This window comes from Heteronotia binoei, chromosome 1, assembly GCF_032191835.1.
Source record: "Heteronotia binoei isolate CCM8104 ecotype False Entrance Well chromosome 1, APGP_CSIRO_Hbin_v1, whole genome shotgun sequence".
Classification (NCBI taxonomy): Eukaryota; Metazoa; Chordata; class Lepidosauria; order Squamata; family Gekkonidae; genus Heteronotia; species Heteronotia binoei.
Window position 1 is genome coordinate 123,554,457 of NC_083223.1, and position 576,716 is coordinate 124,131,172.

At 42.8% G+C, this 576,716-nt stretch overlaps 3 protein-coding genes across 4 annotated transcripts; 1 reads left to right on the plus strand and 2 right to left on the minus strand.

The window, feature by feature from the left end:
* The first annotated feature begins 15,271 nt into the window (after nucleotides 1-15,271).
* Nucleotides 15,272-277,317, plus strand: HECA (hdc homolog, cell cycle regulator). 2 transcript variants are annotated; one of them, XR_009555463.1, is made up of 5 exons: nucleotides 15,272-15,879; nucleotides 26,308-27,348; nucleotides 33,752-33,906; nucleotides 46,769-48,308; nucleotides 277,305-277,317. XR_009555463.1 is itself a non-coding variant. In XM_060240301.1 (4 exons), exons 1-4 carry the CDS (start codon nucleotides 15,651-15,653, stop codon nucleotides 46,931-46,933), a joined length of 1,590 nt encoding a protein of 529 aa, XP_060096284.1. In that variant the 5' UTR covers nucleotides 15,272-15,650; the 3' UTR covers nucleotides 46,934-52,009. The 2 variants fall into 2 exon arrangements, 1 of the variants encoding a protein (XP_060096284.1); XM_060240301.1 differs by lacking the exon at nucleotides 277,305-277,317 and having other exon boundaries at nucleotides 46,769-52,009.
* Nucleotides 68,648-103,965, minus strand: TXLNB (taxilin beta). Its single transcript, XM_060240276.1, has 9 exons — nucleotides 103,545-103,965; nucleotides 102,537-102,628; nucleotides 97,782-97,952; nucleotides 82,712-82,906; nucleotides 82,091-82,210; nucleotides 78,508-78,582; nucleotides 72,161-72,253; nucleotides 70,371-70,466; nucleotides 68,648-69,287 (listed from the first exon to the last, which is right to left on the minus strand). The coding sequence occupies exons 1-9, from the start codon at nucleotides 103,963-103,965 to the stop codon at nucleotides 68,718-68,720; spliced, it is 1,833 nt and encodes a 610-aa protein (XP_060096259.1). The 3' UTR covers nucleotides 68,648-68,717.
* CITED2 (Cbp/p300 interacting transactivator with Glu/Asp rich carboxy-terminal domain 2) lies at nucleotides 162,557-165,297 on the minus strand. The gene is made up of 2 exons (XM_060240288.1): nucleotides 165,162-165,297; nucleotides 162,557-164,541 (listed from the first exon to the last, which is right to left on the minus strand). Exon 2 carries the CDS (start codon nucleotides 164,532-164,534, stop codon nucleotides 163,821-163,823), a length of 714 nt encoding a protein of 237 aa, XP_060096271.1. The 5' UTR covers nucleotides 164,535-164,541; nucleotides 165,162-165,297; the 3' UTR covers nucleotides 162,557-163,820.
* Nucleotides 277,318-576,716: the final 299,399 nt, after the last annotated feature.

Below are 576,716 nucleotides of genomic sequence, written 5' to 3' on the forward strand. Positions count from 1 at the left end.
TCATTTTGCGGCATCTCCCGGGCGGGCTCCGGGATCAGCGCCGGCTGCTCCGCGGCCTCTCCGCGGCCTCCGCTGGTCGCTGGAGGCCCTCCAGAGTCTCTGGAGGGCTTCCAGCAACCAGCGGAGGCCGCGGAGAGGCCTCCGCCACCGCCGCTGGGCCCCGCGCGCGGGCGGGGAAGGCGGCGAGTGAGGGAGGGAGCGTCCCTGCGCGTGTGCAGGGGCCCTGCGCACGCGCAGGGACGCTCCCTCCCTCCCTCGCCGCCTTCCCCGCCGGCGCCCGCGGCCCACCGCCTCTGGGGCTGGCTAAACCGGGACCTCTAAATGGTCCCGGTATAGCCAGCCCGGGAGGCGGGAATAGGGGGCCAGAACCGGGACATTCCCGGGCGCCCGGGACGGTCTGGCCACCCTACATTCTATACACTCTTGAACCTTCTGAGCCTGTACCTGTCATTTCCCCAGAAAGCACTTTCCTGGGGGCCCCTTCTTGGAGGGGGCATAACTTTCACCCCCGTAAATCCAATCCTCAGTAAACTTGTAGGGCAGATAGAGGAGAGTCAGCTGAAGACCCCCTGGAAGTTTGGTGTGTCTAGCATGCCGGGAGGGGGTGGGTTCTATCACATAACAAAACTCACATACTGATTGAGTTTGGCACCTAAAAGTTTGTGATGATTTGTGACTCATGAACTGGAGACGCCTTTGTTCATGCACTGAAATGAACCACGTTTTCCCAGTATGTTCCCATCCCTAATAATTTCAGTAATTCCTCTAAATGTAATACCACTTTCTCTCATCACCCACAGTTAAGGGAAATCAGGTGTCCTGGGTTGGTTAATGGAAGGATGATCACCTAGTGTTTCCTGCAGGTTGACTTTCTGTGGGGGTAAGGATGCTTTGGAGACAAGCTATTTAAATTCCAGTGTTTTTCTTCTCATCCTTCTGGTTTAATAAAGACATGATTGTAAACAGTAAAAGAGCCATTGGGGTTTTGGTGCTACAGTCCTGATTTCTTCTTTCCTTCTGCTTCCAACTTAATTAATTACTTTGTATTCCCCCGGGGATGGCTCTGTCATTCCTGAATCAGTTTTTAAATATCTCTACTTTTTTTTTTTCAGTGGTGGTGGTGGCAATTTAGTACTGTCATTAATTTTTCTTTTTTTATTATTGCAATTTTCAATTGTGTTGCCACATTCCTAAAAACGATGAGTGTGTATATGCAATGGCCTTGGCTGCTAAGTGAAAAGCAGCAGTGAATTCCTCTCTCAAGCCAGAGTGGATAATTACCCATTGATTTATAAATGCTATGACTGTGATAGAACAGATAGTAATTAATGAAGTTGTAAAACAGAGAATAAAAGGGAAATTGCAGGGAGAGAAGGAGCATTTGTTGAATGGGATTTACTTCTGAATAAAGAACGAGCAGGATTTTACATTGCTGGATTTCTATCGAGAATGTATTGCTATATTAAGAGGGCAATCCCAAGCAGACACAGAATCCTACTTGGGTCTATTCAATGAGCCTTACTCCCAGGTAGGGTTGCCACGTCCAATTCAAGAAATATCTGGGGACTTTGGGAGTGGAGCCAGGGGCATTGGGAGTGGAGCCAGGAGCAAGGTTGTGACAAGCATAACTGAACTCCAAAGGGAGTTCTGGCCATCACATTTAAAGGGATCGCACAGCTTTTAAATGCCTTCCCTCCTTTGGAAATAATTAAGGATAGGGGCACCTCCTTTTGTGGCTCATGTAATTGGACCCCCTGGTCAAGCCTTTTTGAAACTTGGAGAGTATTTTGAGGAGAGGCACTGGATGCTATGCTGCAAAATTTGATGTCTCTGTCTAAAAAAACCCAACCGCTCTAGAGCCCCAGATACTTGCAAATGAATTCTCCATTATACCCTATGGGAATTGGTCTCCATAGGGAATAATGGAGTGCCCAGCACTCATTTCCCTCCCCTCTGCTTTCTGATGATCCTGAAGCGGGGGGAAGGCTCCCAAACTGGGGGGTCCCCTTCCCCCACCTGAGGGTTTGCAACCCTACTCCCAGGCAAGCATCAATAGGATTGAACTGCTAGTGCAGTATGGAAACCACCCTGTTTCAACTGTAGTTGCACTCTATTATAGAACAGGACTATTTGTAATTATGTAATTGTCTGAAAGTAGTTCAGGACAAAGGGACTTTGCATGCAGTTGCTAAAGAAGGCTGTGGCAGAACCATTTCAGACCCTGCATAGCTGGAATATTGGTCCCATAGCATATGGGAGACCTCCAATGCAGTTTGTGCTCTTTCTTAAAAATATGCATGTATGTAAAGGAATTGGCTTAGTGGTGCTAGGGTTTTGAAGGACACCATCAGATGGAAATTATGGAGCATTGTTCCAAAGTGCAGCAGGAGACACTGCAGTGCTCAAAATAAATTTTGTTTCTTCTTCAAAAGTGTAGAAGTATATATGTGCTTAAGGAGGCACAGCTCAATGATAGACCATTTTAGTGTAATTCATTTGGCCTCTGCAAGCAAGCAGGGAAAGTTAGGAGGGACAACATTACTGCCAGCTGGTCCATCTGTGACTTTGCTTTGCTCCTCCTCTTTCCTGCCTGCAGACAGAATAACTCATGTGAGCACTTTGATAAGCTGGCCTGCTAAACTCAGGAGCAGTGCAAAATAAATGTGGCTGTTCTATTTATATGTTTATTGCATTTTGATTGCATTTGTATTATTTTAAGCCACACTGGGTCTCTTCAAGTAGAAAAGTAGTGAGCTAAATTCCTAACTAGTTTATGGCTTCCCACATAAGCACATACAGAAAAGCAACCCACTTGTTTTGCCAGTGTAACATGGGTAAAAAAAACCATTTCCAGAGGTAGATAAAACTTTAGTCTTACAGACTGGCAGAAATTATCTGGGGAACTGCATTAGAGAGCTGTGCTTCAGAAAAGTGTATGTCCTCTTTTAAAGAAAGGTTAGAAATGAGCATTAGCTTAAAGGGATGTAGCTCAGTAGGAAAACAATTGATTGCAGCTCAAGTGGAAGGTTAGCAGAAGGCAATATTAGAGGCTGGGGATTCCCTTCCCTTGCTTACCTGCATGTGGTACATTGTCCTTACAACCCCAGCTGGAGGAGTGAAAGGTCCAGTTTAGTGTTTGTGTCCTGAAGTAGAACACTTTTGTGTGTACTGAACAGAGCATGTTTGTGGAGAAGCAACATACATAGTCATTCCCTAAACATTGTAATAATTCTTGCTCTTGCCCTTGGCTGCATGTGCAGAGTTCTCCCTTTTGGTGCAAAGTGTCCTCTCTCTAGAGTTCCTCTCAACAAAGTCCCTTTGATCTTTGTTCTATTTAATTGTGCACAACATGAGGCCAGAGTGACAAAGCCTCAGACTTCCGGGGTTGGAAAATGGCAAGCTGAGTTGCTTTCCCTAATGGGGGCAGGCTGGCACTTCTGTTCAGAGTAGTAAAAGGCAAATTAATGCCTTCTGCCTACATTTCTCAGCTAGAGAATTGTCCAAGATATGCACAGATACTTTGAGGAGACTTACCTTGGCTGAAAGGGAGTCCCGGGGGGGGGGCTCCTTTGAGGGATCTCCAGAGAGAAGTTGCATATTCATGGTCTGCAGAAGTTTCCAGAGTGATCAATTTGGCATAAGCTCAACAGGATCCAAACCTTCTTTTACAATTTTAAACATCTAATCTACAAAGGACTGGTGTTGACTTGGTTAAACTACGGAAAAAAGGTACTGATTGCTATCTCTTCATTCCAGGACTAATTAAAGTTAAACAAAACAAAAGTAAAAGGTGGGAGTTGGAAATATTGAAAGCCTGAAAGGAGAAGAAGATAAGGAGCTAAATTTGAACTTTGTAAACTTAAAAGACAGTGTTAAAAGAGGAAAGGAATTTATTGTTTAGTCTATCTGTGGTTGAGGAGGCAGCCCTATCGTTACAGATGTGCAGCATTCACAGTCAACACAGGAAATACGTCAGATATTGTGAGATTTCTCTAACAGTGAAACGAGATTTGAAGGCAAGAAAAGCAGGAAGTATTGGAGGAAGAAGAAGGAAGTCAATGAAGTAAACAGCCTACTCTAGGATTATAATACCAGAGAGAAACATCGGTGGCCATTGTTGTTGGGAGGACTTTTTTTTTTTTAAAGTGACTGAAACATTAAAAATTGGTGGAGTTAACAGATTTGGCAATTAAAAAATTATTACTGTTGGATAGTAGATAAGAAGACTTGAACTGGTAAAAGGGAAAAAAGAATTTTTTTTTAAAGTGAAGCAAAAGCTGTGACTGCCATTTTGGGAGAAATAAAAGATTTAAACATTAATATCTGAGCCTGGGAGGCTCAGAGGACAGTGAAATTGGGTGCATTGGAAAGGGCAAGCTTCACTTTATCAAACCTGATGGTTCAAATTTAATTTGGTGAGATCAAAATTTTTTATCTTTTTTTACATGTCAGACCCGAAACATACTTGTGCTAGGTCTGCTTCAGTAGAGAAAATGCAAGCCCAATCGGATGCAATGGAAGCTAGGATAATGAAGGGGGTGAAAGAAATGATAACTGCCTCTAAAAAAGAAATGACAGGGTATTGAGGACTCAAAAAAAGAATTTAAAAAAATAGAGAATCTCAGAAATGACACTGTGGTAATAATAAAGAAAGTACAAGAAGTGGAAGAGAGAGTGAAAACACATGACTCCACCTTGTTAAAATTACAAGAAAAAGTGACAATTCATGACTGCAAACTGATGGAAACTCAGATCCGTGTGAGAGGTGTACCTGAAGATGAAGAATCAGACCTGAAAGAATACATAATAAAAATAATTGCACAATTTTTGGAGGAAGATCCTGAAGGGAATAGAAATATGTAGGACTATATGTATAGAGTAAATTCACTCTATGCAAAAAGGAACAATCTGCCAAGAGATGTGGTCATAAGATTTATGACAAAAGAAATGGTGGGAAAGATCATGAATAAAAACTTTGAAAAGTCATTGATGGTGGGAGGCAGGAGAGTAAGAATTATGAAAGAACTGCCAAGACAAGTGCTAACTGACAGAAAGGCATATAAAAAATTGACAGAAAAATTACGTGACAATGGAATGAGGTACAGATGGATAATACCTGAAGGTTTGAGCTTTGAACTTCAAGAGAAAATGATTGCAATCACAAATACACAGGAACTGAGTAGATTTTATGAAGAAAATAAAGAATTTGCACTATAATGGATTACAAATTGATATCTTGGAATGTAAATGGACTAAATTCACCACAAAAAAGAAAGGCAACGTTTCATTGGATAAAAAAACAAAATTGTAATATAGTATGTTTACAAGAAGTGTATATTAGACAAAAGGATTATAAATTTCTGTGGAATAAACAATTGGGACTAGAATTTTTTACATTGGCTGAACAGAAGAAGAGAGGAGGAGTCTTTTATATTAAACAAGAATTAGACCCGAAATTGGTATTTAAAGATAAAGATGGAAGGTATATAGTGGTAGAAATTACTTTGAATGCCCAAAAAAGTTGTTGTTGGGACTTTATGCTCCAAATGGTGCTAAAGACATTTTCTTTAAAAATATTACACAACATCTTGATGAAGTGACCTATGAGCAAATTTTATTGATGGGGGACTTTAACGGAACAATTCAGAACACGATAGATAGATCTGGGAAGAAAAAAATGATAAAGAAGGGAAATTGCCAAAGTCTTTTTTTGAATTGGTTAAACAGGAGACTTTGGAAGATATATGGAGGAAGTTTAATCCTGAAGTACGGGACTATACCTTCTTTTCAGCTAGACATAGCTCTTTCTCTAGAATTGACATGTTGTCGGGTACTAAAGATTTGGGACTTATAACAAAGAAAATAGAGATATTACCTAAAATAGGAGCTGATCATAACCCAATTATGTGGATTACAAAACTGTCGAAAAAGTCAAGAAGATGGAGGTTAAATGAAGATTTGCTACAAAATAAAGAAATAGTGACACCTCTAGAAAATGAAACCAAAGCGTACTTCCAAGTAAATGACAGAGAAGATATAGAATTTCAGATGGTATGGGATGCCTACAAGGAGTAATGAGAGGATTACTAATAACATTGAATAATAAAGCAAAAGATAAACAGACATTCAAAATGAAATTAAGAAAAAAGAAAGTGAATTAAGGAAAAGGCCAGGGAAAAAGAAAATTGTAAGGGAGATTACAATATTGCAAGCACAAATGAGACATCTGTTAAATAAAGAATTGGAATGGAATTTGAAGAAATTAAAACAGAAATCTTTCGAGGGAGCGAATAAACCTGGAAAATATTTGGCCTGGCAATTGAAGAAAAAGAGAGAAAGTAAAATTATTAATAAAATTGTGGCTCATGAAAGAGAGATAGTAGATCAAGAAGGAATAAAGAAAGAATTTTTAAATATTATGCTAAACTATTTAAAGGTGTTAAAATAAAGAAGGAAAAGATGGAAGCGTATTTGCAGAAGATTAAAATAGCGCCCTTAACTGATTATATGGAAAAAGTTTTGAATGATCCAATTGAAAAAATAGAAATTGAAGTAGCGATTAATGCAATGAAAATTGGAAAGGCACCTGAACCAGATGGATTTACGGCAAAATCTTTTTAAAACGTTTAAAGAAGAATTAATACAGAAACTTCAAAAATTATTGAATGTGATAAGAATAAATGGGAAAATACCAAATACATGGAAGGAAGCAGTAATTTCGTTGATCCAAAGGAAGATAGAGATGTCACTAATGTAAAGAACTATAGACCAATCTCATTATTAAACAATGATTATAAGATATACACAAGAATCTTAGCAGAACGGCTTAAACAATATCTAATAAACTTTATAAAGGAAGACCAAGCGGGTTTTCTCCCTAAAAGGCAAATAAGAGACAATATTAGAACTGTTGTAAATATTGTAGAATACTATGAAAGACATCCAGAGAAGGAAGTTGCATTATTCTTTGCGGACGCAGAGAAAGCTTTTGATAATTTGAATTGGGACTTTATGTTTTCAGTAATGGAGAAAATAAAGCTGGGGGAAAACTTTATAAGAATAATAAAAGCAATTTATACTGAACAACGTGCAAGGTTATGTATAAATGCAGATCTTACAGAAGAAATGACAATCAGCAAAGGTACAAGGCAAGGCTGTCCACTTTCACCATTGTTGTTTATAATGACTCTTGAAATCTTATTGCTGCAAATACAAGATGATGAAGAAATTTAAGGAACGAGAATTAAAGAATTTTCTTATAAATATTGAGCATTTGCAGATGATGTAATGTTTATAAATGAAAATCCTATGCAAGTAACACCTTTGTTGTTAGCCAAAATACAAGATTTTGGAGAATTGGCGGGACTTTATGTTAATAAAGAAAAGTCAAAAATTTTGTGTAAAAATATGCAAGTAAGTAAACAAAAGGAATTGCAGAGATTAACGGGATGTGAAGTTACCCCTAAAGTAAAATATTTGGGCGTGATATTTTGATCAATGAAGAATATTGATCTGTTTAAAAACAATTATGAAAAGTTATGGTGTAAAATGGATGAAGATATGATAAAATGGAACAATCTTAATTTGTCATTGCTTGGTAGAATAGCTGCAATTAAGATGAACATTTTGCTGAGAATAATGTATTTGTTTCAAACTATTCTGATTGTGAAAGACAGTAAACAATTTAATAAATGGCAAAGAAAGATTTCAGAATTTGTATGGGCCGGGAAAAAACCAAGGATTAAAATGAAAGTTTTAACAGATGCTAAAGAAAGAGGAGGATTTCAACTACCAGATTTAAGATTATATCATGAAGCAGTTTGTCTAGTGTGGATAAAAGATTGGGTGACGCTGTTGAATAAAAAAATGTTAACGTTGGAAGGTCATGGAAATAAATTCAGCTGGCACGCTTATATGTACTATGGAAAGAAAAAGTTGGATGGTTTTTTTTCTCACCATTATATAAGAAATAATCTACTAAATATTTGAATGAAGTACAAGAAAAATGGCGATGAGAGAAAACTACTATGGATAGTGCCAGCAGAAGTAATAAGAATAACAGCTGAGACAGGAGAGGATAAAGGGATGTCATATAATCAATTACTAAAAATACAAAGCGGTAAAGTAGAATTGAAAACTGCTGCAGAGTTGAATAATAAATATGATTGGTTTCAAATGCAACAAATAAAATGTTTGGTGGAAAGCGATGTTAAAACTGAAGGAATAAGACGAGAACAAACAGAAATGGAAAAAGTTCTGCTTGGAGATAATGAAAAATTAATTTCGAAAATCTATGTTATTTTAAAATGGTCTATGGAAGATGAAGTAGTAAAATCTCAAATGATTAAGTGGGCAATTAATGTAAATAAAGAAATACAGATGGACACATGGAAATATTTGTGGAAGAACTCTATGAAACTCTCAACATGTCAGAGTATTAAAGAAAATTGTTTTAAGATGATGTACAGATGGTATATGACTCCTAAAAAGTTGGCAAAGATGAACAATAAGATGCCAGATAGATGTTGGAAATGTAAAAAACATGAAGGTTCTTTCTACCATATGTGGTGGACTTGTGAAAGAGCAAAAAAGTATTGGCAGATGATTCAACAAGAGATTTCTAGGATCTTGGGATACAAATTTAACAAAGTTGCAGAGACTTTTCTGTTGGGATTACAAATGGAAACATTTCCAAAAGAAGATAGAACTTTAATTTGGTACTTGCTCTCAGCTGCTAGGACATTGTATGCGCAGTTGTGGAAGCAAGAAAAAATACCAGAGAAATGGGATTGGATTGTAAAAGTTATGACATGGAGTGAAATGGACAAGTTAAGAAGAACCTTAAGAGACTATGGTTTAGAAGTATTTTAAGATGGAGTGGAAAAAGTTCAGAAGATACGTAGAAAATAAGTGGAAAATAAAAGGACATTGGACAATTTTTGATAATGACTAAGTACAAGAGAGAGGAGGATATTAATTTTGGTTCTTATTAATTAAGGGCACCTTTAATATTAAGATTTTAAGTATATAACACCGGCGGGGGTCAAGTAACGGGGGGAGGGGTGGGTAGAAAGTAATATATGGGATAGATGAAAAAAAGTAATAATTAAATGATGTAAGAAATTGAAATTTATTACCATATGTTACTAATAAAATTGTTTGAAACACAGAGTGACAAAGCCTCATTTTATTTATGTGGAACATTGTACATCAGATTTGAACCCATTTGATTTGTATTCATTCAATGCAGCCAGGTGCTTCTCAACTATCTTTCTGTCCGTGTCAACCAGCAGTCCAGATGCTGTGCCTTGTCTATTACCATCTAAAGATGAGCCTGTTCTCTTCTTCAGGGGTGGAAACTGAGACAAAATAGGCATTAACCCTTTCTGTTTTCTTTCTGTCCTCTGTCAGAGTTTCTCCATTTTTACCCAACAGGCGTGTCCATTTCTTGAACATTTCCTTTTTCTCCCTTAGCACATAATTGAATTCTCGGTTCATCCACATTGGCTTCTGGGATTCCCTCCATTCTTGTTGAAATAGCGATGACTTGAGCTTGTAAGAGTTCTTGTTTTAGGAAAGTCCATCCCTCACTTGCTCCTTTCCCAGCAGTCTTTTCCATGGAATGATTCTCATCATGCTTTTGGGTTTATTAAAGTCTGCCCTACTGAAATGTAACATAATTGAAATATTGGAATGAACTTTGGATCGAACAATTCTGTTGCAGGGTCAAATGACATTTGAACCTCCATATTCATTTTGATATCATATCTCCCTTAACTGCAATCTCAGAATGCATGTTGATGTGCATATTCAGGACAACATTTTGCATTGCAATGACAAACCCAGCTCACTCCCCTACACCCATTTATGAGGGGGCTTGAATAAGCAATGTCTCTGAAACATGGCATTTTGTTGATTGATAATTTTATACACCAAAATTCCCTTAGCAGTCAGGCTTTCTAAATTCTAAATACTTCCAAACTTAGGGCCAAATACTTCCAGTAAAATATATAGATCTAGTATAATATAGTATAACATATAGATAAGAAGTAGATATATTTTACTTATATAATACTAGGAATAACACCCGTTGTGAAGAAAAATACAACAGGCTCTAGAAAGAGGATCTGGGTGAGTTGCCCCTCCTGTTGTTTTCCCACCCATCCAAGGCTACTGTTTTTTGTAAGGGAATTGATCTGACTTCAGCTTTCCTATTTGAAGCCTCTATCTATAGGTGTCAAACATCTGGCCCATGGGCTTGATCCATTCTCCCAAAGGGCTCCAGCAACTGGCCATCGTTTGCTTCCTTCCTTCTCCCTCACCTGCTTCCTTCAGTTGCCATTTCTCCCCTGTGATGAGGCAGCTGAGGAAAGCAGCATCTCACTCTTTCCCTCTTCCCAAAGGGAGAAGGAGTTTCAGCCAATGGAGGAGCTTGGATATGTAGCTCTGCTGTGTGATTGAGAGAGCCTGGGGTGCAGAGCTACTGAGCCAAGCCTCTATTCATCTACTGACTGAAGCTCCTCCCCCTCCTCATCCCTTGGGGAAGGAGAAAAAGAGAGAGCGCTTCCTTTGCCCAGTTCCCTTGATCCCCCAGGAGAGATACAAAGAAAACAGCTTTAAGACAAGCAATGTTTTATTCAGTGTATGAGTTTTTACCTTGCTACAGAGAGAGAGGGAGGGAGAGTGAGAGTTTCAGCTCCCGAGGCCTGGCAGCTGGACTTCATCATCTAAAGTTTGCCACTAAGCCCCCTTTCAAGACCTGAGTCTACCAGAGGAGCATGAAACACTGGCAGTGACTCGATCAGGGAAGGGGTGCACATCCCAGAATCACCTGACCCTTGTGTGAACATAGAGGGAGCCGAGCAGCCTGGGAGTGAGCCTGACATACCTGTGTACCCCCTGCAAGCTGAGGAAGGCCATCCACTGGTTAAGGAGGCAAAGTGCCACAACAAGCTAGTCATGACTGGCTCCTGCTGGGCAGATACAGATCGGCCTGGGATGACTGGGGAACACAGTTGTAACTCAGAAAGTTGATGTACGGGGAAAAGGACACAAGGGAACAGGGAATAAAAGAGAAGAGGGTAAGGAAAGGAGGAGAAACTCAGGAGACGGACAGAAGTAAGATGGGCAACAGAGAGAGAGCCTGGTCTAAGTCCCTGCTGGGACCTGGGAGTGGCATTTATGGTGCAACAGACTAACTGCCTACCCTTGCTAGACTGAGACTCCGACCGTCACTCTTCCCACCTTGGAGGTCTTTTTACCCTATGAGGAAAGTTCCAATGACAGCAAGGCTGACAAGTTTAGTTGGGCTTATTATGGGTGCAACTGAATTTGCCTCCCCCTTAAATCACCAAAGCTGGAGGAAAGGGACCGCAGCAGAGTATAATGACAGAGTCCACCCTGCAAAGTAGCCATTTTCTCCAGGGGAGCTGATCTCTTGGAGAGCAGTTGTAATTCTGAATGATCTCCAGCCCTCATCAGGAGAGAGCTTTTCTCTGTGTCTAGTGTTTTCGTAAATGATCCATTGAATGGTGATGTGGGAAAATGCCTCTTTGTGAAAAGGCAAATCAGAAATGGTAGCACAGGCTGAAGCGCTCCCGTTAGAGGCTGTGGATGTTTCCCACTTTATGTAATTATATGCTTTAGAAATTTTAAATCACATCCTTGAAGAACGGCTAAATGTGTCTATGAACTCTAATTGAACTTTGAACAACAGAGTAAATTTCAAGCACTAGCACTTTAAATCCCCCCGCAAGAGTGGGTGGATTGGCACTGAATAATCTTTGAAGTTTGATAAGTCTGTACTGTGATGTTTATTGGAATTAATGAATTGTTCAAGAGTTTGTTGTATCTTTATTGTACTTTTCCACTTTGGTATTACATTTGATGAATTTAAAAATATTTTCAACATTATTACCTTTTTTGCACACAGCTTACCTCGCAGTCACAATCCTGTTCCCTCCACAGCGTCTGTTGGATTTCCCACCATCTGCACCGGAGTTACAGGAAGTGCCGCGGCTTTTGCATAGCAAACATAAACTGGGTTTTATCGGTTTACATTTGCTTCGCAAAAGCTGCGGCACTTCCTGTAACTTCGGTGCAGATGGTGGGAAATCCGACCAGACGCTGTGGAGGGAACAGGATTGTGACTGCGAGGTGAGCTGTGTGCGAAAATGGTCTATATAAACTTTGTATGGTGAATGTATCTCATTAATATTCCACAGTAATTTTGGTGTCTCACCTGGAAATTGGTAACAATAGTTCCCCAAAAGGAAATAGCTGGTTATCTGCCGCTGAACAGTAGCAAGCAACCAGGCATAGGGTAGCCAACCTCCAGATGGAGCCTGAAGATCTCTTGGTATCACAACTGAACTCCAGACAACAGATCTCTTTTCCCCTGGATAAAATAACTGCTTTGGAGGGTGGAAATACGTCTTCACCCAAAGGGCGATTAGCACATGGAATTCACAGGAGAAGGTGGCAGCTACAAGCATAGACAGCTTCAAAAGGGGACTGGATAAACATATGGAGCAGAGATCTATCAGTAGCTATTAACCACAGGGTATAGATGGAACAATGCTTTCAAAATATTTTCACGGCAGACTTTTTTAATGGTGTGGTTTGCCATTGCCTTCCCCAGTCATCTACACTTTTCCCCCAGCAAGCTGGGTACCCATTTTACCGACCTTGGAAGGATTGAAGGCTGAGTCAACCTTGAGCCAGCTACCTGAACCCAGCTTCTGCCGGGATCAAACTCAGGTCGTGAGCAGAGAGTTCGGACTGCAATACTGCAGCTTTACCACTCTGTGCCAAAGGGCTTCGATGTCACCTCAGAGTCGGTAACAACTGGTGCTTACATAGGGGACTACCTTTACCTTTATAGATGGAACTCTCTGTCTGGGACACGTGATACTCTTTATTGTTGGTGCTTAGGGGACAGCAGCAGGAGGGCTTCTAGTGTCCTGGCCCCAATGGTGGACTTCCTGATGGCACCTGGTTTTTTGGCCACTGTGTGACATAGAGCGTTGGCCTGGATGGGCCATTGGCCTGATCCAACATGGCTTCTCTTATGTTCTTATGACTCTAAGGCATTATGTGACTTCCTTGAAAGTGGGAGTTGTGTCAACTGTGCTCAAGGATGCAGTGATTACACCTGTTTTGAAAAATCCATCCCTGAGCCCCACTATATTTGCTTTGAAACAAAGACTGTTTTGGTCACCTTAGCTGATCACCTCTACTGAGAACTAGATGGGGAAGTGTGATCCTATTAGTTCTGCTGGATCTCTAAGTGACCTCTGATAGTATCAACCATAGTAGCTTGCTGAGCTGCCTCTCAGCACTGTGACTAAGGGACACTGTGCCATGGCAGTTTGAGTACTACCTGGGTGATTGGTCTCAGAAGTTAGTGCTGGGGGTTTCCTGCTCTGCCTCATGGCTGTTGAACTGTGATGTGCTGCAGGGTTCCGTCTTATCCTCCATGCTATTTAATACCTAGATCAGTGGTCCCCAACATTTTTGGCACCGGGGACCGGCCCAGGGCTGGCCCACCCACCGTGGCCGCAGGGCCAGCAGGGTGGGGACACAGAATTCGGCTTTGCCCCCCTGTGCACCGCGCAACCTTGCCGCCTCTCCTGCAGCCTGTTTTTACAATTTTAAGGCTGGGGAAGGCCGGTGAAGCGCTGCCTTCCCTGGCTCTTTAGAGACTACTCCCTCGCCACCAATCAGCTAGAAAAACTGCCACAACAGCAGCGAGTGACCTGCTGAAGAAGTGGTGCTGCCCTTGCCTCCTTTCCACTTCCTTCTTGGGCGGGAAGGAAGTGGGGAGGAGGCAAGGCAGCGCCGCTTTTTCAGCGGGTTGCCCACTGCTGCTACAGCGGTTTTCCCAGTTGATCAGTTGATTGGCGATGGGGGGCGGTCAGCCTCTAAAGAGCCAGGGAAGGTGGCGCTTCACTGCCCCTTCCCTGGCCTTAAAATGGTAAAAATGGAGGCTGTAGGAGGCGCCACGAGGAGGGGCAGGGCGGTGAGGCTGTGCAGTACTGCAGGGGGGCAGCCAGTCTTTGTGGCCCGGTTGCAAACAGGCCATGGACCGGTACTGGTCCACAGCCTGGGGGTTGGGGACACCTGACCTAGATGAAGCCACTGGGAGACATTGTCAGAGGTTTGGGCTGCAGTGTCACCGGTTTGCAGATGATACCCAACTCTATCTTCCTTTTCCACCTAATTCCAAGGAAGCTTTTGACATTCTGAACTTGTATGCGTAGTAATGGGCTGGATGGGGATGAACAAGCTGAAACTTAATCCTGAGAAGACAGAGGTTATCTGGGTTAATAGAAAGGTAAACCAGTGACTTCAAATCTCCCGTCTTGGATGGGGTCATACTCCCCATGAAAAGCCAGATGCACAGCTTGGGAGTTCTGCTTGACACAGTGGTCACTTTCAAAGAATCAAGCAGCTGCTGCAGCTTGGAGTGTATTTACCCAGCTGGTGTGTCAAATGCATCTGTTAATGGGTCAGTCAGATCTAGCCATTGTGCTCATCAGCTACATCTAAACTGAACTGTTGCAATGAGCTCTAATTGAGCCTATCCTTGAAGAGTGTTCAGAAAGAGCAGCTAGTGCAGGATGCTGCAGCTAGAAACCACTGGGGTCAGCTATCAGGAGCATATGCCCCTAGTACTACAGCAATCATGGTGGTTACCCATCAACTCTTAAACCCAATTCAAGGTGTTGTTTTTGTCCTTTAAAGTCCTAATCGGAGTTTTCAAACTGTGACTTTTATGGGTTGTATAAAGGTGGTTAGTAAATGTTTTAAAGAAATAAAATTTAAAAATCCAGCCAGATATGAACTGAAAATAGAGGCTTCCATTTAATCGTGCTGTAAATATGAATTACTGGTGGTTAGGCACAGAAGAATTAAATATAAGTCCAGTAGTAGGGTAAAGATTTACTTTGTTCCAGCATAACATTTGGTAAGTCAGAGCTCATTTCATCAGCAACACCAAAGGAATCAGCCACAATGCTTATCCTGGAAGGAATACATTTCGGTAGTCTTTAAGGTGCCACTGGATTTAATTGTTCTGTGAGTTAGAAGCAGGATCACACTAAAGGATCCCGCACAATTCCCACGTTTGTGGAACACTCCACGACAACACCTCGGGGGGAATTCCTCTCAGCTCTTGGTCGTTCCACGTTTCAGAAGCCGTCACTTTCCCGCTCGAGGCAAAGGCCTAACTAAGCGCCACCCTGGTGCTGCTGGCCCAGCCTCCGAGCCGCGCCTTCCTCCTCCGTTCCTTTCACTTGCTCTTTGCTTTCCGCTGTCATCAAGGCCTGGGCAGCCAGGCAGCTGGAGGAGGAGGAAGCGGGAGGCGAGCAGAGCGCCAGGGGGGCGAGAAGCAGAATCAAAACAAGCAAGACACGCCTTTTCCCGTGCTTGCGCTCCTTCCCGTGGCCTGGCGGCTGTGGTGTGCATGCGACTAGGCGGGAGGGGGAGAGAAGAGCCAGAGCTGAGCTTGCTCGCTCCTCCGCTGCCTCCTGACAATGGGGCTGCACTAAACCACGCTTGGTGGTAGTGTGGTAGTGGGAGCACCAGCAGCGGAGAAAGCACCAACAGCCGCCAGCTTCCTGCTGCGACCCACTCCTCCTCCCTCGGCGATGCCGAACCAGAAGAGCAACAAGGGCAAGAAGAACAAGCGCGCTAACAGCAGCGGGGACGAGCAGGAAAATGGAGCCCTGGCAGCGGCGGGGGCAGCGGGCGCTGGAGGAGCTCTGGCCGCGGTGGCTGCTGCGGGAGGGAGCGGGCCGGCGGCAGCCTCAGGAGGCACTGGAAGCTCCGGGGGAGTGGCGGCTGCGACAGGCTCGGCTTCGGCCGACACTAAGAACGGTAAGGCGGAGCGGGGAAAAGAGGAGGAAAGGGAGGGCCTGGCCGAGCAGGACGGGGCGAAGCCGGAGATGCAGCGTGCGGGCCTCCCAACTTAGTCCTCGCTCCCTCCCTTCCTGCTTGTAAATCTGCCCGGGCCCTCGATGGCGCAGCAGGTCGAAGGATGCCAGGAGGGAGCTGGGCAGGAAGGGAAGCACGGGCTTCCTCCTGGCCTGAAGTTCGGCCGCAAGTGTAAGCACAGCCTGCGGCGGGCTTCTTGGCCGGGACACTGTTGCTTACTTCGGCGAGACAAGGAGATTGCAAACACAGATTCCCCCCTCCCCACCCCATCGGAGATTAACGAGTGTACGATGCCTTGGATTGTGGATGGGGAGGGAAAGGCCAGGCCATGCGTTTCCTACATCTTCAGAAGGGTCACTTTGGGGCTCGGATTTTTGCTGGTGGCTCTAGGCACAGATCTGGAAAGTGTTTAGGCTACAGGATTTCAGGAAACCAGCATGGTGGAGCCATGGGTACTGTACTCCAATCCTGCTTCTGACATAGAACTTAGTGGCCTGTATATAAAGAGAGGAAGTGAGCACATCAAAATATACCATAGAGGTTGTTTTTAAACACCACAAACTTGTAGTCTGTAGTAGCTGGCTTTTGTCTTATTTTAGCCAAAATAATTTTATATAGAATTTGCTCTGGTCATTGTGAAGAGGTGCCACAAGTGGTGGAGAGGGTACAGAGCTTGCAGGTTCACTGGTCTGGTCCCTAACTGAAGCAGCTTGATACGATCATGTGTTGAGTCTTGATTTTTCCATCTATAAGAAAGCACACTGAGGATTTCTTCCTTTGTATTTGGTCACCCGATTTCAGCTGCTCTCCCCATGTATGTGCCTGAGGTAGAAGAAAATGTTATGTCTACTGGCATCAACAACAACCATGTGTATGTCCTTTACAATGGCTTCATGAGACCCTGAGGCACCTTTGCTTCTTGGTACTGTTTTTGAATGTGATGCACCTTTTGGAGGGAACACACATACTTCGCTTTTGCAAAGGATACCTTGGGTTGAAAACTCACCTTGCAGCAGTCTGTATTTGTTTTCGCAAGACAGTAGTGGCCAAAGGAATGCTTTGGATCCTTTCAAACATGTGCAAGTGGATGTGATAAACAGATTTTTTTTTTGTGAGGCCTGTGAATGAAAACTTAGGAATCATTTTTGTAATAGTGTTCTTGTGGGTCTTTTCCAGGTCCTTGTTTGAGAACTGTATTTCTAATATTGGGACAGATTGCAGGAGTTCAAAATAAAGGGGCAAAATACATGCTCTGTGTCTTACCTGGTATGGTAGACTTATTGCAAGATGTTCCAATTTATAAATACATTTCTCCAGAAAATCACAATTTAAATTCTGCTTTCAGCTAGGAGTAGCTTTCGGCACAATGCCCTCACTGATGAAACACAGCAATCGGATAGTTTGTACTAAATTTAGGACATGGATGCTGATGTTCAGCGCATTTGGTTGTGGCCTGATACTGTAAGTGTAGACGAATACCTATTTTTGCATCTCCGTACGTTACCAGATCCAAACTCCACCGAACAGAATGGCTTAAAGAAGAGCATGCAGATTATTTGGGAATGAGGGGGCAGCACAGGGATAGGTTGCCTTCATAATTTATATACTTTTAGTAGCAAATCTCCATAAAAGATACCAGGTAGATAGTGTGGCCCTTTGCCCACTTTGGAACTCCAGCCTTAATCACTTGTGCCAAATCACTGTGTTTTCAAAAGAAGCTAGTTTTTTTCTGATAATTTTTGTTGTGACAAAATGCCAGCTGTTGTGGTGCTAGAACTGTGTGTGTCTCTAGAAATATTGGATTGGAATCCCATTTGGCCTTCCATTTGCTTGGTGGACATCAGACTATTGCAGAGAGGCTGCTGTAGGCTCTTGAGGAAGTTTTAAGAATTTCAGTTTGTGTGTATGAGGCATCTAATTCTCAGAGTACCAAGTTTAAGCAGGTTTACTCAGAAATAAATCATACGTTATCCAGAGCAACTTATTTCTATTGAAATGCCCTTGGTGGCAGAGAAAGTTTTAAAGTATTCCGTCAAAAAGTTTAGAAGGAGTAGATACAAATGAAAAGATGCCTACATTTATTTGCTTTTTTGACTTAAACATTATGAACTAGAACACAAATGTGTTTCTCAGACACACCTGGACAAACTGTGTTAAACTCCCTGTGTTTAATGCATGGTTTGTGGTTTTATAGGCACTGCTAAAATGAAAACATAAACCATGGAGTATGTGAGTTTCTCATGCTTTCAGTTGATACCTGGATTTTATATCAAGATTTCGTGGGACTGACTTTGATGAAGAATTACAGAGTAAAGTTTGACACTCGCTATTTTAAATGTGCATATTGTGTACAAGTAGATCAGTGTGCAGATTGGCTGCAGGCCTTTCAGCTGAGGATATATAATTTTGAGGTATGGAGAAGCCAGTGTGATGCACTGATGAAAAAAGCTAGTGCAGTCTTGGGGTGTTATCAACAGAGGCATAACATCCAAATCACAAGATGTCATAGTCCTGCTGTACACTGCATTGGTCAGACTGCACCTGGATTGTTGTGTGCTGTTCTGGTGCCTCACTTCAAGAAGGATGTGGATAGAAGGGAGCTGGTGCAGAGGAGAGTGACGAGAATGATCAGAGGCCTGGAGACCAAGCACTTTGAGGAAAGGTAGAGGGACTTGGGAGTGTTCAGTCTGGAGAAGAGGAGGTTGATTGCTCTCTTGAGGTATTTGAAGGGCTGTCACTTAAAGGAGGGCAAGGAGCAGTTTCGGTTGGCAGCAGAGGATATGACTCTCAATAATGGGTTTAAATTAAGAGTGGGAATGTACCATCTGGTTATTAGGAAAAAACTATTTTAGAGTAAGAGTTGTTCAACAGTGGAATCAGCTACCTAGAGAGGTGGTGAGCAGTGGCTGGACAAACACTTGTCGGGGATGCTCTTGGCTGATCCTGCATTGAGCAGGGGGGTTGAACTAGATCAGGGGTGTCAAATGTCTGGCCTGTGGGCCATTACTGGCCCACCCAGGGCTTTAATCAGGCCTGCAGCTCTTTCCCTCCCCCTTCTCTTCTTGTACTCATGCTTTGAAGCTCCTAGACTGCCAAAGTTTCTAGTTCCTTCTGCCTTGTCTTTGCTGGCTAAAGCAGGAGGCTCTTCTGGCTTTGCAAAGCTGTAAAGAAAATATAGAATGGATTTTCCATTAAGGCCTCTGTGCCCAGATAGTCTGCCTGAGTGCAGAGACTTTAAGTTTTCCTTGCAACATTGCATTTCAAGTTTTCTTGCAACATTGTCTGTGTTGCAGTGTGTTTTAATGGAGTGGAATTCAAGTTTCGCTTTCCAGTGTTCCTGTGGTCAGCTGAAGCTGTTGTTTGCTGGAGTGGTGTCCCTGCAAATAAAGAGTTGATGCTTTGAACCAGCTTGTTGCTATTGAATGGACCTGGTGCCTAGTGAGTACACTAACATGGGAACCCACAGCCAAAGGGGAATATTATACTGGAGAACCATTGCCAATCTGAGTCGACTTGGCGGGGGCGGGGAGCTTGCAATGCCCAGCCATTTCATGTTTTCCTGGTTTCGGAGCATTTTATATTTTTAGTTGTTGCTGTGAGCCTTGTGCTTTTTCTTGATGTTTTATTTTAAGAATTGTATTGCCAAATCCCACTATTTCCCCACCTTTCCAATTCAAACAAAATATTGCAAGAGTTTTAAATGTGTTTGAGTTTTAAGTAAAAACAAATATTTAATTGTTTGTAAAGTTTATATCTCCACTATCTTATGACATGCATGGCCCAGCCCCACAAAGTCCCATTTATGTAAGATCTATCCCTCATAGCAATTGACATCCATGAACTAGATGGTCTGTATGGCCTCTTCCAACTCTGTGATTCTATGATTCTGTAAGCTGTTAATCACTGATGTGCACAGTATTTTCAGGTTTGTTAAAGTTAGTTAAGGTAGGGAGCATTTTACATATTGTCGCATTACTAAACATTTGGGTATTCACCTGAATGTGTGAATGGAGTCCTTTTTAAAAAGTATGGAGGCATTGACAAGGTATTTCTATATTGTGGGCTCTTGGATGGCTCATTCACATAATGCATTTGTGAATGGACCCCATATGTGTTTTAGTGGCCCTGCTAACAACAAAATAATTGCTACTGGGTCAGATTTATTGCACACGTGTAATTGTCATCATGCAGTATCAGACTAGGCACAGTTAACTGGTAGACCAGGTGTGGAATAAGATCATCAGTTCCTGCTTTATGGGCCATTATCTCATCTGTGCCCCATTCTTCAGAAGATGGTTTCTGCATCTGTCCTCTACTGTGGTCTTTTTTGGGGGGAGGGGTTTAACTGTAGCTAAAAACTTTGTTTTTCATTTTTGAAATAGGTTTTAAATCCTCAAAGCACTGCCACCAATAAGAAATATGTAAAGAAACATACAATATAATAATTTGATGCTTTAATTAATGCTGGATTGTTCTGAAATGTCTTTTTCATAAACTTTTAAAATATCAATTTATATTATAGAATTGATGTGACTTTACATTAGAAATGGTTGCTTCAGTGCATGGAGAACATTGATTGTTTTTCAGCAACATTTATCCGAATTATTCCATAATCAGTTTCTTCTGACATGTCTGCTTCCTCATCATGGCTGTTGTCTGGGTTTATATTAAACCAGTCTGGAACTGGCGATGGGACAGCTCTCTTCTTGCAAGCTCTGTTTTTATTTTCTAAATGGTGATTCAAATATCCCAATAGGTACATGGCACTGTTCTCCCAAGTTCCTGTACTCCCTTAGGTATAGCTGATCACTTATTTAATCCTCTCCTCATAAGTTTGGTGCATGTTGAAAAATTCATGAAGGGAACATTTGATTGTAAAGTGGTATAGGCCCATCATGAGAGGGGTGTACCATTGTCTTGCTTTGGCAGGTTCCTTGGAGCATGGAATACTTGTGGAAACTTGTTCCCTTACTTTGTTCCACATATGGTTGATATAAATCAACGTTCCAAAATATTACATATCCCAGACAAAGACTCATTGGATATTATGCTGGTGCCGTGCTATAAGCAGTTACTTGCAACTGGATTTTCTTGTGTTGACAAGACAATCCAGTTTTGTTTGATTGCTGTAGTGAAGCAGCTCCATGTTGCAGAGGAGGCTTATTTTATTTGTTCTATCAATAAAAGAACCCTAGTTCTGTAAGATTAACTTTATACAGTTTTTAGTACAGTTCTGAAATTTTTAATATTATTGTTGTGTTTTTTTATTTGTACACATTGCAGAAACTATTTAATTATGCCTATCAATCAATATGCATCCGTTCAAATTTCTTGCTTTACAACTTCTGTTCTAGGAAATATTTTGCTTCCCTTCCATACAGTTTAAATGCTAGTTTCATAACATTCAAATTCATCCCCTTAAATTGCTGTTTTGCATGTTTTCCAAAATAAGATGTCTACAATTTGGGCCTAATCTGGCCTGGTTTTATCTGTAAATCAATAAAAAGAGAGTTGGTACGGTAAGGAGCTCAAGTGACTAAAAATTGTTGTATACATAATATTGCTCAGAATGTCATGACAGGGTATGGCTTTTTATTCCCAAGGGTCTTGGATTGAGGCTCTGTTGTCACCACTTTCAGTGTGTGTCTTTGAAAGATACATGAGGCTATTTTATGTCAGACTACTGTTTGACTGCCTCTATCCTGAAGAGAATTTCCAGTATATAAATTTATACTCAAATGTTACAATCTCTTTGGAATGGTAGTCTCATTTAATTTATTCCAAAGGTGGGCATGAGAAACAGAAGTTTCTGTATGTATAGTGTGCTTCCTCGCCTGCTCATTTATATATAAGGTTATCAGGGTTGTAAAAGATTATGCAGTGCAGCAGCACAGATACAGGAAATGTGTGGTGAGAGAGTGCTGAAGAAGCTGAGCTGGATCTGAGTTACAAGTTTACTGACAGAGTAACAGAGCGTGTGGCCATGAGGAGAACCAGCAAGAACTTAACACATGGAACTCCTTGATCCTCTTCAGAAGATACAAGTTGGGACTTGCGACTTCCTTGGCAGGAGAATGTAATTTGGTCATTGTTGATGAACAGAGCGGAAGCCAACTGCAGGATAATGAACACTGCTTTAGATACCTGTGTTATCAGTTCTGAACTATGCCCCACACAATTTACCTTGGTGAGACTATTTCAAATCTGATTCTGTGCATGAATGGCCTAAACATGAAAAAACAAAACATTGTTTCCATGGTAAAATGGAAGAGGCAAATCAATGAGCCATACATTTGTATCAGTTTGGCTAGAGCATTTGGCTTAAAGTGAATAAAGTTCCAGCTAAGAAAGCTTCCTCTTCCTTTCATGAGGTCTTTGAGAGGCATCTCTAAACATTCAAGAGACTGATCAAAGGTGATCTGATTGGGCTAAAATTGCTTACTTGAGTGGCATTGTATTATTTAATGTAAAGTATGCCCCTGTACATATGTAGTATTGGAAGGCTTGATTTAAGTGTAAAGCCAGACACGTGGAATGTGGCACGTACTGTGTGGCATGTACTGTGCGGCAGCCTCCCCGGGGCCTGGCTGGCCGGCCAGTAAACATGTTTGCCTGGCATCACATTTAAACCAGGCTTTAGCACTGATTTTTGGAGCTTTTGAACATGCCGGAAAATTGCGCCCCTCCCCCTCTTTAGTACTAAGATTTTAGGTTGGTCAGTCGGTAGTACAACTGCTGTTCAAATACAGCTTTTCAAATTAAGTTACAAATACCAAATTTTGTAGATGAATTCATTCTTGGCTTACAAAACTTCAAATTTAAGTGTGGTAGTTTATGTAGAGTGAAAAGATGTCATACTCTTGGTTTCAGTAGCCATCTGTTAGCTGAAATAAGACTTTCTTCAGTTAAATAGAGATAGTGCAGAAATATGAGTAACAGTTCAGTTCCGTAGAATGTACCAGCGCAACGGTACACTGGTAACTATCCGTTTTCCAGTTTGCTTCATCAGGCACATTCGTACTAAAGGGACTGCAACTACAAGTTCAAATTACAAAATTATACAAGCTCAAAATACAAAATACAAAAATAATTTTGTACTTTGAACTTATATAGTTTTGTAATTTGAACTTGTAGTTGCAGTTCCTTTAGTATGCATGTGCCTGATGGAGCGAACACAGAAACGGATATTTACCAGTGTACTGTTGCACTGGTACATCCTACAGGGACTTTTGGACTTTCTTTGGACTTTTGGAACTCTACAGAGCGCTTGGAATTTATGCAGGTCTTAATTCAAGAAAGCAACATAGAACGGAGTTGGTGCTCCTTATGCATTGCTTATTGTTCGTTTCAGTGTTTCAGTGGGTCAGCATATGGAAATAAATGTGTAAATTCATTTTCTACCAGTTTTAAAGATTTTTGCAGCAAGTTTTTGTGCTTTGGGTGTAGTTATATTTTGCTCAGGATGTGAACTGCTGCATTCAGTAGGGGGAAAAACGTAGAACTTTTTTTTTTGCAAATGTTAGGGTTTTTAAATTTTCTTTTTTTGATGGTTTTGTAAGGAAACATCAGTTTTAAAATGTTCATAGATTAAACACAGTGTCATTTTCTGTAGTTGTGGCTATTTCAGTAAAGCATGTATACATTTTTTTAACTTATGTCCTTTGAGTCCGAGATATTGTCCAAGATAATGCATGGGATGGAGAAAGTAGAGAAAGAAGTACTTTTCTCCCTTTCTCACAATACAAGAACTCGTGGGCATTCGATGAAATTGCTGAGCAGACAGGTTAAAACGGATAAAAGGAAGTACTTCTTCACCCAAAGGGTGATTAACATGTAGAATTCACTGCCACAGGAGGTGGCGGCGGCCACAAGTATAGCCACCTTCAAGAGGGGTTTAGATAAAAATATGGAGCACAGGTCCATCAGTGGCTATTAGCCACAGTGTATGTGTGTATATAAATTTTTTTGCCACTGTGTGACACAGAGTGTTGGACTGGATGGGCCGTTGGCCTGATCCAACATGGCTTCTCTTATGTTCTTATGAGTTTAGTGAAGTTATCTCTTTTAATTTGAAAAGTTTTATTGGTATTTGAAAGAAGAAAAAGAAAAAGGGCAGGGTAAATGGAAATAGAAAAGTATTGAACAGCTAATAATATAATTATAATCCATTCTGCATATCAATAAATAAGATATTTTTGATCTATTTTTACATTCTTCTAACATCGTAATCTATATAAAATATTATATAAATATTATATAAAATATTGCAAGTCCTTATGCAAAACAACTATTTTTCAGGTTATACTTCTGGTTTGTATAGAATATTTGGTATATATAACAAAGAAATAAAAATAAGAGTTCACATCAGTGAATCTTAAGAATCTAACCACACATATAACTTCTCCCAGGTTTTTTTTTTAGCTGCTTCTTTAGATTTCCCAGCAAGCAACTGGGATAAAGACTCAGAGGTAGAGCATCTGCTTGGCATCTCCAGGATCAAAAGGTAGTTGTTGCGAAAAATCTCACCCAGAGAACCCAGAGAGCTTCTGTCAGTCTGAGTAGCCAGTATTGACCTTGATGGACCAATGCTTGATTCAGTATAAGGCAGCTTCATGTGTTAAAGTTTTGAGGACTGTTAGAAAATGCAAAATTTCAGGACATTTTTAAATCATGAGAGAAAACTTTGTGTATTTTTGAGGGAGAAATGGATAATTTTTTTTGGCGGGGGGGGAATGGAATATATTCAAAATTTATTTTTTATCAAGCTGAAACTTATTTTACTTCTCAACCAATATAAAATGTACATCTTATAACAACATATAAAATTATAGTAATAGGCATATTTATGGAATTTAAAAGTATAAATGCCTTTGTTTTCTGCAAGCAAACTTCTTACACTGCTGTCTTTGATCAAGCAGTTTCAAAGCACCCGGTAAAATGGTTTGTGATTTCAGATGTTACAATAAAACACAGCACAAACTGTGGTAAAGAACCAGCTACGAACCCTAATTGGAAATCCATGTTTGTTGACAGCCATCATCTACATTCAGTCGATTGATCAAACCACAGTTTATTGCTACATCTGACTGCAGCTATGGTATGCAGTGCTGCCCTATAGTACCTTATTGCCATTGCCATAGATGCCTAGTTTGTGGACCACTTTAGACACACATATATTCTTTCTGAGCTTTTCTTAGGTGTTGATATTGGATTTATATCCCGCCCTATACTCTGAATCTCAGAGTCTCAGAGCAGCCACAATCTCCTTTACCTTCCTCCCCCGCAACAGTGAGGTAGGTGGAGCTGAGAGAGCTCTTACAACGACTGCCCTTTCAAGGACAACTCATACAAGAGCAATGGCTGACCCAAGGCCATTCCAGCAGCTGCAAGTGGAGGAGTGGGGAATCAAACCTGGTTCTCCCAGATAAGAGTCCACACACTTAATCACTATGCCAGATTGGCTCTCAGGTGCTGATAGGCTTCCATTTTTGTCAGCTGAGATGAAGAGAATTGCTTGGATCTGAGCTATGTCATGTTTAGAATAAAAACCCAAATTATTTCCTGTACTACTTCCTTCACATCTAGAAGTATAATTTCTGAAAGCTAATTTGCTAAGACTCTAATATTAGAAATCTGTGTTAATTATGATGTGTGTTTCTGAGTCACAAAAGTCAACTGTTCAAAGGTTTTCAAGTGTATTAGAAGCCGTGGGAAATTCAGACATTGGAATATATAAATTTCTTTTAGTATCAGGAAGTTTAAAAATATAGGTACATTGGATTGGATTTGCTGTATCTGAAGATAGGAGTAAATGTTTTATTAAGGTGGACTTAAATCAAATGGACAAGTTAGTAAATTCTTTGTGCGGTGTCCTGTTTGTAAGAACTGCAGATAAATCATTTTTTTCTTTTTCATAATGGAAAAAACCATGCAGGGCTGAGGATCTTTTTGTAGTAATGAGATATAACCTTTCTTAAGGTTACAGAGTAATTCAGATTTCTGTCAGCAATTTACATAAAACCCATTACAATATTTTAGATACCAGTTAGATGAAAGCAACACAGAATTGGTGTCTTAACGTTTTTCAGTGACAGTTCAATATGACTTCCTGATCTAACAAAATCCTGTGAGGACAGTGGCTTGTTTTTTAAAAGGGACTCTCTATTACACTAGTGTAACTTTCTTCAGATTATAGAACATTAAATCCATCTATACATGGAACTCATGTGTATATCAGAACCTCTGATTTGTATCCATGGTTGATTGTTCAGAATTCTTTTCCTATACAGAAGTAGAGAAATTAAACAAAAATTGCAAATGTTGAGTTTCTCGTATTACAGCTGATTGATTTATCTCTTCTGTGTCCCACAGAAGCACCTTGTGCTACTCCACTGATATGTAGCTTTGGACGGCCTGTTGACCTAGAAAAAGATGACTATCAGAAGGTGGTATGCAACAATGAACATTGTCCCTACAGCACTTGGATGCACCTTCAGTGTTTTTATGAATGGGAGAGCAGCATTTTGGCCCAGTTTAACTGCATTGGGAGAGCAAGAAGCTGGAATGAGAAACAGTGTAGACAAAACATGTGGACCAAGAAAGGATATGATCTTGCCTTTCGTTTTTGCTCCTGCCGGTGTGGGCAGGGCCATTTAAAAAAAGACACTGATTGGTATCAAGTAAAACGAATGCAAGATGAGAAGAAGAAAAAGTCTGTGAATGAGAAGAGTACGGGAAGATCATCCTCAGAGTCCACAGAAGATGTTAAAAAGTGCAGACCTGCAAACAAGTCACAAAAAGGTTTAAATCATGATATCCAGCGACGGCATTCGATGGATAGACAGAACTCTCAAGAAAAAAGTGGCTCTAGTGGTAGTTATGCAGTGCGTTCTCCCTGTGGCTCTCCTGGTCAGTCTCCTCCAGCTGGGTACTCAGTTCTTGCCCCCACTCATTTCAGTGGGCCCCGTTCTTCACGATATTTAGGAGAATTTTTGAAGAATGCTATTCACCTAGAACCCCACAGGAAGAACATAGCCAATAGTGGCATGTTTAGAAATGCTCACTTTGATTATGGGTCATCTGGGCTACAGTCACATAGGTCAGGGCATTTTGATGCCCCTGTACAGTTTTTGAGGAGGCTTGATCTCTCTGAACTTCTTGCTCATATACCACGGCATAAACTGAACACTTTCCATGTTCGTATGGAAGATGATGCCCAAGTGGGTCAAGGAGAAGATCTGCGGAAATTCATCCTTGCAGCACTGAGTGCCAGTCACCGAAATGTTGTCAACTGTGCATTATGCCACAGGGCACTGCCAGTTTTTGAACAGTTTCCATTGGTGGATGGAACCCTGTTTCTTAGCCCATCGCGACATGATGAAATTGAATATGATGTTCCCTGTCACCTTCAAGGTACAGGTTGCTTGTGGATCCTGTTGATTTTTAAACAACTGCCCTGCATTTTGCTTTCCATGTTTTGAAGGTGGACCTATACATTACTTGCACATTTGTGTAGCTATATCTTTATCGCTGTTTAATTTAGGAAAAACTAAGTTGGGCAGGAGTGAAAGAAACCATGTATGTGTGGAGGGTAGGATATCCAGTACCTGAGCCTTTGCCTTCCACTTTCCCCCTTTGATTCATCCTTCCCTCCATAGGATTCTAGGTGTGTTTACTTTTTGCAAGCATATATTTTGGATATCTTGTGGGGTGAGAGTAGAGTTGCAGGGCAAAGAAGCAGATGAGGAAAAGGTCAAATGCTGCCTTTTCTTGCCAATATACAATTGCAAGAAGGTGTGGCTGTTGGAGGGATTTTTTTGTTGTTTTGAATGTAGTTCAACCTGTAATACATTTCTTTACATAGATCAGGTTGTCACTTCATTGGGCAAAAAAACCCAAACCCTGTTGAAACATGTTTTGAATGTTTAAAAATTGGTATTCTCGTTTCCACCCGCCCCCCCATATGTGAGGCTTTCCATATGGATAGTGGAACACACAGGGTGAAGGATTGTAGCCTGCAATGCAGTATGCTTGCAGAGACTTGTTTGCTGTGAGTCTTACATCTGTCTATTCAAGGAAGCATCTTAATATTTTATAGCGCAAAGAGCCGGTCTTGCAACTTTTTTTGACAGTTGCTTTGAAAAGGCCAAATTGCTGACAATAGTAACCGGTAAGCCCACAAGGGGTGTGGAGAGGCATCTTTTTGGGTTAATCATGATATAGTTGCATCAAGAAAGCTTTTTGCACACAGTTGAGGCATTTGGGAAAGAAGATGCCATGTAAGATGAGAAGCACCTACAGAGAGTAAAAGTTGTACAGATTGTCAATGCTCCCTCTAACCTGTGGAGTCTTGTGAGCAAAAATTCTAGTTTGTGAGCAACTGGCATTAAAGTTGTGAGTTACTGCATAAATTAGTTTGCTCTTTGGGCCATTTTTCCTGAGTAAGATAATGTGTGAGCTGGAGGCTAAAAAACTGTGAGCCAGCTCACACTAACACAGCTTAGATGGAATACTGTGCCTTCTCTATGGGAGTTTCTGCTATTGTCAGTGAGGTATGAATTGTCCTTTATCAGGTTATCATTGTGGCTAGAGCAAAACTTTTAAGTGTTCCCATTTTGCAACTTATAGCTATGTCAGAATATAGCTTTAACATTTCCCAGTGAACATCATATGTTCACAACCTGCTGCCTTGATGACCCTATTTGGGTGGGAAGGTGGCATAAGAAGGTTTATCAGTTGCCTGGTAAGAGTTAAAAGGTAAAAAAAGAGTCATTTGGCGCTTGATTTTGATGTCTGTCATTTCTGCCTTTGAACATTTACTACTAATCTCTTCTTTTTAGCTGTTCTCATATGACATTACTTAATGCCTAATACCATTCTAAGAAGGCAGAACTGTTTTCAAAGGCAATTAAGCTAACATTAATCATTAGAAGGTAAATTGGACAAGATGTTATTAAAATGTATTTTATACAGTCTCCTGTACATTGGCTATAGCAAACCAATCAGTGGATTTAATCCAAACCTTTCTGAACAGAAACAGTTTGCAGAAATATATCTTCCTTGCCTTCCCATTCTTTTAGCAAGGTTCCATGGCTTCCATAAAGTTACTACTCAGGGCTGGAAGTGGTGCTCTTCTTGAACGATATGCTGCACAACATGGGAAGACTATAGTAAGGAGTGGAAAGTCAGGCGAAATGACACCCTCCCCATGCTTTTAAGTGAGTGGCACAAAATTCTCTATTGGACAGGCAGTTTAGTGTATTGGTTGGAGAAAGGGTCCCAAGTTCAGATCTCCACTCTTCCGCAAAGCTTGCTGGGGTGACCTTGGGCTGGTCACAGTCTTCTTGTATAACCTACCTCCAAGGGTGAGTGTGAGGGTATATTGGAGGAGGAGAGACAGATGTATACCACCCTGAGCTCCTTGATGGGTTAAAAATTATATACAGAGAGCAAGAATGTGTGTATTTGGGAAATTTCATCCATTTTCCCATTCTTTGCAGTATCCCATACTGCATGGCTTGATTTCCCTGCATGTAGAATGTTCCATGCTGCATCTGAACCAGCTTTCTCCCTGATGTCAAAACTTTCTTGCAGAAGAAGTTTTTGATGTTGGAAGCTTTTAAACGAGAGATTGTATGGAAGAATGGAATTTGAATCCCACATGCATTTTCAGTGAGTGAGTGTGGAAATTTTCTCCACACCCTGCTTTTATATTTCAGGACTGTTCTGCACACTCAGCTTACTCCTGATTTTCTTTAGAGTTGATCAGCAAGCACTGGAATACGTTTGGGCATTGGTCTTTGGCATATCTGTCCTCCCTCTCCATTTTCACAGTTGTGGAGTCAATTTATTTTCTTCTGCACATGCCTTAAATAATGAAGATATTTAAGACAATATGTTGTTGTCATAGGTGACATCACAGCACCCCTTTTTGTGTTTTGCACATGCTTATATTGAAACTGCGGCCCTCAGTTTGCAAGACCTGATCAACGCCAACGCCATTAACGATAGGATTTTTTGGAAGACATTAATACATAGGGTTACCTTCAGTTAGGAGTGACTTGATGACTCTTAACATACTCATATTAATATATCGATATCAGGGCTGCATTTTTTAAAAAGAAGAAGATGAAATTGGATTTATACCCTGCCCTACACTCTGAATCTCAGAGCGGTCACAATCTCCTTTACCTCCCCCCCCCCGCAACAGATAACCTGTGAGATAGGTGGGGCTGAGACAGCTCTTACAGCAGCTGCTCTTTCAAGGACAACTCCTACAAGAACTATGGCTGACCCAAGGCCATTCCAGCAGCTGCAAGTGGAGGAGTGGGGAATCAAACCCAGCTCTCCCAGATAAGAGTCCGCACACTTAACCACTATGCCAAATTGGCTCTCAGGCACTAAAATATTATTCCTTTTGTAATAATAGATCAAGCAGATTCTCTGAAGTCCTAGCTTTCCTTTTTTTTAAAGTCTCTAGACTTTTCCTTCATGGATATGTTTCTTTTTCCTTGTATCTGCATAAGAAGAAGGCCAGAGATTTACTTTAAAAAAAATGAAAACTGGGAATTCAGATAACCTGCTAGACCTGTCATTACAGTGGTATACTGATATTTTAGTGCCATTTTAAAACAGAAATGTATCCAGTTGTTTTTAGGGCAGAGGAGGTGAGAGTGGTTTGAAGATGACAGTCCAATCATTGAGTAGTGAGTGGGCAAAGAAAACCAATAGAAACATTTTTACCCCAATCTTTTCCAGAAAAAAATTGGGGTAAAAATCTCAAATGAGGAAAAAACCCATAGAAGGGACCACTCTCTCCCCCCCCCCGACTGAAAACTAGAAGAACAGAAATACATTTAGAAATTGGGATAAACCAAAGCAATATGGGGGTCAGAAAAGACGTGGGGGGGTGGACCGTGGAAAAACCCTCAATCTGCTCTGTGGTTATATGCCCAGCATCTGCTTCAGCAGTGTGTGTGCATTCATCACTTGCAGTGAGAGATCCTTCCTTCCATCCATTCATCCATGGAATTAAGGCAAGTGTCTCTGTGTTTTGTGTGTCCTGGTATTTGTACTTTCTGAATGCTTTTGTCCTAATGTCTTGCATGATTTTACCTTGGTTCAGCCCTGCGTTCTGTGACTTTATGAATCAAACCTTTTGACTTATTCAAATTAACTTTGTATTTTAGCACTACAAAAATGGATGAGATACCTGTAGTAGTAATTGCTTACAAAAAATTACATGTATGTTCTGTCATTAAGATGTATTACCCTTTGGGCTTCGCATTTTAGCAAAATTGTTACAAGGTTTACAGTGCCTAGGAGTCAGAGTTTAATGTTTGTCCTTGTAGTGTTCATTGTAGCTATCTGTAGGGTGTGTTCACACTACACTAAATAATACATTTTGCAACTGGATTTTTGCTATTCTTAGACAGTAAAAATCCAGTTGCAAAACGCATTATTTAGCGTAGTGTGAATGCCCCTGTAATTGTAATTAATTTTTTTTTAAATAATCACAACTGTTTTTTCCAAAGATCAGCATAACATATTTTCAATTTAAATCCTGTTAATACAGTTCATTTAGCAGAGAACATGGTATGGTTGAGAAATTTCTGGAGATTTTGGGGTTAAAGCCTGGGGAAGGCAGGGTTTAGGGAGGGGAAGGAGTTAGGTGGGGTATAATGCCATAGAGTTCATCTCCAAAGCAGCCATTTTCTCCAAGGTATTGATCTTTGTCATCTATAGATCATTTGTAATACTGGGAGATTTAAAGGTCTTACCTGGAGATTGGCAACCCTAGAATAAGGATGGGGTTGTAGTTGTAAAGCTAGGAACTGCCAGTGAGAAATGGAGTCAGGATGGGCAAGGGAACTGGGAGTGGATTAGCAGGCAAACTGAGAACTCAAACCTTTAGTCTGAAGAAATACTTCAAAATATTTCTTATTTTACGACCCATAATTTTAATAGTGGGGTCCTGTGCAGAGTTACATCAGTCTAAACCCACTGAAATTTATGTGTTCATTGATGAATGAATGCTGCTCATTAATGAATGTATCCCACAGTCTGAAAGATTTATGCATAACTGTAGACTACAATATACTCCTTCCATATAACCTTAACACTTCCCTCTTTGGAGAGGTAGTGGTTTCACATAGTGCAGAAATTTATAAAGTCTACATTTTATCTGTCAGAATATAATTTAGAACATGATAGTAAAATAAGCTAGGAGAGATTCTTTCACTGCAGTATTTGGTTCTTAAAGACTGACTAAAGACTTTACTCTCTAGAATATAGTGATGAATAATTGCCTTCCACCCATCCCCAAAATTTTGCCCTCATGTGCATTTCAGAGTGGCATCTATTGAATGTTTTAACAGCTTGCCCTTTGGAATATAGTATATTTTTACTCCATCCTTCCTCTGAAGAGATAAGCAGATATGGTTCTCCCTTCCTCATTTTAGCTTCACAACAGCCCTGTGAAGTAGGCTTGGGTAAGGAAGAATGAGCATTGAACCCATAGGTTTCAGTTTGTTATTCGGATCTCTCTACCGCACCAGCCACTACACTGAACCAGTTATAGCCTGTGCATAGTTTATAGTTGGCTTGCAGCATCTTAAGATATTATCACCTTGATGACTCAAGCACCTAGTACTCTCTGACAAATAGTATCTGTTGATGGAATGTGTTGGACCTGTCAAAAGTGCCATCTGGATTGGAGCATTCTATGTATGGTATGGCCAGTAAGATGGCCTGACAAGTGCAATGATACAACCCTGGGAAACTGACAAGCAGGACTTGCTTTGAGGTGGTTTGTCTGCAGTTTCTGTTACTCAGAGGTATACTGGGTCTGAATTCAGAAGTTTCATTTTTAGCTGTGTTAACTAATCTAATGCATTTCATCCTGCTGTCCTTCCGTGCAGTTCAGAGATGGCACACATAGTTTCCCCTTCATCATGGCATCTTTGTTACAATCCTGTGAAGTAGATTAGGCTGAGGCTGTGACTTGCCCAAGTTTATCTAGCAAGATCCATGACAGGCAGGGGAATTGTATGATGTACTAGATCCTGGTAATGGATAATGCATGGAATGGAGAAAGTAGAGAAAGAAGTACTTTTCTCCCTTTCTCACAATACAAGAACTCGTGGGCATTCGATGAAATTGCTGAGCAGACAGGTTAAGACGGATAAAAGGAAGTACTTCTTCACCCAAAGGGTGATTAACATGTGGAATTCACTGCCACAGGAGGTGGTGGCGGCCACAAGTATAGCCACCTTCAAGAGGGGTTTAGATAAAAATATGGAGCACAGGTCCATCAGTGGCTATTAGCCACAGTGTATGGAGCACAGGTCCATCAGTGGCTATTAGCCACAGTGTATGGAGCACAGGTCCATCAGTGGCTATTAGCCACAGTGTATGTGTGTATATAACATTTTTTGCCACTGTGTGACACAGAGTGTTGGACTTGATGGGCCGTTGGCCTGATCCAACATGGCTTCTCTTATGTTCTTATGTTCTGGTCAGACCTTCCAGTCACTATACCATGTTCTGGCTATTGATAGACTTACTTTCATAAATCTTTTAAAAAATCATCTGTGCTAATGACTATCATACAAATGCAAAATGTTGTTTTGTTTGCAAAGTTGGTGGGACATCATTGAGAATGCATCTGTGTTTTCCACAATGGATGCTGGATTTCTTCAGTGTTCTAACACTGTTCAGCATTTCTAGTGGTGTTATAATGTTCCTCCACTTACTGCATAATATAATTGTAGATAATTTTCCCTTCTTTTAATAATGTTTGTTTCCCTCTCTACAGGAAGGCTTATGCATCTCTACGCAGTTTGTGTAGACTGTTTAGAAGGGGTTCACAAAATTATCTGCATAAAGTGCAAGTCTCGGTGGGATGGAAGCTGGCATCAACTAGGCACCATGTACACTTACGATATATTAGCCGCTTCACCCTGTTGTCAGGTTAGTATTATCAGTGAGATCTTATTCAAATGAAATGATGTTAACGGATGCTCCTTACAGAATTCATCAAGAAGTGGCCTGAAGAAAGAAAATAGCAAGATAAATTGTGGTCAGTTTTGAGGCCATTCGATTGAGCAATATGGTAATGTATGCAATCCAGGGAAAACATGAATCAAGATTAAAGTACTTAGAATTGCACTGTTTGTCTGATTTATCACCAGTCACTTTACTCAAAAAGAGGAACTTGAAACTTCTGACTGTTAGTTTCATGTGTCAGATACAGGGCAAATAGGTGCTTTCCATTTTCTTCGATACATATGTCAGATTTTATAATAGCAAAGATATGGTGGAAGGAAACTCACACCAGTATGTAACGGTCAAGTACAGAGAAAAATAGCTTCAGTCAAAACTTGTGTCTTGCATGTTGATGGCTTCTTTTTCAGTCTTTGGCGTCTATACTGGAAAGTTGCAGGACTGGGAATAAACCTTTCCTGGATGTCCTGGAAAATTTCTATGTATGGTATGAAAGTTATATGATAAAAGGGAGCCATTTGAACTTTTTACTGGTGAATGGTTTCTTCAGCAATTTTCAAGTTTCACTACATTTAATTTTAGAGAGAACTGTTTCAAGAATGTTAACATAATAACATTTTGTCCTCATGGAAAATTCAAGATTTACAAGAGTTAATATAAAATGCTAATTTTATAATGATAGCTGAGTTCATTGAGATGCAGAAGTACTGGAATATGATTTCTGCAACAAATTAATGAAATATCACAAATGTCATTACTTTTCAGTTAATTAATTTTTGGTTGATTAATGTCTAATACAGTGTCAACTAAATATGATCTTGTCGTTAGTTAAATATTGCATGATTTTTACAGATAGAAGAATTTTAATAAAATTTGCAGAGCATCCAGTTTAGTCAAATAAATATTAATAAGGTCCTGGGTCAAGTTACCAGACTGGTGGTTTAATCAGAATGGCAAATGGGTTACAGTCTTTTCTTTCTTTCTGTAGTAGACATGACCCAGCCTAGCCTGATCTCATATCCTGGAAGCTAAGCAGGGTCAGCCCTGGTCAATACTTGGATGGGAGATCACCAAGGAATATCGAGGGGTTGGTGTGCTAAGGCAGGCAATAGCAAATCACCTCTGAATATCTCTTGTCTTGAAAACTGTACAGAGTTGCCATAAACTGGCTGTGACTTGACTGTATTTTCCACTACCAGTAGACTGGATTTTAATGTGTTCTGTACTAGAAGTCTTGTAAATGCTAGTGTTTTATTTTCTTTGTATATATTGCTTTTAATTCAGTTGGATATATGCTGTTTTTCTTGCAATATTATGAATAATTTCAGAGGCCAGTAGTTCTCAAATGGTGGGTAATGCAGATAGGTGGGTAATGCAGATATCTGGGAGGAAGGAACAGGGTAAGCTGGGAGGCAGGAAGAGAAAAGAATGAAGAGTTTCCATATTCTCTCCTTACCCCCTTCTTTCACCTTGTAGTTCTGCTGATTTTGTTAGAGGAAGAAGAGAGACTCAGCCTGCCAGCTTCCAAATGCAAGGCCCCACTGGCCCCACTGATGGACCATCCTGATGGCACCTGGTTTTTTGGCCACTGTGTGCCACAGTGTTGGACTGCATGGGCCAGTGGCCTGATCCAACATGGCTTCTCATGTTCTTAAGGCGAGTGTTCCAAGCTGAGCCTGGCAGCATGGAAACTTGTGTATACCAGTCGGTTTCTGGGTGTGCATAACTGACAACAGGTCCAGGCCAAGTTTCTGCCTATGGCACTGGATTTGGCTTACTGTCAGCTGCCACTGGTGCAGGAGGCAACAGACTAGTCTATAGTAGGGCCAATATTGTTGGAGACTGGAGTCAAGCAAAGCCCAGCTTGCCATGTTATCAGTATTGCCATTGGCTCAGCTTACCCTCACTTGATGGAAGTGCAGGAAGCAAAGGGGATAGGTAGCCTTCATCCATCATCTTCCAAAGCTGTGCTGCTGATAGCTGTGTCTGATATGAGCCCCGGCAGAAGTGCCGGTTACTCTCTTTCCTTCCTAGCAGGGAAGATGTGGAATAAAATGAAGAAGCATGGACACTACCCTGAATTATTTTGGAGAAAAAAATGTAATACATATGTGATAGATCCCTGAGCCTTGGCCAGGTGTTGTTGAAGACAACTGGCCCACACGTCCTTCAGTTCTCTCAGGTATTGGCCATCAGGTGTAATCAGATGTAATTCTTTGTCTTGGCTTATCACTGAGAGATGTGCTCTGACCTCCTGGTGCTTAAGAACATAAGAGAAGCCATGTTGGATCAGGCCAATGGCCCATCCAGTCCAACACTGTGTCACACAGTGGTCTATACACTCTCTCTCTCTGTGGCTAATAGCTACTGATGGACCTCTGCTCCATATTTTTATCTAACCCCCTTTTGAAGCTGGCTATGCTTGTAGCTGCTACCACCTCCTGTGGTAGTGAATTCCACATGTTAATCACCCTTTGGGTGAAGAAGTACCTCCTTTTATCAGTTCTAACATGACTGCTCAGCAATTTCATCGAATGCCCATGAGTTCTTGTATTGTGAGAAAGGGAGAAAAGTACTTCTTTCTCTACCTTCTCCACCCCATGCATAATCATTCTAGTTGCCCTTTTCTGCACTTTTTCCAATGCTATAATATCCTTTTTGAGGTGCGGTGACCAAAATTGCACACAGTATTCCAAATGAGACCGCATAATTGATTTATACAGGGGCCTTATGATACTGGCTGATTCGTTTTCAATTCCCTTCCTAATAATTCCCAGCATGGTGTTGGCCTTTTTTATTCCAATCGCACACTGTCTTGACATTTTCAGTGAGTTATCTACCATGACCCCAAGATCCCTCTCTTTGTCAGTCTATGCCAGTTCACAATCCATAAACTTGTAGTTGTAGCTGGGATTCTTGGCCCCAATGTGCATTACTTTGCACTTGGCCACATTGAACCTCATCTTCCACATTGACGCCCACTCACCACACCTCAACAGATCCCTTTGGAGTGCCTCACAATCCTCTCTGGTTCTCACCACCCTGAACAATTTAGTGTCATCTGCAAGCTTGGCCACTTCACTGCTTACTCTCAACTCCAAATTATTTATGAACAAGTTAAAGAGCATGGGATCCAGTACTGAGCCCTGTGGCACTCCACTGCCTACTGTCCTCCACTGCGAAGACTGCCCATTTATACTCACTCTCTGCTTCCTATTAATTAGCCAGTTTTTGATCCACAATAGGACCTGTCCTTTTACTCTATGACTCTCGAGCTTACTAAGGAGCCTTTGATGAGGAACTTTATCAAAAGCTTTCTGGAAGTCAAGGTAAACAATATCTATTGGGTCTCCTTTGTCCACAAGTATGCTGATGACACCCAGCTCTATCTGCTGATGGATGGCCAACCTGTCCGCGCCCCGGAAAACCTTGACCAGGCACTACGGGCCGTGGCTGAGTGGCTCAGACTGAGTGGGCTGAAGTTAAATCCTACGAAGACAGAGGTCCTTTGCTTGGGCCGCCGCGGCCCGGGGAGGGGGATCCCCCTGCCGGCTTTTGATGGTGCGCCGCTTATGGCGGCGGACAGGGTCAGGAGCTTGGGGGTGCTATTGGAGCCTTCTTTAAAGATGGAGGCTCAGATAGCAGCCGCTGCCAAGTCCGCATTTTTTCATCTTAGACGGGCAAGGCAGCTGGCCCCCTTTCTGGAGCGCGACGACCTAGCAACAGTGATCCATGCTACGGTCACCTCAAGGTTGGACTACTGCAACGCCCTCTACATGGGGCTGCCCTTGTCTCGGACCCGGAAACTGCAGCTGGTGCAGAATGCCGCGGCCCGGCTGTTATTGGGCCTCCCAAAGTGGGAACACATTCAGCCGGGTCTTCGGACTCTGCACTGGCTTCCAGTGATATACCGAGTCCGGTACAAGGTGCTGGTTATTACCTTTAAAGCCCTATATGGCCTGGGACCTGCCTACCTGAAGGACCGTCTCTCCCCACATGTTCCCCAGAGAGCACTGAGGTCAGGAACACAAAATCTCCTCACTATCCCCGGGCCAAAAGAAGCCCGCCTGAAAGCCACCAGGGAAAGGGCTTTCTCCGTTATGGCCCCCGTATGGTGGAATCAGCTGCCGGAAGAGGTGAGGGCCCTGCGGGACTTAGCGCAGTTCCGCAGGGCCTGTAAGACGACCCTCTTCCGGCTAGCCTATACCTAGCCTACATTTAGCTAGGATAACAACCGGAGGAAACTGGCCAGCCATCTGTTCACAGGAAACTGAATTACTTTGTTTTAATGTTTTAACTGCTTAAATTATTTAATTGTTTTACATTTGAAATTGTTTACTTTTAAGTTTGATTAACTGTTGGAAGCCGCCCTGAGCCATCAGTGGGAAGGGCGGGATATAAATCCCAAATAAATAAATAAATAAATAAATAAATAAATAAATAAATAAGTTTGTTCACCCCCTCAAAAAAATGTAACAGGTTAGTGAGGCAAGATCTTCCCTTACAGAACCCACGCTGAGTCTTCCTCAATAACTCATGTTCATCACTGTGCCTACTCATTCTGTCCTTGATAATGGTTTCTACCAACTTTCCCTATATTGAAGTCAGACTGACTGGCCTGTAGTTTCCCGGATCTCCTCTGGAACCCTTTTTAAAGATGGGGGTGACATTTGCTACCTTCCAGTCCTCAGGAATGGAGGCAGATTTCAATGAAAGATTATATATTTTTGTCAGAAGATCCACAAGTTCAACTTTGAGTTCTTTCAGAACTCTTGGGTGTGTGCCATCCGGACCTTGTGACTTACTAGTTTCTAATTTGTCTATTGGTTGTAGAATCCTCCTCTCTTGTCACTTCAATCTGACTCAGGTCTTTCAAAACCGCTTCCAAAATAAGTGGTTCTGGAGCAGGCAAACACTTCTCATCTTCCACAGTGAAGACGGCGGCAAAAAATGCATTCAGCTTCTCAGCCATTTCCCTATCCTCCTTCAGTAATCCTTTCAACCCTTGGTCATCCAAGGGCCCCACTGCCTCCCTGGCTAGTTTCCTGCTTCTACTATATTTGAAGAAATTTTTATTGTTGGTTTTTATGTTTTTTGCAATATGCTCCTCATAGTCCCTTTTTGCCTGCCTGATCACAGTCTTGCATTTGATTTGCCACAGCCTGTGTTCCCTTTTATTAATCTCATTTGGACTAGCTTTCCACAGCTTAAAGGAGTCCTTCTTACCCTTTACAGCTTACTTTGTTTGTTAACCATGCAGGCCTTTTCTTATACCTGTTTACGCCTTTCCTAACTTGTCGTATATATTTTATCTGAGCTTCTAGGATTGTAGTTTTAAATAGCCTCCAGGCTTCCCCAAGGGTTTTGACTGTATTTACCTTTCCTTTCAGTTTCCTCTTCACATGCCTCCTCATCTCAGAGAATTTACCCCTTTTAAAGTTAAACATGGTTGTGCTGGTCTTTTGGGGCAACTCTCTATTTATACAAATGGTGAAATCAATAACGTTATGGTCACTGCTCCCAAGCGGTATGATCACTTTTACATCTCTCACCAAGTCTTGGGCATTACTTGGGACCAAATCCAGGATCGCCCCACCCCTGGTAGATTCTGTGACCAACTGCTCCATAGCACAGTCATTGAGAGCATATAGAAACTCAATCTCTTTCTCTCGACCAGAACATATATTGACCCAATCAATCTGCAGGTTGTTAAAATCACCTATGATGACACAGTTTTTACGTCTAGCCACTATCTTTAAGCCTTCCATCATATTATAATCGTTCTCTATCTTTTGATTTGGTGGGCGATAACAAACTTCCATATTTAAATTTCCTTTTGGGCCCTCTATTTCAACCCAAAGCATTTCTAGAAGGCAATCTAATTCTTTTACCTCAGTCTTGCTGGACCGTATGCCCTCTCTGACATACAGAGCCACCCCACCTCCAACCCTTCCCTCCCTATCCTTCCGATATAACTTATATCCAGGAATCACCGTGTCCCACTGATTCTCCTCATTCCACCAAGTTTCTGAAATTCCCACAATGTCTATATTTTCTCCCAACACTAAACATTCCAACTCACCAATTTTACTTTGAACACTTTTAGCATTTGCGTACAAACATCTATAATTTCCCAGGCAAGCTAGGCCTGCCACCTTCCTCCTGCCGCCTTGAGACTCTGTCAGGCAGTCCATACTGTTTGTCACCATCTCAGTGGACAACTCTGATCCATTACCCAGTAGAAAAGTAACAGCTAACCCTTCATCTCTTTGAGGGAGTCCTCCCGAACCAGAGACATTTACTGTCCTGTTGGCTTTCCCCCAAGATTTAGCTGCTCTGCCACCTTTTTGATTTTAAGCGCCAGCAGCCTGGTTCCATCTTGGAACAAGTGGAGATCGTCTCTTTTGTACAGCTCCCGCTTATTCCAGAAAGCATCCCAGTGCCTACCAAACTTAAACCCTTCCTCCTTACACCATCGTCTCATCCACACATTGAGACTTCTAATTTGTGCCTGTTTCTCCAGCCCTGCACATGGAACAGGTAGCACTTCTGAGAAGGCTAACTTGGAGGTCCTGGCCTTAAGTCTCCTGCCTAGCAGCCTAAATTTTTCCTCCAGGACCTCACGGCTGCATTTCCCCAAATCGTTGGTGCCAACATGTACCACAACCACTGGCTCCTCCCCAGCACTGTCTATCATTCTATCTACTACACGCGTAATGTCCGCTGCCTTCGCACCAGGCAGGCAAGTCACCATACGATCAGTACACGGTTTCGCCACCCAGCTGTATACTTGCCTAAGGATTGAATCACCAACTACCAAGACCCCGCCCCCCCACTGCCCAGGGATGGTTCCTTGGCGCGAAAGGATTCCCGCATTCCCCTTATACTCACCCCGGTGCCCTGTTCCCTCTTGACCCTCATGCTCCCTGGCAGCAACAGCGCTGCCACGTTCAGAGCAGGGCTCATCTAACATGTCCCCGAGAGTCTTCTCCGAGTGCCTAACTGACTATCTCTGCTTCTCCAGGTCAGTCACCTCAGCCTCAAGGGTAGGAACTCGTTCCCTGAGGACCAGGAGCTCCTTGCATCGAGAACACACCCAGGACTTCTGTCCTGTGGGCAGATAGTCATACATGTGACACTCAGTGCAAAACACTGGAAAGCCCCCCCCCCCCCGCTGGCATTCTACCTTCATGATAGCTTTTTAAAAATATACAGTCCACTTTTAAACCCTGTTTGTTTATTTGGCTCCCCGTGTGGAGAGTCTACTTACCTTATTGGGAACACAAGGAATCTGGGTTCCTGGTCCTTACAGAGCCCCCAGGCTAAGAGCCACAGGCCAAGAGCCCTTTAGTTCTCGCTGTCTGGCAAGGCACAGCTTAATAATGCAAAGAGGTTGGGGAACACAGCCACTCCTAATCAATCAGCAACCATCACCTTCACCTTCAGCCCTTCACACAAACTCAGAAGTTTTCAGCAACTTCCCCAGCTGCTGAGCCACAAACCTCACCCTTTGTATCACTTCTCTGCTCTATCCCAGAGCTTGTGTTCGCATAATGTAAATGTTGACCTCAGACATGATTCTTAAGAAGGCAAAATAGTGTACAGACAGATCCAAATGTGCCAGTGTGCCAAATGTCCATGGGATCTTAGTACAGCGTATTGCTCAATACTTCTGTAGCTTTATAGATATTAAAACTACAAATAAGTGTTGTAAAAACTTTAAAACTGTCATGGGATTCTTGTGTTTGTTTTGAGGAATGAGAAAATAGTATAAATTTACTCTGCAGGGTAGTCCTAAAAAGTAAATAAAATAAATAGAAAGTACCTAAATACGTAAAAAGTACAGAAGAAAGGCACTGCTGGTCCGACCACTGGGCCATTTTGTCCAGTATCATGTTTTACACAACAGCTGGCCAGTCGTTTTGAAGGGCCAACAAATAGGGCCTCTCAGTGATGGTATTCAGAGGTTTGCTGCCTGTGTAGCTGGGAGCTCCCTTCAGTCACCATAGCTAGTAGTCACTGAAGGACCTATCCTCCATGAATCTGTCTAACCCCCATTTAAATTATCTGTGCTTGTGACTTCACTACTTCCACTGGCAGGGAATTCCCCAATTTGTTTACTTGTAGAGTAAAGAAATGTCCTGTACCTATTGCCCATCAACTTCATTAGGTGCCCCTGAGTTCTAGTTTTGTGGGAGAGGGAGAAAAAACTTCCTCTATACACTTCTCCATCGGAGAGTAGGTAGGTCTTATTTCACAAAATGTGCAAGAGCCTCTGTCATAGAATGATTAATCTGTTGCTCTCCCTCCCTCCTAGTAAATCTCCAGGTAGGAGACAATAGTTCAGATGTGCACTAAGAGGAGGAGCCCCGTGGTGCAGAGTGGTAAGCTGCAGTACTGCAGTCCCAAGTTCTGCTCATGACCTAAGGTCGATCCCAGTGGAAGCTGGGTTAAGGTAGCCAGCTCAAGGTTGACTCAGCCTTTCATCCTTCTGAGGTCAGTAAAAAGAGTACCCAGCTTGCTGGGGGTAAAGTGTAGATGACTGGGGAAGGCAATGGCAAACCACCCCATAAAAAGTCTGCCGTGAAAATGTTGTGATGCGACGTCATCCCAGAGGTGGCAACGACTGGTGCTTGCACAGGGGGCTGCCTTTACCTGTTTAAGAGAACACAACTGAGGGAAATTGTATTGTTGGTCTACCATGGTTGGATAGAATTGAGTTGCCTATCAGACAGAACTGTTGATTTTACCTCCTTCAAAATTTAGAAGCAAAATTCTGATTTAATTTATCTACCATTAGTTACTGCTCCTCAGATTAAGGGTACATCTGCCATACAGCCATAACCTTCCACCCTAGCCATCTGTTGTGCTGATTCTAGTAAAATTACAGAGGTGATGGTGGTTTTTTAAGGTTTATTAATGAGATGTAACCCTCTGAAGATGTGCAGGAAAATATTATAAATATTACAAATGTGTCTTTATTGCAAAGGTTAGAAAGCTGAAAGTGTTTTGGTATCATGTCATATTTTAATGAGAAATGGTGATAGTAAAAATTGAATCATACTAGTCAGAATTTTCACAGCTTACAGTGTGAAATAAAAATATTTTAATACAAAATCTTTTAGCAACAACACATTGTACTTCAGAGATACTTAATACTTCATTTCTTATATTTCAAATTTTTATTAAGTTTGGATATAAAAAGGACAAATAATGTGGGAATACAGAGCCAAAAAAAAAGGAAGAAAAGGGGGGGGGCAAGATAGAAAAACAATAGACTGAAAAAAGCAGCAAATATATCAGTTACATTTCTACCTCAAAGCATAATACCAAATTCTTTCTACCTGCAAGTCTTTGAATTTTAACCCAATATAACCATTAAATTCTACAGTCTTATTATTTCATTATATACTTTTTACTATTCTGTTGCTTATGATATAAATTCAAGCTATTCATCTTCAGTACATACAAACGAGAAAAGCAGGGAAAAAAACCAACCATGCGATAGAACTAACCGGTTAACTTTAGTAATATTAAAAATAAGAGATAATTAGTTAATTTGACAATGTTGAGAGTAAACATAAGCAGAAAAGATACAATTTCTTTATCCTTAATACTAACAATTATTTCTAGCAGAAGAGCAAGAAGGAAAACAGAAAACACAATACTTTGTCTATTTCAATATAAACAGATTCTCAAATCAAAAATATCTGGAGCAGATTTTTAAAAATATAAAATATCTATATTATCTACCTTACTATAAATTGACCCAAATTACTTGTTTGTCTGCTTTGAGTATTTAAGATCTTTAAGATTCTTTAAAAACTTTGGGAGATTATAACTCTTATTTTCATACTACTCTAAGAAAAATAAGTTAGATAAGCAATAACAGCCTCATCTCCCACACTTATTTATTTTTGCCTATGGAAGAAATCATACAATTTCTATAACCCACTCTCTATTAAATTGCTCTATTTAACTTTAAAAATATACAATCCATAGATGAAAATAACGAACAGAAGAGAAACATCCAGATTCTAAAAGTCTTGCTTGCCATTTCAGAGTTGCACGCCAGTTTCCTTTTATTAATTCAATGTTGACCAATTACGTAAAAGAGAAGCAGTTTATAATCCCTTCTTTTTGAAAGTTTTCCAAGTCTTGATCTTCTTGATGAAGTCTGCCTCTTCTCCCTTTGACATATTCATCCATTTTCCTAAAAGTGATGAGACCTCCATACCATCACTTCCTCCTGTAAAAACTTTAATCACTCTTGATTTCCGCCTCCTCTTTGTAACTGCGTACAATGTCTCCATTTTGATTTCTTTCGGCTCCTTTCCCAATGGATTTTTATCCACTTCTCTCAACTTCGTAGACATCGCTGAAGTCTCTTTACCATTTCAATCATGTAAATTTTCAGTTTTGTTGTATTCCAAAATAAGTTTCCACCCTGTTTTGTATCAACTCTGTCAGCAGACCGATTTCCTGCTTTGAGGGTATGGTAACCATAACATCTTTTTAATCAAGTTGCAGTGCCATGTTCTCCACAGTATAACTCAGTCTAATAATCAAAGTTAAAAAATAACTCAAAGTCCCAGATAGTCTATCTTTCTAAATCTCCAGCCGTGTGCTTTTCTCTTACATTCCAGTTGTAATCATTTCAGTCCCGATCAAGTATCAAATGCTTTTTTCAGACCGTATTGTAATAAAATAATGCTCTCATTGTAGCTTGTTGAATTGTAAACCAAATCTGTTCCAATATCTATATTCAGTTTAAATTATTGAGAATTCTTAAGGTTGTTCTTTGTCTTTTTGAAGCCTCCCTTGTAGGGAAGGGGGGGGAATATCCTCCTCTTCCCCTTTTTTTTAACAGTTCCAATTGGCGTTATAGAAGAAGATCCATTAGTCGGTAGTATTAAAAAAACAGGCTTACTTGCATGGTAGTATTTCAGTGATTAAGGTAGAAGTATGATGTATTAAAAGCTTGTTAAAAGAAGAAAGCAGTCGGGCATTCACCTCTTGCTGCCATCATGGCGACCATGGTGGCAGAGCACTGGAGTGGACAGGAGGAACAGGGACCAGCTGCCACTGTTTCCCTGGCTCCTGTAAAGCCCCTTGCTGTCAGGAGACTCCTCCAGGGTCCCCCTTGAGATGCCACAGCCGTGGCATCCCTTTTACCACCTGGTTCAGGGGGCCGCTGAAGGCGAGCTCCACAGACCTCACCTGAGCTCGAGATGCCAAAACCCAGAAACATCTTATATTCTTTATAGTGCAGAGTTACACTCTTTCAAGCCCTCAGTGGACATTGAAAGGGCGTAACACTACTTAGGATTGCATGGCTGGTGGACTAAGGGGAAAAATTGTCTCACAAGGTCAGTTATTGTACCATTAAGCTATTACCTATAGTTAATATCTGACCTGTTAGCTATTTGGAATTTTTGCTGTTTTTTCCATCAAACCTGCTGGCTAATCATGAAATGTTTTTCTTATCAAGGCACATAGCAGTTTGGGGGTGGCATTTACAAAGGGAAAGTAGTAGACTAACTGCTGTCTTCATGTACTGAGTCAATTTGGTTCACACCACAACTGCAATTTATTGACATTTAAAGAGATTAAAAATCTGATAATGAATTTCCAAAATGTCATTTAGTTATGTCCTAAATCCATTTGATTCTAAAAATACTTCCAGGTAAGTAGTTTAGGATTGCAGTTGCAGTCAGCAGGCCTCTTGCTCCATTAAATTTGATAAAACACATTCTGAATGTAGCCTGCTAAATTTCCTGATTTCAGGATTCAATAAGTATTCTGATTCAATAAATCCAGTTGCAGGTTGCTTGTTTGGAATGGGAGTTGGATTTGGAATGGAAATTGCACCGATTTGTGTCTTTTTCAGTATCTCTTTTAGGGATCTGGGGTCTGGAGTATTCTGCAACTTTCATTGCATTCTAAACAGAATTACACTGTTCTAAGGTCTCTAACTTCAGTAGGCTTACAGTGGTATAACTCTGTTTAGGATTGCACTCTTTGTGCTCTAAATAAACGATTAGCACTTGTAGTTAATAGAGTTTACCATTTCACTTAGCCAGCGGTTCCTATCACTGCTGCTGCTTTCAGAGCCAAATGAGTGTAGGGCAAAATGTATTAATTTACATTAGTGCTAATTAAGAGAACTTGGTGTGTACTAGCATTTACTTACTGTATGAGGATATACTTACAAAGAAATGTGTCAGTTACCGCTTCCTGTGTTGACAGAAATCTCGTTCTCATGGTCTTGGCTTTATCACTGCAGATCAGGCTCATGCAATTGAATGTTCCTTCATACAAATCTTTCCATAGAGAAAACTAGATGTTGAAGACAAGGATTCTGATCAGACACAGGAGTACCTCAGTTGAAGTAGGATCAAGGTTAAGATGGAATATGCATAAAAACATCCCAAGTGCCTCTGGGCTTTGGTCTGATTATCCCTTTACTTCTGGGACCTTGGGGACGAATACATACAAACAGATTGCTTGCACTCCTTATCAGATATGAAAGATACACATGCATTGAAGCAGGATTGTATCAAAATCCACCACACTCTTGAGAAGCGACATCCAAATGGTTTACTCCTTTAGAGACACTATTTTTTTTCTAAAGAGATATATACCTAATGTCATCCTTGAATTACCATCTCTCTTGATGCAGTATGAATGCGTTTCCAAGTGCAAAATGTACAGTGAGAATCTGACTTCTATTCCCTAATTGCAAGCTGCAAGAGTGATTAAAATGTCTTTGTGGTACAGTTTGATCAGCAACAGAAACAAAAAACCTCTTTCTCTCTCCCCTTTTCAGGCACGACTGAACTGTAAACACTGTGGGAAACCTGTTATAGATGTACGTATTGGGATGCAGTATTTCTCAGAATACAGCAACGTTCAACAGTGTCCACACTGTGGAAACTTGGACTACCATTTTGTGAAGCCATTCTCTTCGTTTAAAGTTTTGGAGGCTTATTGACAAAAGCTTTGCCATAGTAATAGCTATTTTATGAGTATTGTTTCTTTATTTTACATATCTTTTATAAGATCTGTTCTGTGATGGGAGAGGGAAAAACCCTAATTTCTAACTGAAAGGAAGTGCAGCAGCTTTGTATGTTTGTGTACATGTGTTCCTATGTAGATGCGTGTCATTAAGACCATGGTCCTCTTGCCGCAGTTTCAGTGAAGGGTGGGGGTTGAGGCCAACCAACATTTGCCGAAGCAATATATTTTTTTAAAAAATCCATTCTGTCTTTGTTTAAAAACTTATTTAGGACAGAGAAGCTGCAAGGTATGGAGAACCTATGGTCAAACTAATACCTGATTTTAAAATAGAAAATATCATGGGGAGAGGAGAACTCTTCATAAATGTCTTAGAACAGTCAGATGGGATCCCTTGCAGCTGTCTGTCCAGATAGATGGCGTCTTAGTGGAATGCAGTGATTGGCTCCCCACTTAAGAGCATTCATCCTTGTCTTTACTCTTGATTCACAGAAGTTGATTCCACAGTTTAGTATAATGTAGAGGATAGTAAGGGGATGAGATGTTCTAAAGGTTGGAATTTGGAGTGATCTGTCCGGTGTCCGATCCACAAGCTGGTCTTACAGTTCACGATGACAACCTCTCTATGCATTTGGGTTTGCAATGCTTGGATGAGGTAAGTGATCAGACTGAATGGTTGTAAGTGCCGGCAGTTCTGTTGACATTGCTATTTTTCAGCAAGCCTCTGTGTTTGGCCTCCCTTGTATGATAGCCTCCAAGTTGTTGTTCCGCAATGAATTTGCCATTGTCATCACTTGGGAGCAAGGTCAGGTCTTGGTAGTATAAGTAGTAGTAGCAAATATACTTTGAGAGTCTGTTAAGGTAAACCTAACCATCATGACAAATGAATGTAATGCTATGTCGGAAAATGCACTGTTTTTTTCTTTCTTAAAAAAACCCCCTTATTTTTGCATAGCGTCTTCCTGGAATATATATTTGATAATTAGAACTACCCTCACTGACAGATCATACTGTTTCCGCTAATATTTTAATCCTAGCAGGACAGCTGCTTTTACCAAAACAAGCTTGAGAACTTACAACTGTGTTATTTCAGATGCTTTGTAGATGTTGTTGATGCTCAGAAGGACCATGTAGCTAATTTCAGACCAGCTGTTCAAGGGTGTCTGAATTGGAGCACCTCTGTTGCAGCCCTTTGTGTTTGGATGACCCTTATCTCTCATTGCTGTTGCAGTAAGCAATGGGCAAAGCAAATGGATTATGTTTCAAGTGGCTACCTAGGGTGAATAGATTTACCTGTTGGTTGGAATGTCACCATGTCACTTGCAAAATGGGAGAGATAATTCCTTTATCATGTGAGTACTAGTCTAGAATAGAAACCTTTAATAAAACTTGTAGCTGGAGCTTTCATCATGGAGTCAACCCCAGATATGTCAGCTGTTCAAAAGTAGTAGGAATATCACCCCTCTCCAAAAGCTTGCTGATTCAAGCAAACTCTGTGCACATGTGTGTAGACTCTTTCATAAACTGGCCTAATAGATTCAATGCTAATGCCTTAGAATGGCTGATTAAAGGGATGGACTGGAATCCAAGGGACTTTTTGCATTTATGGAAAAGTTGTCTTAATCCAGTGGATTTGCAAAACTCCTTTCCTTTTAATGCCGCATTGCGTCCTGCTTTTGAAGTTCCCAGGCTTTCAAGGTAGTTTGCTGTACAGCATGAGGGATTATGAGGGCTGCTGTGCAGACTAAAAGGGGGAGAATTCCTCTTGATTTCATGAAGGTAGTTAAATGTAAAGTGGTGCTTTTTTGGACCTAGTTAATCTTCAAGAAAGCTGTGAGTTATTTTAAAGCAGTTGACTCCTCCTGGCCTGTACATGTTTTGAAATGGCACTTTTAACTTGGGGTTGATAGACTAAAAATGACTGAAGAGGTTGAATTTTGAGCCCCTTAGAAATTTAAGATCTTTTTTGTTGTTATTGTTTGGATATAGTTTCCATCCATACCAATATTTACATGTATGAAACTAAAAACTGGGGGACACACCATACTATCTTGGTAGACCTAAGCATATTCCAACACCGATCCCTCGGCATTAGGAGATGAGAAATCTCTCTGGACAGTGATTTCAGTTTTGGGAACTACAGCCATTAAAATGAACCTTTGAGGGAATGCTTAAAATGATTTTCTATAGACTAAACTAGGGCACTGGACACAAGCCACATTGAAATTATTAGATTTAATTGCCCATAGCTCTCTGCTGGATCATGCTCACTGTATAGTTTGGCAAAACATCATTTGCTAAAAAGGGAATACTCCGTTGTACTGATTGCAAGTATGGCTCCAAAATGAATTGTACATTCCCAAAAGAATGCAAAAAACAATAACACAGAAGTCATAATAAACTTAATGTTCAGTGTTACAACAAAGCCCCATCCTTGCAAGATCTTTAACTGCTTGCTACACTTATAAAGAACCATGCGTTTGCAATAAAAATACAGCTGCTTAGAATTTTATCATTTAAACTTCTAAAGTACTTTTTAAAAAAGTTCAAAACAGGTCACTTTTGCATTCAGCTATATATTTAGTTGTGTTCAGCTGAACTAGGTATTTATGCAGAAGCATTTTTAGGTTCCCTTGATCTAATAATTTGCATACTTTGCACAATTCAGCATTGTGCATGAATTTCAAATCATGTTGCACTCACATTTTTACACAGGAGAAGAGAAGCTCTGGGAAATTTTGGATTTGTATTTTTCACTGCGGTCTGCAGTTCTTTCTGGGTTTGCTTCTCTATTAAGGTGCTCCTCTTAAGCACTTGTGTGTTTAACATTAGTGTAAGTTCACATGTATCTATGGTGCATGCTTACTGCCATTCACTGCAGATGCTCTCCCCTTCTGGGCTATTAGTCAAGGCTATTCGTACAGTCAAGCAAACATCTTCCTAGGAATGCCATGAGAACTGGTAGCCAAGCTTGCCCCCTCATACTTCAAAGCAGACCTTGGGTCTTGTTGTTGTTGCCATCTGCACACTTGTGTTGTTGAAGGGTTGGCACCAGATTTAGCTGTGGGGCCTCTAGAAGCTAAGCCTTTAAAGTAACTTAAACCCTGAACAGTTACATTCTTCTAAGTCCATTGGGTTTAGGACGTCTGCTTAGAATTTCACTGTAAATAAGGGTAGCAGAAGTGTTCTCTGCTTCTCAAGCTACAAATGTCAATTGTGAGCGAGGTTCAGGATGGGGTTGAGGTATTAATGCTTGAGTTTATGTTGCCTTTATTAAAAAGCATATGTGGATATGGCTGAAAATTTAAAAATTGACAGGGCTGAAGGAAGTGGAGAAATCCTACTGATGTGGAGCTCTATATATGCCCTGGAGCTGTCACATTATAGCCTGTGAGTTGGAGTGTTTATGTAAAAGCCAGGATATCTCTGCATAATTATGTTGTATATCTGCATATAAAGAGTATTAGCAGAGTGACATCCAGTGCTTCTTAAAGGACACATTATAAAAAGATAGAGACCTAACCAAGAGTATTATACAACAAAGGGTATTAAAAATTTTCTGCAAAAAAAGTATGTATGGGCTTTGTGTGCAACAGATATGGAAATAACATTGCACCTAAAGTACTCCATTATTGTCTAGAGAAAATATATATTGCAGTTATTTAAATTCATTTTTCATTATATTGATTTTTTTAAAAACGTATGTAGCATTCTATTGTGTTAGCATCAAAAGAATTTTTTTTTGCTTTGAAATTAGCTGAACTGTGAAACATAAATGGGTCTTCAAAGAAAATTACCCTTGATCTGAACCTGTTTGAATTCAACTGACTTTCAAATTACATCACTTCATGTAATACTTAGGCAGGGGAGCCCAGCTAGTAGCCTGCAAACTGCATCCAGATTGAGCATCTGGCATGATATAGCTTCTTATCTCTGTCTTCACTCATCTCATTTCCTGATTGAAAAAAGAGACCTGCCAGGTGAGGAGCCTGTCATTTGCATGCTACCTTTGGCCTCAGCAGTGCTGCTTCCTGAGCATTTTTTGTTCAGGAAGCAATTCCATTAAGGCGGAGTTATGTACTGCATCGCAAGACTTCTATGAAAAATAGTTACTCCGTAATTTATAGGATTCAGAGGCCCGTGGGCTTATCTCTAATTTTCCGGGTGTGATGGTTATATGCATATTCTTTAGCTTGGAGGCATGGTCTTATTCTAGCCAAGCTGCTTCGGAATTGATGTAGTTTATAGGGAAGATCCAAAGCATCATAATATGGGCAGTGCTGGTGCCTGAGCCAGATCTCTGTTCCAGAAGTCTTTCTGCTCTCCTATTTATTTGTGTAGTAGAAGACAACAGAAGTTTCCATTTCTCTTACATACCTTTTTCTACAGACACTATGATGCTTTTATTTATTGAGGCATTTGTGTAGAAACATTTAAAGATAATGGGAAGACAGAAAATTGAACTTTTTACACACACCCCTCCTAACAAAATGGAATGGAACTTTATTCTGTCTGCTAAAAGGTATATTTAAAATGCAGGTAGAAAAAAAAGTTTTAAACTGTGAGCTTTGGGGAACCTGAATTAGTGGAGTTCAGAAATTTGGATTCCTCTAGGATTGTATTTTGTACCCATAGCCCCACATGGAATTTAAACCATTTAAAAACCTGTTTGCAGGATTGGGATGTTGATAACTAACATCTAAATGTGTGGAGTTCTGAGAGAGCAAGGTTTGAGGCAACATGTGATTCTGTCAGTGTGTTCTATTGATAGGAAGACATGTACTAAGTTTATTTTCATTTATCTCTGATTTTATTGTACGAGGTATTCAAGGGCAAAGTGTTGTGAGGTTATGTTTGAAGCCTGCCCCACTACGTTTGTCAGAAAAAGCCTTTTATGAAAAAAAAGAAAAAAAGGGTTGGATTGCACTTTCGCAGAAGAGAGAATATGTACATAGCAAATGAATGTTGATGAAATTTAAAATAATTGGTTATGATGCCATTTTTGTGTGGTGTTTTTGGTTGTGATTTATCTGTATTAAAATAATTGAGATCATTGTGTCTGTGGTTATTTCAAATTAAGAATAAAGTCTTATTACAGTGCTTATGCAGTATCTTTTGGGAAAACTGAAGGTCTAGTATTTCCGTCTCTTTCTGCTTATTTTTCTTATTGTTAATGTTTTACTTATATCATCCAAGAGCTTGGGATAGTTCTTTCCCATTTTATCATCATAATGACTCTGTGAAATAGATTAGGCTGGGAGAGAAGCACAGGCTCAGAGTTATGCAACATTGAGTAAGTGATGATTTGTTCATATAAATTACTGGGCTGGGAGCAAGTTCCTCAGAATTCAGTCACAAACTGGAGCATTTGCTGTGGTAGCCAGCTGTGCTCCCTCTACGCTGAGTTAGTGTGAGCTAGATCACAGTTTTTTAACCTCCAGCTCACACATATTTATCTCAGCTCAGGAAAAATGGCCCTAGAGCAAACTAATTTATGCGGTAGCTCACAACTTTAAAGCCAGTAGGTCACAACTTTAATCCCAGTAGTTCACAAAGTAGAATTTTTGCTCACAAGACTGCACAGCTTAGAGGGAACATTGGTAGCCAGTGTGAATGCTCACAACTGTCATAGGCAAAACTTCAAAATTCATCTCTCTATGTTATGAATGCTCCTTAACCAGATGACTCCAGGAGTTCCCAAGGACTTACAGATTTCAGAACTTGGAATGCTCATTATTATTGGATTAGTGGTAATATTATTTGGGGATGTATGAGCTAAATGTCCTGATTTGAAGTATTGTTCAAAAATAGCTATTAGACGTGTTAGCTTTTAATTAGCTTTTTTGTCCATTTTTGTGTCAACCGATGGTATGGATAGGTCCCTACGTGGATGTGAGGACATCAAACACTATGGTCACTTCTGTCCCTTTTAGAGTACGGTTCAGCATTATGAAGTTGAAGAACATAAAGCAACTCTTTGGTATAGGGGCTACTTTCTTAAATTACTATGACTACATCCCACATATCTAATCATAAGCAATCACTGTGATTTATGTCTACTGCATTTTATAGTTAATGAAAATACAAATGGTCCTTACATGTTATATAGATAACAGAAAAATATCACAATGTTGTGATGCTGTATCAAAAAACAGAAAAGTCCCATCCTTGTGGTATTGTAGAACAGCTTCTGTAATAAGTTGTAGTAAATTGACAAAGCATTTAGATGTAAGCCCGTTTCATAATTCATCTTCCTCAGAAGCTATGAATTGCAGATCTTTGTTGTCTCCCTACAGTTACATCCCACATATCTGCATGTTCAGATTGGGGTGTTTTATCTCAGATTAATTTAAAGCTACTATGTAAAAAATGCTGATGTAATTCTAGGCTGTTGATGAAATCTGAGTGAGTTACTGAAGAAGTTAAATGTTAAAGTTTGTTTTCAAATAAGGTTTGTCTCCTGGTGATAATTGAGGCTAGTAGTGTTTCTGACAAAGTAAAATTTGGTGTATGGGAAAAAAATAACTCACTGTCTGGCCATGTGTCAAAATTCATATATAGTAGGAGAGATGAGAATGATCAAAACTAGAGCTATTTTTTGTCTTTTTTAGAGAAATAATCAAATAAGGTGTCTGAGTGTTTATATATATATATATATAAATAAACACTCAGACACCTTATATATATATATATAAAATGTTGAACAGATGCTTAACAAATTTGTATCCCAGTTCTAAATATTTGTATTAAGATTTTATTTTCATTTTGATAGCATTTGGAGAAACATGTTCATTCTGATACTTGTAAACTTGCAGAAATTAAATTTAAAAATCAGACTTTTATAATATTTTACCCCTACATCAGCTTCCATCCTTATTGGCTCCCATGGAAGCTTAATGCAGGGTTCCTCACCCTTTTTGAATCTGCAGGCATATTTGGAATTCTGACACAGGAGATAAGAGTCAACTGCTTAATGGCTGTTGCGGCTTATTTCCAGATTGAAATATTCACACAGTGAAGATCCTTGTGCTATGGTGGCAGCTCCTGCCAAAGCAACATTTTAAAAAATATCTGCAGAGTCAGCTAAATCTCAAATGGATAGTCAAAAGAAGAAGAGATTGGATTTATACCCTACCCTTCAGAACCTGAAGGAGTCTTGGAGCAGCTTACGATCTTTTTTTCCTTCCCACAACAGACACCCTGTAAGGTAGGTGGGGCTGAGAAATCTCTCCCAGAATTGCTCTAGAGCAGAACAGCTCTGAGAGAACTTGTGGCTGACCCAAGGCCACTCCAGCACTTGTATGTGGGGAATCAAACCTGGTTCTCCCATATAAAAGTCCATGCACTTAACCCCTACACCAAACTGGTTCTCAGAAAAGCCTTGCTGGGCGAAAGCCCCACTGGGCCCTGCTCACTTTCTAAAAAACACTTGGGCACCACATTGGGGACCCCTGGCATAAGAGCTGACAGCCTATGGTTTATAACCATGCACATATTATGCACTATATTATACACATATTATGCACTATATTATGCACATATTATGCACTATTTCTGCTCATGCAATACAGAGGCTAACACCTAAAATGTAGACGAGGGATATGTGGAGATTGCACAAGGTGGCTGTGTGCTGATACTAACTTGTGTTTTACAAGCCTTTGATCCTGAAAAGTCATTGAATGGCTTGTAAAGATGCTATGTGCACCTGGAGGAAATTCTACAGCTAAAGAAGCAAGCCTCATTTACATCTAGCTAGCATCTTGCTGGCCTGTTGTGTGTGAAAGCTGTGGCTGTAGATAGCATTAGTTGCATGCATAGGTGCCCTTGCACCCTACAGACAGCTTTGTTGTATTGCAGCTTCCTTGTTCCAATACTGCTTTATTCCAGTGACTTAGTATTAAAATAACACTTCCCTACCCTCTACAAAAGTGAATAGTTGTTTGTCCAAATGAGCGTGATCCCTCAATTGTGCAGTTCATGAATGCTGTAGGGCCATGCAGCTCCATGATTACAATAAACTGCCAAATGCAAGAAATCCTTGTATGTGACTGCAGATGATTGTGCATATCCACATCAGTTGTGACAGCCCAGCTCAGTGAGTACTTGGAGAGCCTTGTGCTGCGCATTTCTGTATGATGATCCTCCTGGCTGGCGTAATGACATTGAATTCCTTTCTGTTAAAGTTGGTGAGATGGAATGCCTGTGTAATGTTTGACACATTTGTGGTTGGATAAATCCATCCCCCCCAAGCAGCCTCCAACATAAATCGCTCTTCCTCTACTGGAAGAGCTACTTAAGTTGCATTAAAGGCCTTTTAGATTGAGGGAAGGCTTCATATTGGAACCATAGGTAATGTGGGATGTAAATATTTAAATCATAAGAACATAAGAGAAGCCATGTTGGATCAGGCCAACGGCCCATCAAGTCCAACACTCTGTGTCACACAGTGGCAAAAAATGTTATATACACACATACACTGTGGCTAATAGCCACTGATGGACCTCTGCTCCATATTTTTATCTAAATCAATAAAACTTTGTTCAGTAGAGTGGTAGGATAGGGGTAGGATCTACCTTAGTGATTTCCTTTTACACCCATTATCCACCCCCCTGCTTGCAAAAGAGTTTTGGGGTGCACTGTAGAAGGGTATATTCCATGCTCATGTAGCATTTGAATTACATCCAGTGTGTGTATGTGTATAATTTTTGGCCACTGTGTAACACAGTGTGTTGGACTGGGTGGGCCATTGGCCTGATTCAACATGGCTTCTCTTATGTTCTTAAGTACAGCATACAATTTATTTTTCATATTTATATCCTGCCCTCCCGCTGAAGCAGGCTCAGGGTGACTAACAACATTGCAATATCAACAATAAGAACAATCACAATAATAAATCAGTTAAAATTAAAACAGTTTACAATTTAAAATTATTAATACAATTTTGGTGCTAAATTTCATGCCATACATTCAGTGGTGATTGGACATCTATGTACTTTGGTTGAAGGCCATTCGAAATAATGTTGTTTTGCAGGCCTTGCGGAACTGGGCATGGTCCTGCAAGGTTCTAACATTGTCTGGGAGTTGGTTCCACCAGTGGGGGGCCGCAATAGAGAAGGCTCTTTCTCTAGTAGCCTTCAATCTCGCCTGCCTCGGCCCGGGGATTACTAATAGGTTTTGTGATCCAGATCTGAGTACCTTCTGGGGAATATATGGGGAGAGACGATCCCTAAGGTTGGCAGGTCCTCGGCCATATAGGGCTTTAAAGGTAATAACCAGCACCTTGTAGCGAATCCAGAATACTATTGGCAGCCGGTGCAATCTCCGCAGCCCCGGCTGTATATGGTCCTGAATGGGGAGACCCAATAGCAGCCTGGCTGCTGCATGCTTCAGCTTCCGGATTTGGGACATGGGCAGCCCCATGTAGAGGGCATTACAGTAGTCTAGTCTCGAGGTGACCGTTGCCTGAATCACTGTTGCTAAGTCACTGTGCTCTAGGAAGGGAACCAACTGTCGTGCCCGCCTAAGGTGGAAAAAGGCAGATCTCACAGTGGCTGCTATCTGGACCTCCATAGCCAATGTGGGCTCCAGTAGCACCCCCAAGCTCTTGACTTTGGGCGCCGATATCAGTGGTGCCTCATCAAAGGCTGGTAGAGGGATTTCCCTTCCCAGGCCACCGCGCCTCAGATAAAGGACTTCTGTCTTTGCTGGATTCAGCTTCAGACGACTCAACCTGAGCCACCCTGCCACGGCTTGTAGAGCCAGGGCCAGATTTTCTGGGGCGGAGGCAGGCCGGCCATCCATCAGCAGATAGAGCTGAGTGTCATCAGTGTACTGATGGCAACCCAGTCCAAATCTCTAGACAATCTGGGCAAGGGGGCGCATATAGATATTAAACAGCATCGGGGAGAGCACCGCCCCCTGAGGCACCCCACAATTAAGCAGATGCCTCTGGGATGATCGTTCCCCGATCGCCACCCTTTGTCCCCGACCACAGAGAAAAGAGGAAAGCCATTGCAAGCCAACCCCTGAATCCCCGCATCAGCAAGGTGGTGAACCAGCAACCGGTGGTTGACCATGTCGAACGCCGCCGACAGGTCCAACAACAACAGTACTGCTGACCCACCTCGATCCAGTTGTCACTAGAGATCATCCATTAAGGCAATGAGCACTGTCTCCATCCCATGGCCCAGGCGAAAGCTGGACTGGTGTGGGTCTAAAACAAAGAAAGGTCTCTCCAATGCTCATGATTTTCAGTTATTCAATTACAGGTTCACTGAAGAAATGCTTGCTCTCACTCAAATTCTGATACATGTTTGAGAGGTACAGCCCTTGAAAGCCTGTGGTTCTCCAACCAAGAAAATGAATACTAAGCCTAGTTCTTTTTCGTTTTTAAAACAGACATTCACCTTTTAAAGTGAAGGGCTTATTTTTGAATCTAAGCAGTTGCACATGCTGCTCCTTTGCAGATTGCTTGGCTGGCACATTTAATTCTGGATGGTTTAAAAGCTGTACATGCACGAGGGGCATTCATTATGTTTTCCTGCCCAACTTCCAACAATAGTGTCTGCTAACACTAGTAATGATACACCATTTTGCTGAAACCAAGAAAATTGCAGCTTTCTGACATCTGGTGTGTGACTCATATGACTTCGGCTCAAAACATAAAACATGCTTCAACTGCCTCTTCTGTTAAAGAGGGAATGCTGGTTCAGTGGGTGGGCCAGGTTCCCTGTGTGTGGGTCATTAGCTCCAGGTGGCAAGTGTTTGATACATAAAAGGGCAACTATTTTTGTTTCTATGTCAGGGATTAGAACTGACATTCAGAGGAAGCATGAATGAAGATATGTTATAACACTAACGACTGTTGTCTTTACACAGTTCCAAGAATGGTTGCACTAGATGGAAAATAACATCTCCCTTCCCCCAAGTTTATGATTACAAACTGGGCATGCACAAAAATGCAGCAATTGATGCTGAAAAGAAACAAGAGGGGTGGTGGACTTCTGAGGGTTAACCTGTCTCATAGACTAATATGCATTCCTCTGTCCAGGCATCCCTGTGTTTTATAAAAGGTGGTGGTATCATTAGTTGAGCATTGTCAGCTCTCACACCAAGCTGCAGGATTCTTGTTTGATGCCATGGTAGTTAGGCAAGTAAAAAAATTATATGTCTGTAGCAAAGACTCTTTAGAAATTTGGATCATGTAGCACCCTGGTTATGTATATAGTACTGCATAGTTAACAGCAGGTTTCTATGAGTTCTAATTCCTGACATGGAAACAAAAACAGTTGCCCTTTTATGTATGCCCTTTTATGCAACTTGGGGAAGTGTCCAGTTATAGCTGTTTTCTTTACCACTACAGGATTAATTTTGGCCCCTTTAATCGATGTCCCAGGACAGGCAGCAAGGGAGGAAATATAACTGATCAGTTCATGGGGTTAATTTTGGACCTTGTTTGGCATACATGAACTCAAGTAGAGTTTCAGGATAGATAAGCAGAGCCTTAACACCCCCCCCCCCAAAAAAAAAAACCCAACAACCCTGCAAGTCAGATAATACCCAGACTTTCCCATCCTTTGGTATCCCTTACTTATGCAAAGAACATGGTTATGTTTCTTCTATATGGTTGTTTTCTGTTCTCAAGGGCCTTTGTTACTTTCTCAACTGGAGCAGCCCCCAACAAAAGAAAGTTTTGTTAAAAAGCACTTGATGTACCCCAGTATACATCCTTGTGTCAGCTTCAGTCAGACAGACCACCTTCTCCTGGTAGTGTGCTCACCTAGGATGGTCTGCTTCATAACAATCTAGCCAGGGCTATTCTCTGTGGTAGGTTCATTTCCCGTGGGCAGGATGGGCACCTTCAGTTGCCACATTTACGAAACCATGCAAGACTATTCTGCTCCAGAGGACATTTGGTGGAGGGTGAACTGTTTTAGCTGTACTAATTCTGTATAACTGCATTTTAATTCTGCACTGGTTTGAATTGATTGGATACTTACAATGTTTTGTTAGCTGTCTTGAGTTTGCAGACATAAGGTGGGTGATTAATAGCCCAATCTAGACATAGGTGGCGGCCAGCTGTGGCATAGCTGCCGCGCTGCTAGTAGACTTCCTGAGGACTTCGGCAACCTGGAGCATGGGTAGGGGAGAGGTGTAGCTTGCCGTGAGGGAGACGGTTGCCATGGCAACTCCACTGGCGTAGGCACGGAAGGGAGACGGAGGCAGCTGGAGGGGAGGGCCAGCTCACTCTCCCCATTGGCCAGTCCTGGCGCATGAGCCGCAGCTCATGACAGTCAGGGATGGGGAGATGCGGCCCCAGAGAGGCTGATAGCCACCCCAACATGCTGCCAAACAGAGAACGGAGCCAATGATGGGCAGACCATCACAGGCAAAGGAGAGACGTCCCACCAACACGGGGAGGGAACAGGAGGGAGGCTGGGCATGCGCGCATGAGAAGCCTGGGTTGGTGGCGAGGCAGGGGTGGGGGCGAGATAGGCCTGCATGAGGCCATGGAGAAGCTGTCAATCCCCTCACACCCTCCCACTGTCAGAGACTCTGTCATTGGCAGGCAGACAAGCAGGAAGTACCAAGTGCAGGAGTTTGCTGTCATAGACAGTGGCTGGAATGTATGTCTGGGAGTGAGCAGCCCAACAGCAGACACCCTCCCAACCATAGATCCCCTGTGCTGCCCTGACGCCCCCTTCCATGTGCACGGAACACCTCCCCCAGGGGCCACAGAAATCAGAGTGCGAGTGCATCAGCCACAGAACTCTGAGTCCACTTCATCAACCCTCCCTTAGTGCCCTGCGCACAACAGCCCTTTGGGATCAGGTATGGTGTCAGCCCGGGCAGGCTGAGGGGGGGCACTCCCCTCCCTTGTCCAGCCACGCGGGGGGCAGTGTGGCGGCTCACAGACCATTCCCCCCCCAACCAAGTCTGACCACCCTCCCAGGCATTCCCTTGGAGAGGCCACTGATGGGGGGGGGGGTTGCCCAGGGAACGTGCAACAGATGCTAAGCAGGAGAGGCAACAGAGGGCACAGCTCAGACTTTATTTTTGCGGACAGAGTGCAACAGTCTCCCTGACATGCGCTGGGCAGTCTCACTGTGGGCAGGGCTCCGTTCAGAGTGATGGGCAGAAACAGCTGAGGGAGTGGGAGGCGGTGGAGCGACACACACGGAAGCCTCTGTGTTGAAGTCCCACCTGCAAAACGGAGACAAGATCAAGAGCACCTGCATGGGCGGCAGCTAGAAGAGCAGACTGCATTTCAGCCGGGCGCTCTCTTAAGGGGACAGTCTCTGACCCACCTCCCCGCATCAGGATAGCTGCCACACACACACACACACACCCTGTTTTTCCAGGGGTTGGGAATGTGGCAGAGGGCAGATCAAGGGAAGGGAGCAGGCAGCAGCACAGGGGAGTGGGGCCAGCAAATGCCCCCTGCTGGAGCCCACTGCCTGGTTCAAGTGCCAGAGATGTTCGCACACCAAGCAGTCAAGAGCGAGGGGAGGGGGAGGCTGGGGGGGGCAGTGGAACTTACCCAGCCCTGGGCGACAGTCCTCGCATGCAGAGCCTCCAGGAGCCCAGAACCTGTGGAGACCTGGAAACAAGAGCAGTTAGCCCCAGGAGAGAGACCTCTCTCCCCTCGCAAGTCAAAGATACTGTCAAAGCAACCGCGTGGTGCAAAACCCGTCACCAACATGCCTGCCTGTCCCTCACTCTCAGTCTGTATGGCCGGGAGCTCACTGGCAGAGCTTCCCGCCACACGAACCTGACCCTAACAACTAAGTTGTGTGAGTCAGAGCAGAAGTATTTCTAGGGGGGGGGCCTGATTGGGTGCCAGGAAGGGGGCTCACCAGGCCAAGGCACAAGGGGATTGGTGAGGCAATCAACTGCTCCCTAAGGGATTTGCGAGCTTCCACAGTGGCAGAGGCAACCTTTGTTTTTGGTTTCAACGAGTGCCTATGGGACATTCCGCTATTTTTGCCGGCGTGATGTTGCGCCTCCCGGGGGGGGGCGTGTCATGGGTCAAACTGCTCAGGAAGCTGCCTAAGCCTGGCCCCACCCCCAACTCCACCTGAATGCCACGCTCCACCTCACTTCCGCCCGTGCTCGGGTGCAGCCCCTTGCCCACGTAACTCCCCTCCATTGTGGTGGTGCTGGTTGTACATCGGCACACACCCTTCCTGTGCCCACGTAGCAGCTCATCTGCTCAGAAAAGACTTTCTGCCCCCCTCCCCCCCAGATTGTGCTGTAAATGTGTTAAATAAAGTATATTAAATAAGTTAGTATCCATTTTCTGTGCTTTTCTGCCTGGTTGTGTTTCATCATTCCTGTTTCCTGGCTTCATCTACTCTTCCTAGAGCTATATCTAGGTTGCTTGGGGCCTTGAGGATTTGCTGCTACCTTCCCCACTAGCATAACACATACAGCCCCGAGGTGACTGGATTCCTTGCCAATTGATGTTGCCAACAATTGCTATTGCCAGTTTTCTTGTTGTGCTTTTTTTGCTTCCTGGCAACCTCAGGTCCTCTGTTTTTTTATTTTATTTTAAAATAACACTACTCTGTTAGTGAAGCACATCGAGCTAAGTTTTTTCTGTGTGTTCTGTCTTAGCTGGTTTACTAATAAGGTGATCTTGTGTTGTTTTTAAAAAATAGTTCTCATGATTTGCTATTAACATTGCTGTTACTGGATAAGAACTAGGTGATGCTGGCCATTTTTATAGCAGCATCTGAAAATCTTTCATAATGGGGTAGGTCACTGGTTCATATAACCTCCAGTGTTGTCTCCTAAGGAAGGGAAGGTGGCATGGTAAAGTGTGAAGCTAAGCAGGGTTGGTACTTGGATGAGAAATCACCAAGGAAGGCTCTGTAGAGGAAGACAATGACAAACGACCTCTGCTTCTCAATTGTCTTTAAAGCCTCTTGCTGAGGTTGCAATAAGTTGGCTGTTACTTGATGGCATATGTATGTACTGTCTGCTCTGGCAGTAGAAATCTGAGGTACCATGCATGTCTCTTTCCTATTCCTTGGACCTCTTAACTATGGGGAGATCTGGGACAAGCCGCATGCAAATTTGTTTACTAGGCATTTCTATCTTGCCTTTCCCTTGTGGCTGAAAGCCATGGCTGTGCATGCAGTCCTGAAAACAAAACATACTCTTCCTATCATGTGAAGGTGAACTGGACTGAAGATGCATGAGAATTCTGGCATTTTGTAGTTTTGCTGGATCCATCCGTGTGCATTTTTACATGGAGCGTTAAGATGGTTTCTGAAAATGAGAGTTTTCAGTATGAGAGTATGATGAAACAGTGCAATCTTATGCAAGTTTACTCCAGTCTAAGCCCAATGAAATGAATGGGTATAGACTGGAGCAACTCTACAAAGGAATAAGAAACTTCAAAAAATGTAGCTAGATCACTTTTCATTTGCAGAGGCATTCTGCAACTTCTAGCTGTTATTATGGCCCTGTCCCCAGGCTTCAGACTTTTCAGTGTGATATGTGGGCATCATTGTGCTTATTAATGCAGATTTTCATTCATTTTACATCGCAGGTGTGTCAGCTGAATTGCAGACCACAGGTAGAGACTTGCAGTAATTAATCATCTGCTTGGCTTGTCGTATAAACTCTTCCTAGGTGTTGTGGTGGGTGGAGATACTTAAAAAAAAAAGTAAGTGATCAAAAGCCTGACACATTATAGCCTAAATATGACACATCTTTGGCATAACCTGTTTTGGAGAATTATCAATTCTCATATGCCTCAAAATGGCTTCTAAAAATTAGTCATGAGAGTATGTACTTTGCTGGACACGTTTCTGGGCAAGGTAATTGAGAGAGCAGTGGCCGAGCAGCTTCAGGGCTTTCTGGAGGACACATTGGCACTAGACCCATTCCAGACTGGTTTCCACCCTGGCCATGGGACTGAAACTGTCCTGGTCATTCTAATGGATGACCTCCATAAGCAGCTGGATTGAGGCAGGTTGGCACTGTTGTTATTGTTAGATCTTACAGCAGCGTTTGACACAGTTGACTATGCATTGTTGACTCACCGCCTCGCCGATGTGGGAATATGTGGGGTGGCCTTCCATTGGTTTTCCTTTCTGCGCAGTTGGGGACAGAGGGTGGCGCAAAGTGAGGATGTGTCCACTAGATATCCCCTTTTATGTGGGGTTCCATGAGGGGCACTCCTCTCCCCAGTGTTGTTCAATGTCTACATGCACTCCCTTGCCCAGCTGGTACGGAGCTTTGGGCTGAGATGTCATCAATAAGCAGATGATACCCAGCTATATTTGCTGTTGGGTGATTGGTTGGCTACAGTCCCACCAACTCTGGCTGAGGGTTTGGAGGCCGTGGTGGGCTGGCTAAGGAAGAGCAGGTTGAAGCTGAACCCATCAAAGATGGAGGTTCTGTGGTTGGGGGGAGCAGGGTTGGAGCTGGAGCGTAGACTGCCGACTCTTGATGGGGCACTACTAACACCAGCGCCTACCGTCAAGAACTGAGGAGTTACACTGGACACCTCAGTTTCAATGGAGGCCCAGGTCACACAAGTTGCCAAAGTGGCCATTTTTTCATCTCTGTCAAGCCCGGCAGCTGGCTCCCCTCCTATCTCGCTGGGACCTAGCCACAGTAATTCATGCAATGGTCACCTCCAGACTAGACTACTGTAACTTGCTCTATGCTGGCCTACCCTTGAGTCTGATCTGGAAGCTCCAATGAGTTCAGAATGCGGCAGTGCGAGTCCTGACAAGAACGCCACAGACGGCACATATTCTACCTGTGCTGCGCCAGCTACACTGGTTGCCAGTTAAGTACTGGGTCAGATTCAAGGTTTTGGTTATGACCTTTAAGGCCTTGAGAGGTCTGGGACCGATGTATCTACAGGACCGCCTCCTCCACTATGTCCCTGGAAGGGTGTTGTGCTCCAGTAGTTGAAATCTGCTGGTGATCCCTGGCCCGAAAAAGGTCCGGCTGTCCTCAACAAGGGCCAGGGCTTTTTCAGCCCCAACTTGGTGGAATGCTCTGCCAGAAGACATCAGGGTCCTGTGCGATCTTTTACAGTTTCACAGGGCCTGTAAGGCAGAGATGTTCCACCAAGCCTTTGCATGAGTACGGAGACGGTTGCCATCCTGGCACCTTTTCCTCTCCACCCCCTCTTGGGGGGATCCCCCACCCCTGATATGATGCAATAACTGAATAAGAGCACTTTAAAAATGCCATCAGGATTTGTAATTTTTAATGTAATTGATTATATATATATATATATATTAATGTATCTAATTTTACTGTTGTACATCGCCCTGAGCCTGGCACTGGCCAGGACAGGGCGATTCATCAAATATAATAAATAATAATAATACTTTAAAGAATACACCAAAAATGTAAACTAGTTTAGCTATCTGGATTTTACCCAAGTGAACTCTGGATTTGACCCAAGCCATTACAGCATACATAATTAAATACTGTTTAGAGAACAAGGTTAAATCCTGATAGTGAAAATGCCATTAAGTCACAAGCAACTTATGGTGACTTCCTAGGTTTTCAAGGCAAGAGATAAACAGAGATGGTTTTCATTGCTTTGACTATGACAGTGACCTGAACTTTGTTCGTGGTCTTCTAGTACTAACCAGGGCTGACCCTGCTTAGCTTCTGAGATCTAATGAGATTAGGTTACCCTGGACCATCCAGCTCAGGGCAGGATGTAAACTAGTATGGTTCAAATTTCACCTGCACCATAATATTGTTAGATTGCCTTATTCTCCATTTCCCACATCCTCTATTTACCATATGCTATGGCCATACGCTATTGGCCCATTCATTCAGGGTTATTGTTCTCATACTGGCCAATGTATGTCCTTTGGTATAGCATACAAATGCTGCATTATCTATGTGTTCTTCAGATATCCATGCCCTGCTTTACTCTGCAGTAGAGATCCAAAATGGCTTTTCAGTATCATTTCCCCCTCCTCCTTCTTATCTTTACAAAACAGCCCAATGAGATATGTTTTCTGGGACAGAGTTACGAGTCCAAGGTTACCCAGCAAGCTTCTGTGACTGACTCTCCCAGATTCTATTCTGACTCTAAATGCCATGCAATGCTCTCTGTCCATATTAAGAGGCTTAAAGCAACTTTCTCTGGGGTCTCAATAAGAATCCAAGAGTGACACAATTGTACGAATGGTAAAAAATGAACAACTGATAAAAGAGAGAACACCAGGAGAGCAAATAAAACCATTTTAGTAGAGATGGATCTTGTATTGATACAATTTTTGAAAAACTAGTATTAAGGTAACAAGATGAATTATTATCATTATCAGAATTAGGCTTAAATTCTACAGGTATTCAGTCAATCTTAAATATATGTTCAGTTATATAGGTAAAGTTATCCATCCCACCACCTAATGCAGGTTTAATGCTTGTTTTATAAAGTGGGCTTAATGAGCAATAACTGTGCTGGAATACAGCCATAAATGTTTAAATAACAGCAGTGTAGTTGGTTGATAGTATTGTTATAATAGGTAAATCAACGTACACACGTTATCAGTTTGATTTTTTGGGGAGCTACTTGTATGCAGAATATGATTGTAAACCTCATGACTGCAGTCTTCAAAGGAATAGCTACTAAAAGATAAATATTGCTACAGTTCTGAGGATTGCCAGTTTCCAACATATTTATTTGGATCAGTGTTGAATCTTGGAATTCATTGATTATTTTTTTTTAATATTTGAATATGTTATTTTTTTCTGAGCGTGGCTAATAACTTGATCCAGAAAAGTCATTGAGTGGTTCTAAAGAAATCTATGAACAAGTTCTTGCCCATTAGTAGACCTCAGAAAGCACACAAAAGGCCATTTCTTTGAAGGTGGTGTCATCTCAAAAGCTCTTTGCATATGGAAAGCTACCATGATAGGACGCAGTGATTTTAGAAGTCAAATCTATTTTCAGACATACAACTGGGAAGGAAAACAGAATTGCAGGCTGCACCTCTTGTCAAATCAACATGTCCTCCATTTCATATGCTAAATATTTTGTGAATGAGGATCCAGGCTAACACCCCAGTGCTGAGCACATTTATTTGGAATGAGGTTCCCTTGAATTTGATTGAATTAAATTGCATGAGTGTGCACTCCAACTTCAGTAAGAACTGCACAATAATCAATCTTTTCTCTGAAATGCAGCTAACTTTTGTCTGGTAACATAATTTATGTAATGGGGCAATCCTAAATGGAATTTGTCTTTATACTCATGTATCAGTACAAGTTTTTATTGGATAATATTTTTAAATTTATTTTTGTATAATATTCTCAGAAACCAACAAAAGATCACATATACTGAACAAACAATCTTCCTTGTGAACAGGGCTTTGTTTGGGCAGGAATATGCAGGAATGCAGTTCCGGCAGGCTTGGCATCAGGGGGCGTGGCCTAATATGCAAATAGGTTCCTGCTGGGCTTTTTCTACAAAAAAGCCCTGCCTGTGAACAAGGAATCACTGAATTTAACAGGGGCCAAGGTATAAGTATCTCAGGCCTATACATAGTATTGGCTGTAGGAATTCCATGGCACAAATGGCTTGAAAACTGTAGCTCAGCTTGAAGTGATAATGTTGGAAGTACATGTTAGTTCATGGTTTGAACAGATTTGTATTTGATACACAATTCCTTTTATTTTACAATTGATTCAGAAATCTTCATCATTGTTTAACCCAGGGGTGTCAAACATTCAGTTTGGGGGCCGAATCAGGCCCCCAGGGGTCTCCTATCAGGCCCCCAAGCAACTGGAGCTACAAAGCAAAACCTCTATTTTCTCCATTGACTGAGACTCCTCTCTTTGGGGAGGAAGGGGGAGAGGAATAGTTTGCTTTGCTAGGCTCTCTCAATCGCACAGCAGAACTACTGAGCCAAACCTCTCTTCCTTCAATAGACTGAGGCTTCCCACCCACCCCAGTCCCTGGGGAAGGAAGGAAAGAGCCTGAGCTTCCTTTGTCCAGTTCTCTGGATCCCATGGGAGAAATACAAAGAAAGCACCTTTAAGTCCAATGAATGCTAATGTTTTAAGCATTTTTTGTTTAAGGTGTTTTGTTTTTAAAAAAAATCTGTAATTGTGTTTGTCTGTGTCCTTTATAAAGTTTATATCTCTGCTACCTAATCTTAAATAGGTACACACATGGCCTGGCCTGACATGGCTCAGTCCAATCCGACATGGCCTGGCCCTTCAAAGTCTCATTTATGTCAGATCTGGCCTCATAACAAATGAGTTTGTCACCCCTGGTTTAACCTCTTTTATTTCCTCCACCTCACTCCCAAACACGTTACTTCTCATATTTCAAATGGCATTTGTGATGGCCTGCACTTTTTAAAGAAGCTTGGAGGTGCTGTACCAAGAACTAAAGGATTGTGAAAGGTTAATTCTTCACAAAGCTAGAGAGCCTTGAGTGAAAGACTGCTCTAAGCAATCTGATTGGTTAGCATTAGCTGAGCAAAAAAAAAAAAGTCTTGAGACAGCTGGATGCTGACAAGATTGAGTCAAGATTCCTGCTTTAAGTGAGAAGAGACATGTACTGAGACCATATGAGAATAGCCCTGAGAGAAAAAATGGTTTAGTGCTGACAGAGTCAGATTTCAGCTTTGACTGAACACAGTCTGAATTCAGCAGTACCTGAGAGCAGTTTGAACACAGACAACTGGGAAAGAGTTTGGTAAGGAAGTCTGGGTAGTAGGGAAGACTCCCATTCAAGCAAAAGGAAAGGATCGTCTAGAGAGAGAAGATTCCCTAGTCAGTTAAACAGGGAAAGTTATTTCTGAGGAGTACAGAATTCCCTGGTCTGGCGTGGTTGGAAATTGCCTGTCTGAGACCTTAAAAGTCAGTAAAAAAAACTCAAGAAGAGTACTGATGAACCAACGAGAAGGAGTTTGGGTACTCGGAAGAGGGTACCAGCCTTCTGGGCACCAATGGAGTCAGCAATTACTCAAATAAAGTGAATTAGAGTGTTTGGGAAAACACTGGAACAAGAGCCTTTCAATATAAAGATCTAAGTAACTATGTATAAATTAAGAACCTCTTATATATCAGGCTGATTAGAACAAAAATCTGTGTTTGTACTAGTTTTACCTTAGTGATTTCAACCCCTGATTTCACCTGACCTTCCCCTGCAATATTAAATAAAGTCTTTTGTTATTTTTAAAAGTGTCTCAAGTGCTGTTTTCAAGGGTTTAAGTCAAAGGGCAATCCTGTCCCTTTCCATTAGGTTCCTGGGCTGAACAATAGCCAAAATATATTTTACTGACAAGGGTGAGAAGGGGAGACGAAAACATGTTACCAGGGCTACTCAGTCAGTGAAGGGACACAGAAACAGAGGGAAAACCTAGCCTTTGAGGGAGGTAAGTGGACGGGGTGCATCATAGCATTGTCTTACATAAAACCAAACTAATATTCAAAACCTGGTAGTGGAGTTGTTTGATACTGAATGACAAGGGCTTTTAGGGCTTCTTGCTTTATCACTGCTAAAAGTTAGATGGTAGAATGGAAGATCCTGCATTTTGCTTTTCTTCAGGAAAGCACTTTGTCTTGAGTAGATGAGGCAAACTTGAAGCTCAAGACTATTAATTCAACTTGATGGTATATTAGCAAGATGACTCTCACAGTCTTGAAAGGCAAACCTCTTAATGGTTTCCAGCCCCATAATTGCTACTGTAAAAACAACTGGAGGAGAAAAATGGAAGGATAGAATTGTCAAAAGAAAGGTTCTTCTATATGTTATGCTAATCAACTCCTTCCATGTCAGCATCAGGCAACTGAAGCTCTGGATGGATTTGAGCCGGTTGCTCTTCAGTTTTTTCTTCCTGTTGCTCATCTTTTGGGACAGATGCTGTTGGCTCCACAGAAATACTTCCATTGTCTTGGTGCATGGGAGATGGTAATGTTGACTCGGGAAAGCAGAGCGGGCTGCATGCTTGTAGATCATGTGATTCTTCGTTGACTTCTTGATTGGTGTCTGTGAGTGGCATTTCCATGTGATGGGTCACTATGAAAGCTGTTGCCAGATCTTTCAAGGCATTCTCATTAGCAACAGGCAGATCCTTCAGGACAATCTCATCAGCAACTGATAACTCATCAACAGGGTCTGTAACAGAAGAGCTTAGACCAGACTCATTTCCTAGGCTATCCTCATCTACGGCCTGGTCTTCTTCCTCTTCTTTCTCCCCAGGGAATTGTGCTTCTTTTATTTTTTTATATAGTACATTTCTCTCTTCTTGAAGTGCTCTACAGAGGTTCTCTAGCCTTTGAATTTTTGCCACAAAACACTCGTATTCCTTGGCCCTCATGGATTTCTGTGACAGAGAAAGAAATGAACACATATGGATACTACTAAGATAATAATAGAACTTGATAGGCTGGGGGGCATATTACCCCCTCTCTAACCCCCCCAATTTTAAACTGCTTCACAAGTGACATCATGCCATTGGTTTGACCTCTACTGTCTAGTGTACACTTATTATCTTTGGGGCTTTAGAGAAAAGCTTTGCTGGATTAGATCGATGGTCCATCTAGTCCAGATTCCTTTCTCCTATAGTGGCCAACCAGTTCCACTGGAGGGCCAACAACAGAGCATAGAGACTTATGATGCATTCACACTACACTAAATAATGCATTTTACATCTGGATTTTTGCTATTCGCACAGAGTAAAAATCCAGATGTAAAACACATTATTTAGTGTAGTGTGAACACACCATGAGACCACCCCCTGAAGTTGCCTTCTGGCTCTGGGATTCAGAAATTTGGTGCCTCTGAATGTGGAGGTTCCCCTCAGTTGCCACAGCTAGTAGCCACTGATAGACCTATTCTCCATGAATCTGTCTAATCCCCTTTTAAAGCTGTTTATTCCTGTGGCCATCGCTACATCCTCCGTCAGTGAGTTCCACATTTTAATCACTCTGTGTCATGGTTCTCTAGAGATGTCATAGTTCTCTGGACTTCTGAAACTTTGCAATCTTCATTGCAATCTATGTAATCAGCAAAATTTTATAGAAAGTAATATTTAATATTACAGTTACGGAAGGGGGGGAACTTACTGCTATAGTAGGTATTATGACTGTCACTTCCATATTGTCATGTTCTCCATTGGTTTTGAAGACTTGCATTTGTTGGAAGCAAAAATCTTCCCCAAACCTTTTTGTAAGAGGGGAATAATATCTCTTTACCACTCTTCAGTTACCAATCGTGTAGATAAAAAGAGGGGTAAAATGTGATAGAAGGTAGCATGCATACTTGTGAGGGCTCCATAATCCTCTCAATAGTCACTGTTTCAGAGACGTGCTGTTAACATTTTTAAACCCTTGGGTTACATCTTTTGAATTAATTAATTTTGGGTGATGCTCTTAAATGACAAAATGTTCAAGAACATGTTTCTCACCTCTTCAATCATGTCCAATAAAGCTTTATTGCAATTCTCAAACCTAGATTTCCATGTAGCTGTATCTTTTTCCAACTTTTTCATCTTCTTTGTCATCTAGAGAAAGAAAATGTGCAGATCACAGCAGGAATGTCAAAAATTATCTGGAGTCATACAAGCACTTCAGCTTGCTTTCTTTAAGGCAGCAGGTATCCCAAGATAGCTCTTGAAGAGCCCACATCATATTTTAATGGTCTGGTATGGAAACACCACATAATTGACTGTGCCCAGTCGCTGCAGTGAAAAGATATTAATAATCAAGCACATGATAGCTGAATACAGCAGCAGTATGGAAAGGTAAGTGAACTGCATGAATATGAGCTGTGTCCAGATGGTACCATAAGCACTGAACACTTGGTACCATAAGCACTGAGCGCTTTACCATAAGGATCCCTTCTTCTGATTAATTGGCTCCATTGTAAATTTGTAATCTGCATGTAATGACTGTCAGCAGCTGTAGTGAAGTAAGTGAGTTTTAATGTAGGATTTGAGGCTGCCATTGGACTGCACCACTTGCTGCAAGATAAAATACACAACATGGGTTGTGGAGCAGCAGGCAGTCCTTGCTGCCATGCTTACAAGGTCCCTCTGTTCAAAATGCGATGTGTAGTACCTGTTGACTAGGGAGACAGCAACACCACACTGGCCTTGTTGCTACATTAGTATAGGACCATTTGTGAGTTGTGAATGTGGCAGCATTTCCAGTGTATGGATTCTGCTTGTTGAACTGGACTTGTTTCAGGGAGCTTATGTCTTAACAATGATGTCACAACAATCATGTTCATGTTCCTCCAGCCTCTTTGCGCTCTCTCCTCCAAATGAAATAGTTTCTTGAAGGGAGAATGCTTCAAAGGACCATCAGTAGATCATCCACATGGTTGCTGTGGCCATTTGCTTTCTTAGAAGTCATGCTATGACAATAATGGCAAAATGAATCACATCCAAGCTCACATGCATTCTGTTTGTATAATTCACAGTGCCTTCCTAAGCAGACTTACACCCTTCCATGCCACTGACTTCAAGGGACTTAGAAGACTACAACTCTGTCTAAGATTGGTCTGTTGATTGCTGTTAGTTTGACAGCATATTTCCTACTGTTGTGAGTTATGTAAGGTATGCATGCTGTTGGGCACAAACCTTGAATGCAATGGCAATTTATGTCCATTTTACACTATGCAAATGACTATTTAGTGGGAAGTGCAAAAGTAAATTATGCATTATTTTTCTTTTTGCTGCCACTACAGATTGTTGGACTAATTCAAAAGCCACTAAAGTAAATTATGCATTATTTTTCTTTTTGCTGCCACTAAAGATTGTTGGACGCATTCAAAAGCTGGCATAGAAATGGGAAGGTTATGAATGATATTTTACTGAATACAGCTCTTCATTTATAAAAAATAAAATTCAGACATACAATCTATCTCCCCTCACATACAAGGTAAAGTGATGTAGTCCAAAAGTGGCTCAAACCATGTGCTATTTCTGCCCATTTGGAAAGCCAGCTCTTCATTGCCTCGGCTCCATCTCAGCCCCTTTGAGTGTGCAAGAAATGCCTTCACCATAGGCTCTTGCCTCAGTTTTGTTGCTAAAAATTAAAGATCAAAAATGTAGGAAACATCAACATATTCTTAAACAGTAACAAAAGAGTATTGATAAAATAAGGGCAAAGGAAGCTGAAAGAAGCACAGCCTCACCCTCTACCAAAATATCAGCATCCAAAATGGGTTTTAGGGAGATGTTGTGCAACTCACTTTATCCATCTCCTGCTTGAAGCTGGCAAACACTTCATTGCTTTTTGTCAGGGTTTTCTGAAATTCCTCAAACCGTTCAGAATAGAGAGTAAGCTAAATTCACCAGGAGAAAAAAATTATCAGATCAGTTTCACAGATCCCAGGATGGCTTCATGATAAAGATACTCACAAAACCCTTCAAATAATTACTTTTATTATGTAAGAGGAAAATGCTATAACTACAAAGTTTCAGCCCTACAGAATAATTTTTGTCTGAGTCAAATCCAACAATGAACATACAGAAATAACTTATGAGTCAGATAACAGTTATAAAGTCTTTATATGGAGTGAATTAAGGTCAGTCACAGAGAAGTGACTAGAGAGATCTGAAGCTGTTTGGCAATGTGGATTGTAGGTCCAAGAATGTCTGTCTTTACTGTAGGTGACTATATAGCCAAGGGAGCAGATGCTGTTTTTTCTAGTATTTTCCTTTTATTGTGCCAGAGATAAATTTTGATTGGTTGCATCCAACTTAAATTTGGCAAAGAATAACTACTTAGGAATTGTGTATTCAAACTGCTGAAAAAATAGAATGTGAAACCACTGGGTAAAACTACTGACTGTCTTGATGTTGAAGAAGCTGAAAGTCTGATTGATTCCCCCCTCCCACACCTTCAGATTCTCCTTTGGTCAGTTTATTTCTGTGAAAGATTTCAAGGTTCTAGTCTACCCCCCTCACTTCTTTGGGGGAAATTTTCTACAAAACTATGAGGTTTCAAAGTTCCCAAGAAAATTATTGTTTAAAGTCAGTACAACTTAAGCTTCCATACATGTTTGGTAATTTTTTTCTGGGAATGCCTTCTTAATCTAAAGATGGCCACTGCTTCCTCAAGCTGAATGCAGGTGAAGCACTATGAGTTGTAGTACTGTAAGGGATAAGGGATTTTTTGACTGCTGCTTTTGTATGGTGGGACCCCAGACTTACCTTGGGCCTTGTTTGTGGGCCTGCAGGGCAAGAATAGAGGTGATGCAGCTTATCTGGGGTCTGGTGGCGTGACTGACTAATGACTGGGGAGGCCTCTGCAGCTGCCGGAAGAGGTGAGGGCCCTGCGGGACCTTGTACAGTTCCGCAGGGCCTGTAAGACGACCCTCTTCCGGCTAGCCTATACCTAGCTTGAGAATTTTAATGTAACTTGCCGGATTTCTTTTATATACAGTTGAAATATTTATTAATATTTATTGATAATCATGGTTTTATCTGTTTTTATCTGTTTAAATGCTGATCCCTTTATATGTTTAAATACTGTAATTTTGTTGGATCTATCATTGGAAGCCGCCCTGAGCCACTTGTGGGAAGGGCGGGATATAAATCCCAAACATAAATAAATAAATAAATAAATAAATAAATAAATAAATAAATAAATGCAGACAACCCAGCACCCTACTGGTCTAGACGATCAGGTGCAGCCTGAAGTGGGCAGGATGCAGGACCTAGGCTGGTGGACCTCATAGAGTGACTTTTATCCAGTTGTGATAAAAAGGACTGCCATACCACCTGGACCTCAGTCAGCATCATGGCTTTTCCCACCCACAACTCCTTTTTTGCTTTCAGTATCATGAGAGTATCTTGTTCCCCCTGTTCTGTCACAACTACATTACATAAGAACATAAGAGAAGCCATGTTGGATCAGGCCAGCGGCCCATCCAGTCCAACACTCTGTGTCACACAGTGGCAAAAAAATTACACTGTGACTAATAGCCACTGATGGACCTTTGCTCCATATTTTTATCTAAACACCTCTTGAAGGTGGCTATACTTGTGGCCGCCACCACCTCCTGTGGCAGTGAATTCCACATGTTAATCACCCTTTGGGTGAAGAAGTACTTCCTTTTATCCGTTTTAACCTGTCTGCTCAGCAATTTCATCGAATGCCCACGAGTTCTTGTATTGTGAGTGGTACCAACATGGTGCTGGATCCAATTCTGGGGAAAAGGCAGTTTGCATGTCCATTTCCCCCATATTTGGGGATCCCCTTAAGAGATGTTGGGGTGAGAGCTTATGGGGGAAAAGGCTAGCCCTGCAGCTGTCAAGGCACCCTCACAGTCAAGTGGCAGGGAAGACCACACAGTGGCTTCTGCCCAAGTGGAATCTGGCATCCTACCATCCCAGCCCCTGGGCTGGGTGGGGGTTCTTCTGCCCTAGAGGTTCCCAACTCACTGGCCGCTCTAGGCAATTTGAGAGGGAAAACTCTATGGTACAATAGATACCATAGCGTTTTTCCCAGAAGCCACAGGGGACTTGGCAATCCTACCAAGCAGGGGCTTCTTGGCTGGCAGGCAGGTTGACTGATGCCTGGATCCATTTGCTCCATTCTGCACCAAGGGTCTTATGGCTGCTGTAACCAAGAAAGTTGAAGCCATTTTCAATCCAGCAAGTTATATGTTATCTTGTATTCACTAGGGAGTGGAGGATTGACTCACCATCTCCCTGCCCTTTAGTGCTAGGACTGCAAATAAAATATGCATGTGAGAGAGTGTATAATTTTCTGCCTTATCTTAATGTTGCACAGGAGTACTCTTGTGCCCTTGCACATCAGTGGAAAGGCAAAAATAAAAGTAAATAAAGTTTGCTGCCGCATACATGATATACAGAGCAATTCTATACAGGTCTACTCAGATTCTCAATAAAGACTGATTTTGCACTTGGGCTTGTTCCGGGTGGAGAGCCCTTTTGTATCCGATGCTTCTCTCAGTTTTCGCACAAGCTGCCCCAGAGCTACGAGTTGGTGTGTCACTTTTCCGCGGCAAGTAGAAACCGTTTGTAAGAGGATCTCACTTGCTGTGGAAAAGTGGCATGCCAACTTGCAGCTCTGGGGCAGCTTGTGCAAAAACTAAGAGAAGCCTCGGGAGCAAAAGGGCTCTCCACCCAGAAAAAGCCTAGTGCAAAATCAGTCAAATCTACCATGGCACTTACTCCCAGGAAAGGATTCTTAGGATGACAGTACTAGTGGGTTTGCATGATTCAGTTATTTTCCTTTTCAAGAAATATGACATTCCAAACTAAAAACATCCCTTTGGTTTAAGAGAAGGATTAATTCTCCCATGTGCAACCCTTCCATAAAAAACATAACCTGATGCTGTCATAACTTTAATACCATGCGTGCTGTATTGACCTGTACTGCTCAAGGTAGCTACACATTCATGGAATCATAAGAGTTGGAAGGAACCTCCAGGGTCATCTAGTCCAACTCCCTGCACAATGCAGGAAACTCACAAACTCACATTTTCTTGCTTTGATACATCAAGCTGTCTTCCCCAGTCCTTGGGAGTGCAACACTGAACATGGGCTCAGTGCTCTATAAATGCTGACTTGGAATTTGGTTTCCTGTTGACAGAGAACACCCACTGGAAGGAACAGGTGTCACAGTAAAGCAATTTATACTTAAAATCCCCAAAATGTGAAAAAACCCCAAGGGAAACTAGCTCTTTGGATTCAAAGTTGTATGGGAGCAAAGAATGTTAGACAGTAGAGTATCTTTGCATGGCTCCCATGACACAAAAATTAAGATGGCAACCTTTGCTTACAATTGAAGAATTGAAGAGTGAGTGATTTTGCAAGTACCTCAACTCTTTTCTTAAACTGAAGGATTTAATTAATTTTTTTAATCATAGACGATGTGTGCATGCATAGCAGTACTTTCTGCTATTGTGTTCTATCCTGCCCCTATGTTCCAGAAAGATTCTTGATCTTCTAAGCCCCCGTTTCTTATATCTGGTTTATTCAGATGATGGCCAAGGTTTTTAGAGCAGTACTCATTAATATACACCCATATTTCTTTTGTCTCTCTGTTACCACTGTTCAAGTAGGTTAGAGCTATTCAATACCCTATTTGTGTGTGAGTTAAGTGCTGTCAAGTCGCTTCTGACTTATGGCAATCCTATGAATTGATGACCTCCAAAATGTACTATCATTAACAGCTTTGCTCAGGCCTTGTGAACTTAGGGCCATGATTTCCTTGATTGAGTCAGTCCATCTTATATTGGATTGTTCTCTTTTTCTGATGCCTTCAACTTTTCTTATCATTATTGTCTTTTCCAGTGACTCTTGACTACTCATAATCTGACTAAAGTATGATAGCTTCAGTTTGGTCATTTTAGCTTCTAGGGGGAGTTCAGGCTTGATACTTGCTTATTTATGAGAGGCAAAAGTGGGAGATCACACATCTTGACCTTTCAAGCTGCCTCAACTTCTCTGAAAAAGGGACTGTCTCCAGAATGGATTTCTAATTCCATCTGAGGGTAAACATGGCCTTCTGTGTGCACAAACAATCTAGAACAATCATGTAGCCTTTTCTTGGGTTGGTTATTTGTTGATGGTTGTTGCTTCTTTCCCTTTCCTTACTCTATTGCTTTTCATTTTGATATTCCTACTGGTTTCTTCTATCTACATTTGTCTCACATTTCCTACTTTCCAATAATACTTACCTCCATGTTCTGTTTTTGCTTTCCCTATGTATCCCCCCCTCCATTTTCCCATACAGGCTGCCTCTTTGCTGCCTTGCCCCTTCTTCCTTCAGTTTCTCTCTGAGTGCTTTTCCAGCCACTCCACCTATTACTGCTACTCTGGGATTAAGGTCCACAGTGTTGATCTAATCCTATAAACCCTTTGTATATGCAATTTAGATAACACTGTACAGGAATTCTATGTTCAGCTTGCTAGCCTGAAAAAACACTTATATGTAAGATGGATGGCTGGAGGAGGGGTTGAGGGTGGGGTTGCTGAAGAAGAAGTGGTTAGAAAATGAGGAAGAAATGCTAATTTGCTGCATAGCTGTAGTCATGCAGATCACAGAGTTCACCTTACAGCAAGACATTTTATGCAACCATCAATTTCCTTCCTGAAAAGCCCAGCTTTTATTTTCTAAAATCAGCAGGTCTCTGGTTATCAAGCTGGCTAAGCTTAAATGAGAATGGGAAATGTCTGCCCAGCAACAGATGGACAGTAGTCAGGATCAGAAACTTATCTGTTTTTATCATGACTCCCTTTCTACTAATGTTGTCAATTCCCCTCACCTCTTTTTACTGACTGACAATAAACCATAGACCCATTTCATTTTTTACTTTGCTTTGTCATAAGGACAAGAGTACCTTACCTCGAATAGGTGGCATTTTCTTAAAGTAACTGTTGTTACTCTGGATGATGAGGTGTGGATCAATGATAGAGTACATTCTAGGCATTCAGGTGGTCCCAGGGTTGATCAGGACCAAAGCAGATGACAAAGATCATGTCGTCTTTTCTTCTAAACTGATAGTTGCAGTATGGGGAGTGTGGTTTCAGACAGAGAAACTGAGGTTTTTGGCACTGACTTTTTGCTAGAACTATGCTTCTTATGCATCCCCCCCCAATAGCATCATTTGCCATTAATTGCTCTTCTGCTTTTTTGCTTTTGAGTTTTCCCTGTGTGTGTTTTCAGATCAGCTTTGCTGTGGTTGGGAGAAACTTGAGGGAAAAACCCAATATAATGCATAGGGAAAGGGAAAAACTGATGCAGTTAAGCCAAGTTACAGCAAAAACTTGATATGGAAAAGCTGTGAATGGGTTGAATCCTCTAACAGGTTCCTCCTCGCCCGTTATGGAATTATGCAATACACAGATTACTTTATAGATGGAGATCTGTGATGTTTGTCATGCCTGTTTGACTCTCATGGCCAGGTACTAGGAAAAGCTTTTCTCTCCTTGGCATCAATATTGAGGTAGAAGAACCAATGATCTTACTAGGTAGAAGCTATCTTTGTATGTTTACTTTGATGCTAAACATGGGGTATATTCCTAGGCAATGGAATTATTTATTGAAGGAAAGTGTCTATATTTGCATAATTTATTCCATTAACTATAAGGGTTTTTTTAGATTATAGAATTATGTTATGGCCTTGCTGCTAATTAAGGTCACTGGAAAGCATATGCAACTTAGGTTCTGAACTAAATGAAGGTAGAACAAGAGCTGGTGAATGTTGGGGTTAGGAAAAATGTAAGAAACTGATTGGCTGAAGGTGTAAATCAACAAACATAAGAAATGTGATGTTGCTAACAATCAATACTCAGCCCCTCCCTTATCATAAATCCTCACAAATATGTTCCCTCTGCTCTGACAGACATTACAGACATATGACAGGCATTAAAACTGCTCCATGCAAATACTCCTGCTGTTAAACAAGGTGCATGCTTCTGTTGTAAGTGTTGCATTGATATATATTAATAGGGTGACAGAAATAAACATGTGGCTACATGGACCCACATTTATGTGTCTCTTGTATTAAATATGGAAAAAAATAAAGGGCACACCATGCTATTTCCTCTTCTAATTCACCTGGGCTTGGAGAACTGTTTCTTGTTCCTTCAGCATTTTTGCCTGGAGCTTCCACTCAGCAGCTTGGGTGAGTAGCTGGGTTTGGAATAAACAATGGGAAAAATGCACTTCATTTCAATTAAAAGTCCTTCAAATTCATTGAGTTTTTATATTGTCTAGCACCATTCAAAATAACCACAGTACATCCTAAAGCAATGCAGGTTAGCTATATACATAAAAGAGCATTTCATGGGGTTTTGAAAATGCTGGAGTTTTTTCTTCCTTCTTTCCTTCATCAGAGGAAAAACAACAGAGATTAAAATGAAATCCTGTGGAGGAATTTCAAGTTGGCTGTGTTTAATGGTATGAAACAAAACTCTGAATAGCCTCAGGGCCAAGCCAGTTTTCAAGCTAGTCATTAATCTAGCAAACTGCCTAGGCTTTAGTATCGCTTAAAATTTCACCCAGGCTGTGTTGTCACATATTCCAGCTGGGACCCTGTAGAGGTCTCATGTCAAATACAAAAGGCCTCTGCCATAACCAAACAGAACTGATGAGGCAGAAATCATTTATGTGTGTAATCCATTGTGGCTTATTAATGAGTTTCTCTCTCTTTTCTTCTTGATGTCCTACAACAAACATATTTATTCCTATAGAACAATAAAAACCCAGAAGTCAGCCTGTAAGAGATACAAAACTGCAAGTGACATTCTGGACTAACAGCTGTGTGTGTGTGCGTTTTAAACATATAGCCTAAGGTAATCTTTAGAAACTAATTTGGCCAGCCAGATGCTGAAATTGGTATTTTTGTTAATAAAATATGGAGCAGAAACAAGGGAGGATTTAAAGCAGATAACAGTTCATAAAGAATACATAACTATTGAATGCAGTTTTTATACATACAGGTTAGAGTTTGTGTCTAGATTTACAAAATGTCCAAAGAGTCTTGTTAATAGTTGCCTGCTTGAGGCTAGGCTTAGTACAACCTCCGGACGGTTGTTCTCTTTGTTCTCGCCAACTTCCCTATCCAAACTAATTCTCTAATTAGTGGAAAGTAACTAATGGGGAAAGATAGTTTTAATTCTAACTTCTTATGTTTGGAAACAATTTTCATTGCTTTAGACAGGCCCTATGGGACTACAACCAAGACATGTAGATTTATTAAACATGGCCAAAGGGAAGATACCAATTGGTGAAGTCCAATGCTCATTTGCATTTCTAATGTTAGCAGATACAGCAGCAACTGTAGGGAATAAGGGGACAAGAAGAGCCTGTAAGTCATGAGACTTCCAGATGGACTGGAGTATATTAACACAGGGCTGTCACCCAATATGTGTTGTGTTCTCATCTTCCAGGTTATAGCTGTGGTACAATATATTAGAGCCAATGCAGATGTAGTGTTGGACTAGCATTCAACTTTTCTCTTGAGGTCCTTCTCTCTCTCAGCCTATCCCACCTTATAGGTTGTTTGGATAAACAGGAAGAGCTGTGCTGCCCTGGGTTCATTGTGGGAAACATGTTAAAGTTACTAAGCATTTTTCCATTCCCACACTTATAACTAGAATTGGGTGGAGCAATCACATAGCATGATGACATCAGGGTACCACTAAGTTGTACTCTGTTGTGCAACTGGAAAGAAAAAACTGAACCCAGGACTGCTTTTTAAAAATTGAAACAGTTCATACTTCTTATGGATCCAGCCTTATTCCATTGTTAGATTCAGAAGGCCAACGAACAAGCTATTCATTAATTTACAACATGAGGCAGATTTCTCCTCATTCCATGAGAGATATGAGATTTTCAAGGATTTGCTAAAGATACAGGATATCATGAAACTGCTGTAGTTATCAGGTGAATAATATGACAAAATGCTACAGGAATGGCCTAGACCTAAAACTGAAAAGCAAATTAGAGCCTTTATAGGAGTTGTGGGATATTATTGAAGGTTTGTTCCAGAGTTCAGTTCCTGTAAGCCGCTCTGAGACTTACCAAGAAGGCCTTCCCCAAGATAAAGGGAAATCCTGTAAGGGAGGGAAAAATCATCATAGATGCCTTGGTTGATTCTGGATGGGATGTGTGTATGTGTTGGGTGCATGTGTGTGTTGGAGTGGGGGCTCCTAGTGGAAATCTTTAACTGAGATCCTGTGATAAATCTTTGCAGCCCTGGGTGAGGCTTGAACTTTTCTGGTGGCTAAGTATTCTGGGATCAGCTGCCTCTCTTTCTCCCTCTCTCTATGTGTGCACGTGTGTGCACTCTCACATATAAAACCTGGAGCTGATCCTGAAATGACTGGTTCATGTTACTTCATATTCTCTCAGTTCTGATACTAAACTGAATAGAGTTTTATGAATCTTGGCCTGCCAGGGAAATTTGAGGGCTGTGTACATCATAGGATGAAGGCAGCCCAGCTTCACCAGCTAGCAGCAGCTTACAGTTGGGTAGTCAGATATTAAAATGTCTTATACCATAAAAATCCAGGAAAAACATCTAAAAGCAAGATGCATGAATCACTGGAAATGTGAGCCAAAGGATGTTTTAGTTATAAGGATAAGTGTATTACACTGTACATTAGTTTTAGTAATGTGATTCCCATTGCTTTTTCTGCACTATGCACACCAATATTTAAGTGGAGTGTGTGGTGTCTCTAGAGAAATTAGAAAGGCCACTGGGAGGCAGCAGAGCTATTCCGTTGCTGATGGCTCTTGCTTTAGCTCTTTTGAGTAAAGAACAGGTGCTTGAGATTTGCAAACAAAGTGCTAGGGAGGATTCAGAAAAATCTGGTTAGTTTACAGGTTAGTTCCTGAAAATTATGGCACACTAAAACTTTCTCATCCTAAAGACATAATAAAATAGTAGCCTGCCATTTTGATGGATGCAATCTTTGGTCCTGGATTCTAGAAATCATGATTGTAGGTTATAGTGGTTTAGACAACAAATGGAAGGAAGAATCAGAAGCTACCTTACTGTCTGTCTATATAGAATCAGAGACATTACAACACTGGCCAGTGTTTTTGTCCTTTGGAAACATTATTTTTGAATGTCTCAGAGTCCAGTAGTATAATAGGGTCAGAAGTCTATTGACTGGGATTGAGGGTTCAGATTCTTTCTTAGCCATAAAACTGAGTTTTGGGGGGCCAATCGCTTTTTTAAAGCCTCCTTGACATCATGGAGTGTTGTGAAAATAAAACTGGATAACCTCAAGTATGCCCTGAGCACCTGGGAAGAAGGACAGGTGATACATATGTGCAGTTCTTCAAGGGAGCATCTGATCCTTTAAAGCAGGAGGGGAACCACTAGTCAGCACTAGAGCATATGCCTTGATCTCAGTTCAGTCCCTGATGCCTCCCTTTGAGGGATCTCAGAAAGCATGGCTGGGAGACCCCTTGAAAAGAAGACCACAACCAGTCAGAGTAGATAATACTTGGAAAGCAGTCATATATTCACACTGCTGTGGCAAAACCAATGTGAGCCTGAGAGTGGCTGGACCAGAGACCATTGAAAGTTTCACATAAGCCTGTCTTAGCTCACCAGAGAGGCCTAATTAAAATGTCAAGTGGCTGTTTGAGTGGACCTATGCATAAAAAAATTTAAACAAGTAAGTACATATTCTTTCTCTCGCTGATGCCGCTCCTCTGCTTCTTTCATCAGTTCCTGTGACTGTTCCAGTTTGGCATCCACTAGTTTCTGCTGAAGCTCTCTGTGCTTAAATATCTTATCAAGGTGCTAGAAGAAAACAGATCAACATGCACTTTATTTTTAGATACAGCTGTTTTGGCACCTACAGAGTAATAGAAGAAAATATGTCTTTTACCACAGGACATAATGACATATATTACTAAAATTGTTTCAAAACGATTACTGAATATTAATCTTGTGTAGATGCAGTTAAAGTAGAAAACACTTGACATAGATTTAGAAATTATTTACAAATACATTTCTAACTATACTGCATTCTGCAAGCCACACAATAAACAAAGTAACAAGCCTACATTTGTGACACATGCAAATTGGTATTGCTCTGTACATTTTAATTTTTTTGCAGCTGCTATTCAAATATGTAGTGAATAGATAGATACATAACATGTGCTCTCTCTGCTGCTTTAGGGTAGCGTATGGGTACTAAGGAAAATAAGTACCCTGAAAATGCATTGAAAATCATGGCAAGAGACCCAAATCAAGTTAGCCTTTGTGCATCATGTATATTGGCAGTCACAGTGCTCTCACCTCTTCTCTGACTTCATACTGGTCTATGATGCTTTTCAGTTTCTCTGCCAGCTCTGTGTTCTCCTGGCACAGCTTCATGTTTCGTTCACTTTGCTGCTCAATCTGTGCCTGGATGTCGTTCAGTGTGCCCTGGAAGTGATTGGTGATCTCCTTCCTTTTCTCCTCTTCCTCCCTTGCCCGCTGAAGAGTCTCCTCCTGTATTGAGAGCAAACAATATAACATTAATATAAATAATTTCCAAAAAATGTGGTATTCCCTTCATTTTATGTATTTATTTTATTGGGCTTTTATCCTGCCCAATCCCAAGGCAGACTCAGGGTGGCTCACAACAATTAGGTATAAACAAACAGCATTACGTATAAACAGACAACAATAGCATATGATAAACCAAGTTAAAACAAACAACAATCAGACAATAAAGCAAACAACAATAAAAAGATGGGAATAACTAGTCCAACAATATTTCTGTGGTGTAATTCTGTGGGCATGGGAGGCCGAGATGAACTGAATGCCCATCGCCTCAACCAACAGCCTGGTGGAACAGCTCCATTTTACAGGCCCTGAAGTATTGTAACAAGTCCCACAGGGCCCTGATTTCACGTGGGAGCATGTTCCACCAGGCTGGGGCCAGGGCAGAAAAATCCCTGGCCCTGTTTGAGGCTAAGTGGATGTCTTTTGGGTCAGGGACTACTAGTAGATGTTGATCAGCCAAGCACAAGGCTCTCCAAAGCACATATGGGGAGAGATGGTCCTGTAGGTATGCTGGTCACAGGCCACATAAGGCATTAAAGGTCAATACTATAACCTTACACCAGATCCAGTACTCTATTGGCAGTCAGTCCAGTTGATGGAGCACCGGCTGAATGTGTGCCTGCATAGATGTCGCCGTCAATAAGCATGCCACTGCATTCTGCATTAGCTGCAGTTTCTGGGTCTGCTTCAAGGGCAGCCCCACATAGAGTGAGTTACAGTCAGGGCTTTTTTTGAGCAGGAATGCACAGGAACACAGTTACGGCTGGCTTGGTGTTGGGGGTGTGTCCTAATATGCAAATAAGTTCCTGTTGGGCTTTTTCAACCAAAAAGCCCTATGTGAAACAGCGGTGGTATCAGGGGGTATGACCTATTATGCAAATAAGTTCCTGCTGGGCTTTTCTACAAAAATAGCTGTGAGAAAAATACCCCTAATTCCAGAACATCGTAGTCACCCGCGCAGTTGCCAAGGTGTCTGGAGACTCAACTCACACACATCTGCCAGGAGAACGTGGGTTTTGTCTACCAAACTGGAAGGGACTTATGAATACTAACAGCCACCACGTTGCAGCAGCACTCCGTGTCTTTGGAGGAGTGCTAACCAGGAGGACAGATGGTTTCCAGTCGCTCCGTGCGATCCCCATCTCGGTCATTGTAGCGGAAGAAGTTACACTGCCAGGAGCTGTCCAAGCAAGTGTAACCACAGAATCTCTAGGGGAAGGCTAACAGCACCAGCAACTATCTTTCCGCAGCGCCAGACTCTATAACAGCGAAGCGGGAGGTTCACGTACTCAACAGATGTCACCTGTGCATAAGGCAATCAAGCTCACCCCAGGAGGGGACCCTGTCAGACTGCCTAAACTTTTGTCCCAAGGAACCCAAAATAAAGGATGGTGCCAGCAGAGGAGTAACATCTTCACCTAAAGCCAAGTATCTTTGTGTAGATCAGGTGTCACCTTAGGTAGCAATTTGGCCATCCATTGTCACCTTTTAGACACGTTTAACAGCTTTTCAATCACCCTCACCCCATTCTTTCCCTTGATGGTCATCCCGGAGCCTCCCCCTTGGCCCATTGTCACCTGGAGGTCCAATCAGGTAATCAGGACCAAGTCCTCTCATTAGCCAGGAACGGGCATCCAATCAGATGCCCCCTCCAAGCTGGCCATTAGCTACCGCACAAGTCCAGCCTTTATGGTCACTGTGGAGCCTCCCCTTTTTCTGAGGCATGCACCAGCTGACCACCTGTCATCCGCCCCTGTACCTCCCATCTCCTCAGGGCCCAGGGGAAGCCTTATAATCTCTGACCAAACTTTTTACACAATCTAACAATACCCCATTTCCACTGTCTAGATCCACCCCCGATTCCTGATCAGTTGAGGGTCCCCTCCCCCTAGTCCTCATTTTTCCGCCATTGGAGCCTTCCTTGGAGACTACGATTGGTAATTATCACCCTGTTTGTACATCCCTATGCTATCTCTATATTCTTTTCCCTGTTTTTATTAGGACTATATGTGGGTTGTATAAATTCATGACCTTGTATGTGTGTGTTCTATATTTTTCTGTAATAAAGTTTTGATGGTTTCTCTTAGTGTCCTTGGTAAATTTAAGCAATAATTTCTAGAGGTGGAATCCTGTATACATAGATTCTAGATCCTTTTCAAGCCAGGTGCCCACCTGTCAATTCCCCAACCTCTTTTGAGGGCATTTTGGCTTACATAGCCCTGAAATCTAGTCCTGGGAGGTGAGATAGTGAACCAGTTGCCTGACCAGCCAAAGATGATAAAAGGCTGATCAGGCAACAGCAGTGACCTGACCTCCAGTACTGTATTGTACTGGATCAGTGTTAGAGCAGATGCAGTGAGAAAGAGTTGCTCCAGTAGGCCACTATAACATTAAAAGGGTGCCTGTGTTTGAATCTGATGCATATGATGGTTGTATGTTGTCATTATATAGGAACAGAAAAATAATGTTAGAAAAACAAAAACCTGTCTCTTCTTACTAACACTAGAGTCTTTATTGGCTGAGCCAGTTATTTCCTGGCTATGAACATAAGACGATCCCTACAGAATCAGACCAGTAATCCATCTAGTCCAGCATCCAGTCTCACACAGTGGCCAACAACAAGGTATAGAGGCTGAGACCTCCCCTGCTGTTGCCTGCGAGCACTGGGGTTCAGAGGTTGACTGTCACTGAACAGTTCCCCTCAGTAATCATGGCTAGACGCCACTGATAGACCCATCCTGGTGATCCTGTGATGCTGAGGCAATGCAATTTGATTTTATAGCAGGTTTTATGTTTATATTTAATTTGATCTATACCCCACCCTTCCTGCCAAGGTGGGCTCAGGGCGGCTTACATCAAATCATAGTAAACTAGATTGCAGTCATAAAATCAATAGAACCATTAAACAATACAAGTGAAAAACAATCTACAGTGGGTGCTAACAAATCAGATATTACTCATATTCTCAGGATGACAATTGTTCCAGAATTCTCTTACAGTTGACTGAAGGCTTGCTGGAAGAGAGCTGTCTTACAGGCCTTGCAGAACTGAGCAAGGTCCTGCAAGGCCCTAACCTCTTCCAGCAATTGATTCCACCAGGAAGTGGCTGCCACTGAAAAGGTCCGATCCCTGGTGGTCGACAGTCTCGCCTCTTTCAGCCCGGGGATCACTAGGAGATGTTGGGATTCAGATTTTAGTACTCTCTGGGCAATGTGTGGGGACAGATGGTCCCTCAGGTAAACAGGTCCTCAGCCATATAGGGCTTTAAAGGTAATAACCAGCACCTTGTAACGAATCCGGTACACTATTGTTAGCCAGTGCAGTTCCTGCAGTGCTGGCTGTATGTGCACCCCCTTGGGCCACCCCATTAGCAGCCTAGCAGCTGCATTCTGCACTAGCTGAAGTTTCCGGGTTCACAACAAAGGCAGCCCCAAGTAGAGGGCATTGCAGTAATAATGCTTTACTTTCTGTGGTTGCCCTCAGAACAGTGATCATTTTGTCTGTTTACACTGAAAGCTCTCAGAGCTAAAATACTTTCAGCATGGAGATTGAGTCCTCTTTTGTAGGGTGAGAAGCAGTTATTTTGAAGAGCACTTGTGAGCGACCATTTTGAGCGTACTTTTGGGCCTGTGATCATGTCAGGTGGTAAGGGGTCTGGCAGGTCCAAGGGTAAGAAGCTGGCGCCTAAGACACCCAAGGCGCCTGCTAAAAGGCCCCCACCCCCCTTATCCTCGTCTGATGAGGAAGGTGATGTAGTGGTTGAGGCCAATATTATGAGTAGGTTGCGGGCTTTGGAGCAGGCATCAGGTATTCCCTCTCCAGGAGGGTTGGAAGGGGATAGGGCCTCTAGGAGAGGGCTGCAAGCTAACATACTAACCAGGCTGTCTATCCTTGAGGGCAGATCTGGTGGAGTTGTAGACCAGCACTGGATGCTGGTTCCAGTGGTACAGATGTGGGTGCTGTGTCAGCATCTGGAGCATCTGGAGTTGGATCGTCTTTGGTTCCCACTGGATTGGCAGGTAAGTCCGGGAACAATTGGCAGGCTGGTGTTGGGCGGGCGTGGCCATGGGGACCATGGGGTCCTGCTTTGATGGCCAGGCAGGGTTATCCTGCTGTGAGTCCGGGGGTGCCTGCTTCTGGGTCGGGGTCCCTGTCGAATTGGGCTTGGCCTGGCAGGCAAGGTGGCCCTTGCGGGGCTTGCCTGGGTGTGGGGCAGGTTCTCTTATGGGCGCACCTTCTCCTTATGGGATGGTGCCTTTCACATCTTTGCCCTTTGGGGATGTCGCCTTGCCGTTAGGGGATCACTTGCTTCTGGCAACTAAGGGAAAAAATCCTGAAAGGGGAGTATGTAGACATTTTTTTCTCTGCTCTTTTGGGAATTGGAGAAAAAAAGATAAGGAGGAGTTGGATGAGAAGGAGAAATTTAAAAAAGCGAAAGGTAGATAGGACTTGGGCAAATTGGCTTCCGGGCTTTTGTATTTATGCCGGGGTGATTGTCCGGGTGCAGCCTTGGCGTGCAGCTGCCCTTTTCTAATATTTGGATATAATTTATAAGGGCTACACGGCATTTAGCGGCCCTGCCTGGTTGCAGTACGATCAGGAATTTCGGATGAGGGCTGCCCTGTATCCGTCTCTTCAGTGGGACCGTATCCATCAGCAGCTGTGGCTGCAGGTCATGTCCCTGGCTAGGCCTAACTTGGGTGATTGCTCTGATAGCGGTTACCTGGTGAGCAGGTCATCTACAACATCTTTGAATTCATCAGGCTATCCCCGTGGTTCAGCAGGGCAGGTGGTTCAACCCCGCTTGCTCTGCTGGGAATTTGCATCTCTGGGAGAGTGTAGCAGGAAGGCTTGCCAGTTCAAGCACGAATGCCCCATGTGCGGTGGGTCCCACTCCTTTGACAGCTGCCCCAGAGCTCGGGGACATAAGAATGCAAAGAAGCCTGGTGGGGGTGGAGGAGCCTATCAAGCTAAGAAAGGGGCCCAGCCTGATAAGGGTAGGGCCTCTTGAGCATTGGCTGTCTAGGTACCCTCGAAGGGCAGACAGTTTGTATTTGTTAGAAGGTTTTAAAGTTGGTTTTAGGATCCCTTTTCAGGGGCCTCGAGTACCATTTATGTCTGGGAACCTTCAGTCAGTTAAGGGCTTTTTTGTGGGTCCAAAGGGGATTGGGTGTTGTGGACAGCTGCTGTCTGGCTTTATTGAGCTGGTGACGGAGCTTGGGGTCCCTTTGGCTCCTGAGAAAACAGAAGGTCCGACCCAAAAGTTGACTTTTTGGGGGATTGAGATTGATACTGTTGCGCAGCTGTCCAGGGTACCTCTTCAGAAAATAGTTGAATTGAGGGCTAGGATTTTTGCCTTTCTTCTTAGAAAGAAGGTTACCTTGCTGGAGTTGCAGCAGCTAGTGGGGCACCTCAACTTTGTGTGCAAAGTGGTTGCTCCAGGGAGGGCTTTTCTTAGAAGGCTTTGTGATGCTATGGCAGGATTACGCTTGCCTCAGCATAGAACTCGGGTTACCCGCAGCATGAGGGATGATTTGAGGGTTTGTCAGGAATTTTTGGAGTCCTTCAATGGAGTCTCCTTTTGGAGAGAGGACATGAGGCTTGAAGCTGAGCTTCAGGTAATGTCTGATGCTGCTGGGTCTTTGGGTTTTGGAGTCTATTTCCGTGGACATTGGTGTGCAGATAGTTGGCCGGACTCCTGGATACAAGTAGGTGTGAAACGAGATCTTACATTTCTCGAGTTCTTTCCCATTTTAGTCGCAGTTTGGCTGTGGGGGAAGGATATGGCCAATCACACCGTTCATTTTTGGTGTGATAATATGGCGGTAGTCCATGTCATTAATTCCCTTTCTTCCAAATCTCAGTGGGTTATGAGGTTGGTGAGGGCCTTCACTCTGCGTTGTTTTCGGCTTAATATTTTGTTTTTAGCCAAGCATGTTCCTGGGGTGAGTAACGGGGTGGCTGATGCTCTCTCTCATAAACAGACAGAGAGGTTTTGTCAGCTGGCCCCAGATGTTGACAGAGAGGCAGTGCCAATGCCCCAGGAGCTATGGCTGATTGGAGAGCTGAGGCCTGCAGAGCGATAGGTCTAGCCATTGCGCCTAGCACCAGGAAGTCTTATGAACGGGCTGTGCGGCAGTTTGAAGACTTTAGGGCTGAGGTAGGGTATAGCATTGTTTGGCCCCTCCTGGTGGAGCAGTTGCTCCATTACTGTGTTTTGCTTCGAGGTAAGGGATTGGCCATGCGATCCATTAGGGGCACCTGTCTGCATTGGCTTTTGCCAGTAAGGCGCTGGGTTATAGGGAGGAAACAGCTGATTTTCATCTTCAAAAGATGCTGGAGGGGTAGTCAAGAGAGGCTGGACCCAGGGTAGATACACGGAATCCTATGTCTCCATCGATTCTGCCGGGTTTGAAGGGGATTTGGGATGTGGTGTGTGCTTCTTCTTTTGAAGCATGTTTGTTTCATTCTGCGTCTTTAGTAGCCTTTTTTGGGGCCCTTAGAGTCAGTGAGCTGGTGGCACAGTCCAGAAATTATGTTTCTGGTAGGGCTCTGTTGTTAAGGGACCTGGAGCTATCTGTGGGTAAGGCTATCTGTGATTACTGTCCGGCTATCTGTGATTACTGTCCGTCGCTCTAAGACGGATCAGTTGCAAAAAGGTACTGTACTTGAGCTGGATAGTTGTTCAGAGCTTGAGCTTTGTCCAGTTACCACGTTGGCTGCTTATTTGGCAGTCTGGGGGCCCAAAGATGGGTTTTTGTTTTGCCATTATGATGGTAGCCTGTTGACAAAGCATCAGTTTTGGGTGGTGACGTCACAGGCTTTAGGTGAATTGGGGTTGACTGGGGTGCAGTTTGGGACCCACTCCTTTAGAATTGTGGCAGCCTTGACAGCTGCCGCTATGGGGTATCCTTCCTCCTCCATTCTGCGGTTGGGCCGTTGGCATTCATCGGCCTAAAAGTCTTACATTCGACCTTTCCTCAGCTCTTAAGTAATTTATTGTTGGATGGTTTCTGGTTCTGTTCTTGTTTAACTGTTTTTTCTCTTTAGATGCTGTTGTTCCTGGCCAGAGGAGCCGAGTTCTCATCTGTGGCCATAGCCACGTGTTTTGGGCTGCTCATCAGGCACAGAGAACTTCAGTCGGCTCTCAGCTGGGACTCAGCCAAAATGTTTGTATTGAATGGCGGGGGCGCCAGGTCTTCAGTGGCTGGGTCTGCTGCTTTTGTTATTTCAAGATAGTGTGGGTCCTCCTTCTCAGGTTTTAATCGTTCACCTGGGAGGCAATGATCTGGGGCTTTTAAAGGGCAAGGCCTTAGTTTGGCAGGCCTTTGATGATTTTCAGTATATTAGGGAGCAATGGCCTGGGACCACTATAATTTGGTCAGCCATGCTGCCCTGCCTTGTTTGGCACTGTGCTTGGGACCCTGCAGCTATTGTGAGGGCCCGGTATAAGGCTAATAAGGAGTTTAAGAAGGTGTTGGAAGGGGGGGTGGGCCACTATCTGCCCCATCTGGACATTTCGTCAACATTTCCTGACCTCTACAGAGGGGATGGGGTGCATCTCTCAGAAAAGGGTAATATGCTTTTCCTGAGAGATTTGCGGCAAGGGTTGCGGGTGGCTTTGGGCCTCCCGGTGGGCGCTAAGCCCTAAGAAGAGACTTGGCCTTAGTAGTGGCAGGTTTTTGGGGTTTAGGGCACTATGCGGCTAGGGGAGGACTGTGAAGCATCCCCCTTTTGGGGAATTAGAGGTCTGGCATGATCAACCTTGGGTTTGGTGACCTGGGGTGTGTAGAATGCAGACCGTTCTGGAGGCTCGACTAGAGGGTGCCTTCTGTCGAGATGTGTGTCTGGGTTTGGGCCCTCTGGTGCATGCCTCCCTGCTGGGCCTGCCTGGTGGGAGCTGAGTCACACAGCTCCGGCTGGGGGGCTGGGTCTCTCGCCAGCTAATGGCAGGGGAGCGGACGCGGTGACCCCTAGCCCTGGCCAGGCTGCTGGTTGGGTGCCCTTGCCGTTTATTATGATATTTAATAAAGTGGACCAATTATTATCCAATGCATTGTGTCTAACTCTTTATTCCAACCTTGGGGGGCAATCTGAGGCTTGCAGCCTGCAGCAAAGCTGCTAGGATGCTTTAGCCTTGTTTGCCTCCCTGGGAGGGTGGAGTTAGTGTTCGCCCATTTGGGCGCGCAATGTTGGGGGCGGGGTCTGGCTGTCTTAACAGCCAGATCCCTGCTCCTTGCTGTCAGTCCTGCAGATGATCGGGCCTCCCGCCTGCCCTGTTTGTTATGTAGGCGATTGCTGGTTGCTTCATTTGGGAGGCCGGGTAGGAATTTTTTATGCCCTAGCTGATTGGCAGTTGCTGGGGTGTTTTTTGCCTACCCTACATAGCAGTGCAGCGGATTGCAGATTTGGCTATCGGGAGGTGCTATTAAATAGACGGTCACTTTAGTTGGCAGGTTTTTGGGGTTTAGGGCACTATGTGGCCAGGGGAGGACTGTGAAGCATCCCCCTTTTGGGGAATTAGGGGTCTGGCATGATCTACCTTGTGGTTTGGTGACCCAGGGTGTGGAGAATGCAGACCGTCCTGGAGGCTCGTCTAGAGGGTGCCTTCTGTCGAGACGTGTGTCTGGGTTTGGGTCCTCTGGTGCGTGCCTCCCTTCTGGGCCTGCCTGGCGGGAGCTGAGTCCCACAGCTCTGGCTGGGGGGCTGGGTCTCTTGCCTGCTAACGGCTGGGAGCAGTCACGGTGATCCCTAGCCCTGGCCAGGCTGCTGGTTGGGTGCCCTTGCCATTTTTTACGATATTTAATAAAGTGGCCCAATTATTATCCAATGCATTGTGTCTGACTCTTAATTTGTCCATCAGTTGCAAAACCTCTCTCATCACCTCAATCTGACCTTGGGGGGCAATAAAAATTGTTAGTCTTAAAGGTGCTACTGGACTCTTTACATGTATTGTTGTTGTTGTTAATTAGATTTAATTAATCACCCAATGCCGGTCAAGGTTAATGAACAAAATAATGGAAGCAGTAAAAGGTAGGAAGGATTTCTTTATGGGGTAGAAGGCTAGTCTGAATAAATAAAAGGGAGCACAGGCTAAAAGGCACTATGAAGAACATACTGCTAAAGACATAAAGACCAACAATAAAATTATCTTCTAATACATTAGAAGCAGAAAACCAACCATGGAGGCAGTAGGGCCCTTGGTGACCAGTCCAAGGGGTAAATGGATTACTAAAGGGTGATAGGGAAATGGCAGAGAAGCTGAGTGCATTTTTAGCCTCTGTCTTCACTATGGAAGATAGAAGGTGTTTGTGTTAGCAGCTGCACCTCTCCTTTAGCTCAAAGCAACCTGGGGCAAGCACTACCAGGGCCTGGGCAGGCCAGGCTACTGTCCAGACATGGATGCCAGTCACATAAGATGTCTTTTCCCCACTATAAAGGCATGCATAACTTCAGCAAACAGATTATTCAGGGCTTGAGTGGAACATCTCTGGAAGACTGTTAGCAACTCAAGCAAGCAATTACTCTCAAACCTCTTTTGCATGCAAAAGATCCCTTTCCCCTCTTCCCTATCACGTAAGTGCAACTTAGTCCCTTTTTCTCAGTGCCACCTGTCCAGTCCAGACATGGATGCCTTCCTAAGTCATCAACAGGGCCATTAGTGGCCCTCAAGCCACAAAAAGTTTCCCGCTGGAAAGGACACACACCATCTCATAGCCTCAGGGCACAATTCTTCAATTAGAATCAGTCTCAGTTGTGTGTTCCTGGTACTCACCACCTACACCCCCATTTGTGGGCTTCTTTTTTATTCCTTCACCAAATGTAATGATGGCTGTTTCTCTCTAGATCTGCTGCTTCTGTGGACTTCTCCAAGAGTGGAAAATATCACCCAATTCCTAAAACACTGTTTCCCTGCTCCTCCCTGCCTTTCAAGTTAGCTCTTGAATATTGTGTGTGTTTTGCTGAAGGAACCTCTCTCTTTCCTCATTTTCCTTGTTAATAAAAATTTGAACAAATCACCTGTTTATTCTGAGTTCTCACAGGGACAATCCTCGAAAATGTTGGTGTTTCAATTCTGGTTGGCCCCTCTTGCACAGTCTCCTATGCTAATTCCCCCCAACTAATTGCAGACTGCCTCTTTGGTTAATACTTGCCCACTCCAGAACCACCAATTTCATCAAAAGTGTCAAAGGATCTGAGTCAGATTGAGGTGATGAGAGAGGAGATTCTACAACTGATGGACAAATTAAAAATTGACAAGTCACCAGGCCCAGATGGCATACTTCCACGAATTCTGAAAGAACTCAAATGGGAACTTATAGATCGCCTGACAAAAATATGCATCTATCACTAAAATCTGCCTCCATTCCCAAAGATTGGAATGTAGCTAATGTAACCTCCATTTTTTTAAAAAAAGTTCCAGAGAAGATCCAGGAAATTACAGGTCAGTCCATAATGTCAATACCGGGTAAATTGGTGGAATACATAATTAAGGATAGTAAGCATATTGATATACAAAAAGCTATTAATGAAGAATCAGCATGGATTCGACGAAGACAGAGGTCCTTTGCGTGGGGCGCGGCGCTCTGGGAAGGGAAATACCTCTCCCGGTTTTTGACGGTGCGCCGTTGAAGGCGGCGGGCCGGGTCAAGAGCCTGGGAGTCCTACTGGAGCCTTCACTATCAATGGAGGCCCAGGTAGCGGCCACTGCCAAGTCGGCATTCTTCCACCTGAAGCGGGCAAGGCAGCTGGCTCCTTTCCTGGAGCGCCGGGACCTGGCAACAGTGATCCATGCGACGGTCACCTCAAGACTAGACTACTGCAATGCCCTCTACATGGGGCTGCCTTTGTGTCGAACCCGGAAGCTGCAGCTAGTGCAGAACGCAGCGGCCAGGCTGTTATTGGGACTCCCGAAATGGGAGCATATACAGCCGGGGCTGCGTGAACTGCACTGGCTGCCAGTTACATACCGGGTCCGATACAAAGTGCTGGTTATTACCTTTAAAGCCCTATATGGCCGAGGACCTGCCTACCTGAGGGACCGTCTCTCCCCATATGAGCCCCAAAGAGCACTGAGGTCGGCAGGGAAGAACACGCTGACTATCCCTGGGCCAAAGGAGGCGAAATTACAGAGTACACGGGCACGGGCCTTCTCTGTTATAGCCCCGTGCCTTTGGAATCAACTTCCGGAGGAGGTACGGGCCCTGCGGAATTTGGACCAATTCCGCAGGGCCTGTAAGACCATCCTTTTCAAGCAGGCGTTTGTAGAACTTGATAGGATGGCTGTTTAATTACCAACTATTTATCTAGTGACCCCTGCCATAATACAAGTGTACAGATAACATCAGGAAGATCACCGCCGTTTAAACTATGGAATGATCCAGACATTTGGAACTGGTTTTAGATTGTTGTTTTAAATCAATGTATAACTTAAATGTTGTTTTAAATTACCTTATATTGTATATTTTATATTGTATAATTTTATCGAACTCTTGTCAGCCGCCCTGAGCCTGCCTAGGCGGGGAGGGCGGGATATAAATAAAAATTTATTATTATTATTATTATTATTCTGTACAGGAAGATTTTGTCTCACTAACCCATTAGAGAGGGTGAACAAACATGTGGAAAAAGGTGACCCAATAGGTGTTGTTTACCTAGACTTCCAGAAAGCTTTTGATAAAGATCCTCATCAAAGGCTCCTAAATAAACTCAGTAATCATGGTGTAAGGGGACAAGTACTCTTGTAGATTAAAAACTGGTTAATTAAAAGGAAACAGAGTGAGTATAAATGGGCAGTTTTCACAGTGGAAGGTGGTAAGCAGTGGGGTACCACAGAGCTCAGTAGTGGGTGTGGTGCTTTTAAACTTGTTCATTAATTATTTGGAGTTGGGAGTGAGCAGTGAAGTGGCTAAGTTTGTGGATGGCACTAAGTTGTTCGGAGTGGTGACAACCAGGGTGGATTGTGAGGCTCTCCAGAGGGATCTGTCGAGGTTGGGTGAGTGAGCATCAATGTGACAGATGAGGTCCAACATGGGCAAGTGCAAAGTAATGTACATTGGACCCCAAAATCCTAATTGTAAGTACACATTGATGGGGTCTGAACTGATGGAGACTGACCAGAAGAGATATCTTGGAGTTGAGGTAGATAATTCATTGAAAATGTTGACTCAGTGTGTAATGGCAATAAAAAAGGCCAAAGGTATGCTGGGGATTATTAGGAAGGGAATTGAAAACAAATCAGCCAGTATGATAATACCCCTGTATAAATTGATGTAGTGGTCTCATTTGGAATACTGTGTACAGTACTGGTCACTGCACCTCAAACAGATATTTTAGCATTGGAAACGATACAAAAAGGACAATTAAAATGGTTAAGGCCTTCCTTGTGAGAAAAGTTAAAGGAGTTAGGGCTCTTTAGCTTGGAGAAACAATGACTGAAGGGTGACATGATAGAGGTTTACAAAATTATGCATGGGACAGAGAAGGCAGAGAAAGAAGTATTTTTTCCCCTTTCTCCAAGAACTCGCGGGCAGTAGGTTTAGAACAGATAAAAGGAAGTATTTCACCCAAAGAGTAATTAACACGTAGAATACACTGCCATGGGAAATGGTGGCAACCTATGTTCCCTCTAAGCTGCAGAGTCTTGTGAGCAAAAATTCTACTTTGTGAGCTACTGGCATTAAAGTTGTGAGCTACTGCATAAATTAGTTTGCTTTGGAGCCATTTTTCCTGAGCTAAGACAACAATGTGTGAGCTGGAGGCTAAAAATCTGTGAGCTAGCTCACGCTAACTCAGCTTAGAGGGAACACTGGTGACAACTACAAGCATACATAGCTTTGAGAGGGGATTGGATACACATCCATCAGTGGCTATTAGCCATAAGGTATAGATGGAACATTATGTCTGGGGCAGTGATGCTCTGTATTCTTGGTGCTTGTGAGGCAACAGTGGGAGAGCTTCTGGCATCTGTCCCTGCTGTTGGACCTCCTGATGGCACCTAGGTTTTGGCCACTGTGTGACACAGAGTGTTGGACTAGATGGGCCATTAGCTGATCCAGCATAGCTTCTTCTGTTATGTTCTTAAGCAGGATAGCGATGAGAAAGATTTAAGGTCAAGAGTTAAAAATAAATGGGGTGGGGACATGGAAAAATTAGGTGGAGGGAGAAAGAAATGAATGAGAAAAGTGTGGAAAAGAAGCAGATGAATTAAGGAAAGAGAGTGAAAAGCTGTTTTATCTTGCTGCAACATCCTAACTACCGCATTGCAAGATCCAGTTGCGCTGGGTGTAAGGAAAGGAAGAGAGAAAGGCTGGACGATAGGAGAAAATGACCTGCAGGCTTGCAATTACTGTAACAACCATCAATGTGCTATTTCCTGTTGCTTCAATGCTGGCTTGGCTGATAGATTTAGCATGATTTGTTAGGCAAGTTTGCTTCAATCTTAGGGTGCATGCACATTACACTAAATAATGCTTTTTTGCAACTGGATTTTTACTGTGTAAGAATAGCAACAATTCAGTTGCAAAACACATTATTTAGTGTAGTGTGAATGCACCCTTAGAGAAAGATAAGTATAGCCTATAGTAGCGAGCCTTTTGCTATGCTCAGACTTCCCAGATGCAGCATGGCACTGGCTTCAAGGGCCTTCTAGCTGATTTGGACTCCCTAAATTTGTCCCCTCAATCCCCACCTATTGGCAGCTCTGGAGGTGGGGGTCTCAGGTTGAATTGATCTGAGCACTGGATAGTTATCTATTTGCAGAGTCTTTCCCACTCTATCCTTGGAAACTTATTTGTACAGAAAATGGAAAGGAAGAACATGGTGTCCATTCAGTCATGTGCAACAGAAAGCACTATAACAGCGGTCCCCAACATGGCACCAGTGAGTGATATGGCACCCACCCGCATCTTTCCTGGTGCTTGCCAAGTGTATTTAGAACATGGGCAGTGCCAGGTGGGGCTTTTGCCAGCAAGTCTTCTGATTGGCCATTGGTCATTTGATTGACTGTGGAGCTACTTTTTTTTAAAAAAAATTTGCTTTGGTGGCAGTTGCCACCACAGCACAAGGATCTTCACCATGTGACTGAAAGTAAGCTATGATAGCCATGTTTGGGCTGGCTGCACCTCCAGCAGGAGCTATTTTGTGGCAGCCATTTTGTGGCTGTGCACCACCCTATGTCAGAATTCCAAAGGTGCCTGCAGGCTCAAAATATTTGGGGCTTTAAAAAGGAAAGTATAATGTGGCTAGTATTTTGAGCACTGGTATGGCTGCTTTTTCCGTGGGATAAGTACAGCCCATGTATAGTTCAGTACACCTTTTGTCTGTTCACAATCTCGTGGTGTACCCAAAGTCTCCAAAGCAGATCTTTGCAGTGCATTTGGATGACAGTTTTCACTATGGCTGATAATCTATAGGAAAAGATGCTACATAATGTGTAGGCTTTCATTCTACAGTGGAACTGCTACTGAAGCCCAATCTCCCACTGGAATCTACAGCACAGCAGGGTCAGCTCAGTCTTGCTAATCTTCTCTGTATCGTCCCAATTTTAGTATATGTATTGCTGAAGTGAGCACAGGTCAGCTCAGTCTTCATATGGCCTGTGGGTGCCAGGCATGCTCAGCAAGTCCATCATTCAAAAGCACCTCTGATAGAAGGTTCTTGTTTGGCCCATCTACACTAAAACTTATTCAAAATAAGCGTCACAGGGATGGGTCATCCTGGAGACTACTGGGTTTTGTGTTTTTAAATGAATGCTTGGAATTCTTAACCATGTAAAAGGACCACAATTTCAAAGATTCTTCAGTTGGGAGTGACTCACCTTCAGGGTTTTATTGTGTCTTTGGAGCTCCCTACAGAGACTCTCCAGTTTGCTCCGGGCAAGGATGGCTTTGCTATGCTCACTCTGCAACTGGTCTTTTTCTTTGATAAGCTGTGCCTGCTTTTTCTGCAGACACTTCAGTTTTTTCTGTTCAGTACGATGTTCTTCCAACTATGCAATCATACAAAAAAAGAAAAAGAAAGAAAAAAACAGCAACAGTGGTTTAGTTAAAAGAAAGATAAGCTGATTTGTAAGAGAGAACATTTCATTCTTGTGTAGATAGAAGAAATATATTCAGATGGTGGAAGGTTCCTTGAATCAAAGGAAGGCTCAACTGCTAGTGGAAACGAATAATAGGATCCATTCTAATGTTTTTATAACAAAGATGCCTAAATGTTGGCATTTGCAACGCTTATTGTAGAAATAGCCCAGCAGGAACTCATTTGCATATTAGGCCACACCCCTGACATCACCATTGTTTCACACAGGGCTTTTCTTGTAGAAAACCCCCCAGCAGGAACTCATTTCCGTATTAGGCCACACCTCCTGATGCCAAGCCAGCCATAACTGTATTCCTGTGCATCCCTGCTAAAATAAAGCTCTGCTCATCTCTATGACATGAAAAGGTACACTTGCTGATCTCTGCCTATCAAGCTGTGGTAGAACCCAGTACAGGCATATGACCAGAAAAAAAATGTATTAGAACAGTCATACTTTTTAGAGCTACTGTTTGCCAACAAGGATAATGGTCAAATTGCAGCAAAACAGTGGTTTAACATTTGCTATGACATCATCATCTCGATAGAAGTATGATATCCAATTGGTCCACATGGGAGAAGGATGACAGAAAAGCCTTAAATCCAGGGCTTTTTTTTGAGCAGGAACGTATAGGAATGCAGTTCCAGCTGGTTTGGCATCAGGGGTGTGTGGCCTAATATGCAAATGAGTTCCAGCTGCGCTTTTCTTACAAAAAGTCCTGTGTGAGACAAGTGATGTCAGGGGGTGTGGCCTAATATGCAAATGAGTTCCTGCTTGCTTTTTCTATGAAGAAAAGCCCTGGTTAAGAATATTACCTGGGAGACTCCATTTAATCCAGTAATCAACTGATTTTTTTAAATTGCAGTTTTGGCTGGCTTGGTGTCAGGGTGTGTGGCTTACTATGCAAATGAGTGCATGCTGGGCTTTTTCTACAAAAAAAGCCCTGTATTATCATATGCTAATGTTTGCACATCAGCACCTGTCATGCTGAGTCATGTCCATCTTGTTCAGTATTGTCTATTCTGACTAGCAGCTGCTTGCCAGAGTCTCGGACATTAGGTCTTTCCTAACACCTGTTGCCTGAAGTCCTTTAACTGGAGTTGCCAGGGATTAACCCTTAGAAAACATGTGCTGCTGCAGGGACAGGACAGAAACTATAAAGGAAGTTGTTGACCAAAGAGATTCAAGTAGGATTATTACAATTTGACACTGAAACCACTTACCTCAGAACAAGTGGTTTAAGATTTGCAGGTGACTTTTCCATAACTTTAACAAATGTCATCTTTTGGCCCTGGAAATCAAGGATGCTTTGCCTTCACTGGCAAACTATATTTCTTCATTATGAGTGTCCCAGTTTATCTAATCCGGTTGGAAATGCATCACATACATTACAAATGTTTTGCTACGCCATAATTTTTATTTATTAAAGCATTTCTACCTCACCTTTCCTTGTGGTTCACTGTGGCTATTAATCACATCATATACTATTTATCACTTTCTAAAAGCCCCTTCCCTCCTCCATGGAAGAATTCCTGCTTGGAGAGAGGTTCTTCCCTTCATCTTCAAAACATAGCTGATAGGAAGGTTAGAATTAGAGAAAGTGAAGGGCTTGAGTTACCCAAGGAGCTTCATGGCTGGCTGGGGGGTGGGGAATTTGACTCCAGATTGCCAGTCCTAGTATAACATTCAACCACTATAGGTGCTGGCTCAGAATATTTAATTTATGTATTTAAAACACTTCAATACCACTTTCCCCTTCCAATTTAGAATCCCTGAGGTGGCAAACAATCACAAATATTAAAAATTAAACACATTAATTAAACAAAACACATGAGCAAAATAATTAAACAAAACATGTAAGCACACCAATGGGAAGGAAGATCAGTTGGAGTCCATGAGGGAAGGCTTAACAAAACTGAAGAGTAATGTAACCACAGTGTTATCAGGGCATGCACCACCATGGCAAGAATTTTTGCACAAGAATGGACACATCTGGTGCTCCAGCTGAAGCTGCTGAAAGGTGTCACTGACCATCACTGTCATCTGCTTATCCAACAGTTACAGGAGGCCAGGGTCTGGCAGCACCCCAAGTTACAAACCTGCTCCTTAAGGGAGAGAGCAACACCATTGAGAACTGTGCCAGTCCTTCTCCCCACTAATAGCATCTCCATTTTGACAGGATTAAATTTCAGTTTATTAGCCCTCCTCCATCCTAAAACAGCCCCCAGGGACTGGTTTACAGTTTTCACAGTCTCCCTGGGAACTGCTGGAAATGCAAGATAAACTGAATATCATTCACATATTGGTGACAACTCATCCCAAATCACTGGATGACCTCTCCCAAAGGCTTCATGTAGGTGCTAAAAAGTATGGGAGACAAGATGGAACTTGTGGGACCCAAAGGCCAGAGACCAAGGGCCTAGCAGCAGTCCCTCAGCACCATACTCTGAAACCTACCTTTGAGGTAGAACTGAAGCCACTACAAAACAGTGCCTCCCAGTCCTACCTAACCCAAAATGTTGATCCAGGAGGAGACCATGACTAATGGTACTGAAAGCCACTGAGACATTTAGAAGGATTAACTGGGTTGCATTTCCCCACCCCATCATCCACCAGGTCATCCACCAGGCGATTAAGGCTGTTTCAGTTCTGTAACCTGGCCTACATCCAGATTGGAAAGGATCTGTTTTATCCTGGAAACCTTCAGCTGTTCCACCACCACTTGTTCAATCACCTTGCTCAAGAATAGTATATATGAGACTAGATGACAGTTATACAAATTTCCTGGGTCCAGAGGAGATTTATTCAGGAATGGATGCACCACTACAAGTTTCAAGGCAAGGAAAACAGCACCCCCTGCCTCTCTAAAGGAGGCATTTACTACCTTCCAGACCCAGTCACATTTAAGCAAGCATGACAGCAAGGGTCACATAAGCAGATGTAAGTCTCTGACTTTCCAAAATTCACTGAAACATTCTTCCCATTTGTTATTGGGTGCTCTACCCCTACCCAAGGGTATACAGGCTCATCAGGCTCTCAAAATAGTTATGTATGAAGATGTATACAATCGTTACAGCCAAAGGAGTTAGGTGGCAAGCAACCCCGTGGTTTCCAATGAAGATGTCTTATGGAAGATGAGCTACAGTTTCTACTGTCCATCCTCCTCTCCTCCTCCCATATGAGGCAAGAGAGGAGGGTGAATGACAGAAGTGGGCCAAAAAACCACAGTTTCCTCTTCTGTCACTTCAGTAAAATCGGATAAGAACATAAGAACATAAGAGAAGCCATGTTAGATCAGGCCAATGGCCCATCCAGTCCAACATTCTGTGTCACACAGCGGCCAAATATACACACACACATATATACATACACACACACACACACACACACTATGGCTAATAGCCACTGATGGACCTCTGCTCCATATTTTTATCTAACCTCCTCTTGAAGGTGGCTATGCTTGTGGCCACCACCACCTCCTGTGGCAGTGAATTCCACATGTTAATCACCCTTTGGGTGAAGAAGTACTTCCTTTTATCCGTTTTAACCTTTCTGCTCAGCAATTTCATGAAATGCCCATGAGTTCTTGTATTGTGAGAAAGGGAGAAAAGTATTTGTTTCTCTACTTTCTGCATCCCATGCATTATCATGTAAACCTCTATCATGTCACCCCGCAATCGACGTTTCTCCAAGCTAAAGAGCCCTAAGCGTTTCAACCTTTCTTCATAGGGAAAGTGTTCCAGCCCTTTAATCATTCTAGTTGCCCTTTTCTGGACTTCCTCCAATGCTATAATATCCTTTTCGAGGTGTGGCGACCAGAACTGCACACAGTACTCCAAATGAGACCGCACCATCGATTTACACAGGGACATTATGATACTGGCTGATTTGTTTTCAATTCCCTTCCTAATAATTCCCAGCATGGCGTTGGCCTTTTTTATTGCAAACGCACACTGTCTTGACATTTTCAGTGAATTATCTACCACGACCCCAAGATCTTTCTCATGGTCAGTCTCTGCCAGTTCACACCCCATCAACTTGTATTTGTAGCTGGGATTCTTGGCCCCAATGTGCATTACTTTGCACTTGGCCACATTGAACCGCATCTGCCATGTTGATGCCCACTCACCCAGCCTCAACAGATCCCTTTGGAGTTCCTCACAATCCTCTCTGGTTCTCACCACCCTGAACAATTTTGTGTCATCCGCAAACTTGGCCACTTCACTGCTCACTCTCAACTCTAAATCATTTATGAACAAGTTAAAGAGCATGGGACCAAGTACCGAGCCCTGCGGCACCCCACTGCTTACCGTCCTCCACTGCGAAGACTGCCCATTTATACTCACTCTCTGCTTCCTATTACTCAGCCAGTTTTTGATCCACAAGAGGACCTGTCCTTTTACTCCATGACTCTAAGTACAACATTAATCTCACTACATTTTTTCAAGTCAAGGTTCCACCACTCCACCTCCAGATTTGCAAAACTGCTATACTAACCAGTTCAGCATACTTCTTAAATAAAAGGTCCAGCTTCTCTTCTGGGGTATTCAGCTTATTCAGATGTTGCATCAGCAGGGTAGCTTCTTTCCCTGAAGCAAGTAACAAAAGAATGAGGAAAAAGGTCACCTTACAGATTGTACTTTGGAGTATAACTACCTTGGGTCATACAAGCAGGAGAATCATAGTAATGAGGGGGCAGAGCCCTGAGGTGGTAGAATAGAATGCAGGTGGAGGATTCCAGTACGTTTGCAGAAAACAATTCAGTGCAAATTGAAAAGTAGCACAGCAGAAAGAAAACTTCTACCGTCTTTCTTTGTTTGCTAAGCTGATTCTCTCTGTGAAGGAAGTTTTTAAAATGCAGTATTTGAATCATGAACACACATGAATACATGAAGCCCTCTTATAACTGAATGAGATACTTTGTCCGTTAAGGTCAGTATTGCCTACTCAGACTGGCAATGGCTCTCCAGAATCTAGGACATCACCTATTACTTGTTCTTTTTAACTGGAGATGCCAGGGTTTGAACCAATCAGATACTCTGCCACTGCGCCGCAACTGTCCTGTATATTGTTGCAGAGCTTCTATTCATGCACATTTTTTTCTTATTGATTTGATGTTTTGTGTAAAGACAAGCTGGAAGAATGATGAAATAATGATTTAGTCCAGCTGTAGTTTTGCTATGGGAGAATATTTGTGTATCCCAAACCAGCCAGCTGCATTTGCAACTTTGAGATACACTTTGAAATGTATAGATTGGTGCAATCCAAAACAGCCCATTGCCATGCATTCCCTGATCCAGTCTTGAGTGGCTTCTATTTTTTAGGCATTTATCTATTCAAAGAAAACCCTGTTATTAGCAGACATGATTTTTCACCACCAACCAGACAAGAATTTCTGCTTTCTGTGTCAAGCACTGAAATGCTATGACCACAGCAGTGCCTTTCCAGATATAGCCAATGAGTCATGTTCAGTTCTGCATTCCAGATACGCAAGCAGCTACTTGCCTAGTCCCTTCAGCATTTTCTTTTCTAGTTTCTGTTCCTTATGAATACTGGATTCCTTTAATCCTGAGGCATCCCCAGAAGCTGCTTGTTCTTTCTCAGCCTCATCATGGGCATCTTCATATTCTCCGTCATCATTATTAAATGATTCTCCCTTCTCAGGTTTGTCTGTTCCTTTAGTATTTCTTTCCTCGATCAGACTGGCAGCTGACCCATAGGTTTTAATAATGTCCTCCAGCTGTCGGCTCAGCTCCTCAGATATATCGCAGAGCTTTATTTCGGGCAGAGAATGTGCTACATTCTCAGGGGATGGAGGTACAGGACTTGATTCTTCACTTTGTTTCTCCAAGCCATTCTGAGTAGGTAATGTTTCAGAGCTGTTGACAGGAAGTTGTGATTGTTGTTCATGTTGGTTATTCTCCATTATTTTTCCAGATTTACCTGTCAAAAACGAAAGTTATGTTTTAGACAAACCAAAATAATGATTAGCAGTGTATCAGCACAAGCAAACTGTCAATTTATTCTTGGACAGTCTGTGCTTTGGGCTACAAAACCCCCACATTCCTTCCAAGAAGTTTCTCCATTGGTAAAAGGAGAAGGAATTGTGGATATGTTATTTGTTCTCAATCATCCCCCATTCCAGAAATGGTTCTCCCAAGCATCCAATACACAAGGTTTGGTTATGCAAAGTCCAAGGTTTCTATGCAGAGCCAGGCAAGCTACTTATTTTCATCTCTTGCCCTAAAAACTGCATGAGGGGTTGCCAAAATTTGTCAGTGACTTGATGGCACGTTACCCATGCATAGCAAAGGCACGCATTTTTCAGAAATGTAGAATATGTAACAGTAATTTCAGAATTAAAACCCCCATTTTTCATGGATCATGATATTGTATGCAAGGGGTGAGGAACTGCGATGTTGGGGGTCAGTGGTGTCAGGAGGCCCAGTACAAGTTTGTATTCCCCTCCTCCCATGCTTGGCCCTATGACACAGCATAAAGCAGCTTCATGTGTACGAACTACTACACTCATAATTCAGTCGAGTGAAATAGCAAGATTTAAAGCAGTTTAGTAATTGAGTTCAGAGGGATTCAGCAGCAGCAGGTACTTTAATTTAACTTGGTGATTGGTTGAAGAGTAAAAGGGTTCATCCCTGCACTGAAGGTTTCAAAAACAGAGCAAGACAAACATCAAAGTAGCAGCATATAGTTAAGCATCAGCTAGTTTACCTGTTAGCCAGTTAGCCCTCACTTGCTTTTTGTTGTATTTTCTCCTGTGGCCTCTTTTATGAGAGAATGAGTTCTAGAGGGAAGAAAGAGATTAACTTCCTTAGTATTTGTGGATATGTTACTTGAAATGTTTTATGTCTTCTCTTTCAGATGAGTAAATTAGCAAGAAGGAGACTTCGGTACAGCGAATTAGGAGCTAGGATCTTCACCAATGATACAAAGGTCCAGTTTCATAGAGAAAACTCCAGATTGAATATATTTTTTATTGTTTTACTAGAAATTATGTAAAAAGGTACATTTACACACACAAGCAATAAAATACATACACAGCAAGGTCTAGGAAATATAGAGGTGATCAACAGAGATTTTTAGGAATTGTTGGAGTGGGTAATACTACCTGGTCCAGAAGTGCATATGTCTGTTCAGCATAGAAATGGAGAGAAGGGCATGTACAATCAGTGTCACATGCCCAATAAGCCCAATTACAAAGAGTACAGACTGTATAAGAGCGCCCTACAGAATGCACATGCTAAGGTGATTTTTACCCAGTTTATACAGGAGGAGTGGAGACCGTCCTGTAACCATGGAGACCTTAATAACCATTGATGGGCTTATCCTGGACACATGAATGTGTCACCAGGCTAAAACAATTGGTGTTGCTTACACAGTATTTGACATTCAGATGGGCCATGATGAGTTTAATGTTCTAATCTGTTTTTGTTTCCACACTATGGAATGGAGTCAGGGTAGGAGACAAAGAACTGGTGTAACGTGGCAAACATTAGCAAAGAAGTAAATAGGAAGAGCTGAGCTGGAGCAGGGAGTCGGTGAGATGTGCCATTAATCAGTAGCAAAGGATTAGGTCATGAGTCATACTTTATCCCTATTATTCTAATGCAGGGTTTCCCAAACTCCCCACCCCCCCGCCCTGTGGCTTGGTTATTTTTACACTTTTCCTTCATGGCCTGCTAAAATTAGGGGGTGGAGCCAGGAGACTTTGAGGGTGGAGCCAGGAGACAGGAAATGATGTACTAATATGCTTAAAACTCTTGCAATATTTTTCTTAGGAAAGGTAGAATAGTGGGATTTTGCAATACAATTTTAAAAAATAAAACAAGAACAAGCACAAGGATTACACAGAAAACTTAAAATATAAAATGCTCTCAGCCTGGGAAAACATGAAATGGCAGGGCATTTCAAACTTCTTCCCCCCCGCCCCCGGTCTACTCAGATTAGCAGGGAAAAGACTGACTGACAGAAAGTGAGAAAGAAAGAGAAAAAGAAAAACATGAAACAGCAGGGTACTTCAAGCTTCTTCCCCACCCCACCCCAATCTACTCAGATTAACAATGGGAAGGAAGGAAGGAAAGAAGGAAAGAAGGAAGGAAGGAAGGAAGGAAGGAAGGAAGGAAGGAAGGAAGACTGACAGAAAGAGAGAAAGAGGGGTGGGTGGGAAATAAAGCAAATAGGGAAATAGAAAGAAAGACAGATTGACAGATTGACAGAAAGAAAGAAAGAAAGAAAGAAAGAAAGAAAGAAAGAAAGAAAGAAAGAAAGAAAGAAAGAAAGAAAGAAAGAAGGAAGGGGGGAGAGTCAGAAACAATTAGAGAAAAAAAGAAAGAGAAAGGAAATAGGAAGGAAGGAAAAGGGAGAGAAGGAGTGAAAGAAAGGAGAGAAAAGGAAGAAAGAGAAAAGAAAGGAAAAGAAAAATGGAACGAAACGGAATAGGAGCATGTCATCTTTAAAACTGCTAACTCTTGCCACACAGCTGACTCTTGCTGTGCCAGCACGGCTGGGTCCCCTGTCATCCGCTGGCCAGAAGGAAGTGTGGAGGCCCCCGTGCCCGCGCAGCTAGGTCCTCTGACCTCTGCTGGCCAGGGGGAAGTCAGGAGGCTCCCGTATCAGCGCGGCTGAGTCCCCTGACTTCTGCTGGCCATGGGAATGTTTGGATGCCCCCGCGCCAGAGCGGCTGGGTCCTTTGACTTCCACTAGCCAGGGGAAAGTTGGGAGGCCCCCATGCCAGTGTGGCTGGGTCCCCTGACCTCCGCTGGCCAGGGGGAAGTCTGGAAGCCCCCGTGCCAGCGTGGCTGGGTCCCCTGATCTCTGCTGATGAGGGGGAAGTCAGGAGGCCCCTGCACCAGTGCGGCTGGGTCCCCTGACTTCCGCTGACCATGGAGAAGTCTGGATGCCCCCGCATCAGTGCAGTTGTGTCAACTGACTTCTGCTGGCCATGGGAAAGTCCGGAGGCCCCCGCGCCAGTGGGGCTGGGTCCCCTGACTTCTGCTGACCAGGGGGAAGTCCAGAGGCTCCCACACCAGTGTGATTGGGTCCCCTGACTTCCGCTTGCCCGGTGGAAGTCCGTAGGCCCCCACGCCAGTGTGGCTGGGTCCCCTGACTTCTGCTGGCCAGGAGGAAGTCCAGAGGCCCCCATGCCAGTGCAGCTGGGTCCCTTGACTTCTGCTGGCCAGGGGGATGTCGACAGGAGGCCCCGCGACCTGGCATTGAGGCCTGCATGGTCCGGTGCCAGATTGCGACCCTGCCATTGGGAAACACCACTCTAATGTCTTCTGTTGGGTGGGGGAATGGACCAGGTCAGGAGAATATCTGCGTGGCAATCAGAGCAGGTTAGTACCATGCCACAAACTGTTTTGCAAGGAGTATTTTTTCTTGGCCTGTTTCTGACCAGAATCCATTTTGTTTCCAGAGTCAGAGGACCCCACTACTCTTGTGGGGTGCTCCCATAGAGGCAGGCAGCACCTCCTGGCCACGGGTAAACACCAAGACATCCATCTGACAATGTCTGTGTCATCGCTGGTAACAGACAACTCTGCTTTCCCTGTATACATGCCATATGACAGAACCATTTTAGAACTTTGTAGATAGATCCAAGCGGGCAGCCGTGTTGTTCTGAAACAGTTGAACAAAGCAGGAGTCAAGTTCACCTTTAAGACCAACAAATTTTTATTTAGAATGTAAGCTTTCGTGTGCTCTTAAGCACACTTCATCAGATGAGGAATCTAGCACAGTGAGCAAAGCCATACATAGCTGAGCAGAGCCATACATAGCTGGTAGGCAGTGGCCCAGAATGCAACATGGTACAGATTTAAGAACCAATGACAGTGAAGTAAAATTATCTGGTAAGCAGTGGTTTAGAATGTAAAATGGTACAATGACAGAATAGTAAAATTAACAAATTGAGCAAACCTTTGATCTGAGCAGCATGAGCATGCAAAAGCAACAAAACAGTAGTATGTCAAAATGTGAGATTGTCTGTCAATTACAATGGGAGATGGGTTCAATATATGTAATGGGATAAGCAACCAAAGTCCCTGTTTGAGTGTGTCAATACAGCTAAAAAGAAATACATTGGATAGTGATGTTCTTGTCCACCTAATTTACTTTTTAACATGTAAACATAATTCTAGTTTGCCATAGGAAAAAGGAATATAATAAAATATAGTGAAAATGGGTAAAGCATATGCTTTACCCATTTTCACTATATTTTATTGTACTCCTTTCCTGTCACTATCCAATGTATTTCTCTTTTAGCTGCATTGACACACTCAAACAAGGACTTTGGTTGCTTATCCCATTACATATATTGAACCCATCTCCCAATGTCATTGACAGACAATCTCACATTTTGACATACTACTGTTTTGTTGCTTTCATATGCTCATGCTACTCAGATCAAAGGTTTGCTCAATTTGTTAATTTTACTATTCTGTCATTGTACCATTTTACATTCTAAACCACTGCTTACCAGATAATTTTACTTCACTGTCATTGGTTCTTAAATCTGTACCATGTTGCATTCTGGGCCACTGCCTACCAGCTATGTATGGCTCTACTCAGCTATGTATGGCTTTGCTCACTGTACTGGATTCCTCATCTGATGAAGTGTGCTTAAGAGCACACGAAAGCTTACGTTCTAAATACAAATTGGTTGGTCTTAAAGGTGGGACTTGACTCCTGCTTTGTTCATTTTAGAACTTTATTTGCCCTTAGAAAATAAGACACTCTTCTCCTCTACAGAATTGTATATCTTTCCCTTTTCTAGTTGAAAAATGCTTCTGTAAAGTCTACACTCTTCTCCCCTACTGCACTGGAATTTCTTGTAATATTAATAAAAGAGCTGCCTAATGCTAAACTATTGGTTCAAATTGTCCAAAGCTGCCTACTGTAGTTCCAGAGAAAGGGGTCTTTCTAGATAGGCTAGGGATTGAACACGAGAAGTTCCGTATGCAAGCTGTGTAATCTGCTACTAAACTACCAGGAGGTCCTTTGTTTTTTTTAATTAGAAGTATGATGAGTAGACTAACATGAAAGGCACTGCCTTTGGTTCTAAGTGGTTCTAACAAAACCTTTCATTTTGTTGTGACTGGCTACTCTGCTATTGGCACTGTGTACTCACTAATAATATACCTTTCACAGAACAAAAATCACTTTTTTTGCTGCTGCTGTTGTCACCAGAGAAAGGCCATCAGTCTCAGTCAAATACTCTGGCTTAAGCAGTCCCTGGCTATACTATTCTCTGTGCTAACTGGCTGCTATAGGAACTCAAAGCTGAACTGGACAGCAAAACTGTAACTTGAGCCCTCAGGCATTCGACAAAGTAAACAGAAATTAATAAGCTCTGTAGCTGATAGGAAGGGTTGTGATGACCAGTCACGTGAAGCTCTTGACACATGAGCTGAGGCACAAGGACTTCTACTGTGCTGCCTTAGATGGAGAATTACCAATGCATTCTGCTTCCTAGGATCACAAATATGTCAGTTCATTTCATATGAGAAAATACATTTGATGTTCTCAAAAGAGACTGCAAAGTATGCTTTTCAGACATGAAGCAACTACAGCATTACCTGCACTTAAATCAGTGGTTCCTAGCCTGTTCCTCCTGGACCACTGGAGGGCCTTGAAGTTATTGCAAGGGGTCCACAAATCCATCTAGTTCAGGTGGGTTTCAACCTTCCCCACATATGCCTTTTTCCCAGGCACACCTCAATGACAGCCACACCTCCCAACTCTGTGTGAGGTCAGCTGGGCTTCATCTGCCAGCAAGCCATGTCCCCCCAACCTAGACTGCCTGCTCCGAACCCCCAAGACAAACAGCACTATTCCTTGTGAGAGGCTTGGTTGGCTTCTATCTTCTAGTCTTCCCACCTCTGGTGTCAGTTGGAAATGCCCATGCCTTCAATGGAGGCATTATTGTGGCCCTTTAAAGAGCTATTGTTCAGCTGGTGGCATCTTTGCATGCCTGTTGGCTGCCTTCCCCAATCCCAACCCCCCATTTTTGCCAGCAAGGGAAGACCCAGCACTGTATCAGACAGCCATGAGGAGTAGGAGCTTCACTGGGAAGCCGGGTCTCTCTAGACCACCCTGAGGTAGCCTGGTAAGTGTGTGTGAGGAGAAGACACTCTGGATGGGGGAGCCCACTCCACCTTTACAAAGAGCAGCCTCCCCACCCATTATTATCCATTACTAAAAAATCAGTTTGATGCAGGAACCATCATCTCTCTTGTTTCTTATTTGTTCTTAAGCAGTGCTTTTCTGTGAACAACAAACTAAGAGGCAAGTGGGGATTTCAAGAATCAGCATTAAACCCTTTTGGAGTACTACACAAGTAACTAGAACTCATACTTGATATATATGAAGCATTATCCTTCTAATCGCAATATAACCTCACATTAAAGCATTTTCAAATGTAATTGGAAGAAGAAGAAGAGATTGGATTTATATCCCCCTTCACTACTCAAAGGAGTCTCAGCATGGTTTACAATCTCCTTTCCCTTCTCCACCCCACAACAGGCACCCAGTAAGGTAAGTGGGGCAGAGAGAGCTCTCCCATAACTGCTCTTGAGCAGAACAACTCTGAGAGGACTTGTGGCTGACCCAAGGTCACATCAGCAGGTGCAAGTGGAGGAGTGGAGAATCAGACCCGGTTCTCCCAGATAAGAGCTCACACACTTAACCACTACACCAAACTGGCTCTCCACTTAGCAATTTCTAATTAGAAATAAACAACTTATTCTGTCTAATGGATGTGCAGTTCATGCATTGGAAGTAAGCTCTGTCCCAAAAAAGCTTATGCTGGAATAAACTTTAGAGCAAAGTTTGAGTCCAGTGGCACCAACAAAGTTTAATTCTGGGTATAAGCTTTCATATGCATGCACACTTCTCCACATATAGCCTTATATATAGGTAGAGAGGGGCAGGGTTAGTTGCCAGGAAAGGCTAGTTATAGTCCAGATGCATAGGTAACCGAGTGATTAAATAGATCCAAGTGGGCAGTTTATGTTGGTCTGAAGCAATTGAACAAAGCAGGAGTCAAGTTGCACCTTTAAGACCAACAAAGTTTTATTCAGAACGTAAGCTTTCGTGTGCTCTCTAAACACACTTCATCAGACGAAGTGATCAGGTACTGTGGGCTGAAATACATGCAGTTTGTTGATTAAGAGGGCAAACCGACTGTGATCACATGGTAAAACAGTGCGCCTTGGCCATTTGGTCTGGGTAGCCATAAAAGGTAATAAAGTTTCCTGCCAGTTGGTGTTTCTGCAAATCTAGGTAAATCACAAAAGAACATGTATTTCCTAATTGTAGTCCACCTATCAACAGCAATCTATGCATTATAAACATCATTCTAGTCTGCCATTAGAAAACAAGAATACATAAACTGAAAATTTATTTATTTATTTATTTATTTATTCCGTAACTTATATCCCGCCCTTCCCACAAGTGGCTCAGGGCGGCTTACAACAAATAATAAAACAATAAAATCGGAACAAATTAATACATTTAAATTCAAACATTTAAAACCTAAAAACCTTAAAATTTTACATTTTACATTAAAACTGTGCAGTATAATCACAAAAATCTAAGATCTAGAAAGCTACATTTGTCTAGTCAGGCGTAGGCTAACCGGAAGAGGGTCGTCTTACAGGCCCTGCGGAACTGAGTAAGATCCCGCGGGGCCCTCACCTCTTCCGGTAGCTGGTTCCACCACATAGGGGCCGTTGTGGAAAAGGCCCTGTCTCTAGTTGTTTTGAGGCGCACTTCCTTGGGCCCGGGGATGGTGAGAAGATTTTGAGTCCCAGACCTCAGTACTCTCTGGGGAACATGTGGGGAGAGACGGTCCCTCAGGTAGGCAGGTCCCAGGCCATATAGGGCTTTAAAGGTAATGACCAGCACCTTGTACCAGACTCGGTATATTATTGGAAGCCAGTGCAGAGCCCGAAGACCCGGCCGAATGTGCCCCCATCTTGGGAGGCCCAATAACAGCCGGGCCGCGGCATTCTGCACCAGCTGCAATTTCCGGGTCCGGCACAGGGGCAGCCCCATGTAGAGGGCATTGCAGTAATCCAACCTCGAGGTGACTGTAGCATGGATCACTGTTGTTAGGTTGTCGGGGTCCCGGAAGGGGGCCAACTGCCTTGCCCGTCTAAGATGAAAAAACGCGGACTTGGCAGTGGTCGCTATCTGGGCCTCCATATTTAGGGACGGCTCCAGTAGCACCCCCAAGCTTTTGACCCTGTCCGCCGGCCTCAGCGGGACACCGCCAAAAGCCGGCAGGGGGATTTCCCCCCCTGGCCCCTGACGGCCCAGACAAAGGACCTCTGTCTTCGCAGGGTTAAGTATATGTAATGAGATAAATAGCCCATATCCCTTGGGTTAAGTATATGTAATGAGATAAATAGCCAATATCCCTTATTGAATATGTCAATATAAAACATTATTCTGATACACTATTATAAAAGATAAATACATTGGAATACTGTGGATTTTCATTTTCAAATGAAATGAAAATGAACATGGATGTATAGCTATACTCACTGAGAGTGGGTTTAGCATATGTAATAACATAAAAAGCCAATGTCCCTGTTCAGTCCTGGGGAGATGTTTGTTCCAAGTTTCATAATAATTTGTAAATCAGCAATTTTTCCAATCAGTTCTTGAAGTTCCTTTTCAGTAAAACAGCTTCCTTGAGGTCACCCATTGAATGCTTTGGAAGGTTAAAGTGTTCTCCCACAGATTTCTCAGTTCTGTAATTCCTAATGTCAGATTTGGACACAATGTATTTGAACAAGTATGCATGCATGCAAAAACTTATACCCAGAATTAAATTTTATTGGTGTTAAAGGTGCCACTGGACTCAAACTTTCTCCTGTTGCTTTAGATCAACACAGCTTCCCACCTGAAATAAATTTTGTTACTCATTCAGGTGCCACTGGACTTCTCATTTATTTTCCCAGACAGATAAGTAATCACTACATTATCAGCTGTGGAAGAGACCTGCTGTTCAACTCATGTGCCCATAAATTTGACAGCATGTTCTGGAGATGAGGCTCCCTTTCTTCCCACTGAAGTGCTATCAGTTAGGCAGGGGAGGGGATGACAGCCAAGCATCCCTTGATCATGCCTGTATCCAGCACAATTGAAAGTTCTCTCCACAAAGAATATTTTGTATTGCACTTTAATCATTATTGGTGATAGATTCTGATAACTGTGGGCTCTTTTGGGTCCCAGCTGACCACTTAAAAGGAGAAAGCTCTGGCTGTCTACTGGCTGCATGTGCATTCTGAGCATCCAGAACTGTCTGAAAAAGCTGTAAGTACCTGATCTCTTTCCTCACAACATATATTTGAGAAAGTGGATTTTCTGCATTTGTTGCATTGAAAAATAAATACCAAAACAAGCTGAATATGGAACCAGATCTAAAGTTGAAACTTTTATTGCTGCAACCAGAGATCCGATCTATGAAAGCTGCAGAACAGCATCAGCCCTCCCATAAAATAGCTCAGTATAATAAATAAGCAAATATACCCTCTGTAGACCAAATAAATAACATGCCTCCTACATATATTATTACTATTATTACTTCCACCTACTATTATTTCTGTTCTTCAAATATTTGCAGAAGTTGTAATTAATAAAGCACAAATTCATTAAAAGCATTACTGAATGCATAGGGTCTGTTGTGAGGAAGTCCAAGTTTTATGAAACTGGCTTTTTTTCTAATACTATGAGCAGCTCTGGAAGTTCTTCCAGCTGTTTTTGCAGTAGGCTTGCCAACCTTTAGGTGGGAAATTACAACTGATCTCCAGACAGGGAACCTCTAGGAGCCACATGAGGTTTGCATTTAGAGAGGGAAATGAGCAAAAATCACCCCTCTGTGCCATTACTGGAACTTTATCACAGGCTTGAAGCCCTTGCTTTTAAACCATGGCTAATGTGGTTGCCAATGTATTGTCCTGAAAATACCAGATGGAATATGAAGATACCAGGTCTCCATGGGATATGCATGGTTTGCTGCACACTTTGAAAAGAGGCTGTCTGGTATATGGCTGACATTGGTGAAGGAGAAGGAGAGAGATTAGGAGGGTGTCTTTGGGTTAAGTTTGAGCATTGCTGCTTTAGGAATCCAGGGGGGCAAACACTGTAGAATGTTTATTCCATCCATCCATATGTTTATCGCTCACAGACCATTTGGTCATAAGCAAATGGCAATGAAATACAAAATTCATCAATAATATAGATTTTACAGATTTTACAAAATAAATGTTTAGAATCAGCAAAGTGCACAACATAACCCATCATCATTTCCCATTTTCTTAAAATCCTTCTCTTGTCTCTTAAATCTACACACTCCCAGAAGAAATTTTACAACTGAAACTGTGATGGTTAGATCAAAGCCACCAAGCAAAAGCTGGAGCTTATTTGCCACAGGCAGATCAATATCGAAAATTAATGGGTCGATAAACTGTTTTCTTAAGTAGTTATACCTTTGGCAAACAAACCCCACATGTTCTACAGTTTCAAGAGAGCCAGATCTGGAACCACATAATTTCTCATGTAGTACCCACTAAAAACAGCAGTAGGGAGCACATTAAACCAGGCTAAAAAGAAGGCTCTTCTGTTGGCTGGGATGGTCAGAAAATTTATATAGGGACAATGGGATTTGGAGTATGTTAAACCAAAGAAGGCAGGAGAGTACACGCGATTGAGCATGGAAAATAGTGCTGTTTAAGTCCCACTGAAAGAGTCTTTTTCATCAGGGATTGAGCTTTGGAATAAGACTAAGTTAACAAAAAAGCATTATCCAGCCCAGAGCCAGCGCATGGGAGCAAGCCAAGTAGGCGGTGGCCTTGGCCGCCACCTGGCCCTGGGGCACCAGGAGGTGCCTCTTCTCTTCACGCGCTGCCGCTGCATTCCTGACCTTGCCGAGGCTGCCGGAGCCTTGGCGATGTCGGGGAGGGCATGGCAGAGAAGTGCCGGGACATAACACCAGCCTCAGTGGCAGCAGAGGCTCAAAAACGGGTGGGGGGGCAGCTGGCAGCCCCGTCCCTTCCAGGTTGCTGGTAACCAAGTGGGGCTGCAAGTTACGCCCAATCTGCCGGAGAAGCCCTGCTCCTCGCCGCTGCTCTCTGGCCAATCCCCCCATGCTCCACTGCTCACCCAGCAGTGGCACCAGTCCCAGCAACGTCAAAGGCAGAGACTCTATACTGCTGATTCCCCATGGGGCGGGGGCTGAGCTCCTCAGGTGGATGACACAGGCAGGAGAGCCCTCTCTCTCCCTCCCTCCCTCCGTTTTGTTTTTTCTTTTCTTTTCCGAAGTGCGTGGTGTTTTAAAGGCGCCCGGCTGCTAAAAAACTACGCTCTTTGGAGGCTTCCAAGGAAGCCTCCAAAGAGTGTAGTGTGGGGGAAAGCGGTGGTGTGGCAGCACTTTCATGCACTGCCTGTTGCTCTCTAGTCTCCCTCATGATGATATCACTTTTAGTGATGACATTGTGGCGCGCACATGCAAAGTGTGAGCAGAGGGAAAAAAGGGGGGGAGCTGGCCAGGTAGGGGTGTGGTGCAAGGGTCTGCCTCTAGCACTGGCCCTGATGCAGTCCCAAGGTTCGAAGTTTAGAATCTACAAATTCAAACCAAGGGTTAACAAATTAGTCTCTTTGTAGTACAGATAAGAGACTGGTAGAATGGTTATTGCAAGATGTGCAAGCTGTGTTGGCATGGCACTTCACTATGCTGGAAATGGTTCAATAATATACCACTGGACTTGAAAGAAGTAGATACCTCACAAAAGGTGTTATTCTTCCCATGCAAAATGCTGGCATAGAGGCTGTGCACATTTGGTGATTAACCATCTGATCCCTGCCAGTGCTGTAAATTAGGACTGTATGGTGACCAAGCATATACTGAGACTGCTGACACCTGTGTACTATAAAGCTGGATGAATTCCAAAACCACTGTGCTGATGTGCATTCACCCACATTATACTACTTGCCTTTCAAAATTGTGGGATAAAATTCTGAATCCAAATAGTGTAATGTGGCTGAATGCACACTGCAGTAGTTTGTTTTGTTCTTGTTCAAGATGTTGATATTGGGAAATAAATCCTCATAAGCATCTACACACAGCAAGATGTTTTTCTTTCACTTGGAAAGATTACTAATTTTCTGGAAATCACTGAAATATTGTCTACATGCTGTAGAATTTATCTTTGAAGACAACATCTCACCAGCCTAGACCAGAGGTGACAAACATATTTGTTATGAGGGCCAAATCTGATATAAATGTGACTTTATTGGGCCAGGTCATGTATACCATAAAACATAATGCCAGGTACTGGAGATATCAGCTTTATAAAGGACAGCAGCTGGCAAACTCAGAGTTGGTGTGTCCTCACTGCAAGGCCCCATGGGCCGGGGATGTTTGCAGAGGAAAACCTGCATGGGTGGATTGGAGAGCCAGTGGTGCAGTGCTGGACAGACACTCCTACGCTGCCTGGGGGGGGGGGAACCTCTTCCCCAGCCAGCTTCTGCCACCAATGCTATGAGCCCAGGCCCCAGGGTAAAACCATGAAGTAGCTGAGTGTTGCAAACTCCCCTCTGCCCCAAGCCACCATGGAAGGGGATTGGGAAGACAGGTTGAACCATGGAAGTGGGGGCAGCAGACCAGGTCCAAGGCCATGTGCATAGTGGGACCCAGGCTAAACAAAGTCTGATAAACTGGACATTCCCATGAGGCTGCCTCCAGCCAAGGCCACCAGGTGATCCATAGCGTGGCGAGATTGGCGGTTCAAGCCAGAGATAATTGGCAAGCCATGCCAGTGGTGGCAGTGATACCTTGGAGTTTGTGGATTCATACTTCAGTCTTTTTGTTTCTGTCTTGCTTGACCTGCCCTAAACAGGACCTTGGCTTTAAGGCTCCTTGACATGCATCATTCAGCATCACTGGGGAAGCATGTATGAATGGTGCAGAGTGGTGGAACTGCCCAGCCACATACTGCCCAGTGCCATAGGAGAAGGAGTTTGTGAGAGGGCTTCATGGGCAAGAAGATACTTAGGAAAGGTGGGTGGGAAGGAAAGTATTTTTTGGGGGCCTGGTGGTGGAGAAAAGAGGAGGAATCCCTGGGCATTTCCTGCCCTGGGCCCTCAAAAACCTGGAATTAGCCCTGGTTTTGGGTCAGAAAGCTGGTGCAGGGTGGGTGGGGCTTTCTGTCTAGGGCTGCTAACTCAGGATTGGGAAATTTCTGTAGATTTTGGAGGTGGAGCCTGGGGAGGGGTCAGGGGAAGGGAGAGACCTCAAAGGGACATAATGTCAAAGAGTCCACCTTTCAGCTATTTTCTCCAGGGGAACTGATCTCTTTCAGCTGGAGATTAATTGTAATTCTAGGAGATCTCCAAACACTACATGGAGGTTTGCAAATCTACTTCTGCTTGTTTTCCCCACTTGGCATGATTCCCATCTGAATCAGCCTGCTTGTGCCTGAGAATTGTTTCTAGCATGGAACTTGCCGCACATATCTTATCATACAGCAAAAGGAGGACACAAGGAATACATAATGTGGGCCCTGAAAGAAAAGTTCGTAACCTCCTTACAGGATACCAGATTTCATGTGTAGCATTACCACAGAAGTGAAAGTTGTACAACTGTAAAGCTTCCAGATGCATAGTCTCCTTGCCATTTGTACATTACCCGGGGCACTTTTTTAGACTGAAAAGGCATAAATAATGGACCAGAACAATATGTAAATTATGTTCATTTTCATTCTATGCACCCACATCTACTCTCCAACCATAGTTTGGTAGCATCACACCCCATGTGCAACTGGGGAAATTTGATCCCACAATTTATTTAGATATAGTGAAGAAAACTTCTCTGGTTTTGGTGAGTATCTGATGCACTGTTTTGGCTGAGCCTGGTTTGTTTACAATTGGTAATGCAGCATCTGTGTAAAATATTCCTGAAAGGTTAAGAGTGCCCTTATTTAACAATGGTGATAATCCTCTTTCTCCAGCAGCAACAAAATATACACATACAGTTTACTTCTGTTGCCAATTCATTATACTAAGTGTTTATTGTCAAATCAATTACAGTTGAATTATATTATTGTCAAATAAATTATGTTTATTATAATAGTCATCATTTTTACCAGCTAACCAGCCATACAATTGTTCTTAAAAATGTTGTGGTTCTTGCTCTTTGTGGTAGGGATGGATTACAAAAAGCACTACTTTCCTTATGAGAAGAACAGGTCCCCTCCCCGCCCTTCAGTAGGAGATTTTAAGAATTTGCAATGCTTATCTATTTTTAGTTAGGCTGTGCTCTCTGAATGCAACAGAGAGACACATGGCACCTGCTCTGAAGTCACAAGTTATTTTAATCACAACAGTAAAGGGTGGTAGTGATTGCCCTTGATAATGACATTTATTCTTGATATTTGGCAACAAACAAGAAAACGGCACTACGTTTAGGCCATTACAAGAATATGGCAGGCACCAAGGGCTGATTAAATGTGTTGTAGTGAAAAATAAAAAGTAGGCCTAAATTATGGTCTCAAAGAAAAAAATATATAATTCTCTGTGTTGTATGATGATTAGTCTAGTTAATACATGATATTTATAATTCCTAGCCAAAGAATCTTATTGCAAAATGGACCGTAGACGGGACACATCAGCTGCAAATACAATATGTATGTGAAATCCACAGTACAAACATGAAAAATTATTCCAAAGCAGAAAGAAGTCATCTAGAGAAAAATACATGCAAAGCTCTTCTCTCAAGTCTTGTGTTATATCTGAATCCTCATTAACTATTTTTGCAATACAAAGCATTATATCACACAGAAATTGCTTTAATCTAATTCTGCTTTTGACTTCTGCCCTCTTAAAATGTCAGCTCCATTTGCCATTTTTAATGGAAGTACCAGTTATATTGTTAATGCTTCTGTTTCTCTCCAGGCTCCCATGCAAAGTATTTAAAGCACATGGAATGAAACAAGCAAAACCCACAGTGTTTCTTTTAAAAACAACCACTGTCATTGCCAAGCCATGCTACTGAATGGCCAGAGTGAGGCCACTTTCACACTTACCTGAGAAAGAAGGGGAAGAAGAAAATGGCAAGAGGAGGGCTTAATGATAGTGAAAGAGGCAGAAAGAACAGCTACAGGACACTTGTCCTCTCTTCCTGCCACAGGGAAAGGGAGGAACTCCTCGACCAGGGAGGGGGGAGGAGTGGATGACACATCATGCAAGATTACTCCAGAATGTGGATGCCAGCATCCCAGCACTAGATACAAAATGGAAAGAGAGCAAGACTCTTGAACTTTTCATAGTAGCGTACAAGGGAGGGAGATTTTAGCAGGTCCCATTTATGGTGCACATAAAAAAAAGCTGCACTCTGAAATTCCCTCTTTAATACAGCTATTGAGGAGCCCATGTGTTTGTTAGCATCTGGTTGGTTGATTTCTTAAGGGCTGCCTCTGAAAAGTGAGGCAATGCAAAGCAGTTTACAAATTAGGAGGCAGATTTTCAGCAGCCTTCTATCTCGGGGCAAACAGTGTGCATATAACAAAGCATCACAGGCATATTTTATGAAGAAAATCCACTTCCAGTGAAGTAGAAGGGGAGAAAAAGAGGGGTGTTTTATTGTCTTCCCACTGACCACTTTCCTATTTCCAATTGTCTCCCCTTCATGGGGCTCTAGATGTGTGTATCCTTGCAAATACATATCTGGAACTCCTTGGAAGGAACAGCAGCTGAATGGATGCTTGGAGTGGCCCCAGGGACAGGGTAAGCACCTCTCCTGACATTTACTTGAGAAAGAAGAAGGTGCTGTTTGACAAACTCTTTGTGAGGAGGGATTTGTGGAACTCACTGCTGTGAATTGTGGTGATGGCAATGGAGGTGTTTAAAAGGGCACTGGGCAGATTCATGGAGGTCGTGAGTATTGTTGGTGGTCTGCCAGGAGAGTCAAATGGAGCCTCTGGGATCAAAGGCATTCTGCTTCTGGTTGACTTGCAGCAGGTGAGGGTTGTTGCTTTTGGGCTTCCCTGTGGCATTCTTCTGGCCAGTGTTGGAAACAGGATGCTGGACTGGATGAATTGCTGGTCTGATCCAGCAGGGCTCTCCTTATCTGCTAATGAAAGTAAATGAGAATACGGGCCAGAGTGAGGGCAGCAGAAATACCTTTTTGCTCCTATGTTCTGCATGTTCTGGCCACGCATTTTCACTTGCCCTCCTGCATGCCTTGTGGTCAACTTGTTTGGCTTGACTAATATGGACTGCTTTTCTTCCATGAACAATGATTCCCTGACATAACTTGCAATCTAGTTATGATAAGCCCAGTGTAGTTTAACTGATCACTATAGCTGAAGCCAGGAAGGCTCTGCCTGTCACAATGGTTAGATGTTTTATGTATTTTCCTGAAATATTTTTGGACTGTGTCACTTACTTGAGCCATCTGGCTTTTAAAACAGTTTTTTTGTTAGGAACACAGGGGGAAACAACATACTTATACAACAAATAATTATATATACTACTATATACTACATAATATTACTATATCCTAGGTCATGTGTACTCATTTTTCAAATCCTGTTCTTGCAGAAAAGTCTCCCCCCCCCCAAAAAAAAAGAAAAAGAAAAAGAAAGAAAGTCAGCTGTTGCTGTGCAAAAATATTCTGAACTTCTGATTATTTTGGATGGGTCTTCTTTAAGCATAGAGATTTAATCCATTATCATCATGAACCACCACTTTTAACACTATACTTCCAGTTATGGTAATGTGCATTACTTCTGGTTTTGAGCTAGTATCATTCTGACCCTCATCAACAGATGCATTACCAAATATCATTGAGGTTTAGGGAGTTGTTCTGCACGATGGTGCTCTTGGTACAACTGTCCACATGGTCTCTCATTTATTCCTCTCTGTACTTCTTTCTAGTATCCCTAAATGAGGTGACACCAGCATTACATATGGAAATAGGAACGTTGTCATTTTTTACATTTCCAACACATATCTGAACTATTTTTGAAACTTTAACTGATGCATAATGCCATTTAAAAATTACTTTTAGACAGCTCTAATTTCCATGTTTTTAATATTTGTGAAATATATGAAAATACATTTTTCTATTCCTTCTTAGACAATTTTTGTTCTATATACAAATCTCAGCTTGTTCAGCAGCTATGTTTAATTTTTTGTCATGTTGCATGTTTTTAGCCACCCTGAGCCTGCTTCGGTGGGGAGGGCGGGATAGAAATTTGAGAAATAAATAAATAAATTAGATTTTATAGTTTATTAAATTAGATTATATAGTTTATTAAATTACAAATCCTTTTGTGCTGTAGGATAGTATAACAGTTTTTCCATGGCCATAAATGGCCATGTTCTCTGTAGGCAGATCTTAGAAGGTCCTTTCTGCTGCTGCTACAGGGCAGCTTGCAAGAGATGGGCCAGATGTTTCCCGAGGACTGTAGTGGCCAGCAATCTAGTTTGCAAATGCTTGGTGGAAAAGTGCCATTTTACAGGCCCTGAGAAACTGTATGAGCTCTTGCAGGGCCCTAACTTCTTCCGGCAACTTGTTCCACCAGCGTGGAACCACTACAGAGAAGGCCCTGGCTCTAGTTGTCATGAGCCTGGCCTCCTTAGGGCTGGGGATTAAAAGCAGATTTTCTGATGCAGACCGAAGTGCTCTCTGGGGAACTTGTGGGGAAAGGTGGTCCCTAAGGTACGCAGGTCCCTGGCCATATAGGGCCTTAAAGATAAGAACCAGCAACTTGAAACGAACCCGGTATGCAATAGGCAACCAGTGCAGTGCTTTTAGCCCAGGTTGAATGTGCTCCCACAAGGGAAGGCCTAATAGCAACCTGGCTGCCGCATTCTGCACTAGTTGTGTTGCTAAGTCGTTGTGTTTGAGGTAGGGGACCAACTGTCTTATCAGCTGAAGGTGATAAAAGGCTGATTTGGTGGTGGCTGCCACCTGGGCCTCCATATTTAAAGAGGGATCTAGGAGCACCCCTAAGCTTTTAACCTTGGGCGCTGGTGTAAGTCAAAGGTCGATAATGAGACCTAAATTCCTAGACCACAATGACTTAGGTACAGGACCTCCGTCTTCGTCGGATTCAATTTCAGTCAACTCAGTCTGAGCCACCCTCCTACAGCTTGAAGCGCCATGGTCAGGTCTTCTGGGGAGGACTTGGATTGGCCACCCAGCATCAGATAGAGCTGGGTGTCATCTGCATACTGATGACATCCCAGCCCAAACCTCCGGGCAATCTGGGCAAGGGGGCACATGTAGATGTTAAATAACATTGGGAAGAGGACTGCCCCTTGTGGCACACCACACACAAGTGGGTGCTGACGAGACAGTTCCTCCCCTATTGCCACCCTTTGTCCCCAACCCTGAAGGAAGGAGGAAAGCCACTGTAGAGCCAACCTCTGTATCCCAGCATTGGCGAGGAGGTGGGTCAGCAACTGATGGTTGACCGTGTCAAACGCAGCTGACAGATCTAGAAGCATCAGTACTGCCGAGCCACCTCTATCCAGATGCCTCTGGAGGTCACCTATGAGAGCGACCAAAACTGTCTCATCCCATGACCTGAGTGGAAACCAGATTAAAAAGGGTTTAGCATGGAAGTGTCATCCAGAAAGCTCTGTAACTCCCTTTCAATAATCTTGCCCCCAAAAAGGCAAGTTTGACACCGGCCGATAGTTTGCCAATATGGCTGGGGGTCCAAAGATGGTTTCTTTAGAAGGGGGCGGGCTACTGCCTCTTTAAGAGTCTGTGGGAAGGTCCTTTCAGATAGGGACCGGTTGACAATTTCCCTCAGGGGGACCAGTAGTTTGTCCTGGCCAGCCTTTATAAGCCAGGATGGACATGGGTCCAGACTACAAGTAGTTGGGCGTACAGTAGAGAGCATTTTGTCAACTTTCTCCAGGCTGAGGGGAGTGAAGTAATCCAAAATCTGACTAGAAGATGTGGACAGAGCCTAAAATTCCTTTACTGTCTCAAGTGTGGCAGGGAGGTCGTCATGGAATGGCAAGACCTTATACGCGAAAAAGCTCACAAAAACCTTCACAGCCTATATCCAATTCCCTAGCATTTAATTTACCCTGTGGTAGGATAGTCAGTGACTGAATTGATCTAAACAATTGTGCTGGGCGTGAGCTCACAGATGCAATCATGGCCGTAAGATGAGTTCTCTTAGCAGTCTTGACTGCCATCTCATAGGTTCTCATAAATGACCTATAGGATGTTCATGTAACTTCATCGCGGGCATGTCACCACTGCCTCTCTAACCATCTCAGCCCCTGTTTCATCAGCCGTAGCTCCGGGGTATACCATGGAGCCAGCTTTGAACGGGGGTGGAGAGGGCGCCTGGGAGCAATCTCGTCATTGGCCATGGAGAGCCTGTTATGCCAGGTCTCCATGATCTCATCTAGAGAATCGTCAGGGAGCCAAGGATCTCACAGAGCCATCTGAACCCACGTGGAGTCCATTTGGCTCCATGAACGAGCTAAAATACGCTCGTTACCCAAACAGGGTTTGAGTGGAACATTCACATGGGCCTTCAGGGCATATTCTTCCTTCTATGCTAATATAATTCATAATGTGGAGATACTGAAATTGTCTAAGTGCTGTTGAGCCAACACTCTGTTGAACCTGTTCTTGGTGTAAGAAATCAATACATCTTACCGACCCATGATTTAAAACCTCCTGGAATGTTAACTGGGGAGAAATCTTTACTGTATTTGTAATTAATAAAGCGAAACAACCAACAAGCTTAACTCATACTTTATCCCAGAGCCATAATTTACATTTCATTACAGTCACCTTTCTTCCTATTCTGTTTAGTATACCATATGCGGGGCAGTGGGACACTAATATGATTCTGTGTCTCCAAACACTTTACTTTTTTCTTTCCTGAACCATTCCATGAACTTTAACATGGAGGCGGTATAATAATTAAATATATTAATTAATCCTACTTTATCATTAGAACCTTGAAAAAAAATCTTTCTTTAGCTTAATCCTTTTACATCCCAATATATATTTGCTGAATATTCTTTGAATTGTTTTCTACCCACTTGTTAGATATTGGAATAGCAGAGAACAGTAACAGATAGCTTGGGAGTATCTTCAACTTTAAAGCAGCAATCCAGTCTAGTCATGATAAAGTCAGATCTTCAGCTTTAAGATTTATTTTCACATGTAAATCCAAGATATTTAATGCCTTATTAACCCAGTTAGATCCTGTTATCTGGGATATTTTTGCTATAACCCATTGTCTCTTATAAAACTCCATAAACATTGATGTTGATCTATTGATTTTAATACCTTGAGACCAATCCATAATAATCTGAAATTCATTAAAGATGTCAATGATTTTTGCAGTTCTTGCACTGAAAATAAGATGCCATCTTATAAAGCAGAACTTTAATTTCAGTATTTTTACATTTTATTGCCTTAACGATATTGTCTTATTTGGGCTAAACGTTCTATATAGATGTTACAGAGTAAGGGAGAGACTGGACATCCTTGTCTAACACCCCATTTAAGTAGTACCTACATGGTTACATTTTTAAACATTTTCCTGTGACACATTACTTGAGTCATCCTGAGTTGTTTCTACTATTTATGAACATATTTATGCTCTGCTTTTCTCTCCCTTAGGACACAAACCAGCTTACAACACCATTCTCCCCTCTTCCATTTTATCTTAAAACAACTCTGTACAGTAGTTAGGCTGAGAGAGAGAGTGACTGGCTCCGGGATACCTGACGAACTTTGCTGGCAGAGTAGAGATTCATACCTGGCTCTTCAAGATCTTAGTTTGATCACAGCACCATGTTGGATGTGAAATCATTTGTTAGAGAAACCATCAATAAGATAATTTGGCTCTTTGTTAGTTTTCTGTTTGTGGCAAACAAATCTGTATGATGGGAAGTAAATTTATATAAGCAGGCTTATATCTACTTTCTTTCTGTGACAATTCTGCCTTTGCAGGTAGCATGGTACTCAACAGCAATAATATCATAGCCAATTTCTTTTAAAATTATGTTAAATATTCTTTCACTATATAATCAGATGGTTTTAGACATCTGGGAGAGTGGCTTCCGGGTTACGTCGCCTTGAGCTCAGGGGTGTCCGCAGATCGTCCTCCTGTGGCACCTTTGAATCAGGCAGTTGGAGGGGGGGGCCACAGATGTGGCACCCCCATAGGAAGACCCTGGAGGGGTTTTCCTTTGGCATGGGACTTTTGCGGGAAGTTAGGGGTACAGCGGTGGCTTCTCCTGTCCTTCTTGCATGTCCTGAGGCTCCGCCGCCATGATAGCTGATGCAGCAGAAAAAGGTGATCACCCGACTGCTTTCTTTCGCTCCTTTCAATAAGCTTTCGATGAATTGCTTCTCTATCCCAAGCATCGCAATTCTACCACCGGCTAATGGGCCGTTTTACATAACAAGTGGGCAGCTCAAAGGAAGGGAAAGAAGTCGATTACACGCCTACTTTTCCTGTGAATGAGGCCTCGAAAAGTTAAAGAGCAACTTTAAGTATCGGTAACAATTTGAATTGGACTGAATACAAATACTTAAATCGACCTGGATTATAATTGGATATATGTTAAAGAGACTATTATTTGACTGCAATATGGTCTGAACATAAACGAGATATATTTTAGAGAGATTTGTCCCTGTTGTCCGACTGCAACTGAAGTGATAACATTTAAAATCACAGCTGGAGGAGATTTGGAATGACGGACTAACTGGCTCTTTAAACTACTTTTCAACTTGGATTAAGAGACTGAGTTTGCTGACAGAGAAAAATGGCATTTCCAAGCGAAATGTTTTACAAAAATGTATATACTATGGAGTATTACTTCTCTGAAACAGGATCTTGGTTTATTAACGGAGTAGATTAGAAAGCAAATGGGAGCTTTTATGTTGAAAACTAGCGAAATCTCAAATCTACATAAGCAGAGTGCTAAAGAGATTCTGGTGACGTTTGTGGAATTAGAAGGGGAGAGTGATCCACTGAGAAATGAACAAAAGAAAACCAAAATGGAACCTTATGGCACAGTTAAAAAACAAGACCGGAAACCGAGATTCAATGAAGTTCTTCTGAGAGAAACAAATGGCATAGAATTCTTTCCTCCGTTACCGAGTGGGATGACTGCATTGAGAAGAGAGAAGGTGAATCTCAGCCAACAAATCAAGATGTGGAAATTTTTCAGGAAGAAGGATTTTTGAACTCTCTCTCTTTGTGAATAGTTGGATATGGAACTCTCAATAAGAACTGACATGCGATTTTAAAAGGTAAAGTGTGATGTCTGGGTTATATTAAGTTGTTTTTTCTGGAGTAATATGGATATAAAAGCTAAAGGAATGAAAAGTTTTTAAATTATAAGAAGACAGATAACGTAATTAACTTGCAAGTTGGCAGACTTTGCGGGTAGTTGGATATGGAACTCACAGTAAGAACTTATATATGATTTTAAAAGGCTAGGTGGAATTTCTGGGCTATATACTTAAGAACGTAGATAACATAATTATCTTTCAATTTGGTTTGCATTTAATAGATAAAGATATTTGTCTCTTATGCTCACTGAAATGATGATATTGTCAAACTAATAAATGAGTTTGTATTTTTAATATGGTTAAGTAGTAAAAATCAAGATGTAAAAACTTTCCTGGGAAGAAGGGTTTCTGAGTTGTGGTTTCCTCTGTGGGTAATTAAATATGGAATTGTTAATAAGAACTGATATTTGATTTTAAAACGTCAGGGGAGATTCTAAGGCTGGAACCCGGAAGTTGCTGCTGGTGCAGAATGCCGCCGCCCGGCTGTTATTAGGGCTCCCCAGGTGGGAGCACATTCAGCCAGGGCTCCGGGGACTGCACTGGCTGCCAATAATATATTGGGTTCGGTACAAGGTGCTGGTTATTACCTTTAAAGCCCTATATGGCCTAGGTCCTGTCTACCTTAGGGATCGTCTCTCCCCACATGTTCCCCAGAGAGTGCTTAGATCTGGTTCTCAAAATCTACTAACAATCCTTGGGCTGAAGGAGGCCTGACTGACGTCAACCAGGGACAGGGCCTTTTCTATTACAGCCCCTTGCTGGTGGAACCAGCTACCGGAAGAGGTGAGAGCCCTGCGGGTCCTTGGGCAGTTCTGCAGGGCCTGTAAAACAGTCCTCTTCCGGTTGGCATATAACTGACCGGTATCTGAAAAACCCCAAAGGAAGGTTGTAGGATAGCACATTGATAGATCGTTTTCTTGTTTTAACTGCTGTAAACTATTTAATGTATTTTAATATTCATTAATCTTATTGTTTTCTTGTTTTAACTGCTGTAAACTATTTAATGTATTTTAATATTCATTAATCTTATTGTTAGAATTTAATGTTGTGAGCCGCCCTGAGCTGCCTCGGTGGGGAGGGTGGGATATAAATCAAATAAAATGAAATGAAAAGGAAAGGTTTTGTTAAAATGTTAGATAAATATACAGTTAATTGGGATCAATGGTTAAGAGGGGCAGACAACACATTTTTTATCCGGCTGATCTGCTCTTAGTATGTTTGTTTGGAGAAATTGTTCATACTGAGACAGATAAATTATTATATTTTATTCTTAGCCTGTTAAGGATAAGGATATGGGCTCAATATGTTTATTCTGGGATGATATTATTAAATTAACAAGTCTGTCTGTGCATGATATTTCATGTGTTTACTCTAACGCTGATATTGCTAAATTAACAAGTTAGTCTGTGCTTCCAATATGGTTTAATTTAGCCAGTCAGCTTTCTGTTGAGACTGCTCTGATTTTTTATACTTTTATGTGTTGAAGAATTGTTTAGACTTATATTTTAAGTAATAGTTTAGTAAAAAAGATATAATGAAAGAAAAAGATGGTAAAATATATGGGGAGAATTTTATACTTGCGGGTAAAAAGTATTGGGTATTTTATTTGGAGGTAGAACTGTAACTGATATATGGAAGCCTCCTTGAGCCCGCTGCATCGCAGCATGGCTAGAGGGGGAATTTTGCCCCCCCTGGAGAGAGAGCGGACTTTTTCGGCGCGCTTTTGAGCGTGTCTCTAGGAGGCAGGGCTTCAGCGCTATTGCTGAAGCCCCGTCTGATGCCGTGCAGTCCTCTCGGCATTTTCGGAAGGGCTGGGAGCGTGTTGGCACGCTCCTAGTGTTTGAGGGCTGTGTAGGCCGGGAGGCTGGGGATCGTCGCGTGGATTGGCGGAGCTGAGCTGAGCGCGTTGCTGGAGCATTGTTCTTTAAAGTTTGACTGTGTGCCCAGGGGGATTATAGGGTGCCCTTAGGGCTGAGGGAGGCTTCCTTTGCAGGGGCCCTAGTAGCAACTGTGAGGAAAAGCCCCCTACTTTTCATGCATGTGGACATCATGATCGCCAGTGTGGTTGCCAGGGTGCCTGGAGAATTAACTCTCACACATCTGCTCTAAGAAGTGTACTTTGCTTAGTTTCTAAGGCTTATATGGCAGCTTTGCATTCTACATCTCTGAAGAGTGGTAGCCAGAACTACAGACATGCTCCAGCTGCTCCTTGTGTGCCCAGTCTTGGCCACTGCAGTGGAAGAAGCCACCATGTTTCCAGCCTGGCTCCATGGACCTAGAGCTAACAACAGCAGAATCCAGCTTGCTTTCCTGACCCAAGCTTACCCTGCCAGGCTGAACTCATTCCTTCTTAGTGGGAAAGTCACACGTACACACCCTGAGCCTGCAAGCAACCCATCTGTTTTAAGAATGGATTAATAGCTCCACTGTTGATCCTAATTGCTCAGCAATACCAGAACAATAAACCTTGCCCAGCAGAAGATGAGAAAGAGGAAGGACATCTCCTGTCTCCATCAAGTCTTTTGTCTAACCCGGGTGGTACCTAGGCCAGCATTTGATTACCTATTGTCACCCTCCTAGTTAATCCCATTTAAACTTAAGTATCCAGCCATTCCCATTCTTACTCCAGTCTAAGTACCCTGGGGCCAACCCAGGCAACATTGCAGCTTGGAAATTTCCAGGTTCACTGGACTAAGGTGAAGTTCATTGGCCAAAGCAGGCATCCAATTAGGTGTCAGTAAGGAATGTCCAGCCTTCTTGAACCTCCCATCTCTCCTCCCTTGGACCTCCCAGTCCCTAAGGGTCTGAGGAAGCCTATTTAACCTCTGACCCAACTCCACTCATGTGTGCTTTCTATTCAGCAACCCCTATTACCCGCTGTCTAGATCCATCCCCAATTCTGGCCACAGTGTTGGGTCCATTTCCCCTGTCCTCTTAAGTCGCCATTGGAAACCTTCCTGGAAGACTACGATGGTAAATATTACCCTGTCTGTTTATCCATATATGTTCCCCTATTGATCTATCTATATTTCCTAGACCTGTGTGAATGTGTGAGTGTTTTGTATTTTTACCTTGTATGAAAGAAATATTATTCTAAATAAATTACAATTGATTTTTACTAAATTAGAGTCTCTTATTGAGCATTGACTCTCTGAACGGTTGAGCCTGGTATACACAGATAATAAAAGATTCCTTTTTGGGGCTAACTGTCTCTCAGTCTAATTCCCCAATCTCATTTTGAGAGCAGTTTCCCTAACAGAAATTGGTGGAGAAAGCGTTGGCATTATCCTATTTGTAGGAACACACGCGAGTCGACACGCGTGTCTTCATACAGACAGACGTAGGGTTGCACCGTTCAAACAGTCTTGCTAGGGAGGCTATTGTGTGAGTGATTGAGTGAATGAGTTCTGTGTGAACGGCTCTAGCGAGCATCTCTATATAATTGTGGGTTGGGCTACTCCCATTTCTATCATTCAGCGTTGGACTTCTCAGCCGCCCCTAGGAGGCCAGACCCCTCGAAAGAGGACTGAGCCTGATAGAACGCAAGGGGGAAGTCCCGTGAAGCCTGGCCGCCGTCCCGAGGCCTTTCTAAACGCGTCTATCGTGGGAGGGAATGTCAGGATAGGTCAGAGCTGTTAAGATCTGGATAGAGCACCCTTCCCTTCTCCCTTTTCTTTAGAGCGTAGTGCACACACACTACATACACACTCAGACACTTGCACACACACACCCAAGTCCTTACACGAGTCTAGGCCAAGGCTAGTCTAAGGCACCCGACAGTCAAGAAGGCAGGTGGGTCGTAGGACCGCTGCAATCTGACTGCTGGGCAACTTTTTATTTTGTTTGCCCGAGACGCGATCGTTGGGTCGGCTCGTGGCTCCCTTTTGCCCGAAGACGCGACCGTTGGGTCGGCTCGTGGCTCCCTTTCGCCCGAGACGCGATCGTTGGGTCGGCTCGTGGCTCCCTTTTCTGGCCGAGACGCGATCGTTGGGTCGGCTCGTTGCCTAAAATTTCGCCCGAGACGCGATCGTTGGGTCGGCTCGTGGCTCCCTTTTCTGGCCGAGACGCAATCATAGGATTGGCTCGCTGCCCAAAACTGTGCCCGAGACGCGATCGTTGGGTCGGCTCGTGGCTCCCTTTTCTGGCCGAGACGCAATCATAGGATTGGCTCGCTGCCCCCTAAACCCAAGCCGAAGCGCAATCAGAGATTGGCAGTAGGCAAAACAAAAAAAGGGAACATAAGTAAAGTTGCCAGCCCAGGTGTAAAATAGCACATAGGAGCCAGGAAGCATCTGGAAATATGCTGCTAGTTCTTTCACTTGGCTGTGCCTTTAAGAGAATTTACTGGAAGGAGCAAGAAGCTCTCCTTTAGGGTTAAAAAAAAATTTGTCCCGGGTCTGAGGAGATAGGCAATCTTCCCAGCCGAAAAATTTCCCTTTTGCTTAGGGCCAACAGAGGAAAAGCTCAGGCTCTGAGACTTTTAAAACTTTTGATTTGTTTGGAGGCAGAGGCTAGAGAAAAGCCCCTCCTGAGGAGCTCAACAATGTGTGCAAGGCCATAAGCCCATGCCACAAACATTTGTTAGTGTTGCAGAGAACTAAGGAAGGTCCTGCAACTCCCTCCTTTACTTGTGAGGCACACAGAGGTGTCCTGCAAGTTCTTTGCTCCCCAATAAGCAGGAAAAGTGCCAGGGAAGGCTCCTGCATCAGTTAATTTTGGTGGCCTGTGGTTAGGCACCTAACAGTGCAGGAAAACCAGCCCTGCAAGTAAAGTTAGGACTTTGAGAGGAACTAAAGTGTAAGCTATGGCATTGGCCAAGAAAGAACAGGAGCTTCCCAAGCTAGAGAAGTGGCTTGTGAAGAAGGGAGACAACCCTTGGAAAGCAGGAGTTTTTAAGAACCCTGACCCCCTCCAATTCTTTCGAGACACGTTTGAGGACCAATGTGCTCAGAAAAAGATCAAGCCAGGAAAAAGAGATCTTTTCGCATCATGGGGTCTGTTCCTAGCCTTGCAGGAAAGCTCCAATGTGAACAGACAGCTTAGGGAACAAGTTAAGAAACAAGAGCAACAGTTAGAATTAAAGGAACAAGAACTAGAACAAACTCTTAAAAGCCATGCATCAGTGCTGAAGCAGGAGTTTCAAAGCCATGTGGCAGAGAAGGAACTCATGCTCCAGGCCTATGCAGCAGAGAAAGAGCAGATTCTCATGAGTCATGAGGCCAAAGTAAAGCAAATGCTGGAAACTCATGAGGAAGAAAGGACAAGATTGAGAGAAGAACAGCAAAAACAGGTATCCTCTGAGCTTAGAAAGACAGAAGCTAGGTTAAAAACTTATGAGAAGGAGGTAGAAAGGTTCAGGGCTGAGAGATATGAGTACCTAATAGACAAACAAAATTTAACCCACTCTCTCCATGAGGCCAAATGGAGACTGGAGAATGCTTTAAAGCATGCCCAAGAATCTGAGAAGAAGGCTGCTGTTTTAGAAACACAGCTCACTCAAGCACAATTAAATAGAAAAGGCCAGTACCCTGTTTACTGGAATCAGGAACAGGACGGGCATGGAAAAGAAAGCCAGAACTGGAAGTTCCAAAACACTGGCTTTGGTTCCAGCTCTTCTTGCCATCCCCAGCTTGCCCCAAAGGTTCCCCTTCACAAGCAGGCTTATGCTCCTAGGCAGACACAGTCAGCCTCTGGGCAACCCTGGCCTCAGCGGACTCCTCGAGACAAAGTCAGAATGGCAGCTTGGTCCCAGCTTAGAGCCACTGGAGCAGACATGAAGCAATTTGATAAGCAGCCCACACATGTGCTACTTGCTGCACTTTCAGAAGCCATGAAGCCACCAGGGCACATGGCTCCCAATGCCACAGGGTTTGCAGAAAATGGAGATAGCTTCCCCAAGGCTACTGCTGTGGAAGACTTCCCTAATAAGGAAAGGGTAGGGAAACTTACAAATCCTACTCATGAAAAGGATTTAGAAATCCAAAAGCTTGCTGAGAAAAATCAGGAACTTCAGCAAAAGTTAGAAGCTGGTAGGAAAGAAAAGGAAACTGCCAGCCTCCTTCAAAATGTTCTGGAGTCTTGCAGGGCCAGAGAGGAGACTAGAAATTCTGGAAGTGCAGGATAAAAGGAAATATGGCGGGGCAAACCCAGCTGTGCAGCCCCAGACTTCTTTCCCCCATGAAAATGAGAGAACAGTCCCTATTTCAGTTCTCCTACCCCAGAATCATGAAGGAAATGTGGTCTCTGAGCCTATGCAGAGTTCCACAATCATGGCACCAGGTATTCCTTTTTGCAAGGACTTGCTCCAGACACTCCTACATGAGCAAGTCTCAGCCCTTCTGGCTAGAAATTTACTGTCTTTATCTCATCCCATTTGGGGAATTTGAAAGCCAGAATTCTGTGGAGCTTCAGAGAATGGTAGTCCCACATGGGCAGGCAAGGTTCCTTTGTCTCTGAACCTCCCCCCACCCAAAGGAAAATCTAACATCTAGACTTGAATGTCTCTTAAAACAGAGAGATCTGGCTTTTGTAGGGTTTAAAGGTAACAAGGGCGCCTTTTCCCTTGACTAAATAAGAAAACATACAAGCAATGACTTGGACTACAATTAGACCATGCCATTTCTCCAGGTGAGGCCTGGAGATCTCCTGGAATCCCAGCAAGGGTTCCAGCCTGCAGAGTTAGTTTGCTCTGCAGGGTAATGGGAGCTTGATGTAATATCTTCAGTTTAACCCTTTAAAAATGCCAGCATCAAGTACCTGAGAAAGAGAGGTTGAACTAATTTTTGTTAATTCAAAGCATTCAGAGCAGAATGTAAGAAACTGACTGTTTTAGCTTTCAAATTGGCTGAATGAAAATCTGTGAAACTCCCAAGTTCATCTTCCTCTCTCTTGCTTATAAAGTCAAAAAAATATTTATTTCCTCAGTTCTATGAATTTTAAATGGTATAGCCTCTGAGCTTGTACAGAGTGCCTGCAGATTAGCCCAAATAGAGCTGGCTAAAGTATTGCAAATGCTCAGCACTCCTGCCATCAGGAAGAAATGCTAATTGTTCTCCCTCTTGCTCCATGGAGATCTGTAGCAGTAAAGATTTGATAAGCAACTAAGGCAAAGGAATAGAATTTTAAATGCATTGCCCTGAGAAATTAAATTCTTGTTTATCTCGGGTCTCCTTAAGGCACAAGCAACTCAGTGTCTTTGAGAGAGAGAGCCTCATTGTCTTATAAGAGGTGTTGCCTCTCCTTCTCAAAGGTCACAGCAACACAAGACAGCTAACCTCAAATGGGCAAGTCTGTCATTTAAATCTGAAAGTACAGAAAGGAGAACCTCCAGCTGCAAGAGCAGCAACAACTAATGTAGTATTGATTGGCAAATCTCATGCAGACCCTCTTGAAATAAACTCAGCCAAATCCAGCTTGAGTTAAAGAAACTGGAAAAGAGTTACAATTTTGAATCCCACCCAGGCAGAAAGCTCATTATTCTCCTCCTCCACCTTTCTTTGTAAAAACTTATCAGGGTCAGATAAGAGAGTACTGGCCAAATCCATTGTGTCTGTTTTAGCCTTTTGTTAAAGCTAAGCCCTCACTTTACCCAAGAGGGAAGGAATTTTGGTTTGTCTGTTAAAACCCTCCCCGCCTTCTTCATCTAGGGGGGGTGGAAATACAGTTGAGGTATTTTTTTGTGCTATTTTGAATTCTCATCTCCTGATTTTGGGTCCAAAAAGATATAATTTCAAAAGTTTTTCATTACCAAACTTTTTTTAATATTGCAGTCTCTCACAGAGACAGCCTCTTCCCAGCCAGAGAATACCTGGGTGGAAGATGTGCATACTACTGTGTTTTTGTAAGGTCGCCAGTCTCCAGGTGGGACCTGGAGGCCTCTCCCAAAATCATAGCCTTTTCCCCAGTACATTGAGGCTAAGCCTCTGGAGGAAATAAGTGTCCAAGGAAATGGACTGCATGCCTTGTGATTTTCAAATTTGACCCAAATTTCTAGAAATCTCCAGCCTGGAGCTGGCATCTACTTACAGCCAATCCTTCTCTGCTAGAGAAAATCCCCTGCCTGTAAACTGCCCTAATACTAAGAGTTCTCTTAGATTAGAAGCTTTCTTTCTGTTATTTATTTTTGCTGTACCTTTTTAGGTCTTAAAATATTTTTTCTAGTGACTGGTACCAATCTCTCCTATACTTAGGTTTTGTAGCTTTTAATTTTAAGGGAAACACTTTTAGGAAATTGCTCCTCAAAGTCTATTGGGCATTCCCAGTGCTTTGTAGTAAAAGGAAAATGCTTTGCAATCTATAGGCCCTTTGCTAAACATTAGAGCTAAGAAAACTTTATCTCACGAATTTGGTTCCTACAAGAAGTATAGGACATCTGTACACTTCCTTGGGGTAAAATTACCCTCTCCCTGTGCTTTTTCTCTCTTAAGACTCAAGAACTAATACTCTTGTTTTGGCAGAATTCCTGAAAGTTCTTGGTTTCCATTAGAAATCTGGATTCCTCAAATGTACTTCAACTATTGATATCTTCATTTTCTCTCTGAATGCCATGTGCATCATCAACCTTCCCTTTTTGCTATTTGGTGAAGCTTGAGTTTTAATTTTAGTTTAATCCAGTCTGCCTGTGGAAAGAGGTATCCACATGTTCTTAAGAGGCCCCCACCTTGTGGGCTCAATGTCTTTGTTTGGTTTTAAGCAATATAATGACCACTGAATGGTCCTGCCTCCACCTATATCTTGTTAGAACTAGACTTTTTCTGAGTGAAAACCCTTTTCTATTTTCCCATGTTCTCAAGGAAATGAGCAATAACCTGTTAGATTCTTAATGTAGATTCCTCAGGGTCCATTTCTGATCATGATTTTCTTCTTGCTACTAAATGTCCTTTTGTGTTATTTGTGCATCTATAACCAGTTGGCTGGGCCTATCAAGGTTTTCCAAATTAAGTCTTGTTGTATTATGCTCAAATTTTGGTCTACTTGGTATTTCTGACAGCATGTTGCCTTCCAGCAACACATTCTTTGCACTCTGTGTATGCACAGAGGAAAATCATTCTCTGGCACAAGCCTTAAACCTGGAGCATTGTGCCATCATCCTAGTTTTGCCTTCTACTCCATAAAAGGTTTCTTCTTAAAGGGATATGCTTTCATGCCTCAAGTTTTTTTTTTTTTTTTTGACTTGTCCTTGCAACTACTCAGCATTTTCTCTTGGTACTACAAATGCCAAGCCACAACTTTTCTCTTTGTATGAATTGTTTAATGTGTTTGTCAAGGTGAATTAACCATGATTTGATTTCTAGGATGTTGTAACTGTTTTGTTAAGTTTGTTCATCTTTTCTTTCAATATAGATGTGCAGGGAATCTGGACCTGCAAATCAAGTCTAATGCATGCTCAGTAGTTCTAAGAGTTGTTGATAAGCTTGTTAAGAATTGTTTTATGTATGTGTAACCATTATGTTGCTTTTCAGAATTCTTGTTTTGTTAAGTTTTTGTTGAAATCTATGCTCACATGTGAGACCCCCATACCAAGATCGTTTTAGCTGAACTAGCCCAGAGAAAAACTGGATGTAGTGGGACCTGATCAGCTCACTAATGTCCAGGTTTTAATTTCTCTGCTCTAGCTCACCTGCCATTTTGGGTATGATCCCTCTCATGTAAAGCTAGCTAGCATTGTTCTATTGAGGCCTCAGTTTTTGTTTTTGAAGTTTTATATTGTTTTGACAATTTATTATATTCCAAGGCTATAGCAAAAGTTTTCTTTTGTCTCTTCTTTTTGGAACTATTTTCATCATATGGGGGACGCCCCAAACTATGGTCATTTTCCTGGATTGTGCACAATGTTTTATTTTAAGTTTTATGTTGCAACAAAGAATATTTTGGGTTGTGTTTTCTGTATTGTGTATCTTACTTTCCTTCCTTGACAAGGAAAAAGCCTCCTAAAGTCCTGAATGCTTAGTGTAATAGGCAAACTGGCCCAATGCAGGCCCCTAACATGACATATGTAAGCTTGTGACGTAAAAGCTCACTGGTCACCATACTCTGGACAGGAGGACACTTCACTAATAGCTTTTTAAGACTCCTTTCTTCATGGTTGAATGTATGCGTTTTTGATCTGCTTTCACTGCTCCCTACAATGGTACAGAATCATCTCCATGTTGTCATGTGTGAATGTTTTTGGTTCCTTTTTGGTTCTTTCCTCAAAGCCCACTGTTGCTCTATGGACCATCAGTGATACAGGCAGAAAAGCACCATTGCCAATTACATGCTGGGTTACAGGAAGACTCCCTTTTAGCAACAATAAAGACAGATTTTGCTGGGTGCTAGGGGGGGGGTGGGAAGACTCTTTAGTTCACCCTCCACTAGGACTTTCACATACCCAATAGGTACCTGGAAGAAGATCCTCTTCAAACCCCAGTATAAGAAGCTTATCAAGGGGGGGAGAAAAGGAAAAGAAGACTCAAGATTAAGATATGGATTCACTTGTAACCATGAACTCTAATGTACCTGTGTGTTTTCCTAATCAATTATTGTCATGATTGTGTGTGATTTATAGATCAATTCTTGTTATTTATCTGGTTTAAATGGCAGTAATGATTTTATGAGCTCAACTTTTATTTCAATGATTGTAACCCTGTGTTTTAATACTGTATGCCCTACAATGTTGCCAATGCCTGTTATCCCTGCATCGTAGTATTCAAAGGAAGGAACCTTTGGCCTATTGGAATATTTTTCCAAATTGATTTTTGAGTAGTTTAGATAGTGGCTCCAACCTTTTTAGATAGACGGTACACCCCGGTAGACAATTGAAGCTACGTGGACTCGCCGCCTGTCAACTACAGATATGGACATTGTGTTATTGCAAGACCTCGCCACCAGATGGTGACATAGGTCTTGAGGGGGGGAACTGTGAGGAAAAGCCCCCTACTTTTCATGCATGTGGACATCATGATCGCCAGTGTGGTTGCCAGGGTGCCTGGAGAATTAACTCTCACACATCTGCTCTAAGAAGTGTACTTTGCTTAGTTTCTAAGGCTTATATGGCAGCTTTGCATTCTACATCTCTGAAGAGTGGTAGCCAGAACTACAGACATGCTCCAGCTGCTCCTTGTGTGCCCAGTCTTGGCCACTGCAGTGGAAGAAGCCACCATGTTTCCAGCCTGGCTCCATGGACCTAGAGCTAACAACAGCAGAATCCAGCTTGCTTTCCTGACCCAAGCTTACCCTGCCAGGCTGAACTCATTCCTTCTTAGTGGGAAAGTCACACGTACACACCCTGAGCCTGCAAGCAACCCATCTGTTTTAAGAATGGATTAATAGCTCCACTGTTGATCCTAATTGCTCAGCAATACCAGAACAATAAACCTTGCCCAGCAGAAGATGAGAAAGAGGAAGGACATCTCCTGTCTCCATCAAGTCTTTTGTCTAACCTGGGTGGTACCTAGGCCAGCATTTGATTACCTATTGTCACCCTCCTAGTTAATCCCATTTAAACTTAAGTATCCAGCCATTCCCATTCTTACTCCAGTCTAAGTACCCTGGGGCCAACCCAGGCAACATTGCAGCTTGGAAATTTCCAGGTTCACTGGACTAAGGTGAAGTTCATTGGCCAAAGCAGGCATCCAATTAGGTGTCAGTAAGGAATGTCCAGCCTTCTTGAACCTCCCATCTCTCCTCCCTTGGACCTCCCAGTCCCTAAGGGTCTGAGGAAGCCTATTTAACCTCTGACCCAACTCCACTCATGTGTGCTTTCTATTCAGCAACCCCTATTACCCGCTGTCTAGATCCATCCCCAATTCTGGCCACAGTGTTGGGTCCATTTCCCCTGTCCTCTTAAGTCGCCATTGGAAACCTTCCTGGAAGACTACGATGGTAAATATTACCCTGTCTGTTTATCCATATATGTTCCCCTATTGATCTATCTATATTTCCTAGACCTGTGTGAATGTGTGAGTGTTTTGTATTTTTACCTTGTATGAAAGAAATATTATTCTAAATAAATTACAATTGATTTTTACTAAATTAGAGTCTCTTATTGAGCATTGACTCTCTGAACGGTTGAGCCTGGTATACACAGATAATAAAAGATTCCTTTTTGGGGCTAACTGTCTCTCAGTCTAATTCCCCAATCTCATTTTGAGAGCAGTTTCCCTAACACAGCGCCTTCTATAAATAGCAGTCCAGTTTTGGACCCCCTCCCCCTTCATTCTGTCAGGGGATTAGGTGGCCATTTGGCCAAGACAGTGGTGGGCAGCCGGGCTCGGTGGCCGTTTTGAGAGGCGGCTATTGGTCAATGGGTTCGAGGGTGCTTGTAATTGTACTTTAACCTGGGGCTTGGCAGTCATTTTAGCTTTGCTGCTTCTTTCCCATTCCTGGTGCTTTGGGTGGCCATTGTTGAGTTGCTGTGCTTTTCCCTGGTGCTTGGCGGCTATTTTGGCTTTGCTTCCTCTTCCCCATACCCTGTGCTTGGGGCGGCCATTTTTTGAGTGCTGTACTTTTCCCTGGTGTTTGGCGGCCATTTTGGCCTTGCTTCTTCTTCCCCACACCCTTGCTCTTGGGTAGGCTTCCCAACCCTCCTGCCCTGGCGGGGGACCCCCAGGTTGGCAGCCTCCTCCCCCACTCTCCAAAAATCTGGAAGTGGGGGAGGGACAGTGCTTCCCCCTCACGGTGCCTGCCGCTGCCGCGGCGGCACCAGAGCAGCTGGTGCCGGCGCCGCCGGCACGGGCACAGGTTGTTGCCGCCGCCGCTGCAGGCTGCCTGAGGAGAGCGGCTGCTGCCACTGCCACTGCCGCCACCGCTGCTACAGGCTGCCTGAGGAGAGCGGCCGCTGCCGCCACTACAGGCTGCCTGAGGAGAGCGGCCGCGGCACAGGCCGCCGCTGCTGCCGCAGCCACTACGAGCTGCCTGAGGAGAGCGGCTGCCGCCGCTGCTACAGACTGCCTGAGGAGAGCGGCCACGGCACAGGCCGCCGCTGCTGCCGCTGCTGCTGCAGGCTGCCTGGGGAGAGCGGCGGAGGGTCTCCTCTCCCTCGTCCCACTGGGGCCCTGTCACTCTGCGGTTCGGGCACCAGTGGGGACGACAGACCCCGGCATGCTGCGCGACTTTGGGGCGTGCTGGTCCGTCTTGCGCTGCCGACGGAATTGTGCGGGTCGGGCACAGTTGATGTTCTGGTGGAGCCCTGTGTGGTGTGGACTGCTGTGTCCCTCTCTCCCAGGACTGGCAGTTGTTTTTTGCACCCCTTCCTTATTGTGTTTTTAAGACTTCTGAGGGTTTTGGCTTGGTTTGGATACAAGCCTTTTACAAAATGCAATAATTTTTAAGGGCGAGAGCTTCTCTTCAGAGGGGAAATTGGAATTCATTTGCTGTTAGTTCTGCTGAGTGACCATGCAGATGAATTCACAGGCCCTGGGGAGAATTATCTACAAAACGGTAAGAGAGCTGGCCGGCCACCACGAGAGGGGTGAGAAAGGATCGTGGCTGCAGTTTTACTCCCTGCTCAGTGATTTGCAGCCATGTGTAAAACACTCTAAAAATAATTGGGTAGTGATTGCCTCTCCATTGCCTTGCTAGCAGAAAGGGCAAAATGTTTGACTTCAGCAAGCCAACCCCAGAGGTAGAGTTGCCCAGTCTGGGTTGGAAAATATAGGGTTGCTAATCCCCAGGTGGGGGCAGGGGATCCCCCAGTTTGGAGACCCTCCCCGCGCTTCAGGGTCGTAAGAAAGCGGGGGGAGGGGAGGGAAATGTCTGGTGGGAACTCTATTATTCCCTAGGGAGATTTATTCCCATAGAAAATCATGGAGAACTGATCCGTGGGTATCTGGGGCTCTGGGGGGGGCTGTTTTTTGGGGTAGAGGCACCAAATTTTCAGTATAGCATCTGGTGCCTCTCCCCAAAATACCCCCCAAGTTTCAAAAAGGTTGGACCAGCGGGTCCAATTCTATGAGCCCCAAAAATGTGCCCCTATCCTTCATTATTTCATATGGAAGGAAGGCATTCAAAAGGGGTGCCGTCCCTTTAAATGTGATGGCCAGAACTCCGTTTGGAGTTCAATTATGCTTGTCACAGCCTTGATCTTGGCTCCACCCCAATGTCTCCTGGCTCCACCCCAATGTCTCCTGGCTCCACCCCCAAAGTCTCCTGGCTCCACCCCCAAAGTCCCCAGATATTTCTTAAATTGGACTTGGCAACCCTACTCTTGGGGCGACCATTTTACAAGGTGTTGTGGTGGCCATTTTGAAGGCTGTTTTTTCCCACCTTTATTCCTTTGTTTGCCTCAGGCTTGGTTAAGCTAATTAAAGAAATTCTGCTTTGTGCTGTGCTCTTCAGTGAGCATGTCGGGTCGCAAAGGCAGTGGAAAATCAAAAGGGAAACAGCCTGCCCCTAAGGCTCCTAAGCCTCCATCTAAGCCTCCGCCCCCCCTTCGTCGGACGAGGAAGGGGATGATGAAGTTAATGCAGCCATTTTTCAGAGGCTGCGGGCACTTGAGCAGGCATCGGGGTTTCCACCTTCTCAGTTGCCCAAGAAGGGGCGGTTGTCTAAGCATGCTTTGCAGGCAGATATATTGACCCATTTATGTCTTTTGGAGGGCAGATCTGCTGCGGTTGCTGCTGGAGGAGGTGTGGGGCCTGCTGGCTCTGATGTTGGAGCAGGCCTGTTGTCCGGTGCGGGCGGTACCAGATCAGCTTTGGTGCCTGCTTTACCTTCTGATGCAGTTGTTCCTGGCCGGAGGAGCAGAGTTCTCATCTGCGGGCACAGTCAAGCTCAGAGAACTGCTGTTGGCTCTCAGCTGGGGCTCAGCAAATATGTTACGGTTGAATGGCGGGGGACCAGGGGTCTTCAGTGGCCTGGCTTGCTCCCCCCCCTTTTCTTATTTCATGGGTGTTTGGGCCCTCCTCCACAGGTATTAATTGTTCACCTGGGAGGGAATGATCTCAGGCTGATTAAAGGCAAGGCTTTGATCTTGCAGGCCTGAGACGATTTCAAGTACATAAGGAACAGATGGCCTGGTACCATTATAGTTTGGTCGGCCATGATTCCGCGCTTGGTGTGGCGCAGTGCTTGGAATCCAGCTGGATTAGAAAGGGCTCGTTATAGAGCGAATAAGGAGATTCGCAAGGTTTCAGAGGGTGGTTTGGGCCACTATTTGCCCCATCCGGATATTTCTAAGGAATGTCCCGCCCTCTACAGAGAGGATGGTGTGCATCTCACGGAAAAGGGTAATATGCTTTTCCTGAGGAATTTACAGCAAGGGCTTGTGTTGGCTTTGGGCCTTTCTGTGGGTGCTAAGCCCTAAGTAGAGACTTGGCCTTAGTTGTGGCAGGTTTTACGGGGTTTATGGCACCATGCGGTCTGGGGAGGACCGGTTAGCCTCCCCCTTTTGGGGAGTTAGGGGTCTGGCAGGATCAACCTTTGGTGTGGCCCAAGGTATATGAATGCAGACTGTCCTGGAGACTCGATTGGATAGGTGCCTTTTGCTGAGACTCGCGTCTGGTGTTTGGGCCCTCCGGTGCGAGCCTCCCTGCTGGGCCTGCCTAACGGAAGCTGTGGCTCACAGCTCCGGCTGGGGGGCTGGGTCTCTCGCCCACTGAAAAAGGCAGGGGAGCGGTCTGAGGAGACCCCTGGCCCTGACCTGGCCGCAGTTCGGTTGCCCTTGCCGTTGCTGGTTATTTTAATAAAAGTGGCCTATAATTTCACCAATCTAATTGTGTCCGTCTCTTTATTCCAACTTGGGGGGGCAACGGAGCCTCCTTGAGCCCGCTGCATCGCAGCGTGGCTAGAGGGGGAATTTTGCCCCCCCTGGAGGGAGAGCGGACTTTTTCGGCACGCTTTTGAGCGTGTCTCTAGGGGGCGGGGCTTCAGCGCTATTGCTGAAGCCCCGTCTGACGCCGTGCAGTCCTCTCGGCGTTTTTGGCCCACCCACCCGCCCTGTTTGTTATGCAGGCAATTGCTGGTCGCTTCCGTTTGGAGGGGCCGGGTAGGAATTTTTTACTCCCCGTGTCACGACCCAGACCTGCAGGCAGCGACGGGCAGCTTCTGTTGCCCTGGCAATCGGCCAGGACGCGGGCTGCCGTCTGTAGTGCTTGCAAAGGGAGCTCAAGCGTTATCTTAACAGTCCTAATTGGTCTTCACCATAAATCAGTCCAGCCGAAGGGAGTAGCAAAGCACGGTGTCAGGAATGCAAAGGGTCAATAACCGGGGAAAGCAAGCCGAATATATCCAAAGTACTTAGCCAAGTCGCAGAGTCAAAGCAGGGTCCAGTGTCCAGTCCAAAAGTCAAGCCGGGTCGGGAACAGACAGGTTTGCTCAGCAGGCAAGAGGGTGCAGGGCGCGGTCACGTCCGAGGGTGATCATTTGTTGCCAGCACAGTTTGTACTGAGGCCAGGATTCCAGATATACTGTGCTGGCTAATTAGCTTGTTAGTATTCTGGGCTCAGATCCCTCCTAGCACGCCTGCGTGCCTCTCTACGCCTGTTCCTGAACTCCAGCCGTCTCCTCTCGCGTAGCCGGTCTCCAGGTGGTGGTGATTCAGGAGGGGATGAGCTAGTGCTTGGTGTAGCCTGATCGGTTCCAGGTGGCCCCTGCTGCTGGCTTGCTCCTTCGGGACTTACGTCCGATGTTGGTAAAGGCATCTGCACAGCAGGGGCTGGGTCTGAAGCAGGCACCTGCTCCGAGTCAGCAGGGGCAGGCATGACACTATCCCCCCCCTCAGGCCCCCCCTCATCCAAGCCGCCTGGCTTATCTGGGTAGGCCTCGTGGAATTGCCGGAGCAGGTCAGGGGTATGCAGGTGGGTAGCCGGTTCCCAGGAACGATCCTCGGGAGGGTAGCCTTCCCAGTCCACCAGGTACTGGAGCTGTCCTCGGTGCAGCCGGGAGTCTAGGATCTGACGGACCTCGAACTCTTCCTCATCGTCCACCACAACGAAAATGCAGGTATGGCCCTGGGATCGTGGTAGGTCTACGATGAAGTCCATGGACACCACGTCCCAGGGGCCGGCGGGAGTAGGCAGAGGCTGTAGGAGACCAGAGGGCTTGGCCGGTACGCTTTTGGCTCGGCGGCAGACCTCACAAGAAGCCACGTACCGACTAACGTCTGCTCGGACGCGAGGCCACCAGAAGTCTCGGGTTAGTAGGTGAGCTGTCTTGTGTTGCCCGAAGTGGCCAGCCGGGGGTGCATCGTGGGCAAGATGGAGGATGCGGGAACGGAGGGGCCCGGGAGGGACGTACAACTGCTCCCGATGGTAGAGCAGCCCATCCCGGGTGGATAGTTCTCCGGCAGGGTCTTGCTGCGGTTCCTGCAGGTGTTTCTGAGCCCAAGGGTCGGTGTCTTGACTGGCCTGTATCTCCGCCACCAAGGCGGGTGCGGTCAGAGTGGCAGCAAAGACCGAAGGTGGCAGGATGCTTGCCTTGGGGGCTTCGGTAGCACTAGAGGTGCTATAGTCCGGCCGACGGGACAGAGCGTCGGCTTTTTGGTTCTGAGAGTGCGGGACGTAGGCAATGGTAAAGTTGAACCGTGAAAAGAACAGGGACCACCGGATCTGCCGCTGGTTCAGCCGGCGGGTGGTCTGCAAGTGTTCCAAGTTGCGGTGGTCTGTGAAGACTTGGACCGGATGTCTGGCTCCCTCAAGGTGGTGACGCCACACCTCAAAAGCCACCTTGATAGCCAAGAGCTCCCTCTCCCATATGGTGTAGTTGCGTTCGGCGGCGGAGAGCTGCCGGGAGTAGTAGGCGCAGGGTTGCCACGGCTGGCTGGAATCGTCCCGCTGGGAGAGCACGGCTCCGAGGGCCACATTGGAGGCGTCTGCTTCTACCATGAAGGGCAAGCAGGGGTCAGGGTACCGCAGGAGGGGACTTGAGGAAAAACTATGCTTGAGGTGGCGGAAAGCCTGGTCGGCTTCTGGGGTCCACCGAAAGGGCTCCTTAGGTCGGAGGAGTCTGGTCAAGGGCTTGGTCAGGTCGGCGTAGCCTGCGATGAATTGCCTGTAATAATTGGCGAAGCCCAGGAGGCGCTGGACGTCCTTCCGATTTTGCGGGGCCTGCCACTGAAGGATGGCGTCAACTTTCCGTGGATCCATCTGGGTTCCTTGGGGGGAAATGGTGTGCCCCAGGAACTCGACGGACTGGAGGTGGAAGGCGCATTTCTCCAGCTTGGCATACAGGCGATGGGCTCGGAGTCGCTGTAGCACCTGGCGGACGTGTTGGACGTGCTCCTGCTCGGAAGTGGAGTAGACTAAAATGTCATCCAGGTAAATGATCAGGAACCGGTCTAGTAGGTCGCGGAACACGTCATTCATGAATCGTTGGAACACGGCAGGGGCATTGGTGAGCCCAAAGGGCATAACCAGGTGTTCGTACTGGCCATACCTGGTGCCAAAGGCGGTCTTCCACTCATCCCCGGCTTTGATACGAACCAAGTTGTAGGCCCCTCGAAGGTCGAGCTTGGTGTAGATCGTGGCCCCTTTGACGCGGTCGAGGAGCTCTGGGATCAGTGGAAGCGGGTAGCGGTTCCGAATGGTAATCTTGTTGAGGGCTCTGTAGTCGTTGCAGAGCCGCAAGTCCCCGGTCTTCTTTTTGACGAATAGGACAGGTGAGGACAAGGGCGAGGTGGAGGGTCGAATGAACCCTCGGGCCAAGTTCTTTTCCAAGTACTCCCGGAGGGCAGCCAGTTCCGGGTCCGCCATAGGGTAAAGGCGGCCTGCTGGTAGCGGGGCGCCGGGTATCAGGTCGATGGCGCAATCGTAGGGCCGATGTGGGGGAAGCTGGTCTGCTTCCTTCTCGTTGAAGACGTCCGCGAACTCCTGATAGGGAGCTGGTAGTGCGGTGGCGGCCCCCAGGAGGCTGGTGGTGAGTGGGGAGCCAGGTTGATTGGCAGACGGCACAGGAGCCGAGGCGGGTGGTAGCGTGGAGCAGGGCGCGAGGGCACCCGAAAAGCTCAGTTCGTGTTGCACCCAGTCCACACGGGGGTTGTGGGCCTGCAGCCAGGACAGGCCTAGGATGACAGGGAAGCGGGGCATGCGGGCCAAGTCAAAGGTCTGTTTCCCTTGGTGCTGCTGGACCCATAAAACGAGTGGTAGAGTCTCGTGGCAGACGGGTCCAGAGCACAGCAGACGGCCATCCACTGCCTCGACCAGTGTAGGAGTCTTCTTTTCCCGGACAGGGACGCCATGCTCCTTGGCAAAGTGGTTGTCCATGTAGCAGCAGGCAGCCCCTGAGTCCAACATGGCATGGACGAAGATCCACCGGTCGTCAGGGAGTTGCAGACGAATCGGGACCAGGAACGGGGTGGGTGGTGGGTGGACGGAGCTGGAGGACCTCAAGAAGTGCCCCAGGTCAGGCGATCCAACTAGACCTGGGGCTGGCCTTTTACCGAGGCAGCGGAGCTTGTGGGGCGCTTCGGTTTGGCCGGACAGGAGCTTGCAAAATGCCCGTCTCCACCACAATACAGGCACAGGTTGTGGGTGCGCCGTCGGCTCTTTTCCTCGGGTGTCAGGCGAGGGCGGGCGACGCCCAGCTGCATGGGTTCTACAGCCAGCGGTAGAGCTGGGGTGCCTGAAACGGGAGCCGCCGTGGGAACTCTGGTTGGAGTAGCGCCCCTCTTCTGCCTCTGGCGTCGACCTTGCAGCCGCCCATCGATGCGTAGGCACAACAGGATCAGGTCTTGGAGGGCAGCTGGGCGGTCACTGCGTGCTAGTTCATCCAGGACAGCATCAGAGAGACCCTCAGTATATTGGTCCACCCAGGCAGCTTCATTCCAGGCCAGGTCTTGAGCCAACAACTGGAACTCTGTGGTATAATGAGACACAGAGTTTTGGCCTTGGTGCAAAGCCCGTATCTTGCGATTAGCCGTCTCAGCACGCACAGGGTTGGCATAGGCAGCCGTGAAGTGTGCCTTGAACCGGTTATAGTCTGCTAGCAGCGGTGAGGGCTCGAGTAGCAGAGGAGTGGCCCATTTGGCCGCTGGCCCTTTAAGCAGGCTCAAGATAAAGCAGACTTTGGTCTTGTCTGTAGGGAAGTCGCCCTGCCTTATCTCCATGTACAGTTCACACTGGGCGAGGAAGGCAGGGAACTCCTCCAGGCTTCCAGCAAATTTCTCAGGGACGCTCACCGGGCAGCGAGAGCGGGGAGCGGCGGCAGCAGCCAAGGCCATGGCATTGGACGCAGTCTGTTGCTGGAGAGTAATTACAGCCTGTGTCAGCTGCTGCACCTGGTCTAGGAGCCCCGGCAGGGGGTCCGCGCCTCCTGCCGCTGGGTCAGTCATGGGTGTGCCTGGTGAGTTTTGGGTGCTGGCAAGCTGTCACGACCCAGACCTGCAGGCAGCGACGGGCAGCTTCTGTTGCCCTGGCAATCGGCCAGGACGCGGGCTGCCGTCTGTAGTGCTTGCAAAGGGAGCTCAAGCGTTATCTTAACAGTCCTAATTGGTCTTCACCATAAATCAGTCCAGCCGAAGGGAGTAGCAAAGCACGGTGTCAGGAATGCAAAGGGTCAATAACCGGGGAAAGCAAGCCGAATATATCCAAAGTACTTAGCCAAGTCGCAGAGTCAAAGCAGGGTCCAGTGTCCAGTCCAAAAGTCAAGCCGGGTCGGGAACAGACAGGTTTGCTCAGCAGGCAAGAGGGTGCAGGGCGCGGTCACGTCCGAGGGTGATCATTTGTTGCCAGCACAGTTTGTACTGAGGCCAGGATTCCAGATATACTGTGCTGGCTAATTAGCTTGTTAGTATTCTGGGCTCAGATCCCTCCTAGCACGCCTGCGTGCCTCTCTACGCCTGTTCCTGAACTCCAGCCGTCTCCTCTCGCGTAGCCGGTCTCCAGGTGGTGGTGATTCAGGAGGGGATGAGCTAGTGCTTGGTGTAGCCTGATCGGTTCCAGGTGGCCCCTGCTGCTGGCTTGCTCCTTCGGGACTTACGTCCGATGTTGGTAAAGGCATCTGCACAGCAGGGGCTGGGTCTGAAGCAGGCACCTGCTCCGAGTCAGCAGGGGCAGGCATGACACCCCGGCTATTTGGCACGTGACTGGAGGGGGGGGGGTTTGCCTACCCTGCATAGCATGTCAGTGGATTGAGAAACTGGCTTTGGGTTGGTGCCTTGGTAGAGTTTGGTCACTTTTTAGGGCAGGTTTTATGGGGTTTATGGCACCATGCGGCCTGGGGAGGACCGGTTAGCCTCCCCCTTTTGGGGAGTTAGGGGTCTGGCAGGATCAACCTTTGGTGTGGCCTGAGGTATGTAAATGCAGACTGTCCTGGAGACTCGATTGGATGGGTGCCTTTCGCTGAGACTCGTATCTGGTGTTTGGGCCCTCCGGTGCGAGCCTCCCTGCTGGGCCTGCCTAACGGGAGCTGTGGCTCACAGCTCCGGCTGGGGGGCCAGGTCTCTAGCCCGCTGAAAAAGGCAGGGGAGCGGTCTGAGGAGACCCCTGGCCCTGACCTGGCCGCAGTTCGGTTGCCCTTGCCGTTGCTGGTTATTTTAATAAAAGTGGCCCATAGTTTCACCAATCTAATTGTGTCCGTCTCTTTATTCCAACTTGGGGGGCAATTGTATTTTTCTTTGTTTCTGTCTTTTCCATTTTGTATCTACCCTTCTTCCTCTATACTGTATCTATGCTCACACTTCTTTTCTTTGTAGTTAAAATCAATAAAATTTTTTAAAAATCTAGACTTCTGGGAGAGTGAAGAACAGCGTACCTTTTGGTGAAGACACATTCCATTTTCAGAGTAGTGAGGCTGGACTAGAAATACCTGTGATGCATTCATTCCAAGCATAACTTTTTTTTTTTAGCTCTGGGAAAAGAAAATGAAATGTACCACATGACTGAAGCAGAAATTGTATGTGCATGGCATTGATTTGCTGGCCTTTCATAATCATACAAGAATGTTCACCCATTCTATAGCAGCTTTAGACAAGAGTTTTCTTTTTTTTTTGTTAATTAGATCACAAACGGATAGATGAAAAATAAATAAATAAAAGGTGGACAACTCTCCTTATAGAGGGAAAGGCAAGACTGATGCTTAGACCAGTGGCATTGGGATACATAGCAGCAGACGCATAGAACTGGATTCCCCATATAATCTCTTTATCTGCAGGCGGGGTTTCTTTTTTGAAGTTTGCTATTCCAAGCCTAAGGAATGTTCTATTAGGATCCCTTTAGACTGCTTATTTTACATGTTTTTATGCATTGACTTTTTAATTTGCTCAACTTGTTTTTATTTCGCTGTTATTTCTTTGTTTGGCTGTTTTGTTGACTTTTAAAGTGTTTGTGATTTGTTTTTATCAACTCATTTTATTATTTTGTTGGGTCATGTTTCATTGTGATTAGGCAGCATACAGATTTTCCAAATAAATATTAAATTTGGACTGGATTCCACTTCAAGTTATGGACCTGGTGTAAGAATGGAGACCCTGATGCTGAGGGGTTTTCAGTTTCCTGTAATATGGCAATCAATGAGGTAGAGAGTAGAGTGCTTGTGTCCTTATTTATGCAAACAAGCTTTTTATTTGCATTATCTGTTAGCACTATGCCAGAGTGATCTTGGGCTCTTTTCACTGGTTGCTGACTTCCATTTGTCTACCCTGAAAACAGCTGGGAACTGGTGTAGGTGTGTATTGGCTTGGAAACAGCCAATGTTTTAACTTACTGTATTACAAAACTGTGGATGGAAATTCTGTAAATTGTACATCATTTACCTGTGGAAGAAGATCATATCCAATTGCTTGACCTAAACAGGTTAATTGAACCAGGGTGCGTATGTGGGGGGAGGTACTTGAACATGCTCCTGCAGTTGTTGACAGTCTAAAAGCAGGCCCTTCAGAATACATCAAATAAATCTGGTTAGGACAAGGAGGCACAAAGAAATACTATCAGTTCTGCCCAAAGGCAAGAGTCTGTTTGCTGTATTTATATACCAAGATCCACACCTTCTGGATTCATTAGGCATCCAGTGTTTCTGTGTAGGGAAAGGATATCCTGTTCTACCCTCTGGCCTGTCATCCATTCAGCAGAGTGGAGAAAAATCCACCTTATATTAGCTATCACAGTTCTCTGGATAAGAGGGATTGTTCTTGTTTGCATTTTTAGACCACTGTATTTGTTCATTTGTAATGAAGGTGCTGGCTCAAGGTTTATTCAGCCTTCCATCCTTCCGAGGTTGGTAAAATGAGTACCCAAGCTTGCTGGGGGGAAAGTGTAGATGACTGGGGAAGGCAATGGCAAACCACCCCATAAAAAAGTCTGCTGTGAAAACGTCATGATGTGACATCACCTCAGAATCGGAAACGACTGGTGCTTGCACAGGGGACTATCTTTTTTTTTTTTTTAATGAAGGTGCAAAGTGCAAAATAATTTTTTTAAAAAAATCAAAAACACTTAAATTCCGTCTGTGTTTGCCAAGTAGGGTTGCTATACTCCAGGTGGTAAACTTTATGACTCCTAAAGTTACTAAACATTGTAGCTTGTATATCACAGTGTTTGTTCTTTGTATTGCCTTCAATACTCCAGGTGGTGGCTGGAGAACTCCTGGGATTACAACTGATTTCCAGGTGGCAGAGATCAGTTCACCTGGTGAAAATGGCTGCTGTGGAAGGTGGATTCTATGGCATTATACCCCACTGAAGTCCCTTCCATAACCCCACCCTCTCCAGGCTCCACCCTAGGTATCTTCCAATTTGGCAGTTTGGTCACAGAGATAGCACAAAGAAGCCAATCCATCTATAAACATATTTTCCTGTATTTAGGAAAGATACATTCAATGGTAGAAATGGGAGCAGGGAAGAAGCAGAGGATCAGATTCAGATAACATTCACATATTCCATGTTAACTTCAGTTCTTACTCTGGCAGTGGTTTGTGAAAGAACTGCCTTCATCATGCAAATCACATGGTTAGATCACATGTTGGGGTTGCCAGCTGGCCTGGAAAAATATCATGTTCTTTTAATAAAGGTAGAAAAGAGTAAGTGTCCAATAGCACCTTAATAAGGACTAACAAAATTTGTGGAAGGTATGAGCTTTCATGAGTGAGCAGTGTCTTGTGAAAACTCATACCCTACCACAAATAATGTTATTCCTTAGGGTGTTACTGGACTCTTTGTCTGTAGCAGTAGAAAAGACTAACGCGACTACCCATCTTGATCTATCTTTCAATAGAGGTTTAATATGTGGAATGATCTAGTGAAGCTTTTCATGGCCCAAAGGTAAATAGCATTGCCTGGTGAATAACATATTATTGAGTCTTTATGTTAGCAACAGGACCTTTCTCTAGGAAGCTGGCAACCCAGTGGTCTTCATCTTGGGTATTTCATTTTGTAGCATTTTTGCTGAAAACCAAGATTATTGACATCACAGAACTGACATAATAAAATAAAATAAATATATCAGCACAAATGTTCTAGAGGTTTTAGGAGATTAACAGATGTATACTTCAAAGCTTTACACCTAGGCTATAAGTAAGAGAGATGGAAATTACCCAGAAGTGGGAATGTTCATGTCTGGAAGCCTCTGAAGAACAGTGGGTGGTGTCTTCTCAACTGAATGCTTTCCTATCAGGAGGGGCTTTGAAATTTAGATTGAGAAATTCACAGGGGAACCTAATTTACACATGAAGTTTCAGTGAGGGTTTTAGCAATCACCTCAGATTTGAATGCCTGGGAGCCTATGATTCCTTTATTTGTACAACTATACCACCTGTTCTTATTGTATTTATTTATTTTATTTATTTTTATTGTACACATACACTCTCTCTTTGCTCTGCCTCTGTTTTTCTTCTACCACTGAGGCAGTCTACCACCTAATCTGTCCCTTCTGCCAGCCATCCTCTTTGCTTCCTGCACGTGGGTCCCTAATTTCTGGGACCTACCGGTATTCTCTCTGAGATTTCCACTGAGTTTATACAGTAAGAATATTTTTATAACAATGTGTAACATGTCAAGTATGCTGGGTGGATTGACTGCAGAAAGATGATTCTCATACAGAACGTAGAATGTGTCCATCATAGAACTCAAAGTAGTGTACAGAAGGTTTCCATTCAGGCGCTTACCAGAACCAGAGCCACTCCGTTTCAGCAAGATTGGTGTAGCATATGCCCTGTAGTTACAGTCTGGCCTCATGTAATTGCTGTGCAATCTGTACCCTGGTAGCTGAATGTTGTGGATGCCAACATGATAATTCAGTAGGGTTGCCAAGTCCAATTCAAGAAATATCTGGGGACTTTGGGGGTGGAATCAGGAGACTTTGGGGGTGGAGCCAGGAGACATTAGGGGTGGAGCCAAGATCAAGGCTGTGACAAGCATAATTGAACTCCAAAGGGAGTTCTGGACGTCACATTTCAAGGGACGGCACACCTTTTCAATGCCTTCCTTCCATAGGAAATAATGAAGGATACGGGCACCTTCTTTTGGGGCTCATATAATTGGACCACGTGGTCCAATCTTTTTGAAACTTGGGAGGTATTTTGGGGAGAGGCACTAGATGCTATACTGAAACTTTGGCACCTCTACCTCAAAAAACAGCCTTCCCAGAGCCCCAGATACCCGCGGATCAATTCTCCATTATTTTCTATGGGAATAAATCTCCATAGGGAATAATAGAGTTCCCAGCAGACATTTCCCTCCCCTCCCCCTGCTTTCTGATGACCCTGAAGCAGCGGGAGGGCCTCCAAACCGGGGGATCCCCTGCCCCCACCTGGGGATTGGCAACCCTATAATTCAGACATTGTAAATCTAGTGTGTGGTACTACTGGTTCAGACTTCAAGTGTGACTTCACACCTGCATTTTGAAAATCTTTTACTTTCACTTAGGAGTTTTTGATTAATGCATTTATTATCACCATTCAAAAGTTATTGTTTTCTTCATACAAGTGTCACTGTGCCTTTCCAGTTGGAGTGGGAGACGGTATTTCCTTAATTGACTTCCTCATATTCTGATGATGCGTACTGCCTTGTAATTTATCTTAAATGCAATCCTATCTCTGCCTTCCTTGCCTGCCTAGCAAAGCTTTGTGAGGGAAAAACTCTCTTGACAATATTCTTGTAAATTTCAGCCAGTTTATTTTAAAAAAATTACATTCTTACTATCCTGTCCTGGGCTGGCATAGGAACATGGCTTTTGAAACAATAATAATTTCGTAGATTTGAGGCACGGAGGAAGGCTGGAGGGAAAAGGAGAAAGAACAATGAGCCCAGCTACATGAAAATAGTCATGGGAGAAAACTGGGTATTTGTCTTCTTATAATATAACTCATCACAGAAACTGTGGGGAAGAGGGGAGGGGGCAGAAAAGCCAGTACTAGTGGAATGTGTCAGGTTTCTTCTGTACCCATTTATCCTTCACCTCAAAACCTTTCCCAGTATATGAGTGGAAACCAGAATGGTTGCAGTGGTGTTCAAAGACAGAGAGGCATAAAACATAGCAGTGCAATTTTCTAATTTAAAAAAACTGGCATGTTAATATTAACCAAAGAAACCTTCCACACAAGGAAGAGAGGTTAATTTTTAAAAAGACACTACAAAGTCAGAAGAAAAATGAAAGACAGAGGCCTAAATGTGTTTCAAATAAAATATTTCTGCTTGCAAGTGACAAAAAATTACAAAAGTTTGAAATGTAAATCCACCTTCCTTTATGGCCATCAATCACCATAGAAACCTTACACAAGTTCTTTTAAAACTGCCGTTTTGTCTTCTTCACATACATAACAATTAAGAAGCACATGAAAAGCCAAATATAGAAGAATATTTTTAGAAATCAATCTATAACCAAATGTCAGAGTGCTAGCTACATCTAGTGGCAGCGGGTGGGATACTTTAAACACCCTGTAGGCATAGGTATGACTTCAGTCATAATAAACTATTTCTATTTTGTTTGAAATACACAAACTCAGAACTGTGTCCAGTCATACTTAGGATTTACAGTACAATCATAAACAGAGTTACATTTGTCAAAATCTATTGCTTAATGGGCTTAGAACTGCTCCAAATTGCACTGCCAGTGGGCCAATAGTTCAAATGTTTCCTTAACAAATCTGTATGATTATTTAGATATTTTTAGATCTGTAGAGTTCAACTGACAAAAAAAGTTGAAAACAGGTTTTGTACTAGAAAAGCAACTAATATGTTAAGTTACTGCAACCCTGTTTGCAGTTTTAAAAAATCAGTTGATTACTGGATTAAATGGGGTATCCCAGGTAATATTTTTAACCAGGGTTTTTTGCATAGAAAAAGCCCAGCAGGAATTCACTTGCATATTAGGCCACACCCCCTGATATCACCATTGTTCCACACAGGACTTTTTTGTGGAAAAAGCTCAGCAGGAACTCATTTGCATATTAGGCCACACACCTCAGATGTCAAGCCAGCCGGAACTACATTCCTGTACATTCCTGCTCAAAAAAGCCCTGTTATTAATGAAATGCTATAATTTAGAACACTGTTGATTGAGGGTAGGGTTGCCAGGTCCAACTCAGGAAATATCTTGGGACTTTGGGGGTGGAGCCAGGAGACTTTTTCATTGCCTAAATAAATAAATTAAAATACAGCAGTGTAGTTCTCCCTGAATAGTCTTCATTTCTTCATCCTCTTTTTTTTTTGTCTACGTTGGCAGTTGCACTTCCACTAAATGAAAGTTAAATTTCTCATACCCCCACAGGTCCCTTTGTCAGGCTTTGGAAGCTTTTCCAAGCATAGTTTTTTTAAAGGACATGCATGCACACTCAACAAAGCAGCCAAAACAGAGTTTGCAAGCCCACACTTTTGTGATCTCATTGGGCCAATTTACTCGTGGGAGTTGTTGAATGATCTGCTGTATTTCAACCAGCTTCTTCAGACAGGAACAGGAAAGGAGAACAGCCTAGGGGGGTGCTTCTTTTCCCCAATCACATAATCAGGTTTTAGCTAACTCTTTCCTATCCTTTTTACTATAGAAACAACTTCTGAAGCACAAATGCAAAACAGAGGAACTCTGCTCTCTGCCTTTCTCACAGTTTCACATACATGTGGCTCTTCCTGCTCCCCTCCACTCCCTGCTTTCCAGCTGCTGGGATTTAAAGGTACACACAGCTTCCAAAACACAAACAGCTGCAAGTGCCTTCTAAGCCTGCTGAGGTTTAAAGGAGCATGATGGCTGTTGGGGTGGGACTCCCGCCTTGCCTGAAAACCTGGGGGATCTCTCACTGGGACTTGGGGACTGGCAAGCCTAATTGAGGGCAACAACACATCATACACTTTAGATGATACACTTTAACCAATAAGATCCTTCCCTCTTAGGAACCTTCCAGAAAAGGCTCACACCTGCTCCTTCTTGCCCCCCTTCCAATCCTTTCACCATAGCTGGTCCTGTTTTTAAACATGACTCCTAATTAACATGTTCTTCTGCCCAACCTTGGGTAAGATAAACCAAGGTACACCTGGTTAGACCTTTGAATATTCAAATTTACCCCTAAGTGGAATGAGGGAGCAGTTGCATCACAATTGGAGCTCTGGAAGGACATGGCCCCAAGGCAGAACCATAGCCAGCAGGAAGGCACTGAAGGCAGCTCCCCCTTTTGAATTTGCACCTACCCCACCCCTATTTCCCCCCAATAGCCAGAAACAAAAGTAGGAGAACAGATCTTCTTCTTGCTGGATCTCCTTTAAGCTTCCTTGCCTTTATAAATCCCTAAAGCAAAAGAAGCCTGAAGCTGCTTTAGAGAGTGGTGTTGAAACAAACAAATGCAAATGCATATCCCCTGCGAACCTAGGGAGGCATCCATTGTCCCCGGCCACTGCCACATGACATCAGCGGCACACCTGCTGCTGCTTCTCCCTCTGCTGGTGGTGAAGGGCCTTCCTTCCATCCTCTGAAAAGAGTTCCCTCCCCGTACTTGGAGTCTAGGCCTATGTGGGGTCTCTGCCTTCATTTGGCCATGCTTTGACATCCCTCAAATAGCAGCTCAAGGTGAGTGATTCTTGTGAGGTGGCTGGTGCTGTGCACTGCCTGCAACTTTGCTTTCCTTCAACATTTGTTAATTCTAGAAGGGGATTTTGAGGGGTTGGGAGGGATTTCTGTTCTTTTCTCCTCCCATGATTCCTTGTATGACCCTGATAAATATCTCCTAGATGTACAGTATATAACAGAATATATAGCATCATATAAAAGAATAAGTAGAAAAGAATGACAAGTTGTCTGTATTCAGCTTCAAATATGAGGAAAATACAAAGGTGCTGCCAGTACATGAAGGAAAGGGATTAACTTCTAACAATCAATTTTTGGTATTTTTCCTTCATGCATCTCTTTCAGATGTCGCCTATTGTAAATAATGTCTTATATGAATGTTTTGTCTTTACTCTAAAGCTCTGTTTTACTTATAATTGAAGAGTCTTTGTAACAAATTGAACACAAAAAAATAAGTAAATTAGAAAAGGGATTTATAAAACACTAACAGTTCTTATTTATAAATTTACTTTCAGCCTTCCCCCTCTTCTTTCCATTCTCAAAACAGTTCCCTGTGATTCCCCCAGCAGGTAATGCATGGGCAAAATGCCACAGGGCACAGGAGCTGCAGTAAGGGGGAAGTACTGAACAAAATATCACAATCTCCCTTTTTTTGGTCAGTGTCTCTGTCTGCAAAAGTGGCAGAATGGTGTAAAGTTTAGAGAGCTGGACTATATCCTAATCCCTACTCTGTCATGGGAAGCTTAGTGGCTGACTTGGGCCAGTCATATATGTGGCCTAAATCTGCCTCAGAGGATTGTTGTGGAGGAGAGGAGAATGATGTAAGCCACTTTGGGTTCCCATTGCGGTATAAGTTAATACATCGATCCAGAATGTTCCCCTAAATCCACCATGACTTTTGGTAGGGGGGCATCACAGGGTCTGGTGGAGGAAGGCCAAAAAGATCAGCATCAAATCTGTCTGTTTGGGAAAGGCCTGAAACAGGATGGCGTGAATTGCCTAATCCCTCTTCCCTTTTCCTCTCTTTGCTTCACCCTAACACCATTCCTGCAGCTCCTCTGACAAATAAATTGGAACACCCTTCTTCCAGATAACAATCCCAAGTTTTCTATTCTAATAGAAAAAAACAAAAAAAGCCTTCCTTCACCATTCAAAAGTAACTTCTGATTTTGACCTGAACAGTTCAGCACCAACACACGGGTCTCTATCCTGTACATGGTTTTTAAATTTTTTTATACCTTTATTTTCTCCTAATTGAGGACTAAAAGTGGCTTATCCATTTTCCTGTCCTCCATTTTATCCTCAAAACAAGTCAGTGAAGTAGATTAGGTTCAGTAAGAATGACTGTTGAAAGGTCATCTAGCAAGCTTCCATGGCAGAGTGGGGACTTAAAACTGTTGTTTCCCAGATCCTGGTCTGATACACTAACCACCACTCCCCACTGAGTCTATAAATGCCCTAGACCAATACAACAGAAATATAATACAATAAGTACTCATTTCTTATGTTGACAACTTAACCATTTATCCCTGTTCTCAGCATTAGCAAGAGAAGAACATCTGTGGTAAACATTTAATGTAGGAATTGTATAGAACTCAAGCAGCTTCCAATACACCTGAATAAAGTTTCCAGAGGACAGTAAATGCACACATGAAAGGTCCCCTCCAGCCTTTACAGATCTCTGCTGTTGGTCTAGTCTTCCCAATTGCATAAAGTCTGACTCTTGTGGTATTGACCATAAGCAATATGTCCATTACCTGAATAAAAATGAAACTTCCAGAAAGTTCTCCACCAGGCTCTATCTAGTTGAGGCTGGTCTATTTGGGATGCTGAAAATGTAAAAAGACCCTGCCCTTCATGTGCTGCGAGGAATAAGGGATGGTGGGAGCAGAGTTAATGTTACGGCAGAGAGGTATCTTAGATTAGGTTTCTCTTCTCTGGTGCCTTATTTATATATTCAGAAGTAAGCAGGCTTTTCAAGTAATAAATATACTAGATGCAGTTTCACAAAATTTTAATTTAATCACATGAAAATACTTTCTTTCAATTGCTCAGAATACTGTTTCAAATGCCTCTTTCAGCTTAATAATACTGAACACCTTTGGCATTATGTAAGGGTTTATTGAAATACAGGAAACAGAATTATATCCTAAAGCAAAAGCAATCCCAATTTAGAAACCTGATCTGGGTAGCAGACTAAATTCAGCTTTGGCCAGGGACTTGCATTTGGACATCACTGGCTAACTGAAGCTTGATTCAAAGCTCAATTGATCTTCATGGGGGAATAGAAAGGTATGGTGGTGGAAAGTGCCATCAAGTTCCAGCCAGTATGGCAGCTCCTGATGGGATTTTCAAGGCAAGAGACATTCTGAAGTGGTTTGCCATTGCCTTACACTACATGGCAACACCAGACTTCCTCAAAGGTTGCTATTCCCCAGTCCCAGCAGGGGAACCCCTGGTTTTGGGAGCTTCTCCTGCTGCCAGCTATGTGGAAGTGATATCATCATGTTGGGGACATTGCACAATGATTATGTGGTTTTTGGGCAAAATGCTATGGTTTTATGCCAATTTTACCATAAAATTTTGCCCCAAAACACAACATCTCTGACACGATGACATCACTTCCGCATGATACCATTACAGTGGGCTCATTGTGCAGAGCCCCACTGCACTCTTAGAAGGCTCCCACCCACCCCCAACAGCACAATGTTGGCACCTTGCAACTTTCCTTGGTGGTCTCCCATCCAAGTACTAACCAGGTTCAAACCCTGCTTAGCTTCTAAGATCTGACAAGACTGGGTTAGCCTGGGCTATCCAGGTCGGGGCATGAAAAGGGGACAGGAGCTTAAATCAGAGAAACTGTGTTGTGCCAGCCATTGACAACTCTTGATTGTTGTGATATCTCAATGCAACCTATACAGTAGTAATACTAGGAGTCAAGTTGCACCTTTAAGACCAACCAACATTTATTTAGAACGTAAGCTTTCATGTGCTCTTAAGCACACTTCATCAGACGAGGAATCCAGCACAGTGAGCAAAGCCATACATAGCTGAGCAGAGCCATACATAGCTGGTAGGCAGTGGCCCAGAATGCAACATGGTACAGATTTAAGAACTAGTTTACTGTATATAGCTATTGATCATCACAAATTTGGTAAAACCACAAAAATACAAATAGATAAAACCATAACATATGAAGTGTTAATAAAAAATAGTGGCTAAATCAGGTTAAAACCTATCAAGGTACAGTATCTAAAAAGCTGCCCCCTTCAGTACTACTTTTGACCTTATCTTCTTTATTGCAAAGGCAAACAAGGAAACTCTTTAAGATACATATGCATCTTACAAATGCAACCTATGTAACATCCAAATGTAAACACGAAAAAGCAGAGAGGGCATTCACAAGATCAGTAATGGGTGACAACTCAGTCTCCTAGTTCTGCTTAAACCTTGGTCATTCAAGCCTTGGGAAATGCAGTCACAATTCCTGATGAATTTAGTTCTTTCATTCTGGACACTCCCCTCTCCCTGTTTGTTGTGGGGGGAGGAGGAAGAATGATGACTTCAATGTGAGCACAAATTTTCCTGAAGGCTGAAATGTTGTTAGAAACCTGTGGGAAAATAATTAAGTCTTCCAGGACACTGTTGGTGGTCTAAAAGTCCCCATTCTTCAAGAACAGAACTTCAAAGATTGGCTGTAGTGCTGAATTAGAAGTTAGAAAGACTTTGATTGCATTTCCTAAGTAAAGATATGGTGTCAATCTGTTTAGGAAAACAAGAGAGATTGCTTCATCACCAATCACTGGTATCATGAATGGCCCCTGTATTTTTCTTGGATTGCATTTGCATAATAATGTCAAACTTGGACTTCATTTCATGAGCTTTTGCTCCACATAAATTATTTCAGAGAAAATGTGCTTATGATGACACTGTACATGTAATCTTGTACATTTTTTTAAAAAAATGAGTACTCTAAATAATGAAGTCAATTAAATATAATATTGGCCTCACAGTATAGACCTTCTATCTCAGAGCACTGTTCCTTCTTTATAGAATTCTTGTAGCCCAGTTAGCTATTTGCCTAATGGCTGCATGGCTCATTTAACAGAAAAAGGCCATTGCATATATGTGAAAGGTGGGGGGAAGGGAGCCTTTTAAGCCATTCTCTTTTGATCTGCAATTCCACAAGGTGGCACCAACACTTAATACATTCAAGAAAGAAGGGTGTTTACATTTCAAAGCTGGCCACCCGTAACAGATTAGTAGATTAATATTTTGCTCTAAAGGATCTGGCCTTTACTGTTGACATCAATTTATGTGCAGCACAGGCTTTTGCAGTTGTAAAAGTCATCCAGACTATAAACCATACAATAGATGTCAACTGATTTCTTAGTGTGTCTCCCTGGAGCACCTCATAAACAGCTGTGGGGAGCTCACTGTTCTTGCGAGATCCATCACGGCAGTGTGATGTCTTTCTCAGCGCCAGCACAAAGTAGGTCCGTCACCGGTATTTTTCCGCCAACCACAGAGAGTGACGTGGTTTTATTAATCAGCATCTATTTTCCCTAACAAGTGTCTTTTGTGCTGCTTCTGCACACAGAGGCTTATCGCTGATCTCCATTGCAAATAAAACACTGTGTCTATTTATGGACAAGGCTTAAAGAACAGTAGAGCTCATGTACCATATTAGAACTTTTTGAAAAAGTGCCAAAGTACAGAGGTCAAGTTTCCTGTGCTATAAGCAACTTAAACAGGAATGCAGCACACACATACACCCCCTTCCCTCCAACAGCTTCATTTGCAAAAAATATCTGGCATTGGCTACGTAAACTAGGTCACTGCACACATTATGGTTAAACACTTTGGTCTAATGCAAATAAGCAATTTAATAGTTTTAGGAAAACTTAAGGCAGATGGTATCAGCTGGAAAACTTGCAGTTGAGAATTCAAGCACTGATTATGCTTCTCTAGCATCAGTTTTGAATCAATGATGGAACCATGTTAATGGTTTGGAAATGTTGCCTTGCAGTTGTATATAATCACCCTCATTGTCATATTGCAGAAAATTTATTATAAAATATGATTCCTGGAGTATTCTGTTTTGCAGTGCTTTTCAAACTTTCCTGCATTGTTTTTATACATTAATGTCATCTAAGTGTACACCTGGAAATGTAGCATGCGAATGAGACAAACGTTATAAAGCTACTCAGAGTGTCATTACTGTACATTTGACAAGAATTGCAATCTGATACTAACCTGAGTTGCTGCCACTTTGGCCCTGACCTTACTGTTTCCCTACCTTAAGGTGAACTGCACTGTTGATGGTTCAATCTCACCTGGTATTAGCCAGAAGAGTTATGCAACTAGTTGCATGGTCAAGAAAAGTTATTTATAGAAGGGCTATTATGGGAGAGTTTATTTGTGAAGGAATTATAGATGTTGTGAGTATGATGAATCCAAGCTTTAAACTTTATAGAATAAAAGCCAATCTCCACCAAAGCAAAAGACTATCTCATCCATTTTATGCAGAATATTTGAATTCAAACAGTGCACAGACTGCTCAGAATGCACTTTTAAATAACCATAAACCAAGAAGGTTAATAAACCTGATTGTTATACTGCTGTAGTCCTGTCTCCATGCTTTGGGTACAGATTTCCCTGGCTCCAAATATCAAAATCTCACTTCCATCAAGTCCAATTTAAAGTTGCAGATTACTGAAACGGCTATAAAATAAGTGGATACATGGTTACAATAACTGGTTTTCACACAAATACAGAGAATGTGGTAATAAATTATAATGGTGTGATTTTAGCTTATGCCATTATTTTTGAAACCAGATGTGTGTGTCTCAAAATATTACTTAATATATTTTGTTCTCTATTACATTTTCATCCGTATTTTTAAAGGGAGATTGAACTTCTGCATTTGCAATGATAATCAGAAGGCTGAAATCAAAACAATGTCAAGTTCAGTTCCCTGCCTCAAAGCAGAACTCCCCACCCACCCACCTTTTATGTCCTATATGCTACCTATGAGAAGATACCAGTGACAAAAAGCAGGTGTCTTACACAGAAGCACACATGAAGCTGCCTTATACTGAATCAGACCATCAGTCTATCAAAGTCAATATTGTCTACTCAGACTCGCCTTGGCTCTCCAGGGTCTCAGGCAGAGGTTTTTCTTTTCACCTACTGCCAAATCTTAACTGGAAATGCCGTGGTTTGAACTGGGACCTTCTATGTACCAAACAGATGCTCTACCACTGAACCATGACCCAAGAGTTAGCACCTTGAGAACAAAGGAGTCCAGGTTACTCAGGGAAGCACAGCTACATGTTAAAAACGCACACATGGTCTATTCCACAAGGTTAGGGGCTACCATATGTTACAGTGAGGCTAATTTAACAAGAAAACTGATACAAAAACATTTCAATTTTTGTCTCAAATATTATCCTGCATATTAGTTATATTTAATTCTTTGGGCTTCTATATACTCATGTTTCTCAAACTAAATTTCTGGAGCTTTATTAAATACAGACATTTTTGCTGTAGAAAGGAGCAAGAGTCCAGCAGCACCTTAGACTAACAAAATCTGTGGCAGGGATGAACTTTCTTGAGTCACTGGCTCACTTCTTCAGATCTGAAGAAGCAGTAACTCATAAGCTCATACCCTGCAAGATTTTAAGTCTTTTAAGGTGCTACTGCACTCTTGCTCTTTTCTACTGCTGCAGACAGATGAACACAGCTACCCCTCTACATCTTTGCTGTTACTAAAGCAAGAGGACAGCATAAACTTTTATAATAAATAGAACAAAGTAGGCTAAAAGGTTTAGCATTAAACTGCTGCAACCTTGTTAAAAAGGGATCATACAGGTTGTTAAACACCTGATTCTCAGGTTTAAGTGGCAATTCAGGAAACCTAACAATAGTAATAATGATATCTCTGCTGCATAATATATTTGGATGTTGGTACTTTTAATTCACTTTCCAGTTGTAAGACAACTGGCTCATCTTTTCCTAATAAAACTTTTCTTGTCATTACCAGAATTCTCTCTCCCTTCTTTCTCCTCTAGTTATCTTAGATTTCAGTACAATGCAAGTTTTTCACCTGCAAGAACATTTTTGTGCCTGGTACAAGAAACCAAAATTTGTAGTGTCCTTGCATTGTCTGTCTTTCCTGGAATCCTTCAGTGCAACATGATTTTATGTAAAAAACAAATGTTTCATAGATATATCAACTGACAGTATTTATAAAAATTAAAGTTTAATAGATAAATAGAATAAATACTTTATGCATCATAATTCTGGACAACTACATTTAAAGCAAGTAAGTTGGCAAATCACAAAATTGTTGCCTCTTGGCAATTTTACTTTTGATAAAATTACACAGGCATGTTACAATGTTATTTATGAAACTGTGATGTCATATTTATCCTTAAATCCTTTTCACCTTCTGCACCAGTCATGACATACAAAATACAATGGTGTCATGTAAGTTTTCCTTCAAAACATTTCTTGCAGAACCCAACAGTTGAACAATTCAGACTGACTATGTGTATCAAACATTGGTGAGGGGAGGGGGGGGGGGGAGAAGGATAAATTAAAGAAAAAATATTGGTAAATGATGTTTAGGAATAATTAAAGCATTTCTCAATTTTTTATTGACACAGGCAAATTAAAATAGAATAAATTAACAAGTATATTCTCAAAAAAAGTTTTGTACAAAAATACTGTCAACATTTCCTAAAAAGCTTTCAACACAGTAGTATTTTCCCATTGAACTGAATAAACTATATAAGCATGATGCCAAAATTAAAAAAGCTGCAGAAGGAGCTAGAACAAAATGTTTTAAAAAGAATTGTGAAATGTTTCTTTGCCCCTGACTAGAGACCATTCCATTCATACTATTATTACTGTCTGTACAGATGGGAAGGGGAACAAATAGCAGAGTAAGGAACTGGTTTCTTTTTCCTGATCAGGGAAGGTTTGGCCCACATTTGATAAGCTTCCAGTTTAAGCAGACTAAAAGTTAGTAGCACTGCAATGCATAGTTAAAAACAAAGCAAGAGGGCAGTATTTGTGCAGGAATCTACCCTGAACTTCATGCAACCAACTACTGCATTTTTTTTGTCCTTTAACTCAGAATCTGAATGCTGTCCTAGTTATTTGAAATGATAGCCTACAGAAAATCCACAAGTTTAAGCAATCTGCCAATATTCATAACAGTTGAAATAATTGGCATATTACCAGTGGGAAAAAAAATAAGCAGCAAGACTGAGAAAATCTAAAGACTGAATCATTATTACAGGAAGGGAGGCAGAAATGAGTATCCAAGGTTAAAAATAAAGAAATGACAGCAATTAAAAACAAAGGAGGGAGAAATCATATTTGTACAAGCTTATAGTTTACTCTGTTTCCCAGATATTCAAACTCCTAAAAGCCTTTGCAATACTGTGTCTTGAGGGAATGTTTGCATTCACACAGATAAAAAGTCCTTTGTTTCACAAGAAGTCAGCAGCTCACTCTGCTGGACTGCTGTTTGCAAACGAAGTCTGTCATGAAATCAAACTCATTCTGTCCCAACCACAGCTCTGGAAGCTCCTTAATGCGGTCCAAGCCCATTTCTATGACTAAGGACATGAGCACCTCCTCATCTATGAAGTCAGTGTCGATGACATTGGGAGGCAGCATTGCTGCAGGGACGTGGGGCACAGAGGCAGGCACATTGCTGCTGCTACCACCACTGCTGTTGCTGTGCTTCGGGTTGCAGTCTCTAAAATGCTGGGCTGCTCCATTGAGCTGATGGTTGGCAGGGTGCAAGTCCGGCATGTAGTGGTTGTGAGGATACGGATGGTGGCTGAAGTACTGGTTGTTGAGCTTCTGCAGCTGCATGCTGGCTGTTAAGGGCCCCCCTTGGGTTGCCACCGCAGGGGCCATAAACTGGGAACTGGTAAACCTGGCTGTTGGCGGCATGCTGCTTGGAGGGTGGCCCCCGTTCACATTCCCTGGCCCCATGGCGTGTCTGATCCCACTGTTTGCATTCATATTTCCACCTCCATAATGTATATGGTCACTCATCAAAGCGCTGAAGGCATGTTGCTGTTGCTGATGATGGTGAGGGGTGGGAAACTGACCCATTCCCATTCGATGTGCGGGATGGTGATGAAGCCCATTGGTTCCATCAGGGAAGCGCCCGTGGTTCATGGCCATCATGTGGTCTGCCATTTCCAGCCTTTAAAAGTTAATGTTTACAGAGAAAGAGATAAACATTTCTGCTCCAACCACTGATGCTCCCTATCCCAAGGAAACAGTTGCAGGCTGTACCCGGCTCATCCTAGGACACCCCCCCTACGCTTGTAAAAAACAAAATAAGAAAAATTTGCCACACCAAGACTCATTTGCAATCATTTTCTTAAAAAACTGCAAGAGGTAAGGACCTTGTGCAACCCAGTGTCACACACAACTCACGCACACCTAGAAGCCAAACAAGCCTGCACAACAGCAACAAGCCACCCTCCTCCCCAAAATACACTCATTTTAAAAAAATGTGTTCTGAAATAAAATCCTTTGGATTTAAACAGCATGCCCGTTTTTCTACTGAACGTGCCCTATCACATAAGCTTTACGTAAGAACTACAGAGGGCACAGATCTTACCCGACCTTTTCTCTCCTTGTCAAGAACTTTGGGAATTAAAGTCTGCAAAGGATTGTTTGTAATATGAACGCTAGTGGATTTCAGGGCTCCGGCTCAAAAATCCTGCTTTTCCCTCCCACCCCACCAAACATTCTCATTCACATTGTTGCCGAAAGAAAAAAAAAGCGGGGGGGGGATCAAGCTCTTTCGCCACTCACCTCAAGCCCTCCCTTTCTTCTTTTGCTTCAAACGTGCTGATAAAAAAAAAAAAACAGTCAGTAAAGATCACCCAGCATAAAAGCAAGCGATTCTCTTTTTGCTCCTCTGCGCCTATGTGAGTTGATAATAATAATAATTATTGCCGCTGCCGGAGCTGAAGGATTCAAACCCGTTCCTCTCTCACTCCTCTGCGAGTTTCTCATCAACACTTGCCAACAATGAGCTGTGTTTCTTAGCCTGCTTTGGCCACAGCTAATATAGGATTTCAAAAGGGAGGAGCGAAAGCCCTCACAGGCAACCAGAAGTAAAACCTGGAGCAAGCGAAAAAAAAAAAGCCAGGCGGAACTGGAAGGCATCCAAAGAATCCTGTTCCTTCTGGCTGAGTGACACGTGTGTTTGCTGATGGCCTCAGATCCGTGTGATTGCGAAGGAGCCACATCCCCGCCGGAGCCTTTTCTTACCCGTACAAAGAGAGAGGAGGGCGAGAGGGGAGGAATCACAGATCTCCGAAACGGATTAGAGCTGGATGGGAAGAGCGAAGTGAGGAAAAAGAAATCCTAACCGCTATGAGAGCCATTGCTCACAAGAATGGATCAAGCTTCAGCTTTGGTTCTCGGTCAGCTCTAATCTGTTTACATTCCTCCCACCTCCTTACATCTATCAGGCTATTAGGTGCTGTCATTGATTCCCAGAGCGCCGTGGACGTTTCTTTCGGGGCTATTCAGCGTGGGGATTTGTTATATACCTTGTCGCGTTCTAGTCTCGCAAGAATGCTTTTGGAAACACAAGAATTTCATAGAAAGCAATTACAGGGAAGGAGGATTGTCCTTTCCTCGCCTACAATGGCTGCGCTTCTTCCAGGCACATGCAAGAGTATAAATACCGCTACTTTAGAGCAAGAGGTAACTTCTCGGGAGCTGCTCGGTCTCTCATGCACACCAGCGTGTTTGTGTTGCAAAAGCCTGCCCTAGCGGGTGCGCACACACACTCAACATAGACAAACGAAGCTGCTTCTGGGACGAGATATCTAGAGGCGCTTGTCCTCCAGGGCACGCAGGATCCAAGCCACGCTTTCGAGGTGACACGCGGCTGCTCTGTGGACATTTTGCGTTTACCTCTCCTGGTAGCTTTGGCATTCAAACGGAGGCGTCTCTGCTGTGCAAACACTCCGAGATCCTTGGTTCTGGAGATACCCCCCCCCCTTTAAAATAAACACAGCCACAGTGTGTACTTGCCTTTGATCCAAGAGAAAGGGGCAAGACCAGCAGTGCCTGCAGCTTTGGCAAAACTCCCCCCCACCCCCCCCAAATCTAAAGAAGCAATAGGTTTGCAGTAAGCAAACACAACAGCAGGTTTATATTGGTGTAAAAGAAGGTAACGCGATAATTGCTGTGTAAATACAGCACGACCATCCCACATGTTTTCTCTCTTTTTTATATCTAGTGCTCGCGTTCTCTTGCAGCGTTGCTGACAGGGTCAACACAGCTGATAATATTGGGATAAATAAGACCATCCCTGGCAGACTCAGGTCTCTAACTCTGCACCCAGCCAAGACACCAGACACCTGAAAGAGTAAGCTGAAGGTTTAGCAATGCAGCATTTTAAATATTAACTTCAAATGTGGAATCAGTGAGCAGCAAGACTATATTTTCAAGCATGGATCTAAAGCACAAAGATAATGGCTCTGATCTCCAAACTGTGGAGGGGCTACTTGTCTTTTTTGATGACACTGAGGTGGGGCTTCCCACCACAATGCAGAACAAAATCAAGTGGCCCCTTGGCACTTACAAGACAACTGTGTTTACATTTGGGTTTACTTTTAATATCCCAGCATTGCTGGACTATACACATACAAAAGCCAGATGTGCACCAACATTTTATTTATTATTTGTAGCTGTTCTCCCCAATGGAGACCCAAATCAGCTTACAACAGCATTCTTTTCTCTTTTATTTTCTCTTTACAATAAACCTGTGAGTAGGGTTGCCAACTCCCACTTGGGAAGTATTTGGAGATTTGGGGGAATGGAGCCTAAAAAAAAGTGGGATTTGGGGAGGCTGGAGACTTCAGTGCGGCATGATGCCATAAAATCCACCTTCCAAAGCAGCCATTTTCTCCATGGAAATGGATCTTTCTCATCTGGTGATCAGTGTGTAATCCTGGGAGATCTCCAGCCCCACCTGGAGGTTGGCAACCCTGCCTGCGAAGTAGGTTAGACTTAACAACAATGACTGGATCAAGGTCACCCAGTGAACTTCCATAGCAGAGGGGGAAGTCAAACCTGGGTCTCTCCAAGTTCCTAGTCCAGTACTCCAATCACTAGAGCACACTGGCTCAATGCTATTGACATACTCCTACTTGTACAAATTCCATCATTAGCAGGTGTATTTCAGAACACCATGGACAGGGTCCCTGCTTTGCCTGCCTCAGAGGTGTCTCTTCCCTTTTGTATTTTAACAGCTACTATCCAGTCTAAGCAGCAGTAATTCTACAACATCTCTTTCATGTGCAGGTTTTTCCCAGCCCCACTAGCTTTAACTAGTGGTGCCTTGCAATGCATGAGCACCACCAGCCCTTTGGGGTGACTTTTCCATTTCTAGCAAGGCAGGTTTGCTAAGGAGACTGTGCCAGTGATGTGATGGGACTACAAGGTGACAATACATCATTTTAAGGACACTGTTTCAAACAGAGAAAGAGAGAAGATAATCATCTACTTGGCAGAATACAGCATAAGAAAATTCTAGTGAGAAGCATGCTAAAAAAGAGGCCTGTCTGCAAAATATCACTGGATAGAATTTGAAAAACAGGGAAAGAACTATTAAACAATGGAAGTTGACAAGGTTTCAAGGCTTACAAAATAATAAAAACAACATCATCACAGGGCTACAGCTCAATGGTAGAGCATCTGCTTGGCATGCAGACAGTCTTAGGTTCAATCCCTATTGTCTGCAGTTGAAAGGATCAGGTGGTAGGTGATGTGAAAGACTTGCTTGACTCCATAGAGAACTGCTTCCATTCTGAGAAGACAATACTGACCTTGATGGACCGCTGGTCTGACTCACGTTCATATACTTGGCTGAAATCATTGCTGGGGTTTAACATCTTTTATTTTTTGTAGTCACCTGATCAAAGGTATAAACTGATGGTTATTGACATATCTGATGTGCTGAAGAGAAAGCAAAATAGACACAAGCCATTTCTATACCTAATGGTAAACACAGGTGTACACTTTTCCCCCTTGCAATTTCAATCAAGCTGAAGAACTGAGAAAAAAAGGAGGTCTACCATTCCATCAACTCCATAGTTTTGCTGATTGAACCTTTCCCCTTATTGACTATTATTAGCTCTAGAATAGGGATAACGACAGCAACAACAAAACACTGGCCAAAGAGAGGGCTGGGGATTCTTATATTTTTTTCACTTCCAGAGATAATAATGCCGAGGGGTCAGCAAAACTGCAGTCCAGTCTGAATGATGATCTAGGTTGGCATTTCCCATTCGCAGGTTGTGACCCAGCACCAGAACACGGAAGCCTCAATACCGGGTTGCAAGAAAAGCCAAAGTTAGCCCCGCCACCAGCAAAGCATGAGTTCTGCTCTGCTTCCTTCCTTTCCTCTTTGTTGTGCAGAGAAAAGCTAGCCTTGAAGACTGACATAGGCTGCAAAGCCTGAGCTCTGTTTGGCTTCCTTCCTTCCCCCATCTCTGTGCTGTACAGAGAGGAAATGGGTTGCCTCTCCTTCCTTCTCCCTTCCTTGCAATGTTTGAGAGAAAAGCTGGAGTTCACTGGCACTATAGACCCATGAAGTGTTCTTCAAGGTATGAACTTTCATGTGCCTTGCGGTATGTTCTTTTGGGAAGATTCCCCTGGGAGGCCTGGGTGGCAAAGAAGGGGGCGGGGTTTCAACTGGGAGGGGTGGGTAGTGGGCATTCCAGTAGCTTTTTTTTTTACCAAACGACCCCAGGGCAGAATTGTTGCTAGCTGGGGTCATCTAATGGTGAGTAAGGCTCTTTCTTTCTTTCTTTCTTTCTTTCTTTCTTTCTTTCTTTCTTTCTTTCTTTCTTTCTTTCTTTCTTTCTTTCTTTCTTTCTTTCTTTCTTTCTTTCTTTCTTTCTTTCTTTCTTTCTTTCTTTCTTTCTTTCTTTCTTTCTTTCCCTGCAAGTGATGCTCTGTCTGTATTCTTGGTGCTGTGTGGGGGGAGAGGCAACAGTGGAAGGACTTCAGTTGCCTCTCTTCCCTGGTACTTCTCTCCAGTATTAAAGGGAAGCTTGAGATTGCTTGGGAATGTGAGCTGAAGAAGTTAAGCCATAGGAAGGGAAAAGGTTCAGCTGCACTTATTTGCAGGGACCTTTTTATCCTTCATTTGGATTCAACCCCCAAATTTCTATGTGATTGTGGCAGATCTATCATCCTTAGTCCTAGCTGGTGTTATATGTGAAGATTAATACATTTTACAAAGCTACACACTGGAAAGGATTAAGCAGATTGTGAATGACCTTTTAAAGTTTCATTTCCACAGAGTCAGGAAACTAGTACCAACTCTGGAGATGCCAAAGTTAATTGCAAATGGTTGACTTGACACAGAATATAAGGAGCAAAGTCAAGCATGCAGCTGCTTCCAGCATCTACTGAAATGACATGAATAAAAATCTTACCAATTTAAATGGTGAATATTTATTTAATACTCACATATAATATTTGTATAAACAAATTGATTGACTGTATATTGTGTGCAAAACAAATTTGTAAGTTTTCCTTTCTTGGCTTGTATCTGTTTTAGCAAACTGGCAAAGAAGGATAATTCATACACACATGTATATCATTCGATAGCTTATTGTTTGATGGTTTTCAGCTGAACCTGTGAGATGTCTGCAATAAAAATACTAAAAGGTAATGTTATGGAAGTTCTGTCTGTGTAGTTGATCAGTGATAGCTGTTTTAGACATGTAAATACTCATTTGGAGGTGTGGTCACTGAAATTTAAATATACATATATGCCTTTCCTCTTAACCTGAATTGATTAAGGCAGACTTTGGCTTTAAATATAAATCTCAGTAACCAACAATCAGTTTGAAATTGGATGAATCTGAATTATAATATTTAGAAATGAGGGTTCAAATTATAATATCTAAAAGCGTAGTATCTTATTTCTCTAACCCTACTATTGCCTCCTTCCCTTACCCCCCCCCCCCCCAATAACCTATCCTGTTTTCTTGCTTCTTTCTCTCTTTTCCATTTACTGATTTTTATCTGCTTCATCCTGCCCCTGTTTTCAGCTTTCCCTCTTTCTCTCCCCTGACAGCCTCTGCCCAGGAAAACTTTGTTCAAGTTGTGCAGTGCACACTGACCTGGCCCAGTTGCAAAGTAGGGAACCCACAAGGATTGGGGGAGCACCTCACTTTCTCCTATATTCCCTATCTCCACATTATTTCCTCTTTTCCTGGCAACTCCCATCCTCACCTTTTCCTGTTTCCCATCCACCAGCATACCTTCCTCCCCCCATTTCTACAACATTTATTTACTTTGTTTTTACCTCACATTTTTTCACTATGGGGCCTAAAGTAGCTTCCATCATTCTCTTTTCCTTTTTACCATCACAGCAACCCTATGAGGTAGGCTTGACTGATCCAAGTTTATCCAGTGAGCTTCCATGGCAGAGTGTTGAGTCAAACCTGGATCTTCCAGATCCTCGTCTGAAATGTTAGCCAATACACCATTCAAGTCGGGGGGATTGGTGGCGGGGGGGGGGGGGGGAAGGAGGTGGGTGGGTGGGCTGGTAAACACGTGGAGAGTGGGTATGGGATTTCCTTCCCCTTGCAAGTCCCATGGGCCCCCATTTGTACAATCTAATAGCCATGGTATCTTGATTTGCTGGATTCGGGCTGTTTTCCATGACTTTCAAAACATGACTATCTTAACTTCCTCATTCATGAGACAGCCATTGTCTGACAGGGTAATTCAATCATGTATTTAATCATGCTGAGTGGCTAATCTTGGCCTCCCATTTCTTTTACCAATCCACTCCAATTTTTGCCTGGCAATTTCTGAAGAACCCTGCAGACCATTCTAGATCTGGCAAAAGCAGCTGACCCAAATGCTAACCAAATGGTAGGAAATGAGGGCAACAAAAATTTATTTATTTATTTTTAAGTGGAGGGATATCAGTCTTAGCAATCATAGGGTTATATCTTAAAGTAATTAAGTCAATAGACTTAAACTGGAGTAACTCTGAGTCAGCTGGAGTAAATCTGCACAGGGTGGCTTACAACATATAAGAAACAACATGTAAGTCGCAGCATATAAATAACAATAAAACCAATAATATAAAAAACAAATAATCAAAATAGGATGATATTAAAAGAAGGCACTAAAACAGACCAATGCCTGCTGTAGCTTGTTAAACATATGATAGTATAAGGTACCTTAATTTACAACAGTGCCCTGTAGGCAGGGCTTTTTTTGTAGAAAGAGCCCAGGAGGAACTTATTTGCATATTAGGCCACCCCCTGACATCACCATTGTTTTGTGTGAGGCTTTTTTGTGGAAAAAGCCCAGTGGGAGCTCATTTACATATTAGGTCACACCCCCTGACACCAAGCCAGCCGGAACTGCATTCCTGTGCATTCCTGCTAAAAAAACCCCCTCCTGCCTGTAGGTAATGAGAAAATAGTTAGGAGACATTGAGTGGGGTATCATGGGAAGGGGAGGCTGAGATGATTGAGTGCCTGCCACTTCAACCTAAGGCCTATCAACCAGGGCTTGTCTTACAAGCCCTGTGGAACCGTAATAGACTATCACAGGAGAACAGCCTGATCTAGTTAACAGCACAGTTTTGTCCACTGATTTGTCCTACATATAAAAATAGCTGCTAGTATAAATGAAGGGATAGCCTGGAAGGCTGCATCCCCTCCTCCATGGTTAGAAAAATAATCACCTGATTGTTGCTAGTGTGATAAGCCATAAAGCTAGTCAGGATAGAGGGCAGGAGAGAGAGATGATGACCAAGATCTGATGAAATAATAAGCAGTAGGCATGAGGAACTCGACTGAGAGTGGCTAGAGGGGAGGCTATACCAAAGTATAGACAGCTTCGTGTATGGGAGGGGAAGCCAACTAGCTAAATGATATATTTATATTTATTTATTAAGCATTTATTTACAATAATAATTAGAACACCCCCAGCTAAAACCAAAGATAATATAATAAGCCTCACATTTCTCCCCCCACCAAAAAAAAGATGCCTGCTATTCAGACCTCTCAAAAGCGCTGGCAAACAGGCAGGCCTTGCAGCACCTTCTGAAGATCTCCAGTGAGTGGACCCCCGTCACCTCTTCATGGGAGCCAGAGCTATGACAAAAAAGACCTGGGCTCTGGTTGATGCCAGATGGGCCACCCTAAGTGGGATAGCCAACAGATGTCTGCCTGAGGACCAAAGTTGGTACATAGGGACATATGGAAGGAAACAGTTCTTCAAATATGTGGGTCCTAGATTGTGGTGGGCTTTAAAGTTCATAACCAGCACCTTGAACTAAACTCAGAAACAGGCTGGAAGCCAATGAAACTGTTTCAAAATGGACAACACATGCCTCTCAGGGCTAGTCCCTGACAGCAGTTGGGCTGCCACATTCTGGACCAGTTGTAGTTTCTGGGTTGTCAAGTGGGCAGTCCCATATACATAGTGTTGCAGTAATTCTACCATGATGTTACAGAAGCATGGGTCAGTGTGGTCAGATCAGCTGAGTCTAGGCAATGGGAAAGTTGGTGAATCAGATGCAGCTGATAGAAGGTACTCCTGGCCACCATGCCAACCTGCTTTTCAAACAGCAAGGTGGGGTCCATGAGCATCTCCAAGCCCTTGACTGTATCTGAAAAGCCAATGTTACTTCATCTAGTGGACTCAGTCCCAACCAGTACTACCTCCCTCATGGGGCCACAGACCATTATCTTGGAATAGTTCTTCATTGTGTGCCTGTGTACAGGGTATGTACTCAGATGTCATATCCAGGGCTTTTTTTGAGCAGGAACACACAGGAACGCAGTTCTGGCTGATCTGGTGTCAGGGGTGTGTGGCCTAATATGCAAATGAGTCCTCACTGGACTTTTCTACAAAAAAGTCCTGTGTGAAACAATGGTGATGTCAGGGGGTATGGCCTAATATGCAAATAAGTTCCTGCTGGGCTTTTTCTACAAAAAAAGCCCCGGTCATATCAGATAATCATATCCAATATTTGGTCCTGAAATCTCATGCATGCTATATCTGTGTTCTTCAAAGGTAGAGCACAAGCAAGTCCTACAATAATGGTCCAGTAGCCCTCTGTACAGTAGCTGTATGGTTAGAGTTTTGTTGTGTGGACTGGGAGGTTCTAACCCTGTTTCCACTTCCTTTTTGTTGCTCTAAAAGGCAAATCTTGTCTAAGTTCCATATTTGTCCATAGTAAAACTCAGCCCCACTACTACTGCTTCTTGTTTTAGTGTTTTATCCAGCTGAGCTATTGGGGATGTCATAGGGTTCATCTCCATTTATATTCAGTTGTGGCTTCCACTGTGTTCTTCATTTCAAAAAGGTCACTTCTATTCTAGGAGCATGTTTTTCCCCCAGCAGGACTTGAATCCCTGTCCATGGATTCTTCACAGATGCTCCTCCCCAAGTTTCCCATGATTGTGGCTGCTGAGTGACACTAGGAAAAAAACCATCCTTTCTTCATGATGTATTCCTGTGGGTTTGCCTGCCAAAAGATTGGTTGGCTGCAAGTTGGCTGCAAGTATGGGAATCTCTGGGATGTCTGCTGTCTGCACCACAACTGTTCACAGTGGTGAAGTTGCTGCAGTGTGTTTTATATTTTTCAGGAGGAATCCTGCTAGTGTGATTGAGTAGGGTGACATCCTGGAGCTATTTCACCATTGTCTTATATGGGCTACCTTCCTCCATACCAGGGTACAGTGTGAGTATCATGAACATATCATACTATGGTTGGTGGCTATTGGCAATGCTGCTTTGCTCTCTCTTCAAGGCTATTAGAAGTGTCTGATTGAGCTGCATGCCCTCAGACACTATTCCAATAATTTTAAAAGCCATAGATTTGTAAGTATGAGTTGACCTTCAAGAATGGTAATAACTGCTATGTGGTGAACCTACTTTTTGTTGGTAAAACCAGGGGTGATTTCATAGAAAAAGAGGTGCTTGAGCTCATTAGCACAACTCATTTGCATATGCCACACACCCCTGACATCACCAGAAAGTGTACTAAATTATATCAGCTCAGCATCTGCCTTAAATGCTTTTTGAATTATAATTGTCATAATAAAATCTTATTTCCATCATACTTTTTAATTACTTCCTCCTATGATGCCACAGTGGCATGATGAAGAGTTTCATCTGTCTGCTTTATAAGTTTTGGTTATTTTCCCATTTTTTTTTGTGGGCAAAAATATTAGAAAGTTTGTCAAATCTTAGAGTTCAGCAAAATTCTCATGGGGGGTTGAACAATGGAGCCCAGAAGCAAGTGTTTGGGGGAGGAGTTAAGAAAGAGCACAATAAAATTTAGATTTTCTGGAGTTCTGCTCCTGTGAGCTCCTGCCCAAAATTAGGTCTGGGCAAACCTACTAGACTTGAAAACTGGAAACTTGGAACATAAGAACAGACATAGAAATAAAATACTGGAAGCACCTCAGGTCCAGCACAATACAATGTGATTGTATATTCTACTGGATCAATTTTTCAGTAACATTCAGTATTGTTTATTGGACATTAATTTAGTATTACAGTTGTTTGTATTGGAATTTATATATGATAGGCAATTTGTACCTTTCTTTACATTTTTACTATTAGTGTCAGGTTGTTCAGGATTATAATTTAAAAATGTGATACAAGTTTCCACCTGTAAATGGAGCGGAGGTCCATCAGTGGCTATTAGCCACAGTGCATTGTTGGAACTCTCTGTCTGGGGCAAGTGATGCTCTAATTCTTGGTGCTTGGTGGTGGGGGCAACAGTGTGAGGGCTTCTAATATCCTGGCCCCACTGATGGACCTCCTGATGGTACCTGGGTTTTTTGGCCACTGTGTGACATAGAGTGTTGGACTGGATGGGTCATTGACCTGATCCAAGATGGCTTCTCTTATGTTCTTAATGTATGCTGGTCGTATTATTATGCATAATATACGATACCATTTACAGTGATCTTTTGGAGTTTTGTTTTAAAGTATGTTAATCAAGAAATGTATGACTTATCCTATTTACACTGACAATATGTTCACATTTTCTGTCATTACTTGGAGAGAATACATATTGAGCAGAAATTTAGAAAAAACAATCTAGCCATGTTTTCCCTTATGTCTAGTTGTTACAAAGAGCAGTTAAGGGCATTGGGTTTTGTTTTGTTTTTTTGCTATGCTACTCTTACGAAGCAGGACCAGAATCAGGTTTTTCTCCTTGTCTGTTGTGAGATGTTTTGTGCACATTCTCCAGGCTTAAATTTCAATGTTCATATTTGATAGTTCTTCTGTTATCTCGTTGTCATTGTGACACACCCCTTCCACTTCCCTCCCTGAGGCTAGATTTTTCCTCAATTTTTCTATTCCTTCATGGACTGAGCAGCCTACTTAATGTGATTTCTTCTCCTTTGAAGAAACTTTGGCTGTCTCACCCCATCAGTAAGATATATTTTGGCTATTTGCTCAGCCCAGGAAACTAAGGGGTAGGATTGAAAATGGCACTTGAGATGTGTTTAAAATTCAAAAATAACAAAAGGTTTTAATTAACATTGAGGGAGAAACTCAGGCAAAATCAGGGGTTTTACCTACTGAGCTAAAACTAGTACAAGCACAGACTTTTATTTTTATATATCCGGCTAATGAGAGGTTCTTAATTTATTCATAGTTACTTAGATCTTTATATTGAGAGGCTTTTGTTCCAGTGTTTCCCCAAACACTCTCATTCATTTTATTTGAGTAATTGCTGACTCTTTTTGATGCCCAGAAGGCTGGTACCCTCTTCCTAGTACCCCAGCCCTTCTCTTTGGAACACCAGTACTCTTCTTGAGTTGACTTTTTGACTTTTGAGGTCTCTAAAGGCAGATTCTAATCACACAAGTCCAGGGAATTCTGTACTCCTCAGAGATATCTCTCCCTGTTTGGGCAGAGAATCTTCTTCTCTCTCTAGAACAGGGGTGGGGAACCTTTTTCTGTCAAGGGCCATATGGATATTTATAACATCATTTGTGGGCCATAAAAATTATCAACTTAAAAAACAGTGCTCCACCAAGGGAGAATAATTCAGACCAGCAAAATTAATGCAAATAATTGTTTTTCTATTTGAAGTCATGTGGGGAGAGCCTAATCTGGCACACACACACACACACATATGGCCCGCTGCCCTAGGCAAATGCATAGGTCCAGGGCTTTTTTGTAGAAAAAGACCAGCAGGAACTCAGTAGCATATTAGACCACATCCCCTAATATTAGCATATTAGGTCACACACTCATTAGTGTATTAGACCACACCATCTGGGATAATCAAGTGCAAACTGAACTGTGGCAGTAACTTTTCCAGGCCCTGCAGCAATTCTGGCTGGCCAGCCAGACCCCAGAGAGGCTGTCACACAGTACATCTGGGTAGGCTTCCCAAACCTCCCGCCCTGGCGGGGGACCCCAGGATTTCCACCCTATTCCCCCGCTCCCCCCAAAAATGGAAGCGGGGGGAGAGGGGGGAAACCGCGCCGAGCCGCTGGATCCTGGAGCCGGCGAGGCCGCCGTGCCGTGCCGCTGCCGCCCCCTCCCCGCCCACCGCAGTTTTTCCTCCGAGATGGGCCCAGGCTGAGCCCATCTCGGAGGAGCAGCCAAGAGATGGCAGCAGTGCAGGGGAGGGCGAGGCAGGCCAGGAGCATGGCGAGCCGCGAATCCGGGCCCTTCTAGGACCTGGACTTGCGGCTCGCCACGCCCCCAGCCCGCCTCCACCCCCCCACCTCTGCTTCTACCCCAGAGGCGGAGCGGGCAAGGAGGCAGCGGCGCGGCGCCCTCTTCTCCGCTCGCCGTGGCTGCTCTTCCAAGATGGGCTCAGCCTGAGCCCATCTCGGAGGAGCAGCACGGCGAGCGGAGAAGAGGCCGCCGTGCCGCTGCCGCCTCTGCTCCGCTCCGTGGCTGCTCTTCCGAGATGGGCTCAGGCTGAGCCCATCTCGGAGGAGCAGCACGGCGAGCGGAGAAGAGGCTGCGGGGCGGTTCGTCACGCTCCCCGGCACCGTTTCCGCCCCTCCCCCTAGCTCCACCCCAGTGTCTCCTGGCTCCACCCCCACATCTGGGCCCTGGGATCCCTGCCTGGCCCTGGGGAGGCTGCTGCACAGTGCAGCTGGGCCCCACGATCCTCGCAGGCCAGCCAGGCCCCAGGGAGGCTGCCACATGACTAAGTTTGGTCCAGCAATCCCCGAGGGCCACACCAAGTGACCTTGAGGGCCATATATGGCCCTTGGAATGGAGATTCCCCACCCCTGCTGTAGAAGATCTATCCCCTTTCCTTTGGCCTGAATGGAAATCTTCTCTGCAACCAAACTTCCTTGCCAAACTCTCCCCCCAGTTCTCTGTCTGCATTCAAAGTGCTCTTAGCAGATGCTGAATTCAGACTGCAGTCAGTCAAGGCTGAAATCTAACTGTCAGCACTAAACCTTTTTTCCCCTCTTGGGACTATTCTCAGACAGTCTCAGGACACGTCTCTTCTCATTTAAGGAAGGAATCTGACTGAATCTCCTCAGCATCTAGTTCGGTCAAGACTTTTTTTGCTCAGCTAATGATGACCAATCAGTTTGCTTAGAGCAGCCTGTCACTCAAGGCTCTCTGTCTCTGTGAAGAACTAACCCTTCACAGTTCCTTAGTTGTTGGTATAGCATTTCTAAGCCTCCTTAAAAGTGCTGTCTGTCACAGTCATACTTAGGGAGACTAAGGGCGTTTTCGCACTCACCTTCAAGTGGTGCGACCACCCTCCTCACGCCGGCGGATCTGCAGGGATTTCGCACCAGAAGCGCCGGCGCACCCAAAAGAGCCGGCGACTTCCGTCGCGAAACCAGCTCAAACGTTTTCCTGCTTCTTGGCGGTTTCCGTTTGAGCTGGGTTCGCGACGGAAGTCGCCGGCTCTTTTGGGTGCGCCGGCGCTTCTGGTGCGAAATCCCTGCAGATCAGCCGGCGTGAGGAGGGTGGTCGCACCACTTGAAGGTCAGTGCGAAAACGCCCTAAGTTATTTGCTTCCAGTATCTGTATAACTGACACAATTAAACTGTTAGCATTTATGCTCTGCTGGCTTAAGTATGTCTTCCTACCCTGACCTAGTAGAGGAGGGAGTAAAGGAGTGTTTATCCTGGAACCAGAAGAGTTGAGTAGGAAAGATGGTTTCATTTCTGGATGTAAGTGGCTTATTATCTCCAGGAACAACTAGCTGCAGATCCAGTAGCACCTACAAACAAGATTTTCAGGGTATAAGAGTCAATGCTCCCTTTGTCAGTGTTTTATCCTGCTGATCGCTGATTCTTAAAAGCTTATACCTCCCAAATACTCTTGGTGTCTAAGGTGCTACTGGATTCAAAACTGTCTTCTACTGCAGATCAACATGGCTACCCTCTGAAATGATCTCTAGAAAGAGATGGAAAGAAAGCAGCAATTTATGCCAAGCTTTTTCTAAGATGAAACATTTTTGCTGATCTTCTAAATCATTGCTGTTGGCTGATATCACTATTGATCAGATAGTGCTTATTCTGCTTGGGGCCTCTCTTCCCTGGCCCCTCTGTTGAAATTCCTTATTGGGGAAGAGGAAATGTCTCCAGAGCACTACTGAGGAGAATCTGCAAGACCTACACCCTGTCAGCCAGCTTCATTTTCTTCCAACCATCAGAAACAATGCACCTGCTATTCTGGTCACTGTTCCAAGGGCATAGGTCATCAATAGGATCTTTATGGGAACTGTATAATCAGGGTGGAATTCTAGCAGGAGCTCATTTGCATATTAGGCCACACCCCCAATGTAGCCAATCCTCCAAGAGCTTACAAAAAAGAGCCTTGTAAATTCTTGGAGGATTGGCTACCTCAGGGGTGTGTGGCCTAATATGCAAAGGAGCTCCTGCTAGAATTCCACCCCTGTATATAACTATGATACTATAGGACTTTGGGATGGGATCCCAATATTGTGAACATGGGAAATGTCTTGGCAAGTGTTCCTGTAGTATCTTTTCTGTTTTAATGAAATATATTTATTTTGCACTATCACACATGAAAAATAACTAGATGTGACCCCAAAGGCATAAGCCCTCGGCACAGAATGGTAAACTACAGTAATGCAGCCCAAGCTCTGTTCAGTACCTCAGTTTGATAGTGGTGGAAGCCGGGTGCAGGCAGCCAGCTCATGGTTGACTCAGCCTTCCATCCTCCCAAGGTGGGTAAAATGAATACCCAGCTTGCTGGGGGTAAAGTGTAATGGACTGGGGAAGGCAATGGCAAACCAATCTGTAAAAAGTCTGCCATGAAAACATTGTGAAAGCAACGTCACCCAAGAGTCGGAAATGACTGGTGCTTGCATAGGGGACTACCTTTACCTTTAACCCCAAAGGCAGCCCTGAGTCAGGAATCATGTTTCTGGGCCACTTTCATAACTTTTGATACATTAAAACTGATCAATTAAGATTAGGCTGCACACGACAGAAATGGTGACTCAGATAAATATAGTCGGATTGCATTGGGGACACAGTCACTCCCTTGTCAATAGTTCTATACTTTGGCTTCTTGAGGGATCATCAAAATTCAGTCCATTATTAAAAATCAGTGTTTCCTGGACAATAATTGACCTTCTAGGACCATCCAGGAATCTGCTTTACAATGCAGAATTCTCTGGAAAACCTAATCACAAGTGAGATAATTTATTTTTGTTAATCAGGATTTCTATCAGGTAATTCAATCATAGACTAAGGAAGGGCCATCAAGCCCTGTCTAGTCCTTTCTTAAAGCAGCTAAAAGTGGTATTTAACCTAATCACCTATAATATAGCGGGTTCAACGCATGGAAGAGGCGAGGTGGTAGTGAAGCATCAGCTCTTTATTGATTACAGCATAGTGAGGCATAAACCTAAGACTGCCGAACTGGGCCAACAGGGCCAACTACATACACACCCGTGTTCCTGCGCAAGCATTTGATTGGTCCATTCAAACCAGTAGGGGGCTCGTGATTGGAGCAGGGCAGCAGGGTTTTGGATTCTGCTGCCCATTCCCAAGTCCCCAAGCTCTGGCCGTCAGGCTCCAATGAGCCAGGCAGGAACACCCAATCAGTTCTCACTTGAGTCCACATACATTACATCCTCCCCTCCTAGTTCACAAGTCCTGACATACATAGTCCTTTAGCTTAACAGGCTGCGGTTCTCCCTTGTTGACTGCCTTGGGGCTGGGGATGCGGGAGCTTCTGTTGACGGTTCCAGGCTCCCGGATGCTTCTGGCTCTGGTGGAAGGTTGGGGGTTGGGATTGCAGCAGCTGCCAGTTCGGGGGCTGTTCAGAGCCGGAACTGTTGGTGGATCCTGCGGCCCGCTGTCTCCCTTGACCTCGTCCCTGGGCGCCTCCCGTGACCCCAATTGGTCTATGTGCTGCCACATTGTGAACCCCCCCGCAGTGGTGACTTCATACATGACTGACCCCAGCACCCTGGAGACTCTGGCCAGAAGCCATGTGGGGCCACCCCCAAAGTTCTTGATATACACTGAGTCCCCCTTATCGAATCCCCTGGGCGCTCGGACTGTGTCAGGCATCTCTTGCAGGTGCGGGGCCCGATCAGGGTGCATGCGGTCTAGGAGTGTTGACAGCCGCTGGCCCATGAGGTGCTCGGCCAGGCAGCAGCCAGTGGCCGTGCAGGGGATGGCGTGCTGGACTAGCAGGAACTTAGTGAGGTGGGCCTCCCAATCCCCTTGGGTGATGCGGCGGAGTGACTCTTTAGTGGACTGCACCATCCTTTCTGCTTGGCCATTGATACCTAAGGTGCTGGATTAGATTCTGGCTGCAGAAGTCCTGGAATTCCCCTGATGTGAAGGCAGTCCTGTTGTCTGAGACGAGAGTGTCTGGGAGCCCTTGGGTGGCGAAAACCTTTCAGAGTGCCATAGTAGCAGCCCAGGAGGAAGTGGAGGCCATAGGAACTACCTCCAACCACTTGGAGTAGGAGTCCACTATTAGGAAGAATAGCTGACCCTGGAAGGGCCTCGCAAAGTCCAGGTGCAAGTGGGACCACAGGTTACGTGTAGATTTCTACTGCTAAGCTGGCACCCTGGGCGGTGCTGGTTGGGTCTCCCGGCATGGTTGGCACCTCGCTATCCAAGACTCAATGCCGTCGTTGATTCCGGGCCACCAGACATAGCTGCGGGCAAGGGCCTTCATTCGCACAATCCCCGGGTGAGAGTTGTGTAGTGCGATGAGGACTCTTTGCCACAGAGCAGGGGGCACCACTACCCGACCCCCCATAACAGACAGCCCTTGTGGACCGATAGTTTGTCCCGGCGGAAAGAGAATGCTGCAAACTCTGAGCCCACCTGGCCTGTTAGCCATCCCTTCAACACCCAGTTGAGAATTCGGGAGAGGATTTTGTCCCGGGCAGAAAAATGAGCAATGTCCTTAGCATGAACCAGGTGGTCTGGAAGGGACTCTAACATTATCTGGTGTGCTGGCGCTGGATTCAGGTCCCCAGAGGGTAGTGGCAACCAACTCAAAGCATCCGCATGGCCCATAGCCTTCCCTGGACGGTATTGTAGGTTGTACTGGTACCCCGCTAGGAAAATGGACCACCGTAAGACCTGGGGCGACAGCATCTGGGGCGTTTGGTGGTCGGGGGCAAACAGGCCTAGGAGGGGTTTATGGTCAGTGAGTATGGTGAAGGGCCAGCCGGACAGATAATCATGAAATTTCTTAACACCGGCGACAATGGCTAACCCTTCCTTATTTACCATATTTGCGCGTAGTTGCGTTCTGGTTTTTGCAATGTCCTGGAATAATAAGCCACCGGAACCTCATGGCTGTCTGGCAGCACATGTGTTAAGACCACCCTCACCCCGTAAGGAGACACATTGCAGGCCAAGATCACGGGCAGCTGCTCGTCGAAGTGCGCCAGCAGGCTGTTTGACATTAGAAGGTCCTTCACTACTTGGAAGGCAGCGGCCTGCCGGTGGTCCCACACCCACGGGGCCGTTTTGTCCAGCAAATGGTGGAGGGGTTCCACTACTGCTGCCTTGTGGAGAAGGAAGGCGTGGTACAAGTTGAGAAGGCCCAAGAAGTCTTGTAGTTCTGCTTTGTTAGCGGGGGTGGGGACGTCACAAATGGCCTCCACCTTTTCCTTCGAGAGATGGATACCGTTCGCATTGACAGAATACCCCAGGAAGTCAATCTTGGGCACCCCCAGCATACGTTTCTCCCTCTTCACCTTTAGGCCCACTGAGTCAAAACGTTGGAGTACTGTGCGAAGGTGGGAGGTGAACTCAACCTCCATAGCTGCTGCGATCAACACATTGTCAAAAAATGGCTGGACCCCGAGGATACCTTTCAAAAGAGAATCCATTAGGTTCTGGAAGATCCCTGGGGCCATGCTGACCCCAAACTGGAGGTGCTTGACCTTGAAGGTGCCTTTATGAGTCCCTATAGTTTGCACCTTGGCTGTGGCTGCTTCCACTGGAAGTTGTTGATAGGCCTGGACCAAGTTCAATTTCCCAAGAATTTTTGCCCCTGCTAGGGGGGCCAACATGTGGCTCACCACTGGCACTGGGTAGGCATGGCCTTGTAGCGCTTTATTTATTGTACACTTATAGTCCATGCAGAGGCAGACACGGCCATCAGGCTTGACTGCGGTGACGATGGGCATTTCCCAGTGTGCGTTAGCGACTGACTCCAGCACTCCATGAGCCACCAGACAGTCTAGCTCCTCCTCTATGTTATGTTTGAGGGTGAAGGGAACTCACCTGGCCTTCAGCCTTATAGGCTGGACGTTTGGATTTAGTCACAGGGACACTGGGGGCCCCATGTAAGTTCCCAGAGTCCTGACGAAAACTGCCGGGAACTCACCACAGATCCTCTGGAAGTTCCTGGGCCATGTGGGAACCTGATTTAATTCTGTTACTTGGATCCCTAAGGGTCCAAACCATGTTCGGCCCAGCAAGCTGCCCAAGTCCCCTTCTACGACTGTCAGGGGCAGGCTTCCTGAGAAGTCACTGTATTTCACCCTCAGAAACCCCACTCCCTTCACTGCAATCTTCCGTTTCTGATAGTCCCGAACCACGAACGGGGATAGCTGAAGTTTGGCTTTCCCCCCTGAGCATAACCTGCAGAAAGTTCTAAGAGAAATTACAGTTTGTCCAGCCCCTGAGTCCACATCCATTTTGCATGGCTTGCATTCAGTGAGTACAGTCACTTGCAATTCTCGGGGGAGGACAGGGTAAGTTCGCATACCTCCTCATCTAAGGTGGTGATGGAGTGGAGGTCTTCCACCATGGTGGTGTCCTGGGTTCTGCCCTGATCCTGCCAGCTGGCTCTTCTCAGGGTGGAGCGCTTGGACCGGGAACGGCAGACCCTTGCAAGATGGCCCATCTTTCTGCATTGGTGGCAGACTGTGTCTCGGAATTGGCAGGAACGTCGCTCGTGGGGGTCCCCACAGCTAGCACACTCTTGAGCAGGCGCTGTCTTGGACGAATGGCTTGGCAGTTTCTTCTGTGCCGTGTGCTGTAGCTTGAGTGTGTCGTCTTCCCCGGAATCCTCTGACTTGGACAAGGAGGCAGCAGCACGATGCACAGAGGCGGTGGCTTGCTCCGTCCTCAATTTCTCATATGCAGTAGCCTCCTTAATGGCCTTGGCTAGGTTGGTGTCATCCTTACCCACCAATTTCTGCCTCAATTTCTCATCCCGCAGGCCGAAGATGAACCGGTCCCTTAGTGCTTCATCGAGGACTGGGAAGTCACAGCAGAGTGACAACCAGAGGAGGGTGGCACTGAAGTCTGTCACTGACTCATTAGGTTGTTGGTGGCACTCTGAGAACTCGAGGCGGTGGACCAGGACAGTTGGTTGCGGGGCAAAGTGAGTTGTGAGGGCCGTGATGATCTCACCGAAGGTGGCTGCCTTGAGGCTCACAGGTGCCATTAGACCTTGGGCCAGCTCCAGGAGCTGAGCAGCAGCGCCTTCTTCTTGCGCTCTGTAACCTCGTTGTAGTCGATGCGGTTCACCAATTGCTCTAACCCCGGTCTCCCATCTCTCTGGGTGGGCCACATCGAAAGCTCGAATTGGGCCTGGCGTAGCATCCATTTCGCCTGCTGTGGTGGTGCGGAGCTGGTGCTGGATTGGAGTAGCGATACGATGCTGGCTGGACCACTCACAAGGATCCCTTCCTTGTCGGCGCTATAATATAGTGGGTTCAACACATGGAAGAGGCAAGGTTGTAGTGAACCATCAGCTCTTTATTGATTACAGCATAGTGAGGCATAAACCTAAGACTACCAAACTGGGTCAACGGAGCCAACTATATACACACCCGTATTCCCGCGCAAGCGTTTGATTGGTCCATTCAAACCAGTAGGGGGCTCGTGATTGGAGCAGGGCAGCAGGGTTTTGGATCCTGCTGCCCATTGTTCCCAAGTTTCCAAGCTCTGGCCATCAGGCTTCAATGAGCCAGGCAGGAACACCCAAGTCAGTTCTCACTTAAGTCCACATACATTACATCAACCCAGGTTGACTTTCCCCAGACTTCTCCCCATACCTTTCTCATACCTTTTAATCATGTCCATATTTCTACCTTCCACTCCCCTAAAATTTAATAAGATTCAAAGTTGCTGGCCAGAACCCAAATCTGTCACAGCAGAGACACTATCTCCTTCTCAATGCAACTAAAGGTTCATAAAAACCACTTCTTAGCCCACAAACCTCTGTAACTGGTTCCTGGATTCTTCTTGCTACCCCAGCCTGATGGTTGGCCTACTTCCTCACTGTTTCTGAAATCACTGATCTTTCTCCTCCTTTGGACTCTGGAACTTTATCCCCAGGCCAACTTTCATCACCTGCTACTGGACTGGACTCTCACCCATATTTTCTCTTCAGGATCAGGCTTGTGTATTTTCTTTCTCACTTTTTATTCACCCAAACATCACCAGTTTGCCTAACATAAAGTTTCTATTTAAACCTTTAATCTGCTCTGTCACCCTTTTGCTACTGAACATGCTGCTCCTAGCCACTTCTTTGATCAAAAGATCTTGGTTTTCTGTTCCCTGAACAAACATGCACACAAATTCCCAATGTCATGAATATATGTCCATGTGTTTGTGGAGGTGTGGTAACACTGGATTGGGGAGTAAAAATAGCCCTGGTGCAAATCAAGCTGAGCAGCCCTTATGGGTCTGCAAGCCAGTGTTACAGGGCCACTCAGCTCAGTGGGGTAAATTGTGTGTATCAGTTCACCCACTGCATCTTCTCCCTAAAGTGGTTGCAGTGCAGGAGGAGACAGTTGGTGAGCTGATATACTGGGCATTGATGATGAAGGGTCTGAGCAAAGTAGCCCCTGAGGCACTGGCAGAGATACGGGGCTTGGCTGTTCTTTCTTCTGGCCACCAGCACCCCTCCAGGGGAGTCACCAATCAGGAAACATCTCTGTAGGTTAAATGGATAGTCTGCCCATGATTACAATAAAGTATTTAGGCTTGGATCCTATGCCACCATTCTCCTTGTGTTTCTTTCTGCTGAAGAGGCTTTCCTCCCCTGTGGAATTTGCTTCCTCTGCTTGTGTCACTTCTGTATGCAACAGGGCTCCTTGAAAAACACTAGTCTTGGGCACATGGAAGTGCTAACAGCAGAGGAAGTGAACACCACATTGGAGGAAAGCCTTTGTAGCAGCTGGACAGAAGCAGGAGGGAATCAATATAATTGGGTCCAACTCTATATAAGGAAGTTTCCTAGGTGAAGGTTTAGGAAAAGGGGGGGGGGAACTACATAAACTGGGGTCCTCAGTCTTGCTGAACCTGGGGTCATTGTTGAATTTTGAGTACTGGCAGTTGCATCACTGTTGTGGGAGGTGAGACCAATCATAAAATGCCTATTGTGGGGAACATTTACAAATACTTGGGAGATTCCAAGCAAAAATTCCTCCTGTTTCTATATGGGCTGCTGTTTCCAAATATGTGCTCCCTGCAGACCCAAAGGTGATACCTCTTTTCTCTTCTGAAACATCCCTTGTTCCATTGAAGTGGAAGAAAACCAGAATGAACTCTTTGGGAGAAGAAGCAAGTGGGCGCCAGGAAACACATCTGTGGGCAAAATGGCACCTATGGGCACCATGCTGGGGGTCACTGCCATAGGCACTTGAACCTGGCCTTTGTATTGAACAAAAATGTAACAGGTATATACAAGTATAGTCCAGAGAAAACTGAATGCATTTGCATTTATTTATTGAGGAGATTTTTTATGTTGCCTTTCCATAGTCCTGCTTGTCCAGCATTCCTTTAGCTAATTTATTCTATTTTAGTCAGCCAGTTGCTATGTTTTATTTGATAAAAATCAATATAAAGTATCATTGAAATCCATTGGATTTAAGCAAGTTTAATTTATGTGGGTTGCACCCACCAGGTATTCACTATTTTGTAAAGCTGTGACAATTTGCATAAAAGTTACAATATTCATCTCAAACACTTTTGTCATCATTTGACCTACAAGATTGTATATCCCAAGTTAATTTGGTAGATGCTAATAACAGTTAGCGGCAGGAGGTGCAAAAGTATTAAGACGATATTGGTTTTTGGTATTATTGAAGATTAGTTGGTTAAATCCTTTCTACAATTAATTTAGCACTTCCAAACTCTTGCCAGTAATTCCTTCCCACACTAACTCCCTCTTATCCTTCTCTGTTTTCAGATAGTTGACATCCAGATTCTTCTCAAATTATCTGTGATGTTAGCCCTTGTGGCCCCCTGCTTCCCTTTAAGTTTTCAGAATCAATTACCTCTGCCAGTACAGTACTGTCCTCAGTTTTACCTAGAAAGCTCTCATTGCAAATGTCCTTCCAAATTGCTTGTTTCTTGCAGTTTACCTGAAACAGCATCAGAAAAGACCAGTGGCGGACTGGGTCTAAAAATATTGGTTGCCAGGAGACAAAAGGGGCCCACCCACAACTATGAGGCTATAATTTAATTTTTATAAGAAATAAATAATTTTTTCAGAAAATACATAAGTGGAAAAAAGGTACAATTAAAACTTTTGCAAAATAAATGTGTGTGTTTGTGCGTGTGTGTGTATATATATAGTAATTACAGTGTACATATATTGTACATTTTACTGGCAGTATGCAATAGATATTAGTAGATATTAAATATAAATATTTATATCTACTGTAAATTTTAGTTGCTTTACAGTAATAATGGAACTTCTGTTATATTGTCAAGCTACTAAAAGGACATTAACATTTTAAACATATTGTCTAATGTTTAAGGGGGCTCACTTCCATCAGGGGCCCACTTGCAAGCAGTCCGCCACTGGAAAAGACAGCAACCCACAGAATTTCCAAAATATACTACACCTACCACAGTGAACTAACATTGTCCACTAGGAGGTTATTGTAACAACTGTTCTTCATCTCAAAGCCTCAATCTCATGACATTCTACCCAACAAATGAAGATGAGTGAATATATGACGTTCCAGCTCTGGGCATGTTTGGAAGAAATGGATTATCTAGCTCCAACCCCCCCCCCCCCCATTTTTTTTTAACTTTTTTGACTTCATTTCAACTTTGATTGCTGCCTGGAATTTGAGACAGAAACTGACTTTGTCATACTAGTTGATAACCTACATAGAAATAACAAAGGGAGCAGGGGCGTAGACTTTTCAATTTCCCGGGGTGGGGGCTGGCATCCAGCCAGAGACATTTGATCCAGTGACATCATAGGGAGGAGCCAGTGACATCACAGGGAGGGGCCTCCATTATCACTACCTATGAATTTATGGAGAAGCTCCCTTCCCATAAATTTAGGGAGCACCCTCCCTACAATGCCCATGGACCGGGCCAAACCCAGAAAAAGGTGGGAGCTGGCCAGTGGTTATAGTGGTATCTCAGAGGTCTCTTGCTGTGTCCTGTTTTTGAAATTCACTTTTAGAATAGTCACTTTAAGATCTGCAAATATACATATCATATGCATAGGACAAACTAATGGTCACAAATTTGACAGTAAAAGGCAATATAGAAAAGCTTAAAGGGAACATTTTCCTTCCTCCTGCTTTTTTCTGATGACCCTGAAGCATGGGAGGGCCTCCAAACAGGGGGATCCCCTGCCCCCAACTGGGGATTGGCAACCCTATGCCTAGGTGGTGAACAATTGTCAATACACACCTACTTGACCAAGTCTTTAAGAATGTAGTCATTTTGAAAAAAAATATATAGGCTTGCTGGGGCCATTAATTTTCAAAAAGATCTGGTTCAGCATCCTCTTAAGTGAATGTAAATAATCACAGACTTGAAGAAGACACAAAATATCTATCTGCCAAAAGAACTCCCAAATATGTATGCAACTTAGCAATACAGTGTTATTCTTCCCCCCAATTTCTTCTCCAGTCATTAACTAGTTGAACAAAGTTTGAGTCCAGTAACACCTTTAAGACTTAATAAGTTTTATTCTGGGTATAAGCTATCCTGTGCTAGCACACTTCATTGGATACATTGAAAACAGTTTCTTCAACCCTTACTTACAGGGGTTGGGTTGTTGTCAGAAAAGCCAAGATGCATAAAATACTGGGTGATTATAGCTGATTACAGCTGAGACTGAATGTGAGAAAGATCTGTGAATTGCATAAAATTAGCATGCAAACACAAGAGTTAACAAACAAATATGGGAATAAGGTTTGAGGTTTCAGTTTTTACCTACAAGTCAAACAACATTCCATTGTGGGTACAACTGAAAAGCTTAGTATGTCCACTCTTTAAGATTCACTGAAACAGGTTTCCTCAAGTATTACATATAGGTTAGAAAGGAGGGGTAAGTAACTGAGCAATAAATCCAGCTAAGATTGGAATAACACATTGGGTAAGTTGTGTAAATCACAGTAAATTGGTATACAGACAATAAGGTAAAGGTAGGTAAAGCACCAGTCTGCAAGCACCAGTCATTTCTGACTCTGGGGTGACGGTGCTTTGCCATTGCCTTCTCTAGTCATCTACACTTCCCCCACAGCAAGCTGGGTACTCATTTTACCGACCTCAGAAGGATGGAAGGCTGAGTCAACCTGGAGCCGGCTACCTGAACCCAGCTTCTGCTGGGATCGAACTCAGGTTGTGAGCAGGGAGCTCAGACTGCATTACTGCAGCTTTACCACTCTGTGCCATGGGGTTCTTACAGATAATAAAGCAGTCAACAAATGTGAGAACAGAGTTGGAGCCCAGTGGCACCTTTAACACCAACAAAGCGGTGTCTATAGCTCCCTTCACAGTGCCTTCTTACTTTTTGATATTTTTTCGGACACTAGAGTTTCTGGGGTTACACACACACACACACACACAAATATTTCTCTGACATGAGGCATGGGTGGGTTTTTTTTGCTAGGGGGTAGGATGGGGTATAAATTGAGATGAGGAGGAAGGAGGAGGAGTAGGATATTATTATTATTATTATTATTATTATTATTATTATTGGATTTATATCCTGCCCTATACTCTGAATCAGAGTGGCTCACAATCGCCTTTACCTCCCCCCTCCCCAACAGACACCCTGTGAGGTAGGTTGGGCTAAGAGAGCTCTTACAGCAGCTGCCCTTTCAAGGATGACTCCTATGAAAGTGATGATTGACCCAAGGCCATTCCAGCAGCTGCAAGTGGAGGAGTGGGGAATCAAACCCGGTTCTCCCAGATAAGACGACTGTAAGACGACCATCTTCCGGCTAGCCTACATCTAGCTATGATGACAACTGATGTAACTGGCCAGCCATCTGTTTACAGGAAATTGAAATATTCTGTTTTAAAGTTTTAACTGTTTAAATATTTAATTGTTTTATACTTAATATTGTTTAAATTTTATGTTTGATTAAATTGTTGGAAGCCGCCCTGAGCCATTCGTGGGAAGGGCGGGATATAAATCTCAAATAAATAAATAAATAAATAAGAGTCTGCGCACTTAACTACTGCACCAAACTGGCTGTCACCAACTACATGTTGGGTTCAGTATATGCTACAGTTTACAGCTGCTGTTGATACCTAAATCATTCAGTTTTCACTTATACTCAGAAATCAAACTTTCATTTCATGTATTTAACATATCCTCCCCTACCCACAAAATGGGCTCAGGATGGCTCACATCATAAAACCAACAGCAGCAAAACAATAAATAAGATCAATGATTAACAGCCAAAAAAGGCTCATGTCAGATAAAATAAGTGTGTGTGCAATCTAAATGAAACAGTGTACATGCACACAGAAGCTGATGCCCAGAATAAAACTTGGTTGGTACTTAAAGGTGCCACTGGCCTCAAATTTTGTTCTGCTGTTTCAGACCAACATAGCTGCTCCACATGAATCTATTAGAAAAAATTTAAAGGCTTCTGATCTTCATGTCCACCCACACTCAATTTCACTTTCCCCCCAAATGAAAATTGGAACCAAGCAAGTATTTTGAATCCACCAAAGAGGGCCTGCAGTCTGACTGTTGGTACATTAAAAGTGGGTGTAGCCAGCCAGGCTTTATTTTCCAACAGACACCAAACTTATAAGAATTGATATGTATTGGATATCAATACTTTAGTAATTAATCCAGAGAATCCAAAGATACAAGTGAAAAATTTTGCAGATCTCAATTACCTTACAATATCAAGAGTCCTTCAACACTCTAGATTGGCTGGCTGGATTAAAAAAAATAGTCGCTTTTCTAGATCTCAGAGAGGTCTGTATCGCATGTGTGCTGCGAGAGCTATGCCAGGAAAGAAAGTTACCAGATATTCTCTCCTCATCCCCTTGACTCAGGTCTGCCAATGTATTGATTGACCCAATTAGAGCTTACTAACACTGGTTAATATGCATATTGACACCATCTCTCTAATTCATTTGTGTCTGTTTTAGCTCAATTAGCATTTCTAAGAAGCTGAAGTTGTAAAGTCATTACACTGACTTTGCAGCCCCAAGTCCTGTGTTGGTTGCCTGACGGGGGCTTAGCCCCCGCTGGGAAAATCCGGGGGGGGGGGCTGCAGTTCCTGAGCCTCCACGTAGTTTACACCTATGAAAGGGAGTGGTCAAATGACATCTGGGAATCTCTCTGCAGTTTTGTTTTGATGACACTGGCATTCTTCTAAACTGACTATATATTTGGAATAGGGGGGAGCACTAATTTGTTGTCCCTCCTGGAACTATGTTTGACATTCCTGATCACTTGCTAATGCTAAGAATTTGAAATCAGGTCTAGGGGTGGGAGATACTGGGATGGATCCAACCATTCTCCAAGCACCTTTTTCCAACTAAAGTGGCTATTCTTCTAATGGAAGTGCCACTTGTTGGAGAAAGCCTCCTAAGACTGAAAGAAGGTTTCAGACTTGGTTTCAAATGCAACAAATAAAATGTTTGGTGGAAAGCGATGTTAAAACTGAAGGAATAAGACGAGAACAAACAGAAATGGAAAAAGTTCTGCTTGGAGATAATGAAAAATTAATTTTGAAAATCTATAAGTTACTTTTAAAATGGTCTACGGAAGATGAAGTAGTGAAATCTCAAATGATTAAGTGGGCAATTAATGTAAATAAAGAAATACAGATGGACACATGGGAATATTTGTGTAAGAACTCTATAAAACTCTCAACATGTCAGAGTATTAAAGAAAATTGTTTTAAGATGATGTACAGATGGTATATGACTCCTAAAAAGTTGGCAAAGATGAACAATAAGATGCCAGATAGATGCTGGAAATGTAAAAAACATGAAGGTTCTTTCTACCATATGTGGTGGACTTGTGAAAGAGCGAAAAAGTATTGGCAGATGATTCAACAAGAGATTTTTAAGATCTTGGGATATGAATTTAGCAAAGTTGCAGAGACTTTTCTGTTGGGATTACAAATGGAAAAATTTCCAAAAGAAGATATAACTTTAATCTGGTACTTGCTCTCAGCTGCTAGGACATTGTATGCGCAGTTGTGGAAGCAAGAAAAAATACCAGAGAAATGGGATTGGATTGTAAAAGTTATGACATGGAGTGAAATGGACAAGTTAACAAGAACCTTAAGAGACTATGATTTAGAAGTATTTAAGATGGAGTGGGAAAAGTTCAGAAGATAGGTAGAAAAAGAGTGGAAAATAAAAGGACATTGGACAATTTTTGATAACGACTAAGTATAAGAGGGAGGAGGATATTAATTTTGGTTCTTATTAATTAAGGATACCTTAAAATCTTAATATTAAAGGTATCCTTAATTAATAAGAACCAAAATTCTTATATATAACACCGGCGGGGGTCAAGTAACGGGGGGAGGGGTGGGTAGAAAGTAATATATGGGATAGATAAAAAAGTTATTATTAATGATGTAAGAAATTGAAATTTATCACCATATGTTACTAAAAAAATTGTTTGAAACCGAAAGAAGGTTTGAATCAGAAGGAAAGGTGGGGTATAAATACATGATCAAGTTTATCTATTTACATTATTTATGTTCCATCTTTCTCACTGGGATTCAAAGAGGACTACACAGAATAAGTCAATCCAGTCAACAGGATAGGGCATCCAATAAACAGTGCAATAGTATTCAACTTGTAGTTTGCACAACTGAGTGATAGGATAAGATAGGATTCACTCCATAGTTCTGAAGTGGTTTGAGTCTTTTAAAAAATTGTTCAGATGCGGAAGGTGATAGCAGGTGGTGAAGAATCTGGTACACAGGATATGCTATTTAGTATATATAAATACATTTAGACATTTGAATAATAATAATAATATAATAAAAATAATAATAGATTTTATTTGTATCCCGCCCTCCCCGCCTAGGCAGCTCAGGGCGGCTAACAACATTCCATACATTAACATAAATAGGTAAAACTTTAAATTTAACAATAAAAAAATAAACATAAAAACCAGTTAATTGAGTTAAAATACATAATTTAAGTTACATTAAATGTATCTGGCAGCAATAAAACTGTTCTGGCGCTGGTTCTGCCAGTTTAGAATGAGATCACTAGAGTTCTGGTGTAAGTTGTCATAAGTATGCAAATGACACCAATCTTTATAATTAAAACAGCCACTGGATACTGCTACCTCTACCCTGTCCTGATGCCTAACTGCATCTGCTTTGGAGGGGTCTTACTCCCCACATTAGATGGGGTTCAACTTTCTTTGAGAAACACTATAATAAACTTAGGAGTCTTGCTTGACCCAGCTCTATTATTTGAGAAACAGGTGTCTGCAATGGCCAGAAGTCTATTTTACCTAGGGTTGCCAATCCCCAGGTGGGGGCAGGGAATCCCCCAGCTTGGAGGCCCTTCCCCCACTTCAGGGTCATCAGAAAGCAGGGGGGGGGAAGGGAAGGGAAATGCCTGCTGAGCACTCCATTATTCCCTATGGAGACTGATTCCCATAGAGTATAATGAAGAATTGATTCAAGGTTATCTGGGGCTCTGGCTGGCTATTTTTTTGAGGTAGGGGCACCAAATTTTCACATAGCATCCAGTGCCTCTCCCCAAAACACCCTCCAAGTTTCAAAATGATCAGACCAGGGAACCCAATTCTATGAGCCTGAAAAGAAGGTCCCCCTATCCTTCATTATTTCCAGTGAAGGGAAGGCATTTAAAAAGTGTGCGGTCCCTTTAAATGTGATGGCCAGAACTCCCTTTGGAGTTCACTTATGTTTGTCACAACCTTGCTCCTGGCTCCACCCCCAAAGTCCCCAAATATTTCTTGAATTGGATTGGCAACCCTAATTTTACCAAATATATGGCCTGTAAGCTCTCCCTGATTTGGAGACTGTTGCTGTGGCCGCACTCAGTATTGCAGTTCCTGAATAAGCTTTGATGGATGTGAAATGTAGCATCCAAGCTGCTGTCAGGGTGGAACACATGGATAATATTACATCTATTTTGTGATACCTGCATTGTATTTATTAAAACATTTCTACCCTACTTTTCCTTGTGGCTCAAGAAAACTTACTAGCATACTGGTTGCTTATTGGTCTTTGTGTTAAATTCAGAATGCTGGTGCTTACTTTTCAAGCCCTCCATAACCTGAGACCCACATGCCTCAAGGACCCATATGGGAGAGAAGAGGGGCTAAAGCCTTCCAAAAGTGCTATTCTGAGTATGGAAAATGGTGGAAGAAGAGAAGGCTGAGGCCCTTCCACCCCGTGCTCCACCCTCTCTATCTGAGCTGGGTGCCTGAGTGTCCAGAGAGAACTCACAGCTGCTATCTGGTTGGAAGTATCTGTGGTGACTGAGTGTTGCATGTAACATCTACTTAAGTGCTGTTGCTCAACCATTTTTAGTAGAGGTGCAAAGATGCTGGAGAGTCAATAGAACAGAAAGATTTCTCTAAAAGAGAAAGAATCCACAATACTCTTCAATAGTCACTACATCCTGGATTCATTTCCCATGACAAAGTAACTTTAACTCCTTCACCTCACCTTTTGGGATTAGAGAGACTCAAACTGCATATCGTTATAGTTATTTATTACTTTATCCAGTAGTAAGTGAGGAGGGACTTGTGTCAATCGTGACAGCAGAAAAACCAGACTACCCACATAAATGTAATAGGGAATTCTTCAAGTATACAGAAAAATGGGGATGGAGCGACCGCGTAAAATGGCGGGTGCAACTTGAGTGTTCTCCCAACTCACCTCCTTCTTAAAAGAGACTGTAGACCTCAAAACGCTCCAGACAAACTCTGCTGTATATGAAGAAAATGGAGGAGAGAAAGAAAAAGATAGAGACAGCAAAATCCAGCCTGGTAAGCATCCCTCTGAACCCCAAACCACAGCGAGTTAAAAATTGCAGCAAAACGCCGTGGAAAAACAGAATGGCGGGCGTGACTGAAACGGAGCAATTAGAGACCGAAATGGAGGCCTCTTCATTACAAACACTCCAAGACTCTCTGCACTGTTCCTTAACATTCTTTTTTGAGAAGCTAAAAGCTGAACTGTTACATATTATGATGGAAAAAGTGGCACAAATTCTACAGCTAGTCTCTATGCAACTTAAGGATATGGCTGACATTTTAAGTAAAACCACTCAAGTTGTAGATTCAGCAATGAAGCTGGGACAAAAATTGAAGGATGAACAAAAGAATACTCAGAAAGACGTAAATTTGATAAAAGAAAGGCTATTAATAGCTGAGATGACCATGAAGCAAAACCATTTAAAATTTTGTGGGATGGCTGAAATTTTGGAAGGAAACAGAGACCTCATTACTTTTATGTACCAATGGCTTGTTACAGAAATGCAAGGGCAAGAAGATTTTTCTCCAAGTATTGCCAAGGCATACAGAATAGGCTCCATGCAAAGAGCTGGGAAAGCTTACCCACGAGACATACTGGTGGTTTTTTTGGATTTGAGAGAACACAATATTGCCTACAAGAAGACTAAAGGAAATGGTCACCTGATTTATAAAAATGGGGAAAAAAAATCATTGTTCTCCCAGACATTCCATCAGAAGCACTGCAAATTAGAAAAACTTTAAAATTTGTGACTGTAAAATTACAGGAAGCTAACATTAGATATTGTTAGTCCATAGCGGGAAAGCTGATAGTTCATCATAAAGGGAAAACCTTGCAAGACCATGACTCTGCTACGGGGCTGTCTCTTCTGAAAGGACTCAAACTGGATGCTTCAACGGATACTACAACAAAAACCAACAAAAGAAAGCTATCGTTCACATTGTCTCCACTGAAGACAAGCAAGATTCTGGTTCCAGAGGCAACAGGAAGAACTTAAATCACCAAATACACAGACTGGTGAAGATGTAAAGTTATATGATATGCAGCAGTGTATGTTGTTGTAAATTAATGACAAAGTGTTGTAGAATAATACTGAGGTTAAAGTTACATTTGAATAACGTTTGGAGGGAGGTGGGGGAAGAACAAGGTAAAAGGTTAAAGCTCCAGTAACAAAAGTAAGATTTAAATTAGATATAGAGTCTGTAAGGTCTGTAATAGTTGTGTACAGATCAAAGTTGGTCTTAATAATAGTATATTGGGTTAAGTTACAGGATAAGTTGCTAAGTTAATTTTTAAAATAAAGCTGTGTATTTCTTAAGGTTTTAATTATTTTCTGTTGGAGATAAAGGTATCACAATAGTGATAGCAGAAATGGTAACTGTTTGGTCATGAAATGTTAGAGGTCTGAATAACAAAATTAAATAAAAGAGAATAACTCAGCAGGTTATGCAAAATAAGCCAGAAACACATTTCTTGTTTTGTTACAAGAAACACATTTAAGAAATAAGGAACAACTGATTTTAAATACAAACTGGTATAGTCAACAATATACTTCACCAGGATCATCAAAGGCCAGAGGCACTGCAATTTTGATATCAAAAACCATTCATTTTGAACCTATAGATACCCTAACTGATGTACAAGGAAGATATGTTTGTTCAAGGAAAATTAGAAGGTATTGAAATCACTTTGGGGTCAGTCTATGCACCCAATGCTAACTAGATGCAATTTTTAGAGGAAGTCTTACAATTGCTTCAAACTTTCCAGAGATGGGAAATTTTGATAGGCGGGGACTTTAACTTTCTTTTGAACTCATACTGGGACAGATCTAAATATCAAAAGAAATCCAATCAGGTAGGTTTCTCATCTCCTTTACAACATTTAATCAGATGTATAGGATTATGTGACATTTGGAGACTCATGCATCAAGGAGAGCGTAATTACACTTACTATTCACCTAGGCATAATTCTTATACTCATATTGACTATATTTTAACAACACACAGATTGGCTTCTTTAATACATAATACAGATATTGAAATTAAACAATGGTCAGATCATTCCCTGGTGTCATGCAAATTACAATTATCAAATAAAATGAAGAGAGACAGCCAATGGGTTTTTAATTAATCAATTTATTGAAACAACAATACAGAGAGCAAATTGCAGAAAACATTCTGAAAATAAGGTGGAGGGTACATCTCATTTGATAACGTGGGATGCAATGAAGGTGGTTATTCGTGGACAGGTTATTGCAAAATCAGCAGCTCTGAAAAAAAAAGAATATACAATTAGATCTATTTCAAAGAAAATAAAACATCTGGAATTGGCACACAAACAAACGAATGATTTAAGGACACTGAAAAAATTAAACACTGAAAAGAAAATTTTTGAATCAATTTTAATAAACAAAATCCAGAAAGATTTATTATACATTGGACAGAAAAATTGGTTAAAAACTCCAAAATCCCTTAGAATTTTATCTTACAAAGTCAAAGAAAAACAAAACTCGAGGCACATTTATGCTGTTAGAGACTCAAATGGCAGTCTGCATAATGACACAAATAGTATTATATAATGCTTTGAACAATATTATAAAAAGCTTTATGATTATCAGAATGCAGAGCAATTAGAAAAATTTCTAAATCAAGCTATAACAGAACAAGAGGTAAGAGAGGCCATAAATCAACTCAAGAACAACAAAGCAGTAGGAAATGATGGATTCCCTGCAGAATTTTTTAAGACTTTTAAGAAGGAGTTATGTAAACCTTTTGTCGAGCTTAGTAATGATATCTTAAAAACAGGGAAGCTACCGTTTTCATGGACACCAACTAATACAATTCTGATACCAAAACCCAACAAGGACGCAACTACAGTCTCAGCATATCGCCCAATTACATTACTAAAAGTTGATACAAATATCTTTTCAACTATATTAGCAAAAATGTTAAAACAGATTCTGCCACAGTATGTAAAGGAAGCTCAATCAGGTTTTATTCCTCAGTGTAATATAATAAACAATTACGGAGAAAAAAAACACAATTATTGGCAGTATCTTTTGACATTGAAAAAGCTTTCGACAGCGTACATACTGATTATATTCATAAGCTTTTGGATATTGTAGGTTTTGGACAACAATTTAAAACTGCTATTAGAGCTTTGTACCTAAATCCATCTACTAAATTAAAAATTAATGGGTCAACATCCAATTCTATACCGTTACGTCATGGGACAAGACAAGGGTGCCCTTTGTCACTGCTTTTGTTTATTTTAGCAATAGAGCCTCTTGCAGAGTACATAAGAAATAACCAAAAGATTAAGGGGGTACAAATAAATTCAGATATACAAAAGTTTGCTCTATAAGCAGATGATATGATTTTATATCTTACAAATCCATTTGAGTCTCTAAAGGAACTCTAAAAAGGTATCAAATTATTCAGTTTACATTCAGGACTCAAATTTAATGAAGAAAAGACCATTATGCATCCAATAAATGTAAGGCAATCAGAATTAACCAAAATACAAACAGAATTTGGTTACAAAATGTCAAAAACTCCTTGGCGATATCTAGGAATATATATACCAAAAATTACTAAAGATATATACCATTGCAACTTCATAAAGTTGCAAGACGAAATCAAAAGCTCATTAAAGAAGTGGGAAGGGCGGGATATAAATTGATATATATATAGTATATATATATATATATATATATATATATATATATATATATATATATATATATATATATATATATATATATATATATATATATATCGGTGGGAAGGGCGGGATATAAATCGAAATATAAGTGGAACTTAAAAATGCTCACTTGGAATGATAGGTTAAGTTTATTGAAAGCATACATTTTACCTAAGTATCTGTTTTTATTTAGAGCTCTCCCTCTGTTAATTCCGTCAAAAACAATACAAGAGTGGCAAAGTCATCTAAACAATTTTTTTTGAACTATAAACGTCCACATATCAACTTTAAAACTATTAGTAGAACAGTTAATAGAGGTGGTATACCTTTTCCAAATTTAAGGTTATATTATGAATCAGTTCATATATCAATATTATTACGTGCAGCTACTGAACAAAATCCACCAGCATTTATAGTCTTATAGTTTTGTTAAATTGAATTGCAGAAATTCACAGAACAACCAGAACATTCCACAGAACAATCAGCACAGTCAACAACCATCTTCCTTATCTTCACACCCCTTCCAACCCTCCCAGCAATTAACACAGAACAATGGTCACATTCAACAGCCAGTTTCCTTATCACTACCCTTCCAGGAAGCCCCACCAAACAATGGGCACATCCACAAACCTATTGCCCTTTCACCACACCCCCTCCAGCCTAGAAATAGCAGCTGTCCAGCAGCCCCGGCCTCACTCAATGCACAGCAGCCAAGAAGGTCAGAGTGCCTGCTCCGGCTGCAATGCCACTGAGGATGTTCTCCGCAGCCGAGAACGAAACGTCTGGAAGAAAAACTTTCTCCAGTAGAACTTGTGCCCAAAAGATTCTACAAACCCTAATGAGTTAGAACAGTTATTATATAAGGCTAAGGAACAAAAAGCAGGTTTTATAACAGTAATGTACAAATTATTCAATAACTTAGAAGAAGAGACAAAAACTCTGTATCAAAAACAGTGGCATGCTGACCTGCAGAAAACATTAACAGATACTGAATGGGATCACATCTGGAATTCACCTAGCTACACGTCAAATATTTTTCCAGTTCGTTTACAATTAATAAAAGTGTTAACTAGGTGGTATATGCCACCTTCTACTCTAAGCAGAATAGATCCTAAAATTTCATCATTACATTTTAAAAACTGTGGCCATTCCTCAAACTATTTACACAGTTGGTGGGCAAGCCCAAAAATGCAAATCTATTGGACTAGCATAGTTAATAAAATAAATGAAATTTTGACAATAAATATACCATTTACTCCAGAAGCAGTTTTGTTAGATCTCTGGAATATAACACAGGGTAATACTTCAAAGAAAGAAATTGGTTCAATTTTGTTAAATATAGCTAAAAGGTTAATTGCATCAAAATGGAAAGATGACAAGGTACCTACCGTATCAATGTGGATAAATAAAATATGGGAATACTTTGTTTATACAAAATTGGCATTTGTAACATCAAATTGTTTTCCTGAAAAATGTATAAAAAAAGTTGTTAGACCATTGTTTCCGGTAATAGAATATTTATCTCTAAATGACATTATACCTAATAATTCTTTGTATGCTAATTTGATATACTTTTCAAGTTGGAAACCATAAAAGAAATATATACTGAAAAATTTCAAAGGAAACCCTAATTTTTCATTATGTTAATACAGGGTTTGTGTTTTGTTTTGTATTTTATTTCACGATGTGTTATGTTATGTTAGATAATATAGGAATTTAATAAAAATGTTAATTAAAAAAAGTATACAGAAAAATATGACTTTTTAAAGTTAATCAAAAGAAGTAAAACCCAAAATGGTCTAGTGACTGAATATGCTTCAGGAGGCACAGAAAGTTGAGACCAATTGAGAAACAATTAAAGCAGAGGTGTCCAACCTTTTGGCTTCCCTGGGCAGCATTGGAAGAAGAAGAAGAATAGTCTTGGGCCGCACATAAAATACACAAATGATAGCTGATGGTGAGCTAAAAAAGGTCCATGCATAATTTTTGCAATATCTGTCACCACACATAAGCAGAAGGTGGGTGGTGGTGGGGAATCAGTATAAAACCCCATTCCTTCCCTCCCAGAAACACAGGGCCTTAATGTCCTTTCTGCTTCCAAGTCCTGCTACAGATGGCCCAGAGCCAGGCCAGGCAATGCACTAAGCCAGGAGTAGGACTGGGAAATGTCTAGCCTGGGGTATGCAGCAGCCAGCAGCAGACCACCAGGCTACCTCAGTCACCCACCTCAACAATAAAGAAAAAAAAAAGCATAACATCAAAAAGGGCAGAAAGATACTGGCTAGATATTGGGGAGGTGGGTGGGGCCATACAGGAGGTGGGGCCATCTAGTCCAACCTCCTGCTTAGTGCCTCTGGAACTGCACATAGTACTTCATGTATGACCTGATCAATGCGGTGTGCAGCAGGACTATAACATATTGCGATTTGGATGTTATGCCTCTGCTGATATACCCTAAGACTGCACTAACCTTTTTTGCTGCTGCATCACAGTGAATGCTCATATTTAGCTTACAGTCCACCCATACCCGAACATCTTGTTCATACACACACTGCTACCCAGAAGTGTGTCCCCCATTCAGTATGTGTGCTTCCCATTTTTGTTACACGGATGTAGAACTCTGCATTTATCCTTGTTGCATATCTTATTCATATCCACCCACTTTTCTCATGTGTTCAGATCTAATTGAAATCTATATCTTCCAGTTATGGCATGGAAAATAACATCACCTGGTATATATCATTCTATTAAGCTTCCATTAAAGGGGCAAGACATTTTTTTTCCTCCAGGCATTTGGCAACTCTAACTAAGTATAGTTGTTCCTCTCAGTAATGAAAAGCTGAGGGCAGTTGATTACCTTGGAAGAAAGGGGGAGGAGAATAATCAGAAGAGGATGGGTAATTGGTCTGCTCAATTTCCTAAGAAATTATTCTTGAAGAGGAAATTTGAGGCAGGGAGACAATATCCTCTCACAATCCCTTTTAGGTTTTCATGTTATTTGATAGTAAAGTCTCTAATTCTATACAAATCATTACAATAGCAAAACATGGTTACCCACAAACTAGGAGGCATCTGCATAGCTGTGGAAAAACCCCTCCCAATATGGAAAAGCATGGCCATCATCTCCCAGTGGGGCATTCCAAGTAGACAGATAGATATGGTAGGAATTTCTGTTCACTTTGGACACTTCCAAGGTATGCAGAAAATATTAGTATTTAAACAAACAAATAATAACAAGAACCTTCCTCCAAAACTGCCTGTTAAGCATTGAGAATACCGATTGCCTTATGATCCAAGGAATGTTGAAGGTACTTTAGCATCTGATAAAAATAATGGTGGAAAGGGGACAGGGGAGGGACTTGGTCTGCTTAACCTTGTAATAGTTTGTGCTATCCAGCTTGGTGTAGTGAGAGCCAGTTTGGTGTAGTGGTTAAGTGCGTGGACTCTTATCTGGAAGAACTGGGTTTGATTCCCCACTCCTCCACTTGCACCTGCTGGAATGGCCTTGGGTTAGCCATAGCTCCGGCAGAGGTTGTTCTTGAAAGGGCAGCTGCTGTGAGAGCCCTCTCAGCCCCACCCACCTCACAGTGTGTCTGTTGTGGGGGGAGAAGATATAGGAGATTGTAAGCCGCTCTGAGTCTCTGATTCAGGGAGAAGGGCGGGGTATAAATCTGCAATTCTTCTTCTTCTATCCTGGAGGTGAAGATCAGAGTCAGGGGATGCAGTGAGCCACAGAATACTGAAGCATAGAGTCTCCAAATGTATGGCTTTTCTAAAACTAAATTCTGAAATCCTGAACAATGTATTTCTAGGAGCTAGATTACTCTTACACACTGGAAAAAAAATACAGATTTATAGTATCTCAGTGTAAGAGCATGTATTGGAAATGTACTATTTGAAACTAAAGTTTCTAAAAATGTGTAATGCCTGCCAGCAACCAGGCTAAATCAAAGCAGCATAGTCACTCCTGATCTTTTCTGGCTATTATGATGAGATAGTCTCTCACACTTAAGGGTAAGCATCTAAATCAAGTTTTATGAGAACTGCCAACTAGCTCTGTGTCTTTAATAGCAGGAAGAAAATCAACAAGTTGTGCTTATTAAGGCATTTCCATCACAGAATTTTTGTTGTTGCTTGTAATATAGGTTGCTAAATACTTGGGAACCCTAATTCTTGTGCCAAATTTACCATTGAGCCAGGATTTTGGATTTTACTGGGATAAGGGAAAGAAGGCTTCATGGTGCTTTTAAAACAGATTTGTAAATAGCCAGTAATTTATTCACCCAGAACAAGTAAGAATTGCATCCAAATTGACAAAGCAGATTTTTTAAAAATATAATTTTTGAAGAGTTTGTGCTTTTCCATCTGTTCAGTCATATCCGTGTATCTCATTTGGTGAACAGAAGAAGAGTTGCTTTTTATACTCTGCCTTGGGCGGCAGAGCTCCACACACCGGGCCTGCAAAGAGGTCTCCCATTAAAGTACTTGCCAGAGTCAACCCTGCTTAAGCTTCTGAGATCTGACGAGATCAGGCTTGCCTGGGCTATCCAGATCAGGGGAAACAGCCTCCATAAGTTTTGTTCACAGATTGGACAGAACACAAGCAGGTTGAAGGGTATGGTTCTCCTTTCCATGCATATTGGTAGAATGGCTTTAAATATTGGATAGCTAAAATTCTCAGTGCTCAGAGATCCATCCATATAATAATATGAGGCAGTTCAGTGCTTTACAATGTCGACTCTTAAACAATTCCTGTCTTACATTTTCCTACTTTCCAAGCACTTTATGTCACTTTAAATACTATGTGATTAATACATTCTTAAGGATGAAATGTTAACTTTTGAACACGTGCATAACAATACTTCAATAAAAAAAAAACCCTCAGGGTTCTGTTTGCTTTCTATGATAGCTGACTTTATCATGTTGAAGAACATGCACCTTCATCTACTGCCCACATTGATACAACAGCTACAGTCCTAAACATCTAGGTGTACTAGTGCAGGGGTCCCCAACCCCCGGTCCGTGGACTAGTCCTGGTCTGTGGCCTGTTAGCAACCGGGCCATGAGTTGTATAATTATTTCATTATATATTACAATGTAGTCAGAAGGAGAAGAGGAAGAAGATGATGACAATGTAATTGGATTTATATCCTGCCCTCCACTCTGAATCTGAGAGTCCCAGAGCGGCTCACAATCTCCTTTACCTTCCTCCTCCACAACAGACACCCTGTGAGGTGAGTGGGGCTGACAGAGCTCTCCTCAGAAGCTGCCCTTTCAAGGACAACTCTGTGAGAGTTAGGGCAGCTGCAAGTGGAGGAGTGGGAAATCAAACCTGGTTCTCCCAGATAGGAGTCTGCACATTTAACCACCACACCAAACTAATAAGAATAAAGTGCATAATTATATTATCCCAAAACCATCACATGCTCCCACCCCAGTGGAAAAATTGTCTTCCACAAAACCTGTCCCTGGTGCCAAAAAGGTTGGGGACCACTGTATTAGTGGAATTGCAAATGGGTTTTAGATCTAGGGTATTTTCTTAAATGTTTATTATAGATTCAGAAATTATATTGCTATACAAAAGTTTTAAATATTTTCTCCTCCAGATAGAGGATTCTCAGCAGCCTCCACTTCTATAAATGTCTGCTTTCAATCTAATCTATCACTGTGTTTGGTAGATTTTTTTTCTTGCCTTATCATTTCTCCCAGTCTTGTCTTATCTATATCATCCTGCTGCAGTCATAAGATTTCATTGCCTGATTATTCACCTTCTCTTGAAAGGCTTTAATAAATACATTTAGCAAACAGTTCTTATTGATCTCCAGGGTATCTCCTATTAAATTCTATCCTATTATGCAATTCAAACATGCTTGTACTGTTTTTGCTCCCCTTCCTGTACACCTGAACTAAAATTTAATCCATGGTAATTAAAAGACATTCACCTCTGTTTATTTTTTACTTACTGACTTTAAAAGTAGTGTGTTATGAAGGACTTGAATAAACATTTCAGTCTTTAGAAAGCTATGGTGTCTTATGGAGAAAATATGCAATGCAAAAACACAAAACTGGTGTCAAATTAGTATTCCTGAGATATCTCTTTTCCCCTCTGTTATGTATAAAGCTTACCCTATCTTCTGACATCATCATGAGCATTTCCTCAGTTTCCACTCAGCTTTATTAACTGCCATTGGTATATGTAAGAAAAGCACAGCAAGATGACATCAAGACATGAGTTAGATTTTACTGTACATTATTGAGATAACTTGAAATGCAGATGCCATTTTCAGTGGCATCCTGCTATTTCTCAAAAGGTACAATTCCTCTGTTAGACCAATTTATTTGGTGGCACAAACTTTCACAGGCAGAGCTATTCCATCAAATTCCTACAAAACTCACGGCTTACTAATTTAATTTTCTTTTGCTGTTGCAGACTCAAGTATTATAACTCTGTTCCTCACTTAGCCTGTTTTAGATACTGCTATCAAAATGCTTTCTGGAAGTACAGAAGAACAGTTTTTAGAATAAAACATATTTGAGTTATGATTTATAGTTCATTAGGATATCTCCAGAATGCATGTGTTACTGCCATGACTTGTTAGCAGTATATTGAAAGTAAGGGTTGCCAGGTCTATGTTGGAAAATATCTGGAGACTTTGGGGGTGGATCCAGGAAGGGTGGGATTTGGGGAAGAGAGGGGCCTCAACATGGTACAATGCCATAGAGCCCACCCTTCAAAGCAGCCATTTTCTCCAGGGGAGCTGATCTCTGACCGCTGGAGATTAGTTGTAAAAGTGGGAATCTTCTGGCTTCACCTGGAGGCTGAAAACCCTATCAATATTTGGTATGGATTCAGGTGGGTAGTCATGTTGGACTGAAGCACTAGAATAATTGCCTTCACTTCCTCTCCCCATTAGTCACCTTGTGAGGCAGTGGGGCTGAGGGAGTTCTGATTTTGGTGTAGTGGTTAAATGTGCGGACTCTTGTATGGGAGAACTGGGTTTGATTCCCCACTCCTCCACTTGCAGCTGCTGAAATGGCCTTGGGTCAGCCATAGCTCTGGCAGAGGTTGTCTGCTGTAAGAGCTCTCTCAGCCCCACATACCTCACAGGGTGTCTTTTGTGGAGGGTAGGAAGGTAAAGGAGATTACCACTCAGACTCTGATATCATCATCATCATCATCGTCTTCTTCATCGTCATCATCATCGTCATCATCATCGTCGTCGTCATCATCACCTTCTTCTTCCTCTTCTTCTTTGACTGTGATTGGCCCAAAGTTACTCAGCAGGCTTCATGTGAAATGGAGAAGTAGGGGATCAAGCCTGGTTCTTCAGGCAAGAGTCTGCTGCTCTTAACCACTATACCACACTGGCTCCTATGTGTGAACTGTACTGAGAGAAGTGAAACTGCCCCTCCTCTCTCTTCTGTTAGTGAATCTATGATGTGGAAGATAGGGTGATTTGCCTCACCTCCATCACTGTATACCTTGACCCCACTGCCTCTTTGTTCACCTAGGTCCTATCTGCATTTGCTGGTACCTTCCACTGAAATTTCATCTATGGCATCAAAAGTCCGCAAAGGTCATATTGTACTCTCATTCAGATGTTGTTCAGATAGTGCTTGCTTCTGGAGATGTCTAATCTGTTTTCTCTTAATCTGGTCCACCCTTTCATTTTGTAGCATGATTATGTTATAAATTATATAGCTGCCTGAGCAAGACTCTGCCATCTTCCTATGTATGAAACAGGTAGAAAGAGGAACATAAGCAATTTCATGCTGGATCAGATCAAAGATCAATCTAGTCTTGCATATTATTTCTCAGAGTAGCCAGCCATCTGTTTCCAGAAAGGGACAACCATGGAATGTAAACAATAGACTTCCCTGTGGTGTTGGACCCCACCAACTTGTGCTCAGAAATGTTATATGTGAACATCAAGCATTTGTTAGTTACTATAGTGAATTCATATCAATAGATATATCCTCTGTGAGTTTGTTCAGTCACTGTTTAAAGCCATAAGAGCTAGTGGCCATCACAACTGGGTATATCCACATCTTTTTGTGATGGGGAATAGAAAAGAGAAAAATGAGAAAGACAAGGATCAGATCTGCTCAGCTTGTTTTAATTCAGTCTAATTTACATCACATAATAGCTTTGAGGATAAAAGGGCACAAACAATGGGTGAGATCACACTGGAGATTAGGAGCGGCATTATCCCAGCTCTGAAAAAACTGGTTCTATTTTATCCGTGCTCTGGCATTCATACAGGCCCCTGTCCTGCTGCCAGGAGAGGCATGGGCTGCATATGTGCAAGAGGAGTCTTCAGACTCCTCATGCACATGCTGGGTGGGTGCAGGGCAGGTGCAGTGGGTGCCCAGCCCTTCAGACAGCCGGGAAATGCACCCTACATACAGTTTATAGGTTTGTTACCTGGAAGTCCCTGGTAGCTATTTAATCTGGTCCCAGCCCATCCTCAGATAAGGTAGGTGAGGGTGGGCCTGGGGAGGAAGATGTGCTCATGTGATTGAGCACATTAAATTGGGATGGGAGGCATGGCTTGGTTGGGCCAAATATCTCATGTGATCGCACTCAATGTGTGTCGTCGACCTTGGGCAAAATGTGGGTTGCAGAGTACTGCTTTAAAATATTAAATCTGTTTTTACCCCAAAACCCCAAGATCTCACCACAGATAATATGACCTTTTCTGCACACTCAACTTAATTTTCTTGGAAGTTGATCCACAAGCACCGGAATTGGGTTGGGCATGGTTCCTCTGCACATCTGCCTTCCCTGTGAATTTTCACAGTTCCAGTTTTTTCTTCTGCACATGCCTTCAATAATAAGGATTTTCAAGGGAGGTTGCAGTCATCATTGGTGTTATCATTGTTGGCATCACAGCACCCCCCCTATTTTTTTTTTTAAAACAGACTAAAATATCAATGTATCTATATAGTGTTGTAATGAGAGTTTAAGCAGGTTCTCTTAATTCCCAGTGTTCATTTTAAAAAGTCTTCAGTCCCTTCTCTTGTGGAGATATAAGGGAAAAGGTGTATCTCCACAAGGGTGAAACCACTCATCCTCAGGGCAGGGAGAGAAGAGAGGGAGTGGTTTGTCAATGACTACAGTCTGATCACTGAAAGGTGGGCTGGAGGCAGGGCCAGATTAACCATTAGCCCTAGAAAGCACCTGCCTATGGGCCCCCACACCTTTAGGGGCCCTGGGCTAGCTTTTCCCCCTGCTTTCAGCCCTCACAACCTTTTTTGTCAGCAGAGAGTTGCCGATGTCCTTGTCGACTCCCTTGGTCAAGTGACAGGTGGAGCCTGATGGGGCGACACACAAAGCCCACCTCCTCTCCACCCTGGACAGAAGGTGCTTGCTTGGGCAGCCACCTGCCCTCTCTCCAGCCAGCTTGTGGGAAGAAAGTGAGGCGATCCCTCAGCCATGCACTGCCCCTTCCCAGCACTGCCAGGAGAGTGACCAACATGACAACCTGGTGAGCAGCAGGCAATCCAAGAACAAGAACTGAGCTGGGGGACTGGAAAGATGGCATGTTAAGGGGAGGAGACCCCCAATCTTTGAGAGGTTTTATTTCACCCCCCCCCCCCCCCGGCAGGGCTTGTCTTTTTGCAAGCAATGCAGTTTGCATTGCAAGCAATTTTGGGATTTTGTTGTTGCATTGCAATCTAATCCCCTGCTTTTTTTTTTAATCTGTCTTTGCTCCCCCCGCCACCCCAAGCCTTGGACTGCTTCTTTTTGATGGAAGTGAGGAGGCAGCTTCCTGGTGTGATCACTCAGCTGGGCAGGAGGCGGCTCCGAGGTGCCTCCAGACTCACCTGCTGCTGGGACCCCCTCCTCTTCCTCCTCCTGACATTGCCAGCCTTTTTGCTATGGGAGAAGTGAGGAAAGTGCATCTCTTCTTGTGCCCCTCCTTACCCTGCCTTCTCTGATGAAAATGGATCTGGATTTGCTAATGACTCTCATGAATGATGCAGCAGGGATCAAACCAGATTGGGAGGCAATGTTGCTGGCACTGGGGCAACTCTTGGCTAAGCAGAACGGGCCCTCCCTCCAGAAAGGAGGATTTTGTGCTGCTCTCCCGGGAGAGCCCTGTGCCCCAAAGGAACGGGATATTAATATCTCTGAGCAATGCTGAAAATCTGGCTGTTTGGCACTTCCCAATGAAAGGGAACCTCCAGTTGCAGAGATAATCAATCTCTGAATTCCAGGCAACAATGCCTTGGCCTCTATGCCTTCCAGGGCAACTAGTTGGCCAGTGTAAGCCAGGATGCTGGACACCCTGAACAATCAATAAACCAGTTACAAAATATGATAATGCTTTTGTTTATTCCTCTGCTTTAATCTATTTCATTTATACCTGCCTTTCTCTCTAATGGGGACCCAAGGCAGCTCACAGCATTCTGTTCTCCATTTTAGCCTCACAAGAACAATAACTGTGAGGTGGGTTAGGCTGAGAGTTCATGATTGACCCCCGACCACCTGACAAGCTTCAATGGCAAAGCATGGATTCAAACCCAGCTCCCCTCCCCTTCACCCCCAGCTCTAACCACCACACAACCCTGGCTCTCAGTTTGTTTTCTTTTCTTTCACTTACTTTATTTATAGACTGCCTAGTGTGTCTTTCTCCCTGAAATTTAAAGTGGATTTCTAATAACGTATATAGGGCACTTTCATGCATACTAAGTAATGCCCTTTGCAACTGGATTTCACAGACTTTCACACATGCTAAATAATGCAGTTTCAATCTACTTCAACTACTGTGTGCCAGTGGATTTTACCATTCACACAGCAGAAGCCAGTTAATTTGTTTAATAACATTAATAATTGTTAATAACTGTTTTGTGTAATAAAATTGGTTTATTAAAATTGTTGGTTGGTATAATTAAAAATGTATTAGGAGATAATTTGCAAAGGGGCCCCCAGGTTTTGACTGCCTATGGGCCTCCACAGGGTTTAATCTGGCACTGGCAGGAGATGGGTGGGGCAAAGAAAACCCACAGAAACATTATACACATGAAAAATGGTTCCAAAAGATTAGGGAAAAGGGAAAACCTGTTTGGTGCCAGCACTGATGGAAAATATCCATACAGAAAAGCCCTATGAGTCCCTGCATCGCATATTGTTCCATAAGCTTTTAGGGTGGCTTTGCAACATCCCATTTTGACACTTTGGGAAAGAGAGAATTTGTATACCTTATGAGGAGATGAATGAGTTATGTTTGCATGGATGCATGAGTTTTATCTTTGCTCAGCACCCCAAAACATGGAAAGGAAGTGCATGAGACATATGCAGCAGTTTCTACTGATACCTCTGCATTATATACATGGAGGTTCTCAGTGAATATGAATTAAATGTGGGTCTCTTCCAGAGCTAATTTCAGGAGCATCATTCAATTAAGAACTAGAAGATAGTCTTCACTATTTAGAATGTAACTATAAGTATTCACATGATCAATTTTTGCTCTTGCCTGGAAGCTAACATTAAGAAATGAACCAGTATTTTAATTTTTTCATTTCTCAGTGAAAGGTACAAGATTAGCTCTGCTTGTTCTAGTGAGAAGCAAATTGCATTTGATATACTCTTAGTATATAGTACACTACCCTAATTTTTTTTACTTCCTCCTTTTGTATCCTTTTTTTTTATTGAACACAAACTGTCCAGTGGTTAATGAAGCTTACCCATTACTTTCAGTATTGCTATTCATCTCTCTAATGCTACAATGTGTACTGAAGATATTTAATCACATAATTAAGGTAGCTGAAGAGTAATAAACAGGTGCTTTTTTGGCTACTCTTTAAATCGGTGTTTTTGCAAATAATGCATAAGATGCTTTTTTTCATGAACACCCTTCTTTTAAAATTTGTGAACATGGCTGTCCTGAACATCTATTATGGAAAACAAGCCTACTTGATACAAATAAATCAAATTATTAGGGTGGAAGTAGCCTATGAATGGCTTTCTTATAGTCACAGTCAGTCAGTCACATTTTATTTGTATCCCGCCCTCCCCGCCAAAGCGGCTCAGGGCGGCTAACAGCAAGAACTCAATACATACATTGTACAATAATTACATTTAACTACAATTAATTAAAATCCATTAAAATTCTAAAAACATTAATACATTTAGTGCTATATTATAAAATCATATTCATGCCAGTGCTGAAAATGAAACCATCTAGGTATCCATGCACTAAACTGTAGCGACATGTTGGGAGAATTAAAATTGTATTTTGCAAACATACACAGTTCATGCATACATGATGTCACCATCAAAATGCAGAAACTTTACAAGATTGTTGACACTACTGAGATGGGAGGCATCTGGTCCTGTTCAGTATAAAACAGATTCTTACAAAATGATGAGTATATACATAATCTTTAATTGCAATGATCTTTAATTGCTTATACTTATTGGCCTATCTGGCTGTTTCTTTGCCCTTTGTCACAATACTGCACTCATAAAGCTATAAATGTACTGATTTCAACAGGGTGTTATTTTGAGATACATACTGGGCTTTTCTGTGACAGTACTCATTGGTGTTGACTATGGTAGAAAGTTCAATTGAGTCGCAGCCAACATATGGCAACCTTGTAGTGCGTTCAAGGCAAGAGACAAACAGAGGTGGTTTGCTGTTGCCTGCCTCTGCATAGGAACCCTGTATTTCTTCATAGTCTCCCATCCAACTACCAACCTGGGCTGACTTTGCTTAGCTTCTGAGATCTGAATACTGGCACTTTTTTGGGCTCTCCCAAGTCCTGGGAGGTGGGGTAGAATGAGTGGAAACTAGCATAACCTTATATATCAGCACTGAAACTTAAAAAACAAACAAGTGACACAAAAGCACAGGTTAGATAAATCTATGACATATAATCACTTAGCTGTGGAAGCTCAGTGGTGATTTTGGGTCACTCACATAGTTTCATTCTAGTCTACCTTTCAGGGTTGTTGTGATAAAAAGGAAGAGAGAAGCATAATGTAAGCTGCTTTGGTCCCCACTGTAGTGAAAGGTGGATATAATTAAGTAAATAATAAATATAGCTGAAGATGGGAGGTAGATAAAAGGTAGGTTAGTGAATGGCTTTTGTGAGAAAAATACCCCTATTTCCAGAACATTGTAGTCAGCCACTGGGTTGCCAGGGTGGCTGGAGACTCAACTCTCACACATCTGCCAGGAGAACGTGGGTTTTGTCTACCCTAACTGGAAGGGACTTATGAGAACTAGCAGCCATAACTTTGCAGCAGCACTCAGTGTCTCCAGAAGAGTGCTAGCCAGGAGAACAGATGGGTTTTCAATCGCTCTGTGCGAACTCCATCTTGGCCATTGGAGTGGAAGAAGTTGTGCAGCAAGGAACTGTCCAGGCAAGCGGTTTTCAGCCTTGACCATAGAATCCACTTTGGGAGGCTAACACCACAAGCAACTATCTTCCTGCCGTGCCAGACTCGATTACAGCGAAGCAGGAGGCCCGTGTACTCAACAGATGTCACCTATGCATAAGAGCCATCAAGCTTATCTTAGACGTGTACCCTGTCAGACCGCCTAAGCCTTTGTCCAACGGAACTCAAGACAAAGACTGGTGCCAATAGAAGATCAAAGAGGAGGAAGAACATCTTCACCCAGAGCCAAGTTCTATTGTATAGACCGGGTGTTACCTAGGTAGCAATTTGGCCATCTATTCTCACCTTTTTAGATAAGTTTGATAGACTTAAGTATCCCCCCACCTTAACAATTTTTCCCATTCTTTCCCTTAACGTGCATCCTGGAGCTTCCCAACCTGGCCTATTGTTACCTGGAAGTCCAACCAGGGCCCAAGCCTGTTTGTTGGTCAGTTATGGGCACCCAATTAGGTGCTACCAACTAACACTATTGGCTACTGCAGAAGTCCAGCCCTTATGGTCACTGTAGAGCCTCCCCTTTTTCCACCCCTGTACCTCCCATCCCTGAAGGCTCAAGGTAGTCCTTATAACCTGTGACGCAGCTCCTCACAGGTGTGCATCTAGCAGTACCCCAGTTCCGCTGTCTAGATATGTCCCCAATTCCTGATCAGTTGAGGGTCCCCTCCCCCTAGTCCTCGTTTGTCACCATTGGAGCCTTCCTTGAAGACTACGATCAGTAATTATCACCCTGTTTGTCCATCCTTGTGTTCTCTCTGAATCTCTCTCTGTTTTTCTTAGGACTGTATGTATGTTTTATGAGTTTATTATCTTGTATGTGTGTCTATATTTTTTCTGGAATAAATTTTAATTGTTTTTTACTTAATTAGTGTCCCTGGTAAATTTAAGCAATAATTTCTGTTTGTGTATCCTGTATACATAGGTTAAAAGATCCTGTTTAAGCCAGGTGCCCACCTGTCAATTCCCCAACCTTGTTTTGAGGGCATTTTGGCTTACACTTTGGAAAAAATAATGTGGGGAGGGGGGTGCAGACGAAAGTGTGGTGCCATCCCAAAAGTTTGTAAGGGTTCTCTACCATGCAAGTGGGCCTGGCCCAGAGGCTGGCACCACACAACTAGGCCACAGTTTTCTGAGGTACATGCTGCTTGGTAGGGTAGGCTGAGTTCACTTTCCTCTCAAGGCTCTACCCCCAAATATTCAGGAATTTCCCAAACTAGTAACCCTAAGGGGGAACTGATCTTTGTATCTGGGAACTCTCCAGGCCCTACTTGGAGGTTAGCAACTCTAGGAGAGACAGAAGCAGGAAAAGGGGAGAGACTATGGAGGCTTTCAGGAGAGGGAAATAGTGGTGGGAGGATGAGATGCCTCCTGCAAGTCCTTGCAGGTTCCCATTTGTAACAATCAATAGGAGGAAGACAGTTTCTGCATGTGTACTGTAAATACAGTGGGTTGCTTGGGGGGGGGGCTGCCATTTGAATTCACATGTAAAAGCCTGAGTAGCTTCAAAATCAGCAATATCATTGTAGCATTTTGCTGTGCATCTCATACCCTGGATTAGGATGAGCATTTGGAACTGAAGTGTTGGCTAATCTCTAAGGTCAGGCACCCATCTTTCTTCAGATAAGCCTTTTCTTGATATTAAAAGGCATTAATAAACAGCTAAAGTTCTGTGCAGATGTAATGCTGAATCATGGCTTGTTTGTCATAGTCATGATTAAGCATTATGTCTGAATATATAAACTTTGATTAAGGACTGACCACAAACCAGGATTATTGTTGTTATTATTTATTACATTTAATGATATGAAACAATGATTTGAAATGGGTTTCAAACTTATGTTACTCACAGTTAACTTCACTTTTTAGCACCCCTATACACCAAGATGATTAATTGTTGTTTAGATGTGTCCAACTATCAGCACTACTTTTTCAAACATGTATTAACTCCTTCCTGTGGCATGAATAATGCTGACCATGTATTATGTCTTCAACACTGAACATGTATTGTGTCTTCTCTCATCTCTTACCATTCAGAAGGCAGTCCTGTGCACACTTAGAATATATACAGTGACAGATGTAAAAACAAGCCATGGTACATATTTCTCAGGGGCTGAGCCTGGCTTCCTCTCACATTCAAATACCAATGACATCATAATCAACTTTTAATTAAATGAGATCTTTTGTATTTTGATCCATGCTTCAGGCAGCCTATCTGCTCATTCCATTTAACAGGAGACTCTTTTTTCTACAAAGTTGGAATATTGTTCTGAGAGAAATGGACTCACGACATCACTTGGAACCAGTCAATCTATGTCACACATAGGTGTATTGCAAACAACAACCTGAACTGGGCCCCCAGGCACCTGGGAGGCCTAAAACATGTCTGCTAATTGGTCCAGGGATGTATCAAGGAAAAGACAGCAAAGGAGTGGTCAGAAACACATACTGTGTAATCAGGACATGAGACTGGCACTAAAAGAAGGTTATAAGTTGTTCCATGGTAAACCTTGGTTTCTGTCAAGAACTGGATCTTGCCATGATAGTGGGAATTCCTGCACTCCTGCTTTGATCTTTATTTGCCATGTTATAATACCTAATGTATCTACATGCTTTGCTTTGGCCCTGTCTGTATTCTTTGCAACTTCGTACAAGTAACCATTCTGCCCTACCCAGCTACACACATTCCTTTTGCAAGTTGTGAAAGTCACTGGTTATCTACATAGCTAGAGAATCTTAACTTTCACTTTTAAAAAAGCTGTGTGAACTGTGGGGTAAGTGGGAATATCAAACCCACCAGAATTTGGGTGCCTAAAGACCTGGGTAATGAATGGCTTTTGTAACTTATAAAAGTGTGACCTGACCAGTGCAGGTCAGTTTTAGCAAGACTTATCTTTGCTGTGGACATCCTCATCATTTAAATAAAACCTAATTTGATTCACATCAAAGAGGTGGACTTAATGATTTCTGCACAGAACTTGACAGCTTCAAACCAAATGAAGCAGTACACCTATGTTTTTTTAATATGAAAAGGAGGTTCCAGAAAAGTGCTCAAAAATGCACATACCAAAATGTGTTTTACACCACTCCATCACAGCATCTGAGGAGTGGTGCAAAACATGTTTTGGTGTGTGCACTTTTGAACATGGGTACAGGGTAATGCTTAAATTGGTGGCTCATCAGAAAAAGATTAGCTGCAGTGTAGCTTGAAAACTAAAAAGTGGAACATGCTATCTTGGAAAGAAATGGTGGTTTCCATGCCTACTGGTCTTACACAAGAGAATGCTTTGAAGTTCAAAGCAGGATTTATATGTAACATCCTTTAGTTTCCAGTTTGATTTATTCAGTCCATTGCTCTTTGCCTGAAAGGCCTGTTGGGTAGGGCTGTCTCTTCCCTACAAGATAAATGTTTAGATATGGTGATGGGTGGGGCTGGTGACAAATTTGGTTATGCATACCTATGCACAATTGACACCACACCTATGATCTGAATCAGAAAGCATTAGGTTGAAGTTCTCTCCTCCAGAACACTTTCCTCTGATCCCAATCTCACTAGGATCTTAGTGGGCAGCTGTGGTGGTCTGAAGCAAGTCCAGGGACACTTTTAAGACCAACAAAGTTTCATTCAAAAAGTGAGCTTTCATGTGCTAAAAGCACACTTCATCAGACAACAGTATGAGTATAGAATGGAATTAGCAGTCCTACATATAGGGAGTAGGCAGTGAATTAGTATGCAAAATAGTGAAAATTCTTTTAATAGATTAAAATAATAACAAGTTTGGTTCTGGTTATTCTTGTTATTCTTTTAATCTGTTAAAAGCGTTATCACTATTTTGCATACTAATTCACTATCGTCTGATGAAATTTACTTTTACTGCACAAAAACTCGCATTTTGAAGAAAACTTTGTTGGTCATAAAGGTGCCACTGGACACCAACTTTGTTCACTAGGATCCTATCAGGGCAATATTACATGCATCTAAGTGTAATATTTGGTTGAACCTTAAAATCAAGTTTTCAACATATGACAAAAATAAACTTCCCCCTTTCCCATGGTGTAATTTACCTCCATGGTTTCTTAAGAATGACCTTAGTCCTGTATCCATGAATACACAAAAAGACAAGTCCAGGGTCATTTTTAAAATAATTCTAAAGTCATTTTCATAGATTTAAGTTGATGTAAACCACCAATGTAAAACCTGCATGCACCAGAAAGCACACATGGTTTCTTCTTTCTTCATTCCCACCCAAATTAACAACATTTATGTGTGGCGCGAAGAAGCTGCAATGGTGCTTTTTAGGCATATGTGTGATAAAAACCTAATAATTTCCTCAGGAACTGTTGCTCCTGTGACACAAACAATTGTCTTCTATCTCAGACTTCACATTTCAGCTTGCTTTCATTCTCTAGCTTCTATGCCCTCATTTTTTTCTTCCTATGAATCCCCTTCACTGTAAGAGCCCTTCCTAGCTGCCAAAATTTCACTTCCCCTCCCCCCAAACCAGGGTGCTGCTGCTGCAGCCTACCTCAATCTCGCTCTTCCCACAATCCTTCGCACCCTCCCCTCTTCATGCTCTTTATCTTGCCTGCACCAGACGGCCTTTGCAGCTGCCTAAATAGGTTGAGTCTGTAGCATGCAGGAGTTTTCTGTCTTATTTTGGGCGCTTTTGCTCTCTTTCCCTGACCATTTCCTTTCTCCATCTTCTTGACTGAAAAATAATAAAGGCAAGAATGGGAAGGGAGACGTGCTGCTTCTGTGCTTGCAATGCAGTTGCCATCCACCCTTTCCCTTCTCTTGTCTGTTGTTGTGTAACAGCAGCAGATGTTCTTGGTTGCTGGAACAGCAGTTGCAGCAGCAGCAATCAGCTTCCTTCCTAATGGCTGGAGTGATCAGTGTTGTGTAGGGGACACATTAGACACGTTGAGGTTGCACTGAAGTTGCACAGAACAGACAGACAAGCCCCGTGTACAGCTGCTTAGCTCTTTGGGACCTGTAATGCAATGGGTGTGTGTGTGTTTGCTTCCAGGCAAATAGCTAAAAGGTTTTTGACTCATTCTAGGAATCAGGGGGTGGATAGGGACAGGTCACTGGAGGTAGACAGTTACAGGCAACTAGGCAGATATTTGGACTTTCCCCCCTCTCTGATCTTAGTATTGCTCTCACAAGTTTGTAATGCTGTTTCAGTTAGGGCAACATTAACCTAAATGTCTGTTGGCATATACTGAAGAGACATAAAATTGGTTAAGAAATCTAACTTCCTTACAGTGTGATTTAAGTTTTCCCTAATAGTTCCTGTGCCTTTAACTCCTACATAGTAGGCAACAATTTAGCTGGCTTGGAATTGGCTGCATCTTTGAATTACCGCAGCTTTTGAAAACGAAGGAGAGCCCTGCTAGGAAAAAAAAAGGTAGCAACCTTAATCTTGAGTATACAGTCAGCTGTGGCAGCTGTTGAACAGCAAGTTCTGTTTTAGAAAGAGGATTCTTTGTGTTGAATAACATAAGACAGGGCAACTATAAGGTGTTTAGGAAAGGAAGGTGGCATGGTATAGTCTGATTTTAGAAGCTAAGGAGGGTCAGTACCTGGAAAAGGCGACCACCAAGGAAGGCTCTGCAGAGGAAGGCTTTGGCAAACTGCTGCTTAATCACTTGTCTTGAAAGCCTCATGCTGTGTTAGCTGTAAGGCAATTGCAACTTGATGACAATTCACACACATGCATTGCACAAATGGAATATAGCACAATGCGGGGAAACTCTCAGTACCATCTTTCTCCTAATGCCAACATTTTAAATAAAACATGCTTCCTCACTTCTTTTTTAATCTCTTCTTATCTTCCTCTTTTGCTCCTAGAGGGTTTTTTTTGGTGTAGGTTTTTTGTTTAAAAAAACAAAACACAAGGAACTTATGATTTATGAAGGACAAAAAGAAAAAAAAAGATACTGACATCTTTTCTCAGCAACTAGAGGGCTTCTAACTTTGAAATGTTTGATTTATTTTGCTGCAGTACAAAAAGCGATTATATTGCTCATCATGAATCAGTGAGAGGGAAAAGAATGGGGTTTACCATCCAGGAAAGGTAGAGTTTAACTCTGAAGCTAAGTTCACATATTAGGTTCCGTTATTCAGTTCATTTATTCCCATTTAAATAGGGGCTTTTAGTGAGTAAATTGGGTATTGCAGTTTAAAACACCAGTCCTCAAAACATTATTGGAGCTACAATACCATTAATTGGAAACTGAAAAATACTGGAGGGAGCAGACAGCAATGGTTAAAACCATATATCAGTGACCATAAGATAAAGAGCCTTCTTAAACAGCAGCGAATGAACAATGACCACTAAACATAAAGTAAATATTTTCTATGAAAATGCAGCAGAAGAAAACAACATCATCAATTAGCAAAGGAAGAGTCAGGACTTAATCTGATGTCCCTTAGCTGACCACCAGCAACAAAATGATATCCTTTTCACGGACCAAGAGCGGAAGCTCAGAATACTAGTAGATCTTTGCAAATGCTGTTAGAAGAAGGCTGTCAGTATTTATCTGCACAAACATCAGCTATCTAACTTATCTGTTCAGGACAACATAGCTTGTTAGTAGCATAGTTCTTTTTGCAATTGAAGATTAAGTCAGTAAGTACAAATTGCTGTAGATCAATTTGCTTCACTGCAAATAATTCCACATTTGAATGAGAGTTATTCTTTCACTTAGAACCAATTATGAAATTAAATTAGAGCTTTTCCAGTTACACAGTTTCTTGGAGCAACATGGATGTAATGAAATGCTAATGAGGCACTTTACCTTACTGCCCATTGCTAATGTTGATGTGAACAAGTTCTTGAGTGTCCTATTGGCCTCAGTAGGGACAGTATTTTAAGGCCATGATCTGCAAAAATACTTTAATTGTTAAAGCAGTTTTTAGAGGAAACGTATCTATGCCCTTTTTGCCCTCCAGGGCAACTGGTTGGCTACTGTGTGAAACTAGGTGGACTAAGTTTAAAGTGTAACTTGTAGGAAATGTGTCATTTCTATGACCCCAATGGGAAGTATACCATTTATTTTCAAGGAAAGCTAGTTAGGTGAGAAGTGGTGGCTTTTCAATATAAGTAGAAATGAATCAACATTATTTATCTATGCCAATAAATAACTTCTCTCTTTTTTGTTAGCTCCTTTCTCTATAGCGTTCTTGCAACTTTTTGAAACCAATGAGATAAATTCAATGATACTGTTCTAGTAAAAATCTGATCTAATACAAATGCTTCTTTTTCTCCTTCCTGCTCACCCACCTACCAACCTTTTATCTTCCTCCCATATTCTGCTATATTTATTTACTTTATTTACACCCTGACTCTTTCCACAACGGGAACCTAAAGCAGCTTACACTATTCTCCTTTTTCATCCTCACAACAACCCTGTGAGTTAGGTTAGGCTAAAAGTGTATGGCTGGACCAAGTCACCCAGTGAGCATGATGACAGAATGGAGATTAGGACACTTGTGATTTCAAGATCCTAGTCTGAAACTCTAACCACTATACTACACTGCATTGATGAAATGGGTGCTTCATATAATAGCAAGCAGTCAAGCCTGCCAGTAGTTGCTGCTGAGCCTGGCCCTGATAAATCCTTCCTCAAGGGACAAAACAGCCCTGAAAAGGGCCCTGCCCCCTCTCCCTGTCATTTACTGATAGAAACCAAGGCTTGAAGGCTGGCAATATTGTTGTAGATAGAAACTCCCACAATGACCTCTTCAGAGACCATCTATTTCTTAAAGGTACAGACATTGCTTTTATTATTTTGGTTTTTAAAACATTTTTAAAAAGATTTTAGCTTTTTCTGGTTTGTAGGAAGATCCATCTTGTCTGTTTAAATCTTCATTCTGTGAACTGAACTATTAATTGATAGGGCCACATGAAGAACAAGACATAATGATGATAATTTTCTGAGATTAGTGGGACCCAAAAGATATACATGTGCACACTTTTATTATGTTGAATGTAAAAGTAGCATAGAGGGAATGCTTATTAAATTTGCAGATGATACTAAATTGGGAGGGGTTGCAAATACAATAGAAGACAAAAACAGGATACAGGATGATGCTGACAGGCTGGAAAACTGGGCTAAAATGAATTTTAACAGGAATAAATGTAAAATTCTGCCTTTAGGTAGGAATAATTCAATGCATGGTTATAGTATGAGGGAGACTTGTCTTAGCAGTAGTATGTGTGAAAAGGATTTAGGGGTCTTAGTGGATCATATGCTGAACATGAGTCAACAGTGTGACGTGGTGGCTAAAAAGGCAAATGTAATATTGGGCTGTATCAACAGCAGTATAGTGTCCAGATCACGTGAGGTGATGGTATCACTTTACTCTGCTTTGGTAAGACCTCACCTGGAGTATTGTATTCAGTTTTGGGTGCCACATTTTAAAAAGGATATAGACATGCTGGAACGGATTCAGAGGAGGGCAACAAGGATAGTGAGGGATCTGGAGACCAAGTCCTATGAAGAAAGTTTGCGTTTAAAACAATTTATTGTACTGCAATATATTGTAATAACACTTATCATTTGTTATTAAAAATTAATACATATAGATTACATTTTCTCCCCCCTCCCCCCCTTTTGGTGACCCCCGGCAGTGTATTTTAATTAAATTGCTTAAAACAAGGTAATCAATTTAGTCTGTTTAAGAATCTTCATAAAAAAGAAAGCATCATAAAGCAAAGAGAGAAAAGGAAGAAAAAACAAACAAACCATATGTTATAATTATAAACCATCTTCATAGTAATCCTTTAGTCAATATCAAAAGAACAAAAAAAGATATATTCCAATAGTCTTGCTTTTTTACTGTAATCCATTTAACGTTCCTTTAGCATTTAATCATTGTCAAAGATCGCCAAATATCCCTTAACATTCCATTGTTTTTCAACATATTTTTGAAATTTTCCCACTCATTTTTGAACTTCTCTAAATCATGTTCTTTTACGATTCTTGTAAACTTGTCCATTTCACTCCAATGCATAACCTTTAAAGTCCATTCCCACTTTTCTGGTAATTTGTCTTGCTTCCACATCTGCACGTATAATGTCCGAGCAGCTGAAAGCATATACTGAAGTATTGTTTTAGCTTGTTTTGGAAATTTTTCCATTTGTAATCTCAACAGAAAAATGTCTGGTGCCTTCTTAATATTATATCCCAAAATTTTTGAAATCTCTTGCTGAATCATTTGCCAAATTTGTTTTGCCTTTTCACAAGTCCACATATGGTAGAAAGATCCCTCTTGTTTTTCCAACATCTATTTGACACCTGATTGCTCAGTTTTGCTAATTTCTTAGGTATATCACCTATATAACATACCACCTATATAACATTTAAAACAATTTTCTTTAATATTGTAACATGTCGATATTTTCATAGAGTTCTTCCATAAGTATTCCCATGACTCCATCTGTATTTCCTTATTTATATTTATCACCCATTTTATCATTTGAGATTTAACTACTTCATCTTCCGTAGACCATTTCAATAATAGTTTATAAGTTCTTGAGATCAATTTTTCATTTTCACCAAACAGCATTCTCTCCAATTCTGTTTGTTCTTGTCTTATTCCATCATTCTTAATGTCCTGTTCAAGCAAACTCTTAATTTGTTGCAATTGAAACCAATTATATTTGTATTGTAATTCTTCAGCCAATTTTAATTCCACCTTTCTCCATGTATTTTTAAAAGTTGTTTATATGATAACCACTTCTCTTCTTTAGTGTCTGAATATAATTTTATTATTTCTGTTGGCACAATCCAAAGCGGTTTCCTCTCGTCCCCATATCTTTTATATTTTGACCAAGTATTTAGCAGGTTGCTTCTTTTATAGTGATACGAAAAAACCCATCCATCTTATTTTTCCCGTAGTACATGTAGGCATGCCAACCAAAAACATTTCCATGACCTTCTAGTGCTAGTAATTTTCTGTTTAGTAATGTCATCCATTCCTTAATCCACACCAGGCATACTGCATCATGATACAACTTTAAATTAGGCAATTGAAATCCTCCCCTTTCTTTCGTGTCAAGAATTTCATTTTAATTCTTGGTTTTTTCCTGGCCCATACAAATTCTGCCCAGCATAGACAAATTCAACTTATTCCATTTTATCAAATCTCCATCAATCTTACGGCAAAGCTTCTCATAGTTGTTTTTGTACAGATCAAGATTTTTTGTTGTTACTTCCACACCTAAATATTCACACTCTGTTAACCTCTGTAGTTCTTTCTGTTTACTTTTTGATATATTTTTACACAAAATTTTTGACTTTTCTTTATTTATATAAAAGCCTGCCAATTCTCCATATTCTTGTATCTTACGAAGCAACAATGGTGTTACATGAGTGGGATTTCCATTTATAAACATTACATCATCTGCAAATGCTCTGTATTTATAAGAAAAACCTTTCAACTTCAGTCCCTCTATCTCTTTGTCTTCTCGAATTTGCATTAGCAAAACCTCTAAAGTCATTATAAATATCAATGGAGATAGAGGGCAACCTTGCTTTGTTCCTTTACTAATTATCTTTTCCCCCGTCAAATCTGCATTTACACAGAGCCTTGCTTGTTGTTCAGTATATATCGCTTTCACCATTCTTATAAAGTCTTCTCCCAATCTCAGTTTCTCCATCACTGCAAAGATAAAGTTCCAATGCACATTATCAAATGCTTTCTCTGCGTCTGCAAAAAATAATGCTACTTCTATTTCAGGATGTCTCTCATAATATTCAATAGTGTCTATAACTGTTCTGATATTATCTCTAATTTGCCTCCTGGAAGAAATCCTGCTTGCTCTTCTTTAATAAAATTGTTCAAATGCTGTTTAAGGAGCTCTGCTAAAATTCTGGCATATATTTTATAATCATTGTTAAGTAATGAAAGTGGTCTATAGTTTTTTACATTCGTAGTGTCTCTGTCTTCTTTTGGTATCAACGAAATTACTGCTTCTTTCCATGTGTTAGGGATTTTCCCATCTATTCTTATAATATTCATCAATATCTGAAGTTTTGGTAATAGCACCTCCGTGAGGACTTTATAAAATTTTGCCGTAAAACCATCTGGACTGGGTGCTTTCCCAAATTTCATTGAATTAATTACCGCCTCTATTTCTCCTTTTTCAATTGGTTCATTAAATGCCTTCTCCATATTTTCTGTTAGGGGATTTACTTTAATTTTCTGTAAATATGCATTTTTTTTTCTATCCACCTTTTGACTTTTAAATAGCTTGGCATAATATTTATAAAATTCTCTTTTAATTCCTTCCTGATCAACAATGTCCTTACCTCCCGATACAATTTTGTTAATAACTTTATTCTCCCTTTTTTTTTTTCATTTGCCAGGCCAAATATTTTCCAGGTTTATTCGCTCCTTCAAAAGATTTCTGTTGAAGTCTTTTTTAAGTTCCATTCCACTTCTTTATTCAACAAATGTCTCAATTGGCTTTGAAATATTGTAATCTCCCTTATAATTTTCTTTTTCTCAGGTCGCTTTTTAAGCTCCTTCTCTTTCTGAATGTCCATCATTTGCTTATTTTATTGTTCAGTGTAATTAAGATGACCCTCATTACTCTCTCTCTCTCGGCTTGACTTCGCGAACGAAGATTTAAGAAAGGTACAGTAGTCCACATCTGCTGCAGGCTCGCTGGTGGCTGACAAGACCAATGCGGGACAGGCAGGTCCGGCCACAGTGGCTGCAGGGAAAAGTCTGATTTGGGGTTGGTGCTGTAGCAGTGTGATTCTTCCTCAATCTCCTTTTGTCCTCAAGACCAGCTTTGCGTGCATTCTCAAAGGAAGAGACAGCCAGGTGGATGGTGTGCCTCCATGCTTTGCGATCTGAGGCCAGGTAAGACCACTGGTGATGGTTGATGTAACAGGTACCAAGGGATTTCTTCAAGGAGACCTTGTACCTCTTCTTTGGTACCCCTCTATTTCGATGGCCGGTGGAAGGTTCGCCATACAGGGCAATCTTGGGAAGGCGGTGGTTTTCCATCCTGGAAATATGCCCTGCCCAGCACAGCTGCGTCTTCAGCAGCAGTGCCTCGATGCTTGTAACCTCCGCCCGCTTGAGGACTTCAATGTTGGTCACAAAGTCACTCCAGTGGATGTTGAGGATGGTGCGAAGGCAGCACTGATGAAAGCGCTCAAGGAGTCGCAGGTGATGACGGTATAAAACCCACAATTTGGAGCCGTAGATGAGAGTTGTCATCACAACCGCTTTGTAAACATTGATCTTTGTGCCTTTTTTCAGCAATCCACCTCACCCCACTGTTGGAAGCATGGGGGCACAGTACTACATAGCACACTTCACAAAGTACTTGTCACCTGCTGGGAACAAGGCAAACTACCACAGGACTTTTGTGATGCAATCATCATTACTCTATATAAGAACAAAGGGGAAAAGTCAGACTGCTCCAACTACTGGGAGATAACCCTGCTCTCCATCGCAGGCAAAATCCTTGCTAGAATACTCCTGAACAGACTGGTGCCCACCATTGCAGAAGAACTCCTCCCAGAGAGCCAGTGCGGCTTCAGAGCTAACAGGAGCACCACCGACATGGTATTTGTTCTCAGGCAGCTCCAAGAGAAATGCAGGGAACAGAACAAGGCTCTGTATGTGACTTTTGTCGACCTTACCAAAGCTTTCGACACCGTTAGCAGGAAAGGCCTGTGGCAAATCTTGGAACGTTTAGGATGTCCTCCAAGGTTCCTCAGCATGATCATCCAGCTACATGAAGATCAGCGAGGCCATGTCAGACACTGCAATGATCTCTCGGAGCCCTTCCCAATAGGCACAGGTGTAAAGCAAGGCTGTGTTCTCGCACCAACTCTCTTTACGATCTTCTTTAGCATGATGCTTCAAAGAGCCACAGTAGATTTAGATGATGACGATGGTGTCTACATCCGCTATCGCACCGATGGCAGCCTGTTCAACCTGAGGCGACTAAAGGCCCACTCCAAGACAATGGAAAAACTTGTCTGAGAGCTACTGTTTGCTGATGATGCTGCACTCGTCTCCCACTCGGTATCAGCTCTGCAGCATATGATGCCCTCATTACTACTTTATATGCATTCCACACAATTTGAAATTGAGTCTCCTCTTTTTCATTTATTTGAAATAAGTATTTAGTTTCCTTTTCCAGAGGCACCACTATTTCCTATTTCTGTAGCAAATCTTCATTTATCCACCATTTTAGGGTCTTTATCACAGGTTTTTCAGACCACATTATTGGATTGTGGTCTGCCCCTATTTTAGGAAGAATCTTTTTTTTGTTAAAAGTCCAAGATCTTTTGTAATCCATAACATATCAATTCTCGAGAAAGAATTATGCCTTGCTGAAAAGAAAGTATAGTCACGTTCCTTGGGGTTAAATTCCCTCTATATGTCTTCCAGACTTTCTTGTTTTAACAATCAAAAAATGACTTTGGTAGTTTCCCTTCATTATTTTTTCCCCAGATCTGTCCAAAATATTTTTAACTGTTCGAATCTCCCATTATCATAATTTGCTCATACGCCACTTGATCGAATTGTTGCATAATGTCTTTAAAGAAAGAGTCTTTTGCTCCATTTGGGGCATACAGTCTCAATAACAAAGTTCTTTTGTAATTCAGCATCACTTTCACCGCAATATATCTGCCATCATTGTCTTTGAAAATCAATTTTCAATCAACCGCAGAAATCCTCTGTAGACGTTAGAATGCAGTCCTTCTCCGGGGACTCTTTGTCAAGCATGCGGGTTCAATGATGAGTCGGGTTGGATACAAGACTATGTTTATTTTTTTTAGTTACAAACAATTTTATTAGTAACATATGGTAATACATTTCAATTTCTTACTTCATTAATAATTACTTTTTAAAAATCTATCCCATCTATTACTTTCTACCCACCCCTCCCCCTGTTACTTAACCTCCGCCAGTGTTATATACTTAAAATTTTAATATTAAAGGTACCCTTAATTAATAAGAACCAAAATTAATATCCTCTTCCCTCTTATACTTAGTTATTATCAAAAATGAAGTGTGCCTGTTTACGGTCTTCCCTTGCAAGGCTGGTAGTTCGACTATGAAATCCATTGACACTACAGACCAAGGATGTGTAGCTGTTTCTAGAGGCTTTAATAATCCAGGGGGCTTCCCCCCCTTCTCTTAGCCATTAAGCAAATGGGGCAAGAAGCCACGAACTCAGAAACGTCCTTTTTCATAGATGGCCACCAGAACTGCCTGTTAATTAGATGCAGTGTCTTCACATACCCAAAGTGCCCGGCTAGCTTGTTAGAATGGCAAAATTGCGGGACCTCTAAGCGGCGGTCTTCCCCTTCCTTTTCGGTCTCTGTGGCCAGTCGTTTCCCCCCCTCCCACTTCTCTGTTTGCAGATTCTGCCTTGCTTTGGACCATGTGGTTACCATGGCCGCTACTTCAGAGGGGGAGATCAAGGAGTCCACTACCTCTTCTTTTTGGCTATTGTGCTGAGGGAGGTGCGAAAGGGCGTCTGCCAAGAAATTTTTTATCCCTGGGATGTGCTTCAGTATGAAATCAAATTAAGAGAAAAACCCCGCCCACCTAATTTGCTTTTCAGTGAGTTTGCGACGGCCGGTGAGCGCCTCCAAATTTTTGTGATCGGTCCAAATTTCAAATTGCAGTTTGGCGCCCTCCAGCCATGACCTCCATGTTTTTAAAGCATAGGTCACAGCAAAAGCTCCTTATCCCACACTGACCAATATCTCTGCTCCTGGGAAAATTTCTTAGAAATATAGGCACAGGGCTTTAGCCTTCCCTCCTCATCCCTTTGTATGAGGATGGCTCCGACCACGACGTCAGAAGTGTCACATTGCACAATGAAAGGCTTCAATTCATTCGAGTGGGTCAAGACCGGCTTGCTTGTGAACAGCCTTTTGAGCTTATTGAACGCTTCCTGACATTTTGGCGTCCAATTTAGCTTCACTCCTGGTTTTTTGGAGTCTGGACCCTTCTCCTTGGTTTTTAATAACTCAGTGAGGGGCAACATTATCTGGGCGAACCCTGGTATGAAGGTACGGTAAAAAATGGCAAACCTGAGGAACGATTGGAGCTGTCTACATGTCATCGGGGGAGCCCAATCTAGTACCGCTTGAACCTTACTGGGGTCCATAGCCAACCCCTGCCCGGATACTCTGAAACCCAAATAGTCGAGTTCGGTCTTGTGGAACTCACATTTTGACAATTTAGCATACAACTTATGCTTCAGCAGTGTACTGAGGACCTCCCTCACTAGTTTCATATGCGATTGGAGGTCTTGTGAATAGATAATTATGTCATCCAGGTACACCACCACCCCCTTAAACAAATATTCTCTCAGTACTTCATTGATAAAGTTCATGAACACTCCCGGTGCTCCTTGTAACGCAAATGGCATCACTAAGTACTCAAACTGTCCCATTGGTGTATTGAATGCCGTTTTCCACTCGTCCCCCTCCTTGATGCGCACCCTAAAGTACGCATCTATCAAGTCCAGCTTAGTAAAGTACTGAGTAAGTCTTTGATGAGGGGTATTGGATAGGCATTAGAAGTGGAAATCCCATTAATCCCCCGAAAATCAGTGCAAAGTCTAAGCGAGCCGTTCTTCTTTTTCCTAAAGAGAACGGGGGCTGCATTGGGGGCCGTGGCGGGTCGTATTAAGGCTCTCCTCAAGTTCTTATCTAGGAACTTCCTCAGTTCTACCTTTTCGGCCCACCCCATTGAGTACAGCTTGGCCTTAGGCAGGGTCTGCCCTGGGATCAGTTCAATGGCACAGTCCGTGTTCCTATGGGGCGGGGGTTCATCAGCTCCCTATTCACTGAACACCCCCCTTAAGTCTTGATAAGCCTTAGGGATCACCTGGACTTCCTCCATTGCCAAGCAAACCTCCTCATTTCTGGGCGGCAGACTGGGGCCCCACTCTTTATTCCAAAGATGGGCCAGACACCTCGCATCATTGAACTCTATTATCTGGTCTCCCCATCGAATATCGGGCTTGTGCTTGGCTAGCCATCCTACTCCCAAAACTACATTGTAAGAGGATGAGGGGGCTATCACAAAAGCCTCCTGGTCCCAGTGGTCTTTAATGCCCACCGGTACTAATTGAGTCTCTAACATGCATGGCTCCCCACTCATCACTGACCCATCCATTTGTTCAAACTGGATGGGATGCGGCAAAGCCATTGTGGGAGGCCCCAACGCATCCACCAGCTTAGGGGTGATTATGTCTCTCGTGTACCCTAAGTCAATCAAGGCTTTCACTTGCACAAACCTCTTGAATCTGCTGTTTAGCAAAATTACTGGCACAAAATATAGCGACCCCGTTACTCTCACCCTGAGTGGTGCCGGTTTGTTGGCGACCTGCTGACTGGCACCGTTTAGAGCAGGTTGTCCTCGTTTCCTGCTGGCTCATCCTCCCAGGACATCTCACTCAGCTCATCGATGACAATGGTCTCCCTGTCAGGCATCGAGCTTGCAGCCGCGCTGCTCTTCACCGCATTCTTAGGGCGGCCGGTTTGCTTCTTTGGAGTCGGAGTGCTTGTCTTGGTGGTGGTGAACGGTGGCCTAAGGGGGTTCGGGCAGCCACTGGCCAAGTGGTTCGGGTCCCCGCACCAAAAACACTTGCGAGTTGCTGGAGACTTCCTGGCTCCTCTCCCCGCCTGGCTCTTCTTCGCCTGTTTTGGGTCACGGCCTGACTTGCCGCTCTGTTGCTGGCATTGCATGGCCAGTCTCTTCATGTTGGTCTCCACCTCCCCCACCAGCTGTATCCACCCCAGCAGGGTGGTTGGCTTCACTTGCTGTAAGGCTCAATCCAGGACACTAGCATTCAGCCCCCGGGTGAAATGCTTGATCTTCATCAGCTCACTCCACCCCCTCACTTTAGCCGCGTTGGTGCGGAACTCAGCCGCATACTCACGGATTGACTTGGAGCCTTGTTGTATGTCCCTCAGGGCAGCCAGCACGCGGGTCTCCTGCAGGGGGTCCTCATACTGGGCCAGCAAAGCTTGGAGGAAGGTGGCCACATTGTCCAGTTCCGGGCTCATGGCCTTGTACAGACTCACGTACCATCTTTTCGCGGTCCCCTTCAGTTTCGATCCAAGATAGTCCACAAGACTAAACTCATCAGGGAAGGTGTTCCCCCAATAGTGCATGCAGCTATTGGCCTGGATCGTGAAGTATTCCACTTCTTCAGGGTCCCCATCGAAGGTGGCATCCAACTCCCTTCCTTGGCCGCCTTCTCAAGGGGCCAGGGGTGCTGCTGGTTGCGCCCGGGGTGGTATTGTCGATGGTCTAGCCGCAGGCGGTTGCGAGGCTCTTCTTGTTGCGGGCCTCAGAATCCGGTCGACTTGCCTGTTAAATTCTCCGGCCATCATGATGGTCATCACTTGCATCTCATCCCGCAACCCCTTGGCGACCTCTTCAACTTCCTTTCTTACCATCGAGCGGAATTCTCGAGCAATCTCGTCTTCCTCCTCCCTCGGGACCATTATCTCATGGGTCCCAACCACTTCTACCTCTGCCAGAGGTGGATCGACTTCCACGCTTGTCACTGCTGTGCTCCCCTCCTCTCCAGGCTCGGCTGCCTCACCCTCTCCATTGGCCATCTTCACCAGCGTATGTGCCTGGTTAGGATGGCATCTCTGTGCGTCGGAGCCTCATCCATCATGGTGGTAGAGGTACGCAGTTGCCACTGGTGTGGGATGACCAAGAGTTGTTGAATATGGAGAGGGGAGCCCTTTCCAGTGACTCTCCAGGTGTCCAGCACGTGCCACGGCGGTGTTGGTGCTCTCACCCCTTCCTCAGGTTCTGGAAGTTCACTGCTCACTGGAATCTTTTCAGCCATTCAGTTACAAAGTTGCCAAGGCGGTTAAACTTCTTACAAGGATCACTCTCAAAATGTCAATCATGAGGGTTCAATGACGAGTTGGGTTGGATACAAGACTACGTTTATTGATAGACCGATACTTTCAGTGTAACAGATTCTTGAGAGTGATGCTACAGATACATTGATACAATACTTTTAAGGCTAACTTCAAAAGGATTCCAAAAGGTGGGGCAAGGGATGGGCTCTCACACATAAACTATCATAAATGTCTACATTCTCATGGCGTTATCAGGACTTCGTCCTTGCTTTCCCCAGATGTATCGTACTCCCTAACAGGAATGTATGGGAAGGTGCTGATTACTTATTCTCAAGTTAGTTTCATTTCTCTCTACTTCTACTTTGCAAGCAAAAAGGAGGAAGGGAAAGAATAACAGAGTTAACAGACCTTGGTCCTCCATGATATTTCACAGACCAGTTTCATGGAGGACCCTAAAACAATCAATTATCAATGGAATTTTACCATGCTTGACACTCTTCAAAGCCAAAAAGGAACCCCACTGGAATTCCTCATCAGCCAAAGTAAATCCCCTCAGAATTTCATATGCATGTCTTGGCCTTCTCCTTGCCTGGAAGAAGTAGGCAGCAGGTGTTAAGATCACCTTCTCTGCCCAGAACAGAGGCTCTGGTCTGCTCCTCGACTGAGAAGCAGTTCAATCTTCCATGACCAAAGCCTGGAAGTCCCTATAAAGAAAGTTTGAAGGAGTTGGGCATGTTTAGCCTGGAGAGGAGGCAGCTGAGAGGTGATATAATCACCATCTTCAAGTACTTGAAGGGCTGTCATATAGAGGATGGCGTGGAATTGTTTTCTGTAGCTCCAGAAGGTAGGACCAGTACCAATGGGTTGAAATTAAATCAAAAGAGTTTCTGGCTCAACATTAGGAAGAACTTCCTGACAGAGTGGTTCCTCAGTGGAACACGCTTCCTCAGGAGGTGGTGGGCTCTCCTTCTTTGGAGGTTTTTAAACAGAGGCTAGATGACCATCTGACAGCAATGAAGATCCTGTGAATTTAGGGGGAGGTATTTGTGAGTTTCCTGCATTTTGCAGGGGGTTGGACTAGATGACCCTGTAGGTCCCTTCCAACTCTATGATTCTGTGATTCTATGTACATATGCACTTAATGTGGTGGGGAAAATCTAATTTGTTTTTGCTAGGCTTGCCAGTCCCTAGGTCCCAGTGGGGATCCCTGGTTTACCAGGCTCCTTCCTGCCACCAGTCAGCTGGCTGGCAGGGGGAAGCAACACTCTCACAGTCACTATGTGCCTTTCCACCTCAGACAGCTTAGAAGACTTGGGAAGGGCTTGCTTTTTGAAAGGTGTGTGTGCCTTAAAATCTCCAGAGCTAGGCTGAATTGGGGTCGGGCGAGCCTGCAGAACAATGTGGCTGTTGTAAGAAAGGGGAGGGAAGCATCCCAGTCCCTCCATTTGTTTTGCAGCTTCTTTAAAAGTTGTTTGCACAGTAAAATAGAGAGAACCTTTGGTTTCCCTGTGTTAGTCTGAAGAACTTGGTAGTGTATACAGCATTCAACAACTCCCATGATGAGCAAATTGCCCCAGTGAGACCACAAAGTGTGTGCTTCCAAACTGTGTTTATTTTTGTCTGCTGTGTGTGTGTGTGTATGAGAGAGAGAGAGAGGAAGTGGAAGTGCAGCCAGCTGCTGGGGGATGAGGGAATGAAGACTGTATTCAGGGAAACTACACTGCTGTATTTTTATTTATTTATTTTAAGGAATGGGAAAGTCTCCTGGCCCCACCCCCAAAGCACCCAGGTATTTTCTGAGTTATACTAGGCAACTCTAGTTTCAGTTTGGGAACCCAAGAGGAGTTGAACTAAAATTGATACACATGAGGGTTTTTTTTGTCTTCATCTTCTACTGTATCTCATCATAATTCATTATACATATTAGAATCCAGATACCAGATTGGCTAGTCCTGTGTATGCTTTGTTGTATACAACTATCATAGACCACAGTCCAATTACTACAAATAGGGATGGGCACAAACCTAATTTCATGAAAAAATCATCAGTTTGTGAACCAGATGTTTGTGCCCATCTGGATGACCACAATCCTCTCATGACCCTTCATGTGGTTTATTGGGTTCATGCTGGGAAATGAGGGGGGGGGCTTCCAAATATTCTTATTAAATGGCTTTTGCAGGATCTCTCCCCCACCCTTGGAGAGCCGCTGCCAGCAGAAAGGAGGGAGGGTCAATCTCAGATCTTCCCCCAAACCTCATGAACTGAACCTTCATTTTCTCAGTTCATGCCCATCCCTAACTACAAACTATTCTGCCCTTGGCTTGCAGAAGACATTCTCCTTTTCCCTCTTATACTAATGTGATGCATGGGTGATGGTAGCATGTAAGTGTTCTCATAACCTAGAGAGGTGGCAACAATTGACAGCTGTACCTGTAAAACCTGAACAGAGAACGTTTCCCTTGGATTTCTCTTCACACTTTCAATAGATTAATGGAACCATTTGGTGTTTACAGGCCTATGTAAGATGAGTAAGGCCACCCTTGAAATACAGACAAGTCTTTTGACTTTAATTTGAGAACTTTATCTCTCTTTAATTGAAATAAAGTACTGTCTAACAGTAAGTGAGAATGACAAAGATCTTTGAAGGTATGACTGGTTGACTTCAACACAATTTTTTCATGGCCTTAAACATTGCTATATCAATTAAACTCCCTTATCTGCAAAATTAATGGAAACATGCCTTGTTTCACAAGTATAATAATTTCACAAGTTTTAGGAACAAAAATTCTGTCTTTGCATGTATTACATACAATCCAATGACTGCATCCAGAATTGTAGGCATATACATAGAGGCATACTAATAAACAACTTTGAAAAACTGTTTTTGTGCTGATGTGGGATGGGATGAAAACTGTTCATGACATTTGACTTATGTTGGTTTTTCTCACATATAAGACATTTTGACATTATTCATGTGATTAACATGAATGTGTGACATCAACCTTTGCACAGCTTTGGAGCATGTAAACAGCTTGCAGAGATGCTGTTAAATGCAATTATGAAGTACTTTGTAACTCAGAAAAAATAAATAAAAGGGCATTTCCTACTGAGTCGGAAAAAGTGCATGTTAAGAAAAAGCAAAGGAACAAGAAGATGCTATTTTTTGCTGCTGAAGTATGCTCAGTGCCTAAGGCAATTTGTTCAAGAACATTTCATGCTTACCTCTTGACTGATTGGTCTAGAATGCTGCCAAGGTCAGTGAAACCTTGGGTTATCTGTCAGATGGATGCCAATTTCATGAATTACTGACCAAAGCTATATAGTAACTTAACTGAAGAGTAACTTAAATTAAGCATGCAATATATTTTTAAAAAAATGTGTGTCAGGTTCTTATTTTTCTTGTTTTAGAATTAGGGGAAAGCAAAACATGCCTATCCCAATCTCCAAGCACTTATTAAAACTATAATTTTATATTCCCATATCTGCCTTATAATTCAGCTTGAACAAAAAACCAGAACCATAATCCAATAAATAAAGCCTTGCTTAAAAAAATTGACCTTACTGTTGAAAAAAGTTCCCTCTCTCTCTTGTCTCTCTCTTGTCTAGAAGACATGAGCAGTGACTCATGAAAGCTTATATCCTGCCACAAATTTTGTTAGTCTTTAAGGTGCTACTAGACTCTTACTCTTTGTCTAGAATAGGCTGTCTGGTCTGAAAAATCAGCAGTTCACAAGGACTCACAAATGGGGAATTGAGGGCCTTAATAAAAGACTGACTCTTTTAAAACAGCTCTTTCAAGTTAATCAAAGGGCTGCAGCATCAAAATATCCAAGTTTATTTTCAGTCTGCCAGAGTGCCAAGACAGCCCAAGAGTTTCACATTACATTTTCTTTATACACAGTTCTACAGTCACATGGAAAGATATGTATGTTATGTAACATGGGAATAGTTGTGTCCTATTACACATCAAAATGCTGATCAGCCTGATCCGGTTTTAATTTATTTATATAATTTCCTTTCTCCCTGACCTTACTGCTTCTTTTTAAAAAATGAAGAATGGCAATTTTAGTACCAGCAACGTCACACAATTCTTTGCCAATCACCTTACAACAGCTCTAGAAAGCAGACTTTAAAGAATAAACAGGGATTCTAAGCTAAGAATTGATTCTGCGACTATGAAACTCACTGAGAACCCGAGTCCAGCACTTTCCCACCCAACTCCAACACTGTATTCATTGGACCATAGATATATTACATGATGCTAATTAAATTAACTTTAGCTCCCATGATTAGTTCTCCCTGTTCCAGGGCCATAGCCAGGATTTCGAAGGTTGGGGGGCCTCTAAATTTTTCAGGGGGCACTCAGTGGCCCCACCCCATAGCCTTCCCTCCCACTCCCTTCAAATAAAACTGCCCTACATGATTTGGGTGATGGGGAAGGGAGGGCAGCAGCTACTAGAGCACTGACTGAACTTGGCAGGCGCTGCAGAGGGAAACTGACAAGTATTTTTCCTTGGCTTTAAAGTTTCCCTCTGCAGCACTGCACCCCTTAAAGCCAAGGAAAAGTGGCAAATCCCCTCTCCTGCACTGGCTGAACTCGGCCAGTGTGAGAAAAATACCCCTAATTTCAGAACATCGTAGTCACCCGTTTGGTTGCCAGGGTGCCTGGAGACTCAACTCACATACATCCGCCAGGAGAACTTGGGTTTTGTCTACCAGAATGTAGGGACTTTTGTGAGTACAAACAGCCACAATGTTGCAGCAACATTCCGTGTCTTCGGAGGAGTGCTAACCAGGAGAACAGATGGGTTTCCAGTCACTCCGTGCAATCACCATCTTGGCCATTGCAGCGGAAGAAGGTGCGCCGCCAGGAACTGTCCAGGCAAGCGGTTTCCAGCCTTGACCATAGAATCCATATAGGAAGGCTAACATCACCAGCAGCTATCTTCCTGCAGTGCCAGACTCTATTACAGCAAAGTGGGAGGCTCATGTACTCAACAGATGTCACCTATGCATAAAGCCATCAAGCTTATCTTAGGCGTAGATCCTGTCAGACTGCCTAAGCCTTTGTCCAACGGAACCCTAGACAAAGGCTGGTGCCAGTAGAGGAATGAAGAAGAGGAAGAACATCTTCACCAAGAGCCAAGTTTCTTTGTATAGATCGGGTGTTACCTTAGGTAGAAATTTGGCCATCTATTGTCACCTTTTTAGATAAGTTTGATAGTCTTAATCACCTCCACCCATTCTTTCCCTTAATGGTCATCCTGGAGCCTCCCACTTTGGCCTATTGTTACCTGGAAGTCCAATAAGGTAACCAGGGCCAAGTCTGCTCATTGGCCAGGTACAGGCATCCAATCAGGTGCCCCCAATAAACTGGCTATTGGCTACCGCTTAAGTCCAGCCCTTATGGTCATTGTGAAGCCTCCCCTTTTCCTGAGGTCATGTACCAGCTGACCACCTCTCATCTGCCCCTGCACCTCCCATCCCCTAAGGGCTCAAGGTAGTCCTTATAACCTGTGACCCAGCTCCCCACAGGTGTTCCTCTAGCAGTACCTCATTCCTGCTGTTTAGATACATCCCCGATTCCTGATCAGTTGAGAGTCCCTTCCCCCTAGTTCTTGTTTGTCGCCATTGGAGCCTTCCTTGAAGACTATGATTGGAAATTATTACCCTGTTTGTCCATCCTTATGTTACCTCTATGCATTTTTCTCTATTTTTATTAGGACTGTATGGGTGTTGTATGCATTCATTACCTTGTATGTGTGTTCTATATTTTTCTGCAATAAATTTTAAATTATTTTACTTAATTATTAAAATAATTGGCAAATAATTGGCAAATTTAAGCAATAATTTCTGGAAGTGGAATCCTGTATACATAGATTCTAGATCCTTTTTAAACCATAGATGCCCACCTGTCAATTCCCCAACCTCTTTTGAGTGCTGCACAGGGAAACTGACAAGTCTTTTTCCTTGGCTTTAAGAAATGGGGGGAGTCCCCCCCCTTAAAGCCAAGGAAAAAAGGGCGATTCCCTCTCCTGCACTGGCTGAACTCAGCGGGCGCTGCCGAGGGAAACTGACAAGTGTTTTTCCTTGGCTTTAAGGGGAGGGGGGAACCCCCCCTGTCAGGCGATGGAGACTCAAGGCAGTATTCATTGAGACAATGTAATACTTTATTGGAAACTCATAGCTGGAAAAAAAAGTTGAGACTAATACCTGGGAATGGGTGTCTCTTAGTCTTATGGAATCTACATCAAAGCGATATCTAAACAAAGACACTATTCTCAAAACAACAGGGAGTGAAGGTGCAAACTTTCACACAAGAGCTTCTGCTTATCTCTTTGCCTCTGGGAAGATGCTGGCCAGCAGTGGCATCTATTAATGGTCACATTCCTTTGCTCCCTTTACAACCTAAACAAAGTTAGCACTTCAAACGTCCTCCCTTTGATATGCATGCTAGCTACAATATAACAAAAGGCTGTGGGTTAGTATGGAGAGTCCATTTGGTTAGTATTCTATAATTTCAGTATGATAGAGTTACAGAGCCTGACATACTGCCCCCCCTAAGCTCGTGCTCGGGGTTTGTCTGGGTGCAGTAGGTAAAATCTTTTTAGAAGAAGAGGTGCCCTTAGATCGGTTGACTTAACCCACTCATCGCACGAGGGGGGAAAATATTTCCATCGGACTAAAAAATGCAATATTCCTCACTTGAGCTCAGCATCCAGTATTTCTTGCACTTCATGATGACTCTGACCCCTCACTTGAATAGGGGTGGGCGTCGTAGGGCGTGGATGCCAAGACAGCTCCAGGATGGAAAACCGGGTGAATTTTACTAAACATTTTAGGTAGCTCTAATTCAACAGTCACTGCATTTATTATTCTCTTTATTTTGAACGGTCCCAAATATTTGTATGCTAGCTTTCTGGACGACTGTGGCAAAGGTAGATTCTTAGCTGAGAGGAACACAGTATCCCCCACTCTAAAGTCCCATTTGGGTGAGTGTTTTTTGTCAAATTGTGCCTTGTAATCCTTTTTGGCTGCTTCCAGGTTTTCTTGAATTATTTCCCACCCTTTGGCTAGCGATTCCCACCATTGTTGACACGATGTGGGGGAACTGGTGGTGTTGGTGACTGGTAAATTGGGGAAGGGTTTCCCTTCATATCCATTCACAATTTGAAAGGGAGTGGTTTTTGTCGAGCTATGCAGGCTATTGTTGTAGCCATATTCTGCAAATGGCAATAGCTCCACCCACTTGTCTTGTTGGTAGTTAATAAAGCACCTGAGATATTGCTCGAGAAGAGAGTTCACACGTTCCGTCTGTCCATCCGTTGGGGGTGGTAGGCGGAACTCAGTCCCTGCTCAATCCCTGTTAATTTACAAAACTACCGCCAGAAGTTGGCAACGAACTGTGGGCCGCGGTCACTAATGACCTTGTCCGGGAATGAGTGTAGTTTCACTATGTGTTGAAAAAATAGCCGCGCTAGTTTCTTAGCAGTGGGGAGTTGCTTGCACGGTATGAAGTGGGCTTGTTTTGAGAATGTGTCAACCACCACTAGGATCACTGTCTGTCCCTGTGATATGGGTAGTTCGACTATAAAGTCCATAGACACCACCAACCACGGTCGTTCTGCTGTGGGAGTGGGACGAAGTAAACCGGGTGTTTTCCCTCCCCTCCTTTTGACCATTATGCAAGCTGGACAAGACGTCACAAATTCTGAAATATCCCTTTTTCATTTGGGGCCACCAGAACTGTCTGCTCACCAGATGTAGCATTTTTACATAGCCGAAATGCCCGGCTAATTTGCTGCTATGGCAGTGCTGCAGTACTTCCTGGCAGAGGCTTTTGGGGACGTACAGTTTCCCTTCCCGATACCAAAATCCTCCTTTATTAGTCCTTCCGGCCTCTCCTCCCCTTCTTGCTCTGCTTCTGTGATTAGTTTATCCCCCCTCCCCACGGCTCTGGTTTCCCGGTCTTTTTTCCTGACAGAGTGGTCACACCTCCTGTGACATTGGAAGGCGGGATGAGAGAGTCTATGGTCTCCTCCTGTTGGCTTTCGTGTTGCGGCAACCGAGAGAGGGCGTTGGCTAAAAAGTTTTTCGAGCCTGGTATGTGTCGTAACGTGAAATCAAATTTGGCGAAAAACCCCGCCCACCTGATTTGTTTGGCGGTTAATTTTCAGCATGCGATAAGTGCCTCTAGGTTTTTGTGATCTGTCCATATTTCAAATGGTACCCTAGCCCCTTCCAGCCAGGACCGCCAGGTCTTTAGGGCAAATGTTACTGTGAATGCTTCTTTGTCCCAGACTGACCAATTACATTGTTCATTGGAAAATTTCTTGGATATATAGGTGCAGGGTTTTAATCTGCCTTCAGGGTCCTTTTGCATCAGTATTGCTCCAACGGCTACATCGGAGGCATCACATTGCACCACGAAGGGTTTCAGTTCATTGGGGTGCGCTAAGATTGGCTCACTGGTAAACAGTTGTTTTAATTTTTCAAACGCTTTCTGACATTAGGGGGACCATGCTAGTTTTGAACTTGTTTTTTTCGCCTCGAGTCCCCGCTCCTTAGTCTTTAACAAGTCTGTTAGCGGTAACATCACTTTAGCAAACCCTTCTATGAACCCACGGTAAAAATTTGCAAATCCGATGAAAGATTGGAGCTATCTACGTGTTCTCGGGGTTCCCAGTCCAATACTGCTTGGATTTTTACTGTGTCCATGGCTAAGCCTTTTCCTGACACCCTGAAACCCAAGTAGTCTAGTTCCTTCTGGTGAAATTCACATTTTGATAACTTAGCATAGAGTTTGTGCTCTAGTAGGGTGTTGAGTACTTTCCTCACCAACTTTATGTGGGAAGGGAAGATCCCTCGAATAGATAATGATGTCATCCAGGTACACCACCACCCCTTTGTACAGGTACTCTCTTAGTACGTTAATGAAATTCATAAACACTCCCGGGGCCCCTTGTAGCCCAAACGGCATCACTAAGTACTCGAATTGTCCCAAGGGGGTGTTGAACACTGTTTTCCATTCGTCTTCTTCCTTAATTTTGATGCGGAAGTAAGCGTCCCTCAGATCTAGTTTCGTAAAGATGCACCCCTCTGATACTGTGCTTAACAAGTCTTTGATCAAGGGGATGGGGTAGGCGTTTGACATGGATATGGAATTTATCCCGCGAAAATCTGTGTAAAGTCTAAGCCCCCAATCCTTCTTCTTTCTGAATAGTACTGGGGCCGCGTGCGGTGCCGTGGTTGGCCGGATGAACCCCCCGGTTTAAGTTTTTGTCCAAGAATTTCCTCAGTTCAGCTTTCTCTGCCCATCCCATTGAATACAGTTTCGCTTTGGGTAACTCTTGCCCCGGGATGAGCTCCATGGCACAGTCTGTGCTTCTGTGTGGGGGAAGTTCGTCCGCCTCCTTTTCGCTAAACACTTTACGTAAGTCTCGGTACTCTTGTGGGATGGACCGTACTTCTTCTATGGTTAAGCACAGTCTCTCATTCTGAGGGGGAGGTGAGGGGCCCCATTTTACTGACCAGTGGTGGTGGGTGCATTTTTTGCTGTCAAAGTCTGTCATGGTTTGTTAGGCCCACTGATGCCTCGCCAGCCACCCTACCCCCACTACTATGTCGAAGGATGAGGAGAGGGCAATTACAAACACTTCCATGTCCCAGTGCTCTTTAATCCCTACTGGGAAGAATTGGGTTTCTTCTACGCACGGTTCCCCCCTCATTACTGTCCCATCCATCTGCTTGAATTGTAGCGGGTGGGGTAGGGGCGTCCTGGCTAACCCTAGTGCTTCGACTAACCTCGGGGTGATGATCTCTCTAGTACACCCGGAGTCGATTAGCGCCCGGGTGTGCATAAAACGCTTGGAATTGGGATTTAATAAAGTCCAAGGGACTAAAAATAGTTCTCCGGATACTCTCACCCGCAGTGGTGCCGGTGTGGCATCGACCTGCCTTTCGGCACCGCTTAGGGCAGGTCGTGCTCGTTTCCCGACGGCTCTGTCTCATCTCCTGACTCGTTCTCCCTGGTAAAATCCTCGTCAAGCACCGGCAACAGTGCGGTGTTGCCCCGACTGGGCTCCTTTGGTCTCCTCAGTGTCTTCTTCGCCTTGGGACCCACTGCCTTCGGTGCAGAGTGGGGGGGGGGGCTCGAGGTTTCTCGGGACATTCCTCGACTAGGTGCCTCGGGTCGCCACATCGATAGCATCTGCGAGTGGTGGATCACTTTGCGGAGCTGCTCGGGGGGGGGGGTAGGTTTTTTGGACTCAGTCTTTGCCCCTGACTGAGCCTCACGTCCCCCTCTGCTCCCCTCTCGCTGTCACTGCAAGGCCACCCGATCCATGTTGGTTTCCACTTCTCCCGCTAGTTGCACCCAACCCACCAGCGTGTTTGGCCGTGCCTGGTGGAGGGCCTGATCCAGGAGGGCGGATTTGAGGCCACTCTGGTAGGCTTCAATCTTCATCACTTCATTCCATCCTCTCACCTAGGCACAGTGGGTCTGGAATTCCGCAGTGTACTCTCTCACCGAGTGGGTTCCTTGCTTCAGGTCTTTCAGCGCGTTGAGGGCCTGAGCCTCTCGGAGGGGATCCTCGTATTGGCGCAGCATGGCTTGCAAGAAGGCATGCACACTCCCCAGTTCCGGGCCTCTCAATTTGTATAAACTCACGTACCATCTCCGGGCCGCTCCCGTGAGTTTCGATCCTAGATAATCCACCCGGCTTGGTTCATCTGGGAAGGAGTTCCCCCAGTAGTGCATACAGCTGGTTGCCTGGATGGTGGAATATTCTACTTCTTCTGGGTCCTTCTCGAATTTGAGATTGAGTTCAGTTCACGAGGTTTTCCTGTTTCTCGAGGTGCTGTACCTCCCAGAGGTGGTACGGGTGGTGTCGGGGCTCCTCTACTGCCACCTCCGCTTGGATTCGGCAGTGGTGGTGGTGCAGGCGGCCCCGATCCCCGAGGTTGCCGGCGTTCCTTCTCCCATAGGGACTGCATGCGGTCGATCTGCTTCCCTACTTCCCGGGCGATTGCCTGGGTGTTGCTGTGGATCTCGCTTTGGAGGTCCCTCACCAGCCCCTTCATCTGGGTCTTCACTTTCCCCAAGATTTTTTCTTCCAAGCGGGTGGCTTCATCTTCTTTCCCCGGCCCCGTCGTCCTCCGAGTCGAGCAGGCTCATGCGGGACGTGTCGATTTCTTCTCCTGGTTCTCCCGTCGTGGGCCATGTGAGGAGGGTCTCGTGTCGGGCTGGGGCTGCATCCATCAGTGCAGTGGAGGCCCTCGGCTTCCACTGCTGCGGGCTGATGAATAGGGTTTGGATGTAGGATGGGGATTCGATTTCCGCGGCACGCCTATGTCCAAGGACGTGCCAGGGGGGAGTTTTCGGTTCCCCTGGAGGTTCTCCGTTATCCGGAACTTTTTCAGCCATTCGACTTCAACGTGGCTGGTTCAGATAAATCTCTTTTTAAAGATTAGTCTCAAAATGTCAGGCGATGGAGACTGAAGGCAGTATTCATTGAGACAATGTAATACTTCATTGGAAACTCATAGCTGGAAACAAAAGTTGAGACTAATACCTAGTAATGGGTGTTACAGAGCCTGACACCCCCCTTAAAGCCAAGGAAAAACGGTGATTCCCCTCTCCTGCACTGGCTGAACTTGGCCAGTGCTGCACAGGGAAACTGACAAGTGTTTTTCCTTGGCTTTAAGCGGTAGGAGGAGCCCCCACCCCTTAAAGCCAAAGAAAACCAGCAATTACCCTCTCCTGCACTGGTTGAACTCAGCAGTGCTGCAGAGGGAAACTGACAAGTGTTTTTCCTTGGCCTTAAGGGGTGGGGGGAGTCCCCCCCACCCTTTAAAGCCAAGGAAAAATGGTGATTCCTCTTTCTAGCGCTGGTGGTAGAACCTGCTTTTTGCATTTCTGCCTGAATACTACAGTGCTAGACCAGAAATATTGAAACTCATAGCTTCATGTTCAATAGACTCTATTTAATTAAAAAAGAAAACTGTGGATTGACCAGCTGGTTCTATCCTTGATATGACTATGAAAGTGTCAAAAAGGTTAGGGAGGCTTCAAAGGAATTAGGATAAATGGTCAGCCTTGACAACATCAAATTCCAAAATGCAGTTAGTTCCAAACTGATCAGGTACAGAAATTTAAAAATCTGCTAACTGCAGTAATTTGGGAATACTTGCTTTCAGCAACAAGGACCATGTAGTAAGTACAATTCCTATACAAGGTACACAAACCACATAGGCTAATCTGTTATCAGAAGGCTGGGATCTGGGTACAGGCAGGAAGAAGAATAAGGAGATGGTAAGGCAAACCACCCCGTAAAAGGTCAGCTGTGAAAATGTCATGATGCGATGTCACCCCAGAGTTGGAAATGACTGGTGCTTGTACAGGGGACTATCTTTACCTTTTTAAGTTCAGAGAGAGACATATGTAAGGGGAGAGGAGAAAGAACTTTGGGGCCACTCAACTGTCACTGTTGTCCTACATTCCCAAGTACAGTAGTACTCAAAGTTCCATTTTAATGGTGCTCTTTCCTTTACCCCACCCCAAACTTTTTGTACCTTTCCTCTCTCCTGCTATCCAAATTCCTGCCTGTAACTTTCTGATTTTAGCAGAAATTGAGGGAAAGTGAATTGTTCAAGGTCTGAAGGCATGTTTGACAGAAAATTCAACACAAACATTTTAGTTGTTAATTTTCTTAATAAAATTGGGAACCACAGTTGTAAGACCAATAAGCCTCTAGGTTGTCCAGTAAAAAACAAAAGGGATCTTTTGCCATAAACAGTGTTGGAAGAGAATGGTTTGGCAAAAGTTTTGCTAATTATATTATTCTGGAACTCTGTTCTGGAATTCAGAATATAGCAAATGGTATATGCAGGGCATTTTTTGTAGAAATAGCCCAGCAGGAACTCATTTGCATATTAGGCCACACCCCTGATACAAAGTCAGTTGGAACTGTGTTCCAGTGCATTTCTGCTAAAAAAAGCCCGGATGTAAGACATGTTTATATCATCGAAATATGCCCTTGCCCTCCATACTCAGCATCTTTATATCTGATTTTAGTCAGGAAGGGCATCCAGTCACATATGTGCAAGCTTCAATGTTTTATTTTAGAAATACAGTGCTGACAAATAAAGGAGGATCCTGGAATACAAGTAGAAATCAGTGGTGGGAAGGCAAGGGTCTAATCTAATGAGAGGGAAGATGTGTACAGTAAAACAAAGAGCTCCATTAGATCTGACTAGAGAACCATTTAATCCAGCATCCTATATTGTGCAGTGGTTGCAAATAGGGCATAGCGGTCAGAGCATTTTCCTGATGTTGCATCCTAGAAGGTATCCAGATGTTTACTGCTTCTGAAGATTCCCTTTGGTCACTATGGGCAGTTGCCACTGATAGCTCTGTCTTCTGCATCTAATTCCCTTTTGAAGCTAGCTGTGCTCATACTGGTGGGGTGAAGGTGTTGCCTAGGAACTGGGAAATCTCCTTTTCTGGATGAGATTGCAGTCTGCCAAAGAAACAGGTTCATAGTTTGTGGGTGCTTCTGGACCCAGGCCTTTGTTGGATGAACAGGTAAGGCAGTATTGGCCAGGGGCTACTTTCACCATCTTCCCAGGTCTGGCACTAAGGTTTCTCATGCCCCATGCTGCTTCCTTTGCTGGCGCCCCGTTATGTTTTTTGGCTTGATGATGTTATCATGATGTCATTGCCTGCACACACAAAGCGCAAACACTCAACCCCCAAGCTTTTTTTTCCTCAATGAAGAGGGAGAGGGATGGGCAATGGATGGGCCTCCCCCCCAGCACTCCAAAGTTGCTGAAAGTCACTCCTGAGCCCCATTCAGAGGGGTGGATGCCAGAGGCCAGCCCCCCCCCCCCCAAGAGTGGTGGAAAGTCCTGCTCTTGCCATTGCCCAGCAAAGTCGAGCAGTGTTCAGGAGCAATGGATGCCAGAGCCCTGGAGGCTGCTTCTCTCCCCCTCAAGAACAGCCAAAAGTCTTGCTGCTGTCCACCATGACACCATCATGCTGGGCACTCAGCCCACTCTTTCAGCTCTGAGGGATTGGGGCAAACTCTTCCTATCCCTCAAAGCCGAAGGAACACTCAGCCTTTCCCTTCCCCTGCGCCCTCAGAGGACGTGAGGGGAGGGAAACGCGGTTCTTTCGGCTTTGAGGGAATGGAGGAAAATCCTCTGATCCCTCAAAGCCGAAGGAACGACGTGTGCTTTCAGTCCTGGGTGCTTGCCCACGACTGAAAGAGCCATTGTTTCTGGGTGCTGAGGGGCTGGAAGAGTTCCTCTGACCACTCAGCACCCAGAAACAACGCCCTTCACAGGAGCCGGCGCCCCAGGCAATTGCCAAATATTGCCTAATGGACGCGCCTGCTCTTCATCTTCCATTGGTGATCTAGCTGTAGCCCTTCCTGAGTAGGAAGGATCTTGCCACTGTGATACATGCCCTGGCAATATCAAGATTATGTTACTGCAATGTGCTCTATGTGGGGTTGCCCTTTAAGACTGTCTGGAAGCTACGGTTGGTCCAGAATGCTGCAGCCAGAACACTGACTGGAGTAGGTCCTAGGGGCCATATCATCCCATTCTTATTTCATCTACACTGGCTTCCAATTTGCTTCTGAGTTCAATTCAAGATGTTAACATTGTACTTTAAAGCCCCATATGACTTGGGGTCAACATACCTGAAGGACCAACTACTTCCATATGATGCTACCTGACCACTTCAGTCATGTTCATAAGCCCTGGTTTGGGTGCCTCCACCATCTGAGGGGTGGAAATTGTTGGTCTTGGGTACTGAAGCTTTGGAACCTCCCTAGGGATTGCCTGACTGATTCCTCACTGGCAGTTGCTCCGCCCCTGGACTTCTGTTTGAACTGGCTCAAGCAATCAATTCCCCATCAAGCAATCTATCTCCCATTCCGCTCACAGCGACTGGATCTCCAAAACACTAGGTCTGCTTGCTTTCTAGGGATATGGGAGGTAGCCGTGGATCAAAAGGTGCCCACGGAGCAACTGGTGAGGAATTGATCGTTTGAGCTGTCTCAAGTGGAAGCCTGGGGAAGAGCAACTGATGGTGAGGAATCAGTCTCTGTCTCCCTTTATCATTGTCTTCCACTTGTGTGTGAAGATTTTTGTTCTGGAACTTTGGAGTAGATTCAGTAGTAGTTAGTTTTGACAAACCTGCAGCTGGATTCATGGAGGTGAGGCAAAATCAATTCACTGCTTCAGCTAAGACTGCTACTGTTGTCCTGGAGATTGCACTCAGCAAATTAATGTAGGCAATAGCCTCTCCTCATCCATCAGCACCATTCAAAGAACTCAAAAGCAGAGATGGTAGTGACAGACTCAGGAATTCATTGTGGTATTACATCTCTACCACCAATTAAATGTTTATGGGGAAGATAAGGTATCAAGTGTGGGCTTCCTGTCTCACTTTGCCATTACAGAACTTTGACAACAATCCAAACAGGTCTTGCAGAGGGGATGTTCTCAAAACTATTCAGAAGTAGGTAAATTGACTTCTTTTTAAAGAGGTGCTATTTTCCTACTTCCTCTTGGCCTCGGCTTCTCTTCCAGTAACAGTGCCACCTTCTTGTGTACTGTGCACATCAACAGGATTACAGAAATTATTGATAACTCATAAAATATAGGCTAGAGTAACTTCCAGTATTTCCTTTTAATACAACTCAAGTACTGTATGTTTATTCATGGGAAAAAAACTTCATTATTTTAATTTTTGTTTGTGCTCACACCTGGAAGTCATGGTTGACTTCTTGCAACCCCTAGTGCGGCCTGGATGTTCAGAGAGGTGGTCTGCTGTTGCCTGCCTCTGTATACTAGCGCTGGTATTCTTTGGAGGTCTCCCATTCAAGTACTTGCCAGGGTAGAGTCTGGTTAGCTTTCAAAATCTGACAAGATCGGGCTTGCCTGGGCTACCCAGGTCAGGGCCAAACATCTTCCTTCTTTTAATTAGTTGTTCAAATAGACTTTTCATTTTAACTCGTTCATTTAACATCTATCTTTTAAATGTCTATTAATATGACATGTGCACACACAGAAAGGAATTTACAGAAACTCATTGAAATGGTGTTGAAGTAGACTTTTGTATTAATATTTTTATAACAGCTTTTTTCATTTCATTTCTTTTAATGTCTAGCAGGCAATCATTTATAGAGTAATTTGAAAATATACAATAGGCTAGACCTAGTTTAAAGGTGATGGGAGACAAATTAATAATCAAAACAAATGTTTCCCATGCATGCATCTGGTGTTGTGTTCAGTATAGGTTGTTAACATCTATATATATGTAATGGTTCAGAGCTTTCTGCCCAGACATCCCAGCCAGATCTGCTCACCTGCCTGCAGCCCTGTAAGGTGGTGGGAGCAAAAAGGTGCCTCTAGCCCTCTCCACCTTCCATTAGGTGAAGAATTGGAACTCAGTTCTGGTAGCTTGCCACCATCTCTGACTTCTTTAATTTGCCCCATGCACCTGGTGCTGTCCAGAGGGGAATCTTCAAGTAGCACTGGCACCTTGTCTTGGCTGTGAGTAAGGAATTGTGCAAGGCTCCTAGTTAAACAGCTTTATTACTACAAGGCACAGGCTTTTAAAGTAACTACAAGACAGTGCCAGGGGTTTTTTTTTATACTGTCACAGCTGATTTATGGTGATCCCTAGGGTTTTCAAAGCAAGAGATGTTCAGAGGTGATTTGCCATTGCCTGACTCTGTGTAGTGTCCTGGTATTCCTTGTTGGTCACCCATCCAAATATTGACCAGAGCTGACTCTGCTTAGCTTCTGAGATCTGATTGAACTAGGCCTGAATATTTGGACATGAAAGAAAGGTTACTGGCTAAGATTATGTTACAGCACTGAACATCTGGTCCAGCTTTGGCAGGATGTTGGCTGCTGTGTAGAGTGCACCTGCCTGGCTGCACCTGCAAACAGCAAGCAACACTTCTTCCTCAGTCTTGTTAATCTCTTCATCTGCCCAACTCTGCCTAACTTTTACACAAGGGGACAGCTCCCTTTTTAGACGCACTCCCGTGTGGGATCATAGGGCATTAGCTAATCTGAGTGCCAGGTCCTGGGGCTCAAGCCTCCAGAATGTGGTCCCTAATAATGAGATTGCATGTTTTACCTTTGAGTTCTAAAAACTCTCTCTGTTTGGTGGAATGGATTGGTTCTCAGGCTGTGGTGGTCTTTGGGGCTCCAGTCCTAAAGTCCATTACCATAACTGTCATGGAATGTTCCCCATCTGCCCCTCATCCAAAACAACATGCAACATTTGTATAATAGAGATCCACATTCTGGTGGTATGCCTATCCTGTACATGTGGACACCGACAACCCAATGTAAACTTTGTAGTGAGTAAGGATAATTTTTCTACAACATGCCTACTGCTATATTTATACCAGACTTATCTGTCTTATCTACAAGCATACTATGAAATACACTAAACACATTATTTCTATAACCAAAGATGGAGGGGACCTTGAATAAGTCCTGCTGCAAAAGGTAATCATGAAACTTTTTCATAGGATAGGTCATGCTTGTTCCCATTATATGATTGGGTAGTAATTATATGATTAGGTAGCAATGTTTATATTGCTAGCTACTAGAGGTATGGTCCATGTCTGGATGGAAGACCTCTTGAGAATACTATGAAAGATGCCTTGAGTTCTATTATGTAAGAAAATTTAATAAATAAATAAACAGATTATTATAATTCTGATTTTACTTGCAATGGTCTGAAGGTACTTCTAGTTCCTCCTCCTCCCCCTCCCTCCCTTCCAAACACTTATATTAATTTGAATCAGCCTTCAGAGATCTGCAGTGCAATCCCAAGCAGAGTTACACACTTACAAAATCAGTGGACCAAGAAGGGTATAACTTGGTTTAGGATTGTACTGTTATTTATTTGCACTGTGTTGTAAAACTGAGAAGGATTCACTGTCTTTGATCATGCAAAAATATATATTTGTCAATGAGATCTTGAGGCCAGAGATGTTGTTTGTCTGTTTCACAGGAAAACAATGCTATTACTTATTTTTAGAACATGTGTCACATTTTTTCTTTTAAGCAGCAGTAGTCTTTCACAAGCTATCACCTATTTTGTTGCTTTTTAAAAAGTGTCTTAAAGGTTTTCCCAAGCTCCATAACTGTCTTGATGCTCTAGTGAATTTTCATGGTCAGCTATTGGTAAATGTTTCCACTCTATAAAGCTTTCCTTGAAATGTGCATTGGTACCTTTCTTCCTGCTTTTTTCTTGAGAGAGGAAAAAAGGCATCAATGTTTGTTGTATCACTACATATAATCTTGACAGATTATGTGTACTTTATTTTCTTTAGGAGTAAGTGTTTATGCCATTTTGTCCCTTTCAGAAGATTTTAGTTCCTGGTATTTGACTCTTGAGGTAATTTGCCCACAGAGATAAGAAATGCTGAAGGGGGAAACTGAGGTACTCCTTTCCTTAAATGTAGCATGGAAACAATTTTTGTCTGTATCGCCCCCAAAATCTGCATATGGAAGGCAGAAAGTGAATAATCAAGACAGCCAATTCAGGATGACATCTTTATTGAAGCAAGCTATGAAAAATGGCTTCACAGGGTACATATATGGCTTTAGTGGGGAAAAGACAGAAGGGAAAGGTAGGCTGAGGAAAGTAGGATTGTTGGGAGAAGGATAGATCATATGGAGACAGAAAAGGAGCATCAGGTATGTGCAACTCTGAATGTGAGGTGAATTTTGGCACCTGGAAATGAAAATTCTGGGATATTACGCATGAATTTCTTAACTGGAATGTATGACAGAAGGAGAATGATCTCTTTCTCTCGCAAAACTTGCTCATAAAATCTAGAACGTGTTAACAATATATCTAAACTGATATGTGATTGAAAAAATAATGTGCAAATTGATGATTTTTAAAAAGAAAACAACCCTTTTGTTTTCTATTTTGTAAAAATAGAAAAGAAAAGAAACAATAGCTTGGGGAGGGGGGAATCCAGTAATACAGACTTCATTTAAGAACTTCTTTCAGGTCCTAAGAATTCTCCAAAATGCAGTATATTGCAAACTCCGTCTACCAGTCCTTCTTCCAGTCATGTCAGCCAGTCACATCCTTCCAGAGCTCCCTCAAGAATTATCTTCTTCCAAAGAACATACTACTGAGTTTACACTAATAGAACTCATCTGTGCATTCTTTATACATTTATTTCACCACACATATACTGTATTCCCAATGTGCTTTCACAGATGTTTACACTCATTATTCTTATCCTTTACACACATGTATGCAAAGTGAAAGCACCTTAGTTCTTATCGGTGGAGCCATATACACAATATTGAAGTTGAAGAATTCAGATGGCTTCCTGTATCTGAAATCCTTGTGAAAACTTCAGTTTTATGTGTGTATGACTTCACTGATAACAACGAAGAAACTCCTGTTTTGCATACTTGAATGTCTAGTATGAGGATAATATGTGCACTTGAGTGATAAATGTATTGGTATGGTTAAATTTATTTAAGTAGTTTATTTATTTATGAGTAGGGGTTAAGTAGTTTTAATGGCTTCTTTTCATCTAGATAATGTTGGTATCCTACATATTGTAGTGGAAAAGCTAAATCTGGCAATGAAAATAATAATGTTTAGGCAAACAGTGCAATCCTAAACAGAGTTACTGTCTTCTAAGCCCATTAGCTCTTCTGGACTTAAGACAGTGAGATTCTGTTTAGAATGACAATGTTCATTCCCTCATGTACTGCCACTTTGCATTTCAGAAGGCCTATCTAATCTGTTTCTCATCATCTTGCCCATCAGACAAAAATTTCCCAGTATATTTAATTTTCTGGCAAAGCTGAATAGTTGGTTGATGGTCCCACTTCAGTTTTTAAGGTGGATAAACAGGAAGAGCTGAATAGAAAAATGTGTTTCCCCATACCTTTTACTGTTTTTTTGTGTGAGATACATGGTGGTTCTAATTAAACAGTTTTGAATGTAATGAAATGATGCACTTCAGGTTTCATATTGCATTTCTCTCTCTCTAGCAATCAGAAAGCCAAGTCAGTGTTGGAGAATTAGTGCTCCCAAGTGATTCTCCAAGCCAAATAATTTCTACAGAAGTGGTGATGAATGGGCCTATTAGCATCTCCTGCCTCACTGGAAATGACAGTACTTGCAAGAGGAAAAAAAAGTTGTTTCTTAATCACTCAGTGAGATGTGGGCATCACATATAGTCTTTCTTTAATAACCTACATTCTGATAAATATAAACTTTACCATCACTGGGTTTGTTCATGCACTATTATTATTTATCAACATTGTTTAGATGTGTTAATAACAATCAAGGGTAAACATTTAAATCTCATTTGCTTTTACATGGGAAGAGTGAAATAACAGAGCACTGACTGCTTTTATGCTGCAGCAAAAACAAGTAAAATCCTCCAGCTTTCTCATCACTTGCTAGGATTCCAATTCAGGTGTGGACAACAACTTGTGCATACTCTGTTGGAATTTGCTTTTTTCCCCCTTTTTGAATAACCAATCCCCCATATCAGAAGTTGGCTTTGAAAATCCCCTCAGTTTCAAAAAAGGTTTGCTCAGTGGAACAGAGAAGGGTCCCAAGCAATGTTCCCTCTAGGCTGCAGAGTCTTGTGAGCAAAAATTCTACATTGTGAGCTACTGGCATTAAAGTTGTGAGCTACTGCATAAATTATTGTGCTCTGGGGTCATCCTTCCTGAGCTAAGACAAAAAACTGTGAGCTGGAGGCTAAAAATCTCTAAACTAGCTCACACTCACTCAGCTTAGAGGGAACACTGGTTCCAAGTTCCCTTCAAAAATGGAGGACTATTTCCTCTGCATCAGAAGTGGTTGAAGCAACAGGTGGAGTCTGGAATTGGTATTGCATAAAATGAGAGGCAATGGAGTGAAATTTAGTTTGAAGTGCTATTTAGATTCAGGGGCAGACTAACTGGTTTAACTTACAGGGAAAATTCACCTTGGAAGTACCCCATTGCCTTGGAGGGCAGCTGGTGGCCAGGAGCAAGCAAGCAGAGCCAACACCTAGCAGGGGCTAACCTTGCAGGGATTACTTGGTTCAGATCCTTCAGAAGTAGCAATGATTAGTGTCACCTTGCAAGTAGTGCAGGAGCTGCTCATCTTAGCTTGCCCCCGGGCCATTGTAACTTCCCAAACCACCTTGACTAGATCTGCTTATGCAGGTGAATGGAGCATAGTGTTTTTAACCAGTTTGCCAGCTGCAGTCTTTCCTTGAAAACCACCACTATCCATCCTCTGGTTGGTTCCAGGTTATTTTACTGAAGTGCACTTTATGTAGGACTTCCCTTGAAAACAGTTTGCATGTTTTCCTGTTGCAGAAGACAGCAGGAGGTACTAACTACGTAGACACCAGGCCTTTTGTTTTTATAGAAAAAGCTCAGTAGGAACTTATTTGCAATTAAGACTACACCCCCTGACATCTCCGGAAGTGATGTCATCCATTCAGTAGGTTACTTTCTGCATATTGACGCAGAACAGTACAGTGCCATCAACTGCGTTTCATGGATGTGTGTTGTCACACAGCCCAATGAGAGACCTTGTTTTGCCCCCCCCCCAAAAAAAAACAATAACAACATGGCCAGTGAGAGACAGCCATGTGCAGCAGAGCAGGCAGTGGTAGGCCCAGCTTCTCCTGGGAGGGGGCACTCATTGGCAGCTCTGCATCTCTTGCTCTCTTCACAAGCCCACTGAAGACTGGAGCCGGCAGAGAGGACAGAGCTCATGGTCTGTGTGGCTGCCTAGTGCCTTTCATCTAACAGAGACCTCTTTTGGAGCTGGAGCTCTGGCCAAGCCAGCTGGAGCTGTGTTCCTGTGCGTTTCTGCTCAGAAAAGCCCTGATAAACACTATATTCTGCCAGTAGTTAGGACACTTCATGGGCTGCTTGTTCACTTCTGGATAAACTATAATTCCACTTTCTGTCATATTAGCTTTCCACAGAGAGCCAGTCTGGTGTAGTGGTTAAGTGTGCAGACTCTTATCTGGGAGAACCGGGTTTGATTCCCCACTCCTCCACTTGCACCTGCTGGAATGGCCTTGGGTCAGCCATAGCTCTGGCAGAGGTTGTCCTTGAAAGGGCAGCTGCTGTGAGAGTCCTCTCAGCCCCACCCACCTCACAGGGTGTCTGTTGTGGGGGAGGGAGATAAAGGAGATTGTGAGCCACTCTGAAACTCTTCAGAGTGGAGGGCGGGATATAAATCCAATGTCTTCTTCTTCTTCACAGGCCATTTCTGACCTGGAATGCATTTAATCATGATATTGAAGAGATACAGTTTCAGGAGGATTGTATTGTAGAATTTTTGAAACATGTGTATTAGCAATAACACCTTCATGTTTTGGCAGCGCTCTGGAAGATGCTGCAGAGAAACAATACAGAAAAGCCTGAACTCATGTTTGGGAGAGAGGCTCACAAAACCTTATGTCACAGTATAGTCTTTAAGATGTCATAAGACCCCCTTGGGTAGATCCAGCCAGGTTTTTCTTGTAATCTTACCCATTCCCCTCTTTACAATAGTTCTCATTTAGTGTAGATTTTGTACATCCAGGTCCCATGATCCCAACATATCCTTTTTTATGTGAGCAAACAGGACCCTGCCTTCCTTTTTTAACAACTGAAAAGGTTGATGTGGAATTGCCATGATGGTGGTCTGCTTAACATCACAGGGCTGGAAAGCACTCAGGTAAAGGAAGTAGCTGCCTATTCCTAACACAACTTGCCATTCCACCTAGTTGCTGCTTCAGAGGGAGAGGTGAGACACTGACGTCCCTTAATTGTCCTTCTTGCTGTTTCATCCTGCAGCACCTATTGCCAGATGGAATAGTGGAAATTATGGAAATTTTGTATAAGTTATCTAGAGGATGTATCTTCATTTGCTTCCACCCCCTTCCCTTTCTGTTGCTTTTTCTTTGATGTTTTGCATATTATTTTTATGTGCTAATTGAATTGTAAACTGCCTTGAATCCAATGAAAGAAAGTAAAGGTAAAAGGTGCAAGCACCGGTCATTTCTGACTCTGGGGTGACGTTGCTTTCACAATGTTTTTACGGCGGACTTTTTATGGGGTGGTTTGCCATTGCCTTCCCCAGTCATCTACACTTTACCCCCAGCAAGCTGGGTACTCATTTTACTGACCTTGGAAGGATGGAAGACTGAGTCAACCTTGAGCCGGCTACCTGAACCCAGCTTCCACAGGGATCGAGCTCAGGTCATGAGCAGAGAGCTTCAACTGCAGTACTGCAGCTTTACCACTCTGTGCCATGGGGCTGTAATGTAAGAAAAGTAGTATGTAAATATCAAACAGCGCTACAGATAATAATAACTGTTTTTATAATTTAGAAATCTTAACCTGAGTCTATCTCATGGTAGTTTAAAAGCACTGTATTGGATGAAATGCTTTCTCTTTTCCTTCTGGGATGCTTTCAGCGATGTATCATAGCACGAGTGGCATTCTGAAGGGGCAGAAAATCTCCTAGACATTACATACTGTTATGTATTGGAATTGCCATGATGGTGGTCTGCATGTATGCATGGCAGGAAACGTTCATGGGCAACTGGGCAACCACGGGAACGCTAGTAATATGGTATTTCTGGCTGAAATCTGAACTCTGTTAAATCAATGAACAGTCAGGGTGTGAAACTTGACTGCTGTGATTTGGTATGGGAAGTTGGGGGGGTGGTTCTTTCAACATGCACCATGTTGCTTTAGTATGTAGTTATCAATAAAGCAAGTCCTGTGTGAACTACAAATGTATCGAACCCAGTATTTAACACATACTATCAGTCTTGAATTGAGAAGAAGCTCATAAGGCACCAGAGAAGGCAAAATATGTGCAGAGGCAATGTGAGCATTGCAATTGTGAGAGGGGCAAAAGGCAAGAGGACATCACAGGGCTGAGGAGTATAAAAGTATGCTAGGAAAGGAGAAGGACCAGGATAAATCCTTTCCTTTGTTAATGATGAGAAATACCCATTAATCAGAGAAGTGACATCTTGCTCATGTTACATATGCCCCTTTGCCCAGATGTTCAGGAGGTATGGGCTGGGTTGTCATCAGTACGCTGATGGCACCCAGCTCTATCAATTGATGGATGGCCAGTCTGGCTGCACCCCAGAGAACTTAGACCTGGCATTATAAGCTGTGGTATCATGGCTCAGGCTGAGTTGACTAAAGCTGAATCCGATGAAGATGGAGGTTCTCTATCTAAGTTGCAGTAGCCTGGGAAGGGTGATCCCTTTACTAACCTTCAATGGGGCACTGTTAATGCCAGCACCAAGGGTTAAGAGCTTGGGATTGCTCCAGGAGTCCTCCTTAACTATGGAGGCCCAGGTAGCAGCCACTGCCAGAGCCACCTTTTACCATCTTCAGTGAATACAGCAGTTGGTCCCCTACCTTGAGCACGGTGACTTAGCAATGGTGATCCACGCCTCAGTCACTTTGAGAATAGATTACTGTAATGCCGTCTACTCAGATTCAGAAGCTGCAACTGGTGCAGAATGCTGCAGCCAGGCCACTAATGGGGCTCCCTTGGTAGGAGCACATTTAGCCTGTGTTGAGGGCATTACACTGGCTGCCTGTTGTGTACCGAATACATTTCAAGGTTCTGGTATTAACCTTCAAAGTGCTATCTGGCCTAAGACCTATCTATCTGCGAGACCACCTTGCCTCACATATTCCCCAGAGAGCACTTTGATCAAGTCCCCAAAATCTTCTGGTTGTCCCTGGGTTAAAAGAGGCTAGGCTAAATTCCAGAGCCTTCTCGGTGGCAGCCCCAATAATCTGGAACATCCTCCCAGAAGCCATCAGGGCCCTGTGGGATCTATTGCTGTTCCACAGGACCTGAAAGACTGAATTGTTCCAAATGGCATATGACACCTAAATGGGAAAGGACTGCCACCTCACCTGGACCTGTCATGTGTTAGTACCAACTGCCACGGATCTGACAGCTTTGGAGTAAGGAAGACACAATACGATCTTGCCTGGAATAGATGTAGTAGCACCGCTGTGATTTTATTTGATTGTTTTACTGTTTTAAAATTGTTTACAAATGTTGGCTTTGTTTATTTTATGTTGTTAGCTGCCTTAAATCTTTGTAGAATGAGCAGGATATAAATCAAACGTAAGAAACAAACAAACAAATATGAAACAAGTTTAATTATTTACATTTAGGTAGATAAACAAATTACCAAGTCTGTTAGGGCAGATTTACACATTGCTACACATTACTTGACTTTTTATGCTAGTTACTTGATGCCTTCCCATTGCCTTGCGAATGGATTCCACTGAAAAGCGCTGTACATGAGGTAACATTAAATTTATATCTAAAGTGATTGTATTTTTTACATATTCACACATAAGCCATCACATGATGCAGAAGTCACCGTTTGCAAGTGAAGCAGCTCATATGTTACTAGCTGGTGAGAGTCAGTTGCAGCTATCTGTTTTACTGATTTGGGTGTGAATAAGGAAAATGCCATTTTCCAGAAACATGATCTGGATCTGTACAATAAAAGTTACAACATTTGGAAGGGAACTATGAGAATGACAGAATAATATAGATGTAGATTCAGTGAATGTGATACGTCTGTCTGGACGTAGACTTAATTGTTTCCTAGGGCTGGCAAATGCACAAGTTGTTCTAAAAAAAAAAAATAGACCTCTTTTCCCTGCAAGAATTTTATATTGTAATTGTGACTAATACAATATTTGGAACACAAAGAAACAGAGTAACATCAAAGGGGGGTAGAATAAAAGCATGGGATTTGCCAGATCAGATCAGATCATTGGTCCATGAAGTCTTAAAGTCTTGCTTGCAGTGGTGGTTGGCGTGTGTGTGTGTGTGGGGGGGGGGACACCCACCATATATCACAGTGTTCCAAGATATACTCCTTTAGAAATGACACAAGTAGAATTGTTTGTTTCAGATATACTGCATCAATAAGATTGTCGATCTAGAAGGCATTTCTGATGAAGAGGAAAGCATATCTGTGACCAATATGTTGGCAAAATTCATTGTTGGGAAAACAGTGTTCCCCTATGTCTGCCAAATTTAGTGACTGTACGGGTTATGTCTCCACAGTGTACTAAAATGTTACTTTGAATGCTAGAGCTGCTTGGAATAATTTCACTTGGACATTGTGCTTTCTCTGAAACCCTTGTTATGAACATTAATTAATGTTCCACTCCATTCACTGCTCCTTCATAGTGTTTCCTATTTTCCAGTCATCCCCCCATTCCACATATTCATTCTTCTATCTTTTACCTTATGGAATATACTACTACTTGACAAGGAAGAATACTGATTGTTTTATTAGGTTCATGGAGAAAACATTATGACTGATAATTGTTCCAACCCTTTCTGTACAGTTTCCACAACCATTCATGAAAAACAATAAAGTCATTTTACAGTCCATATGAAATGCAAAAAAGAGATAAGTTGCACTGATAGCCTATTTACATGACTATTTGAACATGTTTTGATCATTGCTGGAAGGTGGTTTAGGGAATGTTCAGTGCACTGTGGTCAGTATACACACAAGCAACTTAACAGTGCATCCTCTGCAGTATCACACCAGTCTAAACCTTGTGTAATCCTATGCAGTTAATATATGATACTCGGGTTGGAAGTCAGCATGAAATGAAAATAATTTCTGCATTGTTTTCTGCTAGAGAAGGACATTATGCCTCTGTTCATCAAAGTAATACCATCTTAGAACCAATAACATCAGCCAAACCATCAAACACATTTTATGCCATCATGTTCCACAACTGTCCTTCTGCCATTACATTGGGCAACCTGGATATCTGTATATAAGTGGACACAAATCAGACATTGAAAATGGAAATAGGAACCATGGGAGAGCATTTCAGCCTCTGGACATTCTATAATAGACTTAAAAATTGGAGTATTTCAGCAGAAAAATTGCAAAGGGAGGGCCCAGTGAGAAGCTGCTGAGTTTTGTGGGAGGTCAGGAAGGCTCCTACTTTTTTGGCTTTCTAAGAACTATGCAGAACTGAACTATTCAAGAGGGCTTTTCTATGTGGGCAATAGGGTAGCACTGTATAAAATGGTTCACAAAGTTACTAGGACAAATTATTAGATACTGTGGTCTATACTACTGTGTATAGGTTGCTGAAACTAGGACCTCACTGTGTCATTTTTGTATCATTTAATGTGTCATGTAAACACTTATGCCTTGCTTCAGTTCTGTTTTTTAGCTTTCTGGTTGGTTCTACAACCCCAGTGCTATTTCACAGTTTGTCAGATTTCCCATCCTGTTGATTGTATTGACTCATTCTGTGTATGCTACTTTGAGTCCCAGTGAGAAAGGCAGACTATAAATAAAGTTAATAAACAAGCAAAGGGTCTAACTAGTATTTCTGATTGCCATAATTTATTTTTATGTATGTATGTATGTATTCATTCATTCATTCAATTTTTAAAGTTGCCATTCACCCACAGGGTCTTGTGGTGACTTACAACCTTAAAACCAGTAAGGTAAAAACAATATAAAAACAAACAACAAGCATAAATATTACCTATAAAATATTGCAATATGTGGCTATCACCATACCACTATTAAAATAGCCCAAACCATGTGGTTACCCTCCAAGGATCAACCTAAATAACTCAGTTTTGCATGCCCTGAAGAAACTAGACAAGTCCAGCAGAGCTTGGGTGTCATCTGAGAGTGCATTCCACAAGGTAGGGGCCATGACTAAGAAGCCATCCTGGGGCCAGAAACTAAACCATCTTGGGGCCAGAAACTTGCAAGAGGCCCCTAGATGATGACCAAAGGGAGTGGGGGTTGTAATGGGAGACGTGGTCCCATATGTATAAGAGTCCTAGACTGTTGAGGGTTTTGAAGGTTAACACCAACACCTTGAATTGGAGACTTCTGGGGGAGGAAAATGTCGAGCTGAGCTGCTTCTCACAATGGGAGCAGGCTGGAACTTCTGTTCGGGGTAGTGGAAGGCAAATTAATGCCTACTGCCTACTTTTCTCAGTCAGAGATTAGTCCAAGATATGCACAGGAAACTTTGAGGAGATTTACCTTGGCTTAAAAGAAGTCCCGGGGGGAGGGGGGCGGCTTCTTTGAGGCTTTGAGGGGTCTCTGGGAAGAGTTGCATTTTCATCATCTGCAGAAGTTTTTCAGAGTCATTTATTTGACATAAGCTCGGCAGGATCCTAACCTTCTTGGACATTGCTAAACATCTAAAGCTTTGCAAGACCAGTGGAAACTTGGATAATTGGAAGAAAAGGTACAGATAACTATCTTTCATTCTGGAACTATTTACAGCTTAAAGATACAAATTTAAAAGGTGGGAAAGGAAAATTTAGAGAGCTTGGAAGAAGAGGGGAGGAAGAGGTGAAATTTGGACTTTATAAATATAAAGTACAGTGTTAAAAACTGTTAAAAAGTGGAAAGGAATTTATTGTTTAGTCTACTTGCGGTTTTGGAAGAAAAAGCACCATCGTCATATTGGCACAGACCTGCAGTACATCTGAGCAAGACAGGAAATATGTCAAGTATCGTGAGATCTCCTTACCAGTGTGAATGAGACTTCATGGCAACAAAAGCAGGAAGTAGTGGAAAGAAAACCTACTCTAGGAATATATACCATTGAGAAACATCGGCAACCATTGCTGGGAGGCCAAAATAAAAATTATTTTTTTTAAAGAATTCGGGATATTAAAAATCGTTGGAATTGAGAAGAGAGTAAGAAGATAAATACTATTGGTCATATTATTTGTGTGGTCCTCGAAAGTTTTTAAAAGGGAAAAAAAATCGCAAGGAGCAGTAAAAAGTTGCGACCGCCATTTTGGAAGATTTAAAAACTTTAAAAATAAATATCTTGTCTTTGGGAGCTCTGAGGATGGTGAAATTGGGCTTGTTATAAAGGGCAAGTCCTACTCTTTTGAACCTGATAGTTGAATTGGAAATTGGTGAGGTCCAAAATTTTGGTTTTTTTAAAAGGGTTTAAAAGTTTTAAAAATTAATATCTTGGTCTACGAAGCTCTGAGGATGGCGAAATTAGGCTTGTTATAAAAAGCAAGCTCTAATATTTTGAATCTGATAGTTAAATTTTAAATTTGTGAGATTAAAATTTTTGGTGTTTTTAAATGTCTGAACACAAGCAGCCCCGTACAAGGGCAACGTCATTGGAAAAAATGCAGGACCAATTAGAGGCAATGGAGGCCAGAATGATGAAAGGGGTGAGAGAGATGATAGATGAATCGAAAAAAGAAATTATTGCAGAGATTAGAAAAGACATGGAAGATCTTAGAAAGGAAACTGAGGAAACATCTAAGAAAGTGCAGGAGGTAGAAGGCAAAATGAAAATATATGATTCCACCTTGTTGAAAATGCAAGAAAAAGTGACAATCCATGACTGCAAATTGATGGAGATCCAGATACGTCTGAGAGGAGTACCTGAAGGGGAGGATGGTGATTTAAAAGGAGATAGAACTTTAATCTGGTACTTGCTTTCAGCTGCTAGGACATTGTATGCGCAGTTGTGGAAGCAAGAAAAAATACCAGAGAAATGGGATTGGATTATAAAAGTTATGACATGGAGTGAAATGGACAAATTAACAAGAATATTAAGAGACTATGATTTAGAAGTTTTTAAGATGGAGTGGAAAAAGTTTAGAAGATATATAGAAAAAGAGTGGAAAATAAAAGGACATTGGACAATTTTTGATAATAATTAAGTTTTAAAAAGAAGAAGAATATAATTTCTTGTTTTAATAGTTAAGGGTACCTTTAATATATATATTTTAAGTAAATAACACTGGCGGGGGTCAAGTAACGGGGGGAGGGATGGGTGGAAAGTAATATATGGGGTAGATAAAAGAATTTTTTAAAGATGTAAGATATAGATATAGATTTATTACCATATGTTACTAATAAAATTGTTTTACCATGAACACCAACACCTCGAATTGGATCTGGAGACTAATTGGTAGCGAGTGCAACTGCCTCAGAATCTGAGTAATATGAACTGATAATGATGTTCCATTAGTAACCTCACAGCTACATTCTGGAACACCTGCAGTTTCTGAAGCATTTTGAAGAGTAGCCCTATGTACTATGAATTACAGTAGCCAATCTGGAGGTGGCTGTTGCATGGATCAAGGTGGTTTATCATTGCTTCTGAGAGTGAGAAAACCAGGCTAGCTAGCTCAGAGTAATGCACAATAGGAGTGTAATATTTTCAAAAAGAACTAGGCAAGTCACCTACCTATTGTAAAGACCCCCTGTCATGATCCGAGGCCTAGTGAGGCCTACAGGCTCCAGAGAAGTCTGTGTTAGAGTAGAGAGGGCCTACATTTCCCAGGACCCCTTCTGTCCCTCTGATTGGGTGGATAGCAATTTGGGAGGGAAAACTTGCTCTGTGCAGATCAGAGGGGTGGGACCTGGAAAGAAGGAAATAAAAGGCCCAGCTAGAGAGGGGAAAGTATTCTCTTTGGAAAGGCTGCAGCAGGATTCCCTCCCCCAAGGGGTGGTGAGTCTGTTGGCATTAGAGGCAGAGAACATTTAGTTAGTCACATCAGGGGTCTTATTTTCTTTGCATTACCTTTAGTGTTTTCATATTCACTGTTGCACTAAAAGTTTTTACAATCTGCTTGTTTCTTCTCAAGCACTTATAATAAACTGTTGTTGTTATACTGCCTGGATTCTCACATCTGTTTGGTCATGGATAGAAGACAGACCCGTACCAGAGTGGTGGCAGCCAGTAGAGGCCCTCCCCAGTCCCTTTCTTGTAACACCCTGTGACAGACAGTAAGCAGAAGCATCATTATTTGTAGTGTTGCTTGGAAGAGAGTGAGTTGGCTAACCTGATTGACAGCTCATGGAACTTGTTCTGATTGGGGAACTGTAACTAACTGTGGGGAAGAGAGTGACAGCTGTGCAGTTGGAGAGTTGGATGGAGAAGTGAGTAGTGGTTTTTGAGAGATTATCTAGTGTGAGAAGACTCTAAAAAGCAGAGTCTGTTTCAGAGCCAGTGTGGTGTGATTTTGGAAAAAGAATAGACTCTGGAGGAGACTGTTTCAATTGTTTAATCAGTGTATCTCTGTGTAAAACAAAGAATCACAACTTGAGAGGGGAATTAGTTCTCCAGTTTTAAGTTTAATATCCAGTGTGAGAAGACTGTCAATCTGGAAGATAAAGTTTTGGCAAATGATTTGAAGTGGCATTGAAAGGCCCTAAACTCACCAAAAGCTATATATCTTAAAGACAAGATAATAATGATCTTGCCAGAGAAAAGGGTCTACTAGGAAAACTCTAGTCTTAGAGGGATAAAGCTGAGTACATTCTCATGACTGTGTGATTAACCATTCTGAAAGTCAGAAGGAAATCTATAACATCTGTTATACCTACAGTAAAAGCCAAACAGTCCTAAGTCTAAAAATGTATCTTGTTTATTCAGCAGCATAAGATGCAGTTCTGTGATTATATGTAACTTTCTGTCTACCAATTCTAAATCCCAAGCTCTGTGTAAATATCAATTCCCTTCCCTGCAAGTTTGTTCAAATAAACCTAATAAACTATTTAAATCTTTAAGAGTGCCTAATGTGCCATTTCTGGAGGGGAATTTTGTAAACTGATGTAAACATAAGGGTGATTGTTGTATAGAGGAGACTAATAAGATGGTCACCTTGTCACACACACCTCTCTTCCAGTTGAGACCCTTCAGAAAGAAAGTTCCTCCTTTTTCTTGTGGACTTTGTTCTTTTGATGGCACCTCCTTTTAGAGCCTAAGCGTTAGAGGTAGGGTTGCCAAGTCCAATTCAAGAAATAGCTGGGGACTTTGGGGGTGGAGCCAGGAGACGTTGAGGGTGGAGTCAAGAGACATTGGGGTGGAGCCAGGAGCAAGGGTGTGACAAGCATAACTGAACTCCAAGGGAGTTCTGACCATCACATTTAAAGGGACAGCACACCTTTTTAAACATCTTCCTTCCATAGGAAATAATGAAGGATAGGGGCACCTTCTTTTGGGGCTTATAGAATTGGACTCCCTGGTCCAATTGTTTTGAAACATGGGTTTTTTTTGGGGGGGAGAGGCACTAGATGCTATACGGAAGATTTGATGCTTCTACCTCAAAAAACAGCCCCCACAAAGTTCCTGATACCCGCGGATCAATTCCACATTATTCCCTAAGGGAATCATTCTCCATAGGGAATAATTGTCCAATAGACATTTCCCCCCTGCCGCTTTCTGATGACCCTAAAGCAAGGGGGGAGGGCCTCCAAACTTGGGGATTGGCAACCCTCTTTCTCTCACACACGCACACACACAGTTGCTCTGCAAGAAAAGCAAAACAAGCCGACAGACTTGTTTGCTGACCCTTCTCATGAAGTACTTCCTGCTCAACCTGTTTGCAGGTTTCTAAACCTGCCCAAGACCTAGAGCTGCATCGTGGCTGAGGGGGCGGGGCTTCCCCCTCTGGCCAGCTGGGGGGGGGAAGCCTGTAAAACCAGGGGATCCCCCGCTGGGACCTGAGGATTGGGAAGTCTAGTCAGAGATTGTGAAACTTGAGGACACTGGTCACAGTTACTTAGTTATGACATTGGAGAGCTCTGTGGCATGCATTTTTCAAGAAGAAAAGATTTTTCAGTGGTGAGCACATTACCCAATGTCCACACATACTCAGGAGGTGCCTGCCCAACTCAAGACTGGTGACTCAATCAAGGAAGGCATGCAAGTCTTTAAGTTGCCTTTAATGTCATTAGTCATTTTTGCCCCTCTCAGGTCTTTGTGCCTATGTATCTGGTTGACAATAGCCTAATCAAGGTAATTTCCCCAATTTTCCCCACCAAAGTATAACAGCAGTTAACTTTAAAATGCCAGTAAGATTCAAACTTCTTTTCTTGACCCAATCCAAAATTGGTCAAACCCCCAGTGGAATCTGGGACCTTCTGTCCATAAAGGAAGGACTCCAAGGCCCAGCAAACTGTTGCTCAGAGCTCCAGTTCAGATCTCTGCCAGTCAGAACTCTGGATTCACTCTGAGAACCCATGCTGTACTCTTCAGTCTTTTTTCCCTGTGTCACTGGTTCCTTGCTTTGCTCCTTGAATCTCTACTGCATCAGTACCTGGATCTCTTTAGACTTTGGGCCCTCTGATTTAAGGTTGTATGCCCCTTCCCGAATTTTCTCTGTTACGTCTCTTCTCTCTTAATAATAATAATTAATTATTAATAATAATAATCTCCCTTCTCTCAATAAGGTACACTCCTTCTCTGATGTGTATGTGTGAGTGTGGGAATCAGTTCTCAGGTGCTTAGTTCAGGTTCTTTATATTTTTAATTTTTATTTTATATAAAATGAAGGGTGGGTTTTTTGTGTGTGTTACAATTACTTTCCTAGTATTTTTGGGTACCATTACTGAGATTCAAACTGCAAAATTTTGTGTTATCTTTTTCTGGAATCTTTTCCATAGCTATTTTCCCTCCTCAGGGATCAGTTTGGGTAACACCTATTCCCATCTCTGGGGCTCTGGAACTTGATTTCATGACCCCTCTACATCTAGTGTTGTTAGAATCTATAAAGGGCTGAGTGCCTTATTTAGTCCAAACAGATAGTGGCACACAGATGTATGCACCCTTCTTCTGGTTAAAAACAAACAAACCCCAAATCCGTTTTAGGAGATTCTGATTCTGAATGGAAGCAGGGTGGGAAGTCAGGGGAAAGAAAGTACAAGTCTTTCCTTCATGGCTCAACATTGCCTGTCTGAAACAGCAAGCTTGGTGAGATGTGTTTTTGAGTGAGAAAATGTCTTCCAGTGAAAGGTTTTCATCAGTCCCTTCCCTGGTCAAATATCTAAAGCAAAGGATTCAATAGTCCATCTTCTGTTCAAACTTGCATCTAGTCCCAAGGCTGCATTTAGTTTAAAATGTGCACATACACATCAGGAGGGAAGATACACTTGATGTATGTTTCTTCTTGTTTGGCCCATTATTGCAAAATATATGAAGGTTCTTCTTCTATGTTTGTTTTTGAAAGGAGTATTAACTAACCTAACCCTCAGCATCAAAGGAGAGGATAAAAAGTAAATGAGGGTAAGACAGCATAGAAATCCTCATGCTCTAAGAAAGGAGTGACAAATACCAAGGGAAACATAACATTCCCAACATAGCAGTGGAGAGACTTGAAATTTCTGGCTTGCGTTAGACTCTGAGCAGTGTAATTAATCTAGAATTGAAGGAATACCACAGATGTTTAAAATTATTTTCCCCTTACTGACTCAGTATCCTGCACATTTTTACAAATTGTAGACTGTGGGTTAATAGCCCCCAAGGTTCATTGCCCAATGGGCCTCGTTCCAAACTTTGTGTTTTGCACTTGGCATCATGTATTTGGGAGTCAGGCTATCATAAAAAGAATGATTTAAAGTTTTTTTTTTAAAAATAAAAATAAAATGCCTTTCTGGTCTGACATTATTTTGCATTCTCACTGTGATTGGTCCCTCACATGGAAACCAAACACAAGAAATTAGAAATGCCTTTCTGTAAAGGGTATGGAAAGCGGCCACATTGATGCATATGAGGTTTTGTGGGATATAAGCTTAAAGTGGGAGGGGTTGCTGTAGTGCAAGTGACTTATAATTTTCTTGAGGCTCTTCAGAGGCAGAGTTGTAAAACTGCCAAAGCATAGGTTATTGAAGTTCTTTAAATTAGAGGGAGTGCATAATACCAAGTGCTTACATTTTTAAACATGCCAGAAGTCACACTAAGGAAGTCATCCCTAATTCCAGGGGTGGTTGTGGTTGCTCAGTGGTGTTACAAGGTATGCTGAACTTATACCCTCATTTAAAAAATAATTTGATATGTTCCCAGTGGGGCTCTGAACAAAAAATGGTTTGGGGGTGATTCAACTAATCTGTGATTCAAGTTAAGATTTTTTTTTTAAATATCAGCATTTATCTTTACTTATTTGATTTCATTTATACCCAAACAAATGTAGAGCATGATCTTTTTTCCAACCAAAGCTTGCTAGATGCCTCTGGGAAGACCACAAGACAAAAATGAAGGCAACAATTCTGTCTTGCTGCCTCCCACAAAACTAAGATCCAGAGGCCTACTGTTTCTGAATCAGGATATCCAGTTAGAATCCATATGTGGCATGGAGGAGCTGAAAGGGTTTGGGGGACCTTTAAGAGCTGCCAGCAGAGAGCAATGGGAGACCTCTTGCTTGACTGTCTGGGTATGGTTGGAAGAACATTGGCTGGGAAGAGGCTGGCTGTGGGGGCTGGAGCCATACTGGCTGGAGAAGGTGTGCCTTTATGTTGGAGCAATCAGTGGGCATGTGGGAGGCAGGAACTCTGGTCTGGCTCTACAGCTGTGGATCCTAGATTGGGGAAAGATTTAAGAGCAGACACAACAAATGGTTGTGCAGCATAAGCTATGAGTGGGACATGTACATGAGAAGTATGAAGATAGAATTGTTGGTGCAAGCTGAGGAGGGATCAGCAGGCAGCTGGGAAAGGGAGTGGCGCAATCTACCCTGAAGACTCTCATTGTGGAGAAGCCCTGATAAAGAAGCATGGTGTGAGTTACTGCAGTGTGAGGTCATGTACAGTTGACCAGGACACAGCCTGTTGAGGCCACATATGGCAGTGCTTCAGGTGCCCCAGGAAGGCATAGAATGCAACCCTGAGCTTATACCATATTCTCCATGAATTTGTCTAATTCTTCATGTCAGCCATATAACTCAGTGACCATTAATTCCCATGATACATTTCTTACATCCAATCATATACAAAAGTTTTGTGAAATATGTACTGCTACTGCACCATAAATATCATTAAAAATTTATCACCTCTGTGAACAGATTTTGATGTATAATAGTGTAAAGAAGTAGGAGGGGAAAAAAAATCTTCCTTTAATGCTACAGGACAACCAATCTAATATTCTCTTGGGAAGAGTTGAAAACTTTTTACATTTTTTAAAGTCTTAGGAACAGCAACCTCATTTTGATCCAACAGGCAACTCATGTTGTGTTTCATATCACTTAGCTTTGTCATGTGTACCTATGAAAACCATTACAACCTCTGAAGAACATGTCAACAGATCTCTGCATTGGCTTCATGAATTTAATCTCTGCAGATTGCCTCATTCATTCACTTCTGAAGTGAAAATTCCTACTTCCCTCAGTCATGTTTAAGTGCAATATTGGTGACAGCTACCACTGTGATTAAAGCTAACCAAAGTTCCTGCTGAACCAGGTTTTGAAAATGATTTGTAAGCCTGTTTCAACTTCTAGGTGAGTGCTTTAACTCAGAGGTTCCCAACTCCCGGGCTGGGGACCAGTACCAGTCTGTGGCCTGTTAGCAAGCGGGCTGTGAGTTGTATATTTATTTCATTACTAGCAGTAAAGTCCATTGTAGGAAGAAATACAATGGGCCCTAGAAAAAATATTCGGGAGGGGGGTGATGAATGTGTAGGTGGCAGGAAGGAAGGAAGGTACACAAACAGAATGAAAGAAAGAGACAAAGAAAGAATGGTAGGGAAAAGATGACGAGAAAAGAGTGCAAGGCCCTTTTTCCATTCAGCTTTGCTCCAGATCTACTGAGCACTGAATCCACCTGCTACAAACTTGCATAATTCAAAATGCTTCTACATTTAAAACTATGCTCCTCACCTTAGTGGTGTTTTACTTCTATATTTGAAAAGAAGGAAGGCCCAGGCAAGAATTCCTGCCCCTTGCGTGGCAGTGCACACATTGCTGCCATTCGCCACCTCTTTCACCTGCCTGGGACCCAAGTAGCTGAAGGGGATGGCGGGGCACATCTCCACCACTTGAAGGCACCTTTCTTTGCCACCACCTCTTTTGCCTGCCTGGGATGCTGGCAGACCCAGTGCTGCAGACCTGTCCAGTGCCCCCCAAATGCACCTGCCCTGCTGCCGCACCCCTGCCCACGGGGAAAGCAGGCGCAGCAGTGTGGAAGGAGGAGTGGACAGACTCTGGCCAAGCCGGACCTGTGCAGTGCACTCTCGGAGGCGCAGAGCACCTCTGAGAATACACTGCTGAAGTGTTCTCCTCCGAGTCATGCTCAGAGAAGCTGTGCTGATGCCCCACCTGGCTGCATTCACCTTGAAGACAAAAGCAGCCAAGCTGGGTGAGTTCTCCTCTGAGTTGGGCCACCCTTGCAAGGAAAGTCCAGCTCAGAGAAGCTGCACCGACACCCCACCCAGCTGCCTTCGCCTTGAAGGTAACCAGTAAACAACCCACAAAGGTTATAGTGACACAATTACTACAATTTTTGTGCCAAAAATCACATAATATAAGGTTATATTAGCAGCAACATTAAATGAAGTTAAAGCAGTGGTCCCCGACCTTTTTGGCACCAGGGACTGGTTCTGTGAAAGGCAATTTTTCCACGGACTGGGGGTGGTGGTGGTGGTGGTTTTTGGATGATACAATTGTGCATTTTATTTCTATTGGTTTTGTGTGGTGGTTAAGTGTGTGGACTCCTATCTAGAAGAACCAGGTTTGATTCCCCACTCCTCCACTTGCAGCTGCTGGGATGGCCTTGGGTTAGTCATAGCTCTCGCAGAGTTGTCCTTGAAAGGGCAGCTTCTGAGCAGAGCCGGCATGTAGAAGTCGGCGAGGTAGGTGGCTGCCTTGGGTGTCACCTTGCTGTGGGGTGGGGGCACGTGTCCCCGCTTGTGCCGAAGGAGTTGGCTGGGCAGTGGATGCCCATATGCTTCTTTCTGCGTTCAGAATGCAGGCAAAAGCATGCAGGTGGCCGCTACCCAGCCCTCTCCCTCCCTTCAGAAGGAGCTGGCTGGGAAGGCCCGCCTGCACACTTCTTCCTGCATTCCGAGGAACATAGGAAAAAGTACATGGATGGTCGTTCCCTTCCCAGTCAGCTCCCTCTGAAGGGGGGGGGAGAGGGCTAGCTGAGGGGTGGTCTGAACATTCTTGCTCAGCCTGCCCCTCGGCCAGCCCTCTGCCTCTTCAGAGGGAGCTGGCTGGAAAGGGAACAGCTACCCGTGCACATTCCTCGGACTGCAGGAAGAAGCATGCAGGTGGCCCTTCCCAGCCAGCTCCTTCTGAAGGGGAGGGAAAGGGCTGGCTGAGGGGCGGGCCGAGCGAGAACATTTGGCCTGCCCCCTCGGCCAGCTCTCTGCTGCCCACACACTTCAGAAGAAGCTGGCTTCTTCCTGTGTTCCTTGGAAGGAGGCGTTTTAAAACTTGGAGGGAAAGTTCTATAATTACAAACTTAGATCAACATGTTCAGGAAAACTCCCGTTTAAAAGTACTCTTGAGAACTGCAGGGCAACCTTATATTATTTTTACTATATATTGTTTTTAATATTCTATGTGGTTTTTAAATGTTGTTAGCCGTCCTGAGCCCGTTAGGAAAGGGTGGGATATAAATTTGATAAATAAATAAATAAACTCCGGGATGAAAGAGTTTTCATTGTCCATTCAAAAAAATAAATGCAGAAGACTTAAGAAATTGCAAAGCAAGACAGAAGTGACAGCGATATACAATGTAAATGATTAATTTTAAATACACACAAACAGGATTTTCTGCCAAGTGTAGAAACAGCCAAAGAGAAATGGAAGGGAGGTAGACAGACAGAGGCTGCAATCACACACGTTAAATAATGCAGTTTCGATCCAGCTTCAAAGCACTTTCATATCTGGATTTTGCCAGTTCACACAGTAAAATCCAGATAGAAAGTTCACTGGAAGTGGATTGAAAGTAGGGTTGTGAATCCCCAGGTGGGGGCAGGGGATCCTCCAGTTTGGAGGCCCTCCCCCCGCTTCAGAGTCATCAGAAAATGTGTGTGTGGGGGGGGGGCGGGAAATGTCTACTGGGTACTCAGTTATTCCCCGTGGAGACCAATTCCCATAAGGTATAATTAATTGATCTGTGGGTATCTGGGGCTTTGGGGGAGTTGTTTTTTTAGGTAGAGGCACCAAATTTGCAGCATAGCATCTAGTGTCTCTCCTCCAAAAAGTGTCCAAGTTTCAAAAAGATTTGTCCAGGGGGTCCAATTCTCTGAGCCCCCCAAAAGGAGGGAAGGCATTTAAAAGGTGTATGGTCCCTTTAAATGAGATGACCAGAACTCCCTTTTTAGTTCAATTATGCTTATCACACCCTTGTTCCTGGCTCCACCCCAATGCCTCCTGACTCCACGTCCAAAGTCCCCAGATATTTCTTGAATTGGACCTGGCAATCCTAATTGAAAGTGCATTATTTAGTGTGTGTGATCACTGCCAGAATAAAATAAAAAGACAGAAATACAAAGATACAGAGAAAGAATGCGAGAAAGAACAGAAAGGAGGTAGAAAAATTAGGGGGGAAGGACTGAGAACAGGAGTCATTTTGTAGAAGAAGAGGTGCCAGAGCTCATTACCACAACTCATTTGCATAACTCTTTCCATATGCCACACACCTCTGACATCTCCGGAAAGTGTACTAAATTATATCAGCTCAGCATCTACTTTAACATGCTTCTTGAATTATAATTGTCATCTTATTTCCATCATACTTTTAAAATCACCTTCTCCTACGTGGCCACAGTAGCATGATGAAGATTTCCATCTGTCTGCTTTACATGTTTTAGTTATTTCCCCATTTTTTTGTGAGGGAAAATATTAGAAAGTTTGTCATAGTTCAGCAAAATTCTCACAGGGGGTTTGAACAATGGAGCCCAGAAGCAAGTATTGGGGGGGGGGGGGGCAGGGGTTAAGAAAAGCACAATAAAATTTAGCAGTTCTGGAACTACACTCTTGTGAGCTCCTGCCCAAAATGAGGCCTTTGAGAGAAGTAAAAAGGAGAAGGAAGATAGATGAATGAAAGACAAAGACAGAGATAGAATGAGAGGAATGAATGAAGTGAGAGTTATGTTAAAGTTTGGGAGAAAGGAATAAAATAAACAGAAAGGAAGGAAGAGAGACAGGAAGCCAGAGAAGTGACAGGAAGACAGGCAAGCAGGCAGGCAGTCATTAGAAGCCCGCTTTTCACCCCTTTCCACTTGCAGGTGGGGGGGGCGGGAGTGAAAGGGAGCCTTGAAATGGCTTCCTGCCTCTTAAAGCAAGCAGCCCTTTTCTGTTGAAGAGATTTAACTGTTTTCTGTCAGAGTTTGCTTCCATGTATATAGTTATTAAATGATGTTCAATGTTACTTAAGCAAGTATGTGTGCCAGATGCTATTAGTTCACACAGGAATCAACCACAGACTGTGCTGTAAACAAATAGGTGGAATACTGCCCCATAGGGAAGATTTTCTGGCATATTTAAAATATAAATACTTCACCTCCCAAACAGGCACCTATCGTATACCCTTGACCGAAGAACGGTACACTCCTTCTATCTGGGATGGTTGTCCTCTTCCACCGAGTGCGCAGCTTTGGGAGGGACGCACATGGAGTGGTGAGGGGGGTAGGGGACACCCGCCTAGCCAGCCAGATCAGCCGAATCAACCCTGGCGATCAATGGGGTGACAGATGTCGCAGCCAGATCGCCCTCACATCCAACCTCCCAAACAGTAGGGGCGGGGTAAGCGTACTTGTTGAGTACAGCTTTGGCAGGCAGTGTTAGTTGGAGGAGACGAAATGGTGGCAGCATTGTTTTGGGTGGGGAGATGGACTGAGGAAAGGCAGTAGTAATCAATAAGGCTCCAGGAAAACCTATCAGCAGACAACTGTCTTTGTCAGAGGTCAGGGGCTGACTGATGAGGTTCTGGCCTGACAGGGCCGGCAGTAGGTGGGTCACAACTAAGCTACCCAATGACAGGAAGGAGTGGTGACAGACAGAGTGAAAGGCCACTCTTGTGGTAGCCACAGCTTCCAATAAAAATTGAGGATCGAGCCACCCGTAAGGCTTTTATTATATCTATGATATACTACAATGTAGTAATAATAATAATAAGACATTGGATTTATAACCTGCCCCCCACTCCTAATTTCAGAGTCTCAGAGCAGCTCACAATCTCCTTTACCTTTCTCTCCCACAACAGATACTCTGTGAATTGGATGGGGCTGAGAGAGCTCTCTCCAGAAGCAGGTTCAGCGCTATGGGTTCTGCCGCCCCAGGCAGAAACCCATGCCCCTGCCCCCCCATGCTAACTGTGTGTGCAAAGCGACATGGCGCGATGACATCAAAAGTGATGTTATTGCTCAGTCTGCCCCCTTGGCCAGCCCTCTCCCCCCTTCAGAGGGAGCTGGCTGGGAAGGGAATGGCTGCCTGCGCACTTTCCCTTTCGTTCCGAGGAACACAGGAAGAAACGCGTGGATGGCTGATCCCAGCCAGCTTCTTCTGAAGTGTGTGGGCGGCAGAGAGCTGGCCGAGGGGGCAGGCCAAATGTTCTCGCTCGGCCTGCCCCTCAGCCAGCCCTTTCCCTCCCCTTCAGAAGGAGCTGGATGGGAAGGGCCGCTTACATGCTTCTTCCTGCAGTCCGAGGAATGCGCACGGGTGACTGTTCCCTTTCCAGCCAGCTCCCTCTGAAGAGGCAGAGGGCTGGCCGAGGGGCAGGCTGAGCAAGAATGTTCAGACCACCCCTCAGCTAGCCCTCTCCCCCCCCCTTCAGCTGACTGGGAAGGGAACGACCATCCATGTACTTTTTCCTATGTTCCTCGGAATGCAGGAAGAAGTGTGCAGGTGGGCCTTCCCAGCCAGCTCCTTCTGAAGTGAGGGAGAGGGCTGGGTAGCGGCCACCTGCATGCTTTTTCCTGCATTCTGAACGCAGAAAGAAGCATATGGGCATCCACTGCCCAGCCAACTCCTTCGGCACAAGCGGGGACACGTGCCCCCACCCCACAGCAAGGTGACACCCAAGGCAGCCACCTACCTCGCCGACTTCTACATGCCGGCTCTGCTCAGAAGCTGCCCTTTCAAGGACAACTCTGTGAGAGCTATGACTAACCCAAGGCCATCCCAGCAGCTGCAAGTGGAGGAGTGGGGAATCAAACCTGGTTCTTCTAGATAGGAGTCCACACACTTAACCACCACACAATAGAAATAAAGTGCACAATTGTATCATCCAAAAACCATCCCCCCCACCAGTCCGTGGGAAAATTGTCTTTCACAGAACCAGTGCCTGGTGCCAAAAAGGTCGGGGACCACTGCTTTAACTTCATTTAATGTTGCTGCTAATATAACCTTATATTATGTGATTTTTCCTGGTAAGAATTCGTGACCAGTTAGGAGAGGGCAGGAGAAGGGGGAAGGTGAGCCTCCAGCTCATAGTTGTTTAGCTTTGGTTAGCATAGTTGAAACCCACACAAATCCAAATAACAGAGGGCTGTATGTCATCTTCATTTTCATAAGTAAACCTTTTGCAATCATTCCAAGATGAAGAGGCATCCTAAAAAATGTAGTCCTTGTATTCCATTGGAAAGTTGTTTCATGTTAATTGAGTCTGTCTTCCTCTGCTCTTTTCAGAATTAAAAACACTCCTCGTCCTGAAGAGTTTAAAGCTTGAACATCACATTATGTCTCCTTTCAGTGGCCATGCATAATTTGAATGCCAGTTAAAATAGAGGTTTCCAAAAATAATTTTGAGATAAAAATAGTTTAAGCTTTTGTGTTAGAGATAATTGGGAACCAATATCTGTTTGATCATTTGCTCAGCAGTTTCTGCTTGTTAATCCCAAATGTGGATTTAGTAACTTTAATATGAACATGGGTACATGGTTTGTGCAATTTGTGTAGGTTCTTTCCTCCTTCATTTTGCCTTTAAAGCTAATTTTAAGCCTTTCAAGCTCCGCTTTCCAGAGTTCATATTGTTACTCTGAGATCTTCTTCCTGAGAACATCTCCTACTGAAGAAGGGTTGTGCCTTCCTCTTAACTCCCACTTGCCTGTACTCTATAAACTACTTGATTACTACTGCCCATTAGTTACTTTGACATCTTGTTCTGATTTTTAATAGGATTTTAAATGCTTTTATGTCTTTAAATATAACTAGAGCTGCAAACGTAAATGAATGATGGTATTTTGTATACCTTGACCTCTGTACAAGTCTACGTTTTAAGACCTGTTGACTTTGAGGGACATAAACAAATATTGCTGTTTGGAAGGATTGCTGTACTTTTGCATTAAATCATCAAGTTCAGACGTGTAAGAGATTTTCCCCCCTACATGTTTTGGATGCCCTTCTTGATTTAGAAACAGCAAGAGTCCTGTAGCACTCTAAAGACTAACAAAGTATGTGGCAGAGTATGAGCTTTTGTGATTCATGAAAGTTCATACACTGCCACATATATTTGTTAGTCTCTGAGGTGCTACTGGACTCTTGCTTTTTCCTACTGCTATGGACAGACTAACGCAGCTAACTGTCTTGATCTGCCTTCTTGATTTAGTTTGCCTTTGTTCTTTTTCCTAAATACATGGTGGTAGAAACAGCAATTTACTTACATACAAAGGTATTGGGCATATTCATTCACATTTCATATGCAAGATTAATAAACACGCTAAATATTTACGTAGTAGTTCAGCATGTTCAAACCACTAAACACGTATTTCCTCAGTAATCCTTATAACAGCCTGGTAAAGATAGGTCAGAGATATTATCCCATCGTGGAAGTCAGAAGCTCCTTTCTCAGATGTCTCTGAAAGCAGCAGAATGGGAATCTAAGAAGGAAGCAACTTGTCTCAGTGATTAATTTCTTTAAAACAAGGACAGAGGCAGTGCCACCTTAAGCGAAGTTGCACTCTTCAAAGGCCATTGAAATCTGCTTTGGGTGGCACTGTAAGCCACTAGGGAAACAGGATGTGGTTTTATATGTCTGGTGTGAGTGTTTCTGTGTGTTTGTCCATCCATAACAAATGCACACGCTAGACAGATGCCACATCTGTTAGAAGTTTGAGAATGTTGAGTGTATCCACTGACTTATCACTTCCACTAACTGCAAACTCTGAAGGTCAAACAATTTGATCTTCCCTCCATTTTTAAGAAGGAGGTTGCAGCTGCATGCAGTCTTAGTTTAGTGTGCAGAGGAGAAAATAGTTTAACCCTTCCACCTCCACATTATTTCATCTATCAAAACTTATCTGTTATTATTAGCCTTGACAGAAAGCAAAAAAGATAGGCAAATGTTATTAATAGCAGCATAGGGAGGAAGAGAAGAAGAAGATATTGGATTTATATCCTGCCCTCCACTCTAAAGAGTCTCAGAGTGGCTCACAATCTCCTTTACCTTCCTCCCCCACAACAGACAACCTGTGAGGTGGATGGGGCTGGAGAGGGCTCTCACAGCAGCTGCCCTTTCAAGGACAACCTCTGCCAGAGCTATGGCTGACCCAAGGACATGCTAGCAGGTGCAAGTGGAGGAGTGGGGAATCAAACCCGGTTCTCCCAGATAAGAGTCTGCACACTTAACCACTACACCAAACTGGCTCTCCAAGGAAGAAGAAGAGATTGAATTTATACCTTGCCCTTCACTCAGAGACTCAGAGTGGTTTACAATATCCTTCTCTTCCTCTCCCAACAACAGACAGTTGGTGAGGCGGGTGGGGCTGAGGGAGGTCTCAGAGATCTGCTCTTGAGAGAATAGCTTTGTAAGAGCAGTGGTTGACCCAAGACCACCAAGCAGCTGCATGTGGAGAAGTGGGAACTGCACATTTAACCACTACACCAAACTGGCTCTCTCTGGAATGGCTTTTGATAGCCAGTACCATGCGAAGATGAAGGAGTTAATAAAACCTACTGTTGCTTCCCTGCATGGACCTAATCCAGATTAAAGTGCTGTGAAGATCTGATTTTGAATAATTCAGTATCTCATTACAAGCAGTCAAATTGTTATGAGCAGAGCTAGTCAAGGCCATTTTAATAGCGGAGGCAAAATGGTAACCTCCCCATCCCCCACAAAAAGCTCTTCAGGAATCAGTCCTTCTTTGCCTATACCTTGTATTCTATGCATTGTCCATAAGCAACAGCAACAAAATAGTTGAGCCAATGGTGGTGACCAATGGTAACCTTCTCTATACACAATTATTATGGTTTATTAAAATAGATACAAGGATTATATTACTTCTAGAAATTCTCTCATGAATTGCTGCCTTGATGTGGCAAGAGGGCTTGCGTGGTTCAGTGAGGCTGTGGGCTATGCCATGCAGGGCCACCCAAGATGGACAGGCCACAGCTGAGAACCCAGACAAAATGTGATCCACTGGAGAAGGAAATGGCAAACCACTTCAGTATTCTTGCCAAGAAAACCCCATGGACAGTAACAAAAGGCTAAAAGATATGATGCTGGAAGATGAGCCCCTCAGGTCAGAAGGTGCCCAATATGCTACTGGGGAAGAGAGGAGGGCAAGTCCAAGTAACCACAGAAAGAGTGAAGTGGCTGGGCCAAAGCTGAAAGGATGTTCAGCTGTGGATGTGTCTAATGGTGAAAGAACAGTCTGATGCTGCAAAGAACAATACTGCATTGGAACATGGAATGTAAGATCTATGAATCAAGGCAAGCTGGATGTAGTCAAACAAGAGATGGCAAGACTGAACATCAACATCTTGGGAATCAATGAGCTAAAATGGACAGGAATGGGTGAATTTAACTAAGAGGATCACTACATCTATTATTGTGGGCAAGAGTCCCGTAAAAGAAATGGTGTGGCCTTTATAGTTAACAAGAGAGTGAGGAAGCCAGTAATGGGATACAATTTCAAAAATGACAGAATGATCTCAGTCTGTATCCAAGGCAAACCATTCAATATCAATGTAATCCAAGTCTATGCCCCAACCACTGATGCAGAAGAGGCTGAAGTGGAGCAGTTCTATAAAGAACTACAACACCTTCTAGAATTAACACCAAAAAAAGATGTCCTCCTCATCATAGGGGGCTGGAATGCCAAAGTAGGAAGTCAAAAGGGAACAGGAACAACTGACAAGTTTGGCCTTGGAGAACAAAATGAAGTCGGGCAAAGGCTAATAGAGTTTTGCCAAGAGAACAAGCTGGTCATAGCGAACACCCTCTTCCAACAACCTAAAAGGCAACTCTACACATGGACATCACCTGATGGGCAACACAGAAATCAGATTGATTATATACTCTGCAGTCAAAGATGGAGAAGCTCCTTACAGTCAGCAAGTACAAGACCTGGAGCTGACTGTGGCTCAAATCATGAGCTACTCATTGCAAAATTCAGGCTTAAACTGAAGAAAACTGGGGAAGCCATTAGGCCATTCAGGTTTGACCTTGATCACATCCCTTATGAATATACAGTGGAGGTGAAGAATAGGTTTAAGGAACCAGAGTTGATAGAGTGCCTGAAGAACTATGGACGGAGGTTCCTGACATTATACAGAAGGCATCAATCAGCACCATCCCAAAGAAAAAGAAATGCAAGAAAGCAAAGTGGCTGTCTGATGAGGCTTTACAAATAGCTGAGGAAAGAAGGAAAGCGAAAGGCAAAGGTGAAAAAGAAAAATTCACCCAATGGAATGCAGATTTTCAGAGAACAGCAAGGAAAGATAAGGAGGCCTTCCTGAAGGAACAATGCAAAGCAATAGAGGAAAATAATAAAATGGGAAGGACAAGAGATCTCTTCAAGAAAATTGGAGAAATCAAGGGAACATTTCGTGCAAAGATGGCCATGATAAAGGACAAAAACGGTAGAGACCTAACAGAAGCAAGTGGCAAGAATACACAGAAGAATTATACAAGAAGGATCTCAATGTCCTTGACATTATGATAGTGAAATTGCTGACCTTGAGCCAGACATCCTGGAGTGTGAAGTAAAATGGGCCTTAGAAAGCATTACTAACAACAAAGCGAGCGGAGATAACGGTATCCCAGTTGAGCTATTCAAAGTCCTAAAAGATGATGCCGTTAAAGTGATGCACACATTATGTCAACGAATTTGGAAAATGCAACAGTGGCCACAGGATTGGAAAAGGTCAGTTTATATTCCAATCCCAAAGAAGGGTAATGCCAAAGAATGTTCAAACTATTTCACCATTGCACTCATTTCACATGCCAGCAAGGTCATGTTAAAGATCCTACAAGCTAGACTTCAGCAGTATGTAGATCGGGAACTACCAGAAGTTCAAGATGGGTTTCGGAGAGGTAGAGGAACTAGAGATCAAATTGTCAACATTCACTGGATTATGGAGAAAGCATGGGAGTATAAGAAAAACGTCTATTTCTGTTTCATTGACTATGCTAAAGCTTTTGATTGTGTGGATCACAACAAACTGTGGCAAGTCCTTAAAGAGATGTGAATACCAGCCCACCTCACATGTCTCCTGAAAAACCTGTATAAGAAGCAACGGTCAGAACGGGATACGGAACAACTGATTGGTTTAGAATAGGAAAAGGAGTTCGACAAGGATGTATATTGTCACCCTGCTTATTTAATTTATATGCAGAGTACATCACGTGGAATGCTAGCCCGGACCAAGCAGAAGCTGGAATTAAGATTGCCGGGAAAAACATCAACAACCTCAGATATGCAGATGACACCACTTTAATGGCAGAAAGTGAGGAGGACCTAAAGAACCTCTTGTTGAAGGTGAAAGAGGAGAGCACAAAAGTAGGCTTGAAAGTCAACATCAAAAAAACTAAGATCATGGCATCTGGCCCCATCACACTGTGGCAAATAGAAGGGGAAGACATGGAAGTAGTGACAGACTTCACATTTCTGGGATCCAAAATCATTGCAGATGGTGACTGTAGCCATGAAATTAAAAGACATTTGCTCCTTGGTAGGACAGCTATGGCGAACCTGGGTAGTATAATAAAAAGAAACCCTGCCCCAACAGCCTCCATGTGCCTTCAAACCTCGGAAGGCTTAAGAAGACACTGGAAACAGTTGCTTCTAGAAAGGTGTGTGTGTGCGCCTTTTAGAGTCAGGCTGAATGGGGGTGGGGCAAGCCTGCAGAACAAGGAGCCTGTTGGAATGGAAGGGAAGGAGCCCAGAAGCTCCATTTGCTTTCCAGTCCTTTCAGCTGTTTTAACACTAAAATAGTAACCTCTGGTGAACTGGGTTGAGTATAGAGCAGTCAACAACTCCCATGGTTGGGGTTGCCAGTCCCCAGGTGGGTAGAAATGAAGCCCAAAGGCATCCACACAGAACCAACCTCAATTATGAAAACTTTATATAAATAACTTATTACATAACAGACAATACTAATAAATACAGTAACAAAGTTCATTCCTACTTGACTTTTCCACGTTACTCTTTGTGTTTCTTCAGTCCCCAGATGGGGGCAGGGGACTCTCAGGATTCTTCTCCAGCACCGCATCTAAAAAGCTTCTATTCTTCTGCGCTCGGCCTTCCTTATGGTCCAGCTCTCACAGCCATACATTACTACTGGGAATACCATCGCTTTGACTATACGGACTTTTGTTGGCAGGGTGATGTCCCTGCTGCAGGGTCATCAGAAAGCAAGGGGGGGGGGAGGGAAATGTCTGCTGGGCTCCAATTTTTAAAAATATTAGACCAGGGGGTACAATTCTATGAGCCCCAAAAGAAGGTGCCTCTATCTTTCAACATTTCCCATGGAGAGAAGACATTTAAAAGCTGTACGGTCCCTTAAATGTGAGAAGCAGAACTCCCTTTGGAGTTTACTTATGCTCGTCACAACCTTGCTCCTGGTTCCACCCCCAATGTCTCCAGGCTCCACCCCCAAAGTCCCCAGATTTTTCTTGAATTGAACTTGGCAACCCTATCCATGGTGAGTAAATTGCCCCAGTGAGACCACAAAGTGTGTGCTTCCAAACTGTGTTTATTTTGGCTGCTGTGTGTATCTGTTTGTGTGAGAGTGAGAGAGAGTGGAAGTGGAAGTGCTGGGGGATGAGGAAATGAAGACTTTATTCAGAGGAATTGCACTACTGTATTTTTAAATATTTATTTTAGGGAATGGGAAAGTGTTCTGGCTCGACTCCCAAAGTCTCCACCCCCCCCCCCCCCCAAGACCCCAAGTATTTTCTTATTTAGATTTGCCAACCCTATTCAGGTGGGTTGTCTGCTTTGTCTTATTTTTTTTAGTGATGTATGAACTTTTGCATGTTTATTTGTTCATTTATCACTTTAGCAATTAAAAAAAAGGGTTTCTGCAAAAAGTGAATAGCAGCAATCAATAAAAATGTTGCTTTCTTAACCTCACAGCAAGCCAACAAATTCCATGGCTGAAACTGAAATATATTTGAGCTGTTTAATTTTCAATGTATTACTTGGTGCAAGGGCAGAATGTGTCTCTTCATCCAAAAGTTCCTGCCTTTGTTCAAATTCCATTGTTGCTAGAAGTCTCTTTAGGTGATTAAACTACTGCACTGTAAAAGAATGAAATGGTCTTGCAGTGATCTTCTTGGCCAAATGAGCTAGTCAGGATATGGAATAATACTGGGGATTTACTAAATTAAAAGCCTATTTTTACACTTTATTTTCTCTGTGAACAACAAGCTTAAATACCTTCTGTAATTAGTATGAAAATATGACTGTATTCCTGTTTGAGTTATAATCAAGCAATACAAAATCTGTGCCCAGAAGAGCTGGATTCTGCAGCCAGTATAAATGATCCAAATAAAGCAGTTTGAGTTCTTTTTATAATAGTAATTTTCTTTTTATATTGTAATTACAAATGGTGAAAATGCAGTTTGTACTATTTTGTGCAGCTGTTTTCTTTCTCTAATCAACAAGAACTGCTTGTCAAGAAGGGCAAGGAGATATGCATCCATGTTTCTCCTGATAAGCGGTCTCCACTTTATGTGAGCAGCACATACTAATGTATCTTTCAATTTCACAGTGTGAGAATGGAGCACTGGGTTGGTTTTTTTTATAAGGTGTATGCGTATATTGCCCATGCATGGGAAAATGTGTGTGTTGCCCTATTCATGCAAAATGCCAACCACAGGTATCAAGAGGACTATCACTAGCACAAGCTTCCATTATGTATGATTAGGATTGCCTGTTCTGGGCTGGGAAATACTTGGACATTAGGGTGGTGGTACCTGGGGAGGGGAGGAACTTCATCAGGATATAATGCCATAGAGTTGGTCCTCCAACACAGCCATTTTCTCCAGGCAAACTGCTCTTAGTCACTTGGCACCGTGCTGAGGATAAGGGAAATGTGCCCTCAGAAGGGATCTCTTCTTCAGTTGGTGAGTGGGTATCCTTTTGCACCAAGGAGCCATCCCTGGGCAGGGAGGGTCTTAATAGTTGGTGATTTGATCCTTAGACAAATAGATAGCTGCGTGGCAAAACCATGTACAGGCCATATGATGACTTGCCTGCCTGGTGTGAAGGTAGCAGACATTACGTGTGTTGTAGATAGGCTGATAGACAGTGCTGGGGAGGAGTCAGTGGTTGTGGTGCATGTTGGCACCAACGATGTGGGGAAATGCAGTTGTGAGGTCCTGGAGGAAAAATTTAGGCTGCTAGGCAGCAGACTCAAAGCCAGGACCTCCAAGGTAGCCTTCTCAGAAGTGCTACCTGTTCCACACGCAGGGCTGGAGAGACAGGCACAAATTAGAAGTCTCAATGTGTGGATAAGACGATGGTGTAGGGAGGAAGGGTTCAAGTTTGTTAGGCACTGGGATGCTTTTTGGAACAAGTGGGAGCTGTACAAAAGAGACTGTCTCCACTTGTCCCCAGAAGGAATCAGGCCGCTGGCACTTTAAATCAAAAAGGTGGCAGAGCAGTTTTTAAACTGAATCTTGGGGGAAAGCTGACAGGAGATGAAATGAAATCTTAGGGTAAAAGCCGACAGGAGATGAAATGAAATGTTAAGATGACTCATCTCAAAGAGATGAAGGGCTAGCTTTTACTTTTCTACCAGGCAATGGATTAGAGTTGTCCACTGAAATGGTGACAAACGGTATGGACTGTCTGCCAAAGTTTCAAGGCAGGAGGAAGGTTGCAGGCCTGACTTGCCTGGAAAATTATAGATGTTTATATACAAATGCTAGAAGTGTCCAAGGTAAAATTGGTGAGTTAGAATGCTTAGTGTTGGGGGAAAACATAGACATAGTAGGTATTTCAGAAACTTGGTGGAATGAAGAGAATCAGTGGGACACAGTGATTCCTGGATATAAATTATATTGGAAGGATAGGGAGGGAAGGGTTGGAGGTGGGGTGGCTCTGTATGTCAGAGAGGGTATACAGTCCAGTAAGATTGAGAAGGTGAGATAATTAGATTGCCATCTAGAAATGCTTTGGGTCGAAATAGTGGGCCCAAAAGGAAGTTTAACTATGGGAGTTTGTTATCGCCCACCAGATCAAAAGATAGAGGATGATTATATTATGATGAAAGAATTAAAGACAGTGGCTAAATATAAAAACTATCATAATGCGAAATTTTAACTACTTGTAGATTGATTGGTTCAATATATATTCCGGTTGGGAGAAAGAGATTGAGTTTCTAGACACTCTCAATGACTATGCTATGGAGCAGATGGTCACAGAACCTACCAAGGGTGGGCGATCCTGGATTTGGTCCTAACTAATGCCCAAGTCCTGGTGAGAGATGTAAAAGTGATTGCACCACTTGGGAGCAGTGACCATAATGTTGATTTCACCATTTGTATAAATGGAGTAGTCCCAAAAGATCATCACAACCACTTTTAACTTTAAAAGGGGTAAATTCTCTGAGATCAGGAGGCAAATCAAATGCAAATCTGTGATCAGGCAGGCAAATCAAATGCAAGTCTGTGATCAGGTAGGCAAAAAGGGACTATGAGGAGCATATTGCAAAAAACCATAAAGACCAACAATAAAAATTTCTTCAAATGCATTGGAAGCAGGAAACCAACCAGGGAGGCAGTGGGGCCCTTGGATGACCAAGGGGTAAAAGGATTACTGAAGGAGGATAGGGGAATGGCTGAGAAACTGAATGCATTCTTTGGCTCCATCATCACTGTGGAAGATGAGAAGTGTTTGCCCATTCCAGAACCGCTAATTTTGGGAAGGGTGTTGAAAGACCTGAGTCAGACTGAGGTGACGAGAGAGGAGCTCCTACAACTGATAGACAAATTAAAAACTGATAAGTCACCAGGCCCGGATGGCATACATCCAAGAGTTCTGAAAGCACTCAAAGGTGAAATTGTGGATCTCCTGAGAAAAATATGTAATCTTTTATTGAAATCTGCCTCCATTCCTGAGAACTGGAAGATAGCAAATGTCACCCCCATCTTTAAAAAGGGTTCCAAAGGTGATCCGGATATTACAGGCCAGTCCGTCTGACTTCAATACCGGGAAAGTTGGTGGAAACCATTATCAAAGAGAGAATTAGTAGGCACATTAATGAATGAAAGTTATTGAGGAAGACTCAGCATGGATTCTGTAAAGAAAGATCTTGTCTCACTAACCTGTTGGAGTTCTTTGAGGGCGTGAACAAACATGTGGACAAAGGGGACCCAATAGATGTTGTTTACCTTGACTTCCAGAAAGCTTTTGATAAAGTTCCTCATCACAGGCTCCTTAGAAAGCTCAAGAGTCATGGGGTGAAAGGCCAAATCTTCTTGTGGATCAAAAACTGACTAATTAATAGGAAACAGAGAGTGAGTATAAATGGGCAATTTTCTCAGTGGAGGATGGTAAGCAGTGGGGTGCTGCAGGGCTCATTACTGGGTCTGATGCTTTTTAACTTGTTCATTAATGATTTGGAGTTGGGAGTAAGCAGTGCAGTGACTAAGTTTTTGGATGACACTAAATTGTTCAGGGCAGGCCCGTAGCTACAAGGGGGCCTGTGGGGGCACAGCCCCCTGACTTCTGGATGAGACCTCCTGACTGGAGACCCCAACCAGCCCCCAGGGCCTCTGCCATGGTTCCGGGGGCTGCCACTGGCCCCGCGAGTGATATGGTGGGCCGGGGGATGAAGCAGTCTCAGCCTCCCACTTGTCTTCTCTTCCCTCCCTGCTGCTCTTGCCGTCACCCTCCCTTCCCCGCCATTAAAATAGCATGTGCTCCCCCATGAGTTAAACGGCCCGTGAAACAGCTGATCAGCAGCCCCTTAAACTCCAACGGGTTGCCGGGACTGCTTCTGCCCCTGGCTGGAAGCAATTGGAGGGGGAGGGGAGGGTGTCGGAGAGGGAGAGCAACTAGAGGGAAGGTTGTGTGGGACACTGGGGGGCATCAGTGCCCTCCCAAATGTAAATGCCTTCGGTCTTCCAAATCCTGGCTCTGGCCCTGGTTCAGGGTAATGAGAACCAGAGAGGATTGTGAGGCACTCCAAAGAATCTGTCGAGACTGGGCGAGTGGGCATCAACATGGCAAATGAGTTTCAACATGACCAAGTGCAAAATAATGCACATTGGGCCAAAAATCCTAACTATAAATACAAGTTGATGGGGTGTGAACTGGTGGAGGCTGACCAAGAGAGAGATCTTGGGATCATGGTAGATAACTCACTGAAAATTTCAAGATAGTGTGCAATTGCAATAAAAAAGGCCAATGCCATGCTGGGAATTATTAGGAAGTGAATTGAAAACAGTCAGTATCATAATGCCCCTGTATAAATTGATGGTGTGGCCTCATTTGGAATACTGTGTACAATTCTGGTCACTGCACCTCAAAAAAGATATTATAGCATTGGAAAAAGTGCAGAAAAGGGCAACTAGAATGATTAAAGGGTTGGAAAACTTTCCCTATGAAGGAAGGTTAAAATGATTGGGGCTCTTTAGCTTGAAGAAACGTCAGCTGAGGGGTGACATGATAGAGGTTTACAAGATTATGCATTGGATAGAGAAGGATAGAGAAAGAATTACTTTTCTCCCTTTCTCACAATACGAGAACTCATGGACACTCAAGATATTACGGAGCAGTTGGGTTAGAACTGATAAAAGGACGTACTTCTTCACCTAAAGGGTGATTAACACATGGAATTCACTGCCACAGGAGGTGATGGTGACTACAAGCACAGACAGCTTCAAGAAGAAATTGGATAAGCATATGGAGCAGTGGTCCATCAGTGGCTATTAGCCTTAGCTTATCATTGGAACTCTCTGTCTGGGACAGTGATGCTCTGTGTTCTTGGTGCTTGGGGGGGGCACAGTGGGAGGGCTTCTAGTGTCCTGGCCTCACTGGTGGACCACCTGATGGCACTTGGTTTTTTTGGCCACTGTGTGACACAGAGTGTTGGACTGGATGGGCTATTGGCCTGGTCCAACATGGCTTCTCTTATGTTCTTATGGTAACCAATTGTGATAGTGGGAAATCTCCAGGTGCCAGCTGGAGGTTGGTAACCCCATATAGTGTACAAAAACTGACAATTTGAAAAGGATTAGACAGACAGATATTAATTAAACCATAAGCCAAAGAGCGTCTCTCCCCTCTGCATTTCAGCAATGAGCAGTTCCTTCCAGTAGAACGGAGTTTGAATCCAAGAGTCAGTTTTAAGGCCAACAAAATGTGATTCTGGATATAAGCTATCAGCCTCTTTCCTTTTAGAGAGTGCCAGTTCAGATGTCCCCTACTCTGAGGCACTTTGAGGGGAGTGTGAAGGAGACAACTGAAAAGCCCATGCACTGTATACAGCACTTTAGATACTGCCATTTGTGTTGTGTTTGCTGTTTATGTTTATTTTTAATAATCATATCGATCAGTCTTTCAGATGCCTAAGTGCTGTATGTTGGTTACACAGAATAAGGCCTTGCAAGCTAGGCTTACATCCTAAAGGTTCTAGAAAAGGGGCTCACATGTAATCTATGATTCAGGACAGATGAAAGGAAGTAGCTCTTCATTAGATTAATATTAAATCATGGAATTTACTACCAGTGGATATAATGATGGCCACACAAGACAGACTCACAGAGGATAGTTCCATCAATGGCTATTAGCCCAGATGACTAACAGAAACAGAACACCTCTGAATATCGGAGCTAGGAGGCAAGATCAGGGAAGACCCTCCTGTGCAACTGGCTGGTCACAAGAGGCTGGACTTGACAGAATACTTCATGAGGCTCAGAATTGCATGCTTTTTTTGCAAAAGGGTTACAAAAAATTGGTTCCTATTCCCAGGGAGAAAAGGTTGAAAATTGCTTTTGTAAACACCGGATGGGCCACAGCTGCTTTTAAAGATGTGTGTGGTTTCATCGAGGCCTTTGGATATAATCACCCACAACTTTGCAGCTCCTCTTATTTCATTGGCTGGACCCTTTAGAAAATGGAATTATAAAACAGAACAGCCCCATGGTTTGCATTCTGAATTCTTTTTTTGTTCCAGATTTTTATGAGAGAGTTCTCTTTTATACTTACACCTTGAGCTCAGGCTTTCTGTTATATTGATTATTTGTTGCACTGTTGCTGAGACAAGAAAATGGCATTCTCTTTTAAACTGATCCCTTGCCCTTGTTATGTGAAAAACCGTACACTGGTGCACTTCACTGGGGATAGAGAACAGGAGGGACTAACACAATTAGGCTGAAACAATGACCCACAGCCAGTAATTTCATGTAGCTTTCCTACAGATCCTTATGTAGGATTTTCATAAATATGTAGGATTTTCATAAATTAGCCTTCAAAGCTGTCTTTTCTCTGAACTTTAGCAATCTACGCTTTTGCCCTTTCTTGCCCCACCCCCACCCTCAGAGCAATTTTCCAAATCATTAATTTTCAGTGGTCAGGCTCCAATTAGCTTAATCAGACATTGATTAGATTTCTCAGGATCCTGATGTTTATTTTCCACCTTGTCTATATGCTGGTTCTTAAAAACTCCATTACCCAGTTGTTCACTTAAGGGATCTCGGGTTTATTGCTCTCCATTAACATCATGCGATGAGAGGTCCCTTTCCCCATTCAGCCAGCCATTAATGACAGTGACAGTTCTGTTATTAGGACTGCATTGTCTAATGCTACTCATACTCTTTCTCTGAATGGTATTTCTGAATTCTAGAGCCATTTACTGAGAGCTGGTACTGACCTAATTTCAGTGCTCACAGATAGGCTTTTAAAAATGATTATGTGAAAGTATTTCATGGGGAGTGTACCATGCTGTAGCTGTGAACAGGATTCAAGATTTTTTTTCAGGATGTAGCTCCCACAGTGTTCTGTATAACTTATAGGCCAGGGGTGGCCAAACTTGCTTAATGTAAGAGCCACACAGAATAAACATTGAATGTTTGAGAGCCACAAGACATGAACATCAGATGTCTAAGAGCTGCAAGAGAGAGGGAGGGAGGGAGGGAGAGAAGGAAGGAAGGAGAGTTGGAAAGAAAGCAACTTTAACTTTAAAAGCATTCTCCAAGCCTCTGGCTGGCTTGGCTTGGAGATGTGATTTAAAGAGACAAATGTGCTAGCCGACAGGGCAGTGAGGGCTTCATGAGCCACACAATATGTGTGAAAGAGCTGCATGTGGCTCCTGAGCAGCAGTTTGGTCACCCCTGTTATAGGCAAACATTTGATTGCTTTGTTTCTTTTAATCCTACACTCCTCCCCAAAAAGGTTAGAGCAGCATACGTGGTTTCCCCCCCCCCCCCCCACTTTTTGCTTGACCTTCTGAGATAATGACTGGCCCAAGGACATATTCATGTCAGCTATCTAACCTCTACACTACATTGTCTATAAACAAGTCCAGTTCCAGCTTTTGGGAAGCCAAAGAAAATGCCTTTAGTGGGCCCCTTCTGTCACATAGATCCCTATCAACTTGCTGTATTTGGTTGGTGCACCCCCCCACCCCCCCCTTAACTGTGCAACAGGAACAGCCATCAACTGCTATGACCTACAGTCTTTTGTGTACAATCCAGGTGAGTGAGTAGCCAGGTGTACTAAGTAGGGTTTCCAGGTCCAATTTAAGAAATAACTAGGGATTTTGGGGGTGGAGCCAGGAGACATTGGGATGGAGTCAGGAGGAAGGTTGTGACAAGCACAACTGAACTTCAAAGGGAGTTCTGGCCATCACATTTAAAAGGACTTTTAAATGCTTTCCCTCCATTGGAATTAATGAAGGATGGGGGCACCTTCTTTTGGGACTCATAGAATTAGAACCCTTGGTCCAATCTTTTTGAAACTTGGGGGGGGGGTGTTTAGAGGAGAAGCACCAGATGCTATGCTGGAAGTTTGGTGCCTCTACCTCAAAAAACAGCCCCCAGAGATACCCACGGATTGATTATCCATGATACCCTAAGGGAATTGGTCTCAATAGGGATAATGGAGTGCCTAGCAGACATTTCTCTCCCCACTCCCCCCCCACACTTTCTGATAACCCTGAAACAGGGGGAGGGCCTCCAAGCTGGGGGATCCCCTGCCCCCAACTGAGGATTGGCAACCCTAGCTAAGGTGCCAGGGAGTGCTGCCCAGCAAGGAAGGCAGAGTAAGAGGGATTGCAACAGCTGGCTGTGGCCCATCTAGGATGTTGGGTGTTGAAACACAACTATTGTCACAATGCCAAAAATAAAATTGTGAGACACTTTTTACCCTCAGATACACTGAAATTTGGTTTGAGATAAAAATATACAATGCAATACAAATTGTGGAAGGTTTTTCCCGCCTTTCTTTTAATGGCTGTTCTGCTGTTCTAAGCCTTATAAACAAGAATCACAGTAAGTTTTTCTATAACAGGTTTGGGGTGTGTAGAGATTCTAGAGATGTTCAACCTGCTTTGCACTGGTTGTAGATGGATGACTGTGAACTTCCTTAAGTTGCGGGCCCAGGGGCAGGATGAGGAGTGAATGGTAAGGGAGGAGGGACCACCACACATCCAATAGGGGGAAAAATGGGCCACAGCTCTATTGTATACAACCTCAGGAACATTGGTGCAGCATGGAGATGGCTCCATCATCGGATGACCCACTTGCCACCTGATGTAACCCTGTCCCCCCAGCCCAACTGCTGGGGTGGGGGGACTGAGGAGTAGCAAGCCCTGAGATCCCATGTGTATGCAAGCTCCTGCATGGTTCCTTTGCTACCTGGTGGTGAGAGTCAGCTGACAGCCCCTGAGATGGGTATGCTGCTGAATGGCTTCACTACAAGACTTCTTAAGAGAGTCCTTGAAATGGGAATGTGAACTCACAAGCACTGCTTCCTCCCAAATCAATCCATCCCAATGTCCAAACTGCCACAAAGAGAGTGGCAGACAGTCCCAGCTCCTGCCAAAGCTATCATGATTGCAGCCAAGAAAGCAACCTATCGTGAACTCCATGGAGCCAAATATCTGAACACCACTCAGATAGGTGGATATCATCCACCCTGAAGAGGGCAAGCTGTTTGGACGAAATGTCCCTGTGCTGAATCAGGATACTGCCCACGGACCTGATGACATGCCAAGAATCACAGCTGATTTTCCTTCTGACCTGGTGCACCTTGTCTGATGAGATGGCCCTGTGCCACTTGTGAAGCTCCAACAGCTCAGATCATAGCAGCTTCATAGTCAGGACGAGTTTGGCAATGAGGGCCCATAAGCCTATAATGATGGAGATTGTGAGGTCAGCTCCCTTCCAATCTGGAAGATCCAGGCCTTGGATTCAGCGGGAGCTCACAGAAGCACAGCTCCTGAACCATTTCAGAGAGCTCTGAGAGAGAGCAGATAAGAAGTGCTATAAGGGTGAGGTTTGGCTTTCTAAACAGCTGGGGAATTTCTAAGAATTTCTGAGTTTGTGTGATTGCTGAAAATTCTGAGTTTATGATTGCTGGGGAACTGCTGTTTGTTTGGTTTGAGTGGGCTGAAGGTGATTGTTGCTGACTGATTAGGAGAGGCTGTGTTCCTGGGGCAGACTGGGGCCCCACCCTCTTTGCATTATTAAGCTCCACCTTTCCAGAAGTGCGGGCCTTTGGTGCGAGCCAAAGGGTGAGAGCTAAAGGGCTCTTGGCCTGTGGCTCTTGGCTTGGGGGCTGTGTAAGGAACAGGAACCCAGATCCCTATTTTCCTTGTGTTCCCAATAAGGTAAGTAGACCCTCCAGAAGGAGAGCCACATAAACAGGATTTAAAAGGGGACTGTATATTTTAATAAAGCTATCGTGAAGGTAGAATGCCAGCAGTGGGGTGGGGGCTTTCCAGTGTTTTGCACTGAGTGTCACATGTATGACTATCTGCCCACAGGACGGAAGTCTTGGGTGTGTGCTCGATGCAAGGAGTTCCTGGTCCTCAGGGAACGAGTTTGTACCCTTGAGGCTGAGGTGATTGACATGGAGAAGCAGAGACAGTTAGTTAGGCACTCGGAGAAGACTCTCGGGGATGTATTAGATGAGCCCCACTCTGAACATGGCAGCCCCATTGCTGCCAGGGAGCATGAGAGTCGAGAGGGAACAGGGCACTGTGCTGAGGATAAGGAGAATGCGCCCTCAGAAGGGATCTCTTCTTCAGTTGGTGAGTGGGTATCCTTTCACACCAAGGAACCATCCCTGGGCAGGGAGAGAGGAGGGGTCTTGGTAGTTGGTGATTTGATCCTTAGCCAAGTAGACAGCTGGGTGGCAAAACCGCGTACTGACTGTATGGTGACTTGCCTGCCTGGTGCGAAGGTAGCAGACATTACGCGTGTTGTAGATATGCTGATAGACAATGCTGGGGTGGAGTCAGTGGTCATGGTGCATGTTGGCACCAACGATGTGGGGAATGCAGTTGTGAGGTCCTGGAGGAAAAATTTAGGCTGCTAGGTGGGAGACTTAAGGCCAGGGGTGACCTAAGGCCATGTGCAGGGCTGGAGAGACAGGCACAAATTAGAAGTCTCAATGTGTGGATGAGACAATGGCGTGGGGAGGAAGGGTTCAATTTTATTAGGCACTGGGATGCTTTCTGGAACAAGCGGGAGCTGTACAAAAGAGACGATCTCCATTTGTACCCAGATGGAACCAAGCTGCTGGCACTTAAAAATCAAAAAGGTGACAGAAGAGTTTTTAAACTAAATCTTGGGGGAAAGCCGACAGGAGATGAAATGTCTCTGGTTCGGGAGGACTCATCTCAAAGAGATAAAGGTTTAGCTGTTGGTTTTCTACCGGGTAATGGATCAGAGTTGTCCACTGAGATGGTAACAAACAGTATGGAGTGTCTGCCAAAGTCTTGAGGCGGCAGGAGGAAGGTTGCAGGCCTAACATACCTGGGAAATTATAGATGTTTGTATACAAATGCTAGAAGTGTTTGAAGTAAAATTGGTGACTTGGAATGTTTAGTGTTGGGGGAAAACATAATTTGGGGAATTTCAGAAACCTGGTGGTATGAGAATCAGTGGGACATGGTAATTCCTGGATATAAGTTATATTGGAAGGATAGGGAGGGAAGGGTTGGAGGTGGGGCGGCTCTGTATGTCAGAGGGGGTATACTGTCCGGTAAGACTGAGGTCAAAGAATTAGATTCCCCTCTAGAAATGCTTTGGGTTGAAATAGAGGGCTCAAAAGGAAATTTAACTACGGGGGTTTGTTATCGCCCACCAAATCAAAAGATAGAGGATGATTATAATATGATGGAAGGATTAAAGATAGCGGCTAAACGTAAAAACTGTGTCCTAATAGGTGATTTTAACTACCTGCAGATTGATTGGGTCAATGTGTGTTCAGGTCAAGAGAAAGAGATTGTGTTTCTAGATGCTCTCAATGACTGTGCTATGGAGCAGATGGTCACAGAACCTACCAGGGATGGGGCGATCCTGGATTTGGTCCTAAGTAATGCCCAAGTCTTGGTGAGAGATGTAAAAGTGATCACACTGCTTGGGAGCAGTGACCATAACGTTATTGATTTCACCTTTTTTATAAATAGGGAGTTGCCCCAAAAGACCAGCACAATCATGTTTAACTTTAAAAGGGGTAAGTTCTCTGAGATGTGGAGGCATGTGAAGAGGAAACTGAAAAGAAAGGTAAATACAGTCAAAACCCTTGGGGAAGCTTGGAGGCTATTTAAAACTACAGTCCTAGAAGCTCAGATAAAATATATACCACAAGTTAGGAAAGGCACAAACAGGTATAAGAAAAGGCCTACAAGGTTAACAAACAAAGTAATGGAAGCTGTAAAAGGTAAGAAGGACTCCTTTAAGCGGTGGAAAGCTAGTCCAAGTGAGATTAATAAAAGGGAACACAGGCTGTGGCAATTCAAATGCAAGACTGTGATCAGGCAGGCAAAAAGGGACTATGAGGAGCATATTGCAAAAAACATATAGATCAACAATAAAAATTTCTTCAAATATATTAGAAGCAGGAAACCAGCAAGGGAGGCAGTGGGGCCCTTGGATGACCAAGGGGTAAAAGGATTACTGAAGGAGGATAGGGAAATGGCTGAGAAGCTGAATGCATTTTTTGCCTCTGTCTTCACTGTGGAAGATGAGAAGTGTTTGCCCTCTCCAGAACCACTAATTTTGGAAGGCGTGTTGAAAGACCTGAGTCACATTGAGGTGACAAGAGAGGAGGTCCTACAACTGATTGACGAATTAAAAACTAATAAGTCACCAGATTCGGATGGCATACATCCAAGAGTTCTAATGGGCATTCTTCGCAGTGGAGGACAGTAAGCAATGGGTTGCTGCAGGGCTCAGTACTGGGTCCCATGCTCTTTAACTTGTTCATTAATGATCTGGAGTTGGGAGTAAGCAGTGAAATGGCCAAGTTTGCAGATGACACTAAATTGTTCAGGATGGTGAGAACCAGAGAGGATTGTGAGGCACTCCAAAGGGATCTGTTGAGGCTGGGTGAGTGGGTGTCAACGTGGCAGATGAGGTTCAATGTGGCCAAGTGCAAAGTAATGCACATTAGGGCCAAACATCCCAGCTACAAATATAAGTTGATGGGGTGTGAACTGGCAGAGACTGATCAAGAGAGAGATCTTGGAGTCGTGGTAGTTAACTCACTGACAATGTCAAGACATGTGCGATTGCAATAAAAAGGCCAACATCATGCTGGGAATTATTAGGAAGGGAACTGAAACAAATCAGCCAGTATCATAATGCCCCTGTATAAATCAATGGTGCGGTCTCATTTGGAATACTGTGTACAATTCTGGTTACCGCACCTCAAAAAGGATGTTATAGCATTGAAAAAGTTCAGAAAAGGGCAACTAGAATGATTACAGGTTTGGAACACTTTCCCTATGAAGAAAGGTTAAAACGCTTGGAGTTCTTTAGCTTGGAGAAACGTCGACTGCTGGGTGACATGATAGAGGTTTACAAGATTATGCATGGGATGGAGAAGGTAGAGAGAAAAGTACTTTTCTCCTTTTCTCACAATGCAAGAACTCGTGCGCATTCAATTAAATTGCTGAGCAGTCAGGTTAAAACAGATAAAAGGAAGTACTTCTTCACCCAAAGGGTGATTAACATGTGGAATTCACTGCCACAGGAGGTGGTGGCGGGTACAAGCATAGCCAGCTTCAAGAGGGGATTGGATAAAAATATGGAGCAGAGGTCCATCAGTGGCTATTAGCCACAGTGTGTGTGTGTGTGTATGTGTATGTGTATATATATATATATATATATATATATATATATATATATATATATATATATATATTGGCCACTATGTGACACAGAGTGTTGGACTGGATGGGCCATTGGCCTGATCCAACATGGCTTCTCTTATGTTCTTATGACTTGACTGTGCATTCCAGCACCAATTATCCCATATGATATGGGAGGGGGTTTGAAGTGGCTTGCCTTAGGGCTGCACAATCAGATATCATGAAAGCCAAGGAAATAACTGAGCCACAGATTGTCAGCTAATAACTGCTAAACAGCACCAGCCCTACAAAGTGTGTGACAGTCCTGATTATGACACTCAGCTCCCTGAAAAGGAAGTGGATAAAAATGTAAACAGCAGTTTTTGCATCAAGAAGACATACCCAACACAGTACCCTTTGTGCAAAAGCTGCACAAGAAGACAATTGCCATGTCAAATGCCAGCCAATTATATAAACACATCAACATCCAAAGTAGATACTGAGGTTTTTCCCTGTCCTCCAAAAACCACCAAAGAGCAAAAAGAAAAAAAAGAGAAGGAAGGAAGGAAGGAAGGAAGGAAGGAAGGAAGGAAGGAAAGAAGGAAGGAAGGAAGGAAGGAAGGAAGGAAGGAAGGAAGGAAAGAAGGAAGGAAGGAAGGAAGGAAGGAAGGAAGGGAGGGAGGGAGGGAGGGAGGGAGGGAGGGAGGGAGGGAGGGAACTGACAAAAGTTTAGAATAATAGATAAATTTTAGAATACCCTGGTTTTTTGAGAGGCTTGGCTGGAATTGACGTGGGAGAAGGCAGAGAGAAAGATAAAGCTCCACAACAATTCTCTGTTTTTGCTACCTGGCTTTTCCTATGGAAATGGAGACTTGAAGAAGCTCCAGACTGGGAATGTCAGGATTATTTTGCTTCCCTCACAGAGAAATGGTGGGGGGAGGGGAGATCATTCAAGTTCAACATTTCAAGTAGAGATGGTGGGGAAGGGGGAGGAGGGGATTGTTTACCCTAATAAGCAACCAAAGAAAGAAGTGTCAGCCCCGGTTTGTTTCTTACTATCCAAACATCTCTGCGAACAAAAAGGCAAGAACCTGTGAGGGGGAGGGGAGGATGAGAAGCCAGTGGCATCTCATTCTTCTTCCTCTTACTACTGAAGCCTAAAACACAGAGAGATGCCTAAGAAGTTCCCGTCTTGATGGGGGGGCGGGTAATTTAAGGCAGCGGATGGCAGAGGGGTGAAAGTCCCAAGTCCTCTGCCAGCTTTTTTTTAAAAAACAAAACTTCCAACTCTCTTGCCTTTTGTTTCTCACACACATCCAGCCCTGAACCTGGCTGCTCCTTTCACCACCACTTCCTGCATTGGGGGAAAGAAGTCACAGTTAATCTTTATCCCCCATTTTTTCCCCTAGACAGAAAGAGGCAGCTCTAAAAGAACGAAAATCACTCTCCATCTGCCTTGCTCCCTGCCTCCTCACACACACACCGCCCGCCGAGCTCCGCTGGCTCCCTGCCCCTTGGCTCCTGGAGCCGCAGCTTCTGCCAGTGGATCTCCGCCTGCTCTGACACATGGCTCTACTTACTGGGCAGGGGTGTTAAGGAGCAGGGGCGCCCTACAGGTGGAGGCAGGCAGACAAGGGTACAGAGGACTAGTCGATTCCTGACCTGGCGGCAGACATGGCCAGCAGCAACGGCGACAGCATCGGCGCATGTGCTCTTGCTGTAGCTGCAGGGCTGCTGTTTGTGCGGGCAAAGAGAAGGACGGGAGTGGGAGTAGTGCATGTGAGCACAGGGCAGCAGACCAGCCAGGAACTTCAGTGAGCAGTCACATGGAGTCGCCCCCAGGCCTGCGGCCCTGTGAGAGATGGAGAGGGGGAAAGAGTCGGGAGGAGACACAACAGGGCAGATGGCTCAGCTGGGCTGCAACCTGCTCTACTCTTCTGAAGCACGGAGGTTTGTCTGGTTGGCAAATGTGTGTCACATGCTTTGTTGCTGTTGCTGTCCTTCCTCTTGTGGTGCCCAGGACAAGCTAACGCTTCTGCCCCTCCCTAAATTCAGCCCTGTGAACAGCTCATACTTTGCATCACTTTCACAGTTCTCTGGACAAGGATATAAACAGGGCTTGCCTTGTAAAAAGCCACAGTGTATCCTTATGGGGAAACACATTTTACTCCTTTTTACCCACTTACGGGGTGAATGTCTTAAAATCCTTTCTTAGTGGCTGTCATGAAGGGAATGTTCTCCCCAAATTTCAAATTTCTAGATCCAGGGATTTTGGTTGGGGCTTGATTTGTAGGTCAGGAGACTTGTCTTTATATATATAGACTAGGAGTAAGACTCGTTGTGAAGAAAAATACAACGGGCTCTATAAGGAGGCTCTGGGCAAGTGCCTGCAGCCCTTGCTGTCTTTTCACCCACCCGAGTGAAGGCATTGACTCCCCTCCCATCTCAAGGGGAGCTGATCTCTGCCATCTAGAGAGCAGTTGGAAATCTGAGTGATCTCCAGGAGGAAATGGCATTGTATCTTTCTTGAGGTTCTATCCCTCTTCAAACCCCACCCTCTCCAGGCTCCAACCCTTATATCTCCAGGAATTTGCTAACCTGGTTGGCAGCTTTATCTCCTTCCATGTATCTGCTCCTCTGACTTCAAGTTTCCATTGCCTTCCCCCTCCCTGCAGCCTCTACATAGGAAAAGGACAGTTTTTCTTCACAGTGTGGTGGGGGGACCAAAGCATCTTACATCATTCTCCTCTCCCCCTTTGATCTGAACAACAGCTCCAGGTTAGTCTGGAAGTCTGTGACTAGTCTGAAATCACCCAATCGGCTTCCACGGTCCTCACATGGAGATTGGCAACAGTGGTTCCCCAGAAGGAAAAAACCTCTCCCTCAGAGGCATGTAGCAATACCTTAGGAATTTCTGACCAATCTGGAAAGGTGTCACTAAAGACCTCTGGGTGAGTGCCCCCCCAGCGTTGCTGTCTTCCCACCCACCCAAGTGGGCATTCACTCCTCTCCCTCCCCCGGGAACTGATCTCTGGAAAGGACTGTTTATCTGCTGCTGTGAAACTGGACCCTCCCTGCTGTGAATGAACATTCCTTTTGTGTCAGTTGAAGAGAAGGAATTGCTGCTCTTTGTCTCATTAACATGTCTCTCACAGTTTACTGTTTGCTTCATTGTTGCTTCACGGCAGCATTGTTTGTGTGTGTGTGTAGACTGTCCTTGACTTCCTACAATGGGCCCTGAGGAGAGGCAGTAGTGATCAGTAAACCTCCAGGAGAACCTGTCAACAGATAATTGTCTCCCACAAAGGTCAGTGGCTCTCTGGTGAGGTTCTTGCCTGATGGGGTTGGCGGTGGGCGGGGGAGAGCAGAATCAACAAATAGCAAGCCAGAGACAGAGTGCAAGCCAATCCTGTGTAGGCCACATCCAACCAATGAAAATTCTCAGATTTGCCACTGTGGTTGGGCTTTTATTTATTACTGAGATAAGATAATTTTGGGAATAGGGCAGTTAGCTAAGCCCCCCAGAAATCTGTAGGTAGTTTGGGTGCCTGAGTGGGAGAGGAGAGAGGAAACCCCCCAGGCAGAGACTCAAGCAATGCAGGAAAAAATGGGGTGCTTTTTGGAGAAGCAGAAAGGGAACCCAACAGCCAGGGAAGAGGGCAGCTAGCCAAGCCCCCCCCCAGAAATCTGTAGGTGGTTTGGGTGCCTGAGTGGGAGAGGAGAGGGGATACCCCCCAGGCAGAGACTCAAGCAATGCAGGAAGAAATGGGATGCTTTTTGGAGGAGCAGAAACGGGATCCAACAGCCAGCATGCAGAGAAAAGGGCAGTTTTTAGAACCCACAAAAATGAACAGTCCACCCCCAAATCAAATCAAAAACATGTTATAAATGAAAAAAATCTATCCATGTTTTTCACTCCTCACAGCAAAGAAAAAGATTGGGGGGGGGGGGAGAGAAATGTAGCTCTGAATGCTAGGAAAGGAGAAAAAAGAAAGAGAAGATGCTTTACTCTGGCAGTTTGTAAAGAGGCCAGGAGATTCAACAGGTTTCTCCACCCATCCCAGGAATTCCCCCCCCCCCTGTCCACCAAAAGATATTCTTTCACGTGTAAGAAGAACAAGACTCACAGAAACCAGACACAAACAGAGGGCAGGAATGTGCCTCCAGTGATTCTATACATTCCCCTCCCATCCTGAGGAAGTCAGATCGATGCCTGTCATTGGGAATCAGACTTGCCTGTCGGCTTCAGACTGTCACTATTGGTCCCTCGATGGCTGGAAATATCCCATCCATACCCACTTTTCAGCGTGAAACTCCATGGGTGGAGTTTCTTTGCTGAGAGTGCACAAGAGGTTCCGAACCAGGCAGAAAGTTCGGAGACTTCTTGGTCCAAACATGTGACTTTTGAACTGAGCTTTCCAAGCCTTGAACAAGGTAAAGTCTGGGCCAGATTGTAGTTCAGGTTTGGGTCTGTGTCCATCCCGATTGTTTACTATAACTATGTTGGCTGTCTTTGAAAGATGCCCAGCAACTGCCTGTGGTCTAGAATGTGGTCACTTGTTATTGTGGAACAAATAATAGTATATTGAAAGAAGTCTATTGTTTGCCAGTTGGCTTGGTCCGCATATTCAGGAGAATGTAGTGGGAATAAAGTGGTAAAATGGACTGCACCACTGTAGACTGCAGGGAGTGGATTCCATCTTGAATGTCTAAAGTAAGGAGAATGAATTTACTGTTTGTGCCCTTTACTGTTTGTACCCTTTGCTGTTGGTTTGTTTTTTTCTCTTTACAATTGTTCACCCTGGAAATGGAATCACACTATCAATGCAATGTTGGTTTTTGCATACACACCCCGCCCCAACTGACCTATCAAGTGTCAGGGATCAGAAGCTGCTGATGGGAGGCCTCCCACTCTAATTGCCATACTGTATGATCCATAAGTAAGATCTGCTCAGGTAGCATCAACATAAGGTTGTCAGCCCCCCCACTCAGGTGAGGGATTCTCCATCCCAGGTCCCACTTATCAGCTGATTGAGGGGGACTTACTGGCAGGGGAGGGAGGTCTAGTCCACTTTCACCAGTGATGTAATTTCCAGTGTGTGTCAGAAGTGACATCATCATGGCAGTGCTCTGGTATTTTGGAAAAACTCTACAGTAGAAACCTTTTTTACAATAGAGTTTTTGCCCAAATATCAGATAGTTGCTATGAGGCCAGCAAGATGATGATGCCACTGCCAGTGCATGTTGGTCATGAGGCTTAAGCTTCCCACCTTCTCCCCATTGCCCCTGCTAGATGCAAGGAGGGACCTGGTAACCCTACTTCAATAATTGAGCTGTATTGACTGCTGCTAGAAGCAGGCCTGTTTGGTTATGTCATTTGTTCTGTTTCATCAGAATGTTTAGGGATTTGCTGAAAATTCATTCTGCTTTTGAGTTTAAGATCTATTCTCTGGGTGTTTTGGTGCTGGTTGATTGTACTGTGAAATGTTGACACTTTCAGTGTTGCTATTACTATGCTTAACTATTTATGATTGTTTTATTGTAAGCAACCTTGTAGCTGCATCAGTCTGTGGAGAAAAACACATAAAGATCAGGATCTAGGGATCCCTGAAAATTGTTCTGTGATCTCAAGGGGACCTGCTTCTGCAGTGACTGCCTACCCACCTCCATGCTGTGTGGCAAATAACAGTTGAAATTGGAGAGGTGCATTTTCAAAAGCAGTTTTAGATATGGAATTAAATGTATTTGTCAGCTGTTCTAAGAAAGCAATTCCTACAGGGTTAGTTCAAGCTCCTGTGTGAGCTTAAGAAGCTCTTTGGATCCAGGGCACTCTTCAGTGAATTATGGACTAGTGCAGTAAATAGGACCCACCCTTTTTGTAAGAATCCATTGTGCAGTCAGTTTCATGAAAACATATTAAAAAGAATTAAACACTGCAAGGTGTCTGTGGATTTGGAAGATGGAGGGAGAGAGAGAATGTCCTGACATTCTTGTTTCATGAGTGCAATTGAATGCCTAACACATGGGGCAAAGTCAAATTTCAAAATGTAGCAAAACAGTGCCTGCATATTTGGCAAGAATTATAACCTGTTCAGGTCAGTGTCTGCCACAGTAACGAAAAAAGTACAAGGAAAGGAAAGAAAAAACCCTGCATGAAACATGGGGGTGGGGGGGTGGAATAATTCAGAGGAAAACATGAAGAACAGCATGTGACATTTTGTAAGTGCAGCCTTACTATTACTCAAGGATCAACATTTTTACAGCCCCTCTTAGAACACTTCCTCCTATGCACTGAGCTGGAATTTTTTTTTTTTATTAACTTGGGGGGAGTTTGCAAGGGGGGAAGAGGAAGAGGTGAGGAAGAGGTCAGAGCTTTCAAGCTGTTACCATATGAATGGGGAGACTTTTTTTTTTAAGTGAGTGATTGGGTTTTTTAAAAAAAGGCATTTTGCTGAAGGATATACTTTAAACCCATCCATTCCCACAGACATACATGTTTGGAACTTTGTTCAAAATCACAAGTCTTATGTATACATCAGGGTGGGGTGAGAAAAGTCAGCTTGCCAGAGTTCTAACTGGAATAAAAGTAGAAGAGGTCACAGAAGAAGGCTTCCAATTTCTGAGTTCCACATCAGAGCCTGAAGGCCAAAGAAAGCAAAATTCCTTTGTTGGACACCCTTAGGAAGGAGGTCCTTGGTGGATTTCAGTAAGAAAAACCTGCCTGGTGTTTTTTAAAGTGGTCAGTTGGACACCCAATCACATTGCAAGGCATCCTTCATCTTCGCCAATGACAGCTTCCATGCCTGGTATGTTCACATTTCTCTGAACTTCAAACAAAGACAATAATGTAACAGGCTGGGTCAGCTGGGTGGCATGGAAAAATCTGTGAACATAATTGTTGGAAGAGCTCCTATGTGTTTCTCCCTTCATGCTTGGTGAGTAACCTGGGTTGATCAAGCACCAGTTCATTACATCTGATTCTACACACATGGGGATTCAAAAGATCTGTTTAGTGTGCATATAATTTTGTGGGTTTTTTGTGGAATAAACAAACTCCAGATCAATGTAGCGCCTCCATTCAAGCAACATGGGGAATTGGAGCTTGATAAGGCCAGGAGAGCATAGTCACAGGGCTTTTTGGTAGAAAAAGTCCAGCAGGAACTCATTTGCATATTAGGCCGCACCCCCTGATGTCACCATTGTTTCACACAGGACTTTTTTTTGTAGAACAAAATAACAGGAACTCACTTGCAAATTGGGCCACACCGCCTGACACCAAGCCAGCTGGAACTGTGTTCTTGTGCATTCCTGATTAAAAAAAAAAGCCCTGGTCTCACACATTTGGAGTTTAATTGGAATTTCAATTGAGTTTGTTATGACATCTGAATGCCTCCCACTGTAAGAAATTTTCAGATTGCATACCAGTACTGAAGTCCAAGTACTGTTGGAATGCTTGTGGAGACAGACTAATGTACTTCTATGAATTCCAGTTACTGATAGGGTTGCCAGCCTCCAGGTGGGGCCTGGAGATCTCCTGCATTTACAGCTGATTACCATCTGGCAGAGATCAGCTCCCCTGGAGAAAATATCTGCTTTCAAGGGTGAACTCTGTGACATTGTACTATGCTGAGGCCCCTCCCCAAACCCTGCCCTCTCCTGGATCCACCCCTAAAGTCTCCAGGTATTTTCCAACACAGACCTGGAAACCCTAGATTATTATACATTTCAATCTTGGGGACTGTGGGCTGCTTAGGGCTGCCAAGTTCCCAGGCCAGGTAGGGATTCCCCCACCTCAGAGGTTCCCAACCCGCCAGCCCACATTCGGTGTGTGGGGGGGAATCCTCCCCTGACATTGTTGGCATGATGATGTCACTCACAAGTGATGTCATTGTGCTGGCAGTGTTGCGCACCGGCAGCTCTAAGAGTTTCCGGGAAAACTCTATGGTTTTTCTGGACACTAGCAATTTGGGAGGCTGCGGGGGACTTGGTAACCCTAGGGCTGCTAGTGATGCGTGTCTGTTTTTATGCTATCCAATTGTTTTTGTCTCAATCTCAGTGCCAACCAACAGGAAAACACTGCACGTATATATTTAAACACAATAGCATGAAAATTGCTTTTGTCTGCCATTTGGACTTGCTTTTAATATAAATGTTTTTATTGTAAGTTATGTGCTGTGAGCCGCCCTGAGCCTGCTTCGGCGGGGAGGGCAGGATATAAATACAATTAATACATTAAATAAATATTTAAATCAGCATAATTGGTAGCAAATATTGTGCACTTTTCCTGAGCTTTGCAAACTTTTCAAGAATGGTTTGCATTTTCCATTAATAGAAATAATCTGAAGTTGCACAATAGCAATGTAGAACATTGGACCAGTTTCAAGGATTGGCATGGTTGGGTATCTGCTGAAGCCTGTGGCTGTGCAGAGGGGCTCAACCATGACAGAATATGCTGAGAAGTGCCTCAAGGCATTGGCAGAAGCCGATTGCAAGAGGAACATGGACTTTACTGCTTCTTTCTAATGCACTCTTCTCACTGGGAAGTGGGAGAACAACCCTGAGACCCCTGCAATCTTACTAATGGAAGGACTTCTGGAAGAATAGACCATTTTAGATTTGCCGGCAATGTTGGGGCTAAAGTGTGTGAGGGGAATAATCTTGGAACCTTACAACATAGCTTTACTTGGGATGAGGAATGAAGAGAGCACAACTGATGAGAGAAGGCATCTGTGATTGTCAAGAGATTTGTGTAGTAAGTGGGCCCTTGAGTACCTTGTGTCCAGGGACCCATAATAATAACCTACAGCCCATCCTGAAGTTGGGATAACCCAGTACTGCAAATTTACCACTCTGCGTCATGGGGCAGATTGCAGGTAGCAGAATCAGAAGATGTTCTTGAATGTACTGAAGAAGGAGGTTTGCGAGTCACAGAAAAGAGAGACAGTAGTGTGAGTATTGGTTAGCATGTCTCTGGGGAGACCTGGATTTGGCCATGAATCTCCCTGAGCCACTGTCTTCACTTTTCTCCACTGAGAAAAGGTGGAGGTGTAGCAGTATATGTGAAGGAGATATATACTTGTGAGGAAATATGTGAATCTGAGCATTGCAGCTCAGTTGAGAGTCTCTGGGTAAAAATAAAAGGCGTAAGAAATAACAGTGATATTATTGTGGGAGTCTGCTATAGACCACCAAGCCAGGCAGAGGACTTGGATGAGATACTCCTACAACAGATTGCAAAGTTCTCCAAGAGAAGGGACACAGTGATCATGGGAGATTTCAATTACCCAGACATCTGGTGGAAGTCCAACTCTGCTTAAAATGAAAGGTCAAATAGATTCCTGACTTGTCTTGCTGACAATTTCCTTTTCCAGAAAGTGAAGAAGGAAACAAGGGATCTGCTATCTTGTACTTGATTCTAACCAACAAGGAAGAATTGATTGATGAAGTGGAAATAGTGGGCACTCTGGGCAGTACTGACCAGGTGATTTTGGAATTTACAGTCTTAGGGAAGGGAAAAACTATATGTAGTCAGACGTATAGGTTGGACTTCAGAAAGGCAAACTTTGACAAACTTAGAACTATGCTGGGTAAAATCCCATGGTCAGAAATACTTAGGAAGAAGGGGGTTTAAGAGAGGTGGGAGTTTCTTAAAAGCTAAATACTGAAAGCGCAATCACAGACAATTCTTATGATAAGAAAAAATGGAAGAAGCCTAATGAAGCTGCATCTCCATAAACAGCTCTCTAAAGACTTGAGAAATAAAAAAGACTCCTTTAGGAATTGGAAGGAGGGCCTTATAACCAAGGATGAATATAAACAAATCACCAGTGCCTGTAGAGAAAAAGTTAGGAAAGCTAAAGCTCAGTATGAGCTTAGGCTGCCCGAAGATGCTAAAAACAACAAAATATTATTTTCTTATGTTCAGAGTAAGAAAAAGAACAAGAACATGGTAGGCCACTTGTGAGGGCAGGAAAGTGAAATTGTAACAGGTAATGAAGAGAGGGTGGAACTGCTCAATTCCTACTTTTCCTCGGTCTTCTCTTTTGAGGGAAACAGTGCTCAACACGACAAAAATAGAACATATAATGAGGGTATGGAGTTGTAACCTAGGTTCAGCATAGGGGTAGTACATAAACACCTAGTTCCTCAGGGCCAGATGAACTTCATCTAAGGGTACTAAAAGAGCTTGTGGATGTAATTTCTGAGCCTCTGGCTATTATTTTTGAGAATTCTTGGAGAACAGGAGAGGTGCCAGAAGACTGGAGGTGGGCAAATGTTGTCCCCATCTTCAAGAAGGGGAAAAGGGAGGATCCGGGTTACTACCAACCAATCAGCTTGACATCTATACCTGGAAAAGTTTTAGAACAAATCATCAAACAGTCAGTCCTGGAAAATTTAGAAAGGATGACTGTGATTACTAAGAGCCAGCATGGGTTTCTCAAGAACAAGTCACGTCAGACTAACCTGGTCTCTTTTTTGAGAAAGTGACTACCTTGCTGGATCAGGGGAATGCTGTAGCCATCGTTTATCTTGATTTCAGTAAGGCTTTTGATAAGGTTCCACATACTATCCTTGTTGACAAGTTGGTAAAATGTGGTTTGGATCATGTTACCATTAAGTGAAACTGTAACTGGTTGACAGGTCGCACCCAAAGAGTGCTTTTCAATGAATCCTCATCCTCTTGGAGAAGAGTGACAAGCGGAGTGCCTCCAGGATCTGTCCTGGGACCTGGTTTGTTCAACATCTTTATAAATAATTTGAATGAAGGAATAGAGGGAATGCTTATTTGCTGATGATACTAAATTGGGAGGAGTTGCAAATACAGTAGAAGACAGAAAAAGGATACAGGATGGTCTTGACAGGCTGGAAAATTGAGCTAAAACAAATAAGATGCATTTTAACAGGGATAAATGTGAAGTCCTGCATTTAGGTAGGAAAAATCCAATGCATGGTTATAGGATGGGGAGACTTGTCTTAGCAGTAGTCTGTGCAAAAAGGATCTAGGAGTCTTAGTGGACCATACACTGAACATGAGTCAACAGTGTGATGTGGTGGCTAAAAAGGCAAATGCAATTTTGGGCTGTATCACCAGAAGTATAGTGTCCAGATCACGAGAAGTGATGGTATTGCTTTACTCTGCTCTGGTATGACCTCACCTGGAGTATTGTGATCAGTTTTGGGCACCATTTTTTTTTAATTTCAAACAATTTTATAAGTAACATATGGTAATAAATTTCAATTTCTTACATCATTACTTTTTTTTATCTATCCCTTATATTACTTTCTACCCACCCCTCCCCCCGTTACTTGACCCCCGCCAGTGTTATATACTTAAAATCTTAACATTAAAGGTACCCTTAATTAATAAGAACCAAAATTAATATCCTCCTCCCTCTTGTACTTAGTCATTATCAAAAATTGTCAAATGTCCTTTTATTTTCCACTTTTTTTCTACGTATCTTCTGAACTTTTTCCACTCCATCTTAAATACTTCTAAATCATAGTCTCTTAAGGTTCTTGTTAACTTGTCCATTTCACTCCATGTCATAATCCAATCCCATTTCTCTGGTATTTTTTCTTGCTTCCACAACTGCGCATACAATGTCCTAGCAGCTGAGAGCAAGTACCAAATTAAAGTTCTATCTTCTTTTGGAAATTTTTCCATTTGTAATCCCAACAGAAAAGTCTCTGCAACTTTGCTAAATTCGTATCCCAAGATCCTAGAAATCTCTTGTTGAATCATCTGCTAATACTTTTTTGCTCTTTCACAAGTCCACCACATATGGTAGAAAGAACCTTCATGTTTTTTACATTTCCAACATCTATCTGGCATCTTATTGTTCATCTTTGGCAACTTTTTAGGAGTCATATACCATCTGTACATCATCTTAAAACAGTTTTCTTTAATACTCTGACATGTTGAGAGTTTTATAGAGTTCTTCCACAAATATTCCCATGTGTCCATCTGTATTTCTTTATTTACATTAATTGCCCACTTAATCATTTGAGATTTCACTACTTTATCTTCCATAGACCATTTTAAAAGTAACTTATAGATTTTCGAAATTAATTTTTCATTATCTCCAAGCAGAACTTTTTCCATTTCTGTTTGTTCTCGTCTTATTCCTTCAGTTTTAACATCGCTTTCCACCAAACTTTTTATTTGTAGCATTTGAAACCAATCATATTTATTATTCAACTCTTCAGCAGTTTTCAATTCTATTTTACCGCTTTGTATTTTTAGTAATTGATTATATGACATCCCTTTTTCCTCTCCTGTCTCAGCTGTTATTCTTATTACTTCTGCTGGCACTATCCATAGTGGTTTTCTCTCATCGCCATATTTCTTGTACTTCATCCAAATATTTAGTAGATTATTTCTTATATAATGGTGAGAAAAAAAACCCATCCAACTTTTTCTTTCCATAGTACATATAAGCGTGCCAGCCGAATTTATTTCCATGACCTTCCAACGTCAAAAGTTTTTTATTCAACAGCGTCACCCAATCTTTTATCCACACTAGACAAACTGCTTCATGATATAATCTTAAATATGGTAGTTGAAATCCTCCTCTTTAGCATCTGTTAAAACTTTCATTTTAATCCTTGGATTTTTCCCGGCCCATACAAATTCTGAAATCTTTCTTTGCCATTTATTAAATTGTTTACTGTCTTTCACAATCGGAATAGTTTGAAACAAATACAGTATTCTCGGCAAAATGTTCATCTTAATTGCAGCTATTCTACCAAGCAATGACAAATTGCTTGTTCCATATTATCATATCTTCGTCCATTTTATGCCATAACTTTTCATAATTGTTTTTAAACAGATCAATATTCTTCATTGTTATTTCCACGCCCAAATATTTTACTTTAGGGGTAATTTCACATCCCGTTAATCTCGCCAATTCCTTTTATTTACTTACTTGCATATTTTTACACAATTTTTTTTACTTTTATTTATTAACATAAAGTCCTGCCAATTCTCCAAAATCTTGTATTTTGGCTAACAACAAAGGTGTTACTTGCATAGAATTTTCATTTATAAACATTATATCATCTGCAAATGCTCTATATTTATAGGAAAATCCTTTAATTCTCGTTCCTTCAATTTCTTCATCATCTTGTATTTGCATCAATAAAATTTCAAGAGTCATTATAAACAACAATGGTGAAGGCGGACAACCTTGCCTTGAATCTTTGCTGATTGTCATTTCTTCTGCATTTATACATAACCTTGCACGTTGTTCAGTATAAATTGCTTTTATTATTCTTATAAAGTTTTCCCCCGACTTTATTTTCTCCATTACTGCAAACATAAAGTCCCAATTCAAATTATCAAAAGCTTTCTCTGCGTCCGCAAAGAATAATGCAACTTTCTTCTCTGGATGTCTTTCATAGTATTCTACAATATTTACAACAGTTCTAATATTGTCTTTTATTTGCCTTTTAGGGAGAAAACCTTTATAAAGTTTATTAGATATTGTTTAAGCCGTTCTGCTAAGATTCTTGTGTATATCTTATAATCATTGTTTAATAATGAGATTGGTCTATAATTCTTTACATTAGTGACATCTCTATCTTCCTTTGGAATCAACGAAATTACTGCTTCCTTCCATGTATTTGGTATTTTCCCCTTTATTCTTATCACATTCATTAATTTTTGAAGTTTCGGTATTAATTCTTCTTTAAACGTTTTAAAAGATTTTGCCGTAAATCCATCTGGTCCAGGTGCCTTTCCAATTTTCATTGCATTAATCGCTACTTCAATTTCTATTTTTTCAATTGGATCATTCAAAACTTTTTCCATATAATCAGTTAAGGGTGCTATTTTAATCTTCTGCAAATACGCTTCCATCTTTTCCTTCTTTACTTTAACACCTTTAAATAGTTTAGCATAATATTTAAAAAATTCTCTCTTTATTCCTTCTTGATCTACCAGCTCTCTTCTATCAGCCACAATTTTATTAATAATTTTACTTTCTCTCTTTTTCTTCAATTGCCAGGCCAAATATTTTCCAGGTTTATTTGCTCCCTCGAAAGATTTCTGTTTTATTTTTTTCAAATTCCATTCCAATTCTTTATTTAACAGATTTCTCATTTGTGCTTGCAATATTGTAATCTCCCTTTTTCCCCTGGCCTTTTCCTTAATTCACCTTCTTTTTTCTTAGTTTCATTTTGAATGTCCAACATCTGTTTATCTTTTGCTCTCTTGTCTTTATTATTCAATGTTATTCGTAATCCTCTCATTATTGTCTTGTAGGCATCCAATACTGTCTGAAATTCTATATCCTCTCTATCATTTACTTGGAAATACGCTTTGGTTCATTTTCTAGAGATGTCACTATTTCTTTATTTTGTAGCAAATCTTCATTTAATCTCCATCTTCTTGACTTTTTCAACAGTTTTGTAATCCACTTTATTGGGTTATGATCAGCTCCTATTTTAGGTAATATCTCTATTTTCTTTGTTATAAGTCTCAAATCTTTAGTACCCCACAGCATATCAATTCTAGAGAAAGAGCTATGTCTAGCTGAAAAGAAGGTATAGTCTCATACTTCAGGATTAAACTTTCTCCATATATCTTCCAAACTCTCCTGTTTAACCAATTCAAAAAAAGACTTTGGCAATTTCCCTTTTTTATCATTTTTTTTCTTCCCAGATCTATCTATCATATTCTGAATTGTTCCGTTAAAGTCCCCCATCAATAAAATTTGCTCATAGGTCACTTCACCAAGATGTTGTGTAATATTTTTTTTTAAATGTCCTTAGCACCATTTGAAGCATAAAGTCCCAACAACAACATTTTTTTGGCATTCAAAATAATTTCTACCGCTATATATCTTCCATCTTTATCTTTAAATACCAATTTCGGGTCTAATTCTTGTTTAATATAAGACTACTCCTCTCTTCTTCTGTTCAGCCAATGTAAAAATTCTAGTCCCAATTGTTTATTCCATAGAAATTTATAATCCTTTTGTCTAATATGCACTTCTTGAAAACATATATTACAATTTTGTTTTTTTTATCCAATGAAATGTTGCCTTTCTTTTTTGTGGTGAATTTAGTCCATTTATATTCCAAGCTATCAATTTGTAATCCATTATGGTGCAAATTCTTTTTCTTCATAAAATCTATGCAGTTCCTGTGTATTTGTGATTGTAATCCTTTTCGCTTGAAGTTCAAAGCTCAAACCTGCAGGTATTATCCATCTGTACCTCATTCCATTGTCACGTAGTTTTTCTGTCATTTTTTTATATGCCTTTCTGTCAGTTAGCACTTGTCTTGGAAGTTTTTTCATACTTCTTATTCTACTGCCTCCCACTGTCAATGACTTTTCAAAGTTTTTATTCATGATCTTTCCCATAATTTCTTTTGTCATAAATCTTATGACCACATCTCTTGGCAGATTGTTCTTTTTTGCATAGAGTGAATTTACTCTATACATATAGTCATATATATTTTTATTCCCTTCAGGATCTTCCTCCAAAAATTCTGCAATTATTTTTATTATGTATTCTTTCAAGTCTAATTCTTCATCTTCAGGTACACCTCTCAGACAGATCTGAGTTTCAGTCATGAATTGTCACTTTTTCTTGTAATTTTAACAAGGCGGAGTCATGTGTTTTCACTCTCTCTTCCACTTCTTGTACTTTCTTTGTTATTACCACAGTGTCATTTCTGAGATTCTCTATTTCTTTTTTTAATTCTCTCTTTCTCAATATCCTTTCTTATTTCTTTTTTAGAGGCAGTTATAATTTCTTTCACCCACTTCATTATCCTAGCTTCCATTGCATCTAATTGGGCTTGTATTTTCTCTATTGAAGCAGACCTAGCATGAGTTTGTTTTGGGTCTGACATGTAAAACAAGATCAAAAATTTTGATCTCACCAAATTAAATTTGAACCATCAGGTTTGATAAAATGAAGCTTGCCCTTTCCAATGCACCCAATTCTGCTGTCCTCTGAGCCTCCCAGGCTCAGATTTTAATATTTAAAGTTTTTATTTCTCCCAAAATGGCGGTCGCAACTTTTGCTTCACTTTAATTTTTTTTCTTTTTTTCCTTTTACCAGTTGAAATCTTGTTATCTGCTATCCAACAGTAGTAATTTTTAAATTGCCAAATCTGTTAACTCCACCATTTTTTAATGTCCCAATCACTTTAAAAACAATGTTAAAACTTAGTCCTTCCAACAACAATGGCCACCGATGTTTCTCTCTGGTATTATAATCCTAGAGTAGGCTGTTTACTTTGTTGACTTCCTTCTTCTTCCTCCAATACTTCTTGTTTTTCTTGCCTTCAAATCTCATTTCACTGGTAGGGAAATCTCACGATATCTGATGTATTTCCTGTGTTGACTGTGAACGTTGCAGATCTGTGACGATGGGGCTGCCTCCTCAACCACAGATAGACTAAACAATAAATTGCTTTCTTCTTTTAACACTGTCTTTTAAGTTTACAAAGTTCAAATTTAGCCCCTTATCTTCTTCTCCTTTCAGCTTTCAGTATTACCAACTCCCACCTTTTACTTTTGTTTTGTTTAACTTTAATTAGTCCTGGAGTGAAGAGATAGCAATCAGTACCTTTTTCCTGTAGTTTATCCAAATCAACACCAGTCCTTTGTAAATTAGACGTTTAAAATTGTAAAAGAAGGTTTGGATCCTGTTGAGCTCATGTCAAATTAATGACTCTGGAAACTTCTGCAGATGATGAATATGCAACTTCTCTCCAGAGATCCCTCAAAGCCTCAAAGGAGCCCCCCCCCCGGGACTCCCTTTCAGCCAAGGTAAGTCTCCTCAAAGTATCTGTGCGTATCTAGCTGAGAAATGTAGGCAGAAGGCATTAATTTGCCTTTTACTACCCTGAACAGAAGTGCCAGCCTGTCCCCGTTAGGGAAAGCAACTCAACTCGCCATTTTCCAACCCCGGAAGTCACCAGTTTTGGGCACCATATTTTAAGAAGGATATAGACAAGCTGGAATGGGTCCAGAGGAGGGTGACAAAGATGAGGGGTCTGGAGACCAAGTCCTATGAAGAAAGGTTGAAGGAACTGGGCATGTTTAGCCTGGAGAGGAGGCAGCTGAGAGGTGATATGATCACCATCTTCAAGTACTTGAAGGGCTGTCATATAGAGGACAGTGTGGAATTGTTTTCTGTTGCCCCAGAAGGTAGAACCAGAACCAATGGGTTGAAATTAAATCGAAAGAGTTTCTGGCTCAACATTAGGAAGAAGTTCCTGACTGGTAAAGCGGTTCCTCAGTGGAACAGGCTTCCTCAGGAGGTGGTGGGCTCCCCTTCCTTGGAGGTATTTAAATAGATGCTAGATAGCCATCTGACAGTAATGAAGATCCTGTGAATTTAGGGGGAGGTATTTGTGAGTTTCCTACATTGTGCAGGGAGTTGGACTAGATGACCCTGGAGGTCCCTTTTAACTCTATGATTCTATGATTCTAAGAGTAAAAGAGGCTGCATGGCTGGGCCTTAACTTCTGCTTTTCCAAGGAACTGCTTGAAGCACTTTAGAAATCTGAGAGAATCAGTTGAATCATCAGTGGGTCAGGAAAAAAATCTGTGTATAGTAGACAGTAGTGGCTCTAAGATATTACTCCCATCTCTAAAAAGTTAATTTCTGTACACAGCTTCATCTCTGAAAATGCTGACTGCTGGTAGGATGCCTTTTCGCACTGGGCGCATATGATGAGGTATGTGCTGTTAGGTTTACTCCAAATGTAGTAATTATCCTCAGAGTAGTAAAAGAACTAGTTGTATTTATGGGACTTAAGCAAACCCTACCTTTTTTTAAAAAAAAAATGTTTTATCCAGGGCTTTTTTTCTGGAAAAAGAGGTGCCAGAACTCTCAAGAGAGAAATGAAGAAGAAACACATGGGTGCCCCTCAAGAATTTTACCCAGTATGTTATGGTTGCTTTCCATATCTATCACGTATGTTATATGCAGAGGCAGAGTGGGTCACTCAGACCTGGATGGCAGTGGATATAACCACTCTGGATGTGGACCCCACTCATTGCCTCCTCCTGCACTGGTGCTGGCCATGTCTGAATTGTGTCCCCACCCCACCCTATGGCCCTCCAGGACAATGTGGCTCACTGGGAACATTCAAATCCATGCTTGGTATGTACCACATATTTCCCTCCATATGCATATGTGGCCCTCATTTGACTCATTCTTTTTTTTAAAGAATCATCTCATGCATTTTGGGGGTTCTTTACTGAAACTCTTGCATTGTTTGTAACCTTCTCTCTTTCTGTCACCATGTTAGAAACAGTTTTTGTTTTGAAAGATGATTGATCTTGCTTCTGAGGTAGGATCCTATCACTTGTTACTGTAACACTTTTTGGTGATAAAAGTTCGCCTAAAAATTAAGCAGCTGCAATGTTGCAGCACAAATTAGTTTAATGTAGGCAGCCAGGAGCAGCTGTTTGGCTTGGGACTTGAATTTCGCAGTGGGGGAAGGGTTTGTGATGCTGACAATGTTCTCTCTCTCTCTCTCCATAAACATTTTTGGCTGTTGCAGCCTTTGTGCTGATCATGTGACAGAGTCCCTAGGCAGATAATTTATTTCTGTAGCCTTCATGAGCAATCATTAACCTTCAGACACTGAGCTTGCTTTCTGCTTTGTGGCATTTGGAGAGGTTGCTTTTCTTCCTTCCTTTCTTTCCTTTTTTTTTGTGGGGTGGGGGTGGGGCGATATCCTAACTAGTTTAATTCACAGAATGTCAAGTGAAAATTACAACCAATTTATAATAGACTCTTAATGCATAATACTTATGATTCTATTAAAATAGGTCTTGCTTACAAGGCTATTCTTATGGCTTAGTTTGTGTTTATGGATCAGAAGATTTCCCCCCCAGTGATGTAAGTACATCTGTCATCATAATACTCCCTTAGTGTCTCATTCTGAATGCAAAACCATTAGCTAGCCTTGTTAAGTCTTGATTTGGAGCCCCCTCGTACCCGTCCTGTCTAGAACAGACAAAAGGGTTTTTCTAAGGATGTAACAGGATTGTTTTTGCGGGAAGGGGCATCAGATTTCCCATTCTGAAAGCTTCCCTTGCACTTCAGGGGCTGAGAGTGCTAGCTGGCACAGATCACAAATTTGATAGAAAAGCACCTTACTTAAAAAAAAACCTAGAGGAAGATGTGGACAAGGTTAGTTAACTGTTTTAAGGATATTATAAATCACAGACCTGGTACATAAAAACAACCTTCATGATGCATCTGGCAGTAATATGTTTAGCCTCCTATTGATGCTTGAGAAAGGATTAATAAGACTGCATCCTCATAGATAATTCCATTTTTGTTCATTCCACCCCTTGCCTCATCTGTGTTAAAACCTAGGGTACTTAGATTAACCTAACTCATATGGGCTTCACCTGGAGCCCTGCGATTTATTATTGAAGAGATACATATGCTGCTTCTTCAGATATGATAAAGTAATAAAAAACAGCATAACACCATTAACATCAACAAGCCAATAAAAATCTACCCAAAATAAATTAAGAGTTTTGTAAAGCAACTAAGATTTTTCCATGGCAGAGGTCTAACTCTTTCATAGGACTATCATTCTCAGGTTGTTTGACTTGTTTTCCATAGTTCATTCCTAAACCTGGAAGCTGTTCTGCAGTTTGGAAGCTAATGACAGAAAATGTGTAGCAATGAGCAGATACTGCTCTAGAAGCGTGCGTGTGTGTGAGAGTAAAAATAAATGGGTCCGTCATAATAGCTGTTAGTACTCTTAGGACTCTTAGTTTCCATATTTTTTTGGAAGCTAAGAGTCTTGTTTGATCACAGTTACACTGTTGGCCTTTAGCTACTTCTGGAGGCAGTGTTTAGATCAGCTCTGCATATCAGTGCTGTGTGAAATTATCTTTTGTTTGTTTTAAATATGCTTTATGTTGATTTCATAGGGTGCTGCTGTCTGGTTTTGGTATCATGTGAGTTCCCTTGTCACTATTTCCATTCCACTCACATTTAACACTCAGTCACTCTCTCTCTTAGCTATTTGTCATAGGGAAGTGCACCCATACTTCCAGTTGATTGTTCTTCCTTTTCTATGTCACTTCTGGCTGTTTTATCTCTATTTTAAGACACCAGGAGAGTGTTTCAGTTATATGTCAGTTTTATAGCAGCAAAAGACAACATGCAGTCTCTGAATACATTGTGGGACTAGTGAGCTCCTTTTAGACTAGGCCTGCCTGCCTGCCTTCCTCATTTTGTGCAGAAGATATGAGGGACAAATGTACTAAGTTAGGAACTTGCGTTATACAGGTATATATCATGGTGATAGAGTGGAATGTTGTGCAAGAGGGACTAGAAGCCTTCCCATAAGTGAGTATCCTTAGGTCCTCTATCCCTTAGATCATTTTGCCTTGAAGGATTCAATGGCTGTCTTGCTGATTATTGATCTTTTCATTGGCAGTCATATAATTTGTAGTAGGCTGAGTATGCCAAATCCCAAAGAAGATGTAGTTACTTTCCAATATGACAGTGATGGATATAATATAACTTCATTATATAAAAAGATGGATAGAGAGAAATCGCCAGGAACTGAAACAAATCTCTCTTTTTCAGTTGAGTTATTTAAAAATCATCAACAATTGCTGTTTATTGATCCATCTCACATTCTGTTTGGAATGCCAAAAGTATGACTGCCTCACATAATTGTCTGAAACCATTTCTCAAAACCACTTTATAACAAACTGGCAGAAAGAGGGATTTAAAAAAAAATGCATGAAAAGAACAGGAAAATATGAATACCAGTAAGGGGCATGTAATTATTTTCATATTTTTGAGGTGCATTTGAGATAATCAGGGCCACATGACACATGGCTGTCAGTTGTGTACAATTTGTGTTTCATGTTTTTGTTGCTTTTACAAATTGCACTGCAGAAACTGAAAGTTAAAGAGGAAGACCCATGCAAGAAGGTTGTTAAGTCTTGCCTGTCATACTATGGCTTGTCCCAGTTTCTCTTTTTCTTAAGTATGGGCACAAACCAGAGAAATGTGGTTTGTGTCAGTTCATGGTTTGTGGCTGAATCTTGAACCAGGAGGTTTGTTCACAAACTGATCCAGTTTGTGGCCCTGTAGACCTCATTGAAAGGGACTGCAGAAAGCACAAAAAACAGCTGAGCTAAACTTTAAGGGACTCCACAAGAAAGCCTGAAAAACAGCCTGCTCCCTGCCGCTCAGCTGTTTTTGCAGCTTTCATGGAAAACAGAAAGCAGGGGTTTAAAGGGACTCAGTAAGGCATTTGATAAGATATCACATAATATTCTTGTTGACAAATTGGTAAAATGTAGTTTGGATCCTATGGTTGACAGATGGCACCCAAAGAGTATTTGTTAATCCTCTTGGAGAAGAGTGACAAGGATCTGTCCTGGGATCTGTTTTGTTCAACATCTTTATAAATGATTTGGAATAGAGGGAATGCTTATTATGTAAGCTGCCCTGAGCCTGCTTCGGCAGGGAGGGTGGGATATAAATTAAAAAGTATTATTATTATTATTATTATTATTATTATTATTATTATTATTATTATTATTATTATTATTAAATTTGCAGATTGATACTAAATTGAAAGGGACAGCAAATGCAATAGAAGACAGAGTCAGGATACAAGATGATTGACAGGCTAGAATACTGGGCTAAAAGAAATAAAATGAATTTTAACAAGGATAAATGTAACGTTCTGTATTTAGGAAAAATCAAATGCATAATTATAGGGTGGGGGAGACTTATCTTGGCAGTAGTATGTGAGAAAAGGATCTAGGGGTCTCAGTGAACTATACACTGAACATGAGTCAGCAGCATGATGCAGTAAGTTTAAAAGGCAAGTACAATTTGGGCTGCATCAACAGAAATATAATGTCCAGATCAAGTGAAGTGATAGTATTGCTTTACTTTGCTCTGGTTTGACCTCATCTAGAGTAAGAACATAAGAGAAGCCATGTTAGATCAGGCCAATGGCCCATCCAGTCCAACATTCTGTGTCACACAGCGGCCAAATATATATATATATATATATATATACACACACACACACACAGTGGCTAATAGCCACTGATGGACCTCTGCTCCATATTTTTATCTAACCCCTTCTTGAAGGTGGCTATGCTTGTGGACGCCACCACCTCCTGTGGCAGTGAATTCCACATGTTAATCACCCTTTGGGTGAAGAAGTACTTCCTTTTATCCGTTTTAACCTGTCTGCTCAGCAATTTCATCGAATGCCCACGAGTTCTTGTATTGTGAGAAAGGGAGAAAAGTACTTCTTTCTCTACTTTCTCCATCCCATGCATTATCTTGTAAACTTCTATCATGTCACCCCTCAGTCGACGTTTCTCCAAGCTAAAGAGCCCTAAGCGTTTCAACCTTTCTTCATAGGGAAGGTGTTCCAGCCCTTTAATCATTTTACTATAATATCTATAATATGCTATAATATCCTTTTTGAGGTGCGGCGACCAGAACTGCACACAGTACTCCAAATGAGACCGCACCATCGATTTATACAGAGGCATTATGATACTGGCTGATTTGTTTTCAATTCCCTTCCTAATAATTCCCAGCATGGCGTTGGCCTTTTTTATTGCAAACGCACACTGTCTTGACATTTTCAGTGAATTATCTACCATGACACCAAGATCTCTCTCTTGGTCTTGTATTGTGTTCAGTTTTAGGCACTGCAATTTAAGAAGCTGGAACATGTCCAGAGGAGGACAAGGAAGATGGTGAGGGGTCTGGAGACTAAGCTGTACAATGAAAGGCTGAAGGAACTGGGTATGTTTAGCCTGGAGAGGAGATGGTTGTGAGGTGATATAACCATCTTCAAGTACTTGAAGGGCTGTTATATAGAGGATGGTGTGTAGTTGTTTTCTGCTGCCCCAGAAGGTCAGACAAGAACGAGTGGGTTGAAATTAAATAAAAAGTTTTCAGCTAAACATTTGGAAGAATTTCCTGACAGAGCAGTTCCTCAGTGGAACAGGCTTCCTTGGGAGGTGATAAGCTGTCTTTGGAGTTTTTTAAACAGAGGCAGATCACCTGACAGCAATGTAGATTCTGTGAACTTAAGCAGATTGTGAGAAGGAGGGCAGGAAGGGTTGCATCAATGCTTAGTTCTCATGGCTCTTTCTTACATGCCCAGGAAAATGCTGTTCACCACATTGGGGTCAGGCAGCAATTTTTCTCCAGGACAGGTTTGCCATGGATCCTGGAGGGGGCTTTTTTGGCCATCTTTTGGGCACGGAGCAGGGGTCATTGTGTGTGTATGTGTGCGTGATTTGTGAAATTCCTGCATTGTGCAGGGGGTTGGACTAAATGACCCTGGTGGTTCCTTCCAACTCTATGATCCTGTTATTCTGTCTTTAAACCCCTGCTTTCTACTCTATCCACAAACTGCCACAAACTCCTTTAAATGTTTTTAATGGTAGACCCGTCACAAACTTTGGTTTGCAAGTTACAAACAAACAAACATGAACAGGGCAAAATTTGTGATGGATTTTCCTTTGTGGTTCAGTTTGTGTCCATCCCTACTAGGAAAAATACAAGCATCCATATGCTTTCCATAAGTTTGTTGGGGTGGGACGGGTGTGTGTTACATGATTTGCAGAATGCAATAGCCACTTTAGTTTGTGGCTATGTTTTGAATAGCAAAAAAAGAAGACGACAAAATAATATATGACTGAACATCCAGAATTGTTAGTAAAGAGTACATACATAGGTTCACATAAGGAATCCCAGAAAAGGCCAGAGTCAGTTTTATGTAGGAGTTTTTTTTTGAGCAGGAACACAGGAATGCAGTTCCAGCTGGCTTGGCATCAGGGGGTGTGGCCTAATATGCAAATTAATTGCTGCTGGGCTTTTTCTTCAAAAAAGCTTTGTGTGAAACAATGGTGATGTCAAGGGGTGTGGTCTAATATGCAAATATGTTCCTGCTGGTTTTTTTCTACACATAAGCCCTGGTTTTGTGTCTTGTAGAGGCAGGCTATTTCATAGGTATTCCTATTCTGTCTGTGAGTGATATTCTTTATTCTGATCCACTTAACCATTTTGTATTGAATCTAACAAAATGTAAGTAGAAGGTGCTTACTGAGATTGAACTTACCCACTTGAAAGCCAGCATGATGTAATGATTAAGAGTAGGTTTGATTTTGCATTCCTTCACATAAAGTTTGCAGTGTGACCTTGGGCCCGTCACAGTTCTCTCAGAACTCTCGCAGCCCTACTTACCTCGCAAGGTGACTGTTGTAGGGAGAAGAAGAGAAGGCAAGATGAGATTCCTTAGGGTAAAGAAAAGCAGGGTATAAAAGTCAACCCTTCTTCTGTTTTCCTTCAGCAACCCCTGAGACCTTTAAAAAGTGACACAGGAGATTGTGGGATCCTTATTGCTAAAACACTATGTGATGCAGGTGGCTGTAAAGAGAGAAAGTGGGGTGAAAAATGCATCCTTATGACACCAAAGCTTCTTGTAACAATGGAAGTGACAACTGCAGAAGAGAAAGATGTGCAATTCCACATAGTTCCCTTTCCTCACTGCAGCAACCTGGGCTGGGTGGCTTTTTGTCCGTATGGATTCCACAGCCTCCGATATCAGCATTATGAAGAGCTCAGGGGACTGTAAGAGGGAAGGGGGCAGGGAGAGACAGAGCCATGAATACACGTGTTCTGTTGGCTCCAACACTTGGTATCATTTATTTAATTATGATTTCACACTTCCTTTCTTCCTTCCTTCCTTCCTTCCTTCCTTCCTTCCTTCCTTCCTTCCTTCCTTCCTTCCTTCCTTCCTTCCTTCCTTCCTTCCTTCCTTCCTTCCTTCCTTCCTTCCTTCCTTCCTCCCATCCATCCATCCATCCATCCATCCATCCATCCATCCCAGTGAGTATTAGTAGGAGAATTGTTTCTGGTTTGTTCTGTCTTGGATTTCTTTTCATATGTTCAGTTCAAATACCACATTTTTGTGTTTTGATGTGGTCTGTAGTCGAACTAATTTTGCAGGTCATTCTGGCATGTTGGACTGTGCTCCAGAAAAATATAAATGAAGCCTTTAGAAGGCAGGGAACATAGCTCAGTGGTAGAACTCATGCTTTGCTTGCAGAAGGTCCTGGGCTCAGTTCTTCCAGTCAAAAGAGATACTATAGCAGGTATGAGGCCTCTGACAGAGACCCTGACAAGCTGCTGCCACACTGAACCTAGGGTTGTCAATCCCCAGTTGGGGGCAGGGGAACTCCTGGTAAGGAGCCCCTCCCTCTGCTTCAAGGTTATCAGAAAGTGGGGGAGGGGGAGGAAATGATTGCTGGGCATTCCATTATACCCTATGGATAGGCTTCCCAATCCACAGGTCCCAGCGAGGGATCCCCCATTTTTACAGGCTTCCCTCCACCCCCAGCCAGCTGGCCGGTGGGGGAAGCCCCGCCCCCACAGTCACCATGTCCTTTTAGAGCTCCTGCAGGTTTAGAAACCTGCAAAAACAGGTCCGTTTTTAAAATGTGTGCCTTTAAGGCTGAGCAGGAAGCAGGAAACAGGAAGGGCTTCATGGGAAAGGGTCAGTAACAGTTTCGTCAGAGAACGGCCCCTCCCTTTGTTTTGCTTTCAGTTTTCAGAGCAAGTAAAGTTCTGCAGGAACAAGACCAATTAAGTATTTGGGTGTGTGAGAGAGGGAGGAAGCAGGGAATTCCCTGGTTTGGAGGCCCTCCCCCTGCTTTAGAAAGCGTGGGGGGGAGAGGGAAATGTCTACTGGGCACTCTATTATTCCCTAGGAGAACGATTCCCATAGGGAATAATGGGGAATTGATCCGTGGGTATTGGGGGCTCTGGGGGGGCTATTTTTTGAGGTAGAGGCACCAATTATTTCATATAGCATCTAGTGCCTCTCCCCAAAATACCCCCCAAGTTTCAAAATGATTGGACCAGGGAGTCCAATTCTATGAGCCCCAAAAGATGGTGCCCCTATCCTTCATTATTTTTTATGGAAGAAAGGCATTTAAAAAAACTGTGCTGTCCCTTTAAATGTGATGGTCAGAACTCCCTTGGAGTTCAGTTATGCTTGTCACACCCTTGTTCCTGGCTCCACCCCCAATGTCTCCTGGCTCTGCCCCCATAGTCCCCATATATTTCTTGAATTGGACTTGGCAACCCTACCTATGGAGACTGGTTCCCATAGGATATAATGGAGAATCAATCCATGGGTATCTAGGGCTCTTGGGGGGGCTGTTTTTTGAGGTAGAGGCCCCAGATTTTCAGCATAGCATTGGTGCCTCTCCTCAAACCCTCCCCCCCAATTCTTTGAGCCTCCAAAGTAGAACAGATAAAAGGAAGTACTTCTTCACCCAAAGGGTGATTAACACATGGAATTCACTGCCACAGGAGGTGGTGGTGGCTGCAAGCATAGCCAGCTTCAAGAGGGGATTGGATAAGCATATGGAACATAGGTCCATCTGTGGCTGCTAGCCACAGCATATTGTTAGAACTCTCTATCTGGGGCAAGTGATGCTCTGTATTCTGGTGCTTGGGAGGGGCAACAGGGTGAGGGCTTCTGGTGTCCTGGCCCCACTGATGGACCTCCTGATGGCACTTGGGGTTTTTTGGCCACTGTGTTGGACTGGATGGGCCATTGGCCTGATCCAACATGCCTTCTCTTATGCTCTTATGTTCTTATATGTCCCCATCCTCCATTATTTCCAATGGAGGGAAGGCATTTAAAAGGAGTGAGGTCCCTTTAAATGTGATGGCCAAAACTTCCTTCAAAGTTCAATTATGTTTGTCACTACCTGGCTCCACCCCCAAAGTTCCCAGATATTTCCTGAGTTGGACCTGGCAACCCTAACTGAAACAGACAGACCAATGGTTTTACTTGGTTGGTGTAAGGTGGTTGCTTCATGTATTGCTCTGCTGCAATAGGGATGAGTACATTTTCATACAACTGTCAAAGGAGCATGGATAGATCCCATGGCGAATAATAATCACACAACAATAGATACATTACTCTAGCCTTTATAAAGGAACCCAGTAGGAATTCCTGTTTAAGAATTTATGTAGTTACTTTTAAATTCTTTGGAACTAGGAAGGACAAATGCAATTTGGAGAATGAACAGGATTCAGCTCACTTTCCTCCATTACTGTTTTACAGATGAGACTATTACAGATGAGACTGGATCAGTGCTAATGCCACAGTGGTGATAAGGAGGAACTTTCTCCCATTGCTCTTGAGAAATAATCACATAACTGAACCATAGCAATTTGTTGGCACAACAGTAAAAAGATAAAAACTGAAAGCTGTGTGTGAATAACATTCTGCTCTGAAAAATGTACCATACTCAAGAATGTGCACACAACTAGTTTCACTTATCTTGTTCCTGTAGTTCAACGTTGTGTTAATATTGCTTCATAAAACAGCAGTATTTATTTAATTTATTTTCTCAGAACTATGAAAGTAGGTACACTGCAGACCAGTAAGTAGCAAAGAACTCTAATGAGGATTTCCCATCCCCCATCAAAGTCTGCTGTTTTTTTTTCCACTGGAAAGGCTGAGTGAGTTGAGATGTTCACTAGAGAAAATGACTCTTCAAAGAACTAAGCCCATATTTTGTACATAGCAAAGGGTTTGATAAATGAAGCCCTTTGGCCTTGATGTGCATCAAATGAAGGGGGCATGACCTGTTGGGGAAGTACAGGAAATTGAAAGGAAATATATTTTTTAAAAACTAATTTTTCTTCTAAAAAATAATATGCAGAGTTATACAACCAGTGGAATGAGATGCTACAAGAGGTTCAAGTTGGAATTTTATTTATTTATCTGTGAATCTGGATACTTTAAAACTTGAAGAATCATTGCTCTTATAAGGCAAGTCTTATAGATTGCTAACATGGTTGTTTTTGAAAACAGGAAGGTGGATGGGTGAACTAATGAAGGTGATGTTGAATTGAAGAGCCATTCTGAGCCAAGTGTACTTTTCTCATGTGCTCCAAATCAGAAGTTGCACCTTTCAAACAAACAGCTTCAGCATTTTATGACCATTAGCAGTTCAGGGGACCAGGCGAAGCTCAATTCTAAGTATATAGAACCTAATTGTCCTTTCCCTAGAACATTCAACTCCCTCAGCTCCAATTTATACTTCACTCTTACAGTGCCTTGTTGATTTTTAGCAAAAATGCATTAGAAACTGACAAAATTATTTTTACAGCATTTTTTTTTATCCATGACACCACATCTGTAATCCTACAAATAATTGTGCACAGGGCCAGGGAGGGTGGGTGGGGAAAGAGGGTTATTTGGCCTAGGCCTCAGGTTCAAAGGGTGCCTCACATACAGATATTTTGGAATTTCATATGTTTTGTTTCTTATCTCAACATTTTGAAGTCTTCTTTTGTTTTTCTGTGCCATCACATTTTATTTGAGAAAGATTGTCTCAGGACCTCTTGTTAATTCAGGCCTTCTGAAGTTAGTCCTAATGAATACAGTATGGCTTTTTTCCAAGTAAACATGCACAGGATTATGTTATGTGTCTGTGAACTGGATGTCTTCCTGTGGATAACACGGTACAGAGTCTTGAACAGTGAAGCTGTTTTAAATTATGAGAAGCTGAGGATAGATGAGGCAATAAAAACACTAAGCACATTATAGAACTTATTTTTTTTTGCTTGTGATTCCATAGAACTAATATAATGTTAATGATTAAGGGGTTCCCATATAAGCATACTACTGAAGTAGGCTAGTGGTATTCTATTTGGCATGCATGTCTACTTTACACATTATTATTGTACCTGAGCATCTTCCAACAGTGCATTAAACAAAGAAACTAACATCTGTCACATCTGGCTCATTTCCTCTTGCATCCTTTCCCCAGAGGAAGATTGTGGATACTGTGCAGTAATGATCTCTTTGGTAGACTGATCTTCACAGCACTAAGTATCATTCTGTCCAAATGTTGCTAGGTATGTGGTCTATTATATTTTTCCTAGTTTCTTTCACGGAAAAAAGTTCTGGAAAACTGGAGTTTACCGTAATAAGCCCAAATAGCTTTATAACATGTCTAGTCATATTTGTCAAGATGTAGTTTGATTTTTTGTTTACCAGTTTATGTATACAGTAGGTTTTGTTGTTGTTATATGTTGCTTTGAGACCCTGCAGGGGGAAAAAAGCAGGGGTTAAATAAACAAATTAACCTATTTTAAATTTGTCTGTCCCCCCCCCCCAAAAAAAGACTCTAGGGACCTAACAATGTTGATTAAAGACAATAAAACAACAAATGATATACCTTATTAGTCATCAGTAAACAAAGATCAACTCCAAGGACTTTTTAAAAAATGGTACTGTGATTGTTGTGTGATGTCACTCTCCTGGAAGGGATGTGATATTGTGTTGCCACCATGATGATGAGGTGATGCTCTAGAATTTGGTCAAAACTACATTGATTTGCTGCAGACTTTTCACAAACCCTAAAACATTGTCTTGATGTCACACTAGTGATATGACATTACTTCTGGTATATTTGGAAGTGATGTTGTTTGATTTGTGTAGCACCATTTCCCCCTGTGCCTGTAGCCCTATACCTCATTCCCCAAACTGCAGCCATTTCCTCTCCCCTGAGTCACCAGGGCTTTTCCAGTTTTTTTTTTTTAAATCAGCAATTGAATATTGGTGTATCTCCTGGCTTACAATTTTATAAATTAGTAAACTTCTAGCACCTTTTGTTTCAGAAATATGCCTTGCCTCTTATGCCTCTACAATGAAAAGGGCTAGAGACATTTTTTTAAAATGAAAGCTGGAATTCAGAGAACTGAATATCCGGATGATAGTTATATAATGATTTAATAATATTAATTTATTTTTATTTATTTTATTCAATTTTTAGCCTGCCCTTCCCATAGGACAGGCTCAGGGAGGGTTACATCATAAAAACAATCAACAATAAAAACAATAAAAGACCAATTTAAATATATAACATCTAGAACTACAGAATGACTAAAATGGCAGGTTCTGCCTCACAGACATGGTCTGTTGTCCAGGTCCAGTAGATCTTACAGCACTGGGATGGAATGAAGTGGGGAGGCCGGTAACAAGTGACGTCCACTCCTCAGCTGAAAGTCTGGCAAAAGAGCTCTGTTTTACAGGCCCTGTGGAACTGGAGCAAATCCCGCAGGGCCTGGATCTCCAGGGGGAGTTTATTCCACCAGGCAAGGGCCAAGGCCAAAAAGGACCTTGCCCTCATCAAGGCCAGATGGACATCTCTGGGGCTGGGTATTACTAAAAGTTGCTGATCATAAAGATCTCCGGGGCTCATACAGGGAGAGGTGATCTCGAAGATATGCTGGCCTCTGGCTGTATAGGGCTTTAAATGTAAGCCTTGAAATGGATCCAGTACTCAATAGGTAGCCAGTACAGTTCATGCAGCACAGGATGGATCTGTGCTCGTACAGGCGACAATGTCAACATCTGCACAGCAGTGTTCTGCACCAGCTGGAGAAGGGTCAAGGGTAGCCCCACATAGAGAAGGTTACAATAATCTAGTCTATTCAATTAATAATGAAATAAACAAGCAATGAAATAAAGCAAAAACAGAAACCAGTGTTAGTGGTGTGCAGGAAATTGCATCTATGGGGACATGTATAGGGAATATTACTACCATGCAGATGGGACCCTGAAAATCCAAACTTTCCCGCTCATTTAGACATTGCTATGAAATTTCCTTAAACTTCACATGGCCCATTTTGCACTTAAATCAACACATAAGGTTCACAATTCCTTCATTTAATATTTTGCTGTTGCACCAATCCATTCCAATCCAATCAGATAAACCGTCAATGGCATGGACCAATCCATTCAATTAACACTTCCCTGAAACATTGATGCCTATGCTCAACATGGGCTTTGTATTTTCTGTTTTTTTGTCATTGCTTTCACTTTTGTGCAATTATACTAATTCTCCATTCCAGCAACCTGCTGAAATACTGACGCATCATTAATGCTCTGCAGTAGTACTCTCACAAGACTTATAAAGGAGAACAGAATGCTTTGTGCTAAGGATATATGTGAATTAAGGAGGAAGAAGAATGGCATGCAACATGTAGCAATTTGAAGAGACAGCACACTTGTTTTGGAACAAATGTGGATTGTATAATGTTGGAGAAGAGGTAGTGGCAATACTCATTCCTGCCGATCATATGAATGTGCTAAGACTTCAGCATGCATGTTGTTTTGATTTAGCTCTGGTGAGTGTTGCACTTGGAAAAGATAATCTGGAAATACTCTAAAGCTTTGGTGTTAGCATCATGAACAGTATGTAGATTTTAGTGATGGGGAAAAATTTGAAATTCCTGATGTCTGCCCTAGATCCAGTTAAGCTCAGACACAGACCCTCTGGAATCCAGGCCCAATCCTTATGTTCCTCACTATAGTACCCAATATGATTCTTTCCCCCTTTCCCTTAACTTGCTGAATCAATAGGAAAGTTAGCTGTTGTAGAATTTCTGGGCTCTATGGCTGTGGTCTTGGCATTGTGAGAACTGTCGTTTTGTCAGCAACTGTGACTGGCATCCTCAGAGGTATAACCCAGAAAACTGGAGTTCTTTTTGGGTCAAAGTGAGAAGAAGATGGTAGGCAGATAATTTATTATATCTACTCAGGAAGGTGGGGTGAGGCAGAGTCATTATCTTGTAGGAGCTTCTCAGGCTGTGACATGCTAATAGAGAAGCTCCTACAAGATAATGACTCAGCCCCACCCCCACCTTCCTGAGTAGATATAAATTACTTGCTTACCATCTTCTTCTCACTTTGACCCAGAAAGAACTCCAGTTTTCTGGGTTATACCTCTGAGGATGCCAGTCACAGTTGCTGGCAAAACATCAGGTCTCACAATGCCATGACCATAGCCATACAGCCTGGAAAATCTACAACTAATGAACTCCAGCCATGAAAAGCCTTCAACAACATATTCAATAGTAAGGACTTGTTTGGTCACTACAATAGGACTTCTGGCATCTGTATATAATAACATGAACACCTGCAACAGAATCTATGGACATTTAGAATGTAGTAATCACTTTTCATTTAGTTCCCAACAGTTCTGGATATTGCTGTGCACACTGGCAGCAGTGTCTAGGACCTCAACTGTGGTGCCTGAAAAGGGTGGCTGTCAAATTAAAGCCAGAGGAACAAAGAAGCAGCAGAAGGTGTTGAGGTACAATTTGAGGTGCAGAAGGGGCACAGGATATTTGGCCATACCACATGAAAGCCTCCTTTTAAAACTTGGTGAGGAAGGGTGTCTGCCCATCATTGTTAGGTTTGTTTACAGTGGTTTAAATGCTTTCCAGATAATGGGTTAGATCCAGTTCTGCAGGTTCAAAGTCATAGACAGGGTTGCCAAGTCTAACTTAGAAAATATCTGGGGACTTTGGAGGTGGAGCTAGGAAGTAAAAATACAGCAGTGCAGTTCCCTTGAATACAGTCTTCATTTCCCAAGCAGCTGCAAGTACCATGTTCTCTCTCTCTTCCTCTCATGCGTACATGTGCGCACACACAGACACACAGAGATCAGTCAAAATAAACAGTTTGCAATCCCACATTTGTGTGGTCTCACTGGGGGAATTTACTCACGAGTTGCTGAAGTTCCAAGTTCTTCAGACTAACACAGGGAAACCAAAGGTTCTAGTTTACCCTTTGGCAAGCCTAGTCATAGAGCATGTGGAGTCTTAGAATAGCCAACTCTCTGTAGCCATCGATTAAATCGCACCTAAGCATCCTCTTCGCCCCCACAACTTGCACCGTGGTATACTCCGGAATTGCCCCATGTTACAAGACTGGGATAATGTTTTGGACTGCTGCAGGAAGAGGAGCTGTTAAAGTTATGCTTGTGCCTGTGAGGAAAATATTGCACTGGGTCCATACTAATGAATCTAGGGAAGCTGAATGGAGAACCTACTGAATTCTATCTCCTGTGGGCTTATAGAAAGGAAACAGAGCCTACTGCATTATTGCAGTGACTGGTTTCAACTCATTCCTAAAATAACTGAAAACATTTGAAGTGAGGAGTTGGAGGTATTTTCACCTCAGGATATGTAAGAGTGTGTGCCAGCAAGGCTGAGGATCATCCAATCACTTCTATCCACCCCTGTTAATGTAGTTGTATGCACAGTATACAGTGTATACAGTATATCCTATCCCCTGAGGAGTGGGACTCTGAAAAAATACCACGTGAACCAAAGTATCCAATTTGGATATGAAGTGGGTAAAACAAGTGAAAACATCATTTTTAGCTGAAGTCTTTTGAACGGATGCTTTTATCATACATATCCCTTGTTAAAAATAGTGCTGTCTCTTCACAGTGCTTTGCTAGTTTCTGCAATATTTTCAGTGTTTCTTGCATGGGCCCAAGTTTATTAGAGTGACACTATAAAATCTTCATTTACCACACTGCAGAAGTAGGTAATTTATTACAAGTGACAAGAGCATTCCATTCATGATACAAGAATGTCCTAACTGGCTAAGAGAAAGTACCACCCAAAAGGAATCAGTTCTATATAAGTATTCTAATTTTTAAAAATATTAAGAATTCAATGTATTGAGCTCCAACCAAAGTAGTGGCCATTTTGGAAGTATGCTACAGGTCTCTAATTCTAGGAAAGTTCAAAACATAATGGGGTCCATCATGTTGTGTTAGGGAATTTTCAAGCCAAAAGAAAAAGGCCTTTTTCTGTTTCAGGAAAGAGTCTATTTTATCTCTCTTAATGCCAGGGCTTTTTTTGAGAAGGAACGCACAGGAATGCAGTTCTGGTTGGCTTGGTGTCAGGGTGTGTGGCCTAATATGCAAATGAGCTCCTGCTGGGCTTTTTCTACAAAAAAGCCCTGTGTGAAACAATGGTGACATCAGGGAGTGTGGCCTAATATGCAGATGAGTTGATGCTGGGGTTTTTCTGCAAAAAAGCCCTGCTTAATGCACATTTAAAACCCATGAAGCACAGACTTAACATTTTCTGTAAGATGTTTTAATTTTTATTTATTTGATTTACTTTAAATTTGTATGCTGCCCACTCCACAAACGGGAGGCTCACAGTCATAATGCAACAATACCTTATGATTATAAAATCAGAACACATATAAACAATTTATAATTTAAAACTTAAAAATGGTGCTATAAAATTGGGTAGGTCTAACATCTAAAAAGGTCTTTTTAACCAGGCTTCTTGCCACACAAGGAAATTACTGAACATAGAAACTGGAAATTATATGATTAACTGTCTGATTGCGGCTTGAGCTATATTTGAATAATCAGGTATACTTTTTGTTGTTAATGGGAAGGATAAAGTATGAACTTTGACTATTACTACCTTGTCTCATGTTTCTACTACCTTGTCCCCTCTGAATCTTCACTTGGGAACTATAGATTCAAACTATTATCACTTAACATGTAACTGTTAGGATATAATTTCTGTAACTTTAATTGGTGTTTATAAGCTTAACATTGGCTTGGATCCAGCAAAGTGTTTCTGTAGGCAGAAGGATTTCCTCCTGGGAAGTGTGACTTTTTCTGGGACCGGAAACAACATTTCAGGCTGTAGCTGAAGGAGGCAAGAAAATTGTTCTCCATGGAAATAAATCCTTCTGCCCAGGGAAAAGCTGAACTGGATTCAATCTATTATGCTCAGTCATAGATCATATTGTTTTTGACTGCTGACTTGGCAACTAAATATCTTTTAGAATACCTTTTCTTCAAAATCTCTGTTGTACCTAGCGTTCATCTTTAAATAGTATGTTTTTACCTCAGCAAATTACTTTAAATTATCCACTATGGCTTCCGTCTGATTATTCACCTAACTGAGAAATTTGGTGACTGAGGTGAGGAAGAAAATTAGATCTAAATTACAATGCCCCTCAGCCTGTGGCCCAGGATGCTGGTCAACAAATGACAAGTTCTCTGTGTATAAAACAATTTTATTAATTTGCAATATATTGTTATAATATTATTAAGAAATAAAAGAATCAATACAAATTCAGTACCCAATACATTACACTTTCCCCCCCTCCTCCTCTCCCCTCTTTTTATGACCCCCGCCGGTGTTTACTTAAATTGGTGAACATACAAGGTAATTTTATCAAATCAAGAATCTCCATATTAAAACCTTATAACAAAAAAAGAAAAAAAGAATGAGAATAAGAGAAGTCAAACCCTATATATCCATTTTCATCCTTAACCTTTCACCTTTATCAAAAAGAAAAAAATACCACAATAAGGAAATAAAAAAATAGAAAGCAATTATTTCTTTATAAGTTTTAGTCCATTATTCCACAAAGCTTCAGCTATTGTCAAAAATCACTAAATGTCCCTTTACCTTCCATTGTTTTTCAACATATCTTTGAAATTTCTCCCATTCCTTTCTAAATTTCTCCAAGTCATAGTCTTTTAAGATTATTGTAAATTTGTCCATTTCACTCCAAGACATAGCTTTTAAAATCCAATCCCATTTTTCTGGTATTTTATCTTGCTTCCATAACTGCACATATAATGTCCTTGCAGCTGAGAGCAGATACCACACCATCGTTCTATCTTGTTTCGGAAAACTTTCCATTTGTAATCCCAACAGAAAAATGTCTGGAGACCTCTTAATGGCATAACCTAAAATTTTTGACATTTCTTTCTGAATCATATGCCAAAATTGTCTTGCCTTTTCACAAGTCCACCGCATATGATAGAAAGATCCTTCATGCTTTTTGCATTTCCAAAATCTATCTGATACCTGATTATTCATTTTTGCCAATTTCTTAGGTGTCATATACCATCTATATAGCATTTTAAAGCAGTTTTCTTTAATGTTGTAACGTCAATATCTTCATAGAGTTCTTCTATAAATACTCCCATGATTCCATTTGTATTTCTTTGTTAAAATTAATTGCCCATTTTATCATTTGAGATTTAACTACTTCATCTTCCGTAGACCACTTCAATAATAATTTGTAAATTCTTGAAATCAACTTTTCATTATCGCTCAACAGCATTCTTTCCAATTCTGTTTCCTCCTGTCTTATATCTTCATTTTTGATGTCCTGTTCCACCAAACTCTTAATTTGTTGCAGTTGAAACCAATTGTATTTATACTGTAATTCTTCAGCCAATTTTTGTTCCACCTTTCCCCCCTGTATTTTTTATAGTTGATTAAACGTTAACCACATCCCTTCATCAGTTTCTGAAGATAATTTTATTACTTCCATTGGCACAATCCATAGCAGCTTTCTCACATCACCATATTTTTTATATTTTAACCAGGTACTTAGTAGATATCTTCTTATATAATGATGTGAGAAAAAAATCCATCTTATTTTTTCCATAATACATATATGCATGCCTACCAAAAATATTTCCATGGCCTTCTAAAACCAACAATTTCTTATTTAATAACGTCATCCATTCCTTAATCCACACCAAACACACTGCATCATGGTATAATTTTAGATCCGGCAATTGGAAACCTCCCCTTTCTTTGGCATTGATTAAAATTTTCATTTTGATTCTTGGTTTCTTCCCGGCCCATACAAATTCTGAAATTTTTCTTTGCCATTTACTGAACTGTTTATTGTCCTTCACAATTGGAATTGTTTGAAATAGGAACATAATTCTTAGTAGAACATTCATTTTAATTGCAGCAATTCTGCCCAGCATAGACAAGTTCAATTTATTTCATTTTATCAGATCTCCATCAATTTTATGCCAGAGCTTCTCATAATTAATTGAATAAAATTCCATTCACAATTGTTTATTCCATAAAAATTTATAATCCATTTGTTTAATATGTACTTCTTGTAGGCAAATTATACTACATTTTTGTTTCTTAATCCAATGAAATGTGACCTTTTTTTTTTGCGGTGAATTTAGTCCGTTTACATTCCAAGATATTAATTTGTAATCCATAGTGATTCTTCTTTTATTCTGTATCCCCAAATCCCCTATGTTCTTCAAAAAACCTCCTCAGTTCTTGAACATTTGTAACTGTAATCCTCTTTCCTCCATATTCAAAACTTAGACGCTCTGGCAGTATCCATCTGTATCTCACTTCATTCTCCCGCAATTTGTCAGTTAATTTTTTATACAGTCTTCTGTCATTTATGACTTTTCTTGGCAACTCTTTCATGATTCTTACTCTGCTATCATCTACTTCCAATGTTTTTTCAAATTGTTTACTTAAGATCTTTTCCACCATATCTCTTGATACAAATCTTATTACCACGTCTCTTGGTAACTTATTTTTCTTGGCATACACTGAATTGACCCTATATATATAGTCATAAAGATAGCTAGATTCATCAGCATCCACACCCAAAAATTCAGCAATGATTCTTATTATATATGTCCTCAAATCAGACTCTTCATTTTCAGGTACTCCTCTCAGACATATCTGGTTTTCCATTAATTTACAGTCTTGTAGAACTACTTTCTCCTGCAATTTATTAATCATGGAATCTTGATGCCATTTTTATTTTATTTTCAACCACATGTACTTTATTTAATGTTGCTTGTGTGTCATTTCTGAGATCCACAATTTCTTTTTTAATCTCTGTTTTCACCACCTCTGCACTTGATTCAGTATCTTTTTTGAATTCTTTAATTGATTGCTTCTTATTATCAGTTATTAAATCTTTCATCACTTTAACCAATCTTGCCTCCATAGCCTCCAATTGCTCTTGTATTTGTATTTTGGCCATTTTTCCTTCCTCCAATGAGCTGTCCCTCGTACGTGCTGGCTTCGGTCCTGGCTTGTGTTCAGACATTACTGTTTTCCCATCACAAAAATAGGCTTCAAAGTTGATCTCACAAAATTAAAATTGAACCACAGGATCTTATAGATTATAGCATGCTCTTTTCAGTGAACCCAAAATCGCTGTTCTCATAGCTTCCAGCTCAAGATATTAATTTTTAAAATTTATAATTTACACAAAATGGCGGCCGCGATTTTTCTAACCCTTTTTAAAAATTTTCCTTTTTTCTTTTAAGGTCCACCAAACTTACTTTCACTTAGATAGTCTAATATATTCCACCCTGTTATAAAAACATCTGCTGGCTCCACTGATTTTTTTTTTTGGTTTTAACTTTTTATTACATTTAACAACAACAACAACAATATATATATATATTGTATATATATATATATATATATATATATATATATATATATATATATATATATATATATATACACACACACACACACACACAAAACATAAACTTAGGGATGTAGACCGCGGGATGCATTATATACTTATATCATTAGAATACAAATCCTTTGTTCTAACCTAACCCAAATATACATTCTACAGTTAACACCCTTTAACACTATATTTTTATTATCTTTCCCCCATAACCATTCATACAATAAGTTCCATTTCCCTTCTATCTATTTGTCTATTTGTTAATTTCTTCTCTTAATATCTCCATCAGAGTATCTACCTCAGCTCAGTCTAGAACCAGCAAAAATACTTTCTTTCTTCTGCTCTATGATCCAAAAGAACATTTGGCATTTCAAGTAATCTTACTTTGTTTATAAATTACATAGTATCAATTTAATTCCCTGCAACAACAAAAAAACCCCAGCAAGTTCGGAATACACTTTCATACAATAAATTCCATTTTCCTTCTATCTGTTTGTCTATTTGTTAATTTCTTCTCTTAATATCTCCATCAAAGTATCTAGCTCAGCTAAGTCTAGAACTAATGAAAAAAAACCCTTTCTTCTACACTGTGGTCCAAAAAAGAAGAAAAAAAAATTGGCATTTCAAATCATCTTACTTTGTTTATGAATTGCATGGTATCAATTTGTTTCCCTGCAACAAAGCAACCAGCAATTTCGGAATAGGCTTTCTTCAGTTTTATTGGTGTAATATGCCAACGATATAACTTTAATGATTTATCTCTCATTGTCTGGCAGACCAATTCCTTCATTTTCCTCCTAATACACCTTATATAAACCTCTCTCAGCAGGAGGTGTTCCTTGAAATAAATAAGGCAAGCTCTATAGCTATTTTCTATATCTTTCTCCAGTTCCTTTTTCTTCATACCAAGAACTGGTGTCAAGATCTCTACTATCACCTCCTTTATATCGTCATACCTATCCTTTGGAATATTCTGAATTCCTGAAATATGCACTACCTGCGCCGTTTCTATTCTCATTAATCTGTCCCCTTCGTATTTTTGAACTTTTTCAATCTCCTCAGACTTTTCATTCACTGCTTCCAACTTTCCTTCCACATATTTTGTAGATTGTGTCAAGTCATGAATCTCTTCCTTTACTTCTGCCAGTTGCTTTTGCAGGCCATCTAATTTCTTATTTACTCCATCTAATTGTTCTGTCAGATTTGCCTGCACCTGACTCAATGCATTCATAAAATACAGTTGCATAGAATTCTGCAATTCCTCTATAACTTCCTGTGAGGACATTACCTCCATCAGTTTTAAAGTTGCCAATAGTGGGACTAACCTATCTGTTTTGTCTTACTTGTATGTCGTACTCATTTTTCTATTGTCCAAGGTCTTAGTGTCTCCCCAATTCCAATTCATATACTAATACTTCGCCTTACTTCACTCAAAATTCATACATCACCTTCCTTTAACACTCTCACACGCCAGTTGGTTTTTATATCCTTAAATTACTATTCTTTACCATCAAACACCCTTCACCTGAACATTCACATTAACTCATTACAGTAATCAAATTAACAATAGTAATCAAATTAACAATAGTTAATTTGTAATAGTAATAAAATTAACAATAGCAGTAATCAAATTAACAATAGTTAATTATTCAATCCATTAATTATTTGTTAACTGTCTCTTTTGAATCCTTAATGCTTCCCAACCACTTATCCTTCTGTCTTCTTCTTCTCCCTTTTCTTCCTCTTCTTAATCTCAATCTCTGCTCCTCTCTTCTGCTACCAGTTCAAAGAGCCAGTTCAGTAAATCCATTCCTGTTCTTCCACATCTCTGCCAACGGAATTCCAGCCTCTCCACCTCACCTCCGCCCTTGCATTCCTGGAAACTCTATACAACATCAAAAGTCTCCCATCTTTAGCTCCTTGTCTCTTTAAGAAAATCACCATGCACGAGCATATGGGAAAAGGGAGAGGAAAAGAAGTTCATGAAGGCTCCCCTTAAATCGTCAGAAATCTCCTGCTTCTTTCCTCTTTTCCCCCTTTCTTCACCTCCTCTATCTCAGTGCTCTTCACAAACTTTTACAATCACAGCCAGTCTGCGACTCCCAACCTCCGCCGTTGCTGCCAAGGTAGTCCTCCACCACTCCTCCACTTTCTGCCTTTGTGTATTCGCCAAACCAAGTCTCTTTCCCCCCAGCTTCGGACTCCACTCGAAAGTAGGGGCAAAACAACTCACTTAGTAAATTCTTTCCTTCATTTATGTCTCCAGTTTTAGAGTCAGATATACTCCCCCCCCCTTCTTTACCATTTATTCTGTCCTCCAAATGCCGCTTCACCTACTCCCCTTCTCCGGTGGTCACAGCTAATTCATCATTAAGGCGTCTGGTCTATCCGGGCTTGGAGTAGTATGTTGAACAGGTTCTATGCTCAGAAAAACCAGCACAGAGCACCCAGCACTCCTTCACACGAGTGCCCCTCCCCTTACCAGCTGAAGAACCCCCCCCCCAAAAGACCACCACAGACGCTGCAGAGCCCGAGCACCGACAAACACGTCTGTTAGCGCCATGCTGATTTTTAAAGTCCCGTTCTTCTTTTAAAAAATTTAATTTTTTTTTAACTTCCTTTAATGGCCGCTGAAGTATTTTTATGGTTTAGTCCTAGAGAAGGTCAGGAGGCTTAACAATTTCCCTTCTTTCAATGGCGCCTTCCTGCTTTTCTTGCCACGAAGTCTCATTTTCGATGGTTGAGAAATCTTGCGATGCTTGTACGACACCACTTCCTGTGTTGTCTTACAGATCAGCAACTCAGTGACGATGGGGGCTTTTTGCAGAAACTGCAAGTATTCCAAACATAAGTTGTTTTTCATCTTATAACTTTTTTTCTTGAATTTCAAAAGTCCTGAAATTACCCCCTTTCCTTCTTTTTAACTTTAGAATGTTGTAATTAATCCCGAATTTCAATCTTTATCTCATATAAGGTTTATTTTAGTCCCGGAATGATAGATAAAGATCTTCTTACCTTGAAACCAAATATATCCTTCTTTACGCCATTCTTTCCAAAGATAATTTTAAAGATGTTAGAATAGTCCAAAGAAAGCTTGAATCTTGATGAGTTTAAGTCAATTTAATGACCACGGAGACCCTCTGTAGACACTGGAATGCAATTCTTCGCCGGGGACTCTTCAAAGCCTAAAAGGAACCCCACTGGGACTCCTCGTCAGCCAAAGTAAATCCCCTCAGAATTTTTCTAAGAATGTCTTGGCCTTTTCCCTAACTGAGAAAAGTAGGCAGCAGGTGTTGAAGTCACCTTCTCTGCCCAGAACAGAGGCTCCCGTCCACTCCTTTTTGAGAAGCCACTCAACTCTCCATGATCCAGCCCCGGAAGACTCAACAAATGACAAGTTCTCAATCAATAATTTGATAGACACAGACAATTTCCTTGGTATTATATAAACTTCTCCTGAATTTTTTAAGATATTTTGTTGTAACTAAAAATGGTAAAACTGGATGTGACAAAATCCTGTTTAGGCAGCTACAATTGGGTGTATAGTATCCAACAGTAGCAGAGCCACGGTAGGTTAAGGTAAATTTTCCCTCCTCTCATTGTCGTCTGTTGTGCCCCAAATCAAGTCCCCATATGACATGGGGAGGCAAAATAGGGATCTGTTGTGGGATAAGGGGATTGCCAGAAATTGACTGCTTTCTTCCATGGATGAAAGTATCTGTAGCAAGTAGAAATCGATATAGCCATTTCACATCAGCACTTCTCAGGTATCTCAGCCTCCCCTTCTATTTATTTAGTATTAACAGATATAAATATTAATAGTGTTATTTGGCTATGTGTTTATGTATTTAAATATTTTATACAATTTTATAGTCAACTGTTCACAAGGCACTTTACAACATAGTTAAAAACTATCATAAACAACACAAATCACAACAGTGAAAGGGCAGTAATAAAAGCATATAAAATAGAACAATATTTCACGTTCATATGAGATAAAGTGATCTTTAAGAAGGCCTGATGCTCCATCAAGGTCTTCCAAGATGGTGGGAAGAAGCAGAGATTCAACAGAACATTGTCCTGCAACGTTCTTTTCTGGCCATTTTTATTTATTTATTTAAGATTTATATCCCGCCCTTCCCATGAGTGGCTCAGGGCGGCTTCCAACAATTAGTCAAACATAAGATTAGACAATATTTAAATATATAAACAGTTAAACATGTAACCAGAAGCATCATGGGATGCTTTATGATTTCCCAAAAACTCTATTATAAAAACCATGATGTTCTAGAGCAGTGGTTCCCAATTTTTTTTGGGGGGGCACTACCCCAATAAACCTATCCCCAGTGCCCCCTACTCTACACTATAAAAAGCATTATTCAGAATAGTGGTTACATGACTCACTAAGGAAGATACCAAGAATAAAATTAAAAACAGTAACAATTAATCACACAAAACAAAGTTTGAGTCCAGTGGCATCTTTAAGACCAACAAAGTTTAATTCTGGGTATAAGCTTTTGTGTGCATGTACACATCTTAAACTTCGTTGGTCTTAAAGGTGCCACTGGATTCAAACTTTGTTGCTTCAGACCAACATGACTGCCTCCTGAATTAAATGCATATTTATTCAAAATCCAGTTAAAACTTTTTAGTTTAATTTATTTAACAAAGCTGAGGAACTTGATTCAGTGGTACCAGCTTTTCCCAGTCTGATAGTCATTAGCAAGAATGTTAGGTACCACATTTAGTAACAATTTCACTGTTCAGTAATTTCTTAATACAATAAATGGGCTTGATGAAGTGGTACCAGTTTCCCAAATCACTTAGCATATGTCATAAATTGCCACATTTAGTAATCTGATCTCTTTGCTTGGAAAGAAGATGACTATAGTAAAACCATTATGATGTTGGAATGCAACAAAGAGCTTCTTAACCATTGTACAAAGCATAGGATAGCAATCAGAAATTTCCTTTTGTACCCAAAACTCTTGGTACAATTTCTTAAACTTTGGCTATTTTGTAGCTGCTACACCAGCTGTCTTATCATCTATTTTGTAGCTGCTACACCAGCTTTTTTATAATCTGAAAATGGATTTATCACCCAACCTGGAATTTCCATCAAAAGATCCTCAAATTGCTCAGATGTATCTTCCTGCAGTATATTCAGATAGTCACAAAAAACTTGCAGATCATCATCATCATCATCATCATCATCATCATCATCATCATCATCATCATCATCATCATCATCATCATCATCATTTCATTTGATTTTTAAACCACCCTTCAGGATAGTGCACAACAGAATAACCATCCAGCAACCATATCATGTCACCATCAGTAATAAAAACCTAAACCTAGTAAGATGGCACTGTCTCAGAGAGGGGGCAGGGGAAAGTCAGGATAAAAAGGAGTGCCAGCCAGATGAAAGAACTGTCACAGTCCTCAATAAAAAACCTGGCAGAACATCTCTGCCTTGCATGCTCTGCAGAACCGCACCAAATCCTGTGGGACACAGATGTTATTGGCAGAGAGTTCCACCAGGTTGGGTCAGGACCAAAAATGCCTTGGCCCTGGTTGAAGACAACTGGATTACTCTCAGGTGGGGGACCACCAGCATGTTCTTATTGACTAAGGGTAACACTCTTCAGGGGGGTATACCAGGAGGGTAGCCCCAAAGGTACATGGATCCCTGACCATTAAAGGCCCTAAAGGTCAGTATGATAACCTTGAACCTGATCCAGTACTCTACCAGAAGCCAACATTGCTCATGGAGACGTGTTGGATATGTCATGTGCAGAGTACCCATGAGGACTTACGTGACCACATTCTGGATCATATGGGGTTTTAGGGTCAGACTCAAGGATAGCTGTACATAGAGTGTACATGGAGGTGACCACTGCATGAGTTACCATGGTTAGATCAGGGTAAGATAGATAGGGGACCAGTTACCTGAACTCCAGTTACCTGAACTTCCAGTTACCTGGAAGAACTCCAGTCTTGCAACGTTTGTGATCTGGGCCTCCATTGATGAGGAGGCATCCAGATTCATATGCAGGCTCTTTGCAATTGATGCCGGTGTCAGAGGCATACCGTCAAGAGTTGGCAGGCAGCGCCCCAAACCTGAACCCCCCCAACCACAGAACCTCTGTCTTAGCAGGATTCAATCTCAGCCAGCTCTACTTCAGTCATCCCATCACAGCCTCCAAACCCTCAGCCACATGCTTGGGCGGTATCCACTCACCCAATCACCAACAGATATGGCTAGTTGTCATCAGCATACTGGTGACATCCCAGCCTGAAACACCACACCACTTGGATGTTCAATAACATTGGAAAGAGGATTGCCCCCTGAGGAGCCTCACACACTAGTGGGTGCCTAATTTTCAATGTCTCTCCTAGCGCCACTCTCTGTCCCCAATCTTGGAGACATGAAGTGAGCCACTTCAAGACTACCCCATGAACTCCTATGTCAGCAAGGTGGTGGGTTAAAATATCATGATCAACTGTGTCAGATGCTACTGTAAGGTCAAACAACGAGGAAAAATAGAGATGGAGAAAAAGACTAAGCAACCAGAAAACACCAGGTATCTCCCTTACTCAATGAAAACAATGTACATGAATACACAAAGCACTTGAAAAATACAATTTTACAAGTGCTTTGTGTATTCAATTACATTGTTTTCATTGAGTAAGGAAGGTACCTGGTGTTTTCTGGTAAGGTCAAGCAACAACAGCAGCACCGACCTGCCTTGATCCAGCTGTCTGCAGAGATAATACGTGAGATCAACTAGTGCCATCTCCATCTAGGACCGTAGTCAGGATTTCAAATTTGGTAGGGCCTGCAGCAGGATTTTTGGGGGTTTTTTTTGGGGGGGGGGCAAATACATGAGGCTTCTTCACAGGACAGAGACCTGGCCACTCACTCAGCAGGGACTGCTCTGGGCCTCCCGATGCCTGGCCATCTTTGCTGGCGTGTCTGGGGCTGGGGAAGGAGGCACAAGATGCATGAAGCCACCTCAAGAGATGCCAGAGCCCCCCCAGTGGTGATGCTGGCCATGGCTGGGTAGCTATGGGCGGAGTGGCTCTTCGGCCAGTATGACCGGAACTGGCAGCAGAGTGAGCCTCCTGAGGACAGTGGGGGACTGATTGGTAGGGTCAGGCAGCTTAAACAAGGGGTTGCTTGGTGGGGCCTGGACCTCCCCCCAACTGTAGCTACAGGCCTGTCTCCATCCCATGGCCCGGGCAGAAACTGGACTGGAATAGTTCCAATGCTGATATGTCATCCAGGAATTTCTGGAGCTGTCCTGCCACTGCTCTCTAAGTTATCATACCCAGAAATGAAATATTCAAGACTGGGTGGTAATTGGAGGGATCCATAGGATCCAAAGCTGGTTTCTTCAAAAGTGCTACAACCACAGCCTCTTTTAATCCCGCTGGGTAGATCCCTGAACCCAGGGACAGATTAATAATGTCTACTAGGGCCCCCTGGATTCTGTCACCACTGACCTTCACCAGCCATGAGGGACACGGGTCTAAGAGGCATGTGGTCAGCCTAACAGTGCCCAGGATCCTGTCAACATTGGCCTGGGGGAGCCAGCTGAAGTTGTCAAATACTGAATACAAAAATGGCCAAGGGGCCTCCAGTTCATGTACTGTATCAATATTGGCTGGCTGGTCATGGTGGAGTGACAGGACCATCTGCAAAGAAGTTTGAAAAAACCTCACAGCTAAATTTATAACATTTTGGGGGTTCCTGGTAAGAGAAGTTAAGAACCTAATTACCCTAAACAATTGTGCTGGGTGAGAGTGGATGTGACGGACACTGTTTAAAATGTCTTTTTAACAGCTTTCACTGCCACCTCATAGGATTTCATTAACATCCTATAAGATGTTCTTGCCGCTTCATTGCAAGTATGCTGTCAAACTCACTCTAGTCATCTGAGTTCCTATTTCACACCCCTAAGTTCCATAGTATACCAAGGGGATAATTTATGTCAGGGAGTGATTTCATCAATGCCTTCACAGATGGGAATTCCAGTTCTCTTCCAATGCATCTAATGAATTGTCAGAGGTTATCAGATCCTGCAGAGCATTCTGGAACCCAGTTGGGCCCATTTGTGTACAAAGACAAGCATAAATCCACTCACTCTCTAGATGAGGGTGGGACAGACACCCAGTCAGGCCTTCAGGGCAATGTCACCTCAACTTTAGCCATCAGATCCATGTTCATGTATGGGACCTGATACAATCTGGATGAGTCCCAGTACTGCCATTGAAGACACTAGGTCCAATGCCTGCTGAGAGGCATCAGCATCAACATAGACATCGAAGTCCCCAAGAACAATCAATCTTGGGTTCTCCAAGGCCCTGTCAGCTACCACCTCTAGCAGATGTGAAGGATGTTGGTTGGAGCTCTAGGCAGATGGTACATCAGACAAACAGCTAAGCTCTCTTCAGACTCCCACATAATCAATGCCGGTAATCTTTGGGATAGGAGTTCCCTGAAGAGGAAACAATCTCAGACAAGCATCACTACCCCTCCCTCACCCTTCAGTTCAAGATTCATGAAGGACCGAAAAACCTGGTGGAATCAGCTCTTTTAAGGTGACTGTTTCACCCTCCCTTGTCCTAGTATCGGTCATGAATGCCAAGTCCATGCCGTGTGTTGCAATATAGTCTTGCAGCATTGCAGTCTTACAATTGATGGACCTGGTAGTGCACAACATCAGTGTCAAAGGGGGGTATACTTTCCTAGCCCTCTCACCATATCTTCTTCTCTTACTGCCGCACCTCCCTCTATGCCCAGTTCTGGGATCCCCAGTCTGGTGCTGGCACTCTCAATGCTAGGTGAGTCTGAACCCATACATTCTCCTCCCCCCCTTCCCACACCCACCAGGCAATGACTCATTACAAGTTGATACAATTTAAAATTATACAGCAGCTACTAAATTTACTAACCTAACAATTAATCTGACATAATCCTACCCTAAAAAGCTATTAACAATAAGCAGCTCGTTCTAAACAAACCTAGCATTGCCTCCAATAACTATTCAATCCTAACCCCCCTCAGAACAGTGCACAAAATAGCAATCTAATAATCCCTCGAATTATTGCATGTAATGCAATGAAATAAATTAAATAAACCCTCTATGTTAGCACTAATGTTTTGGAGTCCGGTTCCGCTACCAGTGCGTTCCCACACCATAAGGTCTCCAGATCTTTCAGCCCCCTGCTTCATTGGACCCCAGGCTCTTTGTATCCCACCTTTCTCAGGCAGGCTTGGAAATTGGTTTAGCTTACAAAAGCTTATATTTTGTTTTAATAGAATTAACTTTGAAATAAACGCACAATGGTTTCACACACACAACACACTTTCAGTGCACTTTGCAACTGGATTTTAACTGTGTAAAATGGGTAAAATCCAGGCTTTTCTTGAGCAGGAATGCAGTTCCTGGCCTGGTGTCAGGGGGTGTTGCCTAATATGTAAATGAATTCCTGCTAGGCATGTATGTAAATGAATTCCTGTTGCAGTGGCACTGGCATGTGAAACAATGGTGACATCAGGGGGTGTAGCCTAATATGCAAGTGAGTTCCTGCTGGGCTTTTTCTACCAAAAAAGCTCTAGCTAAATCAATTTGCAAACTGTCACTGAAGTGGATTGAAACAGTATTATTTAGCATGTGTGAAAGCACCTATAGAGACAACAGATTTGTCCTTAGTATGATTGACTTCACTTCCTTGCAAGTAGAAATTCATTTAATTGAACTTCACAGATACAGTATGTCACAGAAGGGAGTACACTCCCTCACATTTTGTAAATATTTAAGTATATCTTTTCATGTGACAACACTGAAGAAATGACACTTGGCTACAGTGTAAAGTAGTGAGTCTACAGCTTGTATAACAATGTAAATGTGCTGTCCCCTCAACATTACGCAACACACAGCCATTAATGTCTAAACTGTTAGCAACAAAAGTGAGTACACCCCAAGTGATAATGTCCAAATGGGGCCCAAAGTGTCAATATTTTGTGTGGCCACCATTATTTTCTAGCACTGCCTTAACCCTCTTGGGCATAGAGTTCACCAGAGCTTCACAGGTTGCCACTGGAGTCCACTTCCACTCCTCCATGATGATGTCACGTAGCTGGTGGATGTTAAAGACCTTGTGCACCTCCACCTTCCATTTCAGGATGCCCCACAGATGCTCAATAGGGTTAGGTCTGGAGACATGCTTGGCCAGTCCATCACCTTTACCCTCAGCTTCTTTAGCAAGGCGGTGGTCGTTTTGGAGGTATGTTTGGGGTTGTTATCATGTTGGAATACAGCCCAGTTTCCTGCAGCCCAATCTCTGAAGGGAAGGGATCATGCTCTGCTTCAGTATGTCACAGTACATGTTGGCATTCATGATTCCCTCAATGAACTGTAGCTCCCCAATGCAGGCAGCAGTCATGCAGCCCCAGACCATGACATTCCCACCACCATGCTTGACTGTAGGCAAGACACGCTTGTCTTTGTACTCCTCACCTGGTTGCCGCCACACACGCTTGACACCATCTGAACTAAATAAGTTTATCTTTGTCTCATCGGACCACAGGACATGGTTCCAGAAATCCATGTCCTTAGTCTGCTTGTCTGTAGCAAACCGTTTGCGGGCTTTCTTGTGCATCATTTTTAGAAGAGGCTTCCTTCTGAGGCAGCAGCCCTGCAGACCAATTTGATGCAGCATGTGGCGTATGGTCTGAGCACTGACAGACTAACCCGCCACCCCTTCAACCTCTGTTGCTATGCTGGCAGCACTCATGGATCTATTTCCCAAAGCCAACCTCTGGATATGACTCTGAGCACAGGCACTCAACTTCTTTGGTCGACCATGGCGAGGCCTGTTCTGAGTGGAACCTGTCCTGTTAAACCGCTGTATGGTCTTGGCCACTGTACTGCAGCTCAGTTTCAAGGTCTTGGCTATCTTTTTATAGCCTAGGCCATCTTTATGCAGAGCAACAATTTGTTTTTTCAGATCCTCAGAGAGTTCATTGCCATGAGGTACCATGTGGAACTTCCAGTGACCAGTATGAGGGAGTGAGAGTGATAACTTGCTCCCCCTTCACACCTGATACCTTGTACCACTAACAAGTCACATGACACCAGGGAGGGAAAATGGCTACTTGGACCCCATTTGGACATTATCACTTAGGGGTGTACTCACTTTTATTGCCAGCAGTTTAGACATTAATGGCTATGTGTTGTATAATTTTGAGGGGACAGCACATTTACACTGTTATACAAGCTGTAGAGTCACTGCTTACACTGTAGCCAAGTGTCATTTCTTCAATGTTGTCACATAAAAAGATAAATATTTACAAAATGTGAGGGGGTGTACTCCCTTCTGTGACATACTGTAATTCTAATAAATAAGCAATGTTATGTCTGATCCCAGACATACTGTGGTCATCACTGAGCAAAGCATTTGTTTCAGAAAGCTCCACAACAGCATCAAAAAATTTGTAAAAAATGTCTCACACAGTTGCCTTTTGATAGCCAATGAACTTTAGTATGAAGCTGCAATGTTAAAAATCTTCATCACTGTCAACACAGAGCTCTCGGAATAGTTGATCATTGAGAGCATGGACTTTTTCACTGCAGTAATCACAGTGTGTAATGATTTGTGCAGGCAATAACTGAATTTTCTGTGTATAGGCACTGGCGACGAATGACACAGTCAATACATTGCCCACTTTGGGAACCACTGTTCGAGAGCATCCCTTACCAGATGCTCAGCTGAGATTAGATCAACAGACAAGTGGAACTGAGGGTATGATTTTGGGGCAGTTCAGAGTCATGCCCAGAGGAACAAAAAGATTCAGTGTCACTCTAGCAAACCAGGACAGTAAATAGAACACTAAGCAAAAAGGTGGACATGGTAGGAGGTTCTTGAAAGCTTAGAGAAAACCCTGAGCCCATCTCCCATACAAATTCTATTTTTGTAACAAAATGCACAAGGAGATTAGGCATTATATAGGTAGGTAACATACGACAGAGCAATGTGGACTCAAAACAGAACGCTTGTAGCAAAGATCAGAACCTTAACATTTTGTCAGAGAATAGTAAAGACCTTAATAGGCAGAACAAAGACCGACTTTGGGTCTTGATCTGACTTAAATGTTCATATCAATCATCATGGGTGTGCTGTGTGTCTGTGCCAACTGGACATTTATTGCCAGAGCATTGACCTATAAAGGAAAATTTACAGTTTGATGGCTAAAGTACAAAAAAATTGCTAAATAACTTGCATGTTTTTGATAATAAATAACTGATATTTTGTAACTCAAGAAAGTGTACAACACATTCTATAATACAACACAAAATATATAACACAAAATATAATAAATAAATAAAATTTTGTATCACACATAGAAGGAGAAATTCTGAATATATTAGCTTCAGTGGCTTCACGTATATTGAAATGGGAAAGGATCCAGATTTGGTAGTAGCTCTCTAATCTGCCACAAGAGTGAGGATTTTCATTATCCTTTACATCCCTCATAAGACTTTGCTTTGGAACTCTTATGCAAGCGCCAATGCAGTGGAATGATTGTATTCTTAATGATTTCAAAGATGTGGATGTTTTCCACTGTTTGACCTATTTTGCCACTCATGCATTATACATATTGGGTAAAGCTGTGCTCATAAGGCATAGTCATTAGAGCTTAAAGTGAACCACTCTACTTGTTCTCCTCCCTCCTTTTTCTTGTAGAAAATTTAACATTTCAGAACTGCCCGAGTCAGTTATTTTTTTCCTGGTTCCTTTTTATATGTCTTCATTCAGTCTTATCAGAAGCCTGGATTTTTAAACTGTAGTAAAAGCAGGACTTTTTTTTTTTTTTTAGCAGGAATGCACAGGAACGCAGTTCTGGCTGGCTTGGCATCAGGGGGTGTGGCCTGATATGAAAATGAGTTCCTGCTGGGCTTTTCTACAAAAAAGGCCCTGAGTAAAAGTTATTCTTTACAGGGAATACCTTATAATTAAAGACAGCCAGTGTAGTGTGTTGGTTCAAGTGTTAGATCTAAGACCAAGGACACCTGGGTTCAAGTCCGTTCATCTATGAAGCTCTCAGGATGATCCTGGTTTAGTTATTTTCTGTTATTAGCTGCAATGGAACTGTTGCCAACCTCTATGATGATAGTGTATGTATCAAAAAATGGAATCACAAAAGTGTAACCGATTACCTGGGTCTTTTTCAGTGGGAGCTGATAGTGTGTTAAAACCTTGTGTAATGCACTCCACTCTGGAATATTTACATGTAGTTCAATCATATGAAATAGGAGGACACATGTATATGAAAGGGACTGTTTGGTTTGGCACCATGAGAAGTGAACTGGGAGGAAAAGTGACACTGGGAAAGAGACCCCCACACTTGTCCTCAAAGAAAAGAGGGATGAGGAAAAACCTGTCCAGCCAGTCTGGTGCCATGCTGGTTGACCAGGTGCCTCTTTTGCTGTGTTGGGTGAGGTCAGGCATGGGGTAAAGCTGGGCAGGGTATGTCCTTACCCATGCCATGTGGGATAAGACTGGCCTGGATATGTCCTTCCCTGTGCTGTATGAGGCTAGGGTTGCAGGTTGGAAAGATCCTTGATATTTGGGGGCAGAGCCTGAGAATGGCAGAGTTTTGGGAAGTGACCTCAGCAGGGTATAAAGGCATACAAGCCACATCAGAAGCAGCCATTTTCTCCAGGGGAACTGATCTCAGTAGTTTGGAGAGCCGTGACTGGGGAAGGCAATGGCAAACCACCCCATAACAAAAAGTCTGCAAAGAAAATGTGATTTGTTGTCACCACATGGGTTGGTAATGACTCGGTGCTTGCACAGGGGGATACTTTTTTTTCTCATTCCAGAAAATCTTCCCTTGCTTGGGGCCATGATGCGGCTCGAAAGGGGTTTTCTCCAAGACCATAGGCTCACTGGGACTTTCCTTGATGGCCTTTGTGATCAATCTACTACTGGGCACCATGAAGGAAGAAGCTTCCAGTTGGTTGCAGTGGCTGTGAAGTAAACCAACACCTATTACTAATTAAGAAGTAGTTTTTATAGAAATTAAATCAAAACCCAGAGTTACTCTGCATTGGGGAGTTCCTAGACAGGCGGTGGTAGATCATGGGGAAGACAGAACTGGGAGAAGGGGAGGGACCTCACAGGGTTAAAATGCCATAGTGTCTACCCTCCAAAGCTGCCATTTTCTTTAGGGGAACTGATCTGTTGTCTGGAGAACATCTGCAATTCTAGATCTCCAAGCCTCACCTGGAGGCTGGCAACCGTAGAGAACATTGTGACACCACCTACTATGAAGTTGCAGGAGTGTGTGCATGCACCATGAAGTCTTTGTGAAATGGTACATTTTTCTTTGTTTTCAAAAGTTTTTATTAATTTGGAGGTTTTAACTGAGCACATTCATCACCATGAGTTTTTAAAAAGTTTTCTTTCTTGGCAGAGTACAGGCATGGGAGGGGCAATTCAATTGTTTTGTACCCTTACCTCAGCAACCCTTTTAGAAGTGCTAATTAGTCTATCTAAAGACAATGGGATAGTCCAGCTTCCCTGACCTCCAGCTGCACAGGTGCTACCTAGCACGGGACAGAGATTTGGAGGAATTAAATGCTAGAAAGACTTCAGGGGAAAAAAAAAATCTTCTAGAGACTTCAAGAAAAGCTGGCCTGGGAAATGGAAGGAGAAAGATGTTGAAACCCCTGGAAACAAGGAGGAGGCTCTCTTTGTACTAATTCCAGTGAGGCAGACAGAACTTTTACTGGAGGTCAATAGGAGGTGGCCATTGCCATTTGATGCCCTGCATTGAACAGAAGCTTCAAGGTAATGGGGTCCTTTAGAACATCTGTAACTTTATAACTTTGAAACATCGAAACCACACAACGAGTAAATGATTGAACTTACTGTTCGGATAAGAAACGGGTCTGGGAGACATTGACGGAGACTGAGTGACGGAGACTGAGGCGTGTGGGACGTGCCGGAGGCTGAGGCCGCCGCAGCCGCGGTCTGCACCGAATGGCCGGCTGGGTGACTGGGACGGTGAGCCGGGGAGTGCAGCTTGCGCCGAGCGGAGGCCGTTGGCGGGCGGTGCAGAAAGGAGGCCGCTGGCGGGAGACGAAGTACACGGAGCCGGCGGGGAGAGTACTGGTGGCTGGCCGGTTGGAGTGTGCAGTGAAGGGCGCGGCTTTTCCCCCGGGTAGGAGATTATTCGAGGCTGCGGCCGCGGACCGATGTGGGCGGCTCGGCTGGGCAGCCGAGATAAAGAGCTGCGAGGGGGCAGAGGAGCGAGGACTAGACTCGATCGATGAGCCGGTGGATTTAACACCGAGGAGACCTGCACAAGAACCTGAGGTTGGGACGCCTGACCCTGAAGAGGGGCAGAGGCTGACCCAATCCTGCGGTGAACGAGAAGCGGTCAAGAAAGCTACACCAAAGAAATAGACATTGAAAAATCCGATGAGCTACGACCTGCCCCCTGCTACCTCTGCACTACCTTTGTACATCATATTCTGATACCTTTACACTGCACAGTCACTTTATGGAGATCAGGACTAGTGTATGTCAAATAACTGGCCAGTACTCAATGATTTACAGCACATTGCACCTTCTTTCCGCACTGACATTTTAAAGAGCGCCTTAAGAACTGCAGTATACTATCCAGCACTTTAAGAATTGCAGCATATTAGCACTTTAAATCTGCCTTCCGGCACCTTGAAGAGACCGAGGACACCTAAGGTCAAAATTATCTAGCACTTTAAGAACTGCAATATTCCAGCACTTTAAAATCTGCCACCCTACGCCTTAAAGAGATTGAGAACTCTCCTTGTAAAGAGACCAAGAACACTCAGTGTCAAAATTATTCAGCATTGGATGAACTGCAGCATACCAGCACTTTAATCTTCCAGTAAACAAACTACCAGCTGCAACCAGCAGCCCACCCTACCTATTAATTAGGGTTATTTTTGGGTCTTAAATTGATTTAAAATGGAATAGTTTTATCTGACCTTAAGGGATTATTATCCACTAAATCGAGGTAGGATAGTGGCCAATTAATTAGAAGAGGGTAGGGGGAGGGGGTGATTAATTAATTAGTAGAGGGGAGGGGGAGGGGGTGAAAAAGAAAAAAGAAAAATTAATTATTATTAAAATTATCATTAATTAATTGGTTGAGACGACTAGTAGTGGTTAGAAATTTTGAGGTAGAGTGGGCAAATGAACAGAACACGTTGTATGGTTGCTGACTTAAGACAGAGACCCAGCTTTCAGAAAATCGGGATAAGTGATGTCGGGCCAGGGGATTCCAGTGCTCCTGGGGAGGGGAAAGTACAGCGGTGGGAACAGGCAGAATGTGAACGGAAGGAGTACGAGACACAAGAGGGCTCGCCCCCCTTCCAGCCTGTGTCCCATCCCAAGGATGGCAAGTGGGATGGCCAAGTGGAGACACTCGCCTCCGTCCCTGGTGATGTGCAACGCCAGGTCCATAAATAATAAAACCTCAGTCCTGCAAGAATTTTTCATCAGGCAGGACATGGACCTGGCTTGCGTGACGGAGACCTGGGTGCGGGAGGGAGAGACAGTTGCTCTCTCCCAAGTAGCCCCGCCTGGGTTCTCCGTCCTTCACCAGGCCCGAACTAGCGGGCGGGGGGGAGGGGTGGCCTTTTTCATGCGGGAGGATTGCTCCTTCAGGAGGCTTCCGCCGCCAGAGATCAAGGGCGTGGAGTGTGTGGGCCTGGAGTGGGACGTTGGGGAGAGTCTGGCAATCTGGCTGGTGTACCGTCCGCCTAACGCACCAGCCAGTGCCCTGCCGTCCTTGATGGAGGCTGTAACAGGCTGGGCATTGGAGCATCCTCGACTTATAGTCTTGGGTGACTTCAATGTCCATGCCGAGGACGCAGCTTCCACTCGTGCGACGGACCTAGTGCTTTCCATGGCAGCACTGGGACTTTCCCAATATGTAACAGCGCCCACACACCAGGCTGGGCACACACTAGACCTGATCTTCGCGGCGGGAGTAACAATGGGTCAGATATCTGCTGAGGCAGTGCCATGGTCTGACCACCAGGTCCTGAAGGCCCGTGTGGACATACCACCTCTGTCCCGTTTAGGCGGTGAGCAGATTTTGGCTCGCCCGCGTAGTCAGATGGACCCATTGCGGCTTCAGATGGCTATGCGGGACCCTTGGCCTACCGGCGACTCGTTGGATGGACTGGTGGAGACCTGGAACAACCGGCTCTCCGAGGCCATCGATGAAATCGCCCCCAGACGTCCTCTTCATCCTCGATCACGATCCGCCCCGTGGTATACCCCGGAGCTGCGATCGATGAAACGATGATTAAGACGACTAGAGAGACAATGGCGTCGCGCTCGTGACGAAGCTACGAGAACATCATATAGGTCATTTATGAGGGCCTATGAGATGGCTATTCGGACTGCAAAGAAGGAACACTTTGCATCCAGAATCGCATCTGCGACCTCGCGCCCAGCACAATTGTTTAGTATAATTCGGTCATTAACAGAATTGCCACAGGGCAAACAAAATAGTAGAGAATTGGAAATAGGCTGTGAGGCTTTTGCGAGCTATTTCGCAGATAAGGTCTCGTCACTCCGACACGACCTACCCGCCATAATTAATACAGTAGATGAACTTGGGGCACCGAGCACGTCTTCTGGTTCAATTCTGGATTCCTTCAGTCCACTCAGTCTGGAGGAAGTCGACAGGACCCTTGCAGCTGTACGCCCTACGACCTGTAGGTTAGATCCGTGCCCGTCTTGGCTTATAAAGGCTAGCCAAACGTGGCTACGTGAACCACTACAGGACATCATCAATAGGTCCCTGATTGAAGGGATCTTTCCCACACCTCTTAAAGAGGCAGTGGTCCGTCCCCTCTTAAAAAAACCATCAGCAGACCCAGCCACATTGGCGAACTATCGGCCGGTGTCAAACCTTCCCTTCCTGGGTAAGGTCATAGAGCGGGCGGTGGCGACTCAGCTGCAGGGATTCCTGGAGGACACTTCCGCACTGGATCCATTCCAGTCCGGCTTTCGGCCAGGTCACGGGACGGAGACAGTTCTGGTCGCCCTCATGGATGATCTTATGCGACATCTGGATCAGGGCGGCTCTGCAGTGCTGCTGTTATTAGATCTGTCAGCCGCTTTTGACACGGTTGACCACCAGCTACTGACTGACCGCCTCACCGATGTGGGGATACAGGGATCTGCCTTGCAGTGGCTGACTTCCTTTCTCCAAGATCGGGGACAAAGGGTGGCGATAGGGGAGGAAGCATCCCAGAGGCACTCCCTTAGCTGCGGGGTGCCGCAGGGAGCGGTCCTATCCCCGATGTTATTTAATATCTATATGCGCCCCCTTGCCCAGATTGTCAGGAGGTATGGACTGGGTTGCCATCAATATGCGGATGACACCCAGCTCTACCTAATGATGGGTGGCCAGTCTGACTGTACCCTGGAAAATCTAGACCTGGCATTACAAGCCGTGGCCTCTTGGCTCAGACTGAGTCGGCTGAAATTGAATCCGACGAAGACGGAGGTTCTCTACCTGGGTCGGGGCGGTCCGGGGAGAGAGATCCAGCTGCCGGCCCTTGACGGGGTGCCACTAATACCGGTCCCCAAGGTCAAGAGCTTAGGCGTGCTCCTTGAGTCCTCCCTTACAATGGAGGCTCAGGTGGCAGCCACTGTTAGATCTGCCTTTTTCCATCTTCGGCAAGCACGGCAGCTGGCCCCTTACCTGGACCGCAGCGACCTAGCGATGGTAATCCATGCTACGGTCACCTCAAGAATAGATCACTGTAATGCTCTCTACATGGGGCTACCCCTGATGCTAACCCGGAGACTACAACTAGTGCAGAACGCTGCGGCACGGCTGTTAATGGGGCTACCACGACGGGGGCACATTCAGCCAGTGCTGATTGCCTGTTGTGTTCCGAGTTCGCTTCAAGGTGTTGGTATTAACCTTTAAAGCCCTTTATGGTCAGGGACCTGCCTATCTACGGGACCGCCTTTCCCCATATATCCCCCAGAGAGCACTGCGATCAGGGACAAAAAATCTGCTGTCTGCCCCTGGCCCAAAAGAAGCCAGGCTATGCGCAACAAGATCTAGGGCCTTCTCGGTGGCAGCACCAGAACTCTGGAACACCCTCCCAGAAGCTATAAGGGCCCTGCGGGATCTGTCGGCGTTCCGCAGGGCCTGTAAGACCGAACTGTTTAGACAGGCATTTCTGGTTGACTGAAAATGAGCTGCCACCGGATATCCTACAGAAGCTGGTGGTCATAGTCAGAACCCAATACCGCCAGACTGGATCGAGATAGCGTAATAGTTTTAAACTGATAAATGTATTATGGTTTTATATGTTTTATGGAATGATTGTTTTTATGATACTGTAAGCCGCCCTGAGTCCGCTTGCGGAGAGGGCGGGATATAAATGCAAATAAATAAATAAATAAATAAATAAATAAATAAATAAATAAATAAATAAATAAATAAATAAATAAATAAATAAATAAATAAGCTATGCAGTCTGCCTTACATTTAACACCAAGGTGCTGAACTCATTAGAGTCAGATCTGGCATAAATGTCACTTCGCTGGGCCGGGCTATGTGTGCCATAAAATGTAATGCCAGGTACTGGAGATATAAACTTTATAAAGGACACAGGCAGAACCAATTAATATTATTTTATTCAACTTACAAATATGCTTAAAACATTAACACTCTTACAGTATTTATTTTGTTTGACTCTCTTTGATAACTGACACCTCTTGCTCTGAATTATTGCATCAAAATCTGGAATCTACATCTGTGCTGTAGCAATCTTGAATATGCTGTTCAGCTGTTTACCTTTAAGCTGAAATTGAACTTTTGATTTATTGACATTCATTGCAGAAAAGAGCTGTTCACAGATGTATGTTGTCCCACACATAGACAGAATTTTAGAAGCAAAAGCCTTAAGTTGGGAGTAATTCAGATCCAAAAACTGGTAAAATTTGCTAATGCCACCTTCAGAAAACTTACCCTTCAGTACAGCATCACATTGCTCCCCACCTACCAATGAAAGGATGCCACAAATTGCACCCTATGTGCTTCAGGTCTAAGAGAATTAATGCTCTAAGCATTTTTGTTGACTAAAAATATTGCTAATTAGGTTTGCCTGTCTCCTTTATATAGCTTATATCTCCATTACCTGGATTTTATGGCATACATAGCCTGGCCTGACAAAGTAACATTTATGTTAGATGTAAATTTTATCCTCTCCCATTCAGCTTGAGGAGTGACACTGGATATTTCCCTCACTGCTGCCACCACCACACACAAAACAAAATCCATCCCCATCTGCAGAAATGATGATAATGCTGAAGCTTAGGTTGGCATCTCCCTCTGTCTTTCCCCTGACTTCAGGTAACAAAAATCACTGCTCCCCCATGACTGCTCTGCAACACCCTCACCCTTCACAATGTGAACACACATGAAGCTGCTTTTGGTCCATCAAGGTCAATATTGTCTCCTCTGTCTGGTAGCAATTCTCCAGGGTCTCAGACAGAGGTCTTTCACATCACCTACTGCCTGGTCCTTTAAACTAGAGGTACCAAGGACTGAACCTCGAACCTTCTGCATGCCAAGCAGATGTTGTACCACTGAGCCATGGCCCTTCCTGATGCATTCACTATGATGAATAAGGCAGTTTGCAAATCTCTGTCTCATTGCTTGCACCTTAAACATACAAAATGCATGGAGCATTGCTGCTATAGGTAGGGCAGCTGCAATGCTCCTCTCCTGAATCCTCACAAGCTCCTTCTTTCTTTCCCCCGCCTCCACTTGAAGCTGTTGGAATGGCCTTAGGCCAGCCATAAATCTCACAGGAGTTGTCCTTGAAAGGGCAGCTGCTGTAAGAGCTCTCTCAGCCCCACCTACCTCACAGGGTGTCTGTTGTGGGAGGTGGGGGAAGGTAAAGGAGATTGTAACCACTCTGAGACTCTGAGATTCAGAGTATAGGATGGGATATAAATCCAATATCATCATCTTCTTCTTCTTCTTCTTCTTCCTCCTCCTCCTTTTTTGATTCTGTGACTTCAGCATGCCTTTTTGATGCTTAAGAACATAAGAACTTTAGAGAAGCCACGTTGGATCAGGCCAATGACCCATCCAGTCCAACACAGTGACCCAAAAAAACCAGGTGACATCAGGAGGTCCATCAGTGGGGCAAGGACACTAGAAGCCCTCCCACTGGGCCCTCCTGAGCACCAAGAGTATAGAGCATAACTGCCCCAGACAGAGAGTTCCAACAATATGGTGTGACTAATAGCTACTGATGTTCCATATGTTTATCTAATCCCCTCTTGAAGCTGTCTATGCTTGCAGCAGCCACGACCTCCTAGGGCAGTGAATTCCATGTGTTAATCACCCTTTGGGTGAAGAAGTACTTCTTTTTATCCGTACAAATCCAACTGAAGAGGGTTTGCAACAGAAAACTGCTCAGCAGTCTTCAAATTCATAGAATCATAGAGTTGGAAGGGTCATCTAGTCCAAACCCCTGCACAATGCAGGAAACTCACAAATGCCTCCCCCTAAATTCACAGGATCTTCATTGCTGTCAGATGGCCGTCTAGCCTCTGTTTAAAAACCTCCAAGGAAGGAGAGCCTACCACCTCCCAAGGAGGCCTGTTCCACTGGGGAATCTCTCTAACGGTCAGGAAGTTCTTCCTAATGTTGAGCCAGAAACTCTTTTGATTTAATTTCAACCCAATGGTTCTGGCCCTACCTTCTGGGGCCACAGAAAACAATTTCACACCGTCCTCTATATGACAGCCCTTCAAGTACTTGAAGATGGTGATCATATCACCTCTCAGCTGCCTCCTCTCCAGGCTAAACATCCCCAGCTCCTTCAACCTTTCCTCATAGGACTTGGTCTCCAGATCCCTCACCATCTTCATCGCCCTCCTCTGGACCCATTCCAGCTTGTCTATATCCTTCTCAAAATGTGGTGCCCAAAACTGAACACAATACTCCAGGTGAGGCCTTACCAGAGCAGAGTAAAGTGATACCATCACTTCATGTGATCTGGACACTATACTTCTGTTGATACAGCCCAAAATTGCATTTGCTTTTTTAGCCCCCGCATCACACTGTTTACTTATGTTCAGTGTATGATCCACAAAGACCCCTAGATCTTTTTCACACATGCTACTGCCAAGACAAGTCTCCCCCATCCTATAACCATGCATTGAATTTTTCCTACCTAAATGCAGAGCTTTACATTTATCCCTGTTAAAATTCATGTTATTCGTTTTAGCTCAATTTTCCAGCCAGTTTTCCGAATTCTCTTGACAATACAAAGCTTGAGAACACATGGGGATAAATGAATCAAAGGGAAAGTTGCTTACTTCTTGCTTTGGGAAAAATCCCCCCTCTCTGCCCTATTTGTTTTCCCCATGTATAAAATGTACTGCTTTGCCAGCCTGGCTGCACCTGCTATCTTGCATGCCCCAGCATCAATATTCACTCTCCTGTCCTTCTACAGCACACAAGGCACAAGCTCTCAAGGCCGCCATCTCTTCTACAAAAAAAAAAAAGATAATGGCAATCAAGGTAATGACCAGTTGCTCACAGGCCACATAAGAGCCCTGGATGGACTGGTCCTGGCTCATGGGCCATATAACACCTGTGATTTAACATCTGCTGGAATACATATTTTTTGTTTGTTTTTATTTACTTTAACCTTATACCCAGCCCTCTCCACAAATGGACTCAGGGTGGCTAAAAACAACCAAGGATTACATACTAAATCAATAAAACAATATAACGCTAACAACTGTAAGATTATAAGTATTGCATAATGGTGCTATTCACAACTTCTTATGGTGGTTCATGGTTTATAGAGGGAGGGACAGATGAATTGCATTTTACTGTTTTGAGTCCCTTGCTTAAAAAGGTGCTGTGCTGAGGGTATGCTTGTAGACATTTTCTTCTTAATAAATGCTTTGTAATTTTTAATGTTGGTAGAGGTTCTCTGTATCACATAGACTTCCACCATCTTAGACATACTATTTTAAAAGGAGCACCGGTAGGAAGGGAAGAGGCAGTCTGTTGGCAAGTGGCACTTTTGCCAGTCGTGTGAAAGAGATGCTGGACAGCACGAGACACAGAGGCAAGGCCTCAATACTGAGAAGGAAAACTGGGGGATCCTGACCCTCTCATTGGCATTTCCTACAAAGGTCAAGCGGTGGCAGTGGTTGAACACACAGGGTTGGGGGGAGAGAGGTCCCTTAGATGCTAGGAAAACCTTGGAGGGCATGGTGACATAGGGCCTGCAGGTTAGAACAGGACTGTTCTGCTTCAGCCTTAAACAAGAAACAAATGTTTCAACAACCTTACAAATATTTAGGGAGTAGATTACTAGTGTTCTGTCCCTAAAAACAAACCATCAGTATGTTGCAAAGCAATGCAATGCAAAAGCTAGACATGATGGTGCACTCATGGCTGCCATGAGAATGCTACCATTAAAGTCATTTTAAAATGTTGTGAGGCCTGCAACATAGCAGGCTGAGATGCTATTGTTACTCCACCACACCTTATCAAGTGCTGGAATGGCTGCATGCCCTCATGAGTGTTTCAGCATTTGACAAGGTATGGTGTGTTGGGGGGAGGGGGAACAAAAGCATCTCAGATGATTATGCTGTGGTCCTGATCAAGATGGGGCACTCGCAGCATTTTAAAATGACTTTAAAATGGCAGTGGCATCCTCATGGTGGCCAAAAAGACATTGCCACCTCTAGTTTGGCCCTGAGATTTTGCAGCCAAACTACATTACAGTGCAAGACTATTTTTTTCTCAAATAATTCATACGCAGACCATCCAAAATGTTTTTTTTTAAGTAAAACTGTCTGTATATTGTCATTTTAGTGAGCTTGTGTTTAGATTGCATAAAACATATTTTCCTGTAAGCAATTTGAATTAAAATAATTCATATACCAGAAAGGATTATTCTGCAAATACAAAAGTAACAATTTTCTTCTGAATAGTTTAGTAAAGCAAAGCATTCATTTTTTCTCTTTGCTTACATTTCCTGACTGCGAAGAAAAATTCTTAATGTTTCTGTGTATGCAATATGTGTAATTTTCAAAAAAATGTAATCCTATATTTTTATTTACACAATGGGAATAACACAGAATTGCAACACAATTTTGTAACAAAATTGGCAAGAATGTCAAAATTCAAATTAATATTTGAAAATATTCTACTTTTGTTTTCAAAACGTGACTTAGAAGATTCCCTTAAAAACCATAAATAAAGGGAGACTATCTTGTTCAGCACTGCTGGTTATTTCCAAATGAAGGTTCAGAAAGTCCATAAATTGATGTGGTACAAGTGACCAGATCATCTTATTGGTAATGCTGCTTAGGCCTTCTGGTGAGGCTAGGAAGACAGGTGTATTTAAAAGAATTTCAGTGGCATTTTGAAATGCTGGCACATATTTTTTTTAACAATTGGTTTTAACTACTTCTTTTAATTTATATGTTTTAATGATTTTCACATATGAATATTTTTGTATTGTGTTTATTACTGCTCTCCTCCTTGTTTCCTGACTGTCAGTAGAAATACTCAAAGGGAATCAGATCCAAGGGGAAGCTCAGATGGGAATATGCACAAACCTTTGATGAAGAGATGCCATGGTCTCCTTGTAACTCATTAAGCTACTGTGCACTGGTCAAGTACCAAGATTTCAGTATTCAGTATTCTGATTACTACTTTGGAGTAGTCTAGCTGTTGAGACCTCCTGGGCACAGACTGACCTTGCTATGACCACTGCATTGGGTTGGAAAAGGAATTCACTCCCATTGAGATAGGCATGCTGCATATTATTATTATTATTATTATTATTATTATTATTATTATTATTATTATTATTATTATTATTATTATTATTATTATTATTATTTTGCAGGGATTTTGTTTTAAAAGTTATGCTAGAATCACTACATGTATTTGGAGAAGTAAATTCCAGTAATTCCAAAGACACGCTTGTTAGTGTGCTTAGGATTGTAGCCTTAGTGAGAGGCTGAGGGCCATGTTATGGCACCTGTGGGTTCAACCCATGGACACTACTGCCATTTTAAAGAAGAATTCAGCCATCTAAAATATTGCAAGGGCCCGTGATGTTATTGGCCTGTGGTGTGATGGGGCCAAGTGATCTTGTCCCCACCTGCACCATTTCAAGTGCCAAAACAGCTATCAGGGGTTGTTTCAGATCACCCTAGTTCTGCAACACTGCAGGTGGCATTTTTAAATGTCCAAATCCTTCTCTAAAATGATATCAACATCCATGGTTGGACCCACAGGTGCCATGACATCTTGTTTGGCACTGATTCTGTATCTGAACATGATCACTGTGAGTTCTAAAGCTTTCTGAATATTACAGAGAACTTGGGAGTTGGAGAATTGTTGTTTATTATCAGTGATGTAGCATTTTTTTAAACTTCAGGAACAATCATGTTAGATTTAAATGTCTTAAAGTCTTCCTTTTATGTCTTGTTCCTTTTTTTTAAAAAAAGCCCCAAAATCTGATTTCAGTCAAAATTGTAACAGAATATAAACAAGAAAAACAAGTCCTTGCATTGGTTTATTTACTGCATCTAACAAACCACATCTGATGAGCTGTATAATTTGCTCCAGCAATTGATGCCAAAAATAAAGAGCTCAGTCCTGAAATGCAACATGTTTGGTAGGAAAACAAAACTCTGCCTCTTCCCATGGTATAGCGTTGTCTGTTTCTGGGAGAGTGAATGGTCCTGTGGAACATTTTTATCTCTGCCTGTAGATTGGTGCTGTAAGAATCAAGGGCAATGTCTAAGGGTACATCATTAGATGTTGCCTAAAGGCCCCTTCTGTTACCAAATTAAACTTTAAATCAAATACACTGTCATCTAGGTGTATTTCCAAAAAGTTACCAACAGGATGATTAGAAGAGCTGATCTGATATTTGGCATGGTGGCTCCAGAGAGAAAGATCAAGGGTGAACACTTTCAAAATCCCTTCTCTTAATGAGCTATCTGGCTATTCCAGTCAACTCTGCCTCTCTCTCTCACTTTTTGCTACTATTTGTTTGGCAGAGTTACTTGATACTTCTAAGAAACAGATCCCTTTTTAGTTCAGTGACCAGAACAGGAACTATTCCTTTGTGTGTGTTTACGTATTAGTCCCCTCTAATGGGGAAAGACATTCCTGTTTGAATGTTTTTTTCCTCCCTCTTCTCCCCAGCTGCTGGTTACAAAGGGAAAAAAAAAGATCAAATAAACCCAATGTTTTGGGGGGTTTTTTGGAGGGGGGAATCAGGCTGCAGTGAAATTTCTGTGTAATGTGGGGGTGAAACCCGAAAGCATCTCTATTTCTGATTTTGCCAACATTATGTGGGTCGCAATCCATGGATGCTTTCACTGTATTGACAGCATGGCATGTAGACATGTTTTTTGGTTCTTAAAAGCAAAAGTCTGTAAAGGGGAGTGGATTAGGGAAGAAAGAAAGGTCAATGATTTTAATTCTCCTTCACCGAATCAAATGTTTGAATGGATATACTTGCTGGAAAGGTCATGTCAAGGAAGGTAAGCAGCTTGAATTCAGCTTGTCCTAAGGTCTGCACTGGGATAAACAAAACGGTAGCTTGCTTTAGAAGTTTGTGTGTCATAGGTAACAAAGAACCTGCTCTTTCTCATAATGCCTTTCAATCCTCTGCATACTTCTTGGGATCATCGCTGGAGGTTAATGGCAACAGAATGGTGTTTGCTTTTGGTTCCTCCAAGATCCAGAAGCATTAGCTCTGACAGTTGCTGCAGGCCCTTGCCAGTATTACATTTCTGACTCAAAAAGCTTAAGCCACCAGTAGTACAACTGAGAAAAATCCTTCACATTTTCTCAGGTCTCTACTCTGACAATACACACACACACACATTTTTCTTAAAATGTGTGGTTCAGCCAGGGAAATATCCAGACAGGGAAAGCCATACTCACTTAGCACAAAAAAGGAAGCCATATTGGCACTATCAAAATTTTCTGTAGAGAATATAAGATACGTACTAGCGCCTTCAATTCTTTCCATTATTTTATATACCCAGTGGGTTCACCCTGTAAGGCAGGGGTGTCAAACATGTGGCCTGGGGGCTAAATCAGGCCCCCAGAGGCAGGCCCAGTGCATGGGGTTCTGCCGCCTGAGGCAGAACCCCAATGTGTACCCCCCTGGGAAAAAGCGTTTGAGTGCATGCTTTGTGCATGCTCTGCATGATGACATCACCCAGAGGTGATGTTATCACATCAGGCACTTAGTTTCTGGGCACTGAGGGGCCAGGGAGTTTCTCTAACCCCTCCGCACCCAGAAAGAACACACGGCGCCTCCCCTCCTCGGCGGTCTCTGAATTTGGAGGGTGCAGAGGACTAGAAGTTTCATTCTTTCTGGGCACTGTGGGGCCAGGAGAGTTCCTTTGACCCCTCAGCACCCAGAAAGGGTATATGGCACCTCCTCTTCTTGGTGGCCTCCGAGTTTGGAGGCCACAGAGGACTGGAAGTGCCATTCTTTTTGGGTGCTGAGAGGCTGGGGGAGTTCCCCCGCCCCCTCAGTGCCCAGAAAGAAAATGCAGCACTTCCCTTCCATGGTGCTCTCCGATTTTGGAGGGTGCTGAGGACTGGAAGTGCTATTCTTTCTTGGCGCTGAAGGGCCAGAGGAGTTCCTCCAACCCCTCAGTGCCCAGAAAGAACACGCAGCACCCCCATCCTTGGTGCTCTCTGAGTTTGGAGGGCGCCGAGAACTGGAAGCACCATACTTTCAGGGCGCTGAGGGGCTAGGGGAGCTCCTCTGACCCCTCAGCATCCAGTTGGAGGCTCACAGACGGTGCAACTGGGGAGGGGGCGCCCGCCTTCCACCCCTGCTGGGAACTGGCAACCTAGGCAATTGCCTAGGTTGTTGACTCCCATGTGCTGGCCCTGCCTGGTGGGTTCCTATCAGGCCCTCAAGCAACTGTCTGTTGTCTGCTTCCTTCTCCCTCTCTCTTGCTTCCTTCTGCATCATAGCTTGCTTTGCAGGGCTTGCTCAATCGCACAGGAGCTACAGAGCAAAACCTCCATTTTCTCCATTGACTGAGGCTCCTCCTTTGAGGAGGAAGGGGGGGAGGTACAGTTTGCTTTGCCAGGCTCTCTCAATTGCACAGCAGCACTAATGAGCCAAGCCTCTTTTCCTTCTATTGGCTGAGGCTCCTCTCCCTTCTGGTCCCCTGGGGAAGGAAGGAAAGAGCCAGAGCTTCCTTTGCCCAGTTCCCTGGATCTCATGGGAGAGATACAAAGAAAGTGCCTTTAAGACCGTTTTAAGCATGTTTTATTTTAAGGTTTTTTGGGGGTTTTGTTTTAAAAAACCCTTTAATTGTGTTAGTCTTTGACTTTTATAAAGTTTATATCTCTGTTACCTGACATTACATTTTGTGACACACATGGCCTGGCACAACAAGGTCTCATTTATGTCAGTTCCGGCCCTTGTAACAAATTAGTTTGACACCCCTGCTCTAAGGCCTTGTCTACATATGTGATAGAATGAGATAGCAGAAATATGAGGTGGCAGAATGGACCATATCACTTAGGATTTCCAGGCCCAGCATGGAGGGAGGGGTGTTTGACCATCAGCCAGTGGAGTGAAGTCACTTTTGAGAAAACCTAGCAATTATGTCATGACTCTTTATGAACTGACTGAAGTTCTGTCATTCTTAGCAAGGACTGCCAGTTTCCAGGGACCTGGAAGTGAAGTCAACCTTCTCTTTGAATTGCTGAAAATTGCATGGTTTTACCACAGAGTTTTTGGCCTGTTCCTAGAGAGGTATGACATTACTTCTAGTTATTTCCAAATTCATGTCACACTGTTGCCCATTTTTTAATATTATTTTTCTTCTGATGCTCAGAGTGGTGTTGGAAAATGCAAACTGGGGCCAGAGTATCTCCACCCCGATAAGGGCGCTGCCAAATCTAATACCAATTCAGATTTCAGGAGACGTATTACATTTTTCAAAGTTCCTCTACATGATAATTCCGTGGAACTGCAAAACTAGCACAAGATATGAAAGGCAAGTTAGAACCTTTCTTCCTAATGTGCTTGTTTTTTACGTGCAGCACCAAAATTATGACTCTTCACCAGCAGTCTTAGGCATACCAGTCACTCTGACACCTTCAAAGTTTACTACTTTGTTCATTTTACACATGTATAAACCAGTCTGAGAACTTAGCATAAGTCACTGTATATAGGAGAACGGCTTATTCTATTCAGGGTGGGGGTTTTTTTTGTAGAAAAAGCCCAGCAGGAACTCATTTGCATACTAGGCCACATCCCTGATGTCACCATTGTTTCACATAGGGTTTTTTGTATAAATACCCTATCAGGAACTCATTTGGATATTAGGTCACACCCCCTGGTACCATACCAGCTGGAATGGCGTTCCTGTGTGTTCCTGCTCAAAACCCCCCCCTGATTCTATGTCATCTGAGGCAACAAGAAACATATATTGTTCTTTGTAGTGGTTGCCATTGCAATGACTTGCCACATGAACTGCCTGTGCCTCCACATCATTGTCATCTTCAATCATCAATGACTGAGTGACTCAGAAATTTCCAACATGGTGTTGGTGACTTCTATAGCAAACAGCTTCCATGCACCCCCCCCCCCCAAATATTTAAATCATTTTTTAGGGTTTTGACTGTATTACTCAGTTATTTTAAAAAATGCTTTTTATCCTTACAAATGAATCCTACTCATCCATTTTCCAGGGACTTCAGCTGGCAGGCATCGCTCATTTCATCTCACATCTGAAAGGCAGTGAGTCACTCAAGCCCTAAATTAGCTTCATAGCTGAATGGGGACTTGGATCTGAGTTTTGTGCATTCAAATCTGGTACCTAGCCCCAGTCTCTAGTATTATGTACACCAAGCCTGCCGAATAGTCAAACTACATGTATAGAGGTGCATTTAAAAATAAAAAATAATCACAGTACACAGTGGAGAGCCAGTTTGGTGTAGTGGTTAAGTGTGCGGACTCTTATCTGGGAGAACCTGGTTTGATTCCCCACTCCTCCACTTGCACCTGCTGGAATGGCCTTGGGTCAGCCATAGCTCTGGCAGAGGTTGTCCTTGAAAGGGCAGCTGCTGTGAGAGCCCTCTCTAGCCCCACCCACCTCACAGGGTGTCTGTTGTGGGGGAGGAAGGTAAAGGAGATTGTAAGCCGCTCTGAGACTCTTCGGAGTGGAGGGCAGGATATAAATCCAATATCTTCTTCTTCTTCTTCTAACCCTGTGCAGAGTTATTCCAGTCTAGGTCCACTGAAGTCAATGGTTTTAGAACTAAGTAAGTTTGCTTAGCAATCGCACTGTAAATTTTTATCAAGATCTGGCTATCTGAAGAACCCTGTGGGGTGGAGTATAATTTTTTAAAATAAAAAAGGCAAGGACTCATGTAAGGCAATATAATCATTTTTATGGAGAAGTTCCATTCTAGAACCCAATGTGTCCAGGGACCCTCATCTCACATAATGAAAGTTGGTCTGATATAATGCAGGATCACACTGCAATATGTTCAACAGGAAGAATCAGCCAGTGATCATGTTTTGGAAATACTGCTGCATGACCTTTCTCTAGCATGCAAAAAACCTGGGAAAAGAAAGGTTTTAAAAACTGCCAACTAGGAAATATTATTCTGTTTGTTCAAAAAGGAAAAGCAGCAATGTAGCCAAGAATTTTTGAGTAAATAACAGGATGGTTCATTCTCCTTTATATTAATTGGATTCCCCTTCCCCCCCTAAATTCAGTAAGGAAAGATAAAAATGAATTCATCCATGTTTTCATTGTCTGTCTGTTTGGCTTTCGTTCCCTGGAGAGTCATTTGACTCCATAAACTTTCAGCTCCTAAATGTAATGTGTGCTCACCCAGGAAAGGCAAAAGGGGAAAAATATCCCTGCAAACAATACAATAAAACTCCAAATTCCAGTTCTGTCATGACTACAGTGATGAAAATGTTAGTGATAGCTTATTTGTGTAATAAAATGTCATCAATCATATACCATTATTTCTCATCTGGAAACCCTAGAGCATAGACAAAATCCTGGAAGTCTCTCAGTCAACATACAGATTGTGGAAAGGTAACTATTTTGTCAGAGCCTCTTATGTTTAATGTTTCTGGTAACTGCCTGGTGCAGTAATATGAGAAGAGGCCCCGCTGTACAAAAGGAGCACATGATTGTATCTCCCTCCCCTCGCTTTCTTTTCCCACCATGCCTGTTTTGCAGTGTCAGCTTCTCCATGCACAATCTGTTATCTACAATCTAAGGAAAAGCTACTTGTGGCTGCTGCAACCTTGTGTTAAAGACTACTTGCTCCGTGTGAATTTCTCCTTGGATTGTATCTCTGATCTCTAGTGTTTCCATACTCAGGACCTTTCTCACAGTTCTGATCAAAGGGGGCTGGGAGGGGGAGGAATGAAAACAAGCTCTCAAATAGCTAGGAGGTGTTTTAGAATACCTTTTCTCAGATACTGTTTCTCTGGCTTTGTTAATGTGATCCCAAAACATGCTCACTAATAATGCCAACTCTTGGGGACTGAACAATGGAAGACTGCAACAACTATGTAAGGTTCAATCAGGTTCTATGTGGTATTATGTAAAACTGCAACAATACATTATAAATGTCCACTGAAAGAAATTCTTATCCTAATGGAATAACTTTATTTTCACTAAATGGACCTCAGTGTGCTAAAGTCATGTTTCATATTCTCTTTATTCATATTTCTTTAGTCAGAAGGTTTAATCTGAATTACAAAGATTAGCCATTTAGTTAGATTAGTCAGTTAGTTTAGACACTTAATTTGACCTTCTTTAAGGTTTGCTTGCATACTATTTACAGATCTTTCTGTATCATAAATGCCTTCTTTTCGAAAAATGCCTATAATATCACATCACATGAACACATGGATCTGCCTTATATTGAATCAGACTCTCGGTCCATCAAAGTCAGTATTGTCTACTCAGACTGGCAGCGGCTCTCCAGGGTCTCAAACTGAGGTTTTCCACACCTATTTGCCTGGACCCTTTTTAGTTGGAGATGCCGGGGATTGAACCTGGGACCTTCTGCTTACCAAGCAGATGCTCTACCACTGAGCCACCATCCCTCCCCATCTTCAGTTTCTGTTCAAACTGTTAAAGAATTGAGGGATCTGCCTTTATTTAAAGGGGTCACATTACTATAGAATAGACTGAACATAATTTTGTTGTTGTTGAGTGTGCTTATATCCACTTGGGCTGCAATTCTAGGTTGCTTCCATATGGGGGAGATTCTTCATTTTGCTCTTTTTTGCAAAGGCATTCACAATGGCAACAGAGCATCTTGGATACTTACTCTGTGCTTTCCCCTCTCATCTGTCATTTCCCCCTACTTCCTGTGGCCTTGCTGCCCTTTATGAAGCATTAGTATTTATATTGCTATAGTAGTACTACAGTGCTACTACCAATTAAGAAAAACCAGCAAAAAGCTCACCAGTGAAGGGGCAGCAGAGGGGCAGAAATCCATACTTTCCCATTCATACACTTTCCAACGTCTTTGAATATGATCCTTCAGGAAATATTATATCAAAGCACATCTGGGAAATGGTCAGGGGTGGGGATGAGGAGCCAGGAAAAACCTGGAAGGTTGGTGACTGTACAAAGATGTTATACAGAACTCCTTCCCCCAACCCAGTCCATTTTGAGGAGCAAGGACTCTGTGTGGAAGCAACCTTGGACATCTTTTCTTTGGACTCAGCATCACTAAATACTGTGAACTGTATTCCAAGTAAAAATGCACAGGGCTGGGTGTTAGAACCTTTTATCATCTGCTACCAAAATGTTAGGAAATACATGTTAAATTCAGAGGTTTGGAGTGGCAGTAATTGGAGTCAAGGCTTAAGCTTAGCAAAAGAAATAAAGTTTACTAGAAAACATCAGGATAGGGTGCTTGGGATAAAACAGAAAAACAATCTAGCTTACCAGCTAGTCTATCTATGTCTTATCTACATGGCTACGTTTTTTGTCTTCACTGTTCTTCTCCCCAAAAAGCATCTCATCAGGAAGAAGAGCAATAAAACTTGCATACAAGATCAAAGCATTTCACACCTAACATCCTCTCTGACCAATGTTGTGTTCACATCTTTCGCGGGCAAAGTAAGAACCATCCCACAATTGAGTTTAGGTCACAATACATCACTTCCTCTATCAGGTAAACAGTTAACTATATAATGGCTGGAATGTACATAGCTTGTATTCCAACACTGGGTCACAGATAATTCAGTCATCTATATTATCCAACTAGATGATTAGAAAATCTTCATCAAGAATTGAGAGGTATATGAGAATGGTGAGAATGTCTTCAGCACTTGTATCTGGGCATGGGAAACTTTTTATGGTAAACAGTAGTGGCCAATGGTGGATTGGCAGGAATTACTGTGTTGTCGAAAGAACTTTTCTGGGTTTAACTAGTCAATTTATATACAGGAACTATATGGAAGATCCAGGACAAAACATGAATCAATACAGTCAAGTAACGAAATCTTATTTCAGCTATGTCTCAGGAAGCCCAGAGGGGATGAAATGCCATAAATTCTACCCTCTGAAGTTGCCATTTCCTCCAGGAGAACTAATCTTCATAGTCTGGAGATGAGTTGTGATTCAAAGAAAACAGTCCATACATGGAGTTTGGTAAGCAGTATGTATTTGCTGAATAAGAGTGATGCAAAACTGCTGTAAAACTGTTTGGAGTCAGGAGAGAAACATTCTGTCAGAAAATGTAGTGCTGAAAAATGCATCAGGATGCCACATGGTTGAAGAACATGTAGGAAGTACTTTGGGTTCCTGCACTTGAGAAATGAATAAGATGCTCCATCAGTTAATTATAGAGATTTGCCAGATTCTTTCGACTTTTCTGAAGAGCTACAGAGGAAACAGGATTTAGTTATGAATACAGGAAATTGCTTGGCAATGTGTTTTTAGGCAGCTTCGTGGAATCCCCTTTCTTGCTTTCCAGATCTACCATAAAGGGTGAGATAGGCTCCAATGCATTTAACCCAAATGTGGCACACACACACACGCCCCAGGATCTGCTCAAGACCTGAGTTCGATCCCCAGTTGAAGCTGGGTTTTCAGGCAGCCGGCTCGAAGTTGACTCAGACTTCCATCCTTCCAAGGTCAGTAAAGTGAGTACCCAGATTGCTGGGGGGAAAGTGTAGATGACTGGGGAAGGCAATGGCAAACCACCCCATAAAAAGTCTGCTGTGAAAACATTGTGAGAGCAACGTCACTCCAGAGTCAGAAACAACTGGTGCTTGCACAGGGGTCCTTTCCTTTCCTTTTCCTTGTAATTAATAATAAAAAAGAAATAGTCAAAATCCCCAAGAAAGGAAGTGTTGATTCAATAGCTCATTAGTCTAAACAATGATGAGTCAATCAGTCAAAATATTGTAATACTTGGAGTATTTGACAGCATACTTTTCAGCGAGCACATTGTGATAGTGAACAGTATGTGACTGCAGCATACATGCCAGGCTCTGTCTGTTTGCCATACGATCCTTAAAAGCATTTGTAGAAATATTGTTGGAAAGCATTCTGTGGACTAATAAACACATTAATAAGTAGGACAGCCTCTTTTTCCTCCCAATACTTTGTTATGTTTGTGGGTTGCTGGAGGGAACTGGCAAAGCACACAGGCATTTGGCTATGAAAGGATGACCTTCCTTGCAAAGAATTTCAATCTTCTTTCTTCAGCATGGAATGAGGAAGGAATGCTGTTGTATTAGAATGATAACCGGGGGGGGAGGGGAGCAGCTTTTTCTCTCCAGTCACTCTTGTGCTTCCAAAGGATTTGGATTCCTGAAGACTTTTTTTCCCTTTAGGAGGGGAAAATAATTGCTAACAGCTTCTACAAATAAGCAAGTGTATAATAACACTGGTCTTTCTCTACATATCTAAATACATTATAGCTCTATGCAAAACTTAAAACACTGTTATCCCACTGTCCATCCCAAAGGGGCAAGTGCAGAAGAAAATAATTGCAGATTCTCCCTGAATCAGAGACTCAGAGCGGCTTACAATCTCCCATGTCTTCTCTCCCCACAACAGACACCCTGTGAGGTGAGTGGGACTGAGAGGGCTCTCACAGCAGCTGCCCTTTCAAGGACAACTCCTGCGAGAGCTATGGCTGACTCAAGGCCATTCCAGCAGGTGCAAGTGGAAGAGTGGGGAATCAAACCCGGTTCTCCCAGATAAGAGTTCTCACACTTAGCCACTACACCAAACTGGCTCTCTTAATCACTACACCAAACTGCAAGAAGGAACAAGAATAAAGCCTTTTGATGTATGGGAGTAGCCAGTGGGGAGATTAGCACTGGCAGCTTCTAGAACCCTCTTCTAGAATTCAGCCTTGTCAAAGTCCCAAGGCATAACTGCACAGTGATTTCAGGACTACTCTCCAGGATTATGTTTGTTGGATTCTGGTCCCATGAGAAAGAGAGTGTAGGATGTAATTGCCACTACTCATGACTAAGTGCTGCTGTTGGAAAGCTCAGTTTGAATAGAAATTACAGTATTAGCTGAAAACAAACAAATATTCTGAAGGAGTCAGCTCAGACTTAGTGAACTGAAGGTAATGGTTACAATTCAGTTTCAGTTTATTTCAATTTCAATTGGAAAGTTCAATTGGAAAGTTCTCCTCAGTCTTCCCTTCTCTGGGCTTCCACTCATCCCATCTGTAAGAGAATATTTTCTAATTGTGGAAAGTTAACTGAGATTCCTTTACAATGCCTCATTTATCTCCTCTCAAGTGTGAAACTAACAAAAAAGTTAACATCCCACAATTAGAAAAGATTCTCTTACACATTTCTCTCCTATTTTGAAATATTTATTGCTTGAAATGTTCTTTCCCCTTAATTAAATCCATACAGCTGTTGACCCCAGGCCTCCAATTCAGTGGGAGCTCACAGGAACGCAGCTCCTGAACCTTTCTGAGAGTTCCACCTCCTCCTTCTGAGAGCTCCACCTCCTTGTCCATTGACTAGTATGTGCAGCTGCATAACAATTCCTGGATGAGCTCCACCACCTATTTTTCTACAAAATGACTCCTGGTTGACCCTATACACTTAACTTGTTATTCCTGTTTTGTCTCAAAATATCTTTGTTATTTGCTAATCTACTATTCAGCCTCTGTTTTCTTCAGTTTCATTTTATCTGAAGAAGTGTGCATGCGCATGAAAGGTCATACCTGTAATAAAACTTTGTTGGGCTCAAAGGTGCCACTGGACTCTAACTTTCTTCCATTGCTTCAGACGAACATGGCTACCCACCTGGAGCTGTTGAGAAGGGAAAAGAAATTTACAATTTCTAAATTCCACTGGTGTTTACCATTAATTCTTTGAAGCACTATTTCAGAAACTTCTATACACTGCTAATATAGTCACCATTACATGATGCTAAGCCCTAATTATCATCATCATCACCACCACCAAGGCAAACAGTTCATGTACCAGGGATCTTCAGTAAATGCTGAGATGAAGATTGAAGAAGATGGGGAAGATTGTGCTGAGAGATATTCTGGTCTAACTGCAAGATGCACCAGTGTGTCTAGTGCTAGCACATGTGCAAAAGTGGGCAGTTCAGGGACATGTGAAGGAAGGAGCTGGGTGCTAGAATTAATATTACAACCTTAGTGTAAGTACAACATTCCAAGAGAAGTAATGGAGAGTGAAAATACAACTGCCCTGTTCTGGCTCCCACCATGTCCCCAAGCCATTGAGGAGACCACCTAAGACTGTAGCCCATCACAGTTCTCTTGAGCACTATATAAGCCTCAGCCAGGAGACCCTTATCATAGGTGACAGGATCATGTCATGGGCTTACATCTCTCTGTGGCTTTGGTTATGGAAACGCAATAGAAAAGGCACTTGCTCAAAAAGTGAGCACTTGGTGCAAACGGCCAAGAAAGAGACTATGGGTGAGGTCAGACGTTCATAAAATCCCGCTACGAGCATGAGTGGAGTCCGGAAGCATGTCGGATTTTAAGCGGTTGTCCAAATATCAGCATCTGCGAATGGTGGTTAGCTCATTCGAGTCCCACGTTGAGACGACTGGGGCGCGGACTAATTTGATACTGCTTTAAATCTGGAACAAAATTCTTCTGACGGTTCCTGAGCGGAGTTTCTCTGTTTGAACGCTCCATTGTTGGCAACTCGTCGGAAGTGCACCACCGCTTCCCTCCCAAAGCCCCCTGCAAGTGATATCACTGCGCCAGTGAATGAGCGAACGAATGTTGGCTCGATAAATCGTTTACCCGCCCCTATGTCCGGAAACAAAACTCACTTTTGAAAGTAGATGTGAACTAGATGTGAACTGATTTGAATTCCTGGGTTTTTTTCTGCACGCGTACTGCTCGTGCTGGAAAAGTAGTGCCAACGGACTAGCAAAACTGTTAGTGATCTGATTTAAAAGTGATGCGCTGTAGATAGCGGACATCACTGCGCCTGCGCTAATGCAGATTGACGTCTCATGAAACAAGGTCGGGTAGAGAAGAAGAAGAAGATATTGGATTTATATCCCGCCCTCCACTTCAAAGAGTCTCAGAGCGGCTCACAATCTCCTTTACCTCCCTCCCCCACAACAGACACCCTGTGAGGTGGGTGGGGCTGGAGAGGGCTCTCACAGCAGCTGCCCTTTCAAGGACAACCTCTGTCAGAACTGTGGCTGACCTAAGGCCATGCTAGCAGGTGAAAGTGGAGGAGTGGGGAATCAAACCCAGTTCTCCCAGATAAGAGTCCGCACACTTAACCACTACACCAAACTGGCTCTCCAGCATTCTGATCGACCAGCGACGGGACCCACATGGGATAGAACGGGAGCCTGGCTGTTGTCTGATTGGAAAATTGGTTGTGCAGATTATAATAGAGGCACGTTGCAGATGGATTTAATGGTGAGTGTGACCGCACCCTATGTATTGTACTTGTGGCATATTTTAAAAAGCACTCTGTATAGAACTGTTATAGGTTGTCCACCACAGAACACAATAATCACACCACACTATTAGAACTGAGAATGAGCAAGGGAGGGGGACCTACTCTAAGCTTTAAATGTTTTCCCATGCCTCCTATATATCTAGTTTATTGCCATGTATACATATATATCTTCTATGTTTATTGCCTCAACACCCCTCCTTCCTTAGAGGTGCTGGAAATAAGTGTACACATTGAGATGTGCTTGCAGTATACCACCAGCAATCAGTGAGATATGCTGGTATATGTGGTATGCTAGTATTATCCATCCCTGAAAGTAGAGGACGCAGGGAGCCCAACCATAGTCCTAGGTGACTACCAGCCACTCCATTCTAGCCCTTGTTACTGGTGGCCAAACACTTGGGGTGCCAATTACCTTGCAAGAACTGTCAAGGGGTCTTGCCATGTATTTGCTGAGGCTATAGGCCTCCCTGTTTTCTGTAACTCTGATGGGAATGTTGGGGGAGGATGTGCAGGGTCCCTTTTGCCTTCTTGGTTTCTCTTTTGCCTGTTACACATGAAGTACACACTCTAGCCTGGTAGGGAGGCTCGTGTCTGGAACTCAAGGACATGATATCGTTTAGGAGAGACTGCCTTGGCACCTGTTAGCAGACAATGTGAGGCTGCGTGAGAAACTGTTACCTCTGCTTTGCATAGGCTTTTTGCTATGAATTTTGGCGGGCTTGCAGCGGCCCTGGAGAGAGTATATAGATCTGGCTCTGAAGGTTATAGCTTGATCTAACACAAAGACACATACCTGTTGTAATGTGTCTTTCAATAAAACCTTTTCTGAATCTCAGCAAGAGGCCTAATTATTGAGGACTACTCAAGAGCAGAAAGGAACAGTCTGAGCAAACCAAGCAGACAATTCCTGCACAAGAGATGTTAGTAGGTGATGTGGTTAGAGTTAGCTAAGAGTAGCCCTGTATGTCTTCCCAGCAAAAAGGAAGCATGGCTGTAGAAGAGGACTTGAATCCACTTCTGTGAAGTTCTCTTGAGTGTATTTGTCCAAGGGCTTCTGATGTTATCACAATGGTCCACCTTACAATGTGTGTGTGAGTGTGTGTCCTGTGTTACCTCTTTTGTTGTATCCTGCAAGCTGGTAGAGGTGGATTAACATCTGGCTATGTGTGTTTGCATAGGAGTACACTGGTTGGCTGCTTCCATTTTTGTTACAGGGGTGTTGTTGGCAGGCTATTTACCTTACTTGTTTCATTCTGTTAGATATTAAATCTCTGTGGCCGCTAAACAGGAAATATACAGTGATCAATGAAACTCTTAAGTAACTGTTGGTACAATTCGGTTGTCATTGAACTTTGTGTCCATTCAGTGCACCTGATTGTTGGAAACCAATGCTGTATCCTTTGGCACCATGAGAAAATGTATGGAAATACAACTGACTTCAAAGGCCACAGTGGGAGTGCAAAGATTCATACCATCTTTATACTGCTTCCTATGATTCTGGTAGCATTCTAAATCCAGGGGATCCAGTGATCACAGTAGTCATTTACTCTGAGTCAGACTTACTGTATCCCCACTTGCATTTTCGCATGCTCAAGGATCTTGTGAAACCACTTTCTGGGCCCTATCCAATATAGGAATGAAAGTACTAAATATTGCACAGATCTTGTGCTAAGTTTGTTCACTTCTCCTTGTGTATCACTGGAGCCCTAAGCCCTGCTTGCAGGGAATGGCAGCCTGGCAAACCAAACATACAAATAAATAAACAAACAAACAAACAAACAAACAAATAAATAAATAAATCCAAGCCATGAAATATGACAACCAACCATGCCTAAAGATGGGCATGAACTGGAAAAATGCAGTTAGTGTTGGTTCAAACTGAACCACAAACCAAATTGGACTGGAGGGTTCATTCACAAACCAAACCAGTTTGTAATTTGTGACTTTGCAAACCCTGTTGAAAGGAACCACAGTCCTTTTAAATAGGCTGTCTTGTGCAAGGAAGTCTGAAACAGCTGAGCAGCAGGGAGCAGGCTGTTCAATTGTTCTTGTGGCTTTCATGAGGGAAAAGAAAGTCGGGGTTTAAAGGGACCCAGAGCCAGCCTAAATTTCAAGGAGTCCTGAGCCATTGGGCCCATGTTCTCCCAGCCCAGCTCCTAATGGTAGCTACTTTTGTTGGCTTAAACGTATTTCTTTGTTTTCCCACTCTTGCCTGCCAGGCAGCAAACTGTATGCAACATGCATTTTCTTTTTTGACTATTCTTGTCCTTTTCTTAAGTACTAGATAAAAGGTACCACTGTTCTCAAATCCAAGCTCTATGGCTTGCTATGTAAAGGACATTCATTCGAAAGGGGAGTAAGAAAATAATGATCTCATTAGCAGAGAGTTTAGCTGTGTGGGGTTTCTTCTGTGTAGTGAAGATTAAATAGTAGCTAGCAACAAACAATAGTCATTTATACAAAGGACTCCCATCAAAGTTATTATCTCTTTTCCTGCCCTTTAAGATCATCTTTAGAAATTGATCCTCTACACAACTACAGATGACAAACAAAGAAATATCAGGGATGTTAACATTTGGGGAGAAATTTAAGCTTGAAAGATTAATTTTATCTCCATCCCCCAACACATTCCTGAGGCTGATGTTTTTGAACTAATTATTCATGACATCATTGGTATAACATTTACAGTATCTAAAGTGCTTTAGCACCATCTCATTTGTCCTTGATGCCTGTAAGGTAGATCTCTAATAATCCTGTTTTCTATCTGTTAGAGAATACACAAAGCAGTATTGAAGTTTCTCAACATGATTCCCCCCCCACCCCCAGCACTTAATCTGTCTCACATATTAGAGATTTATTTTGGGAGTCTATGTTTCCTGTTTACATAGGGAGATCTAATCCACATTCGAGGAAAACTTTAATACGGCTCGTGATACAGTGCCTAGCTGCTGTACCTTGACTTTCAATTACATTAAATCCCATTATAATCACTTTCTTTATAACAAATCCTCTTTTACACCTGAAATGCTCAGCTCTCATGGGAGCCTTGCTATAGTCTTCCCAATCAAAAACAGTGCAATTCTAATGGAAATACATTAACTACACACAGTGCTTTGAAACTGTAGCAGGTATCAAAAGAACTACAACATGTTCTCTGAATTGAAATTCAACAAAGTAGGGAAGAAAAGACTCTAGACATTTATGTGCGATGTCTTAACACAGAGAATCTACTTCTCTCTGTTATCTTACAAGATCATCTTGCATGGATAATCATCACTGTCCAAAGACAGGTCAAGTACAGGTTTTCTGGAGTACTGTTATTTCAGAACTCTGTGTTTTCTGTGAAGCAAGAATGGGATGATATTTGTAAAGACCAGTCACAGTATAAATAAACTCTCCATATTATATAATATTTTGTTGCATCGTGGGTCTGGAAAGCTGTATGGGAGGATGCAAGTATACTTGAGCATGTTCTGTGAATTTTTTCCTGGATGCTATGAGAAACAGATGACAGGGATTCTAGGAGAATTTAATTTGTATTACATATAATGCATACCAGGCATTCAAAGTGTTTGCTACACTTAATTTCAGGGCTGGCTCACACATAAAGGTTTATCTTTCAGTTCCAGCTTCAAGAGGTGATTTGCATGTGTGAATGAGCAATATTAAACACCACAGTCAGAAATTTGATATCAATGGATGCCACAGCAAATGCAATGCAGTGCTCTTCAACTGAATCAGTTCATCCATTCAGTTATAACTCATTCAGTACAGAATGAATCACGCTTTAGTAATCCTTATAACAGCCCTGTATGCAGATTGAGAAGAATTACACTTGAAACCCTTCCAAAAAGTATAGAGTGGCTGAGGTATAATTTAAAATAGAAGCTCCTCAGTGGGCCACTTGGGTTATCAGCTCAAGCATGAGCATCATGTGTGGGACAAGCATGATGCTCTAGTGTTAGATCCCATGCTAGCATACATAACAGGGAGAAAACTGAATGCATTTTCACAGTGGGAAGCAGCTATAGGTATTGCACAGGTTACAAAGGCCAGGGGAGAACTATACAGTACTAAAAAAAGATGTACATCTGTTGGCACTTTAGAATTGGGATAAGGTAATATTGGTGCTATAAATTAGGAGTATCATTATGTGTCTTATTAGTGGAAACAAAATAAGTATGTTCTTTTTGACCAAGAATAGCTGGATATGATGCAATTAAACAGGTGACAAGAACATTAAGAGAAGAAGTGTGGGTCTGATTTATGGTTGTAACACAGCTCAAATAGTAAGAGAATATCATCTAGGAATATCATCTACTATTTCAAGCTTGTTTGTTTTAAGTTTCCTCCATTAACGTGAAATGTGGTGCAAGATAGACTAATTTTGCCTCCCGTTTTCTAGCAGTGCTCCTGCCCATTGATGACAGGCAGCCATTCAACAGACGGAACCCCCTTACATCTACATTTAAGGGAAACCTGCACTTCCATTTCTGCTTGCCATATAAGTGCTAACAATCACAAAAGTCCTGCCAGGAAAATATGACACCCTAAAGAAGACTGCAATGCTCTTGAAATAGATCTAATGATGGGGTGTCAGTGCTGAGGGGTTATGGGAACTACTGTTCACTGTGAGCTTAATGGCACCTGGATCTGGAATGGGTTCTTTTTTAAAATAGTTCAGTTTGGGACATTCAACAGATACCTTCTAAATTAATCTATTTTTAGAGATTCGATTTCAAAGGAGTGCAGAGAACAGGTTCAACCCACTGCCTTCCTTCCCTGCTTTGTTTTTCTTCTAGTGCCAAAAGTATAAATCATTTTCCCACTTGCTGGAACATACAAGGTGAGATGGTTTCCTGACAGATTCATTCTTCAACTTTTCCTCCTTTTTGCATGATAATAATGGCTACAGAAACATCAAACTTTCTTTTAAAATACTCCTTGTGAAGAAATGTTTTTTCTCAAAATGTAAAAATTCTGCGATACCACCCAGTTTAAAATTCTGTATTTACGCATCTGACCAACTGTTTGGGAAAAGAAGAAGTAAAAGAAGGTCAGCAATGTCTGCTAGTATGACCTCATATTCCTTCTTCAAGCAAAACATAGTGCTACACATTTTAGTTTCATTTCTGACATTCTCCTCCATTTAATTCCCACAGATAATGATCTTGGAGTAAAAATAAAAACAACAAAGGAAGAGGGGATGTCCTGTCAAGAACTAAGTGTTCTCTTCACATAAAGTAAATAATTTGGAGCGTATAAATAGTAATTCATTTTAAAGGGTCAATTGAATAAGCTCAACCTGCTCAGAAAAAAGCTGTTCTAGAATGGCCCCACTAGCCCACAAGCCCCATTCCCTCTGGGGAATCTAGGCACTCAGCAGTCAGCCCAAGTCTCCACCCATTGCTTTGCCGCTCTTCTGTTCCTCTCTGATATTTCTGCTGCCACCACCAAGTCACTTGGAGTATTGCCCATTAAGAGGGTCAGCACCCCTAACACTCTGTCTATGATGCTGTTTAATGGTTCCACCTAGTGCCTGAGTCTCCCACTACTCAACTACTTGCTGCCACAGAGAAAGTTTATTGCACTTGCATACTCCTGAGAAAATAGCAATCTAGCAATCTTCTGCCTCCCTTGAACAGAAGAGGTCTATGTGATACAGAGAACAACTACCATCATTTAAAACATTCAGAAACATCCCACACACATACTCTGCACAGCAACAGACTGAACAATGAATACAAAGAAATGGTGCAAACATGCAATCCTCTGTCACTTAATTTATTTTTATTTATTTATTTTAGTATATTTCTATTCTGCCCATTCCACGTAGGGCTCAGGGTGAAGTACAACATATGATAAAACAATAAAATACAATAAAAAGCATTTTATAAACAAACAACTCAACAGCACTCAGAAAATGTTCCATATCATCACATATTGCCCAGCCTGGCTGTCTCACTTCATGCCCTGTACATGCCCTAGCTGATCTTATTCTAAAAGCATGCACTTTAAGCTTAGAAGTTATAGCATTCAGAAAGATTCCTATTAACTTGAAATCTTCATCTGGGTTGCTGCCCTTTTGTTAACTCCATGTCCAAATATTATCACCCCAAAAGAACCCTGTAAAATGGACCATGCTGAATCCCCCCCCCCCCCCCCCCCCCAGTAATAGATTTTGTTCTTTCTGTCCAGGGAATATATTACCTTTCTCTGCTCACTTGCTCATGGGTCATTGCTTCTATTCATGTCCTTCCCAGGAAGAGATTTTACATCCCCAAGTCGCTGTCCTCTCCAAAGTGTCACACTCCTTTCATGGTTTTCTGTTAGAAATATTTGCATATCCACACCTTAATTACTTGGTGCCTGGAGAAGCACTTTGTAGTCCCAAAATGAAATTCATTTCTCCATGAAAGCTTAATAAATGTTTAAATATTGTTGTCACAAAACTACAATCCCAATAACATCTAATATTTGAGATTATTAAATACTTAAGTTTCAGTTCTGCATCCAACACAGAGTAGCTCCCACAGATCTCTTATATAACCTTCCTTTTTCATTTCATGTTTGAGATATACTGCTGTTGTGTCAGGCACACTTTGATGTGGTTACGTAATTCACATAATGTAGAAGCTTGAAGCACTTCACCTTTGAACATCTGGCAGCTCAGATTATCTCAGGACCCCCATTCATTCATGTTTTACCTTTATTATTTTTATAATCTTTATTACAAAAAATGCACCAAGGGTCACTTACAAATAAAACAACATAAATACAAAATCATGAGATCAAGAAAAATGAATACTATCTAAGAATATAATGTAAAACACACAATAAGTTTAAATCAATTAAAAACCTTAAAGCAAGAAATGGTAGCAATAAGGATTTAAAATTGTAGCAGTCTGAATCTTGGTGAGTAAAAATCAATTCTTGAAGGCCCTCAGGAACAAGAAATCATTAGCTGGAATGCCAAGAGGAGTGATGTCAATCCATGAAGAAGCTTTCAATCTGTTGTGATTTATTTAGTCATCTTGGTGGCCCTGATGAAGCAGAAAAATGGGGTAGAAATAAATATTTATTTATACACTATGCACAGTGAAACATTCCACACTAAATGGAGAATCAAAGTGAGTGTGGATAAATGTTTCTACTAATAGTTCCCATGACCCAGGTTTCCTGGATCAAACTAATATGGAAATTTGACAAAAAGGATCTGGTCAGGGGATCTTTTAACCTACTACCCCATCCTGTAATATTTCAAGATAAAATTTTAATGTGTAGATTTGGGGCCTCAGGGGAGCTGTAGGTCCTATGAACTAAAGATCCATCTAGTCATGGAATAGGAGAGATAGAGTCCATAAGAACATAAGAGAAGCCATGTTAGATCAGGCCAATGGCCCATCCAGTCCAACACTCTGTACACACAGTGGCCAAAAATTTTATATATATATATATATATATATATATATATATATATATATATATATATATATATTGGCTAATAGCCACTGATGGACCTCTGCTCCATAATTTTATCTAAACCCCTCTTGAAGGTGGCCATGCTTGTGGCTGCCACCACTTCCTGTGGCAGTGAATTCCACATGTTAATCACCCTTTGGGTGAAGAAGTACTTCCTTTTATCCGTTTAACCTGTCTGCTCAGCAATTTCATCGAATGCCCACGAGTTCTTGTATTGTGAGAAAGGGAGAAAAGTACTTCTTTCTCTACTTTCTCCATCCCATGCATTATCTTGTAAACCTCTATCATGTCACCCCGCAGTCTACGTTTCTCCAAGCTAAAGAGTCCCAAGCATTTCAACCTTTCTTCATAGGGAAAGTGTTCCAGCCCTTTAATCATTCTAGTTGCCCTTTTCTGGACTTTCTCCAATGCTATAATATCCTTTTTGAGGTGTGGCGACCAGAACTGCACACAGTACTCCAAATGAGACCGCACCATCGATTTATACAGGGGCATTATGATACTGGCTGATTTGTTTTCAATTCCCTTCCTAATAATTCCCAGCATGGCGTTGGCCTTTTTTATTGCAAATGCACACTGTCTTGACATTTTCAGTGAGTTATATACCACACCCCAAGATCTCTCTCTTGGTCAGTCTCTGCCAGTTCACACCCCATCAACTTGTATTTGTAGCTGGGATTCTTGCCCCCAATGTACATTACTTTGCACTTGGCCATATTGAACTGCATCTGCCACGTTGATGCCCACTCACCCAGCCTCAACAGATCCCTTTGGAGTTCCTTACAATCCTCTCTGGTTCTCACCAGCCTGAACAATTTAGTGTCATTCACAAACTTGGCCACTTCACTGCTCACTCCCAACTCTAAATCATTTATGAACAAGCTAAAGAGCATGGGACCCAGTACTGAACCCTGCGGCACTCCACTGCTTACCGTCCTCCACTGCGAAGACTGCCCATTTATACTCTCTGCTTCCTATTACTCAGCCAGTTTTTGATTCACAAGAGGACCTGTCCTTTTACTCCACGACTCTCAAGCTTTCTAAGGAGCCTTTAATGAGGAACTTTATCAGAAGCTGTCTGGAAGTCAAGGTAAACAACATCTATCGGGTCTCCTTTGTCCACGTTTGTTCACCCCCCAAAGAAATGTAGCAGGTTAGTGAGGCAAGATCTTTCCTTACAGAACCCATGCTGAGTCTTCCTCAATAACCCGTGTTCATCAATGTGCCTACTCATTCTGTCCTTGATAATGCTTTCTACCAACTTTCCCTGTATTGAAGTCAGACGGGCCTGTAATTTCCCGGATCTCTTCTGGAACCCTTTTTAAAGATGGGGGTGACATTTGCTACTTTCCAGTCCTCAGGAACGGAGGCAGATTTCAATGAAAAATTACAGATTTTTGTTAGAAGATCCACAAGTACAACTTTGAGTTCTTTCAGAACTCTCGGATGTCTGCCATCCGGACCCCTCTGGGTCCAGACAAACACATCCATTCGTCTTCCTTGCAGGAAATTTCCTAGCTTGTCCATTATTAGGATGTCTCTTATGTGAGTTGTTTTCTGTATCCATACGGTAGTGTTCTTGGATAGTTTTTGGAAAAGAGGAGTTCATGGTTGCTGCTTTAGAAGCAGGAGAGGAAATTCCTGAATCATGTGGCCTTTGGTTAGATGATGTTTTAAGTAAGCTGTTTTTAACCCTTTCCAATCTATCAATTATCTTCCACTGGGTGGTCTCTGCGAGGTTATCAAAAGATCTTAGCAGGGCATCCTCAGCTGAGTTGTCCAGGTAAGTAGAATCATCTGGTGTGGATGGTAATGGAATCTGGCATATATGCGGTTAACATGACAATTTTAGGTTTACTTAGATATCAGAATACCAGAGCACGGGCCTTTTCAATCGCGGCCCCTGCCCTATGGAACCAACTCCCCGAGGAGGTGCGGGCCCTGCGGAACCTCGATCAGTTCCGCAGGGCCTGCAAGACCACCCTTTTTATTTTTTTTATTTTTTTCCCCCTGTAAAATATGTTTTATTGTATAACACATATGTACAAATAAAAAAGAAAGTATATACTGTCATCAGTCATTACAGTCAGAATCTTTTACCCATCCCCCTGAGCTGAGGGGGTAAGTATACAACACCATTTCAAATTTCTCGTGTCGATTCCCATGTTATTAATCCATGAATACAGTGGATCCCAATTTTTTTGACGATCCTGAAGGTTTCCCCCCCTTAATCTCGTGGTTAACATATCTAACTCTGCAGCTTCTAAAATCTTGAACAGAAATTCATTTTTGTCAGGTAATTTGGGGACCTTCCAATATTGGGCATATAATAATCTAGCCGCAGTAATTACATGTAACAGCAATTGCTTGGATGTCTTAGGCATTTGCCCTTTAACAATACTCAATAAATATAATTCGGGGGTATGAGGGAGGCTAGATTTGAAAATGTTCTGACACCAATCATATATTTTCTGACACCAATCATATATTTGGACCCCAAATTTTAATTTCTACGTCGTCTCGAACACTCTTAATAAGGAACTCTAGAGTTAATATGAAAAGCAGTGGGGACAGCGGGCAACCCTGTCTCGTGCCTTGTTGAATCTTGATCTTGTCTGTGAGATGATCGTTGAATTTAATATTGGCACTTTGCCTGATATATATGGCGTTCACCAATCTAATGAATTTCACACCACATCCGATGGCCTGCAGAGATTTTAATATGAAGTTCCAGTTTACTTTATCGAACGCCTTTTCAGCGTCCAGCATAATACCTGCAAACTGTTTGTCCGGGCGCTCGTGATAAAACTCCAAAATATTTAATAAAAATCTTATGTTCTGAGTCATCTTTCTTCCGGGAATAAATCCCGTTTGATCGGAGTGGATTACCGATGAGACTACATTTTTAAGTCTATTAGACAAGATAGCTGCATATACCTTGTAGTCCGCATTCAGGACTGATATAGGTCTATAATTTTTAATTTCATGAGGATCAGTTCCCTTCTTGTGTATTAAGAAGATTATTGCTTCGCTCCATGATGCAGGTATTGTAGCTGTGTCTTGGACCACCCTTTTTAAACTTGCACATTCGGACTGCTAAAGAAGATCGTTAATTAAGGATCCGCCAATGCGGTTTAAAGACCTATACCGCTGTTTATATACTGGCAGAACTAGTGTCAAACACCATCAGCACTGTCAGACAAAGTTATTTAACTGTATATATTGGATTTAATGTTTTTAAGTTTAATGTTTTATATTGTTAAATTTAAAGGTTTTATCTATTATTGTATGTTTTATGAAATGTTGTTAGTCGCCCTGAGCCTGCCGAGGTGGGGAGGGCGGGATATAAATAAAATTTATTATAATTATTATTATTAACTGTACAATAGGTTTTATTAGAAATTCCTCTTTTAACATTTTATTCACTTTTAGATTTGAATATTTTGACTGTAACATTTGAATTCTGTGAATATGGTTAGTTCTGTTATATACCAATGCATGTTTTGATGATTGTTACATCCTGATTGAGCTTAAGACCTTTGGTCATAGAAGCTAATAAATGAAATGAAATGAAATGTTTCTACTAATAGACTAAGGCAAGAAGCTCTGAAGAAGTGAGCAGTGAGTCATGAAAGCTCATACCCTACCACAAATTTTGTTAGTCTTTAAGGTGCTACTGGACTCCTACTCTTTTCTACTGTATGAAGCTTCTGTGTGTCCCCTGCCCCAAACTAGTGTTCAAAAACTGAACTCTTGTTCACAACTCTTGTTTCCTTCAAGTCATATTCTTTCTCAGGATAATTTATTCATAATTCAAAATAAGCATTGTTTTGAATACTTTTCCCTATGCTTTGTGGTGACCTTCAGTATGGTTGTGTCATGGGTGATGATGACAAACAGGCGGGACCCTCACTCATGCTGGCATCTGAGCTCATAGCTGGCCCCTCTAGTGCTTCTGAGCCTGTCAGAGGCGTCACTAGGGCAGGGCCAAGGGGGCCATTGGCCCCCCCCTAGAGCATTCTCATTGGCCCCCTAGGGCTCTTTGAAGGCAGCAGGCGGCAAGCAATCACAGTCTTTATTGGCAGGAGACGCGGGGAGGCTCTTTCAAGGCAGTGGCGAAGCGAGAGAAGGCCGGGAGGGAAGAGGAAAGCGCAGCTCTCCGCAGGCAGGCATCAGAGGGCGAGCAGGCAAACTAGGGAAGGGAGGACGTTGCGAGCCAACCAGCGAGGGAAAGGAGGCTTTAGATGCGCGGGGCGCAGGAGGGAAGGGAAGGGGGCAGGCAGGCAGAGAGCGAGGGAGTCCCTCACGCAGGAGGAAAACAGGCGGCATCGGCCGCGCTCGCAGCAGCAAGAGGAGGAGCGGGTGAGGGGTAGCGCAGGAGCATTGCCGGCAGTGCGCATGAGCGCCAGTGCTGAAGACTCCGCACCGCAGGCGCTGCTGCTGGCGGCGGGGGAGGAGGGGGCAGGCGACGAGGACCCGAAGCGGGCTTCTTTCTCGCTGGTTCTCGCCAGGTGCGCTGAGCTCCCCCAGCCGCCGCTCTCGGCTAGCAACTGGTCTTGCACAAGCCCGCGCCGCCGCCAGCGCCTTGGGAGGGACGGACTGATGGAAGAAGTAGTTTGCAGGACGAGCAGCGCCTCTCCTCAAGTTTCGGGACGGTTACCGTCCCCAAATCTTTCGGCTTCTCCAGGCGGAGGCTTCCTTTGTTCGAACGCGAGGGATTTAGCACCTCTGGGCAGCGCACGAGGACTGCTGCTCTTCCCTCCGAGTCCGGCACACTTGGCCCCAGGGTGCAACCGACTTGGCCCCAGGGTGCAACCCACGCACTTGGCCCCAGGGTGCAACCCACCCCAGTGACGCCACTGGAGCCTGTAGTTGGCCCCTCTTGCACTTCTGAGGTTGACAGCTTGCCACCAGCATTCCCCACACCTGATCTGGCAGCAGAGGAAGAGCAGGAGGCACAGCTGCAAGCAGGAAGCCCACCTGGCTCATCCCTGTGGGTAGTGCAGTTGAGGGAGCAACTACGCTGAGACTTAGCGGCCCAGCGGAGGGATGCATGCTTATGAGGAAGGCAGTCACTGAGTCCTAGCAGGAGTTTCCCCGCTTGTTAATTGGAGCACCACCGGAGGCCCATTTAGCCACTGAGGGCTGGGCTTTCAGTAGAAGCAACAAGTCACTTTCGGCACAACTTGCATCAACCCTGGACCTTGCATTCTTTTTCGTACTCTTTGGCTTTCTGACTCTCAGCTCCAGACGACCCTGCTTTCTGCCCTCTGACTTGGCAATCTGACTCGGCTTTGATTTGAACTCTCTGGCTTGACTCTGGACTCTGCTCTCACCTGTACCCAGCCCCTGACAGGTTGCTGGCAAGGTAATCACTGTTGGTGCATACTCACAATTTCTTGGATTACATGTTAGACTGCCTTGGAATCATCACAGACAGGTACTGCCTCATTGAAAAATGGCTACTATCCAGAGACAGGACTATCCCTGAACTCAGTCATGCCACGAACTATAGGACAGCCCTACTTACGCAGCCCGGAGGTCCCTCCACTCAAGCTGGATCTGACTGTGAGGAAGGAGTTGACCATGCACTCAGCCCTGCTGCCATTGATGAAGGAATTGGCTACCTCAGGTTCAGTGTCCATGTCAGCCTCCAGGGACAGGCTGGTGGACTGGGATGCAGCACTACAGCCACTTGAAACTCCAGAACCCCAGAAAGAACTGAGGACAAAGGTGAGACTCCAGGTCCCATGATGGTCTGCGGAAGTGTGAGCTGGGGTCTGCAACAAGCCCTTGACACTGACTGATGATGTCATCAGACATTACCAAGGAAATTCCAGACCCAAGCCAGGGATAGAATCTTCCCTAGCTGTCCAGGTCTACCCTGAGGCAGCCAGTCCTGCCTTCTTGAAGGAAAGTCAGGGGGATAGAATTCAGCCTGGCAGAGCCATGATACAGTTCAGGGAGGAATGGGAGAGATGACATGAGAGAGTGGGTGAAATCTGATAAAGAAAATAGAAAAGCTCAACCCCAGGAGTCAGAGGATTGGTCCAGGCTGGACCAAAGGAGGCAGAGCCAAAGCTTGGGAAGGGTTCAAGAGAAAGGCTCTGAGAGAGGAGGCACAAAGCTGGGCTGAGAGGTTTTGTGCTCCTGGGGAAGAGAGGGAAGGACTCAGGGTGTTGTCAACCTTGTCCTCGCATCTCCATTTCTGAGACCAATGGAATTCTGCAGGACTGCATGTGATGGAGGAGAGTGAGAGAACCACACCCACAGAAGAGGGTGCTTATAGCTACACAGGGGTGGAATTCTAGCAGGAGCTCCTTTGCATATTAGGCCACACACCCCTGAAGTAGCCAATCCTCCAAAGTTTACAAGGCTCTTTTTTGTAAGCTCTTGGAGGATTGGCTACATCAGGGGTATGTGGCCTAATATGCAAAAGAGCTCCTGCTAGAATTCCACCCCTGCAGCTACATTTTGAATACATGTACTGCTTTTTTGGCTGGGCTGTCAATGGCATTCATCACATTGGTGCATGTGCCAGCATGCAAAGTATTTTTGACCAATTTAGGTCTAACATAAAGATGCACAGCTTGTGGAGTTTGGAAGGCAATCTGGCAGATGGAGGATGTGGAGAGGGGATAGGGACAGCTACAGGAAAACAGTGCAAATGCATCAAACATTCGCAATATAATATAAAATACTTTCTCATATTAAAAAGTGAAAAAGTGTGTTTCACAATTTGTGATCATATGGCTCTGCTGCAACTCCATACTTTGCTGCCCATAAATTTGCTTTGCTACCCACAGATTTAATGAGGAATTGGAGTTCTTCAAACATATATTATGTTTAAATATTTTTAGTAATGCTCATGGGACGCAGATTTTTTGTATGTTTAATATCGGCAAGCAGGGTGCATGCAAGCAGGGAGGTTTCCTTCCCTCTCCCTCTCCCCCACCCCAGAACTTTGCAGCTAGCAGCTCCATCTTTCCCCACCTCCCTGGCCCATTCTACATGGCCCCCTCCACCTCCTGCTCCTCTGCCACCCTTCTCTCCATCTGCTGATGATCAACTTTAATCCCATTCTTTGGCTCAAAGCAGCTCATGTGACACAGTGATTCCTCTGTACTAAAGAGAAATGTTTTAATTTGAATGTAAACTGCTTGGAGAACAAGCACCATGAGTTATGATGCCAATTGTTGTTAGTCCTCAGGGTCCTAGCAGAGGTAGCCCACTGTTTGTCTCTTCCACCATTTCCAAACTATATTTAGCCTTTGTGCTCTTACGGTTTTGGTGAATACTTCATTTCAACTATCATCTGTTCTACAATTCTAACATTTTGTATTTTTAGATGGTGGGGTCATGATAAGTACAAAAATAACAAAGAGTCTGCCCTTGCAAAGAACCCCTTGGCTCCACAGTTTGCACTAATCAAATCTAAGACAGAGTTAGAGATAAATTCTTCTTGCTGAACTTTACTTTTTATGATTCAAAACTGAAAACTCTGAAAGAATGAAGGCTAACCTCATGAGTTTTGTGGACAGACTGCTCATTGATGAAATGCCTTTGACAAGGGGCTCTAATACAACTGTAAATATTTGTAATTGGAAGCAATCCATACTGGAATAAACCTAGTGAGGAACGAACCTTTTAGGGTGATCTGTCATTTTTGTTATTTTTCAGGTATGTTTTCCTCAGAGCATGAGCCAAAATATTGTGTTGTCAGCATGAGCCAAAAATCTAAATACATATTAAATATTATACAAAATAAAAATGCAATAAATTACATCACACACATCCCATTATGATGAACTGATCTCTTGTGTGACATCATCACCAGTTCTCACATGTTAAACTCAACCGGCCAGACTTTAAACAGTAGTTGTGTTAGCTCTGATTATCCCCAAGTCATGCATACAAGAGTATATATAGCTGTTATTCACACTTCCATGTTTGCTATGAAAACAATGTTGTAGCACCAGCACATCTGAGGCAAAAATAATGCGACCTAAAATGTAGACTCACTCTGTAAAGGAAGGGTTAATCTCTAGTATATTGAAAGTGCAGTTATAAAGAAGTCAATTTATGCCCATTTTCAATGTAAATGAGAATAATTTTTCACTAGAAATTTTTCACTTGAATTTGATGAAGTGAAGATTATCATCTATCTATCTATCTATCTATCTATCTATCTATCTATCTATCTATCTATCTATCTATCTATCTATCTATCTATCTATCTATCATCTTGTTGTTGTTCAGTCACACAGTCGAGTCCATGGACAAAGAGTTATCCAGTGACCAGAAATAGAATTTACTTCATCATCAATAATGTTAAGGCCAATAATAACAATAACAACCACATATGTAATTCCATTATAAAAAAATAATAATAATTCAAATGTCCTTTTTAACTGGAAAAAACTGGTGGCAGGGATGGCCAGCTGGCAGCCACAAGACTGTAAGAGCAGTAAGAGCAGCCACAAGACTGTCAGATTAAGTTGAAGGTATATCTAATACAGGGAGGGAGGGGTGGGCTCCCTCTTGGGTATCCTGCCCCCCCCCAGGGAAAGTGTATGCACAATACATAGCCTCTCCTTCCCGATGTAGTGAACGCCGCGTGGTCACTGTCCGGCTATGCCTGGCAGATGGTCACTGCAATGGCCTCTCCTGCATTACTACATCCGTGGCAACACCTTCACGCTGGTCCCCCCCGTTTCTCACAGAGTTTGCCATGTCATGGTGCGACCAAATGTCCGGCGGTATAACCGGATGGGCAGGCTGGGCTCACCAACCTTGCCAGCCAAGAGAAGGAAAACTCTAACATCAAACCCGGGCAGATAGAGCTCGTTAATGTAACACCTACCACCTGGAGGACTCGCTGCCGGCGTCCCAGCTTACTGGGCCATGGCAGATGACCCCCAAGGTGAAAGAGGGAGCCAGTACTGCGCACACTGTGCTTCACCTAAAAATTCCTCTGCGCAGGCCTGAAGGGCATATCCACATCCACAACCCACAACACACCAAGTCCTGCAGCGATGGGCAAGGGGCAAAATGGCAGGTGGAAGATGCCATTGGAAGCCGCAGTCCCGATCCTGCATGTAGGCGGTTCAGGGTATTGGTCGCCTGATGCTGACCCGCAGACGAAAGCATCTTTCGGCAGCACCCTGAATGACCAAGCAGCCTTATCTAGGGACAGCACTGCTTGCTCCACACGGAGAGGGGCCTAGAAAAGGTGGCCTAAACAAAGCTCGTCTCCCCCACCCCAGTTGGCTAGCCGCGGTCAACGGGCATCCTTACTTGCGGTCAAAAAATAACAACAAAGAAAAGGCATGCACCTGCCTCACAAAGTGTGCAAAGACTAAAGCTTGCGTGTTGGAACATCAGAACCATGCTTGACACAGTAGACAGTGGTCGCCCTGAATGACGCTCTGCTCTAGTTGCCCACGAACTTCTCAGGTTGAATATTGACATAGCAGCTCTCAGTGAGGTCCGTTTCCCTGGGGAAGGTAGTCTTCAAGAACATGGTGCCGGCTATACCCTCTACTGGTCGGGTAAGTCAAAGGCTGAGAGCCGCCTTTCTGGCGTTGGCTTCATGGTCAGGAACTCCATTGCCTCCAAACTCAAAAACCTGCCAACAGGTCACTCAGATCGCATCATGTCCATGCGCCTCCCACTTCAAAACAAACAGCATGCAACACTCTTCAGTGTGTATGCCCCAACCCTTCAAGCAGATCCTGCAGAAAAGAACAAGTTCCATGCTGATCTACGCACCCTCGTACGGAAGACCCCTACAGAGGACAAGGTGATCATCCTTGGCGACTTCAATGCCAGAGTAGGTAAAGACTCGGAAGCCTGGAAAGGAGTACTTGGCAAACACGGCATTGGCAACTGCAATGATAACGGGCGCCTCCTGCTAGAATTCTGCACGGAGCACCAGCTCACCATCACCAACACTATCTTTCAGCAGAAGAACAGCCTGAAGACAACCTGGATGCACCCACGGTCCAAGCACTGGCACCTTATCGACTACATTCTGGTGCGCCAGAGAGACCTTCGAGATGTCTTACACACCCGAGTAATGCCCAGTGCGGAATGTCATACGGATCATCGTCTTGTACGCTGCAATCTCCGTCTTCACTTTAAACCCACACCCAGGAGAGGAGGTATCCCTCGGAGAAAGCTTCAGGTTGGCAGCCTTCAGTCAGCCGAAGTTAAAGCTGCCTTCCAGGCAAAACTCCAGTCAAGAATTGAGGACCCCAGTTGCCCCACAGACCCTTCTCCAGAAGCACTCTGGGAACACCTAAAAACTACCATCCTGTTGATCTCTGAAGAAGTCCTTGGGTTCTCCACAAGGAAAAACAAGGACTGGTTTGACGAGAACAATCAAGAGATCCAAGAATTACTAGCGAAAAAGAGATCTGCCTACCAAGCACATCTTGCTCAGCCCTCCTGTCCCGGGAAAAAAGCAATCTTTCGCGCTGCATGTAGCAACCTCCAGCGCAAGCTTCGAGACATTCAGAACGAGTGGTGGACCAAGCTTGCAGAGAGAACCCAGCTGTGTGCAGACACTGGTGATTTAAGAGGGTTCTACGAAGCCCTGAAGGCAGTATATGGCCCATCATATCAGGCTCAGAGTCCCTTGTGTAGTGCAGACGGCCAAGTGATCCTCACAGACAAGGCATCCATACTGAACCGGTGGTCGGAGTATTTTCAGGCTCTCTTCAGTGCCAACCGCGTAGTTCAAGATTCAGCAATCCATCTCATCCCACTTCAACCAGTGAAAACAGAGTTGGATGAGATCCCCACCTTAGAAGAGACTGTTAAAGCCATCAAGCAACTGAAAAGTGGCAAGGCAGCGGGAGTTGATGGAATCCCACCAGAGATCTGGAAGCATGGGGGCACAGTACTACATAGCACACTTCACAAAGTACTTGTCACCTGCTGGGAACAAGGCAAACTACCACAGGACTTTCGTGATGCAATCATCATCACTCTACACAAGAACAAAGGAGAAAAGTCAGACTGCTCCAACTACCGGGGGATAACCCTGCTCTCCATTGCAGGCAAAATCCTTGCCAGAATACTCCTGAACAGATTGGTGCCCACCATTGCAGAAGAACTCCTCCCAGAGAGCCAGTGCGGCTTCAGAGCTAACAGGAGCACCACCGACATGGTATTTGTTCTCAGGCAGCTCCAAGAGAAATGCAGGGAACAGAACAAGGGTCTATATGTGACTTTTGTCGACCTTACCAAAGCTTTCGATACCGTTAGCAGGAAAGGCCTGTGGCAAATCTTGGAACGTTTAGGATGTCCCCCAAGGTTCCTCAGTATGATCATCCAGCTACATGAAGACCAGCGAGGCCAAGTCAGACACTGCAATGACCTCTCGGAGCCCTTCCCAATAGGCACAGGTGTAAAGCAAGGCTGCGTTCTCGCTCCAACTCTCTTTACGATCTTCTTTAGCATGATGCTTCAAAGAGCCACAGTAGATCTAGATGATGACGATGGTGTCTACATCCGCTATCCCACTGATGGCAGCCTGTTCAACCTGAGGCGACTAAAGGCTCACTCCAAGACAATGGAAAAACTCATCCGAGAGCTACTATTTAAGAACATAAGAACATAAGAGAAGCCATGTTAGATCAGGCCAATGGCCCATCCAGTCCAACATTCTGTGTCACACAGCGGCCAAATATATATATATACACACACACACACACACTGTGGCTAATAGCCACTGATGGACCTCTGCTCCATATTTTTATCTAACCCCTTCTTGAAGGTGGCTATGCTTGTGGACGCCACCACCTCCTGTGGCAGTGAATTCCACATGTTAATCACCCTTTGGGTGAAAAAGTACTTCCTTTTATCCGTTTTAACCTGTCTGCTCAGCAATTTCATCGAATGCCCACGAGTTCTTGTATTGTGAGAAAGGGAGAAAAGTACTTCTTTCTCTACTTTCTCCATCCCATGCATTATCTTGTAAACTTCTATCATGTCACCCCTCAGTCGACGTTTCTCCAAGCTAAAGAGCCCTAAGCGTTTCAACCTTTCTTCATAGGGAAGGTGTTCCAGCCCTTTAATCATTTTAGTTGCCCTTTTCTGAACTTTCTCCAATGCTATAATATCCTTTTTGAGGTGCGGCGACCAGAACTGCACACAGTACTCCAAATGAGACCGCACCATCGATTTATACAGAGGCATTATGATACTGGCTGATTTGTTTTCAATTCCCTTCCTAATAATTCCCAGCATGGCGTTGGCCTTTTTTATTGCAAACGCACACTGTCTTGACATTTTCAGTGAATTATCTACCATGACCCCAAGATCTCTCTCTTGGTCTGTCTCTGCCAGTTCACACCCCATCAACTTGTATTTGTAGCTGGGATTCCTGGCCCCAATGTGCATTCCTGGCCCCAATTTGCTGATGATGCTGCACTCGTCTCCCACTCGGTATCAGCTCTGCAGCATACGATGTCCTGCTTTGCAGAGGCTGCCAAGCTATTCGGCCTAGAAGTTAGTCTGAAGAAGACAGAAGTTCTCCACCAGCCTGCACCCCAGGAAGATTATCACCCTCCCTGCATCACTGTGGGTGAATCAGTACTGAAGACAGTCCAGCAGTTCAGCTACCTGGGGTGCATCATCTCCTCAGATGCCAAGATCGACAAGGAGATTGACAACAGACTGGCAAAGACAAACGGTGCATTTGGCCGACTGCACAAAAGAGTGTGGAGCAACAAGCATCTGAAAAAAGGCACAAAGATCAATGTTTACAAAGCGGTTGTGATGACAACCCTCATCTACGGCTCCGAATCGTGGGTTTTATACCGTCATCACCTGCGACTCCTTGAGCGCTTTCATCAGCGCTGCCTTCGCACCATCCTCAACATCCACTGGAGTGACTTTGTGACCAACACTGAAGTCCTCAAGCGGGCGGAGGTTACAAGCATCGAAGCACTGCTGTTGAAGACGCAGCTGCGCTGGGCAGGGCATATTTCTAGGATGGAAAACCACCGCCTTCCCAAGATTGCTCTGTATGGCGAACTTTCCACCGGCCATCGAAATAGAGGGGCACCAAAGAAGAGGTACAAGGACTCCTTGAAGAAATCCCTTGGCACCTGTCGCATCAACCATCACCAGTGGTCTGACCTAGCCTCAGATCGCAAAGCATGGAGGCACACCATCCACCAGGCTGTCTCTTCCTTTGAGAATGCACACATAGCTGGTCTTGAGGACAAAAGGAGATTGAGGAAGAATCGCGCTGCTACAGCACCAAACCCAAATCAGACTTTTCCCTGCAGCCACTGTGGCCAGATCTGCCTGTCCCGCATTGGTCTTGTCAGCCACCAGCGAGCCTGCAGCAGACGTGGACTACTGCACCCTTCTTAAATCTTCGTTCGCGAACTCAAGCTGAGAGAGAGAGATAGAGATATCTAATACAGTGTAACCACTTCCCACAGTTACCAACCATATGCCCCAGGAAGCCCACAGCAGAAAGACACACAACCTTTCCTTGCTGTCCACCCAGCAACAGATATTTGGAGGTATACTATCTGTGAACATGAAAGTTCCATTTAGCTATTGTGACTAGTAGCTACTGATGGAACTAGCTTCATGGTTTTTTTTAAAAAGGTCTTCATTCCGTTCTGTAGAAGCTCCATTTAATATACAGAAGATAAACAAGGGCAGACCATTGTTGTTCTATTCCTTTTAGTTGACATAGCTGGTCTTGAGGACAAAAGGAGATTGAGGAAGAATCGCACTGCTACAGCACCAACCCCAAATCAGACTTTTCCCTGCAGCCACTGTGGCCGGACCTGCCTGTCCCGCATTGGTCTTGTCAGCCACCAGTGAGCCTGCAGCAGACGTGGACTACTGCACCCTTCTTAAATCTTCGTTCGCGAAGTCAAGCCGAGAGAGAGAGAGAGAGAGTTGACATAGCCCAAACTAAGTGCTTGTAGGACTTGACCTATAGTAAAATCTATCAAGATTTACTTAACTTCAGATAATGAAAACATTACTACATTAAACATACAAATATTAGACTATCATTTTTCTGATAAGTATTTTTAACGCAGGTTTTGGTGGTATTGGTGGAAATGACAGACACAGACTTTTTAAAAAGTTTCTGATAATGGAAGGTATCAAATATAATCCTAGATTTAATTACTCTTTAGATTAGGCTTCTTTCTCTTATTTTGCCTGCAACCTGAATGTCACCTGGATCTACTTGAATAAGTGTAATTTAGCCTTTTTTGCAATATATTTCTTGAGAGATATATTTACTGCACTCAGTATCATGCTTCAGTGACAGGGCAAAACTCTGCTATATTAAGCAAATATCCCAATAGCCAATCATACTGAAGGACAAGCTGAGCTGAACAAAAGCCTACATGGCTTCTGTAAAGGTTTCACTAACTTTTTCTTTGAAAGTGTCAATAAACATGTGGACAGGAATGAGCCAGTAGATATTGTTTGTTTGGACTTCCAGAAGGTTTTCGACAAAGTCACTCACCAAAGGCTGCTGAGCAAAGCCCTCACCTGGATAGCTCTGACCTGGATAGCCCGGGCAAGCCTGATCTCATCAGTTCTCAGTAATTAAGCACGGTTGACTTTGGCAAGTGCTTGGATAGGAGACCTCCTTGGAACATCAGTAGTCAGGAAGACAGGGACAGACTTTATTCAGTCACATCTCTGAATATCTTCCAAGCCCCAAGAGATGTCAACATGACTTCCAAGTGCACACATACACGCGCACACACAACAACAACAAAAATACATACACAAAAAAGACTGATGAGCAGACTTCATTGTCACAGAATTTGGTGACAAACCTTTATATGGTTTGGAATTTGTCTAAAAACAGAAAGCAGAGAGTAGGAATAAATGGTCATTTTTTCTAATGGAGGAGTGTGAGCAGCAGGTTCCCCCAGGGATCTGTATTGGGACTAATGATCTTCAACTAGTTCATAAATTAGCTCAGGCCCATAGCCGCAGGGGGCCTTGTGGGGGCACTGCCCCCTGACTTCCAGATGGGCCCCCTGACTTTCAGGTGGGTCCCCTGACTTCCAGCAGGCTCTTTGGGGCACATCCTGTTCTCCCCCCTTTTTTCTTTTTTCTTTTGCCATGACTGAGCTGGCAAAGTGTCATAAGCAGCAGCCAGAGCTGGGAGAGCTGAGCAGGGCACAATGCACTGCAGTAGCAAAAGCAGCAGATGGAAAGAAGGGAGGCAGAGGAGCAGGAGGTGGAGGGGGCTGTGTGAAATGGGCCAGGGAGGGGGGGGACAGATGGAGCTGCTAGTTGCAAAGTTCTGGGGTGGGGAAGAGGGAGGTGGAAGGAAACCTCCCTGCTTGCCCACAACATGCAGTCCCTTCTTGACTCCAAAGTTTTAGGATTGGCTGCCTCAATTGGGACACTTTCAGAGCCTCCAGCTTTTGCCCCACCTCAGAAAGCTTCTGAGAAGCAGCAAGCCCTGCAGTGGATGGGAAAGGGTACCCTCCTGACTTTTTAAAAAGCCCCCCAAATTTTAAAATCCTGGCTATGGCCCTGGATGAGCTGGAATTAGAGGTGAGTAGTGAGGTGGCCAAGTTTGCAGATGACACCAAATTATTTTGGGTGGTTAAGAGAAAAATTAATTGCAAAGAGCTCCAAAAGGATCTCTTCAAACTGGGGGAAATGAGCATTAACATGGCAAATGAGATTCAATGTGAGCAAGTGTAAAGTGATGCATATTGGGACAAATAATCCTAACTTCAGATATACACTGATGGGATCTGAGCTGGCAGCAACAGACCAAGAAAAGGATAGTGGATCGCTCAATGAAAAAGTCGACCCATTGTCCATGCTGGCCATAATTAAAACAGGAATAGAGAATATATCTGCTGGTGTCATACCACCTTTATACAAATCTATGGTGAGACCACACTTGGAATATTAAGTACATTTCTGGTCACCCCACCTGTAAAAGGATATTGTAGAGCTTCAAAAGGTGCAGAAAAGAGCAACCATGATGATCGGGGGCTATAGCATCTGCCCTATGAGGACTAGTAAAAACACTCAAGGCTGCTTAGCCTAGAAGAAAGGTGAGTAAGAGAAGACATGATAGAAGTTTATGCAATTACTAGGAATAAAGCCCATTGTGAGGAAAAATATAACAGGTTCTAGAAAGAGTCTCTAGGCAACTGCCCCCCCTGCTGTCTTTCCACCCAAGTAAAGGCATTCATTCCCTCCCCCACCTCAAAGGGAGCTGATCTTTGCCATCTGAAGAATAGTTGTAGTTCTGAGTGATCTCCAGCCCTCACCTGGAGATTGGCAACCATGACTCCCCATGAGGAAATGGCTCGTTTAGGGGTGGAGTCTATGGCATTGTACCTTTCTGAGGTCCCGTCCATCCTCAAAACTGCCCTCTACAGGCTCCACCCCTCAAATCTCCAGGAACTTCCCAACCTAGAGGTGGCAACTGCTAAGTTACACTGCCTGTCCTGGGGGGCTGCTGCTGAACAGGAGCAAACAGCCAGGCCTAGTTAAGTCATGCCAGTCAGGTAGCATCAAGTCACCCAGAAGGTGCTGCCAGGCCTAGGGTAGCCAAACTCCAGAAGAAGCGTGGAGATCTTCTGGGATCACAACTGAATTCCAGACAACAGATCTCTATCCCCATCCTGGAGAAAATGACTGCTTTGGAAGGTGGATTGTATGGCATTCTATTCACCTGAAGTCTCTTCCTTTACTGACAGAAGTTGGTTGCCTAGCAACAGCCTCTGGCTAGGGGCAAGGCTGAGGTGTGAAGGAAGAGAGGGAGTGACAGGAATGGCAACAGCCATAGCCTCTGAGGAAATGCTCCCAGCAGGGCCTGGTCTTGCCACCTAGTCACATTATGGTGGCAGTGGCTCCCCAGCTATTTTTGTGGCCTTTGGAGGCTGCATGTGTTGCGAGGCCATCTGTGTGGGTCGTTGATGGGGTGGCAGAGGTCTGTTGGCAGTGACGCTTTTCATGAGGATGGTTAACAGAGATGTCACAGAGAAGAGTTGGAGATATGACTGTCTCTGAGGTAAGACTTTTTTGTGGTTTGTTCAACATTCCTGAGCCTGCAGTAGGTAAGGACAGGGAAGTCAGCCAATGAGAGGCCAGAGACACTGACTGAGCCGTGATGGGCCAATTATTTGTCAAGTGCATAGAATGCATCCGTAAGCCAATGGGAGACTCCATTTGGCCACCACCATAGGGGAATTGTTATTATAGATTCATGGCATGGAGAGACTGGACAGAGAGAAACTTTTCTCTCTCTCCTATAATCCTAGAACCCAAGTCATCCACTGAAGCTGGAGGGTGGGAGATTCAGGACAGACAAAAGGATGTATTTCTTTACACAGGTTATAACTAATTTGTAGAACTCACTGCCACTGTCATGGTCACCAACTTGGAAAGCTTTAAAAGGGGAATGAAATTCATGGAAGTCTGGGCTACCAATGATGCAATCATGATGGATATGTATTCTCTCCAATACCAGAAGTGGTATATCTCCTTAAATTAGTTGCTGTGGAGCACAGGCAGGATGATATTGTTGCAGTTGTTCTATTTGTGGGCTTCCTAGAGGTTGCTGCTTGGGCTCTGTGTGAAGAGAATGCTGGAGTAGGTGGGCCTTTGGTCTGATGCAGCATGGCTATTCTTATGTTCTTCTGAATGTGCCCTCAGGATCCCATCTGGAAGATACCAAACCCTTCTTTAGCCCTTAAAGACACAGTAATGAGGAACAATAATGATCAGGAAGGACTCTCTCAGTAATGGAATCTATCTTAACACAGTTTGACAGCTCTGTTATGACAGCAGGTGATCTAGCTGGCATGCTAGGTCACAGTGACCTTATCTACAGGCCGGTTTGAGCCGGCTGAAGACAGGTGGAAAGGACCTGCTGAGTCAGCATGACTGTGGACTGCCAGGATTGGCTGACAGAACTATATATGGACTGTGCTTGAAATGCACAGGTCTCTCTTCGAGAGTACACTTGCTGGCGGAGCACTTTGGTCCTGTGTTTAATGTATTTGACTGCACTAGTGAGCACGAGTTGTATATATTGTAAATACACTATTTTAGCACTAGCTGCAGGTGTCTGGCTCACTTCTTTCCTGGGGCTCACCGCTGAGCACATCACACAGCTCTCTCTGCTAACACCCGCACCGACAGACTCTGCACAAGAACAATCTGTAAAAGTAAGGACCATTCCTTCAGAGATTATCACAATACTAGTTATTACGGATTATGGTGTGTTATTGTTGATAATTTACAGTGATTCTGAAAAGTTATATGAAGAAATGTCCAAGAACCTTCCTGAAATGTGGTCACTTAAAATTTTTTATATTTAAAAATTTTGGAAATGAATCAGAAAATACACAATGGTCTATATTTTATGTAATCTTTTTGAAAAAAATCTTATGTTTGCATTTTCATAATTTTGTGTGTGTAACTGACTGGAATTATGGCAAGGACAATATCCTTAAGGGAAGAGAACTAGATTACTGAGTAAACATTTTACGATTACGGCGCTTTTTTTGTTTTGTTAATACTATTAGAAAATGCATAGCTTCAACCACTGTGGGTACTTCGAAGGTCAACAAACACAGTAAATACATACATAATAGGGACAGTCTAAAATCAATTGATTTATCCATGGTCAGCATCCAGGAATTACAATTTTAAGATCTTTATCACACAGTTTTTATTTACATGAGAATTCCAGTTGCTGCCAGTGAAACATAAAGCATGTGAATTACTAGGACAAATTTGTAGCATTACTTTGCTGTAATAAGGGCTGGATTATTTCTTTAAAGAGGATGCAGTTCCCAGTTAATGAAGGGTGTTTGGTTTTGCTGATCTTAGTTTATATAATTAAGTATTTAGTAATGTTTACTAATGATGGGGATTGTTCCTCATAGATGAATTATTCATCTTGGGCTATTTTGGAGCAGGCCCATAGCTAACCAGGGACCCATGGGGCCTGGCTCCCTGACAGTTTTTTGGGGCCTCACCCCCCCATCCCAGGGCTGCTCCTTTCCTTCTCTCTCCTGCACAATTTAAAGCATACATGAGGGGTGGTGGGTGCTCCTGCAAGCCCCTTCCATGTGATTTAAATCACACAAAAGGGAGAGGGACAGCTCTGGACCTTCCAGCTTCCTACTCTCACCCCATGCCCCCTCCCCGTGACACCTCCATGGCCCCCTCCTCCCATGGCCCCTAGCTACAGGGCTGTTTTGGAGGCTTCTTGTATGGTGTCCACCTTTAAATGGAACACATTATGGTATACTCATGTTAAAATAGATTATTTTCCTTCTATAGTTGTAAAATTATAGTGCACGATGCCATGGCAATATAATTCGACCCATTTTCACAAGCTAAATTAACATTATGATCCAATCCAGATCTAAAAGTTGGGAAGGGGAACTTTTTTATACGAGGCTTGGGCAGATAGTGGGATTTTTACTTTGGACTTATTAATAGATCATGATGATGAATTTTTGTAATTTTTCTCAGCAAAGGTCCTGATATGACTTGTTAATCTCTGTTGAATAGCAGTGTTTGCAACTGCAACATCTGTTGGTATCTAAAGATGACCCTGCAGCACTGGGTGTTTCTGAGTCTCCCTTACTCCTGGACACTCTCATTAAATCATTGCAGAAAACAAAACCAACCTTTGTTTATAAATGTTTGATGACAATAAATATATGCAAAGTCTGGGAAATTAATGGAATAAGGAACTCTATGGTCCTGTTTTGCCAAAGCACAACATTATACCTGTTGTTTATATGAATCTTGAGCTGTGACTTTTAGCAAAAAAATTATGGTTAGGATATCAACTCTGCCTTTTTGGTAAAGGACTAAGTAAAGTGTTGCTAGTAGTGCAACTTACAAGATGTGTCTCTTAAACATACGCTTTGAATGTGTCCAGATATTTGGTCTTCTGTGGAGGACATAATTATTCATGTCAATTTTGTGTTAGAATATTTATTCATTTTTGAGGATGCTTAAACTAGTTGCCTTTCTCATTGAGGCTCACCAATAGTCAACAAAAGTAGACCCTCTGTCACCTTACTATTGCTAAAAGACATATATTACAGCACTGGAGAAATAAATGCGCACCTCCTGTAATGCAATGAACTGAGGACTTTTTATAACCTGATCAACATTTGAGTGTTTGGCATGTAGATGACAATTGGTATGGACATATTTTTAGATTTTGGAAACCTTTTATAAATGCTGATGTGTATATTTTATGTGAGTTTTATCATTGAGTTTTATTAGAACAGTCACAGACCAGATAAGTATATTTTATTTTATTTTTCTGTTTGAGGTTTTTAATTATTAAAACCCCCAAAAATATATATATATAAAAAATAAGGACCGGAGGATCAGTGTCCAGACTGGGAAAAATTTTCCTTTCCTTTTCTTCATATTTTAGCCACAGCAGCGAAATGAAAGTTTCACCTTCAACTACTAAGGACAAGAAAGTAATATAGGGATGTGTGTTGGAAATTTTTTTGGCACTATTCAGATTTGGGGTTATTTGGGGTTTAAAGTATTTGGGTTTGCCGTATATCCCTGAATACCGGGTTTGGTAAAGCAAACTGGTTGAACAATCAAGATTTACTAAAAGCAATGATATCAGCGGGTAAAGCAGTAATAGCGGCAGGATGGAAGGATAAAAGTAAATGGAAGGAAAGAACTTGGCATAACTACCTCTTTGATTTTGTCCAGTCAGATATAGCTGCTATAATGTCGCAAGAAGAATCATGGGAAGAAAGGAGATCAAGAATTAAAGAAAAGTGGCGGACCTATCTGAAATGGGCGAAGGAAGAAAGGAGAGTGGACATTCAGTGGAAGCTTCAAGTTCTTTGTCCCTGGCTGGAAGAAGAAAAGGATGTATAGACTAAGGGGGGTGGGTTGGGGGAAAATGTAAAATGGATATCAGAAACCATGAAAAGAAATGGATAATGTATAATAACAATAAAAATATACATAGAGAAAAAAGGTAAAGCAAACTGGTTCAGGAAATATTCAGGAATCCCTAATATACTGCTCCACTATACCTTATGGGCCATTAATATCAATGGCAAAATCTCATAGGGTATAATCTGTAGAATGGGGAAGAGGGGGTTTGAGAGAGAGGTAACAAATTTGCAGTGTAGCTGCAGGAGCTTTGCCCTCCAAAGAATTCCCAAGTTCCAAAAAGATTGTATCACGGGGTCCAATTCTATGCCCCCCCCCAAAGAGGTTGCCCATTTCCATTGTTTCCTATGATAAGAGAAAGTGTCAGTTTCCCCATGGTATTTACAGTAGGCTGGGGGAAAGGGGGTTTGAGGGAGAGGGGCCAAATTTGCAATGTAGCTGCAGGAGCCTCTCCCCCAGAGAACCCCCAGAGCCACTTCTATTGGAAGGGGTGTTGAAAGACCTGAGCCAGATTGAGGTGACAAGAGAGGAGGTCCTACAACTGATGGGTGAATTAAAAACTAATAAGTCACCAGGTCCGGATGGCATACATCCAAGAGTTCTGAAAGAACTCAAAGTTGAACTTGTGGATCTTCTGACAAAAATATGTAATCTTTCATTGACATCTGCCTCCGTTCCTGAGGACTTGAAGGTAACAAATGTCACCCCCATCTTTAAAAAGGGTTCCAGAGGAGATCCGGGTAACTACAGGCCAGTCAGTCTGACTTCAATACCGGGAATGTTGGTAGAAATCATTATCAGGGACAGAATGAGTAGGCATGTTGATGAACACGAGTTATTGAAGAAGACTCAGCACGGGTTCTGTAAGGGAAGATCTTGCCTCACTAACCTGTTACATTTCTTTGAGGGTGTGAACAAACATGTAGACAAAGGAGACCCAATAGATATTGTTTACCTTGACTTCCAGAAAGCTTTTGATAAAGCTCCTCATCAAAGGCTCCGTAGTAAGCTCGAGAGTCATGGAGTAAAAGGACAGGTCCTCTTGTGGAACGAAAACTGGCTAATTAATAGGAAGCAGAGAGTGAGTATAAATGGGCAGTCTTTGCAGTGGAGGACGGTAAGCAGTGGAGTGCCACAGGGCTCAGTACTGGGTCCCATGCTCTTTAACTTGTTCATAAATGATTTGGAGTTGACAGTAAGCAGTGAAGTGGTCAAGTCTGCGGATGACACTAAATTGTTCAGGGTGGTAAGAACCAGAGAGGATTGTGAGGAACTCCAAAGGGATCTGTTGAGGCTGGGTGAGTGGGCGTCAACGTGGCAGATGAGGTTCAATGTGGCCAAGTCCAAAGTAATGCACATTGGGGCCAAGAATCCCAGCTGCAAATACAAGTTGATGGGGTGTGAACTGGCAGAGACTGACCAAGAGAGAGATCTTGGGGTCGTGGTAGATAACTCACTGAAAATGTCAAGACAGTGTGCGATTGCAATAAAAAAGGCCAACACCATACTGGGAATTATTAGGAAGGGAATTGAAAACAAATCAACCAGTATCATAATGCCCCTGTATAAATCGATGGTGCAGTCTCATTTGGAGTACTGTGTGCAATTCTGGTCACCACACCTCAAAAAGGATATTATAGCACTGGAAAAAGTGCAGAAAAGGGCAACTGGAATGATTACAGGTTTGGAACACTTTCCCTATGAAGAAAGGTTAAAACGCTTGGGGCTCTTTAGCTTGGAGAAACGTCGACTGCGGGGTGACATGATAGAGGTTTACAAGATTATGAATGGGATGGAGAAGGTAGAGAAAGAAGTACTTTTCTCCATTTCTCACAATACAAGAACTCGTGGGCATTCAATGAAATTGTTGAGCAGTCGGGTTAGAATGGATAAAAGGAGGTACTTCTTCACCCAAAGGGTGATTAACATGTGGAATTCACTGCCACAGGAGGTGGTGGCAGCTACAAGCATAGCCAGCTTCAAGAGGGGGTCAGATAAAAATATGGAGCAGAGGTCCATCAGTGGCTATTAGCCACAGTGTGTATATATATGTGTATATGTGTGTGTGTATATATATATAAAATTTTTTGGCCACTGTGTGATACAGAGTGTTGGACTGGATGGGCCATTGGCCGGATCCAACATGGCTTCTCTTATGTTCTTATGTTCTTATTCAGTGCACTGGTTCTGAACCTCAGTCCTTGCAGAAAGCACCCCTCCAGTTTTTTCAGCATTGCCAGAAGGGCAGAAGCCCCCCCCATCTCTTTGGGATGGCCGCTCAAGAAGCACAGGGCAGCCAAAGGCTTGAGATTGGACTCTTGCTGAACATGCCATAGAAAAGGAAGATACTGACAGCCTGATAGGAGATCTTGCTAATAAGAACAAAACAGCTGCATGGGAACAAATCGTGAGACCCAGGTCATGAAGTGGTTTAAAGGGCATGAAGGGCACCTATACTTTGAATTAGATCCTGAAATTTATCAATAGCCAGTGTAGAAACCTCAGAATAGGAGTAACATGGGCCCATAGAAAAAATGTTCTGCTGCATTTTTACCAGTTGCAAACCAGCTATTTTCAAAGGTAGCCTAGAGTGTCTTGCAGTAAACTATTGAAGCATGGATCAGTGTGGCCAAATAGTGAGTTAACTAACTAGATGTAGCTGGAAGAAAAGCAATTTTTTTTGGTGTCATGGACATCTATTTCTCCAGCAGAAGATCAGAATCCATCATACCTCCTGAGCTCTTAACAGAGGTCTCTTTCAAACAGCCTTTGTAATCCATTTTAGTAGCCAATTACTAACAGATTTTTTGTATAATTTCAGACACAATTGTTTTAGCAACTGGCTGCTCATGGATTTTATTTACCATTCATGCAAAGCTGCTGCATCCGGTTGGTAAAGTGGTTATAAGTTGTTTTTGAGATAAACTTCTTTCTTCCATTTTCACCTCTTTGTGCTTCTGAAGCACTGTAGTCTGCTGTTCAAAATGTTTGCAGTGTTTCCAATAGTGCTACTTCCTCCCCCCTGCACTTTTTCACTGCATGGTCTTTCTTAATTTTTTTAAAAGAAAATTATTCAATGTTGAGCACTATAGTGCTACAGCAAAATAGCACTTCAAGAAAGATAGCGCAGTGAAAAAAGGTGGGTAGAAAAAGTGGCACTGTTGAAATGGCCAGAGTACTTTAGAGACAGTTAATTCAGAGAATGAAATTTGCCGTATGAAACTCTTGTCCCTGTATCACTTTACTCAGAATCAGGCGAACAACTGATAATATCTGGTTTAGAACAGTAATGTGAAAGGGTCCAGCAAAAGCCCCATGCATTTATGGTAAAAAGATCAGTCCCATTTAAAGCAGTAGTCTTTCCAGCCGGCATCAATTTTGTATTATCTGGTTTCAGCTTCACTTGGTTTTTCAGCAACTTGGTCATGCTATTCTGACACTAGGCTAGAACCAAGACAGTGGTAGCTGGTGACTTTTTTCAGAGCAATATAGGGCTGGGTGCCATCAGCAAGTATATTGATGACAACTGGCTCCAAAGCAGCATTGTAATTTTTTTTAAACAGCTCGGCTCCCTTTACACATTTTCTAGAAGGTATGCTTCTAAATACAGAGCAGATGTACCATTTTCTCTAATGACAGTTGATATACATGAATACAAAAGGCCCAGACGGATGTGATGATCAGATTGTGAAACATAAGTTGTGTGTATAGATAAAGGCTGTGCAGAAAGGGCAATTTAACCCTCCAGCTTTCACCCTTTTTTGCTCATTGAATGAAGGAAAAGTAGGGGTTTTTTTTTTTAAAGAATGCCTTTTCCTCTTTAGTGTGCGAGTATTGGACAGTGGTAAAGGTAGTCCCCTGTGCAAGCACTAGTCATTTCTGACTCTGGGGTGACGTCGCATCGTGACATTTTCATGGCAGACTTTTTATGGGGTGGTTTGCCATTGCCTTCCTCAGATGTCTACACTTTACCCCCAGCAAGCTGGGTACTTATTTTACTGACCTCAGAAGGATGGAAGGCTGAGTCAACCTTGAGCTGGCTACCTGAACCCAACTTCTGCTGGGATTGAACTCAGGTTTTGAGCAGAGCTTGGACTGCAATACTGCATCTTACCACTCTGTGCCATGGGGCTTTGGTAGTGCACCTAGCCTATTTGGTGCCTGGGCAGATAATTTTTAACACCTCTCCCCTCCCCTCTTTTTTGCCATCAAGTCACAGCTGACAAGAGTTTTTCAAGGCAAGAGATGTTTGGAAGTGGTTTGTCATTGCCTGCCTCCTTGTTGGCCCTGCTTAACTTCTGAGATCTGACAAGATCAGGCTAGGCTGGGGCTACCTAGGTCAGGGCCCCTCCTCTATGCAACAAAATTATTTTCATTAATAATCATGAATTAAAATGAATAATAATAATGGCCAGAAGGTGGGTAGCTGTGTTGGTCTGAAGCAGTAGAACAAAGTTTGGTCCTAAAGGAGCCACTGGATCCAAACTTGGTATTCAAGGGTAAGAAGAGGAATTCAGACAGTGAAGATTTTATTTTATTTATAACTTTGTGTATATATAATCATGCCAGTAAAAAAAAAAAAAGGTCAAATTCAAACATGCTCTTTTGGCTTCAACCCGGGCATCCTCCATACAAGGGGTGTGTGTGTGTGTGGAAAGACTAAGGACGGCCGCCAGGCGCCCTTATCTCACCCTCCACCAGGACATTCACCTATTTAATGGATATAGGGAAGAAGAACCTCTTCAAACCCCAGTATAAGAAGCTTATCGAGGGGGGGGGGGGAGAAGACGAAGAGAAGAAGATTCAAGGTTAACATAGAATTAGGAAAGCAAATGTATTAGATTAGTTATAGGGAATAGTGTATGAACTGACTTGTAACCATGAATTCTAATGTACTTGTGTGTTTTTCTAATCAATTATTGTCATGACCGTGTGTGCTTTATCAATCAATTCTTGTTATTTATCTGGCTTAAATAGCAGCAATGATTTTATGTACTTAACTTTTATTTCAATGATTTTTAACCTTGTGTTTTAATACTGTATGCCAGACAATGTTGCCAATGTCTGTTTTCCCCGTATTGTAGTATTCGAGGAAGTAGCCTTTGGCCCATTGGATACTGCATTTTCAAATTGATTTTTGAGTAGCTTTAGATTAGTAGCTCCATCTTTTGTAGATAGGAGGAACACCCCGATTGGTACTTGGCTCTCCGTGGACACGTCACCTGTCAAGATCAGCTGTGGACTTTTGTTTGTTGTGTTATTCAAGACCTTGCATCCAGTTGGTCTCGAGGGGGGAATGGTAAGAAAATACCCCTAATATTCAAAACATCGTAGTCACCCACCTGGTTATCAGGGTGCCTGGAGACTGAACTCACACACATCTGCTAGGAGAATGTGGGTTTGGCTGCCAGACTGGAAAGGACTTATGAGTACTAACAGCCACAACGCTAAAGCAGCACTCCGTGTTTCTGGAGGAGTGTTAGCAAGAAGAATGGATGGTTTCCAGTCGCTTCGGATGAACGCCACTAGGAGCTATCCAGGCCATGCGGTTTTCAGCCTTGACTATAGAATCCACTTTGGGAGGCTAACACCAGCTATCTTCCAGCAGTGCCAAGACTCTATTTCAGCGAAGCGGGAGGCTCATGTACTCAACTGATGTGTGCCACTAGGAGCTATCCAGGCCATGCTGTTTTCAGCCTTGACTATAGAATCCACTTTGGGAGGCTAACACCAGCTATCTTCCAGCAGTGCCAAGACTCTATTTCAGCGAAGCGGGAGGCTCACATACTCAACTGATGTCACCCATCCATGAGGCCATCAAGCTTAGGCGTGGACCCTGCCGGAACGCCTAAGCCTTTGTCCAATGGAACTAAGGACAAAGACTGCTGTCAAGAAGAACGATGAAGAAGAGGAAGACCATCTTCAGCCAAAGCCAAGTTCCTTTGTGTAAACCGGGTGTTACCTAGGTAGTGATTTGGCCATCTATTGTCACCTTTTTTAGATAAGTGTAATAGTCCTAAGCACCCCTCCACCCAGTGATTTCCCCCATTCTTCTCCCCAACGGTCATCTTGGAGCATCCCCATCTTGGTCCATTGTTGCCTGGAGGTCCAATCAGGTAACCAGGACCCAAGCTTGTTCATTGGTCAGTTATGGGCATCCAATTGGGGGCCACCAAGTAACTTGCTATTGGCTACTGCAGAAGGCCAGCCCTTATGGTCACTGCAGAGCCTCCCCTTTTCCCACCCCTGTACCTCCCATCCCCTGAGGGTCTAAGGTAGTCTATATAACCTGTGACCCAACTCCCCACACGTGTGCATCTAGCAGTACCCTAGTTCCACTGTCTAGGGTGGATTCTCCGATTCCTGATCAGTTTTGGGTCCATTTCCCCTGTCCTCTTACGTCGCCATTGGAGCCTTCCTGGAAGACTACGATCGGTAATTATCGGTAATTATCACCCTGTTTGTCTACCCATGTGTTTTCTCTCTCTCTCTCTATTTTTCTTAGGACTGTATGTATGTTTCATGAGCACATTGCCTTGTATGTATGTCTATATTTTTCTGGAATAAATTTTAATTCTTTTACTTAATTAGAGTCCTTGATAAATTTAAGCATTAATTTCTGGACGTGGAATCCTGTATACATAGATAAAAGATCCTATTAAGCCAGGTGCCCACCTGACAATTTCCCATCCTTGTTTTGAGGGCATTTTGATTTACAAGACCTCTGGAGAAAGTTTCTTCCCCCTCCTTGTAAGCCGAAATGCCCTCAAAACGAGGTTGGGGAATTAGTTAGGTGGACACCCGGCTTAATAGGAATCTTTTTACCAAATGTATACCAGGCTCAACCATCCAGAAGGTAAATGCTCAATAAAAGGACTCTAATTTAATAAAAACCAATTGTAATTTATTTGGAATAATAGTTCTTTCACACAAGATAAAAATACAAAACAATCACACATTCACACAGGTCTAAGAAACATAGATAGATTGATAGGGGAACATATATGGGTAGACAAACAGGGTAATATTTACCATCGTAGTCTTCCAGGAAGGTTTCCAATGGCGACATAAGAGGACAGGGGAAATGGACCCAAAACTGTGGCCAGAATTGGGGATGGATCTAGACAGCGGACCTGGGATACTGTTAGATGCACACATGAGTGGAGTTGGGTCAGAGGTTAAATAGGCTCCCTTAGACCCTCAGGGGCTGGGAGGTCTTGGGGAGGAACAAGGGGGAGGCTCTGTGATGACCAAGGAGGCTGGACATTAGCAGAGCCAATGGTGAGTTCTTGCTGACACCTAATTGGATGCCAGTTTTGACCAATGAACTTCACCTTAGTCCGGTGAACCTGGAAATTTCCAAGCTGCAATGTTGCCTGAGGCGGCTCCAAGGTATTAGACTGGGGTGAGAATGGGAATGGCTGGATACTTAAGTTTAAATGGGATTATCTGGGAAGGTGACAATAGGGAATCAAATACTGGCCTAGGTATCACCCGGGTAGACAAAAGAGTTGACAATGACAGGAGATGTTCTTCTTCTTATCCCATCATCTTATGGGCAGGAAACATTGTTTAAGGTTCTGCTAAACAATCAGGACTAACAGTTGGGCTATTAATCCATTCATGAGGCAAATGGGTTGCTTGCAGGCAAAGGGTGACACAGGGTGATTACGTGATCTTCCCACTGAGAAGGAATGGAGTCTAGCCTGGCAGGGTATGCTTGGATCAGGAAAGCAAGATGGATTCTGCTGTTGTTAGCCTTAGGTTCATGGAGGCAGGCTGGAAACATGGTGGCCTGGCTTCTTCCACTGCAGTGGCCAAGACTGGGCACACAAGGAGCAGCTGGAGCATGTCTGTAGTTCTGGCTAACACCCTTCAGAGATGTAGAATGCTGCTGCAAAGCTGAGGCTTATAATGTCCACATAAGCTTTAGAAACTGTAAGCAAAGTCCACTTCTTAGAGCAGATGTGTGAGAGTCAAAACTCCAGGCACCCTGGCAACCATACTGGTGATCACGATGTCCATATGTATGAAAAGTAGGGGGCTTTTCCTCACATCCTTTCCAGAAAGGAGGGGGAAGAAACTTCCTCCAGAGGTCTCTTCAGAACACCCATAGACCTTGGAGCTGGTATGCCTCGGGGGTCCTCCTGCTGAGCGGGGGGGGGGGGGGGTGCCTGCCACGCCTGCTGCCTACTCATGGGGGGGGGGGCTGCACACACACACACACACATAAAAGAAAAAAACACAGCCAAAATAAACAGAGTTTGCAAGCCCACACTTTTATGATCTCACTGGGACAATTTGAAGACACACACACGTTCCAAAACACAAACTGTGGCAAGCATCTTCTAAGCTTGCTGAAGTCCAAAGGCATAAGGTGGCTGTTGGTGGGGTGGGGCTTTCCCCCAGCAGCCAGCTGGCTGGTGACAAGGAGGAGCCTGCAAAACTGGGGGATCCCCCACTGGCACCTGGGGACTGGCAAGCCTAGTCCCTGTTTTCATTTATGAAATGTTACATGAATTTATAAGATTCAAATATGGCTGAAATTGGTGTTCAGGATACAATTCAGGGGATGATGTGTGTTGATGGATGTGTTGGTGAATTTTTGACCCTTTTTGTATCCATAAATAATCTGTACAAACAGTCTCAGGAATACAGTGACACAAGCATGGTAATGCCCTCTATGGAGAATGAACACATTTGAAGAGTTAAAAGATATCACTGAATTAAATATCACAAGCCTACATTCAAGCTCTCTCAAGGGATATAATCTTTGACATCAAAACACTTTGGGTTTTAGTCACGAATGAACATATTTCCAGGAGGGAGAGACTTTAAAAAAATAATGTAGAGACAAAGATATATTCCTGGTTGCTTTAGCAGGCTGCTACTGACCCCTTCAAAGCTGCTGCCTACATATTATTTTGGAATGACTCTGGGAATTGCATTAAGTCCGGCTTTCGCCCGGGCCATGGGACAGAAACAGTCCTGGTCGCCCTCATGGATGACCTCCGACGGCAACTGGATCGAGGCGGCTCGGCAGTATTGCTGTTGTTAGACCTATCGGCGGCGTTCGATATGGTTGATCATCGGCTGCTGACCCGCCGCCTCGCCGACGCAGGAATTCGGGGGCTAGCCTTACAGTGGCTCTCCTCCTTTCTTGAGGGTCGGGGACAAAGGGTGGCGATCGGGGGGGAACTGTCTCAGAGGTATCCACTCCATTGCGGAGTGCCTCAGGGGGCAGTCCTCTCCCCGATGCTGTTTAACATCTTTATGCGCCCCCTTGCCCAGATTGCACGGAGGTATGGGCTGGGTTGCCATCAATATGCAGATGACACCCAGCTCTATCTATTGATGGACGGCCGGGCTGGTGATGTCCCAGCAAATTTGGACCGGGCACTACAAGCCGTGGCTGACTGGCTCAGGCTGAGCGGGCTGAAGTTGAATCCGGCGAAGACTGAGGTCCTTTGCGTGGGCCGCGGCGGACCGGGAGGGGAGACTACTTTACCGGCCTTTGACGGTGTGCCACTGGTACCGGTGCGCAAAGTCAAGAGCCTGGGGGTGCTACTGGAGTCCTCCCTATCAATGGAGGCCCAAGTAGCTGCCACTGCTAGATCCGCCTTCTTCTATCTCAAGAGGGCGAGGCAGTTGGCCCCCTTCCTGGAACGCACCGACCTGGCAACTGTGATCCACGCAACGGTCACTTCGAGGTTAGACTACTGCAATGCCCTCTACATGGGGCTGCCCTTGTACCGAACACGGAGACTCCAGGTAGTCCAGAACGCGGCGGCCAGGCTGCTGGAGGGACTACCACGGTGGGAGCCTGCACGGCCTGGGCTGCGCAATCTGCACTGGCTGCCGGTTGTCTACCGTGTTCGCTATAAGGTGCTGGTCATTACCTTTAAAGCCCTATATGGCCGAGGACCTGCCTACCTAAAGGACCGCCTCTCCCCATATGTACCCTGGAGAGCACTGAGGTCTGGTTCTCAGAACTTATTAACAATCCCTGGGCCAAGAGAAGTTAGGTTGAAGGCCACTAGGGAGCAGGCCTTCTCGGTGATAGCCCCTCGCTGGTGGAACGATCTCCCAGAGATGGTGCGAGCCCTGCGGGACCTGAACCAATTCCGCAGGGCTTGCAAAACATTTCTTTTTCAGTTAGCATTTGAGTCACCATGTGGCAACTAAGACGGAACCTGATTAATGAATGAATAGACACTCAGCCATCTTAAATACATCATTTTAGCACCTATTTTTATATCTTATATGTTTATATGTTTTTATGTATTTTAAATAATTTATTGTAATTAATGTTTAAGTTGTTATGTTTTATGAATCACGGGACTCCCATGTCTATTATTGTTTAATGTGAATCATGAGACTCCCGTGTCTGTTAGCCGCCCTGAGCCCGCCTAGCGGGGAGGGCGGGATATAAAAATAAAATATTATTATTATTATTATTATTATTAAGAGCTGAATTTCTGGAAGTAAGACTACTCTGTCACAGATTGTAAAATAATACAAACAAGAAAAAAGCCATGAACCTTGAAAGCTGAGTAATGGTGGAAAATTCTAGGAAACTGCTTCCTTTACCTCTATGTAACACAGTGATTTGATATCTTGCCCACAATATAAAATTGAAATTGTGGCTTATTTTGCTGGTTTGATAACAAATAAAAACAGAAGTCAGATAAGGTAGTTTAGAAGAGTTTCCTGGTGCTGTTCCTTTGTGGTCTCTGAAAGTTTTGGACACTGAGCAAGCAATCTGCTTCAAGAAGGTATAATTCAAAGATCCCTTAGGAAAACTACCCAAAGGCAATCTGATGGCATGTCATGAAAGTGTATGGAAAATATGTGTATTGGCTGAATTTACACATTATTGGATATCATGATATTTTTGTTCTATAGCAATAATTTGCAATTGCATTTTCCTGATGTGGATGAAACAAGCCAGTTGTGAAATATTGCAATAGTAACTGATAGTGTGGATGCAGCCATTGCATATAAATCAATCTGAGGATAACAATAACATGGTGATGTTCCAGTAAGATTATGTAAAATATTAGTCATATATACTTCATTATGGTGGCCTTGAAGTTCTCAGAGTAAACCTTATTGACTGATTCATTTAAAATCTATACATTATTGTCTAGTGTATTGCCATTCCATTAACCTCAAGTTTAGTTTTCTACCCCCACTGTACTCTTTTGCACATTTGTGTTTCTAGAGAATAAACAATTTTATTAGTAACATATGGTAGTAGAACTATAACTACAACTTATAAAAAGCTTAATATATATTAAGAAAAAGACCATCATTCTACCCCACATCTTACTTTCTCCCACCCCTCCCCCAATTACTTGACCCCCGCCAGTGTTATTTTCTTTAAAAAAACAGATATTAAAGGTACCCTTAACTATCAAGAAAAAAAACGAAACAAAAAAGAAACATAGGGAAGAAGAACCCCCTTCAAGAGTTATATTGTTATCTTAAAAATCTTAATCCTCAAAAATTGTCCAATGTCCTTTTATTTTCCACTCTTTCTCTACATATCTTCTGAATTTCTTCCACTCTTGGTTAAAAAGTTCTAAATCACAGTCTCTTAATTTTCTTGTTAATTTGTCCATTTCACTCCATGACATAACTTTCATAATCCAGTCCCATTTTTCTGGTATTTTTTCTTGCTTCCACAACTGCGCATACAATGTCCTAGCAGCTGAGAGCAAGTACCATATTAATGTTCTATCTTCTTTTGGAAATTTTTCCATTTGTAATCCCAGCAGAAAAGTCTCTGCCTCTTTATTGAATTCATATCCCAGGATCTTAGATATCTCTTGTTGAATCATTTGCCAAAACATTTTAGCTCTTTCACAAGTCCACCACATATGGTAGAAAGAACCTTCATGTTTTTTACATTTCCAGCACCTATCTGGCATCTTATTGTTCATCTTTGCTAATTTTTTTGGAGTCATATACCATCTATACATCATCTTAAAACAGTTCTCTTTAATACTATGACATGTTGCGAGTTTCATGGAATTTTTCCACAGATATTCCCAAGATTCCATCTTTATTTCTTTATTTACATTAATTGCCCATTTTATCATTTGAGATTTCACTACTTCATCTTCTGTAGCCCATTGTAAAAGTAATTTGTACACTTTTGAAATTAATTTCTCATTATCTCCAAGCAGAACTCTTTCCATTTCTGTTTGTTCTTTCCTTATTCCTTCAGCTTTGATATCATTCTCCATCAAACTTTTTATTTGTTGCATTTGAAACCAATCATATTTATAGTTTAGTTCTTCTGCAGTTTTCAATTCTATTTTCCCGCTTTGTATTTTTAGTAACTGGTTGTATGATAGTTGTTTTTCCTTGACTGTTTTGGCCGTTAACTTTATCACTTCAGCCGGCACTATCCATAAAGGTCTCCTCTCATCACCATATTTCTTGTACTTTATCCACACATTTAATAAGCTACTCCTTATATAATGGTGAGAGAAAAGACCATCCATCTTCTTTTTTTCATAGTACAAATATGCATGCCAGCCGAATTTTTTTCCATGGCCTTCTAACATTAGAAGTTTTTTATTTAATAACGTTATCCATTCTTTTAACCATACTAAACAAATTGCTTCATGATACAGTTTCAAATCTGGTAATTGGAATCCACCTCTCTCTTTCGCATCTATCAGGACTTTCATTTTAATTCTAGGTTTCCTCCCGGCCCACACGAATTCCGAAATTTTTCTTCGCCATTTATCAAATTGCTTAGCATCTTTCACAATGGGGATGGTTTGAAACAGATACATAATCCTTGGTAAAATATTCATTTTTACTGCAGCTATTCTACCCAACAGTGACAAATTGAGCTTGTTCCACTTTAGCATATCTTCTTCTATTTTACGCCATAGCTTTTCATAATTGTTCTTAAACAAATCAATATTTTTCATTGTTATCTCTACCCCTAGGTATTTTACCTTAGAGGTAACTTCACAACCCGTTAGTCTTTGTAGTTCTTGTTGTCTATTTTTCTGCATATTCTTACATAAGATTTTTGATTTTTCTTTGTTTATATAAAGTCCCGCCAACTCCCCAAACTCTTGTATTCTCATTAACAACAAAGGTGTAACTTGTAAAGGGTTTTCATTTATAAACATTATATCATCTGCAAATGCTCTGTATTTATAGGTAAATCCTTTTATTTGTAGTCCTTCTAAATCTTTTTCTTCTTGAATCTGCATTAGTAAAATTTCAAGAGTCATTATAAACAGCAATGGCGAAAGCGGGCAGCCTTGTCTGGTACCTTTACTAATTTTCATTTCATCTGTAAGATCTGCGTTGATGCACAGCCTTGCACTTTGTTCAGAATATATTGCCTTTATCATTCTTATAAAACTTTCTCCAAGCTCCATTTTTTCCATCACTGCAAACATAAAGTCCCAATTTAAATTGTCAAATGCTTTTTCTGCATCCGCAAAGAATAGCGCTACTTCCTTTTCTGGATGTCTTTCATAATATTCTACAATATTTACAACAGTTCTAATATTGTCTCTTATTTGTCTTTTGGGAAGAAAACCGGCTTGGTCCTCTTTTATAAAATTTATCAAATATTGCTTAAGACGTTCTGCCAGAATTCTTGTAAATATTTTATAATCATTGTTCAAAAGTGAAATTGGTCTGTAATTTTTCACATTTGTAACATCTCTTTCTTCTTTAGGTATCAAAGAAATAACAGCTTCTTTCCATGTATTTGGTACCTTCCCTTTGACTCTTATTGCATTCATCAGCTTCTGTAATTTTGGTATTAATTCATCTTTAAACATTTTAAAATACTTGGCTGTATAACCGTCTGGCCCGGGAGCTTTATCATTTTTCATCACGTTGATTGCTGCCTCAATTTCTATTTTTTCAATTGGGTCATTCAAAATTTTTCTCATATTCTCAGTTAATGGCTCAATTTTTATTTTCTGTAGATATTCATCTATCTTTTTTCTCTTTACTTCAGCACCTTTAAACAGCTTGGCATAATACTTAAAAAATTCTCTTTTTATTCTAATGTTTACATTATTTCTAATGTTTACTTCTGTGTGCACTAATTTTCAGCATGCATACAAATACTTGTGCAGTGTACCACATCATCAAAAAGTAATCATTAACTACTTTAAAAGTGTTATACTTTGTACATGTCCTTGTATGTGTAGAGGGGTGTAGTGAATAAAACCCTGCAGACTTGGTTTGTGCTTGTGCATATCAGCTCTCTGATGTTTGATATGATGGATTCTGCTTTGGTGAATTATGCTATATAGGATGGTTGAATAATACATTTTAGTCCTGCAGTTTTATTGTTCTGTAACTAGTTCTCAAAACAGTTTTTTTTTTTTCATTATACAGAAGTGCCAAAAGAAGAACTCAATTTATGCTCTATGGTGCACTTAGGATTCTCAGAATTTCATGACCTTCAACCTACTGGCACAGGATTGGCTGATGTAATTGTGCTGGGTGAATTGTGTGGGGATGCTCTAGCATTTGTGTAAAAAACTCTATGGCACCATGAAGGGTTTTTTTTTTTTACCAAAATGCTAGCGCGCCCCCGTGCAACATGCCCAGCACAATTACATCACTTCTGGGTGATGGCATCACACCGCATGCATGAGGACAGTCCCCACCGCCAGCAGCCAGGCAAGAGCTGGTGACCCTAGGTGCACTTCCTTTCCCCATTTCTGCTATAATGCGGAAAATAGGATTTACAGATCTCATTCATGGTGAGATCCATGAAGACCAGATCCTATAACAGATTAACAGAGCTTTCACTAATCAAACTTGAAGAGCCTGCTTTTTTTTAACATTACAATCAAAGCAGAATAAGTTTAAGTTGCTAATACTTTCCACCCAACTAACAAACTTGCTATAGGCTGGGACATATTCTCCACTACTTTACCAGTTTTCCCCAAAAGATTAGGAACAGACAGTTCTCTGGTCAGAGTCTGATTGTCATATTTGTTGGTAGGAATCAATTTTTCCTCTCTCAGCAGCTTGGGCCCAATGTATGCCATGTCTCTTCCCATGTGTCGTATTCTGAAATCTGAGATCCAACAAGGATGTCCTTTTAATTATACTGAATTTATTCTGTGAACCAGAAGCAGTTCTCTACTAGCAGAATGGAGCATTCCTGCCTCCTTCTCTCACTGCCCTTTTGCCAGTGTAAAACAAATACGGGATATGACCCACCACCTATTTCTCTGGTTCCAATATGAGGGAATAAACAATGTATTCTATGTAGAGATTCTGAGAATTTTACAGTAAACATGTTCTTAAGAACATGAACACATGAAATTGCCTTATACTGAATCAGACCATGGGCCTATCAAGCTCAGTATTGTCTACTCAGACTGTCAGCAGCTCTTGAAAGTCTCAGGTAGAGGTCTTTCACATCACCTACTCCCTGATTCTTTCAACTGGAGATGAAAGGGATTAAACTGGGACATTCTTGCATGCTGAGATGCTCTACCGTTGAACCATGACCCCTCCTCAGATGATAAACATACCATTTTCGATAGAAAAAAATTACTTGTGACCTGAGCCTCCTTGACTCACTGCCATTTAACTCAAAACAGTATGATGTACAGCTTTGTGGAGGTGCAATAGCTTTGGTTTTGGTGGAGAAGTTGCATTTTCATTACTTTGCGGCTACTTTTGGACCTGAACATTTGATGAAATCAATTCTCTCCCAGGGATTTGGATGGTGGACTCAAATAAATAAATGATGAGTGTAAAAACACATACATATAAAAATAACAATGGACTTAGATGAATACCAAATGGTAAGACTACTTTAAAAGAAAACCACATAGCATTTATTTGTAAATAACTGACTGGTTTGCTCACTGCTTATTTATAACTATTGACTGCAGAATAGAATGTAGCAGTGAAAGGTTTTTTTGGGGGGAAATTTGGACTCCCACCAGGCTGTGTGAAAATATACATACATGAAAAACTGCAAATTGTACAGTAATATTATGCTTGATTACAATTTTCCATGGTCATTTACGTTTGAGTTGGGCCATTCATCAAGTTGCCTGGATGTTTTTATTCAAAGTTCAAATTGAATGCTGTGTCAAACAATTGCACTTGTGCAATAGTTATACTTTCCTGAATAAGTGGCTTCATATGCTACCGAGTCATGAGCACATGAAGGTAGCCATTCAGAGAGTAGCTCCTTGTTATGATACAGGATGGCAGTCACATGGTTGCATAGGGAATGATAATTGCAACCCCCTTGGGACAGTGTGATACTGTGTATGCCCAAAGTATCCCCACTGAGTAATTTGCCTGCCTTTCTGGGTAAAAACACTGGGCACAAGCACGATGTGTGAGGACACAAGCCACTCTGTTCAAAGACACTTCCTTTATTAGTGGATTAAACTTTACACATGAGAATTCAGGAGAGTACAGTTCTTGTTAGGCAGTGCGAGAATGCTCATATGAAAATTCACCTACATCTGGATGGTTTGCTTGCCATTGGCATTGGAAAGCACAGTTAGGCAGCCATAAGGGACAGTGAGACATCTCACATCTGTAAGTCACTGTGAAAATGCTGTGCATTTCTTTTAGTGTGGCAGTGTGAACCTTCTTGTTTGGTCTGATTTAGGGGGCTTCAGGCTATGCTGGAGAAAAGTGTAAACATTTCAATGAATTTCATGGAATGTTATTCTCTCTTTCTCTCTCTCTGCTTTTTTATCTTTAGCTTTCAGGTTAAGTAAATAAATGAAAAAGTTGATAGCTTATATCACTAGACAAAACCATGCTTTGCACACTGTGAACAGCTGATTTTTTAAAAAATCCAAACCAAGACGAATTTTAATGTGACACAGCTGGTAGGAGAAAATATCTAGGAATTATGAAATTATCTGAATTTATTAATATTTTAACTGCTTACTAAATTGTCCCCCTTCCCTTTTGGGGTTCCAAGCGATCATTCTTTACTGGCATAGCAAAAACAAACACATTTTAAAAAGCAAAAAACAATTTTATTATGTACAAGACTAGCCTGTTACTCACAAACATGTCAACTTAGTGATGCTGAAAGGTTTATCAGCATATACCGAGAAGAAACACTGAGGAGAAATGAATAGTTCACGCTGCATTTTCAGGCTATATGTTTCCTTTTGGAAGAATAGTGTTTTCAAATGATAGCTTCCTGCTTATAAATTGGGGTCAAGTTATCAACCTTCATAAACTAATAGTAGTATGATTCAAAAAACACTTAGTGCATGGGGAGGAGGGAATATCATGCATATTTTAAGTTTGAATTGCATCATATCAAATAATATTAGCCCCACGTCATCTAATGCAGTACATGCAGTGCCCATAAATCACTCAATATGACACAAAGAACATTAACTCTTCTCTGTGAGTGGGATTCAGTCATGCCATGGATACTGTCTTAAAACTGGTGAGAAGTCAGATCCAATAACTGTCCCAATTATCTCTCAGCACAATGTTTTCCACCTGCAAGGAATGATTATGTGTCAGTTGAGATGATAAAGTCCTTAAAGTGATGTTGATGTCTCTTGGGGGGGGGGGGCGGAATTGAGAGGCATGTTTAGTGAGCTGTGCCTGCTTCACATGGTTAATGTATTTCAGTCCTTATTTTATGGTATTAAATAGAACATACAATGAAAATGGGAAAGACTCTGAGGGAGAAAAAGTTAATGTAAAGATGCAGCACAAGGGGACTTGCACTCAAGAGATATGGGTCTAATTCTTGCTCTCTATTAGTTAATAGAGTGTGAAAGGATTAGCACTTGTAGCACCTTGGCATTACAGAAGTTGCTAATGCTAATGAGTTGATGCTTTGTCTATTTCAAGGGGTTTAAATAACAGCACAGTATAGAATAATGTGACATTGCTGGTGTATTCCTGGTGGCAATTAAATGTGCTCGTTTGTAGCAATTCATACACCTAGTGGCTACTGTTTTCTATGAGGATTCTTTTTTTTACTACCACTGCAGCTGTTATGGCAACAAAATATATCAAACTCTGCTGGCAGGCACTAAGAATTTCATGGCCAAAATTGTCATTTAGCTGGCCAAATATTTTCTGTTTTATAGTAAACAAAGATTTAATTGGCATGCATTTAAATAAATATGAAACAAACACAATCCTCTCACCTTTTATGGAAAGTGGTAACCCATCTATAACCAAATTGTGCCATGTCTACCACTGTTGATTGAAGAAAGTTCTATTTAAGCATTTATTACTGGGCAAGTGACCACTTTACAATGAGGATGGCTCATCTAAAGATGATTGAAGCCGAACTAATATGCTATAACCCTACACCATGACACCTCATCCTGATTGCTCTGACAAAGCCCCAGTGTAAGCAATATAGGCTAATCATAGCTATTTTCTGTGGGATTTGCTAAAATCTGGATTTCTGGTATCTCAGTGTCCCCATTCTATGTTTACGTGGCAATTGAAGAGAGAACATGTAAACTTACAACTCAAAGAGGCGTGAGTCAATACTTTTTTGCAAATATTATGTATGGATCATTTGCCATGGGAAAGCTGTTTTGGCAGCATTGCTATAGCAACTATGATGTGTTCTAGCCTAAATTTAAACTTTCCAACTTTGTTTTCAGGCCAGTTGTGAGGAAAAGCAAGGAGAAGGACAATTTTATTTGTTTATTTATTTGATTTATATCCCGCCCTCCCCGCCGAAGGCAGGCTCAGGGCGGCTCACAATTAAAGGTCACACAGTCACATTAATGTGACCAAATAAAATAAAACAACAGTAAAAACATAAAACATAGCAACAATTTCTAACACAACTATGTGTGCTAGTATCATGGTTTCAGACAGTGATCAAGTTCTAGTGGTGGTTAACCATTCTAAGAGGTCCACCGACTTCCGGTATGATGGCGTGGTGAAGCGGAACATTTTCACTGAGCTCCGGTGAGCGCTCCATTTTAGCAAGCTCTAGAGAGGGTCCTCCTTTGGAGGATACCTCTTAAAGAAGTGTCTGGGGATACTTCGCAGTCTGGGGAGCTGGCAGGGGGTTTGGAGGGGGAGCAGAGGCTTACCTTTCGATCCCAGCCTTTCCTCTGTCCGGAGCTTCCTAATGCTTTGGCGTTAAACTGGGCCGCCAGGAAAAGAGCTGGCAGGGCAACAGATTCTTTGCAACGGAGACCTGGCTGATATTCTTAATAACTTTGATTGAGCAGAAGAGTGAAACACAAAAGAAGCAGAGGGAATTTGTGCGTGGCAGAAGTGTGCAGAAGCAACGAGAGTGACAGTAGTTACAAAGTGATCCGAAAAGCTGAGAAGCTGAAAAGTGGAGAGATGGAGGGACAGAGAAGTGGAGTGACGGAGTGGAGCAGAGAAGCGGAGAAGTGAAGGACGGAAAAAGTGTGAGTCTGGGACAGTGTGAGGAGGGAAGGAAAGGATAACAGTAGTTGAACAAGGGAGTGGACAAAGAGGAAGAATAAGACTTGAAGATGACATAGAGGAATGAGAAGAGAGAAGCGGTAGAAATGGTGGCGAGGGCAGAGTGAGTGGTGATTATTGAGAATGGAAGCAGGAAGATGGTGAGGACTGCGGGAAGAAACTGTGAGTAGAAGAAAGTTTTTGCTGGTTATAGTAAGTAGCAGAGGGGTTGTGAAAGGAGGATATGAACGGGACTAAAGGCAGTGAATATATAAGAAGACAAAGTATATAGAAGATATTTTGGAAGTTTAAAGGTCTAGAACTGTGTTGAAGGCGCAGGGACGTTTAAAGGAGGAAGAGGTGGTTCTTAGCGATCCTTGTATGGCGGCTACCTCTTCCTGGAAGAGTGGTTGAAAATTGGAGTAGAGGGGAACGGATAATACTGAGACTTGGATGAGGAGTAATATTTGAACAAGAAATAAAAAATATATAGTAAGAAGGAAGAAGAACAAAGAAAGAAGAGGAAGAATAGAAAAAGGAAGAAAGAAGAAGGAAGAAAAAGGGGACTGTATTTATATACTGATGACATTTTTTGGGAGTGCCATTCTGTAACATATTGTGCATACATTATATTAGGAAATGTTATTTTGACTGATTGAATTAATTGGGGTTTATGAATTTTACAGAGTAATGAATTAAATTGGAATCTAAATGGGAATTAATTCAAATAATTAAATAGTTTAGGTAATTGATTGGTTTTGTAACAGATTACTTTAGTTTTTAGAGGTGCTGAATTAGGTAGTAAGGTAGTTAAGTCAGTGAGAAACAGTAAATAATTGGTAGAATTTTTAGAAATGGAGTCTAAAATTAAGAAACTTGGACAGGGTACCCCACCAGGGGGAGGTAAATCGGGGTCTTCTGCGGTTAATCAGGATGCTTTGGAAAAACTACAAAATATAATGATAGCTGGGTTTAAACAGAATCAGGAAGCCTTAGAAGAAATTAAAACTGAGCTAATGGGAGAAATTAAGAAAACAAATGAACAAGTGATAGAATTCCAAAAACAGTTACTAGCTAATACACAACAGGTACATGAATTGTCAGCAAAGGTGGGGAGATTAGGGGATCAAGGGGAAACAACATTAGCAAGTACACGAGAAAACAGAGCCAACCTATTAGAATTAGAAGACAGAATTGCAAGATTGGAGATGGATAAATCGGTGTACATTTTAAAATTTCAAAACATCCCTGAGGAAAAGGGGGAGGACTTAGAAAATAAGATCGTTGAATTACTGAATGCATATAAAGAAGAACTATTGGAAAATGGAAAAATTGAGATTGAATGGACTAGAAGAGTGCCTTCGGCTCTTACCAAAAGATTCAATATACCAAGAGAGATTCAAGTTATATTTACATGAACTGCAATATGTGAGAAGGTTCTGAGTGTAGCAAGAGAAAAGGGTTTGAAAAGGAAAAGGCAATAATATTAAAGTTTTAGAAGTCTATAAGAAAGAGGCAGTTTGAATACAAAAAATTGACAAGCTGGTTAATGAAACATTCTATACAATTCAGATGGCTGGTACCAGAAGGAATCTTTTTCACTTTTCAAACCAGAAGATATAATTTAACATCAATAGAAATGATGGAAGATTTTTGGGAGAAATATGTGGAGCTTCATAGTCAGGAGTCGGAGTCTGGAGAAGACCGAGAAGAGGAGACTGAACCTAATAGTATGGGGAAAGATGATTCACAGAAAAAGAAAAAAAAAAGAAGGAATTAAGACGAGATCACGATCACAAAAAGAGCAAAGAAAGATACTGGATAGTAACTCAATAACAAGATGACGACTAAAACAGGTTTACAGATCTTTTCGGTTAACATAAATGGATTAAATGAACCTAGAAAAAGAAAAAAGACCTTCCTTCAACTTCAGAAGACGAGATCTCAAGTAATATGTTTACAAGAAACTCATATAAAAAAGGGTGACACCAAATACTTGCAAAACAAAAAACTAGGACAGCTTTATTACTCGTGTGATTCTGGGAAAAAAAAGGGGTGTTGCTGTTTATGTGAAGGAGCACATAAAATCTGAATTGTTATATAATGATGAAATAGGCAGAGTTGTATTAATAGAAATAGAGATTAATGGGAAGAAAATAATTTTTGGTAACATATATGCTCCTAACAGTAATCAAGAAAAATTTTATACTGTGTTGCATGAAAAATTATTGGAATATGGTCTTGAAAATTTGTGTATCGTGGGTGATTATAATGCGGTATTTGACATGGGGAAGGACAAGAAATATGAAAACGTTAAAGCTAAAAAATCTCATAGCTTGTTACCCAAAACTTTCTTTAAAATGAGTTTAATCTAGTAGATGTCTGGAGAATGAAAAACCCGCTAACTAAAGATTTCACCTACTTCTCACAAGTACACAACTGTTGGTCTCAGATAGACATGTGTTGGATGTCAACCTCCTTGGGTTGGTCGGTCATTCAAGCATATTTACCCAAAGACGTATGCTGATCACAATCCAATACAAATTATTCTGAAAGATTCCTTATGCAAGTCGCGTTGGACTTTGAATTTACAAATCTTAAAGAAAGAAGCATTTATTGAAAAGGCCAAAAAAGATATAAGGATGTTTTTTGAGTGTAATTTAAAAAAGGATACGTCGATGCAAGTAATTTGGGATGCCTTTAAAGCCTTCTTTAGAGGAATAGCAATTGGCTATACTACAAAAAGAAAGAAAGAACAGATGAAAGCTTATAACAAATTAATAACGGAGTTAAGAAACTTAGAAAAACAACAAAAAGTCAAAAATACAAAAGAAATAACATTAAAGATTTATGCAATACAACACGAAATCAATTTAATATTAGTGGAAGAATTAGAGAAGTTGAAGTGGATGAAACAAAATTATTTTGAAAGTGCTAATAAGACTAGTAGATGGTTGGCATATAAATTAAGAAAAGAAAGGGAGAAAAAAGCTATAAGATCACTCAAGAATGAAGACAAGGAAGAAGTTTCAGAAAAATCTCAAATGGATATAATCGTTCAAAACTTTTATCGGAATCTTTATAAAAAGCAAGAGATTTCACAACATTCTCAGGAGGAGTATATTGGAAATGTTGAGATTAAACAACTAACAAAGGAGCAATGAGACGGACTAGAGAACCCTATTACAGTGCATGAAATAATAAAGGTGCTGAAAAGACAGAAAAGTAGTAAAATGCCTGGTCCGGATGGACTACCAATTGAATTCTTCAAAATATTTGAAGAGTTTTTGTTGATCCCCTACAAAAATGTACTGGAGGAAATACAAGAAACAGCTATAGTACCATCATCCTGGAATGAAGCCTCGATATCGCTGATTCATAAGAAAGGGACAGACCCATCAGAGATTCACAATTATAGATCAATTTCGCTTTTAAACCCTGATTACAAAATATTCGCAGCAATTCTGTCTAATAGACTGAAAAAAGTTATATCTACGGTAATTCATGAAGACCAAACAGGGTTCATTCCTGGGAGAATAATGAGACAGAACATAAGATTTTTAATGACTATATTAGAATACTATCGAGTGCATCCCGAGAAGCAGTTTGCGGGCATTGCGCTTGATGCAGAAAAAGTGTTTGATAATGTTAACTGGAACTTTATTATAAAATCCCTAATGGCGATTGGATTTGGCGAAGCCTTTATTAAACTAGTGAGAGCCATCTATACTAAACAAAATACAAAAATAAATATTAATGGCCAATTTACAGAGTCGATAAAATTAAGATGAATGTACTGCCTCAGTTAAGATGAATGTACTGCCTAGAGTCCTGTTCTTGTTTCAGATGGTGCCAATTATCTTGTCACAAACCATTTTTCAGCAACTAAATGTGATGATTACAATATTTATATGGCAAAACAAAAAGCCAAGAATTAAATTAAAGGTTCTACAAGATAGTAAATCAAGAGGGGTTTTTGCTCTGCCTGAATGGAGAATTTACCACAAGGCATGTTGTTTAGCTTGGTTGAAAGATTGGTTTATGTTGGAAGATAAAAGGCTATTGGTATTGGAAGGTATAGGTCTGGTAAGAGGCTGGCATTCCTATATTTGGTATCAACCCCCAGCAGGAAAGAACATCTTTTTTTAGACACGGAATAAGAAAGTAGCTATATAGAGTGTGGATGGAAGTTAAAAATATGATCTATACGTATATACCAGCCTGGCTATCGCTGGTAGAAGCCTCCATCCAACCCAATTTATACTGCTGGGAAAATAATTACAACTATGGATTCTTACTGGATAATGAGAATAAATTGAATCTAGGCGATAGTATGAGATTGGATTGGTGGCTGAAGAACCAAGTTAAATCCAAATACCAATTAGATAAGGAAACAGGTTTTACTAAAAAACCAAATGAATTTGATATGATAATTCAAGACAATCAGAAATTTATCTCTAAGATTTATAGTTGGCTGTTACAAATTAAAATGCAAAGTGAAACTGTTAAAGAAAGCTGGATAAAATGGCTGAAGGATTTTGGATACAGTATCGATTTGGAGGAGTGGGAAAAAATTTGGAATCAAAATTTAAAATTAACTAAATCGTCAGTGTTTAAAGAAAACTTATACAAAATGGTGTATCGGTGGTATCTAACGCCTGAAAGATTGAGTAAAATATATCCTAAACATTGCAGAATCTCGCTGGGCCCTTTCCCCATCTCCTATGGCAGCTGGAGTGACTCCACCATACGAGGGGTTAAATTTCGTGGCCACTGCTCACCAGCCGCCTTGGCAGTCGCTCTGCCTTCTCCCCTGAATAAGGCTGCTGAAGCACCACCACGACCTGCCTCTCTCTGCCTCTCCTCTTTTCCCACCTCATCCTTAGTTCATCTCCCACCCCTGTCCCTTCTCCTCCAGAGCTGTATCAAACCCCTTCCTTTCCCCCTTCTCTCCTGTTGCTTTTTAGAACTGTCTTGTTCGGTTCTGGTTTCATCTCCTGGTTAGGGACTCCTTTACTCACTCTGGGGCTTTCCTTTCCTCTCCTGTCCTTTGTGCAGGACTTGTGCCTTGCAAAGACTTGATGGGAGAGAGAGAGAGAGGCAGCTATTCCCTTCCTTTCTCCTTCACCACTTCCTCCTCCTGATGCCCTGACCTACCGGTAAGGAGGACCCACCCTCCATCTTTCTCTCCTCGTTCTGTTTCCTCTCCTTTCATCTCTCCTTTCCTTCCTTTCTCTCCTTTCCTTCCTTCCTACCTCACATTGGTTTGATATGACGCTTCAGATCCCACCCTGTGATTTAATTTCTTCCAAGCAGCTTTGCAACATAGTAAGTTCAATTAATTTTAGCAGTGTTTATATTTCCACTAAGATAGATCCAGGTGGGCAGCTGTGTTGGTCTGAAGCAGTAGAACAAAACAGAGTCCAGTAGCACCTTTAAGACCAACAAAGTTTTATTCAGAATGTAAGCTTTCGGATGCTAGAATCACACTTCATCAGACTGTAGGATGGAATGGCAAGCAGTCCTTTTGCTCTAAAGTCCTTCTGCTATGTAAGAAAAGCTCTTCTTATTGTGAGGCTGGTATGTATAGTTATTTTGGTCCCCCCCCCCCACCCACTTGTTCCCTGTTGCATCAACTTCCAGTGCAAAGCTCCTCACTTTGGATGATGATATTTTTCTTTCTCACACCCTATTGTGTATAGAAGAGCTTTGATCACTGCAACTCGCCTCTCCATGCATTGAACCCACTATTTAACATACACCTTTCCCTCCTCCACTATGTCAGCTTCCTGTGCAAAATCCCATATGTTAGTTGAAGGATGATTGTGTGGCTGCTGCTTTGGTGTACTCAACTTCCTGTGCAAAACCCCTTACATTGGGATGATTATTCTTGCTTCTACTCCTGCCCTTGATGCATCAACTTCCTGTGCATCAACTTCTTTTGCAAGGGGGGGGGGAGAAGATGAGGAGGGGAAATGTTTATCCAACTACTGTGTGCTTCGGTGGAGGGGGGCAATTGTTCTGGTATGTTAGTTTCTTGTGCACTGTGCAAAATCCTTTGTAATTGGGGCAGGATGGTTGGCCATGTTTCTGCTCATTCCTTAGTGTATCTGCTTCCTGCGCAGAGCCTCTCATGCTGGGAAAGGGAAAAAGAAGTGCCAGTTTTTATTCCCCCCCCCTCAAAAATATGTAGATCTGGCCCTGCTTCTTCTGCCCCTGGCCTGAAAGCAATTTGGTGGGGGGCAGGGGAGGGCAGCTGCAGAGATGCAGGGAGGGAGGGCAGGGGAGCGACTAAAGGGAAGGTCATGTGGGGCATCAGTGCCCCCCAAAAAATGTAAATGCTCCCTGACCCTCCAAATCCTAGCTACGGCCCTGCGCAGATTTCTGATACTTCCATTAGGTTGAAGCAAAGAATGCCCAAGATGACTGAAATGAAATAATTAGTGAAATATTAAGTTGACAATTGCTACCAAGCAGCAGTTTGTTTTCAAGCTTTTAGAATAAAGCAGCAGAAAAGCACAGTTTAGAGGAATAAAGCTTCTTTCTGATGGTAAGAATAAAGAAACACTTCTGAAAACCTTATCATCATATTGAACAATGAAGGTTTGGAAATTACAAGTGAGGATAACACAGTATATAGACTGTCAAGGATTTACTAATAGTCACAGCTAAGATGTGAATAGGATAAATATGGTATAAGATTACTACTGCATATCAGCATGCTGGAAAAGTCTAGCAGATTGCACTCTATATGGAATCAACAGCTGTCAGTATCATCTTCATTTCCAGGGAGGATCATGCCACCAAGCCCAGAATGCCCTACAACAGCATCCCCAAAGGATATTATTGGTTTCTATAATAAAGCACTCTATGGGTCTGTTCAGACGCCCAGTTTAATCAGTTGTCACTGCTGTTTCCTACTGGATTAAAAGTGGCTGATCAAACAGCAACATCTGCCTCCCAGTAGTCAATTGTTGTCGCCCCCCCCCTCCAGTCTTTCTCCAAACCAGATTGTTTTGTTACCTGCTCCTTTGCGAAGTTTTTGAGTTGTCTGGTTTCACCTTGTAGTTTTCTCCATCTGGATAGTTCTGCTGCGATATTAACCAACTTCTGGATGTCTGAAGGCTGTCCCAGAGCAAAAGAAGCCTCAGACATCTGGTTTACAGTTGCCATTTTTTTTTTACTACTTAGTGATATGGGCATAATCACATAATGTTTTGACTTATGTGCATAATGTGTGCATGCACATTATCCTCTTATGTGCATAATAGTGGAGGAAGCATCGTGTGGACGGCAGAATACGGTTTCACCACGTAGTGATTCAAATTGCAGTGTGGAAGTCTGATCGATAATATCCGGAACAAAGATATTCAGAACAGAACCAGGTCAGTTTAACACAGACTCAACAGGCTGTGTGAACAGGGCCAATAGATGGCTGGATAAAGGTTCCTTCTGAGGTTGGCCATGGCTGCCATTTAGGTGCAAATGTATTTGTCACTGAAATGATCAGAGCATTTTTTGAGCAGGAACACACAAGAATTCAGTTGTAGCTGGCTTGCTGTCCAGGGGTGTAGTCTAATATGCGAATGAATTTGCCTGCTTTGGCAGAGAGGGCAGGATATAAATCAAATAAATAATAATAATAATTCCTGCTGGGCTTTTCTACAAAAAAGCCCTATGCAAAACAATGGCAACACCAGGGGGTGTGGCCTAATATGCAAATGAGTTCCCGCTGGACTTATTTTACAAAAAAGCCCTGGAAATGATTACTCACTATCTCATGCCATCCTTAAAGCAGGTCCTTTGTCAACAACATAGGCTTCCACATTGTATATATGACACTTGAGGCATCTGAACTTGTAACACCTCTACTCTCACACCAAGGGTTACTGCCTGAAGATTTCCAGTATCCCTATATAGTTCAGAAGGTCTGTATCTTCCTGCTGTATGCTAAATATATTTATTCTGAACTAACTAGTGTTACTGTTTCAATAGTTCAAAATTTAACTCAACAGCTGCAGCACATGGAAGGGCAAGCTGAACACTACATGTCACTTCGGTGTTCATGTGTGTACATTTAGGTGCAAATGTGCTAGATTCAAAATGGCTAGAGAACCAGAGGGTCTCAAATCTGAAGGAGGGCAATTCTAGAGTACAAATGAGCACACTGACAATTTTTAAATATAAAAAAGGACAATATTTTACCAGGGAGACCTTCTTAAAATAAGAATTGTTCTCAATAAATAAGGAATATGTGCAAGATCAAATCAACTATCAAGCATACTATGACTGTCCCCCACCCCCGAATTGTATCAAGTGTGGGAATTTTGATAAAAACAGCTAATCCCATAATTCATGAAGGAAAATGTCTTATAATGAGACTGACATTGGGTACTACCATTGGGTACTACCAATGGATAGAAGACTTCAGTTTATAGAAGGGAACAGCTGTTTTTCCTCAATGCAAGATAATCATTCTAAGAGAAAAAAATGTTGTAATTGCATCCAAGCTAGTCCTTCTACTACTTCGGGGCATTGTACACATAGTATATAAGCTTTTACCATTATTTTCATGAATGCTTGTACAAAGTTTTTACCAACCTGGGAATATCTGATGCTGCAGGATTGCTGATGGTGAAGGATTCGCACCCTGTCAGTTTTGGAGGACAGTTTTGGGAATCCAAGTAAGAGGATATCCATATATCCATATATATAATTTTCCTACGGTTTTCCTATGGTTGTGGCAAAATGGAGCTCTCCCATTGGCTTACAGGTGCATTCCATGCACTCAACAAATTATTGGCCCATCATGCATCAGTCACCACCTCTTGGCTCTCATTGGCTGACTCCCCTATCCCCTACTTACTGCAGGTCCGGAAACACTGAACAAACCACCAAAATAGTCTTACCTCAGAGACAGACACATCTCAGATGCTTCTCTGTGTCCTTTCCATCAACCCACCTTAGAAAGGGTTGCCGCTCTACTGCAGCCTCACGAAGCATTTCCTTAGAGACCATGGCAGCCACCTCTTTCCTGTCACTTCCTCCTCTCCACTGGGGAAGTTGCTGGGCAGAGGCTGTAGCTAGGCAACCAATGTTGCTTTCAGGTGAGGGCTGGAGATCACTCAGAATTACAACTGCTCTCCAGATGACAGAGATCAGCTCCCCTTGAGGTGGTGGTGGTGGGGGAGTGAATGCCTTCACTTGGGTGGGTGGGAAGACAGCAAGGGGAGTGGAGGTCACTCACCTATTGCCTTTTTCTAGAGCCCATTGTATTTTTCTTCACAACAGGCCTTATTCCTCATCATTCTATGTTGTTATATATAATTGAAAGAACTGGTTTTACCTTTAAGACCATAAAAAGTTTGGAGTAAGGATCACCTCATACTGTCCAGGTTACCAGTTAAGAAGACATTTCTCCCAATCTCTGCTATCTGTGCTTTCTTACCTGCAGTGGTGAGGGGGATGGCAACCAGTCACGGGGCTTCTCCACTTCCCTCTTTAGGCTCAATAGATACTTACTCTACTATTTTATCTTTACTAAGGCTTTCAACTGAAGGGTTCCAATTTTTTAAGTTAAGAGGGTTTTTTCCCCTTACTTCTGCCTGAGGGCTGTTTATAGATATTGTTTTTGGACTGTTGTCTTGTTTTATGGCTGGCTTCACTGGTAATTTTTGATTTTTTAAAATTATTTTACTATTTTATTACTTTTATTTGGGGAGCTGCTTCAATTAGATTTGTAGCGAGGTGACATTTTCTAAATAAATTCAATTTGTCCATCCATCCATCTATCTGGAATGAAATACTACTAACAGAACATTGACAGAAGACTACCGTGATAGCCTTGGATAATTAGATTTCCCCCCATGTTTCTGCATGTTAATGCTTTGTTATGAATTAAAATAAACTTCCCTTGAGACACTGAAATGTAGCCTCTAAGCTTGTTGTGTGATGCTATTTTTGAACATACCAGGTTTGTGTGTGCTGTTTTTCTGTGATGTTGCCAGTTGGTCAAATAATAGTGCTATTTGCTTATGACTACACATGCAGTCATTAAAATGAATTACTGCAAACACTCAAATCTCTTCCTCATCTACTTGCATGGAGACAAAATGGGGTGCAAATCTAAGGAACATTGAATTATTGAAAGCCAGGGAGAAGGGTGGATAATATTTTCCCTGAGAAAGTTCAGCTGAATGAATATATGGCTGATAGTTGCGCAGAACCTGACAGCAGCAGGATCATTGTGATGTATTCTGTTTAGCAGATAGGCTTGAGTGTGAGCTCTGTAAGTCTTATCAGGATGGGTGCCAACCTCCAGATGGTGGCTGGTGATCTCCTTGGATTACAACTGGTTTCCAGGTGACAGAGATCAATTCATCTGGAGAAAATGACTACTTTGGAAGGTGGACTCTATGCATTATACCCAGTGAAGATCCTCCTCTCCCCCCAAACAGACTTTCTTTGGGCTCCTTACCCAAAATCTCCAGGGATTTCCAAAACCAGAGAGGGCAACACTACTTATCTATAAGCATTTGTGTGTGTGTGTCATACACAATTAGCACTTGATATCTGATATTCCACATTTCTAGTGCTGCCACCAAGGAGGCCCTAACTCGTGTAGAACACAGCCTGGCCTCCTTTGGTCTGGGGATGGACAGTAGGTTTTGTGTCCCTGAACGCAGTGCTCTCTGGGGAACATGTATAGAAAGGTGGTCCTGTAGATAGGCAAGCCCCCGACCATAAAGTGCTTTAAAGGTCAATACCAACACTTGGAAACGGACTTGGAACACAATAGGTAGCCAGTGTAGCTCTTTCAGCACTGGCCGAATGTGCTCCCATTGAGGGAGCCCCATTAACAGCTGTTATAACATATGGATGTTATAGTCTTCTTCAGTTATTTTATATTTGTGTCTATAAATCTCTCTTGACAATAAATGTTTAATAAATTTTGTGGATAGTATTTAGCTCAAGGTGAGTAGCTATTGGGGAGGGAAGAAAGGGCAGAAGTTCAGCAGGAATATGATGCTACAGAGTCCACCCTGTATAGCTGCCATTTTTTTTCAGGAGAACTGATTTCTTTGGTTTGGAGATCATTATACTTCTGAGAGAACTCGAGGCCCCACCTGAAGGTTGGCAACCCTAGATCCTTTCTCTTTTTTCTCAGGCAAATAATGATTACTGTGGCACTCTATGTGTTCTAAACAGGGGTGGAATTCTAGCAGGAGCTCCTTTGCATATTAGGTCACACACCCCTGATGTTGCCAACCCTCCAAGAGCTTATAGAAAAGAGCCTTGTAAGCTTTTGGAGCATTGGCTACATCGGGTGTGTGGCCTAATATGCAAAGAAGCTCCTACTAGGATTCCACCCCTAGTTCTAAATTATTTGGAACAGATTAGTTGAATAATTACTATTGCTATTCCTCCCTTGACTTTCCATACATGGCAACAATTATTTCTCCATTTTTTCTGGGCATACAAAAATCACAGAACTGGCCAATGTACTCTTTTACGACGTCCAACACATGGTGGCGTTGGGTTACTAGATTTAGCCTGCTACGATCACACTGCACAGGTGGAATGCGGTCTGGTCATCATCAGAATTTAACTCTTCAGTCCTGATAACATGCTATCAAATGTTTAAATTAGTCTTTCGATGGTACTTAACACCAAAATCTTTATTGTATACCTCTCCACAGCTGAGTCCGGTATGTTGGAAAAACTGCGGATTAGTTGGATCTTATATCCATTGTTCGCTAACCTGTCCAGTGTTGGAACCTTTTTGGCAAGCAATTTTTGGCAAGCAAGTCAATTACAACAATAATGGGTGTGACATTAGAGTTTACTCTGCAGTGCCTCCTATTAGGAGCAAATTTGAATAAAGATCAACCCCAATTGATAACTACTGTTATTGCAATTCTTCTATCAGCAGCCAAACTATCTATAGCTTCTTGTTGAAAAACCTCTACTGCTCCAACTTTACAGAAGTGGCATACATGATTATGGAATCACTATGTTCTAGCAAGATTTACTTTTAATTTAAATCAGATTATATCAATCGGAGCCTAGGGATGTGCAAAAAAAAAAAAAAAAAATTGGAAATATTCAGATTCAGAAATATATGGGGGCAAAATATTCGGAATACTGTATATTTCTGAATACCAGTATTCAGAAATACCCAAATATACAGGAGATATATGGCTATTCCCCAATATACGGCCCCATTATACCCTATGGGCCATTGAACTCAATGGCAACATAGGGCATAATCAAAGGCTGCTGGGGGACAGGATTTGCGGGAGAGCCCCCCAAACTGCAGGGAACCTGCAGGGGACTCTCCCCTACAAAACTCCCAAGTGCCGGAAGAGACTTCTGGTAAGATGGTGTGGTGAAGTGGAGTGTTTGTCCAAGTGCTCTTGGGGACACCCCAATTTTCAAGCCTCAGAGGGGGCCCTCCCAAGAGGTCACCTTGTAAAAGAGCGTTTTGGTAAGCTCTGCAGCCAAGGGAGCTGGCGGGGATTTGGAAGGAGCGGCAGAAGCTTCCCCTGACGATCCCAGCCTTGCCCGGGCCGAGGCTTCCGAATGCTGAAAAGCATTAACTGGGCCACCGGATAAGGAGCAGATAGGATATACGTGACCTTCATCAATTAATTATAGCCCTTAATAGGTAATGAACTTAAAACTCAGAGACACTTGGAATAATGGAGGAAAAAAGGAAAATAACAGGATTTACTTTTGAAGAAGTGGCGTGGCGGTGTGGCGGCGCGATGGCAGAAGCAGCAGCAGTGGCGATTGCAACTGAGATGAAGAAAGTGTGAGTTGGCAGAGAAACTGTTCTTGAAAAGGTATGAGGCTTTGAAAGTTACTTGAGTGAGGAGAGAGGAGGGAAGAGAGAGAAGGGGAATGGAGAGTGGTTTAGATTGGAAAATTTAGAACCGGCATAGGAGAGAAGGAAAATTCAAGGAGACGAAGAAGAAGAGGAACAGAAGGAAAATTGGATTGTTTTGAACGGTAAAGAAGGTAAAGTTAAGTTGACGAGGGAAAGAGAAAGTTGATGGCTGGAGAAGAGGCGGAGAGTGGTCGGCTGGAAGGAGAGAGAATTGCTTGGAGAAATGACTAAGTGTATAACAGAGAGCAGAAAAATGGATGCCTAAAGGAGGAGGAGGCAATTTTTAGCAGCGGGTTATTGCTGCAGCTGCCTCCCTCTTGAAGAGCGGATGGTCCTTTGGATATAAAAGCGGATGGATCTCTGGATATAGAGGGTTTTTTAAAAATTCTATTTTCTCTCTCTTTGCCTTGTTTGCTTGGTTTTGTTATCTGCCCACTACATATTGACTTTGACGGACTCTGACTTGTTACTACAAAATGGTGCGGGACCCTGCTGTTTCTTAATAATCTCGTGAAGCCTGTTGGGAAGAAGAAGGAGGAAGAGAACGGAAAACGGAGGAGCAATGTGACATATTGCTTAAGACTTGAACTGTAAAGCCTTAAAGGGGAAGTACATCTTTGAGTATTTTTTCAAGAGACTATTAATGAATTTGTATTGATTGATATATTTTATTTAGTTGACATTGGAGTTAGGAATTAATTAGTTATCAGGCTAGAAGGAAATAAGGAGGTTTTGATATTAGTATTGAAGGGAAAAGAGGAAGGGAAAGGGGAAATGGATTTAAGGCAAAGAAGTTTGCTCAGGGTACCTCCCCAGGAGTGGGTAAATCAATTGTCTCAACTTTGAACCAGGATGCTATAGAGAAGCTACAAAGTATAATGGTAGCAGGGTTTAAACAAAATCAAGAAGCCCTGGAGGATATTAAGATAGAGCTTATGGGGGAAATAAGAAAGACAAATGAAAAAGTAGAGGAATTTCAGAAACAGCTTTGGGCCAATACATAGCAAACGCATAAGTTATCAGCTAAAGTAGAGGCTCTAGATCATCAAGGGAATGTATTGGCTTCTTATATGCGAGAAGTTAAAGCTAAGTCTTTGGATTTGGAGGATAGGATGGCAAAGATAGAGATGGATAAGGCGGCATATTCCCTAAGATTTCAGAATATTCCAGAAGAAAAATGAGAAGATATATATGAAAAAATTATTGAAATTATGACGATAGGAGAAGAGGAGATAGTCAAAGATGTGGAACAAGAAATTGATTGTGTCAAGAGAGTGACCACTGCATATACAAAAATTTTTAACTTATCAAGAGAAACATATGTTAAGTTTATGAGAGCTTCAACGTGTGAGAAGATCTTGAAAACTGCGAGAGAGATGGCTCTAACGTGGAAAGACAACAAAATAAAGGTATTAAAGGATATACCCTGGAGTATAAGGCATAGAAGAACTGGATATAAAAAACTGATGGCTTGGCTAATGGAGCAACCTATTTTATTTAGATGGCTAGTTCCAGAAGGTATATTCTTTATATTTCAAAGCAAAAGATAACTTAACATCGCTAGAAAAGGTTCAAGACTTTTGGAATAGATATGTGGATACAGACAGCCAAGAATCTGAATTAGAGGAAGGACAAGAAGAAGAAATGGATCTAAACAGAACTGGAGAAGATGAGTCTAGGAGGAGGAAGAGAGGAAGAATGAGGACAAGACTGCAGACACAAAAAGAACAAAAAATGATACTAGATAGTAACACTGCGATGGGCTTACAAATTACATCAATAAACATTAACGGTTTAAATGAACCAAAAAAAAGAAGGAAGACTTTTCTCCAACTTAAGAAATCAAGGTCTGATATAATTTGTCTGCAAGAGAACCATATCAAGAAAGAAGACATAAAATATATGCAAAATAAAAAACTAGCCAACTTTATTAATCATCAGATCAGAAGAGGGGTAGCTATTTATATTAAAGAACAAATAAAATCAAAATTGCTTTATAATGAAGATAATGGTAGAATTTTATTAGTAGAAATAGAATTTAATGGGAAAAGATTGATAGTGGGTAACATATATGCCCCAAATAATAACCAGGAAAAATTTTATGCTGCCCTACACAAGAAGCTTGTTGAATTTGACGTCCCAAATTATTGTATTTTTGGTGACTACAATGCCATTTTTGATGAGGGAAAAGATAAGAACTGGAAAAAAGAATTCTAAAAAATTGCACAGTTAACTAAGGCCTTTTTTAAAATGGCTGATGAGCTAAATTTAATTGATGCTTGGAGGATGAAGAACCCCCAAACTACGGATTTTACTTACCATTCACATGTGCATGACTCTTGGTTTAGAATAGACATGTGTTGGATGTCCACCTCTGTGGCACCATTAATAGAGCAAGCTAAATCCTACGAAGACAGAGGTCCTTTGCTTGGGTTGCCGCGGCCCGGGGGGGGGATTCCCCTGCCAGCTTTTGACGGTGCGCTGCTGACGGCGGCGGACAGAGTCAGGAGCTTGGGGGTGCTGTTGGAGCCTTCCTTAAAGATGGAGGCTCAGATAGCAGCCGCTGCCAAGTCCGCTTTTTTTCATCTTAGGCGGGCAAGGCAGCTGGCCACCTTCCTGGAGCGTGACGACTTAGCAACAGTGATCCATGCTACGGTCACCTCGAGGTTGGACTACTGCAATGCCCTCTACATGGGGCTGCCCCTGTCCCGGACTCGGAAATTGCAGCTGGTGCAGAATGCTGCGGCCCGGCTGTTATTAGGTCTCCCAAAGTGGGGACACATTCGGCCGGGTCTTCGGACTCTGCACTGGCTTCCAGTGATGTATCGAGTCCGGTACAAGGTGCTGGTTATTACCTTTAAAGCCCTATATGACCTGGGACCTGCCTACCTGAAGGACCGTCTCTCCCCACATGTTCCCCAGAGAGCACTGAGGTCAGGAACACAAAATCTCCTCTCTATCCCCGGGCCAAAAGAAGCCCGTTTGAAAGTCACCAGAGAAAGGGCTTTCTCCGTTATGGCCCCAACATGGTGGAATCAGCTGCCGGAAGAGGTGAGGGCCCTGCGGGACCTGGTTCAGTTCCGCAGGGCCTGTAAGACAACCCTCTTCCGGCTAGCTTACACCTAGCTGGGATGAAAACTTGATGTAACTGGCCAGCCATCTGTTTATATGAAATGAAATGTTACTGGTTTTTAAGGTTTAATTATTTTTATGAAATTGAAATGTTACTGGTTTTTAAGGTTTTAAATGTTTAAGTATCTAATTGTTTTATACTTAAAATTGTTTAAATTTTATGCTTGATCAATTGTTGGAAGCCGCCCTGAGCCACTTGTGGGAAGGGCGGGATACAAATCCCGAATAAATAAATAAATAAATAAATAAATAAATAAATAAAATATTCTACCAAAGACATATGCGGCTCATAATCCAGTGCAAGTTATTCTACAGAGTTTAATAAATAGTTCTCGATGGACACTGAATCTTCAAATCTTAAGAGAAGAAAAGTTTGTGGGAGAGGCCAAGGAAAATATAAAACATTTTTTGAACAAAATTTGGGAAAAGATACACCCATACAAATAATATGGGATGCCTTTAAAGCTTTTTTTAGAGGACTTAGAATCAGCTATTCATCAAGAAGGAAGAAAGAAAGGATGCAAAAATATAATAAGCTAACAGAAGATTTGACTAAATATGAGAAATTGCAAAAAGGAAAAAGTACTAAATACGAGAAATTGCAAAAAGGAAAAAGTACAAAGGAAATTAGAATGAAGATTCAAACCGTGCAACATCAGATAAATTTATTACTTGCGGAGGAATTAGAGAAAAAGCTAAAATGGGCTAAACAATTTTTTTTTGAAAATGCAAACAAGACTAGCAGGTGGTTAGCTTTTAAACTAAGGAAAGACAGAGAAAAAAATTATTAAATCCTTGAAGGATGAAAATCAAGAAGAGGTTACGCAAAAGGCCCAAATAGAAGGAATTATTTAAAAGTTTTACCAAAAACTCTATAAAAAGCTGATCCCATATAAGAGAGTTCTAGAAGGAATAAAAAAAACTTCTAGATTACTGGAGTCATGGAATGAGGTGTTAATCTCATTAATTCATAAAGAAGAAACTGACCCCACAGATGTCAGAAATTATAGGCCAATTTCCTTATTAAATTCAGATTACAAAATTTTTGCTGCCATCCTAACGAATAGATTAAAAAGAATTATATCTGATGTAATACATGAAGATCAAATGGGGTTCATACCAGGAAGATTAATGATGCAAAATATAAGATTCATCTTGAATATTTTGGAATACTATAGGGAACACCCAGAGAAGCAATTTGTAGCCATTACGTTAGATGCTGAGAAGGAGTTTGATAATGTCAATTGGAATTTTATACTGAAAACTCATCTTGCATCTTAGATTCCAATAACCGACTAGATTTTAGATATTAGTTTTCGACCTGTCTCAAAAATTATAGAATCAAATTCATTCAGTTTTTTTGTAAAATCTACTTCTTTATCAGATTTAAATCTTGATTTAATTTGAAATTTGGTCCAACAGTCTAATTTAAAGTTTCCATCCAAATTCAGGTCATTCTTATTATCCAATAAACATTCGTAAGAACAATTATCTTCCCAACAGAATAGGTTTGGGTGGATAGAAGCTTCTAGCGGGGAAAGCCAGATAGGAGTATATTTATACACGTGAGTTTTCATTTCCGACCATTATTATATATGGACTTTTTATGTCATGTCTAAAAAAGATACTATTTTTCGAAGAAGCTTGGTAGCATATATAAGAGTGCCAACCCCTTATTAAGTTAGCACCTTCCAGTATCAAAAGTCTTTTATTCTTTAATAGTAGCCAATCCCTTGCCCAGGTCAAGACACAAACTCTATAATAGATCTGCCAATCTGGTAGGGCAAAACCTCCTCTTAACTTACTATCTTGTAAAACCTTCAGTTTTATTCTAGGCCTTTTGTTCTGCTGTATAAAATTTGCTACCACTTTATTTAATTGCTGGAAAAAGGTCTTTGGCAGTATGATTGGGATCATCTGGAAGAGGAATAAGATCCTAGGCAAAATATTCATTTTGACCGAGGCAATTCTCCCTGATAAAGAAATTTGTATGTCATTCCATCTCTCAAGATCTGTTTTTATTTCCTTTAAAAATTTTTCATCGTTATCTCTCTGAAGAGTTTTCAAATCCGCCGTTAAATAGATACCTAAATATTTTACTCTTTTTTCGTGGCTAAACCCAGATTTCCCTTCTAGCTCAGAAATTTGTTCTCTTGTCATATTTTTTGTCAGGAATTTAGTTTTTAGATAGTTCACCTTAAGCCCCGCTACATCATATTGTTTCAATCTTCTTTTAAGATTTTCAATCAATTTGATGGGGTCCTGCAGAATAAACAACACATCATCTGCAAAAGCTTGAATTTTAAAGACTTCATCCTTCACCTTTGCACCTCTAATCTCGTGGTCATCTTATCGCTTTTACCAAAAATTCTAGTATTAAAACAAAAAGTATAGGGGATAGTGTCTTGTGCCTTGCTTGATAGTTATCAAGTCTGATAGATGCCCATTAACATTTATTCTAGCTTTTTGGCTTGAATATATAGCTTTAACTAGGTTCACAAAACTTTCCCCACATCCAATAGAAGGAATTATTTAAAAGTTTTACCAAAAGCTCTATAAAAAGCAGGAGGTACTGGAACAACAAGAAGAAGATTACATCAAGCAAATTAAGATGAAATAAATATCAAGACCAACAGAAAATTCTGGAGAATCCAATAACTATGCAAGAAATAGTAGATGCAGTTAAGACCCAGAAAAATAATAAAACTCCAGGACTTGATGGATTACCAATTGAATTTTTAAGTTTTTTGAAGAGATTCTGCTGATCCCATTTCAACCATTATAGAAGAAGAAGAATTGCAGATTTATACCCTGCCCTTCTCTCCAAATCAGAGACTCAGAGCAGCTTACAATCTCCCATATCTTCTCCCCCCACAACAGACACCCTGTGAGGTGGGTGGGGCTGAGAGGCCTCTCACAGCAGCTGCCCTTTCAAGGACAACCTCTGCCAGAGCTATGGCTAACCTAAGGCCATTCCAGCAGGTGCAAGTGGAGGAGTGGGGAATCAAACCCGGTTCTCCCAGATAAGAGTCCACGCACTTAACTGCTACACCAAACTGGCTCTCCCAGTACACCACTACATCAAACTACACCAAACTGAACTCAACCACTACACCAAACTACACCAAACAACTTAACCACTACACCAAACTGAACTCAATGGCAACATAGGGTGCACTCAAAGGCTGAGCCCCCTCCCCAAGAAACAGAACCAGAAGGAAAAAGGAACAACACCAACCTAACACAGCAGCAACAAATCAAACAGAAAATCCTTTTAAAACAGTAAAAAACTTGACTTTTAACAGTACAACAACTTAACCAACCTCCCCCTCCCAACCCCCCCCCCCCTTCACCCTAACCCCAAGAAAACCAAGTCACCCAAATCAGGAAAATTAAAAGGACAGTGTACTTTTAAAAGTCCTTTTAATGAAGTAAGATATCGGGCAACCCCCCCTGCCCTGCACCCCAGGCCTCCACCCACCACAGAACTCCCTAAAATTAACCCCAAATAAACCACCCATCCATATCTGGATAAGTAAAGGGACTATGAGTCTAAAAAAGTCCTTTTACTTTTATCCTAACTAAAATAAAAACAAGAAGCTCAAGTCTTAACTTTTAGATGTCTTCTCCAGGCAGGCCAGAGAAGGCTGAGACAGAGAGCAGCAGCAGCAGCTGAAGCCAAGGGCCAGTGCAGCGCACAGTCTCTCTCTTCAGTCACAGCAGTCCAACAGCAACAATGGAGTCCAGCCAAGCAGACTTCTTAAAAAGGTTCTCTGGCCCTACACAGAGCAGTTTCAAAAAACACCACTGCTCTGTGATTGGCTAGAGAATAGTGTTTACTTGGATACCCAAGTAAACAAAGGAACAACAATGTTGCTGATGGCTGGGGTTAGCCCAGCCATCAGCAGTACAACAGCCCTGCAAATATGCATGCATTTTGCAAATGCATGCTTTGGATTGGCTGCTGGGATTCCTCTCTCCCTGATCCCAGGGAGGCTATGGAGAGGCGGGAAAAGACTTCTAAAGGTGGGAAAGGAGGGAAGCAGCTTCCCTGAGGCTGTAAAACCTCATTTCCTGCCTTTTCCATTGCATTCTGAATACTTCTGAATGCTGATTTGGAGGTATTCGGGGGAGCCCTATATGGCTCCCATTTAATGATGGAAAAATGGATTCAGAAGTATTCGGAGCTGTTTACTTCAGAATCAGGGGATATTCAGGAATTTGGTTCGGCCGAACTGAATACACATCCCTACCGGGACCCTTCTTGAATTTAAGAAAATTTGGTTACCAATTCTAACCTATCTGTCTAATCAGAAGGAAATCCCAAAGGAATTATATCATTATTATGTTTAACATTCTTAAGTCCTTAGTTTTAGTAGAGTCTGTATGAACCCTCCAATGGAGTACGAGGCATTGATTTTTCTTTTATGTATTGCTTTTTTAAATTAAAAAATGAAAAATGAAAAAAAAATTACTAGAAAACTAAACTGTTCCATTCATGTAGAAGGGAAAGTACTTGGTTTTTATTGTCTCAGAATGAGACATGTGTTCTTCCATGTATTTTATTATTTTGTAGGTCTGATTTCCTAGTGGGTTCTGAAATTTGGATTTCCCAGGTTTTCATAACATTTTCCATCTAAAAATGAAGACTTTATTATCATCCATGAAACCAAGGAACAGGAATCTCAACCTTACTGCAGTGCTTTTAACAGTGGAAATTTTTGACACAGAACAGTACTTAACTTACATCATTATGAAGGCTATGTCTAAAATTTTATATTTATACTACAGTTAATGCATTTATTTATTGTATAACATATAGCAGGGGTGGCCAACGGTAGCTCTCCAGATGTTATTTGCCTACAACTCCCATCAGCCCCAGCCATTGGCCATGCTGGCTGGGGCTGATGGGAGTTGTAGACAAAAAACATCTGGAGAGCTACCGTTGGCCACCTCTGACATATAGTATTTTTTTTGAGGGCTCATGAGCTAGGGTTGCCAAATGGTCAATGAAGATGAGCGGAACTCCCAGCAGGGGGAAATGGAAGTGCTGGAACAGGGTTCATGATAGCACAACATAATTTACAGCTGCATAACTGGAAGTAATGTCGTCCTAATGTGGAGCACTTCTGGATTTTTTGAATTTTTTGCGGGGGGAGAAGATATGGGAGATTGTAAGCCTCTCTGAGTCTCTGATTTGGAGAGAAGGGCGGGGTATAAATCTGCAATTCTTCTTGTAATATTCTGTAATATGGTAATGTTACTTCCAGTTTCACAGCCGGAAATTATTTTACAGTGTCATGGGGTGCTGTTTTGGTGTGTCTCAGCTCCCTCCCCCCCCCCACCCCCCCCCCCCCCCCAGTCTCCCATGACCTGAGCCTGAAAAATCCCCTTGAAGTCGTTTATAGAAGGAAGGTTAGTATCTGGGGCATATGAGGTCTTTTCTTATGATCTTTTTATTCCACTTAAAGGAATGACAAAATACAAATATATTATAGCAACTAAACATAAGTCAGAAATGGAGCACAGTCAGTCACCCAAGCAGATACACCTTTGGTGCTCTCTTTTACTAAATGAAAAAATTGCTATCTCATATGAAGCCTGAGAACTGATATATTCATATTTAAAACATTAATGTTTATGAGGCCATTACTGATCACTGAATGCAAGCAGTCTGCTAGTAAAGAAGTTTTACTTAGCTATTGATACATCATCCTCATTTGAAGCCATAATCCTGTTTTTATGATAAATCAGCACAGGTTTCTGTGAATAAGGTCACGAAGAGAGGATTATGTTTGAATACAAGTGGGAAATATATAGCACACACATAAAGACTTCATAAACAATCATGCTTCAAGGAAAGAGTCATTATCTTGATTGAACAGTCCATTGTGTTCAGAAGAAAATGTTCTACAAAATCCTGTGGATTTTCTCTTAAATATGCTGTTACCCATTCACATTCAGAGGTTTACTTGGGAAGTCATGCATTGTATTGCTTCTGTTTAGAAGATGAATATGAAAAAATGCATGAATAAGATAATACTTTCAATATAAAGAAGTCATCCTTCAGTCAGTCCAACACAGAATAGCATGGAACAAAGACAGGCCATTACTGTTAGCAGATCTCTAAGGGTCTTGTTCACTCTCTGTCTCTCTTAGCTAATCCAGGTCAGCAGCCCTAGCTTCAAGGAACTAACCTGTTCCCTGAGAGTCAAGAACTACACACATCAAACATCCACACACAATTTCTGTCCAGTGGGCAGATAATAATTCATGAAACTTTCTTTGCAAAATACTGAACAGCCTCCACCTCCCTTCTGGCTTCCTGTCTTCATAGCTAGTTTGGTTCCTTAAAGCATTAAGGAATAAGAAGGTTGCTTACTGAAACTATACACCATCCTCCTGTCCAAAGAAGAATACAGGGCTGGTTCAAGCTTCTGAGAGGCCCTGGGCAGAGAACCATCTGCACTCACAGCCCTACACTCCTGTCCCTTTCTCATCAGCACTGAGTGGTGTGTGTGGCTGGGATTGCCTTCAGGAACATAGAATCATAGAGTTGGAAGGGACCTCCAGGGCCATCAACCCCCTGCACAATGTAGGAAACTTACAGATACCTCTCCCTAAATTCACAGAATCTTCATTGCTGTCAGATGGCCATCTAGCCTCTGTTGCTTGCATCACCTCCACACTCTTCCCTGGTGTGCTGGGCAGGCAGGAGCAGAGTGCTTGCTTGTGAGCAAGCAACGGAAGGCAATTGAGGAGGTGTGCCAGTAAGGGACAGTGGCAGTGGGCCGTGCAAGAAGTTCTGGACCCTGACATGCTCCACCTCAGGGTATGCTGGTCCTGGAAGGATATATGCTTACTTCCTCACCCTGAAATTGCATTTACATGAGAGCTTTACTTGTATGCCCTTCAACTCAGGGCTTTTTTTGTAGAAACTCATTTGCTTTTTTTGCAGGAACTCATTTGCATATTAGGCCACACCTTTTGATGCCAAACCAGCCAGAACTGCTTTTCTGTAAACTCCTGCTAAAAACCCCCTCTGCTTCAACTGTATCTTTCTTCCCCTCGAACTTCTTTGCAAAACTCCCATATTCACTCACCATGGTTGCATGCTTCAGAAACTTAGACTCTTGAAATCTGATAGCTTACAGCTGGGACCTGTGATTCCTTTCCGAACCAGGCCCGTAGCCAGAAAATTCCAGTTGGGGGGCCCACAGAAATTTTTTTTGGGTGGAGGGTCCCCCCCTCTGGCGGCCCCCACTCTCTCCGCCACTACTTTTCTGGTAGCCCCGCTCCCCTCCATGTGGCACCTCTCCCTCCCTCCCAACTCACTCACCAACCTGGCGAAACAGTAAAGAGTGGGTGCCTGGGGCTCTTTCATGGCGTCCCCAGCCCCCGCTGATCACGTGATTCCTACACCAGCTTTCTGGTGCACTCATGATGTTCAGTGCCAGCTCTGAACTTGCTGAGCATGCCGGAAAGCCGGCGTAGAAAGCACCGGTCTTGAAGCGACTTTTTCCGCAGATCACGTGATCGATGGGGGTTGCCTTGAAAGAGCCTCAGGAGCCCACTCTTTACTGTTTTGCTGGGTTGGTGGGTGAGCTGGGAGGGAGGGAGGGAGGGAGGAAGAGGGGTGGGGGCCACCAGAGTGGCATGGAGATCGGGCCACCAGAAAAGTGGTGGCAGAGAGAGCAGGGGCTGGGGAAAGGAGGGGCCAGGGGGGTTGGGTGGGGGGCCATGCCCCCTGTGCCCCCCATGGCTATGGGCCTGCTCCCAACCCTCACACAATAGCAGGCTGTATTAAATGATTCACCTCAACCAGAAGCCCCTCCCAGTAGAACCATGTGCTTGAGCTAAGAACTGGAACCAAGCTTCAGACATACAATTTAAACCTAATACCTTCTTGCCTCTTGCTCTAGTTCTACGAGAAACTCCCCTAGTCACACACTCCAGGAATTACTGTTTGGCCTCTTAGACCATTGATTTCTCATCTCTGGGTCTGGAGACTCACCTACAGAGGGCGAAGAGATCACCACCTCTTTGGGTGGTCTTTGTGGTAGGGAAGAGACCTGAAGTAAGCTTCCCCCCTCCCTTCACAGTGGAGAGATGGTAACAAATGGTTAGTGCTGCAGTCAATACAAATGTGGGTTTGGAATCTTTCAGTGGTCATGGATATTTTGCAGAGTGCTTTATAAGAGGATTTATGATGCGTAGACAACCTGCATGCTTCCAGCTGCAGAGGATGGATAGCAGGCAGAAGGAAGAAGGCATAGGTAAGCAAACTTCCTCTCCTTCTGGTTGAAGCAAATGGAGGAAGGAATAAATGGGCTGGAGAAGCCCAGACACCACAGCAAGACCTTAAACATGCTAGGACTTTGGTTCACTGCTTCTCAGTACTGGGGGACAAAGACTATTTGCATGATGGCATGAATTGTTGGCCATATTGTTAAATGACTTTTGTGGCTTTAAATCAGACTTGAAACAATTTTTGTCATTTTTTCATGTTTAAAAAAAAACTCCCGGAATTATGCATTTTCTTTGCTATAGACATATATACTAAAACAATTCATGCAGGTGTCAATGAAATGTGTCTCTAAAGATTGTATTTTATGCTTGGAAGGCTGAAATGTCTGCTTTGGAGTTATGCAATGTACCTTTTTAATCATGGCAGTCCAATACTGCAAGAGTCATTACAACCCATTCTAATACTGTTTGGACAATAATATACTGAGCTAAAAAGAAAGAAAAGAAATCATTTTGTTATTCATAATAGTTTGCAAGCTTGATAAATCAATCACAATTTGTACACTGTTATAAATAGAATTATTTGAAAAATTCTCATGCTTTTATACATACAGTACCGGCATACCAGATTGATTGACTGAGGTTATGTTTCTTTTTAACTGTCCTGGTATGAGTCAGGCTGGCCATAGCCACTGGCCACAGCTTGGTAAATGTGATCTGTCATAGTTTCTGAAGCATATGCATGATAACTACCTCAAATGCCTTTCCTGACAGTTTTTTAAAAGTAATTTGTTCAGTTTTTCTCTTGCCCTACCCTGAGGAGCTTAGATCAATGAATGCTGTTCTCCCTCGCTCCATTTTATTCTCACAACAATCTTGTGAGGTGCATCGGCACAGGTTTTGTTGGCCAGTCCAATGGTCTATTTGCTACACTAGATATCAGATGTCTCAAATGTTGTGTTAGAACAGTCACTGCACTGGCCCCAGTGTCATGCCTGCAGCACAAGTGGCCGCTCCCTTCTCTTTCATAATACCTGCTTTGCTGAAGGCAATAGCCTTACTGCAGGGGATGGTTGTGCTCATACTAGCCATTCCTTTATTTATTTTGCCAAGAGAGATGGATGATGCATTGCTGAAGAAAATGAACACACAGCATCCAAAGCAAATAGTTACTGGTGACAATCTAGACAGAGGAGAGATCATTTGCAACTTTAGGTCCTATTATAAACCTCACAACAGACAAACAATAAAGAACAATTCAATATAGCATACCGTTTCGTGAAAGTGATGCATTACCAGAGCATTCTTCTGTATGTTTTTTAAGTGCTGAGCTACATTACAATAATTGGATTGGATCTCATAAACAGTGAATGGAAAGAGCTCACAGAATGGATCTCTCCCCATCCTTCAGTAGTTTCCTGAAAGTTCTCTCCATCAAGCTGTTCCAGAAAATCATTGGTTTCTTATAAAATACAATCTTTAGAGACGCCTGTTGCATAGTATGGTGCAACAGGTAGGGCAGAACAGCAGAAATTACCTCTCCCAGAGTTTACATGAGCTGTTGCTTAGTTTGCGGAACAGCTTGTGCAAAAATGGAGGAATAATTTCTGTTAAGTTTTTCCTTAAACTACAGCCACTCTCATTATGTCCCACTCTGTTCTTAAGTGTTGCCCTGACAGCAAAGAGCAGTTTTTTAGGAAGCTCAGGGAGTCTGAAGGAAGAAGGGGATACATCCTTCCCATAAACTCTTTGCATTATGTCTATATTCCTAACAACTAAACAGGAAAAGAAAAATTTTCTACAGAATGAATAGTGATGTACAATAAACTTTGCTGGTGTCAACTGCTTAAATAAGAGTAGGGAAACAATCAGGTCTAACTACACAATACACTTTTCTGGATTCATCCCAGGATCTGGTCAACACCTGTGGTATGGGAGTTCTATGCTCGAAACTTGGTTTCCAGGCCCATGGGGAGCTTGATTTGGATCAGGTCCACAGCATCCAGGGAGAATGGGCTTAAGTTTCCCTGTCATGCCATTTTCCAATTTAAAATACTCCTGTGGAACTGCTATTTGCTCCATTGAAGAAATGTAATGTGTACTTAAGGGACTACACAAGATTATGTCTAATTTTGAACTGGTCCATGGGGGTGTGGATCAAAAAATCCACATGATGGGGCCAGGGACAGTCGAAGGTGATTTTTCCAATTTACTTGCGGAAAGTCCCAGGTTTGTATAGGCATATGAAATGTAAAAAAGAAAAGAAAAGAAAAAAGTTTCAGGTAAAAAAAATAAAACCAGTGAGTTAAATTCAGACCACTTAGTATCACATAATTTCCGTCTGTTCTCAGTCTCCATTCTGCATGACTTTTGTACATGAACTCCAGCATGGGAACTCCTCCATTTGTCACAGTAGAAAAACTTGTTGAATCGAACCTAATGTCTTTTTATTTAAAAAAAGTATGCCATTGGGATCTTTTGAGTCCTGTTCATGTTACATCTTGTAAATCATGCAGTATTTTTTCCTCCAGATTCTGTGTGAGAAAAAAAATGCCCCTCCAATTTGGAACTAATTTATTTGATGAAAATGAAATTTGTGTATATGTTCTTAATTTTCATCTTTTCATTTAGGTTAAAAAAATCCTCCTTCTGGGGTGTATGTGTGTGTATAAATCTTGTGCTAGCAGCTCTGTGGCCGGAAATAAATATTATGGAGATGAGGCTCTAGGAAAAAGAATAATAGAGAGTGCAGAAAAATCCTACTTCCCACCAGACTTGAGTCACTTGCTTTTGTTTGCTGAGCTTCTGGCAGAGACTGCCTCTCTATTTTAAGTTTTCTCCTTTGCTTTGATAGCCAAATTCTTTTCCAGAAGAAGCTGGAAGCTGGAATTGTGTTTGGGGGGATTCTCTAAAGCAGCTCCTCTCACACTACTGGCTTGTATGGTTTAGTTGCTAAGCTTAGATACCTTGTAAGTTGTAACAAGTACAAAATTGCAGCATTGGATGGGGAAAGGAGGGGGAAAAAAAGAGTTGCATTTTGCAATTCCTGAGTAGGCCCTCATTTATCTTCTGATAAATTATTTTCTGCTAGTGGATCAGCATGAAAATCTACAGTGCAGGCAGTGTAGCAGCAAACTTTTTCCTGCTCTCACTGTCTTCACAGCAGGCCTGTAGCCAGAAAATTCTGGTTGGGGGGCCCCACGTAAAATTTTTTTGAATGGAGGTCCCCCCTCTGATGGCCCTCACTCTCTCCACCGCCACATTTCTTCCTGTGGCTCTGGCAGCCCTGCCCCTCTTCATGTGGCACCTCCCCCTCCCTCCCACCCAGCCACCAGGCAAAAGTATAAAGAGTGGGCTCCTGGGGCTCTTGCAAGCCCCCCCCCCCTTGCTGATCACGGCTGAAAAAATCGTTCTGAAGCCAGCGGTATCTACACCGGCTTTCCGGCACGATCAACAAGTTCAGCACTGCAGCAGCCAGAACTGAACTTGCTGATCACGCCAGAAAGCCAACGTAGGAACTGTCAACTTTGGTGCGGCTTTTCTAGCCAACCACGTGATCGGTGGGGGTGCCTTGCAAGAGCCCCAGGAGCCCGCTCTTTACACTTTCACCCAGTGTGTGAGTAGGTGACTGGGTGGGAGGGGGAGGTGTCGCACAGAGGGGGGCCACCAGAGCCACGGGGAGAAATGTGGGGGTGGAGAGAGTGGGGGCTGGGGAAAGGAGGGGCCATAAAAGTCCGAGGGGGAGTTGGGTGGAGGGGCCATGACCCCCCATGGCCATGACCCCCCATGGTGGAGAGAGTGGGGGCTGGGGAAAGGAGGGGCCATAAAAGTCCGAGGGGGAGTTGGGTGGAGGGGCCATGACCCCCCATGGCCATGGACCTGCTTCACAGATGTCTAGAATACTGCACCATATAGCCTTCCTTTTTTATTCAGATTTAAGTTGGCTAATAGTGCAGTTCTATGAATGAAAAATATAATAATCCAATTAACATTTTTTTAAAATGCACAGACTAAAACACACCGAATCAAAAAGCACAGACTATTGGTTAAAGACTGCATTTTTAAAAAATGCACAGAATTAATATCAAACAGAATTAAAACACACAGAAGTGAAAAACATACATTTCTAGACTATTCTTATGAAACATACTGGCAGGTCCTGGTCTGTGACTCCAGTCTCCATCAGGAAGTAGCAGTAGGGGGGCTTCTGGTCTGGGATTCTAGCTGGGCTGACGTCCCCTGAATAAGGGGAACTTAATTTTCTGTTCAGGGTAGTAAAAAGCCTTTCTTTTGGCTTTCTGCCTACATTTCTCAGTTAGAGATTTGTCCAGGATACGCACAGCAACTCAAAGATGGTTAACCTCGGCTGATAAAAGATCTTGTAGGAGATGTTTTTGAGGCTTTGAGGACCACCAAATAAGAGTGGCGTTTTCATCATCTACAGAGAATTACAGAGCCATTTAAATGGCTTAAGCCTGTCAAGATCCCATTCTCTTTTGGAACTGATAAACATCTGAAACTTGAGAAGACCGAAGTTTAAGCTGCGTAGCTGTAAAGAGGTACTTGATTATAATCTCTTGCTCCGGGACTTTTTAAAGCTAATCTAAATAACTTTGGAAGGTGAGAAGGATCCAATTACAAAGATGGGGAAGTGGAGAAAAGAAAGCTTAAAACTTGGACTCTGTTAAATTAAGGACTTTGTTAGAAATTGTGAAAGAAAAGAATTGTTTTGAATACCTGTGGTGACTGACGGAGGCATCGGCGTCACAGCTCTGCACTCTCTACAATCAACATAACAAGCACTTCAAAGATCGCGATAATTGGAGAACATTGAGAACGTGAACTGGGGCCTTGAGAAGTAGGAAGCAAAGACTGAAATGAGACTAACAAATACTGTGAGATTTGGATACCATTGAGAACGAGATTCGGGGCCGAGCACAACAGGAAGCAGTAAAGGTGAAGAGCAAAAAGAAGGCCTACACTAGGAATTTTAACCATAGAGAAATTGCAATTGCCATTTTGAAGAGAAGAAAATTGTCAAAAACTGTCAAAATTCAACATTTAAGCTTAGCAAGGTAGGAGAATGGCGAAATTAGTCTCATTTTAAAGGGCAAGCTCTAAGCTATTAGATTTGGTGTTTGATTTTAGACTTGGAGACTTTAAAATTTTTGAAGGTTTTTTTTATGTCAGAAGAAAGACAAACTCGTGCAAGAGCCCACTCTCTGGATAGAATGCAAGGTCAATTAGATGCTATGGAAGCTAGGATTATGAAGGGTGTGGAGAAGATGTTAACATCTTGTAAAAAAGAACTTAAGAAGGACATTGGAGATCTTAAAAAAGAAATGGAAGATTTCAAAAATGAAGTGGTGGGAGTGACAAACAGAGTCAAGGATGTTGAAGAGAAAGTTAATGTACATGCTTCCACCTTATTAAAGCTGCAAGAGAAGGTAACAGTTCATGACTGCAGACTAATGGAAACTCAAGTGCATCTGAGAGGAGTACCTGAAGGGGAGGGAACTGATTTAATGGAATTTATGGTGAAAATAATTGCTGACTTTTTGGAGGAAGATCCTGAAAGGTCTAGAAACATGTTTGACAGTATGTACAGAGTTAATTCATCATATGCAAAAGATAAAGGCCTACCAAGAGATATAGTCATAAAATTAAGGACAAAAGACATGGCAGGGAAAATGCTGTATAAAAATTTCCAAAAGACTTTGATAGTGGAAGGGAGCAGAGTTAGAATAATGAAAGAGCTGCCAAGACAAGTGATAAATGACAGGAAGAAATACAAGAAACTGACAGAGAAGCTATGTGCTGAGGGAACGAGATACAGATGGATAATACCTGAAGGTCTGAGCTTTGAGTTACGTGGAAGAAGAATTACAATAAGGAATGAGCAGGAGATGGGTAGCTTTTTTGAAGAAAATAAAGACTTTGCACCATAATGGATTACAAATTACTATCTTGGAATGTGAATGGATTAAATTCACCACAAAAAAGAAAAGCAACATTTCATTGGATTAAAAAACAAAAGTGTAATATAATTTGTGTACAGGAAGTTCATATACAACAAAAGGATTACAAATTTGTATGGAATAAACCATTGGGGTTGGAATTTTTTTCATTGGTGGAACAAAAGAAAAGGGGTGTGGTTTTTTATATTAAGGAACAATTAGAGCCAAAAATTGATATTTAAAGATAAAGATGGAAGATATGTAGCAGTGGAAGTAATGATCGACGCAAAGAAAATGTTGTTATTAGGACTATATGCACCAGATGGCGCAAATGATGGTTTTTTAAAAGACATTAATCAACAGTTGGATGAAGTGTCTTATGACCAGGTCTTGATGATGGGTGATTTTAATGGAACAATACAAAACAATATAGATAGGTCTGGCCAAAAGGGCAGCAACACAGAAGGGAAACTACCAAAATCTTTTTTTGAGTTGGTTAAACAAGGAAGTTTGGAAGATATTTGGAGAAAATTTAACCCTGAAGTAAGAGACTATACCTTTTTTTTTCAGCAAGACATAATACTTTTCCTAGAATTGATATATTATGGGGTTCTAAAAATGTGGTCCTCATAACTAGAAAAGTAGAGATTCTACCAAAGATATGTGCAGATCATAATCCAATATTTTGGGCAACAAATTTGCAAAAGAAAACAAGAAGATGGAGAATAAATGAGGATTTGTTACAAGATAAAGAAACTGTGACATTTCTAGAAAAGGAAACCACAGCTTTTTTCCAAATAAATGATACTGATGATATAGAATTTCAGACTGTTTGGGATACTTACAAAGCGGTAATGAGAGGAATATTGATTACATTGAATAATAAAGATAAGAGGGCAAAAGAAAAACAGATGTTGGACATTCAAAATGAAATAAAGAAAAAAGAAGGGGAACTGAGAAAAAGACCAGAGAAAAAGAAAATAATAAGGGAAATTACTATATTACAGACTCAAATGAGACATTTGTTGAATAAAGAATTGGAATGGAATTTAAAAAATTTGCAACAGAAATCGTTTGAAGGTGTGAACAAACCTGGAAAGTATTTAGCCTGGCAATTGAAGAGAAAGAAAGAAAATAAAATTATTAATAAAATTGTTGCTAATGGAAAAGAGATAGTAGACCAAGAAGGAATAAAAAGGAAATTTTTCAAATATTATGCAAATCTATTCAAAGGTGTGAAAATAAAAAAGAAAAAATGGAGGAGTATTTACGAAATATTAAAATAGCACGCTTGACTGAATATATGAAAAAGATTTTGAATGATCCAATAGAAAAAATTGAAATTGAAGCAGCAATCAATGCAATTAAAGTGGGTAAGGCTCCTAGGCCGGATGGATATACAGCTAAATTTTATAAAACCTTTAAAGAAGAGATAGTACCAAAATTGCAAAAAATGATGAATACGATAAGAACAAAAGGAAAAATTCCAAATACTTGGAGAGAAGCTGTAATCTCGTTGATTCCTAAGGAAGGCAGAGATGTCACAAATGTAAAGAATTACAGACCAATTTCACTATTAAATAATGACTATAAGATATATACAAGAATCTTGCAGAACGACTCAAACAATATTTGATTAATTTTATAAAGAAAGATCAAGCTGGATTTCTCCCTAAAAGGCAAATAAGAGACAATATAAGAACAGTTGTAAATATTGTAGAATACTATGAGAAACATCCAGAAAAAGAGGTGGCATTATTTTTTGTGGATGCAGAGAAAGCCTTTGATAATTTGAACTGGGACTTTATGTTTGCAGTAATGGAAAAGATAAATCTTGGAGAACATTTTATAAGAATGACAAAAGCAATATATATGGAACAACATGCAAAGTTGCGTATAAATAAATCTTACAAATGATATCAAGGTGAGCAAAGGTACAAGACAAGGATGTCCGCTTTCACCATTGTTGTTTATAATGACTCTTGAAATTTTGCTAAGGCAAATACAAGATGATAAAGAAATAGAAGGACTGAAATAGAAGGATTTTCTTATAAATATAGAGCATTTGCGGATGACATTATGTTTATAACTGAAAATCCGATACAAGTGATACCTTTGTTGTTAGCTAAGATAAAAGAATATGGAGAAATGGCAGGACTTTACATAAATAAAGAAAAATAGAAATTTCTATGTAAAAATATGCAACAATAAAAAGAAAGAAATGCAGAGTCGGGCGGGGTGTGAAGTTACCTCTAAAGTTAAATATTTGGGTTTAGAGATAACAATGAAGAATATTGATTTGTACAAAAAGAATTATGAAAAGTTATGACATAAAATGGATGACGATATGGTGAAATGGAATAAACTTAATTTGTCTTTATTGGGTAGGATTGCTGCAATTAAGATGAACATTTTGCCAAGAATAATGTATTTGTTTCAAACTATTCCGATTGTGAAAGACAGTAAACAATTTAATAAATGGCAAAGGAAGATTTCAGAATTTGTATGGGCTGGGAAAAAACCAAGGATCAAGATGAAAATTTTAACAGATGCTAAAGAGAGGGGAGGATTTCAGCTTCCAGATTTAAGATTATATCATGATGCAGTTTGTTTGGCATGGATAAAGGATTGGGTGATGTTAAATAAAAAACTTTTAATGCTGGAAGCTCATGGAAACAAATTCAGCTGGCATGCTTATATGTACTATGGGAAAAAAAAGATGGATGGGTTTTTTTCCTCACCATTATATCAGAAATAACTTGTTAAATACATGGATAAAGTACAAGAAATATGGTGATGAAAGAAAGCCGTTATGGATAGTACCAGCAGAAGTAAAAAAAATAATGGTTGAATCTGATGAAGAGAGAGGGTTGTCATATAATCAGTTACTAAAGATGCAAGGTGGCAAAATTGAACTGAAATCTGCTGAAGAGCTGAACAATAAATATGATTGGTTTCAAATGCAACAAATAAAAAGCTTGATGGAAAATGATATTAAATCTGAAGAAATTAGATGCGAACAAAAAGAAATGGAAAAGGTTCTGCTTGGAGATAATGAAAAATTAATATCGAAAATATATAAATTATTGTTGAAATGGTCTACCGAAGAAGAAGTAGTAAAATCTCAAATGATTAAATGGGCAATTAATGTAAATAAGGAAATACAGATGGATACATGGGGATATCTTTGGAAGAACTCTATGAAAATATCAACATGTCAGAGTATTAAAGAGAATTGTTTCAAGATGATGTATAGGTGGTATATGACTCCTAAAAAATTGGCAAAGATGAGTAAAAAGATGTCGGATAGATGTTGGAAATGTAAAAAACATGGTTATTTTTATCATATGTGGTGGACATGTGGAAGAGCGAAAAAGTTCTGGCAGATGATACAAGAAATATCTAAAATTCTGGGATATGACTTCAAGAAAGTAGCAGAGACCTTTCTGTTGGGATTACAAATGGAAAAATTTCCAAAAGAAGATAGAACTTCTAGAGAGAACCAGAGAGGATTGTGAGGAACTCCAAAGGGATCTGTTGAGGCTGGGTGAGTGGGCGTCAACATGGCACATGTGGTTCAATGTGGCCAAGTGCAAAGTAATGCACATTGGGGCCAAGAATCCCAGCTACAAATACAAGTTGATGGGGTGTGAACTGGCAGAGACTGACCAAGAGAGAGATCTTGGGGTCATGGTAGATAACTCACTGAAAATGTCAAGACAGTGTGCATCTGCAATAAAAAAGGCCAACGCCATGCTGGGAATTATTAGGAAGGGGATTGAAAACAAATCAGCCAGTATCATAATGCCCCTGTATAAATCGATGGTGCGGACTCATTTGGAGTACTGTGTGCAGTTCTGGTCGCCGCACCTCAAAAAGGATATTATAGCATTGGAGAAAGTCCAGAGAAGGGCAACTAGAATGATTAAAGGGCTGGAGCACTTTCCCTATGAAGAAAGGTTGAAACGCTTGGGACTCTTTAGCTTGGAGAAACGTCGACTGCGGGGCGACATGATAGAGGTTTACAAGATAACGCATGGGATGGAGAAAGTAGAGAAAGAAGTACTTTTCTCCCTTTCTCACAATACAAGAACTCGTGGGCATTCGATGAAATTGCTGAGCAGAAAGGTTAAAACGGATAAAAGGAAGTACTTCTTCACCCAAAGGGTGATTAACATGTGGAATTCACTGCCACAGGAGGTGGTGGCGGCCACAAGTATAGCCACCTTCAAGAGGGGTTTAGATAAAAATATGGAGCACAGGTCCATCAGTGGCTATTAGCCACAGTGTATGTGTGTATATAAAATTTTTTGCCACTGTGTGACACAGAGTGTTGGACTTGATGGGCTGTTGGCCTGATCCAACATGGCTTCTCTTATGTTCTTAACTTTAATTGGTACTTGCTCTCAGCTGCTAGGACATTGTATGCGCAGTTGTGGAAGAAAGAAAAAATACCAGAGAAATGGGATTGGATTGTGAAAGTTTTATCATGGAGCGAGATGGATAAACTAACAAGAGTCCTAAGAGATTATGATTTGGAAGTGTTTAAAAGGGAATGGAAGAAATTTAGATGTTATGTAGAGAAAAATGGAATGTAAAAAGACATTGGACAATTTTTTAATAATGATTAAGTATTATAAAAAGGTAGAATTTATATTTTTATAGTTAAAGGTACCTTTATAAGTTAACTTTAAGTATATAACTTCGGTGGGAGTATAGTAATGGAGGGAGGGGGGATTAGAAAATATCATATGGGTTAGAGATAGAGACGATATAAATGGATATTGTTACCATATGTTATCAATAAAATTGTTTAAAACAAGGAAGTAGCAGTAGGGCCTCTGTGGTCTTCAGTGGACAGCAACAGCCTGCATTTTGGACTGCAACTGCTGTCATACAGAATTTCAGACCTGTAGCTGATTTCCATGGCATCACAGAAGACTATTGCATTTTCCCCTTCTCTCCCCATCCATAAATCTTGGCAGTTTGTGAGATTAGTGTCCAGGAGTTCAGCAAAAGTAGTTATTAATTTTTTGTATGGGAACCCCCTCCCCAACTTTGAAGTAGTTCAGCCAAAGGAGTACTGAGGCTTCAATGATGAATCCTGACAAGGGGCCTGGAGGCTTGGGCTGGAGGAGAAGCCTAGCCAGTGGGTTTTTAAAAAAAAATTTCAAAAACCTTTATTGAAGATTAAATGGTACAGCTTGGTAAAAGCAATTAGTTTACAGAAAGATAAGTCAATAGTCAGTTTGACTATACAGTCTAGCCATTAATACATACTATAGCAAGTATTGTACCAGATAATAAAACAAAATTATAACAGTTTATAAAGAATGTACGCCATGCTATTATTAAATGATGTCAACTGCATTAAGGAAAGTATCATATTCTTTGTATTGCACCAAACACTCTAAGAAGGGAAACCAGACAGTTTCAAACCATGAATTAGGCTTTGCAGATTCAGGGTTGAGTAGCATCAGATAACTTATCTAAAATACAAAATTCCTGTAGTGTAAGGAGCCAGGTTGCAATTGTTAATGGTGCTGACAATTTCCAGGAGGAGGCAATAACCATTCTGGCTGCTGCATTGAAGTATTCAAGAAGTTGTTGTTTAGGAAATTTACATTGATTAAGAGACCATAAGTTTAGTAAAAAAAAAAAAATCCGGTGATAGAGGGATATGTATTTTAAGAACCTTGTCTATGAACAGTTGTATAGATGACCAGAATTGATGGACCTGAGGATCCTTTTTGCATCCTTTCCAACATAGTGGATTAGGCAGGTACCTCATGTGATAAGATTTTATAGGTGTTAAATACCATCTTGCAATGGTTTTGTAAAGTTGTGTTCTAATTTTTGAATTTGAAGATTTGGAACGTTTTGAACACCAGAGGTATTGCCAGTGTTGAAGGGGTATGTTGGTTTTTAAGTCTTTTGACCAGCTTTTGATATAGTTTGGTTCGACAGTGTCAATTGCCTGTAATAGGCATTTATATAAGATTGATATTATATTCCTTTTCGCTAAATGTGGAGTTTTTAAATAAGATTCAAATGGTGTCAGAAGAAGGGATACTCTTTTTGCAAGGGTGGGAGATGATAACAAATGACTTAATTGAAGGTATTGGTAGCATGGGATTTTGAACTTGCCTCTGTTTTCAAGGGTTTGTTTATAACAGATTTTCCCTTGTTTGGAAATATCAATAAGACAAGTGAATTTGCTACTACACCATATATTAAAGTTTGCATTGTTGTAGGCTGGCAAAAACCACTGTTGATCAAGGAATGTGGATATGGGAGAGCCAGTTTGGTGTAGTGGTTAAGTGTGTGGACTCTTATCTGGGACACCAGGTTTGATTCCCCACTCCTCCACTTGCATCTGCTGGAATGGCCTTGAGTCAGCCATAGCTCTGGCAGAGGTTATCCTTGAAAAGGCAGCTGCTGTGAGAGCCCTCTCCAGCCCCAAAGGGTGTCTGCTGTGGGGGAGGAAGGTAAATGAGATTGTGAGCCGCTCTGAGACTCTTCAGAGTGGAGGGTGGGATATAAATCCAATATCATAATCATCATTATCATATCTGGTGCAATCTTTTTTCTGTATCTGTCCCATATCTGTAAGGTGCTGATTAAAAATGGATTTGACAAAATTGACTTTGGCCTAGATTTTGTTGAGTTCCAGATGATGTTCTTAAAAAGTTGGTTGACATTGGACCCTTCTATTATTGCCCAGTCTGGAGGGGAATTTGAGTTTAAAAACGTTACTAGCGAGGCTAATTGGGTTGCGTCATGGTATAATGTTAGAACAGGAAATCCATAGCCCCCATCTTGTGGGATTTTATGCAATGCCCGAGAGCTAATTCTTGGATGTTTGGCATTCCAAAAGAATTATAAAAGTAGCCTATGGCTCTGGGTGAGTTTTTTCTTGGGATCTCTAGAGGCAAAGCTCTAAATAAGAATAAAAACTTAAGGAGGATAAATGAACGGATAAGATCAAGCTTTTCTTCCTACGAAAGGTGGAGCTTACTCCATGTCTTTAGTTTTGCTTTAACTGCTATTACTGTGGGGGTTAGGTTAGCTAAACATAGAACACCTAGATGGAGGAGAACCTGGAGACCTAGGTTTTTGTAATCCATTTGTAGTTAAATTGTGATCTGATTACTAGTTGTGTTGAGTGGTGAAGAAATATGGGATATAATTCTGATTTTTTACCATTTAAGTGAAGCCCTGAGATCTGACTGAAGCCTTCTAAGAGGACTAATATATTGTAGTGACTCCGAAGGGTTAGTGAGGTACAGAACGACATCATCAGCAAACAGGGACATTTTAAAGACTGAGTTTGAGATAGCAATTCCTGTGATATTAGGGTGTGAATGAATTAGCAAGGCCAATGGTTTGATGGTGATGTAAAATAAGAAGGGGTAGAGGGGGCAACCCTGACGGGTGCCTCTGGTAGGATAGAAGTAGTCTGAATAAGCACCATTTATTTTAAGTTTAACTCAAGAAGAGTTGTAAAATGATTTTATTGTCATAATGAATTTTTAGCTGAAGTCCATTGCTTTAAGAAGATGAAATAAATAATTGATCTCTATAGAGTCAAAGGCCTTTTCCAAGTCTAGTAATATGAGGGCTGATTCAATTTTTTGGGTGTGACAATGATTAATTATGAAAAATTTTTGAAGTCTACGTTCAAAAGACTGTTTGGCCTGTAAGCCTTTACATCTGCAGGGTCATGACAACTGTTATTGACTCTGACCAGGATTTTGGGCATATGTCTTCGTTAAGAACATTGTTGCAGACCCTCACGAGGTATTTGGAAAAGATATGAGGTAAAGCCTTATAAAATTCACTAGAGAGGGTGTCAGTTCCTGGGGATTTGCCATTTTTTAAGTGTTTAATGGCATCTAGGATATTTGGTTCAGAAATGGGCGCATCAAGTTGATTTCTATGAGATGTATTTAGGTGAGGAAAGTTTTTAATTGATTGCAGAAACTGATTAATTGAATCACTAATAGGATGATTTGATTTATATAATGAATTATAAAAATTAAAAAAATGATTAAGAATTTGTGAGTTGTGTTTTGATTGCCATGATTATCCTGAATTAATTTAATGATAATTAATTTAATTTCATGATTATCCTGAATTAATTTAATGGGTTTAAGGGGTGTCTTGTGATTGACTATTTGGGCTAAGTTATGAATCAAATGTGGGTTTCATATTTAGTGCTTAGATTTAGATTTGTAAGAATCCCTTTTGACATCAGCCAATTCAAGGGCTTCTAAAGCCTTGCGTTGAGTGTTTAATTGTTGTAAAACTTTTGGACAGCTAGTCTGCTTGTGGAGGGCTTCAAGGTGCTTTATTTTAGATAAAATCTGGGATTGTAAGATATTCTGTTGTTTGTTGAAGTGGGATGCAGTTGAAATAAAATGACCTCTAATTATTGGTTTCATTGCATTCCAGAGTGTGGCATTTGAAATTTCATCTTTGTCATTGTCTTGGAAGTAATGTATTAGAGCTTTTTTGATTTAATCTTTGATTGGATCATGGGAGAGGAGGACAATATTTAGAGTCCATTGTCTAGGTGTTTTGAAAGAGTCAATTGAATTTTTGAACCGACCCATGCGTGGTCAGAATATATTTTGGAGCCTATTTAAGATGTCATGACTTTGGCTGTTGAACTGGACGAACCCAAGAGAAAATCTATTCTAGTGTGCAGTTGGAAACGTGGTGAAAAATACGAGTAGTCTCTGACAAGTGGGGTCTCCATATCAAATAAATTGAATTTGTTCAAAAGAAAATAAAGTTTTGTGTGTGGTGTGACGTTTTCCCCCCTATGTTTGAGTGTCTTTGGGGCAGATCTATCTAACGTCTGGTCAACTATATAATTTAAGTCAGCACCAATTAAAATGTTCAATTTAGCAAAAGTTGCTAGGTGGGTAAAACCTCTTCTATAAATGGTATCTGCTGGTCGTTTGGGGCTATTGTAGTTAGTTGGTCTCTGATTGTTCCTTTGATGAACACATACCTACCTCTAGGGTTGTAGTAAGAATCGAAAAGTGAAAAAGAGCAGCTGTTTGAAATTATGATGGCAACTTTGCCTTGGATGTGCCACAGGCCTGGAACTTATGGGTAAACCTTTTAGATTTAAAGATGTTATGAGTAGCTGTTTTTAGGTGGGTCTCTTGGAGACAAATAATGTCAGGATTTAGTTTTAAGATTGCTGTCTCAAAACATTTCCTTTTGACAGCAAACCTCTGCAGTTAGCTGTAATAAGGTGTAAAATGTCAGCCATTGGGTTTATGAACATTAAGACAGTTGTCTACATGGAAGTCTGGTCTCTTAAAATTTAAGAAAATAACTAGCTCAGTGAGCTGCTTTAAAAAGCTAAATTGGAGTGATAGGTTTTTGCTATCAGAAATAAATGTGCAAAAAGGCTTGAAACAAAAAGGATTAAAAGAGTTAGGCTTTGAGCAATAATATTTAGTATTATAGGCGCATGGCTTGAATACAATAAACTCAATCTATTCGCTACTATGGCAACATTACAAGTAAACAGCGTAACCCTCCCCTCCCCTCTCCCCACACCCACAACCACCCCCCAACCACAATAAGAATGACATGAATGTAAACCCTCCCTCCCACCAAATCCTTCCATAACAAGCACATCTATCATATATTAAACCAAATAGTGGCATTTCCACGCGCTTTCAGAAAAGGCACATAGCAAAGAAAGCATAAAAATCTCAAGATAACTAAGCATAACTAAAAAGTTCTCAGACTGAGGAGATCTGGGAGGAGATCACTGTTTCATAACAAAAGCAGCATTTAAGAAGAGTAGAAATATCATTAACATCTTTAAAACACATGCCATTGTATGGAGCTGTCGTTAGAGACTTTCCATTCCCTTTGCCCACCTGCCGATATTCATAAGCTTAACTTGTGTTGCGATTAAACACAGGGGAGTTGAAAAGGAAAACTATGTTTAAGTATTACCCTTCCTGTCCTTCTTGCGATCGATTTCAGTTTTCTGTGGATGGATTCTGCTCCAGCGGGGAGGAGACGTCATGTCCAGCTTCCTCTTTATTGATTTGTGGGATCTGTCATCTGGAACTTCCAGTTGAAGTGCTTGCAGGAGATCATATCCCGAGTCCAGATCCATTGCAAAAAGAGTTTTAGAGTTGTGTCTAACAGATAGTTTCCTCGTCAGGAGCCACTTGTATTTGATGTTTGCTGTGATAGCTGCAGTGGTGATTGACTTTAGCGTACATCGGAGTTGAAGGAGTTCTGGGGGTAGGTCTGGAAATGCCAGAATCATTGTGGAGTTAAACGATAGTCCTTTCCTTGTTCTGGCTTCTTGTAGTATAGTGTTGCATATGTGATAGTCTGTAAATTCAGCCATGATGTCACGCAGACCCCTTCTTGTTGTTTGCTGGGTTGGGCTGATCCAATATACTTTTAGAAAAAGAAGAAGATATTGGATTTATATCCTGCCCTACACTCCGAAGAGTCTCAGAGCGGCTCACAATCTCCTTTACCTTCCTCCCCCACAACAGACACCCTGTGAGGTGGGTGGGGCTGGAGAGGGCTCTCACAGCAGCTGCCCTTTCAAGGACAACTTCTGCCAGCTATGGCTGACCCAAGGCCATTCCAGCAGGTGCAAGTGGAGGAGTGGGGAATCAAACCCGGTGCTCCCAGATAAGAGTCCGCACACTTAACCACTACACCAAACTGGCTCTCTACACCAAACTGGCTTGAAAAGGAAAACTTTCCTTAAGATTAATGGTGCAACACCATCATCAAGTTTCAAGGTTGAGACCAGCCACGATGCGATGAATGATATGAGGCTGGTGTTGCCTTCCACTGATTCCTCAAATCTGTGAAATTTGATGGATTTTTCATGAATTTTCTGCTCCAGCAGCAAAATTTTCTCGGTGGCCCAGTCTTTGTGCTTTTGAAATGCTTGTATGCTCTCCTGATTTGTGATGCTATTTTCAAGAGCCATGTCCACCGTTTCAGTTACTTTTTGGAGGGATGCCTGAATTAAGTTATTTGGACATAGGCTTCAATAGTTGGTGGATCTGAGTGATTTCCCTGAGTATTTCAGTTTTGGAAGAACATCAGATGCCTGATTTAGACAGTGAGGCTGGGCTGAGTTCCATTTCATTCGCTTCAGCAGCCATGTTGTTTGAAGGGCCTGTTTGTTGTGTAGTTTTTTTTCAAAGCGTTGTCAGAAATAAGATAAGCTTTTAATGCAGTTTTTTTGGCGTGTCTGGTCGGATTTTCATTACCCCGACCTTTCGCTGGGTTTGCAACATGTTTGAAGCAGTCAGGAAGGCGATTTTGTGGTGGGTTGGGTTCAGGGTGACGGGAGCCCCACTATTCTGTGTCCATCATCTAGGCAGCTGACGCCAAGCCCCCCTAGCCAGTTGTTCAATAACTGAAAAGAACAGCAAAAGAGCGTTTATGTCTATGATGTCATGGAGGAGAGGTTTGTCAATCAATGGTTTGAAAAACATATTAAATACTTATCAAGTACTTTAAACCCTCCTGATCTGTAGTTTGTAAAGTTAAGGATTGCCAAGTACAGGTTGGAGTATTCCGGGAGATTTGGGGGAAAGGGTGGAGGCTAGGGAAGGCAGGGTTTGGAAAGGGCTCAGCAGGAATGTGACACCCCATAGTCCATCCTCCAAAGCAGCCATTTTCTCCAGGGATATTATCTCCATCATTTGGAGACAGTTGTAATTCTAGGAGATCTCCAGCCCTGACCTGGAGGTTGACAACCCCAGACTAATATGCTTAGCTAGGGACAAAAGAAAGTATAGGGTGATAAGCATCACTTGCTGAAGCTGTGTCAGCACATTTAGCATTCTTACTAAATTTTGTTGTCATGCCTGTGTGGTTACTGTATAGGCATTTCAAAGCTCCATATCCCTTATGATGCTCTTTTCCTGTAAGTACCTTTAAAAAGTCAGATTTGCATAGTATGTACACTTACAGATGCTTGGTTGGGAGCATGTCCTGTTAGACAGGATACTTACTTCTGAGTAAACATGTTTAGGTATGAGTTGTAGTTAGAGCCCTTTTCAGATGCTTGATTTTGGCACTTCTGCTGTGCATAACAGGAGCATGCACCATCCCAGTCTTCCTAATATGTACTGCACTTTCATCACCACTGAGTTATCAATGCATACCCCCTGTTTTATGTAAAATGCAACCTCAGTATATCAGCATAGTGAGTTCTTGTTAAGGCCTCCGTCAACCTCCTTCCAGCCCTATGCCTTTATAATAGGCACCTTCAACACAAACCCAACCTGCCCCAACCCACTGTAACAAACAGAAAACTCTGTTTATCCCTGAGTGTGAGAGAGGAACAGGCACATTCCAATGTTGGAGGATGCCATGCTTGAGAAGGCTGTTTCTTGGATTGCCACTCTTCTAGGCTCAGATGGGTGTGGGGGGACCCAAAACCAACGATGACTATAGTATAGACAGTATAGACTGGGAGTTCAAATGGGAGAAGGTAGTCCTTCAGGTATGCTGACCCCAAGGCAGATAGGGCTTTGAAGTTCAATACCAGCACCTTGATTTGATCCTGGAAGCAACTTGGGAGCCAGTATAGGCTGAACAATGGGAAGGGAAGGCATTGTATAGCTGAATCTCATCAGATCTCAGAAGCTAAGCTGAGTTGGTACTTCAAAGGGAGACCACCAAGGAGACTCTGCAAAGGAAGGCAATGGCAAACCACCTCTGCTTCTTACTTGCATTGAAAGCACCTTGCTGTGGTTGCCATAAGTTGGATGTGACTTGATGGTACTTTACATACATACATGGATTGAACAAGCGTGGAGTGATATGGTCCTCATGACCAACTCCTGACAACAGTCTGGCTACAGCATTGTGAGATACCTTTCTGTATGCTGTTGATAAATGTATTTGGTATTTCTCCTTATATGAAGAATTTAGGGGTCTGGAAGCTGCCAGGCAAGGCGGTTAATCAAAACTACTGATTATGAAACCAAATAGGACAGGGATAGCCTACCTTTTTTTTAATTGAGATCTACTGTGCAGGGGGTTGGACTAGATGACCCTGGAGATCCCAACCAACTATATGATTCTGTTTTTCTAATGAATTTCTCCTACCACCATGTTACCAATTTAGTTCTGTTCTAGAAACAGAACATGGACTAGCAAGAGTGCCAGAAATGAAACTATCAGTTAAGCAGTATAGACAAAATATATGTTTTTTTAAAGACTACAGGAGATCTTGTGTGAGGAAAAGCCCCCTTATAGAACATCATGATTACCAGCTTTGTTGCCAGAGCACCTGGAGAAGTGACTCGCACATGTCTGGCCAGAGAGTGTGAGTAAACCTATCCAGGGGCAAAAGGGACTTATGTAGTACAAGCAGCCATAACGCTACAAAGGCACTCTAGACCGGTACAAGAGTGCCCACCAGGAGAACGGATGGTTTCCCGTCATTCTGTATGATGTCCATCCCAGCACTGGAGCGAAGGAAACTGCGGCGCCAGGAGCTATCCAGCCAAATGGTTATGAAGTTCTGACCATGGAATCCACCGTGGAGGGCTAACACCACGCAGCTATCTTCCTACCAGGCTCGACTCCATTCCAGCGAAGCGGACGGCTCACGTATACACCAGACGTCACCTTTGGTCTACAAGCAACCTACCCACCCCAGGAGTGGTTAATCATCCAACCGCCCCTTTCTTTGTTTAACGAAACTCTAGACAAAGACTGGTGCCCAGGGGAAGACAGAAGAAGAGGAAGACCATCTTCAGCCAGAGCCAAGTTCCTTTGTACAAACTGGGTGTTACCTAGGCCATGATTTGACTCTCTATTGTCACCCTTTCAGATAAGTCCAATAGTCCTAAACATCTCCCCACCCAAGTAATCTCTCTATTATTCTCCCCAACTGTCACTTTGGAGCCTCCCCCTGGTCCATTTCAACCTGAAAGTTCTCTCAGGTAACCAGGATCCAGGCAAGTCCATTGGTCAAGAGCAAGCACTCAATTAGGTGCCACCAATGAACTTTCTATTGGTTGTCGCAGTAGTCCAGCCCTTATGGTCACTGCGAAATCTCCCCTTTTTGTGAGGTCATGCACCAGCTGACCACCTTCCTCCTCCCTTGTAGCTTCCATCCCCTAAGGGCTCAAGAGAGTCCTTATAATCTGTGGACTAGCTACCCACAGGTGTGCTTCTATCAGTATCCCAACTTCCACTGCATAGATCCATCCCCGATTTCTGATCCGTTTCGGGTTCCTTCTCCCACTTCCTCACTTGTCGCCATTGGAGCCTTCCTTGAAGACTACGATAGGTAAATATCACCTTTGTTTGTCTACCCATTTGTTCCCTTGTCTCTCTATGTTTCCTAGGACTGAATGTATGTTTTGATGAGTATTTTATCTTGTATGGAAGCCTATATTTTTCTTAATAAATTTTAATTGGTTTACTTAATATTAGAGTCCCTAATCTGTTAAGCATTACTTTTCTGGACGTGTTAATCCTGTATACACGGGTAAAATGATCCTGAGTGAGCCAGGTGCCCACCTGACAATTCCCCAACCTCGTTTTGAGGGCATTTTGGCTTACACTTGTGACCTTTTCCTGGGACTTTTACTAGATACACAAACCACTCTGCAGCAGCTGGCAAGCTACCAGTAGATCATGAGCTACCTGTTGGAGCTCCCTGAAATAAGAAGCAGTAGAAAGGAAATCTGCTTTTATAGGAATATCTGGAAAGGAAATATGGGGGAAAGTTTTCACTGTGATTGTGATGACCAAAACAGATATGGATCTGATATATGGGATCAGGCTTTTTTTTTTTTCTTATGAAAAGCCTCACCTGGCTACATATGTGTGCTGAATGGCCTGTTCCAGTGCTGAAGAAGACCCGAACCTCCCAGTTTCCATCCAGTGTGGAAGACTTTGTGTCTTACTGGTTTTCCTAGAATTGCATTTAATGACAGATTTACTGCAATTTTATAGCACTCTGAAGTAAGAAGATATGATGGAAAAAAATCAGGAGGTGTGTTTGGTAATTTATTTGCAGAGGCTAAGTTTTTTCCTAGACCTTCCAGATTGTTTTATAAGTATTTGTTTGTTTGAAAGCGTATACCTTGTCTCTCAGCTCAAAATTCAGCAAACAGCATTAAATGAAAACAAACAAATTATCTTTAAAAAACCATCTAAAATGATTTTCCATGACAAAATAGTAACAAAACAAAATAATAGGTAACCATAACAGAGTGGGAAGAATGAAAATATAATACATTAAAAATCCATGGACATGGAGTCCACAGAGGTTGTTCTTTTTTAATTAAACACAACCTCTAATAATGAACCAAATCCAAACACTGACTAAAATCCAAAACCTGGTTGAATAAATGTGCTGGTTTGGCATCTTCCTACACAACATGAATGATATGTGGAAGGCATCCCATAGCTAAAGTACCACTACAGAGAAGTTTTTGTCTCTAATCACCACCTACTGTGCCTCAGAGAGTGAACATGTTGATTAGCAAGTTCATACGGGAACCACTGGTCCTGTAAACACCAAAGAGTCCTGGTTCATATCCAAAGAATCCAAACAGAAAAATCCAGAAATTAGTTTTGTGATAGATAATATCTAAATTTCTGTTAGAGTCTGGCCCTCAAGTGTAGAGATAGATAGAATCAACACTGAAAACTTCTTTTTTACTTTGGGTGTTTATGTTATTGATCTTCATGGGAAAAGGATTCTGTCATAACTATAATCTTGAAGAAACAAAATATTTCCAGTTTCAACTATCTAATTTAACCCTATTTCAGATTTTTACCCCTCTCTCCCTCCCTCCCTCCCTCCCTCCCTCCCTCCCTCCCTCCCTCCCTTCCTTCCTTCCTTCCTTCCTTCCTTCCTTCCTTCCTTCCTTCCTTCCTTCCTTCCTTCCTTCCTTCCTTCCTTCCTTCCTTCCCTCCCTCCCTCCCTCCCTTCCTTCCTTCCTTCCTTCCTTCCTTCCTTCCTTCCTTCCTTCCTTCCTTCCTTCCTTCCTTCCTTCCTTCCTTCCTTGGTGTTTGGGTACACATATGTTATGGAATTATTCATTAACAAGTCTGCCTATGCAACATTTCTTTTACAGTTGCATTTTATTTTACATCTCCTTCACCAGCACATCCTGTTGTTGTTTGCCATGGCCCAAATGAAATTACATTTTTAATTCTGTTTCAGTGAGGGCTCGCATGTCTTCATCAACCTTCAGGTTGTCTGATTGAAGCAGGTTGAAATATTCTGAAGTTTTCACAGAATGTATTGCAGATGATTTTACATCCTATGTCTTTGTGTAATTTCAAAAGAATAATTGCTAATCAATAGTGAAGGGGTATGTGACACAGTAGGTTAATTCACTAGCCTTTTGCCTCTGGAGAGCTGTATACTAGCTTTGGTCATGTGTAAAGTGTTTCTTCTGTGGTCACATTCTTATCCCTGGTGGGTATTTGGCCATTTCACACACGCACACACAAAAGAAAAAAAAGAAAGAAAAAAGAAAAGGAAAGGAAAGGAAACCCAGGATGTGATTTGATACATACCACATGGCTGGCAGTTTATTCCCATTACTGGAACAGCAAGGATACTGCTTGCGAGGCAAGACTGGGATGTATTAACTTGTGAGTGGAAAAAAACCCTGACCAACATTAGTTACCTCTGCCATACATTGCTATTACAGCAGATACTTAAATCAAGTTTGCAAAATGTTCTATATCAGAATGACATGCCTTAGGCATGTTTATATAGCACAGACATAGGTCATCTGAGTGGTTCATCATGAGCCCACAACAATATTGAGCCATGGATATTTTGACATATTACTGTGTTTGCACTAGGTCAAAACTGCCTTTTCTCCCACCCCCACCTGTACCCTATGAGTTGACTCCAAACCATTGCAAGTGTAGCAAATCTTATGAAGTGGAAGCCTTTTCCTGTTCCTTCTGATCAAACTCCCAGGAGATCAGAAGAACCTTATGGCCATTCCAAGTCTCTGGTTGGTAATGCAGCCTTTCCCTTTACTCCCCAAGGGTGCCAGTTACAAACTGGGTTATTACCAGCTGCCACTAATGACTCTTAGGAGGATCTCCTGTTAGGTGAAGTCTTACATCTAGTGCTTCATACCTGCACTGCTGTTTAGAGGCTCTGCCTAGTTGCTGTATCTCCCACTATGCTTCTACAAGCAAGCTTGTGTGTGTGTGATTTATTGCACCAGCACACTGTAGAGCTATTGTGCTCCAGAGCTTACAAGCTTCTTTACTACTACTCCCCTTTTTCTGATAGCTAGACAAAATAGGCATGTTGAATTTCCAGAGATCAAACTTTGGTGTGGTCAGATGGGCAGGCTGTTGAAACAGTATCTCAGCTTTAAATAAGCCGCTTGAATTTGGGGCAGTTTATGTCCATCAGACAGTGCCCTGTAAGCTGGCATCATAGCACCATAGGCCCATGGTTGATCATTCATATCACTAACACACTGCAACCACAGACCTGCAACTGGATTGTTTCCCCCCAATTTCTTGCTGTGCATGCATAGAAGCAGACAAGTGCACACATGCTCCTAGCCATATTCTATAGGGGTACTGAAGCACACATCAGAGTGGGGTTGGGAGGAAGGGAAGGACATGCTGGAAATGGAGTGGAACAATCACACCACTCATGCATTTCCATGGTGCACCTTGCTAGAAACCTGCCATGGAAGTGCTTCGCAAAGGTAGCCACCAGAATTTGCTGGTGGCCATTTAATACGTGTGGGAGTCATTTTAGCATTAAGTAAGGATGAGTGGGGCATGGGAGCCAGATGCACCTGTTTGATTGTGCCCATTTAATCCAGAGAGGAGGGGTGGCTATATCAGACCAAACCTCTTGTATGATCACACCCCCAGTTCAAACTATAAGACAGTTTAATAAAATATACATACTCTGTTTAAATGTTCAGGCTTAGCAGGGGGAAAAAGAAAAGGTGAAAACATAAAGACATCTTTCGCTTCTCTAGGTACTTCCTAAATGACCTTTGCTTTGTATACAAGATGGAAAAAGCATAGTCTATCATGGTGTGTGCCTCTCCAAAGAGCTGCCCAAAATGGAAAAGGACCCATTTTTTCATCTCTGCAGTTGTTATAATTTCTCTTTCTCCCTACTCCCATTTTGGGATGGTCTTCTTGTCCCAAAGGAAGAGTTTTCTATCACTTTCATCTTCCCAGCTTTACAGCTCTAGATTTGACTTATCAGCAGGGGATGAGATAGTATTCCATTAGCATAACTAAGAGAGAAAGAGAGAGAGCTTGAGTGATCTGTGCTGGGAGCTTCACTGCTGCAGTCTCCATCCCCCTCACTTCTCCAGCCTTCTCCTTCAGCTCAGAGCTCCTGTTCATGGGCAGAAAACAGTCACAATAATTGAAACATTGTGAGAATTCTTGGAATGAGGGTGTCCATTTAACAGATCACTGAACAGTCCAAAACACTGCTTCAAGGGATGGGTGGGTCAGGGCCCTCAGAGAAAGTGCAAAGCAAAATTGTATTTGCATTCGAAGGGAGAAGGAGCAAAAATAGCACTATCTTTTCTGCCAACAGAAGTGCTGTTATGCTGGTGGAACACCACCTTTATAACCCACCCTAAATGAGAATTTATAAGAAATTTTATATTACTACTAGTGTCAGTGACCAAGCCATGAAGTAATGGGCTGGATTAATATCATGGAATTGGATCGAAAAGTGCCCTTCCATTAATGGAAGGAACCAGGCCCGTAGCTATGAGGGGGCCTGTGGGGGCACAGCCCCCTGACATCTGGGCGAAGCCCTCTGACTTTGGGCCCCCCACCAGCCCCTGGGGCCTCGGATCTCCTTCCGGCAGCCCTCCCTTCTCTGTCACCCAAAACCTGTGCGGGGTGGGTGGCAGAAGCAGCCCTCAGCCTCCGCTACCAGTTAAAGGGCCCACCAATCAGCTGATCATTGGGTCCTTCAAATGGATAGAAGGCTGGGACTGCTTCTGCTGGTTGGCCCCTGCCGGCAGGGAAGTGCCAAGTGCCCAGTTGTGTGGGGCTGCTGCATGCATGGCTTTACAAGTTGGAGCCTCGCCTCTTGCTGTGAGGTGCTGATCAACCTGGCTGGGCTCAGCCTTGGGCCAGATTGGGCTCCAAATTGTGCAGGCCCCCTCGCGCCTAGGGTCTGCGCTGCTGCTAGCCTCAATCGGGGCCACTCCCACCTGCGGCAGCAGTTGCCTCTTGGGTGCACAGTGGCTGCCAGGCCTGTGGATTCCGCCAGGCGCTGCCCGGAGGATGGGGAGGGCACCGAGCGTGGCTTTTGCCAGCCAGAGCCTGGAGGAGGCGGCCAGCCCTTCTGCTGCTTAGAAGCGGGTGTGTGGAGGGGTGGGGGAGGAGTGGCTCTGGGCGGAGGACGGGTGAAGAGGTGCTTGAGCCGCCCCAGACCAGGGAGTGGAGGGGGTCGACCCCCTTCCCCCTGTGCACCCCCGGGCCCCTCTTCCTCCTCCCTGCTGGCACATGGCAGGCTTCTGCTTTTGCATCCCTGGCCAGGCTGCCAGCTGGACTTTTTTGCTCTCTTTTCCCTCCCGGGCAACCATGCAGTCAGTCACTGGCTCTTCTCTGCTCCCTGGGCTGGGTGGAACACAAGGAGAGGGAGTTTTGCAAACCTAGGAGGGGTTGAGCCCACCTTCCGCTCCTGGGCGGCTCTCCAGTCCCCCGGGACTCCTCCTAGTCCTCCCGGCTGGGTGGCTAGCACTGCGGAGCTTCCTTTCCTGCCTCCTGGGAGCACCCCCCCCACTTCTGACTCTCAGGTTGGCCCAGACCCGCCTGATCCAGCATGGCTCCTCTTATGTTCTTATGCCAGTTAAAGGACCTGATGATCAGCTGATTGGCAGGCCCTTTAACTGGCCAGCCAGAGGCTGGGGGCTGCTTCTGCCACCCAGCCAGTGCAGCATTTGGGTGATGCAGAAGGGAGGGCAGCAGTGACGAGAATGGCAGGGAGCAAAGAGAAGAGCTCTCATCCCCACTGCCCTCCCTTCCCTGCCACTCAAATAGCAGGTGGGGCACTTTAACTCGCAGGGAGAGGCTGGGGGCTGCTTCTGCTGCCAGTCCCATGCTCTATTTGAGTGGCGCTCTTGTTTGCTGCTTCCCTCCTTTCCCATTGCCCAAATTGTGTGTGGGGTGGGCGCCGGGCGGTACTTTGATTTGAAGGGTGTGGGAGGAAAGGCTATGGAGTGGGGCTGCTGAGTGCCCCCCCAAAAATTTAGAGCCCCCCCCCCCAACCTTTCATATCCTGGCTACAGCCCTGGAAGGAACACTTCCATAACCAAATGACTTCTTCTGTGAATGAAAGAGTACCTTTGAATCAAACCCATTGTGTATCTGATTGTAGATGATCAACAGAAGAAGACATTGGATTTATATTCCACCCTCCACTCTGAATCTCAGAGTCTCAGAGCGGCTCACAATCTCCTTTATCTTCCTCTCATACAACAAACACCCTATAAGGTAGGTGGGGCTGAGAGGGCTCTCACAGCAGCTGCCCTTTCAGGGACGACCTCTGTGAGAGCTATGGCTGACCCAAAACCATTTTAGAAGCTGCAAGTGGAGGAGTGGGGAATCAAACCCAGTTCTCCCAGATAAGAGTCCATGCACTTAACCACTACACCAAACTGGCTCTCAGAGGAAAGACCTTTGTTTTTGCACCTTAGAAAACAATCTGTTTCATGTTGAGTTGTTTTAATCGTTGCAGCTCTGCTCCCAAAATAAATACATAAGACAAGGGATCTGACAATTCATCTAATGAATGAGTGATATAAATATTGTAAGACATTATGCATAGATCTTGAAAACAGCTTTGTATCAAATTACCTTGCATGATAGCTAGTTTGTGATCAGGTGGATGCAAAAGTGACACAACATTACATAGAGAAGATATTTTCTTCCTTTGAACAATTTCTATTCTATAGTGTGCTCCATAGAGTTTCCTAAGGTGGGTTTTAAAAAGAAGAAAGAAAAAAAAGAAAGCTTTTTATTTCAATTTACAGTGGTGCATCTGTTCACATCTGTATGTTATATTTTGGTGCCAGACATTAGTTGTATAGTAAGACAATTATTTCTGTATGGTTACCAGCTCTGCATGGCTGACTCTGTACATGTTTGGGTGAGAATGCCTGGGCTAGCTTATCACCAAGAGTAGTGACATCAGAATTTTCATACCATCTGGTAGCCTTTATTTGGAGCTTTTTTTTGCCTAGCAACAGAAAAATAATAGGACAAATACAAACACTACTTCTTGTTTTGCCTCAATAGGGCAGCAGGACCATTGTCTACTGCTTGCAGGCCTCAGATTCAGTGGGAGCTCACAGGAGCGCAGCTGCTGAACCTTTCTGAAAGTTCCTTCTCCTGAGAGTTCCACCTCCTTGTCCATTGAATAGTATTGCAGCTGCATAACAATCCCTGGATGAGCTCCACCACCTATTTTTCTACACAATGACCTCTGACTGCTTGTGATGTCACCATGCTGGCTTGCTTCTGTAAAAGGGCTGAAAGCTTTAATTGGCTATCCAGTGCAATTTAATGTTCCATTTAGTGATAGGTGAACATTTAAAATGTGAATTTTTAAAACTAAAACCATTCATTGCATGGCTCATTACCCAATTTCCAGAAGACACAACCAGATTTCAGGGTTCATCATCTCCCTTACCCCCAACATAAAATATATCTACTCCTCCCACATAATCTACAAACTGGAAAGTTTGTAAGTAGTTTGTGTGTTATATTTATAGTATATATATGTGTGTGTAATGGAGCAGTCTTATCCTTATTTTATATCTGTGTGACATGGTTTGGTTCAATTGGGTGGAACTCTAGTTTCAGCTTCCAGTTTTTGTATGCTAGTTGAAATTGTTGGTGTGGAGTTGTCTCCTTGCAAATAAATGGTTGATGTTTTGTGCCAGCTTGTCTCTACTGAATGGACCTGAGAACAGGTGCCTGGGTGAGTATTAGGGATGGACTCATTCATTCAGTTTGGGCAGGTGTAGAATGGCCCTGAGTGGACTAGAGATGCCGAACTTGCTGCAAACTCTTCAGTGGACTCTCCTCTACCTGCTTTCCAAGTTTGGTGCAAACTAGATTTCGGGGTGGGGGGCAAGCTACAGCCCCCCAAAGCAGGTGCCTTTCCATCTAGTCAGTTTCATTGGAAACTGACCAGAAGCACAGTGGGCTGGAGAAAGTGGAGCTGCTGCTTCTAGTCAGTTTCACTGGAAACTGACTAGAAGTACAAGAGATGGGAAATCATGCCAGGATCTCTGGAAAAATGAACCAAACACAAACCAAACAACATGCCAAGAAAAAAGGCTGGCTCATTCTCATGTTTGGATGTGGCAGGATCAGATGAACCAGTTTGGACCCCCTGGTCCAATCATTTTGGAACTTGGAGGGTTTTTTGAGGAGAGGCATCAAATGCTATGCTGCAATTTTTTTGCCTCTATCTCAAAAAACAGCCCCCCCCACCCCGAGCCCCAGATACCCACAGATCAGTTCTCCATTATTCCCTGTGGGAAACAGTCTGCATAGGGTATAATGGAGTGTCCAGCAGAAATTTCCATCCCCCTCACTTGCTTCTGTAGTCATATCCAGGGGTGGACTAGCAGGATCCCCTTTGCATATTAGGCCAAACCCCACTGATGTAGCCAATTCTCTTACAAGGCTCTTTTTTTGTAAGCTCCAGGAGGATTGGTTACATCAGGAGTGTGTGGCCTAATACGCAAAGGAGCTTCTACTAGAATTCCACCCCTGGTATATCCCAAATATATTAATATATCCCAAAGATATTAAAGTACCTTAAATACATATGTATGCTCAGTGTTAGCAAGGTGATGTGTTTGCATGTTACAGCCCTGCTAGGGATGGGCATGGACCAAGAAATGAACTGCAGATTGAGCATGAACCAGGTCAGTTTGTGGTTCCTTTTGAACTAGTTTGGTCATTGGTGTTTGTTTGTTTTGTTTTTGAGGTTTGTTTTTCCAGACAGCTTGTTGCTGATTCAATCAATTCATAAGCAATAAAAGGGGCTGACTTCTGGGAGCCCTAGAAACACCCATATAAGTTATCCATAACTTGATTAGCAGCTCTGGTAGCCAATCATGGAGTTCTCATTCCGCTCTATGGGATTAGATACCCTGACTTAGATACCCTTGCTTTCACTTTGCAGCATGAAGAGAGAAGAGTTAGTTGTCTTGAGAGCTGAAGCTGAGCTTTCCTGGAGGCACCTGCTTTGGGGGGCTATAACTTGGACATTGTAAATCCAAGCTTGGAAGGCAGGTGGAGGAGAGCCTACTGAAGACTCCTGGTGAGTTTGGCATCTCTTAACTTGTGAGGGGGCTTTTTTACACCTTCCAAACCAAATGAACCATGAACTGGTTTGGGCAATCAAATGAACCACAAACCAATTGAACCACAATTTTCCCAGTTCATGCCCATTCCTAGCCCTGATACATGTGGACTCATTTGAGTAACACCACTGATCTCCACACATTCAGTTGACCATACTTTAGGTGCCAGGCTGAACATCCCTTATCACCTAGACAGTCTGGTACAAAAATTTTGTTTTATGTTAAACAAAATCAGCACAAATCAGATCTGGAAAAGGATGGGAGAATGTCAGGAGAAACAATTATATGCAATTGATTGTTAATGACATTATCTGAATGAACAAATAATGGCAATTCTAGATAACATCTCTGGAGGAGGAGGAGGAGAGCTGGATTTTTACCCCATCCTTTACTTGGAATCTCAGAGTGGCTTACAATCTCCTTCCTTTCCTCTCCCCACAACAGACCCCCTGTGAGGTAGATGGGGCTGAGAGAACTGCTCTTGAGAGAACAACTTTGAGAGAAACTGTGGCTGACCCAAGGTCACCCAGCTGTGACCTTGCATGTGGAGGAGTGGGAAATCAAACCTGGTTCTCCAGATTAGAGTCTGCCGCTGTTATCTGCTATATCAAACTGACTCTGTTGAAGCAACCCTGTACAATACTCTAGTATCCCCAACAATTCTGAAATAGAACATTACAAAACATAGCATATAGAGTCCTCCACCAACCAATTTTGACAGAACGTATTTCCAGTCTTGCTCAAAAAATGAAATGAACAACTCCTTTCATTAATTATCCTCCACAATATTGTGATACTGTAATTCCTGCATTTTTCATTAATCTAATTAAAATGTAAATAAACAAGAAGAAAGCAAGCTTCCTTCCTCTTGCTTCTTTTAGAAGAGTTCCCATTGTCTTCTTTTTCTTTTACTATTTCTTAGAATTGATTCCAAGAGTTTGTAACTTCTTTAATATTTTAGAATACTGGGAAAAAGTCATTACTATGTCAAAGGAGCTATTGTCCGGAATTAAGTTTTTAATTTTTTGTATCATTCTCATTGTGGAAACTGTGAGTTGATATTTTTGAGATTGCTCAGTATTTCATATTTTAAATTAAAAATATCAATAAATCTGTAATTTAAAAGATTATTTAGTCATAAGTGATGCAGTTAGAAACAAGGTAGCATATTGATGAAAACTATAATGGTGGACAATGGTTCAGTTTAAAGATTATTTTCTTGTCATTTATTTCATAAATGGAGATTTTACTAGTTTACCAGACCAGTCCACAACAGTCAAGCAAGGATGTTCTGTGGGTTACGTAATTTGTGGTAGAGTACATAAACATAAGGTGGCTGGTTCAATCTCCAGACCTCAGATAATCTTGAAAAGTAGCTGCCCATTAAAGGAACCTTGAGGGCTATAATGCCTTATGGTCTTAGCCAGGGTAAATGCACATGGATCTCCATTTGTGGTAATAGTCTATATCCAATAAATCACTTCAGTTAAAATTAAGGATGAGACTTCTGAGATTAATCCTTCGTCAGGTATCTCAGGTAAACTCATGTTGTGCTTCTATCCAGGGCTTTTTTGAAGCAGGAACTCCTCTGCATATTTGGCCACACTTCCCTGATGTATCCAATGGAGCTTACAGTAGGTCCTGTACAGTACAGTAGGTTCCTGCTACAAAAAAAGTCCTGCTTCTGTCTATATCTGTCATCTACCTACCTGAAAATCACTCTGATATACTTTTTAGTAGCCATTTCTATCTGACAAGTTTAACAATAGTTTGTGAATTCAACATGTAGGTCATAAGTTCACAGCTAACGAATCCCTGGATATTTACCAAACATGAGAATTAAATTACATTCGTAATTGCTTTGCAAATACTTTGGGCCTACTAATTAAATAGGAATGACTTTATACATTTCTATAGTACAAGCAATAGTAAAGCCTTTAGGGTGCGTTGCAAATTAGCAACTTTATTTGTTTCATTTTGCAGTATGTGGTCAACTGACATTTGCAAAGGAAAAAGATAATAGTAATTTCACACCATAATATAACTGAAGAAGGAAGGAGAAACACAGAGGACAAATAAGGAGTAGAAAAACCCAGTCTAGATCTGTGTAAAGCACTTTCTGGTACATGGATTTGAGAATTAAGTATTTCACATGTGGAAAGATAAGTGTTAACAGAAAACAGACTCTTTGGCCTTCTTGCCAAAGATTTCTGTATTGGATCAGTAGATTTGCAATTTTTACTGCTATTGTGGAGGATTATAGAGTCATAAAATAGCAAGGTTGGAAGGAAGCAACCAGATTTTATGAACCCCTGATGTTATATAAAGAAAAGAAAATGAAGTGTCCCATAGGTAGAGATATTTGATTAACTTCTTTTTTAAAAAAATCCACGTAATTTTACTTGTGTTTCCATCACCTCACTGTTGTTTATATTTGTTCATGTTACTCCATTTCTGCTTGTTTGCTTTCTGTTCAGAATGATGCATTCTCTCCTCTTCTCTCCCACACTCTTGTGATATGAATCGTAGTGCAACTTGGGGTCTTGCTGGGACTGACCAAATGTCTAGCCAGTCAACAGATGGTGGGTGGGTGGGAGAAGTTCACTCCTTGCTTCTGCTAGCATTTTGGTCACAGTTTCCAGTGAAGCCAAGCAGTTTGGGAGGCAAGGGAAAGGAAGAGAGATTGTCCCACCTGATAATCTGCAGGTAGCCATGCTTGCTTGCTTGGCAGTAGCAGCATGGAAAGCAGACATTTCCTCAGACCAGGACACACTGCAATCTTAAACAGAGTTACATCTCTCTATGGTTATTGAAATCAATGGTCAGAAAAGTGTAACTGTGTTTAGGATTGCAAGTGGGGAGAATAAAACAGAGTGGAAAGGACAATGTTCCCAGTTGGAAAGACTATAAATGGAAATGAAATAATGCAAACATGAATGACATAGAAATTAATTATTTTTAAAAAGCAAAATGAAACATCTCTACCTACTGGGTGTTGCATTTATCTTATTTGCATGTGCTAGTTAGGGCTTCATAGGCAACCTCTTTCCTTGGAGGTTTTTAAACAGAGGCTAGATGGCCATCTAACAGCAATGAAGATCCTGTGAATTTAGGGGGAGGTATTTGTGAGTTTCATGCATTGTGCAAACTAGATGACCCTGGAGGTCCCTTCCAACTCTTTGATTCTATGATCTGGTTATTTCCTTCCAGCTTTACTATTTATGGTTCATTACAAATGTTTCAAAGCCATATATATATCTTTATTTGTTTTAACATGCTATGAACCCAACTGAAAGAGAATCTCTCAACTGCCTCTCAGCTGCTTCCTCCAGACTGGCTGCTTGGCACTGTGACCCTGTAAGCAGCAGTAGCCCAGCCTGCAGTGCAGATAATAAATTTGGGCAGGTGAGGGGGTGGTGGAGGAGGAAAAGTATAGGAAAGAGGTGGAGGGAGGCTCCAGGGCAAAGAAAAAGAATGACAAGCAACATAGGTACTATACAGTGACATAAAAATACAACATTCCAAAATGGTCGCAACCAGGTATAAATATTGAATATTCACAATATCCTTGGAGCACTAATGAACATTGTCTGCCTTTCCCTCCTGAGTTGCTTATCTGGCTTGGGCACTGGGGAGGCCCAGTGGGAAAGCCCAAACAATGGGGAGATCACTCCAACATCTATGCCCCCTAGCAGAAGAGAAAGGCACAGGAAAACTAACTGCTCATTCTGGCTTCACAGAGGGAAGAGGGGATGATATAACCCAATCTCATCTGATATTAGAAGCTAAGCAGGGTTGATACTTGGAAGTGAGATCACCAGAGGAAGGCAATGGCCAACTGCTTCTGCTTCTCAGTTGTTTTGAAACCCCTGTAGGATCAGCATAAGTCAGCTGCAGTTTAATAGCACTTTACACATTCTGGCTTCAGTGATTTGTGTCACACCATCAATCTTATTTCTCATGTTTATGAGTTCAAATCCATCTGCAGGATACTAAGCAACTGAACACCTCTTGGTTTAACCAGCTCACCTGTGCTGGGGCCAAAGCCAATTCTGTTGCCCTAAGGGAAGCAATGACTTTATGAGAACTACCAATGCTAGGAAAGTTATTTAGAAGCAACATTGCAAAACACCTTGGAGTAAAAGCTGATTTTGCCCAGAAAGTATATGAAAAAGGAGGTATAGTGAAGAGATTGGAAGAATTTGTCCTAGATTAGTTAGTGGGACTGCACAATGCGGGTAAAAGCAAAGTCAATGTGGGTCACAACCAGGTATGGATACTGAATATTCACAATATCCTTGGAGGACAGATGCACACTGTCTGCCTTCCCTTCTTTATTTGCTTTTCTGGCCTGGACAGTGGAGAGCTCCAGTGGAAAACCCAAAGAATGGGGGCGATCACTACAACATCTGTGCTGCCTAGCAGAAAGCACAGGAAAACCGATTGCTTATTCTGGCCTCACAGAGGGAAGATGGAATTTACAGACCCTGACAGCTGTAAAACCTACCACTTGCTTTCTTGATCCTTGCCCATCATGGATTGCTAAAGCTTGTGGCAATGTAGAATCCCCCTGAAGGGGATTATCAACTTGTCCCTATCAAGGAGGACCTTCCCAGGGGCTTTGAAAGAGGCAGTGGTCTGCCCTCTCCTGAAAAAAAACATCTTTGGACCTTACGGTCCTTATAAACTACTGCCCAGGCAGGCTCAAACCTGCCATTCTTGGGCAAGGTAGTTGAGAAGGCAGTAGTAACACAGCTCCAAGCCTTCTTGGAGGATGCTATCACCCTGGATTTCTTCCAGTCTGGCTTTTGGCCTGCCCGTGGGACTGAGATGGTGTTGGTTGCATTGGTGGATGATCTCTGGAGACATCTGGGCCAAGGCAGATTGGCGCCGCTGTACTTCTTGATCTGTCAGCAGCATTCAGTACTGTTGACCATGACATGTTGACCCACCGCATCTTTGATGCAGGGATACAGGGGCTCATCTTACAATGACTGGTCTCCTTTCTCCATGGTCAGGGACAGAGGGTGGTGCTTGGGGGGAAACTGTCCCAGTGGCACCCGTTAGAATGTGGTGTGCTGCAGGGAGCAATTCTTTTCCCAATGCTATTTAACATTTACATGCACCCCCTTGCCCAAGTTGTCTGGAGATATGGGCTGGGGCGTCACCACTATGCAGATGTCATCCAGCTCTATCTACTATGGCCACCTGGGCTCTGCCAGTGAAGCATTGCAAGCCATGACTAGATGATTGCAATACAGCTGGCTGAAATGGAATCAATTGAAGATGGAGATCACCCAAAGGGTGATTAACATGTGGAATTCACTGCCACAGGAGGTGGTGGCGGCCACAAGTATAGCCACCTTCAAGAGGGGTTTAGATAAAAATATGGAGCACAGGTCCATCAGTGGCTATTAGCCACAGTGTGTGTGTATATATAAAATTTTTTGCCACTGTGTGACACAGAGTGTTGGACTGGAGGGCCGTTGGCCTGATCCAACATGGCTTCTCATATGTTCTTATGTTATGTTCTTATGAGATCCTGTGCCTGGGCTGCAGGGGACTGGGACCTGGATCAGGCTCCCATCCTTTGATGGGGCTCCATGAGTGTTGGCATTGAGGGTGAAGAACTTAGGGATGTTCCTGAATGCTTCTTTGAACATGAGGGCCCAGGTTACTGCCACTGCCAGGACTGCCTTTTTCCATCTGAGGTGGATCAGGCAGGTGGTCTGTATCTCTCCCCCCATGACCTGGCTACAGTGACCCATGTGACTGTCATTTCCATGCTGGATTTTTGCAGCTCTCTATGTGGAGCTGTCCTTGGCTCTGATGCAGAAACTCCAGCTGGTGCAGAATGCAGCTGTATGGGTGTTGACTTTATGCAGGCATGGATTCATCTTGTGCTGCGCAAATTGCATTGGCTGCCTATTGAGTACAGGATCTGCTTCAAAGTGCTGGTACTTATCTTCAAAGTCCTATACAGCCAGGAGCCATCATACCTTTCCCCACTTCTCCCCATGTGAGCCCTGAAGGTCTTTAAGATCAGCAACTCAACAACTTCTGGTAGTCCCCAGCCCCAGAGACATCTGATTTGCCTCGACTAGGGCCAGGGCTTTTTTGGCCCTGACCCCTGCCTGGTGGAAGAGCTCCCCTTGGAGATCAGGGCCCTGTGGGACTCACTGCAGTTCTGCAAAACAGGGCCTGCAAAACAGAGTTCTTCCATCAGACCTTCAGTTGAGGCAGTGGATGTCACCTTCTATTAGAAGCCTCCCATTCTCTGGTGACCTTGGGATCTGATAGACCTCTGGACTGATGGGTCATAAATGTTGAGGCAAAGTTTTGAAGTCTGTATTTTAGCTGTTTTATATTGTAATTTTACCTTGTTTTTAATTGCTCAATCTCTGATGGAACCCACCCTGAACCTGCATCGCGGAAAGGATAGGTTATAAGTAAAACAAAACAAACAAACAAACAAAGAGTAATGGAAATGGGATAAAGCTGGCAGAGATGCAGGGAAAGGATGAGAACTAAAGCAAGCTAAGGCAGGAAGTAAAGGATGAAGCAAAAAATCTAAAAAAAGAGGAAACAGGACAGCAGAAAGGAAAAGATTTTTGACAAGGCCAGCTGGGGAATGGAGAAAGAAATAAGCAGAGATGTAGACTTGTTCACCCATATAGATGATGTTCACCATTACTTCCACATTTCCAAAAACATTCCCACCGTGTAGAGCATCTTAAAGAATTTAAATTATAATAACAAATAATAATTAAATAATAGTTTAAGTGATGAAGTGATGCTGGTTGAGAAAGCTGATGTCTTGAAGGACATTGTACTTCCAACTTTTGAAGTGGTTCAGCTGACACTTGTTCACTCCATCTCCAAATTAACTTTGAGGGGAGACCTATGCAGAGTGCATTACATTGTGTAGTCTCCAATGTTAGGGTTATATTGGACCCAATATTGCTGCTGGAGAAGTAAGTTAATGCAGCTGCAAAAACACTTTCTTCCAACTCAGTGCCCCTACATTGACTCAGATGATCTAGCAACTTGGATCCATGCCATAGTGACACTGGAGACTAGACTACTGTAATGCACTGTACATAGTGTTCTCTCTATGTAGGTCTCTCCTCAACGTCAATTTAGAGAATCTTGCTAGTTCAGAACACTGCAGCTATTAACTATCATGTACAAAGCCCTTTGTGGCCTTGGGCTTTCATATCTGCAGAGCTACTTCTATCTCTAGGCTGCACCATGACTGCTTTGCTCATCTAAGCAAGGCCCTCTGCAAGTCCCAACCACAAACAGGTAAAATCAGTATTTGTGCATTCTCTGTTATTGGATGTTATTGACAAGGTTATGAAGGGCCCTTGTCTTTCTGCAAACTATGCAAAATGAAATTATTCAAGAGGGCTTTTGCACAAGTAAATTGGACCATACTCCAATGAAGTGGTTCAGAAAGTTGTGTTTGTAAAAGGATAGGGACTGTGCCTGTCAATGTAAGTGTGCTCTGACTATGTAGTTTCTACATCATTTAACGTGTCATGCTGGTATGCTTATGCTTTGTTTCAGATTTATTTCAGCTTGTTTTCTGATTTCTGCTTGTTTTCAGATTTCTGTAGTCAAGCCCTATTGCACTGTTCATTGGATGTCTCATCCTGTTGATTGTACTTGACTTACATTATGTAATCCACTGTGAGTCTCAGCGAGAAATATCCAGTGTTTTGGTCACCTATATTCCGGAAGAATAAATTCAGTCTGGAGCTCAGCAACAGACAGACTATTTTGTGAGAAGAGCCAACTCGGTTTGTTTGTTTCCCTTCCACTATAACATACGGCTGTGGCTTGGCTCATATCCTTGAACTCTGTGAATAGATTTACTAAATGATGGTTTGTGTCATGTAGATTTTTTTTTTTGTCTTCCCAGACTGAATGAGCCTAGGGCAAAAAGTCATGTGAATTTGCCATCAGCTTTTTGCCAGGGACACATGATCCTATGAAGCATGGCCAAGAACACTTCCAGTTCTCCTTTGATCACTGATTGCACTGCTGAACACATATCAACATGGATGTCAAGCCCACAGCTGGTTTGTATATCATGGCTGGAGTTATAATGTCATAAAACAGGTTGATCCAAAACATTCACAAGAGCCTCACAGGTGAATAATTGTCATACATTGCACACATTTTGTGCGTCCAGCAGTTAAACCTTTGGTTGGAAGTGGAGAAGGACAGAGATAATAAGAGAGAACCAGTGGTACCTGATATTAGGGATCTGCAGCTTGGATTAAAAACAAATGTTTGGGATCCACCAAACAATGCAGTATGCAGGATATTCTGAACAAGAATTCTATAGTTCCACATATTCAGAGTAATTCTAGATATTCCTGATATTCAGAAGCCCATTGATACATATAGAACGCAGGCTGGGCTGCCTAGGAAATGTTCCCCAGTCTGGCACCAAAAGTGGTGGGAGAGCTGAGTGTTCCCTGATTGCTGTATATCTAAATTTGCCAAGGGAAGGGTGAGTGAGGTGAGAGCAAAGTCCATGACATGTTTGATTGCAGTTGTGGAGTCTCACAACAGACAGTTCTTTCTCAATGTCATTTCCAACTGAAAAGCAGACTTAGAATAATAATAATGGGAGAGCCAGTTTGGTATAGTGGTTAAGTGTGCAGACTCTTACCTGGGAGAACCGGGTTTGATTCCCCACTCCTCCACTTGCACCTGCTGGAATGGCCTTGGGTTAGCCATAGCTCTGGCAGAGGTTGCCCTTGAAAGGGCAGCTGCTGTAAGAGCCCTCTCAGCCCCACCCACCTCACAGGGTGTCTGATGTGGGGGGAGAAGGTATAGGAGATTGTAAGCCACTCTGAGTCTCTGATTCAGAGAGAAGGGTGGGGTATAAATCTGCAATTCTTCTTCTTCAATCTCCTATATCTTCTCCACCCCACAACAGACACCGTGTGAGGTGGGTGGGGCTGAGAGAGCTCTCACAGCAGCTGCCCTTTCCAGGACAACTCCTGCGATAGCTATGGCCAACCCAAGGCCATTCCTGCAGTTGTAAGTGGAGTAGTGGGGAATCAAACCCAGTTCTCTCAGATAAGAGTCCGCACACTTAACCACTACACCAAACTGACTCTCAGCTGCTTTATCATCTCACTGCTGTCACCTGACCATCTGCTGTTGATCAATGCTCTGCATTCTGAAACAGGCTCCTCTATGCTCATGGCTCTTGGAATAAGATGTGGGGCTAGTAGATTAATAAGACTAGATGAATAAGGAAATGTTCTGTCAAGTTTAGATCTCCTTGGGGATGCATCAGACATAAGGATAAGGTTTGTTAAGAGTTCTGGTCCAGAAGGCACTCATTGTCTGATGTTGCCTGGCAATGGTGTCGGTTACTCTAGCAGGGAAACTCTGGAAAAAGGTAATTTGCATTGTTTTTAATGGGGAAATGGCTGTTCCCTATTGATTTTGATGTAGTTTGAATAATTATGAATTTGGGAATTTTAAAAAATGGAATTTGGAGTTTTTTAAAAATCTAAACATTCCAAATCCTGAAGGTCACACTTCCTAGGATATTTGTCCATATCAGCTGCACTCTTCAGACAGCTTTCTGCATATGGTGCCCTCTCCCAGGACTGTGTGGTTGGCAGCAGTCAGGTCACAATAGGGCTGCCAATCCTCAGGTGCAGAGTAGGAGGTAACTGTGCTAACGAACCACAAATATCACAATAAATCTGCTTAAATGCACTTCTAAATAAGTATTTATATCTTAGAGTCAAGCAATTGCTGATACTTCTTTATGAAAATACATTAGATAACAAAAATGATATACAAAATCAATTTATATACATCAACTCATACAAAAAAATCCTGGTCCTCTGTAACACAGACCCAAAAGTCCATATTTTGCCAAGGTGCCAAAGTTCATAACTCCATGATTAGTAGTATTATGACACGATTCCGGTAAAGTCATGTTTCGATGGCAACTCTTCTTCTGACAAAAATTACTCTTTCTGGAACTGAAAAAAAAATATTATGCATAGATAATGGAGAAAAAAATAATGCAATAACATACAAGGTATACACTCCAAGATAATCATAAATACAAAGAACATATATTAGTAAATGACATAAAGGTATGCAGAACTCACTCACAACTCAATACATTCAAAATGCATGTCAATATCCAAGGTAGCAGTTCTCTTAAGCGGTCATAGCTGCAAATAGTAATTCAAACCTGGAACTGAGTAAAAACAATGCACTTTAAAGATGAATGCCCTTCCTAAAATCATGAGAAAATGAAAATATATTTCAAAATGAATTTAGAATAATGATTCATGAATGTAGTCAGTGCTCAGAAACTAGACGCCAAGTTGCTCGTCAATTTCTTACAAATGGCACTATCAGTTCTCAATGCTGCAAAAGTCGCTTGTCAAAGATAAGCAGTAGCAGCTGCAGAAACTGTTAACTCTTAAAGAGAACTCATGATTTAAAGAAAAGGGGAAAGATCCATGGCTGCGTAGAGACCATAAGGAGCCATGGTTCTGAATTTATGTATGAAGAAAGATTCTTTTTGCAAGAGAAGTTTTTGAACCTCCTTAATATCATAAGGATTGGAAAAATGTAACTTGTAAACAACTCCACGTTTTAGGTCCTTAGGATCATGATTGAATTGTGACATGTGACTCACAATTGGTGCTTCCTAAATTTTAAGCTTAATACGAGAAATACGTTCTAAAAAATGTATTTTAAAGGGTCTTATAGAAGACCTGACGTAATACAGAGAAGGAGAATAAGGATATTGAATATAGTAAATTATACAAGGGTTTCACAATTAGAAAAATGTTGTAAATGCCAGGTAAAATCATTGATACTAATCACCTTGGCCTGAACAGTGTAATTACAAACAGCACAAGGTTTGCCACACTGGAAATGTCCAATGGGAAGATGAGAATCATGAGCAGACCCTGTGTTAAAATCTGAATGAACTAGAGAATCTCGCAAATTTCTACCACGTTTCCACCCAATCATTGGAAACGGAATGTCTTTCATAGCTGACTGAATGATATGCCAGTGTCTACGAAGTGCCTGTGCCACCAACTTACTACCAGGAGAAAAAGTTAGTGGACAAATAAATTTATTAGAAGGAGGCAAGGGCTTTTTTTTTTTTACAAAAAGAGATTTCCTAGGGATAGACTCAGCTCTAACCCTAGCCTCATGGATAATCTCCTTAGGATATCCTCATGTTAAAAATGCACCATGATGGAAGTCAACAGAGGACGTAGAGTTCCTTTTAATGCGCAAGAATTGGCTAAAAGGTGAGTTCTTTTTAATATGCTACGGATTAAAAGAACGGAAATGCAAAAGAGCATTCCTATCAGTTTGTTTATGAAAAGTTTTAACTCCTGAATGACCATGTCCCGCCCAGCCCGGGTGGGGACTGCGTGGAGGAGACCCCCCGGCGCCTGCCAGCCGTTCCAAGCCCTCGTCGTCACCCCAAGAGCCTTCCCCACCTCTCCAAGCCCCCATGGCAGCCCCACCCCTCACCTCGACTGACGGGGTGCCAGCAGCCACTCGAGTGATGCCTCCCAGACGACGAGCCCGGCTCCGAGTCCGCAAAGTCTGGCCAGGGCAAGACGCCAGGGAGCAAGAGGGAGAAGCTGAGCCCAGCATCGGGCCAGGAGGAGGAGAGCCGTTCGTCTCGTCGCAGCGCGAGACGCCCCATCGCAGCACGCAGCCGAGGGCTAGGATGCGCGAGGCACGCCCAGTCAGCCCAGCCCTGGCTCGCCTCTCCCGGGCGTCTGGGGCTTTGAAGGGGGGAGGAGCCAGAGAGGGGCAGGACCCGGGAAGGGGGAAGGTTGAGTCGGGAAGCATAAAAGGAGGGAGGGAGGAGGTCGCTGAGGAAGCTGGCTGATGCTCAAAGAGGCTGCCTTGCGCGAGAGAGGGACAGGAGCCGCAGCACAGCCAGGAGGGGAACGGGGGCCTGTGGTGAAGTAACCCAGCGCCAACCCCCTGTTTCCGAGACCTCCGGGGAACGCCCCAGAGTGCCCGGGAGGGGCAATGGCGACACTGGGAGACCGGGAGGGGTACCGAAGACCCGACAGACCATCACCTTTAACATACACTGTGGTATCCAAAAAATTCACAAACATGAATTGCTGTTCTGGTGATCAAATGTGATGGTCAGATGTAGGGAGTTACACCACTCCACTAGAGGCAAAACAATAGATGCATTATGCACAAGATAGACAATATTGTCAATGTATCTAAAGTAGGCTATGATGTTATGAAAAAAAGGATTGACATCAGCATTGTACAAAAAATTAATTTCGAACTGTTCCATAAACAGGTTAGCGAGAGACAGCGCTGCTGGGTAGCCCATGGCTACCCCACTGACTTGTAAAAAGAATTCCGACTGGAACCTAAAGAAATTATGTTCAAAAATTACATCAACTATATCCAGAAGAAAATGAGTAGGAGGTGACAAGTCCTGCTGTTGATCAAGATATTTTTCAAATATTAGCCTGGCTTCATCCAATGGGATGTTAGTTTATAAGGCGCGCACATCCATAGTTATTAAAGTGACGGAGGGAGTCTGAAAAAGAGATTCAGTGATGGAAATGAAGTGTGCGGTATCTTTGACAAATGATTTAATTTTACAAAAGGTTGTAAGAAGTGATCTAAATATTGAGATAATGGTTCCAAAAGTGAACCTGATCCCGAAAGTATGGGACGTCCTGGAGGCTGCTTTAAAGACTTATTGTATTTTCAGAAGTGCATAAAATCCTGGACACCTTGGTATCAATTTATTAAAAAAACTGAGATCTGATTAATGATGTATCCCAAGGTTTCAGCCTCAGTAACCATGATCTGAATCACATTAAGAACATGTTGGGTAGGATCACTCGTAAGCCTCTTGTGATGCTCTGAAATGTTTAATAATTGATAAACCATCATACAATATTCAGAACTGTCCATAATAACTGTGGCCCCTCCCTTGTTGGCAGGCTTTATTACAATATCCTTATTCGATTTAAGATCCTGTAATGCCTTGTTCTGGGCTAGAGAAAGATTATAATGTCTCACTTTGGCAGACTGTTCCATCTTCTCAATGTCCCTAAGGACCAATTTCTCATAGTTTAAAATTAGTGGATCAGATACATTGGGCATGAAAGAAGATTTGGGCTTGAAGCCTCTATTAGTATCCTCAGACTCAAAACCATACATAGACTTAAGTCTAATATTTCTGAAAAATTTGAATAATTCAATTCTAATTCAAACCAAAATTCAAGACCTCCATCTCAATTGAAGATAATCTCCTTGATGATAAATTAATAACTAAGTTCTGTTCCTGCTTTTTTTGCCCCCCTGCTGAGGATTCACTCCCATAATTCGCTTCTTTGCACCCCACTCTAAAAAAGGACAAGATTGCCTGCTGCTAGTAGAAGGCTCCTGTCCTAATTGTTCATTAGACTCTTTAATTTCTCCTTCAGAGTTACTGGTGGTTAGGTCTGCCCAAGAGATATGTTTCTTATTATTAAACCTATAATTGTTATTGAAACCTCAGGTGCGGGCAGGGGATCCACTGGTTAGGAGGCCCTCCGCCCGCTTCAGGGTCATCAGAAAGTGGGGGAGGGGGAGGGAAATGTCTGCCGGGCACTCCATTATTCCCTATGCAGACTGATTCTCATAGCTCTCCATTGGCCATGCTGGCTGTGTCAGCAAAGGGTTCATTGAAGTTTCAAAATGATCAGACTTGTCTTTGTTGAAAACTAAGTTGCCTTTATTGATAACTACAATGTTACTCTAAGCATGGATTCATTGGAACTGATAGCAAATGGTTCGAAACATTGGCATTTATGAATACACTTCAAAGGATTTGTGCTTTAAATTATTTCCCATAATAAAACTACAGACTGACCCTGCAAGTAACACTTTCACATGCCCGCTTATCTCTCACAGTTGTTGGTTACATCCCCCTCCTGGTGATGTCCTTGCTCTGCTCAGGAGGCGCCTGGGAAGTTAGCTGCACACTCTGCACTTCAAAGACCTCGTGGGCCTTTGATATCCAGGAGACATTCATCCTCTCCCCCCCCCCTTTGTTACTGTCCATGGTATCAGGGTTAGTAGCATAGAACTTTATTAGACATTCTGGTTAGTAAGTAGCAAGTAATATATTAGGAAAGCAAATGTATAACTTCAATGAAACAAGGCCTGACAGGCTGGGGCTGATGGGAGTTGTAGGCAAAAAACATGTGGAGAGCTACCGTTGGCCATCCCTGCCATAGAATATAATGAAAAATTGGTCCACGGGTATCTGGGGATCTAGAGGACTGTTTTTTTTGAGATAGAGGCATCAGATTTTCAGTATATCATCTGGTGCCTCTCCTCAAAACACCCCACCAAGTTTCAGAAAGATTGGACCAGGGAGTCCAATTCTCTGAGTCTCTCAAAAGATGCCCCTAACCTTCATTATTCCAAATGGAGAGAAGGCATTTAAAAGGAGCATAGTCCCTTCAAATGTGATGGCCACAGGCCCATAGCCATGGGGGGGAGGGGGGGCTGGCCTCCCCACCCAACCCCCCCTTTGACCTTTATGGCCCCTCCTTTCCCTGCCGCTTTGGCAGCCCCCACTCTCTCCACCAGCACTTCTCTGGCAGCCCCCAACCTCCCTGCCACTCTTGCAGCCCCCGCTTCCCTCCGCACTGCACCTCCCCCTCCTTCACACCCAGTTGTCATGAGCCCTGACAAGGAGTAGCTGGAATGGTTAACAGAACTGGAAGAGTTGCCAGCCAGTTCCTCAGCTGAACAAACAGCAGCTGGCCCATCAATCACTCTCCAGGCACCAGTGTCAGCTGTTGAAGATCAATCTCCTCCAAGCTCACCTCCTCCCATCTCAAGAGTTTGAAGCAGGCTCTGGAAAGAACTTTCAGAGCAAAGACACAAGGCATGCCGATGCTTCCAATCTCTTACCCCTGAGTTCTAGCAGAGTCACTGCCACTCAGGGAGCAGGCTGATTGAGACTCCCATATAGCTCCCAACCAGGACCTGGTAACCTTGTGGAAGCAACAAGTCTATTCTCTGGCTTGTATCCACACAACTTCCTGATCCTGACTTGCTTGATTTCCTTGGCACCCTGATCTTTTGGCTTTTGGACATTGACTTCTGATTCCAGTTTGTGATTCTGCATTGGTGACTTGGCTCCTGCTTAACTTCCTGGACTTTGACCTTGGACTGGCTTTGGGCTCCTGCCTGTCTGCACCCTGAGAACGTTACACCAGTGAAGTGCGGGCTCCTGGAGCTCTTTCAAAGTGCTCCCCTCGTCGATCAGCTGATCAGTGAGAAAAGCCGCACCGAGGCCGGCAGTTCCTACACCGGCTTTCTGGTGCACTGAGCACTCAGAACATGCTGGGTGCGCTGGAAAGCTGGCATTGGAACCACCAGCCTCGGCGCAGCTTGGGGAGCCTTGAAAGAGCCCCAGGAGCCCATGCTTCACTGCTTCACTGGGTGGGTGAGTGGGAGGGAAGGGAAGGTGCAGTGCAGAGGGGCGGGGCCATCAGAGCAGCAGGGAGATTGAGGGCCACCAGAGCAGTGGCGGTGGAAAGAGTGGGGGCCGCCAGAGGGGGGCCCTCCACCCAATTTTTTCCCATGCCCCCCCCCTCACTAAACTTTTCTGGCTATGGCCCTGGATGGCCAGATCTCCCTTTGTTTTGATTGTGCTTGTCACACCCTTACTCCTGGCTCCATCTGTCACATTCTCAGGGCACAGGCAGGAGGGAGTCTAAAGCTGGTCTGAAGTCAAAGTTCAGGAAGTCAATCAGGAGCAGAGTCACCACAGCAAAATCGCAAACCAGAAGCAGAAGTCAGTGTCCAAAGTCAAAGGGTCAGGGTGCCAAGGAATTCAAACCAGTCAGGAACTGGAATCAGAAAGGCGTGTGGATGCAAGCCAGGGAATCAACTTGCTTCCATGAGGCTGCCAAGTCCTGGATGTGAGTAATATGGAGCCTCAATCAGCCTGCTCCCTGGGTGGCTGTAATTCTCCTAGTATTCAGGGCTAAGGGATCGGAAACATTGGAGCGCTGCATGCCTGCGTTCTGCCAGTGTTTTCCAAAGATGGCTGCGCATTCTTGAGATGGGAGGGGGAGAGCTTGGAGGAAACTGATTGTCAACAGCTGGCGTGGGTTCCTGGAATGTGGGGAGAGTGATTGATGGGCCAGCTGTTGGTTCTTCCTGGTCTGTTCACCCTTCCAGCTCCCCCTCCTCAGGGCTCTTGATACCATCCCCCAAGTCTTCTGGCTCCACTGCCAAAGTCCCCAGATATTTCTTGAGTCAAACTTGGCAACCCTAGGTCACAAGCTTCCTGTGTCAGGTCCAGTCCTTTGGAATGGTTTACCATAGTGCATGCAGATGGGGCCTTTACTTTCTGCACTCAAGAAAGCATCTAAAAAAGATTTATTGCAAAAGGCTTTTGGTAGAGGGTAAACTTTTGTAGGTCTGGCTGTCTTGTTTTTATGCCGTGCATTAGTTTTATCTCACTGATGATTGTTCTATGTGTGTGTGTGTGTGTTAGCTGTTGTTGATTTATTTGCCACCTTGATTTTAATAAAGGAGCAATATTTTATTGTAAATAAACAAATCAAATCTGAATGCCAAATCCAAATTTTGGTGCTGATGAACATCGCTACCTGCTATTGTTCTCAGACAGCAAACAAGGGTGTTTAAAGCATATATTATAAGGGTATGTGATGTATGTTTCTAGTCAGTATTTTCAGTGATAGAAATGGACATGCAAGAAGCTGTCACTTTAGGAGTACAAATTAGGTGATGCAGGAGAACCACCACATTAATGCTACTCATGTGCTAGACTCAAGGAGTGGCCTGTATTGAAAACTAGCACAGAGGACCATGGTGTCTGTGCAATAGATACCACTGACTTGGAAAATGGTCCATGCTTGTCCTTCACAGCAGCTAGTGAATATACATCTATCTATCTATGAAGTTTTTATCTGAGACTTCTTCCAAGGAACTAAATTTGAGTTCAGTGGCACCTTGAAGGCCAACCAAGTTTAGTTTTGGGCAGGGCTTTTTTTGTAGAAAAAGCCCAGCAGGAACTCCTTTTCATATTAGGCCACACCCCCTGATGTCACCATTGTTTCGCACAAGGCTTTTTTGTAGAAAAAGGCCAGTAGGAACTCATTTGCATATTAGGCCACACCCCCTGATACCAAGCCCGCTGGAACTGCATTCCTGTGCATTCCTGCTCAAAAAAAGCCCTGGTTCTGGGTAGCACTGGACTCAAACTTTGTTCTGTTGCTTCAGACCAACATGGCTACCCATCTGAATCATCCTCCAAGGAGTTATGGGCAGCATTCAAAAATTCATCTTGTCCAGCATTCAGTTTCCAGCAGCTCTTTAGATAGATGGCTTCCCTCCTTCCCTGTGAGAATTATCTCCCCATGAGAAAAATGTGAATAATAATGATAAACTTGTCATTTTATGATCAACTGAATATATTTCCAATAGACGTTGATCATATTTGTATTTGGGAAGAAGGATTTAGGAATTAATCCTTTGAAGGTGAACCGAAAATGGTCTCTGAAAGAATTGTATTACATGTGAATTGTTTTATTATATACTGCGGTCTTCCACTAAGTGAGAACATGCTTTTTGTTAATTTTCTTTTCAAGAAAAGGGAAGAGTACTGTCAAGTTACTATTTGTGTTTAGTACATAGGTAGCCTGAAGGAACTGGTTTGATGTTTCTTCCCTCCCCCTCTCTAGAATCTACTTTATATACACTCCAGTTTATAGCTTATTGGTGTGTGTTAGGGAACTGATTTAAATATAGCTCTTAATTTTATTGCCCAACTGTGAGCAGTAAAAGTCAATTACACGATGGTGTATCAAGGGGCTATATTTTATATTTTTAAAACATAATGTTCTGATTTCTGTGTCGTGTATTTAATCTGTGCTCTGGCCTTGACTTGTTCTGCATTTACCAGATAGAGTAGAGCATGACCTTCTTTGAAATACAAAGATTCATGCCAAGAAAGTTTTTTTGTATAAAAAGTATGAGTACAATCCTCATTTCCGGGATAGAGCATTTGTGATTTATATTGTTTTAAGACAACAATTGCCAGATGAATGACACTGGTCTACACTGAGGATTCTCAGGTTCACAGAACCCTTTCCAATTCACCTCTTTTCATCAGCTGTGGAACCCCTGCCCAATAGCAATAGAGCCCTGCATGTTATAGAGAAACATTCTTCTCTGCACACTCACTTTGTACGGATGTGAAGAATGTCATAGATCTCCATACATCTTTAAAAGGTAAATGAAGCATGCATGCAGCTGAGATTTAGAGCAGGGTCACAAGGAGAGGGGATTTACAGAAAACTAGGTTCTCTGTATTATTTGTAAATTTAATTTTAGAAAAAGTCTTGCCCCCATTTTTGCCCTGATTGAAATGCTGAGAATTGTTTTGATTAGTACTTGTAAACATACACATGAAACTACTTTGGACCTTCAGCATGCAAAGCAGATGCTCAACAACTGACCTGGCCCCACACTTAGCAATACTGATTTGAAGAGTTAAATTCTCATCCCCCATAACCCCAATCTGAATTGCAGCTGCACATGAACACAATGGCAGACTAAAGAAGATCCATGATTTTCATTGCTCTGGTAGCTGTGCATTGCAAGAGAAAACTGATTTCTGCCCTGGCCCCTACCTGGTGGAATGTGCTTCCATTAGAGATCAGGGCCCTGCAGGACCTACTACAGTTCTGCAGGGCCTGTAAAACAGAGCTCTTCCACCAGGCCCCCATTTTATATCAAGCCTCTCCTCCAGTGACCACAGATTTGAGTGATCACCTAGGTGGGCCCAATTGGGCAGATATCTGTTGTGGCACCAGCTAGTTATTGATGCTGATGCTCTGATAATTTTAAATGTATTTTAATTAGTCAGTTGATTGACTAATTGTAATTTTTATGATGGAACTTGCCCTGAACCTGCTTGTCAGGAAGGCAGGATATAAATGGAATAAAGTAAATAACAAGATGGCACTGCAGAAGGCTTGACTGCCATGACTGATTTTGTCACTGAGGAACCCCCAATGTGCCTGTGAAGAGTCTTGGGGTTCCTGAGGCACAGTTTGGTGGGAAAAATTTATCAATGAATGTATTCACAGAGCAGAAACATCTCTCACTTATCAAACTGCTAGTTAGCAAATGCATTGTTTTGGGGGGAGGGGCTGGTATGTTTGCAGACTTATAACAAAAGACTCAAATTTTAAAAGATTTGATTTGTACCACTGACATAAATGAATGTCTCACCTATAAACTTTACAGATCAGTCCCATAATTACCTTGCAGGAAATGAGCAAGGGAAAACTACCTTAATACATTGGGGAAAGGAGTAATCTGGATAACGTTTGTTACGCCGTAGCAGGAGTGGCCGCACTTTGGTTCTTGAAGCCCCCAGCACTTTGGAGAAGGCATTTGTCTCTTTAAATCACTTCCCAAAGCCAAGCCAATCAGTGGCTTAGAGAATAGATTTAAAGTTAAACTTGCTTTCTTTCCACCTCCTCCCTATTCCTCATCTATTTACTGCCCTTCCTTCCTTCCAGCTCTCAAACATCTGATGTTCATGTTCTGAGACTCTCAAACATCTGACGTTCATGTCTTGTGGCTCTCAAACATCTGACATTTATTCTCTGTGGCTCTTATGTTAAGCAGGCTTGGCCACCCTTACGCCATAGCATGAAACAAATTAAAATCAGCTTTTTGAGTGATTTTAAAAATTAGTTATGTAAAGTGTTCCTTAAAGCTTACATATTTCATAATGATTCTGTCCTTTATTTCCCTTTTCTGGAACATAATACTAACAAACAATACAGATTCTAATCTTCAAGGTGCCATAAAACTCTGTCTTCATTTTGTTGCAACAGATTACCCTAGTAGGATATTATGGAATCGATTTCATTTATATGAAATATAAATCTATGACTGTCAACTGACTGTATCCTATGAACTGCATACAGAGAGTTTGTGGAGCCAGATTCACAGCCTGCAGCCCTGTAGACTTTGAAAGCTAATGCTTAAAGTCAAGAGGACAGCACAGCACAGAGTGGGAGTTGGTCCAAATAAGCCTCCTTCTCTTTACATTGCTGGAGAGCTTTCTTTATTGAGCTTTCACTGCTAGCAAAAGAAAGATAGAGGTTGATTTTGCCATGTTTTTATATGTAGAAGAATGCACTAAAGGTGAAACAGACTTTTGCCCCCCTAGTCGGAATAAAGAGGCTGACACAGAATGTTGGGGAAACGGGCCACTTTATTTAATTAACACAACTAACACGGCAAGGGCAACCTGCGGTGGGACAAGCCCTGGGGTCTTCCTCAGAACCCGCCAAGTCCCACAAAGGGCGAGTCACCCTGCCCCCAGCACGAGCCATAAGATTCTGGCTAATGCCAGGCCGGCCAGGCCAAAACCCTCCCCTAAACTTCTGCCCCGATACCCAGAAGGAGGCGAATTTAGGATGAGGCACGAATATGATCCGCATTATACAGCATTGAGCCGTAAAGCCCATCTGCCGCTCCTGCGTATCGACTGCACGAACAGGTGCAGCTGCCTGGGTGCTCACCTGCAAGGTATAAACCCCTTGCACCTTCTGCCAAGTGACCAAATTGAAACCCCACCCTTTACCTAATATCCACACCACTGTTGGTAGTACAAGGTAGGCGAAAAAACACCCCACCACAGGCCAATCAGGTGAGATGAAAAATTCCTACCTGGCCCCTAATAAGACGACCGGTCAAACCTGTACTACACAGGGTGGGTGGGTGGGCCGAGAGCGGCAACGCGACTGAGCTGGGAGGGCGGGGCCGAGGCTACAAACAGCCCCGACGCTCCGCCCGACTGCCACTCCCGGATGGAGGGAAGCTCAAGCGCAGCCTCCCCTCCTTCCAGGGAGGCAAAAGGCGGCCCCGTGGCGCGCAGCCGCTTTGCGGCGCGGCCTTTGCGGGGCCGAATTGGTATCAAGCATGACCCCCATTATGTGTTTGTTGTAGTTCAAAGTATGCATCTTTAGATTGTTCCCTCTCTGTTTGCTGTTAGGCCAACTGTGACTTCCCTGTCATAGAGATTGCTCAGATTTCCTTAATGTCTTGCTGCTGTTTCAGGCTCGACTTGCCATCTCATCATCCTTGTCTCACTCCCGTGCCGGCCTCTACTGCCTGCTCTTTCTCCTTGTCTTGGACCTGACTGCTGTCTCCTGACCAGCAAGCAGTATTTGTGTATCATTTGGGGCTTGACATTCCAAAATACTGCCCAAACTCTCAGGTTTTTTTATGGCAATCTATTCATGCAACAATTATCATAACTAAAGTTTGGGGTATTTTTCATCCCCAAATTTTATTATTATTATTATTATTATTATTATTATTATTATTATTATCATCATCATCATCATCATCATCATCATCATCATCATCATCATCATCATCATCATCATCTCAGATTATTCTGCAAAACTGCCATATCTCCCACCCACCCCTTTTTGGAGTGTTAGTTCAACTGGAAGCCTTGTATGGATTTGGCTATTTGAGTAGGGGGCTGGCTCTTGGATATGGATTATATGGTTGTATAGGAAACAATGATCACAGTACTTGGCGGAGGGATTGTGAAGCTATCAAAAAAGGAGCCAGTGCTTTGAATACATGCTTATGTGCATAACAAATGAACAACAACAAAAAAGGAGTTGTTGAGAAAAGGATAAAAGAAAGGGGGAGAAACAGAGAGTAAAATCAGATTTTAAAATAAGAAAAAAATGCATTGCTTGGTTAAACATGCATCCCAGTCTGTAAAGGGAATGGCTTTCTTTGCCCATATTAATGATACTTTCCAAAGTAACAATTCTAAGTATCCATATTAAAATTAGAGATCTTTGCCTTAATCTTAGAACTAGACACAGGGCAATCAACAAAATTATGTTTGTTGAAGAAACAGAGTACTTGGTCCCTCCTGTCTGAATGTTCTGGCCACTTTACAAAGGCTGCAGTCAGATAAGCTTTTTGATCTAATGTCATTGCTGTTACCCTGCAGATTTAAAATCACATTCAAACAGCATTAATATCCCATTCCCCAGTTGTCACCCCCTGGTCTCACCCCCTATTGATTGTGAGTTTTCTAACACCAGGGAAAGACTGGGGTTTAGGGATATAAGTGGTTTCACCCCACATTTCAGGATGTCTGAGCTCCCCTGTTGCGAAAAAAGTGCAGGATGCACTCAGGTAGTGCCACAGAAATGTATACAGACCTATGAAATGAGAGAGAAAGGGAGTAAGATCAGGAGGAAAGGGAGTGATTTGTGGTGGAGAAATACAGTTATATAGGAACCAATGATCATAGTGCTTGGTGGAGAGATTGTGAAACTGTAAAAAAGGAGCCAGTGCTTTGAATACGTGCTTACATGCACAACAAATGAACAACAACAAAAAAGGATGTTACCCATCCTCCTGCTCTGTGGTTATTGTACGGCAATAATCTGAACCGTCAACCATGAGGTGAGCATGCTGAGAGTGGGTTATGGGTGGATGTTTAGACAAAATTCTCCAGCACACACACAAAAATAAGGATAAAATTAGAAGTGTAGACAAAACGCACTAAGCCTGTCATCTGGCTGCAGCCAAAGAGTCCCTGATGCCTTCAAAGGGGGGGAGGAGAGAGGCAACAGCTAGGTCTCCCTCTACTGTATCTGAATCTAACTTCTGAGAACCAACTAGTAATGGATGAGTGCAGAAGGAGGTAGGGTTTTGAACTCCAGGTTGGGAAATTGCTGGAGATTCAGAGGGCGGAGCCTGGGGAAGGACCTAACCAGAGATATAATGTCATAGAATCCACCCCCCAAAGCAGCTGTTTTCTCCTGAAGAACTGATCTCTATCATCTGGATATCAGTTATAATTCTGAGAGATCTCAAGGCCCCAACTGGTGGTTGGGAACCCCCTTCACAGCAAGAAGCTCTTCCATCTTGCTCTGCCTTTCATCAGTATGGCAATTGCCATGAGCTATGTTGGGAAGCAAACGTATGAAAAGATGGATAGCAAATAATAGCATTTTATGGCACTTTTAATGTCCAAAGTATGTTATATATGTCATTGCAATAATCTTTATAGCCATCCTGTGAGGTAGGCCATTCTTATTTTCGGATTGTGAATGGGGGTAGAGGTTAATATGAGATTTGAATGAGCAATCCTAGATCAACAGCATAGGTGTGATGTGTTCAGGGTACCCTTGGCCTGACTTTGAGACTCTCAGATGTTGAGGGTGTGGGAGCAGAAGGGGCTTTGACCTTCCCCCATGCCATTCCCCTAGCTCTCTCAGTAGGGTTGCCAGTCCTATGTTAGGAAATAGATAGTAGTAAATATCTCAGTAGATATTTATGCAGCAAATGTTAAAAGCAGCCTTTTTTCCCCAGTGAAACCTGTCACATTTTATTAATGTGTTTTTTTAATTGGGGTGGATGTGTGGAGATTAGATGCTCTTGAAGATGTGGTCTCTGTACTTTTAATAGTTGTGTAGAAGAGACTGGCAAGCAGAGCATTTCTTGCCCTGCAGCACTAATACAGGAAAAGCTACCCAAATCCCCTGATTCAGCACAGTCATTAAAGGCAGAAAGTCTCTGTCCTCCCTTGCAGTGGCTCCCCTGAGGAGACTGTCCTTTTTAATTGCAGTTTTTGTACCTTAAGAATGATGTCCACCACAGCTCAGAAATCACAATTTCATATAAATCTAAATTACTTTTTAAAGATATCCAAAATAAATACAGGATTCCACTTGGAAAAGGCCCTGATGTTAGAATCTGAGAAATGACTAATCATTTTAAAGAGTAGGTTGTAATTGCACTAACCTCTTTGTTTGTAGCAGGCTTTGCTAAGAGATAATTGACCTCTTTGTCTGTTTAGCACTTTACATTTGGCTTAGGATGCATATCTTACATTGCAACCAATTACCTTGTGATACAGCATGCAAATGAGCATGATGGTTGACATATTGTTAAATGGTGGGATTTTGCAAAAAAGGGGGAAAAACCAATGAATTTAAATATCTTCATTTTCTTATTATAATATCCTGACTGGTTAAAAAGCTCATTTTGTTTGACAACCTAGATCTGGTTTCTTTTCTTCTCTTCCCTTCCTCCACAAGAAGAAAAAAACCCAGAGGAATAAAAATCTCTTTCAGTTTATAAGGCAAATTGCAATTTAGAGAGCAGCAGACAATGGGACTCTGTTAAATATTGCTGTTAGTCGATCTTGTGTATAATTCCTTTGAAACTGGACGGGCTCTTCTGCATAATAGGGTGTTTCATAAAGAAGATTCCATGTTGTACAGTATAAATAGCTATTATTATTTCAAGAAGGCTATTTTTTTTACCAAAGATGGAGCTTTAACAATGACTGATTCTTTCCTGTTTTAATTAATTAATTTCAAGGTTGCTGGCATTTATAGTTTGAAAGGGGATTAATTAATTTATTTTCTTTGTTGCAATGTCTACAACCTTGAGGATGGCATCAATTAAAATGCCAAGTTTTTTCTAAGAAAATGAACCCCAAAACTCACTAGACTTGGCTCTTGACAAAGTGCCAAAGAAAGCAGGTTGTATGGGCAGAGAGTCCTTGGTGAGTAATGACCAGCTGTTAGTTCAGCGTAATCATACAAGACGGTTGACTATAAGAATTGCCCACTGAGTCACAATCACAACAAAAGACATTATATGTCAGATGAGAGAGGATTCAACAGGAACTCAGATGATTTGACTTCTCTTATTCAGATTGTCTCCTTTCAACAAGGGCATGACCTGTCCTATAGGACTTTTCTATACACAAGCTCTTCACTTGCCACCATATCCTCTTATATGTGCTTTCGCTTTCTCCCCTCTCAGTATCCCAAATAGCAAAGTATGGGCATCTGTGTGCTTGTCCACTTGTGTTAGTGAATGGTACTGAGGACAGTGGAGTCATTTTTCTTTTTTTGGGAGACCTTTTTCTCCTTTGTTTGCTACATGGATTATGCAGTTATGCTCATGTCCTTACCTGATCAAAAAAAGGGAGAGGGGAATGGACAGGAAAGTTCACTCTTCCCAACCAACTTCAGTTTGCAACAGGGGAGTTCAGACATCCAGAAATGTGGGATGAAAGTGCTGGCATCTGTAAGGACTGGACTTTCCCTGGTGTCTAATAAATGCACTTTGAAGGTGGGTCAGAATGGGGTGCCAACAACTGGGGAATGGGAGGCAGATGTCACTGCCTGATCATGCACTTTAAACCCAGAAGGGAACAGCAACAACTTGGGGTCAAAGTACTCATCTGATAGCAACTACCTACCCCTGATGGCTGCTTTTAGAGATGGTAGAGGGGAAAATGCCTAATTTTTATTCGACAGGGCAAAAAACAATATGTGGGCATCATTTTTTGACTGGGCAAATATGTGTATAGAAGAATTAATCCCATTTTCCCTAGTGCAGATCTTCTGATCCATATGATTGCCCTAGCTATTTTTTTGTGACTGAGTTACATACTAGGAGATCTATCATGGATCCTCAAGACCATGCAGACTTGGGTGCCTTCAAATGGTTCTTTATATTGTAAGCCAGGGATTCAGATTCCTTCTATGGCTCAAATAGTCTCATTACATAGACCAATTCCGCATTTAGCGCTTGCCTCCCCTCTGTGCGGGGCTTGTCACAATGGTTCTTTTTTCCAGGTTCTGCATCGGCATCTCTGGAGAGGGGCTGCGTGTTCCTTGCTTGTTCCTTGCCCCGTGTGAACTCGAGAGCCGAGAACGAGACTGGGGCAAAGGCTAGTGCAGAACTAGTCATAGTTGACTCTGGATGAAATGGGATGCGCTTCAGATTTTGTTCGTGTAAATTAGTTTGGTGAAAAATATCTACTGAATAGGATGTGTAAGTGTGTTCACTGATACTACAATATACTCCCCCCCCCAAAAAAACCCCCTATAGTACTAATGGTGCCATGTGTGGTCTACCTATGTTATGAAAGTAGCTAAAATAAGGTGCAGAATTATCCTTAGTGGTATAGGGCCTAGTCATTGGGTACATTACAGAAGAACTTGGAGATATTGAGATTGTGATTACTGCCAGCGGAAATACAATCTGCAGCAACCATGAAACTTTCTGGAGAAGGTAAAAATGAAGTACAGTGTAATTCCAGGCTCATTTACTCAGAGGTAAACAATACAGAGCCTATTGGGACTTATTCCCAAATCCATCTGTATAGGATTACAGCCTTAGTTATTTCTGAAATTATATTTCAGTGGGAGGAAGAAATTTTGGCTCTGCTGTTGCTTTTGCTAAGAATATTGACATCAAGGCATAGCTAGATTCAATAAGAAATCAAGAGCAGGAATTTTTTTTTTACAGTAATGATATATTAGAAGAATAGCACAGTAGCTTTGTCAACACATCTGATTTAGTGTAAAATCACATCTGGATTTGGATGCCCCTGGTGCTTGTTTGTAGTGTTGGAGGTCTAAACAAAATCAATCAATCAATAAAGGCAAATACAAAGAAGTCTTAACTGGTTAGTTTCTGCTGTTTTACAGGAATAAGAAAAATAGTTTCCCACTTAAACCTAAATCAATAGCCACCCATTTGTCCCCAGCGAGGTTTGGTCTTCTAATTCTGGAACAGGAATATGCAAACCTTTACAGAGCTAGGAAATTCACATATGACCACTGATATGGCAAACACTGCCTATACTGAAGATAAAGGCATACTTGCTGCTGGTAACTCTTCTAATGCTCTGTTTAAGAAATAAAAGTATTACTGTGAGTCTGTGTCTGATTACTGTAAATGAGTATATCTCTAGTTTTCTAAAACAGGCACCTGATGGAAATCAAGACTTTGACATAAGGACATTATTGTTACTGTACTTTAACAGATGTGGATATTTCCTGAATGGGCCATTTCCTTTGTAGAGTTGAACAATCTGTATCTGAATGTTTTATATATTAGAGACAGTGTAGTGTAGTCGTTAGGCTGCTCTTCTTTAAAGAAATGCAGAGAAGGAAGAAAAGAAGGGGTGGCAGGTAGGCTTCCCAAGCTCTCACTGGGGGTGGGGTTTCCCCTGGTTTTGGAGCCCCCAACCCACCAGCACAGAGCAGGCCACCAGAGGGATCCCTGCCCTTAAAGAGTGCTGTCATGCGCAGTGGTGTGCGGCATGATGATGTCACCCAGAAATGACATCATCATGCTGGGCATGGCATGTGGGGACACTCTAGCAATTTGGGAGAAATTGGTTTCATGCTAGAATGGTCTAGCAATTCAGGGGGGAACTCTATGGTGCTATAGAGTTCCCCCCCCCTCAAAATGCTAGAGCTTTAGCAATTCAGGGGAAACTCTATGGATCTGATGATGGGCACACACATAATAATTTCAACATTCTCATTACCAGCAACTTGTCTGGATTTGCACAAAATTTGGTAGCTTTTGGCCACTATGGATCTTTTTCAGATTGTGATAGAAGGTTCCCTCCTTTGACTCAGCCAGTCTAGTACCATGGATCAATTTCATTGTAACCTCAAGGCTAGACTTTTATAATGCATAATGTATGGGTCTTCCCTTGAAGTCCACAAAAAAACTTCAATTTGTACAGAAGGCGGTCAGCAGCTATGCACATCACATCCATTCTTCAATCACTCCACTTATCGGTTATCAGGTTCAGTTCAAGATACTGGTCATTATCACATAGGAACCTCTTCATAGCCTTTGGCTCACATCCTTTACAGGACCACCTCTTTGTGCTCTGCCATGTCAACTTTTCTCATTTGAAAACCCTGCAAATGAGTAAGATCTACGATGTGCCTCCTCACCATCACTTTGATTTCATCACCTTCTAACTTTGTAATCCACTTTCCACATTATTGTATGCCTTGGGGAGTTTTTGTTTGCACTGTTTTCTAATTCTGTAATCTAAGTCCTGTAGCATTGTTTATTGGTTGTCTTTTGCTGCATGATAGAATTGTTTACTAATTTTGTAATCTACCTTGCATCTCAGTGAGAAAGACAGGCAATCAGTCAATCAATCAATCAATCAATCAATCAATCAATCAATCAATCAGGATGATGGCCTACAATATGCATAACCTGGCATTAAACTCCTACTAGTCTGCCATGAAGCTTGCTAGGTAAGCATGGGCCAGTCACATTCTCTCAGCTTCACCTACCTCACAGGTTGTTGTGGGGACAAAATGGAGGAAGGGAAGACCATGTATATCACTTTGAGCTCCTTGGAGGAGGGGTGGCTTTAAGCTTGGAGAATGTGTCCCAAACACACTTGAAAGGAGGTGGGTAGTTGTATATGTGTAAGAAAGATGAAAATCGATTTGGAAGAGGCAGGATCAGCTTCATATTCACTTTTTTTTTAAAGTGAGTAAGTGGCTAACAATAAAAAGCACAACAATTAAGTATCCCACTCAACAATAAGAACATAAGAGAAGCCATGTTGGATCAGGCCAACAACCCATCAAGTCCAACACTCTGTGTCACACAGTGGCAAAAAATTTTATATACACACATACACTGTGGCTAATAGCCACTGATGGACCTGTGCTCCATATTTTTATCTAAACCCTTCTTGAAGGTGGCTATACTTGTGGCCGCCACCACCTCCTGTGGCAGTGAATTCCACATGTTAATCACCCTTTGGGTGAAGAAGTACTTCCTTTTATCCGTTTTAACCTGTCTGCTCAGCAATTTCATCAAATGCCCACGAGTTCTTGTATTGTGAGAAAGGGAGAAAAGTACTTCTTTCTCTACTTTCTCCATCCCATGCATTATCTTGTAAACCTCTATCATGTCACCCCGCAGTCGACGTTTCTCCAAGCTAAAGAGTCCCAAGCGTTTCAACCTTTCTTCATAGGGAAAGTGCTCCAGCCCTTTAATCATTCTAGTTGCCCTTCTCTGGACTTTCTCCAATGCTATAATATCCTTTTTGAGGTGCGGCGACCAGAACTGCACACAGTACTCCAAATGAAACCGCACCATCGATTTATACAGGGGCATTATGATCAATACACAATCAATACACAATAATCAATACACAATCAAGTTCTTTGTGTTGCAGTCCCTGTCTCTGTGCTTCTGATGTGTGAGAATAGAAAGGCTGCTCTGAAGAAGAAACTCAAAATGTTATAAAGGCATCCTTTACTTCCTGGGCTCTCTCATCCAAAGGAAACCATACCAGAGTAATGCTGTCCTAGGACTTCTCACAACACAGGGAAGTAAAGGAACAGGTAACAGTATTTTGAAAACTCCCCCTGTTCTTTTAATTGTAAACTTGTACTTTTAACTGTAAATCCCGGCCATTTGCTGTGAATCCCCATTAGACTGAAAGTTATGCTGAAACATCCACAAGTATTTCTTGGCAAATACTCACTGTGAACAATCCAAATTCCCAGAGTTTCTTTAGCAAAGCAATTTTCCAGAGATCTCTCTCTTCTCTCTTCCTACATATCCTAACAACTGCAGATTCCCTGCTTTTTTATGAGCTGCTATATCAGAAGCAATGAGAAGGATTAGCAATGGATATATCTGAAAGGGTAGGAGAAAAAGGTTTTATGGCTAGCATCCGCTCTTTCAAAATACATCTGCTTTACATTTATGACAAATATGTCTTTGCGATGTTGCAAGAATAATGAAACAAATTTTACATTCAAACATAAAGCAATAATCAAGATTTCCCCCATCAGGATTGGACTTCTAAATCTGAGGAATCAAATGCACATCCGAGGAATGTTTTGTTTCAGATAAACTTGAAAATAATGTAGAATATTATGTATGGTTATATATAATTGTATTGTTTCATTTCATTTTATTCCAATAAACTGTTAATGTATATAAAATAATACAGAGTAAGTTGCTAAACAGATTCTACAAAAAAAATCACTATCCTGTCTAGACTTGCCTGGATCCAAGAACATTTTAGGCAGATAATAGCAATTTAAGGTGGGCTGCTACTGCTGTTGATTAGATTTATTTAGTGGTGTTTTAGATGGGTGTTTATTGATGACCTTTTATTATTATTCTTAGGCCTTTAATTATCTATAACCCATTTTTAGACTATAAGGTAAAACAGATTTAAAAAAAAAATCATTATCACTATATCTAACAGTACAGTGAGTGGCTTATGCCAGTCAGAAAAGCCACAAAATCAACCAGGTCATGGTGGGGACATTTTTTCATATTCAAAATAACAAGAATTTTTGCATTAATAAAAGGGTGGGGGCAAACCCTCTCAATGTACCTGCCCCAAGTGACCTTCTGAGCATACAAGGAATGTTGAGAACAATTGAGAGATTTAAAGAGAAATAAATTGTAGATGATAGGAAAACTGGTCTGCTCAAGCCACTAAGAACTTGTAATTTCTTGGGAGAATTTTCCGTTATGCACTCCTCATTTCCTAGGATTCCTTGCAAGTACTCATCTTGTTCCCTCTGTTACTGAAGTTACTGACTGGGTGTTGTTTCCCAGAAAGGATCCAAGGCAGGGTCTGTTCTCAGAGTCTGTCTGTACCCTAGCCTTGAAGCTGTAGGGAAGGAGTTGTGTATTCCCTTTTCAGTCATGCCACTGCCATCTGGCTCCAACAAGCTGCAGAGACTTTCTTCATCCCTTTAGAGCAGGGAAGCAGTTGTAGGGATGGCTTCAGTGAGGCTGCTGGCTAGATCCAATGGGGTGACTTGGTGAGGCGTATAGTATGAGATCTCCTTATTCTTGATGCTCAGCAAGCAATTGATAGGCCCTGTTCAGACGCACAGTATAATCAGATGTCGCTGCTGCTTCCTTCCGGATTTAAAGTGGCTGATCAGACAGCAACATCTGCTTCCCAGTATTAACTCATGGTAGCCCCCCCCCCCCATCCTTCTCGGAACCAGATTATTTTGTTACCTGCTCCTTTGCGGTGTTTTTTGAGTTCTCCAGTTTCACCTCATAGTTTTCTCCATCTGGATAGTTCTGCTGCGATATTAACCAACTTCTGGATGTCTGAAGGCTGTCCCAGAGCAAAAGGAGCCTCATACATCCAGTTTACAGTCACCATTTTTTCTTACTACTTAGCAATATGCGCATAACCGCATAACCACATAATGTTTTAACCTATGCACATGTACATATGTGCACATGCGCATAAGCACATAATGTGCATAAGTGCATAATGCATGCATGCACATAATAGTGGAAGAAAAAAAAGAACTGCATGATGTCATCGTGTGGACAGCAGAAGACGGTTTCACCATGGAGAGATTTGAATTGCAGTATGGCAGTCTGATCGATAATATCCGGAACAAAGATATTTGGAACAGAACTGGGTCAGTTTAACATGGACTCAACACGCTGTGTGAACAGGGCCATAGAATTTTCCAGACTGGATCTTCTATTGGACAAGGAGATTAGTGTGAGTTGGTCTTCTTTCCCTCTCACTGCCTCAAATAAGAAGTGAGATGTGTCACCTCTTTACCCTGATCTCTCTTCAGCATTTACTCCAGTGCATGATTAGATTTTTTCCAGGTGTGCTGAAGAAGTTGTCATCTTATATTTTCTTACAACTTATAGTTACGTCCAGCCAATTTTTTTAGGGGAACTTCTTTTAGGGAAGGTTATCTTACATTCAGGGTTATCTTCTTTTGAATAATGAAGTTTCTTCCAATCTAAGGAAGATACTATATGATCCTGCCTAGAATAGATGAAGTAGCACCATTGTGATTTTATCTGATTGTTTTACTGTTTTACTGTTTTAATATTATTTTATGTTGTTAGCTGCCTTGTGTCTTTGTAGAATGGGTGGGATATAAATCTAATGTAATAAATAAATAATAATAAGCACTTTATGATTTTAGATATGTCCATACCTTCTGAAAATAAGTATAACAGCTTGTAAATAAATGAATATTCTCCCTTTATTTATCCACTCCTCTTGTCCCTTTGTTGTCTCCTTCAAATCAAATTTTAGATGGTACGTTTCTTGAGACAGGAACCTGAATACTGCTGCTGCTGTGCTATATGATCAATAAATAATATGCAAGCTCTTTCTATAGAAATAAATTTACAGCTAACTTTGTCTGCCTTGAATCTCAGTGAAAAAAGCAAATTATAAATGAAGGAAACAAACAAATAAAGATTACAAGTTATAAAATAGATACACAAAATGACCTCACTTCAGAATCCACCTTGACTATAAGCAGCAGATTTCTAAGGACACAATTGTGACTGGCTGTTAACAGAGAAGACTGGTTGCAGTGGTTCAGTGTATCTGACCCTGTAGAACACATGCTACGAGATTTCATTACCACCATTCTCTATCCCTCAGACTGATGGGAATAATTATGGAACCAATGTGGGATGTATTGTTTGCATGGTAGGTGACTGCATAGGATGTGGGTTGTTCTAGGAGGTGGAAGAAGGAGAGACAGGTACTTGTACTTCATGGGACATCACTCATGTTCTTGACTGTGAATTACATTGGTCACAATGCAGAAAATAAACATGGTATGAGAGAAATAAGAAATATTATCACATGTACAATATAATGGAGATGCAGTGTGCAATTTAAGGCTTGTTCAGTTGGCAAATGGTTCAGAACAGAAACTCTAAACAGCATGATGTGATTACTTCAAGTTTTATTCTGAAATCTGAGATTTGGATGATTAGGCAACACAAAAACACAGTTCAATTTTTTTTCCTGGCCCTGAACTGCTGATTTCTGTGGAAAATCTACATGCATATTATATTTCAACCATTTCTGATTACCATTCCTTCATTATTTTTTAGAAACATAGAAGTGAAAGGGACCTCAAGGATTATCTAGTTCAACCTACTGCAAAATGCAAGACATTCACAACTACCTTCCCAGTGACACCTGCTCTACACCCAGAGGAAGGCAAAAAAAAAAAAACCCCTTTCATGGGCAATGGCCTGGAAGAAAATTCCTTCCTGACCCCAAATGGCAGTTGGTATTACCCTGGGCATATAAGAAAAGACCATGAACAATGTTCCCTCTAAGCTGCATAGTCTTGTGAGCAAAAATTCTACGTTGTGAGCTACTGGTACCAAAGTTGTGAGCTACTGTCATTAAAGTTGTGAGCTACTGCATAAATCATTGTACTCTTGGGCCATTTTTCTTGAGCCAGGACAAAAATGTGTGAGCTGGAGGCTAAAAATCTGTGAGCTAGCTCATGCTAACTCAGCTTACAGGGAACACTGACCATGAGAGCTGAGCACCGGAGAGCCAGTTTGGTGTAGAGATTAAGTATGTGGACTCTTATCTGGGAGAACTGGGTTTGATTTCCCACTCCTCCACTTGCAGCTGCTGGAATAGCCTTGGGTCAGCCATAGCTCTTGTAGGAGTTGTCTTTGAAAGGGCAGCAGCTGTAAAAGCTCTCTCAGTCCAACCTACCTCACAGGGTCTCTGTTGTGAGGGGGGGAGGTAAAGGAGATTGTGACCGCTATGAGACCCTGAGATTCAGAGTATAGGGTGGGATATAAATCCAATATCATCATTATCTTCTCCTCCTTTCCCTCCTCCTTATTCTCCTCCGTCTCCTTCTCCTTCCTACCCTCCCTCTCATGATCAGCCTAAAGTCACAGAATCTGCATTGCTGTTAGATGGGCATCTAGCCTCTCCTAAAAACCTCCAAAGAAGGAGATCCTATCCTCTCTCAAGAAAGCCTGTTCTACTGAAGAAACATCTTGTTCTGGGACAAAAGAAAATAACTCCATATTCTATATGAAAACCCTTTTAAATATGTGACAATAGCTATCACATCACCTCTCAGACATCTGCTCTCCAGGCTAAAAATACCCAGTTCCTTCAACCTTTCCTCATAAGACTTGGTCTCCAGATCCCTCACCATCTTTGTAGCCTGCCTCTGGACACATTCCAGCTTGTCAGCATCTTCCTTGAACAGTGGTGCCCAAAATTGAACATACTACAACAAGTGAGGTCTAACCAGACAGAGTAAAGCAATACCATCATTTGTGTGATCTGGACACTATATTTGCATTGATGCAGTCCAAAATTGCATTTGCCTTTTTAGCTACCACATTACACTACTGACTCATGTTCAGTGTATGGTCTAATAAGACCCCTGGATCCTTTTTGCATGTACTTCTGCCAAAGCAAATATCCCTGTCCTATAACTGTGCTTTTGATTTTTCCTACTTAGATGTAGAGCTCTACATTTATCTCTGTTGAAATCCATTTTGTTAGAGAGTCAGTTTGTCAAGTCGGCAGATTCAATAATGAGTTGTTGTTGATACAAAGAAACTACTTTATTGATACTGTTACTTGAGGCTAGGCCAACATTGAAAGACTAAAGAATAACCTGTAAATGCATGGCATATATGGAACACTTCAAAGGGATTCCTAAGGGGGGAGGATTGTGCAGGGCACATTCACACATTGATGTTACCAATTCGTTCTCAGGCTTGAGTGGCCTTGATCGTGGTAGACTCCCGACTCCCTTCTGTGAGCCAAGCCGGAGAAGGCGCAGATAAGGCTTTCACATCTTTCCATTTCAAAGCAAGGACACTCACTACAGGAAGGGGGGTAGGGAAGGTGCAAGCTAGCAGCAATTGAATATACTTTGGTTTTACCCAGAATGCTCTCTGACTGAGCCAGAGTTATAATAATAAAATTTTATTTATATCCCGCCCTCCCCCGCCGAAGCAGGCTCAGGGCGGCTAACAACATCCATAAGCAAACAATACAGTGGATAAAAACATTAGTTTAACATTATTTAAAAACCAGTCAATACTTAATTAAAACATTACTAAATCTGACAGTAACATTTTTGTTTTTGATGCTATCCCTGTCGGTTGACAATAATGACAAAGGTCCCTAAACCGAACCGTTTTGGCGTTTTCCTTTGTTACAGCTATAATTCAGCAGTTCATGAACGCCAGCTTGAAAAGGGTGGTCTTGCAGGCCCTGCGGAACTGATCAAGGTTCCGCAGGGCCCGCACCTCCTCTGGGAGCGGATTCCAAAGGTATGGGGCCGCGGTGGAAAAGGCCCGTGCACGGGTATTCTGAAGTTTAACTTCTTTTGGCCCGGGGATGGTCAGTTTGTGTTTTCCTACTGACCTCAGTGCTCTCTGGGGCTTGTACGGGGAGAGACAGTCCCTCAGGTAGGTCGGTCCTCGGCCATATAGGGCTTTAAAGGTAATGACCAACACTTTGAACTGGACACGGTATACAATCGGCAGCCAGTGCAGTCCGCGTAGCCCTGGCTGTATATGCTCCCACCTTGGGAGACCTAGCAGCAGCCTGGCCGCCGCATTCTGCACTAGCTGCAACCTCCGGGTCTGGCACAAAGGCAGCCCCATGTAGAGGGCATTACAGTAGTCCAGTCTTGAGGTGACCATTGCATGGATCACTGTTGCTAGGTCCCGACGCTCTAGGAAAGGGGCCAACTGCCTTGCCCGCCTCAGATGGAAAAATGCTGACTTGGCAGTGGCTGTTATCTGGGCCTCCATTGATAGTGAAGGCTCCAGTAAAACACCCAAGCTCTTTACCTGTTGCGCCGCCTTCAGCGGCACCCCGTCGAAGGCTGGGAGAGATATTTCCTTCCCCAGAGTGCCACGACCCACACAGAGAACCTCTGTCTTCGCTGGGTTCAGCTTCAGCTTCAGCCCACTCAGCCTAAGCCACGTTGCAACAGCCTGTAAAGCCTGGTCCAGATTCCCTGGGATGGAGGCGGGCCGGCCGTCCATTAGCAGATAGAGCTGGGTGTCATCTGCATATTGATGGCAACCCAGCCCAAACCTCCGGGCAATCTGGGCAAGGGGGCACATATAGATGTTAAATAACATCGGGGAGAGAACTGCTCCCTGAGGCACCCCACAATCTAGTGTGCGCCTCTGGGACCGCTTACCCCCAATCACTACCCTTTGTCCCCGACCCATGAGGAAGGAGGAAAGCCATTGTAAGGCCAACCCCCTAACCCCTATGTCGGTGAGGTGGTGGATCAGTAGTTGATGGTCGACTGTATCAAATGCTGCCGACAGGTCTAGTAACATCAGCACCGCCACACCGCCTTGATCCAGTTGCCGCTGGAGGTCATCTACCAAGGCGACCAGGACCGTCTCCATCCCATGGCCTGGCCGGAAACCAGACTGGCACGGGTCTAGGAGGGAAGCGTCATCTAGAAACCTCTGTAGCTGCAATGCCACTGTCCTCTCAATAATTTTACCTAAAAATGGTAAATTAGACACCGGTCGATAATTTGCCAATTCGGCCGGGTCTGCTGTACATTTTTTCAGGAGGGGGTGGACCAAGGCCTCTTTCAGAGGTGTTGGAAAACACCCCTCTAGGAGGGATCTATTTATGATGTCCCGTAAAGGACATCTAAGCTCCCTCTGGCAAGATTTAATCAGCCAAGAGGGGCAAGGGTCCAAATCACATGTTGTTGGGCGGGCAGCAGAGAGGATTCCCAATTACTCTAAACAATTGTGCTGGGTGCGAATTTGCAGATGCAATCTTGGTTGCAAAGTAGTCTTTCTTTGCAGCCTTAACTGCCATCTCATAAGACCTCATAAACGTTCTATAGGATGTTCTCGTCGCTTCGTCCCGAGTATGCCTCCACCGCCTCTCTAGTCGTCTGAGCCCTTGTTTCAGCTGGCGCAGCTCCAAGGTATACCATGGAGCCAGCCTCACACGAGGGCGCAGAGGGCACCGAGGTGCAATTTCATCGATAGCCCTGGATAGCTGGCCTTGCCAGACAGTTACAGTTACAGACAGACTTGACACAGTTTGGTGTAGTGGTTAAGAATGAGGACTCTAATCTGAGAGAACTGGTTTGATATCCCACTCCTCCACATGCGGCTGCTGGTGTGACCTTGGGTCAGTCATAAGTTCTCTCAGAGCTGTTCTCTCAAGAGAAGTTCTCTCAAGAGCTCTCTCAGTCCCACCTACCTCACAGGGTGTCTGTTGTGGGGAGGGGAAGGGAAGGGAAAGGAAAGGAGATTGTAAGCCACTTTGAGTGAAGAGTGATGTGTAAGTCCCATCTCCACCTCCTTCTCTTCCTCTTCTCAGTTGTCTAGCCTGTCAAGATAATTCTGTATCCTGACTTCTGTTTTCTACTGTATTTGCTACCCCTCCCAATGTATTATCACCTGCAAATTTGAGTATGCCCTCTACTCCTTCATCCAAGTCATTTATAAGAATGCTGAATGTCCTTAAGGGAAGGACGGTGGCTCAGTGGTAGAGCATCTGCTTGGTAAGCAGAAGGTCCCAGGTTCAATCCCCGGCATCTCCACTAAAAAAAGGGTCCAGACAAATAGGTGTGAAAAACCTCAGCTTGAAACCCTGGAGAGCTGCTGCCAGTCTGAGTAGACAATACTGACTTTGATGGACCAAGGGTCTGATTCAGTATAAGGCAGCTTCATATGTTCATAACACAGGTCCCAAGACAGATCCTTGAGGCACTCCACTTGTCACTCCTCACCAAGAGGATGAGAAACCATTAACAAACACTCTTTGGATGTGATCTGTCAACCAGTTACAAATCCATCTAACAGCAATAGGATCCAAACGACATTTTACCAACTTGTCAACAAGGATATCACGTGGAACCTTACCTTACTGAAATCAAGATAATGAATCCAAATGGGTTTCAGAATGCTCTGAGGGAGCTGATGCCCTCCAGTGATTCATTAGATGAGCTGATAGAAGACTGGATCTCCCATCTCTCTGAAGCCATTGATTAAATTGCCACTTGTTGCCTGCTGACATCCTTGAAATGGCTAACGTCTTTTCTCCAGGATCAGGGATAGAGGGTGATGCTGGAAGAGAGGGTATCACCAAGGTACCCCTTAGTATGTTGCGTCCCTCAAGGGGTGATCCTTTCCCTGATGTTATTCAACATATAAATGTGCCCCCTTGACCATCTGGTGCAAAGGTTTTGGCTAGTTTATGATTAATATGCTGATGACACCCAGCTTTATCTGTGAAAGGACTGCCAGCCAGATACCATCCCAGAATATCTGGCAGAGGAGTTGGAGGCTGTGGTGGTATGGATAAAACAGAGCTGGCTGAGACTGAATCCTTTTAAGATGGATATTCTGTGCCTGGGGTGGGGTCCAGGGAGATACTAGCTTGGGGTGCCAACTTCCAGCTCCTGATGGTGTGCCCTTGAGATTGGTAGCCACCACCAGTACTCTGAGTGTAATCTTGGATGCCTCCTTGACAATGGAGTTGCAGGTCACGCCACCAGACTAGTGTTTTTTCAACAGCACCAAGTCAGGCAACTGGCTCCCTACCTGTCTTGCCCTCATCTAGCCACTGTAACCCATGCAACAGTCACTTCAGACTGGATTACTATAACTCGTTCTATCCTACTCTTGAAGCTGACATGGAAACTCCAAATGGTACATAATGCAGTGGCATGGAACCTTACTGGGACACTGCTCGCAGCACATATTCATCCTTGTGCTGCATGAGCTGCATTGGCTTCCAGTGGAGTACCAGATCAGACCTTTAAGACGCTTAATGGTCAGGGACAGCCTCTTCTGGTATACCCCTAGAAGAGCATTATGCTCGACAATTCAGACCGTACTAGGGGTCTACAGCCAGAGACATCCAACTGTCCTTGACCACAGCCAGGGTATTTGCTGCTCTGGCTCCAACCATGTGGAACTCTCTGCTGAACAACATCCATGCACTGCAGGATGTGCTACAGTTCTGCTGAGTGTGCAAGTCAAAGATGCCCCACCAGGTGTTCGGGTGAGGACAGCGATGATCCTGTCTTGGCACTCCTACCTAAAATATGTAAAAATATGTAATCTTTCATTGAAATCTGCCTCTGTTCCTGAGGACTGGAAGGTAGCAAATGTCACCCCCATCTTTAAAAAGAGTTCCAGAGGAGATCCGGGAAATTACAGGCCAGTCAGTCTGACTTCAATACCGGGAAAGTTGGTAGAAAACGTTATCAAGGACAGAATGAGTAGGCACATTGATGAACATGGGTTATTGAGGAAGACTCAGCATGTAAGGGAAGATCTTGCCTCACTAACCTGTTGCATTTCTTTGAGGGGGTGAACCAATATGTGGACAAAGGAGACCCAATAGATGTTGTTTACCTTGACTTCCAGAAAGCTTTTGATAATGTTCCTCATCAAAGGATCCTTAGAAAGCTCAAGAGTCATGGAGTAAAAGGACAGGTCCTCTTGTGGATCAAAAACTGGCTTAGTAATAGGAAGCAGAGAGTCAGTATAAATGGGCAGTCTTCGCAGTGGAGGACAGTAGGCAGTGGGGTGCCGCAGTGCTCGGTACTGGGTCCCATGCTCTTTATCTTGTTCATGAATGATTTGGAGTTGGGAGTGAGGAGTGAAGTGGCCAAGTTTGCAGATGACACTAAATTATTCAGGTGGTGAGAACCAGAGAGGATTATGAGGCACTCCAAAGGGATCTGTTGAGGCTGGGTGAGTGGGTGTCAATGTGGCAGTTGAGGTTCAATGTGGCCAAGTGCAAAGTAATGCACATTGGGGCCAAGAATCCCAGCTACAAATACAAGTTGATGGAGTGTGAACTGGCAGAGACAGACCAAGAGAGAGATCTTGGGGTCGTGGTAGATAACTCACTGAAAATGTCAAGACAGTGTGCGATTGCAATAAAAAAGGCCAACGCCATGCTGGGAATTTTTAGGAAGGGAATTGAAAACAAATCAGCCAGTATCATAATGCCCCTATATAAATCGATGGTGCGGTCTCATTTGGAATACTGTGTGCAATTCTGGTCCCCACACCTCAAAAAGGATATTATAGCATTGGAAAAAATGCAGAAAAGGGCGACTATGATGATTAAAGGGTTGGAACACTTTCCCTATGAAGAAAGGTTAAAACGCTTGGGGCTCTTTAGCTTGGAGAAACGTCGACTGAGGGGTGACATGATAGAGGTTTACAAGATAATGCATGGGATGGAGAAAGTAGAGAAAGAAGTACTTTTCTCCCTTTCTCACAATACAAGAACTCGTGGGCATTCAATGAAATTGCTGAGCAGTCAGGTTAAAACGGATAAAAGGAAGTACTTCTTCACCCAAAGGGTGATTAACATGTGGAATTCACTGCCACAGGAGGTGGTGGCAGCTACAAGCATTTGTCTTGTTGTTCTTGTCTTTGACTGAAATAAATTTTGATTGATAGGTTTTATTTGTTTATAGGATCATGTTGTACTCCACCCTGAGCCTGGTTCCACTGGGGAGCGTAGTTATAAATTCAACAGATAAATAAAATATGTCTACAGCATTCCTCTAATCCAACAAGGTGGTAACTCTCTCAAAAAAGGAGATAAGGTTAGACTGATATTATTTGCTCTTGAGGTACCCATGCTGGGTCTTAGTAATCACAGCCATCCTTTCTAAATGCTCAAGGGCTGACTTTTGGATAATTTAGTTCTAAAACCTTTCCAGGTATAGACAGAAGTTGACATGTCAGTAATTTTGGATAATTTAGTTCTAAAACCTTTCCAGGTATAGACAGCGAGTTGACATGTCAGTAATTACCTGGATCCTCTGTTTCCTTATTCTTGGATGGCATTTGCCCACCCCCATTCTTCTGGCACCTCACTTGTTCTCAAAGATTTCTAAAAAATTCTCAGAATTCTTGAATTAAAGTTGCTTTTTGACATTCACATTTCACTCATATGGCTGAGGAACTTTTGGTAAAATGTTTTAAAATATTCTTAGAGATCAGGTTATTTTGGCACAAAGTTATTGCAGTATTGCAAGAATTTACAGTTCTGATTAAGAAATGTCATGCAAACAACAGATGATAGCCTCTAGAATTTTAGGCTTGGATTTGGGAAGATAGAATCATAATATTCATATTCCCTGTTTTTCTAATCGCAAGTATGAATCTAATTAGGGTCCATGACATAACAAAATCATGATGTATGATATGCCTTTTATCTCTTTACCTGGATATTTAGTTCTGTACCACTCTAGTTTCTAATTATATTCTAAAATGCTGGAGTCACAACCGGATAAAATTCTAGGTAAATTCAGTGGGTGTCTAAACCAAGAAAAGTTATCATTGTTGGTTTGTCATTGAACAGAAACTATCAACTTCTTAGATAATTAAAAATGCCCTCTCTAAGCACATTTAAGACAAAGATAGGTGAAGTCCAGTAGGTGGTATGCATGCTCAGTTTTGCCTAATGTTTCTTCATGAAATTGCTGGTGTTGTCCCATAACGATATTAAAAGAGCTGATTGAAAATTTATCCTTGAGACCCTGATGAATTGTCTTTGTGTCTTTATTAGCAAAGTCTTCTACAGTGTGTGCATTCTTGGATGACACCTGGCCGTGAACCCTTGTTCTACTACAGTTCTCTCTCTGTCTACCCTGTGGTTATCTGCACATCAGTGAATGCTCTTTCATGATAACTCTCAAGGTTAATATGCATAATGATTCAAGATCAGCAAATGCTATGACAGTTTTAGCTCAGACACCCTAGACTTGCTCACTATGGGATAGATTTTCAAAAGGGATCAATGCTAAATCTTTATGATGACAGTACTCTAAACTGCAGTCAGGCTTCCTTCTGAGGTTCAGCTCCCTTTAGGGACCAATATGGCATGCTTGTTGAGCAGCTTTTGTCTGATCATACTTTCAAATGGCTGCATGTGTTGGGTAAATGCTCAGCATTGATCTTGCTGCTGTATTATTTGAAAGAGTATGTAGTTCCACTGTGGCATTGTAGCTAGATATTTCTGAGTCCAGTACAGAGATAAAACAGCACCTCTGATGCAAGTCATGAGTGGAAGCAAGGATCATTTGGGTTCTGATTAGACAAACTGTGGTATATTTATTATATATATGTAATGGAACAGTCTGTTCCCGTCCCCCCAAAAAAGAAATGTGTGATTTAGTTTGACCCTATTGGGTAGAGCTCCTGTTTCAGTTTCTAGTTTTGTATGTTAGCTGAAGTTGTTGGTTGTGGGAGTTGTCCCCTTGCAAATAAACAGTTGATGCTTTGAGCCAGCTTGTCTCTGCTGAATGGACCTGAGAACAAGTGCTTGAGTGACTACGCTAACCTGGGAACCCACAGCCAAAGGGGGACATTACATACATCTTAAAGAAAACCCTGTTTCCCAAGTCTCTCTCCATCTGTGGCAGCAACTTCTGCAGATAAGACTCCACATGTTTGTATTCTATTAGATACTGCACAAGATTTTATTACTTTACACTGAGAACATTGCCAGTTAGTTTTTCTATGAGCTGAACACTACATGGCATTGGGAGAAAACTGCTTTTTCTAAACAATACCAGCTAAGTATTAAATATGTCTGAAATATGAAAAATGTGATTCAGTTAAACACATAAGTGAATGTATTGTAAGGTTTGGGCTAGGTTTGAGGAGACCCAGTTTCTTATCCCCCCTCTGCCATGAAGTTTACTAGGTCACTCTCTTTCCGTCTCACCTACCTTACAGGGTTGATGTGAAGGTAAATTAGAGAGAAGACCTCCAGATGTTCTATTAAGAAGGATGGAATAATGAATCTAATAGACATTACAGATGTCAAAGCAACACTACCCAATTTAAAAAGTAGACAAAAATGAACAAAAGTGCGGAAAAATTAATGGAAAAGAGAGGTGGTTTTCAGTGTAAATGAAACTTTTAAAATGCATGAGTAAAAAACTTTCTAGGAAACATGAATATTTGGCCATCACACAATATCAGGTAGAATCTATAATATGCCTATGGTTATGACAGAATGCAGATGGAAACCTTACATACACCATTTAACATCCATCTGTTATCCATATATTTGTTCCTCTAACAAATTTTTGCCCTCTGAAAAACCTGAGCATTCACTTCCTGAGCACCAACTTTTGACTTTTAAACCCCTAAACAAAAAGGGATTTAAAAACAACCCCCCCCCCCCAAAAAAAACAGAGTGCTCCTTCATTGGATTCAATACATTATCAATACAGAGAGATTGCTAAGAAAAGGAGTATGCATGCTTTGGAATGACAAAGAAAAATTAAAATAACATGGAGATTACCTGTGTGCCAACTGACACATACAACGCCACATGCAGGCATTCACTGATGCATTAGAAGAAGCCAAATATCTGTAACCAGCTATCAAAGGGGGAAAAGTTATTGTGATCAGACTCTGAGTCGGTTGGTTGGTTGGAAAAGCTGGGGGTAGGGAAGATAGCAATCAATTATTGGTTTACTAAAATTGAATATTTATGAACTATACCTATCTGCAGATCACTCCTCCATCCTAGAGATTCATCCTCTAACAGGGCTTTTTTTTTTTAGCAGAAACACATAGAAACACAGTTCTGGCTGGCTTGGTGTCAGGGGGCGTAGCCTAATATGCAAATAAGATCCTGCTGGACTTTTTCTACAAAAAAGCCTGTGGTGACATCAGGGAGTGTGGCCTAATATGCAAATGAGTTCCTGCTGTTTTTTTCCCTACATAAAAAGCCCTGTTAGTACCAGATAGGTAGATGCATATGCATGGTGAGGGGAAAGCACTTTGCAAATATGCAGAGTTTTCAGTCTTAGCATTCAGGGAAGGAAAGGTAATGGGCTCAAATTTATATAGAGGTGATGCGAATATTATTAAAAATACCTGGATACTATACCTCTCACTCTTTTTTTTTCTGAAGTAAAGTATTTCTTCTGGAGTTTTAATCTGCTTGAGCATTATGACTCTTCAGTCCTTTAGCCCTAATTCCAAATTGGGGGAACGGGCAGACAAAAGCTTGACAGTGGTTGTTCATTGGTGAATAAAAGGCATTTGGCACATGTTCAGAGGCATACACATGTGAAATACAGTAATGCCTGGTTAAAACCAGTTACTAGAGTGAGTGGAGGGAAGCTGGCATGGTATAGCCCAGTCTCATCAGATCTTGAAAGCTAAGCAATGTCAGCCTTGCTGGGGTCACCATAAATCGGCTGTGACTTGATCACACTTTACATACAAGCACACACCAGGATGAGTGAAATTAGGCTTTTGTTGTTGTACCCACTTGTACAGTCGCACCTATTCCTATGGTAAATCTCTCAGTACAGGCAGGGTAGACAAACCCATAATAGTATAAATATGACTCCAGTTTGATCCAGTGTTTTCACTTGTCATTGTAGACATTAAAGAGGAGAAAAACAAATTTATATTATATTATATTATATTATATTATATTATATTATATTATATTATATTATATTATATTATATTATATTATATTATATTATATTATATTATATTATATCCCACCCTTCCCTATCGGTCTCAGGGCGCTCACAACAGTTTAAATACATAATGTTAAAATAAATTACAGTAAAATCGTTAACATTCATTGTATACATTTGCAGTTTGAGTCCTAAAATCCAAGATGGCATCATATTATTAATTCGTATTTGGTACTGCATACGATAGTGTTGTTCAATGCTGTGGTATAGTGGTCGCATTCCCTGTTAGTTGTCAAAAGCTAGTTTAAGCAGTTCTGTTTTGCACGCTGTAATGTACTTGGTTCGGGCATGAGTAACAGTCAACATACTTTATTAGCTAGTTCATCACAAAGACAACATGGGGGGACCAGGTCCCTGAATATATATATTCACCCGGAACAACCCACTTCCCAGTCGGGTCCAATCCTGACCAGTTAAACTGCCCACCACAGATCTTCATAGACGGTTAGCATCTGTCCCTTCCCATGGGTCACCACAGTGTGCGTAGCCGCACTATGTTCCAATTTCAAGGACCACTCCTTCCCCCCAGTTCAAGGTACATAATCTCTTAAGTATGTGGGTGGCTGCCATTCCCTATGTGATTGCCGAGCTTCAGCTGGGAGAATAGGGGTTGCTGGGATTGTCAGCGGTGCCGCTGGTTCCTCACTGTGGGATGAGGAAGGAAAGGACCCAAATGGCAGCATTGGCGGCGGAGACACAGCCCGCTCCTCTGCCAGAGATAGATCCCTAAAGTGGCTGCTGATGGCGATCCTCCGCCCTCTCCGATTTCCTTGTCCTCAGGCTCCTCCAGTTCATCCAGCAGGGTGTGGCGACACAACTGGTCTATGTGCCAACAGAGGATTTGCCCCCCCCCTCCGTTGAGATCTTGTATGAGCGGGACCTGGTGACCCACAGCACTTGGCCCGGTATCCACTCCAGACCACTTGAAAAGCTTTTAGCATAGACCGGGTCCCCTGGAAAGAACCCCCTCATGGCTTCCCAGATTTCAGCAGAGTTGCAGAGGTCCAGAGCTCGGTCTGCATGCAGTCTGTCCAGCCAGGTAATCAACTGCCTGCCCACTAACAGTTCCATTGGGCTCTGGCTGGTAACTGGGTTTGGGGTAGTGCGGTTCCTGAAAAGGAAGACAGCCAGGCGGTGGTCCCAATCCACATGCACAATGCTCCCCAAGGCCTCTTTGGTTGTGTGGACCATGTGCTCCACTTGGCTGTTTATGGCCGGGTGGAAGGGAGCGGACTGTACGTACCAAATGAGGTACCTGCCCAGGAACTCCCAAAACTCCCAGGAGGTAAAAGTGGTATGTTGTCCATCACAACGGTCTTGGCGATCCCATGAGTGCAAAAGGCTCTCCGTAAGGCTCTGACTGTGGCCGTGGTGGAGGTTGAGGCTATGGGAATCACCTCCAGCCACTTCGTGTAAGCATCAACCAGGATAAAAAATATCTGACCCTGATATCGCCCTGCAAAATCTAAGTGTAGTCAGGACCATGGTGTGCAGTTGGATTCCCAGTGATGAGTGGGGGCGCTGGGTGGATCTGGCCAGGACTCTTGGCAGGGCTGGCGGCGTGGAGAGGCCTATCGGGCAGGGCCTCTATCAACATCATGTGGTGGGCATGTGCTGGATCAGGGTCCTGCAATGGCAGCAGAAGGCAGCTAGGGCATCTGCATGGCCTATTGCTATGCCTGGGAGGTAGACTAGGTTGTAGGAGTATGCACTGAGAAACTCTTTCCAATGCAGGATGAGCTGGGACAATATCTGCGGGGTTGGACAGTCCAGAGCAAGGAGGCCCAGCAGCGGCTTGCGGTCCGTGGCAACCATGAACCGCCACCTGTACAGGTAATCATTGAACTTGTACACCCCTGCCACTATTGCCAGCGCCTCTTTATCTATTTATGTGTAATTGTGCTCCACTGGCATCACGGTGCGGGAATAATAGGCCACAGGGACTTCTCTCCCATCTGGCAGTTGGTGGCCCAAGACCGCCCCTACTCTGTACGGGGAAGCATCATAAGCCAAAATCACCAGGAGCGACTCATCATAGTGGTGCAGTACCTCGTTGGACATCAAAATGTCCTTGACTGCCTGGAAGGTGGCAGCCTGTCTTTCCCCCCAGACCCATGTTTTTTTTTTATTGAGGAGTCTGTGCAGGGGTTCAGCAAGGGTGGCTTTGTGGGACAAAAAGGAATGGTAAAAATTCAGGAGCCCCAGGAAACTTTGAAGCTCCGCTTTGCAAGTAGGGGCTGGCGCTTGGACTATCGCCCTGCTTTTGTTGGCCGTAGGGTGGATTCCCATGGCATTGACTGCAAAACCCAGGAACTCCACCCTCAGCACCCCGAGCGAGCACCTTAAGTCTCACAGTCTGGAAACAGCGTAGCATCTCTTGAAGGTGGCGGCTAAATTCTCCGACATCAGGGGCCACAATTAAAACATCATCGAAAAAGGGTTGTACTCTGGGAATCTTTTTGAGAAGATAGTCCTTTGAAAAATTCCTGGGACCACACTAACCCCAAATTGCAACCGCCACACTTTAAAAGCTCCCCAATGTGTAGCTATGGTCTGCGCCTCGGCGGTCTGTGTGTCCACCGGAAGCTGCTGGTAGGCTTGAGCCAAGTCCAGCTTCCCTAAAATCTTAGAGCCGGCCAAAGATGCGAGGACATGGCTAACCACTGGGATGGGGGTATGGGTGGTCTTGTAGGGCCTTATTTATTGTGCATCATTTGTAGTCTGCACATATTCGTACGTCCCCGTTTGGTTTTACAGGACTGACTATGGGGGTCTCCCATGCAGTGTGGGAGATGGGATTTAGTATCCCCTGGGCCATGAGACGGTCCAGTTTGGCTTTGATTTTCGGTTTCAGTGCGAACGGAACCTGCCTAGTCTTCATCCTTATGGGCCTCACCTGGGAGTCAAGCTGCAGTGTAATGGATGGCCCTTTATAACACCCCAGAGCACCATCAAAAACCTCAGGGAATTCCTGGCACACATATTTGAAACTGTGCATCTGAATTTGGTTCAATCTGACTATTTCTATGCCCTGCAGTCTGAACCAGGCCAGTCCCAGTAAAGTGGTGAGCTGGTGCTTCACCGCAAGTATGTCCAACATCCCCTTGTAGTGTTTAAACTGCACCCTAACTCTAGCCCACCCTTTAATCTGGGAGTTCTTGTGGAAGTCCCGCAAAATGAACCCCGCCGGCCGCAATGGCAGGCTGCCATGAGGGCATAGTCTCTTAAGGGTCTCCTCCAAGATTATGGAGATGGAAGATCCCAGATCCAGTTCCATCAGGCAGGGAGCCCCTTCAATGTGAACCAACACTTTTACTTTATTGGGGGTGTCTAGGGGTAAGTTCAGTGCCTGGAGGCTGGTGGAAGCTGTGGTGTATGCTTCAGTCACGTCATGGTGTATGACCTGGTGCCTCCAGTTGGGCTTGGCTCGGCAAGCTCGAGAAATGTGACCCAATTTCCCGCAGTTTCTGTAATCTGCATTTCAGTAGGGGCTGTTGCGGCGCTCGTGTGGATCCCTGCAGCTGGTGTACTTTGTATTGGTCGGCTACTCTGTGGTTGGGCTGAAGATTGCCGCCCACAGCGTGGCTGGCGGCAGAGCTGGTGCGCTTCCCTGTCGGAGCCATCGGAAGCAGATGAGGTGGCAACTTGATGTGCGCTTGTTGTGGAGCAGCCACTGTGGGCCTGTTCAAAAGCAGTTGCTTGTTTGGGCTCCTTGGTGAGGGTGATGTTGTCAGTGGCCAGCGGTTATTGGTGCAGTTTCTCCTCTCAGACACCCACCGTGAAGTGGTCAAGCAAGATCTCCTCCAGGTCCCCTGTGAATTTGTAGCGCAGGGCGAGACCCTGGAGCTTGGAGGGGTAGTCGGCCGCGGACTCAGCTGGTCACTACTGCCTCATGTGGAATGCGTGCCTGCGTGTGATGTGGGTAGGTCTGTGGTGCCAAGTGGTTGGTCATGTCCTTGATTAAGTCTTTATAGGTGGTGACAGAGAATGTCGTCGGTGCAATGAGCTGCTTCATCAACTGGATGGTCTCCACTCCACATGAACTCAGGAGGAGCACCTTCTTTTTGGCTGCTTCCTCCATCTTGCGCAGCTTGATGTAGTAGCTGAGCCGGTCCACCCATGACTCCCAAAGAATGGGCTGGGTGGAGTTGAATTTCGGTAGTGGTTGTCCAGGAGCCACAGCCATGACCTTGACCATGGTGCGTTGCTAGAGCGTGGAGGGAAGCACTGACTTCGATGCGCAGAGCATACGGTGTGTTCGGGTGAAAGGCTGGTTGCTCAACAAGATTCCACCCTTGTTGCCAGTGTAATGTACTGGGTTTGGACATGAGTAACAGTCAACATACTTTATTAGCTAGTACATCACAAAGACAACATGGTAGGGCTGGGTCCCTGACTATATACATTCACCTGGAACAATCCACTTCCCAGTCGAGTCCAATCCTGACCAGTTAAACTTCCCACCACAGATTTTCATCAGTGGTTAGCATCTGTCTCTTACAGTCAGGTGATCCGCAGTTTCCCGCTGGTCACCACAGTGTGTGTAGCTGCGCTGTGCTGTAATTTCAGGGACCAAAATGCAAGACACAACACAGGCCCTGAAGAATTGTGGCAAGTCCCTCAGGGCTCTGATGTTTTCAGGGAGAGCGTTCCAGATGGTAGAGGCTGCTACCGAAAAAAGATCTTGTTCTGGTGGTAGCCAGCCGAGTGTCTTTTGGCCCAGGGATCACAAGAAGATTTTGGGTACTTGATCTTAATGCTCTCTGGGGCTCATATGAGGAAAGGCAGTCCCGAAGGTAAGCAGGTCCCCCATATAGGGCTTTAAAGGTCATAACCAGCACCTTGAAGTGAACCCGGAACGCTACAGGCAACCAGTGCAGCGTCACCAGCACAGGTTGAATGTGCTCCCGTAGAGGTAGATCCAATAACAACCTGGCCACTGCATTTTGCACCAGTTGCAGCTTCTGAGTTTGCATCAGGGGCAGCCCTATGTAGAGGGCATTACAGTAGTCTAATATTGAGGTGATCATCACATGGATCACTGTTGCCAAGTCGCTGCGCTCCAGGTATGGAATCAACTGCCTTATCCGGCTAAGATGATAAAATGCAGATTTGGCTGTGGCTGCTTCCCCTAAGAAGCATAGGATCAGGAAGAGCAGGTGATGGTACAAAGCAGACAGGAATATTTTTGGGCATGAAGGGATTAACTGATTCCGTTCCAGCTGACTTCAAGTATCCCTTCCTCTATTCCTTCCCAGGAAATCTGGAAGAAACTGTGTGCACATTTCCCCTTGTATCTCTACAATGAAAAGGGATACAGACTATTTTTTTAAATGAAAGCTAGGAACTTGGAGGTGGGGCATGACATATTTATGTGGGGATATGGTCCAGTATGCTAATTCCCTAGCTATGGGCCTGGAAACTACAACGATCTAGGTCTTGTCAACACTTGTATAGGAAGCATTGCTTAATAAACACTACATGTGCCACTTAGAGTCCCATGATGGAAAAATTTGGGATACAAATGTAATAACAAATACATAGATTCAAGGTGGTCAAGAAAATATGCCCCTCCCTGTGCGAGTCACAGTGGCCACTTCTATATGCTCAGTTGTTTAGGCCCTTTAGATTTGCTTGTGTGTCTTCATGTGATCTGTGATGTGATCCAGTAGTGGTCCCATCCTCTTTCAAAAGTGACTGATTATGCACTACAATTAAAGGTCAGAGAAACTGGACATAAGAAAGTGCTCTTGAAAGCAGAATGAAACAAGTATTAGACACCTAGTGATGGAGAAGTTTGAAAAGTACCCAGTTTTTCTCAGGTACCAATATTTCCCTTAAAAAATAGTTACATGACAAGATGGCAACTGAGAATGTAATATAGTGAAGTAAGCTATACATAGACATAGCAAGAAACGCACCCCCCCACAAAAAATCTGAGATGTTAAGGAAACAATAAATGAGTTGTCAGTTTTGAGGCAGTTCATTTTTATAGTTCATTTCCTTGAAAAATGTAAAAATCTATTTTTAAGAAAAACCCTCCATAAGACAGTTCTATGGGAGTGGGGGGAGGTCATTACTGTAGATGTTACCCTGTGGCTATTTCTTGCTGTTAATCACAATGCGACAGCATTTGCTAAAAATACAAAAGGGTGATTATTACCCACAGATTATTTATCTCCTCTCTAACACAAAACAAGGGAGTTAAAAAACCCCAACAACAACAAGCTGCTCAGGCTGTTCATTGTACGTAGGCTTTAATTTGTATCTACACTGTGTTCTTCTCACTTCATTAGCCATAGAATTTGTATCTGAACAGCAGTGTTTTGGGCAGCCTGCTGCATAGTTGGAGATGTCAGAAGCAATTACTTTCACAGATTTAAGATTTTATCATACGGGTTTTCTTTTTTACTATCGGTCTGGATAGCACAAACAAGGCCATTAAACATTTCATCATATCTTATCAACTCTCCTGGGCTTTCATCTTCCTGCAGATTATATCTCACTTTGCATGTGAACAAGAAGGGATGGTAGAACCTTGGCTCAACCATGCCAGTTAAGCACTTGAAATATTTTGTTCCTCCCCGCCCCCCCCCATGCAATGGAATGTTTTCCTTGGGCAGTGGCAGCAGGCAGGCCAGTTGATGACGAACATTCTGTCAGACGTCATGGAAGAGAGTGCCCAGGGATTATGGTTGAATCAAGATTTTCCAAGGCTCAGCACCAGAATGTGTTCGGTTTTCAGCTATCAGAGACTGAGTTAGCATCTAACAGGCATCTGGATTGTGTACTGAATTTTTCCGATTGGCCTCTCTTCTATTGTCAGAGCCCTGGAGGGGAAAATTACTGGGGGGTGGGGGACTAACAACTGACAAATAGAAATGCATCAGCTCTCCTACAATCTTATGGGAGGTATTGAGGAGGATCCAACCCTGTTGCAGGAGGAACCACTTAAGTTGGCAGATGCCTTCTTAGGCTGAATGAAGGCTCTTTGGAGAATGGTTGGATCCACCCATCCCAACATGTGCACTTTCTCCCCAAAGATTTCTGAGTCTCTTTCACATGGGGAAGAACAGAAAGAGGAGGGAAGAGAAAACAGTGATAGAACAGGAAAAGAGATGTAAGTCCATGTGAATTTCCTCTTATAATAACAGCAACAATGGTGCCCCAAATATGTGCCTTTGGGTGACCACAAAGTAACCCACAGAACTAGTTGAAATTGATCTATAATTAGCAGGAAATACCTTGGTCACAGGCTGTTTCATCCAGCCAGATTTGAGCTAAGAACCTTTGTTTTTAAAATAATGAGCCGCTGGAAACATACTTGCTACTTTTCCAAACTACCACTTGTGCACTGAATTGCCTCTCAATTTATTAACTTGCCTTACAAGAAGAGCGTGAAGCAGGTAACATTTAAAGCAAAATGCAGTAAAACCAATAGAATAAAATATTCATCTATATTAGGGATGTGAAACATGAGGCCCAGGGGCTAAATCAGGCCCCCGGGGGGCTCCTATCAGACCCCCAAGTAACTGGCTGTCATCTGCTTCCTTCTCCATCACACCTTGCTTTGCCAGGCTCTCTCAATCCCACAGCAGAGTTACTGTGCCAAGCCTCTCTTCCTTCTATTGGTTGAGGCTCCTCCCCCTCCTGGTCCCTTGGGGAAGGAAGGAAAGAGCTAAGTTCCCTGGATTGCACAGGAGAAATACAAAGAAAGCACCATTGATAACAAGTGCTAATGTTTTAAGCATGTTTTCAGTTTTTAAAAACTCTTTAATTGTGTTTGTCTGTCATTTATAAAGTTTATATCTCTGCTACCTGGCTTTACATTTTATGACACAGATGGCCTGGCCTAGCAAGGTCTTATTTATGTCAGATCCGGCGTTCGTAACAAATGAGTTCGACACCCCTGAATAACTGTGCCATCCCATAATGCTAAAAGACTCTCTTTTACCACCAACTTCCTCTTCTGGTGGAAGAGGTGAGATGACTTTACTCTCCTCACTAGGGTTGTCAATTCCTGGGATAATAATACCTGGGAACTTTGGGAGTGGGGCCGAGAGACTTTGGGGGTGGACCCAGGAGACTTTCTCTAAAATAAATAAATTAAAACACAGCAGTGCAGTTCCCCTGAATACAGTCTTCATTTCCTCACCCAAGCAGTTGCAAGTCATCTCTCTCTCTCTCACACACACATACACAGAAGCAAAAATAAAACAGTTTGCAATCCCGCACTCATGTGGTCTCACTGGGGCAATTTACTCACGAGTTGCTGAACTTCCAATAACACGGGGGAAACCAAAGGTTCAAGTTTACCCTTTACTATGCAAACGACCTCTGAAAAGCTTGTACAACAAACAGAGGGTCTGGGCTGCTTTCACAGCTACTGGGAGCAGCCACATTGTTCTGCCTGCTCACCCCGCCCCACCCCCATTCAGCCTTAAAGACACAGATGTACCATCCAAAAAGGAAGCCTTTGCAAGCTTTCTCCTAGCGTTCTGAAGGGGAAAGGCACATGGTAGCTGGGGGCAAAGCTTCCCTCCCGCTGGTCAGCTGACTGGGGGCAGGAAGGAGTCTGGGAAAGTGGGAGAAATCCCGTTGGGACCTGGGGATGGTAGCTGGTTTTCAATAGCAGTTCATTGGGTTCAGTTGATGAGGAATGATTTGAACCAGTCCAATGCATTGTCCCTGATGCCTACTTCTGCCTCCAGGCACTTTAAGAAGATGGTATGGTTTACTGTGTCAAAGGCAGCAGATAAATCCAGCAGGAATAACAGGAAAGTCTGCCCTCTGCCTATATTTAAATAGAAGTCATCAACTAAAGCAGGGGTTGGGAACGTCAGGCCCCAGGGCTGTTTACGGCCCTCAAGATTTCTTGGTCTGGCCGTTGGAGATTGTTGGGCCGAGCTGGCACATGGTCGCCTCCCTGGGGCCTGGCTGGCCGGCGAGGATCATGCAGCCTAGCTGCACTGTGCAGCAGCCTCCCCAGGGCCTGGCTGGCTGGCCAGGATCGCTGCAGGGCCTGGAAAAGTCACTGTTACAGTTCAGGTAAGTTTCCCCCTAATTTCTTTATTTCTCTTTCAATTTCTATTTCTTCCTCCATTTCTCTGTTTTCTTTAATCCCCCCATTTTCCCTTTTCTTTATTTCATTTTCTTCCCCCCTTTCTTTATTTTCCTTTATTTCCCTTTTCTCCCATTTCTTTATTTCCCTTTCTTTCTATTTCTTCCACACATTTCTTTATTTCCCTTTATCCCCCTTTATCCCCATTTCTTCATTTCCCTTTCTTCCCCTATTTCTTTAGTTCTCTTTCTTCCCCCTTTTCTTTCTCTTCCCTATTTCTTTCTTTTTCTTTATTACCTTTTCTTCCTTCTATTTCATCTTCCTTCCTTCCTTCCTTCCTTCCTTCCTTCCTTCCTTCCTTCCTTCCTTCCTTCCTTCCTTCCTTCCTTCCTTCCTTCCTTCCTTCCTTCCTTCCTTCTCTCTCCCTGTCTCTCCCCCCCCCTCTGTCTCTCGCCTGAGTGGTGGGCATTATGAAGGACTGCTGCTGGGGTATGTGGGTGCCTTTAAAGGTCTGCTGGGAGCAGCTGCAGTTTCCATATGAAGGGAGGAGTGGCAGGAGTGGGGGGGTGGGAGTCAGCTACCACCAGTTCAATTTGCATGTGATTATCCCAGATGGTGTGGCCTAATATGCTAATGAGTGTGTGACCTAATATGCTAATATTAGAGGATGTGGTCTAAAATGCCTGGACCTAAACATTTGCCTAAGGTGGCAGGCTGGGGTGTGTGTGTACATGTGCATGCTGAATTAGGCTCTCTCCACATGACTTCAAATAGAAAAACAATTATTTGCATTGCTTTTGCTGGCCTGAATCATTCTCTCTCAGCGGAGAATTGTTTTTTAAGTTGATAATTTTGTATGGCCCGCAAATGATGTTCCCCACCCCTGAACTAAAGCCAGCAGAGCCATTGCGATCCCATAGCCCAGTCTGAAACCAAACTGAAAAGGGTCTAGAGCAGATGAGTTATCCAAGAAGATCTGGAGATGGTCTGCTATTGCTATCTCAATTACTTTGCCTAGAGAGGGCAGATTAGAGACAGAGCAATAATTGGCTATATCATTTTTTCTGTAGGGATTTTTTTTTTTTAAAAAAAATCACAGATAGATAACTGCCTGCCTCTTTGAGTGGTTGTAGGCAGGTGCCCTGAGTTAGTAATTATTTTATAATCAATATTAAGGGTTCATTGATCTGGTCTTTATATTATTTTAACAACCATGATAGGCACGGATCCAGGGCACAGGTAATGGCCTTCACTGATCCCAGGAGCTTCTCAACATCCATCATGGAAACTGGGCTGAAGTGGTCCATAAATAGAAAAGGCAGTAAATGAGGCAGTTCTTCTGGTGGGCCTATGTTACAGTCAGCATCTGATTCAGAGTAAATTCTGGGATGGTTGTGAACTAGCTGAGGTAACAGTAGCAAAGAAGTAACAGTTCTTAGCCACTGTCATTGCTGCTTCTTAGGTCTTACAGTGAGCTCTGTAACATGATCTGTCAGAATCAGTACAAATTCTCCACCAATGCCACTCCAGATGTCTCCCAGCTCTTTTCAGATCACCCAGCTCTGTGGTAAACCAGGGGGTTGGGTTTCATTCCAAGGATGGGATAGCTTCATAGTCATTTATTTCTTTTGGTGGACAAGATGCAAAAGGGCAGTACATAATGCTACAAATTTTCTCACCCAGCAGGGTTCAAATATATATTAAATAATATTTTAAAAATAACACATAATACAAATTTTTGCAAAAATTCTTATTCCTCCTTACTATTTCACTGAATAGTATGTATTTTTGATTCTGGCTTGGCAAAGGGTTTTTTTTTTTAAGACTGCCTGAGACAAGTATAATAGGATGTATTATATGACCAGTGTGCATTCTTGGAAATCATATGACCAAGGAAAGTCCTGGACAATAAAGATTTTTTATTTAAAATAAAAATAGGGAGTTTATTTGATTTTTCTGTTGTGTAAATGGATTTTATGTACTTTAAAATGAGCTAATTTTGATAGATGCATGAGTGGTAATAGAGATTATGGTTACTGGAGCCAGACAGTATGAGTTTTCTCCTTCCGGTCCTTCTGTTGAGAAATAGCTCTGCTACTTAAGTAAGTCAGCAACAAGAAAATAGACAGAAAACACAGAAAACTAATTCAGTTAAAGATAAATCAAGAGATAATTTTGATGAAACAAAGCTCCATAATTCTAGGAAAACTGCAAGCAGCATGATAAGAGTATCCCAATATAAAGGAAAATTACCATGCTCTTTATAAAAGCCAAGCATTCATCTTTTCATATCATCTTTAGCATCCTAAGATGGCATTAGCCTCTAATATTTAATTTGACTTTCCTTGTGAAATCATCATAAGGCTGTTTTAAAACAAAGAAAGGAAGAAAATATCTGAACTTATCAAAGCAGCTGATCATGCTCTCAGTAGACAATGATCCAGTTTGAATTGCCTTCATGTATTTTATCACTTGATTAGGCTGATATTTCCATTCATCACAAGTCTATCACTACCACTCACAGATTTGTTTATACAAATAACAGATACTTTAATGCAGTCTTTGGGCTGAAGACAACCAAGAAAGCAAGTTAAATAACTAGGGAGAAAGTGAATCTCACAGCAGTGGATTATATTTTGGGAATTTCAATTACTCCTCTGAACTTGTGGCAGGGATAATGAAATGATGAGGTGATTTTTGAACCACAACGTATAGCCAGTTGCCAGATCTGAACTGCTTAATCTCTATTCTTACTTCTATCTTCCCTAGATCCTCCTCTTTGCTTTAATTTTGTTTTTCCACCAGCCATTGCTTCATCAAATCCCTGATTTTCTCCCTACATATTCAGACCTAATTCTTTCAGTTACCATAGCTCTTAGACAATATTTTATTTATTCGTTTAGAAGTTCTTATGCTGCCTTTCTACCCAATGTGGTAAACATAAAAAAATTAAAACAATTAAAATGCAGTTAAATTATAAAATTGATTTTTAAACTCATAAACAACACCAGAAGGAGGACCAATTATCATTATTGGAGATATGCCTGACAAAACATAAGTCTTCACATGTTGGCAAAAGACACCAATCAAAGGAAACAGACAATATCCCTGGGGAAGGAATTTCAGAGTTTTGGTGCCATGATGGAAAAGGCTCTTTCTCAGGTTACCACCAATCTAACCTCAGATAGTGGGGCAACTGAAGCAGGATCTCCAAAGATGACTGGAGTGAACAAGTAAATTTGCACTGGAGAAAGTAGCAGGGCCGGATCTACCGGGGGGGGGCAGAGGGGGGTGCTTGCCCCAGGCGCCAACAGGGGGGGCAATGAATTTGGTATGGAGTTCATTGTATTCTATGGGACCATAAGATAGAATGACCTGTAAGGGAGCATCATTTTTTAATTTTGCCCCCCCCCCTCACAAAACATGTAGATCCGGTCCTGGAAAGTAGTCAAAGTATGTTGGTCCCAGGCTGTAAGTCAATACCAGTATCTTGAATTGAGCCTGGAAGCAAACATGAAGCCAGTGCAGATGGAATAAGATTGGAGTGATATGATCCCTACAACCTACTCCAGTGAACACTGTGGCTGCAGCATTCTGTACCAGCTGTAGGTTTTACCAGCTGTAGTTTTCAGAGAGTCTTCAAGGACAGCCCCACACAGAGCACATTGCAGTAATTTAATCTAGATGTTACCAGAGCATTCATCACAGTGGCAAGATCTTTTTTAGCCTGGAGGAAACAAGGGGTTTTTTTGAGCAGGAACGCACAGAAATGCAGTTCTGGCTGGTTTGGCATCAAGGGGTGTGGCCTAATATGCAAATGAATTCCTGCTGGGCTTTTTCTACAAAAAGCCCTATGCAAAACAATGGTGACATCAGGGGGTGTGGCCTAATAAGCAAATGAGTTCTTGCTGGGCTTTTTTGGTAGAAAAACTATATGTGGCTGATCACATATCAATGAAAGGCACCTCTGGCCACAGCTGCCACCTGCTTATTCAGCAGGAGGCTCAGGTCCAGGAGCATCCCCAAGCTACAAACTTGCTCTTTTGGGAAAGTGCAGCCCTATCCAGAAGGGAGGATAACCTTTTATCCCCCACCAATAGAACCTTCATTTTGTTAGGATTAAGTTTCAATTTGTTAGTCCTCATCAATACTGATTCTTCACTAGCAGTTTTTCTGCCCCTTGCAGCTCCCTCCAATTTTCCCGATGGCAACTTGGTCATGTTTTTTTGAGATCCAGAAACTGTGAGGGAAATTGAAGGAAACTGTGGGTCAAAATACAGCTGCACAGTGACTAGTGGGGAATTGGTTGCTTGCTTCAAAGAAAGCAGAAACCTGGGGCAGAACGACTGCTGGTGAGGAACTGGTAAAAGTTTCTACAGGCAGTTTCTAACCACATCAGATTAGGGATCTCTGCACACTTCAGAGCTAACTTCCTGTTTGACTGGGTAGGGAATTTTCTTCTCTCTCTCGAAGATCTATTCCCTTTCCTCGGCCCAAATGGGAGTCCTTGCCTACTTCCACAACTTCCTTGATAACTTTTCCCCCATTTCTCTGTCTGCTCTCAGTTTAGGCTGAAATCAGATTGTCAGAACCCAACTCAGTCAAGACAGGAATCTCAGTGAATCTCTTCTCAGTTGCAGCTCTCTCAAGACTTTCTCTGCTCAGCTGATGCTAACCAATCAGATTGCTTGGAACATCCTGTCAGTCAAGGCCCTCTGTTTTTGTGAAGAATTATCCCTTCACAGTCTTTCGACTGTACCATTTCTACCATCACAGGTAGGCTAGGCTGAGAGATTGTGAGAGCCCAAGGTCTCCTAGTGAGCAGCTGTAGCCCAACACTGTAACTGCTGCAGCAGTGGTTCCTGTGACAACCATGGGTGCTATGGCACTGGTTGACTCCTTTTTTGGTGCTCACCAAGTATTTTTAGAAAGTGGGTGGGGTCAGGTAGGTTCCAGTTTAGCAGGGTTTCTGATTGGCCAATAGAGATCTGACTGACTGCACAAAGTAAAATAACATTGTGTCAGCAGCAGCTTACCACCACAGTTGGTTTTATTCTCTCTCAATCCTTTTTCTTGGTGTATTTTTACACCAAGAAGCACTTGGGCTTCTGTGCACCACGAAACTTACCTCACAGCAGTGAATCCAAACCTTCTCCAGGGGTTAATGAGGGCTGCTGGGGGCATGGCAAAGCCCCTGGTGGCTGGCCGGCTGGTCGCTCTCCTAATCCAGGGATTGTTATGCAGCTGCACCCACTATTCAATGGACAAGGTAGGTGGGAAAGAGGAGGGGGTACCTCAGAAAGGTTCAGGAGCTGTGCTTCTGTGAGCTCTTGCTGAATCCGAGGCCTGGTGATGTGCTTTATGTTGGGCTGTCCTTGAAGCCAGCCTGGAAACTGCAGCTTGTTCAGAATGTCACAGCCTAATTATTGTCAGGGGCTACTCAATGGCAGCCCTGACCTGGATAGACCAGGCTGGCTTGATCTCCTCAGCAGCCAAGCAGGGTTGGCCTTGGCTAGAAATTGGATTGGAGACCACCAAGGAAGCTCAGGGCTGCAATGCAAAGCTAGGCAATGGCAAACAACCTCTGAATGCCTCTTGTCCTGAAAACCCTACTTGATGGCACTTCCCACCACTACACTCAAGAGGAACATATCCTGTCCATTTTAAAATAGCTACACTGTCTGTTAGTTTGGTTCCAAGTCTAATTCAAGGCACTGATTATGACATTTAAAGCCTTTCAGGACCCATATATATAAAGGACTGACTCCTCCCATATGTCCTTTTGCTACCACAGTCCTCTGGCTGCCACCTGGGCCTACCATAGTCTTCTAGCTGTTTCCTCAGTTAAAATTGCTTGCCTAACATCAATCAGAGCCCATTTTCTATTATAGCGCTCACTCTGTGGAACAGGCTACCTGAAGAGGTGAGGTGAGCACTGTGACAGGCCATTTCTATAAATGAAGGGGACTCACACAGCCACCTATGGTTCTGTCATCATTGACACCCTTCAGTTACTATGTGTTCTAAGTGCAGTGAGTGTATAGGCTTTGGGTTCACTGCTGTGAGGTAAGTTTGGTGGTGCACAAGTAGAATATGGAGGTCATTGAGGCAGGATGAGGCAGGAACTGTATATTAACCAGAAAGAAGATTTATTTATTTACAGATTGGTTTCCAGGAACAAGTCAGCAGCACAAGACTTCAAATAGACAAAAGAAAAGCCTGGCTGAGGCTCATCAATATAGAGAGTAGTTTCAGTTTTCTTTAATACTTTACTGATCAGTCACTAGGTTGGATCCTAGCATACACACATGGAATTCCACCCACACCAGCCTGCTGTTTCCCAAGAGTAAGACTAAATGGCACAAGGTCTGCTCATTGTAGGGTTTGCCAGGTCCAGCTCAGGAAATACCTGGGAAATTTGGGGGTGAAGCTTGGAGACTTTGCCATTTCCTAAAAAATTAAATAAACATACAGCAGTGTAGTTCCCCTGAATACAGTCTTCATTTCCTTGTCCTCTTTTTTGCCTTCAAAGTTTGCCAGCAGCTGCACTTTCACTAATTGGAAATGTATTTTGTCATACCCCCACAACTCTCTTGTCAGGCTTTGGAAGCATTTCCAAGCATAGCTTTATTAAGGGACACACACAGAGAGACACAAAGCAGCCAAAAAACCCCTTTCCCAAGTACAAAGTTTGCAAGCCCAAGCTCTTGTGATCTCACTGGGGCAATGGTATAAATTACTTTACTTCCAGGAGTTGTTGAATGTAACAGTCTTCTTTATTTCAACCAACTTCTTCAGTTTAACACAGACAAACGAAATTAAGAGAGCAGTCTAGGGGTAAAGTTTTCCTCCATTACTATCCATTTTTACTATATACACATGACTTCTGAAACAAATGCAAAACAAACAGAGGGACTGGTCTTTCTTCCTCTCTTCATTGAGAAGAGTAATGTGGCTTTGCCTGCTTGCCTCTCTATGCAGTTTTCATCCTGCTGAGATTTAAAGGCACATGCACATTCCCGAACACACAGAGTTTGCATGTTCCTTCGAAAACATCCTGTCAAGGTTTAAAGGCACATGATGGCTGTTGGGGTGGGGCTTCCCCTGTCGGCCAGTTGGCTAGGGTGACCATAATGTCTGAAGGCCAGCCAGGGACACCTTGGGGGGGTGTGTGGAACGTAAGGGGGTGCGCGCGCGAAGCGCTCGCGCCGCCGGAAACAGGAAGTGATGTCACTTCCGGTGACGGCCCTTCCGGTGACGTCACTTCCTGTGACGTCATGCCACCGCCGGAAACAGGAAGTGACACCACTTCCTGTGACATCATTTCCCCGTGTCACCTGCCGGAAACGGGAAGTGACATCACTTCCTGTGACATCACTTCCCCCAATGACATCATTTCCCCCAAATGCCACTGCCGGAAACAGGAAGTGACTTCACAGCACTTCCTGTGACGTACCCAAAAATCCCCCAAATATCACCGCCGGGAAACAATTTTGTTCTCAGATCCTGTATATACTTCATCAGTATATGGATAAGGCACTTTCTCAACTGTGCTGCATAATGCAGCCTATTTATTTTGTCCTGTTTGCTCTGTTGGCTCTATCTGTGCCACCTTCATCACTTTCGGTGGTGTGGATCCCCCAGTGGGGTGGTCTCGCGACTCCCTCCGCCGGCTGTTTCTGATAGCCCTGCGCCCCCTCTTTCATTTGATATGTGTCCCGTGCGGAAGCATCCTGTCACAGGTCGAGATGCAGGACAGGAACCCGGAAGTGACCGACAGGCTGCTTCAGCATGCCGCTGCGCCGGCCCCCTGGGCCCCACAACGATGGGACCAATGCCACAGGGACGGGCTCGAAACACTCTATGACCCCTCAAAAGAACAGCAGTCTAGCTCGCTTCCCCCGAGCCCTGCCGCCATAAGCCTCAAGGGGGCACATTTTGCGGCATCTCCCGGCGGGAGGGTGGCACCCGCACGGGACACATATCAAATGAAAGAGGGGGCACAGGGCTATCAGAAACAGCTGGCGGAGGGAGTCGCGAGACCACCCCACTGGGGGATCCACACCCTGAAAGTGATGAAGGTGGCGCAGATAGAGCCAACAGAGCAAACAGGACAAAATAAATAGGCTGCATTATGCAGCACAGTTGAGAAAGTGCCTTATCCCATATACTGATGAAGTAAATACAGGATCTGAGAACAAAATTGCACCAGAAGACACAAACACAAAGCTCCCTTACACTGAATCAGTGCTTGGGTCCACCAAAGTCAGTATTGTCCACTCCAGTCACAAACACAAAGCTCCCTTACACTGAATCAGTGCTTGGGTCACCAAAGTCAGTATTGTCCACTCCAGTCACAAACACAAAGCTCCCTTACACTGAATCAGTGCTTGGGTCCACCAAAGTCAGTATTGTCACATAAGAACATAAGAGAAGCCCTGTTGGATCAGGCCAGTGGCCCATCCAGTCCAACACTCTGCGTCACATAAGAACATAAGAGAAGCCCTGTTGGATCAGGCCAGTGGCCCATCCAGTCCAACACACTGTGTCACATAAGAACATAAGAGAAGCCCTGTTGGATCAGGCCAGTGGCCCATCCAGTCCAACACACTGTGTCACATAAGAACATAAGAGAAGCCCTGTTGGATCAGGCCAGTGGCCCATTCAGTCAGAAAGGGAGGAGGGAGGGAGGGAAGGAAAGGAGGGAAGGAAGGAAGGAAGGAAGGAAGGAAGGAAGGAAGGAAGGAAGAAAGGAAGGAAGGAAGGGAGGAGGGAGGGAGGGAGGGAGGGAGGGAGGGAGGGAAGGAAGGAAGGAAGGAAGGGAGGAGGGAGGAAAGGAAGGAAGGAAGGAAGGAAGGAAGGAGGAGGGGAGGGAGGAGGGAAGGAAGGGAGGAGGGAGGGAAGGAGGGAAGGAAGAAAGGAAGGAAGGGAGGAGGGAGGGAGGAAGGAAGGAAGAAAGGAAAGAGGGAGGGAGGGAGGAAGGAGGGAGGGAGGGAAGGAAAGAAGGAAGGCCAGCCGCCCCCGCCAGCCGCCCCCCCGCCAGCCGCCCCCCCCGCCAGCCGCCCCCCCCCCCGCTTTTGGCTTACCTGGATCCAGGGCGGTGGGCGGCCTCTCCTCCGGGCTGCTGGCGGGGCTGGCGGCGGCTGCGGAGGCCGGAGAGGCCGGCGCTGGTCTCTGGAGGCCTCCAGGGACCAGCGCTGGCCTCTCCACGCTGCCTTCGCTGGTCTCTGGAGGCCTCCAGGGACCAGCGCAGGCCTCTCCACGATGCCTCCGCTGGCCTCTGGAGGCCTCCAGGGACCAGCGCCGGCCTCTCCACGAAGCCTCCGCTGGCCTCTGGAGGCCTCCAGGGACCAGCGCCGGCCTCTCCACGAAGCCTCCGCTGGCCTCTGGAGGCTCCAGGGACCAGCGCCGGCCTCGTCCACGATGCCTCCGCTGGCCTCTGGAGGCCTCCAGGGACCAGCGCCGGCCTCTCCGGACCCCGCGCACGGGCGGGGAAGGCGGGGAGTGAGGCAAGCCAGCGTCCCTGCGCGTGCGCACACCGCTGTGCACACACGCAGGGACGCTGGCTGCCTCACTCCCCGCCTTCCCGGCCCGCGCGCGCGGCCCGCCGGCTCCCCGCTGGCTATACCGGGACTTTGTAATGGTCCCGGTATAGGCAGCCGGGAGCCGGGAATTGGTGGCCAGAACCGGGAAAGTCCCGGGAGACCGGGACGGTCTAGCCACCCTACAGTTGGCTGATGGGAAGAAGGAGCTTGCAAAATTGGGGCATCCCTCACCTGGACCTTGAGACTGACAAGGGTAACTCATTGCCAGAGACAGGCCTAACAATTGGGTACTTTATTATCCATCAGAAGTAGAGCCAAACCACTCTGCCACACTACCAAGCAGAGCTACCCTTCCCTATGTCCATTCCATGAGTCAGGCTTGAGCTCTCCTTGCTGTCTCCCTAAGGCAAAACTGAACTGAACTCTGCTAGGGTTGCCAGCCTCCAGGTGAGGCCTGGATATCTCCCCTTTTTACAACTAATCTTCAGCTGGCAGAGAACAGCTTCCCTGGAGAAAATGGCTGCTTTGAAGGGTGGACTCTATGGCACTGTACCATGCTGACACCCCTCCCCTCCCGTCCCCAAACTCACCCTCTCCCAGATCCACCCCCAAAGTCTCCAGTATTTTCCATCACAGAATTGGCAACCCTAACTCCTGCTGATTTTCCTCTGACATTCCACCCACTCCTTCTCAAAGGTGATTGGATGCTGGAGGAGCACTCTCATAGGCTCAAGTGAGTGGCTGTTTTTTCCCTTCAGAGGTGGAACAGCCTTCTGTTAATCACAAGTGCCATCTTCAGTGATTTTAGGGGGTTCTGCAGGGCCATATTATTTGCCAAGGCTTTTAATGGGGTATAAACTGTATCTTTGGATGAGGGAGCATTCTGGGGTTTTATAAGTTGCTTAATAAATTGCAGTGTTTTTAATTTCTCTTGTAAGTTTCCTGGATCCATGATAAAAGGTAGACTATAAATATTTATACAAACAAATAATGAACCATGGACATTCACATATACATTAATAAAAGTAACCAGTGTCTTTGATTGTGTCCAAAGTATTTCCCCAGGTCTCACAACCCTAGTGAAGGCCAGGAGAGCCAGTTTGGTGTAGATGGAGAAAGTAGAGAAAGAAGTACTTTTCTCCCTTTCTCACAATACAAGAACTCGTGGGCATTCAATGAAATTGCTGAGCAGACAGGTTAAAACGGATAAAAGGAAGTACTTCTTCACCCAAAGGGTGATTAACATGTGGAATTCACTGCCACAGGATGTGGTGGTGGCTACAAGCATAGCGAGCTTCAAGAGGGGTTTGGATAAAAATATGGAGCAGAGGTCCATCAGTGGCTATTAGCCACAGCATATTATTGGAACTGCTGGGGGCAGTGATGCTCTGTATTCTTGGTGCTTTGTGGGGGGGGGGGGGCAAAGTGGAAGGGCTTCTAGCCCCACTTGTGAACCTCTTTTTTTTGCCACTGTGTGACACAGAGTGTTGGACTGGATGGGCCATTGGCCTGATCCAACATGGCTTCTCTTATGTTCTTATGTAGTGGTTAAGTGTGCGGACTCTTATCGGGAGAACCGGGTTTGATTCCCCACTCCTCCACCTGCACCTGCTGGAATGGCCTTGGGTCAGCCATAGCTATCGCAGGAGTTGTCCTTGAAAGAGCAGCTGCTGTGAGAGCCCTCTCAGCCCAAACCCCTCACAGGGTGTCTATTGTGTGGGGAGAAGATATAGGAGATTGTAAGCCACTCTGAGTCTCTGTTTCAGAGAGATGGGCGGGGTATAAAACTGCAGTCTTCTACTGAAGGCCGGGAGAAAGATAGCTGCCACCAGAGCCCTGGAAATTGTACTTTTCCCTGGCTGCTTGTAGTGCATCTGTCATCAGTTTCTGGTATTATGTCACACACCTGGAAACACACCTGGAAACAACTCTAGACCCTGTGGCACTACCAGCACAGGACTTGGTTTGGTCATGTGATAATAGCACATATAGCATATAGCACATGATAGTACTTAAGGTGATGAAATACCTTGAGATATATATTGTAGGACAACATTTTTCATGCATATTATGGATATTTTTAGGATGACCCATTAGGCCTTTGCTTCTTTATGAATGACAAATCCAGTAAATACGTAAGTAATATAGAACTGAACTCCTGACATTGGCTTGGATCCCATAGAGGATTTCTGTTGGCTGAAGAGGGAATGATTTTCACTCATCTCCCACTGCTGACTTCTGCCCCCTGATGGGCCCCTTCTGCTTTTGTGTTTACTAAGGCGCTCATCTTCCAACTATGTCGCTTTAAAACCTGCTTCCATATTCACTTGCACACTCATCTCACTCTCGCATTGGATTTTGAAATTCCTTCCATATCCTTTTCCCAGCATTCTGCTGTCACTTCTCTGTATCTCCGTGGTTTCAAGAGTGGTTTTTTAGAGCAGTATTCTCCCCTCCCCCTCTTAATTCGCTTCCAAGTCTTTAAAAGCAGAAACATTTCCTCTGATTTCCCCTCCCTTCCCTGGCAGGCTAATTGGTCTGTTCTTATTGGTCAGTTTCACACTATGCATGTCTTTTGAAATAGGAGATTAGGAAAGCAAATTAGCTTGGTTGATTAAGATGCTGGGCTATTTTGTATTTGGGGGAAAAGGTTTCCTTTTAAATTGGTTCTGACCACAAACATTTCAAATGTGAGAATAATGCTGTGGAACCTATTTTGTGACAGCAGCAGCCTTAAAAAAACCCTCTGGTCCATCGTCTTCTCCTTTTGTAATTTCTAAATGGTGTGTGTGTAGGGGCAGAACTCAGGCTGCAAAGCAATGACATCTCCACCTCCCCCCTCTCCAGCCAAGGGGTCAGCATTGACTCTCACTAAATTTTTAAAGCAGTGCCTGGCAGTGGTTTTTGTCTTCTCCAGCAAACTCCTTGACTACTGATAAAGGGGGGGGGGAGGGGACACTAATAGTGACCACACAATAAATTCAGCTGGAAGAATCTCCTATTTCTAAAGGCATGCCCAGTATGAAACGAACCAATCAGGAGAAACCAATTCCAGAACACTACCCAGGTTTTCTCATTGGTATGTAGAATATACACACCACAATTCTCAATACAAATCGGAGAGAGAAAGAAAAAGATGTAGAATGCAGGCACAGCAGTCAAAATAAACCCCAACCAGCTCGACTTCAGTGAAAATCAGAAGTAAGCTGTGTATGCAGAATGAACCATGTGTTCCCGAGGGTTTGTTTTCCCTCAAGAGAAGCATTTGCGGGCATTTTGAGATACATGAGAATGAGAATACAAGAAATCCATGCTCTGCAGACAGAAATCCGTTCGTCAATTTAAATTTCTGATTATTCCATTCAAACATCCTTGGATATTTTTACTTATTCACTGATTTCTGACTTTTTAAAGGTGATTTGTTCCAGAGACTCATACACCTCTCAGCTAGGGGTGGGGGTGGGGAGATCATTGTTAATGCAAAAGAACCTATGGATTTACTCTGCCCTCTTCTTCTTTTGGGCAGCAGCATTCAGTGGCTGAAATATTGATACTAAGCTGTTAAACATTGACATAAAACCACTATCTCCATCCAGCAAAGGAAAGCATGTCACAGGAACAAGTAATTAGCAAATGTTATGAACAAAGAGAGAAATAACTCCTAGTTAAGTACAATATTGTAAATAATGGATTTTTATTCAAACAAGCATGTGTGTGAATTGCTATAAAAATATCAATTATTCATGCCGTTTAATATTTTATTATACCCCCTCATAAACATTTACATTAGAACAGCAGTGAGCTGCACCCTGGAGATTCAGCCTGAGCAAACAAGCCCTCCTCTCTTTTCCTAAACTCCCAAGCTAACTGTCCATCACCACTTAAGCCCAGAATGAAGTGAGCTGAAATTGCACCACCTCTAAAGCCTCCAAATCATGTCTTGCTGTTCTATAATGCAGGCAGTCTTAGGAGTATCAAAAACAATATTGTGAGGCTTTGAATGAGACCACTGCTAGAATAATGACATTCTAACAATTGCCTGGATCTGGCAGTTCTTATGCAGACTAGAATTATTAACTTCCAGATGAGGCTTGAAGATCTCCCAGAATTACAGTGAATCTTCAGGATACAGAGATCAGTTTCCCAGGAGAAAATGCTTTTAAGGTAGACTCTATGGCATTATACCCTGCTGAGATCCCCTCTGCTTCCCAAGCCCTGCCCTCCATAGGCTGTACCAGGGGTGGAATTCTAGCAGGAACTCTTTTGCATATTAGGCCACACCCCCCAATGTAGCCAATCCTCCAAGAGCTTACAAAAAAGAGCCTTGTAAGATCTTGGAAGATTGGCTGCATCAGGGGTGTGTGGCCTAATATGCAAATTAGTTCCTGCTACATTTTCAACAACCATAATTGCAAGGAGCTCACGTTGGCTTGCATGGTTCATTGGACATGTCATGGGGAAGGCTCAGCATGCGGTCAGCGGTCAGCATGGCAGCTGGTGCACTTGCAGATGCTCGGAGCCAGGCTCCTAGCATCTCTGAGTGCACCTGCTGCTGTGCCAACCACACTTAGCCTTCCTTGGGTCTGTGCTTGGAAGCACAGACCCAGGGAAGGCTGAGCGGGGTTGGCGGGGTGGGGTGGAGCACTCACAGGGTGCATGCACAGGTTCTCGGAGCCAGGCTCCTAGCACCTCTGCATGCACCTGCTACCACACTGATCCCGCTTAGCCTTCCCTGGGTGTGTGCTTCCAGCAGAAGCACAAACCTGGGAAGGCTGAGCAGGAGCAGCATGGCAGTCGGTGCACTCAGAGGTGCTCAGTGCCATGCTGTCTGCCATCGCTGTGCTCGCCCTTAGCACCATAGGCACAGGTGCAGGGGTGGGGGTGGGGGGTGGGCTGGGGTCCTAGGGCACCAGGAACTCTGGTGCCAGGCCTGCATCCTAGCAAGCTTCATAGCAGAATAGGGATTTAAACCCAGGTATCTCAGATCCTAGTCTAATCACTATTCCACCATAATATTAACCTTGATTATACACATGACTTCCATCGTGATCCACATCAAATCTCTTCTGACTAGGATGATTATAGAGGACGATTATAATATGATGGAAGGATTAAAGATAGTGGCTAAATGTAAAAACCGTGTCGTAATAGGTGATTTTAACTACCCGCAGATTGATTGGGTCAATATGTGTTCTGGTCCAGAGAAAGAGATTGAGTTTCTAGATGCTCTCAATGACTGTGCTATGGAGCAGATGGTAACAGAACCTACCGTGGTGGGGTGATCCTGGATTTGGTCCTAAGTAATGCCCAAGACTTGGTGAGAGATGTAAAAGTGATCACACCGGTTGGGAGCAGTGACCATAACGTTATTGATTTCACCATTTGTATAAATAGAGAGTTGTCCCAAAAGACCAGCACAACCACGTTTAACTTTAAAAGGGGTAAATTCTCTGAGATGAGGAGGCATGTGAAGAGGAAACTGAAAGGAAAGGTAAATACAGTCAAAACCTTTGGGGAAGCTTGGAGGCTATTTAAAACTACAATCCTAGAAGCTCAGATAAAATATATACCACAAGTTAGGAAAGGCACAAACAGGTATAAGAAAAGGCCTGCATGGTTAACAAACAAAGTAATGGAAGCTGTAAAAGGTAAGAAGAACTCCTTTAAGCGGTGGAAAGCTAGTCCAAGTGAAATTAATAAAAGGGAACACAGGCTTTGGCACATCAAATGCAAGACTGTGATCAGGCAGGCAAAAAGAGACTATGAGGAGCATATTGCAAAAAACATAAAGACCAATAATAAAAATTTCTTCAAATATATTAGAAGCAGAAAACTAGCCAGGGAGGCAGTGAGGCCCTTGGATGACCAAGGGGTAAAAGGATTACTGAAGAAGGATAGGGAAATGGCTGAGAAGCTGAATGCATTTTTTGCCTCTGTCTTCACTGTGGAAGATGAGAAGTGTTTGCTTGCTCCAGAACCACTTATTTTGGACCTGAGTCAGATTGAGGTGACAAGAGAGGAGGTCCTACAACTGATAGATGAATTAAAAACTAATAAGTCACCAGGTCCAAATGGTATACATCCAAGAGCTCTGAAAGAACTCAAAGTTGAATTTGTGGATCTTCTGACAAAAATATGTAATCTTTCATTGACATCTGCCTCCGTTCCTGAGGATTGGAAGGTAGCAAATGTCACCCCCATCTTTAAAAAGGGTTCCAGAGGAGATCTGGGAAATTACAGGGCAGTCAGTCTAACTTCAATACCAAGAAAGTTGGCAGAAACCATTATCAAGGACAGAATGAGTAGGCACATTGATGAACACAAGTTATTGAGAAAGACTCAGCATGGGTTCTGTAAGGAAAGATCTTGCCTCACTAACCTGTCTTTGAGGGGGTGAACAAACATGTGGACAAAGGAGACCCAATAGATATTGTTTACCTTGACTTCCAGAAAGCTTTTGACAAAGTTCTTCATCAAAGGCTCCTTAGTAAGCTCGAGAGTCATGGAGTAAAAGGACAGATCCTCTTGTGGATCACAAACTGGCTAATTAATAGGAAGCAGAGAATGAGTATAAATGGGCAGTCTTCGCAGTGGAGGACGGTAAGCAGTGGGGTGCTGCTGGCCTCAGTAGTGGGTCCCATGCTCTTTAACTTGTTCACAAATGATTTGGAGTTGGGAGTAAGCAGTGAAGTGGCCAAGTTTGCAGATGACACTAAATTGTTCAGGATGGTGAGAACCAGAGAGGATTGTGAGGCCCTCCAAAGGGATCTGTTGAGGCTGGGTGAGTGGGTGTCAGCGTGGCAGATGAGGTTCAATGTGGCCAAGTGCAAAGTAATGCACATTGGGGCCAAGAATCCCAGCTGCAAATACAAGTTGATGGGGTGTGAACTGGCAGAGACTGACCAAGAGAGAGATCTTGGGGTCATGGTAGATAACTCACTGAAAATGTCAAGACAGTGTGCAATTGCAATAAAAAAGCCCAATGCCATGCTGGGAATTATTAGGAAGGAAATTGAAAACAAATCAGCCAGTATCATAATGCCCCTGTATAAATCGATGGTGCGGTCTCATTTGGAATACTGTGTACAATTCTGGTCACTGCTCCTCAAAAAGGATATTATAGCATTGGAAAAAGTGCAGACAAGGGCAACTAGAATGATTAAAAATTTGGAACACTTTCCTTATGAAGAAAGGTTAAAACGCTTGGGGCTCTTTAGCTTGGAGAAATGTTGACTGTGGGGGTGACATGATAGAAGTTTACAAGATAATGCATGGGATGGAGAAAGCAGAGAAAGAAGTACCTTTCTCACAATACAAGAACTCATGGGCATTCGATTAAATTGCTGAGAAGTCGGGTTAAAACAGATAAGAGGAAGTACTTCTTCACTGAAAGGGTGATTAACATGTGGAATTCACTGCCACAGGAGGTGGTGGCGGCTACAAGCATAGCCAGCTTCCAGAGGGGGTTAGATAAAAATATGGAGCACAGATCCATCAGTGGCTATTAGCCACAGTGTGTGTGTGTGTGTATGTATGTATGTATGTATATACATACATACATACATACATACATACATACACACACTGTATATATATGTGTGTGTGTGTGTGTGTGTGTGCGTGTGTGTGTGTGTGTGTAATTTTTTTGGCCACTGTGTGACACAGAGTGTTGGACTGAATGGGCCATTGGCCTGATCCAACATGGCTTCTCTTATGTTCTTATGACCTGGATCCTTCTTCTTTTTTGGACAGATATGCTGTATTTACTGCCATGTACCTTGGAAATGTTCTCACTTAGCTGTCACAAGTGGGACATTTATCTGGATTGGTTTGTTACTTCAGTGCATAGTATAAAATAATTTACATTCTATTACTCACCTAATTCCTGGATATTTGGGAAAGATTTTTATCTTCAGGAAGTCAGACAAAAGAAAAAAACTTGCCAGTCATCTTTAAAGAACTAATTTCCTTTTCCCAAAAAGCATTTTCTATACAGCATATACATCTTCCTGACACCTTCCTTTTTTAAAGTATTGCACCCTTCCTTCATCATTATTTCATGTATCTTACTGTCAGGCTTCCTGGCATTTTGTTTCCCTTTTACCAGACATCGTGCCTTGAACACTTACCTCTTGCCCAGCTCTTAGAAAACAAACTTGGTGTAACACCTAATGCACTAATCCTGCAATTTTCAAACTAGCAAGGCTGGAATGTATTCCATAAGGGCAAATAATTTTATTATAAACGTTTTGTCTTTTATTGAACTAAAGTAGGTGCTCAGATATTTCCTGTACTTTCAGTTCATTGTTGTGTCATATCATGGGGAGTACTGAAAGTGTCCTTGGGACAGACTTCCATTGCTTTGCAAAATGTCTACAACTTTCCCACAAGTGTCCTTGGCATCTACATGGGTGGATGTGGGTGAGAATCAGCACTAGTGCTACTAGAATCTGATGTCCTGAAGTAGGGGTGTGCATTGGGTTCGGCCGAACTGCATAGACCACCGAATCACCCCTGATTCAGAAGTATACTGCACCGTATACTTCCGATTCCATTTTCAGGCCATTAAACGGGAGCTGTATATGGCTCCCCGTATAATTCTGTATAGATATTCGGAAGTATACGGAAATCAATGGAAAAGGCGGGAAAGGAGCTTCTGCAGCCTCAGGGGAGCTGCTTGCTTCCTTTCCCACCTTTGGAAGCTTTTTCCCGCCTCTCCCATAGCCTCCCTGGGATCAGGGAGGGAGGCAGAGGGGGAGAGGAGCCCCAGCAGCCAATCCAAAGCATGTATTTGCAAAATGCATTGCAAATGCATGCTTTGAAGGGCTTTTGTGTAGCTGATGACTGGGCTAATCCCTCAGCCATCAGCTACATTGTTATTCTTTTGTTCTTTTGTTTACTTGGGTATCCAAGTAAACAGTGTTCTCTGGCCTATCACAGAGCAGTGCTATTTTTTGAAACTGCTCTGTGTAGGGTCAGAGTCTGCCTGGCTGGGCTCCATTCCATTGCTGTTGTGTTTTGTGTTGGTGTGTGAGAGAGATTGTGCTGTGCTGGCCCTTGGCCTCAGCTGCTGCTGCTCTCTCTCAGCCTTTCCTGACCTGCCTTGAGAAGAGAAGACGTCTAAGGTAAGACAGTCTTGGGGTTCTTGTTTTTATTTTAGTTAGTAAAAGGACTTTTTAAGACTCAGAGTCCCTTTACTTATCCAGATTTGGGTGGGTGAGTACTGGGTAGCTTATTTGGGGTTAGGGGGTTCTGCTGGGGGTGGGGGCCTGGGGTGGGGGGTTTGCCAATTTGCCCGTATCTTACTTTAGTGACAGGACTTTTAAAAGTGCAGTGTCCTTTTACTTTTCTTGATTTGGGTGGCTTGGATTTCTTGGGGTTAGAGTGAAGGTTTTTTGGGGTTTTTTTTGGTTGGTAAAGTTCCTGTATTGTTAAAAGTTAAGGGTTTTTTTTACTGCTTTAAAAGGATTCTGTGTTTGATTTGTAGCTGCTGTGTTGCTGTTGTTCCTTTTCTCTTCTGGTTCTGGTTCTTGGTGGGGGGTGCTGTTTGACCTAATTTTCATTGTTTAAAAGGCCATTTTTTAACAGTTGAGTTTCTTGGCCTTCTCCTGTTGTCCCTTTTCCTGGTTCTGGTTTTGGGGAGGGGGGGAGCTGGCACCTGGGTGAAAGACCCAGAACCAGCAAACTTGTTGTGCTTGGCCAGCTCTCCCCATGTTGTTTGGGGCAGGGCTAGAGAACTGGCATCTGTAGATTGTGTGTTCTTTGGCAGGGAAGCTGGCACCTGGGTGAGAGACCCAGAACCAGCAGATTTGTTGTGCTTGGCCATCTCTCCCCGTGTTGTTTGGGGCAGGGCTGGAGAGCTGGCTTCTGGGTTTGCTGCAACCAGGTCTCCAGAGCAGACCTTGAACAGATTGTGTTTTGTGTGGCAGTGACATTGGCAATTGGGTTATATTGGTTCCAGGCCTGCAGGGTTCATAGAGTAGATAGAGGGATGTAGTGCATTTGGGTCCTATAGAGATTATCTGGTGTGGTTAGGTTTGGCTTTGGGTGCCCCAGGAATTGGACCCCCTAGTCCAATTTGTTTTTGGCCTTGTGGGTTTTGTGTGGGACAGATCCCTGAAGCTGCACAGCAGTTTGGGGGCCTCTCCTCAAAACCTCCTGATCCCCATAGCCACTTTCCCCATGACAATTACAGTGAGGAAGTAGCTCTAATTGGTTTTTTCTCACCATTGGGAGCAGTGTTCCTTTTGGGGTGCCCACTGATGGGTGCAGTCTTTTTGGACCAGGGGGGTTTCATGCTGGGGAGTCCCCTGAAGCTGCCCTGCAGTTTTGAGGCCTCTCCCTCAAACCTCCCTCTGGCCAGAGCCACTTTTCCCACAGCAATTATAGTGGAGGAAGTGGCTAATTGGGCTTTCACCATCATTGGTGGCAAACGGGCTTTTTGGGGAGCCCAAAGACAGGGACCCCCTGGCCCAATCTTTTTGGGACTTGTAGGGCTTGTAGGGGAGAGTCCCTTGAAGGTCTCCTGCAAATTTGGGGGCTCTCCCTCAAACCCCTTCCCCTCCAGGTGGCTTCCAATATACCCTATTTTGCCATTGATTTCAGTGGCCCATAGGGTATAATGGGGCCATATATTCGGAAATAGCTGCGCATCTACCGTATGAGGCTATTCTGAGTACGGTAATAGGAAATACACGGTATTCCATATCTTTTTGGCCCTGTGTATTTCCGAATCCGTGTAATTCCATTTTTTTTTTTTGCACACCCCTATCCTGAAGCTGTAAAGATTCTACTTTCCTGAAAGCCAGTGTGGTACGGGGATTAGATAAGTCTCTTGGAAACCCAGGTTTAAATCCCCACACTGACATGAAGCTTGCTAGGGGACCTTGGGCCCATCCTTCTTTTTCTTCCTATGTTACCTCACAGGGTGGATGTGAAATTAAAATGAGGAAGGGGAAGTATTGCCCTGTTGACCAGACAAAGACAGCTAGCCATACATGAGAGCCATGCGTGTGTTTGAATAATGCTATGGGACCTAAATGCAGAGTTCTGGTAATTTATTTATTTTGGATACAGACTATGGACTTTCCTGCTCTGGCCATTGCTTACCTGACACCAGCTACACAATAGCCCAATCTTCTGAGCTGGGCAAAGCTTTACTACAGGGCTGTGAATAAATGGGGATGGAAAATAGCCAAGCCCTCTGCTGTTTTTTGGATAAGTGAGAACCAGTGTTCCCTCTAAGCTGAGTTAGTGTGAGCTAGCTCACAGATTTTTAGCCTCCAGCGCACACATTCTTGTCTTAGCTCAGGAAAAATGGCTCCAGAGCACACCAATTTATGCAGCAGCTCATAACTTTAATACCGGTAGCTCACAACTTTAATGCCAGTAGCTCACAAAGTAGTATTTTTGCTCACAAGACTCTGCAGCTTAGAGGGAACATTGGCAAGAACCATTCTACAGCAAAGATTAATACAGCAGTATTGGCTCTTTTCCACTTCCATGTCTGGCTGCTGCTGACCCTAGTGTAGAAATGACTTTGCACAAGGCATAAGATATACTTCTGCAAGTCTTGGACTACTGCCTTGCACAGTGCAAGCTTATGCAAGCACTGGGCTGTAGTCTGATGAGAAATACCAAGCAAGCCACTTGTTCCTTCTGTATTCTGATTGAATTGTATGTTTTTTTTTAAAGGGCTGTTGCCCATTTAACAAAGCCTGGAAGGGTCAATTTAATTACTTTTATAGAACATTTAGATCTTATCATTCTTATCATGACAGAGGTAGGGGAAAGCATCTATATATCTGAATAACTGATTATTCTTCTGGTACCACCTTCCTCTTGTCCAATTCATTTCATGCAACTTGACAATACACTTTTGAAAATGCTGCTTGATTATATTTAAACATTTATTCTAAATTCGTTTATGAATTAAGGGCAAAAATGGTTTTCAAGTCACTTTTCCACAAGCATGATTGTAAAACCACTGCATTATTTGAAGAGGTTTTTACAGCTTATTTGTTCTTAATTATATTTTTCTCTTGTGGAAAATGTATCTCAGCAAACCTTGCAGTATCTTTTAGTGAGGGGGAAAAAACTTCAATAAAGGGAAAATTTTAATAGCTTGGTAGCTGTCCAGGCTATTCTTTTCAGAAGTCATAAAACACTATTATGCCTATAAAACAGATTCTTACTAGGGTTGAGATGAATGTCTCCAAAAAACTCTGCAAAAAGCTTACTGTTTTTGTGTATGTTCACTGGTAGTTTCAGCTGCTGATAGGTTTGCTTCAGGGCCACTTGCCCGTTTTTCAAACAGCTGTTTACCCTAATAACAGTTATGTTATTATGTAGTGAATCAAATTTGTCTATGAGATGATAATGTTGAGAACAAATGAAACTAATTCAGAGGGAGAACAATGTATAATCTGAAAGCCCTCAGTGGTGTTAGCATTGTACACACTCATATTGTTACCCAAAGAGTGTTTGTGTGTCTCCTTTTTTATTTGAGGAATTAGCAAAGGAGGCAGAGCTTTGTGAGAGGAGGGCAACTAGCAAGATCTCCACCAGCATTTACAGGGATTTTTCCTGTTGAGGAACCCTCAGAAATAAATCAGTCCAAATTGAAAGGAATGTTTTTATATTATTATTATTGAACAGGAAAAAGAAAATTCACACACACAAGCAAATACACACCGAAAACATACACACTAGCTAATGGAAATAAAGAAGGAGCGGGAGTAGAAGGAGGTTTTCCATGGAAATTATAGTTACCAGTCCAGGAGAGAAGAGTCTGTGGAGAAGGCTGTGAAATGAACCAGCATTTCGCTGAGATGAAAGGAACCCAAATGAAGTTGGGGGTGCAAAATGCAAGCGGGCACCCAGAAAACACACAGAGAATGAGAGCTGCGCATTATGGTTATAGGGCAAAATGCTGCCTGGAGGTATGGATGACATGTGTTCCCCCCAAAACAATACCTTGTTGTGACAAGCAAACAGCTAGTGAGCTGAACTGCTATTCCTAGCCCCAAGTATGAAGAAGAAGAAGAATTGCAGATTTATAACCCACCCTTCTCTCTGAATCAGAGACTCAGAGCGGCTTACAATCTCCCATATCTTCTCCCCCCATAACAGACATCCTGTGAGGTGGGTGGGGCTGAGAGGGCTCTCACAGAAGCTGCCCTTTCAAGAACAACCTCTGCCAGAACTATGGCTGACCCAAGGCCATTCCAGCAGCTGCAAGTGGAGGAGTGGGGAATCAAACCCGATTCTCCCAGATAAGAGTCTGCACACTTAACCACTACACCAAACTGGCTCTCTAAAGAAAAGGCTTCAGAGTGTTTAAGGTCTTATCATACATTAGCATATCATCCACTAGCTTGGTATGTTCAAATTGCAGACAGGGTCCAAAGCTGAAAGTCAGTGGCTTGCCTGATGAATTTATGGCAGAACTGCTGACTATTTTTCTTGCCTGACTCAGCCAAGCATTAACTGGTTTCTGCCCTTTCCCACCTCATATCTTTTCTATCCTGTCAGACTGCTACATAGTCTAAAATATAAGAACCCTATTCAGTTGGTCAGTCACTTACACACATCATTAGGCACAAGTAGCTGTGCAATGAGTGTATCTTTTCCTTTACCAGAAGACTGGTGATAGGGAGAAGGAGTTGGTGGTAGGAAGCGACATTGCAGGGAATACTGCATATCTGAGGAAGTGTGGAGGATGCTGTGGGAAGCTGGACGTCTTCTCTGATATATACTTTACATTTGATATTATAAACCATTATTAACTTGGGAATATGACAATCCTGGTTGTACTTTCTTTTGGCAGAAAGCATAAAGAAGTGACTCCATGCTGTTCTCCTGTTAGGACACTGTCACCTGAACATTAGTAAACAATGTCGCCAAAGTGTAGCCACTTACCACTTACAGTTTTCCTTCTGTAAACAGAAGAAAACCTGGGGCAGATGAGAACTGTGTAAAACCAATTTAACATCCCCCCCCCGAGTTTCTAAAGGGTTAATTCAGAGGTAAAAGAAAAGTGCTGAGAGCTTTCAAAATTTCTCCTGGCAGAGCACCATCTCTTATGCACACATCCATGATTCTAGGCATAAGCAAGGTTCTCTCTCTATTTCAATATCAATTCCTTTTTCTTCACATATGACTGACAGATAAGCATAGCAACAGCAGTGCTGGTGGCAATCAGGGAACAGCCATTGCTGTCACTTTCAATCAGACAGACAGCAGATTTAACAGACTGTAATGGAGATGCACCAGGAGCATCTGACTGCCCATTTGTTGTGCTGTAGATTCTTCTGACTTCTTTGAGCTCCAGAACTTTGGAATTCACATACCAAAACATAATTCCAGCTGGATACTTTCATGACATGTGATAGCAAGGATCTTTACCATACGCATGCTCTAGTCCTATGTATGTTGACTAAAAATAATACCACTGAGTTGAGTGAGGCTTACTCCCATGTAAGAGTGCACAGAATTGTAATGTTAGCTTTGGGATTCAATTAGGGTTAAGGAGTATTTTCCTGAAAAGTTTTGGATATAATTTTTCTTCCCAGATTTTCTGAATTACTTGGCCTTGTTTCCAAAATTGATTGGATGCATTATAAAGTATGACTGTTTCATATTTTTACTTCCAGATTTTTACAGGATAATGTGTCTGCACAGTTGTTTCAGTATTCAGCTAGTCAGTTTAGTGATGTTCCCCCTACAATGGTGATAAATTTTTATATAATAAAACCACCCCTACAGTCCTGTTGCCAGGATTTCAAATGTTGGGGGCATTAAATTTCTTGGGGGCACTTTAATTTAATTCTTGCCAGGGAGCTCTGCACTGATGCTCTGTCTGTCTGTCCTCTGCCAGGCTGTCCTTGGCAGCAGCAGGGCACAGGCAGGGCTTCCTTACTTTCCAAAGTGCCATCCGCCCTCCCCCAAGGTCTCCAAACAGGGACAACCCCCCCCCCCCCTTTTGCAGCAACTTTCACCCCTCTTTCCTGCTCCAGTGCCAAGGCTGGTGACTGCAGACCCCACCAGCCACTCTGGCTGGCTCCCTCCCACCTGAGCATCTGGTGCAGCCTGGGCTTGGCACTCCTCCTCTACTGCCTGCAGCCCATCCCACCTCCTTCTCCTCTTCTCTCACTGCCTTCTTTGCAAGCTCTTCAGCCATTCAGCCAAAGGAACTGCCTTCACAAGCCATGCTTGGGCATCATGGGGGAGGGGGGGGGAGAGATCCAACTTGCTTCCAAATGAGACATGCAGCCAGCCAGGCAAGCCTCGCTGCTACATCTGGGGCTTGCAAAGCTTCAGGCTGTTGGGGCTATAGCTCTCTTTCCTGTTGAGGAAGCCCAGCTGCTACACTTCAGACACTCCCCAAGCAGCAGTGCACCTCATCTTCTGGCCAGCTGCCTGCTCACCACGCACCAGGGCCTATGCAGGGGCATTTGAAGGGGCCCCTGTGGGAGTAGTCAGGCAGGACCAACCTCTCACAATCTGCCCGCCCACCTCCCAGGCAGTAGCAGAAGCAGCAGGAAGGGAAGGTCATGGGTCAGGGGCCCTGAGTTGGGGGGTCCCACCAGAAAGCCAGGGCTTGCACTCCTATTAAAAAGTGGCCTTGAAGTATAAACAGTTGTATTGAGATTTGTTTGGTTGTGCTTTACTAACACACAGGACCATATATGCTCCATCAATGACCACCCCAAAAGGGGTTCTTGATGGAATTGTATGTATGGTCATGTTACAGGGCTACCAAGCTCCCAGGCAGGGCGGGGTTTTTCCAGCTTTGGGGGTCCCCAACCTGTCGGCCTGCAGTGGGCTGATGGGGGAATCCCTTCCTTATGTTGCTGGCACAATGAAATCACTTGTAAGTGATATCATCACACCAGCAATGTCACATGCCGGCCATTTTCGGAGCTTCCAGGAAAACTCTATGGTTTCCCCAGATGCTCTAGCAATTTGGGAGGAAAACTCTATGGTACCAGAGGCCATGGGGGACTTGGCAGCCCTATCATGTCACATCTGTTTTCCCTCTAGTATCTTATCAGTCCTAAGGGAAATCAACACAGACTGTTCCCTGGCCATCAAATGAGAAGGGAGCACTCACTGGAGAAGATTCTGATGCTGGGAAAGACAGAAGGCAAAAGAAGAAGCGAACAGCAAAAGATGAGATGGCTGGACAGCTTTATTGATGTAATAAACACGAATTTGAGCAGACTTTGGAGAATGGTGGAAGACAGGAGGGTCTGGCATGACTTTGTCCATGGGTTCGCAAAGAGTCGGACTCGACTGTGCGACTGAACAACAACATCTTATCAGTGCATACACACATATTGCTAACACTGAGAAAGAAAAAGACATAGTTGAACAAATGTAACTGAAATATGCAGCAGACCATGTCTACTCTGACTCTAGAATAAAATTTTAAAATTCTCCTAATTAAGTTGGAATTAACAGTGGAAATACAGTTACTGCACGTTCTAATTCCTTTCAATTTATTTTAACTAAAGTTGCCAATCTCCAGTAGGGGGCAGGGAATCCCCTGGTTTGGATGCTCTCCTCCCACTTTAGGGTTATCAGAAAGCAGGGGTGGGGGAGACTGGTGCCCCATAGGGCATAATGGATAATTGATCCATAGATATTTGGAGGTTAGGGGGCTGTTTTTTGAGACAGAGGCACCAAATTTTTAGCATAGCTGCTGGTACCTCCCCTCAAAAAAACCCCCAAGATTCAAAAAGATTGGATAAGGAGGTCCAATTATATGAGCCCCAAAAGAAGGTACCCCCATCTCCATTATTTCCAATGAAGGGAAGGCATTTAAGAGGAGCGTGGTCCCTTTAAATGTGATGGCCAGAACTCCCTTTAGAGTTCAATAGTGCTTGTCACAACCTTGCTCCTGGGTCCACCCCCAAAGTCCCCAGATATTTCCTGAGTTGGACCTGACAACCCTATTTTAAACCCATATTATTTTCTTTTGAAAATTTAGCTGCCCATTCAGCATTAGAAAGACCTTTCCTCCCCTACCATTTTCTTGCTGCATTTATTCATGCTGGGGAAAACCTTACAGGCACTTGTATTATTAAATTTTTTTGCCCACTGGGAGTAAAAGCATATCAGAGGTGGCTTTTTCTGACAAGAAAATGGCAGAGAGGGAAGGGTTAAAGTTTCTTACTCTTTCTCTTCCCATGCCATACCCCTAGGCAACAAAATTTGAAAAAAAACAAAATAATGACATTTAAAATAAACAGAAGAAACTGAAGCAGAAAGCTGAGCTCCCTAAGTGAACTTCTGAAACAGTCAAAGAGTAAAATTAAATGTGAATAAAATGTAATAAGAAATGCGCTACCCTCAAAAAAATACACTTAAAAAAATTCTAGGTGTTATACTTTGCCCTGGGGACCAGACCTTATGATAATGACAGTTACGGATAAGTATCGGGACTGCTTCACATGTGGTTTGGCAAATTGATTGTGCACACAGTGCAACATGGGATCAAGTCTTTTCTCCATACACACTCTTTCTACATCTCCCATGTATAACAATACTGCTAACTGGAAGTTTTGCAGATATACTTACGTAATTATGTGTCACTTGTGTGATCCATCTGTCATGAGAAAGATAGACAGATCACACAAATAGATAAACACGTTGCCCCTGGTTCTCATTAAGGACTATGCATGTGGTGCAGTTGGTTATTAAAATGCTCTGTTTTGCTGCATGGAAAACCTGGGCCATGTGATAACCTAGCTTTCAAATTTTAAAGTCATGTTAGAACCTTCCCCAAAACAGCTTGAACCTAAGAAATTAAAATATTTCCTGATTTCCTTTTATGTTGTCAACTGTTATGATGAGATCTTCCATTATGAATAATATTTACAGTATAAAGCAGAGGATGGCTTTATTAAGACTGTAAGAATTCAAAGGGTAATCTTACTATAATTCTGGAAATGTATAGAAATACAAAGGATAACTGGAATTGTTATGACGCAAGCTAAATTGGTATGTAAGAAATGAATAAAAGAAAGGACACTGATAAAGGAAAGTTGTGGTACAACATTATTAGGCCAGTCAATAATCAAGATAAAAGAAGATTTGCGTATATATTAATATTAAGTTCTAAGAACCATATTCCTGGTGCTTATGTGAATTCCTTTTTTAAGAAAGAAATTTAATTCCTGTGCTAGTTATAAGAGCTAAAATAGAGAACTTTAACGCCATAGTAGGAGAGCTGAAAAATGTAGCTTTATTTGAAATTGAGTTGGAATCTTTATTAGCGTCAGAAAAATGCAAGTCAGGTCATATATTGTATTTTAAAGGAATAGCAAAACTGTTGGCTGTATCTTGAAAAATTTAAGTTTGAGCCTTAGTGGGGTAAAGCTTTTAAATATTATTCAGCTATAAAATTGTTGGAAATACTATAGTGCGAATTAATGTGTAGGATTATCTAATGTATTTATAATATTAATATTAATTAATTAAATACATTATCTAATGTATTTATAATATTAATACTGGATAAAAATACTGTTTGCATGAAGAGTATCATTTCACACGCATAAATAGGGGCTAATAAATTGAAACTTTATCCCAACAAGGTGAAAATGCTACTGCTGAGCAAGAGAGATTTAAAATGCCATGCATTCTGAATGGAGTTGTACTAGGGTTGCCAAGTCCAATTCAAGAAATATCTGGGGACTTTGGGGGTGGAGCCAGGAAACTTTGGGGGTGGAGCCAGGAGACATTGGGGGAGAAGCCAGGAACAAAGGTGTGACAAGCATAATTGAACTCCAAGGGAGTTCTGGCCATCACATTTAAAGGGACAGCACACTTTTTTAAATGTCTTCCTTCCATAGGAAATAATGAAGGATAGGGGCACCTTCTTTTGGGGCTCATAGAATTGGACCCCCTGGTCCAATCATTTTGAAACTTGGAGAGTACTTTGGGGAGATGCAGTAGATACTATACTGAAAATCTGGTGTCTCTACCTCAAAAAACAGCTCCCCCAGAGCCCATGAAACCTCCAGATCAATTCCCCAGTATACCCTATGAGAATTGATCTCTACATAGGGAATAATGAAGTGCTCAGCAGACGTTTCCCTCCCCCCCCTCACCCCGTTTCTAGCGACTCTGAAACGAGGGATTGGCCTTTCTACTCACGAGTTGCTGCCAACTTATTCAAAGTAACTCAGACACACCATCCCAAGAGGAAGCCTTTCAATCGGAGACTGAAACCTCCGGAGGTGGAAAGGCACATGGTCCTCTGGGGGCAGGCTTCCCCCACTGGCCAGCTGACTGGGGGCGGGAAGGAGCCTGGGAAAGTGGAAGAACCCCCGCTGGGACCTGGGGATTGACAAACCTAAATTGTACTCTTCTTGAAGGAACAGATCTGTAGTCTGGGGGTGCTTTTGGAGACAGGATAAGCAGATGGCACCTGCGGCCAAGACTGGCATTGAACAGCTTCAACTGGTTAGCCAGCTGCAGCCTTTCCTGTATGAAAAAGATCTGACCCACTGTGTTGCATGTCCTTGTTATATCTAGATTACAATAACAGAATCATAGAGTTGGAAGGGATCTCCAGGGTCATCTAGTCCACCCCCCTGCACAATGCAGGAAACTCACAAATACCTCTCACCCACACACATATCCAGTGACTCTTGCTCCATGCCCAGAAGATGGAGAAAAACCACTCCAGGATCCCTGGCCAAACTGGCCTGGAGAAAAATTACTGCCTGACCCCGAAGTGGCAAACAGCATTTCCTTGGGTGTGCAAGAAAGGGCCATGACAAGCAAGCATTGATGCAACACTTCCTTCTCTCCTTCCCTTAATCTGCTTAAGTTCTCAGAATCAGCAGTGCTGTCAGATGGCCATCTATCTTCTGTTTAAAAACCTTCAAAGAAGGAGCACCCACCACCTCCTGAGAAAGCTTGTTCCTCTGAGAACCACTCTAACTGTCAGGAAGTTCTTCCTATTGTTTAGCCAGAAACTCTTTTGATTTAATTGCAAACTGTTGATTTTAGTCCAACCTTCTGAGGCATAAGAAAACAGCTCCACACCATCCTCCATATGACAGTCCTTCAAGTACTTGAAGATGGTGATCATATCACCTTTCCGTTGTCTCCTCTCCAGGCTAAACATACCCAGCTCCTTCAGCCTTTTCTCACCATCTTTGTTGTCCTCCTCTGGACATGTTCCAGCTTGTATATATCCTTCTAAAACTAAACACAATGCTCTAGTGAGGTCCAACCAGAGCAGAGTAAAGTGATACCATCATTTTGCTTGAACTGGACACTATATTCCATTGATACTGTCCAAAATTGCATTTGCCTTTTTTAGCTATCACATTACACTGAAGACTCGTGTTCAGTGTATGGTCAACTAAGACCCCTAGATCGTTTCTGCACATGCTACTGCCAAGATAAGTCTCCTCGTCCTATAATGATGCATTTGATTTTTTCCTACCTAAATACAGAACTTTACATTTATCCCCATTAGAAGATAATGTAATTAATTAAGAGAGATTAATTAATTACTTAGAGCCACCAACACCTTTCAGCCCTGATTCAACGGGTAAAACTAAGTTAATAATTCTTAGTCTTCAGGTATCACCTACACCTTTTCAGCAGCACAGACAAAGAACAGGAGATGACAAAGTGCTCAACTCCTGGCCTGACACCAGCTGCTTGAGTAGTTGAAGGATTACTCCTGAGCAGCTGGCTGTAAGCATGACCATTAGACATATGCTTAAAAAACCAGCCAAAGAAGATGTGGAAGCATCAGTCATCTTTTTGCTGACTCTGCAACAGTTTCCCTTGCTTCTGTGACCCCTGGACTGGCTCTTGACCTCACCTCTCAGCTCTGTGATTGCTGTTCATGAGTAACCCTTGGACTCCCTATGTCTCTTGGGCCGCGGTCACACTCACCATTAAATCCATCCCTAACCTGTCGCTATTATACCCCGCAACTTTTTTTACAATGAATTTCCTGATCAGACATCCCTCCATCCTTCAGTTCTAAGCAGCATTGGTCCCGTCGCTGGTTGATCAGAGGTCTCAACCGGACCTCATTTTTTGAGATGGCATTCCACACTCGCGCAAGCGCAGTACGTGGGATATTGTGCTTGGCTTTTTTTTTTTAAAGGTGCCAGAAAGGTGGGCGATCTGCCCCCCCCATTTAAACACCCAGAAAGGAAGGGGAAGCCCAGGAGCTCTCTTTGCTGTCTCTCCATCTGGCGGGGAGACAGCAAAGGTGGGTGATCTTCCTCCCCCCCATTTAAATACCCCACCGTGGTGTTTAAAGGGGGGGGGAGCACGGCAACTCTCTTTGCTGTCTCTCTGTCTGGCGGAGAGATGGCAAAGGTGAGTCATTTTCCTCCCCTGGCAGGAAGACAGCAAAGGTGGGCGATCTGCCTCCCCCCCCCCCCCATTTAGGAAAGGTCCTCTGCGCAAGCACCAGTCGTTTTCGACTCTGGGGTGATGCAGTTTTCACAAAGTTTTCATGGCAGACCTTTTTACGGGGTGGTTTGCCATTACCTTCCCCAGCCATCTATACTCCCCCCCCCCAGCAAGCTGGGTACATATTTTACTGACCTCAGAAGGTTGGAAGGCTGAGTCAACAATTGCTGGCACAATGATATCATTTGGAGTGGGCTCTCGCAGGGAAGCGGATGTGCGCTTGTGACAAGTTGGCTACAATGGAGCGTTCAAACATAGAAAGTACACGCGGGAGTCATCGGAAGCATTCTTATTCTAGATTTAATGTACTATCAAAAAAGTCCGCATCTCAGTTGTGGCAATTTGGGACACAAACGGCCAACGACCATTGCCAGAGGGTGATGTTTGGACAACCGCATAAAATCTGACATGCATCTGGCTTTCATCCATGCCCATCTTGTCAGTTTATGTGCGTCTGACCTCGGCCTTGGACAGTCTTTTGATAATGATTTTCTTGGCTATGGACTCTAGAAATGAACCCTTGACTTGGCTTCTTGCATTTGATCCAGGCTACCTGTAAGAAATGCACACAGGCTCTTTCTGACCTATGACATCTTGCATCAGCTCCAAAATGTTGCAGTGACCCCTTTCTTTCTGTCCAACAATGTGTTGTTTTTATGTTTTTGTATTTATTTTAGCTCTGGTTTTAATTGTTTTAATGATGTGTTTATTGGTTTCAATGTCTTTTAAGATGTGAGTTTACTGGGTTAATTTGTTAGCTTCCTCGGAGACCCTTCTTTTGGGTGAAGAAGTACTTCCTTTTATCCGTTTTAACCTGTCTGCTCAGCAATTTCATCGAATGCCCATGAGTTCTTGAATTGTGATAAAGGGAGAAAAGTACTTCTTTCTCTACTTTCTCCATCCCATGCATTATCTTGTAAACCTCTATCATGTCACCCCGCAGTCGACGTTTCTCCAAGCTAAAGATCTTCCTAGCTTGTCTCTCCCCACAGTAGCCATTTCCAGTGGTAGAAAAATGTGTTTTTGGGGTTGTGGACCTGTATGGAATAATATCTGTACAGGCTGGGAAGTTACAGTGGGAAGAGGGAGTCTGGGAAGAGGGCAAAATTGGCTTCTCAACAGGCCTGGCACTAGGGGTGCCTGCACCCCTAGGTCGAACCCCGATCCTCCACTCCATTGTTATTTTCGCGCACACAAAGCATGCACGTGCACCAATGACATTATAATGATGTCATCATTTCTGCCATGCCCCCCGAACTTTACCAAGGCCTCCCGAGATTCCGGGAAGGCAGCTGGACTAGATGGACCTTTACTGGTCTGATCCAGCAGGGCTCTTCTGATACTTTTCTGACCCTTCCACAGGAGTCATTGCCAGGTTCGCCTCTGTGCTGCTTTTTAGAGATGAGTTGTAATAAGTAGCACAAGATTTTTGGCAACCTCCCTCTCATGGCATGGCCAAGCCTTTCCCTGTTGCCTCCACTGGGCACATCCCACTCAGCCCACACTGCGAGCAGCGACACCCAACATTCCAAACAAGCCCAATTGCAGGGCGATGCTGCTTGTCATTCCGAGCTGGCCACGAAGAGTTGGGGGGGGGTGTACCAATGCGAGAAGAGGGGGCAGAGAAAGGCAAGCAGGCCATTTTCACCACTGCTGAGCCTAACATGTGTCCTGCCCCCCCCCAGAGATGGCTGTGCGGGGATGAGTGGGCTGGCTTGGTGGCCACAGGAGATTCCTCCAGAGGGCGCCTGAGTGGGTCCATGGCATGCCGAACTTCCCTCCCCCACACACAGTTGGTACTTGGTGCGGCCCTCCAGCTGGGCTCTTCCCCTGTGTGGCCACTAGTGGGGCTTCCAGTTGGCTCCTGGGTAGTGTGAGGGGTGAATGGCAGCGGGCACAGGGAGGTGGATGGCAGTGGGTGTGGGGAGAGGGGGTGCCTCATGGTGCCCCTAGGCCAAGTGGAGCCTTAGGCAGCCACTTACTTGGCCTACTCCCACGTGCCAGCCCTGTTTCTCCATGCCACTTGCGAGAGTGAATCTTACTGATGGAAAAGGGAATGGTTTCACCTACTGCTGCCCGGATTGGAAATTGCTGCTGTGGGACATGTATTATTACTTATTATTTATTACTTTCAATTTATATCCCGCCCTCTCCGCAAGCGGACTCAGGGCGGCTTACAACATCATAAAATATAATCAATCCAATAAAACATATAAAACCATAATTTACGTATATCCGCTTTAAAACCATTCTATAGCGCTATTTCAGTACAGTATAGGCGGTATTGAATTCTCGACTATGATTGCCAGCATTCTGTAAGATGTCCGGTGGCAGCCCTTTTTTCAATCAAACCGCAAAAGCCTGTTTAAACAATTCGGTCTTACAGGCCCTGCGGAACGCAGACAAATCCCGCAGGGCCCTTATGGCTTCTGGAAGGGTGTTCCAAAGTTCTGGTGCTGCCACCAAAAAAGCCCTGGATCTCATCATACACAGCCTGGCTTCTTTTGGGCCGGGGCAGACAACAGATTTTTTTGTCCCTGATCGCAGTACTCTCTGGGGGATATATGGGGAAAGGCGGTTCCGTAGATAGGCAGGTCCCTGACCATAAAGGGCTTTGAAGGTTAATACCAACACCTTGAAGTGAACTCGGAACACAACAGGCAACCAGTGCAACTCCCTCAGCACTGGCTGAATGTACTCCCGTCGCGGCAGCATGGGAAGGAAGACTGATGATCTCTGTGCAGTCCTCTCATAGTCCTTGCACTAGATGATCCATTTATATATGTATAGAGTCTCATAAGGAAGGGTGCCGATATTCAAAGCACTCAAAGCTCATTGTCAATAAATATTTTTCTTGCTCCATGACACAACCTCCAGCTCCCTTAAAAAAAAAATCAGCATCTGTATCTATGGTTGCTTTCAGACTCTGGGGTCATGTAACTTTCATTGCTCCCAGAAACTGGGGTGTTACTGTTTGTCATGGGCTTACAGATAAGTGGAATCATTCTTGGTTTATGATGGGGCATTTAAGCTTGAAATTCAAAGAATGAAAACAGATAGTTGGCGTACAGGTAGGGTGGCCAGACCGTCCCGGTCTCCCGGGACTTTCCCGGTTCTGGCCCCCAATTCCCGGCTCCCGGGCTGGCTATACCGGGACCATTAGAAGTCCCGGTATAGCCAGCGGGGAGCCGGCGGGCCACGCGCACGGGCGGGGAAGGCGGGGAGTGAGGGAGCCAGCGTCCCTGCGCATGCGCACGGCAGTGTGCGCACGCACAGGGACGCTGGCTTCCTCACTCGCCGCCTTCCCCGCCCGCGCGCGGGGCCCGGCGGCGGTGGCAGAGGCCGGGCAGGCCGCGGAGAGGCCGCCGCGGGTCCCTGGAGGCCCTCCAGAGGCCCACAGAGGTCGCAGAGAGGCCGCCACGGGTCCCTGGAGGGCCTCCAGAGGCCCGCGGAGGCTGCGGAGAGGCCGCCGCGGGTCCCTGGAGGGCCTCCAGAGGCCCGCGGAGGCCGCGGAGAGGCCGGCGCTGGTCCCTGGAGGCCCTCCAGAGACCAGCGCCGGCCTCTCCGCCGCCTCCCCGGCCTCCACAGCCGCCGCCAGCCCCGCCAGCAGCTCCAGCCCCCGGAGGAGAGGCCGCCACCCGCCCTGGAACAAGGTAAGCAGGGGGGGCCGAAAGCGGGGGGGCGGCTGGCGGGAGGGGGCGGCTGGCCTTCCTTCCCTCCCTCCCTCCTTCCTCCCTCCTTCCTTCCTTTCTTCTTTCCTTCTCTCGCTCCCTCCTCCCTTCCTTCCTTTCTTCCTTCCCTCCTTCCCTCCCTCCCTCTTCCCTCCCTCCCTTCCTTCCTTCCCTCCCTCCCTCCTCCCTTCCTCCCTTCCTTCCTTCCCTCCTTCCTTCCTTCCTTCCTTCCCTCCCTCCCCCCCTCCCTTCCTTCCTTCCTTCCTTCCCTCCCTCTCTTCCTCCCTCCCTTCCTTCCTTCCCTCCTTCCTTCCCTCCCTCCCTCCCACCTTCCTTCCTTCCCTCCTTCCTTTCTTCCTTCCTTCCTTCCCTCCTTCCCTCCCTCCCTCCTCCCTTCCTTCCCTCCCTCCCTCCTTCCTTCCTTCCTTCCTTCCTTCCTTCCTTCCTTCCTTCCTTCCTTCCTTCCTTCCTTCCTTCCTTCCTTCCTTCCTTCCTCCCTCCCTCCCTCCCTCCCTCCCTCCCTCCCTCTGGCCACCCCTGGAGTAGAGAATACTGACTTTGGTGGACCCAAGCACTGATTCAGTGTAAGGGAGCTTTGTGTTTGTGACTGGAGTAGAGAATACTGACTTTGGTGGACTCAAGCACTGATTCAGTGTAAGGGAGCTTTGTGTTTGTGACTGGAGTAGACAATGCTGATTTTGGTGGACCCAAGAACCGATTCAGTGTAAGGGAGCTTTGTGTTTGTGACTGGACTAGACAATACTGACTTTGGTGGACCCAAGCACTGATTCAGTGTAAGGGAGCTTTGTGTTTGTGTCTTCTGGTGCAATTTTGTTCTCAGATCCTGTATTTACTTCATCAGTATATGGGATAAGGCACTTTCTCAACTGTGCTGCATAATGCAGCCTATTTATTTTGTCCTGTTTGCTCTGTTTGCTCTATCTGCGCCACCTTCATCACTTTCGGGGTGTGGATCCCCCAGTGGGGTGGTCTCCCGACTCCCTCTGCCGGCTGTTTCTGATAGCCCTGAGCCCCCTCTTTCATTTGATATGTGTCCCGTGTGGGTGCCACCCTCCCGCCGGGAGATGCCGCAAAATGAGCCCCCTTGAGGCTTATGGCGGCAGGGCTCGGGGGAAGCGAGCTACTGTTCTTTTGAGGGGTTATAGAGTGTTTCGAGCCCGTCCCTGTGGCATCGGTCCCATCGTTGTGGGGCCCAGGGGGCCGGCGCAGCGGCACACTGAAGCAGCCTGTCGGTCACTTCCGGGTTCCTGTCCTGCATCTCGACCTGTGTTATTAGTGACAGGCTGCTTCGGCGTGTCACAGGAAGTGATATGTGTCCCGTGCGGGTGCCACCCTCCCGCCGGGAGATGCCGCAAAATGAGCCCCCTTGAGGCTTATGGCGGCAGGGCTCGGGGAAGCGAGCTAGACTGCTGTTCTTTTGAGGGGTTATAGAGTGTTTCGAGCCCGTCCCTGTGGCATCGGTCCCATCGTTGTGGGACCCAGGGGGCCGGCGTAGCGGCATGCCGAAGCAGCCTATCACTAATAACACAGGTCGAGATGCAGGACAGGAACCCGGAAGTGACCGCCATTAAAAATAATGTATAGGGGCACCTTTTTGGGGGGCTCATAGAATTGGACCCCCTAGCCCAATCCTTTTGAAACTTGGAGGGTGTCTTGAGGAGAACCATCAGATGCTATGCTGAAACTTTGGTGCATCTACCTCAAAAAACAGCCCCCTAGATCCCCAGATACCCCCAGATCAATTTTCCATTATACCCTACAGGAATCGATCTCCATAGGGAAATAATGGAGTTCCCAGCAGTTATTTTCCTCCTTCCCTCCACTTTCTGATGACCCTGAAGTGGGGGGAGGGCCTCCAAACCAGGGGATTTCCTGCCCCCACCTGGGGATTTGTAACCCTAATGACACCTTCCCTGCTTTTCTGCACTTTCAGGCATTCCCTCACTGTTTCAATTATAAACCATTAATAGGGGCCCTTGTTGAATCCACATATGGTGTCTGTCTGACTGTGGGGGCAAATATTTGACTTCATTCTGACTGTGGGGGCAAAAATTTCCAACTGGATTTGTGGCACTCTGCCTCAGGAAATGGAAAACTTGCCCATGACATTACTGGAAAGGATTGTATTGTAGACATGTTTCATTATAAATATGTCCCAAGTATAACTCCAAAAGGTGACTCATACAAGATATAGACAATGGTCTGGTATATTTGCTGTATCATCTATAATCAGATGAGGAGTTTTGGAATGTGTATAATGCATGTAGAAGAGATTCTAAATATGTATTATTTCCCAAGGATTCTGAAAAACATCCATACTGTAAAGGACCTTAAATGGTATATGTATTTAAGTGTGTGCTTTTGAGATTATGTAGAGGTTTTTTTTATTTCTTCAAACGAGAGCAAATAGTAATTATCATGTGTTTTTGTTTGAGTCTAGCTACTAAGAAGAAAAGGGTGAGGTTAAGGAAGTGTGATTGGCAGAGGGAAAACCACAGTAAAAATAAACACTGTTTACATTTTCAATGTGATTTTTTCCCTTGCAGAGTCATTATGTAGGAAATGCCTAGCATGAGGGAAAAGACTTTGTGTTTTTGCATTTTTCAGTGTCTTCCGCAAAGCTTTCACAACTTACACAATACACATGATAACTAATGATTCATATGCCAGATATGATATTTAGAACTTGCTTATGAACTTTGAACAGCATTGATTCTGGCTTGGGAGATGTGCATCTATGTGTTAAGGTTTGGTGGCTGGCACTCAGAATGTATCAAACTGCTCCAGTTGCCTGAAGCATGACTGACAACACTGTTGTTTTCACCACTCATAACAAGGTCAGTGGGCTATGTGACCAAATTAAATTTACTGTGTGGAAATTTGTGGCACACACGCAACAGTGAGCTGTGAGCAGACATCTGGGTTTCACCTTGATGGTGTATGACCAAAATTCAACCTTTGCCCACAAGTGCTGGGAACTGTCTCTTCCTTTTTGTGTGTAATTGAAAATGAAAACTGTAAATATACAAGCCATGTATTCTCTCCCATCAGTTTCATCTGTGCATTATGCAACAAATTGGCTAACTTTGACAGAAAGTGCTTGTGCTGCAACATAATTGCTTTTTATAATGTGAATTTGGCCAGAACGGCATCAAAACTCCAAATTGCTCTCAGCGCTTGGAACCAAACCTCAATGCGTCAATGCACATCACCCAAGCCTGAATCAGTGCTTTTAAAAAGTTCATAGGCGAGTTCTGCATATCATATTGAGCATACAAATTATTAGCTATAATGTGCATTATTTAGGTAGCAAGAACTCCGCAAAAGGCAGTGTTTAGAGCAAACAAAAGAAAAACAAAATTAGTTTCTCTCATGCCACTTTCGTACATAATGACTTGACAAGAAAAAAGCATGTTGAAAAATATGTGTGTGTATTAAATGCCATCAAGTCCCACCCAAGTTATGGTGACCCTATTAATTAATGTCCTCCAAAACATCCAATTGTTAACAGCCTTGCTCAGCTCTGGTACTCTGCCCGGCTCCCTCACTGTTCCATTGTGCTCTCACAAATGCAGAGCTCCGGCTCCCAGGAACAGCCATTGGCTCTCCATTAGGTATTATTAGAGGTATTATCGAGATCTGCACCAGTATGGGTATCTGTATGGGGAAAAGTAAAAACTAGATGAGGAGAGGAAATTTACATCTGAAAAACAAAGTCAGGGAAAAAAATAACCCTCCCAGGTTTCAGCCCTTTAAAAATGCCAATGACATGTCACCAATAAATGGTTATTAAAATAACTATAAAAGGAGGAACAATGATTTTATAACTTATGCTGATATGATAAACTTGCAAGGTGTGATCAAGATCTGGCAAGAGATCAAAGAAGGAAAGGAAATAAAATGGTGGACATATTTTCAAATTTCTTCTAGTTTTAAAAAAAGTATACCTGAACCAAGAGAGGTGTCACTAAAGAACGTGCTGACTTTGAAAATATTGTTTCACAATCTAATGACCAAGGGTGGGGGAAGATACAGTTTCAATGCTGGGAAGACTTACAGGCTAAGGACATTAGCTTTATGGGTCAAACACTAGGACAAAATTGGTATAAGATGTTGTACAGATGATACATTATGCCAAAAACATTGAAAAGATGGACGAACTTATAAAGGGTTGGAAATACAAAGAAGCAGAAGGCACCTTTTACCATATGTGGTGGACCTGTACCAAGATGAAGAGATATTGAAAACAGGTACATGAAGAGATCCAAAATATTTTGAAAACCAAATTTCCAATTAAACCAGAGACTTAGCAGTCTTCCAAATAATATAGAAAGAACTTTACAAGACTTACTAAGGTATATGTTGGCAGCTGCCAGAGTAACATTTACAATGAAATGGAACACAGAAGACTGTTCTACAATAGACAGGCCTTGGATTCAGTGGGAGCTCACAGGAGCGCAGCTCCTGAACCTTTCTGAGAGTTCCACCTCCTCCTTCCCACCTTGTCCATTGAATAGTAGGTGCAGCTGCATAACAATCCCTGGATGAGCTTCACCATCTTTTTTTCTACAAAATGACTCCTGACAATAGATGTCTGGAAAGGAATACTAGCTGATTATGCAACAATGGCTAAACCAGGGGTGTCAAATGTCCCTTCCACAGGCCAGAACTGGCCTGCCCAGGACTTTAATCCCCCCCCTCCTGTCCTCACTGGTTGAAGTGCCAAGGCTGACAAAGCTCCCTTCTCTTTCAGTTCCTTGCCTTTCCTGCCTTGTCTTTGCAGGCTGAAGCCCAGACAAAGTTTCAAGGACAATGTGGAGTGGATTTTCCATTAATGTCTCTGCACCAGATAGCCCAGGGACCTTAATGGAAAATCATTTCCACGTTTTTCTTGCAGCTTTGTCTGTGCTGCAGTGTGCTTCAATGGAGTGAAGATCAGTTTCCTTTCAGCATTCCTATATAGACAGCTGAAGCTCAGGTTTCCTGGAGTTATGGCCTTACAAATAAAGGACTGATGCTTTGAGCCAGACTGTCTCTGCTCAATGGATCTGACCTAATGAGTACTCTAACCTGGAAACTCACAGCCAAAGGGGAATATGGAGAGCTATTGCCCATCTAGGGTGACCATAATGTCTGAAGGCCAGCCAGGGACACCTTGGGGGGGAAGGGGGGAGGCAGGGGTGTCACTAATAACACAGGTCGAGATGCAGGACAGGAACCCGGAAGTGACCGACAGGCTGCTTCAGCGGGCCGCTGTGCCGGCCCCCTGGGCCCTACAATGATGGGACCAATGCCACAGGGACGGGCTCGAAACACTCTATAACCCCTCAAAAGAACAGCAGTCTAGCTCGCTTCCCCCGAGCCCTGCCGCCATAAGCCTCAAGGGGGCTCATTTTGCGGCATCTCCCGGCGGGAGGGTGGCACCCGCACGGGACACATATCAAATGAAAGAGGGGGTGCAGGGCTATCAGAAACAGCCGGCGGAGGGAGTCGGGAGACCACCCCACTGGGGGATCCACACCCCGAAAGTGATGAAGGTGGCGCAGATAGAGCCAACAGAGCAAACAGGACAAAATAAATAGGCTGCATTATGCAGCACAGTTGAGAAAGTGCCTTATCCCATATACTGATGAAGTAAATACAGGATCTGAGAACAAAATTGCACCAGAAGACACAAACACAAAGCTCTTTTACACTGAATCAGTGCTTGGGTCCACCAAAGTCAGTATTGTCACATAAGAACATAAGAGAAGCCATGTTGGATCAGGCCAATGGCCCATCCAGTCCAACACTCTGCGTCACATAAGAACATAACAGAAGCCCTGTTGGATCAGGCCAGTGGCCCATTCAGTCCAACACTCTGTGTCACATAAGAACATAAGGAGGGAGGGAGGGAGGGAGCGAGGGAAGGAAGGAAGGAAGGAAGGAGGGAAGGGAGGGAGGGAAGGAAGGAAGGAAGAAAGGGAGGGAGGAGGGAGGGAAGGAAGGGAGGAGGGAGGGAAGGGAAGAAGGAAAGAAGGAAGGAAGGAAGGAAGGAAGGAAGGAAGGAAGGAAGGAAGGAAGGGAGGGAGGGAGGGAGGGAGGGAGGGAGGGAAGGAAGGGAGGAGGGAGGGAGGGAAGGAAGGAAGGAAGGAAGGAAGGGAGGGAGGAGGGAGGGAAGGAAGGAAGGGAGGAGGGAGGGAGGGAGGGAAGGAAGGGAGGAGGGAGGGAGGGAAGGAAGGAAGGAAGGGAGGGAAGGAAGGAAGAAAGGAAGGAAGAAAGGAAGGGAGGGGGAGGGAAGGAAGACCGCCCCCTCCCGCCAGCCCCCCCCCCGCTTTCGGCCCCCACCCTCCCTGCTTACCTTCTTCCAGGGCGGGTGACGGCCTCTCCTCCCGGCGGCTGGTGCTGCTGGCGAGGCTGGCGGCGGCTGCGGAGGCCGGGGAAGGCCTCCGCTGGTCTCTGGAGGACCTCCAGCGACCAGCGCCGGCCTCTCCGCGGCCTCCGCTGGTCGCTGGAGGCCCTCCAGAGTCTCTGGAGGGCTTCCAGCGACCAGCGGAGGCCGCGGAGAGGCCTCCGCCACCGCCGCCGGGCCCCGCGCGCGGGCGGGGAAGGCGGCGAGTGAGGGGGGGAGCGTCCCTGCGCGTGTGCAGGGGCCCTGCGCATGCGCAGGGACGCTCCCTCCCTCACTTGCCGCCTTCCCCGCCGGCACCCGCGGCCCACCGCCTCCGGGGCTGGCTAAACCGGGACCTCTAAATGGTCCCGGTATAGCCAGCCCGGGAGGTGGGAATAGGGGGCCAGAACCGGGACATTCCCGGGCGCCCGGGACGGTCTGGCCACCCTATGCCCATCTGAGGAGACCTAGGGGTGGAGCAAAGCTTGCAATACCATTTCATTGTTTTCCTTGGCTCAGAGCATTTTGAAGAGCCATTGCCCATCTGAGTAGATCTAAGGGCATTTTATATTTTTTGTTTCTGCTGTGATCCTTCTGCTTTTTCTAGACATTTTGTCTTAAAAATTGCATTGCGAAATCCCACTATTCCCCCCTTTCCATTTTAAACAAAATATGGAAAGAGTTTTAAGCAAGTTTGTATTTTAAGTTAAAATAATATCTTTAATTGTTTTTGTCTGTGTCCTTTACAAAGTTTATATCTCCACTACCTCATTTTATGACACACATGGCCTGGCCCCACAAAGTCCCATTTGTGTCAGATCTGGCCCTCTTAACAAGTGAGGAGGGCTAAACTGACAGATTATATCAATAGAAGACCACTGAAAGAATTTCAACAGAAATTGCAAGCTTACTACTCATATTATGGAAATAGTTAAATGTTTTGATTCTTGAAACTATCAAATGCAATGAAGATATTGATTACAGTTTTAATTCTTTTTAAATTCAATATTCCATTATCATTTAAATATTTAATAAGAATAAGATTTAGCAATCATCAAATGATTAAGATAATATCTGGGCTTTTAGGATGGTTTAAATTTAGCACAATTTTTGTCTAACTGCAAAAGATGTAATCATTTTATTGTTAATAGAATATCACAACTAAGAAAATTCTTGTTCTTTTAAAGATAAAATCTACTTTAAAATACAGTAATAATGATGTTTCACTACCTGCTCTTACATTTGAAATATATATTTCTACCAAAACAGTTGGCTTTAATTGTTGCTGCACTCAATATGCCAGGAAATTTGGAAAACGCAACAGTGGTCACAGGATTGGAAAAGTTCCAATTCCAAAGAAAGGCAATGCCAAAGAATGTTCAAACTATTGCACATTGCATTCATTTCACATGCTAGAAAGACCATGCCCAAGATCCTACAAGCTAGGCTTCACCACTATGTGGATACAGAACTACCAGAAGTACAAGCTGGGTTTCAAAGAGATAGAGGAACTAGAGATCAAATTACCAGTATTCGCTGGATTATGGTGAAAGCAAGGGAGGACCAGAAAAACATCTACTTCTGCTTCATTGACTACGCTTAAGCCTTTGACCTGAAAAAATAAAAACATAGAGTTGTTGTATATGCTGTGGTCTGTGCTAATGGTATTCCACGAAAACAGTTGTTTAAAGCATCAGGTCAGTAAAAGGAGGGAGTAAGGGGAGGGACGGTGGATCAGTGGTAGAGCATCTGCGTGGTAAGCAGAAGGTCCCAGGTTCAATCCCTGGCATCTCCAAAAAGGGTCCAGGCAAGTAGGCGTGGAAATCCTCAGCTTGAGACCCTGGAGAGCCGCTGCCAGTCTGAGAAGACAATACTGACTTTGATGGACCAAGGGTCTGATTCAGTATAAAGCAGCTTCATATGTTCAAAGGAGAATTATTTTTTCCTTTTCTTTCTCTTCATTATCTTTTTTGCTTTAAAACATAATATTTAAACAGCGGCATTTGTTGAAATTCAATACCTGGTTGTGCCTTAAAACCAACTTTTGACTTTAGCAGAACTTGGATCCCTTAAGGCAGGGTGTCAAACATCCACCCCATGGGCCTAATCCATCTCCCAGAGGGCTCCAATCAGGCCTGCCAGCAACTGACCATTGCCTGCTTCCTTCTCCTTCACCTGCTTCCTTCAGTTGCCATTTTTTATTTCTCCCATGTGATGAGGCAACCTAGCAAAGCAGCCTTTTGCTCTTTCCTTCTTCCCCCTCCCTTTTTCCAAGGGGAGGAGAAGGGAGGAGGAGTCTCAGCCAGTGGAGGAGCTTGGCTCTGTAGCTCTGTTGTGTGATTGAGATAGCCTAGGTTGCCAGGCTTTCTCAATTGTCTAGCAGAGCTACTGAACCAAGTGTCTCTTCCTTTTGTTGGTTGAGGCTCTTCCCCTTTCTCATACCCCAGGGAGGGAGGGAACGAGGAAGAGTTTCCTTTGCCTAGTTCCCTCCATCGATCGCATGGGAGAAATATAAAGAAAGCACTTTTTAAGACCCACAACATTTTATTATTCATCCATCCATTCATTACGTTAGATTTATATCCTGCCCATTCTATGAAGACTCAAGGCGGCTTTTTTATTCAAGGTATGAGCTTTTTGCATTGCTGCACACACACACACACACACACACACAGTGTTTTGTTGACTTGTTATGCCAGGCCTTTCCTGGGTGCAACTGGATTTGCCTTTAATGTATTCTTGCCTTCATGATCAAGAAGGGGAATAACCAGGATTAGGTTAAGAGTATGTTCAGACCAAGTTCACCCAGCACATTTCCTTTGATTTTTTCTTTCACATTTGACATTTTCCTTTGATTGATTGGGAATTTTTAACTTACGCTTCCCAGATAGTAGGCTGATACTGACCACTATACATGGCTGTCTCTCTATTCTTGCACTGTCACAAAGGACTTGTAGTTATTTTTCTGGGGAAGACAAACTCATAACCCTCAGTCTGTGTCATGGTGCTTTCATATGTTCTTGACCAGTACGTGAAGTAATTTATGTACAAAAGCTCACAATGCCCAGCCATTTCATGTTTTCCTCTGGGTCTTAAGCAGAAAGCACTGACCATAAGATTTCTGTAATGAATGTCAATAAATCAAAAGTAGGTTTTCAGCTTACAGATGCATGAAAGACACATGCCTGAATGACATCTGAACAGCATACTCAAGATTGCTACAGTTTTTGATGCAATAATTTAGAGCAAGAGGTGTCAGTTATGTTAATATTTTTAGCATGTTTATTTTAAATTTTTTTAAAAATCTTTAATTGTGTTGTTTATGCCCTTTATAAAGTTTATAACTCTGCTACCTGGCATTACATTTTATGACACACATGGCCCAGCTTGACAAGGTCTAGGTGTTAAATTGTGTCTGCCTTGAATTGTATATTTTATTTGGTTATATTGCATATTTTGTTATGTTATGCCATGTTATGCTAATCAATGAGTTTCTGACTGTATTAGAATGAATGGATGGATGAATGAATGGACAAGGCCTCGTTTATGTCAAATATGAGTTTGACACCCCTGCCTTAAGGATTATTTGGTACATGTGGATATGAGATCACAGCCTCTTCAGTCAACATCAAAGAGACATTACAGATGTGGTGTTCATTGCAGTCAAGCAGCTCAAATGAAAATCTTTAGCCATCCAGTCAATGTCCTTTTGTGCTTAATCACTAACTGCAACTCAGCTAATTCTGTTTAAGTGTTGCAATGTCCTTGCAATTTACTATATGTAGGCATGACCACACATCCTTAAAAATATAAGATTGTCAAAGCATCAAAGTAAAATCAGAAGTCATCCCATGGATGCCGCTTTGGTTGGTCATTTTTTGTGTTTGAAGCATAAGCCTACTGATTTCAGATTCTTTGTCACTGAGAAATTGATCTTTAACTCTTTAGTTCTGACATGGAAAAACAGCTTTGACAGAAGGAAGCATTTTGGTTCCACACATTAGGGTCCATATAATTAGTCAATATACTGTATAGTCTAATCAGATAAATAGAATTTGTAAAGGGTTTTTTTTTTTACAGTTGAGTGATCTTTACTGTTTCTTCCACAGTCACTCATCTCTTCAGCTATTTTTCATATTTTCATTAATTGGTGACATTCTTTATCAGCTCTGACAGACACGCCTCCTACATTTACAGCAGCTGTTTTTTGGATATGACCTACATTGTAAGCTGTTATGGTTTTGCTATATTTTTGTTGTTGTTATATAGTGAATTCATTGAACTGATGTGATGTTTAAAAATCTTTTTTCAGGCTTGTCCTTGAAGCTACACAGTGTTACGCATTACAATTTTTAAAAAAAGTCTCTGGTATATTAATATACATATTATTTGAAAGTATGACTTGCCTTAATTATGTTAGAATTCAGTATTCAATATTGTTTATAATAGGCCTTCAAACTTACCAGCACAAGGTCATGCATAACCAATGAAATGAAAACTGAAGTCTCGATGGTTGCAATGCATACCACCATTTCTCTTTGAATTCTTGTCTCCTAAATTGATTTGTAAAAGGTTTTTTGTGACTGATGTCATGACTGATGAATAGTCATACCAAAAGAAGAGAAGAAGAAGAAGAAATTGGATTTATACCCCACCCTTCACTCAGAGTCTCAGAGCACCTTACAATCTCCTTTCCCTTCTGTCCTGTTTTGTTGTGGTTTCCCTTTCAGCTTGTTCATTACTGACAATATATTTTTAACGACAAGGTTATTTCTATCGTATGTAAAAAAACCAAACCCATGTAACTGATGGATATCCAGTAGAGTGACTACAAAAATACAATAATATGCATATTTACCTGGCTCCTGAAAAAACCCTGAGCTGTGGCATTCTGTACCAGCTGGAGACTCTTACTTTGAAGGGAGACCTTTGTATAATGCATTGATTGCAATATTCTGAGGCTAAGATCACATTAGTTTGCCTAAGGCTGCTGAGTGAGTTTGTGGCTGATGTTTAAGCTGGAGGCAGCCCAGGGTTAATTTTTAGGCAGTATGCTACATCAGATCTTTGGTTGGTGTCATTTTCCAACCCACATTCAATTATTAAAGCCAGGTCACTAGATATGCATGGTTAAACTATGGTCACAATAACACCTTTGGTACCTTCTGTATTTTACTCTATTCTGAAGAACCAGACTGCAATGGCATATGAAGGGCAGTGTGGTGGGGGTGCTCCATCCCAGGTGCAGGTGATAATGGGGTTCATTGTCATACCCCAGAATGAATTACAGGTGAAAAGAACCTGATGAGACAAAGATCTCAAGACTTTGGCACAGAAATAATTGGGCTAAAAGCTCCCTCCCACTTCTATATTTCCAAATTGCCAGGCAGGGGTTAGTAGGCTGCAGGGCTTTGAAAATGCGGCTGGGATGCAGCTGTGAGTCAGTTTCAAGGTGTGGAAATTGTGCAGAGAAGTGTCGCTGTTTGGCCATGGAGTGCTTCTGGGAGCTGAAGCCAAGCTCTTCTTCCCCCATTAGAACCATTAGCAAGTCCAATGGTCAAGCTCTTGCCAGGATGGGATTAGAAATGGGCTGGTTGCAGTAAATTGGAAAAGTGCAGCCCACAATGCTAATATTAAAGTCACCATTTTTCATTGTAAATCTTTCATCCCCCCTTCTTCTCCCCAGACCCTCGCTTGCTTGTCATTTCATACTTGAAATAAACAGATCTTCTTGCTGGGAAAACACACAAACACAAGCAAACCTTGCTTCAGATCTGACCCAATGTTGCACTTCTGCATTTATACATAATTAAATATTAGAAACAAATAAATATCATTTTTAGCACAATGCCAATGCACCCTTTCCTCTTTGTCTATATGCAAGCTAAGTGAATGTGCTTAAGATCAGAGCTGCAATCAACCAAATAAATCTTGCCTTCATTTTTCTTCCTACACATGGTCAAGTAGAATAAAGTCAGAATTCAGTAGCACCTTTTATTCAACAAAATTTTATTCAAGGTATAAGCTTTTGTGTGCATGTACACTTCTTCAGATAAAATAAAATGGGAAAAACCCATTCAGGTGTATAGATAGAGGCTGAACAGCAACTTTTCATATAACATGATGAAGATATTTTGAGACAAAACAGATATAGCAAATTAAGTGCATAGGGTCAGCAGCTGTATGGATTTAATTAAGGGGGAACAACACTTAAAGCAATAAATTTGTCAAAATGTGTAAGAGAATCCTTTTTAATTGTGGGAATTTAACTGAAACCCCTTTATGATGCCCCATTAGTCTCCTCACAAGTATGAAGGTAACAAACAGCCTCCCCCCCTTTTCTTAGGGTGGGGTACAGTGCAATGCAGGAAAACGTATTTCAAGTTCATTGCATTACATATTGTTCTAAATACTATATTTTGTATGTTTTGTTCTAAATACTACATTCTTTAGAGGTGTTATGCCATAAAATTTTAATCCTATATATTGCATTATAAAAAAAAGAAAATTTCAATATATTGAAAGAAAGAAAGAAAGAAAGAAAGAAAGAAAGAAAGAAAGAAAGAAAGAAAGAAAGAAAGAAAGAAAGAAGCATAAAAATACAGAGGATATATACTATTCTTTTTTTCAAAAAGAAGCTTGCAGCTCCATCCCATGCATGCATTTTCTTGGAAGTCAATCCCACCAAGATCAGGAAAGTTCTTTCAGGTAATAGTTCATAAGATGGTGCCCTTAGAGGGCAGGAAGGTGGAGGAAAAGTACACACAGTGGATGGTGTTTCCCTCTTCCCTCCCTTCCCATCGTAATTTAGAGACTGGATGATCTGCTGTGGGTGTCAAACAGGCTAGGTACACCACTGGCAGGCTGTTCATAATTTATGAGATTGGCAGGGCTATCCTAGTCAGAGTTATATCCTCCTAAACTCTTTGACTTCAATAAGTTTAGAAGGTAACTTCATATAAGATTGCATTGTATAAAGACAGGCAGTACTTTTAAACCCCTCTTCCTGTGTGTGTGTGCGATGTAGGTTCAGGATTGTGTGAAAAAGAAGGCTATTTGTTTTCTCTATTTCATTTTACTTAAGAGAGAATTTGTTTTGTTACATTTTATTCCATTTATTTAATCTGCTATGCAGCCTACTCAGCCTCATACTCCTACATTTTCCTGTAATCATTGTTTATTATGTTTGTCCTATATTTTGCTCTCCCACATATTTATTCTCTATTTGTTTCATTTATAGAGTTTAGTATGCACTGATGTTCATATTATGTTTATTGCCTCTTCTATTGTGTTGCTAGTATATTAAGCTTTACTGTGTTTATATTCCACAATTGACAATCCAGAGGTTCTTCTACAGTGGGTCACTGTATGAAATTATGCTCATGTTACATAGCTATGCTCTGTGCATATCCAACAGCGGTAGAAACAAAAGCCAAAGGAGTAACACTGATTTATACAGATCAAGTAACCTGCACTAAGGGAGCAGCTTTAATAAAGTACAGATCAGTTATTAATAAATAAAATCTTGTTAAAACCAATCTCAGTGGTGCAGGATCTTTGTTTTGGGGATCAGCAGGCAAACAGATTTCTCAGCACATAAAAATGGTTATCTTATAGAGAGAAAGCTTAGGGACATTTGGACTTCTACCCCAGTTTTCTCTTTACCCAAAAGTTCTCCCATACCAGAACTTTTGCCTCCTTCACAACTACATCACAGGGGGTTTTTGCTTGATGCACACACCATGCTGGATTCAATGGTTTTTGTGACACTATGTTGAGAGCTATATTGGGAGTTGGAAGTGAAACTGGGAAATCAGATAACAGAACGACCATTGGGTACTTACTGTGAAGGGTCCTTCTCCTCTGAGGATAGGAGGCCACCTTGTGGGTGATTCCCAACCTATCAGTAGGGAGGCAGGACTAATTTTCAACTTCCTGCTTCTGTTGGGAGTCGCCCACATCTCAGTTCGGCAATTCCTGAAGCAGTAGAACCCTATTCTCTAACTGAAAATATAACCGTCAATAAACAACAGAACCTGAACTTAATACAACAGTAAAGATACAGGTAAGGACATGGAAACAGGAAGTTTACTGATATTTCACGGTCTGGGGAGTTCTGGGGAATGTCGATGGTGGTATAAGGAGAAGGGCCAAGGTGGCCTCCTATCCTCAGAGGAGAAGGACCCCTCACGGTAAGTACCTAATGGTCGTTCTCCCTCTGAGGCGGAGGCCACCTTGTGGGACATCTTAAAGCTGTGTCCCTAAAATTTGGGAGGGACCTCGCCATCGACATCCCCCAGGACGTGCTGAAGTACTTTTCTCCCAAAAGCAGCATCAGCCTAATCGTATACATTAATCTTATAGTGCCTAATGAATGTAGACAAAGATGACCATGTAGCAGCTTTACATATTTGTTCTATGGAGGCTCTGTTAGACAGCGTTGCATTTGTAGCTGCACTCCTCACTGAATGTGCAATCAAACCTTGAGAAGGAATCATCTTTTGTGGTTTATAAGCTTCAGATATGCACAGGCATACGTTTTTGCTGATTGCAGCATTAGACATCTTCTTGTCTACATGTGGAGGGGCAAAGTTTATAAATAGTGACTCTGTTTTCTGACAGTCTCTAGTCCTATCAATATAACATTGTAAGGCTTGCCTAATGTCCAATTTGTGCCATGTCTTTTCCTTGGGATGCGAAGGGTGCGGACAAAACAACAGTAGGTGTAGTTCCTGTGACCTATGAAAACTAGAGTCCACTTTAGGTCCAAAGGTGGGGTCTGTCCTAAGGACTGTCCTTATGTAATATACAGAATTTCTTGTGAACAGACAGTGCTCCCAATTCGGAAACTCTTCTGGCTGACGTTATGGTGACCAAAAAAAATAACCTTCATCCTAAGGAAAGATAATGGTATCTCATTCATAGAGCTGTGAGGACCGTATTCAGCTTCCACGTAGGAAATCTGTGAGTTTGAGGGGGAAGAGACAGTGTAGCCCCTCTTAAAAACCTAGAGATATGTGAATGTCTTAAGAGAGAGTTCTTCTCTCCTTTAGATAACACTGATGAAAGAGCTGCTACCTGACGATGTAGTGTGGCTGCCTTGAGACCCGATGTCATTCCGTCCTGCAGAAATTGAAAAATCTCTATCATTTTCGATTTCAACGGATTGACCTGTTTTCTTCTGCACCAGTGGACAAATGCTTTCCAAGTCACGTTGTAAATGCGCACTGTGAATGGTCTCCTGGAAGCTAGGATCATCTGTGTCATATGCTCTGAATAACCCAGCTTTAACAACTTTGACCTCTCAATTCCCATTCGGTTAGTTGTAACCAATCTGGATGGGGATGAAAAATTGTCTCCTGATGCAGCATGTCTGCTGACACTGACAGAGCTAGAGGATGGTGAGTCGATAACTCTTGAACATCTGCGAACCAGGGTCATCTTGGCCAGTATGGAGCTATCAGTATTACCTTGGCTCACAGTAGTCTGAATCTCCTTATTACTCTTTGTAAGAGAGGAATTGGTGGAAAGGCAAACAGTAAGGTCTGTGGCCACGGTGCTGTCTACACATCCGTGTCCTGTGCCTTCGGGTAGAAAAATCGTGTGAAAAAACGTCTCAGCTTATTGTTGAGATGAGATGCAAAAAGATCTACTTCCGGCTGGCCAAAATGGTCTACTATTAGTTGAAAAACACCCTTGTTCAGAGCCCACTCTCCTTGGCATATTTGTTGGTGACTGAGCCAGTCTGCTTGTACATTGGAAATGCTCTTCACATGCTCCGCTCTGAGTGATGCCAGGTGAATTTGTCCCCACGTTAGCATGAGCGAAGCTTCCTTGAGAAGAATGGCACATCTGGATCCTTCTTGCCTGTTGAAATATGCTTTTGCAGAGACATTGTCCATCCTGACCAATACATGGCGGTTGCTGATTCTGGAGGCAAAATGTAACAGTGCCAGTCTGATAGCTCTTAATTCCAGTACATTGATTGGAAGCTTGGATTCCTTCTGGTTCCAGGTGCCAGGGACTGGAACGTTTTGACACGTGGCCCCCCAGCCCGAGAGATTGGCATCTGTATATATTTGTATCCAATATATTACCCAAAACTATTTCCCCTGATTCAGGTTGGTGGTTGGTGACCTTCGTCCACCAACAAAGATTAAATTTCAGTTTATGGAACAATCTGTCTTCTTTGATATATGATATTGAAAGGGACGTAAAAGTTTTTGATTCGGCCTAGAAGTTAGTCTGAAGAAGACAGAAGTTCTCCACCAGCCTGCACCCCAGGAAGATTATCACCCTCCCTGCATCACTGTGGGTGAATCAGTTCTGAAGACAGTCCAGCAGTTCAGCTACCTGGGGTGCATCATCTCCTCAGATGCCAAGATCGACAAGGAGATTGACAACAGGCTGGCAAAGGCAAACCGTGCATTTGGCCGACTGCACAAAAGAGTGTGGAGCAACAAGCATCTGAAAAAAGGCACAAAGATCAATGTTTACAAAGCGGTTGTGATGACAACCCTCATCTATGGCTCCGAATCGTGGGTTTTATACCGTCATCACCTGCGACTCCTTGAGCGCTTTCATCAGCGCTGCCTTCGCACCATCCTCAACATCCACTGGAGTGACTTTGTGACCAACACTGAAGTCCTCAAGCGGGCAGAGGTTACCAGCATCGAGGCACTGCTGTTGAAGACGCAGCTGCGCTGGGCAGGGCATATTTCTAGGATGGAAAACCACCGCCTTCCCAAGATTGCCCTGTATGGCGAACTCTCCACTGGCCATCGAAATAGAGGGGCACCAAAGAAGAGGTACAAGGACTCCTTGAAGAAATCCCTTAGCACCTGTCACATCAACCATCACCAGTGGTCTGACCTAGCCTCAGATCGCAAAGCATGGAGGCACACCATCCACCAGGCTGTCTCTTCCTTTGAGAACACATGCATAGCTGGTCTTGAGGACAAAAGGAGATTGAGGAAGAATCGCACTGCTACAGGACCAACCCTAAATCAGACTTTTCCCTGCAGCCGCTGTGGCCGGACCTGCCTGTCCCACATTGGTCTTGTCAGCCACCAGCGAGCCTGCAGCAAACGTGGACTATTGCACCCTTCTTAAATCTTCGTTCGCGAAGCCAAGCCGAGAGAGAGGGTCTGGCATGGAATCTTCCCCACTGAATCACGTCTATCGTAGCGATCATCAGACCTTGCAGGGTAGCTAGTGTCATTAGTGATGAAGTCCTGCTCTTGATTATCAAAGAGGCCACCTTTCTTATCTTTTGAGCTTTCTGAAAAGGAAGGTATAGATGATTTTGACTCGTGTCTATGATGACCTCCAGGTGTTCGAGGCGATTAGATGGTTTCAAAGAACTCTTTTGTGTGTTCACCAAAAAAACATGATTTTGCAGGGTCGTGATGGTTTGGTTGGTATCCAACTAAGCTCTCTCCAGAGAAGGTGCTCTTATGAGGCTGTCGTTCTAGTAAGGATGGATGTGGATCCCTTGCTCCCTCAGAAGGACTATTAAATTGATCAGTACTTTGGAGAACACTCTTGGGGACGAGGAGAGACCAAAGGGGAGTGCTCTGAACTGTAGGCATTGATTGAGATAACAGAATCGAAGGAATCTCCTGTGACCAGCAAAAATCGGTATGTGCAGATACGCCTCTGTTAGGTCTATTGAGGTGAGTAGATCTCGAGGCTGTAGGGCTTCTGTTATTGAACGAAGTGTTTCCATTCGGAACTTTTTTGGGAGGATAAAGGTATTTAAAATTTTTAGATCTAATACTGCTCTCCAATCTCTGGACCTCTTTAGAACTGTGAAAAATATAGAATAGACCCCCTTCCTCTGCTTCTCCAGAGGAACTGATTCTATTGCCTTTATCTCCAAAAGATGTTGAATGGCTTGAATTGTACGTTCTTTTTTTATTGGGTTTGTGTGGCTTGGTGAATGAACAAAGTGGTTGGGTGGAAGCTGTTGGAATTCCAACTTGTAATTGTCGGTGACTATCTTCTTGCACCAGGCATCTGTTGAATTCTGCCACTGATCGTGGAAGTGCAGAAGACGTGCGCCAACCGGAATTAATTGGAAGTCATGCCTTGTTTGGTTTGTTGTCTCTATCTGTCTTTTCTGACTGTTTGCTACCAAATCTGTTGAACCTGCTTGAGTTGTTGCGCTGAAATGGTTGCTTGGTGCAGTTCCATGAAAATCTTTGATTTTCTGGACAAAAACATGGT

Bases quoted from the DNA above. Each gene is read 5' to 3' on its own strand.
- HECA (XM_060240301.1), top strand. From the start codon at position 15,651: ATGCCGAACCAGAAGAGCAACAAGGGCAAGAAGAACAAGCGCGCTAAC. The intron at 15,880-26,307 runs GTAAGGCGGAGC...TGTGTCCCACAG, and splicing joins TTCGGCCGACACTAAGAACG to AAGCACCTTGTGCTACTCCA. The intron at 33,907-46,768 runs GTTAGTATTATC...TCCCCTTTTCAG, and splicing joins CCGCTTCACCCTGTTGTCAG to GCACGACTGAACTGTAAACA.
- TXLNB (XM_060240276.1), bottom strand. From the start codon at position 103,965: ATGGAGAATAACCAACATGAACAACAATCACAACTTCCTGTCAACAGC. The intron at 102,629-103,544 runs GCAAGTAGCTGC...TACTTGCTTCAG, and splicing joins GAAAATGCTGAAGGGACTAG to GGAAAGAAGCTACCCTGCTG. The intron at 72,254-78,507 runs GTGAATTAGAAG...TGGTGAATTTAG, and splicing joins AAACAGTTCTCCAAGCCCAG to CTTACTCTCTATTCTGAACG.
- CITED2 (XM_060240288.1), bottom strand. From the start codon at position 164,534: ATGGCAGACCACATGATGGCCATGAACCACGGGCGCTTCCCTGATGGA.